This window comes from Strigops habroptila, chromosome 3 (genome assembly GCF_004027225.2).
Source record: "Strigops habroptila isolate Jane chromosome 3, bStrHab1.2.pri, whole genome shotgun sequence".
Classification (NCBI taxonomy): Eukaryota; Metazoa; Chordata; class Aves; order Psittaciformes; family Psittacidae; genus Strigops; species Strigops habroptila.
The window spans coordinates 4,364,418-4,941,133 of NC_044279.2; the positions used below are offsets into that span (position 1 = coordinate 4,364,418).

At 44.0% G+C, this 576,716-nt stretch overlaps 8 protein-coding genes and 2 long non-coding RNA genes across 22 annotated transcripts; 7 read left to right on the forward strand and 3 right to left on the reverse strand.

Moving 5' to 3' along the window:
- Window positions 1-1,888: 1,888 nt before the first annotated feature.
- Window positions 1,889-118,401, reverse strand: SFMBT2 (Scm like with four mbt domains 2). Its single transcript, XM_030479799.1, is given in 24 exon segments — window positions 1,889-9,177; window positions 11,244-11,372; window positions 11,528-11,776; window positions 13,575-13,747; window positions 15,327-15,502; window positions 23,207-23,316; window positions 31,122-31,261; window positions 32,457-32,527; window positions 33,081-33,123; window positions 34,478-34,591; window positions 39,019-39,145; window positions 42,091-42,173; window positions 46,991-47,138; window positions 47,758-47,859; window positions 59,282-59,379; window positions 65,703-65,949; window positions 69,090-69,178; window positions 96,126-96,143; window positions 96,146-96,169; window positions 96,172-96,201; window positions 96,204-96,359; window positions 99,531-99,625; window positions 105,544-105,701; window positions 118,185-118,401. Coding segments are annotated over 21 exon segments (2,370 nt in total). The 5' UTR covers window positions 96,262-96,359; window positions 99,531-99,625; window positions 105,544-105,701; window positions 118,185-118,401; the 3' UTR covers window positions 1,889-9,036.
- Window positions 118,402-128,990: 10,589 nt separating this feature from the next.
- On the forward strand, window positions 128,991-135,524 carry LOC115605779. Its single transcript, XR_003990720.1, has 2 exons — window positions 128,991-129,282; window positions 135,366-135,524. It is a non-coding gene; the product is annotated as an uncharacterized LOC115605779 (long non-coding RNA).
- Window positions 135,525-144,469: 8,945 nt separating this feature from the next.
- On the forward strand, window positions 144,470-179,899 carry LOC115605644 (store-operated calcium entry regulator STIMATE-like). Of its 2 annotated transcripts, XM_030480397.1 has the most exons (9): window positions 144,479-144,660; window positions 157,895-157,943; window positions 159,149-159,244; window positions 161,257-161,378; window positions 170,138-170,185; window positions 170,612-170,724; window positions 171,749-171,832; window positions 172,855-172,971; window positions 179,276-179,899. In XM_030480397.1, exons 1-9 carry the CDS (start codon window positions 144,555-144,557, stop codon window positions 179,387-179,389), a joined length of 849 nt encoding a protein of 282 aa, XP_030336257.1. In that variant the 5' UTR covers window positions 144,479-144,554; the 3' UTR covers window positions 179,390-179,899. The 2 variants fall into 2 exon arrangements, with proteins under 2 accessions (XP_030336258.1, XP_030336257.1); XM_030480398.1 differs by lacking the exon at window positions 170,138-170,185 and having other exon boundaries at window positions 144,470-144,660.
- A 2,727-nt stretch (window positions 179,900-182,626) lies between these two features.
- Window positions 182,627-232,542, reverse strand: ITIH5 (inter-alpha-trypsin inhibitor heavy chain 5). Its single transcript, XM_030480174.1, has 14 exons — window positions 232,362-232,542; window positions 228,516-228,560; window positions 224,192-224,355; window positions 223,110-223,217; window positions 221,566-221,816; window positions 212,843-213,012; window positions 212,155-212,271; window positions 197,199-197,370; window positions 194,160-194,469; window positions 190,821-191,374; window positions 190,394-190,444; window positions 189,186-189,302; window positions 186,359-186,736; window positions 182,627-185,247 (listed from the first exon to the last, which is right to left on the reverse strand). Exons 1-14 carry the CDS (start codon window positions 232,479-232,481, stop codon window positions 184,949-184,951), a joined length of 2,856 nt encoding a protein of 951 aa, XP_030336034.1. The 5' UTR covers window positions 232,482-232,542; the 3' UTR covers window positions 182,627-184,948.
- A 7,665-nt stretch (window positions 232,543-240,207) lies between these two features.
- On the forward strand, window positions 240,208-269,699 carry ITIH2 (inter-alpha-trypsin inhibitor heavy chain 2). The gene is made up of 21 exons (XM_030480175.1): window positions 240,208-240,363; window positions 241,914-241,988; window positions 246,969-247,004; window positions 247,732-247,904; window positions 248,604-248,708; window positions 249,008-249,170; window positions 250,282-250,389; window positions 251,718-251,846; window positions 252,519-252,635; window positions 253,855-254,023; window positions 256,162-256,287; window positions 257,130-257,311; window positions 258,457-258,642; window positions 259,671-259,810; window positions 260,341-260,513; window positions 263,151-263,285; window positions 265,573-265,686; window positions 266,697-266,895; window positions 267,894-268,066; window positions 268,761-268,872; window positions 269,343-269,699. Exons 1-21 carry the CDS (start codon window positions 240,280-240,282, stop codon window positions 269,488-269,490), a joined length of 2,847 nt encoding a protein of 948 aa, XP_030336035.1. The 5' UTR covers window positions 240,208-240,279; the 3' UTR covers window positions 269,491-269,699.
- A 1,101-nt stretch (window positions 269,700-270,800) lies between these two features.
- On the reverse strand, window positions 270,801-290,340 carry KIN (Kin17 DNA and RNA binding protein). Of its 4 annotated transcripts, XR_003990633.1 has the most exons (14): window positions 290,163-290,334; window positions 287,711-287,805; window positions 286,918-286,961; window positions 286,633-286,755; window positions 283,751-283,932; window positions 282,274-282,322; window positions 281,908-281,965; window positions 278,328-278,451; window positions 277,814-277,864; window positions 277,055-277,123; window positions 275,931-276,030; window positions 274,451-274,551; window positions 272,942-273,109; window positions 270,801-271,032 (listed from the first exon to the last, which is right to left on the reverse strand). XR_003990633.1 is itself a non-coding variant. In XM_030480181.1 (13 exons), exons 1-13 carry the CDS (start codon window positions 290,274-290,276, stop codon window positions 273,047-273,049), a joined length of 1,173 nt encoding a protein of 390 aa, XP_030336041.1. In that variant the 5' UTR covers window positions 290,277-290,340; the 3' UTR covers window positions 272,179-273,046. The 4 variants fall into 4 exon arrangements, 3 of the variants coding, with proteins under 3 accessions (XP_030336041.1, XP_030336042.1, XP_030336043.1); XM_030480181.1 differs by lacking the exon at window positions 270,801-271,032 and having other exon boundaries at window positions 272,179-273,109; window positions 290,163-290,340; XM_030480182.1 differs by lacking the exon at window positions 270,801-271,032 and having other exon boundaries at window positions 272,179-273,109; window positions 278,328-278,448.
- On the forward strand, window positions 290,335-298,507 carry ATP5F1C (ATP synthase F1 subunit gamma). Of its 2 annotated transcripts, none has more exons than XM_030480184.1 (10): window positions 290,335-290,462; window positions 291,164-291,198; window positions 292,131-292,262; window positions 293,559-293,763; window positions 293,965-294,108; window positions 294,450-294,514; window positions 295,145-295,300; window positions 296,439-296,535; window positions 297,806-297,848; window positions 298,380-298,507. In XM_030480184.1, the coding sequence occupies exons 1-9, from the start codon at window positions 290,419-290,421 to the stop codon at window positions 297,810-297,812; spliced, it is 885 nt and encodes a 294-aa protein (XP_030336044.1). In that variant the 5' UTR covers window positions 290,335-290,418; the 3' UTR covers window positions 297,813-297,848; window positions 298,380-298,507. The 2 variants fall into 2 exon arrangements, with proteins under 2 accessions (XP_030336044.1, XP_030336045.1); XM_030480185.1 differs by having other exon boundaries at window positions 290,362-290,462; window positions 297,806-297,853; window positions 298,382-298,507.
- Window positions 298,508-301,095: 2,588 nt separating this feature from the next.
- TAF3 (TATA-box binding protein associated factor 3) lies at window positions 301,096-423,496 on the forward strand. 4 transcript variants are annotated; one of them, XM_030480176.1, is made up of 7 exons: window positions 301,096-301,670; window positions 315,442-315,684; window positions 394,309-396,125; window positions 401,697-401,779; window positions 417,028-417,283; window positions 420,476-420,582; window positions 421,338-423,496. In XM_030480176.1, exons 1-7 carry the CDS (start codon window positions 301,505-301,507, stop codon window positions 421,450-421,452), a joined length of 2,787 nt encoding a protein of 928 aa, XP_030336036.1. In that variant the 5' UTR covers window positions 301,096-301,504; the 3' UTR covers window positions 421,453-423,496. The 4 variants fall into 4 exon arrangements, with proteins under 4 accessions (XP_030336036.1, XP_030336038.1, XP_030336040.1 ...); XM_030480178.1 differs by lacking the exon at window positions 301,096-301,670 and adding an exon at window positions 301,762-301,784 and having other exon boundaries at window positions 421,338-422,433; XM_030480180.1 differs by lacking the exons at window positions 301,096-301,670; window positions 315,442-315,684 and adding an exon at window positions 377,931-378,066 and having other exon boundaries at window positions 421,338-422,433.
- Window positions 332,750-354,739, forward strand: LOC115605557. Its single transcript, XR_003990634.1, has 3 exons — window positions 332,750-333,708; window positions 345,613-345,617; window positions 354,728-354,739. It is a non-coding gene; the product is annotated as an uncharacterized LOC115605557 (long non-coding RNA).
- Window positions 423,497-444,436: 20,940 nt separating the features above from the next.
- On the forward strand, window positions 444,437-472,515 carry GATA3 (GATA binding protein 3). 5 transcript variants are annotated; one of them, XM_030479803.1, is made up of 6 exons: window positions 444,437-444,558; window positions 452,488-453,125; window positions 455,746-456,282; window positions 459,061-459,206; window positions 464,776-464,901; window positions 471,025-472,515. In XM_030479803.1, exons 2-6 carry the CDS (start codon window positions 452,885-452,887, stop codon window positions 471,307-471,309), a joined length of 1,335 nt encoding a protein of 444 aa, XP_030335663.1. In that variant the 5' UTR covers window positions 444,437-444,558; window positions 452,488-452,884; the 3' UTR covers window positions 471,310-472,515. The 5 variants fall into 5 exon arrangements, with proteins under 5 accessions (XP_030335663.1, XP_030335662.1, XP_030335666.1 ...); XM_030479802.1 differs by lacking the exon at window positions 444,437-444,558 and adding an exon at window positions 451,607-451,874; XM_030479806.1 differs by lacking the exon at window positions 444,437-444,558 and adding an exon at window positions 451,607-451,874 and having other exon boundaries at window positions 471,033-472,515.
- Window positions 472,516-576,716: the final 104,201 nt, after the last annotated feature.

Sequence of the window (576,716 nt, forward strand, 5' to 3'; positions counted from 1 at the left end):
TAAAATCACTTTGTATTACATTCCTCAAAAATTATCTCTTTGCAGAAGTCTGAATATGTTTTCCCTGACCTGAGGCAGAAGTTTAAAAACCAGTGTCTGACCTCTGCATTACTTTTAAATGACTGTGTAATAAGCTGCAGGGAGATACACGGATTTATTTTCACCTCTTGATTCTGAAGAATATCATTAAACATTCGAGCTTTTGCTCTTTTAGTTTTATGTTGCCATCAGACTTAGCTCAGAATTATTTCCTTGTATAAATCCTTCCCACTCTCTACATCACCTTTCAGAGAGGACTTCAGTGGTCTAGCCAGCCATACATCAACACACATCACTATATTGGGCTGATGCTTTATTTCTAAGGCTGCTTGGACACGTCACTTGTCTGACTATCTCTGCTTTTGTCCTTCCCAAAGCATTGACTGTGGTTACAGTGTCATAATGAATAACACAGGAGAATTTCCATCCTAAGACTTTGTTGACACTGTAAAAAGAAATCTTTCCAGTGGTTTGATCCTTTTGTAAATCACCCTAAACCCATTTGCTTGCCCATGCTTGTCTTTTTGCCTACTAAACAATAGACAGTTTTGATGAACTAAGAGAAACAGTGGACCATGGAAGGAGCAATTTTGTTTCTCTCCTTTTGCTGTATCCTGAAAAGACATCTGAACGGGATTGATGGAGCAAAAAAATACCCCCAAGGGTCATCTGAGTGCTTGTAGCTCATTCTGCAGACTCTGTACTCACTTTCTCCCATACACACATCAACGGATGCAATACTGCTGTCTCAGGATGTGCACTACCCCACTTTCACTGGGGCAGAGGGAATGGGTAAGGAGACCAGCAGCAAGTGCCCAGTAGCCAAGCAAGCCCAACAGATAGAAACTTTCCGAGCAGGGCTTAGGATGCCATTGAGAGGTCTGAAAGGTAAAATGACTCACTTGCAAAGCTGGGATTTGTGCTCTTCAACACAGCCTGTAACTGCAGGGAAAATGTTATATGTGGTGTTCCTCGGGGGTTGGTATTGAGACTGGCACTGTTAAACACCTTTGTCAGTGACATGGACAGTGGGATCGAGTGCACACCAAGTTGTGTGGTGTAGTTGACACAATGGAGGGAAAGGATGCCATTCAGAGGGACCTGGGCAGGCTTGAGAGGTGGGACTGTGCCAACCTCATGAACATCCACAACGGGAAGTGCAAGGTCCTGCACCTGGGTCAGAGCAATCCTAAGCACAAACACCACAAGCACTGGACATAGACTGGACAGAGCAGCCTGGCATCTACAGAGGGTTGAACACCAGGGAGGCAGTGTTGCACCTCCCTGGAGGTTTGGGGACCAAGTGATGGCAAGACTCTGGGCCAGGCAGCTTGTACACATTCATCAGGGCTGAGGTGTGCAGCATGTAGAGCACATAGATATGGAGAAACACCTCTCCTTGGGCTGCCTGGAAGTCATACCATTGTGTGTCTATTATGTTCTGAGGGATCCAAGCACAGCTAATGTCTATATATGCCCATTCATGTAGACTGGCTACTGGCTCAGCTTCACACTCTTTTACTATTAACCGAAATGAAGAGTTCAACTTCTCTAGATGTCCTCCAAAGGTATTGAAGAGCAGCAGTTCCTTAGGGTGATTTGATGTGGCCAAACTAAAGCTTTCTGCATGCGCTTCTGTGTAGGGACAAAAAGGGAGCCTCTGTGTCTTAACACTGCAAAGGACAAATTCAGACCAGCCTGTCCTAGAAGATGCATGAGGTCACTCAAGATGGAGATAAACTGATATTTGCAGTAAAGCCAAGCCAACGGTTTTCTCACCGTACCTCCTTAGAGATGAACCAAACACAACCCTCACTGCCCAAACAAAAAACTACCTTGGAGACAGATATGATTTATTGTTACTTTATTAACAATGTGGCTTACAATTGTTTCAAGTAAAAAGGGGATTTATTTCATTTTGAATAAAAATTAAAATATAACTCTGAATATAGATTTTCACTTATTTACATGAAAACATATATACAGAATAGAATCTTACAGCAAACTAACAACATGCCCTTTGCCCTGTGAACTTTAAAAAGTAAAAACACCAGCATTGATTGATTTATATGTATATATATACACATACATATACACACACACATATATACATATATATATACACATTATATTCGTAACACACCAAAGGGATTATATACACAGAGTTTGAAGCAAATCTTCAGTACAAACTGGAATGCAAAACAATTCAAAGGTTTCCAATGTGCGTCATCACGAATGGACCATAACTGCTGGTTGTGGAGCTAACTGCTGTTGTTCCATAAGAGATCGAAGGGTTTAAGTGATTGCCTTGTCCTACCATGGTACAAGAGAAGACTCAACTCTCTTCAAAGCTTACACTTGAAACTTCCACCTCTGTTGGACCATACTGCACCAAATGCCTGGCTGTACTTGACATCCCTGCCTGTGTACATGGAAGTGTCATGATACCATTCCCCAGATCAATGTTTTCTAACAAGCAGGTCGCTGAAGGTGAAGACTGCTGGAATAAATGCACATGTCGGCATATCCTGTGCAGGTTTGGTGGAACTGAGTTTGGGAAATTTGATTTATTCATTTATAAGCAGATATAAGGTCCATAATCTCCAAGTGAGACTGAAGCAATAACAAGCAGGTGGAGTGACTTGGGAATGGTCGTTTTCTTCCTGTCACATCATAGCACAGAGCGTTTTGTAGACCTACAACCTGAACTCATGTCACTTTTTCTATGGGAAAGAGCTCAAGTTTTATGCCCTGACATTTTCTATGGAGGTCTGAAAGGTGCAAGAGGAGGTTCGTCATCCCCCCCAAACCCAGAAGATGCACAGGAGTTGGGTGCAAGGAAGAAAGACTGATTTTCCCTACTATCCAGCCAAGGAGCCTAGACGCACCTGAGCCAAATCTCTGTATCTCCACAGGGAAAACAAAATATAAACCTTTCAGCATTGTATCCCTCAAGTGTATTGCCAGCTTCTCTCTTTCCTCTCATCTGGCATCAGATGAGAGCATCTTTGCTCTGAAAAAGAGTCAAGAGAAGCCTTCAGGACCACAGGGACCAGAGCTGTGCATTCTGTTATGAGAGGTCCCTCCCCACAAGGATATCTCAAGCCCATAACTGCAACCTCTTTCCTTCCCTGAAACCCTCCCTCCCTTCTCCCACATCCTTGGCAGGCATCAAGACCAGGAATATCTGTGGGTAAGGTAGTCACACAGCAACTGACCTGCTGCATTAGGCTACCTGGGCTATGTGACCTATTCAGCAATAGCATCACTGGAATCATCTGTCCCTCCACAGTGAGCTGTGGGGAACATCTGCCTTTCAGGGTGCACAGACAGCTCCTTCAACAGGGTGTCAAGCAAGATATCTATGTCTCACCTGACCTAACTGCTTGTCAACAACCATCTCATCTACAGTGTGATGATGGATAATAATGTATTTTGCTGGTGTGCTCTGTCAAGGGCCATTAGAGAGGCTGGAGTTTTACATTAGAAACATGAGACATATTTCAAGGTAAGAATTAACATGAAAGACTAAAACAAGAGAAAGGCCATGAGAATTTAAAACTATGACCCATGTTGGTTTTGTGCAGTTCACATGTCTTCTTCTACAAGAGAATTCCAGTACATGGCACCAAACCACTGCAAAACCACTCTTCTTCTGCAGCACGGCTGACATTTAAATGACTACTGGGCTGTAAAACTCTCATCTTTGATGACTGGCTCATATTCTAAATGGAGCCATTAAGATCATTTGCACTTCTTGCTGGAGTATTGTATCAAAGAATAAATGAGAATATTAAATGCTTCTGCTCTTTTATTGGGATTTCATGAGCACCTAAGGACACAAGCCCTCTCTTCTTAAGTCTGGCAGATTTCAGCTGCATTTCTGCCTGCTAGGAGAAGGAATCTGCTAGGGCCCTTCCACTAAGCTCAGTTACTTCTGGATCAAATCCTGAGTAACAGAGTCCTTTAGTTCTGGGTCAGCTGATGTGATGAAGCATATTACTGAGCGGAAAATATACATGCACCCCCATTTTGAAAGAGTTTTTAAATAAATATACGGTATAAAATGTCTCCAAAAGTCACGATTGGGGCTTGGTGTATTCGTTGAGTGTATCTGAGTTAAAAAAATCTACAGGCACAGGAAAAGAAATAAATCTTAATGCTTCAGATGTTGCAGATCACAGAAAGTATTTCCTGGTGTAGAGAATCAGCTTTGTAATCCCAAGCAATGGAAAACACAGCACGACATATCTTAGCACCAAAATGGAGTCCTTGAGACTACATTTATCCACATATAATAAAGCTGGTTTTAATGGAATTCAGTTGCAGCATGTTCTTCTCTTTTGGCACTTGAATTTGGAAATGGGAAGAAGAGTCCAAGTTCATCGTTTTCCAGACACACTGCACAAGAAAAGTAAAAAGTATCTGAAGTTCCCTGATGGTACTGAGCTTCTAAAACATTGCAATGGCTCTGCAGCTCTGCCAAATCCAATCTTGTGCCCTGAAAAGAGCAAAGGAGGCTTTTCGGGTGACCAAATGTTGATTATGGCAGCCCAACAGTGTCTGGTTTGCCTTCAAAGAGCTGAGATGGTGTTTGCTCCACACTGCAGGACTGGGGACTGCAGAAGGTTGAAGGTTAAAGCCAAGGGCTGGTGACTTCCCAGTTTAAGGCAAATTAGATATTTAGCCAGAATGAAATATTAATGGGTTTTAGGTGTCTAACTTAGTGAGGAACTTTGTAAATCCTACCAGACATTCAAATACCTCTGGCAGTGTGGGTCAGGCCATCTCAGCTAGTACATGCATCTGCTAGGTACTTCAGTAAGGACAGGGTGTGTAACCATCTGCTGATTCCAGTGGTCACTGAGGGCACACTGCATTTCTAGGGAGTGTTCCGCACCCTGCAGAACCAAACTATCAAGGGCTATTGCACATGGTTAACACGGTGGAGCTGGAGACCCTGAAATCCTTCTCAGAGCTGAGAGGCCATCACACTTCTGAGACGCAGAAAAAGCCAGGGTTTGGTTATCTGTGTTTTCAAGCTGGAAAGGGAAGAGGAGCTCTGAAACCAAAGACAATGTTTTTCTTCAAGGTGGGAGAGGAGCATCCATGACAGCAGGAGGAAGGCAGGACAACCAGACAGGGAATCATGGACATTCCTCTAAGTTAACGCTTTAATCCAATTTCAGAGACTGGCGCTTTGGGCTTGCAGACTGGGAATTGGCTGATTCTGTCAAGGCAAGTGCTGAGAGGTTTTGGAATAGAGCAGAGACTTGCCCATGGATCTGCTCAATCTGACTGAGAGCAAGCTCAAAAGGAGCAGATGAAGATGGGCAAGTACCATACACTCTTCAACACCCTGTTTCTGCTCCAGAAATGCCCCTCCTTGGCCCTGTGCCTCAAGAGAGGCCAGTAACAGCTGCCTGCATACCCTTCTTGTGGGAGCAACATGGTCCTTGTTAATGTGCAGCATCCAATAGCCCAACAGCAACATCAAGGTTGCTCCTCAGCCCTCGGTAATGGTCTTGGATAATCATGAGTTCAGCACTTCACAGAGGTCACCTTTTGTAGCTGATAACACAACAAACTTCAGGCCTGGATGCCAATTTCAGAACACGGTGGGGAGAAGAAGTGGCTTCACCAATGTCATCGGTGTATGTGAAGTTGCACCAGCTCTGAATTTAACTAAGACCAAAAAAACCCTTCCAGTGGCTTATACTTCTACATTGCAAAGTAAAGCGATATTTTACCCTAGCAAGATCAGATTTCCAACATCTCCTTTGAAGCACATTACTCAAAAGCCTTTCTAATGTTCCAAAATTGAAATGAAGTCCAGGCAAGAGTAAATAGTTCCTTCTGATCTCTACTCAGGCTGTAAGTGGCAATTCAAGCATATCATCCATTTTCCACTTGCTTAAGAAATTGTCTAAGAAGTTCAGCTCCAGCTTTTCTGGAAGGCATTCACTGCGACAGACAACAGTAGCCCAATCCCCTATTTCTTCCCAACCTGCAGACTAAAAGAAATAACAAAGCATTTACCACCCAAGGCAATTTTAGGATAAAGATTTCAGTTTATCATCTTCTCTGAAAGAACAGAGAGTGATAAATGAGACCAAACTGAAGAAAGATAAATCGCAAGACAAGTGGTAAGGAGAGAGAAACCTGAGGAAATAAAAGAGCAGGCGCAAGATAAAATTAAAACTCTTTTTCTTTGTTTAATAGGTGAGTTTTAAATATGATTTAACTTCCCTGAACAATCAGTAAAGACTCCTATGTGCTGGGCTCTACGCTTCACCCATCCTCTGCTTGGCCAATATCAGAGCTGGCTGCTCTCAGAGTCTGCGGCTGTCTGCTCCCCAACCATACCTCCACGAGTAGTTAGCTGCCATAAGAGTATCTACAGTTACAAGGTTGATGAAGAAAACAATGATGGTTTTGTCCCAGGAAGTGTTAAATGTCTCTGACAAATCCCAGTGGAAAAAAACTCCAAGTACATCAAAGCAGCAAAGGATGCTCAGAAGAAGGTGGATGTGGTAAGCAAAGGATCAGTGCTGGGATGCTGGTTAGTGAACAGCCATTCTGCTTCGCTTCCTTGAAATGTCCTCATATGCCAGTTCTCCTGACACCAGTCTTTAGGAGCTATCTCCTGCTGACAGATGTTGTAGCACCCATTGGAAGGACTGGGCTGAAGCAAGGAGGAGCTGTGCTCTTATTTTGCTGGGCACAATTCTTTTGTCTTCAGAGACAAATCAAGGAGCAATGTTTTTAGAGGATCTTAAGAGAAATCCAAAGGACTTGTCAAAACCAGTTGCATGGACACATTCCACTGCTACCCTCATTAGGAAATCCAGTCTAAAACCCAGTGTTTGAATGTCTGTACCACTACAGAAAACTTCCTGGATTTCTGAGAAACAGAAGAAAACCATCTGATGAAGAGGTGACTACTTTTCTGCTCAGCTGATTCAAACATGAACAACAGGATCTTCAGTACAAGACAATGGCTGAGAACAGATCCAGTCCTGCTGATCTCCCACGTTAGAAAGCTTTTGATGAAGTCTCAGGAGTTGTCAGGATCTGGCCCAACCTGCAGCCATTGCACCCATCACATTCCATAGGAAAATCAGGAAACTCACTGAAAGGCTAGAAATTCCCCAGTGATGCATGGCAAATGGAGTCAATACTTCTTGCCTAACACATGCTCTAGGGTGGATTCAGATGAAATCCAGCATATTTCTGAGGCTTTTCCTCTTTAATTCAAACCATTTAAGAAGGAAACCAACAAAGGAGAAAGCAGCAGTTATAGCCTGGTGTTAGTCAATAGGTTCTTCTGAGCACATGGTGGTCAGCAGGATTATCTGATCCAAGTCTATTGTCACCATATTGCATGTGCTTGAGGTGGGAGTTATCTGGCCATAAGCAGTGTCTTCAGATTTAGAGCTCGAAATGAGATTTCTTTTTGAAGAGGTCTTCACTGAGCGGGCTTTGGCATCACAGCATTGGAACAGAGCTGTGTACAATTTCCAAGCTGAGTTTCCTGAGGCCAGGGAACAAGGGTCTGTTTACAGTTTGAGAACAACAAAAGTCTGCCAAAGTCAGTGGTTTCTTATGAAATCAGGCTAAAACTCAGCACAAACCATCCAATTAACATCTGAGGGAGGGATTCACTTGCACCTTAAAGTTAGAGCAAAATTAAGACTTGGTCCCAGTTTGGTTCTTGCTTTTGGGAGAATTTTACATCACTGTGATGCCACTAACCTCTGCTGAGTTACAGCAAATTCAGGCTCAACACGTGGGACTAACAGGGTCATACATCCCTGCAAAGAAAATAGAAAATAGAAAATACTTCTCCTATAAACACAACTGAGGCAAACTCAAGGTGCCCGTTCCATTTATTCACCCCCTCTGGTGCTTACCCTGCTTGGCATGAAGCAAGTCCCGTTTTGCTATCCAGAGTCGCACCTGGGACAATCTGGGGGCTTTATATAGACTGTGTTGGGCTGGATCCTCAGCTTGTCTAAAGCACCGTGGTGTATACAGCCCAAAAAGATTGATGCTTTTTATTCCCACCTAGCAACCAGATTCATGAAGGTGCAAATGAAACCAGCATTCACTCAGTCTCATCATAAAATCTGAATAGCCTTTTCTTTCACACCCTATGGAGCTCAAAGTCAGGTCTTTCAAGCGATTTGGATGTAAGAGGATGGGCTTGACTATGAAAGCTTTCATGCATATTCCTGTACAAGAATGCAGTACTGTACAGATCCCATCACAGAGACATCCAGCTTATTGTGCACAGCCAGCGTGGCTCAGGATGCGTTACGCACACTAGGTTTTGTTGCACTCCTGTCAGTTCACTGCATCTTTGTCTGGTACCATACAAAGACCATGGGTTGAGTTCTCTTTGATAAATCACTCAGGAATAACAAACAGCATATGACTGGTATAACTCTTTTTCCTTTTGTAAGACTGGAGAGGCAGGAGAAAAAAAGCCCATTGATCACTAAGATCAAATTTGCAGTAAGCCCCAGGTAATGCTACAAACGATCACTTACATTTCAATATGAAAGAAGTGTGTCAGAGTTGGCTAAAAGAAATGTTCGTGTCCAGAAATTGGCCTAGACAAACTATCATCATCTGGAAATGTCCGACCCTTCTCCTTGGGAATGTGTCTGTCACTGGTAGCTTTGTTTTAATGAATGACAAACCATCTGATCTGTGCTGGCCTTGCACCACTGTGTAATGGGTTGGCGAGGCTCATGAGGAGAGATGCCAGCAGTCTTTTGGTGTGCTTTACAAGTACAGAAAAAGTAGTTCAATTTGTTGCTATTTTTCCATTGGTGATTATTGGTTTTTTCTTCCCTACAGATTAATTCCCAGTGCTTCCAATTCCACATGTTCTTGGAAAAGAAAAAGGGGAAAAACACAACCTTGAACAAGTTGAAATGTTAAAAAAGAGAGGGAAGAAGAAGGAGAACGGAAAGAAATGGAGAAATGCAGTCAGTTGGCGTATTGTGCATAGAAAGCAACTTTTACTCGCTCGATCTGGTGACACAGTTTGATGGCTGGACCAAGCTTCAGCTCCATGCATTCCTGCACTGTGGGCAGTGTCAGCAACAGAAGGGCTTGGCCATCGATGTCCTGGGAAAGAAAAATACAGGGAAAATGGTTTTGTTTGTGGATTCTGGAAAGCAGAAAGCATAAGCAAGTCTGGAGAAGCAAGAAGGGAAGTTTGCCCCCCAAACTAAAGGATGTTTTGTCCTCTGCCCTTTTCTCCTACTTTGATGCTGCTCATCTCATTTCTCTGGGACACCTCATGCTTTTTCAGAAGTTGTCTAGGGTGTCTCCATAGGCCCCCAGTTTGGGAAAAGCCTTCCAGCTGCTGAAACAGAGGATAAGCTACTAAAGAAACTCTGCAGGGTCCACCAATTTCTGATTAGTCTCATTTTATGACTGAGGAACTGAAACAGGGTGGAGGCTGCAGAGAGCACACCACAGGACACAGGAGGGAGCTGAATGGGAAAACTGATGCTGGTCCCACTGCCAAGTCAGGGCCTTCCCCCACCTCTTTTGGCCCATGATTTGCTCAGCACAGGTTTATGTTTGCCTTGCTCCATGCCATGACCCTGGTCTACCCAGGACTTGCTCTACTTCACATGCTGAACAATCAAGACAGAGGGGCCATTGATCAATGGACCACCCAGAGCCATTGAAATCTCTAATGACCCAGAAGCACAAAATGGTGTAGGCTGGGAGGGACATGTGGAGGTCACATCCTTCCCTCAGGCATATCTATGCACCAAACTCCATGAACTAGCACCCCAGACAAAAGCAATTTTATTAGGGATTTCTGTTGGTTTTATGATCCCCCTCTTGATTAAGAGCTCAAGTCCTCTTTATTCTTTAATGGACTGAGAAGCAGACAAGCAGGCTACAAAACTGCTTTTTACCCCTTAGGGAGGATCAGAATCTAAGTGCAGAAAAAGCACTGTAACTCACAGGCAACATAAACTCCCCAGGACAGTCCCGATTAGGTAGCATTAGACACAAGGAGGATTTAGACACCTTACACACTGCTTTGATCAGAACTGTCCATGGCTCAGGTTCTTCCTCCACTGAAGCCTGATGGCATGGCCCATTGCACCAGAGCTTCCTTGCAAATCACAAGGAAAAGCTCCAGCCATCTGTGTTTGATTAAAGTCCCCATAAAACTCTTTGGCAAAAGAGAGACAGGGTTGGCTTTCAGGCCCTGGAGTTATTCCAGGCTGATTAACAAATGGTCGGAGCACACTGTGACACAAGCGACTACAGCATCTCACTATGGAGTGTTTCAGCCTTGCTCTAGACTTCAACTTCTCCCAGTCAAAGCAGCTTTACTTGAGTACGGAGTTATTCATGGTGAAAAACCAAAGGTAGTTCAATGTGCAGTTGGCCATGCCACTGACTGCCACCAGCTATGGCCTAATTAACCACACTTGCTTCATTCTAACTATGATTTCCTAGTGCCACCCTTTTTACTTTCAGCAGTGGCTGTTACTCATTAGCCAAGGAACAGCTGTTTCTATATAAATTTTACATGTTCACACTGACTTGAGATGAAGAACATTGGCTCCTGCTCCTGCAAACCTATCTGCTTACTGTGGAGATGCTTGGCATCTCCTAAAACTAGGTCATCCAAAGGCCTGACTGCCAGATCTTCAGAGGGATGTAGACAGGAAGTAGATGTCTACATACTCAAATTATCTAGGTGTTAGTGTCAAAATTCAGACAGCCAGTTTTGGGTTCAAGCAGCAGTTTTCTGCTGCCCAGGCCGATGTTTTAAACAGGATGGAACCTATGTGGACAAGAGAGACAGCTTGCTATGTATCAGATAACCACTAACTGCTTCTACACTGAGATGCTCACCTATGTGACACCAGGATGGCGCTGTGGACCTTAGCATGAACAAGAAAGGTCTAAACCTCCTGATTTTCACAAGGAACCAAGATATGGGGTTTCTGGTCTATCTGAGGACCTGGCAAGGCTATGACTCACGCTTCTAAGGGTTTCCATGCCTTGCCAACTTGGCCTGATGGGATCTAAAGTCTGCTCATAATCTCTTTGTCAAAGCCCCATGCCCAGCTACCAAGGTGGTACATGCTGTTCTTTTTTTGTGATGTGAATAGACACCACAGACACAAGGAAGTGAGTTACGTGAAGACTTCTACCTGCTCCTGAAATATTTTGGCAAGGGGTGCACAGTCGGTCAGTTTAATAAACCTCACGACATCAGTCACAGTCCACTCCAATGGGTTACTGTCCAGGACGAGCTTCTCTTCCTCTTCTTGCTTAATCTCCTATAAACAAAATCAAAAGGCCTCATAAAGAAAACTACCTTGTGTGGAGAACCAGGGCAAGGATGCCCTCCTCAGAAGAGGAAGGCTTGGCCTTAAGGTTGATTTACGAAGAATGCTGCTATTAATTGGGAGTGACAGCCTATGGACATACTCACTTCCTTGACTTGTGCGCACTTCTCTGCCTCACTATAGGAGTGGGGCTGTGGTCTCCGGCTCCGTCGGGCTCTCTCCATAGGAGGAGGTCTGTCCGACTCGGTGCTGCTCCTCAAGGTGACCGCTCGCCGGGGCCTGGTGGAGGGAACCTCAGCGGAAGAGGTATCCGTCTGGTCATCCCGGAGCTCCGAGCTGGTTTCCTCGCTTCCTGTCTCATCCTCCATCACGTCCGGCTCGTCATCTTCACTCTCCTGCACAAGGACCATCAGAGAAACAGCATCCGGACTCAGAGATTAATAGAGCAGCAAATCAAAAGGCACTGGGTCAAACTGCATGCCCGTGCCCCTGTTGGTCCAGGGTAACATTTATTTTAACTGAATTATCTCATGTTCATTACTGTTCTAAGTAGATTAGCCCTCAATTTAGATTTGATACAAAATGTAGTAGAAAAAAAACCACGATGGGCAAATCATTCTTCTGTTTCTAACAAAAGGTCAACAGCAATAACTCATCTGGCAGCAACTGTTCCTACGTTGGACTGGTATCTCAAACTGCGTAGCACTGCAGATGTGCATGAGAAGGGGACATGGAAAATACTAAAAGGATAAAATGAAACTCAGGTTGCTTGAGATGAAATAAAATCAGAAATAAGCTTGAATTTAAACCTTCACCTTGCTTCAAACTGTCATGGGTGTCACTGGTATCGAAAGGCAAGAAATTTTGGTGCCTTTTAAATATATCTAGATGTACAAGTGCCTATTCATACTCGATTTCTTAGCTGGCATTTCTGTAAAACCCAAGACAGAGAATTTCAACCAGATTTCCTTAGTTCAGCCCAACACTAAACTGCTGAAGATTGAGCAATAATTTAAATTTAAAGGATATTTTACCAGATTCTTGTTATTTCTGTCACACAGAGCTTGCAAGCACACACCAACTGATGGAAACTGTGTATTTTGAACTTTATATATTAATTAACATATATATATACACATTAAAATTGCCTAAATGGCTTCAACAGCTTAGCTTTGATCAAAGTGTAAGCATGCATCCAAGCCAAATGCTCAGGTCTTAAGTGAAAGAGCAATTGTAGACAAAGTTATTTTGGCTGAAAGGTTGAAAAACTTGGCTAATGGTTGATTTAAGCTTAACATGAGTTAAAAAATCTTTTGAAGCAGATATAATGTAAGGAAATTAAGCAGAACTACACCTAAATGAGGATCAAGTCATGAAGATGCAAGCAATCAACTGAAAGCTAACTAAAATATTCCCCTCCAGCTGAAGTAGAGGGAATTTAAGTAAATCAGTTTTATTTCACATTGCACAAAGCAGCAATCACTGGCACTCAGCTGAGGAAGGGAAACCACACATGAATGTTGTCATTACTATCATGGGAAAACCACCCAGGAGTTGTCCACATAGAACCAGGTCTGCTCCAGGTTGTATTTGGACACAAATCACTGCTGAAGCTTGGACATATTACACAGCACACTGGAAAGACTGAGGCCTCGATTACCATGTATTTGGGAAACAAACTATTTGCTTGTGTTCTAAAGCTTCTCAAACATCTACTGCTTGATGTTGTGAGCCAAAAATACATGAATGGTTAACGAAAAAAATAAAAGCCCTTGAAACCACAAGGAGTTATTATTATCTATTATAATTCTTAGAGATCTTGGACATGGATCACAGACCTTCACTCTGCTAGATACTGTGCAAAGCATCAAACAGGCTCATCTGCCTGCCTACAGGCTTATGAGGAAGCAAAAAAAACATAGATAATATATTAGGCAGCATGTTAGCTAGTGAGCCTCATAAAGGTGGGAGCAAAACCTCCAATAGCTAACTCTAGAATGGACAAGGGTAGAAGTCCCCAAAATGTCCCAATAAAACCAGTCTGGCCTTCGAAGAACAGAGTAGCAAGGAGGGATTCAAATGGAAATTGGAAGTGTTAAGGTTTGTCAAGAAGCCCCCCAAAAGCAAGATGCAGATGGGGGGACGAAAAAGCACTACGGGGCTACTGTTGATTTATCCCAGTGCAACACATACTTCTGCAGAGCCCGTAGCATTCAAATCAACAGCTGACGACCTCCTTTTCTTCTGCACAAAGATGGATTTCCGCCTTTTCCTGCGTCTGGTTGGCTTGACATGTCCACTTTTCATGTTGTTATTTTCCCCAATTGGTGGCTTAATGATTCTTTTCCTCTTCCCATAGTAATATGCTGGAGAGATGAAGCACAATACCCATTAAAAACGTTAACCGCCAAGAGAAAGAAACTTTGGCTTGCTTCTTGCTACTGATTCAGCACTGCACTTCTAGGTGCACTTTTACAAGGAACTTTAAAAGACACTGATCTGGAAAAAATGTCCTGTTTAAATATGTCATCTTGGACTAGCACAGAGAGTTACAGCTCTTTTTGGCGATGAGCGAGGAGTTCAGAATTTAACAATATGTACTTAAGCAAAGCTTCCACTAAGCTGAGCAGTGATTTGGAGGGAGAGAGGCCAACATGCTTCAGATTTGATCCAATGCATTTCTGCATGAGTCAAGTCTTACATACACTTTCAGTTGCTAATGTTTTCAGCAGCAAGTAGAAAAGGCCAGCTATCCTGAATTATGTATGTTTGGTCAATGCGTGAAGGACTGGAGGTTTTATCACCTTTGACTATTTCATGGCCCAAGTTGAAATTAAGGATGTGAGAGTCCTCTGACCTTACATTAGGTGTCTTTTGACATGCTCAACAGCATTTTTTGGGGTTGACAGACACTCTGCCCTTCACCAGCAGGGTATCCTGGGACAACTAAAATGGTACTTGGCACCCATGTCAAAATCCAAAACTGATCTGAACCTTTCATGAGACCAATGGAAGTTTGAGGAGCAACTCATCCAGTCACATACAACAACCAACTCTGAGATGAGGCAATCTCAGGTGGAGCTTCCCCAGCTGAACTCAGCTCTCCAGCTAGGAATCCAGCTCAGGTATAGATTTCTACAGAAACCCATATTCAGAGATCTGAGTATCTCCCTGAGCCATTTCTCCTTCTACTCTGATGCCAAACAGAAGCTAATTCATTTAAATCAATCATATTAGTTTCTTGCAGCCTTTGTGGAAGAAAGATGGCACTTAAATTCCTTTCTTGACCTGTTTTGGAGTCAACAATATCAAAACTGTTGAACATGGCTAACTTCATCCTTTCCAAATAGGCAGGAACATGTTTAATACTAAACACCCTGCGCAGAGAGTCAGTGCTCTCAAAACGTTTCTAGCACCTCAGCATCATGATACTGGCTTGTGCTGGTGTGTATGTCCAAAACTATTCAGTGAGTAGGACAGGATTCATCTCATCTAGCAAAGCTGTCTCAGATGTAGTTTAAATCTCAGCTGCAGTTTCCTTTTATGTGCTCCTTATATTAACTTTATATGCGAAGAAAAGTCAAGATTTCCAAAAATAATAACCTTCAAACAGCTATATTAGGATAGAGTGAGATTGGACAGTTTTCTGAGGATGCCTATTTCTCTGTATAGAATGGCCTAATGGGCTGGTCAGGATTAAATAACTGCTCTTAGATGAGATGAATCCTACCCAATATTAATGTTATTACACAACTCCTGTTCTCCATCCCAGAATCATAGAATCATAGAATAGTTAGGGTTGGAAAGGACCTTAAGATCATCTAGTTCCAACCCCCCTGCCATGGGCAGGGACACCACACACTAAATCATGTCACTAGCTAGTGCACAGTCTTCCACTGCTCTGACTCCCAGGTAACAACGAGAAGTATTCTGGCCAATACTCACTGTACTTGGTTTTAGTATGAATGGAGCAGTTCTCTGGGCAGACTTCAGCCACCAGCACAGGACTGAACAAGTTGGGGCAGCACTCCAACTTTGCACAGACTCTTCTGCAGAAATCTGCCACCTGATCCGACGTCCTCACGATCTTAACAGTTGCCCTGTATGTCTTCCCTCTGTACCTAGGAAAGAGTACAGCGAGACCCCATGTCACCAACCAAGCAACGTCCTTCGATGCTATGGACCAGACTCCTCTGTTAGGGAGATACCTTTCCTAATGACTTTTGGAGTGCCTCTCTAAGGAAGGCAGGATAGGTCCAGCTGTTTTAGTGGCTCCATTTCAGATGGACTGGAGGAAGGAAAGTCAGGGTGAAATGAATCAGAGGTGTGGACACGATTCGGTAAGGAATGCATGTGCAGACAGGATATACGTGTAGACATGGCAAGGGATGGAAAAAAAATGCAACAGGCTTGGTGAGGACTCTACACAGGACAGCAAGCCCATACTATGAATGGATGCTAAGTTTAAGGGAGAGGGATGTAGTCTTTCTTCATATATTGACCTGTGATGAGAAGCTTAAATGCCTTGCAGAGCTTTCTGGTCACCACCCTGTGTTGGGCTGCTCTGGAGACTGTCTCTATAGGCCCCCCAATGTTTTAGTCTTCTCCACTGCCATCTTTCTTGAGGCTCTCATATCATGTTCCAGCTCACAACAAGCCCCCAGTTTCATTGTACGAACTGTGGTTACTAGGATATACATGCTGTGAAGAAGTATCTGAGTGAAACTGCACTGTCTGCTGTACGGGGACCAGATGACTTCACCACTATGAGTTGTGGGCAATACAAAACCCAAGGAACCAACCAGGAGTCTCTTGAGTTGTTTAACATGGCTGCAGCAACAGGCCCTAAAAACTGATTCCTACAGGGAGTGCTTGGAACAGAAACCTGCAATGAAACGTTTGCCTTAAATTTGTTACCCATGTACTACTAAAACATTTATTCCAGTGCTTTATATGAAGTGTTTCTGAGCAATAAATGGCTAAGAAAGACACAGTTACATCCCTGCTGGAATACGCTGTAGATGTGAACTCTGAAAAACCAATTATCCCCATAATTTATTAAACAGCAGCACCGACCTATTGTAAACAGTGAGATAAGGTTGTTAAAACATCTCTTACACATCCTGGGGAACATAACACAAGAGGCAATCATGCAAGAGCCTGGTACTAAGGCATTATAAATGTGCTTAGGTAAGAGAAAAGTAATATGCACAAAAGAAAAGAGGAAGAGATAGTGAAGGAAAGATTACTGGATGGGAGGCAATGATTCTCTAGCAGGGAATCAGCTGCTGATAGTCAGATATGGAAGAGGAAGAGGAGGAGGTGGTGAAACAAAGGAGATGTGGCCGGAGAGCTAAAATACACAGCATGTGCCCGGACCCTATTCGCCCTCTGAAAGTTTTAGTGAGTTGCACAAAGCAATCGAGAAACCACTTTTTGGTGCTCTCCCTCTCAAAAGCTCTTTCTGGAAATGCTGGTATACAGGAAAAGGGTTTGAAACTGTGGTATATGAAGTGTTACGAAGGAGTATCCAAACGAAACTTGGATCTGAGAAGAGCCTAGACCAATCATCCTCAAGTCACAAAAGACTTGATCCAAACTATCACCTCAACACAAAACTCCTTCATAACCTGAACCAGCATTTCTGCAAGGCACCAGGCTCTAACAGTCGATTTGGTGCGTGACCAAGGACCCCAGGTCATGGAGACAATGCTGGATTCATTCATCCGAATGAATGAATGACTTAATAAGCCAAAACTTCATGCACCCTGACAGACCTGGACAGATGATGTAAAATGGAAAAAGTGTTCCTTTCAGGTACAGAGCACTGTTTTCCCAGCTTCCCTATGAAATAGCTGCACAGGCAAGCTAGCTAAAGAGGGTTTGGCAATATACCTAATATCAAAAGAACAAATTCCATGGGCATTTAAATATATACTTATAAACATTTTATATTTCTTTTCAATGTGTTTGAAGAGACTCCTGCCCTTATTACTTCTCCAGGAGCCATTAAGTTTAACGACAGCCTAGATCATTAGGTCAGTAAGTCTGACTCCTGTGACAGGCTGCAGAGTTTCAGTGTGTTACCTTCACCTGAACCCCAACAACCCTTTGGTTGGTCTAAACCATCACTTCCAGAAAAGCACCAGCCTCCCTTCGAGAGTCTCCACACTGGAAGAATCTTGGCAGCAGAAGCACCTGTACCTCTACCTCATGAGCCCGTGCCTCATTTTATGTCTGGATGTGTCTGGATTTAACTTACATTTATTTGTCCTTGTTCTGACTTTCACCACCAGGATGAAAAGACTGAATCTGGTTTTGTTTCCCTGCAAAAGCACTGTAATCAAATCTCCTCTTGATCTTCTTTCTTATAAGCTAAGAAAGCTGCCTGATGGGTATTATTCAAGGGTGGCTGACTTTTTCTAACTGTGTGCTTCCTATTGCATTTGGCTGCCCAGAAAGGACCCATTGTATTGAAGTGCCCGGTGAAAGAAAAAGATGAAATGAGGAAAATGAATAACTGACCGATTTCAGTCTGGTTTGAATGTAACACACATAGTAATTAACAGAACGAATATCAAAATGGGGATCAACATGACTGCAGCAATCAGTCTCAATAACCCAAGGTGTTAGTACTGGCTGCAGTAATATTTTTCACATGGCTTTGGCCATGGCAGCACCTCTTTCAACTATAAACCAGGTTCTGGTAATATTTTCCATATTCCTCACATACTAAAGATTTTTAATACAAACACCACCAAATGTAATCTGAGCTGATCTAGGACAGCCATGTGGAAAGAGCTCCTTTGGATATAACCAGAAAACCCTATTCCATTAGCATCGCTCAAAGAATTACCAACTACTGACACTCCTACTGATGTTTTCTATCTTCCCAGCCAGTTGTAAGCATTCACAGCATGGCAGCATAACATTTTCAGTCTTCTTAGAAATCACTGTTCTTTTATAAAAGATTTTTCAGCTAATGCAAAAGAAATCTTCCTTTCCTCTCCCCCTTCTTTCCTGTCAGATCCCCAAAACTGAAGAAACCCTTATGGCTGAATCTATTTCCATGAAAAACATACTCAGGATCTTTGCTGATCCTTGAGCAACAATATTAAGCTAATAGTACGTTGCTTGCAATATCATTCTTCTGTTGAAACTCCCTTTGGCGATAAAAGAGATCAGAGAACAAAATGCCTTCTAGGCACTTTAGTTAGGGACCACTGTGTGATGACAGCATAAAATCTTGTGCTGAAGACACTTCAAACAGCAAGAACATTGAGACTACCCTCATTTTCAAAAGTCTCATCATAAGGATACAGCCCAAAGTTCTGACAAACTTTGAGACTAGTTTGAACTCAGTGGCTAAAAAGCCTCAATTTCCTTTTGGGGAACCAAGAATTCCTATCTATTCTTGAAGATATTTCCAAATTTCCAGTTTGTCTTATTAGCCTGAAGTCTGCCAAACATGAGAAGTTATCTTCCTCCAAATCATCCAGTGACATTCTGTGCTCTTGAGGACAGGATTCAGAAAGGGACCTAGAATTGTTCTGGTTGTAAAGATGAGTCTCCTGCTGATTATGGAAAGAAAGGGTTTAAGTCATTCTACAAGGTCATAATGACTTCTATCTCCAATATTTGGCACAGAAGACCACCGGTTCACACTAATTCACCCTTGCAGTGCCTCAAGAAGTATGTGTGGAAGACAAACCAGATCATATGAACTGTAGCTTTGTACTGACCTTTGAGGAGCACCATTAATAACTGGCTGCCATTTGGACTTCATATCATTTGGGTTCAGTTGTCCAGTCAACTTTTCCATCACACACATATTCAATCCATATCCCCACAGCTTGGCTATAAGGACGCTATGGGAGACTGTGCCAAAAGCCTTGCTAAAATCAACATAAATAACTCCTACCGTTTCTCCTTCAACCACCAAACCAGTTATCACACTAGGCACAACTCACCCTTCATAAATCCATGTGGTTCTTGCCAGTCACCTACTGGTCCTGCATGTTCCTGGAAATGTCTTCCAGGAGGATTTGCCTAATAACCTTTCCAGGAATATTAGGCTGACAGCTTGTAGTAAGTTGGATTCTCTTTCTTGCTCTTCTTGAGATGGGGGTGTGATTTTTGCCTTTTTCCAGACATCTGAAAACTTCCCTGATTATCAACAACTTTCAAACATGACAGCGAGTGGCCTTGCAATGACACTGGGCAGTTCTCTCATGCAGAGATGGCTGCATCCCATCTGGTTTCACACACTTGTGCATATCCAGTTTGCTTATAGTGTGTGTAGTTTCTTCTCCATTTACTGTGGATAACACTTCACTCCCTCAAACAGTAACAGGGGTCTGGGGGGTCTAACAGCAACCCTTGCTAGCAAAGAACACTTCGAACACCTCAGTGTCACCTATGAAAGTGAAAGGCTTCTAGAGCATCCACAGTGAATAGACTTTCTGTGATATGCAGCCTCATAAATAAGCAGTAGTGTCTGTGATGGGGTAGTAAATATCCCTAGAGTTCAGCTACTGGACTTAGGCAACTCTCAAGATTTCATTTAATGAACGAGTCCAGGAATACTCTTCTTTCTTAACTTGATTAAATGGGCTTCATACAAGACCCAGGAGGTAACTCTCTGCACACACCAGTCCTATTTATGTCCAAAGTCCTGCAAATACGGGTAAGTCCAAACAGCCCCACTTACAGCCCTTAGAAATCAAAATCCTTAATAAAGTCCCTCAGGCATTTAATGTAAAATTGGGAAGCAAAATCTAGATGTAGGCACTTAACTTAGAGCATCAAAACTATAATGGTTGAATGCCTACAGCTGCAGTTGGCCCTCATGAGAATCCAGAGCATCGGGCCTGACATTTCTAACTCATCATCACCAATAAATCATAGTTTGACTATTTTCACAGAGCGCCAGCAGCACTGATGGGAAGCAACTGCCATTACACATTGCAGACACATCTCTCTGGACAATCTAAATTGTTTATCTTCTTTGCAAGGCTAGTATAATTGATTCCATGCTGGTCACTCCTGACAGCGGAGTAAACTAAGTGCAGGTTGCCGTAGGATGGAGATAAGCCATTCCTGGCAGTGCATGATTTGGTATTTGGGCCGGTGGGAAAACCAGCCTTCTCTTCACCATCCTCCTCCCTCCCCTTTTGCTCTACCCTCCTGCTGCCATCGCCACAAACAAACAACAACATTGTCAAGATCCAAGGAGTTGTCAGTTTACATCAGAAGGAAGGCGGTGACATGACATGTCACATTACAGCACAGACTCTCCAGCTAGCTGTCATCATTAGCAGCAAGACACCATTGGGAGATGGTGTAGCTGAAAGTTGGTGTAGACAGGCGTTTGCTCATTACAGGTCTCTGTTTGAGATTTCGGAGCACAACTGACTCATACCTGATGTAACGTGTCATGTGTCGTTTGTGCTTCTGATTTCATGACCGTGTTTTCTTTTCTGCTTCTGCACAACTAAATGCAATTAAAGCCCTTGTATGCTTCTTGATGAAGCAACTCAAGCAAACTCAGGAAGGAAGAAAGAAGGAAGTCCTAGGGTAGTCAGTCTTAGAGCACGTCAACCCTCTGCCACCCAGTCTTTAAAGTGCTCAAACTACCCACAGGCAAGCTGGTACGACCACCAAGCACTGCTCTATGAACAGAGCTCCAGCCCCAGAAGCCAGATAGCTATAGCAACAAGGTGCTGTCCAGCCCTATGAGCTCGGCCTCCTCAGGAGCCAGAAGATAATGCCACACTGAATGAGAATACATTGCTGTGCTCAGAAGTCACCTTGAAACTTGCTGCCCCAGCTCTGAGCCTGTAATGATCCATTCCATGGCTTGACAAAGTTGAAAGATGCTGCTCGACTCACTGAAGGGCTGAGGTTGCTGCCTTCTGGGGCATCGTACAAGAACACCTACACAGTCTGTGATTGAACAACATAAAACACAAAACCTCCTTGCTGGAAAGCAGTGGTATACTTTGACCTGGCAGGCTACGTGGATATAAGGTATATCCCAGCAGGCTGGCTGCCCTGTTAAATAGATGGGAGGAGGAAACAGATACAAGCAGCATCCTGGAGGAAAGTAACGGAGACGGAGGTACTTATTAGGATGATTAGCACAGCAGGAAACAGTGAGGGAGGGCAACAAATGATGTGATACAGATGAGTGACAGTCTTTAGGAGCCCATGTACTCATAACTAAGTTGGTCTTTCTTGTGTAAGCACACCCTGGCTGCCTGGGGTCAGAGTGGACTGGGTTGTAGGCATAGCTGACTATCAAGGACAAGACATCCCTGCACTTGATGGTCAGTTAAACGTTTTCCATTAGAAACAAGGATTGCAGCAGCCTTAAGAGTTAGATACTGCTGCTTTAGCACAAGGCAAATCCCCACACTCAATTGAGAAATCCCAACAAAGTCCTATTTTGGATACTGCTAACAGGAAAACTGCCCATAGGCTAAATTCGTTGCAGGATAGGATATTAAGAAAGGGTATTACAACCTGGTTTCACAGCTGCTAAGTACCTGTAGGAGTGCATTATCTGACATTTGCTAGTACAAGGTGTGGGAGCCTGGAATCAATGAAAACCAGGTCATAGACAATGACTTGTTTATAATGAAAATCTGCATGTACAAGGATGACTTTTAGATTTCCATCCACACAATTTTAACTGACAAACACAAACCCAGGACTTTCCACATGGGTGAAAGAAGCAAATTAAAACCAGGATTTTCTAGCAGCTTTTCATTTCTATTTGCAATCTTCCTTTAGAAAAGCAGTTTCTGAGTACACAGAACAAAAGGTTCTCAATTCTCTCCCTCAACCACAGCACACATGAACTTTCTGCAATATCTACATGGCCAAAGATCACATACAATAGCAATCAATAGTGCCATATTTGACAGCCAATCATTTCAAATAACCAAGAGAAAATTGCTTTTCTTTGAAAAGGAGTATCAGAGTTCAATACAAAGGGTGAGATTCATTGCATTTAACTTCATTACTCAGAAAGTCAATGTGACCAAGTTAGTCAAAGGAGAGAGCTGTCTTCAAAGAACTATTCGTTGACATCCATCTCGAAGCGGGAAGAATTGCTCTTTGGAGGGACTTTTGAGAGCACTTAGGTGAGACTCCCCTCTTTCAGAGAGACAATGGCTGTTGAAATACATCCTAAGTGCAGCGTCCATTACATAAAGAAGACACAAAGGAGGAGATTTTAAAATTGGAAGGGGAAATGCAGTATTTTATAGATACACAGGTTTTTAAGGTGTTGTTTAGATGAGAACTGAAGCATATATTCTAGAAAGGGCTCAGATCTTGACATGAATCTCTGATCTGTTAGCATTTTGTCCTAATCACTCTCCTGCTTAAAAATGTGTCCTTGCTATTTTGTTTGCACTTATTTTTGTACTCACCAGGTTTTTCTGCATTAGAATGACAGGCTCTTTATTAAAAGAAGTAATACTCCTGCATTTGGAAAGCCAGGAATTAATTCAATAATATCCATGCTTATATTAACAGCTTATCACAAAATTCAGGACTTCACTGAAGCAACATAGCATTTTTGATCAAAATCTGAATGGCTGCTTGGAGAAAGACAATAGAAATGAACCATTCAGGTGAATATTTCATTTAAGTTGCTATAGAATGAGCCAAATAATTCAATGAAGCAAAATGATAATTAGAAAAGTAAAAATCTGACAATAGGAAAAACATATCTCTTGTTCTCTTCTTTTTTTCCCCCTTTGGTCAGTTCCATTTTTGAATCCTTCCAAATAAAAGAGCACACACTGAAGACTTACTTTGCTTTAAGTGTTTCCTCTTGGAAATTCCACTGAGGGTCTTCCACTAGCTGGAGTTCTCGTAAAACGCTCCCTGGCTTGTAAGCTGCATTGATCACCATGCTGAGAACCTATTAAAGAGACAAAATAGACAACGCTGATGGGTTTAAAAGTAGTCCTTGACCACACTGAATATGACCCCAGGTGCTGCATAGCCAGAAGCAGCTTACAGGTGCCTATTTAGGTCCAAGGCTGCACAGGACCTAAGTTCTAGATGCAATGAGAGGAGGTCCCAGATTTAATCAATGTGCCAAGCATATTGCAGATGACACATTGGTCTGATGAGGTGACTGCATTAAATACAGCCATCAAACCCCCAAAATCTCATGTTAATCATTAATTTTACTTCGAGACAGACCCTCTCACTCAAAGCAGATTCCATTTGCTGTATCCATAGTTGCTTAATTTAATAGAAAATGAAAATACTTCTGATGGCTCAACCAGGTACAAAAAGTCATGTGTACCATTACACACTGAACACCAAAAGGGGAATTCACATACTTGAGGCCAGCAATATGCTTAAGTGTCTGAGTGCTGCGTGCCTTGACTGTATTAGCAGAATATTAATGAAGTCTGCAGAAAAAGAGTTTGCAGGAGGTGTGCCTGAAACCCAGTGTGTGTCCACTCTTTACAACAAAACACATGTGCCAATCCATTTAATCCAAAGTCTCTGAGAATAAAAACAATTCCTGCTATTGGCCCAGAGAATCCAAGCTTTAACAGTCTACACTTGGCCTAAGGAGACAAATACAAGAAAAACAAATCTCTGAACAGCACCAGACCATGTGTTTGAACACTCTGCATTGTATGCACATGAATGACCCCACAGTGAGTCTGGATTAGTTTTGACATAATTTAGCTCTTTACCTAATGCCTGTTCTTCATTCTTTGGGGGCTTGCAAATGATTTCAGTATGATGAGTGTTTAGTTTCCCCAGCACCCGTGACCAAGGTTCATCAGAGATTAAAAACTGACTGGGTCATACTGCAAAAAGCAATGTGTTTTATGGGGGGTTCTGTTCTGACTTTGTGGTTTTTTTAGGGGTTTGGGATTTTTTAAGCATTTTTCTTTCCTGGACTGTTGGTTTTGGGGGGTTTTGCTTTGTTTTTAAATCCAGCAACCTGAGGATTCATTAGCATTTTGAAAACCTTGGATAATTAACCATTTTCAGGCAAGGGCTTTACTTAACGCTACACCGTACCATGTAAAATCGCACTGGTTTGAGTTGCTTGGCTAGGTTATTTATTAGGAGCAAATTTTGACTTATCATTGGGCCCCTGGAAACACTACTCAAACCATGCTTCAAAAAAGTACAATTAGAGACACCTAAAGCAATGGCTAATCATAGCACCAATGTCTTAGCAGCTCTGATCAACTATACATGTTGGAGCACTGTATGAGGAAGGGAAGGAGCACGCTCCCTATCTCACACATGGGGAACCTACCACACAGATTTACCCACAGCTTTCCAGCTGGTTCCCATCTCCTCACACAACTAGTCACTAAGCCATACGGATTCCCAAGAGAACAAAAGAAAGCAGAGTGAGCCCATCCAGTTGCTCATCCACATGTTTTCTTGCCTGCCTCTTGCCACACAAACTAATGGGCACTGGCTTTTGACAAAGCGACACTGAGACCCAACGTAGGGAAGCCAAAGCTGGGCTTTCAAAACACATCAAGTACCTGGGTAGCTCTCACACTCATTCACAACACATCAGTTGTGTTCCCCTCTTGATCAGCAAACCCAGGGAGTCATTTAATGCTTACGCTAATGTTGGGTAAGGTTTCCTTATGCATACTTCTAAATCCACCCTACTTGCTGGTGGGAAAGCTGTTTATTTCACACCAACAGTGCTGTCCTGCTCCTTTATCAGGGTGATAGTGTTTGCAGTTGTCAGAACAGTTAGGAAATGAGCAAGAAAACAAAACCCAACCCTGCAAATAACTGTGTGATCATGTCTGGGCGTTATCCCAGATACCTAATCAACTCCAGCCCTGGACACACACAATAGCAGGACTTTTCTCCAAGCTGGCTTGTCATCAGCAGGATGCTGTAAACTTCGAAACTCAGTTTTAAAAAGAGTGTTTTGTAAGAATAAACATGTGCCTTTAGGGGAAAATAAATGGGGTTTGTAAAACTTCTGGTTTTTACTCTTCTTATATCTCAAACAAATCACTGGACTTGGCATTTTACTCTACAGCAGAAGTCCATTGCCATCTTAACACTGCTGCCTTCTAACATTATCGCTTCATATTACACACTATTAAACACTAGGGAGAAACAAGCACACTAGTTCTTGTGGGAAAATTACCTTGATTAAAGCAAAACCAGTGAAGCAACCTAGACTAGTCTCCAACTTTCCAGTTTCCAACTTCCTCTGGACATGGAAAGTTACTTCACCAGATCAGACTGGTCAAATGTTCACTAAGTTCCCTTCAGCTGGAGTGTGACCAGTCTGAGATTTTGGCAGTTTATTTTCAGCCCTCTCAATCAAGAATGGTTTGGGTGCAGCCAGCAGTGCCCTGGAGCAGAGGGGTGTATTAGACAACACCAGCCTTTGCTGTTATGCATCTGTGAGGTTGTATTTTGACACTGCTGGGTTCAGCGTCAAGTAAGTTGGAGTCATAGGCATGATCATGCAGCACCACCACAAGTCTCTACTCAACCTTATAAGCACCTGACATCTTAGCTATAGAGTTATCCATGTCACAGATTCACAAGTGCCTTTTTCTGAGCATATCCAGATATGCCTGATTCACTGGGCAGTTCACCACCTTTCTTCTCATCATAGCTTTTTGGTATTCACACATTTCGATACCTCTACCCCTCTTCATTAATAGTTCAAACCCTGGATGAAACTTTTTCAGAAGGAATAACTGAGAATATGCAGTTCAAAATACCATCATAGAATCACAGAATGGTTTTGGTTCCAAAGGACCTTAAGATCACCCAGTTGCAACCCCCTGCCATGGGCAGGGACGCCTCACATTAGACCGTGTCGCTCAAGACTCTGTCCAACCTGGCCTTGAACACTGCCAGGGATGGAGCATTTATCATTTCTTTGGGCACCCTGTGCCAGTGCCTCACCACCCTCACAGTAAAGAGCTTCTCTCTTGTTCAAGAGCCCAATGATCAGTATCATCATGAGGAGAAACTCCATTTCCCTCCTATATCTGAGATATGAGCCCACATTTCCTACCTAACAGAAGAAACCCTAACTAGCCTCAGGCAGGAGAGTAAACATTTTATTTTACTTGGAATAAAGACAATGCCTGTGGGACAGAAAGAGAAGGGAAAAGAGTTCTTTGGGATTCTTTCATTAAATGAGCAAGGATCTAAAAGTGAGCTTTTGTCAATGTCAAGGTTGTAGCACTTAAGTCTTGACATGTTTATAACAGTCCATGACATTTCAGAAACACATATATCCAGATACTAAGTTGGAGAAACTACTATAGATGAGCTGAAGTCCACAGAGCAGTCTTGAAGAGGATGTCAGTGAACCCTCTTGCTGAAATGCAGTTTATCTCTCCAGACTATAGAGGTTTCTGCCATTCCAACACCACATCTGATCACTAATGATAACAAGATCAGTCTGGCTCAATCACACACCTAAGGCTTTGTACAAGCTATTTAATTTTCTGAGCACCATGATTTAATTGTGCCAATTTCTCCAAAGAAGACCTGCTGTGCTCCAAAAAAATTCCAGTTGCTGACTGCAATAGTTTTCCTTGACAAATGCTAGCTGATTTCTCCTGTTCGTATCAGTTGGACAGTCACATTGCCTCTAAGTCCAATTTCTCTTTAAAAAGAGAAAGAGAAAAGTGTCTTAAAAATAGTAAGCGCAGTAAGCAAAGAGGCTAATTAATCTTGACAGCATACTTCCCCAAGATATAGTGGGTTATAGATCATCTGAAGTCTTAAAAAGACACCTCATTTTGCTTTACAGTGTTGCCGTGGTAAGTTATTTGTATAGATGGAAAAACTGTTCACAAGCACTTTGTAAATATTCTGACTGAAGAACTAAATCTAAAGCTGACAATCTGTTTATTTTAATTTAACTTAAAGTTAGCATTTATTACATATCTTAGCTACTATACAGTCACTATTTTTCAGCCTAGATGCAGCTGTTGGATGGCAATAGTTGATGTCTCCATTCTATTTGGCTGCAAGTTTCAACTTCTTTTCCAAACAAGTATCTCAGGAATGAGATAACCTCTGCAGCTGATGTTAAACATGAGGCATTACCACCTCGCTTGCCCCTGGGGGTGAAAGAAACCACAATAAGCCACTGGTCCCAGCAGAAGCTTGGGTTGGCACCAGGAATAATGAACAGCTAAGCTTTAAAAATACGTTTGGCACTAGATAGCATGAGAGTTACTTGTCACTCACTAAAGGCTTGGCATGGATGCAAGGATACAAACACACAGAACTAAAATCAGTATTTTTGATCAAACTTCTAAATAAGTTGCAATTGCTCTCAGTATTTTGCTAGGAAATCTTGCTCAAGGGCTGCCGTTCCTGAAGGCACCCTAGCAGCTTCCTCCTGCAGAGCTGACAACCTCTGAATCCAACAATAGAACAAAGCAATGGGGCAGAAACCAGGGGGATGCAGTAACGATGCAGAACTCAAGTGCCTGTTCTGTTGGAAAAGAGGTGCTGCACAAAAGCAAACCTATCTGTGCTGCTTCTCTCCCGATGCTCCAAGTAAGAACAGACCACACTACTCAAATGGAAGGGGATGCTCCTATTCCACACTACAAGGGTATCTCCTAACCTTTTTAATCCAGAAGCAAGCGCTACTGATCCATAGCTGCCTCACTATTAGCGTGCAGGTGAGTAACACCAGTTTGTTAGGAGCTGGATCTAGAATGATGCTTCACTGTATCAGTGATGGAGGTAAGGAAGGACAAGACCTTGGGGGAAAAAAGGGCTGAGGAGCATCATGAACCACAGTTGTGCTGCATTTTTTGACACAACCCTCATGGTTGAGAGTGGAGGAAGGCAGAGGATGAGGAGCTATTCCTCTTGCACCCAGCCCCCCAGGCGCAAGGAGCAAGGTCTCCCATCACCTGGTGCTAGTGGGGATAAGACACCTACCCTCTTCTTGCTTTAGGTAATCCAGGCTGGGGAATGGGACAGGAGTTGGTTGTTCCAGCTGGTTTTAGTCTGAGGTTTCCATGAGTGCCAAACACAGCAGCATCTCCATCACAGAGACTGCTGCCCACTGTGAACAGGCTGGTGACCAGCACAGATTTCTAACTAGAGCATCTCTAAAGGCAGGGAGTTATGGCTGGAGACCATAATTTGAAAAGGTGATTTAAAAAAGAGTGATTTAAAAAGCTCTCACTGACTGCTACTGACTGCTCTTCCTTCATAGGTGTTGTTTTGTCTTTCTCACCGTCCCCTGTGTGTTGCCAAAGTAAAGCCCATGTATAACTTATCTATTCCAGACAAGTTATGCTGATGTATGATTTACAATGACCTGCAATTTTCCTATACAGTGAGAGAGAGATCATTGTAATGCATTTGTATTCTTGGGCCCACATCAACAATGGGTGAAAAGCAAGACAAAAGCATCAAGCTCAGCACCAAGAGTGGGTTTGGAGAGAGAGGGACCCTTGTGAGTTCTTCAGCTGTGCAAAGCCTTGTGGCTGTGGTCTTGGGCTGGAGGAGATGTCTCCTCTACTGTTGTCACCACGCAGCTCTGCAGTGCTTTTGGGTGCTCTGGGAGCTGCTAGACATCTTCATCTCGATGTAGGGATGTATTCTCTGCCACTTCTTGCATGCTGGGTACCCCTATCCTCCCTCCCACCCATGGTTCTCTGAACCGCTGACACCACTCTCATCTTGGCAGAGGCTGATAGGAACCACATGTATCTCCCCTACAGCAACACCCTGAATGTCTTCTCTTCACCCTTTCCAGAGCTTGGACCTGGTCTCCATGGCCAAGATAAGTTTGAATTTATCTGCAAAATAGCACTGACCAACAGTGGGCCATTGCCATTGTCCTGCTCCCTGGGAAGTCATTTGTGTCTCCAAAAGCAAGATGCCCATGTGTCGTTGACACTATTTGCTCCTTCAGTAAGCAATTCTGTAAGGAGGCAGAGCAAGAGAAAATAGGATTTCTGTAGGAAACTCAGGTTGTTTTCCACAGTTGGCAATTGGTCCCATTCTTAAGGAATTTGGAGAAGTTGGTGTTAGCCTATGAAGCAAAGCACTGAGATACTAGGAGAGAACCTGGCAGAAGCTTTCCACTGCTTATGTTTTCACAATCCAAATTCCAGGAAGAAAGGAGGAAGAAACATTAGCATAAGTATTGACTGTGCATGCCTCCTGTTTCCCCCATGTTGCTTCTTCATTGCCTGTTTTTCAAGGAGCAGCAGATTGCTAACGCTCCCCATCAGCCAGCTGCTATGGACTTGCTTTCAAATTTGGCAGCCATCAACTTCTGTTCTGCAATCATTTTATCCTGCTTTCTGCTGAGGGCTACTTTTGACTTGCTTCTTTGGGACCCAAGTGTCCCACCTGCACAAGCAGCTGGATTAGGCTCTCTTCATGCTTTCAACGATGTGAGACAGCCAGCAGTGCTGTTGTATAAAGCAGTATACATAGGTGATGAGAAGGGAATGGGGACAAGGCATCATTCTACAGTACAGTACAGAGGTGTTTTCAAAAGTGGTGGGTGATTTGGGAGGAATCTCACCTTTCAGGTGTTTCTGTTAAGGGTTGGGATTTGCCTCATTTCAGACAACTGAAAACATCCTAAGCTGGGCACTGAAGGTCTTGCAAATACATTAGATTCATAGAACCATAGAATGGTTTGGGTTGGAAGGGACCTTAAAGCTCCTCCAGTTCCAACCCCCCGCCACAGGCAGGGACACCTTCCACTAGAGCAGGTTGCTCCAAGTCCCTGTGTCCAACCTGGCCTTGAACACTGCCAGGGATGGGGCAGCCACAGCTTCTCTGGGCACCCTGTACCAGCGCCTCACCATCCTCAATGGACACCTAGAATGGACACCCTCAAATGGACACCTGTGGTAGATGGAGCTCAAATATGCCCCTGCACCCACATCAAGTGGGGTTCATATAGGTACAGACCTGAAAGCTGAAAGTTCTACATTTCTAGAAGACCGAAGCCAAATTGAAATGGTGTCCGAGGCACCAATGGCACACTGCTTATCCAACAGTACCATCTTGCTGTCCTCTGCCACTTGCAGTCACCTTGGCTTTCATCTGTACATGGACTGCCATCTTTGTGGAAAACATTTATGCATTTTTTCAAACAAGCTAGTTTTACCTGAGGCCAACAGCAAGTGCTCAACACTCTGGATTCATCCCAAAGCAAGCACTGATTGGGTGAGGACAAAATGAACAGATGGTGGTGGTCTGCCATCCCTGCTGTGTGGGATTAACCTATCCATATTGAGCAAGAGCTGGGCACACCACAGCTTCCACTCATCACACCACACACACCCCTGCTTGGCTTTCTGTCCTGATCTCAATTGTTTCGGCCCCGTCAGGCCATGGTCACATATACAAAGGTGTCACCCACACTGAATCTGCTGGCCCAACAGCATCGTGGATGGCAACAACCACAGAGGCCCCCTTTAGGGACAGCTCCAACAGAACATGAATTCTCTTGCACACAGTTAGATGAAACTTGCTCCCAACCAACAGAACTCCCCATGTTTCAAAAATATCATCTCACCCATCAAAACTCACAATGCCTATACGACCCTCTTGCAGTTCTGACTTACGGAAACCACTATAGAGCTCTGGGACTATTTTAGGCGCATTCCTTTCAAATTCTGGGCCTGGAAACCCATGACCCATGCTTTCCCCCTGAAATACCCCCAAAAGAGAGCTGAACCATACCTCTTTGAGGACCAGCACGCACTTGCCAGGCCCGACAGACTGAGGTAGCTCTGCTATTCTGCCTTTGTTTAAATATGGACCTGAGAAGCAGCGGTGGTTGATGTAGAGCTGGGGGCAGCAGTATCTCCCATTGATGGTGCCTGCAAGGAGAAAGTAGCATTGATGTGCATGTAGCCCTCCTGTACAATAAATCAAGGGCCCTTCTTCTTCCTCCTAGATGTGGTAAGGAGGGAAGAAGAGTAAAGGAGGCACAAAAAGTCCTTCCTGAGATAGAAAGCAGAGAAGCCTCTGCTACTTAAATCCATCCAACACAGCAAAGTCAAATGCTTTTAATAGCAACTGATTTGGCTGCACACCCTACTGAAAGGAGACTCGGAAAAGGATTTAATTTATAAGGTGACCCGAGGCTCTTTCATAACTCACATTGCAGATGGGTGTAAGCGACTCAGTTGCAACTTGCCAGAAAGGGAATGTATTAACTTCTTCTCACAGATATGGAATCAACTCAGGGAGAAAATTCAAGTGGAGAGCTCTACAAACCCCTCTTCAGCTACTGTCCAACCCAGCGAGCACTGCGGTGCCATTCTCCTGACCCAACATGGGTCTACAGAGGAGTTTTCTTTGTCTGGGCTAATTATTCTGTGCTCCTTTATAGCCCATGGAGAGAAGTGGGTACATGTCTATGCAGTTCATCTGTCATCCAAGCGGTTATCCACTTTTTGGTTATCATACCCAAAAAGAGCCTATTTCTCCCCATTTGATTGTAACGGGGCCCTGGGATGTTGGCTCAGATGTCAATGTGTGTCCTGCAGCCTGCTGAAATAAAGTGAGATAAATCCTGCCCCTCCTGCTGTGTCTAAGCAATTAAATAGATGAATATTGCACTCTCAGAGCCTCCTGCCATTGCTAAAGGGAAGAACAATCTGCCCTTAGCAAAAGAAGCAGCCATGCCACAGTGTCTTGATGTTAACACAGGGACCCATTAAGTCCTGGCGTAAGCATTTTCATTGATGCCAATTAAAAAAACACATGCATCTCCACCAGGGCTTCATTAGCCTGGCCCTAACATTATTAGCTGAAATGGCTAAGCTGCAGGGGAACTCAGATAGCCCCAGCAAGACACAACGTTCACACGTGGAGGACCAGACCCTCACAGGCTGTATACATCAGAGACTCCTTGCACTGTTGGTGGGTCCACACCATCCTTACACCCCCTGAGGATGTGGTTCCATCTCCCCACCCTATGACACAGTCACTCCCTTTTTGGGGTCATCCCCCTCCATACAGGCAACGGGTCCTTGAAATAAGGATCCTGCCAATGCCAAGCAGCCTTACCTGTGGTGTCTGGCTGAGGAACCGGGCAGAGATCATGAGGTATTTTCTCAACAGGCACTGTGGACGGTAACCTGTTAAACAGCAGTTTGGTGTATTTAATAGTGTCAGACAGGACAAAGGGGCAGAACCAGTATTCAGGCTGGACCGAGAGATGCACCAGCACCTGCGTGGGCTGTGGAATGCAGATACCTCAAATACAACCCCATTTCCACATGGTTTACCATAGCCCAGGGCCTGCATATTGCAAAAGAAAGAGCCAGATCCACCCCTCCTTCAAAAATATACTCCGGTCTGTGAGCTTTAGCCCAAATATTCACACTCAAACCCCTTAAATTCTTGTTTCTAGCAAGTGCAAGGGCTAGATAGGGAAATGCCCTCCTGGTACATGTCCATTTTCCATAAGCATCCCTTTCTGGCCATCACATACTGGCTACGCAGTCCCAACCAGTAAAAAATCTCTATTATAACAACTTTCTAATGTGCTCACAAATATTTCAAAGTACCCTCTTGTCAATTCTGCTGCAGTATCAGGGCAGTAGTTAGCAAAGTCACTTTGTGTATTACCTCCCCTGGAAGACCCGAGGCATCCCTGTAAAAACGTCACCTTAAATAACAAAGACTTACTGCTTTTCTGGTTGCACAACTGCAATTCTTCTCTTCCTTCTCACTGCAAAAATGAAGCAAGGAAGAAAACAATACACTTTTGTACCCTTCTGTCCTATAAAGTATACCCATAACGCATAAAAAGCTGTATAAATGCACTGACTATAAAATGACTTGTAACACAATGAAATGGTACTTAATTACTATCGCCATCTTTTCTTGGTATTTTTTTAAGTCACTACATCATTAAAACCTACTTTAAAGATCTAATAATACATTTAATCTTTCCTCTGGAATGCTAATATTATGTTTTATGGGATCAGTGTAGAAAAAGATTAAGATAAAAACACAACTATTTTTCCATGCAGAAACACATATGGATAAGATTACATTTTACAAGCATGATTACCTCCAGCATCATTTATCCCTAGCTATAAATTGCGATAAGGCTGCATAATGTTGCCATAGCAGTATTCTCCCAAATTAGGCCCCGGCTGCCTGATTTTTAACTTAAGCATATTTAACTCTTCAAAAGGGTTGACACATTTTAAAATTTGCCTTTCAGATGTTAATTAATATAAACAGTGAGGCTAATTTTTCATCTGGTGGCTTGAGATTGGAGTTGGATAGCTTCTGTGAGGAACAGCAGAACCGCACCAAGCCACTGAGCGCTCATGAACAGCCTTCAAATGCAAATGGAAAGGGAAGAAATTCATCTTAATACACACTGAAGGCAGGACAAAACACTATAAGGCTTAATTATTCTGGGAGAGACGTAAATTGAATACTAAGGAAATCTCTGAGCTGATAAGGGCAGTGAAATAACTGGGTAGATACTGCGGGCAGGAGCAGAAACTGCCTCGCAGGAGGCCAGCAAACATTTCTTAATTTAGATGGAGCAGATCCTGTTTTGCAGAGGAAGCACCTGGATGGTCTCTTTATGTCCATTCCACCCTGTATTTCATGGGGTTTTGCTCGATTTGAGGTCCTATGTCCCCAATTCACTCAGCTGCCCCAGCGAACTGGGGTCAGCACAACAAAATCTGGTTTCACTCTGACAAACCCATCATAAACAAACACACAACCCGCAATCTCAATCCACATAACAGTGCAATCTCAATCCACACAACAGTGCAATCTCAATCCATGTAACAGTGCAATCTTAAACCACATAACAGCCTTTCCTGGTGCAAACAATCCCATTTTTTAGAGGGACTGATCACACAGACATGTACTAGTGCTGCAGAGTCTGGTCACTAATTAGATTTATTGCTATTTATTACAATACACTTATAGCCTGGTTAGTAGTCTGCTAGTTAGGTTGGTAGTTTCAAGAATGGGATTAAAGACATAAGACAAACTCCCTGATATATCTGTTGATGTAATATTGATGCTGCTTGAGGTTTCCATGTACTTACAAACAGCTTTGTGTGGTGGAGTTAGGTTATAAGCATTCGCTTCACACCAGCCAACGGGGAAAATGTCCATAGATTCTACATCAACTATGTACTCTGGAGAGGGCATCTGTAAACCTATAAACACAAATTTATAATGTAACTTAGACATGGGAATACCAAGCTCAGAGCCATTGGAGCATTCATCATGAAGCAAGCGAAGCAAATGATGGAACATGCGAAAATAAATCTGCTTCCCTGCATCAAAATCAGGCCCCATTTCATCTTCAATTCTGCACAGACAGCAATGATAAGGCTGTTGCATTTACCATGCAATATGATTCCAGAGAAAACCCCTAGGAAGAGCACTCTAAGGGTGTGCAGCAAAGCAGCCAAAAGCCAGTAAAGTAAAACATATGTGACTTTCCTCAGCAAGATGGGCTGATTGACCCTTAGGGGTTTTGCAGACTTCACAAGCAAGTTAGACAAAGTCGTCGGGTGCTTGCATTTAAAGGTAAAGATCTATATAATCTAATGTGATGATAGGCCTTTATGCCCCAATACCCGCCCCTTGAAGCATTTTTGTATGATCTGCCCTTGAGTCACTGTTTTTAAGTGTGGGAGATGGCCACTCTTCTATCTGGAAGTGCCATGAATTCTCCTAGAGTTCCTCACTGCACATGAAGCATGAACTGATCGCCCAACAGGGGAGAGGCAATATAGAAGCCCCAAGTGGGACAAATGCACTAAGATATCTGGTATAATACTGAATCCAAACTGTCATGGAAAAGCTCTGCTTAAAGCAAATCCAGTTTGGTTATTCTGTCTCCTTTAGAAGACACTCTCCTGCTTTGGTTTATGTGGGTCATGCTCAAAGCCCATTGCCGCAAATGGAAATATTTCTGCTGGCTTTGAGTTCTTCTGAAAACAACTCTGGCTCCTGAGCCAAGACACCATTTACTCTAATTCAAGTCCTCCTGCACTGGCAGAGCCTGGTCAGCAACTTCACCCCCCTCTGCCATTTCCACCCTAGGACCTACAGCTCCAGCATCAGCATGAGATGATATCCTAATAAAAGGGACCAAGGATCAGCAGCTTCCCCTACAGCATCCTTGCCTTCGCATCTGTTGCAGCATCTTTGCCTCCTGCTTCAGGCAGCAGTGTTTGACTGTGCACAGCTAGATGACTGCAGGGAACTTCCCACTAATGAATGTTCATCAAGGGCTTGCAGTGTAATTGAAACAGTAATTGAACTTTGTGATGGGAATGGCATCGAGACTGAGATGCAGTATTTGGATCAATCTCTTCTCTAGTAATAAACTTGCTGCACTTTGACAGTGGCTGTATGAACACCCAAAGGAAGTAGGAAAATAGGTGCTGGTGCTCACGCTGCTGGAGGAAGTAATTAAAAAACGAAATCATGATGTCTGCATAAATTCATGGATGTCTTCATAATATTTCTGTGAGCCCTGCGTCATTTTCACGCATTATACATTGAAGATACAGTCTCTATTTCACTGGGATATGGGGTAGGGAAAAGGATGGGATGAAGGCACATGATACAAAACACAACCTGCTCATATGAGCAGTTGAGCCTCAATGCAAGGTCTCAGCAGCTGACATTCCCTGCAAAACCATTTCTCCCCAAGAGGTCACTGCTCAGTTTGGACCTGATGAAAGCTGCATTCCCCAATGGGCAAAACATTTTTGCCTAACACCACAAATCCAGCCAAGGAACTGATGTGAGAACTGCTGAAGTCAGTGGCAAGACATGCACTAAGCGAGCAAGGCATGGATCAAGCCTTAAATAAAGCAAGAGATCAACACATTCCCCACTGAAATTTCACCAGAGCTGGGAAAATCCACTCTTTTCATTACTGTAACTGTTCTACAGTGTTATTCTGACCAAATAAACAGATCAAATGTACTTTCCAGCTTGCAAGCAACTGTAAATGTGACATGGACTTTCTGGTTTTGAAGTTTACAGCTGCAGCCACAGTGATGAGCAAGGAAGCACCATAATGTCTGTTCTGCTGTAACACCACTATTCCTCTTGTAAGACACATTCATAGCTTCTCTGTCCTCCTTGGCACTGCTTCTTCCCTCTGGCAAGTGATAACCCTCCCTTTCACTCCCAGCATCTTACTGCTTTATTTGGCTTCACTCATATAAGTGGAAAACAGCTTGTTTGAGATTCATTAGTTTCAACGTCTGCTTTTTATGCTGCCATCTTCTCAGACTAAGAAATGTCCATAAGGCTTGAAAGGTTAAATAGAAGAGAACAGGGAGACTGAAAACAGAGTGAAGAAAACTTCCACGCTGCTATGAATCTTACAGGATGGGCAGAATAGAGCAGCAGCTCTCAAAGGTAAAATTATGGAAAGCCTCCCTGGAGAAGTGATTAACAAAAGGGTTTTCCTCAAATTCCTTGGCTGTGCACAGAGTGAACATTATTACTTGTATAAATTCACACCAGAAAGCTTCAGCTTTAAAATCTAAAATGAACCAGTAAAAATTAACAATGCAGATGATGAGTAATAAAGTAGCAGAAAGTGATGGAATGCACACAGCATTGGATCAGCCCTATGCTTCTTTTCCACCATGGGGTAACTCAACTGCTGCTCATTAAATGCTCACCCTGAAGTTTACAGAGTTTTGCTACTGTACAAAGCATGATTTATTAAGCAATGTTCCCTCGTGTCTAACTTGACTCTGCTTAACTACTGCGTCCTGTTTTATGGCTGCAGTTTGGGCTGTCAAACAGCGAAACTGGGAGGGCAACAATGAAAGCTTCAGATGCACCCATGATAAATGGTGGGACTCGAGATCTTCAGCTATGGGCTACCATGGTAGCTGGGGAGTCTTGCTGCTACCAGAGTATAAATAATCAGTTAGAAACAATAGTGTATTAATGGAGTCAAAAAAAAACTATGCGATGGTTCAAGCCACATTTATTTTACAATTCTGCAAGCAGAGTTTGGGGTTTTTTTAATGCCTGGTTTTAGCATAACACTGTGCATACTGAAGCCATATATTTCACCAGCGGCAAATATTCCTCTTTATTTTTTACAGTCTTTTGCATCTTTTCCTTTTACTACAGTTCTATTCCTGGTATCAAGATACAAAACAAGTGTAAAGCATCTACATATCAGGACTCAAAAGACAAGGACATGCCCATAGGTATTTTTATGACAAATCATAAAATCACCCTTTAACAAATTAAAAGTACAAAAGGCAGGGAGAAAGAGAGAGGAGCAAGGTGAGAGTGTGGGGCCCTCTCCCTGCCTCTATGCAGGGTCTTGGAGGACTAGTTGATGTAAAAACCTAAGAAACAGCACTTCCTATTCACTATAATGGGCAAAAGTTTAATGAACACCGATTCCCTTTGAAAGTATTACAGCTTCAGGGGCATTCCTGAAGAGGGATTCCAAAATCCCATAAAATCTGCATATAAAAGTGAAGGCACCTGGCCATTTAAGAAGGGAAGTTGCCAAGATGGGTCAAATTCCTTGACCAGATATTCAACAACAGCTGAACTGAATTTCAATTTCTATTCAACAAGAACTGAATTTCCAACAAGTGTTGATTCCAGCTCTTTAACAAAAACACTTGCTCTGTGTCCAGACCAGGCTGCAGATAAGCTTTTGCTACCTCGAGTCAGAAGGCAACCAGTTATCTTTGATAAGAAAGACAAAACCTGCTACTGCACACAGCTCTACTAAAAGCAAAGATGCAAAGCTGTAGCTGTTCTTCACGCTGGAGACAATCACAGAGGAGACAAACTGCCTGGCGTGGCAGCTCTATGTCAGGGGTGGAGAAGGATGACAATCCAAACCTCTGCTGCATTCGGGCACATGCCTGCAGCTCTGCTCTTCCCACATCTCAGCCAGCTCAAATCATGAGGCTCAGCAGCAAACACACAGGATGAATGAACGATTTGGCCTGACAAGCCTTAGGTCAGGAGGAATTTCTCTTTAGGTAGGAACTGAGTTATAAATCTCAGAATGGGATATATCATGGAGGTGTCAGGAAAGCCTTGTCTACCATATAAAGCTTCTTTGTAGAGCTAAACGCCACTGAACATCTGCCTTTCTTACACTCAGAACAAGCTGCTGGCACAAATGAGGTACTTTGGGTTATCTGACAATGTTTTTACTAACTTTAAGGGCTTTTGACTAGAGACCTTTTCTCTAGGGAGGGAGGGAGAGAGGAAAGGAAGGAGTTGCAGGGGTCAGAAGATCCCATGAGAGCACACTGGGAATCACAGTGGAAGTCTCTGCCACACAAGTGAGGCAAACATCCATTCCGAGGACGGAGGTCTATCATGTTGGCAGGGAGGAGGTTTCTGTCATCACCAGAGATCACACTGATGGAGACCACATGGATGGGAGGGTGGAAGGTCTTGTGTCTCCCTCAGGGAAAGATAATTCTTTACAACATATTACCGGTCAACATGCATAAAATGGAAAGGCTGGAGAAAGCAGTCTTGTGCAGAGGATTAAGGACTAAATTAAGAGAGTGCTGGAGTGAACCACACAAACACAAGAAGCCTCTACAGCACATACCTTCAAGGTGAAGCCACATTAACCGTCCTTTAACTGAGGTGATAGAAGCGACACATATCTCTGCAGGGTTCTTGGGGTTCACCGCCTCCAGCTTCATGTTCTTAGTAAAGCCACGGCTGAAGGATGTCTGAAAGAGTCAAGAGCCAACACTGAAATATGGAAGTGCAACACTGTATGACTTTAACTGGGCTGTCTACTGGGAAGCATAAATTTAGTATGGCCTGCTTTTCACTGGAAGTGCAGGATACACGGATGAACACAAAGGCATTCAGATTCAAAATGGAGCTTCCCTGAACATCTGTATTGAGTTTTGGTAGTGGGGAATGCCACAGGGATTGTTTCTGTAAGAAGCTGCTGGAAGCTTCCCATATGTTTGATAGAGCAGACACCAGCCAGCTCCAAGACAAACCCTCCACTGGCCAAAGCTGAGCCCATCAGTGATAGTGGTAGAGCCTCTGGGATAACATATTTAAGAAGGAGAACAGCTGATGCACAACAGCAACCGCAGCTGGAGAGAGGAGTGAGAATATGTGAGAGCAACAGCCCTGCAGACCCTAAGGTCAGTGAGGAAGGAAAGAGGAGGTGTGCCAGGCACCAGAGCAGAGATTCCCCTGAAGCCCCTGGCGCAGACCATGGTGGAGCAGGTATCACCTGCAACCCGTAGAGGTCCATGGTGGAGCAGACACCCACTTGCAGCCCACGGAAGATGACGTGTTGGAGCAGAGTGATGCCTGAAGGAGGCTGTGACCTTCGTCCTTACCCTCTGTCCCTTCTAGCGTCCCCTCTCCTCCTACTTAGTTTCAGTCCCTTCCCAATATTGCCACCTCCACTATCTCTAAAAACACACTAACACACCATGGCCATGCCATGGTTTCCTTTCCTTGCAATTTCCTCCCCTTCATCCCACCTGTTCTGCAACACATCAGCTCCAAGTGCATCACTATTTGCACACAGTAGCATGATAAAGTTCCCCCTCTTGGCTGAGATTTTGGCTAATAATAATTAGGATGGAGAACAACTGGCACTGACTCAAAATGACACCAATCTCCCATCCAGCAACCCCATGCGAGCAACTGGAAGCCAGACTCAAATTCAACCCTTTTCCTATGCATATAGCACCTCGGACCATGTTCATTTCATTGGTTGCTCTTTATGAGGCTAAAAACTTCTGGATTTGGTCTCTTCTTCGTAAAGAGGCCTTCCAAGAATGTGCTGCTAGTCTCAAACATTGCTTGGACTGTTGCAAGCCTTGCTCAGCACACGGATCAGCTTCACCCTATAAAAGCCGCCAGTGGCCAGCACTGCATAAAAGCAGGGTGAGTTTGTTTAAATGCCTTTTATGTTGCCTAACAAGGAAACGTCATTTATCATCACACCCGGCTCCTTTCATTGCAATTCAGTGCTGGAGGCTAATTTATATTGAATCAATGGCAAAACAGTTAGCCGGGAGTTTATTTTACTAAGCATTTGGTCATGTCAATCCATTTCATAACTGCCTCTCCTTGTTAAATATCCACCCCCCGGGGGGAAACAGTTACAGCACATCCACTTCCAGCACCATGTCTAGGTGGAAGATGTGCCTGCAATACAGCTTCTGTCAAAGAGCCTCTCACAGCCATGAACCAAATGAACCGACCTGCCACGGAGGTTGGACAAGCAACAAGAGCGAGATTACATCTCTCTGCAGAGAACTGTGTTATCAACAGTGAAAGAATAACAGACACATGTTCATCTGATGAATGCTTCCTTAAAAAAAGGGAAGTAAAAGTGCTTAGATCTGATTTAATCTTTGGATGATATTACACAGAGACTACTCTCAAGGCTGCCAGTGCTGAGAGCATAGATCCATTACTTGACAAAATGAAAAGAGATATAAAGAAAAGGGAGGGAAGCCTGCAAAAGAGATGTGATAATTGTCCCACTCCATTGGTGTGATGTAGCATTGTCCAGCTTCTCATAGTGCTTTCAGGAATTTTCACTTAAAATGCCTTGAGGCATAGGATGGCACAATAAATGGGGCAAAGAAATCCCGACTCTGATTTGATTCCCAGGTCAAACTCTGTTGATGATACAGGTCTTCTGAGTTCACCAACAAAACCTGTTCAAATTTATCAATTCACCATCAAAGGTCTGTTCGAGGCTGCCCTTGAGCCACCACAGATGAGGAAGGCCATGCAAAAACATGTCTGGTGTCTTGTGAGACTGTCTCCATCCTGCTTTTCATAAACACCCTGTTCCCCAGTCTTCTGAGTGAAGTGAAAGGCTATGTAATGCCTGAAGAACCTGCTTGTCCACCATCCACACATCGACTGATTTTGCAAACCCTTCCATGCTCATTTGAGGTAGCACCACATTTTCAGCTACTGATGGGATCTCAGCCTCCATCAGTTGATGCAAGCATGAAGAGCAGCACCAGGTTACTGGAAAAGGCAGCAGGTTACATCTGTTTTTCACAAAGTGATGAACAAAGTGATCAAGCCACACTGGACTGCCATTGCCAGAAAACAGCTGCAAAAGACTGTTTCCAAAGCTCTGAATCTTGATGGCCTCCAGCTTCTCACACACACATCACTGTTGCTGTATCAAGGAAGCATGTGAACTGTTGCAAAGACAAGAGCACCTATTTGGGTTAATCACCCCTCTCACACTCTGAATCAACAGTTTCAACCTTAGCTTTTAAATGCATTTGGTTTGGTTAAATGTATCCCTCTGGGAACAAGAGAGAAATGGGAAAAGGGCCAGATGATATCATGCAATATTTTACCTAGTTTTTTGGTTTTTAATAGCATTTAAATTACTTGTAATGGTCAGTTGAGATCCTTCTTGTGCTAAGTGACCAGAAAGGAGATGAGGAGCAGGAAATCTAAATGAATCAGATAAAGACAAGAGTAAGATAACATGTTTTCTTTTTCAGGGATGGAGATCTGAAACACTTCTCCAGCTTCCTTCCTCTGTCAGACTCATGGTGGTCTGGGAGAACCCCCGAAAGCCTTGCTGCAGCTTTCCCGTGCAAGCTGTTTTTTGTTTCATACGGATCAACAGGAGCAACACAAAGGCAAAAAGAGAACTTACATTTCTAAAGCACACGTGAGGCGCAGCCTCCGCTCCACACTGCTTCTGGTAGTCTGCCCAGTCAAAGTCCTGACCAGAGTAACCTGCAGTGTGACAAAGCAGAAAGTGCCATCAGCCACCACTTCACACCAGAAAGAGAGCACAAAATGGGCCCCAAGCAGATAAACACTTGTGTTTCAGCATCCCACCTCAGTGAACTGTGCAGTGTCAGGAGGCAGGTTCTCTGGATGCTTGTTCATACATCCTGAGAGCCAACACCAACTCTTTTCCAGTCCCTACTCACACACCTTCTGCATTTTGCTTTGAAAACTTCAGGTCTTTCTTAAAAAGCAGTAAAATGTATTTATTTTCCTTATTTTCCCTTTCTTGTGAGCATCTCCCAGGCCTTAATAAAACTATAACTACCGAGAAGCGCTCCTGTCCCCAGTTTCCAGGTGTGGTTGGTCCAGGACTTCTTTCCCCTTCCTTTAGCTATCTAAAAGATGGAGTTATGGAGCTGGACATCAAGGGTCCCACAGCTGCAGACAGGGAGAGGACAAGCACAATCAGAAACTGATCCATCCTCTCTTTCAAAGCATGAGATAAATTCTCTCTCTTCATGGATATGGATGTACCCTCCATGACTGACTTTTCAGCAGCTCAGCATACGTGAGCTGAATCCTATCATAGTAAGCATGTTATCCAAGGCTGTATAGAAATCTGGAGCAGAGCAGGAAAATGAATGCAGATTTCCCAGACTAAAGCCTCAGCAACTAGATGATCCCTTCAGCCTCTGCTTCCAGGAAAAAAAATGGGAAGCAACATTGATTTATACGAGCATCTCTCAAACAATCTCATCACAGAAAGACAAAACAGACGTCTGCTCATCCATTCTTACCTGGCTATTTAGGAAAAAACAATCTTGGGACAAAGAGGGGGGGTTTTATTTGCTTTTGAGGGTTTTTTTGGTCTGCTTCTTCGACTATATTTTTACAGTGCTTGAAACCAGAGTACTAATCCTGCCCAAGGCCCTGTGATGATACTGTCAATACTAACATTATTGCAGAACTACTCTTACTGAAAAGTCTCAGGACTCACCTAAAAGCCAAATTCTCCCCTCAATCTCTCTGTCCAGCACCTCAGCTTGGCCTCATTTCACAGAACATCCCTTAATACCTTTTTCATTGATAGTCAAAAAGGGACACTCAAGATCAGATGGGAATGAATCATTTATCACAATGAAAATGATGACATTTTTTGCAGGCGAAGTCTGGAATACTGAGTGGAGTCACCTCGCAGTCACCCAGAACCAAAACGGGAGGTAAAAATGCTGAAAATAAAGTCTCAAGCATCCTGCTACCATGCAAGTGTATGGGATAAGATGAACTTCTAATCCTAATGAGTGCCTACATGACAAACAAATTAACGAGATAAAGCCTTGAGCTAAGACGCCTGTCTCCGTGGGGCATGAAAGTGCATAATAATTGGAAAGCTAGGAGTAAACATGCACAGGGAAGTAAAAAAGGGCAGTTACTTATAGAGAATGTTCATTTTTCACACAAAAATATATACCCTTGCACTGTTTTTTAACAACCAATTTCTGGAACAGTGTTTTCATCGCACTTCTTCTTCCATCTCCTTTTTTCTCTCCAGTTATTTGTTTGCCAGATACTTTACAGCTTCATAAAATGAAATGGAAAAAAGGAAGTGAAGTGCACATCACGTCAGAAAGGGATTCATCTGATCACATACAGATGTTTGCAGTGGAGATGCATGTAGCTGTGCGTGTCACCCTGCATTCCCTAAAGAGTCAACAGGGAAACAGGCAGGTCTGGAGGTGATCTGTCTGTCCTCCTGCAGAAGGGAGCCTTGTGAAAGTCCCTCTTGCTCCCTATTGACTCCAGGAGAAGCTAGGGTGACGGGCTCAGGTGGGGACAGCATAGCTGTCTACATTAAAACATGGGGGGTCCATCACAGCTGCCAGAGCACATTGCCTTCAGGAACCCAAAAACCTGCCTACACCCTGCACGTTCTCTGATCTAAATCCCTAATGGACAAGTTTTGAATCTCAATTGCAAACAACACAAAATCTTGATCGAGTGGATGGAAAAGGCACATTGACAAGGTTTCAGTGAGGTATAAACACTTGACTGTGTTGTCACCGCACAACCAGCCATTGGCTTGGCCCTGTACCACTGAGATTGCTGGCAGACTCTTTGCTGTAGACTTCAGGAGGAACAAAACCTGGGAGGGAAGTTAGAGAGTTTGCCATAACTCACTTCAACAGCCCAACAAGGATGACTCTAAGATGAGCACGCTCAAGAACTGGCTTCAAACAAGTCTGGACCTGTATATGGCCTTTTCATGCAGCATCACAATATAAGCTGCCTCCCTTAGCACGGGTGTACTATGTGCCCAACACCTCCACTAGCACATGATATTCACATACTGTTATCCTTTAGTGCTCAGCTCAAGTAATAATGTTCAAAACTTTGTATGACTCAACTGTGCTCCTCAATCATGTCATACCTCATTGTGTTTGCTCTCAGCATGGAAAAGCCCAGTGGTCTAATCAGAAGCAAATATAGCAACACGAATATACTGGAGGTTTTGGAAGTGGCATTTCCTCGGTTAGCCTTACAGCTAGGAGTGCCACCAATATGTTTTTCCCCCTCTTAATAGCTCATAAAAAGGAACAATGGCTGTTACTTTAAAGGGAAGCAGTCTATAAATCCAGCTCTAATAAATATAAACAGTGCTTGTTCAGTGTTTATACAGCAGCAGTAAATGGGTATTCATTTTTGGCACTGTACAGGAAAATACTGCTCTCTATTTCTGGTAGCAAATGTTTGCACCTCCTGTTCATGACTCATCTAGTAAATGTTTGCTTCAACAAAGGCCTGATAGGCAAAAAAAAAAGGCAAGAGAATAGGATATCAGACAAATAAAGGACTTTGAACCCAAATACCCCAACCTGGCACACTGTTCTGATGAAATCAAATCAGTTTATTTTAAAATCTGAAAACTTCCTTGTCAACCATAAATGAACCAAAGCCAAATGAATCAAAGAATACAGCAATGAAATCCTTCCAAAGAAAAAGGACTTCTTCCATTACCATCTTTTGCTCCATGGGAACTTCCTGCCTTTCACCAGGGAGAGCCATTTGGGAAACACTAAGTATTGTCAACATATTCTCTGTTACAGGTGATGTTGGTTGGGAATGTGTTGAGTCCTGGGGAAGCAGAAGCCTGGTGAAATCTGGTGTGAGAAGGGGCAATTCTGGGCACCCACGTACAGCTGCCCAGTGATTTAGGTGGAAATGGGATTTCCTCCTCCTTCTGCAGACCTGCTCATCAGCAGCCAGCTCACACCACAGCCTTCTGTACTCCCACAGCATTGCAGCCCTCTCGTATCAGTCCTGGTTATTTCTTTATCCAAAGCTGGTATTATTCTGCTCAGAGAAGACTGATTACCTCAATGCGAGCTCAGATGCTTTTTGCTTTCCCTCTGCTTTCATTTTTTGGTGGTTTGTGGTTTTTTGTTGCTGTTTTCTAAAAAAAATAAGCAATTCTAACATCTGATTACACTTTAGTGACTCAAAGAGCGTGTCTGCCAATGGAAGAGGGTTTTGACACCAAAGGTGCTAAAATGCAGTTTGGGCACACAGCCTTCTTACACAGTATAAGAAATACAGCAGTATACCGCATGTATCTATCTGCCTCTTGCTTTATGCCTTTTTAATAGCTTCCCCCCAAGATTTCTGATCTGACAGCAGAAAACAAAGTTATTTCATCAGGTGAATGAGGGGAGACTTTCTACGCTTTCTCAGGAGCCCAAGTGGACCCCAATCACCAGGCATCACACCAGATAACTATTTATCCCTTAGAGTTTGTTGGCCAAGTTGAGCAATATCCATATGATGGATGCTACAGCCACATCTAAAAATGCTGGCATCTAAAGGAGAGTTCACATGCATTTGACCCACAAAACACGATCTCAGACAGGCTTTGTATCAGCATGGATTGGGTAATATTAGGCCACGACCCTGTGCAGAGAAATGTCTGGCCTGTGTTCAAGGCCAGGTTGGACAGAGCCTTGGGCCATATGGTCTAGTGTGAGACGTCCCTGCCCATGGCAGGGGGTTGGAACTGGATGATCTTAAGGTCCTTTCCAACCCAAACCATTCCATGATTCTATGTTCTATTTTAGTTAATTAGGTGGCCTGGGGGAAGCTGCATGTGAATTTGGGGTGGCAAAACCAAACTATTCCATTTACTTTCATTTTCAGCAACTTTTCTGGCCAGTAACAGTGAGCAGTTACACAGGCATTATCATTACACTTGGATTCAAGCAGGAGGGAGTTAAAGCATCCAGACAGCACATTTATTTCAGTAAAAGCAACAGGGTAATCATGGATGCACCGTATGCAGCTGCACACACAGGACTCCAGGACTTTGCTGGGAATTTCAAATCACAAGTGCTGAAGAGACACTCTGGATGCATATAAGAGGACTCTGAATCTGGTAGGGAATAACCCTTCACTTTCCTGGGTTTGGCAGCAGCATGTTTTTTCCAAAATTAGGACAAATCTACATGTACAAAACTTAGTGTTTGGTGGTTTTTTGGAAGGTAAGGGTTGAGAAATTTCAGGGAGATGCCTGGTTTGCCTCTAGTGTGATATGATTTTTAATGCTCCTTTTGCTCTTACACACACAAAGCATCACTACGAAGCATTTCGCAGGACTTGTTTGCAGAGGTGTTCACGGGCTGGTATGAGCTAGAACAGTCGCAGTGACTCAAGAGAGTTACTCTAGTTTGAGATACTTAGGGTGATGGTCTGCAATGAACACATCATGGTTTTAAAGGCAATAACAACAAGCAAGCTTTCTTCAGAGGAAATCACTAAGAAGGAATACAAACCCTTGGGAGGTGTGAGATTGACTCCGTTTTTAAGGCACCACTGTATTGGCAAGATCCCTAAGGAATCTGCATGGCAAAGCATTGAGATTTTGCTGGGTTCAGGTCTCAAGTCATCAATGGTCACTTGCAAATAATGATTGTTAAAAACCTAAGGGGTGAAAAACAAGAAAACACCATCAGAAGTTAAATTCTCTGCAACTTTAGGGAATGTGGAGAGCTGTAACAGCCAGGCCCTGGAATCAAACCATTCAGGAAAATAACCCACTCTAACCTAGCACTTTCCATCAAAGTGTTTCTACCAAAGAAATCAAAGCCTGAGTTTTAGACATGGGTAAACTGAGGCAAGGGAAAGTGCTGCTGTTCAGAGTCACTGAGTATTCCCATAACTGGAGACAATCCTGAAGAGCCCACAGCCTTCCTCTCTCTTGCACTTGAGAGTGTGGATCAAACACCCAGCTACTGCCTCCATCCAGCTGTTTTATTTCTAAAGGTTTCCCAGATGTTCACACAAAATACATATGCATGGAGGAGAGACAGGGATAAAAGAGGGATCCTTTTTTGCATGGAAGTGGTGGATGGACATGCTTACCCCCACTGGATCTAAGTCAGCTGGTGATGATTATAGAAAAGAATCAATTCATTACTTAAGAACATCCATGGATTTTGAACATATTAATGTGTCCTCCAGACAATTAAGTCTCTTGAAAACTCTCTTGAGTTTTCCTAAAGTGGAAAGGCTGTTTTCATCCTCCTTTCCAGGAGCTCACCTTGGTCACTGATGCAGGACAGATATGAAATGGCTCCCTTATATTCACTGCCTCCAGCTTCATCCCCACAGTGAAGAAGTGGTTCCGCAAATCAGCATGGTCCTGCAGGAAGAGATGGGGAAGAGAAGCGCATGGTATGCCAGTGCCATCCACCAAGAAGAGGCCAACACATTTGAAAACCTATGTGAAATGCATCCATGTGGATTTTGTCACTTAGCTGATTAGCAGATTGACCCCTAACTGGCAGCTCCTGGTCCTGTGTTCATTTCATGCCAACCCAGCTACAGAGAGGGAACAGCCTCACTCCTAGAGGACAGATCTGCAGGACCAAGCCCACCACATTTAAAGCACAATGTGCATCCATCTCATCAACAGTGTCTAACCTAAACTTGGTCAACAAGATCATGCTCACCAAATTCAGGACCTGTCTGGGAAACCATAGAATGGTTTGGGTTGGAAAGGACCTTAAAGCTCATCCAGTTCCAACCCCCTGCCATGGGAAGGGACACCTTCCACTAGAGCAGTTGCTCCAAGCCCCTGTGTCCAACCTGGCCTTGAACACTGCCAGGGATGGGTCAGCCACAGCTTCTCTGGGCAATGTATGCCAGTGCCTCAGCACCCCCATAGGGAAGAACATATTCCTAATATCTGACGTCCCCCTGGGTAATGCACAACATGGATGCAAACAGCTCAGGGTGGCCCTGATGTACCCTGATGGATGTCCAGCTCCTGCAGGGCACCAAAACAAGGACCTGAGCTAGTTTCCATGTGCAGCAAGATGGAAAGGTCTTCTCTCCAGCCAGAAGACTAAAGGTGGACTAAAGCCCAGACAATGAACCCGGACCCAAAATGTGGGCAATGAGAGAACATGTTGGTGAGAAAACATGCAGCTGTGTTCAAGTACATGCCCATCACAATACTTTCAACCTGGCTGTACCCAGAAGACTGCACAAAGAGGGCTTCACCCCACAGCTTTGCGATGGCAGCAGGATACAGACCCGAAACACAGAAGTAACTGAGTTTTAATTCCCTGATTTGCAACCAGTTTGGTATTTAACACCTATCAAATCACTCCATCCCTCGTGACCCCCGTCTAAGAGGCATACAAGTTGGCATCCTAATTCCAGAGCAATTATCATACTTTGTGTTCATTCAATAAAAATGTCCTGCAGTATTTCTAAACCATCTGTGCATTAGCCAATACAAGCATAAAAAGAGATGATGTTATATTTAACACACACAGACGACTCCAAAATGCATGCGGAAAGCTTGCTCTCTACTATGTGGTTAGCAATATCATTCCCATCTACATTCATTGCTACATGTTGTATTCTTGTTCTAAAGTGATTTTCTATTGATCCAAAGTTGTATGTCATTGTGCTTTCTTTTCCCAAGAACTGTCTTCACTTGTAGACTTAACAACTTCTATTTTGGGATCTTACACCCCTGGTGCCAATAGAGATAAGGCTTTTTACAAGCTCCAACCACGATTAAATGAACCGTTATTTTCCTCTTACCAATCTGCAGTGTTACGGAGCCTTTTCTGTGAGAACCAAAAAGCAGTGAAGAAAAATCAGAATGGATTTAGTCTCACAGCATGAGCATAAACTGATGGGGAAACTGAGGAAGATGATTGAGTGAAAATGGCCTAGAGCCCAATGAAGTAATGGCTGAGGAAGGATCAGACATTCAGGAGTCTGAGCATCCCTCAGTGTAGCATAACGATCAGCCATACTTGTGCTTGCTGGCAGTCACTTCCATACCACTAAAGCCCCAAAGAGACAGGAGACCCATTTCTAGCAGCTTTGCACAGTTTCACTGAGTAGAAGTCTGAACCAGGGAAGAGAATGCGGCTCCTTGTACATAGAGGTTGCCTAGTACCAGGGATGCATTGGACGGACAGGTTATCAAAATTGTCATCTTGGGAAAAGATGATGTCTGCAACATTCAAACGTCACCAGCTCTGAACTTCAAATTTCCAAAGGCAAGAAGTATCTGTGCTGGAGGTCTGCCTCCTCCTGCATGAAGATCCAAACCTAGTGTCTCCTAATCCTTAGGGTGAGGTGGTAAAAAAAGGCAGCTTTGCAAAAAGTACATCTGGAAGCAAGCTTACACTGCAGCATCTTCCCATCGAAAAGTTCCAGTATAACCCAAGATCCACCAAAGTACTTAATCATGTTTATCTTTAAACATGCAAGTAGTTTCATCAACTTTTGAAGTGATTTATTGACTAAGACCAAAACACACCTAGACCAAACCATACTGCTTCTCATTTTTACTTGAATCAATTTCTTTGGTTCATCTCCTTCTATTTGTTTTGGCCTTTTTCAAAGGAAAAAAATAAACAGGTTGAGAAAAAAAGAAAGCTAATAACATTTAAAGCTATTTTACTTCAAGAGCATATCCACTTTTCTCCACGCACTATGTACCTTAGGATCAAGTCTCCCTTCTCATTCAGCATAGCGTGTAAATATCTTCCCCATTAAATGAACAGCAAGAGTGAACTCGCAAGGGGAGTTCATGGGATCTCAGGTACATCTCCCTTTTGAGGGTCAAAATCCTCTTTGAAGCAGGAATGTACATTTGTTTGGAGAGGTGCTGTGGAAGTAAAAAGCTTGTCTGTGTTAAATGTCATTTTTGAGATGGAAAAGCTTTCATGGAGAAACAGCTTTTGTACCATACCTCTCTGGCAAACAGTCAGAATCTGGATTTTTGATCTCTCTCTTATATTTGCTAAAGAGAAGCATCAAAATTTACCAAAGCAGCCTTAGATATTTGCAGCCACAAAAGGAAAAGAAGATCCTGATAGTATTCACCGATTCCAGTGCTGGAGTTGCCTTGGCCAGCAGGGAATTACTTGGGATTTGGCATATGCTCCTCTTCAAAAGTCCAATTAATTTACATAATTTCTAAGAATAGGCTCCACAGAAGTGATGGCAAAGCTTTTAATTAGTATTAGACTCAAAGTGATACACTGAATAATGAACTGCTCTCTCCTCCCTTTATTCACATTGACAGGGAAGGCGTCTGTTTAATAAAAGCAGCTACAAGAAGAGGACTGGAGGGGCGAGACTTTCCACTAGTCCCCGCCAGGCTCCGCAGCCAAGCAAAAGAGACGCCTGAAGTGATTATGGGTGACAGAATCCAATCTTTTGCCACTATTTCATGGCATTCAAAGCCACCTAAGAGGGTGTCACTAGCCATTACTTTCTACCAACATCCCCAAGTGAGTTTCAATTTTCATTGAAATGGAGATGAATAGGCAGAGTATTTTTGACCAGTTGGAGCATTTTATAGCCTCGTGCATGGTGAAGCTTTGCTGCTACTGGCAATCAATGCTTCCCAGGAGCAGCCCCACTGACCACAAGGATTTACACCAGCAGATTGCCTGTCCTGCGGTTCATAAGCCCTGGGTGGGTGATGGAAATACTCTCTGACTTCTGAAGAGCAGTCAAGTAAGCTGGATTGACAATCAAGGATGCAGAAGAGTCCCTTACAGCCAAGTAATCATGCCACAGAAAGCACAATGAATTAACTTGGTACGAGCACTGCAGTTGGTCATTCAGAGGGTCACAACCTCTAACATGATGGATCGCAGCCTGCAACAACACTCATGAGGAATGAATGGAAAAGTGTATAACCTTCCACTGACTGTCCATTACTTGCAGCCCAAACCCATTGGCAAAAGCCACGGCTGTTGCAGCTCTCACTACAAACCACAAGAAGCAATTAAACCCAGCCCCACACACATAGTTTTAGAGCAGTATGCATTTGTAAATACGCCAGTGTGCACAGGCTGTGACCCTCCAGGCCACCTGAAAGAGTCCCGCTTTGCTATGCATCTGCATCGTTGTCTCTATCTTCATATGGCGACCCTTCTGCAAAAACACTGATGGGCTTTGCAACAGCTCACTGCATCCAGCATCACCTACAGGGCTGAAAGCTGAAGGTCAAATAACAAGTCAGCAATAGTGCTGGGAGGAAAACCAGGCTCCTATTTCCCAACCCTTCTTCTTTAGGTACTGAGGGAGCCACTTGATTTTCTCCTTCACAGCTAACAAGCCACTAGCAACGCAGCTTTCAAAAATTATGCAGGTTTCAGGTGACTTGGGAGCCTAAATTTCACTCCAAAAGAGATCCACAAACAGATTTACAACAGTATTCAGACTCTTTAAGGATGCAGATAGGCTTTAGGGAAGTACCTGTGTGGGTGACATGCTTAAGTCCTAATAATAAGGTCGCTAAGTATTGGCTTTAGGTCTTGGGCTCAAAAGATGTACTTTAAAATCATGATAGTCATTTGTACTTTCTGGTACCTAAATATCTTGCTAAATCTGGCTTCTAAGTATTTCTACTCAACAAAGGTCATTTAAGTGTAAATAAATTCAGATTTGTCCATGTCACAAGAGCGGAGCTCAGGTAATTTTACAGTGCAGTGGGTAATGCAGATAGAGCAGGGTGACTTGGCTAAGCTGCTTTTGCCCGTGACATTTAGGGAAGCTGTACTATGGGCTGGTAGCTCTAGCTGTGTCCACAAACCCAAGGAAGGGCATCACCTTCAGATTGTGAAAAGCTCATTTTAAGCCCATTCTGCTCAAGACAGAACATTGGAGTCGTCTCACTTTAAACCCAGCAGCTTACACAAGTACAGATAAGAGGAAAAGGCTCTAATGTGAACTCTGATTTCCAAATACTCTAAAAGTCAGGGGTCTTTTTGTCCAGGATAGTCAGATTCATACCAATTATAAGACTGCAACTCCGTGCAAAATTCAGGACTAAGTCTGAATGCTGAAAAGTTGCAAAGTCGAGAGGCTTATGAGAAACACTGAGCACTTAATAAATGATTGAACTGAGCCTCCTTTAATCCTCACCAACTGTAACAGTGTGAAACGCTATTGCCTTCAGTCACATCTCTCCCGGTTTACCCTACCAAAAGACACAGAAGAAATGGGCCCCATCTGGTATGATTGGAAACATATTATTTGATTCAGTTTTTGTTTTCAAAGAGATCGCTTCCCCCCAGTGTTTTCTCTAATTCTCCCAAGAAACTGGCTGTTTCTAATAGCCTAATTTTAATCACAAAGCTCATGTGTGGTAACCAGTCACAAACACAGTAATAGCAGTGGTTAAACTGCCTCTACAGGAATCTGGCATTGGTTTTTTAATTGAGCATAAATAAATAAATAAATAAATAAATAAATAAACCCTCTCAAATGCAATCCTCTGCATTACTTGCAGATGAATCAGTCTTGTTTGTGATTCAACTTCCTTGGCTAAACATGGAGCAATTTTCCCTGAAGGCACATACATTCAGGAGACAGAAATCCCCCCATAAGACACAACATGAGCCAATTGTCCCTTAGTTTGACAAGTGCAGAAGAGCAAAATGTAGCGATATGGGGTGGGAAGTAAAGGAAAAGGTGCTGGAAGGGAGGCTTTAGAGATACTGTGGCCCTGAAGTAATGAGCACGAGAGCCAGTTATGAACTGCACCTACTGAAGAGCCCCTTACAAACTGCAGATGCTTCTGCCTAGGATTGAATTTAGCCCTACAGATTCTAAGCTCCTCTTGTTGAATAAAATATAGTTGCCATAGAAACAGCAACATTGCAGAGTAGCCGGTCTAAATCCAAATACACCTTCTCCGTATGGCTTGGCCCGACGCAGATGGCATTAGAGCAAAGATCCCCTCCTACACAGCGCCTGCTTGGATTCGCTTGGGCAGTGGAAGCACGGGCAGCAGAGGTGAAAGAGACAGATATGCATCCACTTGGGTTTTTTAGGGGGGGTTGGGTTGGGTTTCTTAATGTCTTACAGCATTCAGGACTGCCACACCACTGCACAGGCATTCACTAATGAATCCTGGTTAGTAGTCAAGGGCTACTAGAATCATTAAGTGTCTGGAGCATCTCTCCTACCAGGAAAGGCTGAGGGAGCTGGGTCTGTTGAGCCTAAAGAAGACAAGGCTCACAGGAGATCTGATCAATGTACATAAGTACCTGAAGGGAGGGTGTCAAGAGGAGGAGGCCAGACTCTTCTCGTTGGTGCACAGTGACAGGACAAAAGGCAACGGGCACAAACTAAACCACAGGAAGTTCCACCTGAACATGAGGAAAGTGTCTGAGCACTGGAATAGGTTGCCTGGAGAGGTTGTGGAGTGTCCTGCCCTGGAGATACTCAAGAGCTGCCTGGGCACAATCCTGAGCAATGTGCTCTAGGTGATCCTGTTTGAGCAGGGTGGTTGGACTACATGACTCCAGTGGTCCCTTCCAAACTCAACCATTCTGCACAGGTCCTATTTCATAGGTGGGAAAGTCAAGTGGAAAGGAAAATACACAGGTGGAAACACCTACTTGAGTGGTCCACAGACGTACCACCAGATTCCATCTCACCTGAGTGGCACCTTTGATATCAGGGACGTCCTTGCTCCCAAGAGCCATGAAGGCTCTTTACATCTGAAAGACCTTTGTGGTATACTCCTAATGATGGTCTTATAAAGATAAACGGCTTTAACAAGCTGAGATAGGAGTGGGTCAAAAGGCAGCCAAACAACAGGGGGATCAGGATGCCACGCATTTCTCCCAGCCAGGCAAATAGCAGTCAGGGAGATGGGCTGGCAAGTGCTACGGACGGGGAAGAACAGATGGAGTATAAATAATCTGGCAGCCTGTGAACAACATGGCTACTCACAGGTTATTAAAGCACAGCATGCAGAGCAAGGGCCAGCCAAGCCATCAGTGCATGAAGGGGCCAGCGATTGCTTATGTTGGGATTTGGCTTCCAAGTGAAACCAAAAGCATGTTGGTTTTAAGCTACTGCATCAGCATGTGCCCATCTAGTAGGGGGGCTGAAGACAGAAAAAACCCTGTTGGACTTCAAGTCTATTCATATAGCCAGGTCAGGATTTTCTCTGAGCAGAAAGGAACCCTTGGGTTTCTCTAGCTTAAGCTCCTCCAGAATACCAAATAATGGAAGAAAACACCCTAAAACACCCAAAGGGTTTATTAAATTTTGAGAGCCATTGTCCTCCTTTAAAAAAAAATAGTCCATCTTACTCTTTGCACAATTAATCTGATGAGAAAATTACATTTTAGAGGAGGGGAAGGAGTCCTGTTAAATATTTGTCTTCATACTTTTGAGTGTAGAATTAGAACTACCACTCTGTCCTGCACTTTGGGGGGCAGATCTCGCCTGTGTGATCTCTCCACCACTCTCCTTAGGAGAAATATGTCCCGAGAGATTCCTTCCATGTCATTAATTTTAACATTAATTAATACTGTTACTTATTACAGGAAACATCCAGAAGTTCCAGTTAGAAACGGGCACATTGGGCTGGGCATAGTACAGAGTTTTATTTTGCCAGAGAAAGAACTATTTTGAGCTGGACAAAAACAATGACAACTTTAGGAAAGGAGGACCAGAGACAAGAGGAATGGGTCCAAAGGCTATAATCAGGAATTTCTACCTATCTTAGATAACACCTCTCCCTCCTAAGCATCTGTGCTCTTCAAGCTGTTTATCAGAGTTTGGGTTAGGGATGTGGCTGGTGACAGCTCCATCCAAACTAGTCATCAGGACCGACTCTATAGCAATTGGAGGGAATTTGGGATAGCATGCCCATACGCAACATCTACAGAGAGACTGTGAGCATCCCCAAATCCTGGCCAGGATTTAGTTGCCCAAACAGAGGTGTCTACGGTGAGCTGAAAGACACCTGAGGATCCATGACATCTGCATGGGACCCACAGATGTGGCACAAGAGACTAGGGGAAGCATAATGGGGTATCAGAGAAAGTCCCAGGGACATTATCTACCCCTCTGAGAAACTAAATCCCATGATCTGGGCTTTAAGCAACCTGGTCTAGTGTGAAGTGTCCCTGCCTGTGGCAGGGGGTTGGAACTGGATGAGCTTTAAGATTCCTTCCAACCCAAACCAGTCTCTGATTCCATGATCTGTGTCTGGCAGTCACCTTACACAAGCTACAGGGCTTTAACTCCAAAAAAAATGCACCGATTCATAAATATCAGGGCTCAAATGTGCTGTTTGGAGTCTGGTTTCCTGATGCAAGGCTTAGAAAGTACCATCGCTGAAGCAAACCACTGAAATTGTCACACTTAACTTGAAATCAGGCCCCAGTAATAGTTTGAACATCTTTATTCAGCTCTGGCTATTTTTTCAGGTGTCCTCTGAAGCCTAAGCCATTCATGACCAGTACCAAGCATGGGGGATCCCTACAGCATCCTGAAATCAGAGCAGAAACAGCAAAGGACACATCTTCTTGGGTTGTGGCCTTTCAGAAGGTTTTGTGCTCCTAAACCATTCAAACACACTTGAAAATCCTGGCTGCATTTTGTTTTCTTTAAGGCTCAAAATGTTTTCTGGACAGAACAGGTTGACAAAATAGCAGGTGTGTCGCAAAAAGCTTTTGTGAAGAAAAAACTTATTCCAGGATGTGCAGTTTGCAAAACACTATGTTTAGTAGCTATATAATAGCAGCGTTTTCTGGCAGTTGAACATCACATTCCTTCTCAAAAGATCCTAAGGCATTTTACTTTCAACATACGGCCAACTGTAAAATAGGACCAGAATAAAACCAAGATCCTGTTTTCAGCCTTCCCCCTGATTTTTTGCAACCAGCTCGTGTGGTTTGGTAGCTGGAGCCTCTCCTTGGATGACAAGAAGGGATCAAGGCACTTCTGCAAAGGATTTTTAGATCTGCTGCCAAAGACCACAACACACAAGTTCATCTTTGTGTTGATAACTCAGGCTCAAATCCGTGTCTTAGGATCTCAGGCAAAACCCAACCCTATTACACCAAAACCAAAGAGCATCATCACTAACACCAACAATAGGCTGATAGACCCGTAAGAGGAGCCACTTCTCGCACTACAACTGCAGATCTGCTTTCTCAGGACCATTAGCTGGGACCACTTTGATGGCACATTAGTGACACTGTCCAGTCATGTACACCTCAAAGGACAACAGCAATTTAAGTCATAATCCAGCTGAACGTGTAGGTGCTGGGACCATTAGCTGGGACCACTTTGATGGCACATTAGTGACACTGCCCAGTCATGTACACCTCAAAGGACAACAGCAATTTAAGTCATAATCCAGCTGAACGTGTAGGTGCTCACCCTAGGGACTGCTCATGTCCATAGAGCAAGTGCACATTCTCACTAGCTACTCAGTCATGGATTTCTGTAGGAAACAGGAAAAATGCAGATTATAACTGCTCGGTGTGCAGTTTACCATGCCCGACAAAGTAAACATTTCCAGCTTTCTGGAAAATCTTTAACAGTTGCCAGCTGTCAAACCCTGTGTTTTACATCTCATCTAACACATGACAGTTACAGTAGCACAGAGCCCCAGGCACCATGTAGAGACATTACTTCTGTGCTGGGTTTGCAAAAAAACAACAAAAATTACTAAAAATTATTAAAAAAAAAAAAAAGAGAGAAAAATTATAAAATGATGCCTTTGGATTCAACACTTTTTGCTGAGACCTGGGATTCTCCTTGAAGGTCCCACACATAAATACTGGCTTATCTTGTAGATCAGACAACTGTACTCTCATATAGTCTCCTAAAGCCTTTCTGTAATTCATGTTTAAGCCACTACCAGAGGAAGACATGCTCACAGGCATGGACAAGCTCTCGTCTTTTTCTCTTCAATCAAGAGGCATAAGATAGGGTTGATTCACCCTAAATGGGCAGAACAAAGTGATGTCCACACACAAATAATTTATTCAGCCTTCTGCCTTCCCAGCACCAGAACCAGAGGCTTAGGTAACACCAGACACCGAATTCAGCTCACCTTGTGCTCAGCTTTCACGCTACAAATAATGAAGTCCTATTGACCTAATCCTGTCACATTTGGCCCCAAAGTAACTCTCCTCTTGGGCCATTCAAGCATCCCAATGTTTTGCATTGTCTTCTAAGAGGAACATGTTTGCAAGCTCCAACCGCATGGTACAGCAACTGGGATTTGCTGAATTTAATTTATGACCCTCATGCAATAATTAAAATAAGTGGGTATAAGTCTGTCATGCTGAGAAGAGGCAGCAGAACAGCTGTTAGTCATAAACCTTAAAAAAAGAAGGATGTTTTATGAGCCTCATCAGAAACATTCTTCACTCTTTCATATAGACAGCAATAAAATTTACACATTAGGCATTCCCTATTGTGATTTAATCCCTGCCCCACACAATGCAGTTTTGATCTCGAAACTTTTGCAAATGCAAACTTTAATAGAGTTGGCAGATAGATGTGTTGTATGAAATACATGGCAGAGAGTCAAAACTCTGTGCACCACTCCCATCACAACACAAGGCTGCTCAAACCCACATTCATGCTGAAAGCCAATGCACACATCTTCCCACTTCTCCCAACCCCGCATAGCTTTTGCATTGCAAGCAAACGAGCTGCTGACTGGGCCATTAGCAAATTAATGCGTTCCCAAATTAATGTTGCTAATTCAAGTGCATCTCAGCTAGTTGAGGAGCCTGGGTTCCTCAAGGGAAGCTGTTGGCATGTCCCTGCAGAAAGGGTGAAGGTGGCACCAGGGTTTTGTGGCATGCCAGGATGGGACACCATGAGTGCCTTCTTCCAGTTATAGGATGACAAAACCATTTAGGTTGGAAAAGACCTTTAAGATCATCAAGTCCAACTATGTTTTGGGATGTTCCAGTGCAATACTACTGAAGGGCAGGGAAGGAACCCAGAGGCTCCCCAGGCTGGATGAGCCAGGAATGGTGGTGGGGATGGCACTGTGGTCCCTCAGGTCCCCAAGCCAGAGGTAACACCAGAGACAGCGTGGCACTGCTGCACTTCAACACACCTCCCCAAGCATCTTCTCGCACCCACAGCAGTGCTGCCCATCACAGCGAGGATGTAACTGTTAGTTAGAAATCAGACAGGCACAGCTAGAAATGAGAATTATCTGGAGTCTTCATGATTAATAGCAGTGCATATCTGGATGGGAAATTAAATCTGGTGCCTCAGGGCTGAAGCACATCTCTAACTATTAAAAACCAGAGTGAGAAGGAAAAAAAAAAGAGAGAGGGGAACACGACAAAATTATCTCCCACTTCCATTACAGATCCCTGAAGGAAGTTTCTCTGCCTTGTGGCTTGTGATCATATGAAAATTTAAGTGCAAGGGTCACAGAAATCTGTCCATAGAAATACGGCAACTTTCATATTTGTAGCTTTACAATTTCACTGTTGAATATAATGCCTTTGCACAGCTCTAACAGAGTAAGACACATAGAAAATGATGTTGGAGCAATCAGTGCTCATCATCCCCAGCCCCTAGAAAACACTGACTGCAAGAAATCAGTTCTGAGCATGGAAAGTCCACACATAAAACTGCATTTTACACAAACATCTCACTTGTGACCTTTCATGGTTACATTTAAGAGCAATGGCACTTCCTGCAAAAGTTTAACATAAGCCACAAAAACCTGCGTGATATTTACTCATTGTGGGTTTTGTAAAAGTGAAGGAAAAATGTGTATCTTTTACCTTGAACACTTCCATTGGAAGAGGGAAATTTGCTGCATCATTAAGGGATTTTTCCAGAGCGCATTTCCACTCAGATATTGTCTTCAGAGAATAGATATCTAAAACAATGACAACAACAAAACACAACAAAACCAAGAGGTGACTGTTTGGGAATCAAACATTTTTGAAAGACTTAAGGTTCTGTGTCATAAAAATGGATAGTACAAGTGAAATGAATAGTGTGTATATTCCAAGCTGTACAGCATGGATAAATTCAACACAAAAGCAACTAGCAGGGGCACATTTAAGGGAGATTGTGTTTTATATCCTGGAGTAAAACCCAGAAAAAGGCACATCCTTCATCTTCTGCTGAAGAAACAAGAACCATACTATCTTATTACTTGAAAATAACAAAAACTCTCCTTTGATTTTCAATTCTCAAAATACCTGATGTTTTCCAGTTTGAGGAGCCTCAGGTCTTCAGCCAATACTAGTTATATTTGAACAAAACCAGAAATACCTTTATCAAGGCTTCTGTTCACTGGAAAATCTTTTCTTATTATATTGCAGGGTTGGGGGGGGATTGAGATGGGTGATGGTAGGTGTGGGAAGGAACATTTCTATCCAGACCCATTTGTTAGTACCACCCTCAAAGCAGAGCATCAGTTCAAAGACTCACACTTATGAATTTTCATCATTATACTTCTAGGCAACATCTTTGTGCAGATTCACATTGCTTTCAGTGAGTTTCTTTAAATAGGCTTAATATTATTAAATCATTATATTAGCAAGCCTTTTATGGTTCAGTGCAGCGAAATGCCTATGAATCATCAAAGGAAACAATGTAGGAAACAATATTATGATGAAGAACATTATATTGAATTTACTTCTGCCCCAGAAAACATATTGTTATCCTGCACATAACAAGTTATTCATATGAAGGTCTTAAAGAGACAAGATAGGTAGATAGATTGCAACAATTATTAAAATGGAAATGAACATTTGCTCCATAATAAACTTGAACCTTGATAGGGAGTGAACAGTGTGAAGCTTTGCTTTTGTCAGTTTGGCTTCACACACTTATATCACAGTTCAGTTCAGCACAATTTGCATTTCAATTCTGTACATCTAATAACCACATATATTTACTAGCTAGCAAAGATTTACTGCTGTATCTTACAATTCTGAAGGAGGAAATAAAACATATGTATTAAAAAAAAAGGAATTGGCAAGCACTGTTTTCACCTAGCACCGATAGTACAAGAGAATTTTATGCTCTGATTTCAACAGATTTAAGACCTTATCAAAATAGGATTTGCAGGATCACTCGTTGGAAGTGGATATATTTATACTTCCACTATATCAAACCTCGCTACTCCAGAACAGACAGCAAGGATATGCATACGAATTTAAACACACTTAAAGGGAAACATTAACCTTTCACTTTTAATTCCTTAACTGTCTGGTTATTAATGGGAATATACATTTCAAGTCTTTGTTTACAGCACGGGCAGCAGTCACAAGTGTTAAGAAGTGCACTCTTTACTTAATTGTTCATTATTTTACAGCTTTGTTGCTCCAGTTCTCCCTTACTTGCAGGAGCTCTGATCAGTTCCAAGTGCAGGGAAGGAAACAACCCACCTTGTTGCTTCCTTTTTGGTTTAAATGATGCCAAACAGGGAAACAGTCAATAGAATATGATTTTGCCCCAAAAGCGGCAGCCAGACTATTGTTTCAACTAACAAAAAGTCTGAGTTTTGGGAATGCTGCTGGATGCTCCCCTGCTCCCTGGGGAGAGCAAGCTGAAAACAGACCCTTGTTTTCTGCTGTGATGGCAGGGATGCACAGGAAAGAAGAAGAAAGTGGCATTTTTGGTGGCTTTGTCCCATATCAGTGACAACAAGCAGCAGTTTCTTTGGGCAGTGTCAACAAAGAGATAAAGATAACTCCAATGGTTTCAATAACCAGCAAGCAATATCATACACACATTTAATTAGTGGCAGCTCACGCAGGAGAGTATACGGACACTAAATCGCATGGTTAAAAGAGCATAAAGCACTTTAAGTGATAGGCTTGCAGGTAATTGAACAAAGTGAACTGTGTCAATTTCTATTTAGGTTAACAAGGAGTGAGCAATTAAAATGACTGCCAATTTGTCTTTAAATAGCAAGTAACATAAAAGGAGATGATCTCTTCCTGCATAACAGTCGAGGCAAGACCATCAGTGGCTCGGTGTCAAGCAGCCTGTGTCAATTTGCACTAGAAAAGTGGATTACTGGATTCAAATATACATCTGAGGGAAAAAAAAGCTATGAGCCCTTTTCCTCAATTAAAAGGGCTCACAAGACACACTAAGTACCTGAAAGTTGTTATCTGAAGACAGTCAGGATGCTACTTCCTAAGGACCCTCTTGCACATTCCTGTACATCAAGTGGGTGCTAGAATGGTGATGGCTTTAGAAAAGAGACCTCTCCATCCAAAATACTGCAGACATTTGGATCTGTGAGATCTCCTTTATATGAGATGCTCTGCATCTGATATGCAAACTGACCTCAAACTGCTATGCAAGGTGAAACCCATCCTTGCAAGTCACAGAGGTGGATCAACACAGAAAAATCACAGCCCAGACATAGAAGGAATTAAATAAGCTGAAGGTTCATATGCAACATCCAAGTCAAGAGTAGGCAAAGCACTGCCACAACCTGCTGAACTGATGTGTAACTGAACATCCTCATTTGACAGCAGTTGAACATGCAGCCTGATCTGGGAGGAGCTGCTTGTCCTCAGCATCTCTTCAGAGGAGATTCATAATACTTGTGATATACAGTCTGAGGCTGTTCCTGTTACTAATCAAGGAGTTGCCTTAACTGGCTTCAGATGTTCAAAACAACCAGGTGTGTGTTCATCAGTTTCAACCCACAAGTGGAAAAAACAGGCTTATGAAGATGTCATTTCATCTGAACTACGTTAGACATGTCTTAGGCATCCTGCAACCATGAAGAGACAGTAATAGCTCATGCTGAACTGTTTTTTAATATGCTTGCACTATGGCAGGTGAATCTAATCCCTGATGTGTAAAAAACCAACATACTTCCCACTGACTCTCTTTCCTAAGAAGGTCCATACTAGGTCTTTCACACAATAAATGTCTTTCTAGTATAATCCTATATATCACAGAAGTGACTAGGAAGCATGTAAGCAAGCAAGGATGTGTCCCTGGCACACTCTCCTGGCCCAGGGTCCTTAGGAAATTGAATCCTTTGACAATTTGTGGTTTAGCAGTTTCACCCCTGAGTTTCTTTACAGCTCTCTGCTGCCAGCATCTCATCCTGACAACATTCCTGCCTGATTCCTCAAAGATTTCTTTTGCAGACTCTAATTTGAAACACATCCCATGAGATCAGCCACTTTCCCTCTTCTTCTTCTGGGTTAATGTCTCATATGCTTTATTTATCCATTGTGCTTTATTAACATGATGACATTGTGAACATGGACATCAAATGGCTGATATAGTCCCCTATGTCAGAAGTGGAACAACCAGCACTCCTGCATCCAAAAACTGCATTTCTGCAAACTGCGGAAACTCCAACCAACATTCCTGCCTCATCAGATTTCCATTTCTGACTGGCTACTCCCTGGAATGCAGAGCCTGATAACTGGGCAGACCAGAAGGGAGGATCAAAGAAAGATCCTTGGGGGCAGTGTCCAGGAGAGGACTTGTGAGAAAATGGAAGGGTTCAAAACCAAAGGGTTGTTTCTTAGCAAACTCCTATGAGATGCAACTTTAGGAGATGTAAAGGAATGACCACTTATTTAAGTCAATGGAAGTCAGAAAGAAGATGTGGGCATTGAATTCATTAATAACAATGTGCATTTAAAAGTGACCAGAGAAATGTCGAGGAGAGGAAACAGATATCAGACGAAAACAGATAAGAACAATGATTTCTTCATCCCTGGCAGTGTTCAAGGCCAGGTTGGACACAGGGGCTTGGAGCAACCAGCTCTAGTGGAAGGTGTCCCTGCCCATGGGATTGGAACTAGATGAGCTTTAAGGTCCCTTCCAACCCAAACCATTCTATGACTCTATGATTCTAAGAGAAAGAAATTTTAAAAGCAGTTAAATCAAGGAGAGAAAAAACATAAACAACTTCAGCAAATATAGTGTCCAATAGCAAGTTTAGAGAATCCATAGAGAAAGAAGCACAACTGGATAAAAGGAGGAAAGAGTAGAGAGAGAATGAAATAAACAAAGAGGGAGCGCAAATCTCATTTGGGCCATTTCTGTATTGATTCACCAAACCTATACAGGCCAGGAGGGTTCACAGACAGTCAATGAAAAAGTGTTTCTCTGTAACACAAATACTTTGTAAAGTAACAGAGTGAGTGATATTCATGCTCTCCAGCATTCGCATCTAATTTAGAAGTGATGGGGAACATTGATTCCTACTGATCAGTGAAGAAAAACACACGCTTCCAAAAAGCATTCAAGACCCCAAGTTAGATCCAAGACCCAGACAGACCTGTGAACACAACTGCGTGCATCGGGGTAACCTCTCTGAATCAGGTGAGATGGACAGAAGCCACATCAGAAACATCTACCCAAAGGAGGGCTACCTTTCTGCTATCATTTGACACTCATGGAAAAAACTCACCCACAGCACAAGGAAAATGAAGCACATTGGAAAATTGTTCACCTACACAGGAAAAGGTGGAATAGGTCTGCTGGGCCTGCACATTAAACAAGGAAGCACCTTATTTCTCAATGGAAACTGTAGTCCAGTTTGGAGGTGCAAATGGGGACCATGCTCCATAGGACTTGGCCAACAGCTTCGTTGCCTCAAATACAAGCCACAGCTTTATGAAAAATACAGATGCTGCACATTTTCTGCCCCAAAGAAGACCATGCATGCAACAGTTGAAGCTGTCATGTTTAACCAGACCCCTAACTCCAAGATAAATCAAGTCAACCAACTTGACAACCAACTCGACAACCAACTCAGCCAACTCGAGTCAGACCAATACAGAGCCAAACTCCCTTGGTAGAGAGAAACCCAACTGCCCAAAAATTTTCACAAAGTTTTGACCAATATTATTGGGTGGTGGAGAAAAATCACCATCCCAGTCATCCCCCACTGTAATGGGATATAGCCTGGATGGAAGAATATCTCCAAAGCCAGCCCCAGAACCTTCCAGTGAATGCCTCTGCAAGCATTTCTCCAGGAGGTTTCAAGCAGCCCTGCTTGAAACTGTGTGCTGTGGTTCCTAGCCAGTATCTCCTGCTTGCTAAACCCTAGCAATGCTTAGTCTTCCCCTACACCCAGCCTGGGCATCATTCTTGCCCTGCCAAACCCAGTCCCTCTGGAGTCTGATTCCAGAAGACTCTGCTCCTGCCCAGCCTCCTGGTCCAGCCTGCTTGTGCCTGACTCTTCTACCTGCCTCCTATCCCTTGAACTTCTCCTACCCCTGGATTTGTGACTTCCAATTTATGTCCCCAGGCTGGCTTAGCTGCAGTCCCTATTTCTCTCCATCCAAGGTAGTTCAAACACTAAACTCAGCTCTAGAGAGCTGCTTCTCCAAATTGCAATCTCCTGATGTTGAATCTGGTCTGACATATTGCAAAGACTTCACTCCCTTGGAGAAAATGCAAGACAAATTCTGTGACCTTTTAAATCTGAAAGACCCCATCTACCCTTACTCAAAGGAGTATTTCCTCAGCTTCTGTAGACTAACAGACACCCCAGAACTCTTCAATGGGTAGGCTGACATGGACAGGCAGACCAACCCAGCACCCTTACCATACTTTCTGACAGGTCTCACTTGGCAGATGTGTAGCAGTGTTACAGCAGAATATGAAAGGCTTGTGTTAGAGGGACTATGAGCGTTCCTAAATGCCTTCTCCAGCCATGGGAAAATTCATGGATGTCTACTGCTACTCAAGAGAAACGTGTGTAGCCATGGAAAGACAAAAGTGGAAGAGGTCTTTGGTTGAAGGTAAAGCAAAAGGAGCGTAGTATATGCTGAGAGGTGTCACCTAGGACTTGATTTGGACAGCAAAAGACTGGCTCCCAGTGAGGCCTCAACCAGGATGGCCAGAAAGACCTGGCCACTAAGATGCCACTGAAAAGGGCTGGGGAAGCAGGCACATCCTTGGACTATGCCCATCAGCTCTGCTTCTTGGTGAAAAACTGCACAAAACTGCTTTTATTGGACACAGCTTCCTTACAGGAATAAGCTAAGCTAAACAGAATTTATTAAATATATAATAGAGTTTACCTGACTTACTTTGAACCCAACTTAGATGGCTTTCACATGCCATCGGTGTTCTAGCTAGAAACTACTGTCAAAGCAATGTGAATGCTGGAGAAGAAGAAATGGGTTGCACAAGTATCTCAAAACATCAGTAAAAGCCATAAAGAGGTAGTATTTTTAGGAGGCTCTTTACCTGCAGGTGGGTCCATTCTGTATTTATTCTCTTGACACCAACCGACTGGTCGAAGTCTGCAATCCAAGTAAAACAACCACTGGTCATAGGATTCAGTCTCCTCCAATCCCACATAGCGAAGGCGTAATCTTCCTCCAACATTTTCAACCACACTAACTATCCAGTACTGAAAGGGATTCTGGGAATCCTGCAGCTCTATTAAGGAATCAACTGTAATGAGGTCTACAGGGTTTTTTCCTCGCAGAGGCTGTTTGAATAGAAGCAAAACTCCTTATTTTAAACTTTATTTGAAGACTTCTCAAGGAAACAGATGACAGCAGAAGATTATTTTTGTTTTTCACACCATCATCCAAGCGATCAGCAAACAGTCTGTTCTTCTTCTATTTTACCCAATGTCTTCCAAGTGCAAATTCAGAAGTAAAACAGAAAACAACAGTTGTGCTAATTTCTCAACCGACATCATCAACAACAACAAAAAAAGAATAATAAAAGGTGGAACAGCTCATAAGGCACATCCACTTCAGGATGCTCCTGAACAACCCAAAGCCCAGTTATATTGGAGGATTTCAAACCAAATTCTCATTGATTGCAGCTACAAGAACCAATTGCAGGACTGGACACTGGCGTTTACCTAAAAGGCAACTTCTTTGGGCATGACCCTGAAATTGCCCTCTATTTGCTGATGTTTCCCATCAAAGGCTTTACCTCATTCCTACTGGCATGCAGGGCAAATTATTCCCAGCAGACAAGAGTCCATGGTGCTTACTCCAAAGCCCAAAGCCAATGGCAGGTTCCCACCACCTCAAATGGTCTTGCGATCAAAGTCCCAGGCACCCAGGGTTTGTTGGGTCAAGCCACCATGCCCAAGAAGTCCCAGTGACTGATGTTATTTGCTTGCACATAGCATTTTCTGTGATCTCAGTTTTGCAACCATTTACACATGTGCTTAACTTTACACCTGCAAAGCTGCCAACCACAGGCATTAAAAAACCATGAGATGCTTTGCAGAACGATACCTTTGGGGCTCAGTGTTTTTATTTTGCGACTGTGAGCATCTCTGTGCTGTCGAGCTTTTCTCCACTAACGTAATGGTTAGTTTTCTTCTTATATACAAGTTCCAATTCTTATGCAATTTCTTCATTCCAGGGCTTCAAGAGCAGGAATAAAGAACACCCCAAGAGTTGAGAGCATTGGTCCCCAAAGGAGATGCTAAGCACAGGCAGAATACGTTAAAACCACAGATTTTCAACCCTAACTATTCTATGATTCTATGATTTTCTTTTCCTGTGTGTTTGTCCCATTTCTAGTTAATTAAACGATATAAACCTTTCATAGTATATTCTTAAATATTAATTCTCTAAATCAGAGTCAGTCCAGGATGGTTCTTTTTAGGGGTGGGTAGAAAAAGAAGAGACGCCTTATTTGTTAAACAAGTTCTCTTTCTTGTTGAATTTTGAAAGCACTCAAAATCTTGAAATGCAACTGTTAATCCAAAAATGCAACAACACAGTGAGAATTTGGTAAAAAATGTACTTAAAATTACTTAAAACCTTATCGTGTGTATAGTTGTAAGCAGCTCTATGATTAATAGATATTTCTCAGAACAATATATTTGCATTATAAACCACTTCTCTACAGTGTAAGCTACAAGTACCTGTATAATCCCTTCAAATATTATTTCATGGCAAAACATGGTGTCAGAATTTAATAATATAATAGAAATCTGCTTTAATGGTTTTTCTCCTCTCATACAACTGCTTCATGGCAACAAAACATTCTTTAATAGGAAATGATGGTGTAATGATTTAACTTCTTATAATAAATCCCTGGCTGTATAAAAGCGCATATTGCTTCTCTGATTTGTGTGCTAAATTTTAAGCCAATAGGTTTGTCATTTACCCCTGAGAACTGAATAGCTAAGATTAATAATTGGCTTGAATGAAATATTAACATTTACCATGCAAGAACTCTCTATATGCATGGCTAGCATGGAAAAATAAATAAACAGAAGTACCACTACATATTGATTTAACAGTATGAAACAATCTGCAGCACTCGTGAACAGCAAATCTGTTGACAGGGGGTCACATACATTGCACGACACAGACAGCACTAAGCACATATATTGCATCAAACACCAGGAAAGGGTCAGAAACTGTTTCAAGCCAATGCAATGTTTTCTCTTTCTCTGCATTTCTGCCTGGGGCTGTCTTTTTTTCTCTGCCTGTGGAAAGGGAATGGAGAGAGGTTTGTGACTGCATTGGCATATAAGAGATGGGTGTTGGACACCACTAGCTTTCTGCATATGCCACCTGGGAGCGGTCCAGGAATGGGGATGTGACAGACCTGAGGACGTGCATTACTTCAGGCATGTGAGGGCTGTTCAGATTAACAGACTGGAGGAAAAGAATCCCTGATGGCATGATATTCATTCTCCCTGTCGTGCAGCTCGTACTGCTAAGGTATATGGAAAAAAAGATGCAGCTGTGGCTGGTGGGAGTGACCAGGGACAAAATGATCAAAACTGGTGCCTGGATGTGTGCTTGCTTCCAAAAAGCCAACATGAGGGTTTACACAAAGGTAAATCACCTGTGTGCCTTCACTCTCATCCTAAATAGAGAGGGGCAGGGAGGATTATCTCCTTCAGGATGTGCTGCCTCCTCCCCAAATGCCTGCACAGCATCTGCATAAAACAGGGCAGTCCTGATGGAGAAGGTGCCCTGCTCCATGGTTTCAAGGTGAATATGCAGGACTTTTTGTCTGGGATCTCAAGGCATGCTGAGGCTGCCCCTGGTGCAAGTCACCTTGTGAATATGCTGCACAGACTGGGCTCTTGGTCATATGGATGTATGTAAAAAACCATACCCTTCTTCTCTCCTGCGTACTGACTGAGGTTGCCTCACCCCACTTCCCTGCTAAATCTGTTGTGTTTAGGTGGAGGGAATGCCTTTGGGGGAGCTATTTCCATATACACATAAACCTGACAGTGCTCCCCATCAACCTTTTGAACCCCCTCTCCAATCTGTGTTGTGTCTTGAAAGCTCTTGTCACCGGTTTGGTGGATCTAATGGGACACTGAAGGGCTGTGTCTTCTTTCCTACAGACTCCCTCCATACTCTCCTTCACCACTCAGCCTTTTTTCAATACTCAACTTCCTAAGCACCACCTTTCAGCCTAAAGGCAAACCAAACTACCCCTCACTGGGTCAGAAGCAGAGCCAGCAGAGTCAAGACAACCTTGCCACCGGCTTTTTGGCCAGCACTGGATCATTTTGCCTGCTGCTGGAACACAGATGCTGCCAAGCACACAGCCCTACATGTTGGGAACACTGCTGCAGCATGCACATCGTGACACTGTATTGGATAGAAACTGCAATCTAATACATACGCCTTCCAGTAAGTTTGCAGGTGCAGTCCGGGCGCCGGTCAAATCATGTATGAGAAACTCCGTCCAGTCCATGTATTTCTCTTTGATTGCTGGGGAGGGAGAGGAAAGAAAAGCAATACTGAGCACAGGAGACTGCAATGGACTCCACATGTACCTTAGAAACATCTCCTTAGGGTTTGCCAGCTCTGAAATTTCAGATACAATTGTAATCCAGACCATAAGCAAAGCTGGTTTGCTGTCCTGTTTCCTTAGGCAGCCCATTAGATTCCAAAATAAAGGAAGTTGTTGCTCCACTGGAGCCACCGGCAGTGATTTACAACAGTGTGGCTTATCATCTCCATTTCTCCCATTCAAAATTGGCCACTGCTTGTGTAACAGCTCGTTTCCTGCTTATCACGTAGGCTCAGATGTGATTTATAAAGTCCCTTTGTATGTTCAATAATGAACTCTGAGAAAAACAAAGCTGTGCAAACTTTCAGTTCCTGGACAGGACAACAGAAACTCCAGGTGCTTTCCAGCAGAAAGCAAAACAAAAATCAACCCTGAGAACATCGTATGTCAGCTGCTGAGTCAATACACTTGCAAGAAGAAAGACTTAGAGAATTTATCAGGAACTTCTATCTCATTTCAAAACAATCTGAGTAATTTCTGAGCTAAACACTGTAAGCCTGTGTTACATCAGGATCTTTATCCACATAGTTTCTAAGATTTAAACCGGAATATATAAATGCTGTCTCCAGGATTCAAATTTTGTTGAAATCAGTAAAAGTTAGGCACCAACAGGCAATTCAGCAAATTTCAGCTTCAGAGATACAGATGCTTCTTCAAATACATTGTGCATTCGCAATCAGAAACCCAGAAACCAGACTTTAATTCCACCTGCCTGTAAATGGGAATTAAATTGCATCATCAGAAACATTTTGCTCTCCCAAAAAACTCTTACTTATGTGTGAGATAACCAACAGTGATACAGTTATGTTGCTAACACAGCAACACTCATAGAAGGGAAAAATTACATGCATTTGAAAATTAAAACATTTCCTCTGAACAAACAACTGGATAGAACCATAGAATCACAGAATGGTTTGGGTTGGAAAGGACCTTAAGATCATCCAGTTCCAACCCCCTGACATGGGCAGGGACACCTCATCCTAGAATATGTCACCCAAGGCTCTGTCCAACCTGGCCTTGAACACTGTCAGGGATGGAGCATTCACCACTTCTTTGGGCAACCTGTTCCAGCGCCTCACCACCCTCACAGGGAAGAACTTCTTCCTTATATCTAACCTGAACTTCCCCTGTTTCAATTTGAACCCATCACCCCTTGTGCTATCACTACAGTCCCTGATAAAGAGTCCCTCTCCAGCACCCTTGTAGCCCCCTTCAGATACTGGATACATGTTTTAAAGACCATCACCCCACATGGAAGCCCAGGAAGGGCTGTAATTAATCAGCGTTGGTCCAGAATAATTAAACGATAGCAGCCCTCATGGTTTGCTCAAAGGAAGAAAAATTCTTTGCTCCACGCTTTAGGGAAACACCACGTTAGTCAACCAAGAGCAATCCATTCACTTTCACACACATCAGGGTGGATAAATGTTTTCAAAGCTCAAAGTGACTGTGACTTCTCAGTCCTTCCCAGAGATGGGTTTCAGCTACCATACTGCCCCAGCAATGCAGAACCTGAGGTTTTGAACCTCTGAGAAGGTGCCATCTCAGTGGTTAGAGAAGGAGGACTTGGGGCTGCAAATGCAAACGGCAAGGTGGGCATAAATATTGCTACCGTTACCAAACCTGAGCCTTCTCAAGCCATCTGCTGCCAAACACTGAACTAAAGAAATGCAAAGAGCAAGCACTAGGTTTGCCCAAGGACAGTTACATGACTTTGCCATATAAACTGGCATAACATGGTTGGGCTTCTATCCAGTATGGGCACTTGGCACACTTGGACTCTTACCCATGCTACATTTCTATCCTAAATACCCTATGCAATCCAAACGTTTGGCCAAGGACAAAGACAGAAGCCGTGCCCAGCAGATCTTGCATCAGACCTCATTTCTGAGTTATGCTCCTTCCCAAAAGCCAGTTCTCCCAATGTCATTGAACTATACATTCAGTTTATAGACCTAAATTACTTTAAAAGTGCATTTGAATGTATTTAAAATTAGCAAACCTTAAAAGTGCTGGACTCGAGCCTCTATAAAACAATATTTAAACTTGCCTGGAACCATTCTAAGTCTTTTGCATGATTTTTGCATGATTTCCAGGAGGTTTATGAGCTTTATATTATTTAAGATGAAGGAGCAGCCTGAGAAGAAATAGTTTATACATGACACTTTCTCTCTCAACGTTCCTGTTGCGTACACCTCATCAGGTCTGTCCACTTACATTAGGATAAAGAAAACAAGCTTGATTTTGGCAACAGTGAGAAGATAGTAATTGCTGTAATGAATGAGGCTGCAGTCCCTCTACTTCAGACTTCTGCCTCTCGCTGCGAACAGCATCAGAGAAAGGTGCAAGTTGAACTTCATTTTGGCTCCTACCCACAAAGTTGTCAGCCAAATTCTGAATGCCAGAGCTTCATTACTAAAGAATGACAAATGTGATAAAAAGAACACGGTTCGAACTTTCAAAGCTGGCAGGAGAGTGGGGGAAATGGGATTTTCAGAGTTGACAACAGATTTCAGGGGCCTTCATTTCCAGATGCCTGATTTGAGATGTCTTAACGGTGCCCAATTCACAGATCTCGCTGTCAGTCAGTCCCTCTTCTAATGCTTCTCAAAAAAACACCAAAAAAATCCCTCTTCCTTTTTAAAAGGCTTGCACCTCACCATTTTTGACACCCAAATAAGATGGTGCCTCTCCCCACATTCAAATCTGGATTACAGGCTTCTAAAGTCCAAAATTGCCAAGGTGACCTTTATTTTAGTCTTCTTTTGCAGTGTAGATAAAGGGACTCTGAAAACCTCCAGGGGAGCACAGATTGCACTGGAAGTTTTACGAACAGGGATTTGCACCTTCTCCTGTGTCTGTAGAGTGCAACCGTCCTTCTCAATACTACGGTTCAAGTCATTACAATGCAAATGTTAATTTTTAGTAGTAATGAAGTGAATCTGGATCATCACAATATCTGCAAAAGCCTTCAAGGACCAAGCAAAATGTTAAACAATAATATTCAAACTAAGGAAAATCTGGTGGGTAAATGAGAATAGCTGGTAGTCTGCATCGGTGCACAACCTGAGCATCCATCTCAACAAACGCTGGTGAATCTCAAGCATCAAGCTCAGAACCTGCAAACTGAAGCACTGATTTTCGATCACCAATTCACACTGTTAGCTACAGGAAAAGATCCAACTGAACCTCTCCTATTGTACACAGACAGGAAGTACTCTGCTTTTAGAGCCCATCTGCAGCTGGCTGGCCAAGCAGTGGGATGGGAAGGTGGACAGCTCAACTAATATTGCCACTTTCAAAACATCCTTCCTTAAATAACCTCAGTGTGTCACAGGTGGTCCATAAGGCACTAGATATCCATAGATAGATACCACAGACATCACAGATATTCATGTTTTCTCCACCTTTCAATGGATCCATCTTCCCAGAAGACCTCTCTAAACTTTGCCCACTCAGAACCTGTCAAGTTGAATGCATCTCCAGTCTGTGGTGCTATGGGAAAAAAGGGAAACACACAAGAAATAAAGGAAAAGAAACCTCATCAAATCCTTTAAAAGAAAATCATGCAGGCAGGCAGGTCCTCCTACAAAAGCCGAAAGCCACAGAGGACAAAATGCATCCTTCACATCTTCAAGTGGAAATACTCTGACAAGGCCCCTCCAACCACAACGTATAATGGGCACAAGCAGTAATTTACATGCACACAATTAATGTCACCTAATTCATGCCACCCTATCTCTTACTGAGCTGCATAGACTCAAAAGGTAATAAGAAATCTTCTTGGTAAGAAAGTCCCTGGTACTTCTGCCTGGTTGGCATAGGAGAAAACATCCCTTGTTCTTTGCAACAGGACCATCACCCACACCACGATAGGGCTCCAAATAAGCCCAATGACAAGAAAGCATTTTAAATATCCTAGTTACATTGAAGTTACTTTTGAAATTATATCCTAAGCAGCGATGTCTTTCTTGACCAAGACAACAGTAACATCATCACACTGCTTGGTCCTCTAGAGCATGAGGCTTTCATGCTCTACGAGGACAGAGCGTGACCAAGGGTTCCAAATATTGCTATGAGCAACACACCCGTCTTAGTGCCAGTTCCATAGTCCTGCACGGGGTCCACTGTGCACAGAAGTGACTGATACACAGTGCGATGGTCTGAGACCGTGGGAGCCAACCACCATCCAATTTATCATAGTGAGAGGAAATAGTTCAAGAGAAGCAGAGACATGGTAGCAGAAAAAAAAGACTTAGTTTAGTGATCCTACTGATGTAAAGGCCTGAACTGAATGATTAAGCACTAGATAAGCCAGAGAGGAGACAGGTATTAGCAACACTCACACCACGGAAAAAGCATTGGTCAGAGCTTGCACCAGATTAGACACAGTACAGGCCAAACGTAAGGCACGTATCACACAAACCGATGCTCCCAGAACACCAACGTGCTCATAACTGCTTTTCTTTCCAGGTTTAGCAGGCAACACCACAGCCCCGTTGGAGCTGCAGCATGTGTACGCAGATGTGCCTGTTTCGTTTGGATCAGGCTCAGTTCATCTTTGAGCCAGCATGGGTGGGCTGTTTTTCACACTTCTGCAGCTTCAAGGCCAAAGGCTTTAAAGCATCTTCCTGACATAAAAGTGCCACAGAACCACCTGCCTCAGAGCAAAGCAGCCCAAAACAGAGCCCAGATACGCACACTTCTGGGCTGAGGTGTATTCATAGCAGAGCCAATAGCTCTGCTCCAGATTGCACTCATGCAGGACTAACTGCACAGGGAGGAAAATCCATCTGAATCCACAGAAAGACCTGAGAAAGATCCCACATTTCTCTCTCCAGTTCCTGAGGAGCAGTTGTAGCTGTGCACCAAACCCCAGACTCAGCACCAGGGTGGTTGAGGCTGAGCCCAGACCTTATCCAGAAGTAAAATCCAAGTATCCCTGCTCCATTGCAATCTCTGCAGCACACTACCTTTATGTCTCCTGCAGGAAAATGCAACGCCCTTCCTGCCTCCTTCAATGAAAGATATTTATGTCACAGAGCACCTTCTAGCTGGGCAGATATTATGGCAGATTCTTAATTTAAAAATAAAAGGGCCCTTCCACATTAAGATTCTATTTCTTTCCACAGAAGTCATGGTAAAGGTCATAAAACTGAGCTGTCCTTCCATAGGGCTGAACTCCATCAAAAAATGGATCACACCCCAAATAAGAGTAATTCTTCCCACTTCTTTCTCTACTCAGTTCACCCAGTCCCCAACCTCTCTGGCTCCCATTCATCTCTCCCTTTTCGACTCCCTGCCATTTTCTCACTTCTACTCATTCATCTCATTTTCCCAAGCAAACAACCCCGGGCTGTGGCTGCACCTGACTGTTCCAAACGCAGGCACCACAGCAGCTGCTGATGAAGGCTGCTGCAACCTGGTCAGGCGTTGATTTGCAAAGTGCCATTAGCATCACTCACTGTGCACCAGGTTTTCACCATCAGCCCCTTAAAACCAGCCCTTTCCCCTTGCACTGTGCATGCTGGCCATGACACCATGCAAACAGAGGTTGGAAAAGGTTGGAGAACTGCACATCCTGCATCACCGCATCCCTGTAATCCCAATAACCACATGCCTGACAGCCAGGACAGGCTTCATTCCCAGTGTACAACTGGCTGCGCCTGCGATCCTGTAAAATCTCTGTGCCTTTCCTCAACCACAGCATATAATGGGTTCAGATTTATCTGCCTCTCTAGAGAAATAAGAGATTAAAAGAACATTTACAGTCCCATGAAAGGACTGAGTCACAGGCACTCCATTCAATGAATATGAGATACTATTATCACATATTCTTTTTATCTAGTCTCCTAGTAGTTGCTGTTTTTCTTAAAGCCACTTCTCCCAGCTCATGGGTTTAGATGAAAATCCTCATTTTCTTTCTTTTTTTCCTTTTCTAGCAATAACAGTACACTGCAAAGCACAGGGAAAACCTTGAAATAGGAAAGACTGGGAAGACAATGGAAAGAAAATGCACTGGTTGGGGCTTTTTGCCTTTTACAATCGTGATTTTTTCCCCAAACCACTCGACCGACAAGAGCCAGAGTCAGGAATCTGAACTGCTGCATTCAGTAAAACAAATGAAGAGTAGCACAACTACCTTATTGGCTTACAGCACCTAAATAAGCTACTCCTCAGAAACACCTTTACATACCCCATGGATATCCTTGCACTTCCTAGCCATAAGGGAAGGCATAAGATGAACATGCTTCCAGCCACCAGGGACTAACGAGCAAGTAGTGTGCCATTCAAGGCCAGGTTGGATGGGGCTTGAGCAACATGGTCTAGTGTGAGGTGTTCCTGCCCGTAGCAGTGGGTTGGAACTAGATGATCTTTAAGGTCCTTTCCAATCCAAACTATTCTATGATTACTTCAAAATAATGCATGATAATACAAAATAATACATAATGAATGATTGAACACCGATGCCCATCTATCTACCTACTGTTTGAGTGTATTGAGTAGAAGCTTATAGGCATGAGGACAACCTAAACTAGTCCATCTGAGAGGACCCAAGCTGCTGCCACCAGTAAAAGGGTCAAAGACATGTTATAATAAAAATTCTTTTCTTTTTTGTCTGTACTTGGAAAAAAAAATTCCAAAAATGCTTTTCATGTTGGGTTTTTGTTAATAATGCAGGATCACCAGCAACCTGTCGACACCTCTACTGAGGAATTCTCACTGGACCCCATCAACCTCTAAACAACAGAGTTTCAATTTTCTCATATGTGAAGAACAACATCTTAAACAGCTTTCTAAATGGGTTTTAAATCTTTGCGATAAGTCTTGCTAAGTGAACAAACACTCGTTGTACCAACTAATTCTTATTATTACAAATTTAACTTCTTCCTAGACCAGAATGAACAAAAACAGTCAACAAGAAGATTTACAGCTGGAGAGAAACCTGGGCAGTTCTTGTCACTCCATTATGGAATGAACTAAAAATATCAAGATCTCAGAAAAAAAATAACTTTTATAAACAAGTAATTCCGGATGTTCAAAAGTTTATGTATATCTATTATAATATTTTAAGATACACTAAGTTAAAGTTGCTGGAGAGGGGATCCTCAATCCATGCCACTCCTACCAGTTCAATGCCAGTGGCCAGTGAGAGATGACTAAAGCCTGGAGAGGGCCAGCCACTCCAGCCAGTAAGATGGCTTCATTTGGGAGAAGTGGGAGGGGTTTAGCAACTTAAATGCTTCTGTGCAAACACATGTAGCATGGGGAATAAAAAACAGGAGTTAGAGCCATGCGTATATGTGCAGGGCTATGATCCTTACTGGATCACCTGGATCTGGTGGGATGGTTCTGATGGCTGGAGTGTTGGATAGAAGGATACAGGCTCTTCAGGAAGGATGGGCACAGGAAGACAAGCATGGGGTGTCACCCTCCAAATCTGTGGATGGATGAGGAGCTGACCAGGGCTTATAGCACCTCTGCAATGGAGACAGGCTGAGAGAGTTGGGCTTGTTGAAGAGAAGGGTCTGGGGAGACCTTAGAGCAGCTCCCAGTGCCTTAAAGGGGCTACAAGAAACCTGGAGAGGGGCTTTGGACAAGGGCCTGTAGGGACAGGACAAGGGGAATGGCTTTAACCTGCCAGACGGGAGACTGGGATGAGCTCTGAGGCAGAAGCTCTTCCCTGTGAGGGTGCTGAGGCGCTGGCACAGGGTGCCCAGAGAAGCTGTGGCTGCCCCATCCCTGGCAGTGTTCAAGGCCAGGCTGGACACAGGGGCTTGGAGCAACCTGCTCTAGTGGAGGTGTCCCTGCCGTGGCAGGGGGTTGGAACTGGATTGAGCTTTAAGGTCCTTTCCAACCCAAAACAGTCTGTAATACTAGGATAAGACATGCAGTTTTTGAAAAGGTAAATAGCATACTGCAAAAATATAGAAGTCTTACAATATTGATATTTTCTTTTAATTTTAAAGCTGTCACATATTTAATGCAATATTTATATGCTATAAAAAGTCTCAATGAATAAAATGTTACAACTAATGTTAGAAAGGTCTCAATGATAGAGTCAAAATGAGATGTCTTTATATCAAAATAACATAGAATGCTAAAACAATTTGTTTAGACTTCACCCATCAAAACAATTTGTCAAAACTGACATATCCTCACAAAATATTTCCATTTTGATAGAACAGCATTTTGACAGAAAATGGTTGAATCCAAACATTTCATTCAGCTTGCTGAACTATATACGTCCTTGTGAACCAGACTGGATGTGAAAATAGGATGGGGGTGTGAGCACTGTCCCTGCTCGCGTGCCCCTAAGCAAATGGCTCAGGCTGTGTGTACGCTGCTTTTGAACCCTCCTCAAGTCCTTCAGGGCAGGAAACAGCCTCTGCTGCATACCCTACAAAACCAGATCCCCCATTAGGCATTTCCAAAGTCAAATAAATGAAAAATACATTTTTTAAAAGCTACTTAGTGATTTAACTGCATTTTCTATACAAATGACTGTTCAGTTTGGATTCTTTTGTGGGCTCCCTGGAAAAAGCCAAATGGGGCTGGAGACATCTTCAAACAACTTTCTTACTTAAAGCTTCAAACAGTTTTCTGTTCTCACACCAGCAGAGTTCTGCGGTTTGAATCGGATCACAAAATAATGCTAATGCAGTTCAAAAAAGAACAAAAATATGCATCAAAAGCTGTTCATATGATTTTCTAACAATGCAGCCATAAATATCAAGAGATATCAACCTCAGAGCTCAGGCATCACCTTCTATACATGTCTTACATATGAAAAGCCTTCAAATTAAATATTATATATAGGAGATCTTCACGGAAAACAGAAGTTATAAGCAACTGTCCATCAAAGAATACATGTGCTCAGAATACATTCCTGGAGTCAGCAGTATAATGTGGCCCAATACATACGAATTTACAAGAGGCTAATAAACAGGTATTACAGGAAGTGTGGTATCTGTAGGGGAATGAGTAGCCCTTGTACACTGTTACATGCTGCTTTAAGCAATCGATTATGTACTTGCTCTTATAATTGTTAATTATTCAATGTTTTTTAGTAAATAAAACTGAAAATGCCTAAACTTCAAATTAATGTTGTTTAGCTCATAGGAGCTACTTCACATAATAACAACATTCTGCATCCTTTTTTAATTGTCTCCAAAGTACTTGGTGCATCCTGTTTTTTCAGGCTACCCAAAACACCCTTACCCCATGTCTAAGAGAAGACAACTCATTCTGCACTTTTTATTGTACTGACCCAAGAAAAAGCCAATGCACAGACTTTAATCCTTGCATACCCAATTCTGCATGCAACTATTAGGAGGAAACCTTGATTATAAAAAGTAGACAGAAGTAAAAACAAAGACAGGCATGAAGACATGATTTAGGTTCTCACCTTAAGAATTCCCTTCTATGCAATTACACTGAATTTCAGTATAATGTGACTGTTGCTCTCCCTGCTGCCATTCAAGGTTTACAGAAATGATCCATTTATATTCTCTTGGTCAAAATACACAAGTTCATGTGCAAACAATTGTCTCACTGTCCACAGGAAACTTTACTTCCTAACATTCTTTGAGTCCTTCACACTATTCCCCTTGGGTTTCTCTAGTCCTTAATTAACTGTTACCTTTCAATAGTGAAAAAGAAGCAGGTGGTTTGGGAGTTGCTTTTCCTTTCTTGAAGCTTGCTCTGTACTGTGCAACATCTCAAACCCAGCTGTGGGAACTACGGATGGAGGAAGGAAAGGACATGGATGTGGGATGCTGTGGGAGAAGAGCCTCAGTGTGCGCAGGCAGGGTGAGTGGGTGCTATTACACTGAAGTTATTGTTTTGAATTACTGGGTTGGAAAGGACCTTAAGCTCATCCAGTTCCAACCCCCTGCCATGGGCAGGGACACCTCACACTAGACCATGCTGCCCAAGGCTCTGTCCAACCTGGCCTTGAACACTGCCAGTGATGGAGCATTTACCACTTCTCTGGGCACCCTGTGCCAGTGCCTCACCACCCTCACAGTAAAGAACTTCCTTATATCTAACCTGAACTTCCCCTAATTCAGTTTAAACCCATCACCCTTTATCCTATGAATACAGTCCCTAAACCATGCTGGATCTTGCGTCAATCCTCTCCACTAACTCACTGCAGCTCAGGAAGCCTTGCAAGACACTTTGCCTAGCAAGAAATAACTAGCAGGAGGGCCACCACCAGCAACTGCTGTGGCATTTTCATGCAGCAGGTTCCACTGTCTTCACCCCAAACACAACATTACGTAAACAGACCCACTACTCTTCTTGATAGCCCACTGCTACAGCCTTCTGCTTACAAGTTAAACTGCTCGAGATCAGAAGAGAAATTTGCCTAATAAATCCCAAGAGCATGGTGACCCGTGTGCTATTAACCTGTATCAGCCCGCCTTGACTGACGGAGTACAACGGCCTCTGGTACCCATCCTGCATGCAAGCTGCAGTAAATGATCTACTCATAAGTACTGTGATTAATTAGTTCCCTTCAGTTAAAGTCAATACTCTACTTCCACTGGGTTACTTAAAAAAATGGATAAAAAGGAGAGGTGTGTTGATAATGGGAAGCAGCTCTGCTCTGTCTTGGTGGCATTATCTATCAATTGCAATCAGATTATGTAGATAAAGAACAGCAGCAAATTTCTCAGCTCTATTTGCACTTGTCACGTCCCTTCGCTGTAAGAAGACTTCATGCAAGCACAAATGGCACCACACAGCCAGGGACCACCAAGATGCAGCTCTGCTCTCCCTTGGGAGTATGGAAACAGGGGAGGAGGAAGAGTGAGACACAGGTGGGAGATGGCAAGAGGTGAGGGCAACTCATCTCTTCCCACCCTAAGCTTTGCAGGGATGCAACCTTACCATTCACCCGGTCCCTCAGCACCACAAAGTCACCTGCAACCATCTAGCCTCAACAGGGTGATATTCAAGGATGAAACATTTGGCTTTTCAGAGAGTTTACCATGCAAATCCTTATTTATTTTTTATATTTATTTCACCTGGAACATAACTCTGAAACCTTGTCATCCAGGCTAGGTACCAAACAACAGAAACACCCCCATTACATCACCACAGATTGGGAAGAGGAGCCGCCTGGCAACTTGCTTGGGAACGCAAAAGATCCTCCAGACACAGTCAGTTATCTGTTCCCTTGTGTCTGCAGGCATGAACGAAGGCTGATTGATTATTCAGAGGGGGAAATGTAGAGAGGGACTTTTACAAGGACAGGTAGTTATAGGACAAGGGGGAATGGCTTTAAACTGAAAGAAGGGAGATTTAGATGAAATATTAGGCAGAAATTCTTCCCTGTGAGGGTGCTGAGGCGCTGGCACAGGGTGCCCAGAGAAGCTGTGGCTGCCCCATCCCTGGCAGTGTTCAAGGCCAGGTTGGACACAGGGGCTTGGAGCAACCTGCTCTAGTGGAAGGTGTCCCTGCCCATGGCAGGGGGTTGGAACTGGATGAGCTTTAGGGTGCCTTCCAACCCAAACCATTCTATGATTTTATGAATATTCTGCTTTTGCTAGAGCATCCAACATAGTAAGAAAGGGCCCATTTTATTCTCAGTTTTCTATACAATAAATGAGGAGGAAACCTGATGCATAACTACAAAGGTCACAGTGTTTTACCCAGAGCAAGTGATTTCTGCTTCTCCAAGATTTCTTACCTAAACAGAAATTGTACACTCTTCACGCATAGCAGCAACACTGCTCACTGCCCAATTCAATTTTAGGTACGAGGTAACTAAATTTCATTGTTATCAACAACAGCCTTAGAAATTAAACAGGAATGGCTGACTTAAATGGTCTCAGACATGTACACACACAGAGCTGCTGAAAGGTATTTCTGCAAGTGAGGCGATGCCCAGCATCTGAAAGCTCTGAACAAACCATATAACCGTAGGGGTTCCTCCATCATTAGTATCAATGTCCATTAGGTGACAGCTCACTGTGAAAATGAGCAGCCAAACTTCACAGCTCTCACCACTTAACCCCAAGCCTCCCTGTATGTTCCTTGATTATTTTTACCTCCGCCTGCATTAAGCACCACGCTCAGTGTGCAGAAGAGATGTACCATGAGCGATGAGAGCTCCAGCTCCCAGTCTTCAGACCCAGGATTCTTAATGAACACTTTGTCAAATCAGCAGTTCAGGGGCATTCAGGGAGGGGGGGAACCTGGTATTTTGATTGTATTTCTAAATCCATTTTTATCCCATAAAGATAAAAGAAATAAATGAATAAAATCGGAAGAACTCTGTTATCCAGGCAAAATCAGCATCTTAACCAATGTGTCCAGGTCACAGACCTCGGAGTGTGACTGTAGGAGATGGGCTATGAGTGCACCTATACAAGATGCTAGTACACGCACCAGATTCCCTGCACAAAACCGCACTTAGCAGGCAGTTGCTTCCAAACTATAGCCCCTCTGGGTGAAAACCAAGAAAGCATTTAGTCATGTCTGAAGGCACAGAGAATTGATGTTGCAGGTAGGCAGAGAGGCACAAGCCTTTTGTTAACTCCTGATAGAAAAAGTTTCTAAAGCCATCAGGGGGATGTACATGTGTTGCTTGCCCATCATCCCCCTTGTAAAGCCTACATGTAGCACTTCCTATGTGCCCTGTGTACTAGTTCCAGAAGCGTAGAAAGAGGAGAAAGGTATGTCTCAAAAGCAAAATGCAAATTCCTAGATAACCCCCCATCCAAGTCAGCATTCATAACCATAGCCAGAACTATTGCAATACACAATCACAGAATTATTTAGGTTGGAAAAGACCTTTAAGATCGTCAAGTCCAACCGTTAACCTAACACTGCCAGGTTTACTACTAAACCATGTTCCTAAGCACTACATCTCAGCTTGGTTCATAGCTTGAATTAGTGTGCCACCACTGGGCACACACTGGACCATGCCAATAGCTGTTACGAATTAGTATAGGGGTCTTTCACATGATACTGCACCACACCAGATCTCTCTTTTGCTCAAAAGTGAAGCTAGTGGAGGAAGGGAGGTCCGGAGGTTACTTGATCCTGGTCCAACTGCCAAACGCTCTTGGCTCACTTTTGCAAATAGACAAAAGAGGCACTTTTATGCCCCGTCTTTGGGATCTCACAGGCCAGCCCCAAATGGATTCTCTGGCATAACAGCATCTAAAAATTACGGGCCATTCTGTAAGGGGATGTCACTGCAGTATAAATACTGTGCCCAAGGATCTGACCTCACGCCTCCAAACTCTATCCAATTATCTCACATACTAAGTGCCTTTTCTCACTTGTAAATCCCACAGTCGCATTCTAAAGGCTGTTCTTTGGAGACAGCTCTGTAAAATGCAACAAATTCACAGCAGCACAATGTTCTTACATAAAGCATAAACCAGTTCACTGCACAATTAATTACCTTTCTTCCCTGGCAATGCCAGCAATCTACAGCAAACACCCACTATGAGCAAAAGCATCAAAACTTAGAAGACATACAGAGGGACCTGATGTCCAAGAAATACATTCTGGATTTAGGTTTTTTTCATTTTCCATCTTTTAAAGAAAGATGAGAGTTAGTGGAGATGATGTTGCCAGTTTATTATATGCATTGTTTAATACACTGCAGAAGAATAATTAAGACCATACTTTCTTAGCTCCTGTGGGAAGCACTAGTTAAAAATACAAAAAGGATGGAAGTTTTGGTCAATGCTTAAGGTTTTATTTTCCTACTATCAAATTCAACGGATATTCAGGAAACCAGAGAATAGTCAAAATCAAAATTTTTTAGGTTTTCTGCCTTTAGGCAGACACTACAAGTCTAGATTCATCTCATCCTACACCACCCACCTAAAATATATGTTTCTAGTCTCACATTATCTGAAATTGTTGGTGCTATGGCTACAGACAGGTAAAACTGGAAGTCTCAAACCATGCCTTCTTTTGAAGACAGTAGCAGTAATTTGAGAGAAAAAAAGCCATTACTCATGTCAGCCCAGACACCCAACACAAGGGCAAAGAAGCATCTCAGAGACAAGCAGCAAAGGGAGATCTTGTGGGAAAAGCCTTGCAGGACTCAGGCAAAAGGCTGGTGCCATGATGCTTGAGTTGGTGAGGAACAGTGCTGTGAGGGACGGAGAGTAAAGCAGGATGCACGATGTCTAAGTTAAGGATTTGCCCATGGTTGTCCCCAAATCTCACTGCTCACACCCAGAGCATAGGACAGTAGTGGCAATCTAACCATCCCCATGACACAAGAGTGAGCCAACACACTCCCAAATTATCACGGAAATAGCCAAAAAGCCTCATTCACCATGACTTCACCTTCTGACACCCCATGAAGCAGAAACATGTGTTTAAAAAAGAATAAATAAAAACAAACAAACTAATTTCACACATTGCAGTGCATTCTGTAATTAATCAGAATTGCACTGCCAGCTTCTAATGATCAAATCCCATTTAATCACTTTGGAGCCTCTCGGCTGTGTGATGCTAGCACCACAAATCAGAACCTAGAGGGCATTATGAACATTCATCATGCATCCTTCCCGAAATTAATGGTACAGTCTAAGCACAGCCAGGCCCCATGAGGTGCTTAACATCCTATGCACAAGATGTAAATTCATAATCATCATCATTGCAACACCATCAAAGAAATACTCCATCAAGGCTCATTTTGCGCTTGCTAAACATGTGTTTTCTTCACTTGAAACTAGAAAAGGGCTTGAACTATAAATCCCAGGATCAAAAACAACCCCCAAACTTTGAAGAGTTTAGATTTGAATCAGAGATCAACATGGAACATTATGCAAGGCATCATTTGTAATGAGAATAACAGCATGTTATGGGCCTTGAAATGCCAGCAGCTTTTCCAGCGTGCTCCAAACCTCCTTTGAATTCTACAACTTCAGCTTCTCCATCACTCATGTTGACAGGAGATGATGATGCTGTGATGGAACCCAAATGCCTTCACTTATAAATGAAAGGCTCCCAAATCTTAGTGCAGAGTCATGGTTCATTCAGCTGGTTTGTGAGCAATTAATCTTATCCTCATCACACTATGTTTCCTCCAAGTTTTCTCTGTTTCTAAAGAAATTCTGTAGATGTTCTACAGAAAGAGGCCTTCCAAGTGGAGCTGCTTGTGGATGTCCAGGCTCAAGAACAACAGCAGAATGGCCAAAAGCAAAGCAAGATCCTATGGAACAGGTAGCTTCAGCAGTCAAATGTTCAGGGTGTAGATGCTTCACATGGACAGGCACTCCTCAGTGACCTTCTGAGGGCTGTTTAGCATTGGGAGGATTATAGCATTTCCCCTTCTTTAGGCTCTATACTCATAATAGAATCATAGAAGCATAATTAGGGTTGCAAAGCACCTTAAGATCATCTAGTTCCAACCCCCTGCCATGGCAAGGACACCTCACACTACACCATGGCAGAGCCTCTTCAGTAAAATGTGCAGAATACATAGCAAGATGGTTTCCTGAGTCTGGCGAAGTTTTACATGGATGCATGTTCTAGATTAACTCCAGCACTTTAGGAAGTAGCTGGATTTTTACAGCACGACCTGAAAATGCTGACCTTCCCCTCATTTCTTCATCCATTCCCAACAGCGACAGCGTTGGAAAAGGCTTTTTTTGCTACAAACGCAGGACGTGGATGCTCTGCCTCAAAACACAAAATAAACCATCAATCAGGAAGGGTTTCAACATGTCCTTATGCTTATGTGCTTGTTGGTTTGTTGGTTTCTTTTGTGACCAAAATCAAATAGAAATGAGAACACACACAGATTTGGAAAAAAAATCATGTGGGAATTCAGAGCTAAAGCTTTCCAATATCATGTAAAGGGGCCAGAATTGACCCAAAATTTGGAATGTGGGTTAGAGGAATTGATTTTTAATTATTATCAGGAAAATGCTTTATAGGAGCACCACTTAAATCTCTACACTGTGTAACAGCTACCTCTGTGGGCTCCAGGAGCATATGGTCTGCTTCAGGAAGCAAGCCCCTTCCATGGTGACTGGGAGCCCACATTATCATGTGTAATGAGGGAAAAATCAAGTGCAAGTCACAGCTGGCTCAGGATCATGCTGGTGCTTGCATCTGCCACTAGCAGCTTCCCAAGTCTGCTATATGCATGCTCCTCATGAGCAAAATCTGAGGTGCCCCTAGGTGTATCTAAAGGAATGACACTAGACACACTGGCTTGTCCTTGTCCTGAAAGAGCACAGAAAATCCTCTGTTGGCTCAGTTCTACTAGATATAATTTAATCTGATCAAAAAAGGTCCATTGAAGAAACAAGTAAATCAACTTCGGCATGTGCTGGATCAAATCCCTTGTGCTATTTACCCTTTCCAGCTCCTACAGCAATGTACAGAAAGTCACCTCCTTCTTTGATACGAGGACCCAAAACTGTGCCCAACTTGGAATATGAATGATAGGGGGGGTTTTTAAGTCTCCACAGACGTCTCCAATGATGATTACTTAAGTCTGTCGATGTTTTACTTATTATATCACCACATTAACTGCCTAGGCCCAGTCTTCTAGCTGAGATGGTATTTCCATTCCAAAACTCCTCTGGGGGAAATTACAGGAGAGTGGGGAAGGCAAATTATATGTAATTACCAAGAATAGCTACTTAAAAAATCTCAAACTAATCATTTTAAAGAACATTTTATTAAAAAACTCATTCAGATGGACATTAGTTAAGTTGACTATGTGAAAAAAAGAGTGCTTTGCATCACTGTTACACTTTCAGAGCCAATGCACCTATTTTCCTATGGTTTCTGGGCTTTCTAGCTCCACAGCTTCAGAGCACATATCCCAGGAGGTGGTGCGAGTGTGGAAGAACAACTCTGGATATTCACTGCTGGATATTCAAGGTGCAGAGATCTCCAGAATCATGAGTGAGGCACACACTTAAGGGGTATTTCCTTGAATAATGTCGTCTCCTCAATAGCAACTCACCAAGTCTATAAATGGGGCTGTAACTCTGCTTGACAGTGAACAGATTCTCAACTGTTCTGCATTTTGTTCTGTATTCACATGGTTTGCATCAAATACTTGGTTGATGTCAAACGGTGGCTCAACACAGAGCAAGAGGGCCAGTACTTCTAAGTTACTGTCTCTTCAATCACATTTGTTATTAGGAGCCTCACTGGGACTTTAACTGTAAAATAATTTACATCTTTCCCTCCCTTAGCACTTAAACGTCTTGGGAAGAAGATTTTGCTGGTTTGTGCAATTGATGGAAAGAGGTTTTTGCAACAACCATCAAAGGGAGATTTTACCTGTAATGGTCTCAAAGGTACCTTCTGAAAGTCCACCCTGTTTCACCTACTGCTAAAGAACAATAAATCTCAGGAAATGAGTACTCATAGAAAAGCCTTATGTCTGCTCCCAGCCTTTTCCTGCAGTATTTCCTTGGAAATACAGCTTCTCATTCACAGTCTCTGCCTCACACTGCAATTACTCTTTTCCTCCTGCATCTTTGTTCCTCCAGCACAACTTGTACTAAATGTCAGGTCCAAAACCAAAGGTTTAGTCACAGCAGTGTCTGCAGTGTTATCCTGCGGGCTGTGACCAGAATTGCAAGCAGCAGAAGGCAAAGCCATGGGGTCTCAACTGCCCATCTTAAGCCCTTCGAGCATCCTGAAGGGAGCTTGAGTCCCATTGAAATGTTCTTTCCTCACAGGACAACAGGAGCCACAGCAGAAATTGGTTCTGCCAACACTCTGGGCTGATCTGTCAACTATTGAAGCTCAGCACTACTGCAAGGCGTTTTGTTCCATCAGCCTTCATCAGTGTTGAACCTTTTTGCTGTGCAAAGGGATTGGGCTTTGATCTATACAATCTCACACATTGCCCAGTAACACAGTAACACTAAAAAGTAAATATAGCTCTACATGAGTTTGGACAAGCAAAGCTTCCTCAGTTTCTAACACAGCCCCTCTTTTTTGCTGCTGCCCATAGTGTGACACAAACTCCGTTGGGATGTACACCATTCAGCCAAGAGGGATTAACTCCAGTTCCCAAAGCCGACCGCTACAAAAGCAAGTGGTTCCAGATCAGTGATTGAAGGGGGAGAGAGAAATGGGAGAAGAAGGAAGGAAAAAAAGGAAAAAAGGAAAAAAGAAGGAATAAGAAGTACTTCTACTCCTTTTCATGGCAAATGAGACATGCCCCATCCCATGCACTTGTGTCCAACCCCACCACCCCAACACAAAGGTGCATCAGTGTCCAAGTTTGGGCAGATCCTCCATTCACTGAGCAGCCCTGCCTGCAGGTAGATGCCTTCACATTTAGCTCTACCCCTCTGATCACCCTTGCTTTTACCTTCCTACTGTGCCTTATTTGCTCCTCACTTGCATGGTCCAGCTGTGAGAGAATCAATTGGCTTCGGCCCTGCTGTTCCCAAGAAAAAATCAAGTCTCTCAGGACTTCTTTTTAAAGTATTGCAAAGACATGGAGCACAGAGTTAATACACATCCTGGCCATTTGTTATCACAGCCAGCCATAAAGCAACAGCACTAGCACACCCGAGGCCCAGCTTTGCCAATAGCCTGGCTTGAGGAGCACTTCAATCTCCCTGTATAAAACTCTGCAATCCAGTGCAGAAGTTGCAAGCCTCGCTGCCCACATGAGGTCAGACTCCATGGCACTTCTGGCTAGTTCTAGTCCTTCAAGCAGCACCAAAATGGGTACTGAAGGCTTCCAAAACCCAAAAGATGCCTACTTGCTTACATTCGGAAGAGACCAACATGCTTAAGTGATCTCCCTGCTGGATAATGGAAACCTCAGCTGGGGTCCCATAACACCTACATCTGCGATGGTAAAGGATGGCTGGCTCCTCAAGCTGCAGGATAAGAAGGAAATCTGTGCTCTCTGCCTTGAAAACCCAGATGCACACCATAGAAGCACGATGAAATGAATCATTCCTTGATATCCAAGCATCTTCCAAACAGAAGAACAGGTATCAGGAGAAAACAAACAGATCTGAGTACAGTGCTATGTACAGAAATAAACTAATATCAAGCTTGACTGAAAAAGTTGATTAAATTAGTTTAATTTAAAAGCCCAAACAAACCCTGAAGGAGGTTCTTTGTTTATTGCTTTTTACCAACAGCACGCGTTCCTGAAGAAGCACCATGTGGGCATGAAATATTTATTCATTAAATCTTTCATAAAGCTCCACACTATTGGTTTCACTCAGGATATATTTATAACTCATCAAAGTCCACGAAAATCACTGCTTTTCTTTCCCCCACCTCCACCCCCCTCCCCCCTTCCAGATTGTTTATAAAAGGATTAGGCTTTCAGTTTTCATTGCAATAAGCCTGATCCTGGCTCCACTGTTGCTTGTACACAAGGTGCTGCTGCTTTAATCATAACAGGACTCATAGTTCGGCTTTCCCTGTACCACCCAAAAGAGACCGTGACAGTACTGCAAACTATACCACTGCTTTACAGCATTCTTGCCATGGGAATGGCAACATCAGTCATTTATGGAGGAAGGCACCATGCACCAGCCACAATACAAGCAAACAGAAGTCAGGATGACCAAGCAAGGGAAAGGCAGCCAGAAAGTACATTCATTTCAGTATTGGTATATCCAAGTCGTTTGTTATCAAACCTCAACCCATCATTGAAACCTCTTCTTGAACCCTTCCTTGGCCATTAGCCAACCTACAGATTAAACCCACACTCCACATTGAGTTAATAACACAATAGCATAAACAGTGCTATATTATCTTCAGTGTTTGTTGTAAAACTATATAATACTATTTTACTAGGTTTACTGACTATATAGCTCAGTCCAGTACAGGAACAAGGATAGGTTATACTTATAAATAGAAGTACTTTCCACCCATAAGTGGAAAAAAGTCCAGGACAGTGCAGGGACAATTGCATCAGTGAAACTGTCACCTCTCTAAGAAGTTGCACTGATACCTAATCTTGGCATGGGCAAAATCTGATTTACCCACATAATCCTAAACAATTAAAAACACCCTAAAACACACACGGAGCAGGCACTTCAGGTGCATTGCAGGGTGCAACAGTCATTTGCATTCATCCCTCCCTTGTTGGACCACCACTGTGTGGTCAGGCCTGCTCCTGTTTCCCTTACTTCATTTGTTTGTGAGAATAAATAAATAAATACAAATACAGCACAAGCAGACGTTGTTGTCCCTGGAAACCAGGCTTGCTGGGTATGTTTGTGCTGAAATAGCTTCTTATTGGAAAATTAGGTTTTGATTAAAGTGTGTTCTTTTCTCGCTTTTAATAAACAGAGCCTACTCCATGTGCAAGCTTTGGGGTTGGTTTTATACAGGAAAGCTAAACCATCTTGTACAGCTTTGGCTTTTCCAAATGCCTGATCCTCAGGAAGAGGTGTGTCCCTATGCGCATCTCATGGGAAGACATCCTAGGATGACTCCAAAAGGAGAGACAAGCCCTCACAAGATAAAGTGTAACCCAGGCAAGGGCAAGGAGGGACCAGCACCCACATGTGAATCCTTTAAGGCACTGGTGCAACTCAAGTCAACGTTTTGGGTATTTAATCCCAGAAACAACTGTCCTGACATCTTTGAGGGGGAAACCTACTTTTTGCCAAAGGAAAATATTGATGAGAACAAAGCAAAGTTAGATATAAGAAGTTCTTTACCGTGAGGGTGGTGAGGCACTGGCACAGGGTGCCCAAAGAAGTGGTAAATGCTCCATCCCTGGCAGTGTTCAAGGCCAGGCTGGACAGAGCCTTAGGTGACATGGTCTAGTGTGAGGCGCCCCTGCCCATGACAGGGGGTTGGAAGTAGATGATCTTAAGGTCCTTTCCAACCCAAACCATTCTATGATTCTGTAATTCTATGACATGGCTCCTATTAGGGCAAAATTCAGCCCAAACACCCCCAGCTCTTCAGCCAAAGCTGGAGTTATTTTTACCTCCCCTCCTCTCCTCCCTGCTGCCATCATTAGGAAAGTAAAGCAAAAAGAAATGCTATTTTTTTATATGCTCGTTAAGTGTAATCTGCTAAATGTTCTATGCCAATGCATATAGCTGCCTACTATGCTAATAGAATATTTAATTGACATTTATTTGCTGACTAGTTATTTATGCTAACGTCACCCCTGCATAATTAATGGTCTGCTAAAGTCGACTTGAAAAGCACACATAAAACACTGCACTAGGAGTCATTTGCAGTACTTAAAATAAAGAAATCCTGCCGTTTATTTACATTAGCTTAGTCTAAGCTTGGTTTTGATGGAATAAGTGGATAAGAATGGGGCAAAGAACATTAAAAAAACACAAACTACGTACTACTTTAGGAATACCCACAGTCTTTCAGAGTACAACCTGACAAAGAAGATTTCCGAGTTTCATTTTACTTGGCTTGAGGGCCCAGTTCTTAGCTGATGTAAAACAGCACAAGCTCAGTGAAAACTAACTGATTTTCTTCAGCCTCAAACTCTTAGGAAATAATATTTCAGGTGAACCTTCAGTGAAAGAGCTAAACAGGGGCCAGATCTGTTCTCAGTTACACCAGTAGAGAAGCAAACTCATCTCAGGTAACCTGGTGGAGGTGAGCCAACTCTTCACCAAGATAAAAGGAGAAGTCCAACCTGCCCATCTGATCCCTCTACCTGCACTGTAATCACAGACCTGCAGGCATAGTTTAAGTGTTATTTCCTCTGGCATGAGATACTCGGAGAAAGTCGGCTTTGGTTAAAAAAACATTCCATGACCCCATTTTCTGAGAGAGAAGCTCTGGAGCCCCCAATCTGTTTTCAGAAACCTTATCTCTGTGTCACTCTCTGAAGAACCTGTGGACAAGCTTTGCGGACACAAGTAACCCCCAAAAATGATGCTGAAAGGCAAGAGTATGAGCTGTGCCCCTCAAGAAAGCCTTTTGCGCACCTAAGGATTCTTGTATGACACCAAATCCACACCTCCAGCAGAAAGTGACTGCTCAAGGCTTGCCCTTCTCTTTGATCCTGTATCACTGTCTCCCCTTACTGTTCCTGTTCCCCATTCTCTCTCAATTCCACTACTTCCTGCTGTAGCCCAGTCCCAGAATCTGTTCTAACTACTACACCCATCAACAATTTCACCTGAGCATTAACAAAACAGAAAATTTGGCTCCAAATTAACTTATTTCTTCAATCTACCTATTCATCTATCTGACATCTTGCACACGAATCTGCTGTGCAACACAGCAGACCATCTTTTGACTGTGCAGAATCCGGTGAGTCCTGATGCTGTTAAGTTTTGACATGGCCAACCAGATCCACTTCTCCCTTCTCTTACACCAGTGATCTCAAAAATCAGGACAGATTCAGATAATAATAATAATAATAAATACAACAAGTTGCCATCTGAAGGCAACCTGGTTTGTGTGGCACAAGTTTTATGTTCTTTTTCATCCATACCCTCCCAGAATCAGACCCAGCACTGAGAACCTGAGTGGCACTTCTCTCCTTTGGCCTGGATCTAGGGTAAAAGTTCACCTGGCCCGAGGTACACATGAAAACCCATTTCAAATAGTGACCAAATGATGATGTTCACCTTCACAGGAAGCCTGGGCAGACAAAATGCTTTAAGTCCAGCACTTTTAATGGTGTATTTGATGATGAAGCTTGATAAAGCTCAGTACAATGCAAGAGGGACTCATTTCACCCCAGGATCAGGCTTTTGGGCTTTAATTCTCCTTATATTGGTGTAACAGAGAAATAAAAGCTGCTTTCCTACACATAATCACAGTGTGATTGACCACCAGATCACCACCATCTTGATCACCAAATCCAGGTACAGACGGTGTTCAGAGGTCTTCCCGTCTGTACCAGATCATTGTAAAGTCAAAATATAAACCTGGTTCTCTCCCCCGCTTTATCTCTTTACATCTCCAGTCTCTTCCATCTCCTGGTTTATATGGCAAGCAGACCACACAGATCTGCACACAGAAATGCCCTATTTGAATTTCCATCTGTCAATAACATTAAAGCAGAACCACCACAGCAATTACAAGTGTACACAATAATCTTGTCGTCCAGTGTCTTTAGCGCATCCCAGAATGCATTAAGATAGTGCCAGGAGAGATTCAGCTCTGTTGGCTCAGCTGTAAATCTGCAATCTGTACAAAAACACCCAAGTGTCAATCAAGAGACGTTCCTGCTCTCCGCGTGGTTCACAATGCATAATTTAGCTACTACGCTTGTCAGGTTCTCCACGCTGCTCTTCTACCCGATGGTAAATGTGTTCATGAACCCAACTGTCATCAACAAAGGAAAACAGCACATGGAAATAACAGGCTGAAGGAGGCAAGAGACCTCTTTTCCTTTCACAGTTAAAGGAATTGGTAGTAAGAAAAAGTTTAGTTAGACTTAAATTTTTAATGCTCAATGGGTAAAACACCCCGAGGGATGGAGGATGTTGGAAAACAACCGCATCGGCTCTGTGCTGAGAAGGACGACATTGTTTGGGTAAGACACAGGAGGGGATAAATGCTGTGGCTGTATCCATGCAGAATAATACAATGGGGAAAATCTACTAACTGATGGAAAATCTATGTTACATCTCACCCCTGTGCAGAAAACAAAGCTTACTATACCACCACAGCCTTGCCACTGTCAATGAACTTTGAAGCAGGTTCTCCTTCCTCATATGAATTACAATTGCTGAGGGGGCTTGTCAGAAAGGATGAAAATCTCACAGTCAGCTACATCAGGCAGTAGCTACTGATGGTTTACACCACAGTTAATATGCAATAAAAAAGAAATCTCTGTCCCAGGACGTGACTTTAGAGCTGATCAGTGGCAAAGCTACAGACCATAAGGACAGCTTCACACTTGCCTCAGCTAGTTCATGAATAAACATCCAACTCATTCAAATGAGTTCTATATTAACTAATTTAAATAATTTTCATTTTGCTTTGAATGGTAAACAGATCTATTCTGCCAGGATAGCTGAGTTTGCAATTCAAATTACACACCGATTTGTAATGAGAAAAATACAATTAATGGCAAAGCTTGAAGTAACTACAATTTTACTCCTTTGATTTCCTGCAGGGAGGGAGGGGGTGGAGGGTGAAGCTTACAGGCACACGCACACTCACACCATCCCTTCATAAGCCAATACATTTTATTGCAAACTCAAGTATTTGGCTTGAGCATTCCTATTCTATTGCACTGCACCATAAAGACATGGAAGGACATAACATGACTTGACATTCTCCTCGCAGGCCACTGGCACCATGATGCAATACTAACGTCACACAATAAATAACCATGCAACAGTCCATAAATTAAATGACTTCCTTCTATTGGGATCATAAACAATAATTATTTGGCAGCTGCCCCTTAAAAGCTCTGTGTGTGCATTAAATCAAGCTCTATTGATTTGCTAAACTGAACCAGTCTGTTTTCTTGCATCTCTCTCCCATCTAATGAAATCCTTCGTCCTGTCACTCTGTACCATTCTTGTCTGGCATCACATTCATAAGACAAGCGCCGATCAGTCCAATCTGATTCGTAAGCAGAAACAGAGCATTGTCCCCAATGCTGGTATTTTGCCTGTTAAACAAGCCCTTCTTGGCAGATCTGCTTTTTAACCAAAGCCTTCAACTCCTGAATAAAATCAAACCCTAATGACAGATAACTGGCCTTGGCCATACTGTTTGCATGGTCTTGCCAATAGAAATGCTCACTGTAATCACGATGTGCAGAATCAGGCCCTCAGAAAACAGGTCCATGCAATTTGAAGCTGTTTTTTTATTTCTTCCAAAGGTTTGGCAATAAAATAATGTGCAATGCTAAAAAGGTAAAAAACCTCCATGAAGTTCAGAGAAGAGCAGCTTCTCTTTTACACATGCAAGATTTGATTCCACAGGCTTCACCAGGTAGAACTCTCAACACTGCAATGAAGTTTGGTTCATTAAGACACATCCACTGATCAGCAACACAACTGAGCACCAGACAAACTCCAGACATCTGCGTAAAATAAGTCTAGTACTCACAAGTTACTTGTAAAAGCTGGTTAGAGCTCAGTTCTTACAGAAGACAAGGAGTACTCCTGAAGATTCAGCTTCTACCCTGTGGCATCCCAGTGGGAGACATAAACCCACCTTTGACCACAGACAGAACCCTGTGGGCAAATACCCAGAGGAACTCTGTGATTTATGAGCACATTTAGGACCTCTCTTTTTGGCAAGTGAGAGGAGTCCTGCAGCCTCAAATCCTCCTGGGCATTTCAGATGCCTCACTCCAAAACACAATTCAAGCTCTTAAATGGTTAAATCTCTTTCGAAATTACAATCTACACATTTATTATTTCTGAGAATTGTAGTAAGACATATTCAATAGAGTTAATTCAGTGAGAATGGGAGTGGGAGAACCAAAACAAAACAGGGCAGCTGCCCAAATTTAAGATCCTGGTATACAGTTACAGCACCCAGCCAGAGGAGAAAGGAGGTTTGACGCACTGCACATTTGCAGCCATTCAAGCAAGACAATTCACACAAAGTAGCCACAACCCAAGGAGCAGATTCCAACACTGCCATGAAAAGCAGTTGCCTCCGGTTATAACACAATCGTTATTTTCTGTTACAACTCTCGATAAGATCTCTTACCCCTTGAACCTCACATTTTGAGATTTAGTTTACAGCACTCTGCACCTTTCTGGTAACATTGATTACAATCCATGTAATAAAAGATAGTTTAAGAGGCCAAGAAAAGAAAATACCTAACCCCTCTCACACCAGCTTGATTTACTAGTGCTAAACCAATGGATTTTTCAGCCATATTTCTCTTCAAGACTTCTCTTTTTTTTAAGCAATCAATCCTCTGTTTATTCAAAACACATAGACCAGAACAAAAAGATAAGTTTAGCTCAGAGTTCAGCATACACAAGGCAGGAACATCAGCTCTGATTCACAGACCATGTCTACAGCTCGCTCAGTGGGAAGTCAGGCAACCCCTACATGAGGGTAACTCACACATGGCACTCAACTGGCACATATACTTTTTTCAATGGTCACATGTAACAGAAAGTAAAAGAGTAACTTCAGCAGCAGAACCCATAAATGAGATTTTTTTTTTAAAGCAGGCATAACTTATAGGCTAAATATTCATCTCTTCTTCCCTTGATCCAGAATAAACGGGATATATGGCAGGAATATGTTGCCCTCTGATTGGAGCTATGTAGTGGTAAAGATGATACACAGTTGTTCTGTTGATGTACATAGCAAAACCCACTGCATTTTTCCTACACATTGGGGACCAAATTGTGTTATTAAGAAACTGTCCCACTCAGGCCACTTAGTAACCCACAGCTCTTACATTCAGTTTTTGTGCGCCTAAAAGCTGATCATCAGGACATGCCCTAACTTATGATGACCAAATTTTACTGTCTTTAATTACGTGTATTACTGTTGGAGTTAAAAGCTGCAAGAGTCTGGCAATGGAAGGGTCTAAACTTTCAGGGCAGAACATTTGAGCGCACAGCCAACTTCTGATTTTGGTTACACCCAAACTGATCTTGCTTATTTTAGTTTGTTCTCACTTTGAATTTCACCCTGCAAGAACAGGGCAATTTTCTCCCCTAACTGAAAATCACAGTTTTGCATTTCAGCAGTGTTTCCTTGTTAAGACAACTTCTTATAGAAGTGCCTTCTGTTGTTAACCAAATAGGGCAAAAATGACTTTGCTAGAGGCTGACTGGCAAACTGAATCACCCATTGACCCGGGGGAGCTGACCCTGACTGCATCACCCAATCACCAGTTGATGATGTGAAGCATCCATTCAGATCAACGAGAAGTCTGAGATTAACCACCAGCCCAATACTGGAGCATGACCCTAACAAAACACACAGAATCACCATCTGGAGGCATCAGACCTTGTTATTCTGTGTACACCAGCCAACGGTTGAAGATCTGCTGTCATCACATCGCACAGAAATCCGCCCTGCGGTCATCCTCATAGCCACAGTAACGAAGCAATAGAGCTGTCCACATGTTGTAATGATTGTTAGCCACCCAATATGTGTCTGGATTGCTCTGTTGGCCACTTCTAATTTATCCCTGGTTGGAACTGCTTGAAGGCTGATTTCAACCTTACAAATGAGAAAGCCATGGTGTTACCTTTCTTCTTGCAGGAAGACCCCCTCCCCAGCTAAGCAAGATGATGCGCCCTTAAAGAGCAGCTTTAGGGGTAGGATACGAATTGATTGTGCTCCTTAATCAACTACCTCCCTTCACAATCTTCTGGGCAGGACCATGCTATTTCATGGCATACACCTCATCATGCAACGTCCCACATGCTCCAAAGAGGCCCTCCAGCATCGGTAGCCATGGGTGCACTACATCTAAGAGAGGACTGGTACCCACCTTCAACATCATAATCTCACTAATGCCTTGGAGAGAAGGCGGTTGTAACTGAAAATGAGGTTTCATTTCCCACTGCATAGCTCTTGCCCAGGCAGATCACAGGACACATGCCAAGGTAGAAAGGCAGGTACTAAGCACTTCTAGGAGTTAAGAGCACTATAATAATTAGTTCATAAAAAACACGAAGCACCTTTTGAGTTCGACAAACACCAAGAGCTGAATGCTGTACCAGGCCAGACCAAGGAGAGCATTTCCATAAATCCCTCCCCAGCAGCTCAAGCCTCAACCCAATTTGACTCTCCCACATCCTGTGATATTAAGGCGTGACCCATTCATGAAAAGCCAATGGTTGGGGTCACCGTCCTGCCATTGATAGAGAATGTCACTTCCCATTTATCTCACCAGTGACAGGTAACATATAACTTGCTTAAAACACTGGAGATGCCAGTGCATCTCTTCTAGGACACTGCAGGACTGTTGTTAAACAGTAGGGCCTGCTGTTGGCACATTGTAAAGTATCTTCAAGGGCCAGTGCGATGTCTCTAGCTGTTGTTGATAAAGGGAGATGGATGCCAGTCCACTGGTTCAGGTGCCAGCCTTGTCTTCAGAAAGACCATCCAAATGTAGCCTGTTAACTCCCTATGAGATGCTTTAAGGACAGGTTCTTACAGGTTTCTTAGTACCTTATCTCCTACTGAAACCAGAGAGATTATAAAGTCTGGTTTAAGCTGTCTCTGATTAAACTCTCATTTAAATGCCAGGATTTCAAATGCTGTTTGCTCACAAACATAAATATAATACCAATCATCAGCATCAGTGCCTGGAGTCAGGGTTTAGCTGAGTTGAGGTTGGAAGGGACCTTTGGAGATAGTCTAAGATTGAAGAAGGTCAGTGACATTTGCTACTTTAGCCATAAGATACGACCTTAGCTCTTGTGATGCTAAGGATCCTCATGAATAATCCAGGATTTATGTTCACTTGTAGTTTTACTTCTTGCATTCACCATAAGTAAAGACCAATGTGGTATCCTGGAGGCAAGGGACTTGTGACTGGAAGTCACATGAAGAGTGGAATCAGACAGCCAGATAATACAATCTTCTCTAACAACTTTAAGGTTCCTGGCCAAGCCATGGTTTTTAAGGATCATGTTTTAAACTGTGAAGAATAGTCACTACGGGCTGTTCCCAACACCAACTTGTCTCACATTGATATCCCAGGACTGAGGTGCAGTGAGACACTGCAGTCAGCAGGATTAGCAGGATGAGGTGGGCATCTCTACATTCTTAAAGACATCCTTAAAGGCTCCATGAAACATAAAACTTTCATCTGATTCTGATATTTCGGTTCAGGCCTGGGACAAGATGCTCTCTCCAGACAGCTGCTGGATCAAGGATAAACTCAACAACACCCACCGCTCTGTAATTCTGCACTGTAGGGAATTACTGTCCTTCATCCTGCAATACTCCATTGTTGTTAAAATGGAAGCAAAATAGGGAATGGAGGATTGTATTATTTTTTCATATGTATATGGAAGAGTGGATTTTCATCACTGCAGCTCCTTACCCCTCCAAAACAAGCCAAGAAATCACCTGGAGACAAATGTGGTTAAATGACAGCAGTCATCCAAATAAAGGCTTCTCTTAAAGCAGCAACAGGTTCTTCAGGAAGCTTCCCTCTCACTGAAGCACAGCTACGCTGTTCTCAAAGGATATCTGTGCCAGCAAACAGGCTCAGCGTAAGGCAATCCGGAGCATCACAGCTAAAACCCCTCTCTTCCTGCTGAAGATGTCCACATCCTCCAGAGCATGCAGACCAGCCAAGTGAAGCTGGGAGAAGAGCCAGAGTGACTGATGAGCAGAACAGGCTGCTACCTACATCCGATTGGTCAGGTAGGAGGATGAGCAGCATTATCCTCATGGGACTTGCAGCTGAGGACAGAGAACCACGCTTGTCATGGCTCGATTCAGTTGAAGGCATCACAACAACTTCCAAGCAGGTCACAACACTTCTGCCAGCACAGTCTTGCAGTTAAATGACAAAGATGTCCTGCAAAATCTAAAGTGCACACCCTTGACTGTGATGAAGAACTCATACATCAGCTTCATTTCTGTCCCATGACCTCATGTGACATCACATGGAGATTAATAGAAGAGATTAAGCAACCAGTGGTGGGTGAAGAAGTTGGTTCCAAACAACAATATCCTTGACTGTGATGGGCTCTGCTTGGAGACAGTCCTTTCTTCAAAGTGTGCTATGATATTCTTCATCAGTAAAGATTTCAGACTTGAATGCTGCTTGTACTAACGTGGACCACAGCCACAGACCATGCGGTAACTACCATGGCTGTCTATATGATGCCTGTTCACCCAGGAAAAGCATCACCTACACAAGTACTTGGTTCTCACACTTCTGAGACAGCATCTCCAGACAGGAGGCTGAGAGATGGTTTCCTATGGGACATGCTGCCCACCAGTGCTGAGTGACCCTCTAGTCAGCAAATCATGCATTAAGAGGACAGCTTTGGAGAAGTAAGACACTCCTGTGAGATGAATCTCTACAGGTTGGGACGAACAACAATGAAGAAATAAGGGGAAGGAAAAATAGATGAAGAGGAAAAAGTGAGTGCATTATAAGCAAAAGGAAAGCAAGATAAGCCCTCAAAAATGGAGAATTTGAACCAAAGGCAGAGGACAAGGAAATGGCATAGACACAATGCCGTGAGCTGTGATCACAAAGAAAGTTCCCCTAACACCAGCTGGGGAGCAAATCCCATGCAGGTTGTCACATGCACAGAGGGATGATTTCTCCCCAGACCACACTTCGGTTCTCCAGGAACCACATGAAAACCAGACAAGGGAACATGCACAACACCCGCGAGGCTCAGACAAAGCACGTACATGTTTGAAGGAGGTGTGGGGAGCAGCACTGGCTCCTGTTTCCTCTAGGAACTCGTCCCAGTTGAAGTCTGTGTCCTCAATGCTGGAACCCTCATCTGTTGAAAAGCAAAGAAAGAAAAGCAGCCTAAAACACAGCCAAAGAAGGGAAAAGTTGTGGCAAAGAGTTCAGGATGAGAATAGCAACCAGTATAAACATCAACACAATGGAAAATAGAAAGCTTGTGTTAGAGAGCTGCGTTTAGCTGTTTTGACCAGCTCTTACTATGCTTCAGCACACTTAGGGACTGTAGCAGTCAACATTTTGAGACCAGAAATTCCTCTGCTTTCATGGCAGTGGGGGAACAAACCCATTATACTGCAAAAAGCACTTGTGCTATTTCATTCTGTATTTGATGACTCTCTTGCTGCCTGTCCACTATCACAAGGGTGCAACGGCCTTGCTCATGCCTCAAAAGTAGATCATCCATCACTGTTAATTACAGCAGTGTCCTAGTGATAATATTAGAAGTTGCTTCTGTTGGCTGAGCTGTGTGTAGAGCAAACACCCCAACCCTTGGGGCTGGGGAGTCCCACTGCAGTCCTTCCACCCTTCCTCTCCTTCCTCAGCATCCTTTCACCCAGAAATCTCCGCTGAGGCCTCCATGTCTCTCTCTTCCCTCAAGACTACCAAAACCCTCCAGAACCCCTCACCAGACCACTATTGCCTTCTTGCTCCCCATGCTTGTTCTTGCCCCATCTCAGATATGGGACTCTGCATCATGCCTCCCCCATCCACACCACTGCCCCACTCAATTCTCCCTGATGGTGAAGGACCTGACATTACAATTCTTTCTCTTCTTTCTTCTTTTATGTATAGCCGCACTGAGCAGAGCAGAGCTGAGGCCTCAAACCATTGCTGAAACACACACAGCAATAATTAAAAATAAATCTTCTTTCACTTACAGAAAATCAGCCAAATCTGATTGTTTTCATTTTGTTCCCAAGCAATCTCGCAAACCTAGTTTCATCCCCAGAGCACAAAGATTTTGTCGAGCAATGAGCTCTTTGCAATAAGCATTTATCAGGCAAAATCTGCAAGACCCTTACCTGCCCAAACATTCATCAGCGTGGTCATGATGTAATTAAAGTGACTCATGACAAACTGAATTAAGAAACCTCCCCAGACAGTTTTATGAAGAAAACAGCAGGGTTAATTTATTGCAATTATTGCTACAGGTCTCCAGTTTTCAGGACCAGAAAATTATGGTGTGCAATGGGAATCTCTCATTAGACGTAGGCTTTATTTGCTGCCTATGTAGCCAGGCATACATAGGAGAGGGGAAAAAAGTGGATCAGAAGAGGGGTTTTGAGATAAAGGTGGTGGATGGTGAAGATCTACCTGGGAGTTCAAAGAGGAGCACTGAGCTGTCTGCCCTGTTAAACACTTTGCATCCTGCTGCATCGTCTATGTCTGATTATGCCTTACACTATGCCTTACACTCAAATAACCTGCTTAAATATAAAGATGTCAATCAACATTTACTCCCATAATAAAGTGGCTACTAGTTGACTTTTTAGCTCAGCAAGACAAGAAATAACCCAACCCCATGACTGCAACCTGAAAATAGACAAATCCAATGCAGAATAAGGCATGGGCTTTCTTTTGTTTCTTGCAATCATTGCAGAAAACATCCAGGCATAGAAGCTGGCTCTTGCTGAGATATTTGACCCCAAATCAGTGGTTTGTTCATTCTGTGAACTGTCATTGTGAAAGATGACAGCTTAACCACAAGGTAGGAGCTTGGTGCAAAAATAGCTGTTTCCCTCATCTATACGAGGCAACTCAGATGATCAGGGAAATTTTTCAGCCTTAATGTCTGAAACCGTGTGGAGATAATGTATTAAAGAAGAGCCAGGTCCAGAGATTTCAAAAGTGAGCCTCTAAAATAAACTCTCTGAGTAGATGGGCAGATATGGTTGTCCATCCCAGGTTAAAATTACTCCAGTGCTTAAACAACTTTTTACCCTGAGCACAACCAATCCCTATCCCACTAAAAGTCAGAAGCACCTGCCATGAAAAGCTAAAAGTGCATCCCCTCTGCCTGGTTGCTTCCTGCTTTTGCATCCATCTGGACTTGTGGTGTTGGGATGGGCTGCTCAACAACCCCAAGGACTTCTTCACCTCAGGACATCTGACATGGTCAGAACATTTCCAGGTCAGTCCTGGGCTCTGTTCTCTTCTGCTCAGATACATCCATTTCAGAGCATGACGCATTTCCCTCTACCCATGACGCTCTCTACATATTCTCAGGTTTTATTCCTGCTTTTCGCTCTAACCTGCTGGGTGAGTCCAGGCACGTATCTCCTTTTCTCCAGCCTTCCTTGGTACTCTTATGGGAAGGAATCATACCACAGAGCAGTGGAAGCAGAGACTTTTAGGCAGCTCAGTATATAACCTCCAGCCCTTGCAGGCAGTAACGTCTCCAGGGTGGCAAAATCTTCTCCAGAATTTGGCAACAGCACTTCAATTATATTAGCATTGCAGATGCTAGTTATGGATGCAACAAGTCCTCCTGTACTTCATAATCTTATTATCCATGACCTTATTCTGCCACGTGCCAACACAGACTCACCGTCTCCACTGTTCCCACAGCCCCACTGGAAGGTTCATTCACATGCAGTCCTGGAAACCTCACAACAGCATCTGTTTAACAAAATATCACCCAGATCTCTCCTTTCTAAACCCAAACAGAGAGGCTTCAGGACCCTGAGGTGTGGGAGGCAGCGTTAGAGCTGCAGCCTTCCCTCTCTGTCAGCTCACTTCTCCCTGACACATCACAGGTCTGACTCCTCTACTGTGTTTTATCTGCAGACTTTATCAGGAAATTACTTTTACAAGGCCTGTAAAAATAATGTCAGAGCACTCATTTATCACAGCACCAGCCTTTTATTTTGCTTCATTTTATCACAACGGATTTTGAAGGGACGGTACTTTTTCAATGGACTTTGTTCCCTTCTAGAAATCTGGCAGGGGAACATCCAGAGCAGAGACAGTGTGGTCCAGGGATGAGATCAGCCCAAGGGACCCAACCCCATCCATGCACATAACGGGACTGTGCACATCCATCAGAAAAGCCCTACTGCTGATGAGCAAAGGACACCTCTTCCCAACCTTCCTCAACCGCCTGAGAACCCCCCAAATTAAAAGGCAGACAGAGAAATGCGACCTCTCTTAATACGTTACAAGGAAGATTGTGCACACTTGAGAAGCAGTTATCCAAAAGCTGATCTCTTTGTCATTCCTCAAGGCACACGCTCCAAGAACAAAGTCCTGGCTCTGTTGGAGAGCTGCAAAATCCCAGATGACGAGATGTCACAGAGCACCCCATGAGATGATGAATTTGGCATTAGGCTTATTTTACATATCCTTTCCAATTATTGGTACTTAGGCCCACTGTTCTTTCCTAATGAAAGAGTCAAGGCTGGCTAGTCTACAATACGGTGATGTATAAACAAGCCCAGGATGGCAAATAAAATCAACAAGTCATTATCTGTGAGCTTCTCAATGGCTTTAGAGTGTTCATGCATTGACACTATAAAAATGCAACTGTTCCAGCTGTTAACAGCCTCCCAGGATGTTTGGCTATGGGAAATAAAGAGAATAAAAGAATCAAATCTTTGGCTCCAGTAACACAGACTTTTCCAAGGCTTCAGTGAAGGAGAACCCATTTGTGGCAGATGACTTAGCATTTAGTTATAGCACATACGTACGTTCAATGCTTTTTGAGTGAACAGAAAACTGAAATGCTTTAGCAGTAAATACACCAAGTGGTACCCAATCAATGACAAACCTCCAGCATGGCCTTGGGAGAGTCACCAAGATCCACATCACCAAAGAAATTTATGCACCACAAACTGGTTCTTTTCATTCCAAAACCAATGTCTATGGCTGGCCAACTGAATCTCATCCTAGAAGCTCCTAACTTTGTTCCATGGATATCAATGGATCCACTGGTGATCAGGCTGCAGGTGTCCACTCTGGAAATGTCTGAATCAGAGGATATCAATCCCACCTTGAGAAAGGGACCTGCATCACATGAGCAACAAGGATTGAGATATTCCACTCAGCTCCAGGCTGGGTTAGCTTTCTTCAGTACAGAGGAGGCCATGGAGATGCTGTACAGAGGAGGCTGGAGCAGCTCTGCTCTGGAGACAGGCTGAGAGTTCGGCTCGTTCAGCCTGGAGAAGAGAAGGCTCCTGAAGGGGAGACCTTAGAGCAGCTCCAGTGCCTAAAGGGGCTCCAGGAAACCTGGAGAGGGGCTTTCGACAAGGGCCTGAAGGGACAGGACAAGGGGAATGGCTTTAACCTGCCAGAGGGGAGACTGAGATGAGCTCTTAGGCAGAAGTTCTTCCCTGTGAGGGTGCTGAGGCGCTCGCACAGGGTGCCCAGAGAAGCTGTGGCTGCCCCATCCCTGGCAGTGCTCAAGGGCAAGTTGGACACAGGGGCTTGGAGCAACCTGCTCTAGTGGAAGGTGTTCCTGCGTGTGGCAGGGGGTTGGAAATGGGTGAGCTTTAAGGTCCCTTCCCACACAAACCATTCTAGGACTTCAGCACAGCACTGACCAACAAAGCACAGGCAGCCCCACCAGAGAAAGATGCAAAAGACACTGAAGGCAAAGCATGCAGAGTTTTTAAGCAGTCACCCCAACACTTTTACTGTTGCATTTGAGTAGTGCTGAATCAGTGATTTCCATGGAAGTAGACTTCAGGCAGCCCTTTAGAAGCCCCACCTGCAAGCAGACTTTCATCTGCCATTTAAACCTCAGGATCCTTTTGTCAAGAACAGCTCTTACAGAAATGCAAGCGAGTTCTGAAGAAGCATTCAAGTACATGAGCACCAACACAAGTACCACAATGCACAGATGAAAGCTCTTGTACAGATTAACTCACTGATAGCTCAGTGTTGATCTCAACAAGTCCATCAATTGAGCTCTTCCATGCAAACCCAGATCAAGGATGAAGCTGCAAGTTATAGCTGAGCCAAATTAGCAACTCACTGCCACTGGGAGAGATCCCATTCCCACCAGCATGTTCTGGCCCCCCTGTTTCCTTCAGCCAGCTCAACTCATAAAGCTGGCAGAAAATGATACACTTGACTTTTTCCTGGATTACCTTTCTGCTGGGTTACTGAGTTGACTGATTCAGCCCAGAGCATGGTGGGCAGCAGAACTGATGCAAGAGAAGAGACGGGATAAAGAGGAGTCTCCCATTTTGGCATCAGAAAGTAAACTGGGCCTAGCCATAACGTGCATACAATAGAGTCTCCTCCTACTAAGCCTAGATATGGGAAATCAAAGCACCTAATTCCAGCAGAAATCACCAGAAGCTAGCACTTACTTATTTTTCTGTATCTACCACAATGATGCCAAAATCTAGCACAGTGAATCCTCACCTTAAGGTGCCCATCCCAGAGCATTACAGACCATCCAGTCATACCCATGAGCACAAGGACAATGTAGAATCATAGAATCATAGAATAGTTAGGGTTGGAAATGACCTTAAGATCATCTAGTTCAACATGGGACAGGCTCTCCATCGGCTGGCCTAAAGTTTGTGAAGCACTGTCACCTGATGCCCCCAAAAAAGTTGTGAAGTAGATGAAGGTGAAGGTCGAAACAAAGCAGAAATGCTGTAATTCCTGAATGTTCATTTCCTTTCTCTAACCACAAAACTTCAATAGAATAAAAAAGGTTGGGGAAACTGGAAGAACACAGTATGATGTCCTGGGAAAGGTTTTCCATTGGTTTTGTGTTTTGAATAGTTGCTATGTACTGTAAAAGAGATTCAGAAGAAGAAAAGCTCAAATTTCCCAACCCACCAACCACGGGCACAATCCAACCCATAAGACTCACAAAAGGCCTTCAAGATGTACAACCATTCCCAGTGCTCTCCTGGCAACATGGCTGTCCCCACCTCTACAGTTGGAGGGCTGTAACAGTGAAGATATAACCCATGGGGGTGAAGGAGAGCTCACCTGAATCAAACTGCTCCCTGTTGCCGTTGGCCGGGCTCTGACCCTTCTCTGGGGAGAGATGCTGGGTCTCTCGCATGGTGGCAATGAAAGATGCCCTTGTCTCCATGGTTCAGAGGAAGAGGCTTTGCCTTCCTAATTCATCCTGCAGCAGGGAGTGCCTAAAGGACAAGTTGGAAGAGAGAAAAACAATGAGTGATTTGTTCTACCCACATCAACCCATTCCCTCATACTTCCCTAATAGTTTTCAAGTTATCCCATGTTGATTGTAACCCTTCGATCCTCTAAGGTGAAGCTATAGTTGGATAAGGAACCACAATGAAGGGCCCTAGTGGCAATAATATCATAACAGCAACAACAATAATAACAACAGAGAAGACAGTGAGGTAATAAACAGCATCCACAGGATTCACATCTCAAAGTTCAGTCCAGGTCCTTGTACTACCAACAGAGAAGAACCAGCCCATAAGGTGGCACAATCCATGTCAAAAAACAAAGGAAGGAAAAGCCAATTCAACCATCCTAAAGCAAGTCCAGCCCTTGCCTTCCAGCTTTTTCCTGGCTAACACTGTGTGGGATTTATCCCACTCAATAAAGATTCAAACTTCCAAAGGGGGAGATTTGTGATAATGAAACAGAGGAAGCACTGAAGGGAAAATAATTGGGAGAGCATGGAATAAAGTTCAGCATGCAAAATGCAGACACCCTAATGAAATAGTGCTGGCTACAACTGGATTTTGAATTAAGACTGACACAAGGTAAGTGCACCAGTTAGTACCATGCATGGTAGCAAATACTAGCTCAAGTGTAGGTTGGGTTATGTTGGAAGAGGAGATTCTTCTAGAAGGAATGACCATAGTAAATACAAAGTGGAATAAAAACATGCAGAGATGAAAAATGATATGAGAAAAAAAAATACAGACTGACTAGATCTTGAATCAGACACCAGACTAAATGTGCACTGTATTTCTAGCAATAGTAAGCCACCAGACAAGCGATATCCAGAGATACACCTTCAGGAGTAGATTAAAAAGAACTCCAAAGTGAGCTTTTCAGTAAAACTCTCTGAGATGGTGATGAATTACGAGGTGTCAAAAGAGGACGGAAAAAGAGAAACCAAGAGCTTGGGTTATGGGCACAGAGGGAACCAGCTATTCACACAGATATGCTAAAGCAAAGACAGACAGTAGGGAAAGTGTGTATCCAGAATATAAGATGTGGAAGACTGGTCCTGCTTATTAGTGGATGCCTCCAAGACCTGGATGACACAGAGGACTATGCTGGCAGCACCAACATCGAACGCTCTGCAAGAAGCATGACTAAAAGCAGGAACAAAGTTTACTGCCAGAGGCCAGGCAAAGCAGGAGGTAATAAGATTGTAAAAATATTATGGGATTTTTTCAACTTTTACTACTCAGAAGGCATATTCAGAAAGACAAGACATGGTGGTTATAAAACAGAAAGAGGGAGAGTGTTCTGACATAGATTTTTCATTCCCAGTTTTTAAGGCTGTTCCAATGAAAACCGCAAGGAAGAAATGTGTGAGCAGTTTTAAGAGGAACTGAAAGCAATGAGGAGCATGTCCAATGCAAGTGTGATATCCATTAACCGAACCATGGTGGGACAGTCTGCTGGAGCGATCACAACAGCACTGGGGTGGTTGCAATTAAACCATGCTAAAATCATGGGTGTTTCACTGGTAGAAGTAAATAAGCAAGGTAGATGATACAACCTCCAACCAAAGGTTGTATGGGCAAAGTTAGACCCATCAGCAATTTGTGTTTCCCACCCCAAAGGAACCGGATAATGAAAGAGAAAACACATTTTTAAACAAGACCAAACAATTCTCTTTGCAGAGTGCTTAGTATCCTTGGAGCACTCCATAAATACTAACAATCACTTCCCCACTGCGATGGCCTCTATAGCTCTTCATCTTTATTCTTTGTTGACATCAGACTTGCTAATTAATTAAGTGTATTATATACCATGAGTATTTCAACTGCAGTTAACCTCAGAACATATGTATCACAAGGCCAGGTTGGACGGGGCTTGGAGCAAGCTGGTCTAGTGAAAGGTGTCCCTGCCCGTGGCAGGGGGTTGGAACTGGATGAGCTTTAAGGTGCCTTCAACCCAAACCAGGCTGTGATTCTATGATCACTCATCCCCAGTGTATGTTAAGTTTCAATTATGAAACTAGAAGCAATCAGTCTACTGAAAATCAAAACCCACCTCCTTTGGTAGGGAATACTTCTGTAACTATCATTAATAATAAATTGGTTAAGTATCAGGATTTTACATCAAGCTTGTTAATCAGGAGAGGAGGGGAGGTGGCAGCTGAAGCTAAATCTTGGGTAGATTCAGCTGTTTTCATTTTCGCCTAGGACTAGACAATATGGAAGGTAATGTGGGCCTATTAGAAAATGACAAACAGAGAGATCAATTTCAATACAACAAATCAATCATCCTAAACAGAACTCAGAGGTAACAATATAAATACCAAGAAGAAAGATAAGCCTCTTGGCAGTGTAGTTAGATCTTGTGATGCTCCTATGAGGATGATAAGACAAAGTTATGAGCTGATAAAAAACATCTTATCAGATGACGACAGTATTTGCTGTTTCTTATGCAGTCAAGCCCCAAATCTGCCGCCAGACCCACAAAAAAAGCCCATTCTCCTACACCAGGGAATTTCCCATCAGAAATGGAAAATGGATGGGAAAACCTGCAGGAACCTGCCCAAAGTGTCTGCAACATGGCTGGGATCCATCCTTGGTGGCTACATCTGGGACTGGGCTTGAGCTCAGTTCAATTAAAAGGGGGAAATACAGAATGTCTCAAATTCAGCAAAGTCATCAACATTTTGTTAGCTTAAGCTACGGACAACTCACTACTTACGAAATGTCAGGCTGAGAGCATTCACATCCCAAGAAACCTGGATATGTCAGAGGCTACAGCTTATCTTATTTTGGGAATAACTAGTTTACTATTTATAATAGGAGAGCATGTATTTTCCCAATACTATGTGCCAAGACCAAACTCTTACACAAACATAAGCTTCAAGATAGCTCTGAGCCTTGGTGTTGATATAACTAACTAGCAAAGAAAGCTGACATAGGGTATTAATTTTTCACTTCTTATTAATTGCTGCTAATTAACACTTCAAACAGAGTCCCCAGCCATACTGTTAACAGTAGCATGCTGACTGGCCTGCAATCACCAACATTAAACAAGCAGCACACACCGATGTACTCTGATTTCTCTGCCAGTCTGAAGAAATCAAATTAAGGACCACAAGCCACATCACCAGCCTGTAAACCAGGGGATGGGAAACAACAGCAAAAGAGGCTCAAGGTGACACTACACTAGGCAGGAACACAAAGGAAAATATGGTGACATGCATTCGAAAGAGCAGGGAGGGGGGAAATTCCCTGGTTTCATATCCCTTGTTCATTGTTTCTGCACAGTGGTGGTTCAAACTGATCCGATTCTTCCCCCACGCAGCTCCCATTCCCCTGGTATTTAATTCAGATCCCGACTCCTAATTCACAGGCAGAAAAAGCCAGACAATATAAAAAAGGAATCTCTTTTATTTCCTTCTTCCCACGGCTGTCAGTCTCAGCCACATCATTATCTCAAACACGGTGCCTTGTCATCTGTATCAATATTGGCTCTTTGTACAAGTGCTGGTGTTGGCTTCCTCCCACCATTTTACATTTCTCATCTCCTGTCTTGGTTTTCCTTCCTCCAGAGTAAGCCCTGTAAAGCAAGGTCCCCTACCTACACACACAACCCAGCACCCTAAGGCTCTCCCTTAAGAGTTATTCCTAAAAAACACACTTTCTCCCTCTAATGTATGCTTGGTTAACTGGGATTGACATAAGAGAAGTCAGGCTACAGGAAGAAGATATAAAAAAGATCCTGCATCCTTGAAACCTCCTGCCTGCATCAGTTGTGCCAGTGTACTGCTGAGTCCTGAATGGTGGAGAGGTAGAAGTCCCACTGCTTTCCCAACAATCTGGGCCCTGTCTCCACAATCCAGTAACATTCATCAGCTTGAGATGGTCCCACCTCTCAGTAAGAAGCCACTTGATGAGCATGGTAAGGCTGCAGTACGAGTGCCAGCATGGCCCCGTGTCCATGATAAAGAGCTCCTATCATGGATGATGCCAGAAGGAAGGTAGGTCCATGGGCACATCCAGGGCTCACTGCATTTCCAGAGCTTGACCTTAGGTATGTTGGGCTATAAGCAATCCAATTGTCTTTTTCCAGCCAACTTGGAGGGAAGCTGAACATGGGGTGGCCTCAGCAGACTTTCCTGGTGAATCCACCTTCTGATTTCACCCAGCCACCTTAAAGCCAAGTGCCACCACATGCAATTTCATGTAGCCTTCACGATCTTCAAGCCTTCTGCAGGAGTGGAAAAGCCACTGTAAAGTGATTAAGGAAACCCTGTTGGAAAAGTGAGAAGATCCACGTGCCTGAGCAGTCAGGAAACTGAAGCAATTGGTGCTGAGGCTCTCGGGAAGCAGGATAGGACTGTGCTGAGACCTGCTCTACCTCAACCCAATCCCAGAGCTGAGATGGTCGCTCCAGTTGTCTCCTCTTGCACCCAACTTCCAGAATACATCAATTTTTAATGTCCCCATTTATGTCCCCCACCTGGTCAAATGCCTTTACACTGGTAAAAGCAGGCAACTAGGCCTGAGCAGATGGAGCAAAAGCCTAGGTAGGACACGGGTGATATTGTACCAGGTCCTGGCTCCATGGTTCACTTCACCTTGGGGTTTTCCAGCACAGCAAATTACCATGAAACAGCACTACAAGAAATGATGCCCACCAATCCTACCCACCTCAGGGGGGATGTGCTTCACCTACTCAATCATTTGCAGCTAACCAAGAGAAAGCATCTCCAAAGGACGATTTGTGTGTTCCAGGTGGTACACGCAAAATTCGGGCGAGATGAACAACCCTCAGGAGATACCCACTGAGATTTTAGACACCCAAATTTTCCAGCAAACAAACTGAAGGAGTGAGATGCTCAGATGCCATATGGTGCCAGCCCTGTACGTAGAGCAGGGTGAAGGGGGACTCAGCCCTGTGGGACTACATCTAGGATGCACTGTGAGTGGCAGCCTGCCACAGTATTTACACCCCCTGAGCATCTGCACAATGCAAATGGAGGCTCATTTGGAAGGGCTATTGAACACATCAAGGAACAGCTTTCACCTCGTAGAAAAAGAGCCTGTCTCTCTTCTCAGACAAAGCACCAGTTGGAAACCTTTTAAGGATCACTTCTTCCAAATTCCTGTCCTTCTTTTTTATTATTATTTATTTGAGAGCTTTCCCTCGCCAAATGTTTTCACTTATAACAAGTGACAATTTCTCTTTCATAGTGAACACCCCACCAGATTTTGTTAGGGGTAAATTACAGCTTTGAACAGTACTGTTGGTTCAGACGCACTCTAGGGTGGAAGAAGCAAACCCCATCTTATCTGGAGAACTAGGAGTGTTCACAATATTCAAATATATAAAAAACAGCTGACTGGGGAAAGAGTATAATCTGGTTTTCCATGTTCTTTAAAGAGGTGGACTGAAGAGGAAGGGTTGGGTTTAAACTGCAGGAGAGGACATTTGATTTGGGCATGAGAAGAAACTGCTAAAAATTAATCTGGTAAAGAAGTGGGATAGACTGCAGGAAGGGCAGAGGGCCTTGCTTTTTGGAGGGGTTAGGATGCTGATCTGTCCAGAAAGAGATCTCAGTACAGTTAATCCTGCCTGGCATAAGAGATGGCCAGTGTAAGTTATGGAGGTCCCTTCCACCCCTCCTGCTCCAGCCACTCAATAGGGCTGAACCTTCTGCTCTTAAAGTCAAGCATCAACATCATTTGTGCAATGACACAGAATATAAATGACTAAGCCTGGAGGGAAAACATGCAAAAATGGGAAACCAGAAACCATCAGAGCAGGGACAGTCTAGACTGTCCATCCCGAAGGGGAAGAAGGACAGGACCCAAACTCCTCTGAGGACACATGGTGGAGAAGGGGTTATGCAAGGTGATGACAGTCCTCCATAACTCAGAAGGTCCTTGCTCTCCTCTTCTCTTGCACTGGTGCTGAACAACTCATACTTTATGCCAACAGACACAAACCTGCTTCACAAAGCAATTTTCTCATCCTGGTACACTCTGGAGTCCAGGATACACACAGTGATAAATAGCAGTAAGATAAGATAACAGGAAGTAAAATAAACCTAATTAGAGAAACTAACTTGTTTACAGCAGAAAGCCCTGCAACATTAGGCAAATATATATATATATATATACACACAGATGACAGGCAGGTACACAGACTTAGGTATGCATCCTACTCTTAACTTGCCAACAGCAAGGTCCAGCCCCAAACCACCTCACAGTGCTGCCACAAACAGCCAGACAAGGCAAGCGAGTGCCCTGTGTTGCATTACTGATGCTCATGTCAAGCAGCTCTAAAATCCCCTCCTGTCGCAGCACTGACATTTCACATCCTCTTTCCATAGATATAAATGTCAACATAAGGTGCCAGGCCAGGGAGAAGGAGGTCACCATGTATTAAACTATCTCATTTCCAGTGTTCTGTCATCTACTCAGTGTCTGTCACCATCTTCATGATTCAACAGGCAACTTCCATGATGTAGCACCGCACTGGTACCTCTACCCATACTAAGGACCCAACACACACAGACTACTTTGGGAATACGGCATATTTAATATTAGACATCTTCTAAAGCTCTCAGCTGAATCAGGACCACGAAGAAGACCTAATCAACATCCCACATGCCCTTTACAACAGGCAAAAGAACTGCAGGGAAGAAGCACAGCAGCAACATCAACCATCTGCAGAGCCCTTCTCTTGCCTCTGTTTGAAACAGAGCTGAAAGGAGGAAGACTTTTAGATGGGTAACTTGAACACACAGAGCTTCTTATCATCCTGAAGTATTTCACCTCAAAACACCAGCTACCTGGATCAAAAAACATCAGTCAGACCCCCTGAACGGGACCTATCAGATGAGCAATAGAAGCCACCCAGCAGGAAGCACAAACCACTGTTTTCATGGACTTAATTTAGGGCCCAATTCACAAGTCCCTCACCAGCCAAAACTCTCACTGCCTAGGGCAATCAGTTCTGCAGCAGTCAGAGCCATTCTCCAAAAAATAATGTGAGATGCAAACCAGAATCCAGGAAACATCTGCCGTGTGATTCCAATGCTTTTCAGGAAAAATGACATTTTAGGTCTTGGCACCGTTTGGTTCATTTAAACAGCACAGCAGATCAGCGTTTGATCTTAGTCCTACATGTGCTCACATCCCTTTCAGTGCTTCACATCCAGAAGCAGCTTCACTCACTGGTAGATCTGCCAAAGAAAAAGATCCAGCCCTTGCAACCACCTTCTGCTACCCCTTTGGTACAACAGCAGGATGAGGAGGATTCAAGTGCATGTGAGGGCAGCCAGTAGACCCCTGCCAAGGTCCATCCAGAACCATATTCCACGAGACATTTTAACTTAGAGTCCTGCAAGTCACATTTACAGGGCTAATTCCACCCCATTTCTCTAAGGAAAGGCAAATTGGATTCCCTTTCATTCCACAAGCGGCCTCTTCAGAGATGCCATGATGAACAGGTGAGCTGCTCCATGACATCCAGATTTCACGCTTCGCCATCACCCATACAACAGTGCATCGTGGAGTCTAGTCTTATATCGTCAGTGAGCTCCCACCCTGGACCTTGCTCAAAATACCTTCAAGAAACAGTTAAATACTATTTTTTCTTGACCTTTCTTTAAAGGGATGTTTAGTGCATACAGGAAACCTATTGCTTTCCACCCAAGGGACTTATGGCACCTTAGACTTTAAGGATCCTCTGCCCATGGTCATCTTGTCTTATCACCTACACTGCAGAAGCAAGGGTAATGTCACCTCCTGGATCTTAGCAGAGAGACTTCATCTTCCTTGCCAAGCAAATGAACACAAAACTTTCCAATACTATTCAAACCGGGTCTCAGGACTTCACCCAGGAAAACGGACTCCCCTGCACGACCCACCCCAGTGATGTTAAAGAGTATTAATCATGAAAGCAAGAATCATGAGTGAGAGTAAAAATAGCTACATACCTTTTTGTAAGCCTCACGCCTACTCAGAACTGATCTCTTGATCAGCTCTCAAGAACTGCTTGGGGTTTTTTCCTTTCTTTCTTTTTATTACTATTTAATTTTAGAGCAACCGTTTCTGATGCATAAAAACGGAGTAACTGTGAACACATTTTCCAGAGCAGCCCTCTCAAGGATGCTTTGTTTAGGTCTTGCAAAAGGCCAATCTCAAAATAAACTTTTTCAGGAGTTTTTTTAAATGTCAGTGAGAGCTTTTGCTCATATTTCTGCATCCCCCTGTTTTGCAACCCAAATATGTTTAACCGCTGTAGGAGTCATACCTGAGACACATAAAATAAAGAGAAATAAATACAGGAAAAATCCCATAGGATGGGTTTGGTTTCATCAGAGATGGCCGTCATGCAAAGATCAACAGTTTTGAATGATGAGTTTGAAATATTGACAAGGTACCATTGGCTTCTCCAATCCTAAAACAAAACCTGCTCCTGGGGAGCAGCACATTACAATGATAGAACAAACTCTGTAGTTGCAAATACAATTACTATTAACAGCAACAGCATCTCACAGTTAGCACTGAGGACCCTGTTGCACCCGCTGATAAACTCTGTATGTGTTAATATTCATAGTAGTAAAATGCCTCTGGCACTCTCATCACCTTCAGGTCATCTAAAATGTGGGCCCTGTGGTCACCCCATCAATTGTCTCTTTGCACCTTCAGAAACATGCTTCTGGCTCCTCTGCTTCAGGTTTTCGCTACTTGTACTGGGTTTTGGAGCTTTCCACAACTTCTTTACTTTGTCACTTGGACACAGGAAGGGACCAGCGACCTCCTTCAGCCATCATCATCACCCTTGAAAACCTCCTTGGCCACTCTCCACACCTCCCCTTACTCCACGCCAACATGAATTTAGCCAGCAAAAAGTCCTTGAAGAAACAAGGCAATACCTTGTCTACCATGTCTTGTCCTTCAGCAAGTAATGTCACATCCCCTTGCTGATGCTGTCATATCAGGCCAGCATCCCCATGGCTATGAAAGGCCAGAAACAGTGACTCAAAGTACAGATGTGTATTTCATGGGCCAACAGCATGCTCAGCACAGCACAAGCCAAGGGTGGGGGAAAAGCATCCTCAGCCTAAACAGTTGATGATTGTGGTGTTTACTCTATTTCTAGCAACACTACCATGAAGCTTTAACAAATGCTTCATTAAAATATCAACTGTCTGTCCAGCCAGTCAATTACCACTCATAATCACAGCTATATAGCTATATACTGTCTTCCACAGATGTTCTTACATCTGTGTGAAACACACTCTCCACCTCTGCAATGTCCTTGTAACATCTGCTGAATATCTGTAAATGTTTTCTCCATATATAAATGAAATGATACTGCCTTGCTTATAATGCACCTCATGTTCCACTGCCCTGTGCGCCCCTTAAATCATTAAAAAGGTATTTCCTTGTTGTTTACAATGTACTAGTCTCTTGATAGCTCTTAGCTGTATCTATTTAAATGGCTTTTAGATTTTCACTTAGTAACAGATTACACCAAGCCTCCATCTTATCACAGGAGTTATTAGGACCTAATCCTTTTTAAGCACTAAAGTTATTATACTTGTGAGAATATTTTCTTCCCTTCCATAAATAATCTGTTGGAGGTACAAAGAAAGGAGGGGGGAAAAGCCCTTGCATCCCTGCTCACCCAGGCAACAGTCCTAGCCCCAGAGAGAAAACCTGCCTGCTCCTCCTTTGCACCCAAGCAAAGGAGATCAAATTTGTACCCAAAGGCTTCTTGGGAGGAAAAGCAAAGTGCACCAAATCCTAGCCAGAACCCCTCTGCCATCACTGCAGAAAAGTCCTCGGAGATTTGCCTTGTGGGACCAGTGTTAACCCTAATGCAACCTCACTGGTGCTGCTGGAGGGGTGTGCAGGGGCTTCATGAAGCAACAGGACCCCCTTTGGGGGAGACAGAAGATGGGGGAAAAAAGCGGTCTCATCAATACAGCCCCTTTGGGTGATGTGGGTGCCCCCATCTCAGGGACAAGGCTGCTTTAGGCTGCACAAGGCTGACAAGGCTGCACATTAGACTGCTTTTCCCATATTTAAGCAGTTTTCTCCAAGGCAAAGTAACAAAAAGGAAGTGAGGGAAGAGGGGTAAAACCCCCCAGGTACAGAGGGATCCCCAGGGACCTTCACAACCCCTCACCATCTGCATTGCCACAGCACGCAACCAGGCAAAGCTGCTTCTCTGCTCAGACACCAGGTTATTCTACAACACTTTCTTCCTCAGAGCACCAAGGACACAAACTGATGTTAAAAGCTGTCCTGTCCATGGGGCAGCAAACTTGGCATGGAGAAACACATGGGGGAGAGGAGGAAGACAGTTTCCCATTTTGCAATGGCTCCATCCGTTCCCACCCCACAGGCTGACATCACTCGGCTGCAGCTCCTGGATTTTGCCACCCATGTCCCACTGCCTTCCAAGCCTCTCTGCTTATAATTAATGCTGTTTTCTGCTATTTTGATAAGAAATCCCAATTCTCCTCCCCCCTGGTCTTCTCCTCTGCCCCCCTCCCCACCACTATATCCTGCAATGTGAGTTTGCTGCCTTATCAGCAAAGCCTGGTCCTGGCAGGGGCTGGAGAAAGGCGAGGGGGAAATGGGGTGGGAAGACGGAGCAGAGACCTTTTGGAAGGGGAAAACTCAACCTACATGACAAGGTGTGCAAACAGCATCTCAAATTGCTCCTGCTAAATAAAAGCATGGTGGGTTTCTGGAGAGCATCTCCAAGAGGTGTAGGGAAATGGGCAGACAGCTCTCTCCCCCTACATCCAGCATCCTCCTGACTCTCCCATCCCCACCCGGGCACAGCCTGCGATGCTGGAGCATCCCTCTGCCTCCCACAGCTACAAAACACAGATGCTCCAAAGTTAACATCTTGCAACCACGGTGAAACAATCCCAGAGCAGCAGCAACAAAGTGCTCCCTGCGCAAGAACAAGGAAGTTTCTCCTGCCTCTGAGGCAGCCTCACTCCTCCTCTCCCCTGGAAAACACATTTGCAAAAGGCAGCTGAGAAAGGCACAAACAACTCCCTGAAAACTCCTCTCCAACTTGCTTTGCAAAAGCTGCGTTTTGCCTCCGTCACCCTGGGCTTTTTAGGGTCTCTCTGCAAAGAAGAGATACTCGCTGCAGCAGGTACTGGGAAAGTCACTTGTTTGGCAGCCCAAATTTTCCGTGTGCAGCAATTTCAGAGCGTTTTTGCTAAAGAACAGAGAATTAAAACCAAAAACCAAACCCACACCCCTAGCTGACTGCACCGAGGCGAGCAGGGAAAGCGTGACAGCTCCAACAGGACATCTCATCCCACGACATGTCTGCTGCTGATGGAGAATAAATCACTGCTCTGTGTCTCGGCTTATTATTATTATTATTATTATTATTATTAAATTATTATTACTATGGCATGTCTGCAATTCTGGCATTCAAAGGCAAACAATCCAAACTCTCAGCTCCACATGTCCCTTTCTCAGGGTTTCTTCCCAACACACACAAATACCCCCCTTCACTTTTCCCACCACCGAGTCCTGCGGGGGGAGACACCCCGAGGGCACATCCCATCCTTTCCCCTCCTCACCAGCGCACCACTCCGAGCAACAAGAGTTGAGCCGAACGTGTAACACCGCGTCTCTCCTCTTTCTTCCTCCCCTCAAACTGTTTATTTTACAGTTTTTAAAGACACCTTAACCCGCCATGTTGAGCTGACAAGCTTTATAAATATTCATTTACCGCAGTTCGGGGAGCGCTACGGGGAAAACACGTATAGATCGGGGCTGCACATTTTGGCACAGCTGATGGCTTTCTTTTCTACTCTTTTCTTCCCTTTCTTTTCTTCACCCGCCTTTTGCAGCCGTTTTTTTCCTTCCTCTTTCCCCTCTCCCTGCAGATTCCGAAGAAACGCACCCGCACACCCAAAATAACTCTTTTTGAGACGTGGATCAGCGTAGGAAACGGGAAAAGGGGGTGCACACGCGTTTGAAAGGACAGAAAGATAGAGAACACTTTAAATAAATAAAAAGAGAGGAAAGAAAGAAAGAAGGAAGGAAGGGGAGGGGGAGAAGGAAAGACATCTAAAATGCGATACGATGGGGTAAAAAGAACCCCCCCTGCACGGCTAGGATTAAACATCGAGGCACCGCAAGCCCTGCCCGTGGTAACTCCGGCGTGCCCAGCCCCAGGTACCGGCCCCGGCCGGGGCATCAGCCCGAGCCGCCGCCCGCCAGCACTTCCCAGCAACTCCATCGCCGCTTTTCCTCCCCTTCGGATAAGGCGGGGGGGGGGATAAGAAAACACACACCCAGCCTCCTCCGCTCTAAAAACATATTAATTAATCCTTTAAAATATCTAGGAAAGGGGGAAAGGACCCAAAAAGCGCAAAACCCGATCGATAAAATAAAGGGAAATAGCCGCTGGAAGGGTGTTTTTTGGGGGGCGCGGTACCTTACCTGGGTAAGTTTGGGGGGTATTTTTTTAGGGGGAGGGTGTTTTTTCTTGTTTTCTCTTATTTTTTCCGCGCCTGAGCAGCGAGCCCCCCGCGGTGCGCGGCGCGATGCGCGGTGCGATGCGCGCAGCGCGGAGCCGTGCCGTCCCTCCGCCCGCACCCGCGGCAGACTCATTCCAATATGGCATCCGCGCAGTGCGCATGCCTGCCGCTCTTTTTAAGGCTTTTTTTTTTTTCTTCTGTCTCTCTATTTAGCAGCCAACTCCTTCTGTGACCTTTTTCGGCAGTTTTTTAAGAAAAAAATACATATAAAAATAAAATAAAAAGAAAAACCACACACGCATCCCAACAGCCATCGCCCCGCTGCGCGCCCGCGCTGCCTCCGCGCCCCGGGGCCGTGGGAAACGCACCGCAATAACCGAAGGGAGGGTTTGAAAATCACCCGTGAAATCGATGCCGCGGTTCCGCGCTGCGCGCAGCGGTAACGCCGGTGTCGCGTTCAACGCTACAAAACACCATCTACAGCGTTTTCTACCGGCAGCTCGGCATCCGATCTTCCCCTCCCCACCGCGACCTTTCATTTCGGGTTTTTTCCGCTTATTTTGTGTCGGGGAAAAAACTTCCAGGGAGGGAGATGGGGAAAGAAAGGGACGATAAAATGCCCCCCGCAGCCCCTCCATCCCTCCCGTCCCCTCCGCTTACGCCAGGCTCCTGCTTTACCTGGTTATTCCCTGGTGCCGCAAATAAATAGGAAATCAATAAAATTAGGGGGGAAAAAGCAGGCGAAGGCACAAGGCAAGATGCGAAATCAACTGGTGCAGGCACGGGAGCAACTTTCTGTCGTTCGCTCGTTGGGTTATTTGATGGTTCTTTCTTTCCTTAGCGGCTGCAGGGGGTGTGCGCGACTGTGATTGGGGAGGGGGCTTTGCACGTACAGTCACACTGCGGGATTTTCCGTGTTTTTTCCTGATTTTCTATTTCCTTTCGAGGAAATCAGCCCCGGTGCAAGGGCTGGACCATTGCCCGTGTCCCACGACCACTGTCCTGCTCCTGAGAGTGCCAGAAATGTCCCCAGCGGTGGGACAGGGCTAAACCTGCAGCCGGGGTTATTCGGGATGCTCCGAGCAGTGGTATCCGGGGCTTTCCCTACCCTGGTTTGCTCAGCAGCGGAGCTGTGGGTGTATTTTGCAGGGATTTCACTCCCTTTCTTGCAGCCCTGCCCAGGGGCTGTGTAATGCTTCTCAGTGGGGGAATTTTGGAGCCCCAACTCCCTTCTCCTTCCAGGCAGGCAGCAGCCGCATCCCTGGTAGGGCAGACGGTGCAAAAGGATGCTTTTGGAGCATCCTTCGGGATTGGGGCTGGTTCAGCACACACATATTCAACAGGTGGGGAAGAGAGCAGAGGCAAGGGGCATCGCTGTTGCGGGGCAGAAACCAGTCCTGGGCTTTGTCCTGTCCACCCTGAAGTTCACCCCAAAAGCTGGTGTATCTGCCCCACACCTGAGCTGTCAAACTTGCATCTCACCCCACAGGCTCAGATGCAATCTCTGTCTCCACTTGCTTTTCTCCTGTCTTTTCTGAGCTGAGGTTTGAAGTTTTCAGGTGATCTTGTGAGCATCCTTGCTTGCAGGAGCAATGGAGTGCTGCAGGGAGGGGGTCTCACACCTTGGGACACCGCAGTGATTTCCCACGTGGCCCCAGCTTTCTTCTAACCTACTGCAATCACCAGCACCCTTGACAGTGGTTCTTGCTAGGGATTCATCTCTGAATCTCCCCATCCCCTTTCTCCTCCCATGCCCTTTCTTCTCTACGAGCTTCTCACAGGCACATTAACACACCACAGGGGTTTTGTGCAAGAAGACAAGTGAGGAGTGTAACAGAGATGAAGAAAGGTGTTGGTTTTCTTTCATAGAGAAGATACTGAAGACTGGAGGAAAGAGCAAACATTGCAGACAGTGCATTTCTTCACCACAATGCACGTTCTTGCCATTCAAAGCCCATCTCTGAAAGGCCATGGAGACAGCTTCAGCCCCTCCTGTTCCAGCAGAGAAAACATACAACTCAAGCAGTTCATATTTTCCAGGCTCTGGGTTGGGTGGGATTTCAAAGGGAACACTGTCAGAACTTCAAAATAGGACCAAAAACCAGACAGATGCCAGGAGAGCACTGAAGTTCCGTTCCTCCAGATGATCGTGGAAGCGGTTGGCATTTTCAACATGGTGACATTTCAGCTTTTCAACATACTTTTGAAAGGAAGATGCTCTGCAAACCCAGTGTCTGCATTCTCCTTCTAACCTGTTCTATATTAGATTACACTGAGATTCCTCTCGCTGCAGCATATTTTGATCTAAAGCTGGTGGCGGGTGACACTTCCATCATCCAGCTCAGGGACACAACCACCGCAGCTCCCACAGCATTACAGATATTTCTCCATCTCCTTTCCATTAACACCAGATGCTTTTATGCTTTATTTCCATTCACACCGAAGTGCTCTTTGAAGGAGCTTTGGTTCCACTGACCTCTCTGGAGCTTCTTCCCTCTTGGCCTTGGTTTTCTCTGTCCTGGCCTCTTGTATTTAGAGCCTATTTCTGAAGCACTGACAGTGCAATTGGCCCTGTGTTTAAAAATGTAGAAGAAAGCATTATCCTTGTCCAAAGAGTTTGTGATCTAAATTAGCTCTGTGGATGGTGTCCAAAGAGGTGGACTTCAAAGAAATTAAAATAATCAAAGCTGAGGAGGAAAAACCCTTTGGAATTTCTTCTAAGTGGCTGCTACAACAAGACTTTCATGTATGAATGAAAAGGTGCAGATTTATATCAGGTCTGATCTGAAGATGACTGTAACAGCTCCTGTTGGCAGCAAAGACTTTGGTTCTTGCTCACAGCTGAGAATACAAATTGGTTTAGTGGACATGAAATGCAGTAATAGCTGAGAGATTTTGTTTTAATGCTACCTTTTAGAGCATCACTGGGAAGAAGAAAGCACTTTGAGATATACTGAGTTGTCCTGGTATAGTATCCCAGGATACAAAATGGATTTGATCCCTGGTGAACAAAACACACTGAGGTTAGCTCCAGCTTTAGCTGCAGTGTTCTGTGTTCTCAGGGATGTATCTTCAACTGATCAAAAGCAACTTGGCTACATTCATTTCACTGCTATCTCTGCTGTTTAATGCCTCATCCGTTGGCAGCTACATGATGCCCAAACTTATAATTCAAGTTGGGAACAGAAGTTTCACATCTGAAATTTGTTGTTGTTGTTATTTTTAACATTAAAAAAACACCCCAACTTATATGCAAATAGCGCTGACAAAAGAAGAGATTTACCTGAGTACCAAGTACCCAAGTTGCAATGATCATCCATCTGTCCTTGCCTCTGATGATCACCCCCAAAGGATAGAACTGTTCACACCCCAAGTTTTCCATAGATGAACAAGAGACACATGTTCAACCCAGTGAAATTCAGACAGTCCCATTACCTTAGATCAGATGTCAGCAGTTCCTGACCTCTGGGATAGATTATCAATAAGCAAAAACTCTCCCATTTTCCAGGCTGTCATCTTCAGGAGGAGAGGAAGGGATGTAAAAAGGTCCCCTACACAGAGACACAAGCATGCACACACAGAGATCTTATGGCATTAACACTCCCAATATCTCCCTTTTCTCCCGGCCTGGAAAGAGAAATGCGCTGGGGGACAGTATAGGATTTGCAGATGGATGTGCATTTGAGTATCCATTTCTGGCTTTGGGATGCTGCCATCAAGACGTGCTGCACTGCAAAAAGGGGCAAAGCTGTGCAGCTGCACCAGTGAATTGTTTGGGGATTTAGAGATATCCAACCTGAGTGAGCTGAAGCAGAGAGACTGTCTAACAGGAACTTGGTGTCAGAGAGTTGACTCACAGGACATCTTCTGGGGCCATCTCCACTGCCAAGTGCAGCTCTTATTACTTGTTCCTCTGTGGGATTGCTCCTGGATTCACAGTGAAGCTACTCTGCATTCTCTCCCCTCCTTACAACAAACTGTGGCCTTCATCTTTTAAGTCTTCCAGCATTCAACCCACCTTGTACTCAATCTTCACAAGAGGAAAAGACACCATAAGGCCCTTACTTCATGCCAGTCTTGGGACCAGGGCTCTCACTTACCTTTGTCTTCTTTTTATTCATCAGCCCTAACTCAGGGAGAAGTTGGTAGCTGGAAGACGGCATTGGGATGCAGAAAGAGTAGTTTCACAGTGCCATCTCCTGGAGAGGGATATCACATTTAAACTGCATTTTGCAGATACCTTTTTTGGTCCGATTTAACATTGGGTGCCGGGTGCTTTGAAGGCAGGTGGTTACTGCATGACCTAAAGAAGAGTTTAGCATAAGTGAAGTTAATCCAAGATTTAAACTCCCTCTTTACGCTTCTCAGTGAAAGTCCTGCTTCTTAAATGCTGTGAACATTGAATTGGGATTCATAAAAGGGTTATAGACACTGCTTTTCACCTCTTCCCTGACAGCACCAGCCCTGCAGCAACACAAGGAATACCATGGCAAAGGGATCATCGCCTCTTAAATGGGAAGTATCAGGGTCAAGCATCCCTATGGCCTCCAGCTGACCTGCAGATCCCTGCCCAGCACATACACAGCATGTGGAGACCCACACATCAAGTCTTCATTGCAGCTTACTTACCAACTTTTATTCATATCTATTGCCTGCTGATTAGAAATCACTGCGCAGGGGTTGTGACTATTCAGCGGAGGGGCAATGACTGGATTTAACATTAACTGGAATATCTGTGCCAGTGCATCATCTTCGCAGCTCAAGAATGCCTAGAAAGCGTGGTCTCAGTGCTAAACAATAGCTCTTCCACCTTAGCAGTAAATGGAAAGGAAGCACATGTTATGTACAATAAATCAGAGTGCTGAGGTTCAATACTGAGGCTCATAGCTATGAGTCTTATCGATCATGCCTGCAGTATGGAAGAGATCCACTCTCCTATCAAGAACTTGCTTATTTTCACCATTTATTAACAACTTCTTTATTTATTTTGAGTGTTTACTGGCAGGAAAACACCTCCTGGTTAATTCATCCAGCCTCTACAGGCTGGTGTTGGGAAGGGAGGCTGGGGAAACTGAGGCAGAAGGAGCTCTGAGATCTTGCACACAGATGTGCAGTCCCAGGGAAAGGCTGTAGGAATGGAAATGGATGCAAACCCCAGATCTGGGGTAGCGTGGAGCAGTGGTTATAGATTTCACTTCACAGGGGTGTTTCTGGGCAGAAATGCCCTGACACATTCCCACAACAGCCCAAAATCCCATCCAGGGCATGCTTTGTGCTCAAATTTCTCTGGCAAACATCTCCCCTTGCAACAAAAACTAATCTTGCAATTACACACTTGACCTTCTCCTTCCTTCTTCCAGCCCCTGTTCACCACCACCCCCAAAATAACAATGGGAAGTTAAAGGGGCATATAAGTGATTTCTTTTATTTACAAAACAAAGATTAAAATCATACACTTGGAAGCATCTCTCTGAAATTGACTGTGAAATGGGCTTGTGGATGGCTTTTACTCTTTTAATGGCTCCTTCTGTACTAAGGAGGAAGATTAAGAGTGAAATACCACTAATTGCACATAAAGGCCCTGGCTTCCACAACTGTGTAACTGTACCTTGTATTCAGCTTAATCTCCATCTGCCCCTAAGATCATAATTGATTCTTTATTTTAATTTGAAGGAGCTGACATTTCTATTTCTTCACTGCCACGTTGCTAAGCACATTTAATAAGAATGGGTATGAGTGGAGGAGTCTACAATATGCCATTAAAAGTAATAGGTAACATATTTAAGGTCATAATGAGCTCAGGAGTAAGTAACTCAGGGATCAGGAGAGAAGGTGTATAAACACTTTTCGTATTAGGACTCTGTTGAGCAAGACATAGCTGTGGGTTAATAAATAAAGCAGGAAATTGAGGGGTTTTTCATGAAGTGGCATTTCTGATCTCATTTCAGACCATGCCCCTTTGGTCGTTCATGTCCTGCCTACAGGTGACTGTAGATTTACTCTAGACTAGCTGACCTCTGACAAGTGGCAGCCTCCATGGCTCAGTTTCCCCATCTCTACAATGGAGGGAGGAGTAGTAAACTTTGTAAGCTGCTTGAAGAATTCACTCCGAAAAATGCCGGTATCCTATACCTTATAATTGAGCCTTGCCAACCCAACGAACCTTTTATTCCAAAGCAAATCCTGTGGCCCTTCTCCTCTTACAACCCTTTTGTCCACTCTCCAGTGATACAGCTATATGAGAACCATTCCCTCCTGAGGTAATGCAAAATCTCTGAAATATTCCTAAAGCCACAGCTTTTTTAAAAGCATTATGTGCCCATAGGTCTTACCTGCACCTCTGATAACCCACAAGACTTACAAATACAGATTCTTGACAACAAAGATCTTAAAAAGTAATATTCCTGGCCAGCTTGCCAGGAATATTACTTTTAGTTTGAATTAGTTTAAACCTAATTAGAAATAGTTTGCCTGTCAAGAAAATCTTCAGCTGCAGTATGATGATTTCTGCTCTCCTGCTCTTCCTCTTGCTCAGTCTCAGCTAAGGCTTGCTGCTGGATAGATCATTGAGGTGCGCAGGGTGTGGAGGGCAGTGAGGATGAGGAAGGTAGCAGTTATGATGGCCCGCAACAGCATTAAGCCCTTATAGATGGGGTTTTTTTAACAGAATATAAAGTACATCCCTGTTAATGGTGATGTTTTCTCATTCTCATTTGAAGCTGGAGGATACACAGTAGAATAGGTGGCATCCACTGCAGGTCTCTACTCACAGTCAGCAGTCTGGGACTTCTCTTCCATCATGCCCTGGAATTCTCTATGGACTATGGCGGTATCAAACCACAGAGACATAGTTTCAGTGATAAATACAGTGAAAGATACTTGCAGCAAGAGCCTGATTCTGCTCCAGGGCTCTTTGGATCCATAAACCCAGAGGAAGGAATAATCCCTGCTTCCTTGAAATCTTGCCTTAGAAAGGAAGCAATGTACAGGTTGGAGGCTGAAATCTGGGTAAATTAAAAGCCAGGTCTATAGAAATATTTAAGGATTTAAATCCTTCATTGATTTTCTTTTGTAAACAAAAGGTTTTAGGAATGTAGGAACAATTTTAAGAAACCCAAAAGGCTGAAACCAGCTGTGAACATGACCCCAGAATCTCACCTTCTAGACAAGCATCTAGACAAGAATCTTTACTTCTATAACAACATTGATACCCTTTTCTTCACTTTTGGACTTTCAATAAGCCTGCTCAGGACATGTCTGATTATGTTCAAGCACCCCTAGGCTTGTACAGAGCCTTTTAAGGTTCGGTCTTATGGCAGCGTCTAGTCTATTTGAAACTTGCAGTCACTCTGAAATCATGCAGAGATTCAGCTCCTATATCTGGCACAAAGCTGCAGTCAAACCCCCAAAATTCAAGCTGGAAAAAAATTGTAGCTGCTGCTGCATGTAGAGTCAGGCAGCCAGAGAGGGTGAGAATCCACAGGACCTGTCCTGGGTGCCCAGAAATACCTGGAAAGGGATGAAGATACAACTTCAGCCTCAAAACACAGGTCTCTTCTCTGTATACATCCCAGTGAAAAGCGACTTGGGTTTTGCTCGACCCCAGGGGGCACAATCATAGAATGGTTTGGGTTGAAAAGGACCTTAAGATCATCCAGTTCCAACTCCCTGCCATGGGCAGGGATGCCTCACACTAGACCATGTGGCCCAAAGCTCTGTCCAACCTGGCCTTGAACACTGCCAGGGATGGAGCATTTACCAGTTCTTTGGGCACCCTGTGCCAGCACCTCACCACCCTCACAGGGAAGAGCTTCTTCCTTACATCTAACCTAAACTTCCCCTGTTTCACTTTGAACCTATCACCCCTTGTCCTATTGCTACAGTCCCTGATGAAGAGTGCCTCTCCAGCATCCTTGGGGTCTTCTCTAGGGAAGATGTGCTACCAACAGCTATGACATTTTAACACAAAAAATTTCTCTTCCCTCCCTGCTTTTTGACCATCTCACACCATAAATGTGAGGTATAAATGCAAAACTTTCTCGACATGATGTTTTGAGGAAAGAATAGGTTTTTGTATGCTAGAAAAAGCTTTTGTCTAAAGGAACATGGCACTACACAGGGCGAATCACAGTTTTGCTTGCTCAGCTCAAACAACTCCTGTTTTCTTGTTCACATCTAAAGTTCCATATTGTAAAACAAGAGAAGGTTTTATCCTGACAATTTTTCTTAGTCCTCATCCCAAGGTTCCTTAATCTGCCTCATTACAAACAAAAGGATGTTGCCCAGTGCTGTCAAGAAAACTGCTTGTTGAAAACACTGGATTTACAGTAGTGCTTAGGTAAACAAATCACGGTCACAGTCTAATATTAATTGATTATGTTACTGTCTGTGAAATGTCCTATTTATCCAGGATCCACAAAAGGCAGCTCATTACATTAGCATAAACAAAGAATGCCAACGCAGGAGCCACGGCAAAGGGGTCTTCAGAAGAGATGCCAACAAGACAGGGCCAGGGCAAATATTCTCTGTTTGAAAAGCAAGAAGTTAGAAATGTCAAGGATGAAAGCTCATGTGACAATGCCTCTGCTTAAGCTAGCAAGTGTAATGTCACTGCTGCATAATTGGGATGTGTCAATGGTTGTGCTTGAAAGGTTTATTCAGGTGGGTTGCTCCTCCCTCCATCAGTACAACACAAGCTTCACAGTCAGTGCTCTTGACTCCGATTTGGCTTTGAAAGAAGCATATCTACAAACCCTGCCAGTGTTTATAATGATGCCTTTTAACAAGGTTTCTCCAAGCATAATTCTGTGATAAGCAGCAAACAAGCTTCACCTATTTATAACCAGGGGATAAGTGGTTTTTTCCTGTTATCATGACCAGCTCCAGTTGACCTAGGAAAACCTTCTGGAGAGCAAGGCAGAGCAGGCAGGGAGGGAGAGGGGGAGATACTGGCTGTGGGCAGGTCATTCTGCATTGCCTGCCTACCTCCATGGACTGGATACAGAATCTGGACCATTAGCCTGATGAGGTGCCTGGGATGCAGCTCCAGATTAGCATGCATGAATCTAGGTTTCATCAATGTGGGCATCTCCATGTGACTCAGGAGATTGATTCAAATGCCTAAGTAGCTGTGGTCTTTGGTCTGACAACTGTTATGTTCTTCTATTATAAAATTACTTGTGCCCTGCCCAGAAGAAAATGGGAGTAGTGAGCTATGTCCATGAAGACAGATCCTGATCTGATCAATGTGACAGCACAGGGCAGAGAATTCGTGTTCCTCCTCTGCTAAGTGACAACAGGAGCCAGGATAGGGAAGGAATTTGATTTTCCTCATGACAAGCCTTAAAATGGACTTGAGTTTAAGCTCAATTTTCAAAGACCTGAGCCACTACAAGTTGTTTTCCAGGCATGGAATTAGCTTTCCAGGCATGGATGGACCACACTTCCTGGCAGAACAGGCTCCAAAGGCATTTCTCCAGCTATTTCAGAGCACTCTGCTACAGCAGAAAGGCAGAAAACACAGCATGCAAAGTCATTCAAAGATGTTTGCACAACAAAAGGAGAGTTTTCAAAGGAGCAAGGGCAAATTCAGACCCAGTGGGAAAGGGGCAACGTTTCCTTTGGGCTGCTTGGAAAATCGTTCCTGTGTACACTCAAAGAGGTGGCCCTTGTAAGGGCAACCCATGCACCTACAGAACAGCTTCCAAAAAGGATTAGCACTAGTGCTTGCAGGTTGGAGGCACAGAAAGGTGACTTTCCATGTGACTGGTCACAGCCCAACAATCCATCATTAGGCCATTCTGCCTCCTCATTCTTCATCTTACCAGGTAGTTTGAATGCTAATCTGCTTAAATGCCTGTTTATAGCTGGTAGCTGGAGGCTAGTTGAGTTGAAAGACCTTTACAGTTGTACAGTCGTTTACAGGGCTGCTTTAAGACATGGCATATATTATGTATGAAGCTTTATAACAACCATCCATATGAGAGCTGATGGAGAACATGAAAGCAATACAGCCACACTCCTTCCTACAGCACTTTGTTACAGGTGACAAGAGATAAGGGATCCAAAGACTGAACAAAACCAGTAGCAGGAAATTATTTTCCTAAGAGACTCCTAAATAATGTAATGATAAATAAGACTTTTAAAGTTACTGTGAAACAAAGGGACTCTTTTAATTAAAAAGAATCTAATCCCTTAAACGTTTAAGGTTGTATTCATCTGTCTCAATTAGGATATATTGAGACAACTGCATCTGAAGTATTAATCCGCCTGGTAATTGGTGGAGCAAATCACTGTAGGGACATGGATAGGAAACTCATATCACTCTAGGGTAAATAGCAAATGTTGTATCTATGCTTGAGACTTCCTAATTCCCACATTTGAGTATCCATTCCAATCATGCCTTTCCTCAGTGCAAGGAAAATTGGCTCCCAGGACCAAAGCAGCCTGTGAGGCCTCCTGGTCTGGACGTTCAGGTGAAAAGAGTCCCATATACAACCCAAATCCAAGAAGAAATCCTGGTCCCTCAGAGGAAGCAGGATTCCCCGTAGGATCAATACTCATATGGCAAAATTACTTCACGTACTTATGAGTTTTGCTGCACTGGACCTACACTGCTTTGAACCTCTTTGAGTTAAACCCTAAATGAGTGCCATAACTGGGAGAAGTTTTTTTCCCAGCAGACAACTCGATTCTGCAAAGCTACCTTAAATTCACCATCACTGTAATCCTTCCCAATGCATACAGAAATCCTAATCATCCTCCCTCCTATCCCAAATCAAAGCTATCAACTCCCATCTCCATGTTTCAAGGCTGATGACAAACGGAAAGTCTTGGTTGTCCTAGTGTTTAAACAGTTTTGTTTTCATGCCAAAGAGAAGCACAAAAGTTGAGTTTCACTCTCAGTGGTTTCAGCTTTTTCCTTTCCGGAGAGCTGAGAGCCAGCTCCTGTGAATAAAATCACTTCCCGGCACTAAATGATTCCCATTTACACCCACAGAGCACTTGGGCCAGCTGTTCCATTTGTGTTCTCACTCCTTACCATGGTGGTCTGCCTCCAGGTAAAGCAAAAACTTGTATAAAGGCATTATAAGAAGCTCATGAGGAAGACACATGGGTGTAATGAGACTGAATGAAAACATGTAATGAAAGCTTGGAGGAAAAACATTCTCTCCTAGGAGTGTTATCACATTAGCACTGGTTACGAAGAGCTAATGTCCACTTTAAGTGGTATCAAGAGCTGGAGCAATTGAAAGATAATAAGAAGAAAATGAGTAATGAATCAATTTTATTGTGTGCTGTTGAGCAGTACTCGCTGGAAGAGTGTGCGTTGATACTGCTCAGTAGAAGGGATGGATGGGAACTGACAGCAGCTGGGACAAGCACTCCCACACTTTCTGAAGAAATAAATGATTTTTGGAATTATTTTTGCCTTAGCCAGTAAGATTCTGCTGAAAAAATAGGATGTTTTCTTGTGGAATTCAGCATAGACACAGCAAGTGAACACCATGCTCTTTGTTTATGCCGAGAGAAAATACCAGCTCTATTAGAGAGACAAACTCACTTTGCACCTTTCCTGAAGGTGGCCATGCTAGCTTCCCCAGGAAAGGTTTGTGCCACCCAGATCTCCTTATGGGACTCATCTCTGTTGTCACATCTCCCTTTTTCATGCACTATGTCCATAAGCCACCACTCTCCATTTCACCTCTTAGGTTTGGTACAGGTTCTCAATTCACACTTGCATCCTGATGCAGACACACCTATCCAGGAGCATAAAGCTGCTGTAACACATTCCTTGTTGAAAACAGAGTAAAATGAGCCCACAGAGGCATTTATTCCTACTACAGCAAGACTGATTCCTACAACCAAGCTGCCTTGGGTGCCCTCACTCTAGGCTGAATGGTGGCAACTGTTGGCTTCTGAAGAGACAGTGATGTAAAGACTCCCTGATTAGTTAGGACCATTTCACCCATAAGCTTCCATCACAAATTCACTGCTGCAGTCTTCCACTAGTATATAATTCCCGAATTTAGGCTGCCCAGGTGGTCATTATGGTTAAACAGGCACCTCCAGAGAGTGATCCCAAGGACTTCTAGATATTTGTTCCACACAGGAGGAGTTGCATGCTGGAGGTATGCATGTCTGCCTGGAAGAGTAGTCTAGGCAACAGGCTTAAGATAGATGCCCAGTTTCTCCTGGCTAACTCTCAGTAAGAGTCCCCCAGGGTCCTTGCAGTATATAGTATGGTGAGGTTTTGTCTTGGGGTGGACTCAAGCCCACCATTCCTGTGCTGTAATCCTTAGTGGGATATTTGCGAGTCCAAGATTGCCAAAAAGGGTGGGTCAGAGAAGAAAAGCCAATGCTATTTCATTTGCATCATAATGAACAAGTTCCTTTTCTTACTGCTTACTGTGTTTCTATGTTTTTCATCCCTGTTTAATTCTTTATCAAAGCACAATTTATGTCTAATTTTAGAAACTTGAGTCAGTTCTGAATCTCACAGACCAATATTATTTCTCCCCTGTGTTAACTTGCAAACGCCTCTGATGGCAAGCAGATATCGTCTGGCCTTTGGGAATCCCTGGGTGTTCAGAGGTTTGTGTTTCAGTTGTAACATCCAGAAGCGAAGAGGCAAGAGAACAAGAGCATGTCCTACATCAGCATTAAGCTTAACAGGTCAACTGCTACAACAGCAACAGGGCAGGGGTGAAAACAGAAGGAGAAGTAGAAGAAAGTAGAACCACCATTTAGGGCAAGCCTGAAATAAGCATTGAATTCAAGAATAAATCCTTATTGATGTAGGTATATAATAACATATCTACTCTTCCCAGGCGAAGAGGAAAAACCTCTGTTTTGGGACCTCACCTTGAGCTGTGCCAAGGACTAAGATCTCAGCAGAGATCATGCAGGAACAGATGGCAAAAGCCACTAGGCACAGTGTCCTTGCAAAAAACTTTGGTTTCCGTTCTGTAGAATTACAATTCAGGTGAAACGAGTAAAATTTAGGTCAGTTAGAGCCTTGTTTTCAACTGCGTATACCACAGGAAGATGGTTCTAAAACCTCACACCTTCACTGGTGCAAGATCATCAGAAAAACTTCTAAGAGTAGACCTGGTCTCAGACACATGCAGTGATTTGTAAATCAGTGTGACAAATACCAGTTTTCTATCACTTTTTTTTATAAGAAGAACTTTTTGCTATGTTATGAAAAGCATATCCAGGTTTTTCCTTCTGAACCATCTATGGTAAAAAATACCTTGTGGATGCTACTTGTATAGTTTACAAAAGGCCTATGGGCATCTTTCCATGGGTATGCTCGTGTGTGCTCACCTAATTGTGCTCCTGAATGAACCACTCCGGCAATAAACCCTGATTTACCTACAGACACTTTTCAGCTTCCAAGAGCCATATGTCAAATCAGTCCCTAAATAGAATAACCTTTGCTCAGCTTCTGCAGGGAGCAAACACTGGATCAGAAAATCAATGTCTATTTGTCACCAACTGGCTGAGCCCAGAAGCGCTTGCTGGGGAGCTGAGAGTGTGAGAACAAAACAATGGTTGTCTTCAAGCAAAGGTCCCTGGTGGCTTTGATAGGACATTAGGATGACAATACTACATCTTCCTTGTCCAAATAGCAGTCAAATAAATATATAAAAGAAATTCCTATTAGAAACAGCTTGTCACATTGTAAAATAGGGGTATCAGTTCCATGAGAGGGAAGTTTGGTTTTGCCCTTCTATCACAATGAAGGGAAAGACACCCTCTGCCTCAGGGTTTTAACCATCTCTTCTAGCCCTCAAGAACTCAGCTATTCCTAGGAGCCATGTACAGCTTGACATGTACATGTATGACCAAGGATCCCTCCAAAATGTAGGGGAGGCCACCACCCCTGCTCTGAAAGCATTGCTATTTCCCACGTTGTGAGAGATCATGGCCATCTGATATTGGGCACCTCATTGTAGCAGAGAATGAAAAGCTATTGATGGAAGATGAAGCAGATGAGATGCACAGTTATATCAGCTGGAGCAACAACACAAGCTGAAGCTGCAAAGCTGTTTAAGTCCTGTTTTTCATAGGGTCAAACACGGCAAAATACATCAGGGGTGGTCTGCAAACAAATAGGCAGCTGCTGGAAGGGGACAGACTGGGATTTCCAGCCAAAGAAAAAGCAGGGCACAGGCTGTGGTTCTTCTCAACCGACTGTAGATGTTTAGGATTAAGGTGTCCAGGTCCCATGAAGGGAGATTGCGCTGTTGGAAGGAAATTAATCTCATTATTTCAGGCAGCAATATTAAGAGGAGATGTAAAGAACTCTGTTTCCCTCTGTGGGCTCTGGGGGCAGCTCAGACAGCTAATAGATTAATGGTCTAACTTCGGACAGCTAAAATTGACTGAGATGAATCCCACCCCACTGATATTTGGGTCTGAGTGACAGACGAGTACTTAATAGGGTTGGACATACAGAAACCCTGACTGAAGGTGCTGCAGCCTCCTCGGGGGCAACAAGTGAATGCACTGAGCTTATAATCATCATCCTTCTTTGTTAGAACTGACACCACCTTAGCGCTCTCTCTTTTTACAATTGCATTTTTTCAGCTTTGCTTTGTCATCTAATTTTTCAGCAGAATCAACATTTTTTTAATCAGGATATATTCTTGGTGATTATACTCTTTTCGCAGGGAAACTGGTCTTCCTTTAGCTACTTCTATACTTTGAGTTTAACTTTATGTAAATGTTATCTACATCTCTCCACCTTTTTATTGTATTTATACACAAGTTTGGATTAGATGACCAACGACAGGTCACTGTCTTGCCCATAGCTGTGGGCTAGTGCTCAGAAGTAAACCCAGATTTAGCTTTCGTCAAGACACTAGGGGTTTTTTTCAACTTACACAGCCAGAACCATTGACCACAGTTCAAGATAGTCACAGATGTACCTTCTGCCCTTGCCTTGCCGATGAGGGAACAAGCTTGGTCCTGTTTGTTCTGGAACCCTTTGCAGGAAAGGTCCTTGCAGACACCATTAAAAAATAATGATCATAGGTCATAAAAGAAATCATAGACTTAAAACATACTGAAATCTGTAGCTAACTCTGGAAAGTATTTTGGGTAGTTATGAAAAGCAAGAGCAGGGTTGCAGGGTGGGATGGATTTCTATGATCTTCTGTAGCAGCTGCTGTCCTGCTCCTCCAAATAGTTTTCTCTTCTCCTGCTAAAGATGGAAATGCAGTAAAAACCCGTGACTCCTCTGGGATACAGCTTCTCTGGGCAGCTGCCAGGCATTTTGGATAGCTTTGCATCTGCACAGTGCAGGGCTTTGGAGTCAGAGAAAGAAACACAGCCTGGTCTGTGAGCTGTGCTCTTAGGCTCCCCTGCAATCAGCTTCAAACCTCCTTTTGTCTATTCCAGTCGTTAAATTCAGGCATGGGGTGAAAAGACACAAGTTGAGAAAGCCTAGAAAGCCTTTGACTGTATGTCTACATCTCAGAGACCTTAAGCTGTTCAAAAGCAATACACCCAACACCCTGCAGTTACAGCCTCCCCTCCAGGACCAAAGGAGATGGTGAGCTCAGTATGTGTCTGTATTTATACTATAATACTTCCGCACTGAGTTGTATGTTGACTATTTGTGGCATGGGTCCAGTGTTTGGGAACTGAAATGTGAAAACACATCTCCAGTACATGGACTCATTCAACTGAGATTGTTCTGAATCAGGTCTCATCTAAGGGTGTGCTTTACGGGTCTGAGCTAACAGCAACTGGAGCCAGGAAAAAGATTCCCCTTGAATTCAAAAAACACGGGACTAGCCTAAGTAACCTCATGACTGTGTTCATTGCTTTGGAAAACCACTGGATATTATCATAAGTGAAAAATAACAACAGTAAAGTTATTATTCTAAGCAAAACACATATTTTAGAGCAACTTGTCAGGTCTCATCTCACAGGAGAAATGAGCAATTCCCCCCCTTGATATTTTCTTTTTGACTTTTGTTTTCTGCTTAAACAGAGGATTGAATGCAAAATTGAGATCCCAGCACTCAATCCTCCATGAAGAACTGATTTGGGCTATTCAGTTCATCTGCCTTTTGCAACATTTGCCTTCTACAGCACAAAAACAACGTTTGTTGGATGATGTACTGAGCTGGGACTCACACTGCCTGGTTTCCTGGACAGGATCCTAAGCATCCCAAGAAAAATACCACGAGTCTCAATGCTTTTATTCCTCCCTCCCATTTAATGTTCAGCGTGATCACTACGGACTCTCTTGTGCTCCTCGTACAGCTATCAAGAACTTGGCAGTCTCCACACTTGACTTTTATCCTGGAGAAAGGGTGTGCCTGTTTCTCATCAGAAACCAGCTATAAGAGGAACAAACAACGGTTTTAAGACAGTTGATGGTTTTCAGTAATCCCTGGGAAGAAACACAGGGGCAGATTTTACTGCATTTCTAGGCTGAAGTCAGGCTTCTTCCTGAACCTTAAAAAGGTTTATTTGCTGCAATATTCATTGCATCGCTTCTAATCCCAACACCATTAACACCCCTTTTCCTGCACACCCAGATGTTTCTCTGGAAGGAAAAGCCCCCATTAATCCAAAGAGTGAAATTTAGCCAGAGGGTCTCTTCTGAAAGCTGTTTTGTACCTGTAAGGTTACATCATGCTCCTAACCTGTAGTTCTGCAGCTGAGATTGCACCATAAATGCAAACCAGAGTGCTTGAACAGGGTATTAGCTTCAAGTTAGGCAGCATTTTTTGTTTTGGAAATATCGCAGGAGAGGTAACTGAGGTCTCTTTCAGGATGACTGTGCAGCCTGAATCAAAACACCATCTCTATTGCAGTTGTAAAAAATGCATTAAAGGAGGTAGAAATGATGTTTTAGCTATAACATTTATAAAACATCAAGGATGGCTTGTGAAGGAACCTGTGGTTTTCAAGTGCTAATGGAAGAAAGCCTTGGGAGCAGGGAATATTCGCCAGGTCTTGGAAAATTAGCATTTTATTTCAAGACTCCTGATGAGCGACAGAACTCAGGGGGAAAGAATCAAGGTCCTCTCTGGTTCATGCTACATGAATTTTGTGCATATTTAACACTCTGTCGCTTGGGTAGGTCTCCATTTCCTAACTGATCTTTCCTCATAAATAGTTACTCAGGCAGTCAGATCCTGACAGCCAGTAAAAGATCTGAAAGGACTCATCCAAACCCACAACCGTGTAGAGAAGAAGGCTTCCTTTTCCCTGGGGAAATCCTAGGTCTGCCAGAGAAACAGAAGAGCTGTAAAGAACACAACTGTATTTGATTTGATTTTTCTCTCTTTACCCTTTTTTCTGCCTGAGAAGTCTGATCCCCCTGAAGTGGGAGGGTGTGAGACAGGCAGATGGGCAAGTGCTGCTGCCTCAACACGATCCCTGCCTGAAATAAGCCCAGGTAGAGTCTGCCCTCAGAAGGGATGACAGGATCATGGTGTAACCACACACCTCAGTGACCCCCAGAGATTGATTGAACTACTGTCAGTAATGCCTCCAAGCAGGATTAGGAGTCAGATAGCCAAAAGCACAGGGTTAGGATATTACCTGTCTGTTGCAATAAATAATGGTGCTTCAAAGGGGGAGGATGGAGACATCAGCTAGTTAATAAAAACCATGGCAGCCCAGAAAATGCAGTTCTTGGAGAACTAAGGAGATAGAATAGCAGAATCCCCCTGTCATGGGGAGGGACACCTTCCACTAGAGCAGGTTGCTCCAAGCCCCTGTGTCCAACCTGGCCTTGAACACTGCCAGGGATGGGGCAGCCACAGCTTCTCGGGTCACCCTGTGCCAGCGCCTCAGCACCCTCACAGGGAAGAGCTTCTGCCTCAGAGCTCATCTCAGTCTCCCCTCTGGCAGGTTAAAGCAATTCCCCTTGTCCTGTCCCTACAGGCCCTTGTTGAAAGCCCCTCTCCAGGTTTCCTGGAGCCCCTTTAGGCACTGGAGCTGCTCTAAGGTCTCCCCTTAAGGAGCCTTCTCTTCTCCAGCTGAACCAGCCCAGCTCTCTCAGCCTGTCTCCATAGCAGAGCTGCTCCAGCCCTCAGAGCATCTTCATGGCTCTCCTCTGGATCAACTCATCCAGCCTCCCAACCCAAGCAGCAATTACCTGAGAGAGGATTATCTAAAAAGATGGAAGTTCTTAAAACCCTCAAGTGGCAGAATTTCCCCCTCTGCCCCAACAACTTCCTGCATCTCTTAACTAGTCTTATTCCTGAAAAAGATGTCCTGATGCCAATCTAAATCTGCTCTGCTGCAGTTCAGATCCCAGAGGATTCTTCCCAGACCACAGTGGCCATAAATTCAAACATCATCTCAAGCTTGAAGAAGCTTGTATCTGGCTATACCATTCTTACAAAAGATGGGACCCAGACACTTATCTGAATGTAGTACACTCCCAAAGTTCAGCCCCATGCCAGGAGGTACAGACAGCAAGCTGAAATGGTACTGTTATTTTTGGTTTATGGTTTGAGAAGAAAGTTTACTTTTCAAGAAAGAAACTGATCTGAAAAGCAAATTTTGAGCCTTTCAAGCAGTTCTATTCTTATCCAAATAGTCACAAGCCCCAGGATCATCTTACCACCACACACACCACATTCCAGGTCTAAAATACAGTGATGACTGTCCTGTATGCACTTGCACAGCACCCACAAGGGAACTCTGATCTCAGATGGGGCTTCCTGGCGTTGCAGTATTGCTGTAATGATAATTAAATAAAAAATAATTAAATGTCCTACAAAAAATGAACCCACTCAGGAAATCTAGAGCTTCCTCTGGGTATGCTTAGGTGGGTGCTTGTACTCCAGTTAGACACTGATTGGCTTTGTCCTGTTATCTGTTAGGACACAGGTACAGAGGTGACTTCCATTTCAGTGGCAAAGTTGATTTATGAAATCCCTGCCTTTCGCCCCAGCTCTGCTGTTCACCACTCTCATAACTTACGCCAGGTTAAGATTTTTAGGAGTTTCCCTACACACAAGATCAATAAAGTGATCCGAGATAAAGGAGAACCAAATCATATCCGTAATTACTTGCAGGGCTGCTGCCCCTTCTCGGCTAGCTCCAAGCTACTGCATTGCAGAATAAAATAAGGCCAAACCATTTTCTCTGGTGATTCAAAGAAACTCATCTCACTTGATACTGTGATGGACTAAGTGTGCTCCGTGGGCTACAAAGTGTCCTCAAAACATGAAGAATTTAAAGAATTGCATATGTTCTCCAGTTTACTCAGAGGAAGAGGAAAATGCAGAATGATTTATCAACTGGCCCAAGATAATGTACAAATACTGTAGCGAAGCCAGCCACTGAAACTGGAGTTTCAGTCCAAACTCTTAATGCTTAAGTCATCCATCCATTACGCTGGAGTCCTACCAACAGTACGTGAACTATTTGGTCCAAGATGGGCTCTGCATTCCAGAGGACCAAGAAGGTAGAAAGGGGATTTCTCAGCTGTCATGAACTCTGTGCAGGACTGAGGAGTGGGGTCTGGCCTCCAATTCCTAGCACCAGTAAAAATTTCCCACCATCACTGAAGTCTATAGCTGCTGAGATGGTGTAGGACCATCATCTCTGTAGGGATGTAGGGTGATATATGAGCTTGAGAGGGTCAAGCCTGATGCTGGACCATCATCCCTGTAGCAGTGGTGGGACCCATGAGAGGTTCCTTTGTGCTTCTGTAGGTGTTTTGCCTCCTGCCATAGGTGAAGGGGTGGCCACGTAGAACCAGTGGGGTGTTCTTCAAGGGGTGACTTGCACAGATGAGGTGTTCTGAATGAGGGGAAGGGAAAATGGAGATTGAAACCTGCCTCTTTCTGCATATCAACACAGCTCAGCACAGACCTGAAAGCCACTGTCACCTTCCCTTCTGGCTTACATAGCCAGGGGTGAACAGGGCAAATGATGTTTGAGAGCCTCAGCTCCAAGCCAAACACAGCATATCAATAACACCAGAGGCCCTGTAAAGTGTGAAATAGTTCCCATTCATTCAGAGCAAGACACTGAACATCTCATAATAACACAGCTAAAGCACTTATTGAAAGTGCAAAAGAATTACCTTGACAATTACTCCTTGGAGTATCCTGCAATACAAAGTTTTGGCTGATAGCAAAATTGGTGTTGGCCTCTTGCTTATGAATATAACCTAGAACTGATTGTTAAATGTGCCAGGCCTTGTAAAAAACATGTAATTGAGCAAGAATTAGGTCTATCCACTATTTAATCAGCAGGGATCATTGCTGCTGGCAGCATGAATAAAGCCTGTTCCAAGTATCAGTCAAAGGGAAGTTTTCTCAAGAGACCTGGTTTTCAGAAGCAATTTCTCCATCAGATGAGAAATAAAAGCAGACTAATGATTTACATGAGTGTCATCCTGGAAAGGGCAGTTTGCTGTGCCCCTCTCTACCTCATCACAATAACTATCTGCAGACCTCCTCATCCTTACCATCACACTGGGGACTTTGGGGGTACAAAACACCCGAGTGCTTATGGGGCAAGTGAGTTGAAGAAAAAGATGTTGTGCTGTAAGAAATCAGTACTCATGATTCTGTGACTTTTTTCTGACATATGGGGCCATCACTGAACTGTCTGCAGATGGAGCAGGCTTAGCTTATCTGAGAGCTGACCAGAATGGCCAGAGGAAGATGTCCTTCAAGAACGTATTTATCTCCAGCAGTTGTGAAAGGAGCCAAGAGACATCTCAACAGGGGACACACAGCCAGGTGAGATGGATCCCACCTAAAGGTAGGTTGTACAGAGCAGGGACCAGTGGGGCTTTGGACATGAACAGGAATCATAGAATCACAGAATGGTTTGAGTTGGAAAGGACCTTGAGACCACCTAGTTCCAACCCCCTGCCATGGGCAAGGACGCCTCACGCTACACCATGTTGCCCAAGGTTCTGTCCAACCTGGCCTTGAACGCTGTCAGGGATGGAGCATTTACCACTTCTTTGGGCAACCTGTGCCAGTGCCCCACCACCCTCACAGGGAAGAACTTCTTCCTTATATCTAACCTGAACTTCCCCTGTTCCAGTTTGAGCCCATCACCCCTTGTCCTATCGCTACAGTCCCTGATGAAGATGCCGTCTCCTGTGCTCTTATTTCCTTCTCAGCTTGGCACAAGGAGCAGCAAATGAAAATGAACTGGAGCCCCTGAACTGGTGCCAAGTATCCCACCTGATCCCAAACCAGCAGCTTTCCACAGCTAAGTGCCCTGGAAGAGAGGAAGCCTTCACAAACATGTCCTTCCCCTAGGTCTATTTTGAACTCAGAGCCCAGCCACACCAAGGGTGAGTGGGTACCTGCATTGCACTTCTGACATCCCAGCTGGCTGTGCATGGGAGGGGGTGACATGCAAACAGTTGTCATTAGCCATTGCAATGGGCTTGATGATTCCCAGTGCTCCAAAACACCCATTTTTAGTAACAAAAATATTGTCTTTTCAAGCAAGAACAAAAAAACCCCAAAACATTTTGTCCTCAAGGAATACAGGCAGCCCTTTGCAATGGAAGATAATTACCGGACGTGCGAAGAAAATGAACCAGGTTTCAACACTTATGGGGTATAAAACAGAGCAGGATTACTGGAAAAACCACACTCTAATCCAGCTCAGCACCATACAGTTACTGTACATGTTTTCTGACAACTGTCACTGTTGATTTCTCTAATCAGATCTATCCAGCCCAGAACACTTGCCCTGACCCATGCTACTGCTCTAACTGCTGTTGCTCATCACTGATGTGTTGAGCCCACATGTCGCACTCACACAACACTGTAATGGCACAAAATGATGTCCTGGTATCCCAGCTGTGATGTCTCCAGTCAAGGTTAGGTTTTAACATGTAACAAGATGTCCTTCCTGCCCTGACTCCAGTGCTGATGGGCTCTACCACTGCTACAATGCAAGCAAATGAAAAAGCTCTCTTTGGGCCCAAAATGAACACCTAATTTGCTCTGTCACTGTCTTATCAGCCAGAAAGGAAGCACGAACAGCTCGTAATGGTGTTGTCCTTTTCAGAAACAAACAGGGAGATGTAAAGAACAATTCTAATAATTTTAATAACTTTTCCTAATAACTTTCTCTATACTGGAATAGTTTTGCCACAAGTTCCTCCAATGACAGCTATTATTCCTGCAGGTTTTCCTGGTGGAAAAAATTCCCCATTTCCTTCCCAATTCCTATTTTCTCAAATGCTTCCCTTTCCTCTTGGCTTTCCCCAGACTCCAGCATGAATCCATCTTTGTGTGATGGTAAAACTGGGCTGAACACAGCAATTACCCCAAGTTTTGCATAAAACACTCCAGACAACCTCCCAGAACAGGATGTGCTCCCCTCACAACACCTATTTGTTATTGCTTGCAGGCCATTTACACCTCTTTATCCTCTTTCCAGCCAGGTATGCTGCTTTTTGCTTCCTTCTCTCCCTATCACTCATTGTATTTCATTCTGTTGAGTCTGGCACCACCCCTCCAATTTAACAAACTCATTTCTAATTCTTACCCTAACCTCACAAATGCTTGCAGGCTCTTCTAGATTCATACCCTTGAACATCACCTAAGGGTGTGATTTACTTTACCTAACTTTTGAAGCCTACCTTTGAGCCATTGCACCTCTTCTGATGAAGCAGCAAACAGCTTTTGGAGCAGTTGGTGGAGGTTTGTCTGGAGGTGGTGCTCCTGCAGAGCCCACAGGAGCCAGATATCCCCTGCTTATTTATGAGACTCACTGGGGCAGCAAGAAAAGCCTTCCCCAAGTCAAGATACAGCCAGTTATTCTCTCAGAGCAGAGAATGAAACTGGCTTGACATGATTTATTCTTGTCAAACCCACATCATAGAATCATAGAAACATAGACCAGTTAGAGTTGGAAAGGACCTTAAGAACATCTAGTTCCATCAGCTGGTTTTTATTAACTTATTACCCTCCAGGTGTTTATAAATGGATGGTTTGCTAATTTTTAGTAGCATTTTCCTGGCTGCTGGAATAAAGCTGCTGCTCTCTGATTCTCCAGATTCTCATTCTCGTCCTTACAGTGTTTGCCTTTCTCCAGTCCTCAGAAACCTCCTCACCAAGTGCCCTGTGATAACTAACCCCTGAGGAGCCAGGCTTTACCGTGCCCACTTCACAGCTACTCTCATAGTGGTTTCATCAGGCTCTTGAATACATTAGACTTGCTTCCTCTTGTCTTTTAACCTGTTCTTGCCCTGCACTATTTCTGCTCCTGTTGTTTTAAATCTATTTTGCTTGCTAATCCTTTTCTGAAGGGTGAAAAAGAAGGAAGTATTTTCTGTGGTTTCCATTATTCAGTTTTCACTGTCTGAGAATTCATGGTTTTATTCCATCTTTCATTTTCCTCTGGCTTTCATGCATGTACAGAATTGCCTGGATTGACTTTTTGCATCCTTTGTTACTTGAAACCACTTTCGTGTCTCGGCTTTTATTATTTCATGTTTGCACCCGTGGCCTAATATTTAAATTCAGCTTTTCTGGGTCTTTTTTCTTCTTTAATGACTTAATTCCTATTTCTTAGGGAATTTCTTGCATAGCTGCCTACCCGGTTTGCTTTTTCTCCCTTTGCTGTTTTGTCATCAGTATTTCTCACCTCTATTTCTGGAAGCTTACAAAGATCAGTGGATAGATTGAAGCAAATCAGCATCAACTCACCATTGCACTGTGAGCCTCTCCAGACCTTTGTCCTACCAAAGTTAAGGGAAAAGAGAAGAATCATAGCTCTTATCTTCTCTTTTCTGTCATTACTGCCAACTCTTGCTGCTGGGAAATCTGGACATTGCCTAGCTGTTGAGGGCATTATCCTGAACACATTCACTCTGTGAACTTTCCTGCTTGGAAAACAGCTTTACATCCACTCAGGATAAAACCCACAGCCCCAAAGGAAAATTTCCCTAAGGAAAATAGTAGTGGAGCTGAGGGCACCAACTCCCAGTTTGGGTGTTGCTGCCCTGATGGTTGTAGTGAACACTATTCACAACCAGGCAGACACACACTTTGGGAATGGTGCTAGATATGAAGAGTGCTTTCCTATGCATTTCCTTTTTATTATGCAGGAGAGATGGAAAACCTTGGGGAAAAGGGGAGGGAGACAGCTATGGGACATTTTAATTGCCAAAATAACACGGCAGGATTTAGTAGCCAGAGTGAGCTCCCAGAGTCCCCCTTGGATATAGCCAAGCCCCAAGGGCTTTTTGCATGGGTTCAGAAACCCCAAGTATTTTGAAGTGCAAATCATGCTTTTGATAAAGCAAAACTGTGGTTTCACAGTGGAGTGTTGAGCAGCAACAGCCACTAAAGCATCTCTGCTGCCTCCTGCAAAGAGGGGTGATATCAGGGGGGGTTCTGTTTATGGCTCTCTTATAGCCTGTTTTCACACATGGGAGGTACTGTGCTCTCTTGTAAACCCATCAGCCTCAGACAACTTTGCACTACTGAATGCAGCAGCTGGGGTAAATCACTGTTAACTGGGCTGCCAAGAAAAGGGAAGAGGCACCACTGGTTTGGAGAGAGCTATAGGAACACTGTCCCCTTGTGCAACCCACTGATGCATTGCAGATACCTTTTCTTACAGATGATTTGCAGGTTATTTGTAGAAAATTAAATAGGTTTAAGAAATACCCATCTGGTTTAAATGTCTTTTCTGTGTGTTCACCAATTGCTTTGCCGTACCTGGGCAAATAGAGTTCGAGGCAATTCCCAGGTCATCATCCAGCAACCAATTCTTGCAAATGGTTCTTTAGCAGCAAATGCAAAGTGCCTGAGTAAATCTGCGTGAAGATATGCATTTGCTTACTAGATGCTTTCACATACAGTGTGTTCAACTGGCTTATATAAGGGTATACACTTTAATATTTGATTTAGATTTCAATATAAAGGCGACTGATTGCAAAACACAATCAGATTTAGCAACTCAGGGGGATGAAACTAACAATTACACATATAAAATCAGCTGAAAATGAGTTAGCAAGATGAAACTTCCAGCTTGCTGACTGAACCCATGAATAAAGTTGGGGAGCTATTGAGCGTCTATCAGCCCACAATTTGGGTTTGGGAGGGACTACTTCTGATGGGGGTTATTTCAGTGATGTGGAGCCAGCATATTGGTACCTGAGGATGTGCTGGATTAATTGTAGGGGCTGGAAAAGCACAGGGAAAGCAGAAACAGGCAGCAGGAAGAGGGACAAACCTCCAGGCAGTGTCTGACCAGGGCTAACCTCTGCCCAAACTGCTGGCACTAATGTCCTCACTATGACAGGGGATTCCCAAACCCATGTTTAACACAATTCCCTTCTGTGTTGCTTGGGAAGCACGCCAGCTCCCATGATTTTCTGGTCTCATAACATTTAAGGCCACTGCTCTGAGTCATATGATATGATGAGGTTTGCAGTCTCATTGGCTTTGTAACTAAACACAGGCTCCTACCTCTCGAAATCAGGGTCTCAGATCATCTTATCTCGGACCACAGGAATAGGGGTTATCCCCACTAGGACTACCCCAACCTGGCATCCCAGTCCTCACCAGTCCCCATATCTCCATAGAATCATAGAATCATAGGATGGTTTGGGTTGAAGGGACCTTAAAGATCATTCAGTTCCAACCCCCTGCCATTGGCTGGGACACCTCCCACTAGACCAGGTTGCTCAAAGCCCCATCCAACCAGGCTTTGAACCCCCTGCATTCCCATCCACCTTTCTCTCCTCATCCCCACCTCTGTCTCCTTCTCCATCTCCCTCCCCATCACTGCCTCTCTCCTGGTTCCCATCCCCACCCCCATCTCTACTCCCACCCTTTTCCTATCTCTACCCCCACCCTATTTCCCATCCCCGCCTCCTCCCCATGCCTGTCTCCCTTCCCATCCCCATCTCCATCCTGATCCCAATCTCCCTCTGCATCCCCATCTCTCATCCCCATCTCCCTCCTTATCCCCATCTCTTATCTCCCTCTCCATCCCTATCCCCATCCGCACCACAATCACTCCATCCTGATCCCAATCTCCCTCTGCATCTCCATCTCCCTCGCCATCCCCATCCCTACCTCTATCCACATCCTCATCTCCCTCTCTGTCCCTATCTCCATCCCAATCTCAATCTCCCTCCTTACTCCCATCTCACCCCTATCCTTATCCTTACCCCTATTCCCATCCCCTCCGGCCCCACCCCCGTCCCGCCCGCTCCCGGGTGTGGCCGCCCCGCCGGGGCGGGCCTGGGGGCGGTGGCTGCTCGGGGGCCGCCTTTGTGCGCGGTGGGGCTGCTCTATCCCGGTCCTGTCCGTCTCGCACCTCTGCGCCCCGCTCCGCTCCATCCATGGCCCCGCGTCCCGCTCACGGCTGCAGCAGCGGCGCGCTGCTGGGGCGCTTCGGGGTGCTGCTGCAGGCGCTGCTGGCCCTCTGCGCCTTCAGCACCCTCATGCGTGAGTACCGGGGGGTGCCGGGACGGGTACCCCTGCCCCGGGGTGCGGGGGGGATCCTCGGTGCCTCCACTCAGCGCTGCCCGAGTGGTTGGGGACCTGTTTCCTTATAAACACCAAGTTCTGCGTTGTCTATGGTGGGGTTTAAAGCGGAGTGCGGGAGTTTGTTCGCGGCGCTGAGCCGACAGTTAGGGCTCCAGATGCTGCTGCTTAAAACTCTTGTTTCGAGCCTTAATCTGATGGTAATGAAGCACCGCGGAGTTGCGGCTGTAATCTGTTCAAATTGGCTCCGCTTGTATGAGCGATTGCTCAGTCGCTTAGAAGATTTTAATGAAGCGTGAGAACTAATGGGGTAACCCGATGATTTACAAGGAAGAAGCAAAAATATACCGCAGGGTGGGTGTTGGATGCAGCGCTGCTTGATTAGAGCCGTAGTGCCCCGACTTGCATTGTGATGTTGTGTTTAACTTTGCTTTAACTGTGAAGTTTGAGGGCTTGAGAGGGCTGGGGAAGGAGATTACTGGGATATGTGGTTGCTGTGAATGGGTGGTAGGAGCAATAAGAAAGTCGGGAACACTAAAACCTGAGAAACTTTACTCTTGTTCTGTGCTGCAGCTGCATTTCCCTCAGAGCAACGTGTTGCTTCTCTTTAGGGTTAAGTGGTTTAACATAAGTTGAATAACGTGCCAGAGCTCGATCTGTTTTCCTTGTTTAAAACCCTGTGGTGACAGTGAACTAAAACCTCCAAGTTTTCTGGCTCAGTAGCTGCACGTTTTGAGGCTCGTTTGCCCCTTTCTGCCTTCTGGAAACCACTTCCAAACGCTCCAGCGCTGCGGTTAACGCCAAGCTGCCAGGGAATACTGCAACAAGTTCTTCCTGTGATAACCGATAGCTTTTTGCAGCTGGAGTAGCCCAGTTGCAACACTTCGCTGCTTGTGTTTCACCAAATAGTGACAGTAAGGATTAGTTCTGTGTGTCTGCTCCCCTTGGTGATGTGCACATATGGGTTAATTGTACCATAAACTCCACGGGGTGTCCCGTAAAATCAAGAACATCAATTAATCATATCAAAATACTCCTGCGGATGAAGGCTGCATAACCCCTGCTTAGTAAATCATCAAACCTGGACTAACCCCCCCCCGGTGCAAGGGCTAATATTTCCTTGAACATCAACCACCTTATGGTTAATGAGGAGAAACCGAAAGCTGATCCTGTTGTGGTTTCAGTGTGAATCAGCTCAGTGACTAAAGCTGTGAAGGGAACTGCTGGCTGGGCCCCCAAAAGCAGATGTGTTTACAGCCCTGGGATCTCAACCGCAGCACCTCGTCTGGCTGCAGCTGGGCTTGTGGTCCCTAATTCACCCCAACTGCCTCTCATATCTGGAGGGTTTCTCAGGTCTTCTGTTGGGGCTGTTTGTGTGCAGGCTTCTAATCCACAATGGTTGTAGTGGGCTTACCAATGACTTTATGTTAGACACTAACTTTGAAGCAGCTTTTGGGCTATTCATGTGGCCTGTTTGGATGGAAGCCTCTTGAGGTGGTGGTGATGTGTGTCCAGACTCTAAAAGATACCTGGGAACCTTGATCGCATCTTCATCAGCCCATCATCAAGCCAGAAAGACCCAGCTGAACTAGAATTTGGGACACTGCTGTTGTTGGAGTCAGTGTCAACTCTTCTTGGATACTACTTCCTTCAGTACTGTAACATTCCTGGGGTTTTATTTCTGCTGTTTGTATGTCTGTCACTTCTGCTTTAATGGGACGTTGCAGGCCAGTTCGCTCGGTGTTACAGGTCAGTGAGTGGCAATTCAGTTCCCGTCTGAACCCAAGCCAATGCCTTTTGCATTCCTTCTACTTTAAAGTACCAACTCAGCTCAGCTATAGGAGAACCTGAATTTGAACAGTTAGTATTTCTAGATTGTGCAGATATGGTTCAAAGCACTAGATGTTTTCACATCTAGAGCAACTCCAATGAAGAATAACATGATATTCTGCAAAGTTTTGCGTGTGGGTGTGCACAGGATGTGCACATCCAGAATGTGTGTCCCAAGTATAGCTCATTGCAGGAAGAATAAGTTTATATGTCTTTACCAGAAGAGTTTGTGTCCTTGTAGTTTTGTCTCTTGAGGCTGCGGAAAGATTCTTCTGCTAAACTAGTAGGAGAACCCAATGGAGGAGGAAGTTGGTGTTGCATGATTGTCTGAATGGGATGACTGGCGTGGTTGCTTCCATTGCTATGGGATACATGAAATGTGTTGTGAAAACAGGTCCCAGGTGTAAATGATGCCCAGCCTTGGTAGGGAGTCAAGAAAGCTGTTTAGCATGGTTATATTAGCTGTCAACTACTGTAAGCAATAGTGATGACAGAGTTCATTTGAGCCTATAAACACCCTTGCTGCTCCAGCAGAAGGTCTTTAAGGCTGTAGCCAAGCCTGGTTCCAGTATGCACCGGGGCTTGCTGTGGTTGCAACTTTGCCCCATTTGGTAATCAAATGACAATGAGGTGTTGCCCTTCCCACGTGCCTGTGGTGGCGTTGGAGGCACTTTGGCTGTAAGGACACTTGCTGCAAGAGCTAAGACACAAACACTAGAAAGAAGAGGCAGTGAAGCCAAGCAGCTGTGTGTGTGTGGCAATCCAGTTTCCTCTGCAAGAAGTTGTCCTTAGGGAGGACATGGAGGAGTGTGGATAATTGTGCAATCCCATCTGAAGTAGTTTGTAATGCTTTGCCTTGATCACTCAGCTGAGTGGAGAAAGCATGTTGCAGTCATCTCAGCTGCAGATGCTAAGTGTGATTTAGGGGTTGAGTCCCTGTAGTTGCTGTTTTTTGTTTAAACCTGTAGTTTTTGAGGAAGGGGCTGCAGGCTAACAAGAGTTATACAAGTTTGCACCCTAGACAGCAAACCCCTTTGAAATTAATGGAGATCTTGTGTAGGAGTTTTAGCTGGATAGACTGGACTGCAAGAGAAATAGATTTGGGGAGTTAAAGGATCTTTTTCTTTGTTGTGAATGGAAAAAGCTTTCCTTTGAGCTTTTAGACTTCTTTTTTACCCCACCACAAATGGTGTGAAGGATGTGTAAGAATACTTATTGCTCTTCCAACTTCCTCTTTCTACAAACTATCTTGGCAGCTCTTTATGCTGAATGAGGCTTAATAGCACTTGTGCTGCAGGTGTCAAAACAGGTCTTGGAGAGAATTCATATTGCCAAGCAAGGAGAGCTGTACTGGACTGAGCTGCATATTTCCCTCCATGCAGTGAAACCTGGTTTTCAGCTTGACATTGGAAGATGTCTTGGTCCTGCCAAATGTGGCAGCAGTATCCCTTTATCTCCTCTTGCACATCACTGCTGGATGCTTTCTTCCAGCTCATCTTGCCTTGAGTTTAGTGTAAGAAAGCAGAGCTGTTTGTGGTATGGACCCTGGTGATGGAGCTGCTCTGTTAGCAGCTTGAGGGTGTTTTACGTGCTGGTCCAAGTAGCTTGTCCTGAGGCAGGACCACAAAACAGGAGTTCACTAGACTGACTGTAAAAGCAGCAGTGGCTCTTGACTGTGGTAGAAAACTGCTGGTAAAGGACAGAAGTATCTTCTGTCTAGTATCTTCTATCTATACATTGCTCTATGGTGTGTGTTTTCCTGGTCTCTGTAGACTTACCAGCTGACCTTCCAGTGCATTTTTCACCAGGATGGTGGGCAATTGGTTAGTGAAAATGGGGAAACAGCATCCTAGTATATGGAAGTGTCTGTACTTTGAGAGGGACTAATAGAAGCCCTACTAGTCATCTCCACCAGACAAATCAAACCTAAGCAACTTTTTGTGACTTTTTAGTAGGCTGTGTAGTGTTAGACAAATGATGATGGTTTTAAAGCAAAGGAGGGTAGATTCAGACTGGATGTAGGGAAGAAATATTTTACAATCAGAGTGATGAAACAGTGGAACAGGTTGCCCAGAGAGGTGGTAGATGCCCCATTCCTGGAAATACTCAAGGTCAGGTTGGACAAGGCTCTGAGCAAACTGATCTCGTTGGAAATGTCCCTGCTCACTGCAGTGGGGTTGGGCTAGATGAGCTTTAAAGGTCCCTTCCAACCCAAACCTTTCTATGGTCCTGCCCCAGTGCTAAGTTCAGGCTTGTTGCTGTATGTAGTTTGAATTGCTGCACTGTTTCTGTGCTTCAGAATTATCCTGTGTGCTTTCTGTGTTGTGTTTTGACTTTTGCACTGAAAATATCCCATAAGGTTGAGTGGAGTGCGAGTCCATGTCAGGAAAGAGAATAAAGAAATGGTAGAGCACTTGAGCTGTTCAGACTTCCATTCTGTTTTGAACTAAGTTTGCCTGTGACACAAAAGCATTATACCGTGCCCAAGACAGGCTCTGCTGACTTTGCTTCCTCTAACACAACCGTGTAACCGTGTTAGATTTTGATTATTCACACACATATATATTTAAATGGCAACTTGTCCACTGCAGATGCTTTCCCTCTAGGGGAAAACAAAGCCACAAAGGTTAACTGTGTCTCCGGAGGTGCAAAGCGCAGGGCTCTGTGTACTGTAGGAGCCACTTTACATGTAGGTTTGTGGGTTAAGCAGAAAGCTACATATGGCAGGGCTCTCAAGACATTTTTCTGCTTCAGTACATCTGAAAACTGGCTGAGCTGGAAAACGCACGTTGCGCATTGTAAGCTGGAAGGTCTGTGCAGCGCTTGACGTGCTTCATTAAGCCGCACACAGCTTTCTACAAAGCTTTTGCATTTCAGATGTTGATTACGTTGACCTCTCCTTGGAAGCCGCCTTTTGAACAGCTAAAGCTGCTGTGAGGTTTTTGGTGGTTTCTGAAGGAACAAATGGGTGGGGTGAGCTGAGAAATGAGCTGCTGAACTAGAACTACATGAAGTTATCCATCACCCAAGGGCTGTGAAGCACCTTCCTGAATTCGTTCTGCAACATGTGGTGAGCAGTTGATGTTAGAAGTGATTTTTTTTTTTTTAACTCTGTACAAGAAACTTTACAAGGAAATTAGTCTTCTGTAATTGAGATGCAGCAATTAGAGCTTTAAGGAGGAGTCTGTTAAATTTCCAGCTGTTTTGTAACAGCATTTGTGAGAAAGCTTCATGGCAGAGATAGACTTTAATGGTAACTACCAGCCCAGTTGCATCACTTCATTCTTCAGGTGTTGTTCTCTTAGTCTTGGCTCTTATGGTGTTAAGATGAAGCATTCCTTGTCTAAACCCTATTTTTCAAGGCACTGACTTGAAATGATGCTTTACCTGGAGGGAGTCACTACTGCCTCCCCCACGACAGAGTTAAATAAAACTGTATTTGAGCTGCAGCCCAGCCCTAATCAAGGTCTTCTATAAGACCTACTGTGTCATCAAATACATGCCCTGTTCTCAATGTGCAAAGCATGGCTGATGTTTGTGATCTCAAAGCTGTGATTTATGACCCCCTGGCATTTGGCTATAATGACAACACACATAGAAAGAAGACACACAGGGTAGAGCTTAAAACTGAGAATCAAACCAAAGTACAAAGTGTGGCCTTCATTTGGGCAGTTAGGGTCACCACATGGATCAGTGTTCCAGCTGAGGCTCTTGATGCATCTCTACACGTAGGACGATGGGGAGGTGGTGCTGCTTTGTGCTTTCCAGAGCTTCTCCTGCACTAGATCTGCACATGACTTTGGGTCTGTGTGGGGGATAGGAATAGATGGGGTAAACAATGTCAGCAGCTACACAGGGGAGGGGAGATCAGCTGTTAGCTGAGATCTCAGGGAGGAAATGTATGTAAGTCTTTGGCTAGGAAAAAGCAGAAGTATTTCTTGATCTTGTGGTTTGCTGCATCAGCCTCCATGTGCTGGATTTTGCATAGGACTGTTGCGACAGCAGACAATTCTGAGTGCCCAAACCTGGTCTATACATGCTCCTCTGACAAACTGGACTACTCTAGCCCTCTTCTTACCTAAAGGATGCTGTAGAATAGCTCATCAACAGCTGGATATCTTCAGCAGGAGCTAGTTCAATCTACAACTTCCCTGCTGCCTCATTTCTTGGAGACCCAGAGATAACCCATAACACATCCTCCATTCCTATTTCTTCCTTAAAGTATCCCCTCTTCCAGTTTTGCTACATTCTTGAAGCATTGGTATAAAGGTGTTCAGGAATGAATGACTAAATACAAGTGCAGACTAGAGGATGCAAGTCAGTAGCATAAGTCTCCTTAAACCACTGGTAGGACTTTCTCTGCTCCCTGAACTGATGGAGAGTGAACATTTTGAGCCTCTCCACACACTTATCTCAGAAGCAGCATGTTGGCTGCTCTCTGCAAACAGTGGCTGCTGCTTCCTCCTATTGTGTCTCGGTATGAGCTGCCCGAGTAGCTGCATACTCAGGCTAAGAATAGTGCAGACCCCAGGGTTTTGGCCTCTGCATCCTGCCTGTTGGCTTCTTTCCTGCATGGGGCTTGGAAAAAGCCTGGGAAAGGGTGTGTCCTTCAAAATAGGTTGAAATTGTGTTATTGGAGACTGTACAGCTATAAATAACATGGAGGGTGGGCAGCGGAAGAGCTTCTGTTTCCTGTCTGGTACAGTAGTGCTGGGTCCTCTTCTGCAAAGACCAGAAATGAAGTCCTGGTCCTCTCACTAGCATGATGTTGCTCCAGAGATGGGCTTTATAGTAAGCAATTTAGGCCTTCTCTTAAAAGCAGGTAACCAGTTCTGGGCACTGCAGCCTTCATTTTTGGTGGACCATTCACAGTTTAAGTATATTAAAACTTCAGCACTTTCTCTAAGTACTTCAAATACCAGGTTCATTTTCAGTACGCATCCTCTGAGGCTTGTCACTGAGCTCAGTGGGGTCAGGCTTGCATCTCCTCTAAATCAGGTCCTAAAAGTTTTGTCTGTTGAGTTGACATCTCCCTTACAAACCTCAAACTGTTGAATCCTTTGATTGCAGTAAGATTTATCAAGGAGATGGTCTGACTCTCAGCCAAGCACACTTAAGCTCCTCCAAGGGAACCAAGTTTCCCCCTTTAAACCTGATTTAGTAGTCAATTTTGCTAGTCCACAGCTAATTCTGCCTAAATTAGGGGGTTTATTTCCAAGAGGCACCTGTGCTGATGCATTCATCTGCAACAGAGCTGTCTGGATGCAGTGTGGTGTCAGTGGGGATGCAGGGAGGATGATGCATGCATGAGTGCTCCATCACGAATGGGGTGAGGAGCAGCACGAGGGAATCGGGTGTTTGCTGCTGTGTTTGAATTGATTGTAATAGTCAGAATTTGTTTAAAAAACAAAAGTAGACTGTGGGACAGCGCTGCTGCAGACTCGGGTTATAATATATATGATGATACCTGGGTAATTACAGGGGAGTCAAATGTGTCTAGGACAAGCAAAGCTGTCCCCTTTCTACTGCATCAGGAAAACACCATAATAAATGTCTAGCTCTTACTACTCTGAAGAAACCAAAGTGAGGATGGCTTTTATCTTCTAGTTTTCTGACTGTTTACAGATCTACAATGAAAAACTCTCCTCCCAAACTTGTTTTTTCTTTACATTTCACAAGTTCTTATTCACGTGTCCAGCTTCCACCCAGCCTGGTGGCCCTGAGGGGATTTCACATGTATATGGTCTTTATTGTCCTTGAGTGAAGAGGAAGGGCTTGGCAATGTTTTATTTCCTGCCCTGCATTTTGTCACCCATAGGCAGGGTATGTCTCTCATTGTCACTCATCCTCCTTCCCTTTCAGTTCCACTTCACAGCTTTTTATCTGCAGTAACTGGAGCCAAGTAGGGGAAGAGTGGTCCCTTATGAGGACAGCAGCTCCAGAAGGCAGGCTGGCATCTCTGTGGTGCTTTGCTCCTGTTTAGTGGGATAGATTTGGGTCCCCTTCTCCTGACTCTTAGGAGCATCTTCTTCCCACCTACCCAGCCTCTTCCTGGGATGCTTTAGACTATGGCAAGTCTAGATAGTCTCACAGCACTTCACCCCCATGCTTCAGCAAGGCTGTGTGCCTTGGAGCAGCCTGTACCCTTCAGGTTGGGCCTTGAAGGAGCTTTTGTTGTTCTAAAGGACTGTTTTTGAAGCCTTTCTGAAGGAAATGCGCTGCTACACTGTGATCTATTTTACTGTTTACATCCACCTACTTTACTATTAATTGTAATTTAAATGGACAGTTCAGGAACAGATTGCAATAGGTTCAGTGCAGGGTTGGGTCCTGCAGAAAGAACCTGGACAAGCACTCTCCATCTTCCTCCATTCAGCAGCATGTATTTCCATGGTGCTTACTGTAGCATTCTGCTCTGTTACAAGGGCCCTCAGCCATGAACATGGAGTGTTCAGCTTTATTTCATCCATCATCTCCCATCAACCTGGGAGCACTGTGCACCACTGGGTGGTTTTGTGCTGTCAGAGAGGTATTTGGCTTGACATAACACCTGAATTTGCTGCTCTTCAGAACGCAGATTGCCCTGATAAAAAGGGCAACTCAGTAAGCCACTGACACTAGCTAGAGCCTGCCTTAAACATGCTGCAAGCATCCAGGCTTTATACCACCATTGGTAGTATGAGTTGAGGCTGATTTCTCAAGCTTCCACACTTGAAGTCAATCCTGGTGCAATTGTTCTCAACCTGTAGTCAGCCTTGAGGCTCTTTGCTGCTTTTAGACTTCAAACATTTGTCTGGAAGCTTGCCTGTATTTCCACTGGCATTGTCTTTCCCTTGGAAAGATCGAGGTGGAGGGAAAGGAATCTAAAGGTTCATGTGAATTTGGCTTGCTTAATGTGTTACGAGGACTAGTTTCTTGTTTAGTGTTACTGGTTGTGAGATCCTGTTCCTAGTGATGATGTGAAAAGGCATGAAGTGAGATTGGGAGTCCTATAGAGATGTGCAGTAACGTTGCTTCCTTACAAAAGCGGCTTGCTTTACAAATGGACAAAGCTGAGAAGGAAAGCAGAGTTAAAATAGAATCATAGAATCAACTGGGTTGAGCCATAGCAGCAAACCCACATCTACAGTTGGTATAAAGCTTGAGTTGATCCCAGTAAGTGGAAACTTGTTTCGAGAAGAGCGAAAGAGACTTGAGCCTTTCTCCAGCCTCAGACAGCTAAGCCTGGGGCTGTGCATGCTATGGCTTGAAGAGGACAGGGGCACTTTGCAGTTGCTGCTCAGCCTGTTGCTTCAGAGCCGCACACTGCTCCCAAAGCACAGAAGCAGCAGTGCTGCTTCAAAGAGGACTTCATCAGCTCCTTGAGTGTTCAAAGACCTGGTGCTGCTTTTATGTGGTTTTAACATCACCCCTAACCTCTGGGTCACAAATACCAAAGGACTCTGCTGCCTCTTTAAGCTCTGGTGATCTTAGCTGGATTTGTGGTTTAATTTGGAGACAGCCTGCTGCAGCCCTGCACAGTAAATGCCCTATTAAGCAGTTAATTATTTCTCTATAATACTAGCTTTTATCTTTAATACAACAGTTTTACTGTCTCTGATAATTACACAGTCTCGGATAACTCTCTTAAATCTAATGAGGCATGACAAGCTGTGTTCAACAAGGCACGACACCATTAACTTCTTACCTCTTACTTGTCATCTTATCACACTGAATTACTGTATTTCTAGCCTGAGTGGCTGTGGATATGTAACATGTCACTTCTCATTAAGAAAATACGAAGAATCATCCCTGGTGCTCTCATGGTCAGGTTAGTGGTCAGCCTCGTGGTCTGTAGACCCCTCCAACAGCTTCTCTGCAGCATCATGCTCTTTGCCGCATGAGCTGAGCAAGTTAGGTTCAGTTCAGGTAATTCTGGCTGCTCAAACAGCTTGGTTGGTCCATGGGCCTCTTGTTTATGGGTGAGTGAAATGCAAGTGGCCCTTTGAAGGGCATCGGCGATGATAGACCTTGTTGGTGTTGATGGAAGTCATTGCTTCATCAGGGACTGTAGTGATAGGACGAGGGGTGATGGGTTCAAACTGAAACAGGGGAAGTTCAGGTTAGGTTTGAGGAAGAAGTTCTTCCCTGTGAGGGTGCTGAGGCGCTGGCACAGGGTGCCCAAAGAAGTGGTAAATGTTCCATCCCTGGCGGTGTTCAAGGCCAGGTTGGACAGAGCCTTGGATGACAGGGTCTAGTGTGAGGTGTCCCTGCCCATGGCAGGGGGTTGGAATTAGATTGATCTTAAGGTACTTTCCAACCTGAATGATTCTGTGATTCTATGATCTTGTAGTGGGATTTAGCTGGATAAGGGAAACCAGATGGTTTTTCTGTACGGGGATAGGACACAAAATGCTGCAGCAATGCCTAGTGTAACTTGACATGACTGCTGCTTCATTACTCATTAATGGCAATAGTGAATTAGGTCATTGGACTGCTGGTTTTCTATGGATTTGACAGTGGCACCAAAACCCCTCCATTTGCCTGATTGAAATCCTGGGCTATGGGGATTATCTCTTCATATATTGTGCTTTCACCTTGCCAGTAAAAGTAGTACAAAACTGTGTTTCTGAAATGTTGAGGCTCCAGGCACAGAAGTTCCTGCATCCTTCCAAGCTGGACCAGAAAGGCATTTCCCAAGGGAATGAGCCCAGGCTGTCCCTTGGGGCAGATATGCTCAAGTCCAGCTGAGCTGAGCAGGTCAGTTAATTACTGTCTAGGTATGGAACAGCAAAGAGCCCTTTGTTTGGACTGTATCCACCTAATGTGTTGGTGTTTCTTCCCAGCCTTTACTTAGCCTGCTGCTGGCTCTGCTTCTGGAGGTGGGTTTGCCTTCTGGTCCATGTATGAGTTGTGCTGTCAAAGCTGTGTATTTCCTCTCTGAGCAGGGGGAGGAAAAAGCCTTATTTCAGGCTATAACGAGAGTCATTCAGATTCCCTGTGGGTATTTCATGGGATTCCCATGGGACTAGCTACTGTGGCGTGCCTGAATTAGATCAGTTCCTGGCTCTAAAAGGGTATTTTTTTTTTTACTTTGACAGAAGCTATTTGCTTCTCTGCAGTTTAATTAACTGTAAGACTAACTAGTGAGTACAGTGTGAATCTGGAAGGAGTTGGATATCAAGTTGTGTTTCAAATTGTGCTGGCCTGATCAGCGGTTTTAGTGATCTAAACCGGACCAGAGGTGTTGTTTGTGCCCAGTTTCTCCCATGGGCAGTAAGGAAACTTGTGTCTATAGAAGCGCATCTCCTTACCCTGCTGGAGAGCATGTGGCTCCGATGTCCCTGCTTTTATCTGTGTCCCTGTCTTCATATCCCAAAGTTGTGCTGGGAAGTGTCCTCATTTGCCAAGAACTGTCAGCAGTGAAAAAAGACCCTTTGGTTGTACATTTGAAGGCAGTAGCTGATTACATGAGGTTGAGGTGGGGATGAAGAAAGAATAGCTGTGATGAGTGGGATGGCGTATGTCTCTTCTGGCTTCTGGTTGCTTTCTGAAGGAGCTACAGGGCTCCCAAGGGTGAAGACTTAGTGGTGATAAAACCTGATCATGTGTTTGGGCTTCTGCAGTCTGTGTGCTCGTCAGTACTCACTGCAGTGATCTGCCTGGCTTTGGGCAGAGCTGGGATCAATAGAAGGATTTGGTGATTGATGCTTACAATAGGTACTCCTGGGGTGGTTTCTGTAACAGGGTTGTACATTGCACGTTGATTCATACTTGTGCGTTCTGCTGCTTTCAGGCTCCTGGTTTCACTAGCTGGCACCACCAAGCAGCAGCTCTGCTCTCATACCCAGACTGTCAGGAGTTAGAGGATGCATGGAATTATTCTTTTTGTCCACTTCCCTCCAGAAACATCACAGCTCCTTATTTTTAACTCTGGATCCTGTTCAAGCTGGCAGTATGTTTGGAAACTGATTGTGGTAGACTGAAGCTGCCACACGTCTTCAGTTCATTAGCATTGGTGAGGAGGAGAATGGTTCCAGCAGCCAAGGCATGGATGGACATCTGCATCCTCTGCGTCTGTCTCAGGTTTGGAGGCAGCATGCTTGGGGCAGCAGCTGTAATGGTTATGTCTCCAGCTCTAGATAGCTGTCAGCAACCTAAGGTAGCTGTCAGCAACCTTACCACAAAGCAAGACAGTGCCACTGAATGCCCTTTACTTCTGGGGTATTTTTTCTTCTAATTAGTTAATATTAATATAATATTAGTAAATATAGTGGAAAAGCCTCTTCCACATCTGCTTGTTCCAGAGCATTGGTACCTGTAGGTTTAAAGGGAGAAGAGTTGGTGTGGTAGCTGGTGCTTTCTAAAACAGGCTGCTAGATGGAATGACATCAAAACAGTCAAAAATGGCTTCTGCATGGGATGTGGTGCTTGGTTTTTTTGCATTAGTAGCTCCTGTTTGTGCATGTAAAAGCTGGTTGAGCCCAAGGAGAGCATCAGAGCTCTGTGTCAAATTAACTAGGACCTTTTGAGGTGCTTCTGCAATGCTCAGTTCATGGAGAATTTAGGAGATAAAATCATAGAATGGTTTGTGTTGGAAGGGACCTTCAAAGCTCATCTAGTCCAGTCCTCCTGCAGTGAGCAGGGACATCTTCAACTAGACCAAGTTGCTCAAAGCCCCATCCAACCTGGCCTTGAGTGTTTTAAAGGAATGAAGAGTTGGCCTCTTTTTATCTTAAAAAAAGATAAAAAATATCTTTAGGGCGTATGGTTGGTGGTACTGAAGCCATGTGTCTCAGACCACTACTCCACAGTGGGCATGCAAGATACTGTGTAATGAGATAATGATTTAATACTAGCTGGTATGGAGCCATGCCAGCTCACAGGGGTTTTGGGATGGGCACTGGTACCTTTATGCTGGGGATGTGTGCAGGGTCTTGCTTCCTTGAAGGTCCTCTGGTCTACAAGGAGGAGATGACTATTGCACTGCTATGACCCAAAAGCTTCATGGACTCTTGGGCCATGATCATTTCACTGTCAGTACCATAATTTGTTTGCCTGGAGGAATTACTAGGGCTGGTAGGTACTGATGAACCCTCCCTAGCTTCCCTTAGATCACTTCCCATGGCATGAACATGCTGCTGCTGAAGGATGCCAGAATCGGACACCTACCTCTGCTGTGCATCCTTCTGACCTGCGGGTGCATGTTTTGGCTCTGATTAGTTGGGAGCGAGGTCCTTCAGCTTTGCTCTACTTTAGACTGGGAAATACTGAGGGTCCTCTAGAGTTCTTTGACTGCTTTTGCATTGAAGGTTGGCACTTGAGTATCATTTGTGTATTGGTTCAGCTCTGCTGGTTGATGTAACCTCTCTAATTGTCTTTGCAGTAAAACGATTTAAGGAACCAAAGGAAGAGAGGCGTCCCTGGAGGATATGGTGAGACTTTTTAATTTGGAACTTGAAAAGGCCATATATATGTAATATTATTTTCTCTTATACTGACAATCTCCTAGACCCTCTGAATATCACAGAATCACAGAATGGTTTGGGTTGGAAAGGACCTTAAGATCATCCAGTTCGAATCCCCTGCCATGGGCAGGGACGTCTCACACCAGACCGTGTCACCCAAAGCTCTGTCCAGCCTGGCCTTGAACACTGCCAGGGATGGAGCATTTACCACTTCTCTGGGCAGCCTGTGCCAGCGCCTCAGCACCCTCACAGTAAGGAACTTCTTCCTTATATCTAACCTGAACTTCCCCTGTTTCAATTTGAACCCATCACCCCTTGTCCTATCACTCCAGTCCCTGATGAAGAGTCCCTCTCCACCATCCTTGTAGGCCCCCTTCGGATACTGGAAGCTGCTCTGAGGTCTCCACACAGCTTCTCTTCTCCAGGCTGAACAGCCCCATTTGGTCATTAAATGAAATGCTCTGCTTCTGCTTCCCAAGGAAACTTCAATAGAGTAGCTGGTGTTCCCTGGAAGTAAAATTCCCTGCCTAGCTCCTCTAGAAAAGCTTGGTTTTACTGTAGGTGGCTGAACTGAGAGGTTTTGGTCCCCTCCAATCTGCTGGCACATGGACTGTCTCCCAGACAAGGTCAAGTCCTGTTCTTCAATTCAATTAACCTCTTTGGTGTCTCCTGGCCCAGCTCAGGCGTAGCCCAGGCTGTGTGTTGATGTAAGGTAGGTGGTTATCACTGTCAACTTGGACACCTCTACAAAGGATCTCTATATTGTAAGATTTATGGGCTGATGAAAGGTGGGAATATGGTTGGGATTGAAGTACAGTCAGGATGGCTTGGCAGCATGGAGCTACCAGCCAGTGCTAGTGACGAAAAGCCAGTCAGTCTCCTCAGTTTGGTTCTTCCTCTATAATAAATTGGGAATTCAGTCTAATTCCCTGTGAATGGGTGCAAACACTGTAAGTAGTTGAACACCTTCCCTTCACCTACTGCTAGTTAGGGAAACAGAGGCTGGGCAATGGAGGGTGAACTGCCTTTTGCTGCAGGCTTCTTTCACATACAGCTTCTTGAGCATCAAGAATGCATCTTGGAGGGAAGCAGATCCATGCAGGGCCTTTGCTTGAGTGACTGCTCTGCTGCTGGTGCTCCAGGACACTGATCTTCTTGCCTTTTTCTTCAAGGTTTTATGATACCTCCAAGCAAGCAATAGGCTCCCTCTTCATCCACTTTGCCAATGTTTTCCTGTCGGATCTCACTGAAGAGGACCCTTGCTCTCTGTAAGTACACAAGGTGCTTGCATTCATGTCCTACGTCTGTAAAAGGAAGAAACAAGCCTGTTGGGAAATGTCATACATGGTGGAAACTGATCTATTTGAAGGACTAAGTGGGGATAAACCATGTTGAGCTCATTTTCAGGATCTGGCTTGTCTTCTGGTCTTTGTAGTCTGATAGGGATGAAGTAGCATAACCATGCTTTTCTGATGATCAGAAATTCCTTGAAATATACTGGCAAAAAAGCTGCAGTAAATAATGCAGTGTTGTCCTGAGGAATTGCAACTAAACACAAGCCAGCTTGTGCCCAGGCAGCCAAGAAGCCAACAACATCCTGGCTTGTATCAGCACCAGTGTGGCAGCAGGGACAGAGCAGTGATTGTAATTTGGCTGGCATCAGAGCAGTATTGAGAATGCTTTCCTGTGTGGGTGAAGGCCTTTATCCAATGTAAGGATGTGGAGTTTGGATGTTCATTTTCACCTACCGCTTGTAGTCCTGTTTTTGGGCTTTCTAAGCCAGACCTTGGGCTTAATGTAGAAGTGCCACCTTTACTTCAGACCAGCCACTTCACAGCTACAAATTTAGTTTCAGAATTAACTTTATCCTGTTTTGATAAACTCCTTTAGGCTTCAAAGTGCTGCTGAAAGCCTCCTGTCCTTTTTATGTATTAAAGTGCTGCACATTGATATGTTTCCTTAAACAGACACACGTTTGGGGCTAAATATAGCCTCTGAAATGATTTATTGTTGGGTTTTTAAACAGGCACTGTTTTAAAATAAACCCTTTTGTGCTGTTGCAGCGCCCTTTGGGTTTTAATGTGTGTTTTAAGTCTCCCTGTGCTGGCTGGCTTATCATCATGAACCAGGCAGCCTAAAACTCTGCAGCCCTGTCCCTGAGCTTTGAGGCTCCTACGCTGTGTCCTGCCCAGTGTAAGCCATCAGAGCCTTGTGTTTGTATCAGAATACTCCAATTTCAGCAGCTGGAACCTGTAATAAGCTCGTCAGAGACGTCAGATATAGAAAAACTGAATGTCATGATTTCAAAAGCAGATATTGTTATTTTCAGTGTCTTTATTCAGAGGTAGGATCAAGTTGTGGAAAAGGAAATGTTCGTTCCTGTAGCTCTGTGCCTGGTATTGTCTTCACGCTGTAAAAATCTGGCCTCATCTGGCAGAAGATATTCCAGTAATGGAAAACTGGCCAGAAAACACTAGTCTGGGTGATGTTTCTTTCCTCTGGAGTTCATTAAAATACCAGGTCCTGGATTAGAGCTCGGACCATGCAATCCCCAGAAGGTCACTGCAGGTCTCCTGCTGCTGGCGCTCAGTCCAGTGAGGCTTAAATATCCAAAGCTGCAGAGCAACCCCGTCAAGCCCAAATCTCCTGTTAGGGATGGGCTCAGCTCCTGGATCTGCAGTGGGGACCCTGAACTGGAGGCTTTTGGGAACCCCACGATACCAGTTGCTGAGCCAGGACCCATCACCTTTCCTAAGACCTTTTGCCTCTCAGTCTACATATCTGCTCATAGGAGCCTCTTACAAGTAAAATGGACTATTCCTCTCCTGCTGCACAGCTTGCAGAGCAGCTGGGGTGTCCAAGAAGCTTCTATTTCCTGGTATGAAATTCCAGGAATGTTTGGTTCCGTTTCCCTGAAACGTGGGATTTCATCCTAGTAAGGACAAATGATGCTGCAAATGGAAAGCCTCCTTGTTCGGGGTAACTCTTAAGCAAGGCTAGCCCAGGAAGTATTTAATGCTGTATGAGTAAATGGGCAGTGTCAGAGAGTTGGTGGAGCCTGCTTCCTTCTCTGCTGAACAGCCTTTTAAGGTAGGAAATTACTATTAAGGCTGTAGGAAAATCCAGTAAAAGAGAAAGGAAGTGCACTTGGACTGTTAAGTGGGGTTTTCTTTTAAATCTTGGTGTGTTTTATGGATCCCTATATTGGAAAAACAAGAAAGATTTTGAATAAGAACACAACTGAAACCTGAATTTTCCTCTGCTGCCTTGTTTTCCTTAGCTACCTTATTAATTTCATTCTGGATGCCACACTGGGGATGCTGCTGATCTGGCTTGGCGTGAAGGTTGTCTCCTGGATTGTGCAGCATAAGAAGTACACATACCTGGTCTTCGGAGAATATGGTAGGTGTTATAACCATAACTGCTCCCAGCTGTGAATGGGGAGAAGAAAATGGGAGGAATCACAGTTTGGGGATAAAACACATGAGCAGCCTTATCTGTTATCCCTTCTTCAGGTTGCTCATGGAGTGTGGTAGTGATTAGTGTGGTGTTAAATGCTGGGACATCACTAGGTTGTAGGTACTTCTGTGTGCTGCCTTGCCAAGCACACTTGGGGCATAGCAGGTTAGCGATGAAAAGCAGAACATATCCTTTGGTGGATAATATAGCCCAAGACGTGCATATGATAAATTAAGTCATTTGGGGGTGGTGATTGTGACTATTGTGAGGTGTTCTCAGGGTTTTTTCCTAGACTCTTATCTCAAAACATGGAGGAGTTCTTGTATTTGCCTGGAGCTGTGGTAGGCATCGACAGTAGGACCCAACCTGGCCCCAAACCTGAGTTCTCAAATGACTTGTGGGGTTGGGGGAGTGGGGGTTGCCAGCTGATTTTTTATTAATAATAATTATTTATCATAAAAAAATGATTATTCTTTATGCATGCCAGAGTCTTGCTTTTCTCTTCAATTCCTGCCTTGAGATGGAGAAAAAGCTTCAGCAAAGCGTTTCTCAGCCAACCCCACTAGAGGGTAGCACTTCTCTTCAGAAAGAGCAGAGCCAGCTTCCAGGAGAGCAGTGCTGCTCTGTGCCTGCAAGGAAGGGGAAATTAACCCTTGGTCTGTTTTATCATAGGATGGTTTGGGTTGGAAGAGACCTTAAAGATCATCTAGTTCCAACCCCATATTTTGGTTATATATTTTATAATTTTCTATGTATTTTATATCTAATATGAAGACAAATTCAGTCTTACTAGAAAATATATCCTATTCATATCAATCATATTCCGACCTTTAAGACCTTAAAGTCTATTCTGAAGGTAGTCTTGTTCCCTTGTATTTTTAGTAGCTGGTCTGTTAATAGAGCTCGTGCAACCTGGGCCAAATGAGGATTATCATATAGACCCTACTGACTTGTGAGCTCAGGCTCATGTTCAGCATGTGTAAATGGGTCATGGCACAGGACCAGTTGAATTTGTGAGACAGCAGAAGCAGCTAGTGGGAATGAAATGACAACAGATGGGTTGAAATGATGGGACGTGGCAGGGAGGAAGAAAGTTTAAAGGCTGTAGTTGTCTCCAGAGCTGGTTCAGCACCCTGACAGCATGAATTTGGTGGGGACTACCTATTTTTCCTTAGTGGCTTCTTTCTCAGAGTGCTAACATAATACAGATGAGACAGCAGAGAATTCAGTTATTCTTGGTTCAGGGATGGCATTTTTTCCCCTTTTGAGCAGCAAGGACTCGAAGCCCAACCGCAGCCATCCCAGGGCACAGCTTCATGTGCCACGTCTGCAGTTGAGCAGAAGCAAGCATTAAAGCGTATTGACAGCTTGCTTTAACCTTGCAGGGCAGTAATGAACTTCTGTTGAGCTGTCGCTGGCCCCTTGCAAGGGCTGGCTTAGACCACAGAAACAGTTCACTCCTCTGAGGAATTCTTGCTTTCATTAATAGTAATAGAAGTTACTGCTGTCGCTTGAAGTTAGCCTTTGAATTGGGGATTCAATATCCCATCCACCAAGCGCTGCTCTTGGCATAAGTCTCTGGCCAGGGTAACAACAATGGAAAAGTTAGGTAGGAGTCAAGTGGCATGTCTGGTGCTATCCTGCTGTAGGGCTAGGGAAGGAAAACACTGCTGTCCTCAGCTCTGGTGTTAAGTAACTTCCAAAACAGCTTGGAAGGTGCCAGTAAACTTTGCACGGTTTGATACCGGCTCCAGCAATAAGACTCATTTTCTGGTCTAATTGCTGTACCAGACTTCATGTTGCTTCCCTCAATTCTCCTGAGGAGCAAAAGCATCTCTTGCAGTCCTGCGGAGGAGGAAAGGCAGAAGGGAAGCACCAAATCAGTGTTGCAGACAGTGGTGAATGCCATTGCTCCAGCTATCGGGAAAGATCAGTTGTGTCTGTCCGGTATAACCAGTACCCATCTACCTGCATGGTCTTTGGGATGTGTTTGGGGGGAAATCTGTTGCAGCTGCTTCCTTTCTGACCCTCCAGCTTTTGGCTGCATCCCAAACTGCTGCAGTTCTCCTTTGGTTTGGGTTCCAGCAGTTCCTTCTTCTCTGCTGTTAGTACACTCATCTTCATTGCCTCAGGTGGTTCTTCCTTGTGTGACTGCAGTAGCTGCATTAATGGAAAAGCAAAGAAAAAGAAAGGGAAAACACCTAAATCTGTGCCGCTTTTTTAAGCATCCAACTGTCCAGAACTGTTTAGAAAGATCAATTATTTCCATATTTCCAAAAATGAGGAGACAGCCATTCTGAGATCAGCCTTTCTTAGCCAAATGCTGCTTCAGCCAGGAATGATCCTATTTTTAGCTAGTGGAGACTCAAAGGCTCCTGTAGGCTTATGTTCCTCCATCTTTGTCCAGCAGCTCTTGATTACTCTTTGGACTGCCTCTAAGCACAGGAAACTGCATTTTAAAAGGCTGCTGTCTCTTCTCAAGATACTTGGCTCTGAAGATCAAAGATTGGAGAGCTTTATTCTTCATCTGGGTTCAAGTAGGCTTTGGGGAATGATGATTGCCTTACACCTTACACTCAAAGCTAACAAACTCCACAAATGGTCTGTGCGCCGTTGCTCTAGCAGGGTAGGAGCAGACCATGTCTGTAGATGCTCTCCCCATAGGGGATTTCTGCACGGAAGAGAAAGCAGAGTTTAAGCTGCAAAGGACTTGAAATGGATACTCAAGGTATTTGGAGATGCTGCTGGGCCTATACAGACTGAGCACGAGAGAAGCTGGCTGGAGCCAGAGCATGCAGATGAAGCCTGGTTCAGCTTTGTGCCCTGCCCTCTTCTTCCTCCCCCATCCTAAGGAAATAACCAGATTCTCAGAGGGAACCTCTGGATGGCTGTAGCATCCTAGCATTTTAATTGTGTCTAATAACTCTAAAGCATTACTTAAAAGAAGTACTCCAGTATTTCTAAAGTAAACACATGCCATGAATTTGCATTAAGAGATGGTTTCTGCAATGTGCAAGTAAAATGCTCTAGAGGAGCATTAAGAAATAAGGGGGAGAAAAAGAGGATGTTCTTGCTTGAAAACATCTCTCTGGATGTTGACTTGTGTATGACTTGGTTGTGGCCACTGATTAGTCTAAGCTTGATGCTCTGTGCTCATCCACTGTCTGGAAATGGAAAGGCATGTTGCTTGGAGGCCTTTAAAGTCTGCTTAGTGGCTTCTTGAACTCTGCTGGTCAAGCTTAGTTATAGAAGACTATGCTCTGTGCCAGCTGCCGAGTTGAACTGAGGACCCGTGTAGGTTGCTTTTGGCCCTGTTGTGATGTTATGGAAATGTTGTACAACAACTATTCCCACAACCTGGAGCAGCCAAGGGAGCTGGCTGCTGGTGCTTGAGGAAATACTGCTGAAAATAGCTCTAACCTGAGGGGGTGTCCTGTCCTTAGCGTGCTTGGCCTTTCCACCCCAGGACCAGGGGGGAAAAGAGGACCGAGGATCATCCTCACATGGTCAAGTGTGTGGTCAGGTCCCTTGCTCTGAGCAGGGATGCAAACCTTTGAACCTGCTGGATCGGGATGACAGCAGCAGTGTTTATCCCATTACAACAGCAGTGTCTCCAGAGACCAAAGACCCAGAGCAGTGACAAAGCAAACTGGGGACTGATTCCAGCTGTGCAATCACTTTAGTTCAGATGCAGAACATGCCAGAGATGGTCTGGGTGTCCACTGGACCCACCTGGCTGCTCTGATGCATCATGTCCCAACCCCTGAAAACCTGTTCTTGCCCTCTGAGCACTTCTGTGAAATTCAGATGCTATTTCTTAACCTCCTCTGTACTTGGCACTGATACTTACATCCCTTGGTTTTGGAGGTAGCGTTTGGGTATATCATAAGATGTGTTTATTGACTCTTTCTATCCCCACCATGCCACCCAGCACAACTTTCAGTGCTTTCAAATACTTGTTTTTCTCACACCCACCCCAAACACTCCACTTTGGCTGTGGTTGAGCTTTTTTCCTACCTGCTCAGTGCGCACACAGTCCCCAAAAGACCATAAATAAAGCTGTTTGGCAGCAGCATGTGAGCTATGCTGACAGCTTGGTACATTAGACAGGGTGGATTAAAACTAATCCTGTTGTGTGGTAACAACTCGAATACCTCAAGCAGTGCTGCTTGTGCTGTGCGAGCAGCTGGGCTCCCACACACAAGGGGAATATCTAAAACATGCATTTGAGTGCGCTTCTGGACACTGGTGGTCCTAAGTCTGCACCAAGGAGGTTTTGCTGGTGGTGGAGAGCACCAGTAATGCTGTTGCAGGAGCAAAGTCTAAATGCAGTGTGTGCATCCTTTGCAGTGAAGGTGAAGGAGGATGTTTCTATCAGGATGGCTATAAGTAGCTTTATTAAGCTAAAAGGAGAGGTCGGTGGTACAGTCAGTACATAGAGTTGACATGTCCTGAGTTACCTTTCTATTGGGCTGGGGACAAGAAGCTGGAGGTGTTCAAAGGGAGCATGATGCATGTGATCTCCTAAGAGGTGTGATGTGGAGGTTGCAAAGATCCTCTGGACCAGTTCCCCGCTCCTCTATGAGGAAAGGGAAGCTCCGAACACAGCGGAGGAGAGCTGTTTGGGGTTTTTGTTTCATGTGTTTTAGCCTCCAGGTAACAGATTGGGTTTTGGTGGCTGGCTGTCTTGTGTGGCAGAAAGTCCTTCAGATGCTCACCTAGACTTATGTGATGGAAACACTTCATGTAAGGTGAATCCTCTTCCATCCATGGAGCAGGGCAGCTCTGGACAGCACTGGATCCATTAAAGACATTAGATTGCATCTGAGGATGCCTCTGACCATCTTACTATAGGAAGCCAGCATCTAAATGAGGTGCATGGGTAGCTGGGATAGGCTCAAGCTTTCCAGTCTTCCGTCCTAACTGTGGAAGGAGGAGATGTGGCCAGTCCGTCTCATGGGCTTGTCCAGGGACCACACCAAAGGCTCCATCTCCCATGATGAGGTGCCAATAGATGGTGAATTGTATGTTACTGGTGTTAGTCAGAGTTATATGAATTAGTAGTGAGTTAAACTTAGATGGTGGCCACTCCACTTGGATCAGTGGTCCTTCAAACCTGCTGAGGTAAGGAGCAGCCAGCTGAGATCCTTGGTGAAGAGGAAACGAGCCACTGATTTATGTCTGTTTATAGCTGATCCTTGCAGCCCCATGGGATATGCTGCTGTATCATCTTTGTCCTGAGTTGTTTTGGTACAGAGCAGCCTCCTGTCCTTGGGAGACCAAGATGCAGTCAAAAGTAACTGTGGAAACAACCACTGATCTTCCTGTTAGGGGGTGGAAATTGAGTCCCATCTAATTCTGTGCTCCAGGATGGATTCCTGTACAGAAACATCTCATCCCATAGTCTGAAAACAAAGCTCAGAATGGAAAAGGAGGAGGAAGAGGTTGCAAAACTAGGAATTTTGAGCTGCTTAAGGTGACAGATGGCCAAATATAGCCTTTCCATAGGTTTGTCTGTCTCTTTCCATAGCTTTCCACTGTCTACCTTGGGCACGTAAGAAGTGCTGATGTCCCTCTAACTGTGGAGGAGATTCACAGCATCTTCTGTAGGTGATGCAGAAAAGACCAGAGTGAGAAATACTCATATTTGAAGTTCCATTTTGTGATTGAGGCACCTTTGACAAGGCGGGATGTGGTGGGTAGTAAGGGATGCAGGTCTGTCCTGCCCGGTAGTGCAGCCTTGCTATACCACTTGCACATGCCCTGTACAGTTAGCTGGCTTAACTGGGGCACAGAATTGGGGTTCTCTAGATGGGATCTTGGAGTCGCACAATAAAAACTGTTCTCTAGCAAAGGGGAGAAAAGATTTTCCTTTTCCAAAGGTTCAAGAAAACTCATGAGCAATTTGGTGGATTGCTTCTCAAATGAAAGCAAAGGGAAAAGTTTTGGTGTGAGGAGCTGTTAACCTGAGAGACAGGGGCAAGTCCATGCCTAGGGTGGGTTAAGAAGCAGGTTGTCTTTTCTAGTGTCTCTGTATCAGCCTGGTTAGCCAAAACCTGGCTGGGGCTGCCTAAGTACACAGTGTGCAGAATGAAGAACCATATCCCACTGTTTGTGGTGATGGCATGGGGGTTGGAACTAGATGATCTAAAGGTCCTTTCCAACCCAAACCATTCTATGAATAGTAGTGACCTCCTACCACCAAAAGAGTGTGAGAGGGGCATGTATTTGGGAGAGATCTCAAACTTCCTGCTGCTTTTTGGGCAAGCTGAGATGACAGAGGGAAGTGATCCGCAAGTGCCATCACGACTGCAGCACAGAAGAGCTGACTTGCAAAGGGTGCTGTGGCTGTCAGCCCTGTCTCCCTGTGGGGGACAGAGCACAGCTGACAACACAGAGCAAAAGGGAAAGAGTTCAAATGCAGGAAGGACATGATGGAGATGTTTGTTTTCTCCTGGTTTGTTTGTACTCAGGGCTCTGATGGCTGATGTAGGAGAAATGGTTGCTCTTGGGGTACGGGGCAAAAAGCCACGCTGTACCTAACCTGTGGCAAAGACAGCGAGGCACTGAGTCTATCAGGAGAAGCTGTCCATGCTTGAGGAGGATCAAACCTCTCTGACACGGCCTTTAACTGCCTGTAACCCTGCTCCTGTCTCCTCCTCAGACCACCCAATATGCTGTTGCCTGCCAAGGAACAGACGTGTGCTCCTGAAATCCTCTGGGCTCTGCTGTTTGTGCTCACACGTAACCTTCCTGCCTCCCTCCTCCTTCCCTCCCTCTGTGCCTGCTGCTTGGGAGCTCTCTGCTTGCTGTCCTCAAGCTCAGCAGCCTCTCTGCACCCTTGGCCTCCCGGTCCTTCCCTCTTCTCTCCTTTGCTTCCTTCTCAATCATGGCTTGAGCAATTAAAACAGTTGGGATGCAGGGTGATCTTTGGCTTGGAGGCACTAGCTGGATGTCTCTACTTGTTAGCCGTAGCTTTGCGATGAGGCAGATGTTTTGGTACGTTGCTAACAAATGATGGAATAAGGAAAAATATACATATGCCATTGCTGGGAAGCAGATTCCCTTAGAGCTGGGCTCGGTTGGATACCAGCTCTTACTAAGCCCTGGTATGACCGGCTGGTCTCTATGGCCAGAGCTTATGCAAACCTCTGGTGTTGTCTTCCCCTGCCACATCTCAACAGTATTAGGCTGAGTGGGGCAGAGCTCCCAGTCTGCTGCTGTCCCACAGTATTGGCATCTCATGGTGTGTTGGGTTCCCTTTCACTGATGCAATCCCAAATTCCGGCCTGATTATGCTGGAAATCAGTGTTGCTAGGGGTTATCTTCATATTCAAGAGGAAATGCTGCAGCTTTCCTAAGCCAGATACTGTAGCTCAGTTTTGCAGACCTGAGATATTCCAATTAGCCTGGGAAGAGGATAACCAGCTGGCAGGGTGCTTGCAGAGGGCTGAAGCGAGCACATGTAATAGATATGGCACCATTATTGTTGTTAGCAATACAAATATGCTTTTACTTATTACTTGGCGAGTACCCCATTGGAAACATTCATATTTAATTAGCATTGATTCTTTTTGAGTGAATTGTGCTAAAACCCGGGGTGATGGAGCCCCTGTCTCTTGCCCAGACAGTGAATATCACATAACCAGCCATTCACTTCATCAGCAAAAACATTAACTCTGTTTAGAACTGAAAAGTTATGCTTTTTGTATTGAAAATGGTGACCAGAAACCTTCAGACTACTGCTGATAACTGGGTGGGTAAGGCTTGGCAGGGAGCATCATTGCAAGTGATGTCTTTTTATAGAGGAGTGTGCAGGATACTGACTGGTCCTTGTATAGAGGAGGGTCAATCTGGCAGTATCTTGCCTTGGGGATTGTTTTTGGGATTAGTTTTAATTCAGAAGGGATTATGAGCCTACTATTCTGGTCAAAACACTCCAGGATTTTGTGAGCTACTCCTATAATGCTTCTATCCACTGGAAGGGTGGGGGGAAAAGTCGGAAGGGTCCATCTCTATGGACTTGTCTTGGTTTGCAGAGGTGAGAAGAAATGAAATCTCTGATACCTTAACAAAAGAGTGCCAAAGAAGGTCAATCAAATGACTGATGCCCCAAAGCAACACATGCTTTTAAGGAACTGTTCGAGTGGGATGCTGAGATTTCTGAGTTTTTAAGCTTTCCCTATATAAAGGATTTGAGTGTTCTGTGCTTTGAGGAGGTGGGATACTTTCCTCCTTGCACGAGCAGGGATTCCTCCCTTCAAATCCCTGTATGCATCCAGCTCATAGCACCATGCGGAGGATGCTGGGAATGCCCATCAGTTGCTGAAGAAGAGGGGGAAACATGCATCTCCAAGGCTGTATCCTTTCCTCAAGTGGATGAAAGCATGCTGGTTACCCAAACCAAGATTCATAAAAGTTGATCCACTTTCCTTAAAGTTCCCAGGAATGGCTTTTCCATGAGCACTTGTAATACTACTGGGCCCTTGAGAGCCCAGGAGCATCTGCAAGTGCAGGGGAAAAACACAGAGAATTTCAGGTCTTAAGGCAGATCCAGAGCTGTATCTCTCCCCTTTTACAGAAGCTGCCTGCCTTGTTGGCTTTACTGAAGCAAAAGTCTTGATCTAAGAACGATGGGGAATGTGGGAGGAGATGCAAAGCAAGAAGATTTTTAGTGGTGATTTTCTCTTGGTGAATTTCAGAGGCAATTTGGTGGAACGGAGAGCAGGACAAGAGGCAAATAAATACAGGTAGTGTTAATATCTGCTGGGTACATAGGGCTTTTTGAGCCATGTCTGAAATCTGTCACTTGTTCGCCCTTCAGTTCAACCAGAGGTCTGCTTAATTGGCATCTTCATTTCAGAATCAGCCCTAAAAGGCATAGAAAGACTTGAGCTTAGATCTTGGTATGTTTTGATCTTCAGTGGAGTAACAGCTTATAGACCCAACAGGGACACTTAAACCTTCCTATCCCAGCCGTGTGCTCCTACAACTAGAGGCAGGAAATCTCTCCACTAATGTTAAGTTTGGTGTTGAGTATTTGTCTCACTGCAAAACCTGCAATATGGAAACATTTCCCTGTCTCTAATCAGCTCAGGTATCAAGCATGAGGCAACTTGTCTGCAAGGCTGTCTCCTCCTGCCCTCTGTCTCACATTTAACATGCTGTTTTCCCAGGTGACCCACCACAAGCTGCTGCCTGGATTGGCCAATGTATCCTCTACTTGCTGATAATGGTTTTTGAGAAGACTGTGATTAGCCTTGTCCTGCTTATCCCTGGTTGGACAAAGGTAAGCCTCAGCTCTTATGGCTTGTTTCTTGACATCTTTGCCTTATTAGTGGTCCCCATCATCCCAGTCTTAAGTACTTATGATTTGTTGACATCCCTCTGTAATCATTAGCTATTAGTTAAGTTTGGGGAAACATGACTTTCATAACAGCTTGGCTTTTGGCACATTTTCTTGCTAGTCAACAGCTAGTGGAATAAGATGCTGCTTTTATTTTCCATCCTTGGAAGGATAAGATGGGCTGGGCTGGCAGCTGAGCTACTGCAGTTCTGCCAGAGGATTTCTGCATTATCTTGCCAAGTCAGTTCATGTTGGTGTTGCATGATCCCTTGCCTAAACTAGGGGGACCCTTAGAGATTAAGCTGGAAAGAACTATGCATGTAGTTTGTGTATGGTTGTTCATGCAGTGATAACTGTGTTGGTCACAAGTTTCTCTTTTAAAAGCTAAAAATAATAACGTGTGGCTCTTGTAGGCACCCACTTGGTGGTAGGTTGGTGTGATGGGTATAAAAACCAATTTTGGGAGTCAATGGGTAACTCCAGTTTTAAGTGTATTTGCACACAGTGCATAGTACCTTACAAGCTGATGTGGCTTGGCTGAGGAGTTAGTTATGGCAATCTGGCAGCACTTATCTGTTCCTGTTCAGGGCTTGTCCTTCAAACCCAGTAGCCTGTAGTGCTCAACTTGGATGTGAACATGTTCAGCAGCACACACTGCTAGATCCAGAGATGCTGCTGGATTTCTCTCCATGCTTATCACATGTGGCTGGTGTCCTTATTTTGCAGCTAGGCTCCAAGGAGCCAAGGAAAGTCCCACCAGTAGTTGAAATGGGTAGTTATGCTGAAAGCAGTACTTCTGTACCAAATCATGTATTTGGCAGCTGGGCAAAAGGAATAGCCCATGTCATCTTTCTAGGAGCTGGGATAAAGCAAAAGCCCTATCTAGGAGACTGCTCATGTAAGAAAGCAGCCAATTTACAGCAAAGAGCTGTTCAAATAATGCTTCTAAATGCTTTCTCCTCTACAGCTTCAGCAGATCCTCCTGGGTTACATCCCTAACCCCCAGCTGGAGCTCATCCTGGTCATGCTTGTTGTGCCTTTTATAGTCAATGTAAGTGATGCCTCTAGAAGCGCTGGGTAGGGTGGCTTGGAAATCATGGTCCATCCCCATGGGGAGCTTGGGGTTAGCCTGGAGTGGCTGGGACAGGATGGAGGGGAGTAGAAACAAGTCTATGTGTTGTCACAAATACACACATCTGTCACTACTGCTTGCCATGGTCTCTCTTCCCAATTCCTGTTCCCTTGTCCAAGCTGCTGGGTAGCTGACTCCATCACTTTGAAGAAAGCTAGGGCTCCTTAGCTAAGGGCTACAGGCATGGGGATGCCCCAAAACCCTTTAACTTCCTATAGGATGCTTTGTCAGTGGTGACGTTTCACAACCTGTCACTCTAGTTATTTGGCTAGACTTCATACTGTGTTACAGCAAGGCAAGGTGTTCAGGTTATCTAAAACTAGTTCAGCAAAACTTCTTGAGAGCTCAGCTTTTTTCCGGTTCCCCTGATTCTGGGTAATCCTTGACCTGCTGCTCAGTTCCTGCTAAGAAGGGAAGTGAGAACAAAGTGTTAACATTCAGATGCTCCATGGACAAGGAGCAAGTTGAGCTCTCTTTCAACTCGTACTCAATGAGCAGTGTAATGGATGCAGTATTGGCAACGTTGGGTTTATCTGCCTCTGCTCCCAGCCTCTCTCTGCCACCCCAGGCTGTGTTTCCTGATTCAAAAGCAAACTCTGCTTCTCCAAGAACTGACCAGGGACTGGTGCAGGCAAAGCAGATGAACCATGGATGGAGCTTAGCGCAATGTTATCTCCTGGTGGAAACTTGGCCTATTGTGGTCTTTTTTACTCTGGGTCTTCAACTATATGGAATCAATAGGATTTATATGGGAAGGGACCTCAGGAATTTGACTCATCCAACGCCCATGGACACACTTGATGCAGGGTTACTTGGGATATTAATTGAGGGTGATCAAGGCTGGATATGTGGAGAAACCAAAAGGAGAAGAAATAGCTATGTTTGAATCACTTTGAAGAAACCAAAATACAATCTACTAATGTAATTTGTTTCTCCCCAAGGCCATTATGTTCTGGGTTGTGGACAGCTTGATCATGAAGAAATACAAGCAGAAGGACACCCTGGACATCAATGGATCCATAGAAACTCCTCGGTCTAGGAGGAATGAGGAATCTCAGGTAAGACCAAGGTGTTTGAGACTAAACTGCAAGCTTGTGGTATGGTCTGTGTGCTTTACCACAACAGCACTACATACCATCACATTGCCTGGACCTAGAGTGATGCTTCATGAATGTGGGTGATGACCCTGCTAAGTCAAACTAACTTTCCATGCTTTCAGCTCAGGTGAATAGAAGGATCTCTCCCTATGAGCAATATACCACAGCGTATGAAGTGCTGAAATACTGCCTTAAATGATGACAGTATCTTGTGGGGGATGCTTTTGCACTAACCTGGGTGGCCTTATTGGGTTGGCAGCTGAAACTGGTGCATATCTCTGCACCGTTGCTCTCAACTTTCCTGTTTTTAATAGTAATTAATCTTGGCTTAGAGCTTTCTTTCCTCAGTGTTATTGATGGAATCCCTTTTTTAAGAGGGTAAGACCTAGCTGGGAATCCTGGTTTTGTCAGCATTTGGTACTTCTTCAGCCAGGTAATGGTCCCTTAGCTGTAGGAAGCTGTATTTTGTGCAGCCTGAGCTTGACACATAAAAGTTATGGTTGGGAGGAACTCTCCATCCCCAGGAGATGTTCGTGTTAATGACGCACAGTTTGGGCAGGTGGTGTTTGTGCTTCTCATTAACTTCTGGGCAGAGACCACAACCTGAGTCACAGGGTTGAATTCCCTTCCTTCCTCTGGCACCCAGACCTGGTTTCCAAGTGTTCTGTGTATGACTGCTGATATCCTGCAGCTCACTGACGAGACTTGCTGCGATAAGAGCTTCTGGCATTGCAGGCTGGCTCCAGGAGCAGCTTCTGCTGAGGAGTTTAGGATGAACAGGAATATCTCTTCCTCTCTGATAGCTCTTTATAAAGAGTAACTCAGCTTTTGTGCTGGGCAGGATGGCCAGTTACTGGTGACGTTATAACACACACAGAGGTAATAGTGTTTAAGGGTGTGCTTGGCAGTCTGCACCATGGCTTCTGTCTCAAGGGCGCAGTGGGGAAGCATCCGCTGCTCCTGAGGATGCAGTGTCAGAGGAGGCAGGGAGGGCAGGCAGATGTGAGCAGCTGCTGAGGCGAGTGAATCACTGCTCCTGGCCTTGCCTCCAGATAAACAGTGGTAGCTTGGCAAGGTCACTAGAAACATGCAGCTTCCTGAGTGGTGTGTGTGGTGGGAGCATCCTAGAGAAATCTTCTATTGCTTTGGAGACAGTAGGGAAAAGTGGCCTGAGCTGGGCAGTACCAGTGTGTCTCTGGTTATGCATTGAAGCCAAGAACTCATACCCAAGACATGAAGCTGGATTAACTCTGGTCATGAACTTGTCCCTGGTTATGGTGCAGTCTGGGTTTGTTGGTGGTGACTGATGTTTGAAAGTGGTACTTCCTCAGAAGAGCTAGCTTGGAGGTCTGCTCAAAATGCAAAGCTCATGGTAAAGATCTTACTGTATGTGCTGGTGTGTTCCTGAAGGTTTAAGATCAGTTAAAATTACACCAGCAAGGGTAAGGAGGTGACATCTCTGGTTGAGACACCAACCTCCTTTTTAACCTTTTGAACCTAAACTTGCAGCATCTAGTTCCATAGATGGTGTTGCAGTTACTGGTCCTCTATGATAACGGAGCTGCTCCACTGAAGAGGGGGCAAGTGTTTTGTGGCCTCTAGCTCAGTTTTGAACAGTCTGGAGGGAAGATATATGTAAATCTCCAGAAGCTAGGAAAGACTCTTCTGGCAGCTCAACCTATATGGGTTGTTTCTAGTGATAGAAACAAGTCCCACAGTCTGACTCTTGCTGTCAAAGGCTTCTCCCATCTTCCAAGTATTTGAATCCTTTTCTCAGACAGATTTTTGCTGAGATCTTCAATGCGCAGGCCATCTGTCCACCTCAAAACCCTCTGATCCATCACTGCAGTGGGTCTACACCACTGTAATGGCACTACTAGGTGGACCGGTTTCTACCTGGAGCAGCCTATGAGGATTACCTCCTTTCTGCTCAGACATGTTCCTGTGCCTCTGGCCCAACAAGTAGTTTGGGCAGAGAAGGAAGCTAATGAGGAAATACAGACCTGGGTGACCTGCTTTTCCAACTCTGTTTCTTGGCACGGGGCCTCAAGGTATAGCTCCTGCTTCACGTGTCAACTTCTTAGGCTATGAATTAAAGATGATGCTGGCTGGCTGAGCCCTACAGCCACATTGACTGAATTTTAGGCTTGAAAGCAGAAAATACGGGTTTTCTGGGCTAATGACCTGTTCAAGTGGGGAAATTTCTCCTCTTCCTGCTGCCCACTGGAGAAGGAGGAAGGGGGAGCTGAGATAGTGGCTCTATACAGAGCGGAGCTGAGGCTAATGTGTCCTGCAGTTTATCAGGGTTCATCAGAGCTGTCTAGCAGCAGGCGCCAACAGCTCCCCATCATGCTGCCTTCTTGAATTTCAACCCTCTGCCTATCTTGCCAATAGAGACTGTCATTAGTTTCACTCGAACTAGCAGTTTGTGTTGGGAAAAGGAGGGGAGAGGAAGGAGACTAGGAAGAGGGGGCTGAAGTTAACCTATTAAAACCCCACACTCAGTATTCTCTATAGGGATAGTGGGAAAACTCAGCTTTGTCCTTGGCTTGGTAGGCGGAAGAAACCCAGCAACCAACAACCTTCCCTTACTGACTCCTTGGCTGCAGTGTAGACTGAAGAACTGGCAGCCTCTTACGGGCTTTAAGGCTCTTCTGGTGAGCCACAGATGTGACAATGGGCTCTTGCTTATAATGGAGCAAATGCTGAACTTCTTTATACTGAAACCCTGAAAGGGACAAAACCTCCCTTTTATGGCTAGAAGATTTTCACCCTTTCTTCAAAGCCAGTCTTTAGCTTTCTGTTGTTTCAGAGTTGTGCCCTGCCTTGGTAAGTGTTCACACAGTCTATTTATTTTCCTCCCCTCTCATGGGACAGAAAAAGATCCCTCAAGGGTGTCAGTCTGAATCCAGTGCTGCTCAGGCTGGGGAAGTGCATTCATCTGTGTGGCCCCTAGTTCTCCTTTGTGTGTGTCCTGCTCTTGACCCAAGTCTCTTTCCCTTGCCCGTGCCAGTAAAATTTAGATCTTATCAGAGATTTCTTTGATTCCTCAGCTCAGGAAAACAAATTTAATAATGTTTTGTTTGATCTTTTTTGAGCTTGTTTTGTTGTTTTGGTTTGTTTTTTTCCCAAGAGAGGGGGATGAGTTTCTGCTCCTTTCCTGAAGGATTACGTTATCAGAGAGAAGCCTTAAAGCAAAACTTGGTCTGATAACAGTGGTGCTGGTAAGAACCATTAGGGTGAAACTAAAGGCTAGTTTAAGATTGGGAGGGAAGCTAATACAGGACACGGGGACCTGCCTTTGGTTAGCATAGAGTTCAGCACCTATCCTCATTCCCTTTGTAGGAGCTGTGACTTCTGGCATTCACAAGACTGAAGATGTTGATGAATGCCAATACCTATGTTGCTTTCTTTCAAGTATTGAAGAATACTTCAAGAGCAAGTTTGCTTGTCGCTTAGCTGAGCTGATTTTTGTATATCTCAAACTCAGGGTGAACTCAGATCCCTGGTCCTTATGGGGAAGCGAAATGAAGGCAGGCATAGAGGTGCCTCTGGAACGAAACGATCCCACCTTTTAGTCTTACTGATTCATGGTATCTCATGTAAGCTCAGATGCAGGAGGTTAGTGGGATGGTTCTTACATATCCACCAGGCTGGTGGGACTTAACACAGTGGGGAAATGGCCCCAGAGCTGCTTTGTTTTACAGCTCCTGTGTCTGTCTATCTCTTCCTCTGCTACTGAGATGGCTTTGTTACCTGAAAGATCTGCTTGGATGGAGCACCAAACAAGTAGGCAGCCTCTTCTCCCAACAGGAGGGGTTGGCAGTGCATGGGCAGCCCTGTTTCAGCAGCGTGACACTGTTGTTTTGCAAGCTGCTGGCCTCCTGGTGTGGGGAGGAATGCATGAAGTATTTGAGGACTGCTGAGTGAGACAGTAGCTCCTTGTCCTGAAACTGGGAAACCATGGCACATTCCCTGCTGTGATCCTGACCTGGATGCATCTGCAGGGAAATTGCCTTGTCCAAGTTGTGCTGAAGCCTCCCAAACTGAAGTTGGGCTTGAAAACAATATGAGAGGGTATGTCCTGTGACTGTCATAGCAATGAGGTGCTGTCTTGTGATGAAACTCCCTTGGGGGATTGTAGAAAGGTTACATGGGAGGCTGTTTGTTCAAGCAGCTTCCTACAAGCTGTGTGGTGGGCAGGTAGCAGCCTGAAGGGGTCTGGATGTGCAATGCTCAGTGACTGCTCAGTCATCTACACTTGGCTGGATGGGGATTAGTGTTTGCTGCTGAAACCCACCAAAATTACCAGTTCATCAGGCCCCAAAACTAGCCCGTTGCAGCCTGTCAGTTCAGTGAGTTTATAATGCTGTGTGACTAGCTGCCCATTTCTTCAGGTTCAACAGCATCACAATATTAATGTGATAAACAGGGGAAATCTTTACTTGGGAGAGATGGAAACTTTCCAGTGTGTTTCTTGAACCAGAAAAGAATTCCTTGAGACCAATGGGTGAGGACAAGAATCTGATCTACTGCTGTCCTTTGAGCGTCTTATGTGCTGCTGTGAGGATAACAACATCAGATGTAAGGGCTGGAGTGTGCACATGAGGGTGGAGAGGAAATCTTCCCCTGCGGCTCTTCTGCTCCTTTGAAGTCATTGACTCACTGGAGTTTGTTTTTCCTGTTTAGTCATTTTGTTCCTGTGGTAACTGGCTTTGTGGTGCTGCCTAAGTGCTAACAAGTGGAGGGCACTGAATTCACAACTGTGCATGGAGATAGCCACAGATAAAACTAATCCTCCGTGCTCCTGGGTTTGTGGAAGGAATAGTGGGCTCTGGGACTGGTTGAACTATTGGGACAGCCTGTATATGGATGTGCTGGGCTGAAAGCCCATGCAGCAGCATCCCTTGCCTTGTGCCTTTGAGCTGGAAGGCTGCTCTGAGTCAGCCAGAGGGAGGCTTCACAGTGCATTGGTTTGGAGCAAAGTGGTACCTGCCCCTTGTCCCTGCATCAGGCAAGACCTAATGATGCTGTTTGGGTTCTGTGATGGGGAAAGGGCTGCTGGCATTGCTCATGTAGGGAAATAAAACTGGAAGCCCTTGACCCTGGAGGCTTGTGCCCTTCTGTTGCGTTGGGGGCTGAGGAGCCAAGGACCTGGCCAGGCTTCCAATGTGGATGACTAGTGTTTACCAGAAATCCCATCATTTGACGGAGATCCTGAGCACTGCTGGGCATGACATGAGCTGTAGCTTAAGGGCTGTGCTTTGAGGCAGATACTGTTAGTGGTAATGACAGTAAGGGCTTCTTTTGCCCAAATCTGGGTGTTTCAGGTAAGAAGAGGGATAGGATGAGGTTGAGTAAACAACCTGTTTAGCCATGAATATTACCCATGTAAATGTGTCCATCCAGCCTGCTGGCTGGCATTGGGTTTCAGCTCTTCTGCAGTCAATGCAGCCATATCCTGAGTAAAATCCGGCCTCTTTCCTCTTCCAGATGATGTGGCTGGAGGATATCCCACGCGTGGCTCTGCATTGTGCAAACCCTTCAGGCCGGTGGCAGCTGCTTAGCTCAAAAGAGCTTGTTGAAGTTAGCTACTGAAAGTGTAGGTGTTCCTGGAGGCCATGGGCAGCTTTTTGATCGCACAGCAAAGCTGTGGGCTTTCTTACCCAGAGAGGTACCGGTGGGAGGTGTCAGTGCTCTGTTGTGGCTCACACAATTCAGACTGTACCAGGTAGAAATAAGATGCTCCCAGGCTAGGACACCACTCCTGACCTCACTGGCCATGGCTGAAGCTGACCCTGTAGCTCTGCTTGTTCTTCTGGCTGAGCTCTGGAGACAGCAAGCAGCTGGGGGCTTGGAAAAGGTCTGCATTTGGTACAGCTGCTCACAAAGTATGTGGCCTGGGTTTTATGTACATCTCCACTGAGGCTGCAGCCTGGCCTGGATGTGCATGTCGGAGTCCTGTCCCATGGTAAACAGCTTTTAGCTGCCTGTTCTGAGTTCGAGGTGGGAGGTTGGGACACCAGATCATTAGATAATCTCTAAGGTCCCTTCCAACCCTAACCATTCTATGATCATCCTGCTGTCTGCACCCAAATCTGTTGTTGGAGAGATGGTCAAGATGACCTAGAGCACTTACCTATTTGTCAGAGAGGATTAGATGTTGCAGCATCCCCCTCTAGGGATGCTTGACCCCTTCAGCAAGCAGTATCAAGAAGAGCTGAGAACTTCCACGCCGTCACCATCTGTCTGTTCTCCTTCCTAGGTGCTACTCTCTCCAGACATGGATTTTGATCAGTCTGAAAGCGACCAGGATATTTCAGGGCTCCAGGGAACGAACCAGAAGATGAAGCAGCCCAGCTATCAAGTGGTCATCTGACAACACTGAGACAAAGGAGGTGGAGGGAGGGAAGCAGCACTGTGATCCTTGAGCTGGCCAAGGGAATGCTAGTTGATCCTTATGGATCTGCAGAGATCCTTTTGCCTGCCTCAGCTATACCTGTCTGCAGTTGTCTCTTTGGGATGATACCTATGCATCCTGTACAGGCTTGAGCAGCATCTGCTTTACCTGTGTGACTGTAACCCATACACACGCAGGCACGTTGGGGTTAGGGATGTGGATATGTACTTCCCCTGGCTGGCCAGCTGGGTGCAACTTTTTGTCAGGGCTAGAGACTGAAATCAGAAGATTGTCTGCTTTTTTTAATAGACAAGGAAAAAAGATCTGTCCTGTACTACCTGAACTGTGACACTTTTATATGCACAATACTCAGAATAATTGGTTTGCAATATGTATTTAAATGCCTTGAATTGGAAAGGTTGTTTCGGTGGATCTGATGCTTTTTACTGTTTTATAAGGAATTGCAGTAAATATTTGACCTAAAACCTTCATAAATGTCTTCATGTGCTTAATGCCTTGCAGAACCCTAATGCTGTAAAGAGGATGAAGGGGATCTGTTGGAATCTTTCCTCACCGGTTCCTCACAGGGCCATTGTCTTCGTGCAGCAGGGCTATCCTAGTAAAACTACAGAAGAGCTGAGCCATGGTGCTCAGTTTCTGTACATGGGTTCTATGAGCCACTTTAGTGTGAAGACCTGGTGCTTCAGCTTCCACCTGTGCTGGATTCCAGACTGGGACAGGCTTGGAGATTGATCCCAGTTGCCACCTTATAAGCGAGCATTTAGTGGGCACTAGAAGTTTATTACTTTCCTTTTACCTAGTTTAGAATAAACATGATGCTGTGAGGGCTGGAGCAGCCCTGCTCTGGAGCCAAGCTGAGAGAGCTGGGCTGGGGCAGCCTGGAGAAGAGAAGGCTCCTGAAGGGAAGACCTTAGAGCAGCTCCAGTGCCTAAAGGGGCTCCAGGAAACCTGGAGAGGGGCTTTGGACAAGGGCCTGTAGGGACAGGCCAAGGGGAATGGCTTTAACCTGCCAGAGGGGAGACTGAGGTGAGCTCTGCGGCAGAAGCTCTTCCCTGTGAGGGTGCTGAGGCGCTGGCACAGGGTGCCCAGAGAAGCTGTGGCTGCCCCATCCCTGGCAGTGTTCAAGGCCAGGTTGGACACGGGCTTGGAGCAACCTGCTCTAGTAGAAGGTGACCCTGCCTGTGGCAGGGGGTTGGAACTGGATGAGCTTTAACGTCCCTTCCACCCAAACCAGTCTGGGATTCTGTGAAATCTTTGCAGGACCTGATTTTCAAACTAGATCTGAAGAGTCAACTGAAGCCCTATTAAGCAGCCCTGATCTTTTGGGGTAAAGAAATGGCCTCAGGTAAGGCTGGTGCAGGAGAAGACCCCTGGGTCATCCTAGATATGGCACCTTTTGCTCTGTGTGTGAGTGCAGGTCTTTGCCCTGGCCCTTTTGTTAACATACTGTATTCATCTATAAACACACAACAATGCAAACCACTTCACAGCTCTCCTGGGAAGAGTGAGCAGAGCAGTTGCACAATGTGCTCCCAGGCTGGGTGCAGACACACAGCTGTGATGAGACCCATACAGAGTCCAGACTGTGGATAGACCTCAGGGCACGGCCTGATCCAGGATCTGCTGAACTGAATTGTACTGAACTGATAGACCCAGTTGAGCCATAAACAGTCCCCAGAAGCACTGGGTGGGGATTATCTTTTATTTTCTCTCCCTCCCTTGTGTTTTCCCAAGAAACCACTCCTTATTAAGGAGTAGAAAATAAAGGATTTTGGGTTTTGGACTTAGACAGATTTAGACTTCTAAAAGCTGAGCTGAGAGCGTGTGAAGTTGTTTGGATTTGTGTGGGTTCTTTGTTTTGTTTCCCAAACTTCAAAGTAGTTTAGAGGAATTAGATGCAAGTCAAAGTCTTGCATGTCCTTAGTGAAGTAGACACAGTTGGCTATGCTTGCAGCTGGGCAGCCTTATACTGTATTGCTGGAAGTTAAGTCATTTTTTTGTTTCTTACTTAATGAAGGGTCAAAATCCTACATCAGATGCTTTTGGAGCATGTGCCATGCAGCTCTCTGAATAGATCACGTATAGTGCTTAGTGAAATCAATTCAACTTTTGCTTGTCTGGCAGAGTTCTGTGCTGGTAAGGGCTGGAGTAATTCCTATGCTGTTTAAGGTCTTAGTTGAGAATAGATTAAAACACTTTCCCTATCAAAAACTCACTGCCTTTTTTGAGGTGCACTGGTATTTTGGGTTTTGTTCTTGCTATAGGGCTGCACAGAGCAATGCTGCACTACTTGAAGAGTGCAAACTCAGACACAGCAATGCCCTTGTTCTACAATGGAAGGTGAGTGGCATGATCTTCATCTTGGCCCTTAGCTAAGGCTGGCTGGGAAGGTTCACAACAGGCAATAGCAGGGTAACTATGATATGGGGGAAGGTTGTCCCTCTTGAGCATTGCGTGGCCATTCCTGTCTCAGGAGCCCTAAATTCAGTGGTCCTGTTCCCTTGTCTGATATGATAGTGTGCAATCATTACCATTGCACTCCAAGTGATTGTTCAGCCCTCATTCCTCAGCCATCTGAGCAGTTTGCAATGCAATGGCTTGCAATCTTTAACCATATCACTGCAAAACTATGTGCTCTGTGACACTCTTGGAGATGAGAACAAACGTGTGCCTGTATGTGCAGTGACAGCAGTGCATTTCCTTAGAGCTCCCTTGCTACCACAAAGGATTATAAGGATTGAGCTTGGACATGTTCTTCTGAGAGAGGGAAATGTTGTAATGCCCCCTTTATGGTTGGGAAAGCTGAAGTTCACAGTCCATGACCTGTGCCTTGGCTCTTACTGCTCTTGGGGCAGCAGGAGCACAAACTCTGGCTTCTCATCTCCTAATCTACTGTGTTTAAAGGCTGGATCACTCTTCTCTGCATGGTTAAATTCTCAGTTTGATGTGGGAGTAGAACCCTAGAGTTCGTTCATCTAAACACACTTGTTGCTTCCTACCAAGTATGTAGAGGCTGAAGAACATCATTGACCTTTAATTTTCCACTGAAATTAATTTGGTTTACAACCTATTGTTAACTTGTGAGTGGTTCTTTCAGCCATCTAGTAACATGAGCTTGTCCAGCAGCATAAAACATACATAACCTTAGTTTCAAAGCTCATTTTATCTACTCCAAATGAAAGCTTCACTGCAGTGTTCACTGTAAAATATTTATTGTGAAATGGATAACTGGAGCCTAAACGAGAACTTGAGTATATTGCTCCAGGTGCTTCATATGGCTGGAAAGCTGGACTTCATCATTGTTCTCTTCAGGCCCTGAAAGAAATATGTTTCCTTGGCTGGAGTAGGAGGAAGAGGAGTAATGAATGATGCACCTGAAGCATTAGCAATATGTGTATGTGTGTATATATATACATATCTATGTACAGGAGAGATGAGACAAGAGGAGACCTTTAGCCAATCAATCCCCTTAGCAATACACTTGAACAGTTAAATGTGGGAGGAGAGTAAAGATTTCAAAGAAATCTCTTCAGTGAGGACAGTATGAAGAAGACTGGACTGTCTGGAAGTTCACCACCACTATCGTGCTCACCCTGTGTTAGTGATATGGGAGGTTGTTTGGAAATGGGCTGGTGATCTTTCCACTGTTGTCTTGGCTGGAGAAGTAAACTTCACAGATGTTCTTTCCCATCCCATTTTTGGCCCATGAGCATGCTGCGGAGCATTAACCTCTTGGGTTACTGCATGCTTTCAGTTCTCCCTTACAGGAGAGCTATTTCTTAACATAGCTGGGCGCAAAGCAGTAGGGTTTTTTATGTTCTCTTCCAAAGCACAAACCTTGGCCTGAGTTTTGCACTAACTGAGCTCTCTGTAAGCATTTTCCAGCAATTAAATCTAGCTGGTTGCTTTTGGCTAGTTCCCTTGTCCCCGTAGCACTCGGTGTGAATAAGAAACCATGCTTGCCTCCTGCTCTGCAGCCACAGGGCTAGCAGTGCTAACCAGAAGATGAAGCAACTGGAAAATTACCACCCCACCCCCAGCACCAATATGATTTAATGTGAAATATTAAATATGAAAAAAAATCAGTCAAGATTGAACTCATTTCTGTAGCTCTCTGGCAACTCTGTTTCCTCCTAACACATGGATATCATTTAGTTCCTGGAGATGCTTCCACACCCACCCTCTTTCCTTTCAGTTCTGGAAAGGCAGAGTATACATGAGCTCAATTTGGCCTTGCCATCTAAATGTCTTTGTGGTTGTCAAAGTCCTCTTTGGCCAAGTTCTCTATTAACCAAACTCCCCCGTGGCTGAGCTATAGCATTATTCAGCGATGCCTCACTTTAAAATAGACCACAGCCTTGCAGTTTGGGGTTGGAGGTTTGCACCACCTGCAGTGGGGGTGGCTGGCGGCCCCTTCTGTAACCTCCTGATGCCAAATTCCTGCTGTGTACAGATTCCTGCAGCGTAAGGAAGGAGAAGGAGCCAGGGGAAATTGGGATGAAAGTTTTTTTACAACTTGAAGTAAATAAAGACTTCCTCCCTGATTAGAAAAGCAGCTAAAGATGTTTGGTCCAAACTCAAGAGGCTACTTTGTAGGGTTAAAAGCTGTCCCGTGTGCTTTAGAGAATTTAAATCTCTCCTAAGCAGAGGGGATGCTCGGCTCAAGGAGGTGACAGCTCTATTGGAAGCTCACGGTGGAATGTGTTTCTCTGAGGGTGTCAAGATTCAAGATATCACTAAACCTGCAATGTTACATAAATGAGATGCTTCATGGAATGGGAGCCTGGACCACATGCTTTTTAAGCATGCAGCCTGTACACTGAGACAGCAATAAACACATGAAGGTTTCCATCACTGTTTTAAGGGTCCATAGGGGTTCAGGGAAAATCATGCTTAGTGGCAAACCCAGACCTCATCCTAATAACCAAGAAAGCAATATTCTCTTGTGGCCTGTTGGTTTATAAGGTTTTGTTACCTCTTTGATGCTAATGGGGCACTGTAGATGAATAACCACCCACCTCCCCTGTCTCTTTCTCTCCCTTCCCCAGGGACCATGGTTGGAGCAGATGCTCCAAGTTACAAAGCATAAAGGAGGACACCCAAGGTTGTCCCTCTAGATAGGCACTGTGCTGTATGATCTGTGCCTCTCTCTGGGTGACTCACCGGCCCCTGGGGGTATTGCACAGATCCCTGCATGGGTTAATTTTAAGGCCAGCAGCTCTCTGCATCGCTTGATATGAGTGCTGGACCATTTCTCCCTCCATTCCTACTGGGAGAACACTCATCATGCCTTTAGCATGTCCTCAACCCTTCCCCTCCCCAACCTCCTTGTATTCAGGAGTTTGATGAACAACATCCATCTAGCATGAAAGAGAAACAGCTGATTTCCAAGGACAAAAAGCCTTGGTTTCTTTGGCGCCAAAAAATAAAGAAATATTCATAAGTCGCCTAGCTCTAGAGGCTGCAGAGGGGAAACACTGTCACACATGCTGCTGCAATGCATGGCTCTTATCTGTCTTAAAGGCTGTTACTTGTCCCAAAACTGGTCCCTGTGTCAAAAGGATGAGAAGCCAAATAGTCTTTATAGCTCCCATCGATCAGTTTGTCCGCATTGTTTTTGGCAAACCAGCACTCAACTTCCTGCTGGCCATTGTAGATCCTCCTTTGCTTCCACACAACAGGAACGAGCCGTCCCTTCACTTTCAGGGTGTTTGTAGGGTTTGGCTTCAATGCATCAGTTTGATTCTGACCAACCTGTTGATGACTTGTGTTTAGAGATGCCTGCAGAAGTTTAACTTCGTGGTTCAAGAACTGACCTGCAAGGCAAGATAAAACAGAGTCCATCACTGGCTGTTTTGTGCCTGTTTGTAAGTTTGTTGGTTGTTTTCTAATAAGCCATGTTTTGAGAGTTCTTACTGTATGGGGTTCTAAAGAGCTTCTCTGCAATAGCAGGATGAATCTAATAAGTCCTTCGGTTCTTTTCTAAATCTCACAAACACAGAGATTAGAATAAAACCCTATTTCCTTTTTCACTCATCAAGACACATTCCCTCAGCTAAAGAGCTTCTTGAGCTGCTAGTAGCAAGTTCCCGTCTGTGGGCCACAGTTACTAGGGGATAATAACCCACACAATGCCCATCAGCAAGCAGAAAGATCTAGGCCTGAAGCCCCAAGTTTTCTTGGGGACAAGCTCTTTTAGGCCAAACCTAAGTGTGGATTTAGAGGTTTGTGCATGCAATTCACAAAATGCAATTCATTTGTGGCCTGAATTCAAAACCCCACTCCTGAGGGGTCATCTGTTTAATCTGAGGGTACGTGGATGTCATGGAAACTATGGCTTCAGTCTTAGGGTTCTGCATCTGTACATGGCCAGAAGCAACACTGCTTCTTGTTGGCTGAAAGAAACTAACCATCTAGACGTTCTCTGAGCCTACCTAAAGCCTAGTTTCTCTCCAAATATGGGGATAGCTCTTCTTTCACTTCATGTTTGAAAGAAAGGGGCCACAAAAAGTACCAGTGTTTGTCGATCTAAATCAGGCTGTTCTGAATTAGGGATACTGTTAGAGAATCTCTTACTGGTGCCTTATTCAGGGTTCTTGTGGAATATTTGGCTTGTGTCTCTGTATGGGGAGCATCAAGCATGTGTATTCTAATGATAACTCTGTTAAATAATCATTAAAAGAGTGGAAATGTGAAAACCAGCCACAGCGCTAGGATAGTGGGAGATCACTCATATGGAAAAAGATGACAGAAGAGTTGGGGACACTAGCAACAGAGAAGATGTTTGAGAGTGGATGCAAAAGTCCCACCTGGGAACTTAATCCCCACCTGCGTTGTTCATTACCTCCTGTCTCTGTCATTTAAAATTGTTTGGAAGGATCATTTTGGTCTGGTTTACAGCTCTGAACCCAAGAACTTGTTACCTACCCAGTAGCCCATGGGAATCAGAAGAGAGGCCTTTACTGTTGGAGATGTAGAACCCCAAGTGATTCCTCTGATATGGGGCCGGCTTCTTGTAACGGTGGATGAGGATGACAAAGCTGATGGTGTCTCGTATTGTCACAGTAATGTTGGAATTGGCACAGATGGACACCTCGAGGCTGCTGCTTCGCACAACAGCGCTCCGACCACAGGACAGAAGAAGTCTTTCCCCATCATCCAGGATGATTCTTTTGGGTGTGATCTCTAGGTAAGATCTCTCTGGCTTGTTGTTGAGGATAGTGATGGTGCTGAAGTAAGTCCGATGCTTCTTGTGGCCGTTGGGTGGTGCAGGAGCTCCAACTAATTGCCCATTCACAGTTACACCTTGCAGGAAAACAATCAGTAAGTGAAAGCTGAAATCAAGAACAGATCTATTGTCTCAAAGATACAGACCTTGCAACTGAGGACATGAAGATTCACCACCTCATACTTGATTATTTCACCTAAAACAGTTTAACCAGTCTGCTATAAACTGATTACCTTACACAGAGCACCTAAGTTTACCCAAGCTCAGAAATACTGGCCTTCCCTGGAGACAGGTTCTCCCAGCCCCTTTAGTCCTAATATTGTGTACACAGTGCTACAGGATAGAATCAGCTGCTTCATAGCATAGCCACTTCCTAAGTTCCAACCTTAGATCCAACTATGATCAAGACAATGACGTACAAGGATTTTGAGCCACAGAGGACAAGTACTTATCTTCCCGACTACTTTAGCCTGACCAACCATGCTATGGTTTACCTAGACCACCTATCTGTTGATGCATAACTCAAACCTGGGCAAACATACCAGGTCTTGGAGGACTAAGAAAAGCTGCTGGCAGTCCTGCTTTTCCTCATACCACATCTGGCATAGGGACTGAACTTCTAGGAAGATACCTGGGTGTATCTGAATGCTGCTGTCTCAGAGATATTCAGGGTGGTAGACAGTTGTGGTTTGATGTCCCTCTCTAGCTGACTCCTAAGAATCAGCCTGGGAAGCCACAGAGTAAGGGTTACTACCTTGGGCAACACATGAGCAACTTCACCTCAGAGTGACCTGCAACAGTCTGAGGTGAAGTGCTGAACCTCCTCAGGTGGCAGTGTAAGAAATCCAGGTTCTCTTTGTATCATTGCAGAAGAGTGAAACCTGCGCTCCAGATGGGTTATTTCCAGCTTCACCAATGCTGCCTTTCCCACTTCCCTCAGTTTTGCCCCCAAAGAACCACTTCTGAGTAGTCTAAGGTGCAGATCCCACTGAGTCAAATAAAGTCTAGATGCCTGTGGTAAGATTCCGAATAGTTTTAATTACTTTTGTAACTTGCTGTCCATAAGACAGTGTCTCACTTCCCACAGGCCTCTGAACAGCTACTAGACAGTAAATAATAAAGGAGGAGGCTTGTTGCTAACCCAAGCCATTAGCAGTGAGATGAAATATCTCCATATCCATGTCTGAGGGGATCTCTCATTTCTGTCTTCATAGGCTCAACTTACTAGTGCTACAGAGTCTTTTTTCCTCAAGCTTCTTCTGCATTTGAGCCACAAAATCATTGAAGTGGTAGAACAGAACCTATGAAAGAAGTTTGCCAGGAGCTAGATCTTATTCACTAAAGCATGAATACAGAAATATGGAGGCTAGACCACTGCTGCACAGAACAGAATTCTTATAACTTCATTGTGGGGTTTTTTATCTTCTTTGTAAAACAAGTCTGTGCATTGTCTCTGGTTTTGACACCCCTTCCTCCAACCATTTGCCTGCTTCAGGACATAATCTGCTTATTAGCTGCCCTGCTTAGAATTCCAGGTCGGATCAGACCACAGTTTGGGCCCCTGAGGATCAGGCTGGCTTGGGCAAAGCGGATCATGAATAGTATGGATATTCTCAGGGCTGTCATTTTAGCCTGTTTGGATACTTCCCTGTGTCCTGAAGCAAAAAGTACTGCAAGAAAAGAGTAAAGTTCCAACAACAGAGCAATTTTGATGAGTCCAAATCTTTTATTTCCCTGTTGTAACTTTGTGTAACTAGAGAACTGGTAAAGATGCACCATCAAAGCACTGCCTCCACACCAGAAAGCTGGTCCTCTGTGTAATCTCTCACATGGAGGTGGCTTATGCAAACACTACATGCAGGATGCAAAATGCCTGTGGGTGTTTGTTCAGCTGTGGCTGTTGTAGCACTGGTCAAGTGCAACCCCTAGACCATACCGAATCCAATGATCAGGAATTTTGCTCTCCAATCTAGCTGGACTAAAAGGATGCAATGGAGTCCTCATGCACCTCAACAGCCCTCTTGGCCGTTTATGTGTAGTTGCTGATCCCTTGATTTCAGTCAATGAAGACCTGAACTAGGAAAAGTTTGAATACATATAAAGGCCAATTCTTTCTATGGTTAGGTCTACTCTGTTGACAAACACTTCCGTAGATGAATTGTGTATATAACAGTGACCAGGCTTCCTCCTTGCTTAGGATTGCTGTGGATTTACCCATAAACTATGATAAAGTTGGAGCTCAGTAAGCGCAAGTGAACAGTTTACCTCCCCTTCCAATCCAGGTGATTAGAGCCAGAAAACTGGTGTGCACCAATTTTCCATTGCCTGTCCAGAAAAACAGCTTTTTCTCATTTCTTGCCCCTTTCTTGCCTATGAAGCACCTTGGTGCTTAGTCTGATTGCCAGAGAGCTGGCCTTACACTTCAGTTTTCCTCCACAAGTAGAATCATAGAATAGTTAGGGTTGCAAAAGACCTTAAGATCATCTAGTTCCAACCCTTAAGTAGCTGCTTTACTTGGCTGCTTACCAGATTCCTTATGATCAGAGACCAGTCGGAGGATGTCGCCAGGTTCTCCGTCAATATTGAAGCAGACAGAGAACTTGCTGGAGGGGAAATCAATGACAAAGTGAGGGTCTCCATCCGCTGAGAAGACATGGAAGAAGAGACATATGTGAGAGACTTGCACAAAACTTCAGTGTCCAAAACTGTAACAAAACTTCAACAAAACTGCTTTTCAAAATATCTTTGTCCCTGCTTTTTTCTAAGACCTCCTAGTTTGTTGTTTTTAGAGGGTTGGAAGGAGTTTGCCAGGAAATGCCAAGTTTTGCTTTGTTTTTTCACAAAGATCTATTCTATTTTGTTTTGTTTTTCTCACAGAGAGGTTGGGTTTTCAATGGAAATTTAAACCCCAGAACAGTCCCATTGAAAATCAGGATATTTTCTTCCTGGAATATGAGTTCACTGGGAGTTGTCATGCAGAGTTTTATATTACTCCATACTTTGTTGTCAGGCTACATCCCCCACAGCACACAAAAATGTATCTTCTAACCAAGGACGCACCTCACATAGAACCTTCCTGACCCTCAATGTCAGATTGGGGCAGACCACAGCATATATTAAACAGTCCCACAATATTAATTTTTCAATAATCCTTGACCTATCATTAACTACCACATAGGTGCCATTAGGAATAAGACAAACCAAAACTTTAGTTTTTAAGGTAAATTTGACCTTAATCCAGTGAAATTCAAGTCTAAATTCTTGATCTGGGCTTATTCTTCAGTGTTTAATGTATGAAAAGGATGTTAAGTAGCGGTGCAGAATGAACAGGAAAATAGTGAAACACTATAGAAATTATTTTTTTCCCTTCAACAACGTTATTTATACCTCAGGAAAATTACTTTATAAAATGGGGTTTTGACTAGTTCTAGTACAGAAGGAACATGCTGCTTGTTCTCCCCTAATCTACAGAAGCCTCAAACATGAGGATCAAGTTTTGTAGACCATCTGCCTTGCCATGATTCCTCACTGCTGGTTACTGATCAGTAATGAGAAATGTTTCTCATTATTGATCCTCTGTGTATTTTGGTTTTGTTTTCATTTTCCTCCCTACTCTGCAGGTCTAGTAAGTAGGATTGTGGCTGATCCATTGGGATGGTTATACCACAGTGGCATTCAACTGAGGTTTCCATAAGTAGACCACGATTATTAAAGGCAGGAAAACAGGCACTGACCTGAGGTTTTGGAGATTTTAATTCTTTGTTTATCTTGCTGTCTCTGTATACCTAGAAATGGGGGAGGAAGGCTGTTACAATTACTTATTTAGCAGCAGAAAGAACCATAGTATAATAATGTTCCCAAAATCATTCAGCAAGATTATGGACGTATTCCTGTAGCTATTTTAAGCTTCATTTAGAATACCAGTTTTTCTTCAATAGTTTCTACAGAGCAGTAAAGTGCTTCTAGCGGGTGAATCAGCTTCCTAAATGGTTTGTTTAAGGTCACCCAACCCACAGTTAGCAAAATCAATATGAAAATCTCACCTTTCTGTGTATCACCCCTCAGTTTATTGGCTACATCATACCTGTTGCCAAAGTCAGCCATGAGATATTGCCTATGTGAAAAGATTTCTTACCAGCGCATGGTTATTTCCTCTCATACCTGGTGGTGCCTTGTGTCCCTGTAAGCTCTGCAACTTTTCACCGATGCCATCAGTAGAAGGGCTGATAAACTCCTCTGGAGCTGGTTCTGGATGGAGCCCAGCCTCTCTCATCTTCAGAACAGTGAAGGGAGTAACAAAATTGTAAGTCAGGGCTATCGACTTAGCTTTCTCCATCAAATAGTCTTTTTCCTGACTGTCATCACTCTTCAACTGAGAGTTAAGCAGTTCCTTGATGGTGAGGTAACTCCATGCCCTCTCAATGTAGTTTGTATCACCTTTGCCATCTTCCAGACCAGGGATGCCGCTAATATCGTTCCTGCTTGGCAGGTCAATAGCCACATCTTTCTTGAGGAGGATGTACTTCTTGGAGTTGCTAGCAGTCACCTCCACATGGAGACTGTCTGAGGTGCGGTTGATGAGTTTGCCAGCTATTATGATTTCAGAGCCATTAAAGTAGTTAGGGAAAAAGTTCTGGGTGACTTGCTCCACGTTGTCTTCAGGGTAATCAACACGGATGTCAGAGAGAAGAGGTGTCCCTATTTCATCATAGAATCTGAAACGAAGGCACATTTCTCACCATTACTACTGTTCATCCAAGTGTATGCACACAATCTTGCACTTATACATGGCCAAGGATACAGTCAGACTATCTAATACAGCTCATAAGACATTCAGGAGCAGTTATTGCTGCCAGGCCCTAAATTTAACTACTGCATCCACTGCAGCTGTGCCCAGAGAGATGGGGGGAGTCTCTACCCTTAGAGATTTTCCAAACTTGAGTGGACAGGGCCCTGAGAAACCTCACCTAAGTCTGAAGTTGGCTCTTCTCTGAACAGAAGTCTGTCTTACATGACCTCCAGAGGTCTCTTTCAACCAAAGTTATTCTCTGCCTCATTTTAGTTTTCAGTGTCTGAGGCATCCAAACAGAGTCTCTTTAATATGTTCAGAAGCATCCCAGCATGGCCTGGAAGTCACCTACCTTTTACTATGATTCCAGAGTTCTGCTGGGACATATTTGTGACCACTTAAGTTTCCTTAAGAGGACCTGTGCATTAAAAGTAATTTCTTGCCTTCTCAGGCTGACAGAAAACACTAACTACAGTTTCAAAATGTACTCAGAATCGATGCTGTCACCCACATTTTTCTAGTCATATATTGCATGATATTCCAGAGCCAGAAACTGTAATAATACCAAGATATTAGGTTCCCCAAATCTGGAGAGTATCTGAAGCAAAGATTCTGTATCGCTGGAAGTGCCCTGGATATTACCGTTTGAAATGGTCAGTGTAGGACATGCAGCATACAGTTTTCTGAGGGCCAAAGGAGAAAGAAAATGGAGAAGGAATCACGCTGTGCCCCCATCAATGAGGACATTTCCAAGGAATGGAGGAATCCTGAAGTGCTAAATACAGTCAGCCTGGCAGAAGAGAACTCACTGCTACCTTATTCATAGAATCATAGAATAGTTAGGGTTGGAAAGGACCTTAAGATCATCTAGTACCACCCCCCCCCCCCCCCCCCCCTAATTTTCTGTTGGAGCAAGACATGGCTTCCATGGAACTAGAGAACTTAACCCTACAATGCCTTGTTAACGTGACCTACCATACTTCTGTGAATACCTTACGCTGGAGAAGCCAAAAAGCCTTTACGAGGGGTCAAGGCCCAAGTTTACAGTACTGTGTTTTCCCTGCAGCAATGTGCTTTTGATGAATCTTCCCAAGCTGCTCCCAGAATGCCATGATTTCCATTTAAATGCCAGACTGTCCCTATCTTGGCAAGTCACTTGAGTCTAATTTGGTGAATAAACAAAGATTTGGCCTCAGCCCTTCTTTAGATCAAGCTGCATTTATTTTTCACATCTGCTTAAACAGATTGTCTGGAAGCTAAAGTCACACTTCCTGCTTTATTCTCTCTCCAAGGAATCCCAAAGCCTGAATTGGTTGACTTTCTTTTAAAGTCTTTCTGAGCACTCTGTGTCTTTGATGCAGAGACCTCACCACATTTTAAAACATGAGTGAATTAAACCTGAGAACTCTCTGTGAAATAATTCCTGGGTTGTAACAAACGGTGGAGCGAGAGTTACAACCTGTCTTATAATACAAGGCAAGGAAGTATCTGTGTGCAAATACAACTCACTGACCACAGAAATCAGAAATTATATTGGCACCTACATAGATTTTCCCTCTAACAGTGATTTGAATTGGTCTTCAGCAAGTGATGGTGCTTTTCTGTATAAATTTGGTACCAGATTCCAAATGGGTTTGCCATCACTAAGCTTGATAAACAGTGAGCTGTTTATCAAATAGAGGTGGTCGAACAAGTACTTGCACTGTTGGGTTCCTGCAGCCAAATCAATCAGCACATCCTTCATTTGCCAGGGCTGCCACTTGCTATCCAAAATAGATGGCATGGGCTAATGACATGGGCAGAGTGGCAGATAGATCTACAAAATCCAGTTTAAAAGGAAGATACTCTTGTCCACACATAGCCATCACAGAAAGAAAAGCTCTGGTGGAAGGTGCATGGTCTCATTGCTCCAGATGAATTAGAAACTATCTAGGCGAGAGGTCTCTGCTCAATGACTGTCTCTTTTTGGTTTCTGAGGTCCAAAGCACTAACATTTTGGGAGTGAAAGCCAAACACCTTTGCCTGGAAATACTGACACACTGCCTGGCATTTTAGACAGAGCTGTTGTTCAGATGTCTTTTTGCTGATCCTCACTAGGGTCTCCCCTCGGACTACAGCTCCCCAGTCACAGAAGAGAAGCATAATGTCTGGTCCTACTGAATGATGAGGATTACAGGAAACTTGTTAGGATTTTGGGTCACAAAGAATGACAGAATGAAGGAATGACCCTTATGTATTTTTCAAAGTCAAATATTTTTGATTTTGGGCAAAAGGTTATAGTTTTCAAAAAACATGGAATACTTTTCTGTCCCAAATTGGGACCTTCATTCCTGAGCCCTTCAATACCATTTATGTTGTCAATTTGAAGTGAGCAATGCATCCTTTCCTTCCTCCATCCACCTGCAGAGAGGTGGCACTCATCCTTCCTATCTCTCCAGGTTTACATGCTCCAAACAACAACCTGAATTAGGGAAACAAATGCCTTCGTGTGAGGGCCTGGGAAGCTCCAGCACAGCCCAGGGGGTCTGCTAGGAAGGAGACAATTTCTGGGTAAGCATCCTCAGTATCTGAGCACGTTCTACCTCTCTAACCAGAGTTGAGCCTCAGGGAAACTCTCATCTCTTGTGACGTCTCCTTAGAGGATTTTCCTTCCCAAATGCATGCCCACAGTTCCCAATGCAGATACAAGCACAGAAAAAAGCAGAACAAACCCTTTGAGGTGGCTGGCTGCATCCTCATCCTCCTGGAAATGCCTCGTCATGCCGCAGTTCTCCAGTGCCATCCTCTCCAGCAGCTTGTGGTCCACATCATTGCCAATGCCAATGGTGAAGAGGCAGAATTTATCACGAATGGCATCCTTGGTGTTGCTGAGGATTTTTAACGACTGTGTTTCCCCAACAGTGGGCCTCCCATCCGTGAGGAAGATGATCAGAGAGACACTCCTGGCATCAATGTCGTTCTGAGCAATGTAATCATTTAGCAGCTTTGCACCAGTCTGGAGAGCACCATTAATATTAGTCCCTGGGAAGATACAAAATGATTAGCTCATTTCTCCTTCTAAGAATGGTACAAATAATTTCCCTAAGCTCCCTTTAATGCAATGACAGCATCTCTGTTCATCAGGATGTTCCTTTTTGTCTACACGAGGTTGCACTAACCCTTGTATTCAGTTCTGTTCTCAGGACCAGTCTGGTTTAGCTCTTTATTGTCTTATGAATTGCAGTTTATTATGTGAAATTGCTGTATCCTTGAAAGCCTCAACGTCTACTAATCAGCTGTGGTAAGAAGAACCACAGCACATACCATGTGCTGCCTGTACATACAAGAAGAGTTAAACTTAATTACGGGACTCTCCCAGGTGATATCTGAACCAGGAAAACAAGTTCTGCTCACTTTTTGTCTGAAGGGCACAAGATTTGGAGAAAGGTAGAAAGCCTCCAAATGGGGAAACAAATGGTTGGGTTTGTTCTTTGAAGCCCAGGGCTAAGAAAGTTTAAAGGGAAGAGAAATGGCTTTGTTAGCTGAGGAGTGTGTTTTCCCAAAACAACTGGCTAGGGAAGAATTGAGCTGCCTGAAGTGGGGGAGAGGGAAAACACAGAAAATAAATGAGGGGACAGATGTGTGTTAGAAGAAAAGCCATGGAAAGGATCCAAGCCTACTGTGTGTTCAGAGAAAAGAAAGCAGGAAAATGAGTACAGGTATCTCCTTGCTCCATATATTTCTTGAGCTACTCAAAGCGAAGAGGGATTGGTTGTGGAAGCTTTGCAAGATCAGTACATCTGGGTTAAAAAAAGCCCTCAGGAAGAAAGCGAGTGAAGTGGGTTGAGAGCCATACACAACAGGCTCTTGGGGTCCAGAAAGCAAGATATAGAGAGGTTATGAGCAAGGTCTAACCATGCATCGTGTACCTAGAAACTTAGTGTGCACAGGTCCAGTGACCGCAGCAAGGCAAGGAACAGGAAAAAGGCTAAAACTTCTGGAAAATCCTCAAAATCTAGACTGTGCTTTTATGCAAAATGGTTTTGAACCGAAACCCTGCACCGAAATATGCTAATACTCCCTCAGTCTCCATCCAGATCCAAAGTTTCAGGGTTTTTTTCCCCAGAAACAAAGGAAACCATTCCATGCATTAGACTGTGTCATTTTAAACCCAGCCACATCACAAAGCTACCAAGCACTGAAAACCGCCTTTTGTCGCATGCACAAATGATTAGCAGCAGTATCTTCTTCCCATTTCTATGATATGTGAATATGACACAGCAGTGTAAGCACAGCACATCCTTTGTGTGTGTATGTGGTGTCAGCCTGAGTGCATTCACATTCACTGATGGATACTTGAGCAACAGCACCCTTATAGGAAAAATATAATTGTATTATTTCTTAATATTTAGATATTAGGAAAAAAATACATATTAGGAAGAAGTTCTTCCCTGTGAGGGTGCTGAGGCGCTGGCACAGGGTGCCCAGAGAAGCTGTGGCTGCCCCATCGGCAGTGTTCAAGGCCAGGTTGGACACAGGGGCTTGGAGCAACCTGCTCTAGTGGAAGGTGTCCCTGCCCGTGGCAGGGGGTTGGAACTGGATGAGCTTTAAGGTGCCTTCAACCCAAACCAGTCTGTGACTGATGAAAATGCAGAGTTAGCCAAAACTGAAGTACTGCTGGCTTGTGGTGGAGAATCACTGCACCTTCCTGTTGAACCTGAGTTAATCATTTCCTTTTACTTTTGTTCTTTGGCAGGTTCATGGGCAAACTCAGCTGGTTCCTGCGTAGCTCTTTTGGTACTTCAGGAGTAAAAAGCTTTGTAGCCTGAGTTCAGTCCCATTATTGGTAATTGTTTAACTGGGCAGGTCCCTTGACCACTTCCTAAACTCTTCCTCTGACAATGCAAGCATTATGGCAAACCATCCTGTTTGCTGTGTTTTTCCATCAGAGAGTTTCCTTTGCTAGGAGTGGTCAGTGCTCAGGGGCAGCCATGGAAAGGCCCCACTTGACCTCAGCCAGCTGACTTTTTCAAGGGGAAGGATTTGCAGCTTTCAGCTTATCTGGGGAGTGCTCAGATAGGATGGGCACAACTGCCAAATGATGTCGATTACAAACCTCACTATGTTGTTGGAGCTTTTTATGCTAGTGTTCATAGCTTCATAGGAGACCACCGAATCAAATGCAAATGGTCTCCTCCTCTCCCTTCTTCCTTCTTGGCAATGTTGCACATGCAAAAAGGGACAAGAAATTCTTCAATGTCTTTCTGGCTACTCCTTGGTAGAGAAAAGATGACAGCAATAGCTGACAAACTAACTCTTGCAGAAGGCAGTCCCGCAGCCCACACTGGGTAGTCCATCACTGGAGTTTCAAGCTCAGACAAAACTACATGCCTGCTTTTACACAGGCTTTCAGAAACTGCACAAGTACTGGCCCTGTGTGTCCTTCACCAGGATATGTTTTTTCCTGTGTCCTCAAGAAACAACCTTGGGAATTTTCCATCCTTCAGATAAACGGGAGAATGGGCCCACCTTGGCTTTAATAAGTATATCAAGGTCATATGACTGGATCTGGGGAGACCTTCCGATCATGTACACTGATAAAGGGCACATATCCTCCTGTCACATAACCCCTAGTGCAGGTGGGGAAGGGGCTCCATTGGTACATCACCTAGGTCCCAATGTGTTTTTATTGCTACAGGACCATTCACCACTCTCCATTCTGCAGTTAATTGGATATCAAAATTAATCTCATTTGTATCTCTGGATCCTACCTCCAGTAGGCGACATGTTATGAATGTACTTTTTGGCATCTCTTATGTTGTTTGGAGTAACTGGCACCAGCCGGTCTTGCTGCCAGACCTTTATTCGGTTGGAAAAGCCAATAATATTGAAATGGTCTTCAGGCCTTAGATCCTGGAGAATTGTGAAGAGGGCTTCTTTGGTCTAGAAAGAGAAAAGACACCAGTAGGCACAACTGACACTGCTTTAGTTGGCAAGAATTTAATTCTTAAGATATTTACTGATCTTACAGATATTTCTACACCGCCAGTTTGGCTCATGAAGAAAATTGGGATGTCCTTTCCCATCTCAAGGCCTGATCTCTGTGGTGCCAGGTAGTATGCAAATAGAAGACGAAAGAATAACTCTTGCCCTAAGGACCTCATAAAGCTGCAAGACACATGTTTGGACCTAACTAAGCTTAAAAATCAGGTATGAAATTGGGATAAAAGCTCCCAGTGACTGTGAGAACCATGCTCTGAACTAAGGGATACTGAATAATGTCGTTTAATACCAAAAACCTCATGGAGTTCTTCTAAAGTCCTCTAGACTTGCAGTAAAGCTTTAAGTGGCATATAGTTAAAAAGGGTACTTTTAAGTTGAAATACCTCTAAATATGTCAAGGCTGCACATGCTCTGTTCACAATTAGGATACCGATTGGTGTATACATACTACAATGGACAGTTCCAGCATTTAACAAATGTTTAAGCTAATATGTTCAAATTAATAAGATGTAAAAATAAGCCCTGACTAGTCATTGCAGATTGGTCACTTTTGTCCCAGGCATGTCAGTTTTCATCAATACGCCAACATTATATTGCTGCGCTGTTTATTGTCCTATATAAATATAGGCAGTGGGGAAAGCTCATAGCAAGACAAGTTCATAGCGAGAGGTTAAGGTTCCTGGGTGATGGGAAAGACAGACCACTGAGGAAAAGCCAACAGGAAGAATGCAGATGTGTCCAGTTCTCCCCAGTGTGACCCACTTTGATTTAGCAGCCATGCAGCTGTGTTCGCACAAACTTCAGCTTAGTAAGACCACCTGAAAGAAGATGCCCAAAAGCAGCCCTTATCCATGCAAATATACCCTATATTTGGATGCAAAGTTCATGGGAGGAATATGAGGCAATATCTGTAAGTAGAGGGATCAGCAGCTTCTTGGCTCTGCCTCTTCTTGGCCACCATTAAGCTTTTCAAATTCCAAGGAAATCATATGGTGGACTTAGCAACATTTAAAGGTTTCTCTCATGCCTACAAGGGAAATGAGTGCAGGGCTTGTCCAGAAAAAATACAAAAGGCAATCAGCAGTGCTGGAAACCACATATTTCTAGGCCTGATGTTGCTATGTAAAGACAGTCAGGAAAGGAGCTCAAAGGGCTGCTCAGGCTGTGTCATCAATATCCCTCTGGATTCTGCATCGAAGCTGATGATGCAATGATGCAACTGCAAACAAATTACCCACCGCAGTGGAATCTCTCATCCTCCCAGCTGGTGTCTTGGCTTCCAGGCCATCCCAAGTGAAGGGGAATATTTCCCATAGCTTCAAACATTTTGGAGCCAGTTCTGGAGTCCCTCCCTGTCTGTTTCTGTCCTCTGTATAAACCGTTTTCCTCTGTAGGGATTTCAGGATTCATCCCTCCATTTGCTTAGCTGGAACATTGTTCCACGTCTCACTACCATGTACTTTATGGATGTTTCATAGCTAAGAATACTAAACTAAGTGCTAGCGGAAGAAGCTCTTGCAAAGTGAAGGGGAGAACCCCACTAGGTTCACATCATGATGCTGTGGTGCTTAGTTGCCAGCTGGGGTTAGACCGCTACAGATGACCAAATAAACCTTCAGGAAGATGAATGCCTGCCCCAAACACAAAGGCTGTCTCCCCATTCTAACAGTCCAAAGAGAACTTGCTAAGATTAGCTAAAGAGCAGTTCTTTGAAGGAAGAAGGGAAGGGTTTATGCTCTGTCATCTCCTTTTTTACAATAGCCTTTGTATTGTAAGAGTGCATCAGGTAATACATTATGTCACCCTTCAGAGGTACTCTCAAACATTCAGTCTCATTTCCAGAAGGGAAAATCAAAGCACAGACTACTTTAGGAATGATGTCAAGGCCACAAATGGGAGCTTTCCAAAATCTGAGTTTCCGGCTATCCAGTAAGCCAAACCATCTCTCATGAATGCACACAAAGGCAAAGCAGCAATCACACAGTGGAGAAAAGGACTCTTGGATTTATTCCAGGACAATAAGAGTGGCCCACGCATTTGTCTCTCAAAAAACGAGATCAAAGTAAGTAGAAAGTGAAAAAGGAGAAGCTTCTATCCTGTCTGAGTGTGATCAGGCCTTCATGCCCAACTCTGCTGAAGAAGATTTGGGGCAGGATGTTAAAACAAGATACGAGACCACAACAGCTCCCTACGTGCAACGTTCCCCTTCCACTCTCCCCTGCAGTTGTAAAGGGAGAGAAAAAAAAGTGCCTAAAAGCAGTGTGATCTGGAGGGAAACTCCCCGAATCTCATTATCCATATTATAGCTCTGATTGTAATTAACATCATTTGACCTTTCCCATTACAAAAAGAACGCTTTTAAGTTTGCTGCAACTCTGTCAAACCGCACTTTTCTCAGAGGGATTTACTGGGCCCAAACAGCTCTGTTGTTTCTGAGAACAAGGCAAGAGGAGAAATAACCTTGCTTTGGCCTTGTTGCATCTCACCTCCAGTGTGCTCAGAAATCTCTTTTGACATTCTTGCCTGTGTTCAGCCAAAAGAAAAGGAAAAGAAAAGGTGAAACAACGCAGTTTGATGTACGCACCATCCAAGCTGAAACAGCAGAAGGGGGCAGGAGGGAACTGAAGCAGAAAATGCAGCACTTCCTCACTCCCTCCTACAGGGGGAAAATGTGGGGCTGGGATCATTTCTCTACCCCCTTTTTTCATTCTCTCTTTCCTTGTTGTCTCTTATTTTTTTTTCACAGTTCAGTAATTTCCATGGAGTTTGAGTCAGTTTTTCCCAGGAAAAGGTTCCATCATGTTTTAATACACATGCAAAGCCAGCCTGGATTCTGGCATCTCCACCATGTGCTTGCCTCTGAACTCCAATAAAAACACCCTTTGAATTTATGTTATATACACACAAACATATGTACAAGTATGCGTGTATATATGGTTTTGCTCCAAAGCAAACAGAATGAGGGAGGCCTTATGGTTCATTCTCCTGTAGCTTTTACTTCATCCCCAGTAAAAATAAAGGGTGGGATTCAGCTTTCCCAACTCAGTCATCAGAAAGCTGGGCATTGCATCTAATTCCTCCCTAGGCAGGGGAAGACACCTCCAGAGAGTAATCCATCCCATCTGTTTTGGATAGGGTTTAGGATGAGCTGAGTCATTGTCTGGAAGTGCCTGTCTCCCAGCACTGTCTCTGAGAGGCTGAGTAGCTCAGCTATAGAGAAGGTAGGACTCACCTCAAGACCTAATACTGCCCAATCCTGATCTTACTGGAGCCAAAAGGAACTGAACTGAGTCTCCATCTCTCCTAGAGCAATATGAATTGCCTGGCTCATCCTGTGCGTTTCCATCTCTCCTCCCAGCCCGTAAGGACCTTCAGGTTTATACTAAAGACTTCAGCCCTCACAAAGTGGCAACACACACTTTGCTACCACTATTCCTCACCCATAAATGGGCTGCTAGAGAGGGATGTGGCTTCCCTCTGGAGCGCTGGATATGATTCAGGAGCTGGCAGGCAACAGTGACTTTAAATAAGCAGAGTATCTTGGTAAGAGTGCACTGCTTGAAATCCTTAAGTATGCAGTTATGACCCAGTGCTCCTGCTGCCCAGCCCTCTCCTCCAGCCTCCACCAGCCCCCAGGCAAGGATCTTCAAAGCTCTTCGTGCAGAGAGTGCCTGGCAGTGGCTTCAGTCAGGACAGGACTGCAGGTTTCTCGTTCTTGGCCTTGTATGGCCACAGCTGGAAGTTCTCCTGGCTCCGAGGAGCCAAGGGCTGAGGCTGCCATGGGATTCCCAAGCTGCTCGGCTGCCGATGGGGTCTTTGCAACTTCCACTCCCGCCTGGCCCCAGTGAGTCATTGCACTGGAACTAGGGCCAAAGGCGCTCTCCTGCGAGGCAGAACATTAACCACTTCTTCCCTGGTGAGGGCCAGATCGTTCCTCCATGCCCGTGCATGACGCTGGTTCATGCTGGGGATAAGCTGGGTGCAGATCTAAGCCACTAGCACTGAGGAAAATCAGTTTAAGGATCCAGCGCCTTTGTGCCAGGTAAGGTAAAACACTTCTCCCAATGTGTTTGCCTGGATAAACGGGTTTCTGCATGGAGGGTAGAATAAGGATTAATGGAGAGAAGGGCAGGAAGCAGCAATACAGAACAGCTGGGAAAAACATCAAATTTTGGTAGTTGGGAATGGTTTGTAGCCATCAGAGGCAAGTTCTAAAAGAGGATTTAACATAGGATAACTCAGTGGAGGAAAATTCCTCTGTTTCCCCTAAAATTGGCATGGGTGAAATTGAGCTGAGAGGTGGAGATTGAATTGCCACTCCAGTGCATTTGCGTTGAGAAACTGTGCTGGTGAATGATCTGTCAGCACAGCAGGAACCCAGTGCTTGGAACAGCCACCTCCAGGGCTACAAAATACCATTCCCCAAACCTGGGGCAGAGCAATCATGGTCTACAGCTGGGGACAAGAGGGGTGACCATGGCTGCCAGGGAGTGATCACAGCTTACGTCTGTGCTGAGAAGCTGAAGATGGGCTCACACTTTCTAGATGACCAATGTGCAGTGCCTTCTCAAGGCTACAAGGACAGAGACAAGCCAGCTCCCAGCCACCACTCTGGTCTGCGTTGTCACCTCCACACTGATACCTGGACATGCAACACAACTGCTCTTCTGGTTCTTCTTTTCTAAAGGTCCTGCATTACAGCCAAGATGATTCAAGGTTACATGAGCCCCAGCAATAGCAGGAAGAGAACTCCCTCAGCTCCACTCCCGTTCCTCTGTACCTTGCCCTTGGTGTTAGCTCTGAAAGACTTCACTTTGCTTAAACACTAGTGGAGCAAATAATGGGAAGAGACACTCTCCCATGGGAGAGCTGAGAGCCTTCAGCCCTTTCTTGGGTCAAAGAGCTGCCTCAGAGACATCTGGGATGATGTCAGACCATCTGGGCACCTTTTAGGAGGAATCTGAGTCCCGGTGACATTTCTCTCACAGTCTCTTGTTTGTTTGAGGAGCAGGGTGAGGGTGAAGCCTGGCTACCCTGAAAGCTGTGCAGTTCAAAGGGAGACAATGTGTGGTTGTTAGATGCTGTGGCATTGCCAGGCATTGCCCTTGCTATGAAGCAAGGGGAGAATTCAAGCACCTCATTATAATTCATGCCCCAAGCCCACGTATTCACATTTTCCATTGCCTAGGAGCACTTCATACTAGGCTCACATCCTCTGTGCAAGCCTAATACTGAAAGACTTTCAGTTCATGCTGAATCCAGTTCCGTATGGATAGTGGGTCTCTGCAGCACTATAGTGTAACTCAGCCCGTTTTGGGAACGGCTTCAGATGCAAATGGAACTCCCCCAGCACCCACCCCATCAGTGCCTCTTGGATCAATTCTCAGCTTCACCCTGCACACCCAAACACAGCTGCCATCTGCCCTCACATCTGCAGGGCAGGGAGACATCAGCACCAGTGACACAGACCCTTTAGAGCTTCAGCAGCACCAGGGAACTGCGTGGGCTCGAGATCAGGCACTCTAAAGAGAATGGCTAGCAAAGAGGAAAGCATTCACAACCAAAGCCTGTGGGAAGCAAGCTGAAAGGGATGCACAGGAACATGCAGACATGGGACCATCTGCAACCATATGCTGAAGGATGCCACAACTAGAGGACAAAATTTCAGTAGCTTTTACTTTGTCCTTCCAGATCACCTGTGAGAGTCCGTATTTGACAAGAAAGGAGCTAAGGCACAAGATGAAGCTCAAAGGGAATTAGGAACCCATAGCTCTGCCCGGTAACTTGTCTGAGACAAGTTACTGTCTGCAGCAGTGCAGAGAAGGGCTTAGAAACTTGATCATCTGCAGCAAGAAAGAGAAAAGTACAAGTAAATATGTCATTTGGCAAATCACTGCAAGGAAGCACAGGGAGAACAAACAGAAGCTCTCCCCCTTCCCCTTCAATATCCTCTATGCTTTGGTTCCTATCTTTCCCTTTCCAAACATGTAAAGGCAGCTGACAGAAAGGTCTGGAATTGGCTTTTCCAGGCTTCTGGAAACATCCATATCTGGTCAAATCTGCTCATAGTCTGTCAGAGAGATTAACACTGTGATTTAAGAGAAGGCTGACATTAAAGTCACACCTGAACTAGTGCTGTTGAGGTCAGGTAAGGTAGTGCCATAGGCTTGGTTTGGGATCCAGTAGCCAAAGGAAAGGCAGTGTGAGCACCACTACCATTTTACAGTGAGGAGCTGAGGTACAGAGAGAGCAAAGATTCGGGCAGTGTCACTCCTGCTGAGGTTTGAAGCCACATCTTGTGAGTTTTGCTTTTCTCTATGTCCCAGTTTCTGCCCACATAGCGCAATCACATGCTACTTGCCAGCAACAGGGACTTTTGTACCAGTAATGGGGTTTAACCCAGAAGTGTATCCATGGATTTTTTTTACCTTCCTCCACCCCCCTCATTCCCCTTTGGGAGGACAATCTGCCCTTTATTCCTCTGCAGAGAGCATCACTGAACTGCAGTTCAGTGACTGCAACTAACCCTCTCCCGGTCAATGTATCTTTGTGCTTTCTTCCTGGCAGACACTGACCGTGTAACCAAGGAAAACTCCTTCACAATCTGGACAACAAGCATTTTGTTTTACACTGACACTGGCCTGTGATGAGAGGGAGTTTCATTGTAGAGCTCTGGACAGTAAAGACAGCTCTGTCTTCAGTCCATGGTCCAGCCTCTCCTGCCTGAATGTGATAGATCCTTTGCTATACAGCATTGCTGACTCCCTGTATGGCCTCAAGGAAAGTTGCTTTGTGGTTTCCCAGCAAAAGAAATACTCCATCATTTAGAGCAACTCTTTCTATTGCCTTTTCTGAAACAGATTTTCCACTTAACATTGAGTAAACCACTTCGCTCCACATTTGTCCATGGCATTTAAGGACTCTATTTCTGCTCAGCAGGAGATACGACTATCACTAAGATTGTGGACAAGTTTAGCTATCAGTTGGGGTAACTCACTTCTCTAGCACCCAACAGCATGGTGAGAATAAATACATGAAAAAACCTTAAGGTGATCTGATTTCTGAGGAACCGGAGTTTCATATGCAGAGGGCAGAGTAGATGCTCAGTCTCTGCAATCTCACTGCAGCATTGCAGGTATAAATAAATGCCTACACAAAGATTTAAGGAGGCAAGTTCTTATCAGCACCAAGCATCATTACTTTGAGTCTTTATCAACAGAGCAGTATAGATTACAGTTGGAGAAGAAAACATCTCTGTATAGTAAGTTAAAGAGAAAAGCTTAAAGGCTGCCCCACTGTGCCATACTGAAATAACCCTACCGGAAACAACGGGCAGGCAGCCAGATTGATACAGCAGCATATGAAGGCTGCATTCTTGCCTTGTGCTTAGCTCATTTAAGTGGGATCACATCCCATAATATGCCAGCTGGACACTCAAACCCCCACCCTGTCAGCATGACAAACAAATTCCATGGAGCTAGCAGCAAAAAGGTCGACACCAAGGGAAAAGTGCCCCATGGCCTCAATGCAGAGCTTGCCATTTCTCCCTCTGCCCATCCTCAGAAGATGGAGTTAGTCCCAGTGCATGAAAACTGTTCCAACAACTTGGGACTTTCGTTCTCTCTCACACAGATCAGCTACAGACACAGTGCTAGGAAGAGCTAACGTGTCCAGGAGGCTGTCCACAGCACATCCCCTCGATTCCAGCAATCAGCTGTTATGTTATGCAGCAGAAGTTGGACTGAGACACAGGTTACTATACTTTTCGGATTGCTTAGACCCCATTCTTCATCATGTTGCCGCCATCTCAGAGTGGGTGCTTCAGCAGTCGGAAGCCTGCCAGGTTTGAAGCTTTCTAACTTCTTACAATATCCTACCTGTGTGTGTAACCTGCTAGGAGAGTTACTCTGCTCCTTCACAGAGAGCTGTTTCCTCTGCATGGACAAAAGATCTGTACTATTACACCAAGGACAGATTGTGCCGTTTCAACTCAGGGAAGAGGTGTTGTTTCTCCATGAAAAGGAATGCTGTATTTCCATCTCGTACTCCGCTGCAGAGACTGACTCTTTACCCAGCTCCTCTCATAGCCCTTGAACTATGATACCTCTTACTTTTAAATGTGGCTTCCCCATTTCCATCTCCAGTGAGTGAGGGATGGTGACAGTGGTTGGAGCAAAGACCCAGCACTTTTGCTCAGGGTTAGCATTAAGCAACACAAGAGCACTAAGTTTTTCTTTAAGAAAAAGCAAACTTGTCTGTTTTCCCACCTGAGAATCTGCCACAGGATTCTCATAGTCCTCCAACACCTTCTCCCCTTCCAATTTCCCCATTTCCAAATGGGAAATCCCCATAGCATTTCCAGTTCCAAGGTCCCCACTCCCTCCTACACATCCTGCCTCCAACCCTTCCCATGCCCATTTCCATCCCAAGCCAGTGCCTCAGATATGAACACAGGCCAAGTCTTTGCCCAAAACTCTTCAGAGAGGAGAGCAGATGTTTAGGAGACGATGAAGTCGCTACATCAGGGGTAACTATCCAAGCAAAAGCTCTCTCTTCATGACACAGGTGGTATACTATACTCCATTCCTAAGGGACCACATTACATCATGGGGATCTCAGAGTCAGAACTGCCTGTTTAATGACTTCATACAATAATATAACGTAGAAGACCTCACTCCAGCAAGCTTCCACATGGTCCCACAAGCACTTCTGAGCTTCAACCGCGCTTCACAGTTCGAAACAGTCTACCCTAGTTGAGCAACATGTAGTACACACCCTATATTAGGGTGAAGGGGTATTTACTTGGAAATAGTAGCGTTGTTAGAAGCAATACTAGACTAATAGCTTAAATCTTGGCAAAGATCAGGTGTCTTTTAGACTTGGGGGATCTCACACAGCCATAAGCCCAGCCATATGTTTGCCAGCAAAACAGACAAGACTCTGCAAAGATACAGGCACAGACAAAGTAACCTACCTAAGTTCACATACCAGATCCATGACAAAAGCACAAACAGAAGCCACATCTGGCTTCCAGGTATTGCTCCAGCAACTGGAAAAACACAATTCCAGGTTGGAAAGGACTACTAAAGAAAGCCAGATCTAGAGCTTCAGAAACTTGTATGTGTATGCCAGGGCCTTGAGCATTCTAATAGGGTTTAATGGCTTTGACCAGCCCCACCTGGTGTCTCCACCCACAATCATGCACATTTAAGCTCCAGCCTGGGCCCTTAGTCCCAGTCTGAGCTTCAGACCAAGCATTATGCTGCAGCTGTTCTGCCATAGCTATATCTGGTCATAGTGCTCAATGACCCTGCTCTATGGACTGATTTCCCAGCTTGATTTAAGCCCCTTCCTTTTCACTATGGACTTGTCTGGTAATTGCTGGGCTGTGTCTTCAGCAGCACTTGTTTTCAGTTCATCCTTTCATGAATTCAGCAAACATCCAACTGAAACCTCTGAGATAACTCTTGGGGTTTTAGTTAAAGCCTCATCACCATTTCCATGCCAAACTCTGTGATTATCTTTGCATCCCATTTATTCTGAGCCCAGGTAAAGGACTTGCCATTTATTAGTGGGCTGGAGTTTTCCTGGGAAATCATGTCTCTACTTCTACTGCTCAGCATGGAGCAAATCAGTTGAGGGCATGCTGGCTGTTAGACCTGAGGCCACAAGAAGATGCTCCCTGTCATGGGTATCTGAGGGCATCTTGCTCTGAAGGTTACTCTGTATGACCCTGTCATTATTTATAAGTTCTAGGATTTGCTGAAGGCAGATTATTCTGCTGCATGTCAAGTAGTTGCATCTTTCTTGGAAGTTGGGTAATTAAAGTCTATATGGATCTGATGTCTTATTTACTGTTGTAGTTCCTATAGTCCATATTCACATCTACAGAGAGGACTGAGATGACGTTGCTGTTGTGTATTCCCAAGTAGGAGGCAGCTGCATGAAGTTCTCAGTGCTGGAGACATTGAATGCACTCAGGTTGTTGCTTTCCAATTGAAATGGAAAAGCTGACAAATCTTTCCTCTTCACCAAAGCTTTAAACTCATTAAAGGCTGTAATTAGAATTAATGTTTTTCCCAAGGTCCCGTGGTGATTTAAGGTGGTTCTCCTGGGCAGCAGCCACTATTTGTACTAATACTCAACAGGCCCACAGCCAGCTCTGAGGCAACCAGAAGTCAGTGGAGTTTGGAGTGAGAACATCAAGGGTTCAGGTGCTTGCCTGCTCTCTCAATACCTTGAGACTACTCAGAGGGAACCTGTGTGCTGTGACACAGAGGTTTAGGGATATGTAAGGCACTCCAGCCCTCGGAAGGGCTCAGGCAGTGTGGATCACAGATCAAGGGTACCAACAGTGTCCTGTGGATAGATGCAGGCAAATAAACTGAAACCCTTGCAAATACACAGCAGGTCCCAGTTTCAGTTGAGTTCCTCCTAAAGCAATTAACCTCCAAGAAAATCACAGTCTGGCACACAACCATTGGCAAGTTGCCAGGCTTGTGGTGTAGCCAACTGTTTAACTGAGTGTGTGGGCATTTATTGCCTGTGGGAAAGGTAAGGTGAAATGGATATGTGGTTGAAACAGCTACATTTTACTGCATGTCTGCAAAATATGTGCAAATCCATCCTCTTGTGTACACATTCATAGCTTGGAACACACCTGTGCTATATCACTGAATTGCAGGCTGGGAAAGGTCCTTTTTTCACCAGGTTTAGTGAAGCCAGGGATAAGAATGGTAATTCAAGGTGGTGAACCTGTTACTGGCCCCTCTTTCTCCTAGTTAATACCAATGTAAAACTGCTCTGTCCCCCTCTACCTGGCCAAAAGTACCATAAAAATCAGCGAGTTAGACTGCTCAAAGGGCAAATCATTTTGCTTTCCAGTAAACCTTGCAGACAGAACCTGTTCTCCAGGCTCTTATGACTCCTGTTAGAAGCAACTGTTCCACACAGAGTTACAGTCTCTTCGCACCAGAGGTGATCCTGCCCCTCTGCTCTGCTCTCGTGAGACCTCACTTGGAGCACTGTGCACAGTTCTGGTGTCCTCAAAATAAGAAGGACATGTTGCTGTTGGAACAAGTCCAGAGGAGGCCACGAGGATGATCAGGGGCTGGATGAAGACATGCTGAGAAAGTTGGGGCTGTTCAGCCTGGAGAAGAGAAGCTGCATGGAGACCTCAGAGCAGCTTCCAGTGTCTGAAGGGGGCTACAAGGATGCTGGAGAGGGACTCTTCGTCAGGGACTGTAGTAATAAGACAAGGGGTGATGGGTTCAAACTGAAATAGGGGAAGTTCAGGTTAGATATAAGGAAGAAGTTCCTTACTGTGAGGGTGGTGAGGCACTGGAACAAGTTGCCCAAAGAAGCTGTGAATGCATCATCGCTGTCAGTGTTCAAGGCCAGGCTGGACAGAGCCTTGGGTGACATTGTGTAGTGTGAGGCGTCCCTTCCCATGGCAAGGGGTTGGAACTAGATGATCTTAAAGTCCTTTCCAAAGCTAACTATTCTATGATTCCATGAGGACAAAACCAGTATTTAGCTTGCCAGTGGGACAGCAGTAGTGATGTGCAAAGTCTTGAACACATGAAGAACTTTATCACCATGCTCAAGAGTCTTTTCCTGAACTTTATCTCCCTACAGTGCTAGAAGGTGACTTGCAAAGACACAGATGCTCGGTGGAGGTGGACTGCTGGAACACATAGAATCACAGAATCAACCAGGTTGGAAAAGACCTTTAAGAACATCAAGTCTAACACACGAGTCTGCTAAACATGACCCTGGTTCAGAGTATGTGAAAATTGCAGGAGGAATATGCACATTAGCTGATTTTTCTCCACAGAGCTAACACATTGTCTCACTGCTGTGAAGGGAATGTTGCAAGGATCTTAATGATTTGATTTAAGCCGATCAATCACTCTCATTACATGTGTTTGCAGCTGGATTTGGGCATCTTTTTGCTTTGAAGACTGACATAACTTAGGAAGAAAGGGATGGCACAAATATAGAAAAATTCCTGTAGGAAAAGGAAAACCTTGGGAGAGGAAAGGACAAATGACTCACAGTTAGCTTGTGGGAACTGCGGGATGCACGAAATCCTGACCCCATTTGAGATGCTTTGCCATTAACTTCATTAAGTCAGTAGAGTACAAATCTCCTCCAGTCACTATAGAAAAGGGTGCACAGCTGATGTTTGATCCTTGCTTATACAACCCTAAAAACTGTCCTTTGCCATAGTTACTGCAGCTGACCTGCAAAAGCACTCTCTACAAGTGCTGGCTGTATGTTTAGCTGATCTTGCATGTGACTCATTAGGGAGCAATGAGGAAAGACAGTCACATGGGAATTCCCAGCTCTCCCCACAGCACCATAGATCATCACAGCTGTGAGCTGTGAGCAGAGGCATGTCCTCTGCTCAGATGTATCCTGCCACCAGGGGATGTGTCTGTAATTTAACAACCAACAACAATTGGGTAAAAAGGCCACTGAGCAGACACGGGCCATGACTGTAACTGATCACGCTTGCTTAGTGTACCAAAAGAGGCATATAGAATCATATATTATTCAGCCAGTCCTAGACTTTGGTCTTTCATTGACTAATCCGTGTATGGTTTTTATGATTTAAACCATAATTCCCTGCAGTTCTACTTTTTGAAGCAGTTGAAATCAGAGGAGGAGAAGTGCTTCCTGCACCTAGCACTCCTCTGTCACGTACCAGTGGTTCTCCATAAAAAGAGTATCCTGAGATAACAGACAAGAAGTTGGGTACACCCTCTACAAAGGTTCTGGCTAGACACTTCTCTCACTTCAGGCTCAAGAGGCACCTATTTGTATCTAATCAGCCTGAGATTCATGTATGGTTAGCAGTAGGAGCTGGCTAGGCTGTGAAGTAGATCTTCAAGGGTTAATGGCCTTGTTGTTTCTAGTTAAGTATATGAAAAAGAAACAGTAATACACTCAGGAGGAAAATAAAAGCTTTCATAGTACAAGGTTAATCTGCTGGCCCAAGGCACGACTTGCACAGCTTACGCTAGGCCTTTGGAGTCTTAATCTCCCCAGTTCAATGCCGTATTGCTCACTGTCTGTTTTCAGGATGCAGAAATGGGTGCATTCGTGCAGTATCTGTTTATTGTGCAAGGCAAAGCAGGCATTTTTCAGTAGAAGGATAATAGAAAGCCAAGAGCCAGGCTCTGTCCACTGGGGTTTGTGAAGATTCAAAGGTGTCTTCATGCAAGACCTCACTCAGCATAGTTTGTTAGCAACTCCGTTTGCTACTCCAGTCACTGGGCAGAACAATACGAGGAGCCATAAAAGTCATACTGCATTTTAGCTCACAGTGGAGATACTTTGATTTAATAGGGGATACAGCTTCTAAATTAAGATTTATGATTACTACTGAAACCAGAGAGTGGAGTTTTTAACAGAGAGAGAAAGGCATATATACTGTCAGAGAACTGTCAGGGAGTGACCATGGTCTGTGTTTGTCAAGGACTAGTGTTGGTGGCCAAGGACAGAAAGTTTCTCAAATAACCACATATTCCAGAAATATCACCATGTTCCAGGCAGGCAACCAAAGAGCCTGAATGGACTAAATAGAGCTCCTTAACTAGCCAAGCCACAAGTCCAAGCCATTGGCCTCCACTCATTCTAGTAGAGTTACAACATCAACCATCCATACAAGCTGAAACTGCCTCATATTGATGTCAACCTATGTGGAGAGTCTTACTTTCCACTGTTATTTTGCTCATGGTGAGAAAGTAGAAGGTAAAGATGTGGCCATCCAACAGAGAGAAGCCAACTAACTTCTACATATCTCATGCCTGTGGGGCACGTCTTCAAATGAAGGACACAATACTAACCTTACCAGGACTTGTCTCCTTTTCTGTACAGCTATTTAAGATGGAAACTGGGCTTAACTTTACACTCCAGTGTGAGTGCAGATCGGAGATAGGTCTGTCAAATCATTAAGAACAGAATAGAAGTCTTAACTCATCTCTGCTTCTAGTTTAGACTGATACTACTGTGCTGAGAGAGTGTATTTCCCCAGGGCATGGGCGTGCCCATCCAAGCCAACTATTTGGCTCCTGGAATGGGGATAGTTTCCATCTGTCCAACTCAGAGAACTGAAAAAGTAAAAATGTTTAGGCACCAGCCTGAACCCTCCATGTCAAAGTTCACTTTTAAGAGTTGGTGATATGTGTATGTTGGCTCATGTTTTAAGATCTGTGCCCTGGAAAAATATCTGAGAGATGCTGAAAGACTCAGATTCTCAAATAGGAAAAATTGACCTTTCTTTCCTCAGAACCCATTGAGTTATACATTGCTAAGGGATTTGCCAAGGTAATTTAAAGACAGCAGTATCTTCTCTCTGCTAAGCTGAAAACAATGGTCTGCTGAATGCACTTTGCTGGGAATTCTCCCTAATTTGCCTCTCTTCGAACTGCTCAGAACAGAACTGTCCAGGACAATCCTATCTGCAGCATCCTGGCTCAGTTTTGACTGCACCAAGTGATAAAGTCCTCTGCACTTCATGTTCCCATTCAATTCCCACTAACGTGATAATTCCTCATTGCAGGTAAATCATCTCACCTTGAGGTGCCTTCAGAGCCTCCTCTCACCTCAGACACAGCAAACCTTTTACAAGAAGAACCCATCTAGTGAGATAAAGCCTGAAACAAGCTCTCTGCAACCTCACAGCCAACCAGTCTATAATAAAGACAAGGCTCTCACCTGTTTCAGTTTCGTTCCCACCATGGAAGCACTGCTGTCCAGCACAAATACAACGTTCTTTGGCAATGGAGGAAGATCTGTGGGGGCGAAGTAGTGCACGAAATACCCATTAAGAATCTGTGGAAAAGCAAGGAATAAACTCAGGAAAGGAAGGTAGATCATGATGCAATGTTCCACACACATCATTATGGCATATTTGTTTGGGCACACCTGATCCTGCTTTCAGTGTCTATGTCTACATTGGAGAATACGAGTGCTCCTTGGTATCCCTCTTAAATCTGGTCTCCTGGTTAATCCATACTTGGGAGCCTACTGGAGCTCTCCACATGTTCTTCCATGGTGGACATTGGGGTTTCCTTCCAGACATAGTAAGAATATAATGTATGTACCCAGTGATCAGAACCACAACATGCATTTGGGGAGCTGGCCTTGTATCCAGATATATACAGCCAGTATATTGATAAACTTAAAAGCAGATACAAAAAATCCCCAATGAAGTAGGTACCTGTGGGGTTGAAGTCTATCTTGTGGCTGCCAACTGACTGGTGTTATTTTGGATAGTTCTTACAAGATAGAGAAGTAGCTTTCGCTCAGAAAACATTTTCTAGGACATTTGGAGCATGCAAAATAATTGAACCATCTCAGGTATAGTTAATAAAACAGAAAAGATGCATCATATGTACAGTACCTGAACATCCCCAACGCTCAGTTCCCTGTTGACATCATATCTAATGATGAAGTCTCCCAAAATGCCATTTCGGGCGATCCTGGTTTGCTCGACAACACTGGGATTGAATGTAACTTTAGCCAAGGTTTTGGTATGTCCAATTACAGTAGAAGGAGGAGGAGAAACATCACCTGTTGAGACAAAATCACAATATTGCTAGGTTTTCCCATTGTCTTAGGGATGTCTAAGTAAAACACAGATGGAATTACTATGGAGTCAGGTCAACTAGCATAGTTACATACTGAGATTAAAGACTCAGCTCTCCAGTGATAACATAAGAATTTAATAACCCCTCCCCTCTAATTCTAAACTGAAACCAACATTGCAGAGCTACCAATGATATAAATATTTAGGCAAAATTCCTGTGCTCTACTATTTGGAGGTCACTGAACTCAAAAGGCAAATACTCTCTGTAGGACTGTGAATTACTTTCTGTAACTAATGAACACGCAGCTTCTGATACGTATGTGTACCTCATTCCAGCCAACTCTAGACATCTAGAATGCAGATCCTATACCTGAGATCCTGCCAGTCAATGCAAGCATGACTCATTGGACCTGTTTAAACATTTCCTCTAGGATTAGGTGAATCATACTGCAGACTTCTCCCTATTGATTATAAAGAGTTCTTGAGGTGGTTTGTTCAGATGTACTGCAAGCATATGAGGTAGGATTGATCTGACTAATTGACCACTAGATCTGACAAGCGTCTGATGTGTAGTGTCTACATCAGAACAAGTCATCTTAGCTTCCTTTACATTCAGCAAAAGGTTATCAGGATAGTCACTGCAATTTCAGTCTTACAGGTTGAGACAAAATCCAACAGTTCCTAGTGCAGCCATGCAAACTGCATCCCTGAGGTGTAACTCACCCTAATCCCCAAGAGCCCTTCCTGAGTCAGTGAAGAGAGATGTGCCTTTCAAAGGGTATCTCAGCAAGAGATAATCATTTAGATCTGAGTCAGTGAAGAGAGATGTGCCTTTCAAAGGGTATCTCAGCAAGAGATAATAATTTAGATCTGAGTCACCCTGAAGGAACCTCTGCTTGTCTTTTAATCTGTGATCATTTTCTAAAGTTGAGGGGTATGGAGATCCCTTGTCTCTCTCTGTGGCTAAAATCTCACCTTACTCTCTCTTTGTGTGCCAACTGTTCATTCCCTCTGAACTACACATAAAGACCCTTACATGAGACTGACCAAAGGTCAGATTTGGCCTTGAACTTCCCCAGATTTAGAGAGTTTTCCCCCTTATCCTAAGTAGATATTGAAAACAAAAGGGTAGATTCTCAACTGATGTTCTTCTTGGGTGCTTCAAATCTCACAGCGATTATTTCAACATTGCCCTGAGGCGCAGAAGTTCTGTTATATCTGCTCATGTGCTGATTATAATCGATGGGAATGAGCTGCTCAGTAATACTGTATGGGGAGTCTCAAGTCATTTCCAAAGATGGCCCAAGAAGTCTGTGGTATGGCAGGGAAAAGAAAGGATGGGTGAGATTCAGTTCTAGTTTAGTCATTCACAACGCAAGCACCTATGACTGAAGTTATTTTCTAGGCTCCCAGTATGCTCAGTGGAGATCAGTATGATACATCTGGCCAGACACAGACATCTGCTTTAAGGTAATTTGTATTATGTTATACCCCATTAACAATACTGATCACAATGACAAGGTGCAGGCCTTGGAAAGCTCCTCTCCAGGGATTCCTACAAGTATCTGTAAAAATGAGTGGCACTTGTCCACTGTTGTAAGGTGGTTTGAGCAGCATTAGAGGAACACAATGTGATATCTGTATGCAACATTGAACACAATCCACCTCACATCCACATCCCACAGTGATTTACAAAATCAGATACATTGGATAATGTCCATTTAACAAGTAGGAAAATGGAGGGATGGAGCGGTTACCTATCTCACCTGACTTCCCACAGGGCAAAATCCTTAGAAACGCTGGGACTAGGGTTCTTGTGGATTTATGGAATGATTAGCCAAAGCTGTTTACTCTCAAGTGCTATGTACAGTCTAGACTTCTCTAGGGAAAGGAATGAAAGTATAAGCCACAAATCCATAGCACTCTAGGATGTGACTTCCATGTTGATTTGGCTTTACTTTTACAGCTGTCCTGTGAGTGCATTTGAATAGACAAGGCACAAGACTGTCCTGCTGAGGCAGGGAAGTGTTTTCTTATAGGCCATATTTGTACTAAATAAATTATAGTTGGAGGACCTGGAATGTGAAACAAACTCATCGGCAAAAGCCTTGACCAAGGAGGCTGATTGACAAACATCAGAATCATAGCATCATAGAATGGTTAGGGTTGGAAAGGACCTTAAGATTACCTAGTTCCAACCCCAAAATTACTCAGTTTCAGTCGAGAACTGACTCTGCATCATGGCTTCTCTGACTATGCCAATTCTAATCCATCCATCCTGAGGGAAACAGAGTGAGGGGTCCCAGCCAGTACATCGAAATCACTTAAGGACACTAGTGTTAGATATTAAAGGGGGCTTATAAAATGATTACCCAGAGTTTTGACAGTTTTTTCTAAGGTCTGTGTACAGTTCAGTTTTCTCCTGGCACAGAAAAGTCATAAATCAATAGCTCTATAAGATTTCACCTCCATCTTTATTTGTTTTTACTGTTATAGCTGCCCTTTGACCTGATGAATCCACAGATGTAATATATTTTTAATACACAGTGCATCAGATTTGCTTGTATTGGCCTCTCTGGATTTTCCATCTGTCTTTTATCACTTCCAAAATTCCATTTACTGCCAGTGTGTGGGAAATGCCCCGAATTCATAGAAATAGCTTAACAGTTCATTTATATTTTCTCATCTATTTGAGGGTTTCACATTGCTTCTCAGCTGCTGAAAAGTAAGAATTAGCATCAGTTAGGCTGCCTGGCTACATCACATCATGGTTAGTGTAAGTCAGTCTCATACTGGAAACAGAAGCTCTCTCCTTGTAGCTACTGCACAAATACATCTGTGGCTGTGGCCTTTGGACTTCACTTCTGTGTTTCTCTGCCATAGGTACACTGATGGGTGAGCACAAACACAACAGCATGAGTTCCAGTCCTCACATTTCTATGGACCCTGACCATCTGAAATTAGCTAAGTTAGGTAGACACTCCATGCCTCAGTTTCCCCACCCATTAAATGAGCATAATCACATGTATCCAGTTTTGTAAAGCACTGTGGGATCTAGATGGGATCATGTGGATCCAATTGCATTCCTCTAACACTCCTCAAAGCACTCTTTGGAGGTAAGAAATGTCATCCTCTGCAACACAGGCAATACTTTAGGAAACCCTGGAGAGGAGGTTTCCAATGCTGCCTCACACAGCCTCAGTGACAAGAATAGCTGGGGAAATTCTCCCATCTTCTTCATAGCCACTCATCTCCCATCTCCAGGACAGAGATTAAAACCAAAAGAACAGTCTGATAGAAAAGGTCCAAAATAACTTCTTTTTTACCCTGGAATAATAGAAGTCAGGTCTGGAATGCAGGTTATCTAATTCATCCCATCTTCCCTGACCAAATCCCTTCTTACTTGATTTTATGACATGATCTGGAGAAACTCCAGACCCCCAGTACTGGAAACTCAATACCTGCCCTTGCCAGTCCTTTCCAGAGCTTCACTTTTTCACTGTTAGACATTTTCAATGTCTAATCCACACTTTTCTTTCTAGACTATAAAGCCATGACTTCTTGTTCTTTCTGTTATTGGCACAGAAAGCACAGTATTTTTTTCCTCCTTTCTTTTATATATTAGAGTACAGTTACTATGACTTCCTCCAGGTTTCTTTTTCAGGCAGCACTTGATATCTGGGTCACAATTACTCTCTTCTGTTTATTGGCCTAGTTCTTTTCAAACCAGTGTCTGAGAAAGGAAAATCCATGAGATATTGCAGAGTACAGAGCATGGATGAGCTCCAACGACTTGAGCTGGTCTGTGTTCACTCTGACGTAGTGAATAGGGCCTTTAGACAAACTGTCGATCAAATTTAGCTGAAGAAGTAAACAGAGCAGGAAAAAGCATTTTTCATATGAAACTGTAGACCTCCCATGATAAACAGTTAAACCTAAATTATTTTGGAGAGTGGCAAAGTCAGGATTAGAGTTCAAATGCAGAGTTCATCCTCTGCTAACACACGGAAACTTCTAGACATCTGTGATAAGAGATAAAAACCCTTTGAGACCTATGACTTTGAAGAGAAATCGTCATTCTCAAGCAGCCTAGTGTCTCTCTGCCCAAGTCCATGCCTAGTTTTCACACCATTGTACAGGAGGAAAAGGATGAGGACAGTCATCCCTGAGGATGCTGGGTAGGACATCATTCAGAAATTGGCTCCATTCTGAGGTCACCAGAGAAGGCCAGGATCATTGACCTCCTGTTTTGGGGTTTGTATGTGACAGAACACAACATCTGCACATGCCAAAAGATCACTTTCCAAAACTCACATGCCTAATATCTTCCTTTGGGAAAAATACAGCTCCCAGACAGAGCTGTGTGCGCAGGAACCACTGACAAAGGAAATATCCTGGAAAGACCTCTCATCCCATTGTCTCTGCTCCCTACCCAGAGATGATGTACGCAGGTCTTTTCAAGAGCTTCTATCTATAGCAAAGCACAACTTTACTTTTCATAAATCACTGTAAGTTTGTGGAACCAAGTACAACCTTTGTATCTTGGGCCCCTAAAGCAAAAAACAGGCAGAATTGGACTCTTTACTGCTCCTGCTCCTACTGCTGTGATTTCTATGCTGTTTTATAAAGGAAAAAGTGTCCTTCACTCTTTCTCATCAAGGGACATTTTTTGTCTATAGATCTTTAAGTTTTATCTCTTCTGTTCGTCACAATGGATACTAGCAGTTTGGCAGGAGTCAAAAGTACAAATCCTGAATGACGATTAAACAGAGAAATTGATTTTTTCCACTATGCTTCCTGCATAGTGGAAAAATATCCATATTGACTCTATGGATAGCATGTAGAAAGCACCACAAATGTAAGAGGATTGGTCCACAAAATAAAGGCAGATCAGCCATTCCCTCACTTTTGGTCATCTGAGCTGTTGTTACAAATGTTTTCATTAGGTTTGCTACCAGCTTTATTACCACAAGTTGGCATTTCAGTTCTGATGAGGCCCTTAGTGACATGATTTAGTGCTGGACTTGATGATCTTAAAGGTCTTTTCCAACCTAGCTGGTTCTATGATGCTATGAATATCAGTCGCTGCTGGTGCTAATCATATGGAGATGTGGATGACTCCAAAGCCAAACATATTTGGTTTTCAACTTCATTTGCCTACCGTACACTGGATCCTCAGGACCTGAAGAAAGAATGTAGTTTCTTATCTAGGTCAGCCAGAGTCAAAAAGTACTTAAATGACTTGTGAAGCTACATCCCATCCTCAACAATGGTTTCAGGTTGCTGGTGCTTTGGACATATTACTCAGAATGCTATGTAACTGATGACTTGATGCCACAATACATTTTTTTACCCAATACTCTCCAGGTAATTTATTAATGCTTATCAAAATCTCACATTTTATCATTAACTGTGAGATACTATTAACATCTTTGTAGACATAGGAAATTGAGGAAGAGAGTTTTCATGGCATATTCAAACTTAAACCAGTCAGGCAGTACCATTTTCCAATGACTCCTTAATGGTCATTGTTTTAAGTCATAACCTCTCTCATTTGGGGCACCACAGGTATGGCAGCATCAGGTCTGGCACCCTTTGCTGGCCACTTACTAGTTTGCTACCATCCTCTCCAGTCAAGTGACACTGAAGAGTTTTAAGCCACTTGAAACCAAGGAGACACCAGATACTGCCTTTTTACCTGATTTACTGCCAGTTTGCAGACTGTCTGCCAAGCAGCCACCCTTTAATGTAAGACTCACAGTTTACCTGTCTTTCACTTAATAGCCTTCCCCAGAGGTCTCACTGGATGTGCAGAGCTCATGCTCTGGGGTTTTTAGGTGTTGTATGAGCAAGAAGGCTTTGCAGGGAGGATCTAATGATTCCTATGTTTTCCTTTTTGGATCAAGCTTGAGAGACAACAGCTGACCAGAATACAGTGGATTTCCAAGTGAAATGCTCCTTGCCTTGCCCTTGCACTTCCTAAGAGTATTCTTGTGGTTTCCATTTGTGTTTAGGAAGGCAGGAAGTTCCTGTTGTCTGCTCCGAATGTGATTGATCTTGTTGGCCAGAAAAGGTCACAAGCAATAAATCCTTCTTTTCCAAAACAAGCTGTCTTTCTCTATGACCAATAATAGATCCTTCTGAGACACCACCAATTCTTTCTTTTCTTTTTCCTTCTTTTTTTTTTATCCAGCTGGTGGTAATGTCCTAATCTCCTCCTTTTGCTTTAAATCAGGAAGCTCAGCAAACCTTCTGAATCCATTAATGCTTTACACTCCTCTGAGTGGCACCCACCTGAGTACCAACGAAGACTTGATCTGGCAGAGACACAACCCAGTCCCGACTGCCCATGAAGGACCCCAAAAGTTTGGCATTTGTTTGGCATTTTGATGACTTCCAGAGCAGTGATTTCACTACAGCAAAACAGATTTCACCAACTGCATAGGGCGATTCCACATAGAAAGGGTCTGTAATTGAATGCTGAGCAAGGATAAAGCACAGGGAATCTGAGCTTCAGTTGCATTACCCAATGGGACATCTATTTTATACACATTTTACTGGCCAGGGAGGATTATGGAATCCTAGAACTTGGGCCCATTTTTATATGAGCTGTTTGAAATCTGAAGCACGATGCCAAGAATGATCAGTGTTCACAGATTGCTATTTGGATAGCAAGTGACCAGAGTTTTCCCTCTATATGTCATTTACATATAGGAATTTCCACACTGCTCTAGACCAACAGTGTGTCTGCTCTGCTTAGTCTGTCTCTAACCTTGATCAATGCCAGATGTTTTGCAGGAAAACATATGCCACAATGCACTATGATATTCCCCAATAGGTGAAAAAGGCTTCCTGTCTCTCCTGATGAGGAACAGAGCATGTTTATCACACAATACATGGATGCACAAGTAAAGGCTAGTCAGCTGCCTAAGGCTTGATCTGAAGCTGGTCCAAGTCACTGAGAGCCTTGATTTCATTGTGATTTGGGTGAAATCAGGAGGATCACACTGAGCAATCAGTTTAACTCCATTGCATATGCTTCAGGATCTTTCTTTAACTGGTAGACATGAACAGCTCCACTGATTTTGTTGGCATTATGTCACTTAGAGCAACCCACAAGACTTTACATCCTGCTTCCAGGTCAGACTCACCCCTTTGGTGAGGGTTTTTTGTCAACATGGAGCAATCACGGTATCCTGTGCTCCTCACTGTTAGTTTACACTAGAAAAATTACCTTTACACTGTCTGAACAGCAAGCAAGGATGGTTAAGGGTAACAGCAGATACTCATACTGTGCTTAGTGTTTTGGCAAAACATGGATTTTCCTCTTGGAATTTCCCATGTTCTAAAATGCAGGATTTCCTATCTGCTTTGGCATGGATGGATGGAAAAAACAATTCACTTAAAATAAACATTTCCCAGGAGATGTGGAGCCAGGGAAGAGCCTGCTCCAATGCTGAGCGCAAGGCTTGAAGGCCCAGTTCAAAGCTTGTAAAGACAATAGCAAAAAACACCACCTCCTATTGAGTTGAATGGGATCAGCCCTATATTCATTAAGCTTCAAAGTTCTCACAGATACCACAGAGACACAGTGATCTACAGAAAATAGAAGAAAAGCCATCAGCCTTGATGATAAGACTGACTTCTCACCATTGAACTTCAGAGTTCATAATCCTGAAATCCCTTTCACGCTATACCCGTTACACCAGCTTTCATGAACCTGGAGGTTGTCCTGCCAGTGAACGAGAGATCTCTAAATAGGAACTGCTGATGTCCTGCAATGCTTAGACACCTGCTTGTCACTCAAATGCAGCCACCTCTTGGGTGGAAAGTACCTGTCATACAGGGAGTGCAGCAAGAGTTAAGAACGGAACATAAAAAATACAACTTTCTAAACAAGGTCATAGTTGGAATTTGCCAGAACAATTTATGCCTAATGAGCTGCTCACATTAATTTTTCTTGTTGTGTTCATGAGGTGTGTCCTCTAGTTTCTAATACAGTTTGATCTTGGACAATGCTGCTTTGATTCAATGGTGTGGTTTTGTTTAATGCCTTATTTAGAGCAGAGGAAACGTGAATCATAGAATCACAGACTGGTTTGGGTTGGAAAGGACCGTAAGATCATCCAGTTCCAACCCCCTGCCGTGGGCAGGGATGCCTCACATTAGACCACGTCACCCAAGGCTCTGTCCAACCTGGCCTTGAACACTGACAGGAATGGAGAATTTACCACTTCTTTGGGCACCCTGTGCCAGCGCCTCAGCACCCTCACAGTAAAGAACTTCTTCCTTATATCTAACCTGAACTTCCCCTGTTTCAGTTTGAACCCATCACCCCTTGCCCTATCACTCCAGTCACTGATGAAGAGTCCCTCCACAGCATCCTTGTAGGCTCCCTTCAGATAATGGAAGGCTGCTATGAAACACCAGTCTACACAGTTATCGAAGATTGCCTTGGAGAACTCCCAACAGCTCCAGTCCAGACCCTGAGAAGTGATTGAAGCCCCATTTATGAGGGTCATAAAATCTCTCCTTACCTTCAACTTTCCCGTTGCCTTTGTGCTTGCTGTTCCGCAGGGGAGGCACTTCCAGTGAAACTATTCCTGACTTCTCCAGGATGTTCACCTCCACTCGTAACCTCCCCACCAGCTGCTGGGGCCGGATGCTGACTGTGTACTCATATTTCCCCAATCTCCTTTGCAAAAGCTCTTCATAATGCAGTAGGAACTTGGCCTGCATCTTGCGAGGAATGAAGACAGAAGCTTTGAATGTCTCATAGCCATTCTCCCTGGAAGGAAAATCCAAAGACACCTTCACACCCCATACACATCACACACCACCTGCTCCAACAAATGATCAATCTGGATTTTGCTGGTCCAATGAAAGTGTTTTCTATCAGTGAGTATGTGAAACCAGCAAGAAAGAAAACATCATAATGCTTTACAAAGCATTGGGCACATAGGTTTCCACAGGAGAAAAGGTCCTAAAAGGTGAGATGACTTCTTGAGGAGAAGAATATGACAGACATGTATAACATGGTGCAGGGCCAGAGGAAAGGCTGTCTCTTAGTTTCTTGCACAGAGGATTTGCAAGACTCATATTGAATTCTTGACTTTGCCATTGCTGACTCATTGCAGTATCTTCAACATAGTGCAAATGAATTTCTCTTCCCTGATATTAGCTGCATATAGCTACATACTCAATGGGGAGAAATAGGAATTGCCTTAAGGGAATTCCTCCACTGGACACTTCTTTAAAAGGACTCTTCTCTTCCTAATGACCACAAAGTGCCATCAATCACCCAGCATACAAATGCAGTCAGCTATCTGTTTGCTAGTTTGCTAGTTTGCAGTGTCCAGCTAGCAGGCATTGATACGATGCCAGGCACTACTGTCTGTGAAGGGAAAATAAGACACTTAACAAGAATGGAATCTTTTAATACCACTTAGGAGTAACTTCAGAACTTACTGATGTGAGGTTTCGGTGATGTCCGCAATTTGGCAAGTATTGAAAAGCCCCAGGTCTGGGACTAAGTGTGGATCCAGCTGCACCTGGACTCCCTCTGAGAAGGAGTTTAGAATGCAAAGGTGCCCTTTCTGAACCTCAGGACTCAGCGGGAGGGTCTCCCTGATGGTTTTGTCTGACCTTGTCCTCTATGCAGTAAATAATCAAATGTACCTTGCACTGAATCTTGTTAATCCACTGTTGCGTTTGCCACAGAACTTTGTTAAGTCATTTCTTTATATCAGTAAAGAACATCGTTCCTTCTATCTTATAAGACTACATCCACAACAGTGCCTTAATTTTCCTGCCTGTTATTGAGGAAGTACCAAGTTTTCTTTCCCTCTCTAGTACATCCTGGAGCATCTGGGAAGTGAAAATGTTGTGTTACAGGGTTATAGAAGACCACACACCATTTTATATGACTTGGAAAATGGGAACGACACCGGGCAGTGCAGTTAATGTTCTATTTAGCTTCTTCTCCCTGTAAATCCATGGATGGGTATGCTGAAGCAGCCAAAATAAAGATGGGAGGATAGCATGTCACTTCCCGGAACACAGCCAAATGCACAACACTTACCTTCCTTCTGTGGAGTTTGGAGGTTTCTTGTGCCTTGCTTTGTCATCACTGCTGTGTTTCTTTTCTTTCCCTGTGACCTCCCCATAATAAGTCTTGTTGCCAATGATCCTGGAGAGACCAGAGATGTCAGCATCATCACTCTGCACCTATATACATGACAGCTGTACAGTCTTCTGTACAAGGGTTCACAGATTGTGCACATGTGAATAGGCTGCTCTCAGATCCACCACCTGAGTCAACACACATGACAATATTCAGGATGACTGCTCTCAAGTAGCTGCCTCCCTGACTGAAATGCTTCACCTTGGGAATGAGTTACAGGGCCACGGATTCCATAAGGAAACACCCCTTAACATACATTTTGCTTGGCCAATGGCAAAAGACTGCTTTTCTTCCTACTCAGTCCAAGTGGAAGTCTTTCTAAAAAGAGTGGGTCCAGTATCTACTATGGTCAGGTCTGAAGTTGTGGCCACATAGAGAGGATCTGAGCATGACCAAAGCAAACATGCTTTGAGAGCTAGTTTATCCTTAGTGAGTCATTTCGGTATGAGCTGGGTTGCCTTTTACTTGCTGTATTATTCACAGAGAATGACTAGCACCTCCAGCAGCAAGTGAACCTGTCTGCTGGTTGGACTTGACTCATTGACAGTATGGACAACCTGGAACAACAAGGAGCTTCTTAGGCACCACATTCAGTTAGGTGAGATAATGATCATATGCCAATGTTGCCAAAACTTTAATTGAAGAGGTTTCTGAGGGCTAGGAGAGACTTTTCTGGTTCAAAACAGAGAGAGAGGAGTAGAAGGAAGTTGCTAAAAGACATCCAGATAGGAAATAGAATTATTTTCTTCCCCATATACATTGAAGACTTGAATCTTAGCATCTTGTCATTCAAGGGCATGCTCTGTGTTTTGGGGCCATGACCAGTCTCAGATGGAGTATAGCATGTGTGAGGTTTTATTTTTCTCTTAAAAAAGCAAAAAGGCCTTGATACAGCCCTAGTGCAGCCTTTGATATCTCAGAGAACTATCTGTGGGATGGGAGAACCATTGTCCACCCAGCTGTCAGCATTACTTACTTACATGGTAAAGTTGGAGATGAAAGCTGGAGCTGGGATCTGCATCTCAAACACAGCCTCTCGTGCCTCAGATCCACTGTTCACCATCGTGCAGGACACCGTGGTGAAAGCATAGCGAGAAATGATTGTGGATTTCACACTGAATTCAGACATCCGAGGCCTGGTTTCCTGTTGGTATCAAAAGATTACCTATTAACACTGTCAGTTAGATAACTCACCCTTTCAGTGCTTCAATGGCTTTAATACTTAATATCATCACGCAAATTACCACCCTATGAGTATTAGACTCTCCTATAAAAAACAGTCAACAGAAGGCAAGGTGGGCTTGCCCTCAATATTTCAGATGTTCATACACAAGAGCAAAGGCCACAGTCATTTTCCAGTGAGGAAAATGGCTGTGGGAAAATTTTCCAGCTTGGGAAGGGTCCAGGAAGGATGAAGCTCTGATTACACCAGCCTTTATGTTGTGAAACACACTGACAAAATCCACCTGTATCCTAAACTGCAGCCTTCAGCTCTAATCGTGTGAAAGGATCTCGATTAGTCCTTTATGGCCTGGGAAAAGAAGCCTAAAATAGGTCCCCACAGAGTCCAGAACTATGTCATGGAACCTGCCCTGTGTACTGTGCGCAAGAGCAGATGTAAGACCTAGAGACCACTATGAAGCAGCACCTTCAAATTCACACAGTCAGATCCATAAGTAATGTAAACTACTGTAAGTGGAGTCAAGTGAGTCCTCCTCTGCTGAGAATCTATCCTGGAGGCCTCAGCCAATGGATGGAAGAGACTTAATAGGAAATACTGACACTGTGATGTCTCAAGCAAAGTATTTTAAGCCTTTTAGCCCACACTGGATTCCTTCCAGCAGAGAAGCAACAGAGACTGCAATGAATGACACATGATGTAGCAATGGAAGCTGAAAGCCAATTTCTGCTTCTTGGGAATGTGTTTTTGCGCACAAGGCCTGGGTTGGAGCATTTCTTCAGTCTAATGTGTTTTCTGGACAGCAGTGTCTCCATGGAGCTCAGCAGTTTTCTTCCTGGAAGACTTCAGTGTATTTAACTGTAAGCAACCCATGAAAAATATCCCTGTGTTGCTTTAAACAGTCAAAGACCAAACCCTCAAAAGCAGAAAGAAATTAAACAGTAAAACACATTGCAAATCCAGAGCAACTTCACCGAGCCAAATACAGTGAGACTTTTCCTACTGAGCAAACACCTCAGTCAGAAAGCCTCTGGTCACACACGCATAAGAGTTCTGAAGACAGGAACATGCTCTTCAGCTGCACTTCCAGGCTTTTTTCTTCAGAACAAAAATCATTTTGACAAATGGCTTAACACGTGTCTGTGTAAGTATGAAACAAGAACATTTCTGTAGTAGCTGATGGCATCAGAAGCAGTGTTATTACTGAGCATCCCACTAACCAAGATGCTGGGCTAGTGAATTCCAGGCAAGTGGAAGAATGAGGATCCACTGGAAATAAACATGAAACTGTCAATAGACTTGGAATAAAGCATCCCCTGCCTACACTACCAAGGCTTGGAAAAACTCTGATAAATGTGTCTCAGATGAACCTAATCATGATATCTTTAACAGCTGGAAAATGTGTGATGTGCTCTGTGTCCATGATCATCCCGCTTTGCACAGGCTCAGCTCACATAGAGCTCAATGGCAAGAACTTCTAGGGTGTGATTTGTCTCATTGACTTCAGACAGTCCAGTGCAATGGGTTTAGACTAGAACACATCTGCCTAGATCCCCCCCTTAGCCTACTAGTGGCTTTTACTCAGTCACTGTTGATTAGAGTTAGATCCTGCTGTTTTAGGATTTTCCCTGCTACATAGGCATAGCTTCCCAGTCTCATTATCCTGAAAATGGAGAGGATGGGGAGTTTTGATCAGAAGTAGTGTTTGTAGGAATGTTTCCAGATGTAACGAGTTGATGTTTCATTCAGGCTTCCATACCACTAATTGTCTGTGGCATAGCAAGAGATACAGAGGATTTAATGAAAGAAGTAAAAGAATCTAAAAGAAACCACAGCGAATTCTTTGGTTCCAGATCTTCTGCATCCACTCCCATGTTCTGCATTTCATCATAAGATATGGGTTCAAACAGAGTTGACAGTTCAACAGCAAAAGAGGATCAAGCCCTATGCCTTTTAATTGAGATGCACGTGGTTCTGCAGGGACAGATCTATCTGACTCTGTGAATTCAGTGATGGATTCACCTGAAGTCAGAAAGTCTTTAGAACATGACAGAGGACATGCCCGTGTTACAACCAGAACTTAAGAATGGTTGTACTGGGTGAGAACAAAAGCAATTCTGACCCTGTAACCTATCACTGGCAGAGATCAGTAACACATGCTTACAGTGTAAAATCGGTCCAACCTGCACTGATACTACCTGGAAATATTCTGTTTCAGTAATTTGTGGCTGAAGGAACTTATGAGCCAAGAGTGGTATTTTTGTGCTTAGCAAACCTCTGTAGATTTTCCTTCTACAGCTTTACACAGCTGCTTTCTGAATCCATGTAAACTTCCATCATCTGCAACATTTTGTAGCAAGGAGTCCCACAGCTTAGTGGTATTTTATATGAAGAAGCATGTCACTTAGAGTCTTAGGACGAGGGGTGATAGGTTTAAACTGAAACAGGGGAAGTTCGGGTTAGATATAAGGCAGAAGTTCTTCCCTGTGAGGGTGCTGAGGCGCTGGCACAGGGTGCCCAAATAAGTGATAAATGCCCCATCCCTGGCAGTGTTAAAGACCAGGTTGGACAGAGCCTTGGGCCACATGGTCTAGTGGAAGGTGTCCCTGCCCATGTCAGGAGGTTGGAACTGGATGATCTTACGGTCCTTTCCAACCCAAACCATTCTGTGATTCTATGATTCTGTTGAATCTGAATCTGCTATTTGCTAGTTTCAACTGATCTCTGTCATATCTCTCTGTACAACTGAACAAGCTCCACTTCTGATACCCTCACAGACTGAGGAACAGCAAAAGCAAGTGAAAAAAGAAGACATTCAACACCTCTCTCTCTTCCTGGTGGATAAGAGTTGCTGTTGGGGAAGCAAACACTGATAAAGGACATCACATACAACTGAGGGTGAAAGAACTGATTCATCTTCCCATCCCTGGAAGGGATCTGCCATTCCTTGTGTATAGAAAATATAAACAGTGGGAGCAGAGGCAGTTTCCAAACAGGTTGCTCGGTCGGGCTTGGCTGGCAGCCCAAGTTCCAGTCCATGATTCTTCTGCTTTCCCTGGAGCTCTTACACAATCCATCAGCGCCTGATGCTCTGACTTACAGCTGCGCAAATGCCTGTTTGTTTTCTCCACTTTTTATTAAGGCCTTCAGAAGATGAGAGGCAGCACAAAGGAAAAAAACAAAACAATCCATTTGTTTCACATTATTATTACTGTGATTTATTATCCCTATTAAAAATAAAGCTTGGGGGTGCCAAGGCAGCAGATCAGCACACTGCTGTGAGGCAGGTTGGCTGAGTGCTTTATGAAGGTGTCCTGGTTATTATGATGAACTGGGAGCTGAGATTTTCTTGCCAAACGCATTGTTTTGTGCTTGTTTACATCAAATGTTTGGAAAGACAGGAAAGAGCTGAAGGAAAATTAAATGCATTCCACATTTTTACCTTTATCAGTTGCTTTCATCAAAACAAATTGACCATATCTCAGATTAGAAGTAATAAACTGGTAGTGTGAGAGTTGCTCTCTTTTAGGCTGCTGATTCAAATCTGCCAAAGATCAAAGGGACCAGAAGCTATAAACATGTGACGGCTGCTGAGGCATGAAATGAGTTCCTCCAATTCTCAACTGGGAAGCCCCCATCCCTCAGAAAAGCCAGAACATGAATATGGACATGAACAGCAAATTCATTGGCTGCCTTTTCAGTCAAAGATTTGATCTAAGCTATGCAACTTCTGGTACAGCAATTTAGCCAAATCTCACAGATTTACTGCACATCTAAAGTCTAGGTTCCCTTGCTGAAAGAAGGATATTGGCTTCCTTGTTTTCTTCCTTTCTTCAGTAAATTTCAGACAGAGATCTTCAAATTTCAAAGCAAACTCTTCAAATTCAATGAGATTTCACCATTATGTTCATTGCATGGTTAAGGTTTGTAACAATATATGTTCTCTCTCCAAATCTGGGATCGAGAAGACGAATTGGGAAGTATTAGGAGAACCTGTATATGTTGCAAGGGTCAGAATGAAGATTTATCTACCATCATGGACATAGTTCATTCCTGGGCACACATATATACATACAGCAAGTGCCATTTCCAGGAGATGAAATGAAGACACAGTGTATACATACCAGCCTCTGCAGAAACTTGGCCTGTCTTGGAACACGGCGTGCAACCTGCAAAGAGTTAAGGCGGTTAATGGAGCCTAGTCAGCTTAGAGAAGACATGCCACTTGCTTAAATCCAGATGTGGGTTTGTGTGACTGATCACCCATGTTCAGGTTCAAGTGTTCCTCTGGTTAAAACTAAAACCTGACTCACTCCTATATTAACAAACCCATTTATCAAAGCTCAGCAGTGGAATGAGGCTCTTGCAGGTGAGGAGGCGTGTTCTGTTTTGCAAATGCTATTTGTTAAGAGGCACTCTATATGAAGATGGGAACCTCAGCCCTCACCCTGGATGCTCTGTCTTGGCCCTGGAAGTGTATTCCCTTATAGCTTCCTATGGAGTCACACAAAGGCCCTGTCATACTGTCTCATGTTACACAGTACATGATGAGAAGGGCTGCTAAGTGGTCCACAATGCTCATCAAATGCTCGAGCAGCGACCAGGTTAACTCTTAGCACACATTTGGTGGTGTCTAGCAAGCGTAACTCCATTCTACTGCACTTGTGGACCTGCTCCAAGGGAGGACTTGTGTAAACTAATGTTATGGCTTCAGTTTTATTGATATTACCTCAACAGCAGTTATGAGTTGCCTCAAAACTCTCCACAGGTACTATGGATTTACTGTGTGGTGACAGTAAAGCGCCAGTTATTGCAAAAAGGGAATAAAGGAATGTAAACTCAGCCACAGATGTTATTATGAAAAAAAGTGCTTCACCTATGACAACGCAATAGTACTCCTAGTATTATCCTTCACAACAACAAGAACGCCTCTGACTTCTTCCCTGCACATGCTGTAAGCCTGAGCTTAGCAATCTCTCCAAATCAAATCCCTCCCCAAAACAACATTCAAGTCTCTTGTCAATGAGGGAAGCCAAGTGACTTCTTCAACCAGAGAGCAGAGGAAGGCAATGATATTTTTTTACCTGATTTGCCCTTTCTGTTGATTTACACTGAAATAACAGCAGCCCTTGCCAAAGAGATGATTTTGTCTGTTTATATCACGCACTGAAAGGCTCAGGAATGCCCAATGGGGAAATTAAAGTCTCCTCCACTAGAATCTTTATTTTTTCCTTCTACATTATTTTAGCCAACATCTTGTAAAATTAGAACTAAAGGAAAAGAGTTCCATTGGGAAACTTGAGAGGAGAAGCAGAAGGAGAAGGAGAAGGAGAAGGAGAAGGAGAAGGAGAAGGAGAAGGAGAAGGAGAAGGAGAAGAAGGAGAAGGAGAAGAAGGAGAAGGAGAAGAAGAAGAAGGAGAAGAAGAAGGGGAAGGAGAAGGAGAAGGAGAAGGAGAAGGAGAAGAAGGAGAAGGAGAAGGAGAAGGAGGAGAAGGAGAAGGAGAAGGAGAAGAAAGAGAAGAGAGGAGAGGAAAAGGCTGGAGAGGAGAGGCGAGGAAAGGAGAGGAGAGGCGAGGAGAGGAGATGAATTCTCTGCAGTTTAAATTTTGGAAGAAACTTTCTGTCTGAGTGTTATCTCAAGCAAGCAAAGCACCTAAGAGCCTCCTGTGAGAGGCTTCAGCATCTCTATCACTGTAGGTTCTTCAGAACAAGCCAGGAAACTGTCTGTGAAGTTGGTCCTGCTTGGAGGGGATGCAGGGATGAGAGATCAATGGTCTTCAGTAGTTTTTTTACTAAAGGATAACTTTTTGGAACAAATCCACCTGTCATCCTGTATGGCATGGTCACAGTGGTTTTTACTGACTAATTGGTGAAACGGGAAACTTGGTTACTGGTTTTATCTTTCACCACCACACACCTATTTTGCTTGCTTATTTATTTGCATAAGAAAGCTTTGTATGACTTGATTCCTTCAGAAGCTACCTTCTAAAGTCTGGAGAATAACCAGTAGACACCAGTGAGTAGCTAAGAATCACCAGATAACAGTATTCTGTTTGCTGGGACTTCATGACTACTGTCAAAGCACTGCTGCAGGGCTTATGCTACTGATCAGTCCATCAAACTGCTTTGAATCAGCCAGCTTCACCAGCATCATCTAATGGAACAGTTTCCAAGCTACCATCAACCTTTAGCTTTAAAGCCTTCCAAAGCACTCATTAAAGCCCAGTAATCGCTGGTAGTGACCCCATAGCTGTTGCCATCTGCTAGTCAGCATGGTCTACAGACAATAACTTGGGCAATAGGAACTCAATCACCTGTGAAAAACAGTCCAGAAAACTACCTCTAGTGCAACAGTAATAGCTAGCAACCTTATCAACTACCTTAGCAGAGTGGTCAATCATTGTATAAGTCAACAGGTAATCCACACTCATTGCAGATACCATGATCCTGCAAAGACCTGTGTCTGTACTTGCCTTTGTGTAGGAAGATCTTCCCAGGATGTTAAACACAACCTTATACATTCTCCTGAATCCATTAGAGATTTGTCTATAGGGTATTATCTTGATGTAGGGAAGCACCTGCCTGTTCTTAACCTGGTTCATGTGTTCAGTGAAGACAGACCCATATCCTCTTCTAGACCTCCCTGTCCTAAGGGAACAGGTCAGCACCTCCATTTATATATCACTGCTTTTGTATTGTAAGTTACTGTTGATGATGATCTGCCAGCAACACAGCTCCTGTGAAAACATCCTCATTTGCCTCAAGCAAGACCAGCCAGGTTATGCCAACACTGTGAGCCAGTTGCTTGAGCTTCGTGACTGATTTTCCCGCTAAAGCAGGTAAGTGACTACTCTCAGATACTACTCCACTGGCAGGACAATGGTGGAGATATTCTCTCCCACTTGGGCAGGTGGGTCTGCAAGAACATGTTGGTTTGTGGCTGAATTCCCCAACAAGGAATAAGTGTTCATAGCAGTCAGGATCAACAATGGTGTTGCTGAGGTCTCACAGTGGAGAGACATGGGCACTTCTGGAGGGAGGTTCTTCTCATTCTAGGTGGGATGAGTGTCTGAATGACCAGGTACAGACACATATGAAATGCCTTATTCTTCCTGCTTACCGTGTGGCAAAACATACCAAATACAGGCATTCAACGACACTTTGGATGTATTAGGGTATCCCACCTGCCCTCCCACAAGGCACAGGTCTTCCACATATCCTTCATTGTATCTGCCAGTCCCACCTCAGTGTCTCATACTACAGAACCTCCCAGATCTGATCAGATTTACACAACTGATTGATGCCCTAAGAAACTCAAAGTAACTCGTGGTATCTGTTATGAAGCCGAAGGATGTAAGCACAGATCTGAAGCTCAGCCTTTTAAATCACAGCCTCCCAAACTGTCGCCTAAACTCTCTTGATCACTTGCAAAAAGTTTGTTGCTCTTTCAGCCCCATTTGAACAGAAAATCCAATCCACAACACAACAGCCCTCACTTGCAGAATATGTATATACATATATATACTTTTTCTCTCCTGGTCAAGAAGCATTTACCATGCTGAAAACCATGTGTTTCGTTACATCCAGCACGGGTTAAAAATCAAGTACTGAGACCATAGGCAGCAAAACTTTCCTCCGAGCCCGAAATACTCTGAATTACTCAGCCTGGCGCATGGCCAGAACACTGCATTAACTCCCTTATCCTTGTGAAACGCCTCACTTGCACAGCTATGGGGATATCAGCTTTGAACCCATCCTCTAGCACTGTTATGGGAGGGTGCGAGTGCTTTCCTAGCTCAGCACCTCCAACAACTTCATTGCTCCTTAGTAGCAGCCTCCCATAGAGCTGAAATGCTGCCACAGCCATGGGTGCAATAAATGCTGTTTTAGCAGGCTGCCCTGCACGTTGATACTGATGGTTAAGAGGGGACAAGCCAGCTCCACCACTAGATGCTCCCGAACAAACTTACTTGCTCCATGATGCTGTAGTCTGCCATCAGCTTCTCCTCCAGGTATCTCGCCATCAGCTCCGAGTCGGGCTGTCCCACCGAGGTGGAGAAGCAGCAGCAGAGCCATAACCAAAGGATCATGGTGGAGCGGGAGCGCCGGCCGGGGCTCCTGCCCCGCAGGTAGAGGAAAGCCCCGCTGCTGCCTGCGCTGCCGACGGGCTGCGAGGAGCTGACAGGAGGCAGAACGATCCACCCTCTTCCCCTCCTTCCCAGCTCCGGACCGGCCCCTTTTCCACTCAGGCGGCTTCCAGGGACTGCGGGGGATCCTGCAGGGCTTCCATCCTGCAGCTGCTCCCTGGGCTGCTGGGCATGAGCCACCACCGTGTCCCTCTCGATGCCACCCGCAATCCCCTTTGTGCAGCAGATAGGGGTGTCACTGGGTGTCCCTGATGTGCTGCCACCCGCCTTTTAGGCACCAGCAGCACCTCAGCCCCGTGGTGTCCCTCAGCCTCCCCACTGAGGAGGGATGAGGAGATGCTTCCACACTGTGCTGGGTGATGAAGTAGGGGCTAAGGATGGTGGCTATCACATAGTGCCTGCCTGAGGGGCTGGTGACTGGTGCCTGTGGGAGCTGGAAGGGTGTCAGGGTTGCCAGGGTGTCTCTTCATGGGGAGAATGGCTCACACCACAGCCATAGGATCATACGATCAACTGGGTTGGAAAAGACCTTTAAGCTCATCAAGTCCAACTGCTCCCCAGCACTGCCAAGGCCACCACTAACCCATGGCACTGAGGGCCTCAGCTACACGGGGTGTGAACACTTGCAGGGACGGTGACTCCAGCACTGCCCTGGGCAGCCTGTTCCAATGCCTGAGCGCCCTTTGGGGAAGGAATTGTTCCTCATCTCCATCTAAACCTGCCCTGGTGCAGCTTGAGGCCGTTTCCTCTTGTCCCAGCCCTTGTTCCTTGGGAGCAGAGACCAGCCCCCTCCTGGCTCCATCCTCCTGTCAGGCAGTTGTAGAGAGCGAGAAGGTCCCCCCTGAGCCTTCTCTTCTCCAGACCAAACTGATTATCCCATATTAAAGAGCACCCTCCTACCCACTCCCTTAGTGAGCAGAATCCAATGACATGCTTCAAGGCTGGGGCTTCGCTAATGAGTGGTAAAACCCTCTGGTTTCACCCTCTCTGAAGTGACATCTTCTCCTGCTGGAGAAGCCTTGGTTTGCTTGTGCAAGCTCCTTCAGGGAGCTCCTCCATCCCAGCGCAGGGCAGGGCTCCCTCCACACCCCTGCCTTGGCACCCTGCTGGGTGCCAGTGAACACAGCCAAGACCAGCACTTTCAGCCCTCTCTGTTACCATCTGGCCTCTGTCTCTCCATTGGGCAAAGCTGGGGTGACCCTTCTGTTCTTCACTGTTTCCCAAAGGCAGAGCCCTCTCCTCCCCATGGCAGGCTGGGTCCCCACTGCTCAGCTGCCAGGGATGTTGCTTTAGGCATGGGCTGTGCAAGCTGGCATGGACCAGGCACGTCTCATCCCCAGGCGTTTTGGAACTTGTATCTGCTGCACTCAACTAACCCCAAATTAGGTACTTCATTTTAATACGCCAACAGTAACTTCTTCAATCCAACAGACCCAATTTCCTCTGTTTTTGTCTGGTTTGGGTTTTTGTTTTTCCTTTATGCAGGCACTAGTTGCTGCCTGCACAAACATGTCAGGATTCAAACCACTGCGTTTTCTTTTTGCTTTCCAGCTCTGGGTCATCAGGGACTGAACCTGTTTTGCTTCAGCTCCAGCCCATGGCAGTGACAATCCAGTGAGTGTCTCAATGTCTGTTTGGCCTTGCTAAGATGGATAAACACGCTCTTGGGTTACTGGAGTTTGTCCTTCTGGATATGTGTGAACCCATCTGAAAGCATATGTGCACTAAAAGCCTATGTACTGGGAGCATAATGTCCTCCACATCTAGCATGTGTAACAGAGGAACAGAAAAGTGCTTGCTCCCCGTTTAGAAGGGATGAGGGGAGATGGAGATGGAATAAAGGGAAGGGACAGCAAGGATAACACCTTTGGAACTGCCCTTTAGCAAACTAATGGCTCAGACTTAGGCTAAGGCCACACCATGTTCACACACAGGCCCTTTCTGGCATTGCCAGCAGTAGGGAAGGAATCAAAAGCCTGGACAGCTCGTCTCCCACTGGGACCATTCCATCAGTGGCAGGTACAAAGGCCTCTGGAGTGCCCATATCCAGGATGGGAACTGCAGAGCTGAGCAGCACTGAATGGCAAAGGGCTTATGTGGCTGGTGAGAGAAAGCTGGAAGGAGGCTGGGGCAGGATGCTTCAGGCCCCCAGAGGCACCCCAAATGATTGCTGTACTGATGTGGTCCCTGCCAGAAGATAGCCAAGGCATTACTTTCATCTCCTCACCTTTTCAAAAGGAGATGGAAGAGGTCTCAGCCATCCAGCTGGGAATCAAGAAAGACTTCAAAGGAATGGTTCAGGCTGAGACCTGGTTTAAGGACACACACAAAATGGTTTGAAGCATTTTTAATCTCAATCCAGTTTATTTCACAGAATCACAGAATCACAGAATGGTTTGGGTTGGGAAGGACCTTAAGATCATCCAGTTCCAACCACCTGCCATGGGCAGGGACACCTCACACTAAACCATGTCGCCCAAGGCTCTGTCCAACTTGGCCTTGAACACTGCCAGGGATGGAGCATTTACCACTTCTCTGGGCACCCTGTGCCAGCGCCTCAGCACCCTCACAGTAAAGAAATTCTTCCTTAGATCTAACCTGAACTTCCCCTGTTTCAGTTTGAACCCATCACCCCTTGTCCTATTGCTACAGCCCCTGATGAAGAGTCCCTCTCCAGCATCCTCGTAGCTCCCTTCAGACACTGGAAGCTGCTCTGAGGTCTCCACACAGCTTCTCTTCTCCAGGCTGAACAGCCCCAACTTTCTCAGCCTGTGTCCATACGGGAGGTGCTCCAGCCCCTGATCATCCTCGTGGCCTCCTCTGGACTTGCTCCAACAGCTCCGTGTCCTTCTTATGTTGAGGACACCAGAACTGCACACAGTGCTGCAAGTGGGGTCTCATGAGAGCAGAGTAGAGGGGCAGGATCACCTCCTTCCACCTCCTGGTCATGCTTCTTTTCATGCAGCCCAGCACATGGTTGGTTTCTGGGCTGCGAGTGCACACTGAAGCTGTCTTATGTTAAGTTTCCCGTCAACCAACACCCCCAAGTGTTCAGCTCCTGCATGTCTTGTCTAGCTCAGACCACTGGTGCAGCATGCGAAGCAGGGCTGAGGCCTCTTGTTCTTGTCAACCTGCTCTGTCCGTGTTTCCTAACCAGAGGACACAGATGAATAAAAGTGTCAGCATATGCTTAGAAAAACAGGCATTTAAAACAATACATAGAGAAGGATTTTCCTTCTGTTTTGGAAAACCTAGAGGAAACCGAAGCAGTCCTGTAAAAGCAATTCAAAACTACCCTGCTAACCCTAGAGATAACAGTAGTTCCTGAGCAGGAAAGGGAGATGTTTGCCAGATTGAAATACCCATTAGGCAGTCAAGAAGCATTTGGAAAAACATCCAAATCTCACTGTCTATCACTCTCTGCCTCCTGATCAGTATTCAGCTTGTTTCTACAGCCACTCTTCTCACATTGCACAGGTGAGGAGCTGGGGGTCACAGTAAATCAAAACAGTGAGACAGTGCAAAGATACTGCAATAAAGCTGATCCTAGCACATCTGGTGAAAAGGGGATATTCAGACCAAAACAGGACCCTAGAGCAGATACAGGATAACCAACAGGCATGAGATAATGAGCTGGGAAAAGCACTGCCCTTCCCAGAGTAATGAGGAGCAGCCAAACCTGTTCATGCTTTCCTCAGCAAGGGCACATTAGGACTCAGCACATAGCTAAATAACACCAAGGTGTGTCTTAATGTGGTTCAGATGCGGTTAGGTTTGGTGAGTGAACATTAACCCTGGGGTCTTGATTGTTCACATTATCCCCTTCCTTGGAATACAGTCTCCTGATCTGGGGGCAAACGTGCCAGGCACTGTTCTGGGGATGCACTGGAGACCAAGATAAGCAGCTACTCAGGTGTGTTCACATTAGACATGTTTGATGCTGACTTTGGCCGACTCAGCAAGATGAGCAGCTGGTTTTCGGGTGGGAGCTCACTAAATTCAATTGCCTGGCATGCCTGCAGGGAGCATGAGCAGAGAGAGTGGAGACAGGCATGATCTAACAGCTAATGTGAGCTTCCGCACACATTTCACCTGGAATGGATCATGTTATATCAAGGAATCTCTCTGTGTCAATACACAAACACATCCCCCTTGGTGATGCTCTGCCTTCACATAATCTGCATTCCCTGTTTTTCCATTCAAAGCTCATGGGTAGGACCAGTCCTCCTAATTTTCACCCTACCACTTAAATAAACCCTGTAGGGAGTGTTAAAATGAGGAAAATGTTGCTACCTTCTAGCTCAAGAGCAGTTTTCCAGACTCCAGACTCAAGCTGAAGGAACAACACCAGAGATGCATTTGATCACTGCATCAGTGCCATGGCTGCATGGATCCAATACATTAAAGACTTCCAGTTCTCTGTTCTAGATAGAACAATGGGGCACAAGAGACCCACCTCATGCAGAGGCACCTACATTAAATGCCTAAAAGTATCAGAGAAGTGTCTGAACCAGAAACTAAATCTACTAATGGAGTGTAGAGTTTGGTGGCATTCAAAGCCAGCAATTTGACGGAGAAATTGGAAAAAGCCCCAAAAGGTTACACAGGCATTGATGTAGATAAATGTCCAGAGGTAAAATTAATCACAGTGAAGTGCAGGGAATTACATTAAGTATTTTCTTTCAGGTCTTAATCTAAGGAACCTCCTATGAAACATCTAGATGGGACCTGATGGTCCCCAGTTCTGTCACTATTTGGGAGGTTCCTGAAAGCCCTTTCCTGGAGTCTCTGTGGCTGCATATCTGCCTGTGTGCACCTTGTTTGCACCATGGCCCAGCAGAGCATTTCAGAACTTCAAATTCTGGTATTTTCTGGTTAAATATGCCCAAAGTCTCTGCCAAAGGGCCTTGGTGCTGGAGATGTCTGACTCTGTCTGGGGGACTGATGTGAAAGTCACTGTGAAGAGGTCCTCAGACAGGCAGGTTGCTGAGTCCTGGTACCTGGTATATCTCTGTTGAATGGCAGTGCCAAGAGAAGAAAGTTAAGGCACCAAAAAAGCCTTTTCTACATGTCCATATAGTATTTCCCAGAATGGCTGGTTGTGATGTGATGAGTGTTAGGGCAGTAGGCACCCTGGGTAAGAGTGTTGCCTTGCAGGTACACCCTGTTCTTACCCGGATCACTGGAATATGGATAAGGAATTTGATATGGGAAGAGGAAACTGGCTGTCACATAAGACACAGAAATTGAGAGCATTTCTTCCTAGGTGCAAGCCAAGCTAACACAATCTGATTATTCTGAGGGACAGACTCTGCCCAGCAGTAACAGCAAGTGCATGAAAACTTCCTTCCAGAGGAATGCCAACCATGAGAGGACAACTCCTGAAAAAGCCCAACGGACACACACCACAAAGCATCTTAATGAGATACTGTCCTCTTAATGAAGTTCTGAGGAAGTTCACCTAACTTGACAGCAAATAGTAGGGCTCTGAGCATACCTGCTCCTCTCTGTGTTTTCTGTACCTTCTCTTTGACGAATTCCAGCTTTTCGGACTCTTTCGGGCAGTATATTTAAGCAGTTCATGCCATCTAGTGGTCACACTGATTTCCCGATCCTGTCCTTTTTACCGAAAAAACACCCCTAAGCCACGTTTGGTGGTTATGAGAGGACAGAAATAATGGGTTACAAAAATAATGTTTAAATTAAATTCTGTCCTAAAGGGACTTTTAAATCTCTTCAGAGCAGCAGTGATGAGATTCCTGGTCCTGGCTCCCACATACCTCCAGAACAGCTTGAAGTTTCTGATGAGAAAGGGTTGGTCACTGTGAGCTAGGGACACACGTGTGAGCAGAACTCAGCTTAGACAGAAAATTCAAGCTATACTAGATACCATCAACACAGTGAAGACTGGGTGCCCCATGCCTGCTGCTCTTGCAGGCCTGGATAAGCCCTGTTATAGCCCCAGCAGCACTCACGGAGGTGTTCCTAAGCTAACTTTAAGGCCGCTAACTTAAATGCTGTTAATAGCATCACACCAGGCACACAGCACTGAGCAAAATCAACCTAAGAGGCTGAGTAAGCACTGAGTTCAAGGAATATGGTTAAATTGTCAGTGTCCTGACTATATGATTTAAAACCAACCTGGATATTTTATGTATCACAGAGCTGTAAGCCAACCTCCTGTTTGAAGCAGCATGCCTGGGATCATGACAGTGAGATTCTCCTCTTCTCAAAAAGTCTAAAATTGATAAACTGTGATAAGGATAAAGTGATAAATGCAGAGCTGCTCACTCCAGGAGGTAGGAGTCATCTGATGAAGCATAGATGTCCCCAGAGCTGGTGTCATCCTCTGAGCTCTCTGACTGGACTCCTTATATTGTACACTGCATGAATTAGACCCAGCAAGGGCAGGAGTCACCCCATTCTATGGTAAGGCAGGTAATGAAATTGAGTCAGGCACCATACAGTCAGAAAAAATCTATTTATTGCCACGGACTGAAAACGAAGACAAAGATGTGCAGGAGGGTGCTTCCATACCTCATTATGCTACTTTGGTTAAGATCCAGCTTGTGCCCGGGTGGCCAAGAAGGCCAACAGCATCCTGGCCTGTTTCAACAATATTGTGGCCAGCAGGACCAGGGCAATGATTGTCCCCCTATACGGGGCACTGGTGAGGCTGCACCTCAAATCCTGTGTTCAGTTCTGGCCCCTCGCTACACGAGAGAGATTGAGGTGCTGGAGTGAGTCCAGAGAAGGGCAACGGAGCTGGTGAAGAGTCTGGAGCACAAGTATGGTACAGTACAGTATAACAACATAACACAACACAACACAACACAACTCAACACAACATATAACATAACATAACAAAACATAACATAACATAACATAATCTTGTCTGCTGGGTTAGATAGTAATTCAGTCTTTTCCATTCAGGTTGCTCCCATGTCTGCAAATTTCCTTTCTTCCTGGAAGAATGGATGGGATAGCCCAGCTTCCTCTGCAGAAACCTGCTTCCTCCCTTCTGTCCCCCTTTTGCTTTGCTGGCTTACTTCATCCCATCTCTTGAAGTATCCAAAGAGGCAGGGAGGCCAAAAAACAGTTTCAGAAGCAACCAGGAGCTGTACAACATGCATCTGAAAATATCATCAGATGTTTTCACATGACTAAGATTGAAAACTGAGAACTATCCCACCACCAGCTATGATCCTTTCCCAGCCAGAGCTGAAAAAGGGTATTTGTGTGGGTCACGATCAAACCCAAAGGTCTCTGCCAACCCCGTGAGATGGCTTGGTGGGAGGGCCCTTGGAGAAGCACAATGTTGCTGCCTCCATTGCTCTGAGAACCAGTCTTCACCTCATTTACTATAAACAAACAAGCTAGGAGTGAGTTCGTGCTTTGATCTTTTGAAGCTTTGGATACTCCAAGGTCTGTGCCTAGCAGGAAATTAGTCAAACATCACGGGAAGCTACAAAAGCAAGAAGTGAGCCTATCCAAGCCTGAGCTGTTATCAAGAGCAGAGGCAAGTGAAGACACTATTTGGATAACCCTTGCTCAGGCACCACAGCTCAGACTTACGTTACAAGGCAAATATTTACCTATGGGCTAAACAAAGTCAGTGTTTCAAAACTCTGTTCAAAATACCCCATAACCCTGAGCTGTTTCCTTGAACTTGTCTCAGAGAAAGAAAGATCTTGTGCCTAGTACCTATGCGGGCTGTTCTCAGGAAGCAAGAAGGAAGAAAATGAAGCATCTGATCTGCTTCCTGGCTTTGTTCCTCGTTTCTGGAGTAGGAAGCTTTGATCTTGTTATCGATGAAATCCCAGATGTGAGTATTTCAAGGCAGATCCCAGGTCTCCTTTCCTTGCTGAAGTCAATATTGAAGCTGCAGCTGGCTTCGGTGGGAGCAGAACTGGGTCATTGCTTCATAGCTCTGCTTGTATCTCATGAATTCTCTTCTACTTGTAGCTGCAAATGGGATTGTTCTGATAATTGCTTTTCTCCTGTCATTTGTAGCATTGCTTTTTAAATACTATTAAAGTCAGGATAATATGGGCATAAATCCAACTTTCTTTTCCAGCAGGATTCATATTTTTACCTCAACTTTGCCTTTTCTGGTGCTTTTAACCTTTAAACATTCAAGTGGGCTTCTATGCTCAGACGTTCGGCATATTTTATAGCCTGTTTCCCTGGAATAAGCAGAAACGGAGCACCTAGATATCTTTGTGGATGGGGTCTCCTGGATGGACTACTATGAACTTCAACAGAGCTTCACATAGACTCAGGTTTTTGTTAACAGGACTTCAAACACGGAGTTAAGATCCTATTGACTGTACATTCCTCAGCAGAGGGATAATTTATAGAAGAGCCTGTAATTTCTTAGGATAATGCAGTGATGAAAAGAAGCATAGTTATAGCTTTGACTCTGAAGCTGAGTCCAAATTTGAACCCCCAGCCTCAGGTGAGCTTAGATTTGGGTGTCTGTACCCATTTCCACATGGCCGTACTGCAGTATTTCTGTGAAGCCAGCAGGGATGGTGGGAAGCTTTCTTTTCCTTTGCAGGATTAACAGAAGGAATTAGTGAGCCGGGATATCCTCTTTTTCTTTCTTCTTACAGCACTTTTCATGACACGGTGAGTTTGTAATTCCCAGGAAGAATATTACAGACCTGTGGTCCTTTCTAACCATAGACGTTGTATCAGTTTAACAGCAATGTGCTTAAACATTTTAAGTTAGTTTTGTCCAAACCTTTGTGTGTATCCTATCACATAAGTTGGAGAGCAACTCATGTGCTTAAACTTCTTTATTGCCATAAGTTAAACTTCTAACAAAACTTAATTAAGAGTATTGTTGTGGTATGAAAACCATGTTTCTAGCTGAATCAGTGCAGCTTTGCACTTGGAAAAGACCTGATGTTCCTTTGCTGTCAATGGGACAGATTTAGTTCTCAGGCATATTAGTATAAAACCAGAGACAATTTCTCCTGTTTAAGTAGAAATTCTCTGAACGTGCTGGCTTAAGTGAGATCAGTATCTGAAATGCTGTCGTTACAATGACCAGATCCATCCTGATGACAATCTGCCTCTTGTATTTCAGTGGGTTAAATATTACTCCTTGTTTCAGAAGGAAAGGTTGTAAAATGATGGTAAAGGTCATGATCTTATAAGCATATGGAGAGCTGGCTGGCCACAGAGGGTAACTGAATGTGTGAGGATGCAGCATTTTGATCTGAGATGGTTTGTGCCTCTGCTCCCCATTTACACCAAGGGGAGGTAAATTCCCTTTGGAACTCTATTAGAGTGATAATCAATAATAAATCAAGTGATTAATCAAACAGTGAGGCAGCAGCAACACCTCTTCCTTTCTTTCTCTTTTAGGAAGTGGAAAACCTGATTGACTTAGAAATTGATGGATTTCCTTCAAGCTCCAAGGCTAGAAATGGCAGGTACCAGGTACAGTACTCAGAAATGCTTCAAAAAATGGGAAGCAAGAATGCCTGGGAGCTCTCTCCAAGTGGCATATTCCATGTCAAGGGCTGTGAGTTGCAATCAGGTGGGACCAGCAGGTCTTGCTATGCACTGAGACCTGCATATCTCTTGTTGAGATAAGAACTGTTACTATCCTTTATGCAGTACCTACAAGGCTTTGTTCCATATCTGCACTCCTAAGGCTCATAATACAGATGCTAAACAGTGGAGATACTTGTCTCTAACCTCCTATGGGAAAAATCACATTGATACTGGTGATGTTTTTCCATAAGGAAATGGAAAAGGACTTCAGACACTGGCAACGGAGGCTGAAACCTTCCAGTCCTGCAGGTAGCCCATTCATTCATAGTTAACTTGGGTCAAAAGAGTGCAGCACAGTGTCACATGGGTAATGAGCTGATGGAGTCCGAGACCAGGGAAGAAAATTGGTTTCCAGCATGCTGATGACTTGAGATTATCGTAGTCTGTTGGCTCTTGAAACAGAAACATTTAAAAGAACATTGCAGGAGTTTTCTTGTGTTTCACACAGTAGTACTTCACCATAATAATCATGAAATCAGTTATTTGGAGGTATTAACTTTTATTACACTGTGTAAAAGAAATGATATCAGAGTGGACCTCATCCTCCACCAAGTTTTGGTGCTGCCTTTCTTGATCTTGTTCAATATAATGGAAACAGAAGATCCTCCTGAGTGAAGCTGGATTTCCCAGCATCTTTGACATTAAGCAAACATGACTATTCTTTATCTCAAGGCTTTTCTAAAGGGACCTCACACAGAGTGTAAATGTAACTTATTAATACCTAAAACTCCCATTACACTGGCAGAAAAATTGAAGATTTCAGCATAAATATGACTCAAGCCAGCTCATTTGCCAGACCAGTATTTAAATACTTTAATCATGATCTTAGCAGAAATCCTCTCTTCTTCAGGGCATCATTTCTTTCCAACACATCTGTATTAGTGCCATATGTATTATGTTGTTTCTGCTCCCCAGCTTTGCAGATATACAGTGCTATAGACATAGTGGTATTATACATGCAGTCATTCTCTATTCTACTAATAGTTTTATTATACCAGTTATTCCTTATTCCCATATATTATTTCCCATCCAATACCTATCAAACTTGTATTTGCAAACCAGTAGAACTAAGATTCCAGCTATAGAATGAGCTACTCTTATCTTATAATAAAGTATCAATAAATGAGATTAAACTGAGCTATCTGAAACACCTTGAGACAGTAACTCTGGGCTGAAAGCAGGCACATAGTTACTTAGTGTTAATCACTATAGGAAGGCTGTCTTCCAAATCACTGTTTTAGCACTATGTTTTTCTACAGTAAGGTCACTAGCCCATTGGCAACAAGACAACAGAACTCCTCTTAAGACCCTACTGATTAGCTTTAAACAGAAAGAATTGTTTTCTACATCCAGATCTTGTGAAAAGCTGATTTCTAGGTCCAGATTCTTGTGAAACATATTTGCTCCTGAGTAATTCCCAAAATACTGTGTCTCAGGTATGCCAGTGGTCCTTGTGACCAAAGAAATAGAGTGCCCCATGGGCTGGAATGCAGGTAACCTTGTGAACCTCTATATGATGGTGCACTGCCGTTATCTCTGTTTCGGACAGATAGCCTGTGTCTAGACTGGGAGGCAGGATGTTCTGTAGCATGCCCCTCAGCCTTGCTCCTAATTTCTGGCTGTCCAGAGCCAGGTGAGATCACACCTATTTCCCTAGTGCCTTACCTGCCTGGTTTCCTCTCCATGAGAACCAGCATAGCAAGGAAATATGGAAGGAGAGAGTGTGGAATCAACTGGCTGGAAAGCCCAAAGGTCCCAGGATATAAATGCAACCAGAGAGGCCAGGATCCATCTGCAGCATTGTGAAAGCCAACCCTGCCAAACTTTAGGTTTGAAATTGCTCTTCTTGCACCTCCCAATAATGGTTGTGATCCCCAAAAGGAGTCTGAAATGAAATTGCAGTCTGTAAAAAAACGCTTAGGAAATGACTCACGTGAAAATAAGTGACTCTATGAGGAAACAGCACCTCAAAGGACTGGGAGGACTTGCCATTTAGATCTCATCCTTTTCCTAGTTTCTCATGCTGCACATCTGCTTTTTCATCTTTTTCATGCCCCGGTACAAATCTAATTTCCTTTGAATGCAGTGTAACATCTCTGAATCTGCTTTCCTTGTTTTACTAAGTCACACCTCAGAAGCAGTTTGTGGACTGCAACTCGAAAGCAATGGCAAGCTGGGCATCCCATAGGTGAAATAAAACCTGCAATCTCTTGTAATGCATTACCTCTTGTAACGTGTTCCTCTCTTAGACACCAGGGCTTCTTCCTCCAGGGACAGGACAGTAAGAGGCAGAGCCAGAAGCCCTGGCTGAAAGTTAGCTTGAAGCAGGCAATATTTTCTTGATGTTAGGCTACAATGTTCATGAACAGTGATTTGAACAAAGATCATCATGGAGGGCTAAGTATTGATAGCCAGAACAGATGTCAGAACACAGTCCTCAGTACCTGAAGAGAGGCCCCAGTGTCTGTCAGACCAGATCCTTAAAACAGTTCCTGAGGCACTTCTTCTCTCCGTCCTCATGAACAATTTGCCCCACGTTAGATATTGCTCAAGGTACTGTTTCTATGCAGCGCAGGCATAAGCAGATCCGGATGTGGTTTAAAGGCAAGGATCAGTCATGGACCCTTAAGCCAGAAACAGCACGAGTCTCACATGCCACCGAAGTCCCTACAAAGCCCATGTTCTCAGTAACCACACCAGTGCTCAAACCTGAAGTAACCACAGCTCTGTCCTCCTGTGGAGTGGCTGCCTTCCGCAACCTTTGAGATCCTGAGTGTTGGACCACCACGTGTCTGATCTCTAACAGCAGCAATGGGAGTCACTACATGTGCAAGTGATAAGCTCACATCTCCATCAGCTCTTCTCCCTTCACCTCTTCCCTCACAAAAAGGAAGGAAACCTGGGTATCTTGAAAGCCTTAAGCACCATTCGTAGAGTGAGTCAGGAACCCTAAGCTCTTCTGAGAACCAGAAAAGTGCCACAATAAAACAAATCACCTCTGTGCTAAGGTGTTGGTTTCTATCTTCATCTTTTCAGGATTAAATTTGTTTCAGTTAAGGTTGGTTTAGTCTTAATTTGTATTCATGCTGGTGATGTTTCCTGGGCTTAAGGCACAACATCAATGTAGAGGAAACATCATTCTTCACAGTCTGATTCTTTATCATAGAATCACAGAATGGTTTAGGTTGGAAAGGACCTTAAGACCATCCAGTTCCAGCCCCCCTGCCATGGACGGGGACACCTCACCCTAGACCGTGTCATCCGAGGCTCTGTTCAATGTTCAGTTCACTGTACAGTGATGTTTGTGGGCTGTCAGGATGGACTGAGCAAGGATCAATCCACCAGGCTTCCAGATTCTGAAATCCCAGTCTGAATGTTTCAGGTAGGGCTTGTATAGCTAGTAAATAAACCCCTACATTTGTTCTCAGGCAGGCAGAAATCATGCTGTCTCTTTATCTGGCTTTAAAGGATCCTTAAAATCATCTATTTAAAATGATCTTTCTATGACATACATCATCTCTTATGCAGCCCAAGGTTTTTCCTAGTGGCAGTATATTAATTAGCTTCAAATTACTTTAGCAACTGTAGAGTAAGCCATATATGCACCCGGTGACTAATGCAGTTTTTGTGAGCATCTTCTATGGGTTTGGTCCTCTTCGATTCAAATGCAACTGAAACCTGAGATGGGATTGGTATGTTTTGGTACATTTTGGTACATGTTAATAATTTAGCCATTGGTGTCTGAACTAGCCTCCCTAAGTTCCTTCTCATCATCAGTGCAGTCAAATGGCTCAGTTCAGTTGCCTACAAACATGGATTTAGCAGTGCCCAAGACATCTTATGGGTGCTAGATATCATGCAAAACCTACAGGAGCCTCATGGTCTCCTGAAGCTCCAGCTGAAGGCCAGTGGGTACCCACCACCAATGGCACTGGGTACCCACTCCTCTAATCAGTACAGTCAGCATGGCTGAGGGCAGGACTCATTCAACCAAATTGGGGTATCCATTTTCAGATGAAAGGGATCACTCCATTGACCTTGAAGAGCTGAGGTTGCTTAGTTGTGATGATAACACCGGAGCAGACATCTGCACTAAACAAAGCATCTTCCCCTAAAACTAGGTGAGCCAAACCCTATCCCACAATCACTTACCTGAGTTTAAGTTCTAGGGAATTAAACAGAATGATTCAAACGGCCACAAGATGTCACTACCTCTTCATAACAATCTCCAAATGGAAATATTCATATGGCAGGGGAAAACCTAACTGTCAATGAGCAGTTTCAGCTCTTCTAAGCAGTGCATACAGAACTAACCACATATATACAAGTATATAAATGTAATATCGATTACATGATAGGGGGTTTTATACAAACATATTGCCTGTTTTACAAAAATGTAAATATATATTCTATAATGTAAATATAGACTCTATAATGTAAATGAAAACAAAATGAGCTAAAAAGGTCTGTGTTTTGAGGTTTTTCCACTTTTCCTAGAAAAACAAAACAAGTATTTTCCTGTTAAAAGCTGTGGTTTCTGAGTGTGACTTTTTGCCAGCTTGTTTTGCTTCCAGGAAGAATGGTTTTGCTCTGGAAGAGAATGTTTTCTACAAGAAACAAAAGACAGAGCAAGACTTTCTGGTCTGGATAGCCTCTAAGTCACAGCTGAGAGATGACGTGCTTCCACATCCCATGTATAAATACATAAAATAAGACAAAAGGAGTATGCACACTAAGACTGAGAATTCAAACCAATTCTCATCATCTTGGAAAGCAGCTTTATGTCTGATGCCTGTCTTGAAACAGCCACAATCTGTGTTCTTAGCTTTACTGAAATACATTCTCCATGTTTTTCTTTTCCAGCGCAGCACATCCGACTGGGGATATGTTGGAGATCTGGTGAGTTTTTTCCTTCCTCCATGAAAAATAATACTGAACAAAGTCATTTTCTAGTTAACCATTTTTTGGAAATCAATTCTTTTGTTTGTTCAGCCCCTTGTTTTTACTGCTGGTTGGGCATTAACGTCTTTTCTTTAAACAGAGCACTGTTTGCACAATGATGTTTGTACAACTGCTCTTGGAGGCAGAAGGGTATGGTAAATATGAAGAAATAAGCATCAAAAGTGATTAGACAAAACCAATATCTTAATATGCCAGTTTAATACTGTTCTCCAACTGCCATAGTTTAACCATTTACAAGATTAGGTCAGTAACCAATGCTTCAGGTCTCCTTTATTTAAGACTTTGATTGAAGATGTAAGCTCTCTTCTCCTCAGTATATGGTGTTAAGTGTTACTCTGTACCCTTCTATGCTGGATTACACCAATAGAGTCATTCCAAGAACTAGTTGCATGGTCAAAACCAAGGAAGACATTCCAGCTTAATAAATACCCTCTTTCAGCTGAAGTGTTATAATGAACTATATTGACATGAGTATCTTGCCAAAATTGCTAGGTAAAATATGTAGGTTTCCTGAACTTGAGTTCATGCCCCATCTAGCTACCATATTGTAAAGGAACAATGGTTGAAAAAAGGGCACTGAGACTATGAAAGGGATTGATATTACCCTCTAGGGCATCTTTTCTTGCTGTGTCCTAAATGTATAGAATCATTTTGTCAATTACAGGTGGAGGACGATGACAAGATAGGTCTCTACAGCTACAAAGTTCAATCCACTATAACGTCACGGCTGGCCAACACAATGATCCAAGCCAAAATGGTGAATAATGCAAAACGGCCCCAGCACATTGTGTTTGATGTACAAGTCCCCAAAGGAGCTTTTATTGACAACTTTACTATGTAAGTAGTGGGCAGGTATCAGCCTCGTGCTCTGGCAGGGCTCAATGTAGTGGGAGGGACTTATTTGTAAAAGCAAACCACCTCTTATTATTTTCCAGTGTAAGTTTAACAGGCTTACTCATAGAAAAGAAGGGTCAGGTCATCATATTGTCTGTCCATCCATCTCTCCCTCTCCAGTAATTACTGGGCCATTGGCCAACACCAACAATATTTGACAAAAGATCAGAAGTCTCAAATAGACCAAGCACCCACCTCTTTTGCGCAAGTTGGCACCAAATCAAAGGGGAAGGAGAGGGAGACCCAAATTAGAACAGAAAGAAACTAGCTTGGTGCAGTATCCATTCAGAGAAGCAGCAGCCAGCTTGCTGGTCAGGAGATGTGTCCTGATCCATGTTCCAAAACAGCCATGACATTGATAACTGCTTGGCCAGCCCAAAGAACAGGGAAAGGGTGAAGGAGGTGGGGGAGAACAGATCCTCCTCGGAGTATGAGAGTGCTGGCTACTTGAAATGAAAAAGCAGGTTGGGAAAAGATAGAGATCTAGTGGAAACCAGACTTCATTACTTTGGGGTTAAACAAGAGCCTTATTATTTCATTTCCCACCAGCTTAGATTTCGCTGATGTTTTCCTAAAGTGAAGAAACAGTCATTGATCATAAAGTGGTTTCTTTTGAAAGCTGACTGTGCTTTTCTCTCCCAGGGATGTCAATGGTATGACATTTACCAGCCACATCCGGGAAAAATCTGAAGCCAGAAAAATGTACGCTCAAGCCAAAGCCAAAGGCAAAGCTGCTGGAATAGTAAGGTATAAAGACTTTGTCATATGGGAATTGTATTGAACTTATTCATAGGAGATCTGAGGGTGACTCATCCCAGGAGGAGGGCGCTCCGAGAAGGAAAATGAGTTGTTATTCAATTATCAAGGACTTAACTCGTGTTTCTGCTTTCGCTTGATAAAACATTGTGCTAACAGATAACTGCAGTTCCCTAATATAGGCCACAGTTAGAATCAGACCCAGCAAATGCATAACTCTAAATCAAAATGCAAGGAAGCTCTCTTTCTCCTTGTATTTTCTCAAAATAACCCCACAGCTGACTTTTCAGGAGCAATGCCTTGGATATGGAAAACTTCAAAACCGAAGTGAATGTGCCTCCAGGGACAAGGATCCAGTTTGAACTTCACTACCATGAAATGATTCGAAGGAAACTGAGCTCATATGAGCACATCGTGTCTGTGAAGCCAGGACGCTTGGCAAAGCACATGGAGGTAAAGTAGAGCTGGTGTGTGTAGGCAGCACCCAATTGGTGAACCCTCGCTGAGAAAGCAGCCAAGGTTCCTACAGATCCCACAGCGGGACACTTCATCTACGGCTCCTTCCTTCCATATGGGCTTGGTACAAATAGGTCACTTGTAAACCAGAAACCAGCATTAAACACTTCAAATCAGGAGCTATGTAGCTACATGAGTAAGGAGCAAATGTCTCCTGCCTCATGCTAACACAGCTGGGTATCTCCTGAATCGTGATTGACTCACATCAGAACCACTCGGGCAAACAAGCTTTGGCCTATATATGCCCTTGTGTAAACTTGCCTTGACTGAAGGAAAACAAACAATATTTGCTATTTATTTGGAACAGTGCTCTTCACAATAATCCCTATTTCATAGGATAGTGTCTTATGAGAGCAGATGTTCTCTGAATACAGTCATTCTGCAACTGTCTGCCAGAAGATGACTTGTCTTATTCTTACTCTCTTTCTTACACTCATCCAAAGGTGTCCTGTGTCATCCATCAACAGACACAAGGTACAGGGATAAGTGGGCATTTCCATCTGTCCATTCTTATGTTCCTGTTTCATAAATGTCTTCTTGAGGTTTTCATGGCTTCAGCACGAGCTGTATATAAAAGTTTGCTACTCACGTTTCCTTGGTGCAGGCTATGATCTGTTTCAAGCCATGTCCTGCCTCCTCGTAATCTTTCTGACTGTTTGGAAACACAACCAGAAAAAGGCTTTATCTCAGACTGACAAGATAAAAACTTTATTTTCCAAATCATCTTGGCCATCCAAACAAAAGCAAAAATACTCTCTGTCCTGTCAATAACATGAGTAGAGAGCGAGAGGACCTATCACCTCCCAACCCAAAGCAGCACTGAGGCAGGGTCACTTCATGCTTCTTTTCTGCTTTCAGCATATGCAATGGTATCACCCTTGACTCCTATCCCACCACTTGCCCCAGGGGACAAGAGGAAGAGGAAGAATGAGCATTTCCACCAAATCCTTTCTATTCTTTGGGCATGATCCCCCTGTGGAGTGTTCATAAGATCCTGGTACAACACTGGCACTGCTCCATACTAAATGTCCTCTCTTCCTGCCTTTAGGTGGATGTCCGCATCATTGAGCCACAGGGACTTCGTTATGTGCATGTTCCTAATTCACTCGGAGATCATTTTGACGGAATCACCACAATCTCCAAGGGAGAGAAAAAGGTAATATTCATAGACGGGAAGCAGCATGAAAGCTTCAGTTTTCACACTTGTTCCAATGCAGTCATGGCGTTTTCCCATTCCTGCTGGAAGCATGCAAAAATATGGCAAAAAATATGTAGTGTTTTCATTACTGGTACCTAAATGTATGTACAAGGTGTTCAAATACTACAGTGACAGCAGTATAGAAACAGTGTCCATCCATCTTTGTGCAAAGCTTTCTATTTGTTATGCTGAAGAGCAAAGCACTGAGATTGGTGGATGTGAGAAAGGAACGTGATGAATATCAAGTGGAAGAACCATTCTGGAATAATCTTCGTTTGGACTGAGGACATCTGTATAAAGACTTATTCTAGGATTGCTCTATTCCGTAATATTCTTGCCCCAGCTTTCTCCAGCATAGCTCTTGGCTATAAGTAGATCCTCCAACAGTAGGGAGAAGTTTGTCTCACTTTTAAGCAGTGACTCCGGGAGGGTACAATTCTACTCACTCTTACATAGACATCTAATACAGATTATGTGACTCAAGCCCAAAAAGTCTGTCTATACTATTCTAACAATGTATCAGGCAGTGTTGTTTCTTGATATCCAGGCTCAGCTTTATGCCACACTCACCCACATTTCTAGTTTAACAAATAATTTCAGAGGTGGTGTGTGGCTATATAATGTCTTATCTTCTCAGGCAACTTCAAGTCATCCAGGCAAACCAGAGACATAATTCCATAAAGTCTACATAGCAATCAGGCAGTGTTCAAGGCCAGGCTGGACAGAGCCATGGTGACGTGGTCTAGTGTGAGGCATCCCTGCCCATGGCAGGGGGTTGGAACTAGATGATCTGAAGGTCCTTTCCAACCCTAACTATTCTATGATTCTATGATTCTATGATGAAAAGGATTCCTAGTACTCAGTTTACAGACAAACTGAAAGCTCTTGTTTGTTTGGGAAAAAAGATCAATTAATGTTGATAAAATTATGGATCATTTCAACCGGTAAAACGTTAAATAAACCAACATATGACTTACTAGAAATTACAACACATTACTTACTAGAAATGGTTTGCACAGTTCTAATTGGAATATTTGGTGCTCTGGACAGGTCATCTTATTTGTGTCACAGTTGCTACTCCTCAATCAGCATATCCAGACAAACCTTAGTGCTGTTTTTCTTTTGAAGTGATAAAGTTCATTTTCCATTTGAACTAAGAGTACAAATAAAGAAAAGAAAAGCATTCAGTGGAGTAAGATATTTCATGAATAGATGAACTCTTTATGTTTCAATGGTCCACCTCTCACACAGCACCTGACTGACCGCTGATCACTTCTCATTCCAAGGCTCACGTTTCTTTCAAGCCCACGATGGCTCAACAACGAAAATGCCCCACGTGCTCATCCACAGCAGTAGATGGGAACTTTGTGGTGCAGTATGATGTGAACAGAGAAACTACAGGTGGAGAACTGGAAGTAAGTGTTTAGCTGGGATAGGAGATCAGTGAATACAAGAACTGTTGTCATTAAGCAAACTGTGCTAAATAAACTTCATCATTCAGGAGAATAAGCATGAGAAAGTACTCTGTACCCATTTAAAAGAACAGAGAGATTTTCAGTGGGAAGAATGGATTTACTTAATTTATGACTAAGACATGGTCCTACTTATAGTCAGGAACCAATTCCTGCCTTATTCAAAAGCCAATGTCTTTTATACCTAGTAGCATTGTGATGCTCTAATGTTGGATCAGAAGACGGAGTCATCGGATGTTGTACCAATACATCATAAGGAGACAACCAGAACATCACTGTTTTTATGTTAACATGAAGCAGAATTATGGGGTTGAATCATTATGGACAGAACAGTTTTAAAATATTTTTCATTCCTTCTTATGCTAGTGCATGGCAATTGTCTGAGACCCAGGCTCTGCTTTCCTTGATGAAAAGTAAAGACTATGAAGTATAAAAGGTATATAAAGGTATATAAAAGGTATATAAAAAGTATAAAAGGCTACAGAACTGTGCAGAGCTGAAAGTTAGAATTGGCCCATAAAGAAGAATAACATTTTCTGCTGTTATTGTCTTGACTTTTCTGACATCTTTACTATAGTTCACTTCACTGTGATGTTGTTTTATTTCACTTCGCAGATTTTTAATGGCTATTTTATTCACTTCTTTGCTCCGGAAAATCTTGATCCTCTGCCCAAAAACATTTTATTTGTTATAGATGTCAGCGGCTCAATGTGGGGACTGAAAATGAAACAAGTAAGTGTTTGACCTCTATTGCAAAATGAACCTCCTGCCAACTTTTTCCGTGTGCTTTACCATTGAATTCTATAGTAGGCTGGCACTCAGAATTACCAGCTTTACACTTTATCTCACTGAATTTGGAGAATATTTAGTGAACCAAAGACTTCACAATTTTACTCTTCATTTGTAATGCTCCTTCCATGCTGAAAGGAAGAGGTGATGGCATAAGAATATGGATTTTAACTCTAAATTAAAATTTTAATTGACAGATCACAAAGCATTTTGCAAAGGATCTGATCTCCTCTCCTGAATCCTAGGAAAGCCTCAGTAGGGAAAGACTTTCCCTGCTTTCAAAAAGTTGTGGACATTGTTGACAGCCCTCTTAAGAGCAGTAGGAATTGTTTAGACAACATAAACTGTGAGATGGGGAGGGAAATGCAAAAAATAAAATGATCTAATCTGCAAAAGAAAAGATTTAGAGAGACACAATCAGCCTCTAAATATGTGAATGATTGTTCTAAAAGAGAAACTCATCACCTAACGTTCATACCCACCCAAGGTAGAATAAGACGGAAACAGATGGATTTACAGAAGGAGAGATTTATATTGGATATTCGGAAAAACTCTGTAGTGCTGAGAGGGGAGTCTGAGATATTGTCTATCATGTGTCACTGAAGGGCTTTAAGAACTGGCTAGACAAACATTAGTCAGGGATGATCTAGATATACTTGAATTTGCTTTGGAGCACAATACCACCGCTTGGCAGATTGCTTCCTTGGGGAAATTAATGCTACAAAACTGAGGTACAGGTTAATTGTCACTTGTTTAAATCACACATCTTCAAACAGATGCTACCCAGCCTGAAATGACAGCATCGCAGACAGAGTCTGCAATGAGTCTGCAGTAAGTCTCCTGAGCTGATAGGAACAATTCCTGTCTCCTGAACCATAATGTCACACAAACTGTTTCTCACCTGTATCAGCAGGAGTTAAGCGAGGATGGGTTGAGTTGGATTCCTGCTAATTGCATTTTTAATGTGGTTCTTTGGTCAAAAGTTCAACTTTCTGTAAGAAGTGCAAAAAAGGAGAGATTTGGATAGCAGATGATATTCTGGATTCCAGTGCTCATGTTCTTATTCATCAAAGGCATCTGTTTGCCTGTAGTCACAGGTTAAGAAGATGCTCACAGCAACAGGAAGCGTAAACTGATCTTTCCTTAACTTTCTTCTTCTCAGACCATTGAGGCCATGAAGGCAATACTGAGCGAGCTCCGTGCTGCTGATCAGTTCTCCCTTATCGACTTCAACCACAATGTCCGATGCTGGAGAGATAATCTAGTCTCAGCCACCCCATCTCAGGTTGAAGAAGCCAAGAAGTACATCCAGACAATCCATCCCAACGGGGGTATGAGGTTTTGATTGCAAGGTGCTCATGGAAGTTAGAATCACAGGAATGGGTACTTCAGACAACCCTCAGATTGGCAGGGTATTCCTATCAATAAGCCTGATTCCCAAGATGAGAAAAGCATGCCCTTGGGCTAAAGGAGAGCAAGGATTCCAGTTTCTTGTTAGGGGATGGGCTGGCATTTCTTTCTACTGATTAAGCCAAGACAGATAGAACATAGACCATAGCCTTTAATCTGTGTCCTATCTCTAGCCTCACAGATCCCAAATATCATTGAATCATAGAATGGTTTGGGTTGGAAAGAACCTTAAAGATCATCTAGTTCCAACTCCCCATCATAAGCAGGGAGAAAAACTAAGGCTGACTCCTGCCTTTATAAAGCGGACCAGAAGCAGCCCAATTCCAGGGTATCCACTGGCTGTAAATGGTAGGCTACACCATGATAGAAGGAGATCTATGCAGCTGCAAAAATGAAAGGGTTATTGATGTGTTAGAAACCATGGAAGTGCCTGAGAATGGTCACGTAGGGATTAGGGATTGTCCCCAGAAAAAGGTGGCAGGATCAACGACCCAACTGAAGTGCATCTACACCAATGCACACAGCATGGGCAACAAACAGGAGGAGCTGGAAGCCATGGTGCAGCAGGAAAACTACAACATAATTCCCATCATGGAAACATGGTGGGATGATTGGCACAACTGGAGTGCTGCCATGGATAGCTATAAACTCTTCAGAAGGGACAGGAAAGGAAGGATAGGAGGTGTGGTGGATAGGAGTGTTTTGATTGGACTTTGTTGGGTCCTACATTTGGGCCACAACAACCCCATGCAACACGACAGGCTTGGGGAAGAGTGGCTGGAAAGCTGCCCAGTGGGAAAGGACTAACCTGTGTCAGTCGATAGCTGGCTGAACATGAGCCAGCTTGTGCCCAGGTGGCCAAGAAAGACAAGAACATCCTGGCTTATATCAGAAATATTGTGGCCAGTGGGACCAAGGAAGTGGTCTTCCTTCCTGGAGGTAGTTAAAAGACATGTAGATGTGGCTCTTGGGGACATGGTTCCGTGGTGGACTTGGCAGTGCCGGGTTAATGGTTGGACTCGATGATCTTAAAGGTCTTTTCCAACCTAAACAATTCTATAATCTACTAAATGCCACCCTGGGCAAACTGTTCACTTATTTTGTGCCTTCATCCCTGTCTGATAAAGGACAGTTGCCTATTTCAGCCTTATAGCACTTTGGATGCTTCATTTGTTAGTGTTGGAGCTATTTGTACAGAAGGAATCAGGATCATTTCAATGTATTGCTCTCTAAAGTGAAGTTGTGGTTTAGTTGTTCAGTTCTTAGTACACTGATAGTGTGTAGAGGCTCTCCCAAACACCAGAGTCTTCTGTTGCTGTGGCACCTTCATTTCCAGAAGATTTCACTGGCAACAGGTAAGGTAGAATCAACATGAAGTTACAGACTTGTCCCAGATCATCAGTGTGCTGGGAATAGGATCCATGTTGGACATATGAGTGCCTCATAAGCCTGGCTTTGTTACCCCAAAAGAATTGATAGATATGCTAAGACACCTGCTCCCATTCAGGAAAGTTATTTTGTAAGACAGCATTTTATTATGCTGTCTCTGAAACTACTAATATTTTCTTTCTTGACAAAGAAAATACCTATTTTCCGACTACTCCTGTTTCCCTTATGCTAATTTCTTACTCTGTCCCTTCTGTGCCACAAGCCAAACCTTTAGATAGGCTCAATAAACATCTTCCTCTTCTTTACCAATCAAGATATCTAAAGAACAGGCTGATGCCAGAAAAAGAATGTTTCTTCATGCTCTCATTCAATCATCTGCCAGCAAACCAACTACTTCTCCCCACAGCAAATAGTTCTCAACACCACAACTGGTCCCACTGGAATCAGTGATGGGGAATGGGTTGGGGCACATAAAGATGACAGCCTGGGATGAAAAAGGGAATCACAGTGCAAGCAGATGTACTGTAAGCATCACAGAGGAGGGATTTTGCTGCCTCAATTTCAGGTCTGATCCATGCTGATTAATTCCACTAGAATCTTACAACTGATCTGGATTTGACAAGAGACTTGACAAGAATCAAACTTGTTTTCCTCATTGTGTCTTTGACAGGCACAAATATCAATGAAGCTCTTCTCCGAGCCACATTCATCCTGAATGAAGCCCAAAACTTAGGCATGTTGGACCCTAACTCAGTCTCCATGATCGTATTGGTGTCTGATGGAGACCCAACAGTAGGTAAGGATCCTGCTTTAGGTGAGAATAAAAGCCAGTGGGATTAGCCTGAGAAAAGCATGCAACATGTAGACACTTGACAGTAAGTTAAAAAAGTTCTATTCCACTTTCTTCCAATGTCTGTGCTGCTCTTTTGCCAAGTGCTATAGGTGCCATGGGGCTTTGCAGGGAAGCATTGGAAAGACGAGCAGATTATGTCATGCAAGTTATGCACTTCTTGTAATTACAGATGCAAAAGTCCTGTAGGACAAGTAATCACAAGAACCTTGTTAAAAATATCCTCTTCCAATGATCTTTGGCCACAAAGATTTAGGCAGTCCCACGTGTAACATCAAAATCAGGAAAATAAAGTAGAAAACTAATTAATTCTGATTGGATTTGGTACAGGTTGAAAGCAATCACTTACTGCAAGCTGCCAGCCCAGAAGAGGCTGGCACTAAAGGCAGAAAACATCTGTACAAGAAACCAAGTAAAACCTTTATGGAGATGTCTTAGAGTTCAGAGAGCTTGAAGTAGTAATCCAGTGAGAAGTCTGGATGTGTTACAATTACAAACTCCCCAGGAAGTTAATAAGAGTCCTGGATAGACAGAGAACATGCATCAGATACCAAAAACAGAGTTCAAAGGAAACAACTTCAGCGGAAACAATTTGTTATTCTCCATCCAGGAGAAGCTCAAATCTCATTGTAGGCAAAGCAAAATGGAGATTCAACACGTGGGTTAGTTGTCCAGGTTTCCCTCGTATTAAGAGAGAATCAAAAACACTGGAAGAGCATGAATGTGCTTATGTTGATGGAGACTTCCTCCACTGCTCTGATGGACACCACCCTTTGTGTCTCTCCAAGGTGAGCTAAAGCTGACAACGATCCAGAAGAATGTGAAGCAGAGCATCAAGGACGAGTTCTCTCTCTTCTGCCTTGGGATTGGGTTTGATGTAGACTACGATTTCCTGCAGAGAATTGCAACTGACAACCGTGGCATGGCCCAGAGGATTTTTGGGAATCAGGAGACTTCTGCTCAAATGAAGGTGTGTTTCTGGCCCATTGCCTCTGAAACCCTCCAGTTCTGTTCACAGCTGTGGAGCTGGGAAACAGGGTGATCTGCTCATCACAAAAAACACTGTTTCTTCTGGAAAGTCCTGCAAGATGATGTGCAGGAGTTAAGTCTTAAGTGCTTAAGTTACATTATAGTTACAAGCTTTGTAACTATAATACATACTTTACTGCTCTGTGTAGGTATTATATTCTATAAAACAGTCCTAACCATAAAAAGGAAGATTTTCTGAGTTAAAATTAAGACCTGGATTTTACCTCAGGCCACTTCAGCACTAGAAAAAGGCCTAAATATAAATGCTAAATGATAACCCAAACTTCTACGGAGTAAGAAAAAGTTCAATTCTAAGAGGCCCTGGCTCCAAATCTGTGAGCAGCAATTGCTAACGAGCAAACTCTTATTTTGCTCTTATTCTGTTTATTCTTATTCTGTTTCTTATTCTGTTTCTCTTCACTGGTTTCATCACCTATGCAGGTTTCTCGTACTTCTTTCCCAACGCAGGTATGATAGGACACACTACGTGGTGTTCTGCTGAACAGAGCAGCTCTGAGAGTGTAGCCCTTCAGTATGAGACAACCTCTGCCCATAGTATTGTTTGAGTACCTGTTGTATCTCCCTGGTCCCCTATGTTAAACCCAGTGGTGCACACGTCCAGTTCACATCAGCCAGGTACAACAGAAAAGGGTAGACAGTCTACAGCAGAGAAGTGAATACAAGTGAGATACAGGTCTAGTTTTTGGCAAGAATGAGGTGGGAAGCAGCTGTGTGACTTTCACAGCAGCCAATAGCCGACCATACACACTTATGGCCCATATATATGGCCCATATACACTTGTGTTCAAGCCTTTTAAATCTAGGAAGAACACAGCCCATGGGCTTCTGACCATCCTTTGACTTCTACCAGATCTTACTGCTTGGACCACATCTTCTTGCTTTACCCTCTTACAAGTGTACTAAAGTCCAAGTATAAAGAAGTGTCTATTCTCTGGAACCAGGAAAGCCCCACTTGCCCATTAGAGCTCCAGTTTTTGTCACCTGCTGTCCTTTCAGTAACAGCAGACACATGGGAGGGTTGTGTTGGGTACAAGAGGCTCACTTCTCTGTCTCCTTCCATCTCAGAATTTCTACAATCAGGTCTCTACCCCACTCCTGAAGAAGATTCAGTTCAATTACCCCCAGGAGTCAGTGTCAGACGTCACCCAGAGCAGCTTCCACAACTACTTTGGTGGCTCGGAGATAGTAGTGGCTGGGAAGGTTGACACAGAAAACCTGCAGCACTTGGAAAGCATCGTCACAGCAACGGCGGTGAGTGGAGGTGTCCATAGGCTACCTGCTCCTGCAGTTTGGGCTGGTTCATTCACTCGTGTGTACAGTCTCCTTGCTGGAGGTTATTTGTCCGCTTGGGTTCTGGGTGGGAGCATAGGGAAACTCATGGGAGGTTTGTCCAACAATGCCTCACAAGAGCTTCAAGTACAGCAATGAATAGTCACCACCTGCAACCTGCAGCCTGCCAGAGGAAACTGTCTTCTAAAGAACTTCCTTCTAATATTCCTTCTAATATATGTACCATATAAAATTCAATTGCAAACCAGACTAAGACTACGGAGTCCTCCCTTCATGCTTTGTGAAGGTGCAAGGTTGATCCCCTAACATAGCTCCTTTCGTGGCTGAATATCCCACTCTTGGGGAGTTCAAGCTGGTGGATCTACAGTGTGTCAAGTCCTAGCGCTGTGCTTCTATGCTCTGCCTTGTTGCACATGTGATGAGACTTTCCCCATGTTTTCAGGGCTGCTCTTCAAGGTGGAGTGGGATGGGTGGGAGTTCTACATCCCCATCCTCCTTTCTGAGGAGGAACCAAACTATTTGCACTCTTACAGGACTTAGGAGTTGCCATTTGTTAGTTGCTGGAAAAAATCAAACACGTTCAATATCCTGACAAAACAGTGCAGTCCATGGGTCTGTGGGAGAAGGTAGAATTTGGTTCCTGTTCCTTAGTAGAAATTGGATGTGAAAAAGCCTGAGGGAGGATAGCAGAGCTCTGTCACAAACCTCTTCTTTTGGCATGTGGTAGGACCCTCTTTGGCTACTGCTGACAGCTCCTTTACCTATTTTTACTCCACTGTCACAAAAGTCTCTTTAACAGAAGACCCTCTTCCTGCAGCTTCCCTGTCAATGGCATTTGGGTCAACAGTGCTGGGATTTTCTGATCTAGAAGTGACCATGGGCAGAGCCAGAGTGGGTCCTTAATGCTAACCATGCTAAAAGGAGAACTCAGTGCTGCCACATTCTCCTGGCTCACCCTCCCTTATATCTATCTCTCCTCGATTGCACAGGCAAATGCAGAGCTCGTCATGGAAACCCTGCGAGATGTTGAAGAACTGGATGGCTTCATGAGGAAAGACAAATATGCAGATCCTGAATTCACTAGGAAGCTGTGGGCCTATCTGACTGTCAACCAGATGCTGGCAGAGAGGTGAGGAGAAAGGTGATGTGATGGGAGGGAAGAGAAGCTTGAGAGCAATCTGGTTCACTCTGAGAGCACAGCCATGAGGCGTTTCACAGCCATCAGGGTTTCCAAAGGGTAAGGTAAACAAATGAAAATAAAGGTAGGTGATGTCTTCAGGCACATTCCTCCTATTAGCAGATATCAGGGAACAGAGTTTGGGAACAGTTAAGTAGAGGAATAAAGGTCAAACAGACCTGGCTGAGTGAATGAAATGAATGGGAAATTTGCCTTTGGGAGCAGTTCAGAATGAATCCCCTCTGAAGCAGAAAGAGGCCTCCTGCTGAGACCAGGAGATGGACTGGGCTTCCTTGAGTCCAGGCCAAAGCCCACAGAAGCCAGAAATAGTCTTCCTATGGAGAATGCATTCACACAGGCCCTCAGCCTTTCCTTCTTGCAACACCTACCAGTTTGGCTCTGCGACCACTCCGTGGAGGAACTGTCACAGCAGCTACCCCACAGAGCTGCTAACCATGCCTTCTGTTCCATTTTCCATCCAGAAACACAGCCCCCACTGCAGCTTTGAAGAGAAACATCACCAAATCCATCCTACAGATGTCTCTTGACCATCATATTGTTACCCCCTTCACAGCTATGCTGATAGAGAACGCTGAGAAGGATGAGATAATGCTGGCAGACCAGCCCAAAGACCCCAGGAGGGGCTGCTGCCCAGGTCAGTGCCTCAGTCTGTCCATCACTCTACCTCTCATTCTGGCTTTGCTCTTCTTCAGTTGGAAGAACATCTGTGTTCATTGTTCACTCCAGGTATTTGTGCTTATAGGATAACCTGTATCTTCAGTGAAAGCTGACTGTATCTTCAGACAGTTTGAGAGCATCCTGTTATACAAGTGTTTTTTGAAGAGCCATTGGCTTCAGTGAGGACTGAATGTGCCAACATTGCAATGATGAGGTTTCCAATAAGCCTACAATGTCACAAGCTGAACATCTTCTTACTGGGACAGACAAGTCTGTAGAATTGACTAAACCATATTTTATCACCACTTTTAAGCCTTGGAAGCTTCCTAAGATTGTTATAAATCAGCCACCAGCCCACATGGAATCTGAGCTGTCGTAACCACAGAATCCGTCATTAATTAAACTTCTGGATTTAAATCCATTGCTTCAATACATGTTCCAAAGTCCTTGTTACAGCAACCTTATGTCCAGCCAAATGAGGTGGGGTTGGCTTGATCTGGTAGAGTCAGTCTCAAAGCAGTAGCTGTTGACATCTGTGGGTGTCTAGCATATCCCATGTCACCCCTGCACAGCCATGTGCTTCCAACGAAACTTAACAGCAGCTATTTTGCACCCTCACAAGTCAAGGGTTTGAAAAAGCACTACTGTTGCTATCAAGAAAACACTGCCAGTGCCATGCAATTGAAGTAAAAGATCAGCTTGTAGGGAATTAAAACCTATTAATAGATGGGAGAGATTACAGTTGGTTGTGAAGGAAAGAAGCAACTTTATAGCAGCGGGCAACATCATCCATCTGTCATTTCACACTAGAAGTGAAACTCCAAGCATGTCCTGCATTTCCAGATCTCAAGCTCCTGGATAACTCTAATAATGTCTGGATTCCGGCTCAATGAAATGGGGTTCTGATGTCTGCAAATTGATATTTTTAGGTTTATTTGTTCTTCTTTTCAATTTTAAAGTCTGCAGCTGAGACCCAAAGAGAAATTAGAGTTGTTATTTATACTGCATGCTACAACTCACAGCCACCAAACCGTTCAGCACAGAAATAGCACGTGTTGCATTCATGTATAATGAATTCATTATAGTGGCACCAGCTGACTAATTCAGACCATAATTATCTTGATTTAGATGGTGCAGAGGATTTGAGTAATTTTAATATAGGTTCTCGTGTCTTTGTGTTTGATGGAATAGTCAAAACTTAACGGCACTGAAATCGGGGTGAAGGCATCTGTGGATTTCAGGGACAGTGGGACATGTCTCTTGAACCTTAGCAGAGGACAGAGCTTGCAAAAGTAATATCAAAGTACATCTATGTTATGATTGTGCAATACATGGACTGTACCAAAAGGTTTGCATATAGAAGGCATGGAATGGGTAATCTGAAATAGATCTTCCTGTCTGTCTTTATGCAACTCCCACTAGAGCTGCCCTGTCTTCATAGCCAGAGACTGCGCCTTCCACTGAAATCACTCACTTCTCACAGGAACAATTGTTCTTTATCATGCCAGACATTGCAAAACTGGACTGTGCATGGGAGAGCTTCTTCATGCATAATAGTCTGTGAAATTCATATGACCTGGAAAATCAGAAGTCTCTGTCCAGGTTTTAGTTTCTGTATTATCTGCGCTGAACTCACATGTAACTGTGCTAATGGAAAAAACACTGCCTGAGTAAGAACAGCCTATGATTTGAATTACGGGTTCAAGAAAGAAGATGCCAACAGGGCTTTAGATGTAGCTGCACAATCTTCTGTCCTGCTGTTGTCCCCCAGCTCCTTTACCCCCTTTCTCTTCTTCAGAGCAGGGCCAGCAGATGTGAATACATGCCCTGCTTCAGCTCTTCTTGTCTTCAGCCCAACATATTAAACAAACCAAGTTTAATGGATCATTTAAGTATTGTTTTATGAACTAAGTGGGAGAGGGAACATGTTACACTCTCCTGCCTCCATCATGGCAAAGGCAGAGAGACTTTAGCAGAAGGGGACACATTAAGGGATGTTATAGTAAATGCTTGCACTTATTTGCAGCTTTATTGATGTGGGTCATCCTAGCACATGCAGAAAGTCCTACCTTTTCTCAGGTACCTCTATCTCAGGACCCAACTCAGCAAAGCTTTTACCACATGCTAAATATTTTAATATCAGCTTTTTATTTGGCAAAACATTTAAACCCTTCCATAGAAGTGATAAATGCTCCATCCCTGGCAGTGTTCAAGGCCAGGTTGGACAGAGCCTTGGGTAACATGGTCTAGTGTGAAGCATCCCTGCTCATGGCAGGGAGTTGGAACTAGATGATCTTAAGGTCCTTTGTGTGATTCTATTATTAAGGGTTTTGCTAAAGCGGGGCCTGTTCACATTTTTCACCAATAGCTTATGGTGAGCTCAACTGCCCTGGTAAGTCATGTTCCTCTGGTAGAGACACTGGGGTAAATCCATCCTAACTTCCTTATACAAATCTGTCTGTTGTAAAGAGTTTTGTGCCTGATTTACATTGGTATAACATAAAACTCTGACCTACTGCATTACTTTAAACTATTACATTTACACAGTGTAAATTATTACACTATTAAATATGTCAGCGCTAACGAAAACCTAATTATGACTCTCCTTTAACAGGTACTCTAGGATTAACTCCAAATGCACCTAATAACAACAAAGGTATCCCCCCCTGGGCCAATCTCACAGCTGTACCAGTCAGCTTCATGCCTGAGCAAAGGAGTCCTCCGGTGTCCTCTCTGAGCATAAACAGAGGTAAGAGCTACAGTATTTCTCTGCAGAGAAACACAAGACAGCAACATTCATCACCTAAAATACAAATAAAAGCGATAGAACCAAAGTTACTGGTAACTTTTGGAATTCCAGCTGCTGTGACAGGATGCCAAGCACAGTAATGATGGAGGAGCCTATAAATTGTCTTTATTCTTCTTGTTGAGCTTGCTGAATTGTTGTAAAAGCTGTATCTTCGTTTAGAGGCTAGTCTGCAAGAGAATAAATCCACTGCTGTGACTAAGCTGATGAAGCTGCTTCACTGTGGTTGCAGAGGACGTCAGTGTGAAGGGCTCTTGATACAGCCTCTGTTAACATTCAGGGCCCGAGGATCCAGCTTTTCTTCGTGAAATACTGAGTTATTTTGACTCTGAATATATCAATATCTGTAAAAATATGTTAAAAGCATGAGATTCAGCTTATAGGGTATGTATCCTAAAGGATACATTTAGACTAGATATTAAGAAGTTCTTCACTGTGAGGGTGCTGAGGCGCTGGCACAGGGTGCCCAGAGAAGCTGTGGCTGCCCCATCCCTGGCAGTGTTCAAGGCCAGGTTGGACACAGGGGCTTGGAGCAACCTGCTCTAGTGGAAGGTGTCCCTGCCCGTGGCAGGGGGTTGGAACTGGAGGAGCTTTAAGGTCCCCTCCAACACAAACCAGGCTGGGATTCTAACAGGACCCCAGTGGCCCCATCTGTGCGCTTCCCTGCAGCTGAGGCTGTTCCCTGAGCTCACACTCAGCTTCTCTGCAGTAGCAAAGCTAATGTAAAGTTACTCCCGTTGTAAATGACAGATGAATGTTCTGTGGTAGATAAAGATCTCAGAATGCACTGATGACTGATGGATCCTGTTAATACTTGGGCCTTTGCCACAGTTTAGTGCCTACTTAAACAAACCAGCTGTGAGAACCACTGCCTATAAAAGTAGCGTAACTGCAATAACTCTGGGAGTCTGCTTGTGTGCAGATGTGTGTATTTACATAGCTGCCAAACAAAGAGCTATCAAACTCCTTGTCAGCGTAGCTCAGGGGTTAAGCTAAGGTTTTGGTTAGTCAAGAAACTGCTTGGAGAAGAAGGCGAGCAAGGCAAAGTTACCTGTCCAACTTATACATGTATATGGCACTTGAAATTCTTTTTATTCCTGGAAATGTTGATCAGAACAGGCCTTGGCATCATGTTCAGGAAGATCAAGCATAAGGAAAGAATAAGGAAAAGCAATTGAGGGCTATATGCAAGAGACTTCATGTATTTAAAAGATTGAAGACATTCAAAAGCTCCTGCACCCCTTCCCTGCCGCTTCCTGCAAAGTCATTCCTGGTCAAGGGCCTAGGATTTATCTAGTGCATGGAAGGAGTTAAATAGGTCCAAAAGATGAGGAACAGCACTGAATGAGTGGAAGCTGGCCTGGCTATCCCCATGGGCAACACTGAGTGTGGGCATGTCTCTGAGATGCCAACCACCACCAAACCAAGAGCTGGGCAGTGCTTTGCACTGCAAGACAAGACTGGAGGCAGCTGCCTTCAGTGATAGAGCTGCAGGTGTTTGTCCCTTTTGAGGAATATTTTAAGGAATGTATGGCTTCCAGAGAGGCCCAAACCCAACAGGGTGTTAAACATACTGTGAGAACAAGTCCTGGATTGAATTCCTCAGAGGAGTTGGTAGCAGGACGTATCTTTACCCAATATCAGTATGATGGGATGGACTTGCAACGTGGCTGAGAGCTTCTTAGTTTGATTCAGTGATGTCCTGGGAGTGTGTCACTTCTAGAAATAGGCAACTGATGGGCATGGGGGGTGTATATTAGTTTTGAAGAGGGGTGTCACCCAAATCCTGCTTTCCATGCCTTAGGTCCTGTCCTGGATGTAAGCCTCAAAGATGTGTCCCTGTCTGTCTGGTGTCTAGATGGGTCCTTGGTCTCACCTGGAGGCTGGTTTCCATCATGAAGAGATAAAATTTGGCTTCTATAACTCCAGGTTGAGCCTATGGCACCTTGGTGTGCAGCTGACCAGTTAAACCAGTAGTGCTCCTCAATACAGTAGTGTCATGTCCTTTCCTTAAACAGGAGAAGTATATGAAGAGTAAGTGTCTGAGGGGCTTTGTGAGGAGCATCTGAGAACTCCCTTAGCTATTGCAGGAGTGGAAAGGGCCCTTGTCCTACACTGAAGAGTCCCAAAAAGTGCTTCCAAATCCTCCAAGGAAAGTGTCCCAGTCTTTGTGTGCTGAACCAGGCAGGTCTGTCCTGCTGCTCATGCTTTTTTCTTTTCTATGTTTCAGTGGACAACGACCCACATTTCATCATACATCTGCCCAAGAGCCAAAGGAACATCTGCTTCAATATCAACTCAGAGCCTGGAAAGATCCTAAACCTGGTTTCTGATCCTGGTACTGGTAAGGGAATAAAACATGGTTTATTTTACAGGTCTGAAAGGAGCAGGGGAAGATCATGTGCTAACAGGATTGTGGCCAGCAGGCTGAGGAAAGTGGCTATTTCCCTCCACATTTGGAGTATCGTGTCCAGTTTGAGGCTTACCAGTACAAGAAAGACATTGACAAACTGGGTCAAATTGAGTGGTGGCCACCAAGATGATTTTGGGGCTGGAGCACAGGACATGGAGGGAGAGGCTGGGTTTGGTCATTGGGTTTGGTCAATCTCGTTGCTGTCTACAACCACTGAATCGGAAGGTAAAGATGGAGCCTGACACATCTCCAAGTGCATTGCCGAAGGACAAGAGGCAACAGACACAAGTTGCAACAAGGTGAAATTGAGAGTAGGAGTGAGCTATGAGGGAAACCTTTTCTGTGAGGATGGCCAAATGGGAAAGGAGCCCAGATAGGTGGGGAAATCTCCATGATCGGTGAGGATTCCCCTCTCTAATTTGTACTTTTAAAGAAGAAAGTGGTAGATGGGTACAAAGAGAAATAAAACTGGATGCATCCCTAGTGGCAGGGAATAAAAATGTATAAGTGTACTCCCAAAGGAATCCCAGGGAATCAGCCTCTTCTCAAAGGGTTTTACCTCCTTATCAGCATTTTTCTTCTGGAATACATGTGACAAGCAATCAGTGTTTGGAGGCAGATTAAGCTGGGCTGGAGATGTGGTACCATTGCTCCACTGCTCATCTGCTCCATGCTTTTCCCAGACAGCAAGGGACTGATACTCATACTACCAGCAAGACCTAACACCAGTTCCCACCAGATTAATATGCTAAGGGGTGAGCAGTAGCATCAGAAGGGATATAACAAATTACTCTCTTCTCTTGACTGGCAAGATGACAACAACATGGGAGAAGAAGGGTTCCTGTTTCTGCTGATCCCATGGTGCTCCCTGGTGAGATCAGAACTCCAAGTCTCAAAGTGGTGCTCCAAGATTTAGGCAACATCTTCTTTGCTCTCCACAGGAGTGGTGGTCAATGGGCAGATTGTTGGAGCCAAGAAAACAGAGAACAAGAAACTCAACACGTACTTTGGCAAAATTGGGTTTTACTTCAAGAAGAAGGGCCTGAAAGTGGAGATCACCACAGAAACGATCACGCTGAAAGATGGATCTTACAGCATCACGCTGACCTGGGCTGACACGGGGCACATCATTCGGAAGCAGTGAGTTCCTGAGTATTCCTAAGGATACCATTGGCAATGCAGCACCGGACTGACCTGGGTGTGGGTGGGATCCAGGTCACAGAGTGCCCGTATGTGGGCACACGAATCATTGCTACATGTCTGAGATCTCATTATCATTAATGAAATCAGGCAGTAGGGCCAAGAGAGCAAGTCTGTTGACCAGACATGGGTAGGAAGAGCTGAATTCCTCTCCCTACCACTGACTGCTTTAGCTAAGAACAGCATTCAGTTGCCTTAACAAAGCATCTCATATTATCTGAGATACCTCCAGGGTTCCAGTATCTGAAGGGGGCTACAAGGATGCTGGAGAGGGACTCTTCATTAGGGACTGGAGTGATAGGACAAGGGGTGATGGGTTCAAACTGAAACAGGGGAAGTTCAGGTTGGGTATAAGGAAGAAGCTTTTTACTGTGAGGGTGATGAGGCACTGGCACAAGGTGCCCAAAGAAGTGGTTAATGCTCCATCCCTGGCAGTGTTCAAGGCCAGGTTGGACAGAGCCTTGGGTGACATGGTTTATCGTGAAGCATCCCTGCCCATGGCAGGGGGTTGGAACTAGATGATGATAAGGTCCTTTCCAACCCAAACCATTCTATGATTCTATGATTCCTGACATGATGGGAAACCTGAGTCAGCATCCAGGAGACCCTCACCTGCAGATCAACAGTTAGCAGCCTGTTGGACACCCTACAGCACTAGACACTTGTTTAGGCAATGGGATCACTTCCAAAATCCCCATTCACTGTAGTAAGAGCTTAAATTTGTAGGGCAAGTTTGGGTTGCCTGAACATGGCCATCAAGTATCTGTTCTATCAGGCACTGTCCTGCCAGACCTCTGGGCACCACTCCCAATGCTGTGGGGTTTGATGGACCCTCTGTCACATCTGCCAAGCCCAGGCAGTTGTTCTGGATGCCTCGGAGCATCTCAAGGAGCTTGAGAGCTTGTGTGTGACTGAGCCCTTTGGTTCACCTCTGCCAGGCTGCTCATATCTGTGAAGAAAGAAAACAACGTCACTATCACTGTGGGTGAGGAGATGTCCTTCATGGTTCTGCTGCACCGTGTGTGGAAGCATCACCCTGTTAACGTTGACTTCCTGGGAATCTACATTCCTCCCGAAAACCAGTTCTCTCCTGAAACCCATGGGCTCATAGGTAAGGGCTGCAGGATGGGAGGTGGGAATGGTGGGACACTGGGCAGGGATTTTGATAGATCCTTCTGTGAATTCATTGGTATCTGTCTCCTGATGGGGAAGGTGTGGAAAGGATTCAAATAGAAAACAGGGGAGAGTCCTACAGGAAGCCCCAAGGATGCAGTAGAACAACAGGAACCAGGAGATTATTCCTCATCCCAGCAGGGGAGGGTGTTTTCAGCCTTCCCAGACTTGCTGAAACAATGACAGGGCTTTTCCAGCCTAAAAAGACTGAAACAACCCCTCAAACCTTCTTCCTGAGAAGCTTTACATACAAACATCTGTAGTTCAGTGCTTCCCTGAAGGACAGCCCTTTCCTGGCATGAAAAACAAGCCAGGGCTCAGCTCACAGGGAAAAACAGTCCCCCCAAGGCCTGGACCCACCCAAAGCTCCTTTTAAGATGTGGGGAATCCAAAGGCTGTTTTCCCAAATACTCTGCAGCTCCAGTCTGCTTACTTACAATGAGTTTTCTGCCTCAAAGCAGAGCTTTTAACCCTCCCAGTGTGGGTGATCCAATAGCACTGGAGCCACAGCACCCTGTGATCCATGCGGGAGCGGTTTGCCCGCTGCAGCTAGTTTGATTTCCCACAGCAAGCTTACACAGGAGCCTCAAAGGTTGGGAGGTGCAAAGAGCAACAAACCTCTCTTTGATCAGGTCAGTTTGCGTCTGAACCAGAAGTATCCATCCACCACCAAACCCCTGGGCAACCTCCAGAGAAGCCACAAGCCATCATGGAAGTGAAAGGCAACAAGCTCACTGTTACCAGGTAGGAATCATGCACTTTAATGCTCTTCTTCTATATTCTGACTTATTTTAATGGCATCAATGGCTGCAGGCTTGTTACATCTCAAGGATTTTGAGGAAAAATATCCCTCTTTTCCCTTTGCTGATAATCTGGTTGTAGTGGTTGGGACAAGTTGGGTTCTTGTGCATGAACTGTGCTGTCCTCATAGCTGCCTAGCACCTGACCTTGGACAGGCCCTATAAAAGCATCTGAGACCCCAACAAAAGACCCCATACACACAGTTGTATGTATGTGTATGGGGCCACAGTACACATACTGTGGACAGAACTCTCAAATCCATTGTATTCTGTGGTTGTTTCCACTTTCTGCTGGTGGAAGACACACAGCTCACTACTCTGGCAGAGCAGTGCCATGAAGAAGCTGGGTTATTGATGTCTTCTTGTCTACTTGCCATGTGGTGTCCTTCATTTTGGATGGCCTCTTCCTCACAGGGGGCTGCAGAAGGACTACAGGACAGACCGTGTGGCTGGGACTGAGGTGCAGTGCTGGTTTGTGCACAACAGTGGGAAGGGGTTCATAGATGGCCACTACAAAGATTACCTGGTCCCCCACCTGTACAGCTTCCTGAAGAAACCCTGAGTGCTCCAACACCGAACCAGTTTGGTACAAAACGTTCTTATCTGCTCCTTCATGCCCAAATGACTCTTCTGAACAGCAGCTCTCGAGCTGGATCAACAGAAGGTGACTTCACCACTTTTTGCTTTATAAATGATCAGCGTTCCAAAGCCATATAACTCCCTTTTCTGGTCAAAACCATAATAAAGTGACGTGCTGGGTTGTAGCAGGTATCTTGCTCTTGCTGCGTCTGATTGAGTGGATTATAAACTCCATTAAAAACTTAAACTGTTTTGTATTACATGTTTCAGAGCAGACTTGTAAGTGCATTGTGGCTACTGCAGTGTGAGTAACACACAGGACCAGATTTAGTGCTTTAGAACACCTCCGCTTGTTCAGACTGCTGGGAGAATGGAAGTTCATCCACTGCTGGACTGGGTGAAAAGGAGGATGTGCATTAGATGTAAAGGAAAATTAACAGAAAAGGAACATAGGCTCTGCAATGGGCATCACGAGGAGCCTCCTGTCTTTAAGGACAAGTTACCCTGTGGTGAGAAATGTCCCTGAAATAAGAGCAGCCGTGAGGAGGACTTAGGGGTGTTGGTCAATGAGAAGCTCCCCATGACCCGGCTTCAGTGTGTGCTTGAGCCCAGAACCCCCCGTGTGCTGGGCTGCACCCCCAGAGCGTGAGCAGCAGGTCAGGGAGGGGATCCTGCCCCTCTGCTGCGCTCTGGGGAGAGCCCCCCTGCAGTCCTGATCCAGCTCTGGGGCAGCAGCACAAGAGGGATGTGGAGCTGCTGGAGCGAGGCCAGAGGAGGCCCCGGAGCTGCTGCGAGGGCTGGAGCAGCTCTGCTCTGGAGCCAGGCTGAGAGAGCTGGGCTGGGGCAGCCTGGAGAAGAGAAGGCTCCTGAAGGGGAGACCTTAGAGCAGCTCCAGTGCCTAAAGGGGCTGCAGGAAACCTGGAGAGGGGCTTTGGACAAGGGCCTGTAGGGACAGGCCAAGGGGAATGGCTTTAACCTGCCAGAGGGGAGATGGAGATGAGCTCTGAGGCAGAAGCTCTTCCCTGTGAGGGTGCTGAGGCGCTGGCACAGGGTGCCCAGAGAAGCTGTGGCTGCCCCATCCCTGGCAGTGTTCAAGGCCAGGTTGGACACAGGGGCTTGGCGCAACCTGCTCTAGTGGAAGGTGTCCCTGCCCGTGGCAGGGGGTTGGAGCTGGATGAGCTTCCAACACAAACCACTCTGTGAGTTAAAACTCTGCTCTCTGGCATCCTTAGAACAAAAACGTTGGGCTGATTCTTCTCAGCAGCCCTACTGTGGGAAGGGGACCCCAGTGCTGTACTTACCATTCTGAACTCCACTTATGAGTTAATGGCTGGTACAGGATCCTTCTTGCAGCCGCAGTGCCAGGAGTGAGAGGCTCAGCATATTTGAAGTGTATCTTCCAAGCAGCTCTCAGCACAAGCAACTTCCCTCTGAACCCTTCATGGCTTCTTTGAACTCGTTCATTAGCTTTGGCCTCCACAACACCCTGCAGCAGTCAGTTCCCCAGTGTGTGGGGAGGAAAAACCTGTCCAGTGTGGTTTGAAATCCCCAAATCAGGAATTCCGCTGTCTGTTTCTAGCTTGCGTGGGACTACAAGCAGTGAATAATCATTCTCTGGTCTTCTCCACACAATTTGTAACTTGACATCTCTATTATATTCACTCTAATTTTTCAGGCTTTGGAATATAAAGTGTAATTCTTTGCAGTGAAGCAGAAGCTGTCCTGTCTCTTACCTTCATATTACACTCGTACATACCTCTTCTCTCAGTACCTGTCCAAGAAAGAGTAGAGCTGTTTACACAACCCAGGTTACACAGAGCTTGAATTTACACACAAGCCTGGTTTCTGTCTCCCAGTTCCCTTCCTCATAGCTCTCCATGCTGTGGATATTGCATTACAGCACGACTCTGCCTTGCATTATGTCCAGGAGCCCTGGAAAGCCACCTGGTGTCCAGTGTGAGGCAGTTCCAAACAGCAGCACTTTCACTAAACCTCTGCAGTCTTTCGGTTTTCCTGCAGCGGTCCCCTGGAAACCACAAACCAACAAGAGAGTGATGCTCTGGGGGAGAAAAGGGACAGGGAATGTGTGACTTTGGCCTCTGGCGACCTTGGTTTGTGTTGAAGCGACCTTAAAGCTCATCCAGTTCCACTTGAAAGTACTGTAACCTTTCCTCTGGAGCCAGGCTGAGAGAGCTGGGCTGGGGCAGCCTGGAGAAGAGAAGGCTCCTGAAGGGGAGACCTTAGAGCAGCTCCAGTGCCTAAAGGGGCTCCAGGAAACCTGGAGAGGGGCTTTGGACAAGGGCCTGTAGGGACAGGCCAAGGGGAATGGCTTTAACCTGCCAGAGGGGAGATTGAGATGAGCTCTGAGGCAGAAGCTCTTCCCTGTGAGGGTGCTGAGGCGCTGGCACAGGGTGCCCAGAGAAGCTGTGGCTGCCCCATCCCTGGCAGTGTTCAAGGCCAGGCTGGACACAGGGGCTTGGAGCAACCTGCTCTAGTGGAAGGTGTCCCTGCCCGTGGCAGGGGGTTGGAACTGAATGAGCTTTAAGGTCCCTTCCAACACAAACCAGTCTTTGATTCTATGATCCCTTTTACACAACCAAGGCAGAGGCCATCCAGGCACCTCACCGTGCTCAACAGGCACCTGAAAAGGCTGATAAGAACCACACTGACCTAGGAAAGGTTTATGTTTATTCCCGACCAGGTTTAGAAATTAAACATTGTACAAAATGTGACATTCTTTAAAAAATAAAAAAGGTAAATGTTACATCCTTTAGTGAGTGATGATACTCACGTGGCAGAGCAATAATGGCAGCACGAACAAAGGAAAACCAAACCAGCAATCACCAATCTGTATCCACACACACCTTGGCTGGTGGCTTAGAAACCCCACAAGCAGCACCCACCTTAGAGTCCACGTGAGGATAAATTGCATATTAGTACCATTGGCAAACACAATGGAGAAGGGGTGACTTGCATTCTACCATCACCAACGTGTAACCAAAAATAAGCTGGTGCCAGCACTCACTAAACCAGACCATTCCTACAACATCCAGGGGAATAATCCCTGTTACCTTCCTGCTATTGTCTTAATCCCTCCCCTTGTTCCTGCAGCCAGAACTGCAGATTGAGGAGTGTGTGTTGGTAAAACTGGTCCCAACACACACTATGTGCCTTAAGCAGCTATTTGTAGGTAGTTCTGTCTCTTAAGGAACTGCTAACATACTTCAGTGAGTAAAATACTCCACTTGCAGCAATCTGCTCTATTTTACAAAAGGAAATTGAACCCAACGTTATAACTTTGGTAAGGAATCAGGTGAAATATTTCCACTGATAAGATTTCCACAAGCATTTTATGAACCAAATCCATAGTGGTCTTTAAATAAATCCAGTTTGCTTGTGGTTAATTTCTATATACATTATAAATACATACACACACACACACAGTTAAAACCCTGACATGGTAGAGTCTTGTGTCTGCTGCAAGATGCCAGAAAGATGGTTTTGGGAACCAAAATCTTCTCTGATCCACAACGAGCAACTCAGGCGAGTTTGGAGATGTCTTCATACTGGATGTCTTCAACTCGGCGTCCTTTTAAAGGTCCCTGAGAACAACATGGTAGAAGAAATAGGATCAAAATAGACATTTCTGTTTCAGAGCTCTGTCCAAAAGCCATGTATAGCCCCATGGTGGAAGCTGTACAGGGGATGTGTAGCAAAACGCATCCCCAAAACTGCTGGGGTTTGGGATTTGCTCACAGTATTTTCTGTTCCATTGTTTTCAAGCTGACCAGAGAATGTGACAGGGCCTCAAACACTGTCCCAGAAACCTTTTCACTTGCAGGACACTTTTTGTTTTAAAGGTCTTGCAATTTTGGGGCAAACATAAGCAGCTGCTTTGAGTTATTTCACTGTGGATTTCTAAGTAGTAGAAGATGTAATTTTGAATACAAAAATCCTGGTCATCTTACAGTCAATATTTGCTGTTTCCAGGGGTAGTTTCACCCATTTTTAATGTATAGACTCAGAGTTCATGCAGGAAAGGGAAATCTTAACACCTAAGGGCATCAAAACTAGAGACAAACTACCCTTGCTTTCCAAGACCAACATTATCATGGTCCTTAGCTCCAACCAAAGCTCCTTCTGTGGCTATCTGCACAGACTCCTCTCAAGCAAATGCCCCAGAACACAATATGAGCTCAGTTTCTGCAGCCCTTCTTTGAATGGCATCCTAACAGGGTCTCTCTACTGCAAGTTGTACTTAAGAAACTTGACTTTGAACTAACAACCTCTCTGCTGTATCAATCCCAGACTGGATTGGGTTGGAAGGGACATTAAAGCTCATCCAGTTCCAATCCCCTGCCCCAGGCAGGGACACCTTCCTCTAGACCAGATTGCTTCAACTTGGCCTTGAATTTAAAGAGTTTCATGCTTGGCTTTGCGGAGAACAAAGCAGTAGCCCCACAGACATGATGTCAATGGGTGATTTTAGCCCAGAGAAAAGTGATACATAAAATAAACCCCAAACCAACCCCAAGCATAATTGCTAACCATGAACGAGACAACAAATAAGCACATAAAGCCCCATGTTCAGTCTGGAAAAGGCAGGAGTCACCTCCTTGCATGTTTCACATTCTTCCCTTCCCACAAAACAGTGCAACAGCCATGTTCAAAACAAACACACAGAATATTGTCAGTCTCTTTCAAGTTCCAAACGTGCTAAATTCAGCATCCTGGCATCTTTTTAAAGGCAAAGAGCAGAGCTTTAGTCTGCAGTGGGGAATGTGGCTGGTTTCTTACTGGTTGGGAAGAGGTTGGGGGTGACCACAGCATAAATCCCACCTGTAAGGCAGGACTAATGCTACCACAGTTCTTTGTGAAAGCTTTCCAAGGTATAGATGAAAAGTGCTCTACACAAACAAGATCCTGCAGCGTTTGATACTTACAGAGTCAATGACTATTGTAGCTGAAAACCTCTTTTCATTGATAGATTCCAAGATGCCTTCATTGCCCCTGTAACCACCATTTAAGACCATCACTTTCTTGCCTGGAATGAGAAACAGGAAAACAGTTACACAACAAGTTCTTTGGATGGAGCTGTGTTCAACTCTACTGATAGCTGATGGAGAGAAGGGTTCTCCCAGCAGCTCCAGCAAGCAGCACCCTAAGCTTTGCCTTAGAGCCTACCCATTCCCAAAGCACACCTTGATTTACTGCTCCAGGCTGCACTGGGCAGAAGCCATTGAAATTACAGCAAGGAAAGAAGGCAAAGCTGTTTCTCCTGCATCCCATTCCCTGTGCTAACAGCTTGGTGTACCTCCCTTTTGCCTTCTGCCTCACCCCGGCAGCCCCTCAGGGCATCAATCCTAGTGCAAGGGTGGGCAGAGCTCACCTACGGGTACCACTATGCTAAAGAACACTCACTGACACCATTAATCAGCTCCTCATCAACTGCACACATGCAGGTCTGCTAAAGGACCTGTGAATCCCAAAATCCTATGTCCTATTTCCCCATATCCTGACAGTGTTCTGCTTACTGCTACCTTGACTATTCCCTGAAATACTGCTCAGATGCTATACACAAATATGTGTGTACCAGCCAAAGAGATGCCAGTGAACCAAAGAGGAGATGAGCTAAGCTTTGCCAAGCACCCACAGCTATGTGAGGCATGAATCTGGAGGGATGATACAAGGTAAATATGAGCAGGGGCTCTGTAGGGCTCCCAGAGATGCTTCCTGGCAGCTGAAGAGAGATGCTTTCATCTCGTCGAATGAGCTGATTCCTAAAGCACTTCTGTCTTCTCAGAAAATAATCTAATTCTTATGAGATGGGACTGTGAAACCTCAAAGCAGAAGCACTGTAGTGATTCCTCAGAAAGTAACCAGAGGATACAAGGTAAATGATCAGAGTAGCTTACGAAACGTTGTCCCAAGAGCCAGATGGCTCTTCATAGAATCACAGTTGGGGCTGGAAGGGAGCTTAAAGCTCATCCAGTTCCAACCCCCTGCCATGGGCAGGGACACCTTCCACTAGAGCAGGTTGCTCCAAGCCCCTGTGTCCAACCTGGCCTTGAACACTGCCAGGGACGGGGCAGCCACAGCTTCTCTGGGCACCTTGTGCCAGCGCCTCAGCACCCTCACAGGGAAGAGCTTCTGCCTAAGAGCAGAAAGCCATTCCTCTTGGCCTGTCCCTACAGGCCCTTGTCCAAAGCCCCTCTCCAGGTTTCTTGTTGGCCCCTTTAGGCACTGGAAGATGCTCTAAGGTCTCCCCTTAAGGAGCCTTCTCTTCTCCAGGCTGAACCAGCCCAGCTCTCAGCCTGTCTCCATAGGAAAGGTTACAGTACTTTCAAGTGGATGAATTATAGTTTAAAACAATAGAAGTTTTGCAGTGACATCTAAGCTGAAAATTGAACAAAACAGCTGTACCTGGTGCTGGTATGACAGTTTCTAGATGTGTCTGATCAAGCTTCAGTTTGTCTCCAGAATCAATCATCTTCACGACTGCTGTATATTTGTCAATCACTTCCTGTTGTGAAAGGCAGAGGCACATCAGAAAAAGAAGTCCCCAAACCAACAAATCTCTACATTTATATTTCAATATTAAACTCAGGACCATGAGTCTGCACTTCTATGTTTCTAAAAGCAGCAAGGACTTCCGAGCTCTCCTTATGGCATCCAGCTTCCATGAACTATTGACTGGCCTCACTCTGAAGTTAAGGCTACAATTAAAAGGGCTCCCGTGGAACAGCAATGAACTGGTCTAATTGACCACTACTTATGTCAGCCTTGTCTGAAGGTTTTGTCAACCTTTGGGTCACCACTATTAGCTATTCTCTCAAAGATGGAGAGGAAATTAGAGGCTTCTTTCCCCCCTGGGAGGCTAAACTGGCTGGAGGCCACACAGTGACAACTGGGATACTACCTCTCAGTGAGGCAAAATGTTACTGATCATCTTTGTGCTCAGCACAAAGCATGTTCCACTTCTCACATTCATATATTCAGCTGTGATTTTGAGCTGTACACACTCTTGTTCATTCAAAACACACCTGGGTGTTGCCTTTGGTTCTTTTGCCAGAGGTTGTTGAGCCTTGGACTACCTGGTACAACACCATTTCACTGGCAGTGGCTGAAAGAAAGCGCTTCTGAACAACAGAGCAAGGCTCAGCCTCCAGATTTTGTATGTAAATGAAATCTTGTTCAAAGGTAGCTTCAATGCCAATGCAAACCTGACTAGTCCCAGCTTAAAATGCAACTGCACTGCTCTTGGTCATATCACATTGGCAAAGAGACTATTCTCTAAGAAGGGTGTGTTAACAGGGACAAACTATGCAGGACAAAACAGTGCTTGAGAAAGGACCACTGAGTAAATGACATTAAACCAATTCAGAGCTTCAGTTCCTGCCCAGGTAAGTGCTGATACAGTTAAAGTGATGTTTCAGCCCCTCTCAGCGTTGACTTAAGGCTGAACAACTTGCACAATGAAACAAGACTTTGGCTCAGATACCAGAAAAGCCTGACCAATGCCACGTGTTTCCATCCGCACACCTTACCTTAACAACTGCCTTCTTCCTGTGATACTTCTCCCCAAGCTTTTTTGTTACAATTTTTACAATGATTTCCTAGAAGATTTGAAAGGGGGGAAAATAAATAAATGCCAAAAGATACAAATAACTACACAAATAACTCTAAACTAATGGCACATTCAGGTTGTTCTGACTCCAACTACAGACTGGACAGCACAGGAAGCAATGATAGCAAAGACTCTGCTTTCAGGAATATGTCTTTATCCTGGAATTATTGCCTTAAAGTAGCACTTCTCAAGACTCTTCTATTTTATAACTACAGTTACACTTGAATTCAGGATATAATGTGACAGTTGCTACATCAGTGGGTCAAGGGCAGGACTTCTTGATCTAGAAGTCCAGTCAAAACGTAGAAGCTGAGATGAGGTGTCTCAGCTCAAAGGTTGATGTTGACTTCCATACCTCTGTGCAAGCCAACTCCCATGTAGAAGAGGGCTGTAAGTAGTATCATGATTTAAACATGATCTTTAGAGACTCACAGTACCAACTCTTTAATTAGAGAATGCCACCTCATCTGAGATCAGGCACAGGACACTCCAGACTGCAGATCATGCTCAACCAGAAGAGTAATTCCTCCCAGATACTGTAATATTTCACCTTTGGTAGCTTAGAAAATAAGAGTGAATTCAGTCTGGAATCCACTTTTGGATCTTTACACAAATCAAGAGGCTTTAAAGATGCAGAATTGGTCCTATTTGGTACAATAACAATTTTTAAGACACTTACAGGCTGTAACCAGTAGTCTCTCCGAGCTGTTCTTTTCTTCTCCTCTTCAAGCTACAGAACAACAAATAATCACCATTTACTTCCTCCTTTCACTGCAGCTTTCCCATACTTTGAAAAGCTGAGTCAATTCTCCAGGCCCACATCAAGTGGGGAATAAAAGAAAAAACACTAAATAAGGGTAAGTCAGTGTGTGCTTGCTGCATAAAAATCAACCTGATGAGATCCAGGAATCCATGAGAAAATGATGGAGATTTACATTTGGGGTTTGTCAAATGTTTCTAGATATTTTCTTCCAAATCTGTATTCCTTTACTTCCAACATCTCAGTCATCTGGGGAATAGGCACAGATGAGCAGCAGAAAGCAGTTTTAATGGGGAAGTGAAATCATTTTGCCTGATAAGATACCAAAGTCTGAATTCTTCCTGAACTGAAGGTCTGAGGGCACTTCAAAGGTACAATGGGCATTGCCATAGGCAATGGGGTTACAAAGACACAGATCCTGCATGATTATTACCTCCATAATCTCATCCAGTGCAGATTTCTTCTTTTTCTCTTTGGACTGACCAGAGCTATGAGCTGATTCTTTCCTTTTAACTGCCCCTTCCACCATCTTCAGTGCATTCGGTCCAAGGACACTGCTGGAAGAGGAAGATGGTGTTTTCACAGCAGATCTTACATTGCTTCCTCTACCAAGATGCATCTGAAGAACTGGCTGTGCCAAAAGCCCTGCTGATCTATTTAACTTCAGTTGTGCAAGTCACCTTCCAGACCCTGCATGCCTCCTTGTCTAGGACTGCATTTGGCAGCTAGGAATGATCTCCTTGAGATGGAAACTCTGTGTCCACTGATGTTTGCTGCTAGCAGGCCAGCAGAATGAAAACCTTATGATCCACCAGTGCAAATGCAAAGAGTTGATCAAGGACTTGAGCTCAATGGAGAAGGCAAAAATCAGGTCTGCAAATAAGGTTTTCAAATTTGAAAAGACAAACTTGTGGCTTTGGAAAAGCCACCTGGATAAAGCAACTCTCAAATGTGGTAGACATCTAAGAACTACTGCCAGACAGACATACTTAACCTGTCCAGCAATGGGAGAGAACACATGGGAACATGTAGAGAAGGGCTCCACACCCAGCAAATAAACATCATCTTCACCATCATGTTCAATATGCAAACAGCCTATGAGTTATGAAAGAAAAGAGCCATCAGCACAATAAGTTCCATATCAGGGATCAGGGAACAGCCAGGTAAAGTGAGAACTGCCTGAAGGCAGCTTGAATTGAGCCATTTTTATAACAGGCATTTGAATGCAGTCAAAAAATGTAGGTGTTGTCTCATCAAGAAGGATGAAGAAGGCTGCTCAGTTTGACAGTAAGGCAATAGTAATATGGCCTTACAACAAATTGCATGTTCTGCCTGTGGTGAGGATGTTGGATGCATTAGCAAAGGGAAGATATGGAATGGGAATGAAGATACAGAAATGGCAGCAGAAGCAAGATTGAGAGAAAAATTGTATTTCAGAGGAAGTCTGGATAATCTCCACAGCAGAGCTCTAAAACAAATAGCACATTAAATCAAAACTCAAACAGCAAGTACTTAAAATAACATCTCATAAAGGGTGACATATGATTAAAACACAACTGCTGTGCCTAAATTTCAGAAGCAAATTCATCTTGCTTGAGGTTACTGAGGGATTCTTGGGTGTTAAAACTAAACCAAATCTTATTTAATATACTCATTAAGGACCCTGAGACAAAAGGGGTGAGACCACCAACACTCTTGGGGTGTGTTATTGATACGGAGGACACAAAAAAAAGAAGTGGACACCAGAAGGGACTGGTTTATCTTGAAAAGCATGTTTTAAACCCCACAAAATTGAACAGCACATTATGCAAGCTCACATGCTTTGGAAAAGTTTACTCTGATTTCCTTCTATCTATTGGGAGCTATTTAAGAGCAAAAAAGGCAGAAAGGGGTCTGGCTATCATCACAGATGACAGCTACCAGTGTGGACCAGTCATAAAAAAGGCAATCCCAGGAAGCATCAAGACAGACAAGAGTTAGGGTCTTGTATAAGACATTTCATTTGCAGCATATAGGAATTCAACCAGCTCTCCTGTTCAAGATTAGCTGAAACTGGAACAAGGACAAGGGATGTTAAATGGATCAGGGGAATGGGGAGGTGAGGCCAGCATCATCCAGGCCTCCTTGTACAGCACAGGGAAGGTCCAGAGGCTAAAACTGTTGTTAAGTATGCTGTCTAAGAAAGCAAATGAAGGGAGAAAAAGAACTACTTACGTTAAAAACCCCATACCAACATGAGGGCAATTGATAGAAACTGGCCATGACCACGTACATCTACCTGGGAAATTACAGACAAGGTCCTAACCATTAAATCAAACACGTTTTGAAGGATCTTCCCTTGGGATTATAGAGTTGGGGAGACCCTAACTGCATACAGTGGAGCATGATCAGTGTACGGACAGGGCTGTACACTGGTACACTTGCAGTACTGCAGACAGGAATCAGTGACCTCGATAGTAGCCGCTGCTCATTCCTTAATTAGGAATCTCGATCTTACTTGTCCACTGAGTGAGTTAAGCAGGGATTTGAGGATATAAGTTCTTGAGGGGAAATAAAACTAAGCCCAGGGCTCCCAGTTTGCTCAAGGGCAGTCAGCATCAGAAGCTCCTATCTTCATGTCAGCCACACAGACAGCCAAGGGAAGGCATCTCCCCTCTCACTCCCCTTCTCAGCAAGGCTCCAGCTTCACTTCTGTATCCAACTACCAGTATCCCCATGACCTCAAAACTCTGCTATCCACCACCTACCATCTCCTGGTCCTATTTCTGCACCCTGCTCAAGAAATACAAGTGCAGGTTTCCACAGCTTGTGCTGGGAGGCCAGGAAGTGCTCCTGCACGCTGTGCTGGGGTACTGGACATCAGGATGAACTCACCTGATCCTCAGTTCTAGCAAACAGCTGCAGAATACACCTATACACTGACACTGGGAAGTAGTTTCCATACATGACTTGGTGATGCCTGTATCACCAAGGACACATAAACCACTGTCCAGTCACTTTAATGTGAAGTACATATCCTGATTTTGCTTCCACACTACCATTATGAAGTTTACAGTCAAGTATCTCTCATATGATATGAAAAAGTTAAGACTACTTGATATATGATTACATATTCAGCCAAATTTTAGCAAGCACCTTAAGTATTCCTCACCAATTCAAGTGAGTGTCTGACTTGAGTTTCAGACTCATTTTAAGCACAACTCAATGCTTAGGGATAATTTACAAAGCCTGAAATCTGTATCTATTATTGCAAAGAACTACTTTATTGTCTCATTTTCTTGGTGGCATATCTCCCATCAGATACCTTATCTAAGAGCTCAGCTTGTGGGGAGAGGAAAGCTTTCTTTTTACCTGCAATACATTTAATTGCAGTATTGCCTCACATGAAAAGATGTACTGCTCATCAAACAGCTCCACACACTGCTCTAAGTCAGTATTGTTTGTATTATTGATCCCTTTTGTCCTGCGTTGCTCGTGGTTCTATGAAGACAATTAAATTCAGGAGCTTTAGAAAGATTTACATGAGGTAGATTCAGCTTCTTAAGCGATGAGCAGAGAAAGTATTGCCTCCAATTAGACAAGGCAATCAACCCTTTTAGGAACCAAAATTAAGAAGTCATGAATATCCATTCATAGAGGGCAGCTGGGACTAGATGGCATTCATGTGAAGTGCTTTGCCTGGATCCTTTATCCACCCTTTCACAGATCAGTGTTTTCTTAGAGGAACCCATAACTACCTCTTACCTTACAGGCATCTGCCATGAGCCACAGTGAAGTCAAGAAAGCTCCTCACAGCACATGTTTAAGATATACCCACTTATCATAGAATCATTAGGGTTGGAAAGGACAAAAGAAACAATGAAGTCACCTTGTACCCCTCCTGAAGAACACGACAGGATGAGACATTAAATTCCAACTATTTCAGAACAAGATACCCCTTCCTGCCCATACAAATAGCATTGTCAGATAAGTGCTTTGCAACAGTAAGGGTTGCCCTTAAATTCTTTTCTCACCTTGTTTTAGAAGATGCAGCTATTGAAGTACTTGCTCCTTTGTTTAAATTAAATGCAACTACAAAATAAAAAGAAATTACTCTATTTCTATCTTTAAAAATAACTGCATTGAAGGATGTTACAAATCTGCAAATGGAAAAGAGCAGCAATTCGAAAACATTTACCCAGTTTGGTTCAGCTTTTAAAATAAATTACTTCAAATTTTAGAAGAAAGAATACTCTGTATTTCCATAGTCCAGTGCTCTTTAGAACTGATCTCAAAGCACTTTAGGAAGCACCGAACAGGCCTCAAGTGCTCGTCTTGTTTTAAGCACAAAATCAGCTTCAGTAGGTTCTAGAAAATTACATGTATCAAAACCTGGTTACCTTTTTCTTCTTCGTTTTCTCTGTTCAGTTCAGTATAGACTGGCTTTTCCTGCCAAAATAAAACCACAAAACGCATCTCAAGAGTCGAGCAGAAAGCTGAGCCAGGGTATCATTTTGTGGTGATCATTGATTAGCTCAGTATTACATAGTGTGAAATTATTACAAGTAAGCCTAATATTCAACCTGGCTTGATTCATAGGAGATTAGAAACTGAAACATTCTCTCATTACAGGCTCCTGTGCAAACTTCTCTAATTAACACTCTCTACAAAGACACTGTCTAAGCTTGCCCGATTCCAGCATGAAAGTGGCCTTACTGCAGCAGTTTGCCCCATCTGAACCAGCATGTTCAGACTGGCTCCTGGACAGGCTGAGAACTCAAAGGAAATCCTGGAATCTTGCCCAATTTTTAGCACCAAAGGCTCAGACCATTTAAATTTCAATTAGTTTGAAATTAAGGAAAAGATAATTGTTTACAAGAGCATTTAAATGTACCTATCGCCAGCCAGGATCAAATGGGAAGTTCCAGTTCCAGGCAACAACTTGTATGGAAGTCATGGAATGACACCCAATAAACAGATCCCAAATACCACATCAGCACTATCGAAAGGAAACTTTGCACTGTGTGGATCTGGTTATGCCAGATCCCCCTGGTTATTTCTCTCAGCCTCCTCATTGCACAGGGTACTTTTATTTGCAATCCTAAAAGCTGTGAAATACCATACATGAAGACAGGTCACACTGGTTACTGCGTTGTTTTCTCTCCCTTCCTAAATTCAAGAGTAAGTATTACATCACTAATCACTGGAAGAACAGTGGTTATTATTCCTTTAACACTAAAGCAAGCCAGGTCCAAAGTAACATCAAGTTTTCCTCTAGAGCAGGTTATAATCTAAGATTATTGCATAGCAGAAAATTCAGAACATAAGTGAACTGAGGTGGTGATTCAAGTATGGAAGATGATCTAAATCAAAGTCTGAACGGGCCAGGATCAGACACCAGGGCCACAGGATAGAATTCTAGTAGGTTTCAAAACCACAGCAAATCTAAAAGAAGCTGAAACCTCTGCTTCCTTTTATCTGTTTTTCTGAAACTGTGATTCTACAGAGGACCTCGATTGTCACCAGCTGTAAAAGCCACCAGCAAGTTGCTTAGTAAAGGATATGTAGTAAGCTGCAGTTTCAACAGAAACAAGTTAGTTGAGGCTGCTATAAGTATCTGGGAAGCATGAGAAGTAGCTGGGAGAAGACTGTTCCTTGTGGCTTAGGAAAGAAGAGCAACGCAGCCAAACATACCCACTGTTCCTCACCTTGAACTGGTGATGAGCTTGTAACCTAAAGCATGAAGCTTACTCATCACCTTCTAAGCGACTGCAAAGGAAATACCAGTGCAAGGATCCCAGCAGCATCAAAATCACCATTAAAGTATCAAAGAGGAGTTTTGAGCTAAAGGCTGACACACAGTGCAATTTTCCTCACCAGTTCTTTCCCCTCCAAACCTCTTCTAACTTGCTGTTCAATGAATTTTGCAGTTTTTTCTTCATCATCAAGGTCCTGTTTCTTCTTCCTTTCTTGTTCTTGTTGCCTGCGAATAGTCTCTGGGTCCCTATCAATATACTGGATATACCAGCCTTTTGGAGTCTCATCCACCTTGCAAAGACCTAAAAGTCAATGTAAGATAAAGTAAGATTAGAATCATAGAATGGTTTGGGTTGGAAAGGACCTTAAGATCATCTAGTTCCAACCCCTTGCCTCTAGGCTATGTTGCCCAAGGCTCTGTCCAACCTGGCCTTGAACACTACCAGGGATGGAGCATCTTTGGGCAACCTGTTCCAGTGCCTCGGCACCCTCACAGCAAAGAGCTTCTTCCTTATACCTCACCTGAACTTCCCCTGTTTAAGCTTAAACCCATCACTCCTTGTCCTATCGCTACAGTCCCTGATGAAGAGTCCCTCTCCAGCATCCTCGTAGCCCCCTTCAGACACTGGAAGCTGCTCTGAGGTCTCCACGCAGCTTCTCTTCTCCAGGCTCAACAGCCCCAATGTTCTCAGCCTGGCTCCATACGGGAGCTGCTCCAGCCCCTGCTCATCCTCGTGGCCTCCTCTGGACTTGCTCCAACAGCTCCACGTCCTTCTGATGTTGAGGACACCAGAACTGTACACAGTGCTGCAAGTGGGGTCCCACAACAGCAGAGTAGAGGGGCAGGATCACCTCCTTGGACCTGCTGGTCAAGACCCTTTTGATGCAGCCCAGGACACGGGTGGTTTCTGGGCTGCAAGTGCACACCAAAGCCTGGTCACGTTCAGTTTCTCATCAACCAACACCCCCAAGTCCTTCTCCTCAGGCTGCTCTGAATCACTTCTCCACCCACCCTGTAGCTGTGCCTGGGATTGCCCTGACCCAGGTGTAGGACCTTGCACTTCGTTATGTTGAACTTCCTAAGGTTGGCATTGGCCACCTCTCAAGCATGTCAAGGTCCCTCTGGGTCCCATCCCTTCCCTCCCGTGTATCATACAACAAAAGCAAGCAAGGGACAAAGCAAATATCAAGATCATTCCACATTCATTATAACAGTGCAGGTACTTCACCAGAGACAATGTGTCCCTTACTGATGAAACTGACTGACAGGTCACATCAGAGGGTGGTGGTGAATAGCTCCTTTTGAAACTGGTGACCTGTCACTTTTGGGGTCCCCTAGGGATCAATACCAGGCCCAATGCTGTTTAATGTCTTCATAAGTGATCTGGATGATGGGATCAAATGTACCCTGCTGAAGTTTGCAGATGATATGAAACTGAGTGGGGAAGTGGCCACTTCGAAAGGGAGATCTGCCCTCTGCAGGAAAACATGGACAGGCTGAAAGAGTGCTCTAACAAGAGCTTTATAAAGTTCGACAGGAAAGTGGAAGGTCTTGCACCTGGGAAAACACAATCCAGGAGTGCAGCTCAGGCTGGGATCTGCCTGGCTGGGGAGCAGCTCTGTGGGAAGGGACCTGGAAGTCCTGGTGGACACAAGCTCCATAGGATTGAACAGTGTGCTGCTGTGGCAAAGAGCCAACAGGATGCTGGGGAACATCAACAAGGGCATCACCAGCAGAGAGAAAGATGTCACTGTCCCACTCTACTCAGTGCCTGTCAGGCCACACCTGGAATACTGTGTGCAGTTTTGCTCCCCAGTGTACAAAAAAAGTTGTGGACAGGCTGGAGAGGGTCCAGAGATGGGCCACAAAGATGATGCAAGGACTGGGAAACCATGTGAGGAAAGGCTGAAATAGCTGGGTTTGTTCAGCCTGGAGAAAAGAAGGCTCAGGGGAGGCCTTATCCCCATTTCCAGTATTTAAAGGGTGGCTACAGAGAGGACGGAGACTCCCTTTTGACAAGGAGTCACATGAAAAAGATGAGCCCAAGTTACTGCTTAACTTTTCACAGTGAGAACAATCAGCCATTGGAATCATCTCCCCAGGGAAGTGGTGGATTCCCCAGCGTTGGACACTTCAGATTCAGCTGAACAGGGTGCTGGGACATCTAGTCTAGGTCATGCTTTGCCTAGAAAGGTTGGACGAGATGATCCTTGAGGGCCCTTTCAACCTGGGATTCCAGCCCTTCAGCTAGCCAGTTCTATTTGGAAATAGGCCAGAGCATGTAGTAAAGTGGATGGAGTGTTTTCCAATACTTCCCTCATTGAAGAAAATGTTTCCTTCCCACTGTTTTAACAAGGAAGAAAACAGAAATCTAACATATATAAACAATACACACTAATAGCATCACACTAAAGGAAACATTACTACGCTCCGTTATTGTTACTAACTCTGGCTTGAGTGACTTTCCAAACACTGTATGACTCATGAATGTATCCTGTAGGACACAGGCAATCAGAGCCAAAGTAAACTTGCTGTCATACCACAGCATCACTTAATCTCTCTTCCTCCCTCTGAACACAAAACTGCAGATCTCCAGCTTTAACCCCTTCATTAGGGCAGGAAGGAAACCAACTGCTTGCTTCTTACCACCTTAAATATGGAAGGATTCTGTAATCATATGAAGTGTTCTATTGTAGTTTTCCAGTTTTAAATGGCAACTGTTAAAAGTTGATTTAGAATGTAGCAATACCTCCAGTAAATATAGACCAGCAGATGAAACAAGGAAAGGTTCATGACTGATGCATTTATCACAGACTTCTGGCATTTTTCACAAGCAAATTCCTAATGGTTAGCACAGAAATATGTTTGGACATCTGTTAAAATATATATATATACAGGAAAGGGAGGGAAGAAAGGAAAAGGAAATGGGAGAATTAACCTAAACATTTACTGATCAATTATCAGCAAGTTTCTCACTCCCCAAGTAAGCAACTGCACTTACCTTCCCTCCCCAGCCATTTAGTGAAGTCAGTCAGAGTCTCCCACTGGGTGGCATTCATGTGGATGTGTTCTCTGTGACTGATATATTCATTGTACACAATATTATTGTGGACTCTCTTTGTTCCTGAAATACAGAATTATTGTTATTCTTCTCGTTGTGGTGGTGGTTGTTATTAACTCTAAGTGTGGGACTTAGGATAAACCAATAAAGCCACCAAAACTTCTTGCACTGAACCAATAAAAGACATAAGGAAAAGACCAAGCAAGCAAACAGGAAAATATTTACCAAATCTCCTCCTGAGCAGCTCTAGGAAATCATTTCGGAATTCCCTTAAGGGATAAAAAGAAAGCATTTTAGTAAAACTTAGTATTTAAAAGTATTAAAAGTATATTAAATATTAAATCTATTAAAAATATTAAAAGTATTTAGTAAAACAATTACAAAGCATTTTTCTATTGTCATTCCCAAATAAAGATCTGCAGCATAAACATGAGCATTCTTTTGAACTGAGCACGATGAAACTCAGACACTCACTTCCCTTTTCCAGCGAAGTAGCACTAAATGCAGTGTGGATGTGAAAAGAAACACAATGTGGTGTGTGCACATACAAGTTAAATCCTCAAAAGCATAACAGCCTTTCAAAGGGATAAAATGGAAAGAAGGAAATCTAAACACTTCCCACTAATTGCTGGTGTTTCATTACCAGTTCTCTCCCTGGGTTGACTGACACAAAGGGCAGCAGTGGCAGGTTGATCACTCATCCTGCTGCTCATTCAAGGGCTTGAGAATAAAGCCTCACTTCAGACTCGTGCTGAAGACAGCTCCAGTCAACCCAGCTATCCTGTAGGACAAAGAGCTGGGGGAAACTGGGGTGTCAGTCACACCACTCGCTTGTTACCTCTCTGTAATGGCTCTTTTAGCTCTTTGTAACTCGGGTGGGGAGCAGTCACCTTGCTGGGACAGAAGGGTGACATCAAAATAAAGTGTCTTCAGTGGGACATGCCTGGGCCTTAGCGGTGTGGCTGTGCAGATCGGATACAGGAATGAAGCTCTGGGTAAGGATATACAGCAGACTTACTCAGAAAAGTAATCCATGAACTGCTGAGGATTTTCAGAAGCCAGCAGCAATTGCCTCTGGTGGGACTCAGACATGCAGTGACACTTGAAGCCATTCTAGAAAATCAAAATAAAGACTTTGCCTGGTTTTGTCTCGATTTGCGACACTCACACATAGATGAGCAGTATTCAAAATGCTGCTTTGTAAGTGAAAATCCTTGGAGGCTACATAGAAAATAGCCGATAACGGGGTGGGTGTTCCTCCTGACCAGGCAAGCCAGAACCAAAACTCCTCCTAAGGCCAAGAGACTCCAGACAAGAATAAAAGAGGTTATGAGACAGGACATTCCAGCAGTTCTCCTCATCCCTTGTGGAATGAGATAGATGTGTTACCACGAGGGATTCATCCAGGTACTAGTGCAAGAGCACTGGATGTTTGCTGGCTCCCTACCTGATCAACACTACCACCAAACGTGTGTAAGGAGGGAATGGTGTCCTAGGAGCACTCAAGGGATGGACTGGGATAGTTTGACCACCTCTGGCACAGGGTTGAGGTCATCAGAGCTCCCCAAAACCCACCCAGACACAGGACTTTGGCCCCATGCTTTTTTTGTCTGATTTAATGTTCTTTCATCACAATATGATTAAATCTACAGCAAATTCCATTCCATGGGAGCCCCGCCACCTCTTACAAAAAGATTTGGTCATAAAGCAGTGAAGCTTTTTTGGTCATAGTCACTGGGTAGAGAATAGAATCTGAGGTTCTTCAGTGAAAAAAAGAGGGGGCAAAACCAGCTGGAGAACAATACAATTAAATTATCCACAAGATGCTTTATTTCTCCAAGTCACATTAAAGGGGCTATTCACTAAAAGCAGAGTTAGCCCAAGTGGAGATACTTTTGGAGCACATTCCCTGGTGGAAATCAGTTAGGACACTCACATCCCACAAGCATCTGGGTCCAAGTGAATAGACGAGTGAAAACAAGAGGGGAAAGCTTCAGAGTCGAAGCATCTCTTCATAACAGGAGAAAGAGGGAAGAAACCAAACCTGAACCAAATGGAGTTATCAGTATAAGAAAGACATGGAGCTACTGGAGTGGGTCCAAAGGAGGTGATCAGAGGGCTGGAGCACCTCTGTCATGGAGCCAGGACAGAGAGAGCTGGGCTGGGTCAGCACGGAGAAGAGAAGGGGAGATCTTAGAGCAGCTCCCAGCGCCTAAAAGGGCTCCAGGAAACCTGGAGAGGGGCTTTGGACAAGGGCCTGTAGGGACAGGCCAACGGGAATGGCTTTAACCTGCCCGAGGGGAGATTGAGATTAGGTTAGATTAGATATAAGGAAGCTCTTCCCTGTGAGGGTGCTGAGGCGCTGGCACAGACTTTTCCCAGAGAAGCTGTGGCTGCCCCATCCCTGGCAGTGCTCAAGGCCAGGTTGGACACAGGGGCTTGGAGCAACCTGCTCTAGTGGAAGGTGTCCCTGCCCGTGGCAGGGGGTTGGAACTGGATGAGCTTTAAGGTCCCTTCAACCCAAACCAGTCTGGGATTCAATGAAGAGACCTCACAGTGCTCCAGATGTCTATTCCCTTGGGCATGTCGCTGCACCCACTCTGTACCCCCAGGTAGATCATGGGCACCCCCAACTCCCCTCTAAAGTGAATAGGAATCACCTGATTATTAACCCCATCAACTTCCCAAGGTGTGTATGATGGAATCACCCCCCACTCAGGGACCCTGGGGCCACCCTGTGCTCCCCCCCCATCCTGGCTGATCACTCTGCAGCGAATTGAATGTCCCCAAAGACAGATCAGGGTCAACACACTTTCTCCAAAGTGGATGAGGGCTTCTCCCATGGGGAATTTGGGATCCAACAGGATCACCCCACCTACACCCAGCAATTGGGAACCCTTCAGCTCCAACCAATCTGCCCTCGAGGGGACCATGGTCCATACAAAAAGGACTGGGGACCCCCAAAAGAGAATAAGGACCCTCTTTAGTGCTCCTCTAAAGAGAGTCAGGGCTCCCCATGCTCCCAGCAGTGAGGCCAGGATGCTCTCTAGAAGTCTCACACCGCACAGATGGGATCAGAGCCCCCGCAAGGCAACTGGGGACACTTCCATGAGGAACCTGAAGCAGCCGGTATCCCCCTAGTGACGGGACTGGGGAACATACAGGAAGGCTACGAGCTCCCATACCCTCTAAGGGAAACACAGCCCCTATAACAGGATTAGGAACCCCTACAAGCCCCGCCGTGTCCCCCTCAACGGCACTGGCGACACTTACAAAGGAGCTGGGAGCCCCCCCAAGGGGACTGAGGACCCCAACCGAATGGATTTGACCCGCTGTTTATTAGCAGGAGAACCCACTTCCCACAAAGACCCCTTACGAGTGGGTCAGAGCGCCCCATTCCCCCTCACGAAGGAGCGGTGCCCGCCGCTCTCCCCCACCACAGGCCGAAGCAGCACCGGCGGCGGGCTCACCTCATCGCGGCACTGCTTCTGGCACATCTGGCAGTACCAGCGCAGCTTCTGCAGCCCTTTGGACTTGATGCGGTTAGCGATAGCCTTGGGGCTGAGGAAATCCGACTTCCCCATGGCGGCAAAGCGTGACAACCCCTCACAGAACTCCCGACCCGCTCCCGGTCCCGTCGGAAGTGGCAGCCCCGGAAGCTCCGCCCGCTCCCGGCGCGGCTGCGCTCTCGCTGACCTTCACCGGGGCTGTGGAGAAGGCGCCGCCATGTTCGCCCGTGGGGCTGCGGTCGCGCTTTACCAGCCGCAATGGTAACGGGATGGGGCGCGGGCTGCGGAAAGGCTCTGTGGGGACCTGGGGGGTGCGCCCCGGTGGTTGTTGTTGTTGTCGTGGTGGTGGTTAGCGGCCGTGGGGCGGCCCTTGGCGGGGGATGAGGGGTGACGGTCCCCTCAGCCCGGCGGTGGCGGGGCTGCCCCTGAGGTGTTTGTGAGCTCCGGTGTGGCGGGGGCAGTGAGGGTGCGGGCGAACGGCCTCCACGGTGACCGGCCGGGGATGGAGGCTCCGTCCTCAGGCGCGGCGCTGCGGGTGAGGCGAGGGGAAGGCGGGAGCTCGCAGGGAAAGGGGCTGTGCAGGGCGGCAAGAAGGGTAAAAGGGCAGCTTTGTGTGTGACAGGCTGTGTAAGGGGACCCTGCGCTTGTGTGTGGAAGCGGGGTGCCTCCTCTGCTTCGCTTTAATCTTTAATAAAACCAGTTCATTTACCCTTCTGATGCCCTGTTGCCTTCTAATACCCTCATTTACACTGTGTTTGGGGCAGTGGTAATGCATGAAATGATAGAGGAGGTGAGGAGAAGGATGGAAGCCATGTGTGCAGTGCACGCTTTAGAGTAGCTTGTCACTGCTATGGATGCTTTTTAAGAAATAGCAGTTCTTAAGGTTTCATCCCTCCGACAGGGACCTTGGTTTGCTGTAGAACCAGTTGAACTATCCTAATTTCTCCCCCATTTGTTTTCAGGGGCCAAGTCAGGAATATGGCAACACTAAAAGACAGTGAGTACTGGTTTTGTTTCCTTCTGAGAGCAGGGAAGGGTTGTAGGAAAGCCCTAAGTTAAAGTACAAGTTACCTGTTGGATAAATTCATTGTGGTACACTGTAATGTTGATCCGTGAGCATGTCTTGTATTGAACAAATGTCCTTCAGAAAAGGCATTGCTCTAAAAGGTTTTAGCACTAATTTAGGTGACATTTCAGCAAGCCAATACAGTTTTACTTAAAGATATTTTACAAAATAACGTTATCCCGTGTGCTAAACCAGATTTTAGTCACCTTTAAGAGTTAATTTCTTTTATGTTTATTTTCTTGTCCTTTTACACAGCATTTGGGGGGAAAAAAGGTTGACTGAATGGTTCTGCTTTGATAATACTTCATTTAGCTATTCTTCATAGGTTCTTACACAGGGATATTGCCTTGGAATTGTGCTTGTGTGTAAAACACCTGGTTTACTTTCTTTTTTGCATCAGTATTTGTATGAGTCTCATTCTGCCACGGTCTAAACAGAGGAGGAAGTTTATTCTGGGTCTTGATATTATGGGGTCTTGTTTGTTTGTTTCCTCTCCTTGTCGTCTGGGAGAAAGATGACAATGTTCCTTAAATGATATATTTGTGAAACAGGCAGAAGTGGAAGGAAAGAGGATAGTAAATAGGTTTTATGCTGGGTTGAATATTAAATAACTGTTATGTCTGGAGAAAAACCCTATCTATTGTGGAGATGCATTTGGGTGAGCCAGGTGACTCCTCTTACTACTTCCTTACTGTAACAATTACGGTCTTTTTTGAGGTTTATTTGTGCATTGTTTGTTTATTTCTTCTTCTTTGAGGAACTTGGCCAGATCCTTTTGGATGGCTGTTGCTAGCATTTGCTTGCTTGATTTGGATATCCTTATGCCCAGTACAGCCCATGACCTTCAACTCTTAACCTTGTAGTTACCAGGCGTTTGAAGTCCATCAAGAACATTCAGAAAATTACAAAGTCCATGAAGATGGTTTCTGCAGCAAAATATGCAAGAGCTGAGAGGGAGCTGAAGCCTGCCAGGATCTATGGAATGGGAGCACTGAGTGAGAGGGGACTCTAGGGATGTGGGAGCAGAAGAGGAAGGTTTTCATGGGGGTGATGAAAGGCCTGGACTTTTTTAACCTTTCAGTAGTTTTCTCCAAAAGAATTTGCATCTCGAGGCCACCCTGAGCATTCCTTATAAGTAGTTTACAGAAAGTGATTTTTAAGAGTTCTAATGTGAAATTCATAGAATCATAGAATCAAGTGGGTTGGAAAAGATCATCAAGTCCAACCGTTCCCCCAGCACTGCCAATGCCGCCACTAACCCATGGCACTGAGGGCTTCATCTCCACAGTTTGTGAACGCTTCCAGGGATGTGTTCCCTGGGCAGCCTGTTCCAATGCCTGAGCACCCTTTGGGGAAGGAATTGTTCCTCATCTCCGTCTAAACCTCCCCTGGTGCAGCTTGAGGCCGTTTCCTCTTGTCCCATCCCTTGTTCCTTGGGAGCAGAGACCAGCCCCCTCCTGGCTCCATCCTCCTGTCAGGCAGTTGCAGAGAGCGATAAGGTACCCCCTGAGCCTTCTCTTCTCCAGACTAAACCCCCCCAGGTCCCTCAGCCGTTCCTCATCACACTTGTGCTCCAGGCCCTGCACCAGCTCCGGTGCCCTTCTCTGGCCCTGCTCCAGCACCTCAATGTCTCTCTTGCAGTGAGGGGCCCAGAACTGACACAGGATTCGAGGTGCAGCCTCACCAGTGCCCAGCACAGGGGGACAGTCACTGCCCTGGCCCTGCTGCCACACTGGTGCTGATCCAGGCCAGGATGCTGTTGGCTTCTTGGCTGCCTGGGCACAAGCTGTTCATGTTCAGCTCCATCAGTCAGCACCCCCAGGTCCTTTTCCTCTGAGCAGCTTTCTTGCTGCTCATCCCCAAATCCCGATAATTTCTGACTATGTTTTTAACTTTGGGTGGTTGCATGGTTGGTTTTGTCACTTGTCAGAGCACCAGAGCTCAGAATATCTGTCCTGCTTCTATCTATTAATGGAGTTGTGTTGTATCTCTGTAGCACCTACAGCCACTGCAAGACCTTCTGGTGAACTCTGGGGCTGCACATGCAGTGACCTTAACTAAGTCACGACATGGATTGTGTGATACCCAATCAGAGATGTGGCTGGTTTTGAACTCTCACCTCTGGTCAGGTCATGTGCAAGCTTGAATGAATGGGAGGGAGATGAAATTAATCTGGCTGAGATTTGCAGCCCCTTTAGAAATGATTTTAATTGGAATAATTCAAAGGTGTTTTCCTATGACCGATTTGCTTCTTGGCACCCTTAAAAACTTAACCACCTTTTCTTTTGTAGCTCTCTATGAGAAGGCAGAAATAAAGGCACCTGAGGACAAGAAGAAGCACCTCCTTATTGGTGTGTCCTCTGATCGAGGCCTGTGTGGTGCTATCCATACATCTATTGCTAAAACCTTGAAGAATGAGATTACCAACCTCTCAAACGCAGGAAAAGAAGTTATGGTGGTTGGAGTAGGTGACAAGATCAGAGGCCTCCTTCAGAGGTAAACAGGATGGGTCCCAGAACCCCCAAAAAAGTTTGGTTTGGTGGTTTTGTTAGTATTCTGTGGTAGAAGTGTCAAGACTGCTTAGAAAGCTGTGTGGCATTCAGAGGAGATTGTAGTTCATGGAAGTAAGTCTTGCTGCCACATGGTTGTACATTAGAGCATCCACTTGCTTCTAAGACAGATCTGATGTTCCTGCAGGACACATAGCAATTACTTCCTGCTGACATTCAAAGAGGTGGGACGGAGACCTCCGAGCTTTGGAGATGCCTCAGCCATTGCATTGGAGCTGTTAAACTCTGGCTATGAATTTGATGAGGGCTCTGTCATCTACAATCGGTTCAAGTAAGATTAAAGTGGGACTGCACTGAAAAAGTAGTGGGTAGAAGGCTTCAAAGAGCACGTTGGCCTCCAAGTGATATGAAAACTATGACTTGTCACGTTTATTTCTTGAGGGGTGAGGGCATTTTGTGTGTGAAGAGCCATTGGTGGTGGTTTTGTGATTGAAATTCTCTTTTTACGTTACATTTACAGCCAGCATGTTAGATCCACAAGGTTTCTGAGATCTCTTCATCAGGGTTATAACAGAACTTTATGGAATTGGGGGGCCAAAAGCTGCCTTTCCTGATTTGTTTTTAAACACTCAATTTAGGGTTAGTTGAACTGAAGATGCTGTTTTTATCCAGGTCTGTCATCTCCTACAAGACCGATGAAAAACCAATCTTCTCGTTTGAAACAGTTGCTGGTTCTGGTAAGTAGTAAACTAGAAACCAGCAGTTATGTGAAGTGATAAATCACAGAGTATTCTGAACATGGGAATATGATACTAATAATTGGTATTAGTAACATGGTGTGTGTAATGAATATGGTATTAATAATGATGGTGCATGTATCATAAGTTGAGCAGATTGTGTTATCTTGGCAGCCCAAAGCTGACTTACCAAGGTGCTGTGAGGTTAAAAGGAAACGTTGTACTGATTTTGGGTTGAGATTCTTTCTCAAGCAAGAACTGTGCGCGTGCAGAGCTCTGTCACTTCCAATGTTTGCAGCACTGGAATGGCTTTGCACTAACTCAATAAAACCACCCCAGAATGTGTCTGCAGCATTATATGGGAACATGAAACATAACATGCCAGTCCTCTATTTGGTCTTGATCAGAATCTGACTTTCTGAGTATTAAATTAAACCACATAAAATACTTAACAAAATTTTTAATAGCAAAGAGAATATGAAAGGACAAAGAATACGTAGAGAAAATCCCTCGGGATTGCCTGAAGCAGGGAGACAGGTTGGCCTAGCAGCCTTTTGCATGGTGGTGTATTGTTTTGCTAGAAGTAGTATGTCCTGGATTTCTCTCAGTCTGCTCTTTCCTATTTTACAGAAAGCCTTAGTATCTATGATGATATTGATGCTGATGTGCTGAGAAACTACCAGGAATTTACACTAGCAAATATTCTCTACTACTCCCTGAAAGAATCCACCACCAGCGAGCAGAGTGCTAGGATGACCGCTATGGACAACGCGAGCAAGAATGCTTGTAAGTCCACTCTGGGGGTCTCCCGAGAGTTCAGTAGTTCAGCATGAGAGCACTGACCTCCCTTTGTGTAATTTCCCTTTGCTTCCAAAATGGTAAGAAATGAACTGGTTTGTCTCTCAATTCCATTTTGAGTTAGTCAGGCTTTGAACAGTGCCAGGGATGGAGCATTTACCACTTCTCTGGGCACCCTGTGCCAGCGCCTCACCACCCTCACAGTAAAGAACTTCTTCCTTAGATCTAACCTGAACTTCCCCTGTTTCAGTTTGAACCCATCACCCCTCGTCCCATCACTCCAGTCCCTGATGAAGAGTCCCTCCCCAGCATCCTTGTAGCCCCCTTCAGACCCTAGAAGCTGCTCTGAGGTCTCCACGCAGCTTCTCTTCTCCAGGCTGAACAGCCCCAGTGTTCTCAGCCTGTCTCCATATGGGAGCTGCTTCAGCCCCTGACCATCCTCGTGGTCTCCTCTGCACTTGCTCCAACAGCTCCAGGTCCTTCTCACAAGTATTCCTTGGAAGGTGTCCAGGCTGGGTGCAGCATAGCATATGGAACTGGTATTAGTGGGAGACAGCTTTTCATGTGGCATGCTGAGGAGATTTCAGCCTTAAGAAGGGTAGTGTTGTCTGAAGGACACTGGTGACTGAGAGGAGCTGGTGTGATGAGCAGTTGGGCTACCTGGAACTGTACGTGTGGCTCTCTGCTGCCTGCCTTATCTCGACAGAGAGAGGTGATACCTTCTGTGTTTAAAAGAAAAATGAAGAATTAACACCTCAGAAAGATCTGTTTCCTTTTGCCAGAGCCACAGTAACTTGAAGGAAATCCCAGTGCAGTTAATTGACAGTAAAATCTAATTTAAAAGCAAATAATGCATACTTCTGATATGTTGAGATAGGCTGTGTCATACCATGGTGTTTATTATCTGTCAGCTCTTCTTCAGATGTTTAACTTTGATGCCTCAAGCCAAATTAACCAAGTTTCTAAATTGAGTGTTATCTATAGGAGAAAAAATGAAATGTGCAGTAAACCTCTTCATTGTCTGCATGGATTTACAAGACTACTCGATACTCTCTTCATACACCTTCTCCCTGTCTATATTTGAATACTGGCTACATGTTTAAACCCAAATCTTGCTTTTTCCTAGCTGAGATGATTGACAAACTGACCTTGACGTTCAACCGTACCCGCCAAGCCGTCATTACCAAGGAGCTTATTGAGATCATCTCTGGTGCTGCTGCTCTGTGAGTACCTGTGGAAACGTAAAACAGGAGTGGTTGCAATGCCATGTCATGTGTGTGTGTCCTGCTTCAGGCAGGTGAGCAGGGAAGGTTAGGGCATGAAGGTTGTAACACTGAAGGGAGGACAATCCATGGCATGAGTCTTGAGTTCTACAGCTTGTGCAGTTCTACTAACAAGTGTGAAGTTTGGCAGGCTTGGTTTGGCCAGATTCAGTTAAAAAAGTGGTAGAATAGATCTTTAGCCTCAACACACACCCTTGCCTGAACATAGAATCATAGAATGGTTTGGGTTGGAAAGGACCTTAAGATCATCCAGTTCCAACCCCCTGCCATGGGCAGGGACACCTCACACTAGACCATGTCACCCAAGGCTCTGTCCAGCCTGGTCTTGAACACTGCCAGGGATGGAGCATTCACTGCTGCTTTGGGCACTCTGTGCCAGAGCCTCACCACCCTCACAGGGAAAAGAACTTCTTCCTTATCTCCAACCTGAACTTCCCCTGTTTCACTTTGAACCCATCACCCCTTGTCCCATCACTTCAGTCCCTGATGCAGAGTCCCTCTCCAGCACCCTTGTAGCCCCCTGTAGACAGTGGAAGCTGCTCTGAGGTCTCCACGCAGCTTCTCTTCTCCAGGCTGAACAGCCCCAATGTTCTCAGGTTGTCTCCATACAGGAGGTGCTCCAGCCAGTGTTTGTTCCTCCTTTTTGGCTCTCAGTGGATTTTTCCCTCCACCTGGACTTTTCCTACTTTTCCCAGACAGCTCAGCGGTGTTGGGTGGGGGAGAGCAACACGGGTGACTCAGACTTTACTTTTTGGCTAAATCAGCCTGTGGCAGTGTTCAGAAGCAGAGAGTTTAGGGGTGGGCTTGGAAGGAGGAGGGAATTTCCAGAGTCTCTTGCTACAAAATGTGTATTTTTATACTTTTAAGCTCAATATTTTGCTTATTTCCCTGAGAAAAGCTTTGTGACTGCGTGTACTGCAGGTTACACACATGTGGGCTTGGCCCACAAGTTGTAACCACATCTACCCAGTGTGTATGACATCTTATAGTTAATCTGTCCTATATCCAGATGCAAATAGATGTGTTAATACCCTGCTTGTTTACAAAATGCCTGGAATACCTACCATGGAATACCGACCACGCAGCTGTTAGCTGCTGTATTGTGCTCCTCACAATACATTGGTGGTCATAAATGTATAGTTTTGCCTGAATTTGCATGAGTTGCTTCCTAACCTGCTTGTTCTGTTTTCTCTCATAATACCATAACCAGGGATTAATCGGGGGAAAAAAAGCGGTTCAGCCAAATCCAAGAGGTAAAGTGGACAAAACAGATTGTGTTTTAGAATGGATCAGCACAGAAAATCCCCAAGTCAAATGAATAGGTTGCAATACAGTGGTGGTGTGTTGCTCAGCCAAACTTCTCTTCCCAAAAGAGCTCCTCAAAAGCTCCTGCTGCCAGTTTGAACCTGAACAAGAGGCATTGAAGCGTCAGTAATTTTAAGCAAAACACATCCATGATACCAAATCATTTGACAGGATTTTCTGTGGTGGTTTTCTTTCTTTCTGGGTTATTGGATTAGTTTTCAATGACTGTTTTAATGTTTTCATAGTGCCCTGACATTATGCAATGACTTAAGAATGTCTGGGTATAAGGTGTTCTATCTAAAGAGGTTTCTGTAGCAAAATAAGCATATTCCCAATTTAAAACTTAAGGGAAAATTGACTTGATAAAGAGTTGGGGGAAGATGGAAAGAATATTTATGAAGTATTAAATTGGAGGAGATACAATTATTAAATGATTGATTAAATGGAAGAGGTTTAATTTGCTTCCACTTTCCTTACAGGTGAAGAGCTCTTCTGAGCATTTAACCTGCCCGTGTCTGTGGTAAAAAACTGCTCTTATTTTGTGAAGAAATGGGAAAGCCCCAGAAATCTGTAAATTCTTACAATAAACCACCTACATGAGACAAAATCCTCTTGGCTGTTCGTGGAGCAGATGCTCTCAGTGTCGGAATATCTGGTTTGGATGGAGGTGTGCATTGAAACTTCAGTTGTAAAGGCTGTGCTCTGTATTTTGTAATGTACTTGGCATGTAAAACATGTCAGTGGGTGTTTCTTTTGGATAGCAGAAGAGATCACCCTCCTTCACCTTGTGCTTCTAAGTGTTGGGTTGTTATGCACATTGTATTGGGTGCTGGAGGAGATGGGAATAACCTCTGCATGGTGCAGTTGGAACACTGGGCTCTCTGGTTTCAGTACCACATTACTACTGTTTCTAGACATCCATGTTCTAAAGTGAACAGATCTGATGCTACAAGTCACCTCAGTGTTTATTTAGACTATATCTCCTCCAGAACAGTCCCTTGTTTCCCTGAATCCCACCCCAGGATACTCATACTGCTTCCCTTATCCATGTCCGCAAACTCTGATGCCTCAAGCCCTTGAACCATCTTTGTGGCCTCCTCATACTCGCTCCAACAGGTCCATGTCCTTATGTTTGGGGTCCCAGAGCTGGACACAGGACTGCAAGGAGGGTCTCACCAGAGCAGGGTAGAGGGGAGGCATCCCCTCCCTCAGCCTGCTGCTCATGTTCTGGGGATGCAGCCCAGGACATGGTTGATTTTTGGGCTCAGATGCACACTTTTGGGTCATGGGGAGCTTTTCATCAACTACCACCTCCGAATCTTTCTCCCCATGGCTGCTCTTAATCTAGTCTCCTCCAGCCTGTAGTTGTGCTTGGGATTGCCCCAGTGAGGTACAGGACCTTGCACTTGTCCTTGTTGAGCTTCACCAGGCTCACACAGTCCCACCTCTCCAGCCTGTCCAGGTCCCTCTGGATCCCATCCCTTCCCTCCAGTGTGTCAACTGCACCATGTGGCTTGGTGTCATCAGCAAACTTGCTGAGGGTGCTTGATCCCACTGCCCACATCATTGATGAAGACCCTGAGGGACACCACTTGTCACCAGTCTCCATTTGGACATTGAGCTATTGACCACCACCCTCTGGGTATCACCACCAAACTAACTCCTCATCCACCAAAGTCCAATGGTCAAATCCATGTCCTTCCAATTTAGAGAGAAGAAACCCCATTTCTAAGATGGGAAAGGTGGTGCCAGTTCAAACCTCCTCAAAGCTTCCCAATGGACTGAAGGAAGCAAGTAAAGAACATCCACCAGCCCTGACCAACAACAGGACTTGCCACAGCTCCAGCTCCTTTCTCTCCAAGTTGCAGACTTGAGATGTGACTGATAGAAGAGATGGGGCTGTTTACTGACTAATCAGCACACTACTAATGGTCTAATAAATCAAAGAGCTAATTTGTGAACTAATTAACTTCTAACAATAGGCTGCTATTATTCACGATTCTGTCCTTCACGCCCTGATTAGTTACACAGAATTGCCATTAGTGAGTATTAGCGTACGCACAGCACCACTGAGCAGCAGCCCTGCTGCTCCTCATTCTGCCTCCCGCACCACTCCCTAACCATTATTTTTGTTTCTGGATCCTCCCTTTTGCCACATTAGTTTCACCTTTCCTCTGCTTGGTTTTTTCCCCAAGTAAACAATTCACCCATAAACACTTTTTCCTCATTATTGACAATTCTGCTACATCTGGGGTCCCCAACACAAGAGGGACGTGGAGCTGTTGGAGCGAGGCCAGAGGATGCCCCGGAGCTGCTGCGAGGGCTGGAGCAGCTCTGCTCTGGAGCCAGGCTGAGAGAGCTGGGCTGGGGCAGCCTGGAGAAGAGAAGGCTCCTGAAGGGGAGACCTTAGAGCAGCTCCAGTGCCTAAAGGGGCTCCAGGAAACCTGGAGAGGGGCTTTGGACAAGGGCCTGGAGGGACAGTCCAAGGGGAATGGCTTTAACCTGCCAGAGGGGAGACTGAGATGAGCTCTGAGGCAGAAGCTCTTCCCTGTGAGGGTGCTGAGGCGCTGGCACAGACTTTTCCCAGAGAAGCTGTGGCTGCCCCATCCCTGGCAGTGTTCAAGGCCAGGTTGGACCCAGGGGCTTGGAGCAACCTGCTCTAGTGGAAGGTGTCCCTGCTCGTGGCAGGGGGTTGGAGCTGGATGAGCTTTAAGGTCCCTTCCAACCCAAACCAGTCTGGGATTCAGATTCCAGTTCCTCACAGCACAGGCTTAATCCTTAACTTCCACCTGAGCACAGCCGGTTGCTCCTCAACAAACCCGATGCATCATTGGCCATACATGACATGTATGGACCACATGTGGCGAGGCCATATAGTGATGCAGGGGGACCCAAACCCACTATCTCCAAAGCGAAAAGTGACCAACTGCCAGGATTAATATGAGGAATAATTAAAGGGCTTCACCTAAAAGGTTTAATATCGAGGTCTTGACAGTAAATAGTTGATGTCTGTGGGCTCGCAGTGCCCAAGGATGTGTTAGAGGCTGCAGTTAAGTGAATCCCAGCAACACTGAGGGCTGACATCTGCCTCCTCCACCCATCCGAGAGGCAAATCTGACGAAAACAACCAAAAAGTGCTTTAATAAACCCTTTTTGACCGACAATTCCCCTGTTCCTTCTAACACGTGGCACCGCTGTGTGTTTAAATGATGCGCCGGCGGCAGCGCCTCACGGGTCCGCGGGGAAGCCCAGCCCAGGGCCGCAGCCTCCAGCGCCCCGGAAGCCCTCCCGCCGCCAGCTCCACCTCCCCCCGCTGCCCAAAAAACACCCGATTTCGGTGTTTTTCTTTGGAGCGGGTCGGTTTATGGAGGGGATCGGTTCATCATCACCACCACCACCACCACTACCACAGCCGCGCTCGATGCGCTCGGCGCTCCGCTCCCCGCTCGATGCGCTCGGCGCTGGAGCGGCGCGGCCTGTGGCGGGCGGCGGGGAGGCGCGGCGGCGCCAAGATGGCGGCGGCGGCGGGCTGTGTGTGAGGCTCCCGCGGCCCTCCCGGCCCAGGGCGGGCGGCGGGCCCGGGCCTCGCCGAGCCTGAGCCGGCATGTGCGAGACCTACTCGCGGTGGCTGCTGCGGGTGTCGGTGGCGCAGATTTGCCAGGCGCTGGGGTGGGATTCGGTGCAAGTTTCGGCCTGCGACCTCCTCACCGATGTGCTGCAGCGGTACCTGCAAGGGCTGGGCCGGGGTTGCCACCGCTACTGCGAGCTCTGTGAGTGAGGGGCCGGCGTGAGGGGAGGGCGGCCGCGGCGCTGGAAGGGGCCGCTGGCGGCTGGACGCGGTCCCCGGGCTGTGACTGAAGAGGGGTCTGGGTGAAGCGGGCTCTGTAAGGCCGTTCTGTGAGGGGAGGCTGTGGGGCAGTGCTGAGGGCTCTGGGGCAGTGTTGTGGTGTATGGAGGTGGGCCATGGGGCAGTGCTGTGGTGGCATGGGGAGGTGGGCTGTGGGGCAGTGCTGTGATGGCATGGGGAGGTGGGCTGTGGGGCAGTGCTGTGGTATATGGAGGTGGGCTGTGGGGCATGTTGTGGTGGCATGGGGAGGTGGGTTATGAGGCAGTGCTTTGTAGGAGGAGATGTACATGTGGGGAGTGGGCTTTGGGCAGTGCTGGGGGCTATGGGGCAGTGCTGTGGTGGCATGGGGAGGTGGGTTATGGGGCAGTGCTTTGTAAGAGGAGATGGACATGTGGGAAGTGGGCTTTGGGCAACGCTGGGGACTGTGGGGCAGTGCTGTGGCATGGGGAGGTGGGCTGTGGGGCAGTGCTGTGGTATATGGAGGTGGGCTGTGAGGCAGTGTTGTGGTGGCATGGGGAGGTGGGCTGTGGGGTTGCACTGTGGAGGGCAGCTGGGAGGTGTGGGGCAGTGCTTTGTAGGAGAAGATGTACATGGAGGTGTGGGCAGTGGGCTTTGGGCAGCACTGGGGGCTGCGGGGCAGTGCTGTGGCATATGAAGGTGGGCCGTGGGGCAGTGCTGTGGCATGGGGAGTGGGCCATGGGGCAGTGTTGTGGCAGCATGGGGAGTGGGCTGTGGGGCAGTGCTTTGTAGGAGGAGATGGACATGTGAGCTGTGGGCAGGGGGAAGTAGGCTTTGGGCAGCGCTGGGGGCTATGGGGCAGTGCTGTGGCATGGCGAGTGGGCCATGGGGCAATGCTCTGGCATGGGGAGTGGGCCATGGGGCAATGCTCTGGCATGGGGAGTGGGCCATGGGGCAGTGCTCTGGCATGGGGAGGTGGGCTGTGGGGCAGTGCTGTGGTGGCATGGGGAGTGGGCTGTGGGGCAGCTCCACAGTAGGGGGAGAGCACAGGGAAGTGGTCTATGATGGAGATGGATGTGTGGGCATGGGGCAGTAGGAGAAATCAATCTGGGGGGCATATAAAGAGATGGGATGTGGGGCAGTGGGTATGAGGTGTGGACAGGGGGGAGATGAGGCTGCGGGCCATTGCAGGAGGCCTTGGGGAGGTGGGCTGTGGGGAAGATGGAGGGGAGCTGGGCTGTGGAGCAGTTTGGAGGATGGGGAGGGAAGCCATGGGGCAGTGCTGGTACATGGGGGCCCTGCTGTGAGGGGGAGATGGGCTGTGGTGCAGTGGGCCTGTGGAGATGGGGCTGCTGCCTCCCTTTCTCTGGCTGTAGCCCACAGGGTACCAGGGTGCATGTGTACAGGAGGGGGAGATGGGACCCTTGGCCCTGCTGCTGGGGCTGTAGTGTTCTGGATGTGGGAGGGCAGTGTCCTGGGAGGGGACCCCCTTGCTGTGGGGGATGCCTGCATGGAAGGACATGCTGCTGCTGCTGCCTTGTCCTGGCTTACTTCTGGGGGATGGTCTGTGTCCTGGCGGGAATGCTGAGGAGACTGTGGGGATCAAGTATAGGATTCACAGTGTTGGTACAAGGGTAAGTGCTGAGGCTGCAGGGTGCAAGGTTTGGGCTGGGTGTACAGGGTGACAGCGTGGGGAGGTGTTAACCTCATGGCTGGGGCTGTAGCGTGTGTGTCTGGGGTGCATGTAAGGAGTGGGGAGATGGAGCTGCAGTGCACAGGGTCTGAGAGGTGTGCCTTGGGAAGGGGGGTCCCCTGCACGGGGAGAGATGCACCTGGAAATGCTATTGCTGGAGTGCTCTGGGTCGAGTATATATGATATATATGGGATATACGTGTAAGGAAGGGGGTGGTTTGTGGGGCTGGAGGTGCTTGTATGTAAAGGAAGGTGTGGGGCTTTAGTGCTGCGATGGGGATGCACTGTGCTCTGTGGGGCCAGGGATGTACGTGCAGAGGGATGATGTGGGGCTGTGGTGCCTGGTGTCAGGGATACACATGTATGGGGTGGGCAGAGGGTTGTGGACGGGGATTGATGTGTACCAGGTCAGTATGGGATATATGTGAGGCTTGGGACTGTGTGTACAGCGGGAAGTGCTGGTGCTGTGGGGCTGGGAATGTGCATAGGGGGATGTGGGGTGCAGCGTGTGAAGACAGGGATGCTCTATAGTGGTTTTGGGGAGAGATGGAGCTGTAGTTCATAGGATGCGGGAAGTGTGGAGTATGTGAATGGAGAACGGGAGGGATGGGGATAGTTTTAGTGGACGTGGCATGAGGTGTAAGTGTCCTTGTGTGGATGCAGTGGAAGAGGTTTGGATACATGGGGGTTGGAGTTAGCCAACGCTGCCATGGAGGTGGCATGCACAAAGGGAGCTGGGAGTGATGCTTGGGGCTCACTGGATTTGGGATGAGGCTGTGCCGGGGTGGGAGCATGGAAGAGGGATGAGTTTACACCAAGTGGGAGAAGAGAGGTCTGGAAGTCAGTGTGAGGACTGCTGGGTCACACAGGAGTATGAAATGTGTGTGAATTGGGCAGCAAGTGTCACTGCAGGGCCTGGCAGTGTGGCAGAGGATGAAGTTGTGTGTCCCTTGGGGTTGCCTGCATCCCTGCAGTGGAGGTGTTGAGGGGGGCAGATGTCCTGCTGGTACCCACAGATACAGGGTATGGGAGGATGGGATGTCCGGTTGCTGGCTGGGTGGGGGGATAAGATGGTGCTGGGGGTCTGCTGGGTGTGGGGATGTCAGGAAGGGGGTGCTGCTGTCCTCTTGGGTGCAGAAGGTGGAAGTACATGGGTAAAGGGAGGCTGCGGGGTCACTGCTAGAACACAGTGGGATGTGGAGCAAGGCTCAGGCCGTCGGTGTGGTTGGGGGGTCATGAGTGTGTGTGTGGAGGCCTTTGCTACCCTACATGTGGGGCAGGGAGTGTGTGACGTGGTTGGAGGGCATCAGCGATGTGTGTGCAGTTCTGGTGTCCCCAACACAAGAAGGACATGGAGCTGTTGGAGCAAGTGCAGAGGAGACCACGAGGATGAGCAGGGGCTGGAGCAGCTCCTGTATGGATACAGGCTGAGAACACTGGGGCTGTTCAGCCTGGAGAAGAGAAGCTGCGTGGAGACCTCAGAGCAGCTTCCAGTGTCTGAAGGGGGCTACAGGGATGCTGGAGAGGGACTCTTCATCAGGGACTGGAGTGATGGGACGAGGGGTGATGGGTTCAAACTGAAACAGGGGAAGTTCAGGTTGGAGATAAGGAAGAAGTTCTTCCCTGTGAGGGTGGTGAGGCTCTGGCACAGGTTGCCCAAAGCAGCAGTGAATGCTCCATCCCTGGCAGTGTTCAAGGCCAGGTTGGACAGAGCCTTGGGCGACATGGTCTGGTGTGAGGCATCCCTGCCCATGGCAGGGGGTTGGAACTGGATGATCTTAAGGTCCTTTCCAACCCAAACCATTCTGTGATTCTATGGGGCTGCCAGTGCTGCTGCTGGATCTATATCTGGGGGGAGGTGAAGGAAGAGGGATGCGCGTAGTGGAGAGGCTGGGGGGAGTGAGGGCGTAGGCTGTGTGTGCATGGAGACACATGGCTGGTTGTGCCTCCTGTGCCGAGAGGGACACGTTCCCCCTTCCTCTGGGGAGCTGTGGGGCTGCCACTGTTTCCTGTGTCTGAGTGTACCTGTGGAGAGGGAAGTCCTGGAGAGCCCCTGAGACAGAGGTCAGGGCTGGGCCTGGCAGCAGGGAAGGTGTTGAGAGGAAGCAGGGCTCGGAGCTGGGATGGATAATGTGATTGCTTGCCCGATGTGCTGCATGGGGAGGAGGTGACACATTGATGGTGGGTTGGGGGCTACTGGAGTTGTTCAGAGAACATGCTGGGGGCTGCAGGAGGTGATGGGAGAGGTACCAGGGCTGTCAATGGAAAAGTCTGGCAGCACTTCTGCCCAAGCTGTGCTCATGAAGCTGTCAGCCATGGGTGAGTGCCAGAGGAATGCTGCTGTTAAGCAGTGGTGGATGCAGCCGAAGGGGCTGTTAAGGCTGGAGGTGTGAGCTTCCTCCGCAGGGGTGAGTTTGGAGAGTGTGGGGAGCAAAGATCAGCACAGGAGTACCTGAAGGTGCTGCTGCTTGTGGTCACTGCTGTGGTGATCCCTGATGAAGCCAAGTGATGAGCTCGATGTACCCAGTACCTGGCCCTGCCTCTGCTTCAGCGATCAGGAATAATTGAGATGGAATCTGGCACTTCCTAAGATCTTAGGAAGGACTTGGTGATATTGCTGTGAACTCTTTGGATTTCAGTTCCAGGTTGAATAGGTTTCCTTGTCCAAGCTTTCCCCAAATTTGAGGGCTGGTTAGATATAAAGCTGTGTGTAGTTAGTCTGGAAATGACACTGTGCAATATTAACCTGTATCTCCCAGCAGCACCTCCGAGGTCTGTATCTCGATCCAGACAGGAATGATCTATAAAGCGTTTAAAGGGGATAATAGAGAGAGTTGGGGAGAACTGAGTTATGGGGTGAAAAAGGAGCTAACCTGGGTTTGCTCAGAGCTGATACAACCTTTCATATGGTTAGTACCAATACTGGGGAAGATGCTTCTGTGACTGGATCACTACCTGCACAAGAGAGGAGTTGTGGAGCAGTGTTGTCCCCTGAGCTCAGGTGCCTCTGCCACAGGGGCTCAGGGCCGTGGTGTTTATAGCATAGGGAGGAAAAGATACAGAGATGGTGATAATTCAGTGCTTGAGGAATTGGAAACGTGTAGAACTAAGGTATCACTCTCTGATCTTTGGCTCTGCTTACTGAATGTGGGACGAGGAGGGTTTTTTCTCCCTCTATGAATGGAGAAGGACGTATCACGGGCTGAGAGAGCTGGGCTGGGTCAGCCTGGAGAAGAGAAAGCTCCTTAAGGGGAGACCTTAGAGCAGCTCCAGTGCCTAAAGGGGCTCCAGGAAACCTGGAGAGGGGCTTTGGACAAGGGCCTGTAGGGACAGGCCAAGGGGAATGGCTTTAACCTGCCAGAGGGGAGATTGAGGTGAGCTCTGAGGCAGAAGCTCTTCCCTGTGAGGGTGCTGAGGCGCTGGCACAGACTTTTCCCAGAGAAGCTGTGGCTGCCCCATCCCTGGCAGTGTTCAAGGCCAGGTTGGACACAGGGGCTTGGAGCAACCTGCTCTAGTGGAAGGTGTCCCTGCCCGTGGCAGGGGGTTGGAGCTGGATGAGCTTTAAGGTCCCTTCCAACCCAAACCAGTCTGTGATCACAGTCTTTTTTTGCCTTTTTCATGGAGGAGAAGTGGAATATGCTGTTTCCATGCCAGTGACACGGTATTTTATGTATTACCTCTCTTAAAATGATTCCTGTATTTCTTTCTTTAAAAGGCTTGTAAAAAGACATCTTAATGCTCAGCTGCCGTCTCCCTGCATCTGCAGAATTGTTTCCTTCTGCGCCTAAAAGAAGTTGCTGTCCAAACCCAGCTCTGGATGAATGAGCTGAATTTTGCCATGGTTTTGCATAAGCAGAATTAATTAAATTCCAATTGTAGCATCTTTATTGTGAGTGTGTTATCGCGGAGTCAAACCATTGGGGTTTGAGTTAGCAGAGTTGTCAGCTGCAGGGACATAATCTTTGTGTTCAAAACTGAATGGATTTACTCTTGACGTAACCGAGGCCGTGTGGTATCGCTCTGAAAAGCGTGTCATTGCCATTCCCACATCTCCTCAGCTGCAAAGGCAAAGGATGCCTTTCCCCAGCTGCGTTAGATCTTTGTTCCAGCTGTTACATCCCATTAGGAGAGCTACAGTCAAGATTTTCATTACTTTTCTGCTGTTGTTTCTTTGCATTTGCAGGAGCTGTAGTTGATGGGAGCTTCGGTGCCTGCAAAGGGAAGGCAAAAGGATTTGCAAAGCGGGTTTGAGATGTGTTTGATGCCATGAAATGCTTCTGAATACTGAGGGGGGTGGAGGAGAAAGTGAACTTACAAGGGAGAAAATAAGGGGTTTCCTCTTCAAGTACATCATATTATGCCGCAAAGCTTCTGAGGGGAACCCTGTTCAATGCGCTGTACACTTCACACATGGTTTTATCCCAAGATTTCAACAAAATATATGAAAAACCAGTCTCGGAGTGTGTCATTAAGGTATTGAACTACAAAACAAATTGAGGTTGTGTGGTTTCTGAGAGCAGAGTTCCACGTTACTATTTGTTTTAAGCAGAGGGGAAAAGGGGAAAGTTCTCTGTTAGGTACTGCTTGGGTTTGCACTCATGTTCCACGTGGTTTGATAGAGCTGGTGCCACAGCTGGTGCTTTGGGTTAAGTGCTCTGGATTTTCTTGTCTTATGGTGGGTTTTTCACATGGGGGAACTGTCCTGTGAAGACAACCCAGTCTCTGCTTCATTTGCTGTGAATTTGACTGCAGCTTGGCAGTGGTGGTTGGTTATAGACATGCAGAATATGTCGTGTTTTGCTTCTTAACTTGGCACATCCAGGGAGAGAGTTCAGTTTCCAGGATATTTAGGTGGGTGCTGCAGTTTGTGGGAGGGATGAGGAGGGAAGTGATGGTTTGCACCCCCTAAACCCTGATTTTCCTATTACATAGCTTTAAAAACCAACCAGGTAGAAGCTACTTGGCTTTAATCACTGGAGGCACCTGGGCATGTTTCAGCATGGAATTCAGGACAGATTTAGCAGGATAAATTTAGATTATCTGCTGCTAAAACTAGAAGTATAATCATAGAATCACAGAATGGTTTGGGTTGGAAAGGACCTTAAGATCTAGTTCCAACCCCCTGCCATGGCAGGGATGCCTCACACGAGACCATGTCACCCAAGGCTCTGTCCAACCTGGCCTTGAACACTGCCAGGGATGGAGCATTTACCACTTCTCTGGGCACCCTGTGCCAGCGCCTCAGCACCCTCACAGTAAAGAACTTCTTCCTTAGATCTAACCTGAACTTCCCCTGTTCCAGTTTGAACTCATCACCCCTTGTCCTACCACTCCAGTCCCTGATGAAGAGTCCCTCTCCAGATCCTTGTAGCCCCCTTCAGACACTGGAAGCTGCTCTGAGGTCTCCACGCAGCTTCTCTTCTCCAGGCTGAACAGCCCCAATGTTCTCAGCCTGTCTCCATACGGGAGGTGCTCCAGCCCCTGATCATCCTTGTGGCCTCCCCTGGACTTGCTCCAACAGCTCCATGTCCTTCTGATGTTGGGGACACCAGAACTGCACACAGTGCTGCAAGTGGGGTGTCACAAGAGCAGAGCAGAGGGGCAGGATCACCTCCTTGGACCTGCTGGTCACACTCCTGTTGATGCAGCCCAGGACACGGGTGATTTCTGGGCTGTGAGCACACACTGAAGCAGCTCATGTTCAGTTTCTAATTGACCTACACCTGCAAGTCCTTCTCCACAGGGCTGCTCTGATAATAAACTAGATAATTACATTTGAGGTGTGTTGGATCTAGAAGTGGGTTTTTCAATACCCTTTCCTTGAATTTTCAGCGTTGAGCATATGCTTGGATATTCCGTGATTTTAATTCATTTATTTCTGCTGAAATTGGCTCACAGTGAGGAAATAAAGTTTAAAAATTGGTCTTTAGGTTCATATTATATGTCTACTTTTTCTGAAGATTATATTAACATAGAATCATAAAGTATCTTAAGTTGAAAGGGACCCATAAGGATCATCGAGTCCAGCTCCCTGCCCCTTGCTGGACTATCTAAAAGTTATATATATATATAAAATACATAAGATATACATCATATGATATTAAATATACACGGTATTAATATATTAAATTGATATTGATAATGCAACTGCTCTTCTATTGAAAAGGCAGGTTCTAATCTGACAAGCACAACATTGTAACTGGAAGGGAAAATGATAAGATGGATCTGCCTCAAAACGTGCTCCTGTGTCACTGCACCATCTCCTGTAAAGGAAAACCTAATTCTAGCAAATATCTTGTTTGGAGAATGCAAACAGACCAGTATTTTGGTTGGGAATTACCACAGTGGAGAGATTTGACCTGGTGTCAACCAAGCTTTTCAGAGTGTGAGATTGATGATGAGTTTCAATGTGCTGATGCTGATCCTGATGCTGAATGACTTGGAACAAGTATCTGTGCAGGGCCCATAACAGTTTTTATAAGGAATGTACCTCTTTATGTCCTGATAACCTTGTATTTGATGAGTTTAAGCTAATTTACTTTGTACTGGCTACCAGTAAAAAAGCACAACTTGATTTTTTGCTTGACATTTATGAGGCTACTGGGAAAAGGAGCAGACTGAGCAGCGATAGCAAGAAGGTGCTTTTGCCTGACTAGTAACTCCATTAATAGGATCCTTTTTCCCTCCAGAAGTGCAAGACCTGTATCACAGAATCCCAGACTGGTTTGTGTTGGAAGGGACCTTGAAGCTCCTCCAGCTCCAACCCCTGCCATGGGCAGGGACACCTTCCACTAGAGCAGGTTGCTCCAAGCCCCTGTGTCCAACCTGGCCTTGAACACTGCCAGGGATGGGGCAGCCACAGCTTCTCTGGGCACCCTGTGCCAGCGCCTCAGCACCCTCACAGGGAAGAGCTTCTGCCTAATGTCTAATGTAACCTACTCCCTGTCAGGTTAAAGCCATTCCCCCTTGTCCTGTCATTACATGCTCTTCTAAAAAGTCCTTCTCCAGATTTCTTGTAGGACCCCTTTAGGCACTGGAAGACTGTTATTAAATAATCTACTCTGTAGTTTCTGACTGTTCTTGCGGTTGCTGGATGGAAGCAATGTGTTGTCTGCTTGAAAGAGTTATCCTGGAGTAACTACTCTGCGTACATATGCAGGTATTTAATATGTGGCAGGGTTGTGTGACAGGCCAGAGCACAAGGAATCTGATAGAGCCTGCAATAAACATCCTGAGGAGCTATACCTATTAATTTTCTGGTTAAAGTAAAGTTTAAGCCCCCCCTTTTTTATAGCAGACATGAGGGTGATGCTGAGCTATTTGTCATAGACTCTACATGTTGCATGGGTAGTGATTCGTTACCTTTTCTCAATGTATTTATTAGAGTTGCTCCCTTTCTAAACCCCAGCATGAAGGGAGAAGCTCTCCTCTTCTGTACTGCCTGGCTTGTTACAGTCTCACTCATTCAAACAGATTTTGGGCCAGGAAGGAGGAGAGGATGGGAATCAGCTATTCCTGAGGCTGGATTCGAGGCGAGTAAGATCTGTTTTTCCATAACTCCCACCTTCACAGTTCCTGTGGATGATGTGAGCACTGAGCAGCTTCTTTGCTGGAGGAACTCTTGTGGCTCCTGCAAAAGTAACTGGGTTTTAGCTGCTTCTAAAAATTCCTTTTCCCCACAAATCAAAAGCAGGTTTTTATTGCTTGAAGGGGAGTAAGTGCACTGCCTCGCTCTGTTTGGTCTGGTTTTCCTTGTGGACAGTAGGTGTATGTGGAGGTGATGCTGAGCACCAGCATGAGGGCTGGATAACTTTCCACCCAAATCCTCAGCTCTGTGTGGGTTCTGTTTCCCCTGGTTTTGGCACTGTTCTTGTTTAGGGATCCGTTTCTGTGTGCAGATTCCTCCTCACCTACTGTTCATTCTCATGCATAGGGAAGCTGAGAGTATTGGGACTGCATGGTCATTCCCACAGGGTCCTGGTGAGCTGGTTTGAGACCGAATGGTCCTAATTTAGCTCTGCTGTTTGCTGCAGTTCCATCAGTTTCGGAGCACATTTCCCATTGAGGGAGCAAGTACAGCCTAAAAGCTCACGAGAAAGATCCTTTCTTAGTTTGCTGTTTGCAGGGTAAGGAGGAGAGTTATAACTTGCTGGATGAACTATCCCCACCTCTTCCATCTCTTCCCAATCCTGGACAACAGGTATTCTTTGCAGTGTTGTGCTATAGGGAACAACAAGAGGCTGGAAACTAAAAGCTCCGTGTGACATTGGGAGGATTCAGCATCTGAACTTTTGAACTGAGGATAGCACAGATACCTGAAGAAGATTGAGACAAGTTCAGAATGCACAAATTCAACCTGTTTTTCTTTCTTATGGCATGGTTTACTTACAGAACAAAGTCTAAGACTAACTGAAAGACCAGGAGAGAGTATGTTATGTGTTTGTCAGCATTCTCTTTCATGTGTCTGGCTTCTGCTATTTTAGTGAATCTTCTTAAACCAGCTAGAGAAGGGGGATGCTAAACTAATCAAACAGAAGTATAAAGCCTTTATTTGATGAATCACCTGAAATCACATTTAATGCCTTTTTGTGCTGTGCATGTTTCCAATTGATAACCTTTGATTTAAATATAGATATGAATACAGACCTGAAACTTTTTTGGTACACTTTTACTATTGAGGACACTCCGTAACCCATCAGTCCTTTCATCCCTCTGACAGTTGCAGGGTTAAGAATTGTTGAGCTTTTAACCAACCTTAGGACTTGTCATTGTCTCTTTGGAGGCAAATGTCAAAGATACAAGAAAATTGAATCTTCAGGGCGTTTTTGGTCACCTTTTGCTTTCTAACAAACATAGTTGGTTTTTATGTATAGTTGCTTAAATATTTCAATGCTTCAGTTACACTTAGTAGTTGCTTCTCTGCCACATGTTCTTATGAAGCACTTGTAGGAAGGAGTTTGTTGTAGCATTACTAATCACATCGATACATGTACTAGAGATTAAAAAGACCATACACAGGTCTAGGAAAAGACCTTTTCTTATTGCAGCAATGAACTGGACTAAACTTTCATGCTGAACACATGACAGTGCTGGTGTCAAGAGTTGTGCACTGAGCAGGGTACATGAAACACCTTCACTGAGCCCTACTCATGGGGTGGATGGTATGGTGTGTCTTGCAGTCCTGTGCCTCTGGTTGTCAGGCTGGAGACATGCTATTGCAGCATTTCCCCTACCTTTGCACTTAGGGTTTTATTCCAAGGAAAACTGGACAGAAGCAGGGAGTGGGTCCGTGCCTGTAAGTGAGCTTTCTAGGTGTCAGCAGTGCCCAGCTGGGAATGAGTGCTGTGGAGCTATGGAGCAGCTCTGCTCTGGAGCCAGGCTGAGAGAGCTGGGCTGGGGCAGCCTGGAGAAGAGAAGGCTCCTGAAGGGGACACCTTAGAGCAGCTCCAGTGCCTAAAGGGGCTCCAGGAAACCTGGAGAGGGGCTTTGGACAAGGGACTGTAGGGACAGGCCAAGGGGAATGGCTTTAACCTGCCAGAGGGGAGACTGAGATGAGCTCTGAGGCAGAAGCTCTTCCCTGTGAGGGTGCTGAGGCGCTGGCACAGACTTTTCCCAGAGAAGCTGTGGCTGCCCCATCCCTGGCAGTGTTCAAGGCCAGGTTGGACCCAGGGGCTTGGAGCAACCTGCTCTAGTGGAAGGTGTCCCTGCGCATGGCAGGGGTTGGAACTGGATGAGTTTTAAGGTCCTTTCCAACACAAACCAGTCTGGGATTCTATTAATCCCCCCATGTCCTGCAAACAGCACAGCCAGTGATTTCAGGAGTGTCCAGGGAATAAATATGTTCTACTTCTGGGCTTGTTGAAAAGTTTTCCCCAAGTTTTATTTTTAACTGGCTGTCAAACTAGTACCTGTTAAGTCTGGACACCTTCAGGTTCAGTAAGTTCAAAGGTATATTTGTAGTCTGAAGAGCAGCTAAAAGTGACAACGCAAAATTCCTTAACTATGTCAATTCTCTAAATTTAACTTTTTAAGGGTGAGACACTCTTCTGTCTGTCTAATCATAGAATCATAGAATGGTTTGGGTTGGAAAGACCTTAATATCATCTAGTTCCAACCCCTGCCACAGGCAGGGACACCTTCCACTAGAGCAGGTTGGTCCAAGCCCCTGTGTCCAACGTGGCCTTGAACACTGCCAGGGATGGGGCAGCCACAGCTTCTCTGGGCACCCTGTGCCAGCGCCTCAGCACCCTCACAGGGAAGAACTTCTTCCTTATATCCAACCTGAACTTCCCCTGTTGAAGTTTAATAACTATAATGTTAATATGTTAAGTTTAAAAGCTATAAGGATCTCAAACTACTCGAATGTGGTGATTTCCTCCTTTATGTTCATGCAAGTCCCCACACTTCTCTGCCCCTAGAGTCTGCAGGGGAAAGTGGTATTACACTTGTGCTAGATACTATAGAAACACAAAAGAATGTTCTTGTTTCAGCTCACATTCTAAATAGAGATGGGCAAAAGGGGTGATAACTTGGTCTGATCTCCCTTTTAGCTGTGGAGAGAATTAAAACACAAGTGACTTGCCCAGAGTCACACAAGAGGCCAGTGTTACGGAGCAGAGAATCAGAGCCATGATCTGAGCATTACCCTTATCTTCACCACAAGACTAAGAGGAGAAATTCTAGAACAAAATTCTTATTCTCTAAATGTACCTGAAGGCATAAGTTGGCTCAGGGCTTGAATTCATGCAGCGATGTGAGACCCAACCAGCTCGACTGCAAGATAAACCAAGAAGAGATTAGGTTAAAGGACAAACAAAAGAGCATTCCCCCCGTCCTCCGAAGCTGGAGCTTCACAATAGCGATTGTGTTCCTTCAATAAGCACGGGCTGGCTTTCCAGAATTACTTTTTAAAGGAAATCACAGCTTATCATCGTGTAGCGATGTAATATCTTCATAAGCCAACTATAGAGAGTTTTAATAATTCAGTATAATGTTATTGAATTAAAAAACATCATGTTTGGGGTTTAAGGCATCTTTTTTTGGTGTTATCCTTATTACGAAGAGTTAAGATGAGACTCAAAGTGGTGTCTTGGCACCAGAGCCACGTGTCTGGTTCTCCCTCTGGAGGCCTTCAGAGGGATTTCCCTGTGTCAGGCCAGGGAAACCGAGGCACTTGGTGGACTTGTGCACTGTATAGTTTAAATCTTGGAGCCAAATTACATGTGCAGAACAAACTGCATCCTCCCTTGGACTGTTTTCGTGGAGGTCAGATGAAATAAAGATGCTGACGGCTTGGCCAGTGAGGTTTCACTGTGCTCTTTGTAAAGAAAAGAAGGGGTTTGCTATAGACTCAAGCTTCAGTTGCACCCCAGGAAATCAGCCCCTGAACTTTGGCATAAAATATCCTCTCCTCATCAGACCACTACTTTATATTCCTCTGTTTCAACTGGGAGGTAGATCTAACCGGTAGGTAAAGTGACTCATAGTAGATTCCATCTGGTGGAAAGATAGGATGTGAAGTATTTGTGTTATCAGGAGATACACCAGATAGCTGCTTTTTTTTTACTACCCGTAAACTACATTTGGTTCAACAAAATTAAGGTGTTCCTTTTTTAGGTTGAAAAATCATGTTTGGTCTATTACATGCTGGTCAAGGGGCACTTTCTGCCTAGTAAAGGCTTGTTTCCTTCATTCGAATTTACTTTATGAAATAGAAAACTATTTGAAGAGGTGTTGTACCATGTTAGTTGGCTGTTGCCAGCTAAAGCGGGTTGCTGCTCCCTCCGTTTTGCTTGATTTGCTTCTTGAGGTGCAGTTCTTAAGGGTATGGATTGAACCGAAGTGATACGGATCAAAACAAAACACGTAGAAATGCGTTCTCAGCCTGGAATGTTGGACAGCCCAGCAAACAGGGAACCTGGTGGGACTCTGATCTCTCTTACTGGCAGCGAGCTGTAACCTCTGAGCATAGATCTGCAGCTCCAAGGGTTTGAAACTGGATTTTTAATAGATGTTGTTCTTCTTGTGGTTGTTTTTGTTGCAGATGGCCGCACAGATCCAATTTTGGATGACGTAAGTGATGCCTTCAAGCTTATGGGGGTTAACCTACATGAGCTAGAAGATTACATCCACAATATCGAGCCTGTCACTTTTGCACATCAAATCCCTTCGTTCCCCGTCAGCAAGAACAATGTCCTGCAGTTTCCCCAGCCGGGAAGTAAGGATGCAGAAGAAAGGAAGGAATACATCCCCGATTACATGCCACCCATTGTCTCCTCTCAAGAAGGTGCGAAATCAATCCTTTGCTTTAAGCTTTGGGCCCTCTGTGTTTGCATATTTGTTTGCCTCCTCAAGCAGTTGGAGCTGTGCTGCCCCAGAGCAGTGGCTCAGGAAGGACCTGCTGGGTGTTACACAAGTGTGGTGTTTCACAACAGGTAGCAGTGCTGTGGCAAGGTTGTTTTCCACTCTTTTACCTTACTCCAAGAGTAACTGGTGTCAGAATACACCATGTCAATACACATTTCTATAATGCATTTAAACTTTAAGGTTTTGGATGGCAATAGAATTGAATGCTTTACACTGTTACGTGTTAGCCTCCCTCTTATGGGTACTGCAAGAGCTTCAGTACTTTGGTAAAGGTAGAAGAAGGAATGCCAGTGAGACTGGCACAGCATTCCCAGCTTCTGATAGGTATTTCTTCTTCCTTCAAACAAATGTAACACACACCCCCAAATTCCAATTAAAATGAATTTAGATCTAAAATAAGAGTCGTTTAGAGGCACAGTGCTTTGCTTTTAATCCTTGCTAACGTTGATGAGGGTTTCATCATTACTGGTTCAACTGCTCTCCTTGTCCCACAGGGGCAGGGATTGAGGAGTAGTGAAATAGTGTAATAGTGAAACGAACTTACACAAGTGCTGTGAGCTGCAGTTGCCCTGAGAGTTTTAACAGTGGCACTGGAAAAAGCTAAATTGTTCTGGTTTTCAGCTATATGACACTTGACTGCTAATATGACAAACCTTTAAGAAGTGTGATCTACTCACACTTTCCCTTTGAGTGAGCATCACACAGCTATACATTGTGGGGAAATACACACATGGGAGCTTGTGGACTGGGTATAAAATTCCAGACAGAAGAATTTTATATTCCAAAAGAGTGTAGTGAACAGGAGCAATCCTCACAACATACTTAACTTATCATTTCCCTGGGGACAGAATGGATATTGTGCTCTGTTATGCATATTGTTCTGGTTTAAGATCTAAGGTCTCAATGCCTGCACATGGAAATAGGTGTAAAAGTTCTGCCCTGTGTAAAGATGAACATAAACAGCATCACCTTGTTGGGTTAAGGAAATCCACTGCTGTGTTGCTACAGAATGTCACCCAGGGCAGTATTTCAATGCTTTAGTAAGCTGAAGTAAGTGTATGTTTAGTCTTTCATACACCATGTTCAGCTAGATAGATGTAGTTACTATGTGCTCCAGTTAGACTAAGTGAGATTGTAGTCAGGGATGTGTATCTGAGGTGTAAAGGTCTGTCAGACACGATGGTTTGGGTGTGTTCACAACAAATATGCTATTTCCAGTAACAACGTGAGGACCTAACGCTGGTGAGTATTTCTGAAGCTCTGTAGACCTGCCTTTCCTCTTTAATTGCATAAAATACCTAGTTATTTTATAGCTCAATAGCATTTTAATGTCTTTTGCCTTAATATAACCCAGGAAGCGAAACTGCTGTTCAAAGCAGAAATACTGTCTTGGATTGATAAGGAGATACTAAAATCTCCCTGTGTGAAGTTTGTTAAAAGGCTTGCTTTTCAAATCTAGCAGTGAACTCTCTTCAACCAGGAAGAGACAAGCAAAATGTAAATATCTTATATGTAGACAACATTCATAAGGGGAAAAATACGGAGGAGGAAGACACTGAGAAGTGAATAGGGATTTTAGCTGCCCCGTTCCGGCTACTTGCAACGCTTTAGCCTGATCTTTTTCGGGAGGCAAACACCATTGTGTCAGAGAAGTGCAGCATCTTTGAAGTGTAACAAGTTACCTGCAGTTTTGTGCTTTTTTTATTTATTAACTTGGAAAATCAGACTTTAAAAAGACACAAGAAAGATCGAATCCAAGAAGGCTCAAAGCAGCTGTAGAGGAATATCTGAACATGGGGAGTGAGAGTGTCACGGGCTCAGTCTGATGATTCGTGGCATACAAAGAGGGGCTAAAAATTGAAATGGGGACAGTTGTGCTGCTTTTTTTTCCTTGTATGTAACTTTTTATACTCTTTCTCTTGCAAGTTAGATCCAGGAGTTAGATTTTAGCAGTCCTTATAAATAATGTATGAATCCTTTTAACACCTGAAGCAAGAAGATAGTATTTCCAAAGTTGGATGGGAACCAGGAAAACTTCTGATGCCTCAGGCTAGTGTATCAGAGGACCTATAGACACAACTTCAAAAACACGAATACAGTATGTTTTTAATGGAAACTTCAAGCAAGCATTAAATACAACTATTGAATGCAGGTTTCTTGGAGTTGATTTAAAATACTTAGAGTTGATTTAAAATACTTAGAGTTGAGGACGTTTTCATTTTGAATCGAATAGTTTCTGAAAATGCTCTTTGTAATTTTAAGCCCTATGTTGTTGTTTTTTGGGAAGGGGTGAAGCGGATCAAGAAACTCGTGTGTGTGTTTGGTTGTGTTTAACTTCAAGGAAAATGAGAAAGAGAAACTTACTTTTGCAGATGAAAGGAAATGCATCGTAAAACTACTGAGGCAGCGCAGAAGCTGCCTGAATAGTTTGCAGATCTGTACAGAGTCAAAAAACAATGTGCTGCTGCTAAGATTGTGCGGTCCGTAAGATTTGAGTTGCTTTGAGTAAGCAGTAAAGATAATTAGTCAGTAATGAAGGAAAGCTTCATGCGCGTTACGATGTATAATGTAAATCCTTCAGTCGCTTAAAGAGCTGTCAGGACGGCTTGTTCTGTCCCATTTTCTATCGAAGCCTAAAGCTCAGCTCATGTTATGAATATTTATTTACTGATAGGATTCAGAAATCATTAGTGCTGATATATTTTAGCAGTGGTGTAGCCATGAACGGTCTAAGGGTGTGAGCAGAATAAGGTTTATTGGGAGAGGCGATATGTTTTATATAATACTATTTAGAAGTATTATCTCTGGTGGCAAACTGACTTCATAGGTAATTTTATGTAGGTGCTTTAGTAAGAAAAAGCTGGGTTTAATTGTTAACTTAAAAGCCGAACCAGTGTTCAGTATGCACCATGACCAGTAGGTGTTGCTAACTTCCTTCTCAAAAGCCCTCTAGTTCTATGCCTGTAACTAACTTCTTTCCACTTACTCTAGAAGTGGTGGTGGTGTGTTCAGAGTATTCCCAGCAGCTTGTGTTATGTCTTAGTTACCACAGCTCAATAAGAGCAAAAAGCCCTGAGAGGAGCCGTTCCCCCCATATATACTCACTAGTAAGAAATGCTGAAACAGCTCTAAATGATTTCTGCAGTTGGGAGGGGGGAAAAGGAGGAAGGCAAATAGGTTTTCCACATGTGTAATTCATGTCGGTTGGAAGCTCAGTTGAGTGCTACAAGTTGTGTTCCAACAAAGCAGAAAATGTTTTCTTGCCTTAAACAGAGATTGCCTCATTCCAGTAACATGCACAAACCAAACGCTTGCGCTGCGAGGATCTACATGTATAATTCTGTGTTTTATAAAACAATCTGACTCGCTATTGCCATGGCAAATGGTGGGGTTTTAGCAGGATTTTTTACAAAGGACACTGAAGAAATGATTTTATGCCAATGTATCATGATGTTCAGTGCCTGCCTAATTTTAATTAGCCTCCTTTTTGTTGTTTTGAGTTATTTTAGCGCCGTTGTCACTAAAATGTCATGGTCAACTTGGTAAGACAGATTAAAAACGGAGGAAAAAAATAAATTAGTTGCAAAACATGATGGTCATGCTTTATTTCTTGGGCTTTAGTGCAAAAGAACATGCATTTTGCAATAATACAGCAGCTTCATAGAATCTGTTGATTGCATTTGAAGCAAGACAGTGCCCTGCTGAAACTAGGCCAGCTGAGCAAGCCCAGATAGTCTTCCACAGCTAATAATAATACAAATAATAATGATAATAATACTCACTATTACATCTTGTGATAATGTCGAGAGCTCTGAGTCCTGATGCTCTAAGAACATGTATCATTCCTCATAGATAAACCAAAGAAAAGTGAAGTGTGAATCCTGCATGTGCCATAGTAACCTGATTTTTAAGCTTCCTAGGATGAATTTCTACCTGTGCTTCCTGCCTCTTGTTATTATTTCATAAATAATAATAATAGTTTTTAAAAATAAGCACTTTTTGTCAACTGTTTTCTTTTTCTGCCTTTCTGAAGTCCCAGGTAGTCCATCCCTGTTTCTCTGACCAGAAGACTGAAGAAAACAGGTTGCTTTTGTGCATGAAACTGTTCATAGTCTATTATATTTGCATTAGACTCTTACTCCTTTCTTACACCATAATGGTGCTGAGGTGCATCAGAAGAATAAGAGAGAGAAGACGTTGACATTCAGTAGTTAACATTTATTTGTGGGGAGAGGGGTAGCTTTTAGGGAGTCAAACTTCCTCCTCAATTCTTGCTTCTTTTTTTATTCTATCTTCTGCTTCATACCACTTCACCCCTGCTTCATAAAGGTTCATCTCCTTTCCCTTAATGGTGATCTGAAAAACAAGTGTCATTTTTACTGGACATTAAGTTTTGTGGTCTTTCAGTCCTGATAATACATGTTCAAGCACTGGTGATGTGTTTCTGATCATTGAGTCAGGGACCAGTTCTTGGCACAATGTACAAATTTGGATTTATTTGTAGCCTTTTCTGTCAGAGCATTTTATTTCCCTGGTAGATCAAAGCATAAAATTGTTGATTTCTCACAGTCCTGCCTTTTCCCCTCTTTGCTGTTGATGTGATGTTACGTTTTGGTGGGTAACAGGTCTTGCAGCCACCTGGAAGAGTAGAAACCCAGCTGTGAAATTATGAACCATCTCAGAACGTAATGTAGTTTGTTTCATACAGTATTAGTTGCTCAAATTCACATTGGAATTGATGAGAAAGGGGGTGTGTGTGTGAAGCAAGGTGCTATGATAACATCGTTTTTGCATCTGATATCTAGGCTCTACCAGTGCTAGAACTGTAATTGTATAAAGCGTTAAGCATCGTGGTGGTATAGAATCATAGAATGGTTTGGGTTGGAAAGGACCTGAAGATCATCTAGTTCCAACCCCCTGCCATGGGCAGGGATGCCTCACACTAAACCATATCACCCAAGGCTCTATCCAACCTTTAATGTAGAAAGCATTAGTGTCTACCTGCAGTGGCTAGATATATTAAGTTTTGATTTGTCACTGGCCCCTCGGTCTAACAGTCCTTTCTTTGGGTCTAGAACTGAATGTAGCAGGTCTTGGATCTCAGACCAGTGTCATTTCAATCTCTGGTTTCCTCAAGGGTTAAACAAAGCCAATAACTCTTTCTAAATTAACATGTGATAGGCTTTAAAATGTATACTGGGATATTGACTTTGCTCTTTTGGTAACACAGGTCTTGCTGTTGTCATTTTGAAGCCTTTCTGCCTTTCCCCACATCTAAGTTTAACCCCCCAGACTAACTCTTCTTCCTTCTAACTAACACCCATGATTTAAAAGCAGCAACGATCTTTTCAGCACAGCTTTTCCAGTATACTCCGTTAGGAAACCACCCCCCATCACCAAACAGGTACTGTGTAGTGAACCAGTTTGAAGAGTTAAACCCTTGCCTGCCTGTGAATGCTTTGCTCCTGGCTGTTACCCGTGCCTGGCTGTTGAGCATTTGCAAGCATCCTTGAACCGTCCGTGCAGGATGCTGAGTGTTAGACGCTGATTGCTTTTGTGCGAATGAGTCTTCACGTCTGCATCACCCCAGCAAGGAGGAAGCAACAGGAGAGACAGACAAAATGAGAAAGGCAGCCAAGCTTGAGATGCAGACAGAAGAAAGGCATTGGGAAAGAGCCAATAGGAGAGGCAGGTTTCAAAGAAAAAGGAAAATGTGAGGCAGGAACAGAAAAAAAAGTGTACAGAAAATGTGCCTGCTTTAAATCTTGCCATTAGACAGAAAAATAACTCGTATAGAAGGCGTGCTGATAAAGCTGTAATTGGGAAGACAAGTGTATCTTTACCTTTTCTTAAGGAGTTGGATCATAATGGAAAGCATAATTCCAAGTGCAATACTTCAAGAAAGGATTTAATGAAGAAGAGTTTAGTTTTTTATTTAAAAAAAAAAAAGGAAGCTGAAAGTGTGAAGTGAAATAGACTTTCACCAAGAGCTTCATTTAATTTGCAGCACTTGGGGAAAAAAAGAAATCAATGTAATATGTGCCATAGTAAAACTTTATCCGTAGACTAGGGAGACAGAGGCATACGCTGCTTTATATTCTATAGGAGACTAGTTCCTAACTTTTCCCTAAGCATTCATGTCTGGGGATAAAAAAACAACCTCTTGCTATTTTTTTGTAAGACACATAGTAGCAGCTGGAAGGAAATGGATTAAAAACTGGTTTTAAGAGAGGTTTTCTTCTTGTTTGAGGTCTTTTGTGTTGTATCCTTCGAAACAAACCAGCTCGAATCTGGCCGTACCTGAATAAGCAAATCGGCAAATACATTTTATAAAATGCTGACTCCATTCCTTCTTAAGTAATAATGAAGAGTTAATAGGACTAACTATAGAAATTCAACTTTGTGTAAATGTATTTCTTTAATTTCCTCAGCTGTCTACTTTTACTCGCTGCACGTTGCAAATGAAACGAAGTTAACGTGACTTTTCAAGGGGATCTCATCCTTTTTCAAACCTTCCCACAAAGATGTGTCTGGTTTTCAGACCTGTGTAGATAACTTACACGTTGTCAGTGATTCTGATTCACAATAAAAACTGCAAAATGCAGAAGTGGACTCATAAAAGGCAGCTTTTTGCAGTAAATTATTTACACTGCGTTGCAATGGAAGTCGTGGCTTCTTTCACCGCATTGTGATGCGCAGATTGCAATTTGGGCTCTAATAAAAATGGGACTTGATGATAAAAGGGTTCTATTGTGTCTTTTGAACAGAAATGCTGTCACGATTTTAATTTCCTACTGATCCTTCCTCAGCAAAACTTCTGTCACTTGTCTCCACTCGTCATGTCAGATCCATTTTTCCCCCTTTCTGACAATGTCTGACTTTGTTTAGCGCCTGCATTGCTTCCTGCGCTGTTTGCTGCTGCTACGCTCGAGGATTTTGTTTCATCTGGATCATCAGACACCTTTGTGCCTTTGAAAGCAGAAGTTTCAAATTAGGTTATCGTCTGATAGCCGAGTGTGACTGTTCCCAAGCATTTCAGGCTTTCCCTTACTGCACTGAGTGTTTTGGGGGACTCTAAGGGAGGAGGTGGGCAAGGGAAAGTCTAGCCACTGCTTAAAGCAGGATAAAAGAGGAGCATAACTGGCCTATTTTAAGGGCTGACCTTGTAACTTTATTATTTTTCAGTGCCCGTCCTATTTTTCTTCTCATCAAATGCCTTTATACGTTTTTCTTCTTTGACTTTCGCCACCAAGGATGCTTTAACTTCATGAAAATGTTCGTGATGACTAACGATTGCTGGCATTTAAAAAGCAAATAAAAATCATTGTAGCTGCTGGGAGCAAACCCACAAAGCTGATTGTTACCCCCCTGCACAGGAATTTGTGCCAAAACTTACGAGGAATGGCTCATAACTCAACCAAACCTTAGTTTTGTACTGTATTTGAGGGAATCGTTTGGGAAGGATGTGGAAGTAGAACGTGTTGGTTGAGATCTCAATACATCTGTCTTATTTTGAGACCAGTGGCCTTAAGTTTTTCCAGCAATGCCAGCATCATCCTGCTGCTGATTGCAACTGTGGCATTTACATGGATACGGGGAAGAATCCATGCTTAAAGTTCAGGAGTTGGTACTTGACATAGTTGTTCTGAATAACCCTACTGTCCACAGCACCATAGAATCATGGAGTGGTTTGGAAAGGACCTTAAAGCTCATCTAGTTCCAAACCTTAAACACTTTCAAAGTGTCTGAAGTATTTCTTTCCTCCTGTAAGAAATACCCATGCTTGGAGCTAGTCAGGAATAGATGTTACACGGTGTTTACACTCATATTTTCAAGTGTAGCTGAGCCTGACCTCGATCTTCTCATCAGAACTACCGTTGTCTAGACAAAGATCACTAGTGAATTACAGGACCCATATCTCTCTTGCCTTTATCATGTGAATAACTCATTACAAAGCTTCTGCAGACAAGTGTGTGGTGGAGTCCAGATTAAGAACTCTGCCTTCTCATTTTGAAAATTATTACTAAGAGGCCTCATTTGAATTACTTGTCTTTTGCCACACACAGATAAGCACTATAACTTTACCGTACAGCTCTTAACTTCAGTGTCTTCTTCCAGTCTTCACCTTTGGTACACGTTCCTGTTTTCTCCAAGTCTCAACTAAAGGGAGTATTAATGAGCGGGTAAGTCATTAGGAAGGGATAACTCATTTTGGTGTGTGGGCAGTTCCACTTCATTCTGCAAGAGCCTAAGAAATATAAGGTTGGATGGAGAACAGAGTTCAAGTTAGAAGGCATTTGGAGACATGACCCTATAGTTCTTGTAGCGAGATGCTTGGGTAATTGAAGTTCATCTTTAAACTGAGTGTTTTGTTGGAATCTTTCATTTTTGTAATTGCACTCCTTACGAACATTATTGGCTCTTTGATGATGGTATATTTATCTATTTCTTTAGTTTGGATTTTGTCTCTTTGAACAGCTGTGTATTGCGTGACTAGATCAAATGTAGCTCTGTTTGCCTCTTGTGTATGAATGCATATTGTTTGGATCGGTTAAGCAAAACCTGCCATAGCATACCTGTGTGTTTGAGAAGCGATGTCAAACTTGAGCAGGGCTGGATCTGGCTTGTATTTAGCCCAAGGCTGAAAAACATAGGGTCTTCAGGTGGTAACACAGCAAGTCACACATTTCTCCGACTTGGTTTGAGATTAATGTTTCAATCCTGGTTATAAGTGATGACGCCACACTGCCAGAGGTGGTATTTTATATGGAGAGATAAATTGAAGTTCAACTCTCTGTGTGTGTGTGTGTGTGTGTTTAAAACAGTCCAATAACAACTTAAATGGCCTTTATTCTGGCCACTTTACAATCTGCAGCATTCTGCCTAATTCATTTTCTTTGGTGAACTTGTTTGCCCTCTGCGTTCGCACTGTTGATGTCTGCTGCTTTCCCATTCCAAAGAGTTGTGCTAAAGGAGGACTCCGCGTTTCATGTGTATTCCTACGGTTGGGATGAAGCATACTTTTCTTCAAACGTTATGAGCTCTTTTCCCTGAGGGGAGGAGGATGGTACTGATTCTGTGTGTCTGAGAGGTACGGCTTAACAGATTGGCCAAATAATCCATCCTGAATTGGGGAGTTGAATAATTTTAATACCCCTTATCTTGCATAGATTTCTGTGGATATTCATCTCAGCAAATGAACTTTGCATTTCTAAATGTGAGGAGCAGCATGTTCGTTCAGGTACAGCATACTTGAATCTTAATATTCTCCAGGTTTCTGTGCATGTGGGACTTCTGCTCCAGGCGTAGTTAAAGAAATGCTTTGCGCCTGTGTGTGGACAACACTAATCACGTCTGACAGTCACAACTGGGAATAGCATGGAGGAAATAATAGTTCTTGACCAATCGCTACAACACAGGAAGTCCCGGTGCCATAGGAAGGGAGAGAAACTCACTTTTCATTTCCTTTCGAGTCCAGCGCATCCAGATTAACTTGAAAGGGAGCTGAGGTGCAGCTCTGAGGGTTTAGCCTTCAGTCGTGGGCTACCTACACGTGGAGCCCAGCTCAGCAGGCAGCTAGTCACCATCAGGAAAGCTCTCATAGCTCAGCTGCTGGGTATCCTGTTGCAAATTAAATATGGAACAAGGATGCGTCTGGTTTTGCATGAGAAACTTTTAACACATTCATTAAAGAGCCTTCCTTTCTGCTCTGAGTGTTTTAAATGACAGTATTGCTGGAGGTGATGTGTCATCTGTAATCTCTTAGAGATAACCGGTTTCTTTGGCTGTTTGGAAGAGGATCGATGGATTTTTACCATTCTTAATGTGCAACAGTTGTAATTTTCTGTGTTACAGGCTTTATATGTTCAGCTTAGCCAGGTTTATTGTAACTCAGTTACCTTTTTGGGAGGTATGTGTATAAAATATTGCACAAACAAATATTTGCAATGTGATCAAACCACGCACGTATAGATATATTTATTAAGATAAAAGCAATGGTTAAAATCCCATATCCTTGCCCAGGGAACTTGAGATGGGGTTTTTAAAGAAGCATTAGAATTACAAGTGAAAATCTATTTAGATTCAGCTGAGATTTAGCCATCCATTTATCCTCCTTTAGCATCATATAAGTTGTTTTTCAGAGTCCCTTAAGAACATGATATACAATCACACTGGTTGTGATGAGCTGGAAAATCAAGGTGCAATTTTATTGTATAGTTCAGTTGCACTCACAAACTGCAGCATGCGAAGGGTTTATCGCAATATTGCATATATCGATACAATTCAGTATGTTTTTTAGGAGTCTTGGGGGAAGTAAACTTTATGTGAGTTAGAACACGATAAGTATCTTAATGCTTACATTGCAGGTAACAACGTTCTCGTAGATGAACCGAGCTGGAGTACAGCTTATGCATAGTATCTGTTTAAAACTTAAGGTGATTCAGGCTGAAACACTGAATTTCTTCAGTGTAAACCTCAGTTTTGTAAGGGGTCCATTTATTGAAGGAGTTTTTCCTTCACACATATACTCCTTCTCGTGTGAGCTTTCTAAGCCATGTTCCTTACATGTATTTTTGCCCTGTCTGTGTTGTGCAGAGGCAGAGAAGGTGAGATCTCATCTGTAATCTCTGCGACAAGTTTCTTTTGCTATTTTGAAGAGAATTGATGGATTTTTACCATTCTTACATGGAACAGTTTTAGTTTTCTGTGCTACAGGCTTTACATGTTCAGATCACAAGGTTTATTGTCATTCAAGTGACTTTTTGGGGGGGATGTGTGTAAAAAATACACAGGGTGAGGCGAACTCCCAGCACATCTTCTAGGCCCCCTCAGTGTAATCCCATACAGATGGGATGCCGGTGTAAAGCTGTGGGTTTAAAAACTAGCCCTGCTGCTGGTCAAGACAAAATGCTTCCACTGGTGTGGGAAATGAAGATGTTAGAAGGAATTTGACCTGGAATTTTGCAGTATTAGTGGTTCACATAGGGACATTTTATGCCCAGGCTATGATTTTCCTAGGTCATGGGCTAAGGCGAACAGGGTTGCTGCAGGACTTGTCCTAACAGCAGACATCCAAGGCAATGCACTGAAGCAGTGTTGATTAGTAGATGGCGTTTTATAAGCAGCTTGGTCCGCTCTGGAGACCGGCATATTTCAAATGAGATGAAAAATTAAGTCCTTGCCACTTGTGGTGATTAAAGCCTCGGTGGCTCACTTTTCAAGAGCAGCACGTTAACCCTGCGGGCACGGTGCCAGTTGGGTTATAGAGTTCTGCCAACCTGGATGCCCCGAGCAGTTTCAAGTTCGTGGAGGAGAAGCGGCTCAGCCCTGTTGTGTGCTGCTGAATAGCCGCAGTTACTGCGCTTCAGCTGCGATGGGAGGGATGCTGAGCTGAGGCCAGGGCCTGTCTGAATGCAACAGCATAGTTTGTCTTGTTTTAAGGGTAAATCCAGCAGTGCATGCGTGTGTTAGAGCTGCATGTGTGAGTGATGGCAGAGAAATAAATGCAAGGTCATTAACGCTCTTTCGGGGCAGGGAGAAGAGCCCTTCCTGGTACCCAATCTGTATATGCAGAGTAGAGAACTCCGTGTGATCTGCACGTGCTGTAATGTGCTGAAGAAACTCGGGCGAATAAACAGAAATGTGGATTCCTTTTATCTAAATAGTTTTCTTCCTTTCATTTGAGGGGTTGCTTTTGTGTGCGACACAGATAATAATTTCCACGTGGGATTTTTGGCAATGTATAGAAAAGGTGTGTGTGCTGTTAAAGGAATTAGATGCAAATAGCCAAGTAGAGGGACAACCGGTTGTAATCTGCTGGAAAAGAGAGGTGTGAGAGGTGGGAAGGTGATGCGGTGGTGGTGCCACCAGCAGAATGCATGGTGGGCTTTTATAGAATGGAATAGTTCTTATCAGCCCTTGGTAAAACGGGTAACACTCGTGCTGCTTTCAGGCTCCAGTGTCACCCACGTGCTTATTCTATGCAGTAGCTATTGGCCTTATCTAAATGGAAAACCCTTTCCAGCTTGAGAACAACTTAGTGACTTTTTAGTATCAAAAGGAGCGCATTATACACGACACATGTACGAGACTCAAAGGCACATGTATGCTGCCTAAAGTTTTTGGAGCTAGTGTGTGCTAATCTCCTGAGAGTTCAGTGCTCTGAGCTTTTATCCAGAGCAAAGGGACTCAGAGCCATAGGCTTCTGTGCACTGCCACTCCATCTGAAAGAACCAGCTCCTTTTTCCTTAGTTCAAGGCAATATGCCCAGAAGTATGTGTACATCGTTCCTATCAATGCAGTCACAGGACTCTGACTTTCTTTTTAAGTGAAAATAAATGAAAATGGTTTCATTCTGTATTGTTCAACAGCAGAGGAGGTTTTCTGCTACAGTCTAATTGTCTTAGATCTGTTTCTCAAAGCGTCATCTTTGCATTAAGCTGTTACTACCTTTTAATGTTGTTTAGAAGAGATAAAATATATTGGTAGTATCTCAAGGGAAAGACTCTAGATGCCGGTTTTGTGAGGAAAAGCTTAGATGTGGTTTAAAGACCTGCTTTCCTCATGAGTCGGCTGCAGTTGAAACTACTCACAGTTACTGCAGCCTCTAAATGTCCAGTTTTGTGCTTTCTTTGCCTTAATTGGTGTAAGTTTTGTTTTCCCAGATAATCCCTTAGGAAAGGGCAGCGTGATGAGGGAAGAAGCGAGCTTCAGTGAGAGATCCCATCAAGAAGTCATGTCCACTTAGTATCACATTAACAGGGAGAGAGCACACGAGCTATCAGATAACATTAAACACCAGGCTCCAGAATTAGGTGACTTTGTTTCCTTTCCTGCATTTAGTGTCCCAGCATCCCACTAAGGTGAGAAGAGCCAGAGCTGCATCAGTGCTGTTCTTTCTCTGATTCATTTCTTTCTCTAGCATTAACACAGCATTAAGCATTAATATATATATTAATATATAATATAATTGATATAGCTAACATTAAGCAGCTATAACCTTTTCATTTTAACCAGCCAAAGCTTTATTAAGCCAGGAACCTCTCCTGGTCACAGGTACCATGGGACGTGAACATATTTAAGGCAATTCAATTTCTGTAAGAAAGGGGATGCAAAGAAAAGTCTTGCTTCCTTGTGCAGAGAGCTGGATTCCTAATTACAACAGAGATGCCAAAGAATGACACTTGGCAAAAATCCAGAGCAAGACTCAGCCTCTTTGCCTCTTGTTGCAGTGAGGCACCTTAACTGCTCTGTCATCACACCTCCTAGTTTAATGTAAGGAAGGTTAGAAATGTCGATGGAGGTTTTCAAGATTCCCCTCCACTTCAGAGCATCTTAACACTGTACTCATCAAGGATTTAGATTTCTTTAATATTAGCTATCTATATTGTATATAGATATCTCTAGATATCTGTATAGATACATATAGATATTATATCACACCTCCCTTCCCTCTGCTGATGCTGTATCAAGGCTGAAACTTCTATTCTGCAAAAGTCATTTCTCTGGAGCTTTTATTTTGCCTTTTATGTGCATTTACAGCAGTCATAGCTAAATATGTGTTCCTAAAACAAAAGCAGCATTATCTGGTTACATATGGCAAAGGAAATAATACAAAAGATCTCAGCTTTCTCTAATCCGACTCCAGTGAGCATCTTATATTGCTGTATGGCTATAAAATACACTGCACTAGTGGAATATTTGAAGTATTGTGTTGAAATTACTGATGTTTTAAAATTTAGCCTCACTAAAAGACTGATATTAATGTTTACTGCATTTTAATTAAGATTAATGAATGTGTTTATTTCTAAGTTCACATGAAATTGCTCACTATCACTGTCTCTTCTCCTGCTCGAAAACAAAACTGAGGAGCACATATCCAGAGAGGGTGGTTGCTTGTGTACCACACACTGCCTTTCAGAATGGAAACTTCAGGAGGGAAGCTGAGAGGAGCCAGACAGCACATGCAAAGAAAACGAAATGTTTCAGGCCCATCTGAGCAGTGGAGATCAGATAACTGCAGTCCTGGCGTATCTTCTTGGAGCTTGTATTAGTAGTTACTACGCAATAATCTTTACTAAGAACTAGAGCTTAGTGTGTGATACACTCAGTGCAGTTTGGAGCAGGAAGTGCAGCAGTTTGCTCCTAGAAATCTCTGCCCTTGGGAGGCAAAAAAAGAGACACCAAAGTGGTGTTTAGCAGTTGCTAAAGTTAGGGGAAAGGAGAAAATAAAACACTGTCCATGCTAATGAAGGACATGTGGAGTTGAACCAGAGCCATCAGGGCACACCAAGCTGACAGCAATACGTGGCTGTTCATGTTGCAACTCTGGAAGAAGCACTGGGCCACATCTTGTTCCCAGTTGCACCCTCATCAATTTGAGGTGCTGAGGACATGGTGATGCTCAGGAAGGGAGATGACAACTTGGGGGAAGCCAAACCCTTCTCCTGCTTGTTGCAGTAGTGTAGTTCTGGTGTGTAATTCAGTAAGGGGAGGTTTTGGGATGTGATATGAAAGTGGTGCCAGCTAAGCCATAAAGTGTGTGCCTAAGGTCTAGTGAAGGGGCAGATAATGGTGATGGTGCTAAACAAATGAATGTGGGTGTTAGAAACAGCAGAGCCATGTTAACAGGATGCTTTTGTTAGTTTAATTTATCATAGAATCCCAGGCTGGTTTGGGTTGAAGGGACCTTAAAGCTGATCCAGTTCCAACCCCCTGCCACGGGCAGGGACACCTTCCATAGAGCAGGTTGCTCCAAGCCCCTGTGTCCAGCCTGGCCTTGAACACTGCCAGGGATGGGGCAATTTATGCTGTTGAGAAGAATCTAAGCCCAGCTATGCTTGGCAAGCTGAGCTTCTGCTTAGGTGGATGCCATGAATTGAGAGCACTCAAAGAATGCTTTGGATCAGAACTTGCACAGTACCCTTGTACAACACACACGTAACAATGTCCATTCAAAGGACTTCCTTATTCAGAGACTACATCCACATCTTTATGCTTGATGCTCCTTGATGGATCTGTCTAAGGAAGAGCAGGAATCCCTGCTGAGAAGCAGAAGTCACCAGTCCCAGTGGAATACTGTATTAAAGGACTATACTAGCTCTGCTAGCTGGGCAAGGTTTTGGGATATAACTCTATAACTGCCTGGAAGGAGATTGTAGTGAGGTGGAGGTCGGTCTCTACTCCCAAGTAACAAGCAATAGGATGAGAGGTAAAGGCCTCAAGCTGTTCCAGTCAGATACTGGAGCAGGCTTCCCAAGAAAATGGTGGAATCACCATCCCTGGAAGTGTTCACAAACCGTGTAGTTGATGCCCTTAGTGCCATGGGTTAGTGGTGGCCTTGGCAGTGCTGGGGTCATGGCTGTGCTTGATGATCTTTAAGATCTTTTCCAACCTATTCGGTTCTATGATTCTATACAGGTACCCCACTCTCAAGCTTAAACTGGTCCCGAGATGTCCTTTCTCCTTGCGAAACAAAGAGTTTGTTAAAGAGCAAATTGAACAGAAAACACATGTTCCAGGAGGGGTGGGGGGTGGTTTCTTCATCAGTCTTCTAGATATCCTGGAAAATCAGATATGTTCCTCTTCCCTCTTCACACTCCATCAGATGTGTTCCAATAACACCTGATTCAATAATCATACTGGTTCAGCCTTACACACCGACCACATCAGTGTGTTTCTAACAGTTATATTTTACAAATCCCTGCAGAACTGCGTAGGTTGCCCACTATTTTCAGAGGAATTTCCAGCTTGAGCTTGCTTTATATTAGCTAGAAAAGCCCAAGAGGTCTCTATCACCCTTCTCCTTTCAGATACCACACGTGCGAACATTTTTGAGCATCGTTCCAAGCCTCAAGTTGAGAGAAGTTATGACTTAAGGCTATTGAACGTGTAGTTTTCAGACAGCTGCAAGTTCTGCTATTTTTAAACACTTCTTCACATGCAGCAAAAGCTCCAGTTATTATGTGCAATAACATAGTCAATAAACTTCAGTTTAAAACTTAGATTTTAGCTGCATTTTCCTCATAGGAATGTGGAAGGAAATACTTTGTGAACTCAAATAGCTCAAGTCTTATGGCATCCTTATAGAAATTTGGCTCCTAAATGGAATTCATGCATAAGATGTTGTATTTCTAATAGAGTTGGTTGTTTCTTTCTTTTCCCCCCCGAGCATTATAAATGTCTGAGGCATGATTTGAAATGGAAATAGCATCGCAGCCTTCACCGTTGTGTCACTATCAATTTGCTGTAGTTAAAGCATTTGGGGAGATAAAGTAGATCCAATAGAGCTATCAGATAGTATCTTGTTGTCTTTTTATTTAAATGCTCTTCACTCTTAATGCAAAAGAGAGCGTGTGTATATGTGTGTATGTGCCTATGGATGTTACCTAAGGAGGCTAGAGACCGAGTGCTGTGGTGCTCAGTGAGTTTTGGGTTCCTCTGTTAGTGGTTTTACCAACCTCATATACTCTATCCCCCCATCTCAGCTTGTACATGTATTACTTTGCTAAACTAGCATGTTAGGAATTAAGTTTTTCCCCTCAAAGCTCAGTCTTTCCAGCATTCTGGAAGTTTTAATTTACTTTAATCAAGCCCCTTTTCCCAGCTGGAAGTGGAACCTGGTTTTGACAACCGCTTCTATAGTGTTCCTACACAACGTTGTGGGTCTTCTAATACTAAAACTGACTTGAATGCCGTGGTCAGATTTGCTGTGCCTTTCCTCTCTGCCAGCGCATGCTTCTTCCTAGTAGTTCCTAAGCATTCCATGCTTCCCTTCCCAAGTCTATGACTCTATAATTAAGATGTTTCTTGAAATGCATTAACTAATTTTTTCCTGCATGCTGGGCTTACATTGTTCTAAGGAGAACACACTATTTATACCTATATTTCTTATAGCTGTTGTTTTTGCACGAACATTTGTGCCACACTTTCAATGTCACATTTCCCGACGAGTTCCTTAATCAGGATCATCCTGGTTTATATACCACAATAAGAGCACGTGTAAATGATATGCTTTTGGTTCCTTCCTAGAGATAACTCTCTGCTGCTTCATTACCACTTGTCTGCATTCTTCCAGCATGTTTAATTTTTTTTGTCCTAGACTTTACAAGTAAGATGTAGTGATACTGTCAGATGTCGAACTTTAAAGCTTCTGTTCCAGTTCCCAGTTATCTATTATTTTTGTAGTTCTTTCAGAAGAAGCTGAAAATTGATCAAGTTATCTTTCTTCTTTTTTTTTCTGTCTAATCTTGTAGGGTTTTTCTTTTCTTAATACATCCTAATTCTGTTTCGGGTTGAAGTGGTAGTTGTTAGGGTCATTCTTTTCAAGTGTGCGTATATTCCGAACTTACTGATAATATTAATTAGATACATGTATTAACAAGCAGCTTTAGTAATTAGTGAACTCCTGATAGAGACAGCACAATAGTTTGAGACAGGAATTTTCTCGAGCAGCAAGACAAAGTGATCCAGATGCTCTTTGTTTCGGTATCAAAAACTGTGTTCTCTGCTATGTACGTCGGGTTCAGGATACACACCGTCTCGGCTATTTATAATCCTGGGATTTGGTAGTGATGGTCACAGCCTGAGACTACTCAGAATTAAATAAAAGGCAAAAGAGAAATACAATATGTTGGTTTTAGGTCACTGAAAAAGCTTTTCTTCTGTAAAAGTTTCATTATAACAGGGTGAAGATATTATTAAGTGAGCACAAGCAGCCGAATATGGAAACTGCCCAAGAATTTCCAAGAAGTCAGCATAAAGAGCAGAGAAGGAGAGAGGCTTAAAGTGTTTGCAGTTTGTATTTCCATCCCTGTTTGCCTTGCTGGAAACTCACCCTGGCTTCATACCTGGGACCAGCCGGCACAGAGATGTGGCTGAATACTGGGGCATATTCTAAACCATATTCTATTTGCCTCCCTTACAGGCACGTTTTTTCCCTAGAGTTCTTGCTAAAGGATAAAAATGAAACAATTTTCAGCCCTTTCTTGCTAAAGTTTCCTTTTATTTCCCTAGTTTGTGTTCTTCTGGAAAGGTAAAAGGGTTTTCTTTGCCTTGAAGGGCAGTGCAGGAGTCTTTGACTGTTGATTTGTGTGGCTTGTGTTAGATCCAAACTCGGTGGCTGCTCTGGTCCAGGTTTTAGCATCTCAGAGAGGTTTAATTATGTCTCCTTAACATGAAAAGAGTTTTGACTTGTGTCTTGACTGTTGCATCAGTGCTAACTGCATTTTGTTAAATCAAGTAGAAGATTTACTAGTAAGGTAATAAACATAAAATAAAATCTTTAATAAATATATATAAAAGAAATATAAATATAAAATCTTTAAGGTCCTTTCCAACCCAGACCATTCTATGCTTCTATTGTATCCAATTATTTTTCCCTATTAAATGTGCTTATTTTGGCTTAATAGCAACTTAGGCTTATCCTAATTTTCAGTAAGATTATTTAATCAGTTTCCTTATAGGTAAAGCCTGGATATTGAGGGTACAAGGAAGAGAAATACCAAGGAAGAGTGACTGAAAATGCTTTAAGTTCATTGTTACTGGAAGTACATTAGTCTGTTAAGGCAGAAAATAGTTTTGGGGTTTTATTTAATGAGAAACTGGCTTAGTTTTTATGAACAAACTTCTGTGGAGATATCTAAAAGAGAAGAAAAATGTGATGACTTAATCACCTTGATCCTAGATGACCTTTCTGAAGCTTAAGTAGCACCATGGGCAAGAATGCAAAAAGCTGGATGCGACCATTGCTGCTGGGGCTCAGGATCTTAGTGAGCATCGTGTTGTCTTGCTGTTCTCACTGCTTGCACAGAGCAGCAGTGCTGTGAGCAGGTCAGTCTGATGAGCAGGCTATTGTAGATTTAGACACCATATATTTATTGATGTATTTATACACCACTGTATTTGTTACGGTGGTGTATAAATCTAAAGGAACAAAAACGGTAATAATATTAAGGTACCAAAAAGATGTTCCTTGTAGGTATCTCTTAGCAAAGTTCTCACTGTCACGTTTAGTTTCCCCTCTTCAAATTTCTTCTTTATATTCGTGATGATTCTTCTTTGTTTTCTCAACTTCTGTTTTGGGGTTTTTTGTCTGAATCTTTTATAAATCTTTCAAAGGAGAATGATGCAATTTTGATTCCTTTGGCAGCATCACTGCTTGGCAAGAGTCATACCTGGATATGCAAAGTATTTCTACTCTGAAGTGAGAATTTTTGGGGTTATATTGTTTCCTGAATTTGGCTAACAGTTTAACTTGGAAATCATGTGCTGCTCTTGTTCCTTTCCATTACGTGTCCTGGTTTAGGTGTAGTTTTTGGAAGGGGAGAGAGATCAGATTTTAGTGCATTTCAATAACTTCTAAATCACCCGATTTAAAGCATCTCTTTGAGCTAACATTATATGCATGCAAAAAGCTTTGGTTTCCCTTACCAAAGTTTAAATCCACTAACTCCATTAACTTCTACAGGAGCAACCTATAGGTAAAGTGTTATCCATGTAGTGCTTTGTCAGTGATCTGCTGTTGGAAAGATGCTTGTTGTTATTCGTCCATTGAATGTGAAAAGTGTGCCTGTAAGATCAGATCTAATATCACTGGCTTCTCATGTTGAGGAAAAGGTAACTGTAAAACATCAATTTGATGCCATACATGAGTCTATGGTAAAACTATCAATTTGGGAAAAAAAAAAAGAAATCTATTTTAGCCTGAATTCACCGTCATAATAAATAGTAATCACAAAAGCTGCAACAACTGGATGTATATATATCGTGATAGCTTTGCACATAGAAATTAAGGCATTTTACCTCGTTTTCACCAAATAGAGGGCTGAACATATCCTGATCAAGTGCTAAAGAAATGCTTTTACGGCAGAAGCCAAGATTTGTGTGATTTGAGGAAGGCTACTTGGCAGAGTTACTGTTGCATGCTGTGAAATCTGTGCCATAGGTATTAATAAAGCATGCAGGGTGTGCAGAGGAAGGTGGGTTTATATTATACTCTCCATTTTTAGCTTGCTTTGACATCTGCACATCCCACTCTGTCTTTCCAGATGATCTGTGGCCAGGTTATTGTAAGTAAAATACGGTTTCAGGTTTTTGCTTGTGAGTAAAATACGGTTTCAGGGTTTTTTCCCCTGATTTAAAATAAATAACATTAAAAATATTAGGGGAATATTTGCCCCTTGTTCTATAAAGAACTTGAAGGCTTTCCAGTTTGCACAGCAGCCCTGATTGTTCTTAGGGGCAGCAGGAGCTCTGCCTTGCTCTGCTTCACCTTTCCTCCCCTCACTACCTCCAGCCTTCCTTTTCTCCCTATTGCAGTGACTGGCAGCAGATACTGGAGGAGGGAGAGAGCTGAGAGCCTGGTGTCTTCCGAGATGGATCTCAAAGATCAGGGGGAATTCTAGAAAGATATCAGTGCTTAAAACCCAGGTGGCAAATTAATTTGGGTGGCTGAGTTGTCCTTCTGTGACACCCGAATTGGGAATTCCTTGAAATCTGGGTTTTCAGACGAGCGAACAGATAGGTCTGTAATAAATTAGGGATATATTTTCTCTCTGATTATTTGTTCACTATTTTGATGACACTTAAACTTTCTATAGGAAAAAAAAAGGTGGCCTCATCTTCCCATTTTTAGCTTCCATGTCTCTCAAAATCCTCAGTTTAACACTTAAAGGAAGAAAAGGCTTTTTGCCTTCGTTGCTTGCTGGACCTCTGTAGCATTTTGCACGCTGACTTGTCAAACCTCTCTCAATCCTTCATTATTGTGATTATTCAGAAGACAACACAACCATCTTGTAAGTCTTGTTGACAAGGAGATTAGTTTATAGTGGAAAATTTGTGAATCACACGTTGGATTTTCTTAGAAATACGTGTTGAATTTAAAAGTATCCCTTTTGGGAACAAAAAGGAATGATTTAATACAGTAAATCACTGCTGGCACTACCTGTCTAAAACAACTAGAAGGCAATGGGTTGAGATTTTCAGATTGTACAGCTGTCCCACAAAACTGACGTTCCTTTAAAAGCAGGCAGCTATTACATTAAAGCTGCAGGTTTAGACAGCAAATGGACCTTCAAGATCCAACAGGAGCAGTAAATCTTCCATCACTGACATAGCATTTAGAGTAAGCAAGTTGTTAAGTGTTTTTTTGTCTAGCTTGAACTTATGGTAATATCACACATCCTTGATATTGCATAATTAATACTTTTTTTTCTTGTTGTTATTGCACTGATGTGGCTTGAAGTCATTTTATCATCTCCATTTAACCTTTGGTGTGCCTTTAAATATATGTCCTGTGGATCTATGTCATGGTCTCTTATAGAGGGGGAAAGATAGACTTGTGAAAATCAGGTTTACAACACAGATTTGAGATTGAAATGAGCAGGGTGTAAGGATGGGTGCCTGACTCCTCAAAAAGACAAATTTGAGCTCAGCTTTTTCGACATTACCGTGTTTAAGCAACTAATTTTCCAGGACACAGTTAACCAAAGGTATTCCAGTCTCGCTGATGCAAAACGGAGGCAATAGAGAGATAGATGTGGATGCAGAAAGCCCAGGGCTTGTAACAGTGTGTAGTAAATAAAAAGGCATTCAGAATTGCTGAGAACTCATCTCTTTCTTTGGAATTAGCAGCATCTGCAGGTACTCCCAACCCTGAAGGTTTATTCCCAGCTTTAGCATCCCAATTTCAAACTGTCGTGCATGATAAAGATCGCGGGAGACAGTGGCCGTATCAAAGCCTGAGCGAGCATCCTGCTCTCCTTCTCCAGCATCGCCATCTAGATGAGTGTCTGATGGATTGCCACCTCTCAGCAGGCTTGGGAGGAGGTGGAAAAGTTACTGCATGGGCACAAAAACCTCCTTTCAGGAGTGCCAGCCTGCATTTGGGTTTTACACTGGAGGTTGTCATTTTAAACCGTGTAAATATGAGACTTCTCAAAAATAGGGTGGTTTTCTGATTCCTGCTTTTAAAATGAAAATGGGAAGGTCCCCATTTCCCTCCACTTTTATAAAAGGTGTCACTAAGGTAAAAAAGATGTGAGTTTTAACCTAGTCTGTGTTTGTCTCTTGCTTCTCTTCATACATGGAGAGTGCAGAGACTGCTGTAGAGAGGAGCCGAGTTTCAGGGAGCTGCTGGTAGGAAACGGGCTTATACAAGTAATTCATGGCCATTTTGGCATCGTGTGCTTGCTGCAGCCTGGATTACACTCTAATCTAAAATATCTAGGTGCTCGTGGCTGTAGTTTTATGCAGGTGACAAAAACTATTTGCAGTTTAATTCTTAGAGAGCTATTGAATAACTTGGGGATTTGGGGAGAAGGCAATGCTCAGACTTTCAGAACTGTGCTCCAATTTGCATTAGTTGAAATACTTAATACTTTGGTCAAAGGAAAAAAAAAATCATTAAAGTGGAAGCAAATGTCTCTATATTCTCCCAGATTAAGGTAGGAAAGCCAAAGGGGGGGATGGAAAGGAGGGTTTTCTGCCTGTCTTATGTCTGCAAGATGTCAGTCCTGAGAACTTCCCTTTCTATAGCTGTGAAATCGCGCTGCTGCTGCAGTAGTTCCCCAAACACACAGAATTAGGACGACTGCACTGGAATCAGATTGTCAAACCCCCCCTTCTCAGGAAGAGCTTAATTTCATTTGGTCCTGTTAAAATCCCACTTGTAATGGGGAGAGGGAAAGTGGGTGGTGTTGGGTTTTTCTTTTTTCTTCTCTTTTTCTTTAAGAAACAAGGAGCGGAGAAGTTGCCGTCAGAAATGTCTCTGCTACACTTTCCAGTCATGCCAAGATCCTTCGCCTCCCGTTTCTCCTTCCCTTTTCCACTTGGCCATCTGAACCTGGAATTCTGAAAACCATCAGCCAGTCTCCCCTTGGTGCTTAGAATTGCGTTTAGTTTGCTGGTTTAAGAGGCAGACAGCACTATTTTGGGGTAGTTACTATCCAGAAAATAACACATCAGTTTTCCTGTTAGAATATATTGAATACTAAACCAGATTCTTAAATTTGGTTTAATTATTTCACAGCCTGTTTGATTTCAAAGGTGTATCATCTAGTTGCATCTGTCAGAATACACAATCAAACTAAGTTGGATCTTAGGATAAGCAGTGCTTTAGCACTGGATCCTAACCAGATTAGTCCTTGGGAATATCCTCGCTGGATGGATCCCGTGAGTGAGAATGGAACAATTCAGACCTCAGACATTGCTTTTAAATGTCTTTGAAAAGCCGAGTTGCAGTGTCATTGACAAATGCATGCCTACCACAATGCTGCCTTAACATATCCATCCAGGAAAAGTTGCCTTCATTTGGTTTTGTAAGAATCCCCAATTTTAAGCAGAAACGATCCCAAAATACCGCTGCCTGGTTTTATCCTGCTCAGCGTTCATGGAATAATTCAGCACTATTTCAGTACCTCAGCAGAGGGCACTGTTGTAGCATTAAAAGAACTTGAAAGTCTCATCTCCAGCTTCTCTTGATATGTTGGTTTTTGTATTTTGGAAAGTGTTTAATGTTCTCCATGTAATTAAATTCAGTTCCCTGTATAATTAGCAATGGAGCCTTATTCTTTGTGCCACTGCTGTGGATAGTAGTATTTTTGTCTCTGTTTGCCTTCAGTCAATGCAAAATACTGTTGCCTATCAAAACGTGGAAAGTTTTATTGCTATCTCTCAAAGCTAAGCACTATTTAAAGGTGGAAATACAAAACTCGGTGTAGTTAGTTTCATTTACTTCCTCAGAGTAAATAGGAAACCTTTAACATTCCTGCTCATGGCTCAGGAAATAGCAGAGTTAATGCTCACGAATCGTTTTACCTTTGCATCCAAATGTGTATTATAATATTTTGGGATTGTCAGTACTTGTTGTTGTTAAAAATATATGCCCAAACCTTTAATATTTAATTATGTGGGAAACCTATTGATTTCATTTGGCAGATTATTTTTGCCTCTTGAATTTGTTTTCTTCTCTGTGCTTACAAAAAGTTGTACCGTGTTGGTGCTGCTCAGCATATTGAAATATTAATTACAGAGTGATCAGGCAGAGTTATTTTTCATTAATTGCAAATGCAAAGTAATTACTGTGACCTAGAAATAGTTTGTTTGGCCAAATACCTGTAAACATCCTATTTTTTTATATGATTTATGAAGACTAGCTACAAAACACCGTGTCAGAGAGAAATACGTTTCTGAGGTACTAGAGATCTTAATGCTTCTATTACATTAGAATGGTCTTACTGCTTGTAAAGAAGATGGAAGTCTGTTAATATGTTTGGAAGACGGAAGCCTATGAATATTCTGATGTGTTTGGCTTTTAAATTGACAAATACATAAGGAATTCATTACAAACCATGCTCTACTTTTCCTTCAGAAAGTGACTCTTTGTCTGTAGCTGACTGAGTTACACGAACAACCTAGAGAAGTTTGCCTTAAAGATCGTGGGATATGCTTTGCCCCGGAATGGCAGGATACTCATACAGGCATTTAAAACTCAACCACGAAAGACATCTTCTCCAGAAATCTCTGTTGCTTTCGAAATAGGGGGAATCTGTTTCTTCTTCCCCTTTGGTAGTTGAAAATGTTAATTAAGTTCTCGTCAGCTAAATGCAGTCGGGAGGATTGTGAGGAGAGGAGCACCAAAGAGTTCAGAAACGAAAGCGTTCGGTGCGGATCAGTGCAGCTCTTTGCTTCCAGGGCTTCCATGGGAAATCCTGGGGTCAGAGCTTGATCCCGCTGCGGACCTGATGCCGTTGTGGGGTCCCTAGGAACACTGCTCTGCAGGATCTGCCCGCAGACTGCCCGGCTGTGCAGCAGGACTCATGTCTCAAGGCCAATGCCGCTGTCTAGGACCGTCGCTAGGATTGCAGCTGGGAGCAGCAACTTTAAATAACAAAGGGAAAAGTTGGTTGGGTTGCTTCTGGTCAGGGCAGCGCAGTGCCACCGGCTTCTGTTTCACAAAGAGAGGCCATTGCCTCCCCAAAATAAAACATCACAAAGCATACCCAGTCAGAATGCTCTGCAGCGGGTTGCAACGAGCTGGTGTTCCAGCTTTTCTAAGGGGACTCATATTGTGCCCAAGAAGACTCTAATTAAACACACAGTTTTGTTCTTTCAAGCTTTCTGTTGTTTCCTATTTATTAGTGTCTCCTTGCATCTGCTTGGTAGGCTAATATTCAGGCAAATTCTTGTTTTATCCAAAACATTAATACTGATGTAGTGCTCCTGTATCATCTCTGTAGCTGTTATCTGTTGTATGTTTTCCCCATGAGAGGCTATCGCAGGTTTTTAGTCCAGACTGTTTGTATTCGACAAGGTCAAGATAAGTTTTATCTCTATAGATAAGTCAAGTGCATTAGGATCGATACAGTTACAGTAAAATACATTGGCAATATTTATTGCCAAGATCCTAATGAATTTTTAAAGCTTGTAAGGCTCTGTCAGTGTAGTGGGGATTCTCTGAATGGGGCCTATGCAATTATAGAGTTAAGGACTTATTTAATATGTTTTAAATGTACAACTTTATGGTTTTTAATCGGGATGGAGCTCTCTGCTCCTCCTCCCCCAGATCCCAGCAGATTCTTTGGGCACAGTCAAAATAAGTGTTTACTTTTCCATTCACTTGGGTGTCTGTGTAGGGATTTATGAGGCTTATCCCCAAGTTACCTGCGATGGTTATAAAGTTGCTCTATTTTTAGCACGCTAATAGGGGGTTTTTGGAATTTTACCTCCCAATTTTTATTGACAAGATAATTGTCTTTGCTTTGGCTTTGCCAGAGTGGCTCAGGCCAGTTTCATTTGTGATATAAATTTCCCTAGGTACATATTTATGCAGTTAAATCAATAAGTATTTCATAATCTCTCTAAATACTTACGTAACTTAATAATTCCGGCCATTATGATGCAGCTACTTAAATATGTATTTTATGTAGGGGCATTTAAAAATGCAAATTATAGGGATTATTTCCCTTCAGGCTTTGTATTTTTTGCTGTTGCATCAGATAGAGAGTAAGAAAATTAACCCACAAAAAAAAAATCCTACTCAAGTAATAATGAAGATCTGACTTATATCTGCTAAACAGAATTTGTTGATAAGACTGCGTGGCTCGCTTGAACTCATTTTGCTTTCTCTGTTTTCAGTCTCTGGTCTTTTAAACCCTGCAACACAGTCATGTAAGGACTGAGTTAAGAAGAAAGTTTCCACCTTTGCCTCAGTCACCTATTTTTGGGTCTTTTACTAACACCTCATCCTTTGTAGGTAGGTTTTCTACCCCTCCAGGCTCCAGAGCACCCAAAGAATTGCTGCTTTTTTGCTCTTTCATACTTTGAAATTCAAAATGGGGATTGATAATGCCGTGGTTGGAAGCTGCTGTGTTGCTTCTCTTCGTCTTTACCACGGAGGTTTGATACCTGACACTTTTAATTTAATTTAATTAGGAAGGCAGAACCCCCATCTTGGTGTTCATTAAGGGGATTATTCATCAAAGTTATTGCTTCCTTGATGGAGAATAACAATATCACTCGCAATGGCTGATGTTGCTCTCATAACTATATTACTTTCCACTATTTTCCTCTCCAGGGCTTTGTGCTTAGCCTCTTTATTTGAACATTTGAAATTGAGGGAAGCATAAACTTCTGGTAGAGCAAATTCACGAGGGCCACATTTATTTTACTCTCGTAGCTTTATGTCGTGTAAATGCTCAGCTTTTTATAAGTTCTCTTTAAATATTTGTATTTCTTTCAAGCCTGGGCTACGCTTCAGCTCGGGGCCTGAGGTTTCTGGCTGCCTGTTTGCTGCTGTAGCTGAACTGCAGAGATCACTGTAGTAGGGAAACCTCTACGGAGCAGGGCGTTTGCTGGAACAGAGTGGAAATCTAATGTAAAATTAATAAGGGAAGAAGGGGTTTTTTTGGGGGGGGGGGAGAGCAGACTGTTTGCAAAAGTTATCTTTTGTAACTCAGCCCTAATCAACTATTCGGAAAATGAACAGCTTTAAAAATAGGAACAATTGTCCTTTTAAAAACCATGCCTAGTTTGGTTCATTTACCCCCAAGTATCCGGTGTCTGTGACTCAGAAAACCCCTTATCTCCTAAAGGGGGGGGTGTGTGAAAAAAGAGCATTGCAGAAAAGGTGACAAGTTTTTCACCTCTTTCCTCAGAGAACATTTGAATTCCACTTTATAATCAGCCTGCCAATAAAAGAGTACTTGGCTTTCAAGGGGAAACAAATCAAAATATGCATTTATCAGTCACGAGGCAGAATTCAATCGCTCGCAACTGATGAACTCCAAAAGGAATGAAACTAGTACTATCATGCTGCCTTGGTGCTCTGCTTTGTACTGTCAAAGAACTGGTGCTATCTTTTCCTTGCCACAGCCACTGTTTGTCATCCCTAGTTATGGCCTTTCAAAAGAAACGCTTCATAATTGCTGTTAATGGTTAAAATAAGGAATTTGGCATCTTGATAACTTCGTGTTCTGCCCTGTGCAGATTTATGTGCTCTGCAGCTGCCAAAATAACTAAAAATATAGAAATAAAATATATATATTATATATATATATATAACCAGAGATGAGGCAGAGGGAACAGAAAGAGGCTGCAAAGTGGTTCTGACGGTGTAATGGTACAAGGGCAATGTCATGGGCCTGTCTTATTAAAATCAAACTTCATTTTCCACTAGGAAAGGAGACTCCAGGTTCATGTTGCGCCGCGCAGGTGGGCTCTCATTTCAGACTCCTCTCTGCTGCTCTGGTTAAGAAAGAAGAGCCTGAAGTGGAAAGAAATGGGTTGGTTTTTGTTTGTATCAAAGCAAAGTTGGCTGCTGTTTCATGTCGGGGTGTTTCTAGGTTGTGGGAATTGGTTGCTCTGGGTTTTCTGCTTGTTTAGCGTGAGGTGAACACATTGCTCACTTTATTGATATTAAACAGAGTCGTCCTGATGGTTTCAGTAGTTAGACTACAGCATTATACACAAAGCTGAATCTTTCTGGTGAGAGAAACTGCATTCTTTGGGCTTATCTTGCTCCCTGCGCTGGAATTTACATGCGTAACTACCAGTGCATCAAGATGAGTTTTTCGCCTTTGTGTGGTTTGCATCTCAATGAGGGTGGAGAGGTGCAGTCTGTTTAGCTTTCCTTCTCCCTGCCCTGAAAAATGGTTAGAACTCACCTCATACTTTATTTATGCTTTATTCCATCCGACTTCTCTTCTGCTAGTAAGGATTTATGAGGCCAGAAAGCAACAGCCAAATTGCTCTCCTGTTTCATTTTCTCCCATTTCTCGTCCTTGTTTGCTTTCTTTCCCATGTTTTACTCCCTGTGCAGAGCACACTTTCCACTTGCTGTGCACCCCGCAGGACAAGGCTGGGGCGATGCTCGGCTCCCCTCACACAGCACCATGCCTTGTTAAAATCCCTGCCTCCGCTCCGGTGTCCTGGGATTGCAGCCTGAAACTGGTCGTGCAAAATAACCAGCTTTGGCGCGAGTTTGATGTGCAAAAACACCAGGATCTGACCTCTAGTCTCTCCTTTTCCCCTTCCTGTGGTTCCACAGTATCTCGCTTGTGTTGCCCCGGTCTGGGGAGCTTTCTGCTCTCCTCCATCCCACTGAGCTCCATCCTCTCTTCAGATCTCACCTCCTGACCTCCTCTTTTTTTTACCCCAGGAGTGGATTAGACAAAGGAGGTACGTTGTCATGTAGATGGGATATACAAATAAATTGCATTGTATTTTGTCTCTCTTACGGTTGATTTTAATCTCGTGTTTCAAAAGCTATGTTAGTAGCAGTCGCAGGTAAAAGAAATATAAAGTAGGATTGTTAAAATGCCCCTTTGGGTCACCCATTTGTGGGAATGAATGTGGTGTTATGGCTTGAATAGATAGGACAACCTGGGATACTCTAAAATGAGAAAGTGGGGAGAAATGAGGCAGGAATGTGATGGTGGGGGGAAAACTTTCATCTCTTCGTCGTTCAGGAGTGGTTACATCAGTCGTAGGGTAGTAGGAGTAAAGGGGTTTGTGTGCTCAGCTATTGATTTATATTGAATTGATGATATATTTAATGAAACTCAGTCAGCTTGATTTCAAAGGTGTGTTGCACAGCTTCGGAAAATGAAGTTTAGGGAAAGCAAGTAGAACTGTAAATAATAATAAGCTTATAAAAATACTCTTATGGCTGCAGATAAATGATTTAGGGTTATAACTTGCTGTTGCTTACATAAACAGTTGACTTCCAGAACAACAGATAGGGCAGAAACCAAGAGTTTTTGAAACAACCTTTATTGTTAAATGAGAGCAAAAGGAGAATGGTAAAGGTTTGCGTGGAGCTTCTTACATTTCACATGTACATTTGCATTCATGCTTTGGTCAAGCAGACCTTTGCAGACTGCATGCTCTCATACATGTTGCTTGAATTCTTGCCCATTGCCCAGTGATGTGTTGCACTCAGGATATATGTATTTATCCACTCTGGGAAAACAGGGAGACGTTATTTCTCTGTTAAATAATTTTGCTCTCGAAGTAATCTGCTGAAGGTGGTGGTGTATTATGTATCTGAAGCACTTGGAATATTGTATATACAGGCTGCTAAAGTCTTCCATTAAAAAGTTCATGCTGCTGTGTGTGAACGAATATAGATAGTTCTGTGTTTTCCAGAGAGCTGATGATTAGAAAGATGATGAATTATTAGGCAGCACTAAGGAAGGTGAGTCATATGAGGAGGAGGAGTACTGGGTAAAGGATGTCAGAAGCTGACAAAGTTCTTCAGAATTTGGTAGTTAACAGAAGTGAAAATAGGAGTCAGCAGGAGCTGGAATGACAAAGATCTTGAACTTCTTTGAAGGATACAGAAATAGAGGTTTTGTAATCTCAGGTCTGTATCCTGGTAGAGGATTTGATTTCTTATCCTGTGTGTGATAGGTAAATTCCACGTGTATCACAGAAGAGTGTGAAATATCCTTTGGAGCACAACTGTTGAATATCCCACCCCCCAAAATAGAAGTATTTTCCCTTAGCTCTCCCTGTAAGACTTGTGTGCTGAATCATAACCACTTAGAAATCTTCTTTTTATTAGAGCTTTGGATAGTTCTATTAAATGTGTCAAATTATGTCCAAGTTTTTAACTATCTTTAGGGGGCTTTGGCAATGCATTTCCTGCATTTAATGGTACACTTTTGGGATGGGAGGGAAAAAAGATGCATTTTTATATTGTCATTGGGAATTAAATTCCTAATTTATCTTTACCTTCTCTGTACTTCTACTTACAGAGCTTCTCTTTTTCCCTTTTATTTTACTGCTTGCTTTTAAGTAAGCATGTAATTGTGTCACAGCTTTGGCCAGGGAATTCTGCCCTTGCAGGTCTAGTGATTTGCCCTGTAATGTTGCCATATTATGTTGGCTTGCATGGAACAACCACCGATGATTATTATTATTATTATTATTATTGTTATTATTATTATTATTATTAATTTATTTATTTATTTATTTATTTATTTATTTCCCTGATCCTCCTATAAAAAGAAAACATAAGAAGTGAAGGGGCTTCTGATTTTGTAGCCCTTTCTCTGGCTGTGTTTGTGTATGTTACTTCAGGATTCTCGAGCAATCTTTATTATACTTCTCACAGCCAAATCTTGTTCTCCTTAAGATTAGTAGGAAATGTCCCACTTTATTTCTTTGGGGGTAGATTTTGCTACTGTGCATTTATAACTTCAAAGACAGCAATAAATAGCTGCTCCTCGTCACTGGAGCGAAACACACTTGAGTGAAAGGTCAGAAAGAGGGGGCAATGCAAAGCAATGTCTCTGAATGTCAGAATCAATTAAAATAATACTTTATTTAAATTACTGATTTCATGGCAGTATTCTGATTCCTGGATCCTTTTAAAGCCATGAGTTCTAGGTGGAAATATTAGCACTAAAAAGTGCCTGAAAGCTGTGCGCTTGAGGGGGTTGTGCTACTATTTGTTTTAGGAGGTGAATAACTTGGAGTCTGTCTAGTTTACTAAAGCACAGATGTAAGGCACGAAGGAGAGAAGATGGATTTAATCTGCTGCAATTACAGTCTATTCTTCACCCTGTAAGTAAATGAAGTTGGAAACTCAGCTATCCCTTAAGAAAAAAGAGAAAACCAACCGCGTTGCTGCATTGGGTTTCAGAGAAAGACGCCACCGCCATCGCCCGCGGTGTGGTGGTAACCCAAGGGTCAGGCGAACTTGAACTGCAGCATTAGGTCTGTCGTTATGTCTATCAACCTTTTCCTGTGATCCAGCTCGGGCTCACACGCTGCTGCTGCTGCTGCTGCTGCTGAGTTTTCAGAGCAGCTCCTTCCTGGTGTGCTTGGCACGAAAGAGGAGAGAAATACAGGTCAGCCGCTGGCTTCGGCTCCTCCGCTTGCAAGGAGCTTTTACCTTCCTGTTTAACTCACTGCTCTTGTGATGGGAATTAATGCAACTCGGAGAGAAATATGTTTTGGCATGCCTTCTTTATCTTACAATAGGAGTTGTTTAGTGTCTAATGTGTAGCTTGTTTTTACCATGGGCTAAAAAACTCGATGCAGCGTTTCGCACTCAATTTGATACAGCGCACACGTTTCTGATGCTCACTTACTGTTCAAATCAGTAACAGCAAAATCCAGCTTTCCATAAGTAACTGGCCTCATTTTTCAGGTTGTGGTGCTCCATACTGCTTTAAAATATGATCATACTGCTTTAAAATTTTCCTAGGACTGGCTCTGTTATAAGCATTCATATACTAAATACATGCTTGGTTCAAAAGGTAATTTAAAAACTAAGGTGGTAGCTGACCTTGAGGACAGACAAATTGCCTTTTCCCAGTGTTGCTATTTGGGTTTGCTTAAAACTTAGTGCTTTCCAAATTAGACAATAATACCAATTAAAAAATAAGACTTTTCTGCAATAGCACCTTCTGGTTTTGAGCATTACGAACCCAAAGAGCCATTTACACTTTGGATCTTACAGCTGTGATGATGCACAAGATGATTCAACCAGACTGAACTTTCAATCACTTTAATGTATTAATGGGTTTCTCTTTTTAAGGCAAAGGAATCATTATAACACTTACTTCAACCTTCAGTGTAACAGGCAGTCGATTTCTCATCGGCTTGCATTCAATCCAGGACTTTTGGAATTCTAAATCTTATTTTCCCCTCTAATACTGCCTGCTTTCACCTCTTGCAGCAGGCAGATGCTTTCACTGGCAGGGCAGGCTAAAGAGCACCTACTGATAAGGAAAAGTGACAGTGAACTTCAAAAGAAACAAAGCAAAACACCCTAAAACACAGAGTGTTAGAAAGCTTGACCTCTGCTCACTTGACCCTCCGTTTGAGGGCATTTTGTTTGTGTGGGATGCACAAGTGAGCACCATACCCCGTAACTGAGAACTCCTCAGCGATTAAATCTTGATTATTGGAGTATCTTGATTGTAGCCTTGATTATTTTGTTCCTCTTGATTTTTGAAGCTCTTGGATGTGCTTAAAGCACGTAGTATTTATAACCATGAGAACTAGAAAGTGTTTGCGGTGAAAGCCGCAAGGATCATTCCTGCAAGTCTCATGGACCTGCACATTGAGTCCAGAGAGAGATGCAAAATACCCCTTTAAAAAGAAAACATTCTAAACTTCACAAAACTTTTAATATGCTTCCTCCCTCCCTGTTATTTTCCGTTTCGGATTAGGAAATTTAGTTGGGAGAACTATATATAGTTTGTATTTCTGATGTTCGCCCAGACCATTCATGCCTTTCCAGGGATTTCTTAGGAGTAACAAGGGGACCCCTCAAATGGACAAAGCATTTAGTTGCGTTTGGAGAGATTTCTCCTTCCCAACAGTTGGAGCAGGAGCAAGACATGGGCTTTCTTGCTTGGCAGAGAAGGACCAAGAAGGAGAGGGAATACCTGGTGGTGCGAGGGATGGAGATGCACGATGCCATTAGGACCATAGGGAGCTGTTTGGATCCAAGCAGCAGATGCCGAACAGCAGCACTGGTCCTGTTACTTCTTCTGCCTCCTTATGTGGGAGGGTTTTTTTATGCAACAGTTTGTTTAAATGAAAGAAACATTTATATAAAATTAAGAGATGTGGCATGGTGTAGAAGGACATCGTAATAGAAACCATCTAAGTGTAGCAGTTAAAGTGGTGGGGTGCAGGAAGCCTGATCTGCTCTAGATCCCAGCGAGATGCCAGTTGGGATTGGGTTTGTGTGTATACTCCCTGCATTGTTAGATGCTTCTGTGTGTGAAGGAGTGCGAGCTGCTGCAGGAGCTTTAGAGAGGTATGCAAAACATTCCTTATGGAAATACTGGGAAGCTCCCCCATTGTTTATTGGCAACTTCCCCCCCCCCCCTTAAGATATTTGATGACGGTGTAATGCAGCTAATTTAAGCATCTGTTTATCACTGCCTGGCTAGAGTGAATGTGAAATTTCAATTGAATTACCTCCCGAGAGAGCTTTGAGCTCTGAGGGTAAAACAAATCATTTTCTCTCCATTCCCCCGGGATTGTCAATAAAAAGAATTCATCTAAATAGTTTACATGCATTTTGAAATGTTGCATCTACTAGACTTGGTTTTGTTGTTAGTGGAAAATTGCCAGTGTGAGTGGAATATCGGCTTTAACTCGACTGTGGCAGTGTTATAGCGTGGCACTACAGTGTCTGCAAAGGCTACAGCTGTGAAAGCGTTTGTATTTAATTCATACTTGATCAATCAATGCGTGTGCTTTATTTTGGGACAGAAGGTAGCGTTTAAACCTGAGCTTACTACAGCCTCAGACGTAAGATGCCACCAGCTCTTCCAGTTGGCTTGTTACAATACAGTGAATTATTGCTGTGGGATGCTGTGAGCCCCTCGTCACCACCACAGCTTTGTCTGCTCCTAAATGTTTATGTGTGCACACACTGTTAAAAATACTTCCACTTCCACAAGAAACAGCAGATACTGTCTTTTATTTGCCATCATGTCAACAGAGATCTGGGGGAGAGCAGAGCACAGGTTTTTCTTGCTCTGCAAAAAACATAGTTACTGGGTTCACATCTTCTCTGTCATCACAAAGAGCATGAGCAGCAGATGGAGGGAGGGGATTCTCCCCCTCTGCTGTGCTCTGGGGAGACCCCCCTGCAGTCCTGATCCAGCTCTGGGGCAACAGCACAAGAGGGACATGGAGCTGTTGGAGCGAGGCCAGAGGAGGCCCCGGAGCTGCTGCGAGGGCTGGAGCAGCTCTGCTCTGGAGCCAGGCTGAGAGAGCTGGGCTGGGGCAGCCTGGAGAAGAGAAGGCTCCTGAAGGGGAGACCTTAGAGCAGCTCCAGTGCCTAAAGGGGCTCCAGGAAACCTGGAGAGGGGCTTTGGACAAGGGCCTGGAGGGACAGGCCGAGGGGAATGGCTTTAACCTGCCAGAGGGGAGACTGAGATGAGCTCTGAGGCAGAAGCTCTTCCCTGTGAGGGTGCTGAGGCGCTGGCACAGGGTGCCCCGAGAAGCTGTGGCTGCCCCATCCCTGGCAGTGTTCAAGGCCAGGTTGGACACAGGGGCTTGGAGCAACCTGCTCTAGTGGGAGGTGTCCCTGCCCGTGGCCCGTGGATGAGCTTTAAGGTCCTTTCCAACCCTAGCTATGATTCTATGTGGGTAGTTACAATTGGCTCTCATACAGGTATTCAGGCAGTGAAGAAAAGCTTCTTTAAAGATCTTTTAGCAGTGATAGCAGTAAGAAGGTTGGAGGTACCTGTGCAGAGTAAATGCCTGTTGATCATTTTGGAGTGGCGACATGTTCAGACCTGCAGGAACTAGCCCAGGTTAGCAGCTAAACTCATGTCATCACCTTGTTACTCTTTCAGCCTCCTGTCCTGGTTCTATTTTTATTGATTATAAAAACCATCTCATGTTAACTGGGGTGATTTTAGAGGACATAGCAGCAGGGATGACAATCAAAAATCAGAGCCTGAAAACTATGCAAAGTTGAATTAAAACAGGTGAAAGCTTAAAGACATTTTAGAGTTCACTTGATCAGGAGTTTGGTGTTTCTATGGTCACTGTGGTGGTTGGTCATGTTTAATAGCAAAGCCTAAGGAAGTTAAAAGCCACCACAACCACAGCCAGTGTATTTTCATAACAACTAGTAGTAGTTCCTACAGTCATCACAGGGAGGTTTTGAAGAGAGGGGCACGATATTGCTTGCTTACTTATCAATATTTCTTTAGTATAGGGCATTGACTGTGTGAAGCACTCATTTGCAGACACAGTGGAAGTTCTCCACAGATTGCAACACTCCAGGAATGATTAAAGTTTGAAATCATATCAACATTCATCATAGGCAGCTGAGGTATAGTCATGATAAAGATCATGCTGGATTTTTATTCCAAAACAGTAGTAGACCAGAAATCTGTGGGTACATTGAAGTTTTGGCTCGTGTTGTGAGATGCTAATAGTCTATATTTCCTTTCTGGCTCTAAATATGGAACTGTTTTGACAGTTTAAATATACTTTAAAACGACTAAGCCTGACAGGGTTGATAGTAACCTGAGAAAGAAATACTTTAAACCCCAAAACTGCAGTTCATCTTGATGAGTAGCTCACACTGTCAACAGCAAAGCCCTGTTACTGTGTGTAACGGGGTTTAGGGACCAAAACAATGAGAAAGGACAGGTCTTGTAATTTTAAAGTACACGACTAGGAGTACATGACTTCTCCATAGTGTTCCAGTGTGTCTCCAGCCCAAGGTGCTTCACCTGTGTTCCTCTCTTGCTTCTAAACCATAAAGAACCAATTTATTTGAGAGCCATGAATCAAAGTGGTCTTCTTTTAGGAGAATTATGGAAAGATACCAACTGCTTAAGGTAAAATAGACACAAGAGTTAGCGCGATGTTAAAAGCAAACCCCCCACGTGAGAATGAGCTTGGAGTGTTTCCAAATGCAAAGAAGCCCCGTGTCACACAAAGTCAGAAGTCTCCCTTGAATGAAGATCGTTGCCCTCAGGGCACATGTTGGTCACTCTTTAAAATTCTTATAAAAACAAAGAAATTAATTATCCAGTATAAAACCGGGGCAGACGTCTCCTGGCAAACATTCAATTAACTTTTTAGTGCTTGCTCCTTAATGTTGCGTTTGACCACTCGAGCATTGAGAACGACTTTCCTTTGAAAGGGAGCTGGGCTGGAACGTGGCTGGAGCTTTGCTCCGGTGGCCAGTCGTGGCTGGTCATCAACATTTTTCCCATGATCGTTGAGTGTGGAGCTGGTTATATTTTACTGATGCATGTGAGATGTAATTTGCTTTGGGATGGGGGTTTGGGGTTTTTTTTTTTGGTAGGTTGGATGATGTTTTCTTGAGAATATAATTTAGGCAGTTTTGCAATCATAGGCTGGATTGCAGGGGTTGAGCATGAGCTACCAATTAAAAGCAACTGGATAATACTTCTAATTCCCATGACTAATGGGCTGAAAATATGGAGCTCTTTGACCTGGATCCAATCCAAGCTAAAGATGAATTATGCCACAATAACATCACGTCTTCTACTGTTAAAATAGCAAACAGTTCAAGTGTAAACCCCAAACTTTAAGAAATACTGATTTCTGAAGGATGAGCTGACATGATGATGGGTATATTTTGAGAGTAATGCATGAGAAGAACTTGAATAGCTATTTTGTTTTAGAACTTTTGCCTATTTCTATATACATTAATATCATTTACAATCTCCTTCCACTGCTTTGTTAACAAGTGATTATGTGCTGAAACAATTGGAAAGGAAAGATTCTCTGGGGTTTTTTATTGAGTGTCTGATGTCCTTTAGATTGGCAGTAAAAATCTCACTGCTGGTATTATATATATAGTGTCTGAAGGGGGCTACAAGGATGCTGGAGAGGGACTCTTCATCAGGGACTGTAGCGATAGGACAAGGAGTGGTGGGTTCAAACTGAAACAGGGAGGAATTAGTTGGAGATAAGGAAGTTCTTCCCTGTGAGGGTGCTGAGGCACTGGCACAGGGTGCCCAGTGAAGTGGTGAATGCTCCATCCCTGGCAGTGTTCAAGGCCAGGTTGGGCAGAGCCTTGGGTGACATGGTCTAGTGTGAGGCATCCCTGCCCATGGCAGAGGGGTTGCAACTGGATGATCTTAAGGTCCTTTCCAACCCAAACCATTCTGTGATTCTATATATATATATCTGACATATATATCATGTTTATAGTTATATATAATATATATATCATACACATATATATATTATATGTATATCAAAAATAATAATAAGTGCATCCTGTGTGCAGAGATCCTCAACTTGATCTTTGATTGCTGTATACGTATTACTTCATTTTTTCCCTCAAATGGATCACTAAAATGGTGAAATTTGAGTTTAAACCCAGTCATGTAAATAGCTGAGTTGTGTTTGTTCTTATAGCAGAACAAAATTAAATATCTATGGGTTAAACTTAAGGCTGCTAAAAGCTGTATAAATATGCAAGGCGCCGGAGCTTATGTGCAGGGAAGTGCTCTGCTCGTCAAACGAGGCAGTGGTTACGTGGCAGGGCAGTAGGAGTTCTCTTGGAAACAGGGGGAATTATCAGCGTACCAGGACAGAATGCAAAGGTCAATCTGCTGAATACAAATAAAGTATTGAGCACCAGGTTCTGCCTCATGGAGCTGGCGCTTTTGGAACCGCGGTGATAAATGCACTGATAAATTCCAGGGAATGAGTGCTATTGCAAAAGCCTGATGAAGGCTAGAAAGTGTCCACCTAGTAGGAATTGCATTGCTTGGTCAGGCACAATGAAATTAAATAGAATTTGCTTTAGTGAAATTGCATCAAGGATGATTAAAGGTGCTGCTGGCAGGAGGTGGTCATCACCTTTCACTGAAGCCACTTCAGTGACTCCGTTGCTTACTCCTTATGGCTGTTTTGTTTTTTCTCCTTTCCCTCTCCTGCTCCCTTCTGCTGTTGTGTTGTACCCCTGCTCCAAGCAGGAGGTAACCTGCTTCAAAGGACAGGGAGCTCAGCAGCACCCTTCCTTGGGACCATTAGAGTTGGTCTTGGACTTCCCCCTTGCCAATGCACAGCATTCTGCTTTCCCCTGCTCTTTGACACTTGCATTTGGGGTCAAGATTCAGCCTTTTAGCTTTGTTCTTACATCATATTTCCTCCTTACCTACACGAGACCGAGAGGTGCGGGTGGAAGCGGCTCAGCTCTGCTTCATCCACCACTCCTGCTGCTGGGATCTGAGTCTATGTTTCATTTCCAGCTAAGTCACCAAGCAGCTTCTCATCCCTTGCTGCCAAAACCACCTCTGGTGTGGCTTCTCACCTCTTTGGATGTTTTCTTGATGCAGAAGTCTGCAGAGGAGTCCGAGTCAAACTCCCATTGGTTTTGCTTTAATAGTTTTACATTTTGCATTACTTTCTAGGGGCCTTTGGCCTCATGGGTGTTGAACAATAAATGGTAAGTGAATTCCCATCTTTCCAGTTGTTTTTGCTTTCCTAAAATACAATTCCAGAGCAATGCCCAGTGGCTACGGGCAGGACTGAGGCCTTGCTGTGCTCCCATGTGTTTGCCAGGGAGCTCTGATACCATGAATGTGAAGTTTGAGTGACTTGAACTGGGCTTTGCCCCAGATGGAAACCATCTTTCCAGGTGGAACCAGTCTTCTAAGGTAAAACAAAACACATATGCACACAGAAATACACACACGTGCCTCTATAACCATGTGTAACATCTATATGTTACCAAGATGTGACGGTATCTCATGAACTGTGTTTCCATTTGATATTTAAATGATCCTCTGGCAATGGGACCAGAGCTACATACCCTAAATAAGCCTTCAGATTCATATAAGAACACCTTGACTCTGTGAATGGAGGCTGTTTCCTCAATGTATATATTTCCTTGAACAGTTTGACATTTTTCCTGTTCTACTGCTGCTTAATACTGAGCTGAGAAACATCAGGAATAGTTTTTGTGATTACAGTTGGAGCAGAGCATTTATTCCCTCTTCATTTTTGTAGCAATTGTAGCATGAACTAATTATTTTCTCAGCTGGAGATGTATTGGAGTTGTGTTTGATAACTGCTTATTTTACAGACCCCTCTTTTGAAGGAGTGACCTAAGCTTGGACGTGGAGTGCACTGCTCCACTCCATTCAAAGGCACAGAGAAGATCAGGGGCTGGGGAAGAAGAGGTTGGGCAGTAGGTTGCTACACCACCTTCATCCGTGTGTGAGTATCCCAGAGAAAAGTTAATGCTGCCACTAATAGGATGATCTGCTGCTCCGTGATGCACATCCCTTGTATTGCCCAGTCAACAGCCTTATGGAGCCCCATGGCTTCGAGGAGGTAGGGAGAGAGCAAAGCAGAGATGTTAGAGCAAAGAAATCAGCACACTGTTGGGTTTAAACCATTTCTCTTATCCCACGAATTGGAGCCTTTGGACTCCCTTGCAAAGGCTTTAAACTTCCAAAGGCTTTAAACTGAAAGAGGGAAGATTTAGGTTAGGTACAAGGCAGAAGTTCTTCCCTGTGAGGGTGCTGAGGCGCTGGCACAGGGTGCCCAGAGAAGCTGTGGCTGCCCCATCCCTGGCAGTGTTCAAGGCCAGGTTGGACACAGGGGCTTGGAGCAACCTGCTCTAGTGGAAGGTGTCCCTGCCCGTGGCAGGGGGTTGGAGCTGGAGGAGCTTTAAGGTCCCTTCCAACCCAAACCAGGCTGGGATTCCATGATTTACTGTTGGCTAGTGCAAAGGAACCTCAAGTACACCATGGAGCTGAAAACTTGCACTAAAATGACGCAGTGGTAATAATGATGACAATAATAATAATAATAATAATAATGGAGTTCCAGTTTCCACAGATTTAAATCGGTTCATGTTAACTTCTGGGGTGATAATGCATCAGATTACACTGTGTGGTTATTTTTCATGGCATGTCAGCAAAATAGAAACTTATATTCTCTATTGACGTTTCAGAAGATGTTTCTGCAGAGGGTTAAGCTTTCAGTGAGGCTTTAGAGTGTAAATGTGACCATTCTGTGTATTTTCCAATTCAGGCAGCCTACTTCTATTATAGACAAAATGTTAACAACTTCATATTTTGGTTTAGAGTTAGAGGTGGTGGAGTTTCAGAACATAAATAGATGCTCTGTATGGCAAAAAAATGTGAAATAGCACTTGAAAGAGTTCATTATCTTCATATTTCCATAACTTAATTAGTTCCCTAACTTACTTAATGCTCAAGCAGCATTTGCTGGGTGCTTTGTATGCACACAAAGGGGCAGTTTTTGCCCTGAAAAGCTCGGTCTTGGGGCATCAGATGTAGGATTTGATAATGCAGGAAGCAGTAAATGATGACCACTTCCATACAGTTTTAACTGTAGCAGCTGGTTAAATTAGCAAGCTATTCTTTAACAGAAAATGAGGCTCTCGGTTGCACCAACGCTTTTCTTGGAAGGGATTTTGCTTTCTGAAGAAAACTGCCTTTTTGTGGCAAAGCAGAAAACTTCTTTTCCTGCAGGGAAGAGTTCTTCACAGGAAACCATTTTCTGACCATCTTTAAATACTGAGATAGCAAAGACCACTTAAAGCTTCATCACTCCTAAGGAAACTAAATGCTAAACTATCCACATTATGTGAGGTTTACTGAAAGCAGGAAAGGTCCTTGCTTTTTTATCCTTTGCTCCAGAAGAGGAATAAAATAAGCTATAAATACCAGGGTATTTTTGCTCCTCAAAGTTGTTATTGAGAGCTTTAGCTGCTCCAGTGCTTTCCTGTCCTCTCAAACTGTGGTTATTGGTCCCACTTGCAGCAGCCTAAAATGTTTAGGGTGAGAGGAAGGGAAACACGACGAGGTTCCATTGGCTTTTTCCTGGAAAATGTCATATTTTTGCCAAACCTTGATACAGCAGAAGCTTTTCAAGGGAGAAGCCAGAGTTTCCATTTGGAAATGTTGCTGTAACGCCGCGTGGAAGTTGTTGCTGGGTTGGCTCATGTGCCTCCTCTTCCTGGCCTGGGTTCCCTGGGTGGACTTGAGTTTCTTCATTGGAATGACTGTGCCTTTTCATTGAGCTAAGCTGGTAAAGCAGAGAAAACAAGCTGCTTGGAAAGCTCTGTCTACAGAGAGCAGTGAGGAGGGGGGAAAAAGAGACACTGAATTGCAGTGCCTGTGAGATAGTGATGGTGCCTTTACCAGTTAAGTTGGGTTTTCATCTTTTAGACAAAAACCAACCTTGTGGTCCCAGAGATGCTTGCTAGTAGCACTTAGTGTTTGCTAAATTCCTTTACCCTATGTGCAACATCAGCATTTATCTGTCTTAAAGCAAAACTATGAGAGAAAGTACTTCACTAATCTAATGATGGGTCTCTCTGGATCACTCCATAAATATTTGTTGCTTCACTGCCTTGTATCATGCATCATATTTGTCACTGCAGTACCAGGTATCATCCACAGACTCTGCTGGAGCAGCTCAGGTCCATTTGTGTCGCAAATCAGTGGCCACACTACTAGTATTAGCAGGTAAGATATGGTTTAGTGGTGGTCTTGTCAGTCCATGGGGCAATGGTTGGACTTGATAATCTTAAAAGTCTTTTCCAACCCAGTTGATTCTGTGATCCATGACCTCTTAACCTGGCCTTAAAGAGCATGATAATTTTGGAGTAATTGGTGTTTTGTTAGGCTTTATAATGATAATAGAAAATATTTGCATATTTTTCCTTTTGGCAGTCATCTGTTCAGAGGTCTCAGCCCAAACAAGCAAAATATAGAGTTATAATAGATGAATAAACAACTTTGTTCATGTTCTTAGTTATTGGCAGTTGCTATAGCAAGAGGCTGCCACAGATTCCCCTATAATGTTTCTGGTATGTGGCTGCTCACCACATCAGTCAGATCAGAGGTGCATCCTCCCTGGTAAAAATATCTTAACTACACATATACCATAAAATTGGGGTTTCGTGGTACTTGGAATAATAATGGTTGTATATCCATGTGTTTGGAGTTTTTTTCTGTAGCAGTACAAAGCGTGAATCAATTCCCAGATGTTTGTCCAGTGGGATAACTCCAAGTGAAGTATTTTTTGTTACAGCATCCTTGTGTTTGGTCTGGTTAGTGCCAAAACAACACAGCTGTGTAACTGTGGTGGAGGAATCCCATTTTGCAACGCGTGTCTAAGACTGTAAAACTTTGTTTGAAGGGCAGAAGCAGAACACTTGGAATGCACTTTCTTATCCATAACCTCAGAGCCTCAACTCTGTGATCAATGGCATGGGATGGTTTCTTCTTTCTGGCTCTAAATAGTGGCTTTTTCCTGGTTCTGCCAAGGTTTTCACTAATACTAAGTTGCGTTTCCAGGTTTGTTGGGCTTATTTCCCTCCTCACCAAATGATATTCACTTAGCAAGCTGTAGCCCTCCAAATCTTCGCCTCTAGTGTAATAGGAGCATGTTTTTGGAGCACTTAGTGCACCAAATTCTGACCCAGCTGTGTTTATTTCAGTGTGTGATCTCGTACATAGCCAGTGCCTTCATTCAAATCTCATGTTGCTCCTTCAACTAAACTGTGCCGTGTCTGAACGGCTGATCGATAGCAGGTCAGTCCCTTCCTTAGACAGGAGGAAATCCAATGGAAAAATTGATTATTGACACGATGCAGTAGAAATAAGAGGACAGAAAAGGCAGGAAATCAGGATTGGGGTTTTGGGAGCTGTTTTAATTTGGCTACAGAGTTCATAATAGCCACAAATTACGTGCTTCGTTTGCAACATGGGTAAGGATTTTGATGTAGCAGACTCTGCGTGCGTGGGATATCTGGTTCTGTGACAGTGCTGTAACACAGAGCACAAAGGATTTAGGGTGGATAGATGGGGAGTTGCTGCACATACAGGAGAGTTCATGTTGAAATACATACTCAAGAAACCCAGAACAAAGTAATTTCAGCTACAGAGTGTATTTCCAGGCCTTCATATGGTTGCTTGACTATACTCTCATTAACTTTTCTTTTAATTGAATATGGAGGCAGACTTAAGCTCTGAAATTTAGGTCTAAATGTTTAAAAAGGAAAAAAATCAAATCAAAATTGCTCCTGTTGAGGGATTTTGGTTCAGGGTCCACTTTAAACATGGACGGGGATGGTCACTCTGGCTAACACAGATACATAAGTTGTTAGAGAAGTGATTACAAATGAAAGATCCCTATAAAGCCATTGAACAGACAGACAGACACCTCCAGGAACAGGATTTAAGATACTGCCTATCTAAACTGGATGTCTAAAGAAAACTATAGAAATACCTCAGATTCTCCCCTATTTTCCTCTTGTTCTTCCAACAGATTTATACTACTCTGTCAGCAAAAAAAAGGCTGTTTCCTCCTTCGTTTTGCAGCTTGTTTTGGCCTGAAACACAACACAAGCCACCAAAATGCAATTACACAGGTTTTCATTTTTTAATGTGCCTCGTCATTGCTAAATTGAAGAACCTGGGATTAAAAAAAAGCACGTAATGTGAATTAAATGTGGTGGTGGACAGCCAGTGTTTGCGTTACAGCAATAGTATCACAGGTTCATTTCCTTTGTATATCTTACTTCGGTTTTGCACACTAGGTTGAGGTTTTTCCAGCTTTTTCTGTATACTTTTCCAGGGGCTTTTGTTTCCAAAGACGTAAATTGAAAGGGATGACATTTCCACGCAGAGAGAAGAAATGTTTATTTTAAGAACACACAAGTACCCGGTTACAATATGACTTGTTGAATCCTCTGTGCCAGACTGGCTTTGCTTGCAAGATGAATGTGAATTTGAAAAGGACCCTGTCAAAGTAATTGGGCTTTACAGCTTACTCCTATTAGCCAAATCTTTGCTTCACGCTCCTCTGTTTTCTCTTTTAAGCGGGCAGTAGCAACGTTTCAGAGGTGGGGGGGAAAGTTTGGTGAGATATTTTCATGGTTTATGTCCCATTTCTAAACATGGACCAAGCCTTCCCCTCCCCAGAAAGAAGAAAACAAGGGACTAAGCACCCAAAAACCTCAATAGAAGCAGAGAGAAGCAAAACCTCAGACGAGTTTTGGTTAAAGTTTTATATTCCTTTCCTTACACTGATGTAGTTGCTAATTTATAGATGGAGCAGCCTGGGGCTGGAGGAGATGTGCTTAACCCGGGCATGTTCACTGGTCGGGATGGGGATGCTGATGGTCATGGTCACGACTCACAGCACAGGTCCCCAGCTCTGCTTTCGGTCCCTGGGTGCAGCAGAGATCGTCATCGACTCGATGGTGCTTTCAGCTTGCATGGAAGAGGAAACTGGTGTTTAAAACAGGCTGCCACGTTGTTGTCATGCCAGGGTTATACAGGGAATTGAGAATATCCCACCACCTTTCCATAGGGATTTTTATACCCGTGCTTCACTGTAAATCAGAAGAGCAGTAAAACAAGGGAAAGGAGCAGTGTAAGGATCAGCCGAGCTGTAGCAGTCCCTCCCTTAATATATTACATTCTTTTTGTCTAACTTGCCAATGTATCTGCAGACACTGTGCTCTTAGAGAAATTAGAAGTGGGAATTAAATATTGTGCTGACGGGTGATATGGCAAAGCTGGGGGTTTCTCATGTAACTCTGCAGAAGTGTCCTGCTTCCCACTGATCCTTCATTCAGCGCTCAGAGATGTGAGATTTGCAGTCCTTTTTCTGGCATGTTTTTTAATCCCAGTGTGCTTCTTGCACTCTCCTTTTAGGATTTCTATATTTCTAAATGTTATATGTATGGACCAGGGTTCATAAATATATATGTGTTCCTCGACGGTTTCAGTTCATGCATGCAGATATGAATATATATCCCTGGATGGAGTTTCAGTTCTGCTGCAGACGCGATGGATTTCTCCTTCTTTATCAGTGGCACCATTAGTGGAGATAGAAATGGAAACTTTTTCAACTAAAACCAGCTGGGATATCATTGATCAAGATACAGTCTAACCCAGGAAAATAGGGTGTAAGTGGAAATTGGAGCTGTAATACAGTTGAAATGATGTTTTTCTTGCTGTTTGTCTTTAGGATATTTCATGACCTATTCATTCATTCATTCATTCTCTCTTTTCCCTTAAAAATAGACATTTCTCAAAGATAAAGTGGTTGCTGAAACAACAGATGGAAAGGTTATAATTTTATTCATTCAGAAAATAATAATAATATATTAGAAGTTTGTAGAAGGAGAAATACGACTCTAAAGGAATTTTCCAATCAATGACATCTTTTCCCTTTAATGCGTTACATTTAACATTGCTGTTTCAAAGCATGGAATGAGATTTCAGAAGTTTGTGGGCTTAAAAATGAAAGAAAATAAATAATAAAAAAATCCCTTCCCAAGACACTGGATTTACATTTTCAAAAGAAAACACCTTGCAAAGAGCCTGCCGTAAACTGTACAGCAATGAGCATTTGATGGTGAGTTTCAAAGGACGCAGATTAAGTGGTTAGCAAGTATTGCGGCGTTTGGCACGTGCACGGATTCAAGCAGTAAAGTCAAAAAGACCCAGATAAAACATTGTGAGGGGTGCATCTGTTTTGATGGCAAAGATCAAATTTTGACTTATTTAGACAACTGAGAAATGCAGTTTTACACCAGCAGGTATTTCCCCCTTAAATATGTGCCAGGCACTGCCTCGACTGTCTCCTTTTCAGTACTTATTCTCCATAACTAAGTTCCAGAGTCAGCTCCGGAAACTAATTTACTTTCCTTTCTGAAATGCATTTTAAAGACAAAACCTCAACTGTATTAAATATTTACATGTCATCAGTCACTGTAATTACCATAGTGTTTATATTCTGGTTGCAGCGAGTGAGGGAGGTGGTCATGCAACATCAAGAGGCAGTTGTTATTGAGGAGACAACTTCTATCATAGCGTGATCGCTGTGAGAAATACTTTGAGGCAAGGAAATACTTTTTCCAATCAAATGCATTTTATTAGGAGATTCAATCATCGATCCTGCCTTGCAGTTCTCCTTTCTCACTTGGCTGCGTTGGACCTTATTAATTTTCACTACAGGTTAACCCAGACAGGCTCAGATTTTCCCAGTTTCTTCCCCCTGTAATTCTTTCTATTCTCTCCCTCATCCTAAATCCTTCTTCCCATCATATGCCCATTGTTTTTATGCTCTTCTTTATAGGAAGGTGATATTAATATTATAGCAGTGCCTAGTAAATGAAGAGTCTTTGTGTATTGATTACCTGGGATTAGGGATTGTAGATATGTGTACACACAAAAGTAGTTGTACATATTTGGACAGTTGACCTCACTGCTGCTGACTCTCCAGTTGGTTTCTAGTATTTAAAGCTCCGTAACAAATTCAGTATTCTGGAAACAGAGGAAAAGTTCGTGCCTGTCTTGGATCAAGTCTTAAAAGATCCTCTGCACAACAAACCAAAGCCGCATCCATTCCCAGAGCAGAGTTTAGGTTGTGGGTGGTGATGGTGCATTATCCCCACTAGTTGGAAGGGGTATGGAGCGTTTGTGTAGTTCATAATATATCAAATAATGTCAATGTACAAAAAAGCTGTTTTCTTTTGAATTAGAAAAATAGTAATGTAGGAATCCAAAAAGTGGTTTTGTCCATTAGAATTGACAGTAACACCTTGGGTATGAACAGCTAGAAGAAATTTTAAAAGGTCTCAGTCATTATTTGTTAATGCTGAATTATAATCTTTGTTTCTGAATACCTACACTTATATCACAGTTGTGCTTCAACTTTCAGCTTCACTCCCCAAACTGCAGGCATCTCAAATCAGGACCAGGACAACTGATGTGCAGGTATTTTGTATGTGCTCATTTTCAGACATAAATCATGCAGTATCTTGGGTTTATGCTGAGGGAATCCCAAAGCATCTGAAAAGTCCCTCCTGCATGAAGATCCAGCAAAGCCATCTCTTGTGTAGGGTAACAAATAGATGATTCACAGCCCTTTCCCTAAACTGTGTCCTCCCACACGGTGCCACGAAGGACTTTGTTTTATACACCCTTGTGCTGTGCAAATCCCAGTTTAACATCTGAGCAGAGTACAAATGCTTGTTTATTTCTGCCTTCCTTGCAGTCCCTTCACTCCTACATAGGTACATCAAGCTCCACGGCAGTTATCTTAAAAGGATGAAAAGCAGGTTGGCAATCCCATTAGGACTCTGCACAAGGGTCTCTGAGCACTCCATATCTGCAAAAGAATTAAACATTTCAGCCCATCCTTTAGGATAGCAGAGGTAGTGCTGCTCCATGCGGGATAGAGACACTTACACCATGAGTTGCTGTTTCTTTACCTACCCTGATGTGAAGTGGTAAGAGCTTTGGCACGCGGAGCCATACAACCGGATAATTGGGATTGAAAAGCATTACCAGGGTCATGTAAAATTGTGTTGTATTTTCTCCCCTTTCAGGAGAGTTGTTTGCTTAAGTTTTTTTTGTCAGTGGCTGTTAGAATAAACATGCTGGTGTTTCAGAAAGCATAATAATGCAGTGGTTTTAATGGGAAAACAGAGCTGCAGAGCAAATGATGGTTTGATTTTGTGCATGTTTTCTGCAGTGAACATTTTTGGCATTCCTGGGTTTTTTTTCTTTCCTACTTTATTTTTCCTGCTTGGTTTAATGCAGCATAACCTCCTCTAAATGTAGGGGGAAGTGTAAACGTATGTAATGCTTATTCTGTGGTTAGAAAATACATGTAGCATTAAGTTATTAGAGCTTGACTTTAAACTATGTCTTGGGCTAATGATTTTACAGTATAATTGCTTTAGTTAATTTGAAGGCAGGTATACATAGAGCTTATTCCATTTTGGCACTATAAAGTTTGCCATTGGTATTATACCTCATTTTTTATATGATTTACATAATTTGTGAAACAGATTTAATACTTTGTGTGTGAGCTAATTAGTTTCTGGTTTAGAGCCTTCATTGTATGTTCATTGGGTTTTGAACACCTTTTTACAGTAGCACAGAAGGTCATTGTTGGGCCGGAATTCTTTGTAGAGCAATCAATCCCCTTTTAATAAAATAAGTTGCATAATTTTTAATGTAATTAAATTGGGTTACACGGGATTGTTTTCAGCTGTAAATTTGCTGAAATGGGAGAAATATGGAAGTGATGTGTTAATTACTGCACTGTGCTCTTTCCCTTTTTATGGTATACTTTGAGATTACTGGACTTCGGATGAGTACAATATTATAGGCACCTCTAAGGAGCTCTTAAAGGATGTCCAACTTCTCCTGGTAGAGGAGGGGGAAAAGAAAAGGAACATTTCTAATAGAATTAAACAATTCTTTCTGCATAACTTTCAGGAGATTCGGTGTTAATATGTCACTAACATGTATTAGTAATGGCCAGATGGCAGCAACACCAGCACTTGCCAAGCGCGGAGCTCTTCGGCAGGTGACGGAGAGGTTGGGTGGCTCAAATGAATTCAGATTCCATGACTCCATGAAATAAATGCCCCTTTTCCAGTTCCAGGGGCACGGCAGAGGAATGGAGCCCCTCTGTGCACAATAAGCATCTTACAGTCACATCAGAGGCCAGCCCAAAGAAGTTCTTTTCCTCTGGTATGTGGTTTCTACATGAGGGCACATGCTGGCTGTTTTCCTCTCCAAGGAATTGTTTTCTTGGCTGCCGCCATCCAGTGTTTAACAGTACTGTGCAGCTTTAATGGCTCCTGGCTTATTAGGAGTCTAAACAGTCTCCTGTATCCTTTGTGTCAAAGTGAGGGAAAGCTTTGGAAATAATTTTGGGATTCACTGAGCAGGAAAAGGAATTGCTCGAAAGAGTCGGACCCTGCAGAAAGCCCAAGTTTGCAAGTTAAAAGTGGACAGGAACAATTCCTTTCCAAAAGCTTTCTGCATCCATTCCCTGAGTGCTAACTCATTCCCTTAATTTACTCAGATTATTTCTGTACGCACATTATTTCTCATTTGGATTTTACTTGTCTATTCCTACCTCTCCTTTTACCTGTGTAGCTCGCACATGCGTGCTCATGCTTTTCTCCTTGGTAAAACAGTTGCACTTAGTACAGAGATAAATTAAAGTTAATGAGACAGAACCAGTACACGGTGCAGGTATTTCCCTTCCCTCTGTTTGTGTGCTGTTAGGAACTGGTTCTGGGCTTAAAATAATAATAATACAAATCAGATCAGCCACAATGCAAGCCCGTATCTCATGGGACTGTTGCCATAAGTGGTACTTTGTGCATGACCCTGGATCTGCTGAACGCATTTCGTGGTAGAAGCAAATATTAACAGTTGCCTTCGTGCTCTTTGCTAATGTGCATCTGATTGCATTTAACAGCACACATGAACAGGCTCTTACGCAGGCACTGCCATTTTATTCTTTTTTATTATTATTTTGATTATTCCTTGGACCAAAGCTGTGTTTTTCTGCCCTGTTTCCATGTATTCATGACTATAAAAAAAGGCAAAAGGAAAAGCTGACTTTTTATTGTCACATTTGCAGCCATTCTTGCTCAGCATAGAGTTGTTAGGCCTTTGCGGTACAATTACACCAGTGGAAGCCTTTAAGACATTTGTTTCCGAGTGGGAATACTGTTTCTCCTACTTTAAACAATTAGATGAAGTGTAATCTCACTTTCTTCCTGTGGAATGCCACGCTTTTATTGCTATCATTTATCAGTTGCAAGATGTAAATAAGGCGTAAGCTTTAGGAGCCGGGCTCAAATAAACCCAGACTGTATTGATTCTTGTGTGGTACCGAATGAAACAGGGAAATCATCTGCCGTGCACTCGGTGTCCATCGAAGCAATTTTTAAGGAATAAAGGCTGAATACGTACAGTATAAATTCCTTATCTTGTTTACGTGATATACGTGTGCAGTTTGAGAGTCAAGAACCTGATAATAATCACAGCTAATTGTGTGAGATAGCGGCTGTTACTTTCATTACAGGTTGAAAACATGAGGTGCCATGGCTTGGTCTAAAAACAGCTTGGAGAAGTATGCAGAAACTTTGGAGACGGGCACCTAAAGACAGAGAAGGAGGAAAGAAAAGAACCAACCCCCAAAAAAACTTCCACATCCCTGATGGAAACTGAGTCCAAAACGGAGGTTTTGCCCGTGCAGCAAGTTAATGATTTTATAAACCCTTTCCCCCATCCCCCTGCACTGCTCGGGGAGACAAGACGGCTGCTGATTCCTTAAAGCCTTCAAGTTAGCTGACCTCCCAGCTGAACCCGACTTGAATGTAAACATTTTCTTGAGCTGGTTCGTAGCAGGGCCAGCAAATCTGGAGAATATTAGTGGCGCTGTGTTTGCGGGAAGCAGGAATCCCTTGGTAATTCTCAGGAGCTCTTTTCCAGGCCGAGGCAGCCTGAGAGACACAGTTGTGTTTTCAGTTTCGCAGGGGTCGTTGGGAATGCCCTGTGTATCTTTTGAAAATGGAATTAGTAAAACACATAATGAGGTTTTGCTTTGAAGTCCTCGGGGGTTTTTTTCTGACTTGCTTGAAACTCTTTTCTCTTCCCTTAGCAGAGGTAAATAACAGAGTGTAATATTCTCGTGGTGCTTTAGTCCTCCACGTTTTGGCGTTGGTATAGGAGTCGAAACGAGAGAAATCAGAGCAGGGCTTCCTCCAAATCACCTCCCTTTGCAAGAATATTAAGTTCCTTTTAATGCTCCACACTTAAGGGAGATATGCGGCTGCTGGCTCGACCCCGAGGTTTTGACGAGCAGTTTTGTGCTTGTTGGGGTGTTTTTAGCACTTACTTTCAGGATCTTCTTGTGTGCCCGTTCTGTACGGTACGGATTGGTTATGACATCTGTGTCGTGTCATCATGGCAAATATTCTGCAGGTAGAAACATGGGGCTGAATTATAGAAACTTAGGGCTGAATTTCTAGATTTCCCTTACCTGCATGCCCTTTATTTTAAGATATATTGTGTTTATCCCAAGCTTGAGCCGCCGTTGAACTGACACGCTGAAATGGGATATTATACTTATCACTTACTTCTTGCTTTTCACCTCCAAAGCACTTTCCACACATTAATTCATCTCCCCAATGTCCCAGTTTGCCCAGTACTCGCTGCAGCACAGCAGTGTGCTTGGAGTGGATGCATTGATGGGCAACACTCCGACAGGTATCAGTCACTTGTGCTTGTTACACACTAGCACATGCTTTGTGTTGTACTGACTATAAAAACCTTAATTTTACTTGCACAAAAAAGCCTGTTTTCCCATAGGAAACCTGTGCCTGTTATGGGCAGTTGGTTGCTGTCACTGCGTGTTAAGCAGGACTCCAAAAACTGGGCTCAATCTGTTTACCCATTAGGTGAAAAAACTTACTAGAATAGACAAGTTGATGGGAAGAACCCATGTGTTTAGTTGGCTTTTTTTCCTGTGCAAAAATTGCTTTTTCAATCCAGAAGCAAACTTACAATTCCTCTATTAAAGAGTGTCTGAAATCCAGTTCTCACTTTCAGCACAGGACAACAGAGATGGAAAAACTCCTTTTAGATCTTTCCTTTAAATAATTGAGCTAACTTGCAGAAAGGAGGAGCAGGGGAAAAGCTGAAGACTGGTGTTTTCTGCTCATGTTTCTCTATTTTCATTTCAGCGGTAGGTACTGTTGCCGTCTGGATCAAACCTCCCCCGAGCAGCACAAAACCGGTGCTTTTGCAGAGCTAGAGCAGAATCCAGGTGGAATTTTACCAACATTTGCTGGTTTTCTGAGCTGAGTTGCGTCAAGTAATCGTTCTTCTCTCACCCTTCTACCTTAGCTCCTCTAGTCATTGACTGTGCCACACGTTTTCTGCAGCAAGGACGCTCTTCATTTACTCTTGGTGTAGGTTGTAGGGTGCTTTGAACACACTGGACGCTAGTTGGAGCATGTACAGCTCCGTGAGATACATCTAATGTAAAGGGTTTATTTTACATCATAATTTGATTGACATTTCTCAGAGTATTTCTCCTTTCAGGTTTTGATTGCAGATACGTTTAATTGGTGTCAGAATTGGCTGTTGTGTACGCTCCTTGTCACGGCTTGTTTAATACCTCCTGTTTGCAGTTGTCCTACTTTTACCATCTTGAAAGATGGTTTCTATTTAGTTCCCTTAATGTTTTCCACAGTTTGTTTTAAAACCCACAAATTTAGCTGAAGTGTTTGTTTTTTTACTTAAGAATGTTAACTTTGGATATAAAATATTTCCTGTTTATCAGCAAAAGTGTTTCTTCCCACTTGCTGGCATGATTTCCAAGATGGATTTTTTTTATTCCCTTCTCTTAACGCCGCCTTTCTTTCTTGTTGCTCAACATAATAAACCCTGAGCAATGATAAAGCTTATTTAACCCAAGTATACCTGCCTCACCTCCAATAAATACAAAATAAATTGGGCCAAAGAAAGAGATAGTATTTTTGAATCAGTACACAAACATTGCTCTCTCTGAGTTATTCATTGTACCGCAATAAATGGGGGAAATATATTGAATTTATGCACACATGATTGACTTTTCATACAGTGAACCCAGGTTAAACATCTCGAATATGGAATATGAATAGAGCTATCATTTTCATATGAAGCAATAATGAAAATTAACAGAGCTCCATTTCAACTGATAGCAAAGAAACATTTGATACTCCAAGGCGTAAAATGTGTTTAGTACTCAGGTTTTGTTAAGCTTGACAGAAGCCAGGAAATGGGACGGTACAACCGCTGCATAAAGGCTGCTTCTGTACCCGATGACAGGCTCGAGGATGTACCTGGCTAAAAACAATAACGCCACCCGGCCACTCTTCATTCCCTGCAGTAAGAGGAGAAGGTATTCATGGCTGCGTGCCGTCAGTGGGCTCACATCTGAAAACATCACTCCTTGGGATGTAGGTTTTGTTCCCTGGGCCGAGCCTGGCGCCAGGCTGCAGGCAGAGGGGCGGGAAGGAAGGAGAGAGCAGGACTTCTGTTCATGCGTTTTACAGGGTGGACAATGCACATGATATTAATTCATCTTGTTTTCAGCTGTAACAGCCCTGCCTGAAATGGGGTTTAATGCAGGTAACGGGAGGGATATCCTGGTGCTTTCCTGTTGTAGTGGCTTGCAAACCAGTTGCAGGGTAAGAATTACTCACATTACTTGCTCAGCGTTCCTAACCACGGTGGTCCTTTCTTCTCCCCCATCCCAGCATCTTCTAGTCGAGCCGCTCTGACAGAGGATCACAAGCCTGTGCTCTCTTTCCTGTGGTGATTCCAATCCCTGCTGAGCTTCACTTGTTGAGTCCGTGCGTGTTACTGTTTGATAGGCAGAAAACTCAGAAGTCAAAATATGCAGGTCATGTAAAAACTGCCCAAACCTTTATATTCCATTCCCTGCCCACCCACCCCTTTCATTGCCAGCAGAAGCTCAAGTTGCTTTTCTCTTGCAGCCCTATAAATACACTTGTTTCCTCAGTGGTAACCCTATAATTGCTTCTGTTTAACAGGGACTGCGTTCGAAGTGTTGACCTCTTACTTGGTTTTAATGTTTTAAGAGAGATCAGGGAGATGGAGCCAAAACTAAATCAACCCAGATACCTGTCGACTTTCAATATCTGGATGCTTTCAGGCTGTGTCTGTTCAATAGAGTTTATTCATCATAACAATGATTCACATTAGCAGCTTAAGTATATAGAACTTCCCAGTGAAACCCTATCTAAACCTGTACTTGAATTCCTTAGGACCGACCTAAAATATCTTGGTGTTGTGTATTTTAAATACAAAAGCCATATCAGCATCCCGGAGAGTTAAAGAGCCACTGGAGGGGTGGCTACTTCTTGCACTAGCTAAAGGTGACCCATTTCTTGAACTTCCTCAGTCTCAGCCAGTGTAAGTTGAGGGTCTCGGACCATTTACCTTTCCCTGTTTTCTGTATTGTGGGTCCTGTTAAATGTGTTTTTCACAGGTTTCTCTGCACATCGTGCAAGTTCCTTATTGTGAATAAAGGGTCTTACTTCAAGAGCTCTTTGAATTTGTGTCAAGCCTTCAGCTGATCCAGCAAACAGGCTTCTTGTATCATTTAATCTCAGTTTGTTCACCTGTGAAATGGGTGTTTTAACAGCTTAGGGTGATGTAAGGCTTTAAAAATGCACTTAATACACCTGTATATCCTGCAAATAAATGTATAGAGAACTTGCTGTTGGGTGGTAGGACACTAAATTGTCTGGACACAGAGGGTGTAGAAGGGACAGCAGAGTTGTGGGGTTTGAGTATTGCATGAGAATAAAACTTAGTCCACCAAGGAAGATCCTTTACCTCATTTAAAAAGGTCCTTTGAGATCCCAAACAGACTATCAGAGCTGAATTTTCCAAACAAGAAAAAGAAATTAAGAGACAAAATGGCAAAGGGAGAAGGCAACTAAAGATTGTGTCTTCCCATCCTTAAAATGATCACTGTTGTCTGCAGTTGTAGAACTGTTTTGTTGCCTTGCCCAAACTGGAGCCCTGAGTCTCCTGGTGCAGCATCAGCCTTGCTGTGCCAATTCCTCATCTCAAGAGGAGGATGAAGAACAGTTTTGCAATTAGTGCAGTGGGCTGGAATTGGGAAGATGGGGGTCAGACCTGCTTTGTGACCTTAGGTAGGTCACTTCCTCCATAAATCAGTATTATTACAGTAATATTTCCTGTCCTTCATTTTAGGTATGTCTTCCGTGTTTGATTTGTAAACTGTTCTGACTGAAGGCTTCTCGGGTTAAATCTGGACAGCATCTACCACAGTGGAGTTCTGTTGTTAGCTGGGGTCTCCAAGATGCTTCTTTAATAAAAGCAATCATAAATTCAATGCTACTACTACCTTACGTCAGTCTTCTGAACATTGAGACGTATGAGGTTATACTTGTTAGGCTCCAAAAAGTCCGGAAATACCAGTGGTGAGGTTGGACATAGAATCTTAATGTGTCATTGCACAATTGTGTTACCATCACAGCTTATTTCTCAAGTGCAGAATATCATTAATATTTGGCTTACCTGAACTCTGTAAACATAAAAGGACACAGCACGAGGTTGTGCACTCAGAGGACATTGAGTCTAGGTCATACTTTGCCTTGAAAGGTTGGACCAGATAATCCTTGAGGTCCCTTCCAACTTGGGATTCTGTTTCTATGGCTTGTTGAAGTAGGAAACCTTCTTTGTACTTGTGGAAGTAGGGCCAATTAATTCATGTGTATGCCGGGTACCACACAGCTTCTTGGAGGATGGTGTTCGTTGCTTTGTGAATTGCCATGTAAATTCTCACTTTATTTTGTACTTTATTGACTGTACATGAGTGGATTCGATGATACCATACCTGGTTTTCACCAGAAACCTCCAAAGCACCATTAAGAGAGCTTGCTGAAGTAGTTTCCACCTCTGCTCTGTTGCAGCAACTCTGGTTACTTTTAGTTTTGTTCTGCTTTCTGATGGTTTGAGCAGGAGTGAGCAATATGACCTCCACTTTTTAAAGGCTCTGACAGGCCAGACCTGATAAATTTTGCCATGATAGGGAAAGCTATAACCTGCTGAAAATGGGGGATATAATTAAAATGTGTAGGCACCCTGAATTATAGCCGTTGCGAGAGTTCCAGCTGCGGTGGTAATTGAAGACCTTTTAATAATTGTATATGTTCTGTCCTAGCTTGGCCTTGAGCTTAGGCAGGACTTCAGTTTCAAGATAATTTTCTTGTCCTCAAAAGTTAAATTGCTTTCTTTAATATAAAGCATACAATAAGGAGTGCAATTGAAAAGCTGCATGCCTACTGAACCTGCTCTTTCAGCATGAGACTCCACTTGTTAGGAGCAGATCCAGTGGAACAAACACTCTTTTATTATTAGATCATAAATCCCTGATGCCGTATCACTGTTTTTGGCTTTCAACCTTATTGAACTTCCAAGAGAAATGCCTCTGTTTATAACATGAACTGCCCAGTAGCATCCAAGTATCTGTCACTGTTCTATGGAGCTGAATTTTTATTCAGGAAAGTGTACAGTGTGCAGTGGTGTTGACAGCATGGCTGATGCTATACAACTAGGATCTGGCTTCTATCCTGATGAAAAGCTGTAGAATGAGACGTGGGGTTTGCCATCTGATTGCAAGGTAGAACTTCTCATAAGTTTTAATTAAAGGAGTTGGCAAATGACAATAGGTTCTTCTGAGTGCCTAAGAAATAAAAAATATCCTTTCCACTGAAAGTTGTTGGGATTCTTATTCCTAAATTACTGTGTGGACCCTGAGCTCAAAAATATCTGTGCTGAAGGCAAAAACCTCTGTGCTTTAGAAAGTGTTGTAGTGGTAGGACAAGGGGTGATGGGTTCAAAGTGAAACAGGGGAAGTTCAGGTTAGATATAAGGAAGAAGTTCTTTACTGTGAGGGTGGTGAGGCGCTGGCACAGGCTGCCCAGAGAAGTGGTGAATGCTCCATCCCTGGCAGTGTTCAAGGCCAGGCTGGACAGAGCCTTGGGTGACATGGTTTAGTGTGAGGTGTCCCTGCCCATGGCAGGGGGTTGGAACTGGATGATCTTAAGGTCTTTTCCAACCCAAACCATTCTGTGATTCTATTACTACCACAAAAGAGTATCTAAATAAATAGTAATCCCTCTAGCATCTGACTGTTAAATGCGGAAAGTCTGTTGGAATGGAAAAGCATTTCTGCATTTATGCGTGTATGTGTTTTTGGTGAATTATGGTTCCACGTTTGCCTTTTAATTCACTGTTCTAAGAAGGTTCTGTAGTGGGGAAACTGAGGCAAGGCTCTCCATTTATTTTGCAGGCAACTTTAGAGGCAGCTGTGACAGCGCAAAGATCAAAGTCGAAACTCACTGCCTGCTGGAGCAGTGTCTTAAGGGCAGGATTCCCTGTGACACTTCCTTCCAAATCATTCCCTTGGGGATACCCACCACGTTGCTTCAGCAGGAATCTTTGCTTTTGACACAACAGTGCAGTATCTTGCCAAAATCCACTTTTAGGCTATTGATATATTAGCTCAGTGTTTGTTTAATATCAGGTAAGGTCGCAACTAACCAACTAGTAAAACCTTTCTCTTCATGGGAGCTTTCTACCGAGTTCTAGCACGTAGTCAAGATCTGGCATTTTATAATGCCAAGAAATGTCTTTAAAAGGCTTTATAAGCTATCAGGCTTTAAGTGGTGTTTTCTGCTTCAGAGTATCAAATTGATAGTCAGCCATAATTTGGTTTTTAAGTTAGTCTGTTGAATGAGTACCAATTTGTATAGATAATATATTGTGTGTTACAGTGAGTGCTCTGCTTTTGTACATTCCCTTCCATTAAGAAGATGAGACCTCGGATAACTGGGAGTTTCAGATAATGTGGAATCAAATACGTTAGCGAGTCGTACTGTAACAAATCAGCACAATGACTATTTTATGTTTGAAGCGGAGATCGTGTTTGGAGTGCCTGTAAATGCCTTGTTGGAAAAATCAATTCTGAGCATCCCCTTTCTCCACATTTTGATTCATTTTACCTCAAATGTATTTTGACACTGCACGTTTCAGTCTGCTCGCACGCAGGGTTTCACTTTCTTGGCTTTTTTAAGCTTAGTCCAGATTTCCATCTGGGTAGCTGGGAACAGTGTGTCCTTTTGACGGGGCGTCAGCCAGTGCTTAATGACTGTGTTTGGTAAAACAGTGTAAAAAGAGCATCTAAGGAAGCAAAGACATCTGAAGAAGTCGTCAAACAGCATGTCACACTTTTAGTTCCCTCAAAGCATCTCACTAGACCTCAAAGTGCTAATACTTTCAGACATCTCCATTTTTTTGCCAGAGTTGCACCATGTAGAACAGTCACACTCCAGCATCCTGCCCAGTAGGACTGACAGAGCTTGTTTCATTTGGGGCAGGCCCATGAAAAAATAAGGCTTCCTGGTCCACCCAGAGAGCTCAAAGCTCTCAGGGGAAACCACCAATAATCCCCATTTGTGATAGCATAAATATATAGCGTCAGATATTTGATAGAGGATGGGAGTGAGATGCTGAGCTTTGTCTTGTCAAGCACCACCGAGCTGGTCACTGGCAGAGCAGGGCCTTCAAATCTGCTTGAAATAGGAAAGTTGATGAGAGAAAGAGATACGGGAGGATGCGAGGAAGAGGTTTTATAGAGAGATGTGACGCATTCCTTAGCTTGATTTGGTTTTCCTCACTAAGGAGGGAGTCCGCAGCATTCCACATTAGATAGTCTTTGCCCTGGGTGAAGTAAGCTTTTGCATTTCTTGAAGGGCTATATTGGTAGTATTGTGAAAATGTGGCTGTGACCTATTTAGACGGGTTAGAGTGAGGTACAGATCTCTGCACTAGGAAGAAGTATCACTTTCCAGCTGGGCAGAAAATCGCATTTCTTCTGTAATAGAACACAAGAGCTCATTGAACACCGGAGTGGAGTGGCTGAGCCGCCGGCGCTCCGCCGGGGAATGAAGTCTCCGCTTAAATATTCCATCAGATAGCAGAAATCCTGGGAGTCCAAAAAACAGAGTTACCGGGTTCAGCAGATGACCAAAAAGTTCCTTTTTCTCAGGAGAGAAAGCTCGGCTGCAGCAGAGGATTGTTTCTAGAGGAGCTGCAAGATGCTTTCTGTATGTATTCTCCTTGCTGCTTGTCAAGGGCTGAAAATAAAGAGGAAAGTATTAGACATAAGCATAACCCTGGACTGGCGAGAAGACTATGCTCAGAGATTGATGCACATTTAAATAAGCTTGACTTAGAAACTGGAACTTTTTAATCAAAGGCTTCTGATTTTCAGAAGATTGACTGTTTGAACTGCAGCAATGGGTAGGGGGACAGGTTGGGACAGTCCAATATGATAATGTTGCAGCCAGATCAGTTTGTAGGAGGAGATGGTATCTCCTCTTAGACCTGTTGTGGTCAAGAAAAAGCGACAAAAAGCATTCAAGCACACAAGCCTCTTGTCCTCATGAATAGCTTGTGCATCTAAAACTACATCTGTTGTTCCCATCTCTTCTTGCTCATCTAATAGGAGATTGCTTCCACTTAGAAACTTAGATTTTGCTGCCTTTTTTCAAGAAATCATCATGGAATCACAGATTGGTTTGGGTGGGAAAGGACCGTAAAACTCACCCAGTTCCAACCCCCTGCCACGGGCAGGGACACCTTCCACTAGAGCAGGTTGCTCCAAGCCCCTGTGTCCAACCTGGCCTTGAACACTGCCAGGGATGGGGCAGCCACAGCTTCTCTGGGCACCCTGTGCCAGCGCCTCAGCACCCTCACAGGGAACAACTTCTGCCTCAGAGCTCATCTCAGTCTCCTCTCTGGCAGGTTAAAGCCATTCCCCCTTGTCCTGTCCCCCTGTACATGCTCTTGTTAAATGTCCCTCTCCAACTTAATAGATTTTTAAAATACATTTAAAGAAGCTTCACAAATTCACACTGTCATAAAAATATTAACATGCAGGACTGTGAATTTGGGCAATGTCACATCATCAGGTTTGTGCAGGTGCTCTGAAGCACATCACAGTTATTAAATACCATTATGCGAGATGGACAAATCTTATCTTGGCCTCGTGCTGGCATCACAGCAGCGAACTTGTTGAATTCCCCTAAGTTCTGGGAATATCTAGTGTAGAACCTAAACTCTGTATTACAAGTTTTGGCACAACTCCGTTTCAACCAATGGGGAACACAGCTTATTTTCTATCCTTCAAAGCTGCTTTTCTGTAGAGATAACATTGGCAAGGATAGCTTCGGAGATAGGCGCTCACTCAGCAGAGGAACATTTCTGTATTACTCACAAAGATAAGGTGGTATTAAGAACTTCCTTGGAGTTCTTACCAAAAATCAATTCTATCTTTTATAGTTCTCCAGAGATAATTCATCCCTCTCCCCATCCTAATCCGCACTGGGGAAGGGTAGAGGCAAAGGCGGATGTGGTACAAAAAGGGGATGTTGCAATCTCTTTTGTGATTTATTTTGAAGTTAAAACTCTACCTTTTCTGAATGGAGCATCAGCCACAAAGTGATGGTCATTCCCAAATCAGTCATAGCCCAGTGACCAAAGCAGCTAATGAATTACAAGGAATTAAACTAATCTTTCTACCAGAAGAAACTACTAACGGGTTCAGTGGCAGGAGGAGCTTGCCTCTGCTCAGGAGAGATGCAGGATCATACTGTACATGAACAAACACCATTTCCTTGTTTGTCAAGATACCTCCCCTAATCCAAGGAGTGAGAGATGGTCTCTTTCTCCTTCTGACTGTATAAAAAGCATCTGATTAGCCAGATTACACCTTCTCTTAAGCAAAAGGTGTGCTGATGGCTTCAGTGTGAGATTTCCAAATGCTATACTTTGATTTTCACCTCTGCCACCAGTAGTTTGTGTGACAGTGACCACACATAGTTTGTCCTTTCTGAGCCCTGTTTGTTTTTCCCTCTGTAAGATGAGACCCCTGATTTTGTTTGGCTTTGCAAATTCTTCCCCATGTGTGGATGAAGAGCCTGTAAAAATATGTGGCTGTGCCATGAGCAAGTTATCCTGAACTATCTGCTCTTGGTAACAGAAAACTCCCAAAGCAGTGGCTTGGCAAAAATATTATTCATGAGCAAGAATGAATTTAGACTTTTATTCTGAATTGGGTGTCTTGTGTCTCTGAATACCTGCTAGTCTTGAGAGTTTATTAATCATATTGCTTATGATAAATGATGCTTTTTTGCCACTCTGTCATTCAGCATCCCTGGTGCATGTCAAGGGCAATATTCTCTTGCAGCGGTGCAGCATATTGGACATGGAAATAATGTGCTTACAGTTCCTCAGGTGTCCTGGCTAAAATCAGTACCTGCCTTTTCTTCTGTTCTGGTGTCCTCAACGTAAGAAGGACATGGAGCTGTTGGAGCAAGTCCAGAGGAGGCCACGAGGATGATCAGGGGCTGGAGCACCTCCCGTATGGAGACAGGCTGAGAACATTGGGGCTGTTCAGCCTGGAGAAGAGAAGCTGCGTGGAGACCTCAGAGCAGCTTCCAGGGTCTGAAGGGGGCCTACAAGGATGCTGGAGAGGGACTCTTTGTTAGGGAGTGTAGCAATAAGACAAGGGGTGATGGGTTCAAACTGAAACAGGAGAAGTTCAGGTTAGATCTAAGGAAGAAGTTCTTTACTGTGAGGCGCTGGCACAGGTTGCCCAGAGAAGTGGTAAATGCTCCATCCCTGGCAGTGTTCAAGGCCAGGTTGGACAGAGCCTTGGGTGACATGGTCTCGTGTGAGGTGTCCCTGCCCATGGCAGGGGGTTGGAACTAGATGATCTTAAGGTCTTTTCCAACCCAAACTGTTCTATGATTCTACAATTCTCCTAGTTCCTTATGCTTTTGACTATAACTGCCTGAGTTTTTTTTCTGTCTTCATTTGCAGAAGGCATAGATGCAAGTCTAGATGCAAGTCCTGACAACACCTTTCTTACTTAGAGGATTAAGAAGGTGTCCTAGTTTTTGCTCACAGATTTTATGGTGAGATTCCTGTCTCCTTGTAAAGCACCTAGATTTTCCAAACAGCTTTCTGTGAAGATAGCTGAGTAAATCTTAAAAGATTTTTGTAGGGAACCTTTAATAGCCAGAGCACAAGATACTTATCCTGTGGTAGCAGATGTATCTTAGAGACCCATAAAGAATTCATGGCAGAAGGAAGCAAGTAGTTATTGTATTAAAATTCCTAATGCTTTGTTTTTCTTGTTACTTCATCCCACAGTTCTGGAGGTCATTTTGATTAACTTAATGAGTTCCTGGGTGTACACAGAGTACACCAAGGTTTTATGTTTGTTTCTTTAGCCCAGAATTGGTGGAGGAGGGGGAGAAGCTCAGAAACAGAACAAGAATCTGATGTCTGCCAGGGTCTTACCAAGCACTTGAAGCAAACTCAAGTATTTGTGGATCTGAAATTCTTTGTTAAAGGCTGTTTAGCTCCTGCAAAAGAAGTGGTGGCAGGTCCTTTTTGTGCATTTCAGTGATGTTTCATCTTTGAGAGAGATTTCTAGACATTTCTTCTGCTGTCTTTCAGCTCAGAGCAGTGACAGTTCATGGTGGAGAGGAGAGAGGAAAGGGATTTTCTCTCTTCCACTTTATTAGGGAATAATATGGTGCAAAGAGAGGGAAACAAAGCAAAATTTAGAAGGTAAATTGAGGAGTGATGCCATTCAGGAAAAATTAATAGATCTCCTGCCCCAGTTGGAAAGAGAATCCTTTGTCCTACTGCACTGTAAGAGATCTCAGTAAGACTTCTCCTGAACTTCACCATCTGTAGCAAGAAGCTGAAGCAGTACACGAGCATCCAGATCTATCCTTAAGAGAAGAAGGAGGAAGTCGCATCTCCCCTGAAAGGGTTCATAACTCTACTGAAATACCAAATGCAAAGTTAGCAACAGAAATCATGCAGGTAACATGGTCTAGTGTGAGGCGTCCCTGCCCATGGCAGCGGGGTTGGAACTAGGTGATCTTAAAGTCCTTTCCAACCCAAACCATTCTGTGATTCTAGGTAGACTGTGATATACTGACCTTCAACATTGTGTTTTCATCATGTGCCGTTCTTTTAAGTCAAGAGGACTGATACCCCCATGTCTGACATATGCTGCTATGTGCTGGGTGGAAGGTTTATCTGCTGTAGCTGAGGGATGCTGCCAAGAGGGGCAGCATCTCTGGCTGGTCCTTTCTCCCCCTTTCCTTTGAGTTGATTAAACAAGTTTAGGCTAAAAGTTGTTTTGTTCGGGGAAGAGGAAGAGGCGAATTTGGCTTTTCCTTCATCTCACTGAACTGATCTGCCCTATGGTTGCATGGCCACTGGATGCTGTGGGGTGAACGTCAGAGCATGGCTGGGCTGGAAGTAAGGGGAACATGCAACCATGCTCTGAAGTAGTCTACGGTAGACGGTGTCAGTACCCTGTGTCCCAAGCTGCTGATCATAGCGAGCAACTTCATCCTCTTAAGCATTATATTAGAAGCCAGAAAAACCCGAGAGATTGTAAGCTAATTCATCTTGGCTGTAATGTGCTAGACAGATATATTGTTGTGGTTTGGCATGGTGACACTGAATTCCCCATTTTAAGCAAGACAATCTATAACTTAGTGACCAAACTGGGATTCTTCAGCTATTCCTCATTTCTACTATAACATATGAATAATAAAGCAGGATCTGCAAAAGCTATATATCTAAAAGTTAGATATCTAAATCCCTTCTGAAAGTAATGAATGCTTCATGAGAATATGAGGTGTAATTACTTTTTAATAACTGCTGAGATACGTCACATCTGAACAGCTTCTTATCTAAGAGTATCCTCAGGCATTTTCTATTTCTATGGATGTGCATAAGAAATGAAGCCACAGTATCTGCAGTGACAGGTATGAGATGGGAGAACTCAGGAGCAAAGAGACTCTCCCTAAATGACCATTTGAGGACCAAAAATCTCAGGATTTAGCATCATGTGGTGGAGAAACCAAACTAACAAGGGATTGCTGCCCGTTCACATTCTGGCTTGTTCTGCAGCCACTTTGACCACGTGTCCACAGCATCCTTATCTGTCCCATCCTCCTCATTTTGCCCCTGAAATGCTTGTTTAGTGTAACTTCTCTTTATCTCCTCACCCTCTTCTGGCTGCTTCTTTCAATCCCATGTTTTATGGGCTTCCTGGAGGTTTTGTCCTTCAGTCTTTGCTTCAGTCTTGCCTTTGGCCACCAGTCTCCTTCAGGAAAATACCCTGAGTAACACAAAAAGCAAACGTGTTCTTCCCTATTGTAGTTTTTATCTTTCTGCTAAACACTAGCAAAAGAGAAAGCTTAAGACTGAGGGACAGAAAAACTGTAGAGCAATGAGTATTTTCTGGGTATTGGAAAGGACAGGCAACAAAGACCAAACAGAAAGAGGAAAATACAAAGATGAGAGAAAGCAGAGAATCAGAACAAAAAGAAGAAACAAAGAAATGGGAAAGAAGATCTTCAGTGTTGTTTGTGTTCCTGGTTTATTTGAGCAGCAGCGTGGGTGAAAGCAGTGCTCTGCAAACATAATTCAGGTCCCTGCCCCGTGAATTCACTATTTGAATTGGGAGATGGGAGAAAGGAATGCAGAAAACCTCCCTCTTTTCAATCGATTTCTCTGTAGCACATCCCAGAGCCTATTTCATTTGGGGGAGAGGAGGTAACGACAGATTGTTGTTGCTAATAGGATTTGGATCAAACTGGTGCTTACTGTTTGGCATGTAACTAGATTAATAGGGGGGTGTTCTTAAAAATTACATGCCACAGGAGGAATAATCTCCTCCCCACCGCATTTCAAGTCCTGTTCATCAGCAGAGGTGTTTGGCTGAGCGTGCTCTAGAACAATTTATGCGTTAGAACCCAAGCTTTTCTACTACTGGCTTTAATCCTAGCCTGGAAGGAGCACCCTCACCGCATCTGACCATGCTTCGTTCTGCCTCAGTCCTAAGAATACAAGCAGTTTGTGCTCACTCCCATAGATAAATCTCCCTTTCACCCCCCAGTACTCGTGAAGACAGAGGTGGTAAAGGTTGGGGTTGATGGAAGTTAAGGGGAAGGTTTATCCGTGTTAGCCAAGAGCTGGAAGACAGTCGTAGAGTGGTTTGTGTTGGAAGGGACCTTAAAGCCCACCCGGTTCCAACCCCCTGCCACGGGCAGGGGCACCTTCCACTAGAGCAGGTTGCTCCAAGCCCCTGTGTCCAACCTGGCCTTGAACACTGACGGCATCTGGAGGGGTATTCTGGTCATTTTTAACCTAAATTGCTTGACTGTGAAGTGTTCAAGGCCAGGTTGGACACAGGGGCTTGGAGCAACCTGCTCTAGTGGAAGGTGTCCCTGCCCGTGGCAGGGGTTGGAACTGGATGAGCTTTAGGATCCCTTCTAACCCAAACCATTCTGTGATCTACCAGAATGGCACTTACGAGGAAACTGTGTCTAGAAAGTAACTTATATGAGGTATTACATGAGATCTGCTGGAGCAGGAACATTGATGGCCTTTTAAAAGTAAAGGCTATAGCTTTTCTTTGATGGTGGCAGTTGGAAGAACACGAGTTTAAAAAGTGTGGCAACAAGAAGAAGATCAAATAAACAGTTACAAATGATTTTGCATCAGCTGTAAAGGCTTCTGTGGAGTTTGATAGAGAAGGGAAGTTTTGTTTCTGGAGATGAAGAAGTTGTCTTTAATTTGTGGCTTCTTCAGGGGTCTCTGTAGAGCATCAGCTTGTGTCCCTGGGAATTTGAGTCACCTGATAGTACCAGTCTGGGCTCCATGGAACGGGAAGATTACATGGGAATCCTACAGCTCTAAAATGAAGGATTTTATGTTTTGTTTTTAATGTCTGGGTGGAAAGTTAATGTTACAGAGAAGTGCCTACTGCAGCCAATTCCTGCGCCGCGTTTGTTTTCATTGGGTTTTTTCATTTCTCCCATGTGTCCAAGAAAAATATTACTTAGCTAAAAGACATTAATTCAGTTTAAATCAGGGTATCGAGCCCTCTGAGTCTAGCACTGATGTGTGTGCACAAGCCTCTCGTTTAAATTAAGCCTGCTGGTAACTGGCTTGTTGGTTTCTCCTCTATCCCTCCTTTCCTTCTATTCAGGGTGCTTATCTCATAAACTGCTGGAAAACTAATGGCTGGGTACCATTATGTTTTCAATAATTTTAATGGAAAAGCGATATCCTGCAAGATTTCTATAATCAAGTATCTGTACGATCCAGTTTGTGCAGAAACTTGATCAAAATAGATCCTTAACTCCTACTTAAGCCTGATTAGCTTTTTCATTTTAAACAAAAAGCAGAGTTCGATACGAAACCACTTCTCATTTTCCTTTGCAATCAGCCCATCGTTTTTGTTTTGTTAAAGGACACGAGTTGCATCCCTTAGATGCAGCACAGCTTGGGCAGGCGAGCTTCGCAAAACAGTTAGAGCATCTTTCACAGGGTCTAAACTTGATTGAATAATCACTCAAATAATGGTCAGTAATGAAATACACAGGGTTATCTCCTGGCTAATCCTCAGGTAATGGAGTTGGTGTGGCTCTGATTTTTCTCTTAGCAGGTCCCAGCGAAGAGGAGACTGAGACAAAAGTGATTATGGGAAGTAGAGGGAGTCACTGGAGGCCAGCGAGGAAAAGGAGGCCTTATCTTAAGCAATTAATCAAGAAAACTCCTATTGTGGGACAATTATTCAAAGCTAATTCTAAAATAGCTTTAGAGCCCGAGGTCCTGAAGGTTTTTGTGTGTGTTTTTTGGGGGTTGGTTTGGTTTTGTTTGAGGAATTTTGCCAAGGTCATTGGGAGCACTGGGGCAGCCCTTGCATTGAAATGAAGGCTGCTGCGTGCTTCGGAGTGAGCCGGGTGTGAAGTGCAGCATCACCCAACGTTGGCTTTGAGGTCCTTGTTGTTTTACTTTAAAGTGTTTTACTTTAAAGTGTATTGGAATGTTTCTAAAGAGACAATCCTTTGAAACTTGCCTGATGCTTCCACAAATCTTGTGTTACTTTGCATCCATTGCAAGCAATGCCATGAAGAGTGGATCACAAATCATTTCACCTTCGTGCCCAGCGCTCCTAGTGTACATGCAGGACTCTGCTATCTCTGAATCCCTCTTTTCTTCTCTTTCTCTGGGGTTTTTTGCACTGCTTTTGCCTAGATTAATGGTCCTAAAAGGCTTGTGATAACTGCAGAAATGCAGGATTGTTTCATGGCTGTGGCTTTGCACAGTTGTCCCTCCCAAAAGCTCTTGTACACTGAGAGCATCTAACAGACTCCTTCGCTCTGCTTTCAGCCTCTGAGCTCCTTGGAAGTGAGATTTATTTGGAGATGTTGCTGTGATCCATGAGGTCCTCCAGAAAGAAGCAATAGATTTTAGCAGCTGTCCCTGAAAAATTATAAGGTCACTGGGGAAAAAAAAGAAAAAAGCAGAGGTTTTAAATTGGATGTGGTTTAAATTTTCCTACAGCCTCCTGAATTGGGCTCCGTGCCGGAGCGGGAAGCTGCCCACAGAATTATTGCTCAGCACTGTCACCCCATGCTCTCGTAGCACTTTATTTCCAGTGGTGCTGACAGCAGCATCTTGAACCCACCATAGCGTGGAGCTGTGCGAGGTGAGTGCTGCTGCAGAGGTGATCGTGCTGCCCTGGGTGGTTTTCTCACTGCCTATGGGCACCTTTAGAAGGGCAGGGTTAGGGGCAGAGCCAGGGACACACATGCACTCCCCTATAGTATAAAGCAGAGAGGGTGAAAGACAAAGAGAGGCACTAATTGGATTTGTGAGGGAAAAAAACTCTTAAAGTAAACATTTTCCTCTCTTTGAGTCTTCCTTTGGCTTCTTTCGTGAAGTATCTGTTTCGGGGGTGAACCCTTCCCAGTAAATTTAATTTTGAGGCTTGTCAGGTTTTATTAAAACCTTATCATCCGTGATTTCCTTCTCTGCTAGATCAAGAAGATTGTATTTGTTATGGGATTCGTATTGTATCTCAGAATTCTTCCCAGCAAACGTGGGGTTTCATGTATGTACCAAGACACACCGCTACCAATTCGGAGTACTGAAGTCATCACCACATCCTTATGAAGACTTTGGATGCTCTTCAGAATCATAAGCTGGAACCGCGTTTGTATTTCTGAGTTAGCAACTGTTGGAATAAACAAGTTGCTCTGGATTGGCAAAAGCATTCCTAATTCCTGCTGCTATCCTTAAGGAAATGAGCTGATACACCCATTCCCAACAGCTGGAATATTTGGTAAACATTTGTGGGCATGGTCTGCATATGTATATTAAGAGAGAGGGCGAACATATGGGGTTTTTTGCCTTAAAGAGGTAACTGAGCACTAGTGGGAGTCTCCGGTCAATGGCAGGGCTTTTATATCATTTTATTGCTATTATGATTAAATTCAGTTGTGCCACTATGGGGAGGTAACACAGATCAGGGGGTTGCTAACAGTGCAGATAGACTTTTTCCAGTTCATTCTAGAGCACAGGATCTGGTTGACGTTTTTATGCATCCCAATTCACATATTGAAAACAAGCTTCTCCCTCCCCCAGTCTTCCTCATTTTTATACAATATTTTTTATTGCTGAGAAAACACTTAATTTCCTTTTCTTATCCAGTGAAGACAATCAAATGGATGGAAGAGTCTCTCAATACGTGCTCCATTATTTGTGGGGTTTTTATAGTGCCCAGAAGTAACCAAAGCACTTTAAAAAACACAGATACGGTTCTTGCCCTGAGCAGCTTATCATTTGGTTTCAAACGTGCCCTTGCAATTGCAAGTAATGTGCAGGAGGAAGAGGAGAGGAAAGGCAATTAATGACCAAATGAGTTGTTGAACTAAAAAGTTATTTGAAGGTGATATAAACACTCGCAGCCTTTTTACGATGGTGAAGTTGCATCTTTGTCCTGCATAGCAAGAGTGATGATGGGCTTTATGTTGCATTGAGCCAAAGCTTCCTTCTGGTAATGCATTTTTGCAGAAGCTCCATCACACGAGCAAGTAAATAACAGATTAATACCCTAAGTAGCCCAGGTTTACTTCTGAGGGAGTAAAGCAGGTCACAGACAGGCTCAGGGCATCGCAGCTGATTGCAGAGGTGTTCCCTCTCCACATGGGTTCTGTGCCACACCTCACACAGCGGTGTCCGTGTTTATCCTCTGAACTTTGAGATGAGCTCATCATTCCATAGGACACCACGGTCTTCATAGTCCCATTTCTTCCATGCTGCCACTTACACATCAAACATCTTCCCTGCGCTCATCAGTGTTGCCACTGTCTCCCCTCCCATCTCCACAAAACCAATAACGAGCCGGGTCACTAATGATGGCTGGGCTGAAGGGCATGGTAGCTATTTATAGCAGCAATAGAAATATGCTTATTAATACAGTCTAACATATCCCATCGTGCCATCATGTCTGTCTCTTCCTTGCTGTCTCTGAGACTCCTGAGGACAAGAAATGTGACTCTGAAATCCTAGTACCTGAGCCCTCAACCCCATTTCTGCGTTACACAGAAAGCTTTTGGGGTTTAAGTATTGAACTTTTGGGAAGAAAGGATGAGGGCTGAAGTAATATGGTAAAAGAAATATGTGATGTCTATGGGATAATTATGCCTTACCATGGCAGGGGGGTTAGAACTAGATGATCTTAAGGTCCTTTCCAACCCTAACTATTCTATGATTCTGTAGTATTTCTTGGGTTCTTTAGCTCAGTCACAAAATAAGATAGGAAATAATCACTGTATTTTCTCACTTCTGAATCCAAGCACCTGAATACATACGTAAATTGCAAATCTGTGAAGTACTCAAACCAATTCTGCAATGCCAGATAAAATTATTAGAATGGCACAAGTATGGGTACCCCAGTCTAATAAATACCTAGTTCGTTCCTCTGCTAGAAGGTATAAATAGTTGCTTCCTAAAAGATTTGTAAAAGTCTGGGGTTTTTATCACAGGGTTTTATTGAAGGCAGAACAGTGTATTTTCCTATACAAGACCATAATATATAAAAGGAAAAGCAGTGTGAAATCCTTCCAAATGTTTATATAGGTTCAGCGGGTTTGTTTTCAGTATGATTTGTGATACTTGAAAAGCTGGTTTGGAAAGCTCAGCCAGGAAGATCAGATACGGAGGTGCAAAGTGAAAAGACTGACCATCAGCTTTCCTTTTGTCAGGAAAAACACCTATAAACCCCTCGTATTATATTTGAGAATTGTTAGCTCCAGATAATACCATGTGGATTTTGAGTCTTTAGATCATAAAGGCGATCTTTGCAAGAGGAGCAGTGCCCGATCTTAGTTGTAACAGAAATTCTCCTCCAGGAATACTCCCAGGAAGATTATTGAACTACTACAGGTACTGACATCGGCTACAAATATCTACTTGTGCATATTTCTTTAAAGGGAGGGAAAAAACCCCACCTTAATACACAGTATTACCATAGCTAGGGCCTATTATACTATTGTAATCATAGCCGAAGCAAGAACGGTGATTAACGATGGCAATTTATTGTATCTGACGAGGGGAGAAAATAGGAGATGTTGTCGTTATCATAAATCATATCATAAATAACCAAAGAGAAGCACTCAGAAAGCTTGTGTGGTGTCAGCAGCAAGCCCTTTCAGGCACGTTAGCCCAGGATGTAGCCATAGAAACCCCAAAGTCATATTGTTATCTTAGTCTTGCTGCAGTTATGTGATACAACAGTATTAACATATAGATTAGGCCATTTATAATACTAGGTGTCATTTCAGGTTGGCTTGCTTATATAGCATTTTAGGTTTTTATTGTGCCGAATGTTAGGGAAATGCTGCATTTTTACAGGTCAGTATAGAGCCATTTATAACGGATCATCTTCACACCTCTGTCAGTCTTGCTGATGTACCCTGTTATTGATTGGTTGTACTCTATGGGTTGTCATTGCCTAATTACCTTGTCTTTGCTAATAATTGTATTTTTTAGAAGTCAAAATGTTCCTTTAAAGAGAAAACCTCTCTGCCTGCATGTGCACTTCAGGGCAAGTTCCTGATCCTCTTGAGGATCATACACTCCATGCAGATGAATCCAGATTTGGGTATGGAGGTTTTCTGTCCCTGGCTCTATATGGTGTTTCTCATGTCACACTCTGCTCTGCATATTTCAGGGAAGAGTCTCAATCCCAGGTGATTCACAGCAACACCAAAGTGACTGAACCAAGGCTGCCTGCTGATAGAGAGCTGGCTGGTTCTCACACATCTTCTTGCTCGATCACTTCCTAAAGATGCTTCTGTGGTTGTTTTTGCTCCCTATGCAAAGTAACAGCTCCAGATACATTAATATAGCGCTACCATGCACATGCATTTATTCATGTACACATGTGTGATCTACAAAACCTCTTGAGCCACTATTAGAAAGTCAAAGCAAAAATAAAGTCTCTCTCTTTGTATTTAGACAGAAACGTGGTTTTGCTTGCTGCATGCAGCACAAATGCAGGACTGAGATTTCATCAGGTAGGAGAGAGACAGTGAGTAACTGAGTTGGTAACAATCTGCCAATGCTGTTTTCCTGTCTTCAGCAGGGAGCTGGGTGGGTAGTTTGGCTTCATAAACATTGCATATTCTAAAAGGCGTTATAATGAGGACTGCCACTCGTATTTTGAAGTGTTATTCTCATTGCATCCAATATCCTAAAGCAGCACTGGAAGCCAAAGGTGCACATTATACCCTAAGCCACGGTGTGATGCCTGAAGAGTCATGCTCCACACCTCTCGCCTCTTCCTTCCCCCACCCTTAGGCTTGCATGTTGAGCAGCTTGATCTAGTGGAAGGTGTCCCTGCCCGTGGCAGGGGGTTGGAACTAGGTGAGCTTTAAGGTCCTTGCAACTCAAACCATTCTATGATGATATACATTACTTATGTATATCATAAAAGTTGTGGTTTCTTTCTGGCAAACTACCAATATCTTTTTCTCATGCTGGTGTTCAAAACTTTATCTCCATTGATTTCATACCAAGAAATGCCTAATCAAGAGTGTGAAGCACTTGTTCAACAGGGTGGAGAGATAACTGAATTGGCCTGGAAATCTGTGAGTCCTGAACCAGATGATTATTGTCATCTGTATTTCAAGGTGGATGGATTTATTTTGTCATTAGGGATGGAGCGGGGGTTTGTTGATCACTTGTAGCTTCTTAGACAGGTCAATAACTACTTGTGGAGTGATTGATAAATGTATACACTAAGTCTCTCAGTCCTGTTGAACGCTTCCAAGTTCAATCCTGGCTAATACTGATTGTTGGAGGCATCACTTTGGCCCAGAGTTTTCTAGTGTGACCAACAAATCTGGATGTTTAACTTCAGGCACATTGAACATCCTCTTTACAGTGTTTCAGTCATTTATGCAGAATTACCAGCTACACCTGAAAGCTCTTCTTTATTTTTTAATGTGTTTATGGTTTCTGCACTTCAGAACGTAGCAAGAAGGCCCTGGAATGAGCTTGCTGGCAATGTCAGTGGGAAAATGTGAGACACATGGAAGATGAGCTCCTTGCTGGTGATCTCTTACCAGCTCCCATAGAAAGTGTCAACTGGAAAATGTCAGGGTTTGGCAATAGGTTGGTTAATCTCCTTTATACAGTAAAAGAGAAACCTCTTGGTGTATCAGCTCTTTGGTAAACAAGTCACATCAGTGATCAGTTGCCTTCATATGGCAGAGAAATGATATATATAATACTATATATATAACACATACATATATACACATATCTATATAAAATCTAGCAGTTTAAGCTCAAACTGTACTGCAGGTATTTTAGTGTGTTCATTTTGCATTAGGGTATCAGGATATTGGCCTGGAGGATATCAGGATTGAATTTTGTTGCTCTTCCATTCATTTCCTTTATGGACTACAAGCACACGTTCTGTTTGTTTTGGGAAAAGGCTGTTGTTATTACAAGTTAAAGAGATAAAACCTATCGTGGTATAAGACAAAAACTTTTCTCTTTAACAGGAGGCAAAAGCCCCTACTTACTGGGCATGATAGAGATGTTAAGCTCTTGACTTAGTGACTTAAAATTTCCTAAAAGGTATCTTTGTCTTAATCTCATGCTTTATCTAGACAATAGGAGAATTATTCTGGAAGTCTGCAGGAAGTTTTTTGGTGGGTTTGGAGTTTTTGTTCCCTAAAAAGTTTCATATGTTGGGTGGGAATGATCATTTCCTTTCTTGCATTTGAGAGGCTGAGGTGGCTTGTGTCTAGACTCATAGAATCTTCATAAAAGGTATAAAACCTTCAGGTCAATAGCCATGCTGTCCTGAGGAGCATATGCTTGGGAAGAAAGAGAGGTCGAAGACTTCTGTGCAGGCATTGCCCCACAAAAGTCTTTATGAGTCTAATTTTCTTTAAAGATTCTAACACTTTCAACTCCTGTGCTTAAGTATTTGGTACCATGCAGTGCAAAGGAGCAGAGAGACCTGATATCATGGAATCACAGAATGGTTTGGGTTAGAAGGGACCTTAAAGCTCATCCAGTTCCAACCCCCTGCCACGGGCAGGGACACCTTCCACTAGAGCAGGTTGCTCCAAGCCCCTGTGTCCAACCTGGCCTTGAACACTGCCAGGGATGGGGCAGCCACAGCTTCTCTGGGCACCCTGTGCCAGCGCCTCAGCACCCTCACAGGGAAGAGCTGCTGCCTCAGAGCTCATCTCAATCTCCCCTCTGGCAGGTTAAAGCCATTCCCCTTGGCCTGTCCCTACATCCCTTGTCCAAAGCCCCTCTCCAGCTTTCTTGTGGGCCTTCTTTCGGTATTAGAAGGCTCATGAGCTGATATGATATGATACGATACAATATGATATGATATGAGCAGAAGAACTATGCATGAAAGAAATGTCTGATCTACTGATACATCTTTATTTGGCCATTGGCTTTCTGTTAGAAAATAAAATGTTCAAATTCTGTTTAAAAAGAAAAGGGCTGTGGAAGAAGTCTAATGGAGACATCTGCTCATTCAGACTTCTATCTTAATGGATTTATTCTGATAGCTGATACTGTTTATCAGCCGTCCTAAAGTTAGTATCAAATACCAAATGCCAAAATCTTGCATTATTATAATAACAAGAGCTGGCTTCCACAGGAACTATTACCTGCCAGAGCTTTGTGCAATTAATACATTAGTCCTTGCATTGAAGGTAAGAGGCTGCTGTCACTAACATCATGTTATGCTTTCTTCAACAAGTATGTGTCCGGCTTTAGGCCAGTGTTTCTGACTCTGCTTCATCTTGTACCTAAAAAGCATGGTTTTTTCCTTAGATCTCCAGGTCTTAGCCAGATGCTTTTACCCTGTCACCACCCTGTGACATAGGGAAATATTAATCCAGTTAGAAAAGAGAGGCTGGAACTTTGCTTAATTAAATACCAGCCAATAGATAGGGTAAGTTTTTGGCAGGACCAGGAGGTGAGCAGAGATCTTGCCCATCCTAGTCTGTGCCATGTTCTCTAGGACATCATCTAGCTGCTATCTTTGAACCTACAAGTCTGGTAACGACCAAGATGATGTCAATTTTAATTATATATATATGCGTGTATATATATAATAGATATGTATATATGTACACACACATATATAAAATAGGTTTTCTTGCTTGAAGACTGCCTGTGCATAGGTGCCTTTCTCTTCATTCAGAAGAGTTTTGCATCTGTTTTTTCCTGTCCATCTGACCTGTTGTTGAAAGAGCAATGGGTGCAGCCTCCCCTGGTGAGGCAGCCAGGAGAGCATGGTAGCATGGTTCTGGCAAGAAAGCCAGGATTTCCATTCCTTTGTACCCCCATGTCTGTGTTAGGGACAAATAGTCTCTTGATCACTGTGAACTTGGAAGTTCATTACTGAACTGTTGAGTATTGCTGTCCTGAAACTGAGCCATGGCCAAATTAAGAAGGTATATATTAAACAAGCCTTCGGTTTTGGAACATTGAGGTACTACAGGAACATTGAGATTCTAAGAAATTTTGCGCTTCTTTAGTATTTTTTCCTTTAAAAAGTGCAGGAGTTTCAGTTTCTTGCCTGAACTGTCCAGCTTAAGAAATTTTCCACCATTTGAAGTGGTGACAGATCCCCACGGCTTGCATTTGGGATTCTGATGCTTTCTGTCCAGCGATCCCGAGGAGCTACATATTAATCAAGTTCAGCTTTTACAGCACCTCTGTGAGATGGAATTAGCATCACTTGTCAGATGGGAACACAGCAGTACATGGTGTGACCTGCCCAAAACGATGCTGCAGACCTGTGTGAAGACAGGAGTGGATTCCTTCTTCCCCTACCCTCAAAATCATCCTTTCATGCAAGTGAAGAACTCGCATCCTCATAGATTACACGTCCTAATATTCTCCAGTAAGAAATGCTGCCTTAACAAACAGTTCTCTCAGAAGCAGCATCTAGCAGCTATCAGCTTGTTTTATTTCAGCAATGGACAGACTCACCTTTGGGGCTGCAACCTGTGCATCATCTGAACCCTGGCTCTGCACATGGGGCTGGCTGACATAATAACCAATTGCTCTGTATAGCTTTAGTAATGTGAGCGTTAATATTGATTCAGCACTGACTTCTCTAACAACCAAGAAAAAAATGTATCTGTTATCTTCAGAAACCTCCCAAACAGCTCCAGTCTCCTTTCATTACAGGAGAGAGTTATTAGGGCAGATGGCCGAGGTGATATCCATTTGACCTATAGATGCTAACTCGAGTCGGATCATTAATAAGGTGGCCGGAGATAGGGAGAGGTGGCAGTAAAGAGAGTTAAAAAGCAATCCTGTGCACAAAGGATTGCACGTTGGGAAGCGCCGGGTAGTGAATGAGACGGACAGAGGTGAAAAAGTGGCCGCACGGTTTTAAATGCTCATCACCAAGTCAAGCAGATTACACCTAAAAGCTGATGTTTTCCCATATTTGGTCCCTGCTCCGGTGTGAATCCTTTGGGAGGAAAAAGAGCCTGGACTTGAATGCAAGACAGAGATTTCGCTTTGTCTGATTAAACCCCCCCCCATAAATAAAAGTGCTTTATTGTTTTCTGCCATGGCCACAGCTGCGGTGGCTCAGGTTTGAAAGCTGCTGCCTGGCACAAAACCAGTCCACACTGAAGGATCAGCCCGTGGCCTCTTTCCAAGAGAAATTTGGATTTCATTTGACCATGATAGGATTCCAGATTGTCATCTGAGCATGTCTGAGAAGTGGTGAATGTGTGTCAGTAGTTAAGTGCTCGTGAACTTCCTTAGTCCCTGGATTGTTCAGGACTGACCCAGGCAATTTTTTCCAGATGTTTTGGGGGAATCCAAGTCCGTATAAAAGGGATGGTAATGCTTCTGCTTCCTTACTAAGTTGTCTTTGCGGCTTGCAGGAATGTGCATGAAAGCTGGAGCCAAGACACCCCAATTTCTAGTCTCACCTCTACAAACTGCACTTTAACCTCTTCTGCCCTTCCCTGGCATCTCCACCCAAGATCACAGCAACTTGGTGGGCCCGGTGCAAACTTTACTTGGCCTTATTAAGAAAGAAACAAGCGTTGCTCTTTTTTCTTATTGTACAAAACTCCGGTCCCTGGTCTCCAAACCTCCTCTGGAATTGTTTTTTCGCCTTTGATCCGGCAGCTGCTGCTATTCTGCAATCCTGAGCAGGGAAAACATGAGAAGCACCTTGGGATGGCAAGGAGTTACAAGAATATGAATTATCGCAGCGCGCTTCCGTGAGACACGATGGAAAAGTGGCTGTTTTAGCAGAAATCTTTAGCAAAGAAATGTTCTGATATTTGTAGTAAATGCAGTTTTTTACAGTTTGGTGCAGTAGTTTCCCTTCCACTTTATTGACTCTTTTTATCCCCGTGTTTCTTTATATTCAAACGGTTTATGTTGCTATCTCTAAAGTCTGCATGAATGATCAAACCTTGTCTTCCCTAATGTTTGAATTGGGCTGCACTTTTCATCTTGTAACCAACGCAGACGGCTTCTCCACATCCTCATTTTAAAGTATGGTGTTTGTTTTACATTTTATCACTCTTTAAAGTGTGAAATGAAAACAAACTCTCAGTGGCACACGAGGGGGAATGGGCTGGGGAGGGAATTGCTCGGTAGCAGCCGGCGCTGCGTGACATCTGATGAATGCTAATTCTTCATCCCCAGAACAGTCTCGAGCAGATGAAGGCAGCTGATTTCTGCAACAGCTTAAACAGAGATTGAAATGACTTCCATGATCTGGAAGCAGATTTTTTCCCCCTATGGCAGGTGCAGGCTCGGTCCGCAGAGATTTCTCAGTTATACTCTTAAGTTTGCAGTTTATAAACTGTAATGTCAGTGCCCAGCCAGGCAAAACCAAACTCCCAAACACTTCTGTTCTTCACGGAAGGCTAAGACTTTATCCTCAGGCAAAGGCTCCTCTCTGGGCTGGCTGCTGTAAATCCTCTGGGCCCTGGCAAAAGCCAGAGTTGCTAGCTCATTTTACTTAATTTGTGATGCTGGCAAGATTTGTGCTGCAGCCCAGGGCTCTTGACTCAACTCTCCTAAATCAGAGCATTGACACATTACAGTAGAGAAACAGCAGCACAGAAAACCTGAAAATAAATGCCTTGTAAAGAGAGATTTCAGAAAGATGCTGCCTGACAAAGCTGTAAATGGCGTTAGTGTTACATTACCAGCTTCTTGGTGTTTGCTTCTTTAAAACCTCCTCATTAAGAAGTTGGGGTTTAGCCGCTGTCATAATAAATGGGTTTTACTATATATTCCATGGGAGAATCTTGGGGCACTTGATATCTTTCCACAGAAACCCTGCTAGACAAAATGTCATGCGTTTTTGCAGGTGGATAAACAGAGACATAGGGGGAAGTGAAGTGGGGTTGTCTCCACAGGAATGTTAACCAGCAGAGGCGTAATGAAGTAATTACAGCAAATATAAATGTGTCAGGTTAACACCAGTGTGGACATTTGTATCCCAGACTAAGAATCCTTTTTCCTGCTTGGATAATTCCATTTTGAAAGTGAGGAAGTGTAGCCAAGAGGATAAAGTGCTTGGCTGTGCTTGGCGAAATCAGAGGTTCTCTTCTTCTCAAACCTGCTGTGGATTTGCTGGGAGATCGCAAGTGAATTTTCTCCTTTCTCTGCACCATAATGTCACATGTGTAGGACTGAAAATGGTGTTAAATGTAGGGAAAAGAATAATAATTGCTATTAAACAAAAAACCAGAGCAAGCACACATGCGGTATCCACAGTGGCTTGAAACAGTTGGTGCCTGATGTCCACACTGTGCATGTTTCAGGTTTGTCTTATCTTTAAAAGCTGGTTTTTTGGTCTCTTAGCATGAATGCCCACTTGTGATTGGAGCATTCCTCTGGCAACACACCTTTTATTTTGGTTTCACTACAGCAGGAAGCCAGCATATGCACTCCAGGGTTGCTCATGGTGCAAACGAAACAACAGTAAGGGGGGGAATGCATTTCAGAGGCATGCTCCTGATCCAAACCAACACACACGCAATGCTGGGGTGTTCCCGTTCATAACAGATAATGTCCGTGTGCAGAAAGCTCTTAAGATGGTATCAGAGACAGAACCTGGCAGGTTGAATGGGGCTTAGTCCTCTGCCTTAACCTTCAGACTGTGCTGCTTCAAGGAAAACAGACCAGGTTTAGGAAGACATTTTCCTAGTAGTTAATTTGCAATCAAAATTGTGTGATATAGAGGCAAGACAGCTAATTCCAGTGAATTTTACTTTCATGTATGCTTTGCAGTTCTCTTTGTTCCAGCAAAAATGCTTCAACCTCTCTCCCTTCATTTAAAATGAAGCAGGTTCATGTTACTGTAATCCCAACAACTGCAGGAAGAAATAATTGGGATGTTTTTAGGTAGAACTGACACTTTAAACCTGCTTCACGAAGTCTGTCACCATTGGTGAGCTCTTCCCTCATATCCTTTGCTCATGGGTTTGACATTACACTGCGATGAGGGCACTGCCAGTTGTGATGGTGGCTGGTGCAAGGCAGGAGATGCCACACTTTCCTTCCAGGTGGACCAGCAAGAAGCTGTTGGTTGGCCAGTTACCTCTTACAGGCTGAGATGCATGTGAACATTTGCTGTGATGCTTGTTTGCTTCTGTAAAACACGTTTTAATTATCCTAATGCCTTTGTAATATGTTCTTTGCTACAGAAGAGGAAGAGGAACAGGTGCCCACCGATGGAGGTACATCTGCAGAGGCCATGCAGGTGCCACTGGAAGAAGAGGGAGACATGGAAGAGGACGAAGCAATTAATGATGAGAACTACTTGAGCAAAAGACCATTAGACAGTCCTGATGCTGAGGAATTTCCACCTGTGAAACGGCCAAAACTGTCTGTTTCCAAAGGTGACGCCTTGGACGGAGCTTTGGAACCACGTGAGCCTCTTAGCTCAATAAACACTCAGAAAGTACCACCAATGCTTTCTCCAGTTCATGTTCAGGACAGTACAGACTTAGCCCCTCCTTCACCAGAACCACCTATGTTGGCTCCCATTGCAAAATCGCAAGTGCCAACCCCCAAAACTTTAGAGGCAAAGCCATTTGTACCCAAAACAAAGTCCAAAACAAGTTCTCCAGGACAGAAGACGAAATCACCTAAAACTACACCTTCACCAGTGGTAACTGGAAGTCCCATACGTTCACCAAAAACTGGATCCAAAGAGAAAAAGTCACCGGGTCGCGCCAAGAGCCCAAAAAGTCCTAAAAGTCCAAAGGTTCCTGCTCATGTTCCTCAACCACCGGTCAAGCCTGAAACACCAAGTAGAACCCCTCTGGCTGCATTAAGTGACAAGATAGGAAAGGAAAATATTCAAGTGAAACAAGGACAGACGCCACCTGAGCCTGCCACCAAGCCAAATATTGAAAACCAGACTAAGAAAGTACCAGTGATGGACAAAACCATCGATGATTCAATCGATGCTGTGATTGCTCGTGCATGTGCGGAACGAGAACCCGATCCCTTTGAGTTTTCCTCCGGTTCCGAATCAGAAGGGGAAATTTTTACCAGTCCGAAAAGACTTTCTATATCAGAGACTACAACTCCTAAACCTTCTGTTTCTGCCAATAACACAAATAAGGCAGGAGCGACTCCAATACCTCCCTCAGGTGGAACTTCAAGTTCAGACATTTCATGGACAATGGATGACTCAATTGATGAGGTCATTCGAAAGGCAAACATGGGGACACCTTCTAATCCACCTACCAACTTCACTTACTTCTCCTCTCCTTCTGCTTCACCACCAACTCCAGAACCTCTTCTCAAAGTCTATGAGGAGAAAGCCAAGTTGGCTGCATCAGTAGAAGTGAAAAAGAAATTGAAAAAAGAGCTCAAGACAAAGATGAGGAAGAAAGAAAAACAAAAGGAAAAAGATAAAGAGAAAAACAAGGAGAAGAATAAGGAGAAGGAAAAGAACAAGGAGAAGGAGAAAGACAAGGAAGGAAACAAGGAAGCAAAGTTTCAGTGGAAGGAACTACTCAAAGATGATGATCTTGATCCCTATAAATTCAAACTAAAGGACTTTGAGGATGCTGACACAAAAGTAAAGTTGAAAGACGGCAACACCAAAAAAGACCGAGAAAAACATAAAGATAAAAAGAAAGAGAAAGAGAAAGGCAAAAAAGACAAGGATAAGAAAGACAAAGAGAAACTTAAAGATAAGAGTAAGGAAGATAAGATAAAGGCTCCATCAGCACCTCTCGTGTTACCTCCCAAAGAAATGTCTTTGCCCTTGTTCAGCACACCAACTGCCATGAGGCTTCCCAGCATGTTACCTTCCTTGTCTCCAATGCTTCCTGAAAAACTGTTTGAGGACAAAGAGAAACCAAAAGAGAAGAAGAAAGACAAAAAAGAGAAGAAGAAAAAGAAAGAAAGGGAGAAGGACAAAGAAAAGGAAAAGAAGGAGAAGGAAAAGGAGAGGAAAGAAAGAGAAAAGAAAGAGAAGGAAAAAGAGAAACACAAACATGAAAAGGTAAGCTCTTTAGTTGAGGTGGCATACTTGCTTGGAAAACACACATGGATTCCTATATTTGCTGCTGAATGTTGTTTAAGAGCTTTGAGGAGATGTGTGGCTACAGGTTTGGTAAGTTTTAAAAACAGCAGCTCCAAGAAAGACGTCCACCAAGAGTTTCAGGGCTTGTCCCACCTCTTTGGACGACAAAACAGTGGAAGTTCAATCCTGTGAATTGGAAATGTGAGATTGTCCTTCTGGTTTTCCTCAACTCACTTTTCACTTTGGAAAGCTGGGGCTCAGGCTCAGCAGCAGCACACACACCACAAATGTATGTAGTGTTGCAAGGCACAGATTTGGTTCTGTAGATCTCTACTGGTAGGGCCAGCAACCTTATACCTGCCATATAGACTTTCATTTACTGTTTCAAAGCCCTAGAAGCCAGTAGATTACCAGGTGGACAGACGCGAGGAGCAGACCACCTTCAAATAAACAAGTTCACCAGTAGTCTCTGATTCTCAGAAGAGCTGTTGAATCTTCTCTTAGCAAGACTCCAATTTGTTTGAAGTAAGAAAATTGTTCTCAAATTATGGTCTAAATGTCACCTTTCGTTTTGAATCTGATGCTTGAGAGAGAGAAGGGGAGAGCTGATTGTCAAGTGGGTTGAGCTCCTTCCACTCCTGTAACTCGTCCTGATTTGCATCAGCCAAAGATAATTTCTTCTTTCCAGTATCACCTAATCTTGAGAATATAGTTAATATTTCAGAAATGAAACCAGCATATTTGCATGTTATCAGATTTGAAATCCCATTAGAATCGGCTCCTCTAATTCCGGGTTTGCTCTAATTTTTTTCTCACTTCACCTTTTAATACGCATTAAATTGTTATTAAAAAAGAAGAAAAAAAAAAAAGAAGAAAAGAAAGAGATTGTCTTCATATGTGATAACCTTGGATCCAGGATTTCCTAAATCTCTATCCTTAGCATTAGGAAGCACTGCATAACTTGTGGTTTTACCAAGAAGCTCTTTACGTCCTGCTCTGAGTGCAGTAATTCATACAAGCTCAGATTTGGGACATTCCTCACCTTCCTTCTTTGCCACTGTACCCTGGACTTGAAATAAACCCCTGCTATCCAAACTTGACACATTTTTTAAGCTGACAAGTGGTTTTCCATGCAGAATCTGAGTGATCTGGAGAACTAACATTCGTCTGCTGTGGATGAGTTGGTGGTTGCCCAGTTGTCCATATTAACTTAATGTCTGGGTTTAGACTGCAGCAGCACTTTCATGGATTCCCCATTTTGTCAGTCTTTTCCTCATGCCTGAGGTGTTTTGTCAGTATTCCATTAAGAATTTCTGCAGAGCATCATAGAATCATAGAATGGTTTGGGTTGGAAAGGACCTTAAGATCATCCAGTTCCAACCCCCTGCCACGGGCAGAGACACCTCACACGAGAGATTTCTTTCTAAGTTGAATACATGTATATATAAAATAGAGTTGCCTACTTTTCGTACGTTTGATTTTGCATTTCTTCTGCAAGTCTCTATATCTAGTTTGCTCTAGAGCAGTAGAACAGGTACACAAACAAATACAAACTGGTAAAGCTTTAGCATAGACAGAAACATTAGGAAATATATATGTATATAGGAATAGAAATATTAGGAAACATATATATATGGTTTAGTGTGAGATGTCCGTGCCCATGGCAGGGGAGTTGGAACTAGATGATCTAAAGGTCCTTTCCAACCCAAACCATTCTATGATTCTATATATATGAGTTCAACAGTAATAAAAACTCGGGACAAATTAAACTGACAAAGCTGCCCATTACCTCAGCATAAAGTCCCTGTCGAAAGATAAACTTGAAAGCTAAAATGCATGAAAGAGTCCCCAGATAGAATTAAAATTTAAACTGATTCTGGATAGATAAGCTTTTTTTTTATTATTATTTTTTATTTTTTTAAATCCACCTCTTTGGTGCAAGTCAGGATTTTCGACATAAATTTTCCCCTTTAAATCTCTTGAGCGATTCTCATTTTTTGCAAGGCCGCACTGCTGGTGTCCTGGAAAAATGGAGAGTTAGAGCTTTATCAGTTGGTGCCCTGAGGTATGTGGCAAAGAAGCTAAATCCTTGAAGATTAGCAAAAAAAATGCAGCACATGGCAATAAGGGGCTTATATGACTACTAGTATTAGTTCAGGTGAAAGAAGTATTGCTTATACATAAAACTGGACAAATCCACTGACAATGTATTTTTAGTTAGCTACAAAGGAGTCTTATATTGCTGGACTTTACCTCTTTGGTGATTTGGGAAGCTTAGTAATCCACTGTAAATGCTCTTCTGCTGGCCCCAATTCCCCGTATTACTCCAGAATGCTGCTCTTTCGTTTTAACCCCTAAAAGTACATGTTTCCTTAATTTAGGTTTTAGATCACACAGTGACTTATTTAGGCAGCAGTTGTGCTGTAAGAGCAAATGACTGAGTTGAGTTACTGCTCAGACACGTAACTTCCGCGGCGCGTCTGCATCTGAGGTGTAAGTGCAACCTGAAAGATGAGTTTGTGGGCTCACTGCAGTTTCAGCTCTTGATGGCCAGCAGAAAACATCAGATTTCTATTTCTAATATCATTATACTTAAAGAGTGACTCGATAATGTTTCCATTTTTGAGTGTTGTTATAGTTATTATCTAAGTGTGATTCCCATCCTGTTGGGAAGTTCATAGAATCCCAGACTGGTTTGGGTTGGAAAGGACCTTAAGATCATCCAGTTCCAACCCCCCGCCACGAGCAGGGACACCTTCCACTAGAGCAGGTTGCTCCAAGCCCCTGTGTCCAACCTGGCCTTGAACACTGCCAGGGATGGGGCAGCCACAGCTTCTCTGGGCACCCTGTGCCAGCGCCTCAGCACCCTCACAGGGAAGAGCTGCTGCCTCAGAGCTCATCTCAATCTCCCCTCTGGCAGGTTAAAGCCATTCCCCCTTGTTCTATCACTACATGCCCTTGTATGTTGAAGCTTTTTATCATGTTTTCCCTGTAATTTTGCCCCTGGAAGACACAGAACAGCAACTGGTACCCTGCATAAATAGCAGGAAGCAGACCTGAAGGCTGCATGCTGCAAGTATTCGACGGTCGCACCGAGGAAGAGCTGCCCCATGGGGTGCTGGCTCAATGGGGTGAGCCAGAAAAGGAGGCAGTGAGCTGAGGTGCTGCCTTGCATGCACTGCCAAATTAAAAGCAAACACTCGAAGCAGTTACACACCACTTCTACTACGGAGATTACTGGGTGTGTTGCGGGAGTGACTGAGCAGCTCAGGAAGCAGCTGCTGACCCAGTTTCAGCCTTAACCTTAATACACAGAGCTGTACACTAAAGTAGTTGAGGAGCTGCTTCGTGAGAAATGGAGCTGTCCTTGCATCAGGGCAAGGCTTGTTGGAGGTGCCCCAAAGTAATCTGCCCCTCATCATGAATCAAAATCCTACCACTGATAGCGAGGAAGACCAGGCTATGTAGGATATAACTGTGAATGCTTCCTAATTTTCTCTCTGCTCTGGTCATGCAAACCCTACACACAAACCCATGTTGTAGAAAATTGCTTCCTCTCCTGTTATATCAAAGGATAAGATTTAGGATTGTCGTGGAGCAGTTTTCCTCTCACAGCAGACTGTGATGTGGGTACCTGAGCTTAAAGTGGTTTATTTGCTTTTCTTCTGCCACATGAACCCACACCACTGTTGTTTGGAACAACTTGCCCCATCCCTGGCAGTGTTCAAGGCCAGGTTGGACACAGGGGCTTGGAGCAACCTGCTCTAGTGGAAGGTGTCCCTGCCTGTGGCAGGGGGTTGGAGCTGGAGGAGCTTTAAGGCCCCTTCCAACCCAAACCAGTCTGGGATTCTATCTTTGTAGTACACAAATAATAATACAAAGGACCTTTCTACAAAGAACAGATGACACAGGTGTCTTTCTGTGCTGTGTGCTGCAATCTGAGCAGCAGTGCCTGTCCTAGAAAGCTTTGTATTCAAAATAGGCACTGCAGAAGGAGGAGAAACCTGCAGGAAAAGAGGTAAGATAATCTGTGCAAAGCCATGTGCCTGAACCTCCTGTACCCAGGATTCAATTCCATGTCTCTATCCCTTGGACATCGCTACAGGTTAGGATGCTGGAAAAGCAGTTACGAGATGTACCTATGGGAAGTGGCAGTGAGATTGTTGCAGGCATTATGAGCTCCAGAGTTAAAAAGCTTTCGCAGCGCTCCAGGGGAATGGCATAACAAAAAAATCATGCTATATAAACAAAAGAGTAGAGAGAGGCCTGTGGAGTAAGCTAATACATATCAATAGAGAGCTTCATTGAAAAGCATGGTTAACTGTGTCACAACAGAAATACTACTCAGGCTGCAGCCCTTCTCTCTCTGGAGTAGACGAGCAATTCCAATTCTCTGGGCAAGGTGCGTGGCACGGGGCTTTGTCATTGCCATTCCTCAATGTAAGTCCTCACTGAGTCCTCCCACCCTGGCCTGCTGCCTCCTGCGCTGCTTGCTGTGCCTTGAATGGATTGTTTGCTCCTCTTCCTGTATGAAAGCTTTTAAAACCAGATTTCTCTCACTGAGTTTTGCTCACATTTCCATTTAGTGTATGCAGACTATTTTTGTCTCTTGTAAGTTCCTGGACCACATTCAGCTAAGTAGTTATTTTATTAAAGATGCTGACGCACATGCTCAAAATGAGATCAGTCTCCCTTTCTTTCTATATATACACACATATATAATGTATATACACTTCTCATATATATGGATATAAGTTGAGCATCTTATGTATGGAGAATCATCACAGTGTCAACTGTAAAATCTGAGATGATTCTGTACAGATTTTGCAAAGCAGTAGCTCAGTGGGAGTTGGCAACTTTGCAGATAGTAGTTCAGAGACTTTAAGGATATATTCAAGAGGTTTAAATTCCACCAGAAACTGAGGTTGGAAACCAGGCTGTTTGAAAAATAGCCATTAGAAACCTCAGTCTAATTGCACTAAAAAGCAGTGGTTTGGTTATACCTATATGGATAAGCACTTTCATAAAGTACCCAGTGTTGGTGCCGGGGGTTTATTTGCTTCCTCTGTATTTACTTTTGGTTCAAGAGGGTCACAATACACTTATATGATGAAATAATGGAAATAATTAAATTTAAGTCTCAGAAAAAAATGCAAACACCTCAATGGGTCCAATCGAGTTTGAGTGCGAAGGTCAAAGCATTTCATATTGTTTAGAAACATACTGAGGGGTTTGTGTCTCTAGAAGAATACTATATTGGGAAGACTTGTTGTCAAAGTGTATGAGCAGGTACAAATGCAATGAAATTTCAAGTTGATTTTTAAGTATAGAATTGATATTTGTGATTTGCTGCAGTTGGGAGCTCCCAACAAAACTGTGACCATCATCCGTGTCACAGCATGAAGCATGAGAGAGCAGTGATCAGCCTCTCAGAGGTCTGTCTCATTAAGCTGATATACTCTGGTGAACTCCATCAGTGCTTTCATGTAATTAATATATTTGGGGAGTCTGCTTGCAGGCTCTGATTGATGATTGTGTTCCCTTGTACAGATAAAGGTGGAACCAGTTGTTCCAGCTCCATCACCGGTTATTCCTCGGCTGACATTAAGAGTGGGTGCAGGCCAAGACAAGATGTAAGTACAAATAAATCCATCTCTAAGGCTTATGTTTACCACAGTTCATGCTCTGTCACTTGCGGCAGCTCTTATTTGCAGTGGGAAATGCTTAAACATCAGTGGCAAATTACATCTATACAGCTATGACATCTTTTGACCATCCATCCATCCATCCATCCATCCATGCATCCATCCGACTCTGTTTCTCACTCCATGCCTTTCTAGGGCATGGATTACAAGACTCCATCTAGACTCATATGATGCCTCCAGTGACATTTAATGAGGTTTCCATAATGGATGGTTATCCCTAGTGTAACCTACAGCTAAGTTTCATAACACTCTTCAGCTAACAGTTGTTTTATGCTTTAAAACATAACACTTGAAGTTCCTTTATACGCATCTGTTTCATTATAACTGTTGATGATTATTTATGAGTGTACCTAACACATTTCAAATGGTGGTTCATTAGCTCCCTAATTACTGGGTGCTGTTGTGCAAGTAATAGTTACTTTGTACTGACATCATCCAGCACAAACAGGTAGCTGGAGAGGCTGGGGAAACCATGCGTCACTGGCCTTTTTAGGCTGGTCCTGTGTTGTATGTGAAGGGTTTCTTTTAATCACTTTTTTCATGTTGGTTTTAAGGGCTGATGGTACACATGAGCACCAAGCAAATCTTTCCTTTCCATTCATCACATTATGTAGTTGTTTCTCTTTTAGAGCCATTAGGAACTGAATCTCCTAATGGCTAATTTTTCTGCTTTAGAAGTTAAATGGCATCTTTGAGGATTATTCTCTTTCTCTGTGCTGTTCCACTCCTCCACAGTAGGTTATTGTGACTTTCACTGAAGTTGCTCAGGGACTTCAGTAATTTCTTGGGTTCTATGGGACACCCTCATCCCAAATACCAGGGCTGTTTCCCACTCTTCAACCATTTCTACTTTCTTCTTTCACAATATTTGAGTATGATTTAAGTTTTCTCTGCCTCAGGTTGCTGTATGAAAGCTCCAGCTTTCTCAGAACAGTTGTCTGTCCTGCTGTGCATGATCTGAATGTGCACATCTGGACACACTGCCCCTTTAAAGCCCACAGCTTCATTTTCCTCCTCGAGGAACTACGGGTACTCTTAAGCTCCTCTTTTTCAATAACTGTACAAGTGATTATATGGGGGACATTAAGTAATATTTCCAAGGCAGAACTTCTGAATTAAAGTTCTGAAGCCATATTTTAGCACCAAAGAGCTGACTTTGCTTCCCATCTTATCTCACCCGAGTCTTTCTATACCCACACACATTTTGAGAAGGGACTTCAGGCTCCATCTGCCTGCTACAAATCATACAGGTACATCATCATCAACCCTGCCAGCCCGTAGTGAGTGAGAGATACCAACATCTTGGTTTATGGCCTTTGGGGAAACTTGCTTCTATTCCAGTGTCCTTTCTGCATCTTCAGCGGCACGTTGACCACCATCTTTTCCCAGGCAAGTGGTGGAATCATCATCCCTGGAAGTATTCAAAAACCATGTAGACAAGGCCCTTAGTGCCATGGGTTAGTGGTGGGCTTGGCAGTGCTGGGGTAACAGTTGGACTTAATGATCTTAAAGGTCTTTTCCAACCTGGTAGATTCTGTGATTCTATGATTCTGTCTGACCTTAGGTGTCACAAGGGGGACTTCATCTTCTCCACATCCTTGAGATTGCTTTAAGCTGCATAACCAAGCAAAGTTTGAGCCATTAGTATTCCATCTCTATTTGCTTACTGCTTTCCGTTTTCTACCTTAAGTATCTCCTCACTGCGCACCATACTGGCCCCTGAAGTTGTCCTGGTGTAAATGACTATATCACCCAGTTGTGCATTCTGGCTAATAGCAAACAATAATTTGGAGCTTCGTAATAGCTTTTGGGATTTTTTCCATAGTTTTCCAAGGCAAAATCCAAGAAGAAACTTGATGTTACACAAGTAAATACAGTTTGTGCCACGTGTCTGTGGGAACTGCAATGTGTTGTGTGTCGATCCGGTGTCACACATCCAGAGCTTGCAGTGGAGGTGTCCTGCTTTAAATATTACTTTTGCTTTCATCCTCAAGAATTAAAATTCATCCTGAACTCAGAGCATATTTGAATTTTCAGGTGTTATAACCATTATGAAAGGAGCTGGTGTGGCTCTAAGGCAAAGCATTACATAGTTCTGTGTGTGGCTTTGACCTCTGAAGTAATACCAGAAGTCTGAGCGACCTCTATTTAAACTTATTAGTTGAAAACACCATAGTAGGATCATCAAGCTCTTCATTAGCTCCTAACAGGCAGAAATCAAAGCTTTGTGATGTTTTCTTGTAAGGGAAAGTGTCTGTAATGAAGTGCTGAATATCTGGTAATTATAGTATAGAAATATTGTGTTTCAATTAGCATGTCTCTGGAGTTTGCTAGCATGGGATTGTCATGAATCTCCATGGAAAGGTATGAGAAAAGTTTTTTGGGATTCATAGAGTTCGATGAGTAAAAACCAAATGGAGTAATGAGTTATTTCAATGTCCTCTGTTCGAGAGAAGAGCTGTCTGGAAGCTTTTGGAAGTACTGAAGTACCTGTTCAATGGAGGTTGGTTTGTTTGGGAGAACCCAAAAGAAGAGTTGAGGATAGATTTAGATTGGACATTAGGGAGAAGTTGTTCCCTGTGAGGGTGCCGAGGCGCTAGCACAGGGTGCCCAGAGAAGCTGTGGCTGCCCCATCCCTGGCAGTGTTCAAGGCCAGGTTGGACACAGGGGCTTGGAGCAACCTGCTCTAGTGGAAGGTGTCCCTGTCCGTGGCAGGGGATTGGAACTGTATGAGCTTTAAGGTCCCTCCCAACCCAAACCAGTCTGGGATTTTATGAACTCCATCTAAAACATTGTCTTTAAAAGTACTTCCAGATGTGGTGAGGCCACAAAGTCTTCCAGGTACCTGAAGAGAAAGTGTCAGATTGATGATGCTTGAAATGGAGATTCCCATCACGCCATAAACACAGCACAACAACAGCAACACGAGGTTACTCAAATAATCCTGCAGTGGTGAGGAAATGCCTTTGCAGTGTAGCAGTTTATTCTCTATCATTTCAGTTCTTGACTTCTCCGCTTGGACCAACATACAAAGCAGTGATGGTAGCAGCGGAGAAGTCTCCTTCTTACTTATTTCTGTGAAAATGAGTACATATTGCTCCTAGATTCAAAGTGATACCTGCATTCGAGCTTCTCTGGTGTGCAAATATTCTTACAACATGCATCAGCTGAAAAGAGACAGTTATTAATACTTCAAGCTTAACAGACATGAAAATGTGCCCTTGCTGAAGGATGGATAAACCAATATTGGAAAAACTGTTCAACTTTAGGGTTTTTTGCAAGTGCTTTAACTGCACAGTAAAACAAGAAGAAAGTAGATTCTAATCGAAGCATTTCCATCTTAGTTGTAAACAATTACAGCAATACTTGCATGGATGCCACATTAGAAGAAATTTACTGGATTCCATTCTAATGCAATTAGAGCTAATTTTGTTCTTTAAATGAATAAAAGGTCAGCTAGTAAATCTAGTTTATCTCAAGTCCAGGCTTCAATAAATTGTTTTATTTAATTTGTTGTAAAAGATCTTATCCTTAATGGGCCTGGCTCTTATTGGTTTGCTTGGGTTCTAAAATATTTATGGCCACCTTTTTAGATATGATTTGAATGATATGTCGGAAGGGTTTTTTCACTGGGGGGTTTTTTTCCATTCCAGTGTTATCAAGGTAGATTGCTAACTGAGTTAGAATAGGAAGGAACTAGAGATGCTATCTTCTTAAAAAACAAAACAAAACAGAAACCCACAGCTAGTATAGACTTCTAAATTTTAAGTCATCTGCAAATGATGAGCAGAATTTGGTGCTGTTATTCAGCTGCATCGTAGTTTCTTTTTGTGTCGCTATTTTTCATGCACAGAACTTTTTATAAGCCTGTCTATTGATGAGGTGTTGACATTTCAGCTGCTACCATAGTTGACATAAACTTCAGCTAAAGTATGTGCTGTAATTTTTGATGCTTCTGCTAAATTTATTCGACATTTAAATACAGTTCTTAAGAAAAAACACATGGCTTCTGACATTTGCACCAGACCACAAAGCAGAGTGCCACTCAGTGGTTGCTGTTTCACTGCTTCTGCGACTTAGAAGCAGGATATATATTTACCTTAAAATTTCAGGCCTTTGCTCCAGACTTGTGCTTCATGGTGTCACAGCTCTGCCATCAGCAGAGGAACCTAGAAACCAGGCATAAGAAGGGAACAGACAGGTATTTTAACAGTGTTTAACTTGTAAACTTGACCTACTGCTCTAATGAAGTTGCCGCTTGTCTTAGTTATTTTTAAAGTGAGTAGATATGTGACTTTCTCCAAAAACAAATGTCACACATGCTCAGATATGTGTGTGTCAATAAAAATGTATCTTAAATAACCTGTGGATTGTAAAATAAAATCCTAAAAGGATTAAGGGATAGAAAAATCTTTGTTACCCAGATATTTAATTGACTTCGCTAAAGCTTTTTATCGCTTGGTAGGATATTATCAGTCCAACTGATGTTCGTTTGGAGGCTCACTCGACTGCATGATGTCCCCATGACAAAAGCCGCTAGCAGAGCTAGCTGACATCCTTTGTAGGGAATCTCAAGGGGCAATGTAGACTAAATTATTTTGTGACCAGTAGATATGACCTCTCTATGTAATATTGGTGACCCAGAAGCATACGTTTGGGACTAAAAAGACAGGGGAACCTGTCCTATCGCTTTCTGTTTTATTACACTGAGTTTCAGTGATTGTCCGTCTAAGAATCATGAATCCCAGGCTGGTTTGAGTTGGAAGGGACCTTAAAGCTCATCCAGTTCCAACCCCCTGCCACGGACAGGGACACCTTCCACTAGAGCAGGTTGCTCCATCCCTGTCCAACCTGGCCTTGAACACTGCCAGGGATGGGGCAGCCACAGCTTCTACCATAGTAAGCTGCTCATAGCATTTATTTTTGTAAGTTGTCAAAACAATAACACATCTGAAAAAGTGCAAGCCTGAAAGGAAGTGCAGCTTGAGAAAATCTCCTCAGTGAAGCTATAACTCTACCTGAAACACAGCTGGCCTGTTGGAGGAGTTTATTTCTCATCAATTTATGTGGTTTAAATCATCGCTGTTCCTTGCTCAAGATACGTTAAGTGCAACCACAGTTGGGCAACAGAATTGCAGTAAAACAGTTCTTTATTCATACTTTATAAAATTCTGTAGAACTTTATTATCTGACCTGCAGCATGCAGAGCACCACCAGATTTATTATAGTGTAATGTTCTCCAAAAAAAGATGCCTAAATGATGGATCTTCTATCTGCAACGAGCTTGATTGATGTAAGAGTTGAGCTGCAAACTCTCCAGAGATTGAGTTTTCTTGAGGAAAGCTACACACACACATACACAATCAGACTTTAAATAAGTAATGACACCAAGGGAGGAGAGAAGAAGGTATTAGCAAATCCATTGATAAGCTTTTTATTGATCTAGCTGAACACAAGAAATTGGGCAAGGGCCATGTTGATGTTCCCCTAAGTTCATTGGGGATCTGTAGTTGCTGCTGTAACATGAATATGTATTTTTTTAAGACTGCTTAATCTCCCTGGGAGTTATGAAAAAGAAAGGTAGCTATCTATGATAGGACTTTCCTATTAGCTTCAGTTACACTAGATTCTGCCCTATGTAGCTACCAAGAAAGCATCTTGTTTTTACAGTGCCACCTTTGGTGTCTATTCAAGAGCTTTGACTTCTAATAGGGTTGTTCTTGCATGGAGAAATCAGACCGTGTGAAACTGTTAAATTTTGGTGCAATTTAATGGAGAGCTACTCAGACTTTGATAATTTAGATTACTGTCTTCACAGTGTTTGCACACAATAGCTGAATAATGGGGTTCATTAACCTCCCTGTGTAGGCACATCCCAATTGCTTGCCTCCAGCCTTGCCTCCCTATGTGTGGCTGGGGCGGAAAGGATTGGCTTTTTATTGACTTGTCAAGCCATAGGTTTGCATTACCAGCCAAGTAGCTCATGACCCATTCCATTTATTTCACTGTTTTGTGGTGGGGAAACAGGTAAAGGAATCCTGCTGGAAGCCCCTCCTTCTGCACGTTCGGATGAATAAGAGCAGTGTTTGGAGCAGTTAAGGCACCGTGACCAAATCCTCCCAAAGACGTAATGCAAGCAGCATGGGGCTATTGTGGGACACAGCTGTGGGCGGTGTTGGTTACCCTGTGAGACGTTGCTTATTCAACAGAAAGCTCTGGAGGAGAACTTACTGTGGAATTAAAGAGGAGGGGGAAAAAAGTGATACTTCAAGGAGAAAAACGTAGAAGGGTAAACCACTGTTTGGCAAAATTGAACAGTAGCATCCAGGCAGCAAAAGTCTGTTTATTGCAAGTACTAATGGGTATCCCAATTACCTTACAGTGTAGCCCTTAGCAGAGAAAGGCTGTGTTAACCATGAGCTGACAGAATTAACTCTCTGGGTGTCAATCCCACTTTCGCTGTAAAAGAGCGTGTAATGGTGAAATGATTTCTGATGTGATCAATAGACCACCTAAGTGAGGAGGCAGAGGAATGAAAAACGATCCTGCTCCTCTCCACGGCTGCAGAGGTGTGCTTGAGGAATTTCAGTGATCTTTACAGCTTTCATAAATCTTTGTGTGTACATACACATACCTGCATTTTTCTGTTCTGTGGTCTTTTGAATTGGAAGAGCTGGAGGACTGATTTTCAATGCTGAATGCTGAACGTATTTTAATGAAGATACTGTCTCAGGTATGATTCATATCCCTTTCCCGATGGTTCTTTTTCAGTCTAACGTATTGGCCTCAGTCCTGCACTAAAATCCCCATGTGTGGTCTTGTATCCACCCAAAAGTCTCGTTCACTTCAGTGGAGGTTCCCCAGCCTCTCCCTTGCTGCAGGATTGCAGCTTTTACATGAAAAAAAGTGAGGAATACCATATCCCTTTTACCAAAACAAGTAAATGATCGTTTTTGTTTATATTTCTAGAGGTAATTTAGAAGAGCTTTTTTCTTCTTTGAGTGTTACTCCCAACATCAGATGTAGTCCTTCTCTTTTTTCTTCCTTTTTAATTACTGAAGCCACCCCAGCTAATTATTCATCCTGTTTATGGTAGGTGTTAGGCTGTGGCAAATGCTTTTCATTTTGCTGCTGGCCACATTGAGTGATGACTCCAGAAATGAATCCATAAGAAGGCTTGAGTCATTAGAAAACAAAACAAGTTACTGTGAGATTCTTTGATTTTGCTGCTTATTGCTCAAGAGTAAAGAAGTTGTATATGTATACCACAGTTATAAAGAAAACCTACTTCAGGCAGGTTTAGACATATAAGTGAATGGCTTGTGTAAATGGGCATGAGCAGCTGCCCTTCTCAAGCACTACAGAAACCGATCAAATATGTGTGAAAGATTAGAAAGGCAGATTGGTATTTGTTTGAAAAATAGACTTTGTCTCTATAGAAGATGACTGCAAGAGAGAGGTACTGATTTGCTCGTCTTTGACGGAGCTGCTTCTTTTTAGTCACTGTTCTATTGAAGTTTTTAAACAAAAGTGAGGAAACTGTATAGACCCAAAGATTCATGTTGCATGGGGAGCTGGATGTGAAGAAGAGGAACATAGAGAAATAGCCATTAATAGACACCAAAGCAAAAGATGGTCCTACCTGAATTTAGTAAAGGCGTCCTGTGAGCAGTTGATCTTTAGCTGTGTGAAGCCTCCAAGTTCAGGACTGACCACCTCGCTTGGTTCTTTCAAGACCATATCTCAGTAACAAGCTGGAAATTACAGTTGTAGAGGTTTCTAAACCCATTTTGGCATAATTTTCTGGTAGTTGATAAAATAGACTAATTCCCATTGCACAGGGTAGATGTAGGACTGGTTTATGGGCCACTTTCTAGATCATGCATCCCGTAATGTTTCCCAAAACAAATTACAATAAAGGGCAGTTTTCAGGGAACAAGTAAGAGAACATTTGCAAAGAGCTCATAGGCATAAACATGTTTTACCAGCTTCTGGTTTTGCTGTCAAGAGCTCAGCAGAGGGGATAATGCCAGGTGGTTTTCACATCGAAGCTCTGAGCAGCTTGTTATTGATGATAAGAGAGAAAAGAAGATGAAAGATACCAAGACGCCACGCTACCAGCTCAGTTTTGTTTTGTCAGACTGGCAATGAACCATCCGAAATGTAAGTCAGAATGGTGAGAAAGAATGGGAAGAAGATGTAGGAGTCATCAGCAGAAAGGTACTTGTGGCTGTTGGAAGAAATACTCTGGTGTAATAGATACAGATGCAGAGGGTGGAGGCCAAGAGCAGAACTCTGTTTTACTTAAAATAATGGAAAAATAAACAGTAGAAAACCCGCAGTTCAATTTCAAGAGTATAAATGTCCATAAACCAGAGGATATAGCTAGAAATGTCAGCTGCACTGAAGATCTAATGGATTCAAACATGGTGTTTTCTGCCTGTGGGAACAGGGTGCTTGTAGTGAAATGACTACAGAGTGAATTGCATTAATAACTCCTTCCAAAGAACGTTGGGAATAAACATCGTACCTCAAGGAGAAAAGGACTGTTAGCAAAGAAGTTACATCTCAAGGCAAAAGACTGTGGAGGTGAAGTCAGGTTTGGCAGAAGTCACACTGGGTGAAATGTTGTGAAGGATCTTGAGCAAATAGGAAAAGAAGAAAGAGGACTATGGAAATGAAGACAGGGAGAACACGGAGGACATGAGCCAAGAAGAGAAAGAACACTTTCCTTATGATTCTATGTTCATTCTTCTAAATAATGGAATAAAACACAAAATGGAAGTGAGCCATCCCAACAGGCTTGATTGATAGCAAATCTTTGATAAGCAGCTGATTTTCTAGGTGAGCCTAGTCCAGTTGGCAGTCCCTGTGGGAGACGTGGATGGAAATGCTCATTTTTTGCCATGTGTCTCAGGTATCTGTTTCTACCATCAATGCGGAGAGCAGTTGCCTCCGCTTCCCACTGCAGAATGATTTCTTCTGGACTGGGGAAGCAGTCGCTCGGTGCAGGATCAAACCACTTCCCCTCCAAGGGAAGGTCTCATCTGTGATGGAGAAGAGGTGAGACACTCAAGTGTATGCAGCTGGAATAAAGTTGACATCTGTCCTACTGTTGGAAGAAGGAATGCTTTCTAATGGATGAATAAAAGATGGCAAATTCAAGATGGGTTTCAGGAAAACATTTAATGCTATCACTCAGGACATTCATAGAATCATAGAATCATAGAATGGGGATTCATAGGGAAGGTGGCAGAGACAGGATTGGTAGAGGAGCTGCTCAGCAGTGAGGAACTAGCTCAAAGGAAGATAGCAGTGGAGAGTTGTAAGAGAGTTTATCTAACCAGAGAGGAGGTTACTAGTGAACATGCTCAAGGATGTATTTCAGGACTGGTTGGATTTAATAATTTCATTTAAAATATTGTCACAGAAGGAGGTAGAACACTGATGCCTTTTTCTGGCAGTGAGGTTGAAGGACCATGTCAGTACAAATGAGGATCTGACGAATCTGGAACAAACTGTCTCCCCTTGAGTAGAAGGCAGAAAATGGTATTTAATTCAGTAAAAGACAAATTGCAGTTAAGGCTTTGCCTTTGAAGTGTACCCATAGAAAGTTCAGCCAGAAGTATGGAGCTGATCCATAGGTCTGTCATTACAGCCATCATATGAGAACCTGTTGATAACTTCATCTGAAATACTACGTTCAATTCTTGAAGGCAGTTCAGGAAGGATGAATTGGGAAGAGCAGGTGCAGAGGAGAGCTTGGGGCACGGTTAGTTGGAGCATAGGGGGGTCTGTGTTATGACAGATGATAAGGGAGGAGAGCAACTTCGTGTGTTTAGTCTTGCATGTGAAGAGGTGATATGATTGCTGGCTACAAATACCTCAGGCAAGTAAACATTTTGGAGGGAGAAAGCAATTTAAGCTAAAGAAGAATGTTGGCAGAAAACCAAATGGGACTTAGTTGGCTATGAATGTAGGCTGGAAATCAGAAGAGGTTGTTGTGCCACTGGAGCAGTGAGATCCTGGAACAGGGTAATGGTGGAGACAAAAAGATAAGCAGATCAATAAACTTGTGAATGGGACTAGGTGACATGGTGCCTGTGAATTTACTAGACTCACTTGCCCAGAAGGGATGTTTGTGAGGTTTTGCCATAGTGATGAGATGGAGAATAGGCTGTTGAGCTCCACGTGCACCACTGAAGGTCAGCAACATGGAAGTTGTGCCATTTGTATGAGACCAGGCACTGGCCACAGAAATCATATATAGGAATAAGTGTTCAAAGTTCATTTTTCGTGATAGAGAAGAATATCACATTTCAGCCAACTTATCAAGTTAATTATTTATATCTTCTTTACATTTCAAGTGTAAGTACTGCAGCACTTGCAAAATTGCCAGGGGCTCCACTGGAGGTTTGATGCATTTTGGCTCTCTGCAAATGCACGAGTATGGTCACAGTGCGTATTTCTGGAGCTCGTATTTGCCAATACGACTTGTTTGCACAGAATAAGATACTCAGCAGGGCATAAGAGATAAAAACTTAAATTTCCCTTTCTAAAAGTAATATGGGAATTAGCCTACATTACGCAGCTTAAATTACACTGATTCTGCTCCAGGCTTGGAATAAAATTTTCAGAATACTTCTAATCTGTGAGCAATCTAAACCATATGGAAATCTTCTGAATTCTCCTGGGTGGTTTTGACACTCTACCCATCGGTCTTAGAGTATTTAGGGGTTTTTTCTGGTGCAACAATCTCAGTTCCAGGTGTGAGATTCTTCCAGGTGTGAGTAATAAAATAGTTACGCTGCTTAATTTTCTGGCATCGAGGAACTTATATCAATAAGGGAACAGGAATACTAATAGATAATAATATCCAAGTGAGTTTTACTAGTTTTGCTTATGTCAGTGCAGTTGATGGTGTGACTTTCTGATGTACAAAGACCCCTGTAGCTCCTTGCTTGAAAATGGGTCATAGGTTCCTTAAAGAATTAGGACTTTTCAATTTGTTTTCCTTTGGGCAGAGAAACAGCTTCTATGGAGCTCTGCCTCTGAGAAACAAAGATTGCTGTGAGTTTTTACGAGACCTTTCGAAGCCCTGATACAGCGGGTTTTTGGAGCTCATCACCCGTAGCAATCATTCAGTCCTGTGGCTCATATCCTATTTTTGAAAAGCCATTTCCTTTCGGTGCACATGTCTTTCCTCTGTGTTTATATGAAGCAGTCAATGAGGCTTTCAGCTGTAAGGATCAGAATGAAATCAAATAAATTACTTCCAAAGATAGGAAACCATCTCACACCTCCGAGCCTCATTTTGCTCCAGATGTAGCGTGTTACAGGTCATGCCAGTTAGAGCTGATTATAAACCAACTGACCTGTTGTGACACTTTGAAATCTTGGCAGAATTTGCACTTTACTTGCAAGCCAACACTTCATTTTCATCCTGTTTGGGTTTGGATCTGTAGCTGTGAATGGGGTGATTCATGGAATCCCAGACTGGTTTGGGTTGGAAGGGAGCTTAAAGCTCATCCAGCTCCAACCACCTGCCACGGGCAGGGACATGTTCCACTAGAGCAGGTTGCTCCAAGCCCTGTCCAACCAGGCCATGATAGAGTCTTTTCTATCTTGATGATTGTCCCAGAGTGATGATTAAAATGGGGTTTTATTCACTCTACCATTATGAAGAGGTGTACTGATACTTGTGTTCAGTTATAAGTAAGATGAGGTTCTGTAAGAATTACAGTTCCTGATAGCATTTAAAAAGAAATCTGTAGTGAATTTAGGTCGGATACAACCAGATACACAGTGTTTACCTTCTCTTTTTCTTTTGTAAAGGGAGTGGTAACCTTTAGTTATGATTTATGGAGGCTCTTATTACCACATCTATTCCAGGGGTTTTCTCACACCACTTCATTCTGGAGGAACTATTTTAACTCAAAAGCATTTAATTGACTTTTTACCTTCCAATGTAGAACATGTTTGTGATACATTGCCAGGCAAGCAGCTTGCAGAGGAGTGTAATCCTTGTGTCAGGACTCCGAGTGGTGGTTGATGTTCATTCGTGTTTGATTACTCCAAAAAATATTAATCCAGCCTCGGTTTTAGAGGTCTTGGATTAGGGTGGGGAAGAAGGTGAAATTTTGTGTTATTTAGTGTTGCACTTGCAGACTAATATATACAAGTGCTGATTTTGGAAGCATATGAAAAACATGTTTGGAAAAGAAGGCAATGAAATTTGTATGGTTATGTGCAAATGTAGAGTTTAAATCCTAGCAAGAACCTAGGTACCAGGTGGATCGAAGCTCTGCAGTATTGAGTACAGCCTACTTGCAGTATGCTTTGTGCCTCACTTCTCCTGTCTATAAAACAGAGCTCATAAATCTTGCCATCATTTACATAGTGTTTTGATACCAGGTTTCTCTTCCAAGTCTGAAGTAACATTAATTATTAGTCGTGGGACTGCTATTTCCCTTTGATTTCTCCCCACCTCCATATTGCCGCGTATGCAGCCCCTTCTTCAGGAGAGAGGACAGGCTAAACCACCCTCGCTGAGATTACTCCATCACCTCTAATGGTGTAGCACAAAGCCATTCATTTCTCCACTCTGGAGTCTGAAGTCTCTGAACTTCATTAGCCCAAGGGAGTGGTAGGCCCAAGCGTGCTCCGAAATGCCGATCTCCTGTTTTGATAACTGAGCTCTAAAATCAAGATAAACAAGCTGCCCTATATACTGAACATGTCCTAATTGCACACTTGAAGCAAACCAGCCAATCAATGAGTGTGTGTCGCCCACTAATGAATATTTGTAGTTTTGGAAGATTTCATATGTGGTATTCCTTGTAGCTCCTGCAGTTATTAGCAGAGTGGCTCCGAAGACCCTGTTCGGGAGGAGAACCTGGCTTTATCTAGACCAAGAAACTGTGTAATTTAATTTCATATGTTAGCTGGGCATGGCCACTCTTATTCAAATTGTATTAGCTAATACTTCTTTAAAACTGTTTACACTGTGTGCAGAGTTGTGTTTAAAATCCTATTAGCTAATACATTTCCTAGTCTAGACTTGGGGAGGGTTGACTCCCTGAAGAACTCGTAGCAGGACTTTGTTTACTTGAAGGGGGTACAAGAGGGAAAGAAAGGGTAATGATGTTTGAAACTGTCCAAATGACTTCTGCTGTGCCAAATATTTTGCTGTCTGTCCCCCCCCTTGCTTTTATAATTGCTAAGATTCTTTATTGAGAGGTGGCTCTCAAGTCATGAGGATGACTTTGCAAGCCATGGGAGTATTGCCACCAACAAGGTCTTAGGCATTCAGCGCTGGGAGCCAGGGCTCTCTGTGGGAGCAGTGGAAGGAGGAAGGCACGGAAGAAGCATCTGAGTTGGGTGGCAGAGCCCCAGAGAGCCACATACTAAGGCTTTCATTGAACCAGAAGCACATCATGGACATTCAAGAGCCAGAGAAAACTTTTCTTGGTCGGAGGTATCAGTGGGTTTTCAGATGTAGCCCACTAACAGGAGAAAGAGGCTGGGTTTCATGTGTAGGTTGCACCCACATAGGCCTGCTAGTAGGACTTCCTTCCTTCTGCAAGTCACAGACAACGTAAATGACGAGTCCTTTGCTTTGACTCACAGTCTAGCACCTTACTGACACACATAAAGAGCCTCGGCTCACAGATTAGGTACGTGAAGTGATTACTAGAACATCAAGTGCTGTGAATGGCTTCAGTGTTGCTGATGGAAAATCATCTAACACCTTCTAGATTCTGCTCCACTCTAAGCTTCTAAACTTCCTTGGTTTTGGTTATTTTCCCCTAGCCACTCAAAGTAGGTCTCAGAAGGTAGGTATGATGCTACAGTTGCCACATTAAGGAGGAATATCAAACCCATCACTCTGTGTCCTTTTACTAACTCTGTTTTTATTATAACTAGTTCTGATTTAGTAGTGCAAGTGGCATATCTCGAGAGAAAAACACTATTATCTCAGCCAAGCATTAAATACTTTATAATTCCAAGCCTTTCTCAAATGATGGCTTGGATTATTGACTTGAAATGCAGACAGTGTCTCCAATCATAGTGATACTGCCTTTTGAATATCATAATAGAGTTTCACTAAACTCTAAAGTTGAATGTAAAGTTCCCATTGGAGAAGTCAAGCATTTGACTTCCCTGGTTCTCAGGAGTTGTTGCAATTGGATTTTTGTCATGGTTTTCCTACTGAAGTCTCTGGGTTTTTTTCTTTCTTAAGCTATCCTCCTCTCTGGAATGTCTAACCTTTCTTTAAACGCCTTCTTCATACAGTCCCATCACAAATCAATTGCACTCCCACACTTACCATTCAAATATAAATAAATTAGTTAAATGATTTACCAAAATGTAGTAAAACAAATAGACCTATCCTGTGTTTTGGGTTTTTTGGGGTTTTTTTCTCTTGTTTTCTAAAACATCCTTTTCCTTCTCTTCAAGTTTTTAATCTAGAGCCTTAGAGTAAGGGCTTTTTCTGCCTTGTTAAGTTGCATGCACACCAGTAACACTGTGTATCAACATCATTAATAAACGTTGGGTCCTCTATGTATCCCCCTTCCTGGGCAAGATTATTCTATACTGTGTATTTACTAGAGCTACATCCTGTCTACTTCAGCTACTCGAGTAAGTAGCAATATTTTAACTGCTGAGTATATAGTGTGCGTCATTTATTTGTCCTGACTAGATCCACTGCTGATTTCATAAACATTTGGGGAAAGAAATACCAAACCAGCAAATATTTGGAGAACCCCCTAATGTAGGATCTTAAGAGGATGATATCGTCTCTCAGCTTGAAGATTAAAATCAGTGCTGTTCACAGCTGATTAACTTTCCTTTCTAATATTTCCCACAAACTGAGCTAATGTAATAAAACTTAACGAAACAAGGTTTAGTAAAGCCACAAAGAATATTTGGATGACAGAGAGCTATAGAATGGTTCAGGCTGTCCTGGTGTTCACTTTGTAAAGGCTCTGTGCTTTATCCTGTCCAATGGATGGGTGTAGCAATGCAGCAGTCCTTGTGTTGGGTTGAAACAGTCCCTGATGACTTAAAGATGATGTGAATTAGCTGCATTATAGTTTCTTTATATTTAGTTGGTGATCAGTCGTTGCTTTCTTTCCCATCAACTCTAACAACTCTCATTTTTGGTCCTACAGAGTCATCAGCAAGGTGGTGCCAGCTCCAGAGGCCAAACCTGCTACTCCCGTGAACCGGCCCAAAACTCCTCCACCCGTTCCATCACCAGTACCAGCTCCTGTTCATGTCACACCTCCTCCAGCTCCAGCTCCTCCTCCTCCACAAGCCACCGTCTCACCAGTCCTGATCCCACCGCCCTCTCCAGCCGTCTCGGCGGCAGGAGGCTCCAAAGCTCCGGTTAGGAGCGTGGTGACCGAGACCGTCAGTACTTATGTGGTAGGTTACACACGCTGCTGTGTTTGTCCCAGTGCCAGTGACATTCCTCTCTTGAGTTGTTGAGCTCCTGGGTGACTCATCACCTCAGACTGATGGTACCTCGTGATGCTCCTCTCCTTTAAGCCACTCTTTATCCAGCCCTTGCTTCCATGCACATGTTTTGAGGGGTTAATAACCATTAAAACACTGCTACTTGGACTGATTTTTTCCTTTGTTCCCAGTTTAATGTTTAAGTTTCTATACATCCAGTTATATCCCACTTGGTGTTTTCTGCTCACTGAGTTAGAGCATTTATTTTTGAAGGTGGAAATGTTTTTATATAGATGCTTTCATAAGCACTGAATTGAAACCTCAAATGTCAAACTCGCCATAGATTTTGCTGTCAGTCAGGTAAAGTACAAAACCTCGTACAACATCAAGAATTTGACTTAGCCCTCATTTGAAATGTGTAGAGTCCACAAATCTCTTTTCTGCCTTCCTCGACATACAGAAATTGCAGATGTTTGTGCACCTCAGGAAGGCTGTAGGTGGTTCATTAGTCTGCAGTTCATTCATCTGTTTGACATATGCTCTGAACGTGGCCTCTGTCTGGTGGCATTAAGACTTCTCTGTTCTTTTAGAGAAGTCTCCCATCGAACATGGTGTAGGAACTACATTCTCTAACAGCACATGGACATACCTTCAGGCAGAAAATTTCTGCATTAGGTGCAATGTAAAAAGGAAGTCCTGACCATTCCTGAGCACTCAAGAGCAGCATATACCATTAACAGTAGCAGCATCATTATCCTCCCTGTCCTGGCCAAATTCCAGCATGGTTGGTCACACCTTGCTCATCTGTAGTGGTAGCACTTTAAAAACTTACCATTTAAAACACCTAAAACTTGCTTTTATTATAGTTTCCTATGCTTTAATTGCAACATATCATGATATTTCTCTTTTTTTTTTTAATCCCTGTTTTTATAATGATTCCTAATGTAAATCTACCCTGCTCTTTCTAATGGAAAAAGTGCTCTTCCCTGCTGGGCTTAAACTGTTATATATCATGTTACTGGTCTCTATTTAAACAACTGCTACATTTCACTCCTGAGTTACTTACAGCACTAGACCTCACATGGGCTGTGCATATCTTCAGGGTGTAGGATACACATCCTCACCTTCTGTGTCACAGGTATAAATACAGTGAAACTCTTATGTATTAAGCTTGGAAATTCACTCTAAAAGAGAAACATTTCCAGAATACTGCACTACATCCCATTTTCTTCAGTAAAGCAAATAATTGAAGAGATTATGTTAGTTTAAAGAAGGAAATCCTAGAACTTTGCCTGGGTACTTCTGGTGGTAACACGCTTACGGAGAATTCAAAGGACATGTAGGCTCCAGGTTATTCCTTTCTTTTGCAGCATTATAGTTGAAACCAGGGGTTTACTGCATTAGGCTCCAACTGTGTGCACAGGCAGAGAGACTCCTGATATGAGACATTTATAACTCCAAAAGCTGAGAGAGAGGTTGGGGAATAATTACTAACTATTAGCCTCTTGTATGAAGGGAATTCAGGACACAGAATGACGAAATGGCTTTCCCTAGGTCACACGGGAAAGCTCTTCCAGAGATAAGATTGGAGCCAGTGTGACAGAGGTGTGCAACTTCCTTCTGCAGGGGAGGACAGGAGGATGATTTTGTAGTTTAGAAGGAAGAAAGAAAGGATGTGGGATCTCCCTGTAGGATAGCATCTCACTCAGCGTGCTCTGATCATTAACTCTCAGTGGTTTGTACTAAAATAGCACTCAGCAATCACACACCGTCCCTCCTTCCACGACCCTTGGCTCACTAGGGAATGAGAAGTGATGCAATACTTTTAACATCCTCATTCAGCAGTTTGGGAAAGTTAGAGTATATCTCTTCAATGAGACATCAGGCAGTGCTGCCTGCACCCAGCACCACCAGTGCCTGTGCTGGAGGATGGACGATTGTGTGGGTGCATCCAAGTTGCTCAAGTAGGTGGTGAAGGGCTGTAGCTGTCAGACCAACAGCCCCTACCACAGCCCAGCATCTGCTCCTGCCCAGCAGCATCACCCCACAGCAATGACTGCAAACCTCTTCACACCAAGCACAGCAGATGCTTCTCTGCCGACTTAAAATGACTTTGCAGATGTGAGATTAGATCATAGAATCATAGAATGGTTTGGGTTGGAAGGGACCTTAGAGCTCATCCAGTCCCAAGCCCCTGCCACGGGCAGGGACACCTTCCACTAGAGCAGGTTGCTCCAAGCCCCTGTGTCCAACCTGGCCTTGAACACTGCCAGGGATGGGGCAGCCACAGCTTCTCTGGGCACCCTGTGCCAGCGCCTCAGCACCCTCACAGTGATTGGCACCTAAAGGTATTGCAAGCCTGCTCTGAGGTCTCCCCCGGAGCCTTCTCTTCTCCAGGCTGAGCAAGCCCAGCTCTCTCAGCCTGTCACCACAGGAGAGGTGCTCCAGCCCTCTCCTCATCTTCATGACCCCCCTCTAGACTCATTCAAGCAGATAGGAATGATTATTGCAATCAATTAGCTTTAAAATCATGATGTAAACATAAAATAGAAATCATAAAGCTCTGAATATGCTAAATCCAGTAAGCAGCTGCCTCATGCTGTAAATGATCTGCCTTTCTTGTTTCCTTTACCCTTTAGTGAATTGTACTGCGACAAAAATGTCATCGGGGGAATGGAAAGTTACTCAGTAACAACTTTTTTTATATCCTGATCTTATCAGCTAGTTGAAGTTGAAGACTTTGGCTAATAAGTAATACAGCAATGTATACACATGGCACTGTATGTTTTACATGTATATAAGCTGTTATCTTACACAGAAGGCTGCCGGTGCTCGCTCTTGCCATTAGCAGGGTAGAATTTTAAGAGTCACCATAGTATAGAGAGAGAAGGAATTGTGTCCTTAAGCCCTGGCTGCTGTATGTGACTGTAACTGGCTTTACTGGTTTATGGGACAATAGAGAAAAATGCATGCTTTTGTCATGTACAGCATAGGAAAATCAATTGAAACATCACTCCAAGCACTTCTGATCAGAGAATCCGTAACAGCGGCAGCCACCGAATAGCTGTTTCAGAGAAGCAAGAATTGTATTAATTATTAAATATCAATTTTACTGCCTGCTTAGCCCTGAAAACCAACTGACTTCCCTTTTCTTTGCACCAGATCCGAGACGAGTGGGGTAACCAGATCTGGATCTGTCCTGGCTGTAACAAGCCAGATGATGGCAGTCCAATGATAGGTTGTGATGACTGCGACGATTGGTATCACTGGTAAGTTGCTCATCCCTCCTCTTCTGCTGTTCCTCAGCAGATTGGGGCTCTATTATTAAAAACCCTTCTTTTTTATGTAATGGTTTGTGACGCCAGGAATATTTAAATGCTTTTAATGTGTCCAATTTAATCATCTGGGAGATATTTTTATCTCTGTGTCTCTGGAATTTGAAGCAGCAGATTGTAAGCTGTGAAGGAGAGTTACTTTTTAATTAATGGGCATTTGGTTTGGAAACTGCTGGGAAATATTGCTGATTCCGGTAATTCTGTGAGAACTCCAGGATTATGAGCATAGTGTATACAGAGAGACATTTCAAATTATGAAGCATTGTATGAACAGTAATATAAATGTCAGCTCCCATAAAAGGGTTGGAGGGAATTAATCACTTTTTTAGGCATTCTCTTAAACAGCTACATAAAATCAAGAGTTTTGCTGCAGATGTGTTAAAGAAGCCTTTGATATTATTTTAAATCTAGCCTATTATACCTGAAAGTGCACTTTTATTTTCTAGTAAAATATCATTTCTTATCCGAGTGTCCTTTCGATATTTGTTTGTTTCAAAGCAAGTGTGGTTTTAGGTTTCTGTTCGATCATGAAGATAATGATAATATAATTTCTATATTAATTTGAATTAATATAGCTCAAATTACTTTGAATTAACATGTCTCCCACTGAAAAGTTTCATTTCTTTGGGTAAGAAACAAAAGCAACGTTACTCCACTGAGGTGATGCTCTGTTTTCCCATCCTTCGCAGGCCTTGCGTCGGGATTACGACTGCACCCCCAGAAGAGATACAATGGTTCTGCTCCAAGTGTGCCAACAAAAAGAAGGATAAGAAACACAAGAAGAGGAAGCACAGGGCACACTGAAGACTCTACAGTGGACCGAAGTCGTGTGGTCGCCGCGGCACCTTCTGCCCTGACTCCGCTGCAGGGGGGGAATCCAGCCGGCTCCTGTCCCACCCTCCGTCACCGGCTGTCAGGGTTATGACTCTGGAGTGAATCAGGGGTGAGGAGATGCTCTCCATCAGGGGCTATTGCGTTTCACAGACCATCCGAGCCCAGGGGGTTGGATTTTGGTACATTCTGATGCTGTCTTTCACCTACCGAGGCTAATTTGCACAGGGTGACATGAAGACTTCGGTACTTCATGGTCCCGCTCCCGCTCCTGTGGCTCGGCAGCAACAAAGAGGAATGTTGTAAATACAGATACCTGCCCTATTCCTTCTCGATTTGTTCTTAATCCCTCTTGAACCTTTGCAGCAAGGTGCTGAGAGGAGGAGAAAATGTAAATTTGCAGTAAGTTGTAAACTGAGACGACCTTCTGGAATGATTTCTGTAGTCTGGATACAGTTCAGCCTCGACTCCTGCTGAGCCAGATAATCATAACGCCGAAATAAAAGAGTGGCTGGTAAATATTTTTGTGACGAGAATATATGAAGCTTTTTTCCCTTGATTTTTAGTACTAACATAAAATAAAACACGTTCAAGCTTTTGTGATATATCTTCTATTTTTTAAAAAGGAAAAAACAAAGTTTCTATTGTGTCAGGTTTTTTTTTTTTTCCTTCCGTGTGAATTGATTTCCGTGGACCTGTAATATATTTTATACTTTGGTTTTTTGGGGAGGGGGGGTTTTGGTTTTTTAGTCTTTGTCAATGTACCTTTTCATTGCTTGTACATTTCATTGGTGTGTAAAAACACTTCCCATTAAAAGACGTTCACACGTGTAAATACCTGATATTTATAAAGTAATTCTGGGGTGGGGTGTTTTGTTTTTTTTTTTTTGTAATTATTATTTTTTTAGGGCTTTTTACCTTCATTTGCCCCAGAAAACCAACCTTGCAGCTATTTAAAAGCCCGGGTGACATCCGCCTGCCCCTATGGCGTTAAGGGATTGGTGAGATCTGCCCCAGTGGTGCGTGCGCGAGGAGTCGGCCAGCACCATAATTAGGCCTCGATTCAGACACTTAAACATGTGGTAACTTCTTAAGAAGTGAGTAATCCTGTTGCCTTCAAGGAGCCTGTTCCCACACTTCGTTATACATGTGCTTTAATGCCTTCTGAATTGAGAGCTTAGGCCAGGGGGCTCTGCGCCTCGAATGGGAGCTACGGTGTGTTGATCTGTAGCTGGAACTGAGCTTTTTTACTTTCTTCTTTTCTTTTAACAAGTGGTAGCGAGTTTGCCAAAACCATCGGGCTTGTGTTTAGATGGAGGAGATGCAGAATGTGTCCCTCTGCCTTGTGTATCCCCTTGGAAAGACCAGAAAAGTGAATACAAGTTGTATTCCCCATTGAAAATGAGGGGAGGGGAATTGCAGAGATAAAAAAGTCAGTATTAAATGTTGTAGTGCAATAGTTCTGAGAGCTAAAGAAAATATAAGGACAAATCTGGAAAACAAAAATGACACCTTTTGTTTCCAAAGGGATTTTAGACTTCGTTGGTTCATTTGGGGATATTTCTACTTCAAAGCCACCCAGTGAGAAACAGCTGATGTTTGAGACTCTGACCCTTCAACCTGTTGCACAGATATTAAGAGTTATTTTCTAAATGCATCCAAATTGATATTAATGGGAATGAATCAGTCGTGTTTTTAAAAGTACCAGTTTAGGCAGGGAAATGAGGCTTTGCTGATAGAACTGTTAAATTGCAAATCAGTGGAGATACGGATGAAATTGGTTTATTAAAAGTGCACTGTTACCTTCTTTGTTCAATGCCACCTCATTTATAGTCCGTCCCCGCTAATTACCAGTCTTGGGTTTGATTTTTGCCTTTAATTTCGTTTTGAATTGTTGGATGTTGCAAACCTGATCCTTGGTTGGCTTTATTTTTCCCACGTGTAATGTGCAGACGTACGAAATACACAGTCTTTGGTCCTTTCTGGTTGCAATAATAAAAGAACTAGCTTTTGGTAAGTCGTTTATCCATTTTCCTCCTCCCCTCCATTAATCAGACCTTCTCACATGGAATCAACACCATTATTCAAGGTGCCACGGGAGGGCTGAACTCGGCCCGTTGGCCCTTCAGCTATTTCTATGCATGCTTGAGCGTCGCTGCCGCCGGGTTGGTTTCCTACCCTGGGGTTTATGATTTTATAAATGACCCCTGTGGCAATAAAAACCCCAAAACATCATTTTCAGGAGGCTTGTGTGGCTGACGGGCTTAATAACAGGAGAAGGGGCCCTTCACCTCCGGGTCATCGGTTTGAAGCCAGCCTTGCCCTGTAGCAGTGCAGAGCCTGCCTCCCCTTTCACTTACACCGCAGTGTGTGTCAGGAATCCGTGGTATAAAAGAATCATTGGCTTCCAGAAGTAGTTACCTGCGTGGCATGGACCTTCCTTACAACCCCTTGTACCACCCAAGGCTGAGCAAGCCCACTGCTCCCCCAGATGGTTGTATTTGCTGCCGTAACTTCATGGGTTGTGTTTCTTCTCCATGAACTCTGCCAGAGTTAAGGCTGCTCCCTTGGTTGACCACTTGATTCTTACGTTTGGGCATTCGTGTTGCTCTGAAGCCTTTTATATATGGGTTTTGGTCACCACCATCCATGGGAAGAGGGCACGGTGGGTGGATTGCCACTTGGTTTTCTCGTTAGATGTCATAGGAGAGAATCAGTGTCTCTGGTTTTCCTGCCTCGGAGGGCAGCTTCATCCAAGAGGAAAGTGAGTTGTGAGCATGGACAGTTGGAGCAGAACTGGCTAGAAGGTTAGAGAGTGGGTTTTTAGTGAGAAGACAACTCACCATCTGCCCACACCATAAAGAGAAGACAAGATACAATTACCCCCTTTCCTGCTGCACCACACATAGTGGATTTAAGCCGTACAGTGAGTCCTGGTAGTAAATAATCCAGAAAAGAGCGTAAAAGCCATTCCGTGAGAAAAGCTTGTTGAATCCTGCCTCTACTCCGGGGCCAGATGATTATCTGGAGTCAGTTGGGAGTCAGTCGGAGCTGTGTCAGTTTACAGCAGCCGGCATCGGAGCTGGGGAGCAGCTCTGTTCGTTGGGAAATCAGGTGGGGGTTTTTCCTCTTTATCCTTTTTACCCTCCTTTAGGGCAGCCTGTGCCTGCAGGTCGCTGTGGAAAACAGCAGTGCTGCGTGCTTGCACGTCCTGAGGTGATATTGCCATGTGTTAATGAATTTCGCACCCAGGAAAATACATGTTGTTGAGACAGAAGCACAACGCTCACAAGTGGAAGAAACTGATTTTTATTGGAGGACAGAGGTGGAAACGCAGAGCATCCATCCCTGGAGTAATGGGGATGCAGTTTTCCCGAGATAATCTTCTTTCAGGGCTGTATGTCGTGCTCATGGCATCATTTCTCTGCTTGACAAGGTGTTTCTCCTCTGAAGGTGTCCGCAGCTAAGTACAGTGAGGATCTTTATGCTCCGCAACTGATTTGTGATTCCAAATGTCCTGGAAGAGAAAGGGAATAAAAAACTCCCCTGAATCGGAGGGTATCAGAGCCTGCTGACTTTGTCTGGGCTTTCCAGAGATAAAATATAGTGTATTACTTCACTGTATCACCTAAACCTTCTTTGTTCTCCTTTCAATAGGACGATTAAACAAAGACCTACTAACCAAATTAAAGTATAAAATGAACGCTGAGATATGGAAACCTTGCCAGGAAGAATGTTAATGAATGAAGTTCACTAAAGGCATGCTGGCTAAGTTTTCAATACAAATAGTTTTATGGCCAATCTCTTTTAGATCATAGCAGTTTTTCTTTAGAAGCTTTAAGTCTCAAAAGTAGATGAGTTTCCTTCACCGGGGAATGAATTAGATAATGCTCTGAATAAACTCCCTCTTCGCGCTCTTGTCACTCACGCTGCTTAGGAAACTCTTCCCTTCTGGGGACTTTCGGATCAGCCGTAACCTCAAAAGTAGAAAGCTGCTATTAATCCACGTGTGCTCTATGGCAGAGGAGGCTGTAACGGGAGATTTACGTCCAGCAAACAGCTTGTACCTGGCTGATGTGAGCAGGAGCTCACACATAAACGTGAGCTATGGCAGCTGGTCCTGGAGTGCTTCCCTCAAGGTGCTGTTTATGGTTTGGGAGGACAGACCTTTTAGCAAGGCCTGTTGTGATAAGACAAGAGGTAATGGTGTTAGACTAAAAGAGGCGAGATTTAGACTAGATTTAAGGCAGAAGCTCTTCCCTGTGAGGGTGCTGAGGCGCTGGCACAGGGTGCCCAGAGAAGCTGTGGCTGCCCCATCCCTGGGGCCTCTGCTTAGCTGTGTACAGGCAGCCTTCAGCTTTCTTCCTTCAAGCTGGTCCGTCTCCATCTATGGGACTGGGCACTGTTTGCTGTGGATTCTTTTAATTTGGCTTCAAATTAAAAGAAATATTTCTTTCTTTTTCCTTCTGCAGAAATAAATTGGGAAAAAAAGGACAAGGAATAGCATGTAAATTACCTGTTTTTAATTGAGATGTCATTTACAGCTCTTTTCTAATAAGTGCTGTTAAGAATTGTCATCTGAGGGGTATACATCTGCTCGTTGTTGTCCACGTGGTAACCACTGCATATATTCAAAAGGAGAAACATCATCTCTTTGTCAGGAAAGCTGGACACTTCTCAGCTCTGCCGTGGCTTTACTGGTGCCTTTGGGCACGGGATCAGTGCGTGCCCCAGTTTCCATCCACGGAGGAGGATAACGTTTCCTGCTCTGGCAGCTCTGCTTCGGCCTTGGACCCGGGCGATGTGAAGCTTGTAAAGACAGCCCAAACCTTCCCACGGGTTAAATAACCAGAATAACACTCTTCACACGGGGTGGATAAAGCTGCTCCTCCACTGAGCCTTTCTCTGCACCTCTGCTCTTGGGTTTGCATTGAGGTTGGGAGCTGGAAACCATCTACCCCACTCCTGAACCAGGCAGATCCTTTGGCTTTGCAAGTTTCAGTTGACCCTCTTCCAACATCAATCCAACCCTCTTTTCACCCACTGATTTTGAGCCTTTCTGTGAAAGCAACCTGGCTGGGCTCACATTGAGGCTTTATTTTACTCCTAACTCCTGGGGTTTTTTTGCTTCCAGGGATATCTGGTGGGGTTTTATCTGAGAAACAGCTTCTTGCTTAAAATTACTTCAGGGACATCAAAATACACGTCTCATAATTCATACAATAGCTGCCTTCTCTGGGCTTCGTGGGCTGTGAAATATCTGAGTTAGTGCTTGGAGTGGGCACGTACTAAGGTGCTGAGGATGAAGTGATGCTGTTGTTCTCTATATTTTCTGTAAAGACAGTTGCTCAGTCAAGCCCAAAATCCAGGCCTTTGCCTCAGTATCTCATAACCCAGCCCAGCCATTAGCTCTTAGTGCCACCTGCTTTCTAAAAGGCTGGGTTTGCAGTGCTCAGGAGGAAGCACATCCCTTCAGCCCTCCCTGGTTAAATGCTGCATCTCTTTGGCTTCAGGATTGCTTTGGCCTGGCAAGAAAAGAAGAGTTTCCCAAAGCAAGGATGTTCAGCAGGTTTGCGCTGAGGATCCCACTGAAGGTGTCATAGCTATCTAACACGTGAGGTGATGTTTAGGGAACATAACCGTGATGTAAAAGTCTTGAGCAATGTCTTGCATGCAAAGTCTTGACCAATAGAGTCCCTTGGAGATCATAGAACCATAGAATCATGGAATGATTTGTGTTGGAGGGGACCTTAAAGCTCATCCAGTTCCAACCCCCTGCCACGGGCAGGGACACCTTCCACTAGAGCAGGTTGCTCCAAGCCCCTGTGTCCAACCTGGCCTTGAACACTGCCAGGGATGGGGCAGCCACAGCTTCTCTAGACAACCAGTGCTAGGGCCTCACCACCCTCACATCTAATCATCGTGGGATATTTTCATTCATTTTGAGAGGCTTGGATGGGAACAGGGTGAAAGCAGAGGGTGAAACTCTATGAACTACTGAGAAAACACACAGTTTGAGTACATGTATTTGTCCAGTGCTAAAACAAGTCGATTCCACCTTCACCCCTCATCGCCTGCTTTGCAGGCTTTGGAGTTCATCATTAGCCCAGTACAGGTCCAGCTCATCTCTTTGGAATCTTTGGGTTATTCAGAGTTAAAATAGGTGCAGTTTGCAACTTCTTGCAAGCACATCCAAGGGCAGATCTGCTGTTGCTAACGATGGTTAGGCCTAAGGAGAGCTTTTGGCAGGTATCAAATCCTCCTCTCAAGCCAAGAAGTTCCCACTACTAGAGAGCAACGCCATGGTCTACTTAAGTTTTGTAAGCCCTTAATGAGTCACTTGATATCAGCCAGATCAGTTCACTTACATGGAAAGGGCTCCTATTTCTCCTGGTGGCGTTGACTTCGGTGTGTAGAGCAGGGGAGCGCGGGGCTCCGGTGACTGATCCTTCCTACACCCGCTTGCACAAGGGGTACGGCAGCGTGATGGACTCATCTCGGATTCCTTCGGGAGGTGGTGACAGAGCTCCACCTTAATGAGTTCATCGCCCTGCCAGCATTCTTCCCACACCCTGGTGCCCATGTTGGCAAAGCTACACTGGAAAACGCTCCCTGGGCTTTTAACAGGCTACAGATATCGGGGTGCAGCCTCAGTCCTCATCGGTTGATGGTCCGGTTGTGTTTACAAGCTGTACCTACCAAGCATGATGGTTTGGTGCTGTGTGATGGGGAGATGCAGGGGGACCAGATTAATTGCCAGGGCTCCCATTAGGCCCAGTTTTGTACCAGTGTACAGGTGGGTGGAAGGAGGAGCTGGTGCCTTAGCCCGTGCCTGAGGCTCTGGTGTGTGTTATACCAGCTCTGTTTACTAAAGCCATGCTCAAACAGCTGCGGAGCTGCATCATGTCCTTGTTTTTCTTCTCGTTTCTGGATAGCAAGCACTGGTCATGGAGTTAACACTTACCAAAGAGCATTACTCAGAGTTCTGGTATGAATCCAGCCTTGGATGCACACGTTGCAAAATAGTTTCAGAGCTGAGCATGCTCTTGGCATTGCCACCCCTGAGGTACTCCAGTTTTCTGCAGTGACTTAGTAATTTAGCTGTTTATCTCCGCTTTGAGTTATCCTTATCTCCATCAGAAGTGTCCTGCTGCTCGCAATGGGTCCCTCACTTTTACTTGTCTGACACTGCATGCACCCTCTGTGCAAGACAAGTGCCTGTTGTCACCTTATGGAGATACATCTTCCACGCCTCTGGCATCCAGGAGCATGGGAGCTGCTGGAGATCAGACCTTTGCAGATAGCAATCTGCTTCTTCCCTGCTGGAAACGCACTCTCCAGCTGGGGAACACAATTAATCACTATTTATCATAATATAATAATTAATAATTTATAACTTAAGACATAAGGCGACCTCCCAAGACATCTAGTCAAATCCAAGTCCCACCATGCCATTTCTATCCTTGCATGCGTTTGGGCACAGTGGGTGAGTGTCCCCAGCCATCACTGGGAAAGGGTAATAAAACCAGATTACTATTTAGCGTGGATATTAGTTTAATGGTTTAAGGACTCCAAAGCTGTGGTAGTTCCCATCAGATGTGCTTAGAGAAGTGATGGGGCCGGGGTGGCATCATTCACCTTCTGTGAACAAGGACTGGCTTGTTTTCTGCTGACATTATGGGCAGCGAAACCAAAGCAGGGTGGTGAAGTGATTTGTGCCAGGTCACAGAGCACGTCAGGGGCAAAGCTGAGATGGGAAAGGGCACCTCCAAGCTCCAAGATCACTTAGACACCAAGCAGACAAAGCTGGTGCTGGAGCCATCGGAGGCCAGGAGGGTTAGTATCTGTGGAGAAGAGTGACCTGGTGATACAAGAAAGGTCCCTTCTAGCAGCTAATCCTTGTTTTAACAGTGACATCTGTTGCAAATGCACCTTTGAGCTTCCTTCATCCGCGGATACCTCTCCAGGTACTTTTCCAAGCACTTTTGTATGAACCTATCACTGGGTGCACCAGCTTACGCTATCCCAAAGGTGGGTCTCAGCTGCCAAGCTCTCCATATAATACACATGCAAAAGTCTGGATCCCTCTGCAAGGTCCTTCCAAACCAAAGGCATGAGGAGATGCCTGTACATGGGCTCCCCCCGAGGCTGCTTGGCACACGTCCCATCCACAACTGGGATACAATGCAGGGCGAGCTCAGCAAACACGTGTGAGAATTGGGCAGGAAGTGGTGATTTTGGATAAAACCAGCTTCATTTCTCCTTGAACCAAAAGAACCATCTCTGCAGAGCCCCCAGTTGCTTCGTCACGGATGCACGTGTGGACAGGACCTTGGTCTGGAAATGAGAGTCTCCTCACCGCGATAAACTCTATAAGCCCACAGAGACATCTGAGAAAGGCATTTCCATTTCTGTGGTCCCAGGTCAGGACAATGTGTTTTATAAATCCACACTTGCTTTTTCTCTAGGTTATTGCGTGGCATCTCTGAGTTTGACATGGTTTAGCTGCCTCCAGTGTAATTTTCCACACCTAACTGCTTTGGATTTCTAAGTCTCACCTTAACTCCAAATGCATTCGGGTTTGGTTTTGCTCCTATGATAATCACAACATTCTTTTGATACATATTTTTCTAAGCCTTGATTTACTGAGATTTGCTCACGACCTTCGTTCCAGTTCACCACTTTTTGTGCGTGGGGATATTTTAAATGAATATAATTATATTTAATAGCTTCTACAGGTACTGAAGCATCTTTTGATTCGAGTCCTAACTTTCGTTATTACCCCCCACACACATACACACCTTTTCAGAGATTCTCTGTTTAACCTATGCCTGGAGATTAATTAAAGTGTCATTAAAATGCCTTTAGCACGTTTTGTGTCCTACATGCCTGGAAATACTCTTTTTTCCCACAGTCAGGATTGTTGTGCTTGTACCAACAATAACTGGCATGTGGCTTGTTCTAGATCACCATGAGATATAACAAACGCTCCTCATTAGAAGAAAACACATTCATTTCTTGGATGCCTGTTCAAAGTTTTCTCAGGAAGACCCATTTAAATGGAGTTTTCCATTTACATCTCTCCATCACTCTTGGCCGGCTCTGAGTGCTCACTTGGGGAGCACAACGTGAATCCTGCATCACACATGGTTGTGAAATGGATATATAGGATCTTCCCAACCAGTTCTGGGGCAGAGCTTCTACCCCAGCCATAAATGTTCAAGGTTTGAGTGTTTAAATGTGTATAGTTCAGCCTTGGGTATAAAGTTTCCCTCCTATTTCAGTATTTCTGCTTGGGGAGAACCCATAGCTGGAAAGTAACCTGGATTTAGGGCATAAATGCCAGGAGGAGGTTTATCTGCAGCCAAATCCTACAGCTGCCCTTGCAAAATGGAGCTGGTCAGAGGGTGGGAATGGACATTGCTATTGATGACCAGAAAAACTAAAGGAGGGAAAAACACCCCAAACTTTGCTGGGGTCCTGGATGGGAGAGATGTGCCTGAAGCAGGAATAGAAATTTGGAGCTCTTGGAATGTCCCTGGGCAAGGAGCGGGGCTGGTCCAGGTATTAACATAAATCACTTGGAACACTACACAAACCAGTTCAGCGCTTTCTTCTCCAGCTTTTTGCATCTCCTTAAGAGTATTGAAAAGCCCAAACAAATAAATACCATGTGATCAGCTGGGATAGAGAAACAAAAACCCCAAACTGCACAAGGATCCGTCTCATTCTGAAGTGGAAACCAGCACTCTGAGCTCCTCATTCCCAGTTCTGAGAGAGACGAAACATGATGTCGTGCTGAGCATCATACTCTTGTGCAAAATCAAAACCAGCTTGGAGATGCCACGGCTGCTTTCTGATTTCACCGCCATCAGAAAAGGAGCTGAGGCTCTCAGCATCCCGGAGGTTTTTAGCCAAGCTTGGAGCCCTCTTCATCCCCTGCTTGGTGGGATGCACCAAGAGAGCACAACCCAAGGGTCATGGATGCTTTTAGCATCACCTTGGTGCAGCTAAGAGGGTCTGCAGGCTGCAGCCTCCTCTCCTAAAAGACAGGAGAATAATAAAACAGAAAATGACATGGGAAGGATAAAACAAAGAAATGGGAGCAAACTAGAGCCTTCTCGGGGAAGGGGGAGCTGAACATCGTGTAATTATAACCCCTTTCACAGCTGAGTTGTTTCATGGCCTGACTTCTAAACCCTGACAGCTTTTGCAGCTGTAGGCTTTGGATGCTGAGCATCTCCCCCCCTGCTGGTAATTTGTCACTGGTTTAACATGAGCCTTGGCCTTACAGGCTGGCCTATCAGTAGGGACAGCACTGAGACATCAGTGGGGACCATTGCGGGCAGACCTGGTGGCCCCTCATCTCCTTCCATGACTCAGGGCCACCACACCGCCTCTCAACAACAAACCTGTCTTTTGTAAGAGGGCTGACAGAGACCCACCTTGCAATTAGCAGCTTGTTTGGGAAGAAATGCTAATAAGCACCCTGATGAGGTGAACTTGGGAGGGAGGTAGATGCTGCCTTGATTCAACGTCCTCCTGGGCTGGGTGAAAAGGATGTTCGGGATCTGCTGGATGTGATTTTGTGACACAGCCTTGCTTATCCTCCATTTCCAAAGATTCTTGGGACGTCCCATCCTGGATGAGCTGGTGAAGAGCCCTGGAGAAAAGGTCACTGCTGGTTTTAAACTGGGGCTGTCCATCACCACCCTCTCTCTCTGAATTTTTACAGCCTCTCTGTCTTTCTACTGCCTTGAACACCTTATTGCCAACATCCTTTTCATCTCTTGCTTTTCTGGTGGGTACCTCTTTGCAGGACTGTTGGAAAAGCCTTAGCAGACCATCATAGAATCATAGAATGGTTTGGGTTGGAAAGGACCTTGAGATCATCCAGTTCCAACCTTCCTGCCATGTGCAGGGACACCTCACACTAGACCATGTCGCCCAAGGCTCTGTCCAACCTGGCCTTGAACAGTGCCAGGGATGGAGCATTTACCACTTCTTTGGGCACCCTGGGCCAGGGCCTCGCCACCCTCACAGTAAAGAACTTCTTCCTTATATCCAACCTGTTCAGAAACAAGGGGTCACTGCCCAAAAAAACCGCCAGGTCTTCCCTTCTGTAACCTTCAACCCCTCCATACCCCTCACAGGTCAGTGCCATGGGTTATAATTTGTGCTACAGTAGCTCCAATCAGGACCTGGGGTATTATTTATCGCATTTAGTACCTGCCATCAGTCATGAAAACTTAACAAAGACCCTATTGGGTTTATCTATAGGCAGCTAAACAAACGTATCTTGCTCTCCCGTTATCTTCTTGTTAACAAAACACTATCAGGATGTTCTAAACATCAGCATTTACTGCACAAGAGCCCTTTATCTGGCATGATATATAGAGAACCCATCAATTAGTGCAGGGGGCTTGAAAATACCTGCCATGCTTCGCTCAAAAGTCTGAACACCATCCCAGAGCTGCATCACAAGTAAACATCCCTCTGTGTTTCCTGGCCTGGAGCATCCCTGCATGAGCTGGGAGAGCTTTTTATGAGCTGAAATCTTGCGAAATACATTTTTCCACTTTCTTGTATAATATCAAGCCAGACAGGCTGAAGATTTTCCATAGGAGAAGCGGTGCAAGAGCAGCCAGAGTGCTGCGTGATGAAGGAACGGGGAAAAGGGAAATGGGCTTTTATTTGGAAAGGCTTAATGTGGTTTGGGAATAGAGTAAAAAGTGCTATGAGACAGTGCATCCTCCGGATAGCAAGACCTTGTCTGCAGGATCAATCCCTCTCAGGTCCCCCCATTGTGATGCTGTGTTAGTAGAGCAAGGTGCACTCTTGTTCACCATCACCTCAAAGGGGTGGATGTGACAGGTCTTGAACACCAACCACCGATGATCCAGGGCAGCTGCTGCTCTCAAACCCCTCTGCTAAATCAGTGCTCAGCAGAGGAGCCACTTCACACTATGCAATAAACCACGCTCCCCTGTGTCAGCTGTACTAATGCTGTTTCACCCTCCATCGCAGTGGTTGCATTGTGATGGGAAAGTGATTCTTCAGATAAATGGCAGATTGGGAGGATTAAGCTCAACTCCTGTTTGTCTCTGATTATTTGAATATCTTGCAAAACAGAAACTCTGTAAACAAGCACACGGGCTGTTTTGGAAACCACTGTGGCTGCCTCCAAGTCATGGTTTGCTCTTGGGAGATGTTTCCCTCTAGGTGTATCTCCAAGCTCAGGACTAAATGCACTTGCAGAGGTTGGGCTCATGCACTTCCCAATCATTTTAATCGCTCCGCATATCCAAGAGAAGAAGCTGAACATTTAAAGGTTGATAATTATTATTATTTTTAATTCCCAAATTAAAAATAAAGGGAAAAACAGTGGCAAAGCTGGGGCTGGGCTGACCTCTGCCTGGCTTTGAAGAGGCGGCATCAAACATGTGAGTGAAATAGGTGATAAAACCAGTGAAGCCAGTGACGGGAGCCGGAGAGGGCAGATGGGATCAGAGCTTTGGGCCAGGCCAGTGCAATTAGGAGTGTGTTTTGCACCAAGCTGAGCAGGACACTGTAGGAGGGAGGCCGAAGAGGTGCAGCAATACGGAGAGATAAGATCCCGGAGCAGCGCTGGAGCTGTCTGGACAGAGCAGAGTAGGAGGCACCAGAGAAATTGCCTGGGAGCTTATCACCGTGGGCCATCTTCTCCTCCTCTTTCACATCCGTGGCAGACCTGATGCTGCAGCACTGTCCGAGCAGCCGCCCAGCCTGTCCCTGCTGCCGTCAGCTACAAGACCCATAGCAGCAGGGTGGGAGTCTCTGTCCCGATGTGGTTGGAAATGTAAGACCTCCAGAGATGTGCCTTAGAACAGAGACTGAAAGAGGTGATAAATAGCTTCAGGACAAGGACTTGTGACCCCAGGCGCTGTGGTGGGGCTGGTGGCCAGCAGATGCTGAATGTGGATGTTTGTTGGGGTTGGCTTCAGTGCTGAATTCACAAATCCAAAGTAAAGGGGTTTGTGCCTTTATCCGTGCCATTCCCGATGGGAAAGGGCTGCTCACTAAAAGCCAGCCCAAAGCGATGCATCGCATTCGGTCTCCAGAGGGGAAGGATGGGGCTGAAATAAAATCCAGCAGTGTGGCCCCATATGGGCAAAGCCTCGCTGGTGGGGAGGGAGCACCTCAGGTTAACGGGGGCCCTTTCAGCAGTGCATTAACCCATTGTAATCTTACAACCAGAGCTGGCTTTTAACACCCTTAAACCAGCTCCTAACCCCATGAGAAGGACCCTCTGTAACTTATACCCAGAGCCAGGAAGCCCAGGTAGGGAGCCAAGTAGAAATTGGACTTAGGAAAATCACCCCAGCTAAGGGGTGGTCATTGCCGATGGTTATTTAGTTATTGGTTTTTGGGAGGTCCTTGGTTTTCCAGGGCAAATCTCCATGTGGGTTTTGCATTCAGATATTCACCTTACGCCACCCTCATATCATTGCTGTTGGCTGTTTTTTCCTGCAACTGCTATTAAAGTTACTATTTGATAGGAGAACAAAAGATAAATAGGAATCATTGGTTCAAAACCTCGCCATCTAAGCGTGATCTTTCTAGACAGGGAACTCTAAGCCCCTGATCTGTGTGATATATATAGTTTGGGTACAATAATATCTGCTACAGTTATTATTACCTATATTACAAACATCTTCCCCCCCCAAAAGGAAAGGCAGAGATTGCACACGTGCTGGCTAGTTTCTGTGTTAGGGGGAGGGAAGGAAAAAAGGAATAAAAGTTTAATAAACGTGTGCTGTGTTGTGGATGACTTTGTGGCGACCTTTGTTGCAAATGGCCTATGCATGCGGAATAATGGTCTCCGTGCAGAGAGGGAAATGGCTTAGTGCTATCATCGTTGCCTCGGTAACCATCAGAGTCTCCATCTAGCAGAGAGAAATGAGTTATGAAAAGGCTTGAGTGAAGAAGGGATTAACACATGATCCCAGGGACAGCGTGTCAATCAAAATCAGCGGAGAAATTACACTGCTCTATTTGAGAATGTCTCCGGAAACGCAACCTTAGTGGGTGTATGTATGTGGATGTATGCGGGCACGATGGAGGGACCTATAGCTCTGGGCCTCCTATGGAATAGATATATATTTTTAACATATATATATATCAAGATACCTGCAGATGCACCAGCACCCGCTGCACACATACTCCTGATATACCCACCTCCAAACACACACAGGAGGCACCTCTCCATAGGGATGCACCTTGATGATGCCCATATGATGCATGGCCCACGCTCACCAAGCTCCATGCTGCCCTGAGCAGCCAAGCAAATGAAACCACCAGAATAAAAATAACCCAAAATGCATATTTGATCCTGAAATGTGCTCATCCTCCTTCCCATCCTCACTGGGCTTTGTTAAAATGTCCCTAGTGGCATCCCTTGTTCAGGACAGGCTGAATCCCATGAAGTCCTTTGTGCACCTCCAAAAGGGAGAGCGGAAGGAAACAGTTCCCCTATAACATACTCAAAATAGAAAGCCAGGGCGATATGGAGACTATAGCTTTAGACTGAGGGCCTTGGAGCCTTCACCTGAATATCTTCCTTTGCATTGCACTCCTGAGCTCTTCAACTTGTAGGTCAAGGGCATGGGAACTAAACCCACGATTAACTCCCCCTTGGTTTTAGCTACTGCAAACTCTGTGGTAGTTACAACCTCCGGTGCTGCTCAGCCGTGTGTAGCTGTGCACACATTTCCTATGGCGATTGTTTGCCTTGATTCAGCTGACGAGCTTTACATTACCTGGGACCAGAGTGAGTTTTCTGCTAATGTCAGGAGCAAAATGTGATTGCAGGGAAGGGAGTACTTGTGCAGCTCCATAGCTGAGGAGTGTGGCTGGAAAAGGCCTCGAGTATTTGTTCTGTTCATTGGCCACTTCAATAATAGAAAACTTCCTCTTCCAGGAAATTCTCTCTTTTTTATTTATATGTATATATTTAAAGCAGATTATTATATAGGGAAAGTAACATTTCTCTTTGGTTTCTTCGCTGCCTGCTGAGCCACCCAGCCTGTCCCCATGCTGGGAAGTGCAGTAGTACTCGGGGAGGGAATTTGCCACCTAAGAGTGATGCTGGATCACCCAGACCAAGGTTTTCCATGTGCTCATCGCCCAGCACATCCCATTCCCACAGCACAGCCCCTCACACCCAGGGTCCTACAGCCCCACACAGCCCCCCTACACAGCTCATCCTACACCGCAGCCAACTTACACCTCATGCTTCAGCTACAGGCACAGCGGCTTTACAACCACCCTTATACGTTCCATAGGGGCTCTTCACCTGCCTCCATCCTGCCATATTCCCATCACCACAGGCAAACACTTCCATACATCCATCCCTCTCTCCTCCCAGTGCACAGACACACATGGTATCTATCTCCCTAACCACCCTCACAGCCCCAAAACACAGATCCCCTGCATCACTCCCTGAACCACAAACCCCAACCCAGGCTCTCAGCCCCCATGTCCAGCCCTGCCCTTTGCACAAACACACCTTCTCTTTGGCTTTTGGGATCCATCTTTGGGTCTTTCCACATACACAAACACAGTATAGCCCCACCACCTGCATGCTATAGAATCCCTCTCCCCATGTCTTCAAATCCCTATGCTCATCCAGGGTGCAGTATCCCATGTAAAACACCAAGGATCAAGCCCAAATGTAGATGCCACCAAAATACATGCATTGCCCATGGACAGTGACACCCCCAGCCTACCCAGTGCCACCAGTAAACCCTCCACAGAAGCTTCCCATAACCCTCAACCACTGCAAGAACCTTGGTGCTGCCTTTTTGGGGCTCTCCAAGCACCAATCCCGCACCCCCATCCTCTTCTTTTCTTTCTCCCGGGTTTATTTCCCCTCCGCTCCCATTCCTTCCCCCTTTTCCTTCCCTCCCCCCCGCCACGTCCCCAGCCTCCCACACAAGTTTAAAGCCATCAGCCCAGCCAACGGTTAACCAAATCGCCTTGACCTCTCTGCTATTTGATATTCGCCTCCTTGACACTCATTTAGGAGCGCGCAGCGGTAAAGCAGACATTGGACAAGTCCAGCCTGAAACCAAAGCCCTATGAAAGGAGGAGAGAGATCAGAAGAACCTGATAGCTAGGAACTTGTTCTCTCCAAAGGCTTTCTGGACATTTTAGCCTGGATCAGGGGTCCGTGGAGCGCCAGTTCGTCGCCAAGCAGGGTGTAAACGTTAAATGTTAGCTATTTGTTCCAGAGATTGGCATGAAGATCGAGCCTTTCTGCCTCCTCTTCCCCCCTGGCCCCCCTCCCGCAGTCTCTCCAGCCCGTCCAGAGTCTCACAGACACTCATTCATTAGCGGTTTAATAACCCTCCCGACGTGATAACATCCTTTACTCCCGGCTCTGTGAGCGGAGGTGACCCTGGAGGGGGGGGAATGATGGTCCGGGAGGGGGGTCGGGGGGTACCGGGCAGCCGGCATGGGCTGATCCCAGTGCAATTGCTGGGTGAAGAAAGCACATACAGCCCCCCCCGCCCCCCCATTAAATATATATACACACACATATATATATATGTATATATAAAATAAATAAACCCCAACTTTGGTGCTTAAGTCCCTGAAAGTCCACAGGGAGCCTCTATCCGAGGTCTCCAAACCCAGAGGGGGGGCAGACACACACACAATGTGGGGTCCCCCAGCCCCGCCGTGTCCCACATCCCTATATCCCCAAACCCTATGTCCTCAACCCCCGTGTCCCCAGCCCCTGTCGCCCTTCCCGGGTGATGCCCAGATGCGGATGGTACCTCCCTCGATCAAGCCCTATATCCTATTAAATCGCTCTAATTTCCACATTTATCACGTTTGCCCCGTAACTGCGGATCCAGGGATCTGAAGCAACCTTTGGAAACTCTGATTAGTTCGGCTTCGTTCTGTGCCTTTTCCTCCTTCTCCTCTCTCCCTCTTTTTTGGTTGCCTTTTCTTTTACCTCCCCCCCTCCCTTCTCGCTCCCTTTCTGCGCGACTTTCATGCGCTCCAGATAAGATATAAAATACTCTATCGGGATACTGTAATATTAAAGATCAAAAGTGGCATCAATTGAAAACCAAACGCACGGAAAACAAAGGGGAAGGCTGAGAGATGTTCATCAGCTAATTACAACTGCAAATATTATGCAAATTTATCTTGGCACAGAAATGGAGAAAGCGAGTTTAAGTGCGGAGATAATGCTGGAATATTGAATGTTCAGCTAAGGGTGGGACGTGGTCCAATAAATTCATCTGAGGGAGAACGGGTATTATATATATGTATATTCCTATCAAATCATCTACACTCCAAATTGGCGGGGGGGGGATCAAAAATTTCGGTTATAAGTGATACTTGGAATTCCTTGACAAATATTGCAGGGAATAGACGGTGGAGGGAGAGCAGGGAAGCGGAGATTACCGTTTGGATGGGATTTGGGAAGCATCGCATAGAAAATGATGAACCTATAGCAGGGAGACATGCAACACGCACACGGGTGGGGGACGGGAAGGTCCCCCCCAACTCCAGACCTCGGGTGGGAGTTTTTCCCTTTAGGCAAAGGGGAAAAACAAGTTATTTTTCAACCTCGTTTCAGAAGCGTCTCCCGCTTCCTGGAGAGAAAATAGAAAAGGACCGTGCTGGAGGTGGTTAATGATTAAACACCGTCGTTGTGGCGGCAGAGCCAAGAGGGGATGAGAGGGAGGCAGGGAAACTTAAAGCAAGGTAGAGAATAGGGCTGGCAGCACCTGTCTGTGGAATTTTAGGATCGGGAGTGCCCGTACACGGGATAAAAGAGGGGGGGAGGAGAGAAAAATAAAGGGAAAAAGAATAAACCAAAGGGGGTCAAAGAAGGGGGAGAAAAAGAGAAAAAAGATAAAGAAAAAAAAGGGGGTGAGGGGAAAAAAGGGAAAAATGAAAGGAGGAAAAAAACCCAAAACCTCAAACCCGAGGCGCAGCAAATTGACCACGGAGGGGATTTTAGGCACCATTTTCTGGCCATTGCTGTGTAAGAGAAGAAGAAGGGGGGATGCTCTAACGCGGGGGGTGAGGAGCACCCCCGGCCCCTGCGCAGGGTGGGTTTTGGGGGTGTTTGAGCCGTTATCGGTGGTTCAGTGGGGAAGAACTTTCGGGCTGCGTTGGGATTCCCCCCCCTTTCCCTCCCCATCCCTCAGAACGCAGCAAAGGGGGTTATTCCCCGCAGGAAATAGTTGAAATCCATCTTTCCTCTTGCGCAGGTGAGGAGGCAGAGCCCGGCTGCTCCTTCCCTTCCTGGATTCAAACGAATCCATTCCAATCCAGCATAAATATCAGCAGATCTTCCCCTCCTCAGGCACACGAATATCAATAATTTCAGGTGAATCCCACCCCTAAACCCCCTCCCTTTTTATTTCTGCAGCCAGAAAGCCAGAGCAGCGTTTCATTTGCATACAAAGCAACGCTCGGAGTTTCTTCAGTTTATAAGAAATACCTTAAAATAAAAGGAGGCAGAGACACAGAGAGAGAAAGGGGAGAGACTCCTTTAGCAGGAACCTTATCGATTCTTTGCTGTGCATGTATTTATTTGGCAACGGGGCGGGGAGAAAAATGGAACACTATTGGCAGCCCTCCCTTAAGGAAAAAAAAACAGAAGAAGAAGGGGAGAGAAAAAAGAAGATGCAAATTGTGTTTTATCTTAACCCGGCTCCGTGCTTTAGTCGGTGTTTATGATGCATTATCTCCCCCTTGAATAAAATATAAATCATGTAAAATTAGGATCTCGCAGCCAGCGAGAGGAGAAGCTCCGGTCGATTTTCTTAATTTCAGGCTGAAAGTGACACACTAATTAAAGCTCCTCGTCCCCTCCCAACTTCTTCTTATTATTATTATCAGATTTACCTTATATTTCCCCAATTTTTTAATAATAATAATAAAACAAATCAGTTTCGCTGCCCCCGGTTTAAAACTAAAGTAAAATAAGGACCCACTCTTTGGGTTGGGGTTTTTTTCCTTCTCCCCCCCCCCCCCCCCCCACCGCTGCCCATCGCTTTCCGCCATCAGATTCATTGTGATGTATTAGATGCAATAAATTATCCCATGTAACAAAACATTGGGAGCTGAAAGGGTGATAATCTGGAAAGCAGAGATAAGGATTCATTATTCCGAATCATTATGAATCCAACGTTGCCTCTGACTTCTTTCTTAATCAGCTCCTCTGATCCTGGATATGTGAGCAGCGCAGATAAGGAAAGAGTAATTTATAATTCTGTACCTCGTCTAATATTTAGGGGGAAAAAAAAAAAAGAAGAGAGAGAAAAGTCAGAGGCAAGAAAACGCCATAAAACACAAGCAAGAGGCGGGCTCGGAATGAAATATCACTTCCATGTTGTTAGAGCCGCAGTAAGATTTAATTAAAATCCCCCACTTCCACGTGTTGTATGTATTTTTATAAATACATTTTGCACCTTGGCTCTAATGGATGGGAATTTGCAACCGGGGCTATTTGTTGGGGTCTGGCTTTGATTTCATTCCCGAGTCCCTCATTTGGGGTAATTTTAGGGGGGGGGGTGTATAATTCCCGAGGTTTGCCCCCCCATCCCCGCTGTCCCTCCCCACCGTTCACACAAAGTCATTAGGTCGAGCCTACCCCAATGCGGGAGGCTGCGTTTAATGGAAATCGTTTTAAAGCGAATATACCCCGCGCACACAAAGCCCAGGATCAATGCCAAAGCACTGCCAAAGCGGCTCATTTGGGGCGAGCAAGACGAAGGGCGCTTTCTGCCCCTCCTTGGAAATGAAGATTGTGAGGATGATATTAAAATTAACCTGTTTAAGAACGTTTTCACAGCCGGGGAGGGGGAAATTATTGATTATTGACGATTTTTCTCCTTGTTGGGGGCAGAGAAAGGTGGGTTTTCTCTCCAGAGCACACAAGGCAGTTTAATTATAGCGAATAACCCATCCCCAACCTCCTCCCTGCAGCTGGCGGAGCGGTTCTAACAATACCGCACGGACTGTATTTATGGAAGGTCCGACTGCAAATCTGGGTTCAGACGGAGCCGAAATCGATTCTCTCTGTGTGTGTTTGGGTATTTATTTCGATGTATAACGCGGCTAAATGTGTGCCAAGAGGAGAGCAAGAGGTGGGATCAGCCACATGCACTGGGAGAATCACAGGCTCACTGTGGAAGTTGGAAAACACAAGGGGAAAAAAGTATATGTACTATACATTATATATATTTTAATATATTATATTAAAAGTATACAACAAATTTATAATATATTATATATTATATAGGTAGACTGTATAATAAATACAATATATTAATATACTGTACTTGAAGTATATTAGTATATTATATATGTGGAATATATATACACACACGCACACCATATGTATAAATTCCACACATATATATATACACACAAGGAAAAAAATATATGTGTGTGAATAAGTAAATAAATATATCTGTATACAAATATAGATATACACACGCACATATATATGCATGTGTTTATTTATTTAAGTGACCTCTGGCTACCTGGTTATTGCTTTTAATGTATATGGGGACCTAAACCGCAGGCATCAGGGAAGGTCTGCGATATCGATGATAAACCCCGAGTGCCATTTAAAGCCTCATTAGTTATGTTTAACCTTTGAATCACCGGCCGTCATGGCTGGAAATGAACTTCGCGGTGCGGGGTGAATGCGGGGAGGGGGGGTTGGAGTGCGGATGCGCCTGCGCCTGTGCCCAAATTCCCTCTTCCCCCCGCCCCAAGCCGGGGGAATAGGGATTCCATCTCCATGGCCTTCCCAAGAGGTTTTTGCAGGAGGATCCTTGATTTTTCGTTTCCCTACTTTCCACGATGTTCTCACACATCCCAGATCCAGTTCTCTCTCTCACACACCCCCCTTTCTTTCATTTATTATGTATTTCTGAAGATTTTGGGGGGATCCGACATATCCCCCGTTGATCTCCCCTCCCTCCAGCAGCGCTATTTTGGGGGAGTAGAAGATTTCTTCGGGATTTTCCCTGCGCTGCGATGGGGAACACACACCCCGCCTGGTTTTAGCTGTTTTCTCCTTTCTATTTTGTCCCATACCCTGCCAGGATTTAGCCCCGGCTCCTCCGCTCGGCTCCGAACAAACCGCACAAGCCTCGCGGCTTTTAAAACACTCGTTTTCGAAGCTTTTCCCCACCAAAAAGCACTTTTTTGGCGGGGGTAGATGGGCTCAACCCGCCTCCCCAGGGGTGCCCGAGCTGGTTCCATCGGGGTTTCGTGGTGGGAAGGCTCCGGTCGCAGCTTTAATGAGCTTTAAGTTATTACCTTAATTGAATGGGTTTTCTAAAGATAGAATTGGGAGGCGATCGCTTTACCTTTCACCTTACAGGGAGTCACTCTAGAATCAGAGATAGCAACTCCCAGCGTCAGCAGAAAAAAACCCAACCCAACAATATCCTTCCAGGACCAGGATTATAATTATATATGTGTATAATATGAATAATATTAACCAGGACTAATTATATATATTATTATTATTATTTTCCCTAAGTTACCAATTTTCTCCCCACTTTCTGAAGCTCCAATCACCTTGCTTAGCCCTGGCAATAAAACATTTCATGCCAGTGGTGGAAGTGGGGTTTAATGTTAAATTGGGGTTTGTGTGTGTTTTTCTCCCCCTTCTTCCCACTTTTTCCGCCTCCTCGCTTCTCCTTCCATCCCGGAAAGCGCCTGCCCAACCCGATAGCTCAGTGTGGCCACTCCGGGATGTGTTTTCCACGGGGAAGCTCCCCCCAAGCTGGTAGTGGGGATTTTGCCGGGAAAGGGGTTGCAGAAATAAGCACCAACCCTTAATAAGAAAAGAAGACCATCACCAAGGTGGAAGTTTCCTTGGCGGGGGCACACTGAGGATGCAGCATTAGGTTTTGGGCACTGACACGAGTGAGGGGTTAAAAGTGGAAAGTCAATTGTCCCCCCCCAGCCTGTCCCTCCATCCCCTCGTCGCTGCAAGATTTGGGGCATCCCCAGAAGCCCGCGGCCCTACAGCAGGTTTTAGGGGTAGGAAGGATCTTCTCTTCCCTCCACAGCGCTCGAAAGCCCCCGGGTCTTCGGAGGAAGGGGATGGTCGTGGGGCGGGCAGGGGGCTGCAGCTCGTCCCATTCGCTCCGCATGGAGATTAGCCCTGGGTTTAAGCACATCCAGCTTTGGAAGCACAGACTGGGAGAGTGGGGAGACACACAGACCCCCGGGCTGGGACCGACCCCCGAGGTCGGTGTCCCCTGCAGAGGAGCATTTCTCGTCCCGATGAAGAGGGGTGACATGGGGGACAGGGGGACAGACCTTCCCCCCAGCTCTCCAGGTGCCAGGGGTTGAGTGTGGACCAGAATTCTGGGTTTATGGTGTTTTTTTCTGTCCAAATCCTGGAGCCTTACACAAATGTATACTTAAAAATTCATAACAATTAAATATAAATAAATAAAGGAAAATAGGGACAATAAAAGTTCCTCCCGAATAAAAGGGGGAACAGAGGAGAAGAAACAGCCCCTCATAGCTAATGTCACCGCTTTTCCTCGAAAGCTTTCGATGCAAGCGGAGCTAGCCCCGGCGTTATTTCTGTCATCGTAAGCTTAATATTTGTTTCCTTCCCTCTTTCCCCCCCAATCTCTGTCTCTGTCCCCAGGCACTGAAGGCTCCCGGCAGTGACAGTCGCTCCCGGGACAGGTCACATCACGCTCACACCGCTGCAAGCCCCGGTACCTGGCCCTGCCCCTATCCGTCCCCCCCTTCCACTTCCCGCCCCCTGTGATTCCCGGGAGGGGTGTGTAAAGAACCGGCCCATCATATTCCTCTCACTCCTTCTCTGCCCTTTCCCAACCCGGAAGAGCTCTGATCTTCAGCCCAGCCCGGAGGAGGAGGAGGAGGAGGAGGGTGGGCTTTTGGAGGATGCGGCTCCCCCAGGTTTTCCCCCGCGGTGGGAGCTTGCGACATGCCAGCGCTGCTCCTGCGCTCCTGCCCTGAAAGCTCCACCGGAGCGGGACACCAGGAACCGCCTCTGCCCAGGTCAGCGAACACCCCAACCCGGGTGTCTGCATCCCCCCACACCCTTCTCCTTTCTTTAATTCTTATTTTCTTTCGTTTTTTACATTTTAACTCCTTCTCCACCTCTTTTTGCTCCTTCCTCACGTGAAGGGAATTAGGATGGGGATCTTGGTTCAAGGGCTTGAAACTTAACCCGTCGTGTCCTTCCCCTTCCTTATTCCTTAGGGGGAGAGTTGGGTTTTGCCAGTGACCTTGGAAAAAGGTACCCCCCGGCTCGGGAAAGAGAGGAAATTGGGGAAGCGGGTGAGAAAAAGCTGTTTTTCCCGCCTGTGTTAAGGAAGGAGAAAGGCTGGGATGGTCGGAGTGGGAAATGGGACACGGCACTGTCATCGCTGGGATGAGAAATGCTGATCTGAGGACGGGAAGGGAATTATCTGTGCCCGGCTCCTTACCTGTGTGCGGATCCCTCCGTATATACTGACCCACCGTTCCCTTGCGTGCAACCATGTCCGTGCGCGCAGAACTCCGCGCTTTTGAGTTTTCCCCACGTTATCATACTCAGCGATGTTGATTTGATCACGCTAACTCGCTCTGTGTTGTATAGTACGTAGTATAGGCTATGTATTTAGTACTATCTATATTTGCATTAAAAGTACCCAGCAGATAACATACAATGCGCATCCTACGCTTCTTATAGACTCTAATTAGGGCAATCTTCCGCCCCGTTCCGCACATATTCCTCCTTTTTACACCTTGTAAACGCAAGCCCCAGCCGCAGAGGGGAGACGTGTCGTTAAGCAGGATGAGATGAGGACGGGGGGGGCTCCTCACCGGAGCCGAACCCTTCCCTGTCCCCCCCGGAGGGACCCGCGGGCCGGGCCAGGCCGGACTCCGGCAGAACCCGGTGCCAGAGGACGAAGGGAGCGTTTCGCCTCTTTCCCGGCTCTCCTGGATTTAGGTCTTTCTTTTCTTTACCCTCTCGTAGGAAAATTTGCCACCTCTCAGGCTGGGTGGGAGGTGTTTCGGGATAGAGCCTGGAAATGGCTTGGGCTGTCCAGAAATGCGCGTTACCGTCTTTGGGCGCCTTTAAAACAGAAAGGGGAGAAATATCCATCTCTCTATCTCTCTATCTCTCTATCTCTCTACCTCTCTATCAATCTATCTATCCATCCATCCATCCATCCATCCATCCATCCATCCATCCACCCACCCATCCCAGTTCCTCTTACCTTCACGTCTCCGTACACAAGCAGCGGGCTCCGCGTGACGGATTTGAATGCAACTGGATAATTAATAACCACCGGCGCAGCTTGTTTGCTCCATTAGGAAGGTCCGTCCCCCCCCCCCGGCACTTTGCTCCCGGCTGGGGCAAAACGCTTCCTTCTCCCCGGGGATTTTATTGTTATTGTTATTATTTTATTTTAATTTGACTACAGACACGAGGGTTTGAGGTTTATATTTTGATTTCAAGGGGAAAAAGGACAAGACCAGGAGGCGCTTCCGGCTGGGGCAGGTAGGGAGCGGGATAATGCAGGGAAAAGAGGGGCTTAGGTAACCCCCGGGATGCAGGCAGCATCTCCGTTGTGCTGGGAGGGGGTAGGTGCCTATAGGGGCCCTTCAGAGGAATTTGGGGTGAGATATTCCCCTCCTCAGAGCGAAATCCTGCAGATTTCACCCCCCTCTCCCCGTGCTGTCTGAATTTGGGAGCCTGGGTTGGTAAATGTGAAGCACTGTGCGAGGCGGCTGTGCCGGGTTACACCCGGAGCGGAAAATCTGTGGACGCGGGGGGTTATTTTGGGGGTGCTGGGGGTGCAGGGACAGCACTAAAGTAGACGCTTCCCGGAGTAAATGACTCCGATTTTAATCCCGGGAGGTTGGGATATGCCGCTGCGCCTCGCCAAGGAACTGGGGGTGGTAAATCAGCCACCTCCTTTCACACCAACCGCACGGCGACTCGTGTTTTGTGCTGTATCTAAATCCCAGGGTGATTCCTGCTTTTGGGAAAAAATAGAACAATTAAAAAGAAAAGCCTTTAAACCCGACGGCAGCTTCACCTTCTCGGTGGGGTGCGGGGGAAACGGTGCAGATCGGGTTTAAAGCCCGCAAGACGCTTTTTGCCTTGGCTTCAAATCTATCACTGACAAAAATGATGAAGCAAACCCGAGAAACCCGAAAATAAACCGACCATTTTATGTGTATATGTAATTTATATTTTTAATGCGCATTTCCTCGATCTCCTCTTAATTTAGAGTAGATTTCTAGGGTTTTTCCTGCTTCTCCCATTTGTGAGCTCACGGTGCGGAAGTCTTTAGCGGTGCGCTGCCCGAGCGCAGCCCCGGGCAGGCGAGAACCGCGGCAAGGACCCGCGCAGCATAGCGCGGAGGGGCGCGGAGCTGGGAGAGGGGGGGAAAAGGGGGAAATGGGGGGTGGGAAATAGAGGGAAAAATACAAGAAGGAGAACGCCGTTTTAAAGAACACCTTTGGTGTCAGAGAAAGGGAAAGGATGGCGAGGGGGAGAAATAGGACTTACCATTTTGAGCTAGAAACCGGGGCTGTGCTACAGAGGGAAGAACGAGGAGAGGAAAGGAGGGTGGGAAGGGAGCTGGAATCTGCCTCCCGTCCCGGAGCAGGAAGGGGCACCGGCGGCATGGGGGGACACGGAGGTTTTCCCCCCTCCTTCTCCCTTTTGCCCGTCTCCGCTCCGCGCCTCCGCCGCGCAGTTTGGGGAATGTGTCGGGGGGAGAAGCCGCCTCTGGGACCTGCGGAGCCGGTTTTTGATCTTTCTCAGCCTCTATTTTTTTTTAGCAGTGTCCCGGGGCAGTCGCCCTCCCCTCAGCTTCAAAGAAAAGGGAGAGGAGGGGAAAGAAAAGTCTCAGTTTCTCTCCTCCCAATTTTAATTCTTCGAATTTCTTCGGCAGAACAGGGTCTCCCCCCCTCCCCCCCCCCCATGAAATAGCATCATTTGTGCTGGGAAAAAAAGTGTGTCTGGAGGGGGGGTTGGTGCACGAAGGGAGAAAAAAATTGGACCCGGTGCAATGAGCCGTTGGTTTGTTCTCTCTCCGAATTTGCATGGCTCCGGCGCTGCTTTGTGTGTGCGTGTGTTCGTGTTTCCTCCTCATCTTCGCGAAGGGGAGAGAGATGAATAATTATAAGAGAACGGAAATATGTATGTACATATTAAAAGAAAAGGAAAAGATAAAACAGAAAGGAAGAAAAAACACCCATGTGGCTGGTTTCAGAGCAGGGGGAGGCTGCATGGGGTGAGAAAGGGGAGATGCAGAAATGCGGGTGTAGTGTCTCCGTCTCTTTTTCTCTGAGATTATCATTATTATTGTTATTGTTATTATTATTATTACCACCAGCCCCTATCTGGAAGAATGCTGATTATCCTTTTTTACTGATAAAGAGAAGGGGGGGCGTGTGGTTTGGGGAAACAGCTCCTAATTCCTGCCTAATTCGCGCAGGAAAAAGAAAGAGGAAAAATCTATTCCCTCTTTGTTTAACCCCAGATTATCTCAGCAGCATTAGCAGGGCCCGACCAGGGTAGGGGGTAGGGTGTCCAAACCCGGGTCCTTCTTCCTCGGAGCAAGTTGCTGTACACAGGGAACAAAAAAAAAATGAAATAATAAAAGTAAAAAATGAAGTAACAATCTTGGGAGCTCTGCCCTGGGCCGTGTCCTCTCTGTAACCCCCCGATTCCTCGCTCCCGGCTGTTTGTACAGCTTTACCTGTCCTGTTCTGGTACCCTGGAAAAAAAACAGCCCGGCAAACGTAACTTAATCCGCTTTCAGTCAATTGTCGTCTAAAAGGGGGGTAAAAGACGGGAGAGGGGGGATGTTGTCTGCCTGTCCCCGCCCCGAGGTGCCACTCGCAGCGATGGGCACCGATGGGGACAGAGGCAGCGTGTGGCCCCGGGGTCCCGGCACCGGAAAATCCTCCCTAAATATCTATTTTATTACATAGACCTGGAGGAAAAATGAGGGGGGCGGGGAGGGGGGGCAGCTTTAGTCCCCTTTAATCATTTTTAGGGGAGGAGGAGGCTGAGTAACAGCCCCATCTCCCCTAGTTTGGGTGGGTTGTATTAATTATTATTATTATATTTAATTGTCGTTGATTCGATATATTTAATTATTTATTTCTCCGCTTTTGGGGACTTTCAGTGATTTTTGGTCAAAAGCTTTTCCTCCTGGCTTTTTTTAACACCAGAACTCGCCCCATTTTCTTCTCACACCCCCTATCCCTCCCTTAGCTAGGGAGGGATGCTGGACACCCCCCCCCCGTCACCCCCGGCAGAATTAACCCCCGAGCCCCCAGGCCTTATCTGGCGGCTGGTGGCCAGCTTGGGGCTAATTGCTCCAACAATGGGCTCCTCTGAAGGCCGAGCTGTCACTGGAAACCCTGCGGGGGGGGGGCCGAGGGGCTGGAGCCGCAGCCACAGCCTGTGAAAAGGACGGTCAAGGCCAGCGCTCCTCGGGGATCACAGATTAAACCGAGGAGGGGGGGAAATGATGGGATTGCTTTTCTCTTTCTTTCTATTCCCCCCCCCCTTATTTTTCCCCCTTCTTCTTTTTATGAAGGGGGTATTTTTGCCCTCCCCATCGCGGTTTGCCCCCCGGCTGGGAAGGGGATAGGAAAATCGCGTCTATTAGCAGGGACAAGTGGAGAAAACTAGATGTGAAAGCGAGTGGCCTCCCCCCAAATTTGGAGCTAGGGCTGCTAGAGGCAGGCGGTGCTCGGGGTCCCGCCATGTCACCCTTTAACCCCCCCCCTCCGTCGGGGCACGACGGGGCCCTCGGCGCTGTTCCCACTTCTTCCACTGGTCAGACTTGGTGTAGCTATTGATGTATTTTATTGCATTTTAATTTTATATATTTTATTTTATATATTTTAATATATATTTTATTTTATTTTAATTTTATTTTATTATTTTTTTATTTTCTATTCATTTTCATTTCATTATTTCATTTCATTCTTTTGTATTTTGACTTCATTCATTTTACCTCGCATTAAACATTCCGTACCCACCAAACAGCTGAAGGAAAGCGGTTTCCCCCTACCCCCGGACAGGGGAAAGGCACATTTTCTCGCTGCTTTAGCAATTTTCTGACCTCTAGACGGAAATCCCCCTCCTGTGGTCCCACGGCTGTAGGTCCCAGGGCTGTAACTGCGGGCGGGGGGGGGGGAGTTGGGAATCTCAGCTCACCTGGCCCAAAATCCCAGCTCGGCATTAAGACACCCCCCTCATACCCAGATGTTAAAAGAGATTTCTTTTTAAAGCGACTTTTCCCGAGTGCTGGAGACCACCCTCGCCCGCAGGGTCTGTTTAGGGGCTGGGGAAATTTGGGAAGCGGGGATAAAGAGGCAAATCCCAGGGAGACACTTCGCCCTCGCATCCATAAAATGCTTAAACCTGGAGGGGGGTGGAAAGTTTGAGCTCTTGCCTGCAAATAAACCCATTCCTCTCCACCCGTGCACCCCAATAACTGGGGTAGGGAAAGGGGGGGGGATCGCCCTGAATTTTGTTATTTGAAATAAAATAAATACATATAGATGCCTCCGCACAGAGGAGCGCGATCCCGTAGCGGCGCTCCTCTGTCCCCAGGAATGGGCCACGCCGGGGGCTTAAAACCGGGTTTAAACCGGGGTTTAAAGCGGGCGCCGGGACCGGAGCTCCCGTCTGGCGATCAGCTCCGCCGCCCGTCGAGGCGCTGGCCCCGCTGACCGGACGCCAGGAGCGGACACCGGGGAGCGACAGCTCCGCGGGGCCCGGTGCCTAATTAGCCCTCCCCTGTATAAAGACTCCAGGGAGGCGCTTTCCCCGCTGCCGGGCAGACGCGTTCTTGCCGGTGTGCGGAGAGACAGCGCGTAAAGGCACCGTGAGTGACTTTGTCTAATTCCTTGTTCCCCCCCCTCCAATTATCATCATTCCCCCCCTTTCTTTTCTTCCCCCTCTTTTTTCCTCCCCTTTTTTCTTAATTTTTTTCTTTTCCCCTCCCCCCCTTTTTTTTTAATCTTTTTCTTTTTTTTTTCCTTTTTCATTTTCTTTAGCCTTTCCTTTCCTTTGTTTTCACTTCTTCTCCTTCTCCTCTTCTCTTATTTTCCTCTTCTTCTCTGTCATTCTTCTCTTCTCTTTCTCTCTCCCTTTCCCTCTCCTTTCTCCCTATCCCCTCTTCTCCCCCCTCCCCTCTCTCTGTTCCCCTCTCCCTCCCGTCCCGCTCTCCCCCCCCAGTCCCTGCTGCCCCTGCCGGTGCCGCGGTGCCGCCGGGGCCGCTAGGGGATGCCCTGGCTCAACGCAGCGCCCGGCCCGGCCGCCGGGGCTCGGGCCTGCAGCCAATCAGCGCCTCCAGGGGCCGGCGCCCCAATTCCTGCTCGCCCCCCATTGGCTGCGGGCGCGGTGGCGGCTTCTCCTGCTGGGCGGCTGGAGGCGGCGGGGCCGGGACCGGGGTAGAGACCGGGGTAAGGACCGGGGCCGGTTCCCCCCACCCCTTCCTCAGCCCACCTCGGGCTGCAGCTCCCGCTCCCCTTCCCCGAGCTCCTCGCCTTGCCCCGCACTGAGATCTCAGGCAAAAAGGGAAAGAAACCACCCCAAACTACCCCAAAACCGTGTTATTCCCACACGCCGCCGTTCCCTGCTCCTATATCCTTAATAATAATAACAATTAAATCCTTTACGAGACGGAGCCGCTCTAAACCCGCCGCTGCAGGAGCAGGGGCCTCTCACGGAGGTCCTGCACCTGCCGGTACATCCCAGCTCATCCCGGCTGCTCCCGGGGGGCTCCCATCTCTCCTGCCCTTTCCCGGGGTGTCTGCAGGAGAAGCGAACCGGTCCCGTCCCCACCGGAGTCGGCATTGGCAGAGTTTCCCGGCGAGCAGGAAAACTTCTTTTCCTCCTTAAAAGAGGGGAAACTAGGAAATAATTAAAAAGAAAAGGCGCGGGGGGAGGGGGGGGGGAAGACTCAAAGTTGGTCCAAAGGGGTTCCGGAGGGGGCGGCCGGTGCGTCCAGCCGGTCCCCTCCTCGGGCGGGGACAGGCTCCGCCTCCCCCGGGCTTATGACACTGGAACCTCCTTAAGTTGCGTCTCGCCACAGCTGTCTGTAAGCACTGAGCCGGCTGGCGCCATCCTGCTCCTTTCAGAAAGAATGCCTTCCCTGTAAAAAAAAAAAAAAAGAGAGGGAAAGAAAAAAAAAAAAAGGGAGTGAGAGAGGGAGGAAAATAAAAAACCAACACAAAAATAGGGAAAAAAAAAAAAAAATAGGGCGAGCGAGCGAGCACAATCTGATCTGATCAAGCACTTTCAGCTTCATCCCTCCCGGGTCACACACTGCTTCTCCACCAAGGTTTGTGCGGAATTTCTTTAGCAACTTGTCGCTTGTTTTTCCTCCCTCCCTCCTCTTCCCCCCCTCTCCTTTTCCCCTTCCCTGCACTCCCACCCCCTTCTGCATCGCTTCCCCCCCCCGCCCTTGTATCCCCCTTTCCTTTCTCTTTTCCCCCTTCTTCCCCTCTTTCTCGGTTGCATAATAATTAATGAGCAATCAAAGTGACTCCAGGCTGCGGAGCAGCGAATGGCACAAGTTCTCACCGGCTTAAGCTACTGGAGCTCCTCAGGTGCAAATGGAGCAAATAAACAAATAAACAAACAACCGCGATGACAAAAAAAAAAGAGAGAGCCCCCAAAAAACCCACCCCCAATAACCCAGCGAGAGTAGGAGGAGGGCGGTGAGACCTGCTCCGGGCAGGGAGAGAGCGAAAGAGAAAGAGGCGCTGGGAGAGGTGGGTCCAGGGCAGAGCAGGCGCTTCCCAGGGATGGCTGCCGAGGGATGGGATGGGTTTTCTCCTGCCTAAAAAGTCAGGTGCTAAAGTTCAGAACTTCTCAAGCACGTTTTTCTCTCTTGCCTCTCCCTCCTCTCTCTCTCTCTCTCTGCTCCTTCCCTTTCCTCTTTCTCGTTACAGGTGATCAAAGAAGAGAAACATCTGCAAAAGAGCGGAAGATACCGAGGGGATCTCACTTCGTAGAGATTTTTTTTCCCCTGAGTTAGTTTTCTTTTTTTTTCTCCCTTTTTTTTAAATTACATTATTTTTCTTCTTTTTTTTTCTTTTTCTTTTATTATTTTTTTTTTACTTTTTTTTTTTTTTTTTTTTTGGAATCGACCTTTTCTCACCATACCCCCCCTCCCCTCCACTTCCAACCAAACCTAACCAGAAAACATCCCCAAACTCGCCGAGCACTTCCCCCCCTGCTCCCAGTAACTCCAGCACCGTCTCCCCCTCCGCTCTCAAGCCTTCCGCGCCTTGCTGAGGAGGAGGAGGAAGAGGAGGAAGAGCAGCGGCGGAGCAGCGGGCGCGGAAGATGGAGGTCTCCACGGACCAGCCGCGGTGGGTGAGCCACCACCACCCGGCCGTGCTCAATGGGCAGCACCCGGACTCGCATCACCCCACGCTTGGCCATACCTACATGGACCCCACGCAGTATCCTCTCGCCGAGGAAGTGGATGTACTTTTTAATATCGACGGACAAGGCAACCCCGTCCCGCCGTATTATGGCAACTCCGTGAGAGCCACCGTGCAGAGATACCCCACGACCCATCACGGTGAGTGCCCCGCAGACACCGAGACCCCGGCCCCGACCCAGGCGGCTCCGCGCTGCCCCGAGCCCCGGGGCCCGGGCAGACCCGCTGCTGCCGGCAGGGAAACGACGTCACGGGTGGATTTTGGGGTTGGCTTGTTGGAAATAAACCCAAATCCAGGTTACATTCCTTCCTCCTTTCCTTTCTCTTTCTTTACTTATTTCTTTTTTTAACTATCTCTTTTTCTCTGTTTCTTTATCCTTCTTTTTTTCTCTTATTTCTTTTCCTCTTTTCTCTCTATTTCTTCTTCCTCTCTTTCCCTTCTTTCTCTCTTTCTTTACCCCTTTCCCTTCTTTCTCTCTTTCTTTACCCCTTTCCCTTCTTTCTCTCTTTTCTTTACACTTCTTCTCCTCTTTTCTTTACACTTCTTTCCCTTTCTTTCACTTGCTCTTTTTCTCTCTTCTCGTACTTCTCTCCCTTCTCTCTCCCTTCCCCCCTTTCTCTCACTATCCTTCTTTTCTTTCTTTCCCTTTCATCTTTCTCTTGCTCTCTTCCTCTTCCCCTCTTTTTAGCCCCCGCCCCGCTTCAATTAGGTGAACAGTCAGGGTTTTCACGCGGTGTTTAGTTTTTGCACGATTAAGCTGCTCTGGGGCAGAAAAGCCGGCTGGGGAGCAGGGGTGTGAAGATGACCCCGCTGTCCTCACGCTTGGGTTATTCCATTGGCACTCGGGGAGCTTGCTAGGGCTTGGGTCGAAACTTCCACACATGCACCCAGGGCCGCACCACGGCGTGTGTTAAAGATAAAGAAAGACAAAACATAAATGCCTTGGTGTCGTTAGGTATCAGCCGGGTGTGTTTTCCTGAGGGTCCTGCAGGAAGGTAATGATCCACAGTGTGAGTTTAGTTCCTGGGTCACAGCTTTTAGAAAGGAGGTGAAATACCTGGCGCCGATGGGGCCCAGGTCCACCGAGGGATGAGCGCTTTGGGGCCATCTTTTAGGTGAAATTGGAGAGATGCAGTGTTTGTAGCTGGAGTTTGCCTGTGTGGTGAAGAAAATAGGGAAAAGAGGAAAAACCAAAAAAAGGAGGGAAAAAGCAGATGGTGATTTGTGAAGCCGGACAGTGGCCTCTGAATACCCGAGGTTTGCAGTGGAAATCACCCCAAAGTCAAGGAGCAAAAAGTGGGATGAGTGAGCAGAGATGGAGGCAAGCCGGTTCGGGGGCTGCTCCCGGCCCTCAACTACTTGTTGAGTGCGGGTCTGCATTAGGCTCCGCTCAGTAACCGCATTGTTCTGCTATTAGTCCCTTTAAAACAATTATTTCTAAGGATCAGCAGCCTTTGTCCGTTCTTTCTTTGCATTTCTCTTTCTTTTTCCCCAATATATCAGCAGAAAGTGGAAATGCGGTCTCTCTGATCTAGCCTGAATATTATTTACTATGCTACTTCCTGGAGAAGATAATGAATCTTGACCCTTTCTATTCGTATAACCCACCTTCCCTTCCTTTCGAGCAGTTACTTTCAGTATTGTTCACAAATGCCTGGTACGGTGCAAAAGTAGCTTGGAGATTTTCTAGACACGCACAAGCTCCCATGCAAACATACGTGTCCACACTGCACCAGCTCTTTAACTCTCCCTGGCTCTGTAGATCTCTGTTTGCATCTCTCCTTCTGTATATTTAACAGCCTCTACACACATATCACGATACCTACAGAGGCTGAGGCTCTTTAGATGTCAAATCCTTTTCCAGGGCTCTATTAGCAGGCACAAACTTGCTCTTTTCCAGTTGAGTAACTGTGGTTTTCAGCTTATAGTCTTTTGCTGAAGTTGCCGTGGATTTTAGGTAGATTTGATTTTTTGGGGGGATATAGTTTTATTTCTTATAGCGAGGGCAGAAATTAATTTAAAATATTAGGTACCATCCCTTAAGAACATTTATAACCGAAGAAGAAAAAAAGGGTTTAACTGCGTAAATCTAGCCTAGTAAAACTATTTCATATTTACTTCAAAGCCCAGGTCTGTATGTTAAAATACAAGTGGAGGGTCTCTTGTCAAAAGAAGGGGATGGAGACTTTCTTTCGGGACAGTGGGTGCTCTCTGCATGTGCCATATCGCCACGAAAAAGCCGCCTGACATTTATGTGCAGCCTCATGGAAGAGGGGGAAAAAACAAAAAGAGACAAACTGGGCAGTTTGCAATGTTTATCGGCTCTGTTGGGAAGATTCTTGTCATGTTTGATGGCATCTTCTGGTCTCCTTCGTTTGGCCAGAATATTCCCAAGGTTTATAGCCCAAGGCAGCGTGCGGGAAATTATTTTCCAACTAAGAAAAATTAAGTGAATTCTGTAGCTGGGGCTTGGCAATTTCACGCAGGATCTTCGCTTTATAGGCTGGGAAGGGGAGCCATTGAAGCCAAATTCCATGTCCCGAGGGGGATCCGGGGGGGACACATCCCCGAGCGGGGTCGGGGCTGTTATCGCTTTTAATTGTGACTTTTTAAAGGGGAGCGGGGTTTTACATCCGATGTCATTTGGGTTACGGAGCCCTTTGAGGGGGGGTAAGCGGGAGGGGGGTCCGGCCCGGCCCCCCGTGTGTCCGGGGGGCGAGGGGAGTGTGACCGGCGTGCGGCTGTGCTCTCTCCGCGCAGGGAGCCAGGTCTGCCGCCCGCCGCTGCTGCACGGCTCGCTGCCCTGGCTGGATGGGAGCAAGGCGCTGGGCAGCCACCACAGCGCTTCCCCATGGAACCTCAGCCCTTTCTCCAAGACCTCCATCCATCACAGCTCACCTGGACCCCTCTCCGTTTATCCACCCGCCTCCTCTTCTACTTTATCCGCCGGCCACTCCAGCCCGCACCTCTTCACCTTCCCGCCGACCCCTCCTAAAGATGTGTCCCCGGATCCGTCCATCTCCACACCCGGCTCCACCGGCTCCACTCGGCAGGACGAGAAGGAATGCATCAAATACCAGGTGTCCCTGGCCGATACCATGAAGCTGGAGTCCTCTCACTCCCGGAGCAGCATGGCCTCTTTAGGAGGAGCCACCTCCTCTGCTCATCACCCCATCACGACCTACCCGCCGTATGTCCCAGAATATGGCTCTGGACTTTTTCCTCCCAGTAGCCTCCTAGGAGGATCGCCTACCGGGTTTGGGTGTAAATCGCGACCGAAAGCACGGTCAAGCACAGGTAGGGCTTTTGGCTTCTTCATCCCCCTTGCTCGGGAGAGGAAGTTATGCGGGAAAGCGGGAGGGCAAAGAGACAGGGCTTGCCCCCACCCTTCCCGTGCAGAGAGATGCGCGCAAGCATCCGTGTGATGAAAGTCCCAGGGCTGGGGGTCAACACTTCACCTTGCCCTGGTTTATAACCCAGCTCCCCCTTGGCCAGTCCTGGCTGGGGGTGCAGCCCCAGGCCTGTCGGGCACCCCCCAGCTCCTCAGGGCTTCTGCCCGGTGGATGCTCCGGTCCCCCTCCCGCCTCCCCAGGAGCCCCCGGTGCACTCAGCTCCGGCGCCTGGGGAGGAAGCGAAACCCCGGGAACCGCAGCATTAGTGTATCTCTCTGTATTGTCATGATGGTACTAAATCCCGGCCAACTTCCCTTGCCTGTCCTCTCCGCCTCGCTCTTCCCAGGGCCTCTTCTCCGGACATAAGCAGAGGGTTTTCCCTGGGGGCGGTGAGAGGACCCCGACGTATCCCCCAGCCCCATCCACCTCCGTCCAAGGGCTTTGCCCACCTCCAGCCCCATCCATCTCCATCCAAGGGCTTTGCCCATACCTAATACACCACCCCAAAGCTGACAGCAGGCCTCGGGGTGGGGGGACCCGAGGGGTCCCAGCGCTCTGCGCACCCCGCGGAGTGCGGGGGTTGCGCGGCTGTGGGTCCCGATGGCCGAACGCTCCGAGTTTGGACGTTTGTGTGCTGCGAGGGGTGTGTGTGTGTGTGTGTGCATAGGAAAGGGCCATTAGTCAAAACTCTCCTTTTTTTCTCTCTATTTTTTTTTTTCCGAGGAGGCTGCTGCAGGGTTGCCTGGCATGAATGAGATCAGTTTTCAGGGTTTTTCCAGGGTGACATTTACTCTGTCTGTCTGAGCAGGGACTGTCTCTATTTAGCTCATATGTTTGAGCTAATCCAATTATTTTCAGACTGCTGCACGCGACAGTTGCATTGTTTATCCAGCGCCAGGAACTTTAATAGAGTCCGGATGCGGTTAGAGTGACAAAAAAACCCAGACCTGTATGTTTTGTACATGAAAGCAGGGGAGAGAGAGAGATGGAGTGAAACAAAAGAGAGGGACAGAGGCTCAAACAGCCCCGGAGCGGCTGCCCCCGTTTAACCGGAGGGGAACAAAACGACCTGGGTATTAACCGGAGCGCCTCCCCGCCTGGCCCCGGTACTGACCGAGTGCTGTGTCGGGGTAGGGACCGGTTGATTCTGGTGATGCCGGGACGGGCCGAGCTCCCCCGGCCGCCCGCTGAGCCGCAGCTCCCGCCGGCGCACCGGCTGCGCGGTATTTTCAAACCGTCTTTCCCCCCCGCTCCGCCCCCCTCGTTGTTTTCCTTTTGCCACTTTCTGTTACTTTACCTTCTAGAGAGACATCTGCGGTTCGTGATAACCCAACCCCAGCAGCAACACCTATTTTTCTTTCTTTTTTTTTTTTTTTTTAAAGTTGATTTTAGCAAGCTGGGAAGCTCTCAGACAAAGAGGGTTAGTGCTGGAGGAAAAAGAGAGGGAACAGGCTGTTTTTGCAGGACGAAAGAGGCTGAAAAAGAGAGTTTTTTGTTGTTGTTTTTTGGAGGGGTGGTGAGAGGAGAGGGGTTTAGTGCAAAGGCTCTGGAAAAACGGTTGCCGTTTGTGGTTAGGGCGCGGATGCCTCTTGCTTGAACGCAGCGCAGGCTGGGGCAGTGGGGAGCCGGCTCTACGCTGAGTTAGCTCTGCTCTGGCCGGCTGAGGTCTTCTGCTGCTCTCACATGGGCCAGGAGTGTCATTAGGTGCAAGAAAACCAACCTAAATAAACCAAACGCCTAACAAAAAACCCCCTCAACCCTCTGAAAGTAGCTGAGATGCATTCCCGCCCCCCCCCCCCCAATTCCCTTTTCCAAGCTGGGGCTGGGGGAAACCCCCCAATAGCTGGGGAGAGAATAGAGAGGTGCCAAAAAGGAGGAGAAGAAGGAGGGAAAGACCCTAATTAGGGCTCAGGGCTATTTGGGATTCCAAATATTGGGGATGGATCATCAGGCTGCAGATGTGGTGGGGAAGCCAGAGAGGTTTCTGCAAGTTGGGTGGTGGAAGCTTAATTGCAAATTAATCAATAGCAGATATTGGCAGAGTGGTTGTGTATTGACTGGGGCCGAGGAGGCCAAGGCTGAGGAGTGGTTGTTGAGCTGTGATTATTTTGGGGGGCCTTGATGTGGTTTGACATGAGGCCAAAGGAAGATTGCCCCCTTCCCAGGATGATGAATGCCCCTGGGAGCTGGGACAGTGCTCTAGGAGTGACCTTGGGATCCTTGGAAAGGGGGGCATGGACTTACATTGGGTATCCGTCCATCTCAGGGGAAAGGGATGGAGGCTCCTTGCAAAGCCTGCCAAGGTTTGTCTGGTCCATGTGGCAACATGGGGGCTGGAGGGCTGTAAAAGCCCTAAATCCAGAGGTGAGGGGGAATTGTCATCCCCCCGTTAAGGAGCCCCTTGAGCCACCGTGGTGTTCGGGTTGTCATGGTCACCATCCCCCTTTTGCTGGGACATGGGCCTGATGCTGCCCATGGGGTGATGCTGGGGAGGGGGATGGGATGCCAGGGATGTTGCTCAGCCATGACCTTGGATCCTTGCTTGGACCTCCTGAGTTTGGAGAGGACTGACAGGGCCCAGCGGGGCTGAATCTCGGGGGGTTGTTGCATTCTGGGGGGGCCTTTCCTCAGCCTCTTTTATCTCTGCTTTCCCTAAGTGAACTATGTGCTCTCTTGTTTTCAGAAGGCAGGGAGTGTGTAAATTGTGGGGCTACCTCAACCCCTCTGTGGAGAAGAGACGGCACCGGGCACTATTTGTGTAACGCCTGCGGACTCTATCACAAAATGAACGGGCAGAACCGGCCCCTGATCAAACCCAAGAGAAGGCTGGTGAGTCTCCTTCTTTTTCATTCTTTCATTACCACCTTCTGCAACTTTTGCTTCTTGTTTGCAGCTCGGGGTGGACAGGGAAGCTCAGCCAGCTCCAGAATCTGGTCCCACTGCATCAGAGGGCTGGGAGACAGGGATGCTCAGAGTGATGCTCCCAGCTGCTGTGGGCCTCAGTTGTCTGGTCCTCTTGCAAAGTGCAAAACAGGTTAAAAAATCAAGATCCAGGGCTTCTTGCAAACCAGAACTGAGTTTTCTCCCAGGGCACAATGGGGCAGCTGCCTCTGCAGCGCTCTTCGGGATGGTGACCCAAGGGCAGTGGCTCTTTCCAGGAGCTAAGGGCAAAGTAATCATTTCCTAGTGACCAAAGAGATTAGTATCAGGAGAACAGGATTTCTCCTGGGATCTCCACACTGCTGTCTTTCCCTTTCCAAGTGTGTCTCCATCCCCTTTGGCTGGCTGTGTTGTGGAAGGGGAACCCAAGCTGGGTACCTGCTGCCACTGGGGCATCACCTGGTCTTTGATCCTGCAAAATTCTTGGCTGGTGCCACTTAAGCCTTGTGTGGTCATTTGTACCTCAACTATATGGGTTTAAGTTGTGTCATTCCCCTCTGAGTTGGTGTGAACGAGGACACAAGGTAGGGGATGGAAAAGGCTGGTGAATGTGCAAAGCTGAGTGTGTACCTGAGGCCGCAGAAGTTGGAGGAAGACAAAATGCACAGCTATATTTGAAATCCTAGTTGTGAGCCTCAGGACTATACAATGTACAGGCAATAAGTTACAGCATCACCAGCGATCTACTTATGAATTTCCCTGGAAGCCACAAAAAGGTCTGGAAGCTGTGGGCATGGCTAATAAATGCATTGCAATAATTTGGCAAATAACCAGGCAAACCACAAGGGGAAAATATATATCAAGTGGGGGGAAAAAATATGTTCCCTGCTTGGGAAGTTGTTGAATGTTTCAAATCAGGGCAGGTTTGGTTTCGTTTGGATTCAAGATGTGGATGGGCTCTTGGAGCCCGCTCAAAATGCAGAGCAAAAGCAGCTCTTGCCACTCAGTGAGGTTTCTGAGGTGATGGATGGATCCAGCTGGTTGCATAAGGCTTGCGCCCGGCATGGCTGGATCCTGTGGGAAGGAGAAGAGTGGTTTATTGACCTTGTATTCCCCATGAAGGTGCTTATGGCCTCAGATGGGCAAGTCTTAAGCATGGATTCAGCTTCCTCACCCGCAAAACTGGACTGGCTGTATTGGACCAACTTTATTCCCATAGGCGCCGGGAAGTGTTTGCAGGATACGGCCCCAGGAGCGGTTATGCTATGAGAGGCAGTGGTGGCAGCTCTGTCTGGCCATGTGGGTTTGGGAGAAGATGTGGGTTTGCTCTTCTACCCCCAGACTTCCCACGGAAGAAACTTCTCAGTGCTTTTCTATACGGGAAAAGCCTGTATAGGAACATGTTGTTCTCCTTCATCTTTCATAACCTTGTTAGAAAAAAGGAAAAGCTTTCTAGGGAGGGAAGTAGAGGCTGGGATTTTAATTCTTTTGGGCAGCTCTTTTGCTGCCTTCTCCTCCTCCCCCCCGGCCCTTGTGTCTTAAACACACACCCCTTCGTTTTCTTTTTCCTTTTCTTCTTTTTTTTTTTTTTTCTCCTCCTCGTTCTCTCTTTATGTGTAAAGTTAACTTCCTAGGAAAAAGCTGCCGGATATCTGAGCCCTGGAGATAACTCCTAAACAACAGCTCTGTTTCCCCAGCCCAAACACACAGGAGCTTGAGCGTATCCAAACAAGCAGAGGGGGAGGCAGAATAGGAAAGCGGCTGGAAAAAGGAGGGGGGGGAGAGCTTTCAAACACTGTCTGATGGAACCACGAAAGAATGTCCCGAGTCACCCTCAGCCCGGCACATGTAAAATGAACTGTATAAATAAATACATTGTAAAAGGTCATTCTTGGGGGAAAAAAAATAGGAGAGGGAAAGAAAAAAAGTAAGAGGAGACCTTGCCTTGCATAATCGCTCCAATCTTGGGTATTTTAGTTAAAGTTACAGAAAGTTCCTGTTCTTTGAACATGGCCTTTGCTAAATGGGAACTTTTGAATTTTCTATATATATATTTTTTATCCAGCACTGCCTGGGGGAGAGAAAAAAAAAAAAAAAAGAGAAACATTTCTAATACTGGTTGTATCTCTATTTATTTCCCTTGCTAACCTCCAAAAAAACCCAGAAGGCACGAAAGCTGGGCCCACGTTTGCTTTTCATGTGCATCGATGTTGATGTGTGTGTGCGTCTGTGGCTTGACTTGATCTTTCCTGACTTGTGAAGGCGAGTGGGCTGGCGAAGGTGACATGTGATGGAGGCTCAGGCTGGGAATCCAGTTTGTGCTCCTCTGCCTCTGCCACAAATTTCCTGCGTGACCTTGGGCTGGTTTTGTAGGCTCTGATCCCAGGCAAGCCGAAGCTAATGAAAGGACTCCAATGGGTGGGAGAGAGAAGGCAAATAAATCCTTTAGATGCTGAGAACCCAGCCCAAGGTTTGTTAAATTCAATGGGTGCCTTTGTAAGGGCTTCCTTTAGGGAAGATGGATTGCGCCTTGCCAGCCAAGGGGGCCTAGACAGCTCTGCTTCATCTTGGGGGGAAGATCTGGAGATGTTGCAGGAACAGGGAGGTGGTACCATGCCACCACAGCCTGTGAGACATGTCTACAGCCCTCCTGGACACCATTCCCATCCCTGTTGAAGCCAATAGCAGCCCCGCCACTGCTATTGCTGAGATAAAACCTTCCTTTGGATTTTCTTCCTTTCCCTGCCAATGTGGATGCAGAGCTTTCCGCTTCCACGTCCAGTCGTGTTGGTTTTGGAAGGATTATAGCAAATTTCTCAGAAGGTCCCTGCACATGCAGTCACATTTAGCTCATGCTTGCAGCGTTGTGGGTGCCCCGTGCAAATCCAGACACTGAAAATGTCCCTTAATTAAGCATCTTTATCAGTGCGTGATTCCTCCCACATCATCCTCAATTCCGCCTTCTCATCACTACCAGCACTTCTGAAGTTGTGCCCTCGCTCACACACAGCTGGGCCATGAGGGTCTGGTCCTACAGATGATATGGTGCACCCTGTTAGTCATCCCACTACTTGCATGGCCAGACTGGGGTCGGTGATTAGCGTCAGTAGATGCCATTGCTGGGAGCTGCTACAATAGCGTTATTATTCATTGTTTCCTGCCTGCTGCCGGTGTCTCTGGCATAAGTTGGTACAGCATAAAAAGTACAGCCTGGGACCAAAAAGAGCAGAGAGTTTAAAACATTCAGCTAATGATGCTGACTTTTGGTAGGGGAAACATGGCAGATGGAAGAGGTTTTAGAGAAGACAGTGGATGTTGTGATTTATTTGCTTATTTAATGTCAAGAGTTTGTTTGAAGGTAGCAAGGTGGTGACCAGGCGTGTCTTTTAAACACGCTTGCCATAAGAGAAATTATGGCGAGTGCTGTGTAGAAACCCCAAATATCTTCAAAGGGGATGTTTCCCCTGTGTGGGCTGAGTCAAATATCGCTGGTTTTTAGAAATTTCCTTAGGCTTGATTTTTGGGTCTGATAAGGGCAAAGCTGCCACTGAGAGACTCAATCCAGCCTCTAAGCCACCCGTGCTGGTGGGAGCCGATGGGGCAAAGGCCTCCAGACTTGTCCCCAGGGTCTTAGTGAGAGCCTGACTCTGCAATTTTTTGTGTCTGTGCTGCATTTGAAGTGCGTGTATTAACCTGGTGATTTTGAGGGGAATCAAATTTGAGGCTGTGGCATGGTCTGGAGGAGGAGAGGACAGAGGCATGTGTGTGTGCATCTGTTTGCTCTGTTTGGGTCTCTGCTGTTGGTGGTGGCATGCTTCAGCTTCTGCTGGCACTGGGATTTTTGCAACCAAAGACCTGTGTGCCATTCCCAGCTCCTGCTTGTCGTTAGAGTGGAGAAGTCAGCTGAAGGCCTCCTCAGGCTTGAGATCAGCTTGTTTCAGCGTAGTTTATGGTCAGGCAAAATAGAATTGTCCCTATGGGCAGCCAGTGAGAGCTCCTTGCTGTCGGATCTGTGATGCTTCCTAATACTCATGGGCATTGTGTTATTTATTTCTTAGGCAGTCCACTTTGTCTAATTAAAAGGAAAAGAAAAAGAATCCTACTTTATCTAAAACAAAACCAACCCGTCCTCTCTCCACCTACGCCGCATTCAATTATGATTAAAATTGCAACATGACCTAACAAGAGTTGGTATTAACGCTCACGCTGTGCCAGTGTCCATGTTTGCATTTTGGGTTTGTTGTACGGGATCCAAAGATGCGGTATTTTTTCTTTTAAATGTTGGATGTGCTACAGTGTGCGGCTGTGTGGGGTGAGGGGTAAATTTGAAACAGTAAGAGCACAAAAGGGAGCATTAAAGGCTCAGTTCTGCAAGGTGCCAAGCATTGCTATGATCTGGCAAATCGCTTAAGCACATGTTTTAACTTTAAGCACATGAGCAGTCCCATTGAAAGCGACGCATCGGGATGAAATCAGAGCTCTGGGACTGTGTCATATTGATGAAGAAAAGAGAGGACGGGGATCTAAAGGTCTTTTTTTTTTTTTAGGAGCTGTAGGCACTTGCACACACGCAAACATGCACATGCGTTCACATGGAAGTCTGCAAACTCCTTTTCCTCCTTCAGGGGCAGAAGGACAATTTGTTTGCTGAAGTTACAGTTTTTAAATGATAAGCACGAATTCATGCATGTGAAAGAAGAGCGACTTGGCTAAATTTGGCTTCGCTAAATCATTATCACAGCTAACAAAAAAGCTGCTGTATACACTTTGACACGTCGACTTTTTTTTCCCTTGTTCCTCCCCCTTTATGAAATGGTAAATTCTTCTTTCAGGCTCATTACCAATCCTTAAATAAACATGAAGGTTTAGGCTGCAAGAGGGTGTAATTAAAAAGTTGGGATTCTTGCTCTTCGCCACAGCATTATTTCCGATCTGGAGCCCGTATCCTTTGAAGCTGAGCTGAGTTGATGGGACCGGGCTGTGCTTGCGGTCGGGCCCCGCGAGCAGCTGCCCACCACTCTCAGTGCGGGTCTCACCCGGCGCTCGCTGGAGCCAGCGTGACTCATGCCATTGACTCCAGCAACTGTTGGTTCAGGCCCTGACTGCAGAATTAGACCCCTGGGGGGTCTGAGAGAATTAAGATGGAAAGGCATTTTGGCATTTAAATAATATTTTCCCCTCTGGAATGGGCTGTGCCAGCGCTGCTAATTTTGATGAGTTCTATCAGAGGTTTAGCACTCACTTTTAGGATGCCCTTTGGCACCTGATTCAGTTCATATATAATTTGGGATTAAAGTACCTTGGGGATTTTTTTTTCTTTTGCAGAATTGCTATTTGTTCTCACAAGCCAGTTTCTGGAGGCCTCTGCTGATGTGCGTCAGTCTTGCAGGGTTGATGTTTTCTTTCTCGGAGATTTTGCTGATGGCATCTTTTTTCTTTCTCTTTTCAATATGATTTTTTTAACACGGGTGCTTTTCTCTCCTTCCCTTCCCCTGTCTCTCCCCCTCCTTCCCCATAGTCTGCAGCCAGGAGGGCGGGCACGTCCTGCGCAAACTGTCAGACCACCACTACCACCCTGTGGAGGAGAAATGCCAACGGCGATCCCGTCTGTAACGCCTGCGGGCTCTACTACAAGCTGCACAATGTAAGTGTGACTGTAACGCTCCATAACAAGGCCTCTGTTGCGGTACTCGATTCTCCAAACTCTTCCTTGGCTTAAGGATTTCCAGTCGCGGGTGGTGCAGAGACCTCCTTTATCCCTGTGGGGACCTTGGGGGTTGGAGCGATGCTCCGACGTAGCCGATCCGACTCGGGGAGGTATAAAACAGGGCTGTCCATGGGTAATGTTAGAGCTTTCCCATGCCTGAGCCAAGAAAGGAGGGGTGGATCAACACAGAGAGACATTATCCTCTGCTGATTGGGCTCAGTGTGTTGGAAAAGACAACACGCCGTCCTGCAAGCTGATATCCCTTCTAGGCGTAGCTTGGTTCCTCCAGCAAATACAAACTCTGGAAAAAAAGCAAAATGTGCCAGCAGCTATTTAGATCTTTCTTGGGTTTGCGGCTGCCTTTGTCCTGTTCCTCTGCCCGTCCCCAAAGATGATTTATTTAGGTCTCGTGTTTTGCCCTGGTTGACGCAAGCGGTTCCTAAACCAAAAAAGACTAGATTTAGTTAGTGGGTTGCAGAGTCTGCTCAACCTGTGATGTGAATTTTAAAGAATCTGTCATGGAAGGGAAATGAAATGGCTGGCAGATTTAATCTGATATCTCCATGCAAAGCCAGCTTACAGGAACCAGGGATATGTGCCCCAGGGAAAGAGCTAAAGGGATCTGAAAAGTCTTCTACCGAATAATACTGCTAATAAAGGAGTCTTAAGGCTACTCCTGTTACTCTCATTCCACATGTGGCATTAGAATAATTATTATGTCAGAAGAAGGGAAGACTTTCAATCTCTTTGCTTTGATATATCTTATATTTTTTTTCTTAGTGGTCATTTGCTTTATGTTTGGCCTAGAAATCTCAGGCTATGTTTTGCCCTTCTGTCCACCCATGCAAACACACCAAAGACAGATCGGGTTTCCTGGAGCACCCAGCCCTTGTGGTGTCTCAGTCCCTTGCATTTGTTATTTCAAGCTCTTTGGTTTCTTATGATGAGTAAACAAGTTCTGATTAAGCAGAAAAAAAAAAGAAAAACCAACTGTCAACCAGGCTAATTTTCACCTGTTCTCTGTGAGGCATCTCTCTTGGAAACCAGGAAAATGTGTTTACCCTTTAGCGAGCAGGCATCTCAGCACGTTTCAAGTCCCATGTAGCAAGCAAAGCTTGTCATCAAACTCTCAGTGTGGTCACTGCAAACAAAGGGGTTGGACCCAGAGTGAAAGCTCTGAGACTATCCCAAGAACATATTCTGTTTGCTTTTTCTATGGCAAGAAGGGAGCAAGGTCAGCCAGCTTCACTGGAGGAGTCTAGGCTTGTGCCGTGTTTTCATTTTGGCCTTGTAGCCACCAGTAGCAGGACTAGTATCACGTAGACTGGGAGACAGATAGGGACACCTATACCTGGGCTGCTCCCCCTGTACCATGGCAAAGCCCTCTGGAAAAAATAGGCTTCTCTCAGGTGCCATTGGTTGGACCTGTGTTTGGAAGAGATGACTTTTACCCTTGAAGACAGTGTAATTTCTCCCCACAACTACAAAAAGTGGCAGGATGATGCGTTCAGATGTGTCTACCTGCATTGTAGACATCTGACTGGAGGAATCCCCCTTAAGATGTCTAGAATGGTGCCTGGATGCTGAGGTTCTCCAGAAATGTGCTGCAAGAGCACGTCCTGTTCTTTTTCATGCTAACGCTGTGATCCTAGTTGTCCCGAATTGACCCCTTAGATGTACTGTTTAGGGAAACTCTGATCCAGCTGTGAAATTTGTGACATGGGGCAGGCCTTGAGCACGTTGGAACCGTTTTCATATTCGTTAAAAACACTGACAGCTGCTTAAAAGCTCAGCACAGCTACTTAGCAAAGTCAAGTAGTATCTTGCCTTACGAGCAACTCCATTAATGGGACCTGGTTAAATAGAACCCCTAGAGGACTGAGATGCTGTGTGCAGCAGTATAACTACGCAAGGATACCAAAGACTAGCTGTGAGTGGGTAGATCCTTTGATTTTACTTTTTTTAAGATGATGCTTAGTTGTATCAGTCAGACTGCAGTGAGAAACAGTCAACATTGGAGCAATAGTCTTTGAACGTACCACCCTCAGCTTTAAAGGTCCATAATGGTAGAGCATTGGAGCATTATTCTGCAGCCCAACAGGCTTTAGAGGCTGTGACTCTGAAGGCCACATTGTGCTTCAGGAGCCAAATACTTCAGGAGTAAGTTTTTTGTGAGCAGTGGTAAGGCTGGGACAGCTTCACGGAGATGCTTTCTCATTTTGGCTGCTGCGAGGCAGGACCTAGGGAGCTGAGCTAACTGCCTTGTGAATGGCACCAGCATCATCCTTTAACCAACTCAAGGCAGGGAGGAAGCTTGGTGGTTGCACGTGAACAAGGTTCCTTGGCTGGAGCTAATTGGTCTGGTCTGTTCAAGTGCAAGACTGCTTTGTGCAGGCTGTGATCCTGCTCCCTGTATGTACCTTATCTGCACTGGTTCTCCATCAGGAGAGGTATTAGAAATAGAAAAGCTCATTGTAGCCTCTCCTTCCCAAACAGCTGAGTATCTGCACAGATGTTGCCTTAATGACAGTGAAAGGTCTTCAGATGCTCAGAAGATACCGTTTCACGCTATGTTCCAATAAACTCCTGGCTGTTTTTTACCTTCCCTCCTCCCCATTTTGTCTTTTCTTTGGGTTTAATGAATTTTTCTTGGACCTTCAGATCATTATGGTATTTTAATGGATTGATCTGAAGATGAAACTTACCCAGTTTTTAAGTCCACACTGGAACATTTGCAGCGAAAAGGTTATTTTTTTGTCATGGGATTATTTTTTTTCGTGGGGCTTTATCAGTTTGTTTTACTGTTGATTCCCACAGCTTAAGCAAACCCATTTGTCAGTAGGATATAGGCAATAATCATAATAGTCTCGGGGTGCATTTAGTGAAGCTGCTGGCATTTCTCCCAACAAGAACTGGCTCCATTAACAGTATTAACAATGACTGATACTTCACATTGATACGGTGCCTTTCATCCTGTGGCATCCCAGAGTGCTTTCTAAGATATAGCCAGCCTGGAAGATTAACCCCACATTGTAACGACCATGTCTGAAGGATAAATCCGCTCCAGTGACAGGACCTTATTGAGGTCAATGGCAAAATCCCATTGTCTTCAATCAGAGCAAGATCAGACCTACAATGTTTAAGACTGTCCCCTGGATTTGGTCTGTTGAATGTGAGGTTCTCATCCTTGTTATTTTAGTCCTTCTTAGCAGCAGGATGAGCCTTCACTCACTTCAGGGATGGGTGGGAATGTATCTTGCTGTAGGTGCACAGCAGACTGGCCTGTGCCCATAGGAATGAGTGACTTGCCATTGTTTTTGGTACAAGTCCTCAGAAAAGGCCTCTTTCACAATATCCTAAAGCAGAGCTATGCGTCCCAAGAGCAGAGCAGTCAGTGTTTTGCATTTGATAAAACAAAGAGCATAATTCATGCCCATAATTAATTCGCTCCATCTGAAATTAATGAATTTCATATACATGGGCTGGGCTAGTTTAATTTTAATTTAGCATGTGTTTGTCATTTTTGTCACAATGGATTTTCATGAAGAAGGTCTTCCCTCTGCGTCTCTTGTTTCTCTACCCCAGAAACAGAGATGGGGCCATGGCTTTGATGTTTTGGGGACTACTTTAAGTCTGCTGTGACTGACCTTTGAAGTCACTGGAAAATATTCCAGCTCGCTGCTGTGACTGTGTTGGTCTTACTTCTCCTGACATTTATCTGAGTCCTTATCTGTTTGGTACTTGGGTCAGGTACCTTCTAGGGGAGTGATACCATGTACACCAGGATGATGTGTCCAGCTAACAGCTTGGATGGCATTTCTGCCTCTAGTTGCTGACCATGGCTTTGTCACCATCCTGAGCAAAACTGGAATTCCCATCCTGAAGTTTGACACCAAATCATGGCCTGGGCCAATCTGTTCTTAGCGATTGAGTGAGACATTGGAGATGTTACTCTGGGGACGTGCTCATTGTGATGCAGGGCACAACACCAAGCAACACAGGGTCAGGACCCCATGCTTGCTCAAAAAGCCAGCACAGCCCGAGTCTCAGCACTGCCACTTTGCCATCACCATCTCCTGAGCTTGCGCCTTTGCTGCTTCACCTGGAAATCATTTCTGGGTGCTCCTAAGTCTGTGTGTCATGATGTGGATCCTCACTGGGAGCTGAGGAGGCTGGAGCTCATGTGTGCCTCCGCAAATCCGAGCTGGGTTCATCAGGGATTGGGACTTCCAGGTCTCCTTTAGCATCGCTGCCTGGTGGGGCTCACCTGGGACTTCCTCCCACATGTGAACCTGGACAGCACATCCCTGCTGTCTGACTTTAAACAGGCCAGGCAAAGATTTCCCATCCCAGCCATCCAGCTGGAGCAAAGGCCCTTCCTTGTGTGTGTATCCCCATTCCCTTGTTGAGGACAGGAAGGCAGGGAGACGGGTGACGTATTTAAAGCCCATGACATTTGAGGTTTTTGCTTGTTGCTGCCTCTGGGCTGTTGGGCTGCACAAGGGCAGGTTCCTCCTTCCTACATTTATCTGCTGGAAAGCAAGGCTGCTTCCTCTGGCTCCCTTTATCCATAGGTAGAGGAATAAGCCTGTTTTTAGGATGAGATGAAATTTCCCATCACTGCTGATACAGAGAGCCTGAGGTCACTAGTTCAGATGGGGATGAAAAACTTTGGGATGCTTAAATCGGAGAAGATGCGCCTGCTCCTTTCTCTCCCAGTGCCTCTATCCCTACATAGAACAGGAAGCTATTGTATCTGTGCCTCCTCAGGGAGAGAAATCCGTGAATGATTCCCATGCAGCAAGGAAAGGCTTTAGGCAGTGGGCAATGAGCAACAAGTGAACCTTTGCTGTGATCTGGAAGAAGGGCAGCTGATTTAATATCTTATGGGTGAAGATCTGCTCAGGACCCTCACAGGGACATCTTTTCATTGTCTTTCACTGGGCCTGAGATAGTAGCTCCTGATGGATAGTGGATCCATTCTTTCCCCCTTTTCTCCCTTTTGCAGAATATTCAGTAGCACTGTCATGTGCTCATTTTTAGTATGAAAAGTAGTGTTCAGCCCTAGGGTGATTGCTGGGCTGTGGTGCCTTCGGCTATAGGTGAAATTCTGCAGAGGAGCTAGTGCAAGACCTCTATAATTTCCCATGTAGACTCCCAAGTTTAAATTTCAGGTTGTTTATGGATATTGGATGCATAAAGCCCCTTCTAAGCATGGTCTTTGGGGCTTTCATGGCACCTGTGCTAATATGTGTTGTGATGCTGGCTCGCTATGCAGTAGTAAGAATTTCTTACAGGAGGTCCAACAGACCTTTTGCTATCATTTCCTAACCCTGATGGGTGTGCAGATGGTCATTGCTGCTGTGTCTATCCATGCAGGAGAATCAAATACTTAGGTTTCCTACAGATATGTCTGCATAAGAGTAGAAAATGCTTTGCTGGGGAGCACAGATACATGTTTTAGCATCCCCTAAAAAACCTGGAAGGCTTTAGAAATAAAACCAGGTCAGCTAAAGTAAACCTGAAAAGATGGTCAGAGCAAAACTTTTCAAAAGAAGAAAAATAAGACAAATACCTGTCCCTTTTATAAAGAGTTTGCTCACCTCCTTAAGGCCACTGTGAAAGCTTGAGATCCCTCATAGTACTGAAATCCCAGCAGCTCTTGCCATTAATGGTTTTAGATCAGTCAGGAAGCCTCGGGGTGAGATGGTGTCCGCAGGGAATATTTCAAGATGATAATGATTGGTTTCATTCCTAAACACGGTGCAATTACCTAATGTACAGATAGCTGAATTGTTATTCATGTATGTTTTGCTCCAGTGAGGCTCTGCCAGCAATTTTCTGTCATCTTGTCTTCCGAAATGTCAACTAAACTTGGGATTTCCTGGTGGGATCTGAATTTTGGGATGGGGGGGGAGAGGTTGCGTAGTTGTGGCACATGGGGTTTACAAGGGAGGAGGAGGGCTGCTGGCTGTTCAGGTGGTGCTGGGCACATGAATCCCATGGTGATGCAGGGAGAAGGGATGGAAGCACAAGAAAAAATAATTGGTTTTTGTTTAGATTAACAGACCCCTGACTATGAAGAAAGAAGGAATTCAGACCAGAAACCGAAAAATGTCTAGCAAATCCAAAAAGTGCAAAAAGGTCCATGACAACCTTGAAGACTTTCCCAAGAGCAGCTCCTTTAACCCCGCCGCCCTCTCCAGACACATGTCCTCCATCAGCCACATTTCACCTTTCAGTCACTCCAGCCACATGCTGACTACACCGACACCGATGCATCCTCCATCCAGCCTCTCCTTCGGACCTCACCATCCTTCCAGTATGGTCACTGCCATGGGTTAGCAAGAGACTCCCCTGCTGAATGCTTACGGTCTCAAAATGAGATTTACTTTATATACTTGCATTTTTGCAGGCGTGTGGTTATGGGTCTGACGTCCCGAATCAAATGGGAGGGGGAAAAAAAGAAAGAATTTAAAAAACAAAAAAATTATTTGAAGGCATAAGAGAGAAAAAAAATTAAAAAACCCAGAAAAAAACTACAAAAAACACAAAAAGGAAAAAAAAAAAAGAAAAAAAAAAGACAAAAAAGTAGAAAAAAAAGTTTTAAAAAAGTGATGTTTGCCACTTTTTAAAGGAACTCACTATGGCGTCTATGTATTCTTACCCACTGAATCTGGATACCATTTGTGAATAAGCCATTCAGAACTTGCATTCCCTATTGGACAGGATCTCTAGTGCTGTGAAAAAAAAAAGAATAAAATGAAATAAAATAAAATAAAAAGCGCTGAACATTGCATATAACTTATATTGTAAGAAATACTGTACATTTGAGGAAGACTTTATTGCATCTGGAGAGCTGTAAAGAAAAAAAAAAGGCATGAAGGACTCCGAGAGATTTTTCTTTTGATTTTTTTTTAAAGGAAAAGAGACAAAAAATAAAGAGGAATGGAGGACAATTTAAAAACCAGATAAACAAACAATGCTGACCAAGAGGAAACGCGGTCTTACGAACAAATGGACCAACTGCCAGTCGTGTCTTCTCCTTTGATTTGATTTTATTTGTTGGTTTTGTTTTGGTTTCTTTTTATTTGGTTTCCGGGGAAGGGGGAGGGGGCTGGCTAGAAAGGTTTTTGGATGATGCATTAACTAACTGACTAATGAAATAAATAGCGAAAATCAATAAAAACCTGTAGGGAGATCATTCATTTCGGGCCACAGGCCCTTTTACATAGAAAGTACCAATGGTGTCAGGCAATCAGTGTTACCATGCGGACATTGCCAACAAGGGGTTTTCAGATAGCCATTCTCCAGGTCTATACGCATTGTGAACAAGTTCCTGTAATTGTTGTTTGTATGTATAATTCAACGCACCAAAATAAGAAAGATGTAGATTTATTTCATCCTATTATACAGACTGAATGGTTGTACAAATTTATTTACTGCTAGTGATAAGACCTGCTTTTTTTTCGTTTTTGTTTTGTTTTCATATTTTTCCTCCCCCCCCCCTTTTTTTTTTGAGAATAAACTAGATTAAATTCTGTTGACTTAAAAGTGTTTTGTGCTTGGGGAAATGGAATACGTTTCTTTATTACTATTATTTTTTGTTTTAAAGTTGGTTTGATGGTATTTATTCCATAGTTACCATGGGTACGGGAATGTGTGTCTCTGCGCTCATGCTGACAGCCAAAGCAGTGTTTGCAGTGGCTTGAAAATAAGAAAAAACACAGGACAAAGGAAGAAAAAACCCTCACAAATAAATGGACTGCATGTTAGTGTAACCCCACTGTCCGGCATGTCCCTGTCCCTTAAATTTCAGCCCAGCTGCTGCCTTCGCCTCATGTGAGGCTCCCACATAGAATGGGTCCCTTTTCGTCTCAGTCAACCATGGCCACCATGGTGGCAAACCTGTGTTGAGGACAATTTGGGACTGGGATAAGTGCAAAGGTATGGTAGGGTTCCTATGATCCTGGATAGGTTTTGGGCAGTAGCAGGAAAGACCCTGAGACTTTGGATGGGAACTTGAAAAGTGCTTTCTGCTCTGCCCCATTGGGTACTCAGTGGTATAATTTAATGGTCTACAGTTGAGATCTTGATATGAAATCAAGATGGACCAGATCCTGTTCCTGTGCTTGGAGGAATGGGCAAAACCTGTTACAAAGGGCTGGATGTGATGGTAGATAGAGGTAAATTCCCCAAAATTCAAAGACCCTCAGCCAGGCCCGTCCTGCAAGAATTTTCTTTGAAATAATGCAATTTGTATTAATACTATTATTGTTGATAGCAAAGTTTGACTCTTTTAATTTGATTTCTGACTGTTTAATCCTTAGGTATTTGTCCTCCTTTTAGTCTTCAGTATTTACTCTTCCAGCTTCTTTATGCTGTCATAAGGTTTGTGCGTTTACTTTCCAAACGAAGGGTTAAACTTCTTACCACCCCACTCCATTTGTTGGAGATTTAAGCATGGTGTGATAAGGCACAGGTTGCCAAGGCTGTGAGAAAATGCTTTAAAACCCCCAAACAACATTAAAACCTCAACGGATGTGACCTGCCAATGACTTATTTATTTATTTATTTATTTATTTAGATGTGGAATGAAGTAACTGAGTTCTTTCACCCATAAATACGTGTATTCCTGTGTTTCTGCACCAGGTGGTTGGAAAAAATATCACCACATGTGTCAGATGTTATTTTGAACCCACTTTCTCTGGGATGATAACTGGAGAGGGTTAACAATGACCTGGTCTAATCTTCTGCAGGATGCCTCACATGAGTAAGGATGTTTCACATAACAAAGACCACTTCAAAACTTTAGGATGATTATACAGAGGTCAAATAGTTATTTGATTTTGGAATGGAGGAGAAGGGGATCTTTATTTGTGCTTTCTCTCCTCTGTTTCAAAATCAACCCAGTTAAACTATGTCTACCATAAAGGAGGATTTAGCAGATGTAAGCGGAACAGACAGTAATTGTTTTGTAATGTTGTGTATTCTTTCATTTTTTCTCTATTGACGAAAATGTGTAAAAAAAAGAAGTCAGAACAAATGGCACACATTTAAAATGTTATGTTAATCACCTTTCTGCTTTCTCAATGAATATTTTAAGCATAAAGACTAAACGTCGAAATAAAACAAAGCGAAGAATTACTGAGATGCAATGGAGATCTTGTTGGCTCCTAATTAATCATCTGCAAACTGTAAAGCTATTTTCAATTAGTCCGACAAATCAAAGGAAATAATCATCTTTACTGATATTAAGCTTGAGAGATTATTATTTTTTATTCGTGATGCTACAACCTTTCCCTCCTTTTGCTCATCAACAGATTGCAGTTGGACTAAGATACTGATTCCAGTATTCACAGTGATGCGCTCATCTATTATTGTGTTTTTATCTTTCAATTTGCTTTAGAGGGAACTGTCTCTGGAATTTCTTGCTCTAACTTCTTTTTTTCCCCTAAAAACTGGAAACACCTTCTTATTGCAGTTTCTTTCTGATGTTATTTCATAGGTCTTAGGGATATTGAGTGAGATGATGCAGGAGTGAGGCCAGCTTAGATAATGAGCGTCCCAAAAAGAACACAAATGGAGATGCTCTGTCTGCATATACTCTAGGAAACACATACAGTTTGTCTAGAGAGTTCTTACATCAATTATCTTATATTCTGATGTCAGGAGCAGGATGAATATGATCTCACACAATGTACCCCCTGATTACAGGCCAAGATGCTAAATTAACTTGAGTCTACTAGTTTCTCAGTTATGTCTTCTTTTTATCTTCTTCCAGAGTAAATATTCCAGATTTTTAATGTCTTGAAGGGTTTTGTTTGTTTGGTTGATTTTGTTATTGTGTTTTATTGTTTGCTTTGTTTCGTTTGTTTGCTTCCTTCCCTTTAACACCTGAGAAAAGTCTGTTTTACAGAAAAGGCCGAGAACGGTTGCTCTTGGGCAAATGTCTTGTGAATGGCGACTCCTCCTTTCTTCATTTCTGAAATTGCAGGGAAGAGCTGAAGATAGGCAGGCTGGAGCAGGAAAGCCCTCTGAGTCATGGCTCTACTTTGGTAATCTATACTGTGCAGAAAACACTGTGGAAGTCAGTGGGGTCAAATCTTGTGGTCTTTTTGCAGTCATAATGCCTTCTGGGAATTTGAGTGAGTAATAGCTGCTGTGCTGGTGTGACAGTGGCAACTGCATTCTACCCACGATTCAAGTAAAAGTCTATTGACATTGGTGGAAAGACTCCCAATGAGTAATGCAATAAGACTTAATCAAGACCTCCCAAGTATTAATTTCAGTGTTATCACCTTGATTTATCTGCCTTAGTTAACTTTTCAGCTGCATTGGTCTTGTGTCAGTACACATGTGCGCACACAGACACACATGAGATATTGAAAATTACCAAGCTCAATGTTTCAAGGTTGAAGAAATAAGAAATGTAATTCACACAGTCTGCAAAACTTTGATTTTTCTCCTGTGCGTTTGAGTTATGAGTTTGAGTTATGAGTTGTCTTAGTTGCATCTAGACCTGCATTTAAGTTCAGACTAGCAGTGTGTTTTTGAAGTGATTTCCCAATAGTTCCGTCTTATGGAGATGAGATTTTACTTTGACCCATGCAGCATGGCTTCCTTGGACTCCCACCTAATGTGCTACCACACATAATGGGATCTCAGGCCAAAAGGCCAGGCTAAAATTACCCTGAAGCAACCTCCCAAAATAAGGTCTTTGGGTCTTTGGGTCCTCAGCACAGATTGTTTCGTTCCCCCAGAGACACTCCTATTGCTAATGCACACATTGCCATAAACCACATGTTCTCATACTCCTTTTTGGTCACAGAGGCTCCTGATCCACTCAGGACTGATTATAGTCTGGAGAAGAACCCAGGTGGGTGATGGTGGGACTAGATAGAATGAACCTGTCTTGTTTTTTGCAGAGTTTGGGAGGTGTTTGGGATAACAGACCAGAAGAAGTTCTGATGGAAAAAAACCTGTAAATGAAGCCTTAAAAAATGTCATCTTTATCCCTTCCTGTTTCACAGAGGTTCTATATAGCATTGGGAAACTTGACCTAGTCTTATCACATGGGTACAGCCACTAACAATGTGATCACCCCTTTTGGTGATGCCTAATTTCACACCCGGAAGTCTGTTTTGCAGAAACGTTCAGTGCTCTCAGTGGTATCTTAAGCCAGAGGATCTCATGCTTGCATTAATCCTGCAGAATACCAAATTCTTTAAAAATACAGTAAATATTCAAAGTACTGCAAAGCCCGTGCTTTATTTTTATCACCTCTTCCCTTCCCCAAATCTGGAGAACAAATAGTAACTCTTTCTCTCCTCAAAGATATGTTGTGAAGATAAATCCATCACTTGTGAAGTGCTTGGATGAGCATCATGGAAAACCCATCACCTTCAGCAGGTCTGCAGGAAGGAAGGTGTGAGGAGTAAGCAAAATACAAGTCCACTGCTCATGAAGGGCAATGTCCTCCCTGTGTCCTGCATGAGGCAAAGGAAAGAAATTTGGTGTGATGGTCCTATGTAGAAGGAACAGTGGAGGTGGAGGGAGGGTGAATAATTTAATTTGGTGTTTCCTGATATTTCAGTGGTTGATTTTTTAATCTTCATGTTGGTTTTTTAATGCATTTTTTTGGTTGCATTCTTCCATAAAGATATACATGTGCAGGTATAGCAGGGTGCTTGTTAGTGGTACGGAGTCTGCACCTTGTCAGCGAAGGAAACATGACATGTGCCAAGCCTCTGTGTAAGTATGGCTGTACCCAGGGAACTGGAGGGTGCTGGTTGTCACCCGTCTGTCTTTGTTGGTTGTGTGATGTTCTGTGTGTGCCTGTGTGGATATATCTAAGCTACAGCTCTACAGAAAGGGAGGCACAACACAAATGTATAGCAAATTTATACCTGTTTCACACAATTCCCTGAGGCTATGCAGACTCCCGGGTGGATGTTGGAGCACTCTATCTTAGAAGTATATTTCCCTTGTTATAAGTTTAAATTAAGGCTTTGACCTGAAGCTCAACTCATTTTTTTCTCTCAAGGTACAAAACACCTGGTTATTTAACCTGTCCTTTTACATTTCCACTCTGGGTTACTGTCGACTCCAGAGGCACTGAAATAATTCATGCAAACTTGTCCTCTGGGAAGACAGAAGTGACTGAAATGCTCAGGGAAAGCTTGTTTGTGAGCCTCACAGGCTGGTGTTCATGTTAACATGGAAAATGCATATTTAGGCTTAGCCCATGAACTGTTTTAGTTCCCAATTAATACTCTATTGTGATATTACAGTGCAATCATTCACGTAACTATTTCTATGTTAGAACCACAGTAATCTTCTTATACTACTTGACTGGATAACTCTTTTCTTGCTAAGCCACAAATCACCCAGTGTGTAGATCGGGGTGGTCCCAGTGGCTGCAGGGAGCACTGCTGTACGAAGGTCCAGGTCAGGACACAATCCTTCAGCTTCAATTCTGCTTTCAATTACAGTCTCCCCTAACATAACCAATCATAGAAAAGGTTCCTCTCTCAGCTGCAATCATAATGAATAATTAAGAAGTCAGAAGAATGCAATATAAACTGCTGTGAATGCAGGTGGGGGTTGAGGACGACGAAGATGCTCTGAGGTCTGAAGCACCTCTCCTATGAAGACAGGCTGAGAGGGCTGGGCTTGTTCATTGTGGAGAAGAGAAGATTCAGAGGAGACCTTAGAGCAGCCTTCCAATACATAAAGAGGGCCGACAAGAAACCTGGAGAGGGACTTTTTACAAGGGTATACAGGGATAGGACGAGGGGCAATGGTTTTAAACTGAAAAAGGATTGGTTTAGATTAGATCTTCAGCAGAAGTTCTTCCCTGTGAGGGTGCTGAGGCGCTGGCACAGGGTGCCCAGAGAAGTTGTGGCTGCCCCATCCCTGGCAGTGTTCAAGGCCAGGTTGGACACAGGGGCTTGGAGCAACCTGCTCTACTGGAAGGTGTCCCTGTCCGTGGCAGGGGGTGAAGGATTGTTGTACGAATTGGGTGAGCTTTAGGCTCCCTTCCAACCCAAACCAGTCTGTGATTCTTGACTGTTGGCTTCTTGAGACTCTTGGTTTTTTTCCCCATGTGCCAAGATTGCCCATGGCAGGGGAGGCCAGAGGAGCCCTCTGTGCAAGAGGTGAAATCGTCTCACTTGCAAAACTTCAAGCTAGTTGCAGAAGGTCATCCCTTTTTTGCATGCACGCAGAGATGATCGCTGATGAATTTACTTCCTGTGGAGTCGCACTGGAGCAGATTTATAGATTGTGTGATAAATTTTAAACTATATTTAGGGACTCTGAGGAAACAGTAATGAATAGGCACAGGTCCTGAACTGTGATTCTAGATTGCAGCTGCTTCATAATAGACTTTTTTTAAAAGTACCAGTATGGGAGAGGAAGTGGAGGGGAATATAAAATTATGCTGAGCCTAGAGAGAGGAGGATCCTCGAGTAGGAATTGAACAGGGCCCATGGGAAAGCCAAAAATGAGGAAGGAGAGACTGAACCTATGATGGATTTCTGAATAGTCAACCCAGGGTCTTTCCATTAATAGCAGGCAGGATGTTTTCCTTTATGAAAACCTGATTAAGTTTGTCAGACACTGATAACCTTTCTATAAGAATTTTCATACTGTGTGTACTGTATATATGTAATATATATACACATATGTATAATAGGGATATTGTTGTCTATTAATTTCCATAGAGTGGCTTTTCTATAAAATCCTGTACAACAAAAAAGAGTTATGCTTGCATATGGGCCTGTCAACCTTGTTTGTATTTAGTAGACCTTTTCCAAAAGGGTCATGGGAGAGAAAGGTGGAAGCCTATGGATTTGATGACGTCTATCTGTTCCTGTTGTGTATGCATCAGTATTTCATGGATGTCACTCAGGAACAGCTGTTAGGTTTGCTCTACAGAGTTGTCCTTTTGTATCAGGGGATGTAAAAGCTGGGTGCAGGCTCTGGTAAGGGCATGTCTCCTTACCACCTCATTGGCAAATTGCCTTGAAGCTGTATCACGCAAACCCCGAGCATCAAATTCAGCATCTCTGCACTGAGTTGGTGTTTCAGAGTATCCCTTTTCTCTGCTCTTGCCCTAATAGTGGACAACACCTATGTTTTGCTTGGCTTCTGGCTTTAGCAGTGTGTCTCAGATTTCTCTCCCATGGTGCAGAGGAAATCTGCTCAAACCATTCCTGACCTGTTTAAGTGGAAGTAGCTGGTCACTGGGTTTAGGTTTTGTTTTTGTTTTGAGGGGGAGAATTAAACTGGGAGACAGGCTTTCCAAGCCTTCAAATGGTATCTTCATGCCTCCTTCTTGCAGACCTCAGGCTGGTCAAGCACTTGAGTGCTTGCTTTACTTGAGTATGATGGATCAGCATAGCATGTATTGGCAGCTCAGACATGATTTATGATGCTTGGAGAGATGAGGAAATCCTATGTTTTCACCAAATTTTCTTTCCATTCTCTCTGGTCTACTTGATCCACATCTCTGACATGATGTCATGCATCTTTACTGTGGATGTAGAGTGAATAACCCTTTAACTCAAACCTGCCTTCAGACTTTGATGATCAGGCATTCATCCCAGTGTTGCTAAAACAAATTGTTTCATTCTCTGCTCACTCCCAGAAATTGCTGGGTTACTTTGACTAAGTTCTCCCTTCAGGCCACTGGATATCCAAATTTTCTCTTCTCCACCATAAATCTCCTCCTGGGTTAGAAACTTGAAGTATTTTTCCTTTAAGGCATTGGGAGGTCTGTACTCAATGAGAACCCAATGGCATGGAAACAAAAATATCTATCATAACTATAAGAGTTTATTGATTTTGGTAAGTGCTTGGGCTAAGATCAGTCCAGATAAACATATTCCTGCTGTTGCAGGATAATCAAAGATTTCTAGGTGGTTTTAGATAGTTCTGAACATATTTTAGATGACACTTTTGACCATTTTTCAGGTTGATGGCTGACTATGGCTTGGGAACATGGGTGGACCTCATTACCTAAATGGGGGATGTGCCCCTTTCACAGTCCTGGGGTTTAGGGATATTTGTGTCCATGTTTGCTGCAGCAATGGGTCAGGAGCAGAGATATGTGTGACAGATTCACAGGCCTGCATGAGCCTCTAGGACATCTCAGCAAATCAGAGTGTATGTCAGGTGGATGAGCACCCACAAATGACATTAATCAGATTGACCTGAAAAATAGTTTATTCTGCATCCCTTCTGCTAAACCAGATTTTTCCTGTATATAAAAATGCATGATCTCATTTCAAAAAAGATACACACACAGGTGTCTGTTCATTTCTGAGACCATTCCTCTATCTCATGTACTCCATCCTTAAGACTTTCCCATGGCCTTTAGCTCTTGCTCAAGTAATGATTTGCTGACTCTGTTGTTTGCATTCAGCAAAGCAGAGGCAACTTGCAGCAGTAACTGCAGCAGAATTGATTCAGCTAATTCAGCAACTGATTCAGAAATAGGAATCAACTCAGATGCTGATCTTCTGGAAGACATTGCTTCTGAAAAGGTCCTCTCCTCTCCCTTGAGAGAGCCACTGGCGCTAATAGAAAGCCTCCCACCTCATTTGTCAGCTTTGGATCAGCCAGCCCTTACCAAGGGTCGGATGTTGGATTTCCTGGGCTGTCAGCCATTCTTGGTCCTCAAAGGGACAGACAGCCTGTCAGAGGTGATCAATAAATGCCATTGCCTGTCCTGGTGTGTGAGGCTTTTCAAAAAGAAACTCCCAGGAGGAGATTCAGGCATGGGATGTAATCTTGACCACACTCCGTTGGTATTCAGTGAAGGGTGGTTATGATGGTGGTAGTCTTCCTTTGAAATGTTCACAGCACATGTGTCCTCAAGCAATGAAAAAAGAGGTGGGAAAGAGGTTGCCTGGTCCTTCTCTGGCACTGCTGTTTTTATACCAATATACTTGTACATTTATACCTAAGGAAGGTGGAGTCACACTTTATACCTGACTGGGGTCAGCATTTGGGCTGGGTCCTTTACATTTTCAGGTGGTCAGGAAAAAGTTCATCTCTGTTCTCAAGTACTTCAGTGTAATTGATTTTGGTGGTGTTAGAGCTGTGAAACTAAGGCTGGAATGAAACCAAAGAATGAAGTTATGTTCTGGATTATACCCATCAGTTGACATGTGTGAAATAGAAACATCTGTGTTCAAACTCTCTTTGTAGTGAATATCCAGGAACAATGCTCCTGTTTCTGAAGAATGACATTTATTTAGAGTCCTCTGATCTCCAAAACCTGCATCAGTGTCTATGGGAGCTAGCCAGTGGCTCACTGGGGAACACAGAACATAACTAAGTTTTCCCCTAAGGTGTCTCATGACAGGTTTCTGACTGTGCTTGCTGTGTTACCTGGCTCATTTTGCATGTTCCTCTACCTCCTCATGCTTGGAGCTAGGTCCTTAGAGTAGGCCAAATATCCAGTTGGATAAATGGCCTTTTTCAGGTATTTCTATTCAACTATCATGTCATCAGGCTTGAGGTGCTCCTCAGAAAACTTTGGACATTACAGAGAAGAGGTTTACTTGTAGGTAGTTGTCTGGAGTTTCTCAACAGTTAGTGGAGAGATAAAGGCGCTTCTTTGAATCCTATACATATTTTAGACAGTCATTTTAGGATGTCATTCACATCCTGGAGATGCCTATTTCTTTACCCTGAGTAGCTCTACTCTAACTATGGGCTTTGTCAGTACCTGGAGGTAGAAGAGATAAGTCCCACCTCAGGCATCAGAGCAAAATGTGTGAAAAATTTATTCCTGTAAGGCAAGGATGACTTTGCTGGCCTTTAACCTTTGCACAGAAGATTCTGTGGTTGGTTTGGAATTGGCCTGGCACTACTTGATAGCAAGGAATATTCCAAGAAATACAGAAGGTAAAGTAGGAAGGAGACTTGAATCGCTCCTTACCTAAACACCTCCTCCTAAAATGACATCCCAGCAAAGTCTCTGGGGGCCAAATCTTTTCAGATTTGGGCATCTTCATTTTTACGTCAGTGTTGCACTCGGTGCTGCAGTGATTCTTCCTTTGCTTTATTATGATCGGCTAATTTACATGAATCAGGTTTTCTTTTTGGTTTTAGACGTGGTATCAAAAGGGCTTCTGGCAGCAGCCACAATAATTATAGACACAAATTATTTTAATATTTATCTTATCTAACATCTGAGCATGTATTTGGAGGGCACCCAGACACACCAATGATCTTAAAGGAGCTTGAAATGCCATTGTATAAGTAAATACACAAAAACATAAACACTTTGATTTTCAGCTACATAAAATTAATGCTTCACACATCTTGAGGGAGTGTTGTACCACTGTTAAAGCATTAAAATCAAGTCAGAACTCCTGAGTCTTATTTTAACTTGTGCATTTAACCCATCGCGAAATTATGGTTACATAAACACAAATCTATCAAGTGACCCTTAATTAATTATATACATTTTTTACCTTACCCACATGAGCTCGCAGGACTTTACCTGGGATAGTGGAAGAGAGGTTTAGGCTCCAATGCTTATTTCTGTAAATTGTTATGTTCTCATTTTTTTGTTCGTCTGAAAACCAAGGGTAAGTAGCCTCATGTCATCATACATTGTGAAAGCGTTTGAGATGCAAAGTATTGTATCTCCTTCACTATGCAAGAATAACAGTATGTTTCTGAGTGTAATGTTAAAACCTTCAGAGCTAAAAGAAAAGAATAAAGTGGCTGCCATAACAGCACAGACCCCATCCAAATCCTAATTGGAGTGAACTCAGAAAAGCCAAACTACAATACACCTGCTTGATATTACAGTACTTTGCCATGGTGGGAACTAGGTGATGCTCTGTCTGAGAAATACTGTTTTCTGAGGATAAAGTCCTGATGATAGATCTAAACCTGCAAGCATGCCAGCCTGCAAAGCATGGCTGTGTAAAAAATCATTGGGTTGCTTCAGTTGCCAAGCTTAAAGAGTTAGAGAATAATGACATGAAAAATAATTCTGGCTACTAAAGATGGTGTTAGATTATGGCACTGCTTTTCTGTCTTCTCACAGGAACTGAGTTGCTGGTGGAGCAAACAAGTTTGTAGTCTCCCTGCAGCTGGATATATTTTTAAGTTAGATTTACTAAAATATAACATGAGAAAGGGATGGAGATGATTCATTTCAGAAATCGGGCTTGAAGCTGACTGGAAAAGCTGTGGGGAAATTAGTCCCCAAATGTTTAATTTCAACATTTTCAAAATGTTTCTCTTTTGGAAATTTGTTTGCTTTCATGTTTCCAAAGCAAAATGTTTGGATTTTCCATTTTGAAAAGTCATTCTTCACAAAAACCTGACTTACCTTAAAAAAAAAAAAAAAAAGGAGAAAAAGAAATTAATAAGGCAAATTAATGTAAAAATTAGAGGGTTGAATTGAACAAAATATTTGGCCTTGACCTATAATTAATTTGAAAAAATAAGCACAAAATTAAAAATGAATGTTAATTCTCCTTAATTTTTTATTCGATTTCTGAACAGAACCCCTCCTCTCCTTCTAGCAAAGGGTATATATATATATCGTTTCAGATTATTATTTGGCTTAATCTCCTCTGTTTGTGATCAATAATCAAGCCAGGCCAACACAGCCTGACTTCAGAAATCCCATCATTAGCAGGGATAGTGACATTTTGCTGCTCTCTTTAGACACTCTATAGAGATATCTGGTGTAAGGAAAGCTTTATTTTATCTGTGAGTGACATATTGACCAGTAGCCATGAATGAGATCACACATTTCTGTCCAGGCAGAACCATGGACAATAATAATGATGCTGTGTAAAACCAGCATGTGTACACACACAAACACACAGAGAGTGAAGAGCTGGGCTTCTTGACTGGGCATATAAATCTAAACGCTTTCAACTACACAGTTATCAATTCAGGTCTCAAATAATTGTACTACTTCCCATTGGATTTCTGGTGTAAAGATCTCTGAGGCCACCTTGCCAGAACGTCACTAACAAGTAGAGGAGGTAAGAGTTTGTCTCTCCTCTCCTCTCCTCTCCTCTCCTCTCCTCTCCTCTCCTCTCCTCTCCTCTCCTCTCCTCTCCTCTCCTCTCCTCTCCTCTCCTCTCCTCTCCTCTCCTCTCCTCTCCTCTCCTCTCCTCTCCTCTCCTCTCCTCTCCTCTCCTCTCCTCTCCTCTCCTCTCCTCTCCTCTCTTCTCTTTTTCATCCTGAATTGTGTCTTGGCATGTTCATGGATTGACCATTGTTTTAGTCTGTTAGAACAGTTTTGTGGAAGGCTGCTAAGGCATGGTGATGCATTGGATTCTTCTGAGGCATCGGGTGCTGGTGGGGAAATAGAAATGGGCTTAGATGAGCCAAAGTTTTGGATTTTCACAAGTCCTTCAGCTGCTCCCCTATAATCCAGGAACGTAGGGGTGTAAATCCCAATCTAATATCTTAGTTATGTTTGATCTACTACTAATAATAGCTCCACCTACTTGACATGAGGCATAACTCACTGACATTTGTAAATCCAGCTGGGTCTCGCAAGTAAGATACAGAATGAATCAAACATGTTGCAATAAAAACAGTGCTGACATTGCCATTTCATTTTACTTTTTGCTAACAGGGGCCTGGAACTGGGGGTTCCTGCCAGGAGAACCTGAGCAGAGAACCCACAAGAATCATTTTATCATGTTGCATTTATCTCCCATTTCTAGAGATACACAAAAAAAATAGTCCCCATAGAACATACTCGGGCTGTGCCCAGGGTTTGATTTAAAGGGGGATCAACCCATCGGGTCAAGAGAAATGGTTAACTGCAGCAATGCTCAGTTACCTCTGGGTGACCTTGCTTGCAAATGTGGACAGGAGTCTCTCAGCATTGCCGCAGATGTTGGATGACTCTGCTGGTGCTGTTGAAAGACAGAGGTGATAAATAGCATTTGAGCCACGTTTCTCCCCTCCTTCAGGCAGAATCTGAGAATCTCAGATATACAGCCTTGGGAGAGTGATTCACGAGGTACCACTCACACCGGCTTCCTCCGAGGGAGAAAGCTGACACTTCCAGGACACTGACCTCGAGCCTGTGCGCGTTTTAAATGTTTCAGCACCCTCAGGAAAACCACAATTAGAGGTTACCTCCCTGCATTTAACACTCAGAAACGAGCAAAGCAAACGGCTGGGGAACGAATGTTTGAAAAACAAATGTCAGAAAGACAAAAAAAATGAAGAAAAAGGTTTTGTTTTTTCTTCCTAAATCTCTCCGACACCATCTGGGTGAATTTGAGCTCGTTTGGAAGTGAGCTGAATACCTTTTTGCACCTCCCCACATAATCACCTTGCAGAAAAACAAGCCCTCAGCCAAGAAAACAAAAAGGCAAACCCACACAGATTTTGCACTTTGTGGAGGCACGATGTTGCTTCAAATTTGCCTGTGTTATACAACTATGCCTGGTCAGGCTGAGCCTTGAACCCGCTCTGCATGCCTTCGCCTTCCGTGCAGCACACGAGCTCTAGATGCTGGCAGCTGAGTGTAGGCAGGATCTCAGATATCATGGCAGTATAAATAAATAGAGAACGATGAGATAAAATACACAGGCAGATGGAGGTGCTGATAATGAGATAGGCTGATAGGGTGGTCAGGGTAACTGTGCTTCAGCACATGCATAAATACGTGGGTTGTGCCCCTTTACCCTAGGGGCAAAATATCCAGCATCCAACATGATACACACGTGGCCATTCAGACAAAAGTACTCCAAAACCTATAGTAAAAATAAACTTTCTCTTGGGTAGCACATCTAGACTAACAGCATTTTCTATTAAAAATCTTTTTTTTTATGGCATGTATTCCTAAGTGGGACAGGTGTAATTTGACCTCAAGATATAGAGAAAACATTAAAAAAACCCCGAACTCCAACATTTCCCCTGCCCACCACCCTTTTAGGTAGGCAAATACCAAGGTACTAAGCTGAGAGCTGCTTCTATTAGGAGAAATGTCCAAATGGCCATGGGAGGAGTGATTTTTGCAACATTTCCAAACTTTGTGCTATTAGGACCACTAGGGAAAATGTGAGGGTCATGGGCTATAGCCTTTTTCTTGACACTTGACCAACTTTTCAGTGTGCAAACATTACTGTAGACCCGTATAAGCTCAGTGGTGATCCTGAATTTCTGCCTGGGGGCAACGTGCTGTCTGCGAGCCCCTTCCCAAGGATAATGGCCACAAACTCACTCTAATTATGGTCTGGTTTGATAGAGTCTGTTACTTGCTGGGTATTTTTACCAGAGCACTGGTGATGGTTTGGAACACTGTCTCGTCTCATGCTTACATACCAATTCAGCTTTTGGTAATGAGCAATTAGCATTTTGTACTGAATGATGTGGAGGGGAATGCATATTTTTTTAATAAAAAACACATATATACCAGGAACCAAAACACTGGTTAAATTTGCTGAAGAAATTTGTGACCAAAATAAATAAGGGGAGTATTTAAAAATTATAACATGTAGGTATTTTTAGGGTAAAATGTCTTCTTTATGGAAAGAACAGTTTGATTTGCCTTTTTTTAAACTGAAGCATTCAGTATTTTTTGTTTCCAAATGGCGTTTTCTTTGAAGGATTGACCTAATCCAGAAAAATAAAAAAGATAAGAGAGGTTTTAAATGAGTTCCAAATGATACTCAGCATTTCACTTTCAGATGAAGAAAATGTTTTGGGATGACTCAAATGATTAATTTTTTTTGGGTGTTTGTTTCATTAAAACCAAATGAAAACCTCCAAACTTCCCGTTTTGCATTGCTTTGACTCTTGTAAGTTTTTTTTCCCCCTCCACGGTTATTATGCTTGGCCACGCTGCTGGAAAATGCAGTAATTCACTGAAGTGAATCACCACTGGTGACCTCTTTGAAAATACTTCTGGTGATACACCTCAAACATCTCCAATCTTTCACGTCTTTCCTCAGGTCTGAGCATTTGTTAATTAAGCATTGCCACACAGTGCCGAGGGAAAAAGCTATTACCATAAAATGAATGCAGGGTTTTATGTGACCTGACTGGAGATATCGGGACCATCAGTTTTCCAAGCAAAGAGAAAACATGAGATTCTTGGAGTGTTTCCTCCTCAAAATATGGTAGGCAGTTCTGCATCACTGCTGCGGTTATCTGTCCTTGTGAAGTGGTCGAGAACGCAGGCACTGCCAACAAACAGGTAACTTTGGTTAAGAAATGATGTTCTTTTGTTCCTATGGATAAATGTCATGTTCCAAGCCCAAAATGGGACATTTCATACAAGGTAATCAGGCACTGCAGTGCAAAAAAAACAAAGAGAAAAGGCTGAACTTTGTGTGGATGTGCAATGCAAACAAAACCGCAGCTTTGCCTTCCCCACCCTTGCACCAAAACTATGCTGAGGTTTTGGAAAGTGTGTTCATATTTTCATTTTCACTCCTCCAAGGTAGGATAAGAAGCAGGATGTGCTGAAATACCACGAAGGGCCGTCTGGTCTGGGTAGGTTTCCAGCAGTCTTCTGCAAAGCTCAGGATGGCTCTTGTTCATGAGCGGGTTTGGAGGTGGAGCTGAAACCTTTACCCAGCCATGCCATCCAAAGTGTAAAAACTGAGTCTTTGTTGTGGGTGACTGAGAATGATCCTGGTTTGTGGATGTAAAGAGGGAAAAAGAAAATCTTCACTCCTGAAATAATTTTACAGTTGAGCCCTCTCACTAGTCAAGTCATTATTGAGGCTGCAAAAATTTCTGCCTTCATTGAAATCAGGGTTACATGGTTTAGTGGTGGATTTGGGGTAATTTTGGGTAAAAAACGGATTTGCTGGATTTTAGTGCTGGAGTAAAGGTTGGACTTGATGATCTTTAAGGTCTTTTCCAACCTACTTGATTCTGTGATTCTATGATAGGGTGAATTTTACCTCTACCTTGAAAAAGAGCAGAGGTCAGCCAGTAGACAGGGGCTGGCAGTCAGAGAGAATATAGGAAGATTATTTAATAAGAGAATTACAGTCTTTTATTTGCATTGTTTCTTTTCCCTAGCTCCAAGCTTTGCATAACGCTTTGTTAACACATCGTGTCAGGCTATGGTATTGGATTGACAAAAAGGCATTTATGTTGGGGTTTAATGCAGCCGAGAAACAAGGTATAGTTGCTTTAAATGAAAATGAAGGCTAGGCAGCCTCCTGAGAGCCTCAAAGTTTAAACAAATTACACAAAGTATTTATCAGGTGAAATTGGAAAAGGTGCTCTGTGAAGCAGAAGAGTGGCCATGAGTCCTCTGTGTTCACACCGTCTTGGGTATTGTAAGGAGCTTTCTTGTGAAACTGTTTGCCAAACCAGAAGACCTAAATTGAAATGTGTTGACAGAAAGAATCTTACTACTTATTTATAATTTAAATACATCTTGAGGCAGGCTAAGAGATGATGCGGGTAAGTCATAATCCACCCTCCTTCCTTCATCCTGTGTCCTGGAGTTCCTTCCAGCAGTGGCCAGGACTGCCAGGGCATTCAGCATTTTGGGTGCTGATACTGATGGGCATCATCCCTTCACCCTGCATTTCAGAGGGGGGGAAAGGGTGCTAGGAACTTGGCAGGATCAGGCCCTTCACCTCATGCAATCCTATGACCCTGAGGGAGCCCACACACAGATTTGTTCCGTAACACATAACAAACAACTTCGTTTTACTTAAAGGGAGGGAGATGAGCACTTTGAACAAATGATGCATTAAATCAGGGCTGCCAACTGCACCTTGATGCGAGTGCTTAATGCCAAGATCTGTCTACCTATCTATATAATCTTTTATATTCCCAGCAATTCCTCCTCATCTATCTATCCATCTCTCTCACACTCTCTCTGTATATATCTTCCTTATTTCAAACTCTTTCTGTCTATCTGTCAGTTAATCTAGCTACTCATTTTGATGGCTGTCATCAGAATAGCATCTATTATGGTGTTTTAACTGTGCTGGCAAATGACACATTGCAATTCCCCTGTTAAAATTACAGCTGCATGGAAATAAGGCCCCAGTTTAACTTGACTGAAATCAAGTGAAAACAGCAGTTGGGTACAGGTTTTATTGTCCAGTGATCAGAGCCTGAAGCTGGGGTTAGGGGCTGAAGGATCTAAGGGCTGTAGGTTTGCTGTGGGATCATCTTCTTGCAATCTTGTTTCTTCTCTCATAAAGTTTTCCCCCTTTTTTTCCCATTTCTACACTCTCCAGGCCTGTTCTGGACGTCATAAAGAGGTTGCAATTTTTCACCTAGAAAACTGCCCCATGGGCTTTGTGGCACGTGCAGATGTTGTGCTTAGGGACATGGTTTAGTGGGGTTTATCAGTGTTAGGTTTGTGATTAGACTCAATGATCTTAAAGGTCTTTTCCAACCTAAACCATTCTATGATATTATGATCTCAAGGTGTTACTGAAAAGAAATGACATCTTGTTTTCCCCATGCTCTGCCCTTACATCTCTCTTTGTACCCTCCATCTCTCTTTAAAATCATCTAGGGGGGGAGATGTCATTTTGCATTTGAGCTCAGTGCAAGTAATTATTTGTAATCCTCTGAAAACCAGTAAAAATTAAAGCTTTTCTTTTTCCCTATTTATTTTTTCCTTTCTGTCATCTGAAAGAAAATGAATCTGACCCTTTCTCTTCTCCCTCCATCCCTTCTCTCTCTGTTGTACCCATGTTTTACTCTCTGTGTATAGTAAAACACGTGCTCAGCTTACTTGGATTGTATTCACGTGCATTAACTTCTACAGCCTGCAGCAAACGATGAAAACCCATCCTAGTAGGGAAATAACAGTAGCTGTGCATTGGCTGGTAAAGGCAGAGGAAGAGTTTCAATGTACACAAGGAAATCGAACCTCTGATTTGCATAAGACTAGACTGTGCTAATTTGTTAAGTGAACAGATAGATGAGAAACAAAAACATGCCTTAAAGCATCCACGGGTAGTTACTGCAGAAACCAGTACCCAAAATGGGTCAGATCCAAAAGGGAAGCCGGCAGAGCCCACTAGCTGCTGCTGGAGTTGGTCTTGATCAAAGGGTGAATTAAAAGGAAATATTCATCTTCTCCATGAAACCACAACCCTTGCATTTGAAAGACAGCACGGAGCCACCTGGCTCTAAGGGATGCTCCAGAAGTGATGGTATATCCAGGGATTTGTGCAGGAATTTCCAGCTCTCGTAGAAATCTAGGATTATTATTTCTTTCAGAATTTAACGTCCCTATCAGCTTTCCCAGAGTTTGGCAGAGAAGTTTTGGTGGAGAAGCACAGACTGAGGCAGATGGGAACACGATCTTATTTCCTCTCCTTTCCCAGTGAAGCGCTTGCCACTCTTGAAGTCAAAACTTAGATTTCCCAAGGGAAATGAAATCAATGGAAGTCTCTGGGACTTTCCCTCTTTGTTACCTATGAAAGGGACAGCCTTTAGGTCTGCACTCAAGAAACATGATCACCTCCAGCAGAAGAGAGAGACTTGATACTAGCCATAGCATGAATGTACACGCACCTATAATATATATGTGTGTGTATACATATATATGTGTGTGTATATATATACACATATATATATAAATACAGCTGAGTAGTTTTTCCATGTCGAATAAATACCTGGGATCCCCAGGATCAGGCAGTTTGACGAAATACACTTTTGCTAAGCATTTGCTATTTTCTCCACCAATTTGATTTATTTAACTAACAATAAGGAGTGATCTCTGAGCAAGAACAAAAATAATCATTTCTCGATGCGAAAAAGCTCTAAAATAATAAATGCCAAGAGCACGCTGAGATGAAAGACCTGAGGTGGTTGTTCTGGAGGAAGGGAAGCTGCTTTGTGGAAGTGCAATAATATTTTCCTTGCCTTAAGACTATGAAGGCTTTTCTGTTCAAGGTTTCCCCTAGAGCTTTAGCAGGATACGGCCGTGTTATTACACCTTTGATAGTGCACAGCCGGGCGATAGCTGCATTAGCAGGTGTGTTAGGGGTTGTAGTGAAACTTTACAGGCAGGGCTTGTTTTCAGGAATCCATTTGGTTATGTCTTTAAACACCACAGCTACATGGCAAGAGACCGCAGCAAACCGGTTCCTGTAGATGAGGTCCTGGGTGGATCAGAAACATTGCAATGATCCAAGCTGGAGGTTATGTGTGCCCCCCAGGTTGTTGAGCTGTGTATCTATGGAGGCTATTGCCTCTGTTGCCTACCTTTGTCTTGTTTCTGGCTGATGTTACTGAATGGGGAGATACTGGTCATGATCCATTCAGCGTTACTGAACTATGTCTGAAGACCTCCAGAGGAAGGTGGTATTGAGACCTGTAGAGAGCAGAATGGAAGTAAATATAATGTTTTCCTGGAAAAGTAGCAAATGCAGTAAACAACATGGGAAGGAACCTCAGGAGTGAGAGAAGTCAAATCTCTTTCTCTGACCTCAGGGTGTGTGAAGACAGGTTCAGCTCTGCTCCTTATGGGCTGATATTTGTCAGAGGTTCTTAAAACTTCCTGCGATTAATACACTCACCATTAGAAATAATTTCTCTTGTCTTGTGTAATGTCTCCAAGGAAAAACCCAAGACTTCACAGTATCCCTAAACCACCAATTACTTATTAGTTACACAGTAAGCCCAGGAGAGTATGAGTTGCCCCTCGGGCAAACAACCGTTACCCATTATGGAAAATAATGATCTGATTTTTGGATAACTGAAACGGGAGGATCATGAACGAGGCACTCAATTTGTCAGAGAACTGCCAACCATTTTATAGCTGGGAATGGTATCTCTTTAGCTGGCAAACCACAAGGGAAAAATATGCAGCTATCAAAGGGGTTCATGAACCTAGATACATCGCTGGGGTTGCTGTTTTTCCACTGGGCATTGGCAGCTCTCTGGTCTTCTACCGTATGGGATATCCAATGAGGGCCAATAAGATATGAGCTCTGAATGTGGGTGTTGGCTGAGTGAGGACTTGGATCCTCAATGGGAAGAACTATAAGACTTTGCCTTGTTCACAGGTCTATGGGTATTGCTTTAGACTCTTCATAATCGTATTTACCAAATTCGTTAACTGTATAAAAGAAGTTAACAGGTATCTTTGCTCTTGCAGACCCACCTTGTTCAAGAGACATGAGTGTCTCCCATTTCTGTAAGTGACTTTCTGCACATTCACTTTCTGTATATCGTCTCTGCCCAAGACCTCCCAAGGAGAGGTGGCTTGTCCACTTGCTTGTTTTTCTCCTGGGTGTGATGGTCGTGTATTGTCCTCCTCACCTTGATGTGAACATGTGCAGTGGGAAAACCCAAATTAACTGATTTTAATATATTACATTGATATCCCTGTTGACGTTTCTGATTCTTTGAAATAATTCCCAAACTAACTACTAAGGAACATAACAGGGCTCAGTAGAGTTGTAACCCCTTTTACAGCACCCAAAATCCCCAAGTCTCAAGGAAAATCCTTGATAGCTCTGGGTGGGAGCCTGTGTCTCTGCAAGGCTGTTCCTCATTAAGGGGGGACCCTGCTTATCTCAGGGAGTATGAAGCTGATTAGACTATATCTTCACGGCTTTTCTTCTATACCCACTCCATCTCTTGAGCTGAATTGTTTATCCTTCTTTGAGTGCTCCTGCTCCGCTTTCTGCAGTCTTCCTTTCCTTTGTGACAGATCCCAGCAAGAAAGCCATTGCTGACTCTCTGACAGTGTAATATACGTAGCTGTATATTTCCAGGAGTATTTGGAGTCAGAGTTTTTGGGTGTTAACTGGCTTCATCATGGGATGCCCACCGCAGGGTTTTGTTGCTAAGCTGTCTCTGTGGTGGATGAATGTGTAGGAGGCAATGAATTCTTGTGGCAATGGCCGCTGCTTGTCTGTCCATCCACCTAGTGCTGGTCATACTGTCTCAGAAAACTCAGTGGATCAAACGCCCAAATCACTGAGATCCTACTGCATCCCTTCTCCAAAAACATCCTGCCGACTCCAGTCTTCCCCAGGCTTTTCCTACGGCACTGAGATTGGCAAAGTCCTGCAAGCCATTTTGTAGATCTTAACAATTGCATAGCCCTCATTTTGAAGGCTCCCCAGTGTTTGTTTCAGGTATGCCAAAAAGAGAGGGTGCGGTACAGGTTTCAGTGAGTTGGCACCTACTGACTTGAGTCAGTACTTTCAAGCCCTCAATTTTGCAGATGGTGGAACGTGGAGCGCTGGCTCTGCTCACAGTCCTCTTCCTTCTCCTCTCTTCATCTGGAGGCTGGTGTGTGTGAGCATGGAGTGCTGATGGGAGCCATTGTGGTGGAGAAAATCTTGGTTGGCAGAGTGAGACATGAGTGGGACACCCAGATAGTAAGAACAACCCATTGCTCCTCACAGCATTGGGATGGCCACTGGGCCATGTAGGGCCCTCATCTCTGAGAGGACATCATGAGCTTGAATCGTACCACTTGGCTAGGAGGTATTGCCACTTTACAAGTGTGACATGATAACCATCTAGAGCTGTCTACGAGTACAGGGTTATCTTTGGCAATACAAAGTGTGGAACCAACAGCAGCGAGATAACACAGTGTCATGGCTATGTTTATAACAACTAGTGATGGGGCAAAGTTGATCTCAGGTTAAACCTACATATCAGAAAGGACCTTTTTTCTGTGAGAGCTTATGGGCAGTAAAGCAGTTACCATAGAACACTGGGGACTATGTTGTATAGAGTGCTTAAGGCTGGGAACATACCAATCCCACCTCATCGGCCTGCCTGACCCAACCTGCCTTTTCCCTCTTTCTAACACGTTAACTCATCTGAGATCACCCAGATCTCAGTGACAGTAGATCAGGGAGGCCATGCAACCTTGGCCTCCAACCAAGGCAAGATTCTTCCACCTGCCCTACCTATACCACACACAACAAAGAGACGGCTGTTAGTTCACAATCATTCCCCCCTCCTTCCCCAATTTTTAATCCTGAAGTAAACATGCTGCAGCTCTAGGAGGGGTGGTATGCAGTCACGGGGCCAGGGCTGGCTTCCACTGTGGTGGTGGGAATGGGAATTCCACTGCAGGCTAAGGGGAAGGGAGAGCCCTCCAAGCTAACGTGATGTGGGAGGTCTAATTCCTACCATCCCAGGCCTGATTTGTAGGCAGCAGATTATTTCACTGGCTTTCACGAAGGTTTTTTATATTTTAGGTTTGTTTTTTTGGGGATTTTTTTTTTTTTTTTTTACATGAAAGCAGGAGTGTGTGGATTTTTGCAGGGAAATTATAATGAAAGCTGATGGGTGCTTGTGTAGGCTTGTAGAGGGTTTGTGCACAGAAAGCAAGCAGGGGCTGGAGGGAATAGCTGAATGCCCAAGGAAGGTTTAATTAACATATAGCGAAAAATCTAAAGGTTATACCTAGCCCCAATTCAGTGAAAGACAAAACCCAACTGTTCTCAGAACATACCTCAGCAGCAAACCCTGTCGCACCTGATGCAATGCTTCCCTTCTGGGCCACCCACCTCCAAGACATGATTATGCAGTGAGAAAGGAGCAGCGCTTTGCACTTTCTGTTATCATGGTCCTTCTTAATTATACATGCGTAAGCGTTCAGACACGGCCGCAATGAGCATGGTACACATCCAGGGGAAGTGAGATTCATCTGAGAATCTCCTACTGCTTGGCAAGCACTTATTAACTCAGCTTCCCAACACCCCCGTGAGGAAAAATATGTTGAAACGCATTTTCAGTATTAATTTAAAGAAAAAAACCCCAACAAACTTAAGCAAGCAAAGTGATTTGCTCAGAGCCAAACATGGGTTGGTGTGAAACAGCTTGCCTTAAAAACCCAGAATAAGGGATTTTGCTCTTTGTCTCTTCACATGAGGCCACGTTCTCACGTTGCTCTGTGTTTCTACAGAAACTTCAACAGGGGGGTCCTGCGCTGTGACTCAGGGGCTTGGTTCGGATCCAGAGAGCTGTGTTTCCATGATTACTCCTCCTTTATGTAAAATGGCCCTTGTATGGGCTCATCTTGCCGAGCTGTTTGGCGCTGTTCCTGGGCCTGACTGCTACCATGGGGTAGGACTGCAGGATCACATTTCCATTTTGTTAGGAGACGCACTTTCTCAGGATGTGTGGAGGCCTGGTTAATTTCAATAGGAAGACTGCTTGAACCAGAGCTGCAAGCTTAGACCTACTGCACTATTATTATTATTAGCATTAATATTCATTGCAGTAGTGCGTCGGACTCCTAATCAGTGATCAGAGCTCTTGTGCTAGGAAACAGTAATTGTCCTTAGAGATCTCAGGTCTAGATCCATCAGAGTTTAACTTCTAATTGCATACTAATGTCCACAGGGTTTTCTTTGAGGAAGCTGTAAGTTGGGAACCAAACTAGCTTTGCAGACCTTGGCTGAAATCTCTGCAGTACAACACCCTTCCTTAGTATCCCAATGCAAAACTTCTTTCCATGTGAAGAGCAGTGAGAACCTGCCATCCTGTGTGTGCTTCATATGGCAGGATCAAGGCCTCTATTAATGACAAGGCTTGACAATGGGACAAGAGCTACAAAGACAGGGAGAAGGAGGTGCCGAGGCTGTCTTGCGATTATGCGGTTAGCGTGTGTTTCACCACCATGCAACAAAAAGGGAAAGAAAACCAGCTAGACTACAACTGGCATCCTTGTGCAGCCTCCAAGCTGCAGTGTCATTTACAGCCTCACTTGGAAACCCTCTCAAAGTTTTATTAACATCTGCTCCTCCATGAATAGTGATATTTTATGCACAGAAACTCAGCTTCACCTCCCTCTTCCACCTTTTACTTTCTTGTGTGTATGCTGATTCTGTCCTTTTTTTTTCCTCTTTTTTTTGGTGGTTGCCTAGTAGCTAGCAGTTGCATTTTGCCTTATCAGATTGTGCCTAGTTACAATCTTCCTCTATGTGCCGAGGGCAACCCACCATAAGAACATGTGGAATATTTTAGCTTGTGTTGTTGGTTTTTTTTTCTCTTTCTCTTTCTTTTCTTTTTTTTGCTTTTAATTTTAATAGGCTTCAATTTTATTCCCAGTTTTGTTGCCATTCAAATTGTCTTTTGTCTCCGATAAAAGCTGACATCCACAGCCTGGGAGCTATCAAAAGAATCAGATGAACTGAGGAAGGTTGTAAGGTTTGAGGCCTTTGGGGCCCTTTTCAGCTGGGAAAAAACCCCAAACAAACCACATTCTGAGCCGGATTTAACACTCCTTCCTTCTGACTTCTGACTGAGAAGCCTGTGTTCAGTCCATGTAACATCTGAATTGCCTTTTGGAGGTGCCTACATTGCTCCTAACCGAAAGCAGAGCGAGCCTTCGAAACAGAGCCATATAAACAGCAAAAAGCCACACATGTAGCATGCTCTTCCAGTTCTGTTTTACCATGCTGGCTTTGTTGGATGGGACAAAAAGGGAAAGTCAGTGACACCTCTTGATTCAATCTAGGCTTTTCCTTAAGCAGTGACAAAGGAAAGCATGCTGCTTTTGGCAAGGCATGACGCAAGGGCTAGATGAGGGCTGCTGGGCTGCCTGTTGCTGGGCTCTTTGCAAAGCCTGATCTTCAGTGTGGGTGCAGATCAGTGTTTCACATGGGATGCAAGCAAGGGGAAGTTGGCCATATTGGTCTCCTTAGGCCTCCTTTCCAGTGGAAATCTGGCTCATACTTTGTGTCTAGGTATGTGTGTCTGATTGTATGTCTGTCTGCCTAGTAACCCGGGAAGCCATTAGCCAAATTCAATCACATTTGACAGCAGGGATAGAGATTTAAAGATATGCAGCTCCTGTAAGTTGTCAGAAACAGGGAACAGACTCTAACTGGAGGTTTTGTTGAAAGGCAGCAATGTGAGGTCCGCCCTTGTTAGATATTAGAGAATCCACACAGGAAAGGTGTTTTGAATGCCCTACCTGCAGCAACAGCTTTAATCAGTTTATGCCCTATCAAACACCACAGAAATCACTGCCTGCTTCATTTTTCTCTGTGGCACCTAATAAGTCACAAACAAATGCTTAAGCTTTCCTTTTCCTTTCCTTTCCTTTCCTTTCCTTTCCTTTCCTTTCCTTTCCTTTCCTTTCCTTTCCTTTCCTTTCCTTTCCTTTCCTTTCCTTTCCTTTCCTTTCCTTTCCTTTCCTTTCCTTTTCCTTTCCTTTCTTTTCTTCCCTATGACTAATAAGGGAGCTCCTGCTGCAACCTTAGTTCTACCCTATTAGAAGTCAATCAGCCATCAGATAAAAATCACTTGGAGACAAGCTCCATGAGACCTGCTGTCCACTTGCTATTTTTTCCCTCTTCCTTGTCTTGGAAAGGGAGTTCCAGAAGCTGGAAGAGACACTTACTAGCTTATTATTTGACGTAAATCTAATCAGCAGGTGATTTATCATAATGACATTTCTCTGCACATAAGAGGAGAAAAGCCTGGGGACATATTGGTGATAAGTTTCCCACCCAAGACAAACCAAGGTGAGCCCTATTGGGTCAGAGCATGACTGATCACTGTGGTCGTACCCTGTCACATATCTTGCAAGGAAGCTCACATCTGCTTGTGGGTAGGTTAGTACTGTTTCTCATTATTAATATGGCTCTGTAGGTGTGCCAGGCCTTTTCCAGACTAATTAAATAAAAGGTCTCTGCCCCAAGGAACTAACCCAGCAAGGGATGACAATAAACAACGAGAGGAAGAGGGTTACGCAAGTGAAAGATCATGAGATACATCTCATGTTGTACCAGTATGTTGGGCCAAATCCTCAAGTAATTACATAAAGCCCAGTTTTGCCAAGTTGTTCATTGTTAAGTTACTCCACCCTTGTGTAAGAAATCCCATTGAAATCACTTAATGAGAAAAAGACATGGAGCTGTACTGAGAGGAGAACAATTACACCTTGCAACCCAAAAGAGTGGACCTGATTGTGAATAAAGGGACCATGCATCGGGTGACAAAGTGTACAACTGAGTTTCAAGCTGTTATCTACTCAAAAGATGGATATTTTGTTTCATTAAGCACTGCAACATGGTGGAACAAAACACTTGGGTTCCCTCGAAATGAATTCTTTGCCGATTCAGTCATTATGACTGGATCCTATGAGGCACTTAGGAATCAATGGAAGACAAGTGCCCTTGAGAACCTAGCTTCATATCGTTAAAACTGGATCTTCTGCATCAGCTATCAATTCCCATCTCTCCCTCAGAAAAACCTTGTCTGAGAGGTTCCCTCCTTCCTGAAGCCACAATGACTCACACTTACAGTTGACATTCAAGGAACAAAGAAGCCTTCAGCATCTATCTTGATGTTCGTTTGGGCCAAGATGGCAAGTCACAATCTGCTTTGCTTTGAGCTTGGAGAGAAAGGGGCTGATGCTATAAAGATCAAAGGAGGTCCAGATTCCCCTGACGTTATTCTGCTTAAATAAAGGGTTTGGGGATAATTCTCAGTGCTAGTTCCAGGGAAATCTCCTAACTTTGAGCTGGGAGTCTCGCTCTATCAAGAAAGTGAGCGCTCCTGTTCTGAAAGAATCCAGGACTATGGCAAACAATGGCATTGGCGCTGGGAGATTTTTTTTTCTCCACTGGATCCAGGCCATCTATAGCTGGAATATAATTCTGAGAAGTGGGCAAACAACTGCAGGGAGGGAATAGCTGGGAGTGGGACCGCGTTCAGGTACGTAGGTTGTAGGCAAAGTAAACTTTGTATATGTTGGCTCTGAAGCCATGTGAGGTAGAGGGTGGTACAGAGGAGAACTCAGACGGTAGCTCACCTCCTTCTTCCCCTGGGGGCAAATGCCTGCTTTTCAGTTAGGAATGGATATATAATAAAAGAGCCAGCTCTGTAGCAGTCATGATGCAGAACCTGGCAGTGCCTGTTTCAGAATGCTGGCTTAAGCATAAACAAGACCACATGAGAACAGGGAGAATGATGATGGACCCAAAATTTGTTAAACTACTTGCAGAGCACACGTTTTCCCCATGCTTTGATAATGAGGCCTCTCCCAGAGCTTCCTTGGGTCCATGTATTCTCAGGGGGCTTGCTGCTCTTCGTGAGCAAAGTGAGAAGGATGCTGTAGCTGCATGGTTCCCTTTCGGACGAGACCAGCTGGCAAAGAAGGAGCAGGACACCAGGGATCTTAGCAAAAACATCAAGCTAATGTTGTACTCTGTGAAAAGTAGGGACTTGCATTTGTCAGACCATTGTCACCACCTGTCCCAGCTCCTGACCAATGCTGTTCAGCCACATCTAGCCCTGACAGGGTATATATATATATTTGTGTTCCCAGCAAGCACAGATGGATGTCTGCTCAGCAGCATCAGTGACTTGAGTTACCCTAGTCTCCTGTTTGTGCTGCCTGTTAGAAATGAAATAACAAGATGTCTCAGGCAGGCGACGCGGAAGGGAAACTGATACAGAATGGTTAATACAACACCAGTTCTTTACACTGAGGATGAGCCAGTCGCTTCTGAGCAACATAAGAAACCCACTCCAGCTGAAGAGCGTATGTTTCTTTTCTCTTCACAGCAAAGCTCCCATTTCAGGCACAGGTATCATTTGTTTCTCGAAATCCGCTTTCCTGTGTCTGCATCACTGACCCGATCATCTGAGAGCCCTGAGAGTGGTAGTTATCCCTTCCTACCATTGTTTGCTCTCAAGACCAGTTTGGAAGTGCTGTGTGCATGTGTGTTTGCTTTGTTTCTCTTGTTAGTTGTTGATTTTTTTTTTTCCTCTTTTCTCCAGGCTTAGATGTACACAAATGCGACAAAGAAATCAGAAACAAGAGTACTGTGGCATGCAAATCTGTCAATGTGCTATTCAATTAGTGTATTGTTACAAGTGAAACACCAGCAGCCTAGTGAGAAAAAGGAAGTACCAGGTGCTAAAAGGACAATCATACAGTCTTCTGTATAACATACCAGACAGGCTTTCCCTCTTCAGAAAGTTTACTTGTTCTTTCTCTCATACAGACCTGTAATACTGGAGGGCACCTCTTGAGCCTCTAAGTCCTACCTCTTCCCTCTTTTAATCTCTTCCATGAGCTGAAAAGGGTTCAAGGAAGTTTCTTGTCTCTGTGTTTTTGCTAAGTGGAAGTTGAAGATCCTTCACCTTAGTCTTTCTTCCTCTAGCCTGTGTTTATTTAGTTTCAATTTATGCCATTTGTTGTGCACAAGCTGTGTTTTAGTTTAAATAGTATTTTCCCTCCCTCCTGCCTGATGTATTTATATAAATCAATGCTGCCATCTCAATCTTCACTTTGTTCAGGTAAACAAGCTAAGACATATATTCTTTTTCCATGATATGGGTTCACCATTACCTGATGCATCCTACTTCTTCATCTTTGTGCTCTGAGTTCATCTCTCCTAAATGTAGGTAATTAGGTTTTTTTTTACCTTGGAATTGTTCTGGTGCTTTGGAGGTTGTCTGTGTGTTTTATGGAGATCAAGAGAAGAAGTTTCCCTATCCTTATTGGAAATACCTTGTAAGACATGTTTTTGACAGTCATGTCATATGTCCTATTTTGATGGTTGATCCAGTTCTATTTAATATCTTTATCGACTATCTGGACAAGTGCAGCCTCAGTCAGTTTGTAGATGACAGGAAGTTGGGTAGGAGTGTTGATCTGCTGGAGAGTAGGAAGGCTCTGCAGAGGGATCAGGACAGACTGAATCAATGGTCTGAGGCCAATTGTATGAGGTTCACCAAGGCTCAGCATTGGGTCCTGCACTTGGGCTACAACAACCCCATGTAATGCTACAGGCTTGGAAAAGAGTGACTGGAAATCTGCTCAGCAGAAAAGGACCTGGGAGTGTTGGCTGACAGATGCTTGAACATGAGCCAGCGTGTGCCCAGGCAGCCAAGAAGCCAGCAGCATCCTGGCCTGTATCAGCACCAGTGTGGCAGCAGGGCCAGGGCAGTGATTGTCCCCCTACACTGGGCACTGGTGAGGCTGCACCTTGAATCCTGTGTTCAGTTCTGGGCCCCTCACTACAAGAGAGACATTGAGGTGCTGGAGAAGGTCCAGAGAAGGGCATAGAGCTGGTGAAGGGCCTGGAGCACAAGTTCAATGAGGAACTGCTGAGGTAACTGGGGTTGTTTAGTCTGGAGAAAAGGAGGCTGAGGGGAGACCTTATCAATCTCTACAACTACCTGAAAGGAGGTTGTATTGAGGTGTAAGTCAGTCTCTTCTCCCAAGTGAGATGACAAGAGGAAATAGCCTCAAGTTGTGCCAGGGGAGACTTAGACTGGACATTAGGAAAAATTTCTTCCCCCAAAGGGTTGTCATTCATTGTACAGGCTGCCCAGGGCAGTGGTTGAGTCACCATCTCAGGAGGTATTTAAAAGACATGTAGATGTGGCCCTTAGGGACATGGTTTAGTGGTGGACATGGCAATGCCAGCTTAATGGTTAGAGTCAATGATCTTAAAGTTTTTTTCCAACCTAAATGATTCTATGATTCCATGATACATGTATCCCATTTTTCAGACCTTTTTTAATGGAATAGCTTCAAAAACTCTCATTAGTACCTAATCTATTAATGCATCCATTCAGCATCCATCTTGATTGTCTGTAGGGTTGCCAAGCTTAGGCTGTCTATGGTTCCTCTACAGACACAGGAGAGAAAATGGGTATCATACCTTACTATAAGTGTCTAAAAAAGATACCCTCAGAGGCTGATTTATCTACTTACATCTGTACTTGAGTGTATCAGGAATTTATACAGCTACCTTGTACTACGTGTTCAATGTAGCTGAAGTTAGGTGAGATGCATGACTCCCTCAGTACTGAACCTCTGGTTCTCAAGGACATGCTATCCATCTTATGTGATAACTTCATGCTCTTAGGTACTGACAGCAGTGCCTTCTGATTTTCTGTTAGCAGCAAATTTTAATAACACTGCCCCACTTTTTGTTATAAGCACATTTGGCAAAGTATTAATAAAAATCAGCCCCCAAACTGGTTTCTGAAGAACTGCAGTCATGACTTCCTTCTAGCTCAATAATTCCTCTCTCCACATTACCTGTTGACATTTCCTCTGTAGTGACTCCTTTTTCCATCCTAAAATCCTTCTAATCTCCATACTCTACTGCTTAATAATTTCCCATGAGGTATCATAACAAATGCTTTTCTGAAGTCCAGAGAGATTAGATCTACTGCATTTCCTTTCATTAGAAAATCAGTGATCTTATCAAGGCAAAATATCAGGTGAGTTCAGAATGATCTATCTTTGTCAGAAAACATGCTGTGTTTTATGACAATTTTCTTTTACATCCATGTCTTTAATTATTCTTTACTGCTGAAGGTGTTCCAGTCTCACTTATTGCTGATGCCAGTCCACACTTTCTGGATCAACTCCTTCAGCCTAGGACTTGATAGACGTCTTAAAACTGTTCACAGTCAGACTCTACAACTATGTTTAGAAAAGCAAATAAAATGGTCCAGGGCTGCTTCTCTAATCCCAAGGGCAAATGGCAGGGCATGGTTTGAGATGGTACAACATCCACTTCTCCACCAAAAGAGAGTAAGTAGTCCATGCGTACCGTGTGCTGGGAATGATGTCTGGCACACGATGTCTGCTGAACCATGCCTCAGCATGCCAGGTGACACAGGACAAAACTAGCTAGGAACTCAGCTAAGAGTGGGGCAATCACATGCCCTGGCCTTTTTTAATATACTAGTATAGGCAAAACTAATGTTTCTTTGTGCATTTTCTCTCACACCTCTGTAGGGAGATTGTTTAGTTTCCCCTTGAGCTGATGGCAGTTTCAAGGAGATGCTTCCTATTTCCATCCACTCTTTCCCATTAGCCTTTATGCCTCTAAGCACGTGTTCAGTATTCTCATTGTTTACTGGAAACTTTTGTGATTTGCTTGAATTTCCTTTGCAAATTCTAACTTTTTTGACTCATGGCAATTCTCCCACTTGATGCATTTGTTTCAGCCATCAAAAAGCCCAGTGCCCAATCTGAGATGGTGCAAATCTATCTATCTATCTATCTATCTATCTATCTATCTATCTATCTATCTATCGCCACAATGAATGGATGACCTGAAACACCGATCTCCATTCCGATCCTTTAGAAGCTAGGTGGGATAAGTTTTATCCTACAAAACATGACTCTTTATCTCCCTCACTCTTATTCTTGCTACAGTGAAATACTAACCAGAAAATTGGATGTTGTAGGTGAGGTCTTCAGTGCCCATAAATCTAAAGCCAGCTCTGTTGGCTCGATGGTGAGACCTGCGCCTGCAGCTTTCCCTGGTGAACCAGAGCGAGGACGGTTTGATGCCATTTTTTCCTACGCAAGTCAGACACAAATGGGATTGTTGCTCCCATGCAAAGATTTTTCCTCCCCACCCCTGTGACGTGAAACGTAAGGCTTCACATTTCAGCTATTTTTTGGATGGAGGCAATAATTTCTTAATTTGCCCTGAAGGGGCACGCGCATAAATGGGGAGGAAAAAAAGAGCTTGTGGAATTGATTGGAGGAGAGATGCATCTTGTTCAAACTAGAAGTGAAAATATATTCCAAAGGAGAAATCATTAGCATTTTCATTAAATGCCAAGGAGTGTGACTATTAGACCTACCTCAGGCAACCCTGGGGTTGAAAACTTTTCAACAAGATTTAATTGATCCAGATGGGTTGAGGTTGTTTTTGTTTTTTACCCCTTCCACCCTTCTACCCCCTGCCTCAATCTCTGTGCTCCATCACATGTGAGAAAACCCCAAACCCAACCAAATTAAAATAAATAAACAACGCCTTCAGCCCACGCCCTGGAATGAAAACTGCAGTGTAATATGAAATGTGTCCTGATCATCTTGTTATGGAGCCCGGTGACTCACCAACTGTTACAATTGGGGTTAGATAAAATAAAGGCATTATAATTAAGGAGGCAGCAGGAGGATGTTCACTGGGCAGTCAGACGGAAGAAGGCCCATTGCAGATCCGGGTGTGCTGGGGTTTGACTTGGCCTGTGTAGAGGGCTGCCAGGCATGCGTGGACATGCAGCTTGGCTGACTGATTTGCAGCAGAGGGTCTGCTTAAAAATGCATAGGAGGGAACAGTTTGGCTGAGCTAATCCAGCATATGAGGAGGACCTCCAGTTCTCACTTAGTGTTCTATAGGTATCCCCCCAAAATCATAGAATCATAGAATCATAGAATCGTAAGGGTTGGAAAGGACCTTAAGATCATCTAGTTCCAACCCCCCTGCCATGGGCAGGGACACCTTGCCCTAAACCACGTGGTTCAAGGCTCTGTCCAACCTGGCCTTGAACACCGCCAGGGATGGAGCATCCACAACCTCCCTGGGCAACCCATTCCAGTGCTTCACCACCCTCACTATAAAGAACTTCTTCCTTATATCTAATCTAAACTTCCTCTGTTTAAGTTTGAACCCATTACCCCTTGTCCTACCACTACAGCCCCTAAGGAAGAGTCCCTCCCCAGCATCCTTGTAGACCCCCTTCAGATACTGGAAGGCTGCTATGAGGTCACCACGCAGCCTTCTCTTCTCCAGGCTGAACAGCCCCAACTTTCTCAGCCTGTCTTCATATGGGAGGTGCTCCAGCCCTCTTATCATCCTCGTGGCCCTCCTCTGGACTCGCTCCAACAGCTCCATGTCCTTTTTCTGTTGAGGACACCAGAACTGTACGCAGTACTCCAAGTGAGATCTCACAAGAGCAGAGTAGAGGGGCAGGATCACCTCCTTCGACCTGCTGGTCACGCTTCTTTTGATGCAGCCCAGGATGTGGTTGGCTTTCTGGGCTGCAAGCGCACACTGCCGGCTCATGTTAAGCTTCTCGTCAACCAACACCCCCAAGTCCTTTTCTGCAGGGCTGCTCTGAATCTCTTCTCTGCCCAGCCTGTAGCAGTGCCTGGGATTGCCCCGACCCAGGTGTAGGACCTTGCACTTGGCTTGGTTAAACTTCATAAGGTTGGCATCGGCCCACCTCACAAGCGTGTCAAGGTCCCTCTGGATGGCAATGCCCTGTTCCTGGCTAACGTGAAGATGGGAGGTGAAGTACTCACTTGCTGGTCCTGGTCAAAGGAAGTCATGGGCCCCTTGCTACAGTTGTACGAAGATTGGACAGTTTATGGGCAGTATTTCAACCCTGAACCTTGATGTAGGACCCTCTTTCCTCTGAAAAGAACTCTGAAAGAGCCCCCTGGACCCAGCACTATCAGTAGGGCCAATACAGACACCATCCTCCATGGCAGCGGCGAGCAGAGGGCTTTGCTTGTGATGGGGGAGGAAACAACAGCTTGGTGACACATGAGTATAAGGTTTAGAACATACTTGGCACAGTGGTGGTAACATTTTAACCTGTTGAATACAAGGTCGTGCAGCAAGTAGGCAGGTTGGATCTTCCAATGTTTACCGTTTCAGTAGAGCCATTTTTTCTCTGCATATTCTCATCTTGCTTTGCTGCTTCTTTGCCTCCTGGAGGAAAATGACTGCAGAAATAATTCTGTTAAGATCTCCTGTGTATTTAGCATCTTTCTTCCAGCAGCGTGAGTGAGCTGGCCACAAAGTCCCATAGTCAGGTGGATCATACGACGGTGTTTCCCATGTCAGCATGCCAGAGCAGTGCCACAAACGATCTATGGCCAGTGAAAATGCTTCTTAGGTAAGCCTGTGCAAACCATTTGCAGAGGTGCGAATCACCTAATGCCTCAGTTTGTACTAGCTTAATACATCCAGCAATTACCTGAAGGAGCCCTGAACATTATCATGGTTAACTATCAGGTTGGAACTGGACTTTGAGATGGAATCTGTGAAAAAGCAATCATGTTTGGAAAGGGTTGCAGGAGTCATCTGGGCCCGTGACTGCACTATCAGAGTATCTTGGAAGGAAAACTGCAATGATTTCTCTAGTGAAAACTTTAATGGGAGTTTTGGTAGGATGCGCTGTATTACTCTGCAGCCTGTAGATTTGCCAGAACATGGGAATTCATGTGCCTGAACACAGTGTTTCCCCAATGGAGTCGATAGCTGGCTAAGCCCAAAGCTGTGCTCCAAACCTTCACCCCTGGATCAGCCACACATCTGTCCCTGTTTCCTCATACTCCTCTGTCTGTCTGTATCTGTCTGTTGTCACTCATCTGACAATTGCACTGGAAATGCCCTGGGGCTGGCATCCCCTTTTTGTCCTGAGCTGTGCCTCTTGCACAATGAGCCCTGTGGTAATACGGCCAAACAATTGCTAAGGGTGAAACATCGCTAGGTTATAGATGGCAAAACCAGTTCACAGGACTGGCTGTGTAATAGAATAACAACAACAAAGTCACAATAATAATGTCAGGAATAATGAACGGGTATATTCAAATATTAGTTAGCTAGAGCTCACCACTTGCCATTTCTGCAGCTCTTCTAAAATTCATTCTCCTGGCTGAACATGTATTTGCCTGCACTGCCGATGTGCTAATTCTGCTCCTCACCATTTTTCCATTTGCCTTGCTATATCTTTCTCAATTAAAAAAAAAAAAAAGAAATAAAAATCAAATCACATGGTATCAAAGAGCTACATCAGGAGGTCATTGCATCAAATGCTGCCGCTAGTTTAATAAAGGAACTGACTAATATACTCATTAGTGGTGCTCGTTGCTAATGCCCGATCAGATAATGAAATTGAAATATCATGTTTTAGGGTGTAATCAGGATCCCTGCAGGTGCTGAGATGGAATTGCCCCATAGGTACAGCATTACACAGTTAACTAGGTGTGTTACTCTACGGGGGTGTTTCAGCTTCCCAAGCCTGCGGGTAGGAAGAGATGAGCGGGTCTGTCAGCTAGTGAGAATGGGGAATGGGGTTGGAATCAAGGGGAAAAAGCTGAGGTGACCTGGCTTGAAGGGGATGGAGGCAGATGGGAGCAAATGGCAGGTGTCAAACCACCTATGAGACCAGCCAGGACTGGGTGGATGTGTGGAGGCAATGGTGCTGGTCCGGTGGGAGGGCATGCCAAGCTGCCTGTGGATGAGGAGCTCCCTGGGTTGGCTAAGCACTGGTGGGTGTGTGCGGAGAAGAGCACTGAAGCAGGGCTCCTGGGAACATCAAAGGCTTTGTTGCCTTCCTGGCCTTTGGAATGCAGAGAAGAAAAGACTAGTGTGGGTGCAAAAGACCCAGACGTGGAATTGGAGGTAGAGGGGACCTCTTAGACCACCCCTAAACAGGGATGCTGGGCTGCTGTTAGCACTGGCTGTAGCCTAAATACAGAGCCCTTGGTTAGAAGGGATGCACCTTGCTTCCCTGGGTCTGAAGTGCCACGTGCACAAGGCTTTTAATCCCCAGAATCCTGGGAGAGCTGTAATTGCAATTTTGTTGTCCCAGGATGACAGAAGAGCATATCAGAAGCCTAGCACCAGCTTTCTCTTCCTCAACTCAAACATCTGCCTTCTAAGTTTTCCAGCAAGTGACTAAGTCCAAAGAAGTTAGCAGCTCTCTTTTAAATTGCCTTTTTATTTTAATAGAAAAAATGAAAACACATTAAAAAGTTCAAACCCAAGCCCAGCCTAATCAATGCTACCAGACTTTGGGTAACCTGGGCTGAAGGACAAGAGTTTTCCAGAGAAATTTGTTCTGTGTGGAAGTTAACTGAAACGCTTTTCTTCATTGCCAGATGATTTAATACTGGATGAGCCAATGAAAGACAAAACACTTCAGAGACGCTCAGATTACTTCCCAAGTTGCTCACAGAATATGTTCTGCTGAGACAACACCAGGCTAGAGACTTCAGTGGGATTAGCAGTAAAGCAAAGTTTTGCTTCACTACAGTATTTAATATTGTCTTCCAATCTGCATTTCTCTTTTATTTTTCTCCCTCCTGCTCCAAATTGCTTAATAATAATACTAACTTACATGTCAATAACAAGCCTTCCTGGCTAGGTGCCTCTCAACGCTTTCTATTTATCCTCCTCTTCCTTCAGCATCCCAGACCTTCCTCCTTCCACTTTTTTTTCATGCACATTCCTGGAATGACAGTTCAAATCCTTTCGGAAGAAGGAGTGAGCTCACCCAGTACTTACACATCCGCTGTGAGGTCCTTCAGAAGAGGGATAAAAGAGGTGGGGAAGAGGAAACTGCATGCCCCTTTCTTGAGTTTCTGGGAGAAAAATCTTTGCTTAACTCCAGAAGAGGGGTCAGGGCCATGCATCCTCTGGGAAGGGAGATGTCCTCTTGCAGCACAGAGAATGGTACTTGCATCCTAGAGGGAGGCAGGACCTAAAACATATAATTTTTTCTCTTTTCCCCTTGGTGTTCTCTATTGGTTAGTTTAGGCAGTCTCCTGATCCATGCACAGACTGCTATGAAACCTGCTTTCTACAGGGAGATCCATGGGAATTAGGTCTCTAAATAATTACACTTAAGCACCTAAAGCTATGGCTGTGTTGATAAACTAAACAAGGCTGGGGCTCAAGCCCAGGTACTGGCACATGTTCTCCCAAACTATCTAACCCTCAGCATCCCTGACGATGGTTTTGTCCTGTTCCAACTAGCACTCTTCCAGACAATGCCTGGGCATGGTCCAGGGACAGCCTGGGCCAAGGAGCATCACCACAGGCAGTTCAGATGCAGCCCCCCGGTTTTGGAAGGAAAGACGCTTATCAGCACGGACGCGGGTTGATCCATGCCAATTGGCCTCTGGCCCAAGAACAGTCCCATGCATGTTTTATTTACTAGAATAGATGAAGTTAAATGCTTTCAAGAATGTAGCCTGGGATGCTAAACAGGGACTTGGGAGCATAGCTGGGATCCTAGGGCTGAAAAAGAAAGGAGGGTAAAAGTGGTGTTTGTTTTATCCAAATATTAACTCATTCCTTCCATAGATCTGCTTTGCACAGCTTTGTTTCCAGAAGATCCAGACGGGACCAGATTCCTTATTGCCCTTTTTTGCTGCTGTTATTATCTTGAACACTCATAATCTACTCGTGGCCGCTTCCCAGATCTCCCAACAGTGTAAAAGTCTTGAAGATGGACAACTGGGACAGCAAGTCAGTGTTATTTAATACTGGAATAGAAGTGAAGCTTTAGCAGGAACAAGGCGTTCTGATGTTTTCCTTAGGTTCTTGTCCGATGTCTCTGTCACAACTTGGTGGATCATGATTTTTCTCTCCCTCCAGTCTGTGCCAGTGCAATGCTTGGTGGACGCTGGTAATGAGACTTCAGTATTTATGGCTGGTGAGAATAAATCTGTGGAGATGACGTTGTCCCGTTCTCACAGCACAGAATGAAAGCTGGCATATCTGTATCCCTTGCCACGAGCACTCAGCCGTCTGGGGGAACAATAGAGCCTGTGTTTGTGCAGCACTTCATGGAGGGGTGTCCTTGTCCCCAGCCAGCTCACCAAGCAACATGATACCACAAGCATTAAACCCAGCAGAGCATCCACATGCTTCAAACTGGGGGGCTCTGAACATGCTGCTTGAAAATGTTTGCGGCAGTCGTCTTGACATTAACATTTAACATTGTTTTGCAGCCCATTGATATTTTGCTGAATTGGACAAAATAGTTATGAAAGGGGAAAATATATATTTTAAATAGAAGGTTTTAAATTCTGACTTTGAAACATATTTTGACTTAATCCACTTCAATTTCTGCCTATATAAAATCTAAGTTTCTTGCATTAGAAATTAGAAGTCAATTATACGTGCCCATATGTGTATGTATTAGAAGCAGCGGTATGTGTAATAGATATGTATGTGTATTATTTATCCTTGGATGGCTGATTCATGTTATAATCCCTGATTCCTGTGGCAATGGAGATCCTGTTTACAATCATGGTACTGCTGGGCTAGATGATTCCCTGCTCAGTGACTAGTGCCCAGGCATCAGCAGCCATTTAGCCCGAGGGGTGAAGGATTAGCCTCACAGTCTCTTCTTATGGGTCCTGCTTCCTCATGAACATTTTGCTCTGGTATATGTGTTACTAGGACGTCTGAGGGCAATGCCCCCACTCCCGTATGTGTCATTTGGGTGTCTGGAGGTGACACGACTAAGATTGGAGCAGAAGTGTGTGGCAGATCTTAGCTAAATCCAGCCTGCTGGAGTTATCGGTTGTGATCTTAACTAGAAGGTCCTTTTTCTGCTCACTTACCCTTGCACACACGCACATAATTGCAGTGTGAATTCATAATATAAACCATGATGTAATAGACACCAACTCAACTCAACTTAATTACTGTACAAATGAACAACAACTTAAATCACAAGCAGAGTCCCATTAAAAGTAATCAGATCCTGGGTGGGGAGATGGTTAAAGGTGGTGTTTGAACTCCAAAGGAAAATATGCTCTTGTTTGGACATAATTGGGTTTCTTTTTTTTATTGCTATTTTTTTCTTACACGGTGTATTTTTGCTCTCTCTCCCTGGCGAGCTCTCATTTTAATTTTTTCAACCTTTTCCTGATAAACCAAACTAGTCTAGACATATCTTTTGAGAGCAAATGTTCTTTAAGCTATGTTCATTCCTTGTGAGTTTGTACGTTAATCATTAAATATAATTAATTAGAACATCTTGTAATTAACTTGGAAAGCAAAATTATACAAGGGAATGAGTTTGTAACCACATCACATTTGAAATAAAAATAAAACTTTGACTAAAAGGAATAACTGCTCTTTGGAATTAGATGAGTAACAATGTTGGATTGGCTCCCCCGAAGCTGTAATGTTGGCTCTGAACTCATTCACGTATATTAACCATATATCACATTGATTCATGTGTGCACACACATACATGTGTGTACACCACAGGGCCATAGTCCAGAGTTCGCCCATTACAGGGATGCTTTAAACCACCTCTCTGTCTTCTTGGCTTTCTGTACTGCAGAGGCCATGGGACTCAGCAAACGTGCCATCAAGCAGCTATAGGGTTGCTCTGACTTGCCCTGACTAGTTGTGATGGCGCTTTGGGTATGATGCTGGCTGGAAATTGTGGCATTTCATGGCAGCCTTTCCTGCCAAGGCAGGAGGGAGCTGGCAGGAGGTGGCAGACATCTGGCCATGGCGATTCCTGGTCCAAAGGAATCCTCACATACATGCTAGGACCAGTTCTCAGGTCCACCACTTCTCTAAAAAGCAGGTTCTGGGCTGACCTATGGAGCACAGCTAATGAACCACCTTAGCTGTCCAGTCCAAAAAAGAGGGAGAATAGAGTTAATTTATTATAGAGTTTATCTTCTTGCCAAGCAATTGTTCCCATCAAAAGTTAAACACCACAATAATTTCCTTGTATGTGTGAAGAGTTCTGCCATCCTGGCTTGACTAAGTCAAGGATGTCCAGGGAGACAGGGCACCATGTCCAATAGAAACACACATGCTCATATCTGGTGTTACAGCCCAGGGTGAGATACTGGGCCTGGGGATTTTGACTCAAGAAGCCCTTGAGGTCAGTAAGAACAACACTACTGGGGATTCCCCAACTGACTACCTAGAGGGTGTTGGGGTCTAGCAGGGACTGTACAGCAGCTCCCAGTGCTTTTCTGGGTTCTGCCTCTTGCCATATAGCCTAGGGCACATCATTTCACCTCTGTTTCTCCTTCCTTTCTGCTCTTGTTGAGTACACTGTGTTGGTGGGGAGGTCACCCCTCCTCTATGCATTGGTCAGACACTACACTTAGCTGAGATAGCCCTTCATCCCTGTCACATCCCCAGTTGGGACGGTGCTTTCCCCAGGAGTCGGTGTCTGCTCAAACTGGCCAAAGGACTTCATTGCTCTGAGCTCGCTCTGTTGAATTTCGCCTTTCACTCTTTTGGCAGGAGGAATCGTTAAACCTCTCTCCAATTAAGTTTCTACCCTCCACAGCCAGACAATCGCTCGGCTGTGTTGTTCATCACCACCTAGGCACAGAAACTTCCCTTGCATTCTTGTGGTCGGTGTTCAGGCCGACAGGAGGAGGGGGGCTAAGGTGGAGAAGAGCAGAGGTGGAGTGGGAGAAAGGCTCCTCAGGAAATGGGGGAGATGAAAGATGGGTTTGCCTGGAAGTCCCAACCCTGGGATGGGGGATACTAGTGAGTGGAGAGACATTATAGGTGGTTGCAGTGAGGAAAGGTCCTTTCTTCTTCTGGGATGGTGAGTTGACCAAAGGACTTGGAAACGTGACCTTGGAGATCCCTCTGCATTCACCAGGGTATCCTTGCTTTGTGATGAGTTCTCAAACCACATGTTGACCCCCTTCACTGATTCCTTAGGCTGGAAATCAGCCAAAACCTGATCCCTCAGCTAAAATTTGCTCAGGTTGTGGAGGGTGAATTAATTTTAAGAGGCTCAAAAATATGATCCCCCCGCTTTGATGAGCAGATGAAACAGGGTGTGGATTTGCAGGGCTGGGTGGAGACGGAGAAGCATTAGGAGCATAACTGTGTTCTCCCTGCCTCCTATCTCCTCCCTACACCCTGCTGCTGGTGCACCATTAGGGGTGGGATGCAGCTTGCCTGGTGTTGAGCAGCTTGATGTTAGACACATGGGGTAAACTAGATAGGCTGCAGCACCTTCTCCAGGGAGAGAGGAGTGAAAGGCACCTCTGGGAGAAGAGCATTCTGTTGCAATAGGGGGCTAAGATCTACTCAGTACAGGTACTTGGGGTGACAAATGAAGTGCCCATCTTGCTCTTCAACAGTGACATGAACCCCACACCCCAAAGAGCAACTAGGCTGGAACTGGAATTATCTCCATGGAGAGGAGCTCCACTCTGCCTCCTACCCCCATTACTCTCACTTTCCCACCTCAATATCTTAGCTGCATTGTCCTTCCCGGCCTCTTCTCTTTGGCAAAACTGCCATTCCAGAGCAAGATAAGATGGGCCTGATCCTGACAATATAAGAAAGGGTCTACTTTATGTGGGACAAGACATCTGCCCACATTTATTGCATTGCAGATACGGGGCACCATGAATAAATGCGGGCGCATGCATATTCCCAAGGAACAACAGCAATGAGCGACAATAAAAGAAATCTAAAAGAGATGTGGCAGTAGTTTTGAATAGAGCTGACACTGAGCAACTTCATACAATGTGGAGGGTGATATAATATCCTGCCCTTTCAGAGTGTCACTGTGACATGTATTTAACATTCATTGGCAGCAGCAGCCTGGCTTGATCTTCATGATGCAAGGTGCTGTGCATGTATCTAGGAAAAAAAGAAGATAGTTAAAGAGATGTGCCCAGTTTGCTGCCCTTTCTTATGTGGGTGTGAATCTGCCTCAGTGGAACCCATGGGAGCTTTACTACTGACTTCAGTCCCCATTAACCTCCCTGATGAGTAGTAGGAAATTAGACATGTGTGGAGGGAAGGGTGTTTATGAAAAGCAAGGTCTAATGAGAACCCGGTTTCAGAGTTAATTATGGAACAACTATTGCCGCTCCCTAACCCAATACTGTGCCTGATTCTGATCTCGCTGCATGGGAAAGCGAGATACTTTATACCCATGGGGGCTCTTGAGCTGCATATGGCTCTTGAGCAATTTAAGTGCATTTATGCTGGGGTGATATCATGTGATCGGCAGTGGGACTGCACCGATGCGGGGCTGCTGGGTAATCTGTGGGATGAAGCAAATCAGCAAGACTTGCCAGGTCATGCCCAGCCCCATCCCATCCCATCCCACAGTGGTGCAGAGAGACGGAGGAGAGCTGTTGTTATCTCCTCGGTGAACCACTCCTGCTGCTCTCCCTCCCTTCCCTCTCTGATGTGCCTGATACGTGTCTTCTGTCTCTCAGCTGAATGAAAGGTGTTGGTAGATGGTTTGTAAGGTCAGCAAGATGGGCCAGCGTCGGGATCAATTGAGTTGTGCCCGCGTGTGTATGTAATCAGCATCTGGCCCTCTGCTAATTAAAAAGCTTAAACAAACGCATGCAAATGAGACAGATATGAACACGCAGGTGGATTGCTGGAAACAACACCCTCCGCTCCTCCAATCGAGGGGGCAGCCTGTCCCAGCACTCCCTTTTGTTTTGTTGTTTCCACAAAAAAGCTGCCTCTGTTGTGGGGAAGTTTCCCCTTGGTTGAGTTCAGCGCGTATGGTCCTGGGGCATAAACAGCCTCTTGTCCCATGACACATGCTTGCCCTGAGATTACACACAGCTTGTCAGGGATGGTGCAAAGCACTTCACTGGGGGTGTAAAGGAAAAGCCACTTTCCCATCTCTCTTGGCCTTGCATTTGATGGGCTGGGAGCCTTTTCTAGAATGAATTTCAGGTGGTTCAAGGCATGTGACAGATTTTTCTGTGTCTGATTCTCTTTTCCAAAAGGCCATCTTACATAGAACCCCTCCGAAAACCTTCTGGGAAGGATACATTTCCTGCTATGAGAATGGTGCATAAATGAGGTACAGAGGTGACAGCTCTGGGCCAATTAAACCTAAATCAAGATGCAATTGATCAGATTTTTCAGGATGAACAAGATTCCAGGATAAATTCTATAAATGCTTACAGTGCTCTTGTCACTGCACTTCCAGAGTCCTTTGAGAATAGGGATTTTTCCCACTAACACAAATGGTCCTTTGATAATGGAAAATTTGCCTGAGTAAAGGCTGACTATTTAATGCTGTGGTTTAGTCGTTGCTTTAATCTGGCATAGCTCTTGAAAAGTCTGCTGGGAAGAGTTACTGGAAGGGTCATTTGAGTCCCCTTTTCCCTACAGCCAATCATTCTCTTTGTGCTTACACTAATGTTCATGAATCTGCATGGAGATCCAGATCAGGGAAATGATCTGGCCATAAAATAATTTGGCCAAAAAAAGAGAAAAAACAAACAAGAAAAATAAAATAAAAAAGCTTGTTTTTTGAGCAATGTGCCATCATGAGATCTACTGTCAGTCAGAGGAAGATGATGAGAATGAGAAGAGGTCATGTATGAGGTTGAGGTGAGCCCTTTCTATTGCACACACTCAACAGAAAAATGGTAAGACCACAAAGCACACTGTGCTGAAGACCAACTTCCAACCCACTTTACAGCTTATATACAGGATAGCTAATATCTGCTAGATGCCTGACATAATCATCAACATTCATACTTGAAATGACCCACCCTGGGCTGTGCATCAAAGCTGGTCACCTAGGAGTGGAGCATGTCATTCTCAAGTTTGATACAGCAAAGGCAACTTGGTAAGAAACAAAGTTGGAGTGAGAACTACTCAGCACACAATCCATATCTTTTGTATGGTCTTTACTTTCTTGGTTGGTTTTGCTACCTCTACTGAGCCTGTGCTGTATTTTACTTTCGGTAGCACTGAATGTGGAAAGAACTTCAGATCTTTTTCTCTGATTCTCCCTTTGGAAATGACTGTCATATATCTCCCATATCCTCTTCTCCCTGCACAGCCCTGTAAAGGACCATTGTGGCAAAAAAGAGTCCAACTAGACCTAGGTGCATGATATTCTATTTGATTTCATGTATTTTAACTTTCAGTAGAACTGAGACTACTCTAAATCTCTATCTAATATGCACAGGCTGGGGGTTCGGCAGAGACGGGCAAAGCGGTGTGTTAATTTGTTTGGCATAGCCTTGTCATGTGGGTTTTCATTTTGCAACTCTACAACCAAAATGAAGGGTAGCTGAGATCAAAGCCATTTACTGTTTAAACTCTAATGCTCAGGGGAAGGTAGAGGTGCTATTTCAGATAGGAAGAAGTCTCTGATTTCATGTCATTAAAACCGTATGTCTCAGTTCCTGAAAGCACATAAATACACTTTTAGTTGAGCTCAAAGACAGGAGCATATGTAAATACTTTGATAAAGCAGAGGTAGAATTACATGAAGTGCTTCTTTCTCTTGTATTGACTTACTTGAGTTGGCTAATTCAGGCAAAAAAATGCCATATAGGCATAGTAACTTTGTTTTTAACTAGATTAAAGTTAGAAGGAATAGATTAAAGCATAGAGGGGGCTTGGATGCTGAACATAAATTACTAGTTAGAGCTGATCTCAAAATGCTCGTATCTTTGATCAGTTCAGAATTAGAAGTAGATTCACATGAAGAATTCCAGCTCATATTGGAAGCCTTCACCAAGGGTTTGATTATGGGAAGGGCTTGTGACAATCACTCCCCTACAGACAGTGTAGAGATGGAGCTGCTTTGTTTCCAAGATTTGTTTCTGGGAGTGTTTAGAGCCACCACTTTTTCATGTTCACTTTATTGAATCTGGTTAGCCAGATACAAGTTAAGATTTCCCTTCTTTTTTTATTCCCACTGCAAATAGACCTTGAGACGTTGATTCAGTGTAAAGTTTTGGCTGAAATCCTTGTTCCAAGACCTCGGTGTCAACAACAGATTCCTGTTTACTTTAATTGGCTGTGCTTTTAGCCACAAGTAAAGATTGCAAAACTCAAAGGCGTGGAATGGCCGTCCTCTGCTTTCAGTTGTGGGTCTGCATTACTCTTTATTTCTCCCCCACTTGGGCTTCTTATGTGAATGTGTTTTTGAAACCACTTGAATCGGGAATTCTGTTTTCAAACGGTAACCTAAATTTAGGATCTCAAATCCATATTTAGGAATGGATAAAAATAACAAAAAGGTCCTTAGTGCTCTTCTCTATGGATACTTCTTGGCCCTGGGAACTTTCAAGGTTTTGGATGTGGAGTATCATATTTATCAACATAAAGACTGCCCAAACTTTTCCAATCAGAATCTACAGCAGAAACAGCAATTTTTTTGTTTATATATTGCTCAATGCCACCCAATGAATGTGCTCATGGCTTGTGGACACAACTGGTGTCGTAGGTATGCAAGAAAATATAACAAATGACCTGATTTTCCAAAGCAGAGCACTCAGTGATGTCTCCCAATATCATGGTTGAAGTTAACTCTTCCAGAAGAGTTATCTAATCTGCCCTCAGACCATCCCTTATACCTGAGAGTGTTTTGTGCTGGGATTTTCCAAAGTGCTGAGTGTTGGCTGAACTCCACTGTCAAATTTACTGGCAGTGATTTATTAGGAGCAGAACTATGCCAGAAACTAGACCCTTTAAGGAAGTCCACAGTGAGATCCTGTCTGAGGTTCCCATCTCCTGAAGAAGATCTCCTCATGGGTCTCTTAACTGGTGGCTGTAGAGAGAAATGACCCAAGAAAACAGGAACAGTGCACTTTTTTGGTGGGAAAACAGATGTTATTGCCATGAATCTTTTGCAGTTGAAGGTGATGAAATTCTTTCTGGGGGAGTTGTGGTAAGTCCTTCTTATTGTCCAGCACACCATGTCACGCCACTAGTGAGCCAGTTCCTCCATGCACCCTGCCCTGGCTTATACACCTGTGGTATCTCTCCCACTCTGTCTGTGGTTTTGAAATGTTTCTTCTTTCCACACTGGGGTGTGATGGGCCGGAGATGTGCATGTGTATGCCCACCACTTGTGCCCTTGGTGTGATCTGAAAGATGGAAAAACTCAGGGAAAGCTTCCCTATCAAAATCCTTTAGGAATTTTAAATTGTGAAACAATAGAAAGCCCCAATGCAGGTTGGATACCAAGGATGTCCAGAACAACAATGAAAAGAATCTATCAATCATCTTGGCTATCTATCTCCCTTATTTTCTATAATTCTCACCAGGCTTCTTTCAGCCTCCTCCTCCTCCTCACTTCATGATTCCAGTTCTTTTATGCTGGATGATGGTGGTAGTAAGAGATAGCACGTTTGGACATATTTGTCCTCATGTGGCTTGTCCTTCTCACCCCACCCATGCTCTTGCCATGATGATGCATATCTATGGGAGTCAGTGGGAGATCTTTTCACAAACACTCACTGTGTGTTGTGTCTCTTGTGGGCAGAGATGTTGCTGTGTTAGCCATCATTATTTGATCTGCCTCTCTGACAAGATTGCTTTAAAGCCTAAATGTTTGTTTCTGTTCTTAGCTGGGAACATGCTATAGTTATAGTTCTAGTTATAGCTTTGCCTGTGTGGCCAAGTCCAGTTCTTCAGCTATGTTGGGATTGCCTGGTACTGTGGAATGGAAACTGTGGAGAACAAAATCTGTGACAAGGAGTGTTGCATGAAAGAAAGAGAATACCTTACTGGAGTACTTTGGGAACAATATTTTTTTTACTAGGGTAAACAATACTGCTCCAAAATATGCCTCAGTTGTACCTGGAAATACCCACTGAAGTCAACAGAATTTCAGCGAGTTGGGTGGGAGGGGTGGAGAAGTATTGATTTTACCTTTGAGTGATAGAGATGGAGTCTAAATTCAGATTGTAAATGCCTCTGTATTTTGTGCCTTGAGTTTCTGTTTTGCCTGTTCCACATAAAGCAGTAATTTCTATAGTTTTCTGTTTGGAATAGAACTGGAAATTTCCCTTGCTCACCAAAGTCAAAACCTGGAACAGAAATTCACCAGCATTCATCATGGTCTCGGAGTGCCTTCAGCCATGAAAAGCAAGTACTGAGGTGGTCGTTATCTCCTGATGCCTCCATTGTCAATGGATTGGAAGGGTCACTTAATAAAAAACTAAGATCTAAACCATCCTCCAGTGGGAACTCCCTTTCTTGTTCCTAACTGAGATCTAACTTCTAGTATGTGAAAATGGAATGGGATGAATTTGGGTTAGAGTGCTTCTCTACCAAGATGCTTCTTCCCAAAAGAAGAACAGAAGGCATGAGTAAACATGGCTGAGTGGGGGTGAGACAGGGAGAAAATAGTATCCTCGTTAGGACAGAACAAACTGTTTCTCCTTAGGAGTAGGATAGGAGCACAGGGGGGATGAGATTCCCCAAAGCAAAATGTTTTTCTTGGGATTTCTTTGAACATTAATATATTTTATAAGATTTCTACAGTGCTTAAGGCCAATTATCCATCTTTGACCCAATATACTATCCTGAGATCAGCTCTAGTTTTTGATGAATGCGGGTGTGTTGAACAGTTTTCTAATCACCGTTCAAGAAAGCTTCAATAAAAGCTGTCAATGGATCCTCAGGGGTCTGGCCCTGCTCCTACAGAAGGCAATAGAAAAGGGCCTGCATAGCTCAAGAAATGTATGTATGATGGCCTTTCTAGACAGAGGTGACCTTTCAGAATGGACTGGGAAGGGGAGAGGACTGAAAACCAGTGAATTGGAGTAGCTGAGTGAGTCTTGGGAGGGGACAGTGAAAAAAGCAGAGGAAGCATTTCAGTTTTCCTCAACTGCTTTATGCAACGTAAGGCCTGAGATGGCATGGCAGAGTCATTCTTCAGGGAATAAAGACCACAGAGGTGAGAAGAAAAACCTTGGCAAGTGCAAAGTGGTGGGATGCCAGGAGGGTGTGATGCAGCTGAATTGCTGGCTGGATGCAGAAACCTATGTTTGCCCATAGTGCAGAGCAGGAACCCTTCTGGGGAAAACCAAGACAAGTTATTGCATCTACTCAGGGATTTCAGAACACTGTTCTGTGTGGAGGGAATTGAGGGAATGAGGTACTGAAAAGCTAGGATATAAGAATAAAAAGGACACTATGACCTGGCTGGGGGTTTGAGTAGGGTTTAGTATGCTGCTCTCATCACGATGCAAGGCCAGCTGCCTTACAGGCAGCAGAGCTGGGTGTAGATGAGAAACAACAGAGATCAGAATATAACCTCCAGCAATTTTAGGGGTAACAGCTATTCTATGAGTGACATGCTGGAAACAGCCAGGGGGAAGTCAGAGAGAGAGATAAGATAGCTGTGTTGTGTTCCTCTGGCCAGTGTCCTCAGCCAGTTTGCAGGATTGCAGATTAGGTCCTTTTCTCTGGTCCTTCTTGCTGGTCTCTCCGTGCAAGTGCTACAGGGCTGTGATAAGGAGGGGGTCAGAATGGTGCTCTAACTACATGGTGTTTTTTCTTATGCAGAAGGATATGCTCACTGAAAGCAAATATGCCTTATTCTTTCCTCTACTTGTAGCTCTTCCCACCCAGCAAAGCTGGGATGTGGGGATGTGCACCAGGGGAAGGAAAGAGGGCCTATGGGAGGGCGATGGAAAGGGATTTGGCACCCTGTATGCCAAAAAGCCTCCCTATGCTTTCAGCACAAGTCTGCATTTTGGATTCTGTTGCCCCAGTATGACCAATGCACCCTCATTGGGCCTTGTGCTTCTCCCTCCATCCATTCCCTCCTGCCTGCATGGAGCACCCCAGGGATCACCTAGAGTCCTGGGGGCAACACCATGAGTGCAGATAGCTGCAAGCAGCTGAACAGGGACACCAGATTGCCATTTCTTTGTCCTGCTCACTTTGGTGACAGCTCCATATGACCAGCTGGCCAAAACCGTTTGTGTGGATGCTTCTTGAATGAGGTTGGTGTAGGCAGCTTAAATAGCAGGTATTATCCAGGCTGGAGTGGGTGAGGGTGTTCACAGTCAGAGAATTGAAGAAGGGAACACCCATAGGACAGGGGGACTGTGACAAGACAAAATGGGCATGGAGAATTCTTTTTCAACCAGCACAAGCAGATCTGGAACTGATCCTGCAGCCAGAATTGTCCATCCTCAAGGAGCAGCTCTGACCCTGGCGGTGTTCAAGGCCAGGTTGGACAGAGTCTCGGGCAACATGGTCTAGTGTGAGGCATTGCTGCCCATGGCAGGAGGTTGGAACTGGATGATCTTAAGGTCCTTTCCAACCATAACTATCTTATGATTCTATGATTCTATGACCCCAGACCCTTGGGGAAGACAGAAAATGCAGACTCTTCTTCATATTCCTGGGAGAGGGAGGAGCAGGGCAGGTTTCTACCTGGGGATCCAGTCACCCTGGCAGCACAGGGGTCGGGGGTGGCCTTCATGATGTTTCTTGCAGCGTTGAGTCAGGGCTATGATGAACTAGCCTTGCATAAGCAGGAATGCCATCGCCAGTGGTAAGCTGAAAAACGCCGAGCTCTGTTTTCAAAGACAGCTCAGAGGTTATTTATGTACGGAAATGCTCCTTATCTCTTAATTCCCAGACTGATGGGTGGAAGATATGCAAAGAGTGACTTCTGTCAGAGACGAGCTCACCAGCACTGCTACTGCCTTGGCAAGTGGGGAGGGCTCTCTCTGCCTTCCCTGGTAGCAATGCTGACTAAGGGCCATAGGAATCTGGCCCAGAGACGGCAAGCCAGGCTATCTGATGGGCTGGTCGGCTGACAGTTAATATCCTGTTGCAGAGAAGTACGTATTCATGATATAGCATTTTTTTCTTTCTTTTTTCTTTTACCTGGAAGACCAGAGTGGAAAGACCCCAGAAAGGCTCCATTTTGTGCTTAAACATCACATTTGTCTTGAAAAAGCCTAGATCAGACCCATTCTTTTATCTTTCAAAGACTACATTAAAACTCCTTGGTATCAAAAATGTTATTTTATTCACCATTATTAGTGCCAGAGATTCAGGCTGGAATCTGAAATTCAATCCCGTTTCCTTGTGGCTTGAACATTATTAGTAGGCAGAAATTTGCAACTAGAAATTAGTTAATGATTCCTCTGTAAGTACAGCAGACAGATGGAAACCCAGCTTCTTTTCCCTGGCTGCACTGTCACTGGCACTTTAACTGAAAGTAGTAAAACTTTTATTAATGAGTGGGGTAGGGAAAAGGGAAAAGAAAACCTAGAGCAATGAACACAGGTAATAGGGTGTCATTATTAAAGAGCTATCTGTCAGAGTAAGGCATGCATAAGAATTAGGAAAATGCTGTGAAAAAATCTCTCTACTTCTGCTTGATAGAATCAAATTTCAATTTTAATGAACTATTCACAGACTAAATGTATTTGTGTCTAAAGCAGTAATATCTCTTAATAGACAGTAATGACAACCTTATTTACACTGAGTGACATTTCTCTACTGGTTGGGCCAGAAGGAAAAGATTCTTTTCCTAGTGTAGGGAAAAGAAATACCTCACTCATGATTTTCTCTTGGTGGTGGTTTATTGTGGAATATGTGAAGAGTAGAAATGAAAGCTATTGCATAGGATTCATAGTGGGTTTATAACACAGAAGAAAATAAGCATTTTTTTCTCATGGGAAGGGATTTCCTAACATACACTTTTTAGGAGAATTGGATGGAAGGTTCTGGCTTGCTGCTGCCTGACTCTTGAGAGGAACCTTGCAGGCAAGAAGGCTTTGCCTGGCCTCAACCTCTGTTCGCTCTCCGTGATTCAGGCTGCCAGGCAGGCAGCTGCCAGTGAGGGAGCAGAGCAAGCAGTGGTTGCAAGAGCAGAGGAGGCTGGACTGCCTCAGAGAGGAGATGGGGAGGTGGTGGGGTCCACGGCTCCCTGCTTTCTATGCTGCCAGGATCAGGTCAGCTTCCTGCAGCAGAGCTGGGGAGGAATGATGTGATGCCCTGGGGAAACAATGTGAGAGGCTTGCTCCTTTTATCCCACCCGAAAGCCTTGAAAATGGCAACTGAGTCTGTTTCTGTGTTCATGATGGGGTTTCCTTCCTTTCCTTTCTTTCCTTTCCTTTCCTTTCCTTTCCTTTCCTTTCCTTTCCTTTCCTTTCCTTTCCTTTCCTTTCCTTTCCTTTCCTTTCCTTTCCTTTCCTTTCCTTTCCTTTCCTTTCCTTTCCTTTCCTTTCCTTTCCTTTCCTTTCCTTTCCTTTCCTTTCCTTTCCTTTCCTTTCCTCTTTCCTTTCCCTCTTCTTGTTCTATCCCATCCCTTGTTGCAACCCACAGAAGAGCATTTCAGGATCCTGCATCAGCCCAAATCACTATGTTGTCCACAGACCTCTTGATCCAAAGGGAATGGCCGGTACAGTAAGGAGCTTCTGTGCGTGACTCAAGGTGACCAAATTAAGCCCTCTGCATGAATAGTGGTTCAGGTGCTGATACATCATTTCTTTTCTGTAGTGAGAAATTGGATGAGAAGGTTCACATGAGCTCATTCGGTCTTTATGGGCTTGAACCAGCTTCCATTGGAGTCAATAGGAATCATTCCATTGACTTTAATGAGAGCTAGATTGGATCCCAAATTAGTACCTTCATCCTTCAAATTGTTTTGCAGTGCCTATCCCCATCCATAATTACCATAAACTGGCTGTGATAGTCATCAACAGGAAAATTACACCAAAATGTCCTCAGTAGGTTTATTCCTGCTCTCACTGAAGATGATAGGAGTCTCACAATTAACTTCAAACAGGATGGGCTGTCTGTGTATCGTGATTATAAAATATCTTGATATATTTGTAAGGGAGAGTTCAATTTGAGCAACTTCTTAATTGTACGTCAAGACTAAAAGGGTTGGCTGTGACCAAAGATGGCCACATTGAAAAATCAGGCAGTATTAAGGAGCATGATTTGACTTTGTGGCTACATAAATCAGTATTTTCAGCTTCTCATTTGGTATTCACTGAAACGAAAACATAATCTGAGTTAATTGCTCTTCCCCAAGGTGCCTTGTTGCGCAATGTTTTATAAAATTAAAGCCTGTTAAGTACACACGAAGAAACACACTTTAGATGCAGAACATAAAATACTAGCACCTCTAATTCTGCTGTCATGTATGGTTGATTAACCTGGTACAACAGAAGCCTTGGGGAGAGTTTCTGTGCTGTTAGAAAACATATTTCCACTTAAGGGAATTTAGACAACAAAGGGATCTCACAAATCCCATTGTTGGAGGCTAGGCTGACATTTGGGGCATCTGAGTTGTCTCACAAAGCCGTTAAAGACCAGGGAAAAAGCAACCTTCATCCCACTTATGGGTAGTTATCCGTCATCCCAGTGCCTTCCACAGCAATTTACTGTTAATCAAGCCCTATATCCCTTGCTCAGGCAATGTTCCTCTTTGCTTCAGTGGGAATTTTGCCTGGGCTTAGAGTGAGTGTGGGGTGAAAAGCAGGCATGGACAATGGGGGAGATGCTCTCTCAGGCACTTGCAGATAGTAGCGGGAGGGTCACTGTGCTGCCATGCTCTGGGAGGGGATGCTGCAACTCATCCACCTCTGAGAAGAAATGAAATTCAAAGGTTTGAATTTCCTGAGCCCCTCAAATGCACATATATAAATATAAACAACTGGATAAAACAACTATATATAAAACAATTGGAGAAGAACCACAGGGGGCTGAGCTGGAGATCAGCATGGGGCTACCTGCAGGGAGGATGTGGTGGTCTAAGAGTAACAGAAGAAATGCTATAAGGAGATCTCCCCATCCCCATCTGCTCTGGATTCCACTCACCAATTGCAGAAGCCTCCCCATGGCAGGCAAGGTGCTGTGGAGGGCAGATGGAGCACATTGGCAGCTGCCTGTTGGACCAGAAGCTGTGCGGGAGCATGTGGGAAGATCAGGAAGGGCTTATCAGATAGTTTGCAGCAGCGAAACTGCCTCGTAAGGCATAGTGTGGGAGATGGGGGTACCCGCGTGAAGACCAAGCTGGGAGCTTGCCAGGTGAGCGTGGTTTGAGTTAGGGCAAATTGAATCTTCTCCCAGGATGAAAGTGAGCCTGTATCTTATAACGAAACCAGCTGGTGTTTCAGGTTGCTACCTGCTTCTGCTCCTGACCTGCCCTGTGTCTCAGCTGCCCAGTAGCCTGTACCTCACTCTGAAGTGGACCAAACCCTCAAAGGGAAAAGATGGAAGTGAGATAAGGGGGGATAGGCTCTCTGGGTGGTTATAAACCCTGTGATCCTTTTTGTTTCCCCTAACACTGTCCTTACACACTGCATGGAGGAAGCTATTGTAATAAACCAACCAGGGCCACCACACTTGAGACCCACCATCTGTGGTGTTTGTTGGACATGTTTAGCCCACATCAGCAATGCCCAGGCTGGTGAATGCAAAAGTGTTTGCTGAGATGTGCCCAAATGCTTTCTTTCTTGTGTGTCAGCACATCCCTTCTCAGCCTTTGCATGGAGCAGTGTTTTCCATTTATTCAGCCTCACTAGGTAGGGAATGTGCTGCAGCCAGCACACAATGAAGAATGAGAGAGGAAACCTGAGGATGTGCCAGCAGATACCTGGTACCTAACTTGAGTATTCTGTGGATGAGCTGTCTACATCTGGGTTAGACCTTCCAGTCTTTTAGAGAAAGATAAGTAAAGGGCAACTTCCCCAATCTGTCCTAGGTAAAGAAGGGAAAGGGTGGGGAATTGGAGGCTTCATGACTATTTAGGGCAGCTAACTGAAACCCTGCAAACAGACCTTTGATTCTTTACCCTGTGGTCATCTTTAAAACCTGGTAGTACGTTTAGAGCAAAGTAGAGAATTTTAAACTACCTATTGAAGGAACAGGATTCTTCTTTGTGGGGGGCTTCACAGAATATGACTATCCCTGTCGTGGTTTAGACAATCCCCTTGACACCTGCGCAAACGGGCCTTTGAACCTCTGCCAGGAACTTTCTGAAAGCCTTATGTAGAAAAATACCAGATCTTCTAAAGGATGTTAGAGCTACTTTAGCAGCTATCCCAGCCTCTGGAGTTTTCCCAGACTTCCTAAAAAACTTTCAGCCGTAGTTCAAAAAGTTCTTTAGCTTGTTGCTGTAAGCTTTTAGCTTGCTGCTCCTGGGGTAGGTGTCCAGGCCTGCTTAAACAGAATGCTCTTACATTCAGCAGATGCTGCCTCACCCCCGTCTCTCCTGCTATTTACTATTCCACCCACTCTACGTCAGAGCTGCTGCAGGTGTCTGAGGCTGGAACCTTCATCTGCTTCCTTTGCCATTCCTGAGCTGGGAGCAATGGGGAATCCAACCTGTGAGTCAAACATGACATTCACTGACTGGTTGTATGCAACATAACCTGCAGCAGTGTTTGGTCCTGTAGGCTGGAATCTGTCTGCTTCAATTATGGGCAACTGTAAAAAACTGAGAAAGATGCAAGAAATGAGATTCCACAAGCCCTTCTAGTGGTTCTGCCTGGCCTTAAGCACTTGGAAACCTCTTGAATATGTTGGCTAATGCTCCAACACTCACTATCCTACGTGACCTCTGTGAATATCCTACATGTGGCTACAGTAATTCTGACATTAAGTAATGTCTCTGGTCTTTCAAGAGCTGTACAAATTTCAAGTGAACTTTCGTACTGCCTCTGCTAGCAAGATCACCTACACATTCTCACTGCAATTCTAGCTTTAAGCTATGGTGGAAATGTGCTGGTATATAAATCCTGCCATTCTGACTCTTTGAACATGAATGCTATCAGTTTTCAAAGTTAGCCAGATAGGACAAACATGTTCCTTTGCAGGATCCTTTCTTTTGATCACTCTGGGTTTATCAACACCTGGTAATTCTCTGAGGTCTGCTATGGTGGAGCCTGTCTTTCTCCAAAGACTATGGAAAAAGTCCGAGGAAATGGTTTTTCTAGGCCAAAATTAATGTTGTGTATAATGTGGATACTCTTGTCCTCCTGTCCCTGTATTTCACGCACAAGAAAACAGCAATAGCGTAGCTTACTCGATAGACCCCAGCACTGAACTCAAGAATTCTTGGCTCATAGCCCTGTGCTCAAACCCTTTCTCTTCCAGCACTCAAAAAAGAGTCCAGTATGTTCTCAGTAATATTATCCAGTGATTTGTGCAAGTGTAATAGAACAACGCCATATGCTTAGGTTGCTAGGCCAAATTCTCATTTTGGCATGACTCCATTGACTGTAATAAAACAAGGCCAATGAGAACATTTGACCCGGCATGTTTCCACTCTGTAGGGACTGTAGAGGTGGTCTTGTGATTTTAACATGGAACTGCTTTGCTAGGACAGTTTGGTCTTTATTTCAAGCATAGAAAGTTTCAGGGAGAAGCAGCTGCTTGCACTGTACTGGAAGCCACATGGGATCTGCTCAGTGGAAATGTTTCCACCATTTTCATCAATGCCTACTTAGCTATGATGTTCCAGTTGCTTATACTTACAGACCTGGGAATGTGTAATGTTACTTTCATTTTATATTTATTGAAACCATTTTTGATACTGCTGGTCATCCCATGTGTAAGAGGGTCTGTTTTGGATTATCCCAACTAAAACACCTAACCAAGAATGGTAGAGAAATCAGCTGTCTTACATAGAGAACTGTAAAAAAAACCCCAATAATTCCAAAACAACAACAAATCTGGACTGTTTAAGCCTGTTGAGTAGGAGTTATTCAAACTCCTCAGATATTGAATGCAACTCCTTAACTGATCTATTAGAAACCACTGAAAAGTGACCTAGGGACAAAAATGTAGGTTGATATCTGTCTATTTAAAATGGAGTTGGAAGAAATTTGGAATTTTGGCTCGCAAGGATGTGATATTTTAGTGGTAGCAAACATCAGAAGATAATTTCAATGGGAAATCCTTGAATAGCTCAAATTTAAGACAGTCACATGCTTTTCATCACTAGAATACTTGAGCAAACTGCTGACTTCAGGTTCCGAGAAGCACCAAAGAGTGCTTATCCTCGTTTTATAAACGGACAGGCAAGATAAATGGACACAAAAACGTCTGTGGTGAGGCTGAAAATGGACTCTCCATCCACAGCATTCTGGGTCGATGCCACAGTGTTCTCCTGGAAGGTACTGTAGAGCTAAATTCACTCATCATTAATATATTACTGTTTATTGAACTCTTTGATTTTTTTTTTGTTTGTTGGTTTTCATTTCATCTTGAGGAGCCCAAAGAAAGGAAATTAGTGTCCTTGAAAGTGTTTTCTATAAATTTAGAGTGATTGTCTTTAGGATGGGCTTACAAGTCTTTGTACTAAAAAAACAAAGAAGGAAAATACATATTTTCTCAGTAAAAACTGCATTCTTATAGTGATGCTTTGCTCTTCCCTCTGTGCACTAAACCTTGAAATTTATCTTGAAATACATCAGCATACTAAATGAAATATATTCATGAAAGAAAAATAATATAAGTTTAATAGTGTTCTAAGAAGTCCTGAGGGAACTTTAGTTTTGCTACTGAATTTAGGGGAAGAAATACTTTAAGAGTTGGTGAAAATATTGATCTTTAAGAGACAGAGAAAGATAGACTGAAAATGGGGAAGAAATGCTGTGTTGGATATATTACCTGTGACGGAAGAAGACGAAAGAACTAAACATTACATGGACTGTATGTTATCCTCCAGGTTTTGCTCCAAACTTACAGTAATAAAGCAGAGCTCTTTAAATGTGTTCATGACTTAGGGAAGAAGGGGAAGTGATTTGTAGAGATGTACATGTCTAATCAAGCTTTCTGAACCAGGCTCAGCACTGGGATGGGATGTTATTTATGACAAAGAGTTTTAAAGGTCACTTGAAACGAGAGAGTATCTTTGATGGGTGACATTCTAGCCTAGTGGGAAACATGGCGTAAATTAGCAGTTATAGAGATTTTTGTTTCTGTTTCAAACACTTTAACTTAATGGAAAAAGAGAAATATATTCCAACTGTTTTCCAAATATTACAACAGATATTACTGTATTTTCTCAAAAACCAGAATAAAGAAAAAAAGAAGTGGAAAACAGAGACTAGGTATGGATTCATGACAATTAACCGTAGCTTTTTAGCTTAATATTGAACTTTTAGACAGCTAAACTGAGGAGGAAGAGGCTCCATCCTAGGTAAAACTCATGTTCCTTTAAAGTCAATGACAACAATTCCAGTGACTTAGATGGATGTCATCACACTGTCTTTCATGAATATTTTCTTTGTGTGACTCCTTTAATCAGGATACTGCTGATCTAAAATATTTTAAGTGAGCAAAGAAAGAGGAACTGGAATCATCCCAGCCAACTTAAAACATTTACTGTGTAGAGGTCCTCATCTGAGCTCATCACCTTCAGATTCTTTATATAGACTGGATTAAAAATAGTAAATTTTACATTTTGATTCATATCACTAATTTTAGATTTCTCATTTAGGATGATGAAATGAATTGCAGCCTAAAGTGCCTAATTCTATTAGTTGAATTACTGGGGAGTCTAGACACTCTAGATCAGCTGTAGATACCTATTGCATAGACCTTTTGTTTTTGGTCACATGACGCCTACTTCTGATCTTAGCCCTTTTAATTCGTGTTTCAGGGTCTTTAAACACCTTTATCTTTCTGCCTTGATATCAAAATGAATATGCACTATCCAGGATACTTCCACTTATGGGCTTACTCCGCTTTAGTCAGCAAAACTTGACCAATATTAGAGTAAAATGCATCATAATGTAAGTAGCCAGTTTCTTCCTAATCTCTTTAAGCAATGGTAAGGGAAATTTTACACCTACTTTTGGATAGGCTTGATGGCATATAAAATCAAAGTGTTTTATTTATCCAGTGTCTTTTTCTAAAGGATAAGTATTGCTATGTAGTCCAGAAGAAAATTCAAAACATTAAAATGCCCTGTTTTACTTGCTCCTAAGTTCTGTCTTGCATAGTCTTCAGTCTGAATGGAAAATATTCCATTAGGTTTACACCCACTCCAAGTCCTTTTTACAGACATATACCAAAGAGGTACGTAATATGAATGATAACTGAGCCCAGAGTTTGTAGCATAGGTGGGAATACACTGTAGTAATTCTATTTAGAATCTTCCTGTGGAAGAAGGTCAATCAGAAGCTTCTTTCTATGACTTTGCTCAGAGGGGATTAAAAATAAAGGTAAAAGGTTAATTATACACCCTGAAACTTTAGGCAATTTCTGCTTATATATTGTTGAGGGGAAATACGTATTTTGGCAGACATTAGGTGAATATCAATATTGTGTCTTAGCTTACAACAGGCAAGCAGTAATACTCCTTAAATATTGACAAGAGTCTTTAAACCTAGGTCTAGAGCTCTGCAGATCTTGCATTTGGACCCTAATTTATTGAGCTTTGTATCTGGGATTTTAGTTTTCTGTCTCTGGAGGCAGACATGGTTTGTGAAATTCAGAGTTGCGTTTAGATATAGGTCTTGCAATATGATGGGAATTTATATTCAGGTTCCACCTTGAAAATGATTTTTATAACTCAGGAATATAAATCTTGGAGTGATATTTTGATGGAAACATCAGATCAGTGCTTGAGAGAGGTCAAAAAGAAAATTAGGTTTTGGTACCTACTAAGAATTAAATAGTGGACAAACTGGAAAACATCACTATTTCTCTGAATAAATCTATGGTGCTCTCACACTTTGAATACTGTGTGCAGTGCTGGTTTTCCTTCTTTCAAAGAAGACATGATAGAATTGGAAAAAGTACCTAGAAGATCAAGGAATAGTTTCTGTACAAAGAATGACTAACAAACTAAAACTGTTCACCCTTCAAAATAGATGACTTGACAGAGGTTCCTTCTCCATTCACGGAGATGGCAAGTAGGGAATGTTTTTTCTCTCTTTTTTTCCAATAAAAGAAGTAGCGTGTATCAAATGAAACTAGTTGTCCCAACCACAAGGCAAACAAAAAGAGAAAGTTACTCTTAAAACGTCTGGCTAAACTATGGGAGCCTCTTCCACAGGACCTTGCAGATGGTAGCTGTACAAACTGATCAAAGAGAAATCTTCTGAGTCTGCAAAGACTTCACTTCTATCCAGGGAGGTCCTCAAAACATGGTTTGTTAGAAGCATAGAAACCAGTCTTCTAAGAATATAGGTTTCTACTTTTCCTGTTCCTATGCTCTTATCTTGAGTTTGGCAATTACTGTTGAACTTTGTTGAAGACAAGGTTAACCCCAGCTATATCTTTGGTTTCTCATGATATAGCCATTCTTATGTTATGTTCTTGGCTTTGTCTTCAACAAGACTTTTTTCTTCTGTACCCATGCTGAAATTAGACCAACCCTTATAACCCTAAACAACACATTATTATTTTGTCTTCATCTATTCCAGACAGCCTGCCTGTACGGTAAGTCTATCTGAGCTGTTAATGAATACAGTAAATCCTCTGGGTGATTATCAATGCTTTAAACACTACAAAGTCTAATCTGATTGAGGTCTATGGAGGACAGGTGCTCTTTGATGGTGTGTCTGCAGCTATTATACACAAAGAAGCGCCAAGGACAGTAAACGTATGGCTGATGTGGGAACACAGATAGTTGCTGGTCTTTTGGTAGTTTACCTACAACCTTGTGTTGTTTTGGCAAGAAGTTGGTTTTGAAGGTTCCAGCATTTTTTTTTTCCCTCCTGCTTGAAAAGTCTTTTGTTCTCTTTAAACTTCCCTTATAAGGACTCCTGTGTCACCACCGTGTTGATGGAATGGCTTTGATGGCAAAGTTTCAAAATCCAGTCGCCTCTGTCAGTCAGTCATTGAGTTAATAACAAAACAAGGACTGTTAAAGGTATACCTAGGTGAAGCAGAACTGGAATTACAGGAGAATAACTTCTTGAAGTGCCCAAGGGGAAAGCTGAATAAACAAGGGCTTCCAGCCTGTTCAAAAATGTGTCAAAATGACGTCTGCAAAATGTAATAATGGCTTAATAGAAACTCAGGCCATACATTGTCCAGTAAAATATGAATGTAAACGTTTGGAAAATTGTTGTACTCCTTCCTAACAAGCTGTTTTGGAATCCAGTATTTGACTTGGATTTCATGGAGTATATGATGGAGCCTTGTTTAATGTGGAGGACTGATTCTCCTCGTTATTCCAGTTTACCTTTTTATTTTCTCAATGTGTTCATATCATGATGGCAATTGGTATTTCTCAGCTTTCATTTTGTGTTCAGTGTGAGACCTGGGTTAATCCCTCAGCTGATGTAACCCTGCACACTTCATTAGCACTAGGCAGATTTACATCAGATGAGGATGTGATTTTGGGCTATTTTCACCTACAATTATTTTTCCTCTTTTATTTCTTCTTTCTTTCTGTTCCATATTTGTTTAGCTAAAGAAGAAATTTTGTTATCCATATCTTGGGATCTACATGGAAACTTCAGACTGAAGACAGAGTGATGTCTCTCCTTACAAGTCAAAACATTTGCTTTTTATTTAATGAGAAGTTCAAATTTAAAAGAATAAAATAAAACTGACTTGAAAGTTGTATACAAGAATTTTCTTTGACTGTTACTTTAAAATCTATCAGAGACGTATTTGATGTTTTTGCAGCTGTATGGCTCTTATACAACCTAAAGACCATTTATTGGAATTTTTGAGTGAACTTTTGTTTTTATAGGTGTGTAAATGTGTTATCGAAGATATTTTGGCATTTTAACCAAAGACTTATATTTTGTCGGCTTTGGTTGAAAAAGTAAGTCCCTTTTTTTTACTCTTCAGAAAACCCCTTTGGTTGACAGGTGCTGTTGGTTCCACAGTGAGCCTTTCAATGTGTTTATTTTACCAAGAGGTGGTTTGGATTTAAAAATAATAACACAATCAGTTAAATCCACTCCTTGGTTACACCACTGTAAACCTGGAGTAAAGTAATGAAAATTAAGAGAATGTTTCAGCATTTGCATCTATCTGTGTGAAAGCAGTAGGTTACCTTTGGGCAGAAACAAAATCTGTTATGATACTTTGCATTAGATCTGGTCTCTCCTGATTTCCATAGGGCTGTTGTGGTTTTCGTTTTAGGAATGGTTCTTTTTAGTTTGATGCAATAGAAGAATTTTGCTCAGAGTCTGAAACCAGGAGCTTTTCAGGTATGAATTGATGTCTCTCATGTTTTGATATAGAATAGTAAGGGTTGGAAAGGACCTTAAAATCATCTAGTTCCAACTCCCCTTCCATGGGCAGGGTCAACTTGCACTAAATATGGTGGCGTTACTCTAATGGCAACATGCTCCTCACTCATCCACTGGTAATCTTAGATCCTATAAGTATTTCAATAGCATAAGCTTTTTTCTGCATCCAAGGGAAGACTCAGGTGAGTGTGAGACGACCCTATGCTTCATCTCACTGAGTACCATTCAATGATAGAACAAAAAGGTGACTGAAAGAAATGGACAAAGTGCCTGGTGGAAGTCAAAGCATTAGTTTGTTGGGTCAAGAAATAAGGAGTGTAATTATTATCACTAAATAAAAAAATACAACTGTTTCAATTTGTTTTCTTTTTTCTTTCCCCCCTTGATATGCTCCTAGTGTATCCTGCTTTCCTGACTGCCAGTGTGCTGGTTTTGGATGAGAATCCAACCACTTCAGTGAGAAGTAGATTTTTTATATATATATATATATAATACACCACTTGTATATATATATATATACCACTCAGCAAAGTGTTAACAAAAATTACTCTTCTATTCTAATTAAAGAGATTTAAAGCCTAGTTCCTTGCCACCTCAGTCAGTGCGAGCTTTGCCATTGACATCATTAGGAGAAAGATTGACTTGATCGTTCCCAGAAGTCCTGCAGAATAGTTTTCCAGTCCTGATTTATCCTTACTTTTGGTTGGGCTGAATCCATAAGATGTGTCTAGTTTGATGAAAGAGAAGGATAGTCAAACCTGGGTTAGTTTTCAAGTGCGACACTGGCTGTTGTTTACAAAGGTTGCTTCCTGAAAAGTCCTCTGAGAAGCAGGGTGAAGTAGATGAGATCCACGTTGCTCAGACTATCTGAGCTGCTTTATTAAACATATACTTATTGCTCCATGTCACAACTACAGAGGAAATAAGGGAGATAACCCCTTCGAGCCTTAGAAACCTAGCTTCATCAGCTTTTCTTTATGGGTGTGTTCTCTTAACTTTTAACCTCGTTGTTCTCCTTTTGACTCATTCCAGTTTGCCAGCATTATTTTTAAGGAGTGATACTCAGCCTGAACACATAAACCCAAGTCCAGCATCCCAAGTATGGTTTCATAGTTTGTTTCTTTAAGTTACACACAACACACATGTTGATATCCAGAAAAATATTTACTCTTTTCTGCTACAATATCAGGTTACTGGCATCTCAATCTGTGAGCTGACCTCTTAAGTTTGCAGAGCTGACAGCCGAGCAAACTGAATTCCAGCCTAAGCACCTTACTGTACAAATTTTGGCTCCCACAAACAGCCAGTACCAAACACTGTATGTGGCACATATGCTGCCACATGTCAGTGGCAGTGCTTTAGCTAGCCACACTAAGTGGTGATTGATCCATTCGGTTGCTCAAGATAGAGCCTGAAATGCAGTGAGGTGCACTGATTCAGAACTGACCGCTTTGCGGCATTCCTTTGACATCGCTGCCTTCAGGATGGCCAGAGCTGGCCTTTGTTCTCCATTTACTTCCTCTCCTTCAAGCAGTGATAGCCCCTGTTGACCACCCTTTTCTCTTCCCCTTCTTCTCCAGTTTCAGAACTGAGAGCTGGGCTGGATGCTGAAACGTCAAGGCTTGGTGGAACCCCAAACATATATTTGTGGATAATAAATTCAGATCCTGAATGAACACACATGTTGTAGCAGACGGGTACCAGGTGGGTGTTGGAAATGTGGGACGTGAATTCATTCAAAGGATGCTGGGGCTGTAATTTACAACCTCCTGGTGTATGTTATTTTTAAACACTTGATTCATTAACACTTCTCTAGATGTTAAAAGAGGTTCATAAATCGATTGGTAGCCAGGAAAAATGAGCAGCAATGAGGTAATTTTAGTTGGAATGGGCTCATTACCATGCCAACTGTCAAAACTTTTTGAAGCCAGACTTATTCCTTCTCCCCTCTTTCAAGCAGTCCATACAGGCTGAGGGTCCTTTGGTTTGATTGTTTCTGGTAGGATAAGAAGAAATTAAAGAAAATAATCAAAGTCTAGGAAAGATAGGTAAGTAACAGATTTTTCTTGAGAGCTGAAAAGCACTTGAAGTAGAGATGCTCCGAAATCTTGGGTCCCTTTTAGTCCAAGACTGGACAGAATGTCCCTTAGGAACTGCGTATAAAGATAAGGATTATCTCCATTCTTTTCAAGCGAAAACACTGGTGTAAGAACAAGCTTAAAAAGGGAAATCACCACCTCCATATTTCTGAGATTTTTTTTTTTTCTCAATCTGAGTAACAGCACAATGAGACTGGATCATAAATATAAATCTGAACCCCAAGTGTAAATCAATCAAGTCATGAAGCAGAAGGTCAGGGACTAGATCTACAAGTGGTTGTAATTCCTAATGTTCACACTTGCTGAGATAGGCTTTGATGAGTCTGGGCACCTCAGGGGAACCCCAGCTCTAATCTATCAATAGAGGCTACCATGAAGAGATACGAGCATGATCCTGAGAACAAATACAGTCTTTCCCTCAAGACCAGTTTGGGCAAATGGAAAGTAAGATATCTTTGGGCTAGTGGAAGATTATGAATCCCTCCTCTGGTGTGTTTATTTCTGATCAGGTAACACACAATTACTCTGTCCTTCCTGTTCATCCACTCTTGCCCTTCTTATCTGTTTCATTTTGTGATAGTGGTTGAATTGCTTGATCAAAGGAAGCTCTGGCTGGGATTTATCTCAGCTAACTGTAGGCAACCAAAATATAGACAGGTAAGTCTGAGTTAGTCACTCTAGGCTCCTTTTATTGTCAATAGAGATAAACAGATATCTCCAGAGAGCAATTAATCTGATACTTGTTTGATATCTAGATTAGGATGAGATGAATCACCTTCTCTAGGTGCCTCTTCCTCTCTATTGACTGTAAAGGGAACTCAGGGTGACTAGCCTGATGTAGGCATCTGTGTTATAGATGCTTCAAGATATGGAGACAAATCCAACCTCAAGGGAACCCCAGTCCTGAAAGTCTAAATGGGTAATGATTCTAGCAAACTTGTTGCAGAAGTAATAAAAATAGTTGAAAAGAAATGAGGCTATCTTAGGATGAAACATTCAGCATTTTATTATGTACTGCTAGAAATCCCAATCAACGCTCACGAAAAATATTGGTAGGTATGTTTGAGACATTGGTATAGTATATTGCTGTATTAGGATGCGTTTAATGGTTTCATGCACTTCTTACTCTGCAGTAATGATTTCTGTCAATTCACCACCTTTGTGCTGGTGACAAAAACTATGCATTGTCATCACCGTGTTTTTCGTACTCATATCCACCTCTGAGTAACTGATTCAAGTTAGAGGACCCATGAAATACAAGTTTAAATCAAAGGATTTGGGCCCTAGTTTTGAACCATACAGTGTTGTCCTAGTCTCTGGGTACACAAACTTGTTAAGGAGCATTTGTCTCCCACAGTCAAGATCTTCAGGAGGGAAATTAATCTTCTGTATTCAGACACTTCAGTAGGGAAATTCTTTCTCCTGGGGAAAACACCTACTGATAGCATGAATGACCTTTGCTATAGGCAGAACCCACACATTTGATTTTGACTAGATAACTAAATTCTAGATCAACTAAAGACTGTAAATCTTCCATGTAATGTCCATATTCTCATCTATCTTATAAAGTGCCAGAAGGGACATACAATGGGAAATGTGTATGTCTGCAGGGAAGGAGGCAAATTTCTGCTGGAGAAGTGATAAAGATGTTGTGATCAGCGGTGCCAGCTCTTCATTAAGGCTCTGCTGAGTACAAAGGAATCATACTTCATCAGCTCTGCTGCTGGTATTGTTTCCACCATCTCTGGTTAATCAAGGTACTACGGATATCAGACTAGGGAAAGATCTTTTGCTGGTAGCTTACCTTGCTGATACTTATGTTTCTTTTTATCAGACAGGAGATGAGAGCCAAGATAATGTGAGCTTCATTTTCCCCTCGTTTGTATAGCTTCTCTTGACACTAATGGTAGTTACATATCAGTGTTACCTTACAGTTGTCATTGTCTCTGGTTTTGGCAGGCTATTTTAAGAAATTGAGGTCAGATGAATACTTACTACACAGCCAAGACTCTTTGGGGAATAAGAGTTATTCCAAGTGATTGTATTAAGATTATGCTGTACCAAATCCAGTATTTAAGACCCAAATATTTATTCTTTCTTAGTCATTTTCATAGCAAAACAAAAATCAAAAGGTATCTAGTTTAGTTTCTGGTAGCTGACTTGTGTGACTCTTTTTTGAATCTTTACTAGTAAGCATGTATGACTCAAAAACACAACTAAGAAGCATTGAATAAGGACACTTCTACGCTATTTAGTGATTTCCAGAATCAATTTTTTTGGTCATTTGATAAGAAGGAAATTGCAATTTTTGTAGATGTCAGTACAAATAACCATATATATATATTTTGTTTTTCATGTATTAATGCCATATGACAAAAGACCAAGCAAATAGTCTCCTGTTTTGTGTAGGCAACTCAAAGCTGTTACATGGGTGCTTATACAGAACTTGTGAAGAAGGTGAATTTCTGAGGCAGGAAATGCTTTTTTTCCTGGGATTCCTTTTCTGAAGGTATGTATGCCATCATTTCCTCTTTTCTTTGTTTGTTACTCAGAATTAAAAGTCACATACACACAAAAAAGACAGAAAAATGTAAAGTGTTTTTGCTCCTTAGTTTGACTAGAAGATCGTCAGGAGAACAGAAGCTGTCAAGTTTTCTTTGGGGGATATGTATTTGATATGCATAAACAGCTAGACAAATACAGGTGGAGTTTAATTACCTTCTTCTAACCCTAGCATACAATTAAACTAATTCCAGAGCAGGCAATAGAGCTACATTAGGGCTAAATTTAAACAGATAAGCTGAAGAGCAAAGGCATCTTCATCTTATGGATGAGAAGATGAGACCTACAGAGATTAAAGTCTGGAGCACCAGAGGATTTAGAGCGAGCATTAAGATCCTTGGTTCTGAAGGAGGCACAGAAGCCAAGGCAAACCAGGCTCCTGGGGTTGTCTCTGTATTTCAAATTACTCATAGTCCAAGTCTGCGTCAGCTTATGTGAAGCACACAGAAAGCTGGCTTCAGGATGCAGCTTTCTCAGGGTACCCTGGGAAGACTGAGCCCTTTGCACTGCAAAGTGGCATTTAGGAATTGGTTTGCAGTGCAGAAATCTAGGTGTAGCTCCTGTTGAGTAGAGTATAGACATTCCTCTTATTCCCTGAGCAACCTGGTCCAGCCAGGGGTTACACCTTTGAGCTATGGACCCCTCCATGTGTCTGATAGAGGCAGAGCTGAGTTACTCACACTTCAGTAAGTAACTGATCTGCTTTGACCAGAAATACAAGTCATCATCTGCAATACTTTCTTTTGAAAACAAAAGGCTTATAGGTCATTTCTTGGCTCTCGTATTAAATCACTGTGTGGTGTGGCAGAGGACAGAGCTCAGACCACTGCCTCTCGTGTCTCAGTGGAAAACAACTGTGCACCCTATAGTGAACCTTGTAGAACTACACCAGTGGACACCATCACTTTGTTGGTCAACTTGAGTTTAACTCTCACAGGATTTTTCCATTCCCCAGCTATCACTTCCCTCCTCATTCCTCCTTATTTTTCCCACTCCTTTGTTTCCAGAGATGTTCAGGTCTCACTCACATGTCCAAACCCCTGTCGCTGTGCGAGAATGAAATGAATGTTTCCCGTTCATTAGCAGTAAGCATATCTTGATTTTAAGCTTTTATTTCATTGGTAGTCTAGATTTTTTTCTTTTTCTTTTTTAAATTCCTCTCTCCAAACAAACAAATAGTGAAAGAGGCCAATTTCCCAGGCAGCTATCAGACAGCTTCCATCTCTTTCCTGACACACAGGCCACCAAACTAATAGCTTCATGCTCTCAATTTCACACTCCAGGAATGACACAGAAATGTAACTGGGACACATGTACCACAGAAACAGTACCAGAAAGAACACATTTGTCTCTTATTAGTTCTTCCAGGATTGATTTTTCTCTTCTTAAGGTTTCAAGGAAGCATTATACTTCTACCACAGATAATACACCACATTTCTGGGAATCTTAAGTGGGCCTATTCTTTCCTCTTTTTCCAGCCTAGACCTTTGTCCTCAAAACACCAAAATGTAATGAAGTGACTACATGAAAACATGGTGGGATCCCTGGATTCTGGAGTCATTGATGCTGTGTCTCAGAATGATGAGACATTCTGAAGGTAAATTCAAATTACATATTGATGTGTACATCACAGGGATGATCTGTATGTTACAGGCATTCAGACTTTATATATAATAGCCATCTCTTATACATATATATACACTATTGTATATACTACTATGTATCTATAATATCCACAGAGACCACAAAATGTGATCTTTTTAATAGGCAATGCAAAATCTGTAGTTCATTGCACAAATTAGTGTTTTGCACAGTGGTCAGTTTATTTAATGTAAGAGGACTTTGTACAATGTCTTACACAAGGTGTATTCGTAACAGAGGTCTTTGACGTTTTAAAACTCTTTGCTATTTCCAGGACAACTGTTTTATTTCCTCCTGCTGTTGTTGTCCAGCCCAATCTGTGTTAACAGATGTGCTGGACATTTACTTCTGGCAACAGCATACTTATTATTCATCTGATACAGCCTTTCAGTAGCTCAATCTATGCAGTAATCGGGAAAATGAAACTTAAATGAAAGAGTGAATACAGCAAATTTTTTCCTTTCTTTCTTCCTTCCTTCCTTTGATACTGTCATTGCCTCCACGTCTCAGCTCTTTTCTGTGCACTTTCTATATCCCTTCTAAATTTTTTAAGGATGTTTCTACTTCAGTCTTCTTTTGGCCACCTTGATATTCCTGAATGAACTTTGCTTGCTGCTCTAATCACAGCCACTTTCCTCACTTGCATTAAAACTGGAAAGCTGTTTTATTTTCCTCATTCTTACTGACAGTTTTGCTAAGGAAAGTCCTAAAAGGTTGAGAATATAGTTCGGAAAGCCCTCAGGGTTTGGGTAGATTCTTTATGGGGAGAAAAAAGAGATGCCAGGGAACAATATTAGTGATGATTATTTTGATGAGCAGTGAGTCTGAAATGATCTCCATAGAGAGTCAGATCCCTGCCACAAAAATGGGGAAACTACAGCACAGAATGAGGCAGTGACTTGCTAAAGGTCATTCCACAAAAGAGGACAGAAAATATTTCAGTGCATTGACTGTAAAATCTCACCATCTCCTGTAGTCCTAATCTGTTTGCACAGACATAAATCATCTTGGGTCAATATAGCAGAATATAAACAATATTAAATATTTGGTAACCATCATTTCTCTTGCCCACGATCAGGTGCTTCTGAAGAGAGTGGTGAAATCTATGTAGCAGGTACGACTATGTGTCTTTATAACCCTTAATGTCTCTTTATCCTTTTCAGCTAAATTATCTGATTCTCAGGAAAATGCTGTAAGGTAATATCTGGTTTAAGGACTGACTAATATCATAATTCCTTCAGAATTCATTTTGGGAGAAATAATATAAGCCAAGATAGACATTCCTGACTTTCTGACAGAGGCAGTGGGGATGATCCTCTTTTTACACTGACTCACCTTAAGTAACATTCTAAAACTTTATGGGAGCATTTCTGTTGGGTGATCTAGAGTGAAAATGTAGAATTTCAAGAACCATATCAAACATTTCAGTTAAATCTCAGATTAGAAAGCACAAAGGCTTTATTCATGTTGTGTTTGCCTGTGCCAATAAATCACAACTCCTCAGTGGGAAGACTGTAAAGTGAAATGGAACAAAAGACCTCATGGTACCACAGAGTGGAAAAGAAGTCATATGCCATGGGAGTGACAGTCTTCCAATGGATTCTTTTCATTGAACACGTGGAGGGAATCAAACTTGCTTCTAGCCACTGTAATTTAAATTGAACCTTGGCCAAAAATGAAAAATTTATGTAATTATACTTCTACAGTTGCAGTAGCCCTTATCCCAGTCCATCAGAGCCTGGAGGACTTATTCTTCTTAGCAGATCCCCAGGGAAATTTGATTGTAATGAAATAAAATCTAGTTCTAAAGGCATCTGTAGTCCAGCAAAGAAAGCCATAAGAAAAAGCCATAGCTGGAAAATGAAGCCTCATAAATTCACAGAATCACAGACTGGTTTGTATTGGAAGGACCCTAAAGCTCATTCAGTTTCAACCCCCTGCCATGGGCAGGGACAACTTCCACTAGACCAGGTTGCTCCAAGCCCCGTCCAGCCTGGCCTTGAGCACTGCCAGGGATGGGGCAGCCATAGCTTCTCTGGACAACCTGTTCTGGTGTCTCACCACCCTCATAGTGATGAGTTTCTTTCTAATATCTAATCTAGATCTACCCTTTTTCAGCTTGAGCCCATTTCTCTTTTTCCTGTCACTTCATGCCCTTGTAGAAGCCCCTCTTCAGGTTTCTTGTCAGCCCGTTTAGGCACTGGAGCTGCTGTAAGGTCTCGCGTGAGCCTTCTCTTCTCCAGGCTGAACAAGCCCAGCTCTCTCAGCCTGTCTCCATAGAAGGGTTGCTGCAGCCCTCTGGCTTCCTCTGGACTTGGTCCAGCAGGTTCATGTTTTTCCTATGTTGGGGATATTTCACTTGTGTATTTAGTCAGTGAGATCAACTTCAGGACAAATTATTAAATTGATGAAGTTGTTTTTTTTCTTTTCATGCTTCTCCGTAATAGGGTGAGAAACCTCTCTGAAACCCATGCTTAACCAACTCGAGCTCACTGCTGAGACGGATATATCTCAGATCTATATGGGAAATCAGATAGGGGCAATAAAAAGTCCCTTCTACAGTTCAAAAGAGATCATATGTGAATCTGTTCTATAACAGCCTCTCTTTTTTTTACTTTTTCCACTGCTTCTAAGTGACAATGCAAAAGACAAGCAAAACTTATGAGATAAATATGAGGGAAATAAATGAATATGGAAGCTGTTGTAATATTACAGAAATCTGAAGGAAAGTTTTGTAGTCAGCCTGGAAAGAAGTACGTATTTAAACACAGGGTGTGTTGTCTTCCATCCAGGTAGATGTTTCATGCTTCTGTCCAGACAGGCAAGATGACATTAGTCCCACTCTGCTCTGAAGTGGGATCTAGGCATACCTAGGCATTTGCTACTGATATCTATCTACCATGGTCTTAAAGGCTGTGGGACAAGATTTCACAACCTTCCTTAATATCCAGACTCTGTGATTATGGGTCTTGTTATTCAGAATGCTCTCTGAACAGATAACCTTAACCCTTCCTGCTGCAAATAGAACTATTTTTCCCCCCTGTCTATCCTCAGTGCCACTGGAGAACAATGATTGCTATCATCTCTAAAACAACTTTTCATGCATGGGAGGAAAGCTTGATTGTCCTCGTTGAACCTCCTCCTTTCTAGACTAAGCAAATCTAGTTTCTGAAACCTTTCTACTAGCATACCTCTTCAATACATCTATGTCCCTGCTTTTGAAGAGCTCCCGCCTGTTAGGGACTTTTGTCCTTGAGTTCCCAAGTATACATTTCTATGCCTGTCTGGGCTAACCACAGTTTCCTTGGACTTTCCTTGGGTAAGGCCAAAGCAGTTGATGTCATCTACCTGGACTTGTGCAAAGCATTCGACACTGTCCCATATGACATCCTTGTCTCTAAACTGGAGAGACATAAATTTGATGGATGGACCACCTGGTGGATAAGGAATTGCCTGGATGGCTGCACACAGAGAAGGACATTGAGCTGTTAGAGCAAGTCCAGAGGAGGCCAAGAGGATAATCAGGGGGCTGGAGCACCTCCCATGTGAAGACAGGCTGAGGACAATGAGGCCTTTCAGCCTGGAGAAGAGAAGCTGCATGGAGACCTCAGAGCAGCTTCCAGTGTCTGAAGGGGGCTACAAGGATACCGGAGAGGGACTCTTCGTCAGGGACTGTAGCTGCAGGACAAGGGGTGATGGGTTTAAACTGAAACAGGGGAAGTTCAGGTTAGATATAAGGAAGAACTTCTCTATTGTGAGGGTGGTGAGGCGCTGGCACAGGTTGCCCAGAGAAGCTGTGGCTACCCCAACCCTGGCAGTGTTCAAGGCCAGCTTGGACGGGGCCTGGAGCAACCTGCTCTAGTGTGAGGGATCCCTGCCCATGGAAGGCGGGTGGAACTGGATGATCTTAAGGTCCTTTCCCACCCAAACCATTCTATGATTCTATGATTCTATGATTCTATGATTCTATGATTCTATGATTCTATGATTTCTGACCATTTCTCCAGTTTACCAAGAAAACACATATCTTGATCTTTTCTGGAGTTTCTGAAAACTCTCTCTCATTAGCATCGTATGCGGATTCTATACAGGTACTGCCCAGTCTGTCATAGAGTGGTTTTCAAGTCTGGGGACATCTCTGCCACACTATACACAGCAAATCCCCCTACTTCATCTTCACAAGTAGTTGATACATTGACAGTGATTCTTTGAGTATTTTTCACAAGTAGTCCTACACTTGCTTTCAGTGATCATACTCAGGCCTCAGATGCTCTGTTTGCTGATAAGAATGACTTACAAGAATATGCTACAAACCTTAGAATAGTTTTGTTATATCAGATTTTCATGTTCCCTCCATCTATTGTACCAACTGTCCTGGCATTAAGGGGAATTAGATTGATTTGACATGATCTGCTCTTCACAAACTCATGTTTCATCTTGTTACTCCCTGGCTTGCTTACTAAGAGTTCAGTGAATAATGTGTTCCAGTATGTTTCTAGGCTTCAAAGTGAAACTGGACTGTCTCATAGATGATGGCTTGTTTTTTTGTTAGAGTAAGTTCTATGCTTGCCCCTCTATAGTGCCCACACATTCTCTTGCATTCTCAGACGAGAACTTGTGTTCTCAGATGCCATATCTCAAAGGAAGGCCTGTGAGGCTCATAACCACATAAATGTCCAGCTTAATTTCTTGTCCCAGCCAAAGCCAGAACTCACAGTGTTCTGGCACACACCTGTGATCTCCCTTCATCCTTGACCCAAAGGCTTGTTCTACCAGTTAGCTGCATCTGGGTGTCTTTGGCCATGGGTTGGGATGGTCACCTCCTCTCCAGGGATGGTTTGACATGGGATTCTACTTTCTCCTATCTGTGTCTTCTTCATGCCATGAGCTCTCTGGTTGCATAATCCTGGACATTATCCACTCATGCATCCTCATCCGTCTGCTGAGGACCAGATGCAAGCATGCCCTCTGGGCTCTGGAGTACCACAATGAGCTGGACTACCGTCCTCTATCAGAACAGTAAAACAAGGAAACTTCCAGCAAAAAAATAAAAGGCAGAAAGTTTAAAATAGATCAAAGACAATGTATTCTCTACAATGTATTGTCACATGATATCAATGTGATGGGATGGATGCTGGACTTCTTATCACAGCCCTATTCCTCCTGGAGACAAAGAGCCATATTCCTCACAAAGACCAAGATCCTAGAAAGATTAAAAAGAAAACTAAGTGCCATCAAGAAATAATTATTTGATAAAATAGTCTTTAATGAGGTTGTGTTTAAATTCCGCAAACCTTAGCAGATAATGCCAGAAATTAAGATGCCTTACTTGAGGTGCAAAGAGTAACACCACATCTCAGTTAATGTTTCACCAGTGACAAAATGATAACTATCAGCTAAGGGATGATAGCTTCTTATAAAGCACTCCACGTTATTGTGTGGAACAAGGTGGACGTACAGTTAGGCAGACAGGGAATAATGTTAGAAAGATTATAAAAATTGATGGCATAAGCAACTGTCTACTTAATGAAAGATCTCTGGACAATTCACAGTTATTTGAATCCATTGTCAAATTGTTTGTTCCCATTAAAATCACAAACTATTCCTATTAACATCCCAAACAGTATACAGAAATAATTACATGACCAGTCTATGCAGAGTAGCAGTCTGTGAAACCAACTTCTTTCTTTATAGTCTGTTGTGTCCTCTTTTTATTACCCTGCTCAGCTCTGGCTTTACAGACTGGAAACAGGTTTTTCTTCCTTTTCTGAAATCATATTTTCTCATAGCTGTGCTGCTGCTTCAGTATGCAGACCCAGAGGGAAACAGCATTACTGGTACTGTAAGAAATGGAAAGAAGAAACACCGAAGAAGGAAACATCTGATTGTGATCTTGTCTGGTAGCAGTTTACAGACAGCTTTCCTAGAAGTAGATGGTACAGATACTCAGGGTAAAGATTATGGTTTTTAAGACCTCCAGAAACTCCTACCAAAAATGTATGAATAAAGGATTTTAGGTAGGAGGGTGTGGATAAGCCAAATTATTTTAAGAATCACCTTCGGTTGATCTGAAACAAAAACTTTCAGTGCTTTTTGTCAATGAGATAAAAGGAAGTGAAAAGAAAAAGCGCATGGCTGCTCAACCCACAGACATGCAGTTTGAGCACAAGGAAACTTCTCAGTGTATTTATACTACATAGCCGAATACTAAATGTAATAACAATCACAAATACATATCAGAGTCCAGTTTGAAAGCAAAACCCCATCTAAAAATGAAAAAGAATAATAACAAAATGAAAATTCTTTGAAATGATGATTTCCTAAATTGAATCTGAGCCTTTGGGGCTGCGTGGTTTTGACAAATCTGAAGACATTTTCACCAGCCCTTGTTCTTTGTTCAAACTCTTTCACGATCCAGCACTTGGTTTCCTTGCTGTTTTCCTCACGTTGTCACAGCTCTCTCACTGTCTCTCTCCTCTCCCAGCCATGGTGACATTTCTTGCAGAAGGTGCTGCATTGTTTGCAGGCAAATCAGGTGTCAGAGCTTTTACTAGACATGACTTCCTCTTGAGCACAAAACTGCACTTCCAGCAATACATCACTGCCATTGTACAGGCTGATTTGCAAAGAATTTTCTGAGGTCAGCATCCTTTGCTGTGCAAGGCCAGATCCCCAGTTATTACCTAGCTTATAATGAGGGAAACGCACAGCTAGCTGTGGAGGCTGTTGGATAACATGTCTGCTGCTGGGAACAGCTTTGGCCTAGTGGTGAATACTAAGGAGACCTGTAGGAGCTCTCCTGGAGAAAGACAATGATGTATTCCCCCTTCTTAGCTAGCTGAAGAATGGCTGGAGATTTTGTTTTTTACCTGGTACAAAGTGGAGTAGCCTTCTTGCTCTTTTGTTCTATACCTGGAGGTAGTTTGACCCGTGACTAGGGAGAATGTAGAGGTGCAGTGGGTGCATTTGTCTATGAGGAACTGTGGCACCAGGGCAGTTTGGATGAGATCTTGGCAAAGATCAACTTGTCACTAGCCCTACTGCAAGAGCACACACCAAGAGGTCTAAGAGGCACTTTGGAGGTTGGGATCTTGCATGACTCAGACAGCACAGCTTCCTCCCCACTCTGTGCAGTGGATTGATAGAGGTAATAAATTAGTGTTTGATCACCTTAATTTGCTAGGTGGGAGAGGAACTATGCTATGGTCCTATGCTATGTTTTTGTAGCATGTTTCCATATGGTACTAGCAAAGATAGTCCATGAATAAAGGCTCAGCATTAATCTGGCAGCTGTTTCATGTGGCTTTGAATTGCTGCAAATACTAAATCAGAGCTTCTCAACACTGAAATTAAAAGAGATCCCATGCCAGAGGAGTTTAACTTCCACTGAAATTTTCCCCATGAGTTAGAAACTGAACTGATAGACAGGATTCAGTCCAACAAACTATCTTTTCCCCTTGTCCCCACTTTTCAAGCAGGAGGGGTTGTTGCAAGAGTAGAGAATGTCAGACGCTGTGGACCTGAGCCAAAGCAGAGAGGATGTGTAAAGCTGGTAGAACGGGTAGGAGAGAGGAAGAATGAGTTAGCCTTTTTCACTAGTGTGGGTGGGATAAAGGTAGTGCTATTAAACACCGTTCAGCTCCAAAGCAATGAAAAAAAGTTTTATATGACAGGCTGTGAAACTTCCTGTGAATCTGACTCATTGTTTGAGCTAACATTACCTTTCAGTGACTGGAGCGGCAACAGGTAGTCAGCTGGCAATGCATAGCCAGGAAGGGCAGTGAGAGAGCTGTATCAGAAATGTTCATCTTGCTATTAGGATATCTTATTTATCTGTGGTTGCACAAACAACGCGCTAAGCGTGCGGCAGTGAGAGCATCAGCCAGTCAACAGTGCCATGTGTCCTACCTGTATGCAATAGGAAGCTATAAGGCCAGATAACTGACAAAATGGCCATGAGCTTGCAACCTACTTCGCCTGTGCAAAAGCAGGTTGGCAAAGGAAGGGCAAGAACGCATGAATGTTACAACATCTGAAAAAGACAGCCAGCCCCTGCAGCTATAGGAACTGCAAGGCTAACCCCTGGGCTCTCCTTCCAGCCCCTCTCCTACCATGAGGAACTCTTTCTTCTCAGGGTTCCTGGGAAGAAGCCATGAGTTGTTTCTGCAGATAAAAATCAAGAAAATGAGTATCAGAGGGCTTCTTTTCTAGCTCAGTGTGATTGATTGTAGGCCTGCTTCCAAGGCTGCTTCAGTCAATGTGTCCTTCAGGGAAGGCAGTCTAGAGACATCTTCATAGGAGCGGATTTTAAGGAGCAGCTTTATGTGGAATAATAATGTGTTTGCTAACACTTGAAGATGGTGGTGACATCTTGGAGGTAGGTCATCAGATGTAATGACCACGACAGATGTGTCAAAGCTGAAGGAGTTGTAGTAGCTGAGTACATGTTCCTTGGGTTAAGTAGATTCTTTTCCATAAAGGTTTAGGGTGAAACCGAAAGGCGAGATGTGGGTGTGAACTGTTGGTAAGAGCACGCTGCAGAGCCTTTGCCATGGGTGCATTTGTATTAGGTAGAGCCCTGGACCAGCCTTGAGCAAGCCTCAAGCAGGGGAGGTCCCTCTTCACCTCTGCAGTGAGTGATGGTCACTTGGTTTATAAGTAATTGGGTGTTAGGTGTAAGCTCTGCAGCTCCTGCCTGTGCCCATGTAGCATGGTTGCAGTCCATGCCTACCCCTCAACCCTTCCAAACATCAGAGGGTACCTGGCTGCTGACTGGAAAGGTTGGAGGAGATTCAAGGTGCACTGATATGAAATGTGTCTGGTTTCTTTTACCCTTGCCTTGGGACTTGCTCTGAATATAGTTTATTATTTCTGATATTTTTTAGGAAAGCTCTAACATAGAAGTGGAGGATGGTTACCAAGCAATATCATGCAAGAGTTAATTTTACAAGGTTGGAGTGTGGTAGGAAGTACCATATCCATGTCCTTCATATGCAAACCCGTGTCCTCTTAAAGACATCGACCAAACCAAATGATTTCTCCATGGCTTGGCTTCGGCCCTTGCTGTTCAATCAAGAACAGTAGGGAAATGCAGTCCTTCTGCTCCTCTAGTCAGGATGATGTCTGTGTTGTAGGTGTCTCCTTCAGGGTTACTCCGTGCAGGGGTGCTACATGCAGTTCCTGGTGGAATTGGGACAGATTACATGGGATACTGTCTGAATGATTTACTATACAGGCAGCTGGCCGCTAGGAAGTGTGCTGAGACCACCATATGCATTTCATCTCCTCTACCAATCAGCTGGGAGAAGCACAGCCCTTAATTTCTTTGCTTTAGGCTGAGCACTCTGAATTGGGTTACTTTTGAAGTCGTACACCCCTTTCCTCCTCCCCTCCCTGTCCCACACACGCCCCCTCTCCTTCCCTCCGAGGGAAGTGCTGCCGCATAACGCTGCAGGGAAAAAAGAGGGATGACTGACACCAGATTTATTTGAAAGCTGCTTTTAAAGCGTCAGCCTTGGGACGCTGTGGGAAGTCTGGCCCCAGGAGGTGAGAGGTAGCTCAGGAGTCAGAAGAGGAAGGTGGAGCAGGGCCAGCTAAAGCCAGGTTAAGTCAGCTCTTCTGTTCTTAGCTTTTAAAGTTTAAATCCTCCTGCCCTCAGCTAATCTATCATCTGCTTGTCATCTAGCTATTGATTTTACATGTAGGTAATATCGTGTCTCAGTGAAACATTTTTATATGCACACACATAAAATAATAAGCGGATTAAAGAATAGGTAGGTAGGTAGGTAGATAGATAGATAGATACATAGATGAATTGATACTTTGCACTCCCACACTGTACTGAGCATTGGTGTAATACTACTGACTGAAAATCAATAAATAACAAACCAGATGATAGAGTATCTGGAGGAAGTACTGTGTGTCTGTGTATCCATCTACCTACCAACCTACCTGACTTCCACCTTGTCCTGAAGGGTCTCTTAAACCCATAAGCCATCTTGTTGATTTGGGAGCAATTACTTTAATATGAAACACATTCAAAAGCCATTTTTTCCCCCAATATCAAAACCTTTGTGTTTCACTCATAGCCCAATGAAATAAACGGGACTTGGAGAGGCTTTGATCCTGGCTTTTGGTAAAGTTTCTGTATAAGGCACATTTGAAAAATAATATCTGGAGCAGATTTTGATTACTCTATGTGATGGCTGTCATACCCAGATATGTACAGACACCAGTTAGAGGTCTCACAGGCAAAAAGCCCCTGCTATTGCAGCTGGAATTCTTTATTAATCTTTAGATTTTTGTGGTTATTTATGTGTATGTATGTCTATACAATATATATATCTACATTATATATACATATGGTATCTACATCTATATAGCTATATATTATAAATGTGTGTGTGTGTGTAGCATGTCTCTGTAGTATATGTGCATTAGAAAGCTGTGTGTCTGTTTGGAAAAATCCTACATTGTATAATGCAGACAGGGAGTCAAACATTCCGCAAGGATGCCAGGCGGCGTGAAGGTAAGTTGAGTGAAAATGTTTATGTGAATGTTCAAAGCCGGGGAAGTTTGAATCTCATACAATACAATTAAAATGTGTATTTTAGTGATAACTGAATCAGAAATAAACACAAAGAAAATATGAGAGAAGAAAGGAGGAAAAAATTACGCACTGCCGACATGCTCTGAATTAATTTGCTAGGTAGAAACCATGATGTCGATGTAGATACTGTATCTGCAGCTGGCTCCACAGTGAGAGGAATAACCTCTATCTAATACTGTCTTGATATGAAGGACTTTGACACAGTTTGAAAACACAAGTGATACATTAGAGTTAAAAAAATAGCATTTCTGCATTATAGGGTCCAAAGAAATAATTTATGCTGCAGGCTTTTTTGTTCTCGTGATGATTATTTTATGCGAAATAGGTTTTGATTTCTAAACTTAGCCATGCTGCCCACAAACAGTACTTTCTGGGGATTAACGATTGATCTTTCACTTCTCAGCTTTCTTGGTTCTCTTCACATCTTCTGCTTCCCAATGTGTGTGTGTGTGTGTGTAAGCTCTGCAGCCAAATGCAGAATAGTAATCTGGCAGAAGCAGTAAGCCACTGGAATACAGACATAGTTCTGTCTCCAAATTTTACCACGTCTTCAGTCTAAAGGCCGAGGATGGTAGAAAGATTAAAGTTTGACATTTGTCTCTTGTCCATTGAAAGGATAAGGGAATTCCCTTTCTTTGGTGGTTTAAAACTGTAGAACAGATGGTCAAGGGCTGAAGTCAGAATCCAGGCTAAACGTTTGCTGATTTGAAAAGAGGGGTTGTCAGAGCAAAGATTTCAGAATTAGAAAGTCAGCTCAGAGGAGTGATCAAGCGCATGTTGAAATCTGCCCTTGATGATGGAACTAATAATCTTCACAATTTAGGGTGGGAATTTGCATGTGTTTTATTTCTCTCTGGCCCAAGGTCATTTCCCAGGTTAGTAGCAAACCATCAATAAATCTTTCAGGTGAGCAAAACTGGTCGTGCAATTGCTGGTGAACTGCCAGACAGTTACTATTCCTGGTTATCTAGGAACTGATAGTGCCTTATACATTTATTACTGCATCTTCTCTATTTCAGCCTACTTGTGCATCACATGCAGGGTGAATGCTCATGTGATAGGACTCTCTCTGATTAAGGACAGCTACTGTGTATATATTACATAAAAACAATTATCAGGCTTCAGAGTTCTTTGCTGGAGCTGGCTGCATGCAGCAAAACAGCCCTTGTAAAAACTAATCCTTCTAAACCCAAATTAACTTTTTCAAACTTCATATTCTTACTACAGGTGCTTAAGTGGCAGCATGGTGCATGGTCACTTTATGTTTCCTCTATAGTCAACAGAGCTCAATAGTCACCTGCTGAGGGTGATTCACATTATCTCATATCTGAATTGTTCTGCGGTTATCACTATCTTACCTCAAGAGCAACTACCTGCCTAAATTAGGTGATTCTGCTAATGCCTTAGGTGGGAAAAATTGGTCCTGGTCTTGAATCTATGGGATATCTCAATGGGTTTTGTTAGCACAGAAGAAGAAAAGGAAAAAAAAAAAGAGTGGGTTCTACACCTCTGACCAATAGGTTAATATCTGTTAACATAAGCTACTGGGCCAATTGATTTAGAATAACAGATGCATCCTTAGAAATCAAGTGTGATTACAGAAGAATTAACATTAATGACTGAATTGACTATTGGTATATTACCTGAATTGATTCAGATAAGTGAAATTATCACTAAGACTTTAGATGGCATATGCAGCCAACATGATCTCTGAGGACCAAATTTTGTAGTCAGTGACCTTACAGTGGACTGAGGAACCTACAATCATACCCAGCCATTTTGACTGCATGAGCTGGGTCACTGAATACCTGCCTGGGTCTGGGAAGGGTGTGGGTGGCCTTTGTTACACATCTAGAGTGAGACTTAATCATACATTGCATGCCTCTAGGCAGACACTTCTTCAGCAAATAAGCACCTATAAAGTTGTACCAATACTGTAAACATGATCAATAATACAATAGAATATTCTTTATAGGAGCACTCCCGTCTGAGATTTTCCTTCTTGTTCTAGGCGCTAGAGAAATACAAATAATTCTAAGGTTTTATGACTTGTTCCTACTTCTATTTCACAACCCACTTTTCCTTGCTGTTGCGAGAAAGTTATTGTTAAGCACTGATGACCTCTGCACCTTAAGCTCTGTGCTAATCCTGCTATACTCCTTTGCATTTCAGTTTGCCACATACCTTAACATGAGACCGGCATGTTTTGTGTTGCAGAAAGGAATTTTGGGCTCAGAACCTGTATTTCATGGAAACATGTTCTGCCAGTGGAAGCACCAGTGGTATAGGCATATCTTTGTGACAATGCAGAAAAGAAATGCTTGGAATGAGGCAACTTGAATCTTTTCTCTGCTTTGTAGATGCTTTGAGAAAGAAAGAGATATTGGAAAGGTAGTGGTTGGGAGAAAGTCATCATCTGTTTCTTTGTTATTGCTTGTGATTAAATAGCACGGCCAGTTCTGGATTTTTGGATAGCTGCCAGGCCTTTGTTACTGCTCTTTTTTGGCTACACTTATTTTGTATCTCAGGAAATAAGTCAGAAAGCAAACTGAAGTTGCCAACCCTCCACTACTAGCTTTGTGGCCTCATGATGCCTTTATGCAATGCAGTATGCAAAGCTGTTCAGGATGCTACAGATCCCATCTGCACATGGTCCTGGGTCTCTCCTGGAAAAGAACTCAGATGATAATTTGATTTGAGTTGCTTCAGTTGTATGACTTTGCCAAGGGAGAACTGGAACAATTTGTGCCCATTGTGTCTATACTACAGACATGTGCTGCTGATTAAACTTGGGCCATGAAGCAAGTCTGGGTTTAACATAGGCTCAGACTCAATTCGTAGTAGAAGGGCTTTGGCTTCAGATTCAGGGATTTATTATTTATATACAAATGGACTTTGAAGAGTGACTCAGCTGTGCCTGCTGCATGGTGCCCTCTTGGCTGCAGTGGTTGCACTCTCTGCATCTTTACTTTGTTATTTGTGACTACCTGTGTGTGCCCGTACAATATGGAATCAACCAAATTTCCTTTGTTTCTTTGCTCTGTTGGGTACAGAAGAACAGGAATACAGGAAACGGGCATCTGGGCATCTCTGACTGAGGTGTCAGAGGACCAATTATCCAAACATTTACACAGGAAAGAAAGGAAGGAAGCAAGGAAGGAAGGAAGGGAGGAAGGAAAGAAGGAAGGAAGAAAGGAAGGAAGGGAGGCATGAAGGAAGGGAGGAAGGGAGGGAGGAAGGGAGGGAGTGAGGGAGGGAGGGAGGGAGGGAGGGAGGGAGGGAGGAAGGAAGGAAGGAAGGAAGGAAGGAAGGAAGGAAGGAAGGAAGGAAGGAAGGAAGGAAGGAAGGAAGGAAGGAAGGAAGGAAGGAAGGAAGGAAGGAAGGAAGGAAGGAAGGAAGGAAGGAAGGAAGGAAGGAAGGAAGGGAGGCATGAAGGAAGGGAGGAAGGAAGGGAGGGAGGAAGGAAGGGAAAAATGATTAAATAAATAAATAGATACATAATAGGAACAGAAAAATAAATAAAACAGAAGAGCAAGCAATTCTCTTCAGAAAAGTAGCTGTATTTCATTGAACCTTGTCTTCCTTTTGCTTCCCTGATCTTAGGTAAACATTTGAGTGAAGTCCAAACCAAATACACACACCAAAATAGCATACGGGTGTAACTGATACAATCTCCAGTACTAATAGAAATGGCTACTTTGAAGGGTGAAGGGAGAGACCTTTTCCTAGAACAGCTATTGCTTTTAGCTGAAGACTATCGTCCCTTTGACTGTACAACAGGAATTAAGTACTTCCTACAGCAAGCATAAAAAAATGTCCTGTGTTAGAAATGTGGCCATTGCTGAGATGGTAGAGGAGCTCTATAAATGCTCAGTGCCCTTTTAGAGTGTTTTTTTACAAAGTTGTTCTGAAGTACCTAGCAAATATTTTGACCCCATTTTTTGGAGTAATTTTGCCATCTTTTCTATGCAGTAATAACTTCTCTTTTCTAACTTTCTGTGGTTGCTGTGTGCATGTTGTGGGAAGGAGGTGAGGATGAAAGGCAATGTATCAGCAGGGAGGAGAAATCCAAGCCACAGAAGTCAAGTCAAGCCCATCTACAAGATAAAGGCCCATTGTATAATCCTATGAGCACAGATAAGCCCAAGGCTTAGGCCCTCACCCTTTTGATTGGGCAAAAGACAGATGGGACCAGAGGAGCAGTTGGATGGAGACAGCCTTGGTCATTTAAATGCCTGAAGTTAGTTGTGAGGAAGCTGTGCCATTCATCATTTCATGTCAACGGCTTTGGTGAAGGCATCACACCTAGTATGTGTGTAAGATGTCCTCACATGTCTAATGCGCCTAGACTTACCAACCTGTAATATCCTGTAAGCTGCAGGAACCTGAAGGTGATAGAGACACGGTGGTGGTCAAAGCCCGTATTGCATTTTCACTGGTGTCAATGAGTGTGACACAACCCATGGTGAGAGCTACATGCATTTAGACCAGGTGAGAAGCTGGGTCCCTGCCAGTGTTGGCTGTTACAGAAGGTATAAAAGGTCTTTATAGGAGAAGGTTATGGAAGGGAGTGGTGGAAGTTATTAAAAGATAGGGCTGAGCCTGCCTTTGGGACAAGTCTGTGTAGCTGTTTAGGACATGGCAAAAACTGGGCCCAATCTGTCTGGCACATGATTTCTGGGGATTAAAAAGGATCTTTGACTTCTTTTACAGTTCTCAGCACAGGCTGTCCCTTGTGCTGTTCGCTGTGCCATGTACAGCTCCCATCATTACTTTGTGCCGGGTACAAAATGTTCCTCTCTGGAGGGCCTGCCATCTTCTGGGAGTGTTGCTGCTGGCTGTTAAAAGGCTGCTGCATTTGCCCCAGAGGAGAGGAGGGGTATGAATGCACACCAGATTTCCACCTTGTGTGAAAGGAGCCTTGTAATTATCTTATACATCACAGTTGGGAGCCTTAGGCAAAGGGTAGGCTCCTTGTGCTTTCTCCTGACCCATTGTGTGAAGTTTCATGTGATGCGGGGTGGGGAGGCGGCTGCCTCTAGACGTCTTTGTCGTGTAATGGTAGTCATTATGTGACAAATGGAGCTGGGCCAGCCTGCCTGGGCATGGGTCAAGGTTGGATGATGCGGCTGTGGGACACGTTGGCCGCTGTGGTGGAGAAGGGGCTGGGACATCACTGGGAGTTAGGAGCTGAGGCTTTCTCGGAGGGTGGGCCATGCTCTGGGGTGGCCATGCAGCAATCTCATCTCTCTTCTGAATGTGGAGCCTATGGGTTGTGTGTAGTCTAAGTCTAACACAGACTTCAAGAAGACAAGCTGTTTCACTGGCTTCGAGAAGATGAGTTGTTTCCACCATCTCTTCCTTGCTCATCCTCTGACAAAGTCTCATCTGCACCTTGTCCCTTTGACCTGGGCCAGCTTAGCACATTTTTGCACCTCCCAGCTTTGTCCATAATAAGGACCAGCAGGAGATGCTGTATCTTGCAGAGCCACCTTCTCCATACTGATTCAGGATCTCTTTGGAAAAGGAAGTGTGGGGCAAAATAGGAAATTTTTAACCTCTGTATGAACAGATTGTACTTAGCTGTTGTCACTGTGGTGTAATAGGAAAGGATTTGCTCTTGTGAGAATGGATGGATGCACTGTAATCCCCCTCAGCCTGGTCCAGCACACCGTGTGTGGTCTGGGTGCTGAAGTGCTATTGCAGGTGAACTGACTTGTTCATACAGCCAAAATTAATTCCAGGGTTAATGCTTGAGCTGGCTGTGGAGAGACTGTTCACCTCACAGAAATGCTGCAATTGTTCAACTAATGGTACAGTCACCTCTCAGAAAAGGATGAAACCAAATTCACACAAAAATTTCCACAAAGCAAAACCTATCAGGTTTTGTTGGGTTTTTGGCTCATGTAACAAAAATTACTCCCTTTGTGTCCATCTTTCTTGTTTGAATAAATACTTTTATTTTTCTGAGTCTGGGGTTTTTTTATGCCAAAGAGTCAAGTCCAGCAGCAAAAGCACAAACCTGGTCTTTGAACGTACTGAAGTTAAATGCTTTGATGGCTTTGAGAGGTTTTCCAAGCAATTCTTGAAGCCCACCAACTTGCTCAAATGGACCCTGGGCCATGGGCAGGGTCGGCTTCCAGGAGCTGACAAAATCAAAGTTTCACCAAAGAATTCCCAGTCTGCGGCACACCCCACCACCCCTCCCAGGGGAGAGGGATTATGGGAACTCCTATCACAGAAAGATCAAGCTTCAGTTTAGTCACCACTTGTTAATGCCTTTCTTATATTGGATTTTAATACATTTTTAATCTGTTTTTCACTCTTCATGCTTTATCACCTGGGTGATCTGAGTGAACAGGAACCAACCTGATGCTGGGACAGAAAAGCAACAAGGGAGGTGTAAAAGCAGAAGCAGAATTTCCCAGGATGGAGGTAAGCTGAGGACTGGTTGGGCAGAAAAACTCTAAACTGGGACTGAGGCAACTGATGTGATCTTGAGTCCCTCCAGCCTTTTGATTGCCAATTCAGTTATATTTTCCTTTATTAATTCTTTCTCTATGTACAGCACCAAGCACACTGAAACCTTCTCCCCAGCTACATTTCCAAGTAATGTCACACACACAAAAAAAGGAAAAATATTGAAACCTTAAGCTAATGACACAGAGAACCTGTCAAAAACCCCTTCTCCCATCCCCCTCCATGCTGAACTTATTTTTCCTTCAGTTCAAAAAGACCCTTATCAATGTTTCAATCTTTCCATGTAAATACACTGACAAGTGTCAGGCCCTGGCAAACCTATAATTAAGGCTGAACACAATTTGCTAATAAAAGCTAAGAAACTCTGGGTTGAGTTTACTTACATTATCCCCACTGGGCACTTTCCATCAGAATCTTTTATCTGTCTCTGCAAATGCCACGTTGACATTATTTTTACCAAATCAATCAAACGTGGACACTACGCACATTCTCCTCCTTGCCAAGAAGATGCTCGGGCTTCAGAAATAAAGATTGTTGTTGTTATTGTTGTCATTGCAGCTTCTCTGACTCACAAAGCGCAGTGAGCCTTTGGAAGGAGAGAAAGAATGAGAAAAATAGAGGAGGGGAGAGAAAGAGAGAGAATTGGAGAGAGAGAGAGAAAACGTGAGCCAGAGATTGTAGCAGGCTTTACAAATTGGCACAGCCTTATCAACAGCATTTCATGGTTTTCTGGAACTCTTTCAAAGGGAACTTGCCTTTGTGTGCACTGGCTTAAGCTTTACTAATATTTAAAGCTATATTTAAAAGTTTATGAAAATTACTTCTGAGTTCCTCTGTCTCTTAAAATTGCCGAGGCCAATGTTTGTGTCTCATTGTTATCCCGCTCGCCCCCCCTTCTCCCAAAGATTCTGTGATTTTCTCGTCCTCTTCGTCCTTCCTTGGCAGGCTCTGTGCCTTTCCCTCTCCCTCCCCATTTGCTGTGCTCTCTTCATCCAGCCTCCCTTTCCCATTTATAGGGGTTTTGTTTGGTGGGTCTGTTTGTAATGGGTGAGGTCCAGCTTTCAGCAGCGCCGTTCTCCACTACATCAGTAAGTACGTAAGTAAATACATCTATCATGCTCTTTCTCTTGGCTCCCTGCTTGGGCAGAAGGTCAGCTGGCTTTTCTCCTTGATTCCCTCTCTGCCCAGCTAAGGCTGGGTCAGTAGAGCATGATCTGAGACCTCTAACAACCCACGGTGGCATCTACATCCTAAAGCAGAAGTTGAAATAGCTCAGGTGATCCTTAGTGCAGACACGCACCTCTTTTAATGAGATTCAAGGGGAGAAATAATCCCAGCTTCCCACTGATGGGTGAAGGACTGGTGCAAGCCCCAAACTGTGTCCAGATTTGCCAGCAGCCAATGTTATTTGTGTGCAGGTAGGCGCTCAGATGCATGCGCTACCTGAACACTAAGGCTGTCTGAAGAGGGAAAGTCTAAACAGGTTCAACGTTTTGGTCCACAGATGTGTGCTTGTTCTGGGCGTGAATAGAAGGAGGACATGTAGAGAGGACGGTTGTCCAACACAGGGGTGTAGCTCTTCCAAAGGGCAGTGGTGACAATCTCGGTAAGGTTTGCCTGTCTTCTGTGTGATGGCTGTGTCTGAGCCACTCAGCCTTTTTAAAACGTCATTATGATACAGACATCTGCAGAGGAATTGCCTCTTAAAAAAGCCCATTTCTCTTCAGACCTGTTGATGCAGCTGGAGGTAGCTGTATCAGCTGTGTAATATTTATATCTTAAAAGACTAAAGAAAGGTGAGATAAGTCCTTTCTAGGATAAATGACTTGGAGAAGTTCAAAGATGTTAGATCCCAGTTAATACAGTCTAAAAGGACTTTTCACATTAGAGTTTTAGTTGCATCATAAGAAAATCATGTTAGCTAATGTGGTTTTAAACACAATGTGTGTAACAGTGGCCATACTAGGTCAAGCCAGAGGGCCCTGCTGGTCCAGCATCCTGTTTCCAGTCAACAGGTTAAAGGGAAGAAAAAACTACTCACAGGGTGGAAGAGAAAGTCTCTGTGCCTCCAGCAATCACTGACGTAGACATCTTCAGAAGACTACATTTAAACAACCAGGCTAAATAGCCCCCATTGTGCCTATCCGTTGAAGTTTCTCCCTTTTATTTGTTTGTTTTTAAATCAAAAACTTATACTTTGAGTATCCAGCAGCAATGTCATGCTTTCCTAGTTTAGACCCAGCTGATAGAGCCATGGGTGATTCTTTGCCTTCCCAGTGTCCTGGAAAGTGCCTGCTCTGCACCTGGGGCTATTTGGTGGAGTTAGGCTTGCTTCAGACAGGATCATCTTCTACGACTTTGCTGTGACTTCAAAAGAGCTAGGCAAATGCTCCCTATCTGAGGAAGTGACCCCTTACTTTACCTTATTCTGTGGCATTAAAAAGAGCAGCTTTAGTGTAGGAGAATGTCAAGCAATGCTCTCATCTCTCAGTGCTTAAAAGTGCATAGGAATGAACCACAAGGAAAAGCTCTAAATGACTTCTGTATCCCATAGTGTATCAGTTATAAGCAAATCCTTTATATAAATGAACCCCAGATCCTTTAGATTCCCTTTGAGGAAATCTTGTCCTCTGGCAGCTGGAACTGTAGTGGTGGGAGCAACAGAGGTAGTGGCTGGGAGACATGGCTGTCTGCTGGAGATAGGATCAACGTTCCTGCAAGGGACATCTGCAAATCTGGTGTTACAGTCAGATGATAAATTCCCTTAGATTTTACTGGTGTTTTTGGAGATAGAAGGAAACTAGATTTAGAAAAATATGGTATATGTACATATAAATATTTATAAAGTCTGTGTATAGATAGTAATGCCATGTTATATGGTAGAAGGTATATTATGCTTTAATGCATTAATCAACACAGGACCAATGAAGTGCATATGATCATCTCTGTTTTACAAAGCAGGGGAAGGTTAAGTGATTTGCCTGAGGCCAGAGAATAAATCAGTGTCCAAGATGGTATGAGAGAGGAAAAAGCTCCACCTCAGTGTGGTTTCTCAACAGAACAGGCAATACCAGAAAGAAACAAGGCCCAGGCAAAGGGCAGTGGTGGCTTGTCACTTCAGTGTCTATCACTTTGTTAAGACGTGTTGCTAGGGGGAATGTCCTCTGCCCCCTCTTTTCTCATCAGATAAAATAGCAGTCAAGGCTCTCTTTTCATTCTCTACACCCCAGACTTATCTGTGTTTCTTTTTCACACTTTCTACGTGCTGGAAAATTATCCTTTTTTTATTTTCTGAGGTCAGACATCTCAGTGTCAGGAAGTTCATACCCTGGGCTCAATTTCTCTGCAACTGCAAGAAACATTGGCCCAGGCTGATCCTGCCCTCATAGCTCCCACTTTGTTAAAAAACATGAGTGTCTATTAAAAAGTAATGATCACACACACAAAATAATTAGTGCCATTATTAGTACTGTGGAGTAACCTGCAGGACCCAATTAAGATCCAAACCTTATCAAGCCAGGTTGGGGAAACATATATTAATGCACAGTTTTGGCTTTGAAGATTTTGCATTCTTAATGAGTGGAATTAAGAATGGGAAATAGGAACTTATTCTCCCTATTTCGCAGGTGGAGCACTGGGACCTGGAGGTATTAAGTGAGTTGCCCAAGGTCACACGAGCTGTTTCAAAGGCAGAGGCTGAACTTGTGTTCCTAGGTCCTGATCAAGAAGAACTATGAGAAGGAGCTTATGACTATGACGAGTCCTTAATACAACAGGGAAAGTAATAAACAGAAGAAAGAGCTTGGGAAGGAAAGAGGCAGAGAGGAATGTGTGTGATTGTGTCTCTCACAGACAGACTGTTCAACGACTAATAACAACTGGTCTCAACCGAGATGCTCTGGGGGATGTGTTATTTCATCGAAAGCCACTTAAAGAGCCAGTTCGTCTTAGAGAACTCTGAGCCTATAATCTAATGCCCTAATAACATTTGCCATTAAGTCACTGTAAGGAGAACATGTACATATGTGTGTGCATATTTGCAAATATATACACATAAAGTGTTTAACTTATTTAACCTACATCTATATGCATATATAATAACACATGCACACACACACCCTGCCCTGACTTAAAATAATATAGACAAATTAAGAGTGGGCCTAGCACTGCAGCCTGAAAATAGAGATGATTTAGAAGTTGTTGTTAACATTTTTAACCAAAAAAATGTTTTGTTGAAGTTCATGTTTTGAAAGGCTTTGCTCAGAGTAAAGCACTTGAGCAATGGCAGAATGTCCCATTCTATAATCTGCAGAATAAAATACTGTAAATTTAATTTTTTCTTTCAAAATGAAATGTATTTGTTTACATGCATTTTTTATAAAGATTTGGGGTTGATACCAAATTCAAAAAATTTCAAAGTTAGCAAAATTTTGGATTTTAAATTTAAGCTGTGGGATAAAAAAATAAAAGTGAATATAATGAAAAAGTTTGTATTCTAGGTGGAAAAAAGGTCAGAGTGATAAAAAAAACACCTCATGAAATGGAAAATTTGATTCCCCTAGCTAGGGAATAAAGTTTTCTCTGTCCCTGTGGTTCAGGTCCCAGGGATAAATGCATTCTGGTAGAGTCCCAACAGATATAATACACTTTCCTTCCCACAGACTGTGTTTTTTATTGCCTGAGAGGGACCTGCTGCAGTGAAGAGGTGGGTCAAGCAATGGGAGAAGGGTTTCATTTGCAGCCTTTGTGGGTATCAGGGGCTCTTGCACTACAGAAAGGGATTCTGGCTCTGCTTCTGGCGAAGGTTTCCAGCCAAACCATTTTGTGTTGGTTTGGTACAAGTGGCCAGTTGTTGTGAGATTCCCATCTTGGAGGGGATCTGGATATGCTGAACCTCTTCCACCAAATGGCTTAGTTTTGTCCTTAGAAAAGCAGCTCAGGAAAGCAGCTTTCTCCTTGCCTCAGAGTGGACACCTTAACACTTAACACCTTAACCTTTCTGTACTTCAATCTCTGAAGAAGTGAGGCCAAGAAAACCCTCTCAACACACAGAGGGATTACAGAGAGAAATGCATAAATATCTGCAGCACCTTCAGGTGTTAAAGTGATGGGCATTGAGGAAAAGCCCATGTGGAAATGAATCATTCTATCTTGGGGCAAACCCATGCTAACATGCAAAAAATATTGTCTTGGGGGTCACGCATCACACAGGGAAAAAAATAAAATCCAGAAGAGCTTTTTTGACTATGGGAGCTCTGCCCAGCCTCTTGCAGAGATTAAGGCCTTATAGGAAGAGAAAAAAGTGAGTGTGTATTTGCATTTCTTTTGCAGAATGGATGTGTGCAGAACAGCAGCTTTAATCCTGGAACTTCCAAAGTGTTGGACGCTTGACTTGGAAATCTGAGTTAAGGTTGTTTGATGTAGTTCTGTTTTTTGCATCTCTTTACACAGACACATTAGATAGGCAGCACGTATTTACATTCTGGATTTATGAAGTTGTAGCTGGACGTTTTTCTAAATTACTGTGAAACTAACACTTTTCACATCCTGTTCAGTCATTTTGGGCATACTCATTTGCACTTCAGCGGACGCAGTTGTAGGTTTGACTTCATTTCTCTCTTTCTGCTACATTGGCGGCTCTTTCCCGTTTTCATATACTTCCATCTCCTGGTTTAAGTGACCTTTCCCATTCACCCTGAAAATTCCACCCAACCGAAAAACTAGTCCTGCCTCCAGGCCTGTAAGTGCAGCCTCTGTATCCCCGGACAATGGGGTGAGGAAGGCAAGAAAAGGGACATTCCTGCAGGTCCTCCGTGTGTGGATAACAAACAGGGCACAAGAGGCAGGCATGTAAATCAGAAATCACTCCATTAGCTTGTTAAGCATTTTGGAGTGACACCAGGTACATTAGGAGCTGGCAGCCACAATGAAGGGATCCTGGCCATTTGATATTCATGAGATGAAGAAGGTTTAAGGAGAGAAAAGGAAGGGGGAGGGAGGGATGTGGGCTTTCTAATGTAAACACCATTATCATTTGAAAATCAATTAGCTCCTTGCACTGAGGGAATGACGAGACTTAAGGCCCTTTTCTGAACTGCTATTGTGAGGCTGGGTTATTTACTTTAATTAAGAGGAGACAGAGTGGATTATTGTCTCAAACTAAGGAGTTGGGAAGAGTCAGAAAATTACACTCTACCTCACTGCACAACAAAGCCAGAGTAAGAGACAGGCTCCAAACCCAGCAAAGTCAGAAAGAAATTTGCCTTTAATCTGGATTCGTCCTACATAAGGAGCAATCAAAAGGAAGCAAGCTTCAGAGCCTTCTTGCTAAGCACTAGGCATGATATTGCAGTGACTGTCACTGCCAGCACTTCTGTTGAAGCTTAATGTTGGGAATGGAAGGGGCTTTTGCCCTGGAAGGGGTAAAGTTTGAGAGCAAAGATTTGCTTTGGTCTAAAATTTGACACAATGAATTGTCAGGTGTGGGGCTGCATTTCCTCCTGCCCCCTCCAACATAAGACGGAGCAATTCATTGCTTTAGAAATGGTAATTGTTGGGGCAAAGATGTCTCTCCTGGATGAAGATGCTTATATTTTTTTGGCTTTTATTTGATTCAAAGAGCATGGATTAAAAAAATTAGAAAAAAAAAAAAGGAAAAAGGAGAAGAAGGCAGAAAAAAAAGGGAATTTGGCAAGTGACTAATCCACAATATTGTCTAATTTGGCATATGGAGAAACACTCCCCTGAGGTATTTAATACTGAGATGTTTCAGCTCTGCTTTGCATTGCCCACTCTTACTCTGCATACTCTAAATATGTATTAAGTCAGTCGAGCATGGCAGCTGCTGAAGGAGTTGCCACAGCTTACCGGTTAAATAATGATCATTTTTTAAATCACCTAAATGCATATCTACCCCAAACACCATGGAAGTGGCTTATGGGAATGCTGATTTGCATTTTAAAACTTTGCTAGGATGTGTTTGCAATTGCTGTGCCTCCCCTCTGATCGCTGCATGCTCCAGTTTTAAGGCTGGGGCCCGATTCTGCTCTCAGTTATGAGTGGATGACTATGGAGTGTCACCACTGAAATCGATAACATGAAGTCAAACTGAGGAGCCACTCTGCTCAATGAGTTTTGCAAGGAATGAAATTTGGCACCAAGTTTTTTTTTTGTTATTTTACAACTTTTAAAATAATTTCTTGAGAACTGAGGAGCATCTTTTGAGGGGGGCTGTATGTGGAAGAGAAGGCCAAAGATGAGCTGTTGTGCAATCTCTATGTCGAAATAGGGCACAGCCAGGTCACCTGTAAATGATCCCAGTCAGGCTCTACTACACCTCTAGAAAACATCTTGCCGATATGGGTTTTTGGGGACTAGATATTCCTTTTTTGGCCCATAGAGGGAAACAGTATCTTTTAGGAATTCTTGACATACATCCAAGCTCATCAGCTTCTAACTCTTTGCAAAACTGGGCCTATCCTCTGTGTTTTATAGTCAGAGACACCTTGGCCTACAGTGAACCCAGAAGCACAAAGCTCCAGAGATAAATGTATGGGAAGGCTTTCCAGAAGGCCCTGGGGAACAAAACACTCATTACTTTAGGTGTCACAAAGAAAAAAAGTATATTTTTACATATAGCCAGTCAGAATTCTCACAGGCATTCAGACTTCCTTTCCTTCAGGCCATGGACTCTGCCTCTTCTTTGCAGCTGGATTCCTTCTTTCTCATCTCGTCCTGCAATTAAACTGGATCATTTTCCTATGCCAGCCATTCCCTCTTTTCTGGTCCTTTCTCCTGGGCAAGTGTCTATCCATGCGCTATAGGTCCTGTTGAAATGCCTGTCCTGGCTCTGGAGTCCAGTGATGTGGACGTGTGTGAATGTGAATGTGTCTCAGCTGAGTTTTGGCCCATGTCTTTCACCTCTCATGTGTCTGTACCTTTTCCAAGCTGGATATTTAGGCCAGACCTAGTGACCTGCACCTTGGATCTGTCCCGTGACTCTTCCACCACCTCTTCTTGCTCTATTGGGGAAGGTCCACTTTGCCCTATAGCATGAGATGCACAGACCTACAGGTGAGGTCACATTAGCATGGTCAAAGTGTGGGTGTCTTTATGACTCAGTATTAATGCTGATCTCAGTTATTCCCCTTTTGGGGCATTTTCAGTTGTTTCCCCATTTGAAAAAAGAAAATTGGCCTTGTGAATGACAGAGCTAAGCAAGGCTCATCTCTTTCTACCCTCGCTGACCCCACATGCCAAGGCACCATCACTAGATGTCACATGGAAGTGGAAGTAGAGGTACAGACATGCATAGGTGAGAAACAGAGACCAGGTGAGAAATGAGAATTACATGGAAGTGAGAGTCCTGACAGCCATGAACCAAGTTTAGAAACTCTTGAAGACATGGAGCAGGACCCAGTGATACAAAGACAGCAGTTGCTGCCCTTAAATGAAAATTGTACTGTTGGTGTCACATCCTGGCGAACCTGGGGAGGTGTACTGTAAAATAGATGCTCAGTTGTTGCTTTCCTTGTCTGGCAGGGTATAGCTTTTAATACTTAGCCACAATGGGCACAGATAATGCATTAATTCCAGTCTTAGCTCTGTACTTGTTGGATTAAAGTGAGTTCTTTACGTATATATTGTCTGGTTATTGTAATATTATTTTGTGATCTTTAATATACTTAATTGTATTAGAAATGGTACACTGGAACATATTTCATCATTATTAATATGAAAATAAATAAAAGAAGGATTGTTTTTTTCCTCCCAGGAGTAAATAAAATCCTCCCAGGATTAAATAGAAACTGGAGTTTGGGGTCAACAGACCCACAGGGCTGAGCTGCAGGCTGCAAACAGCATATATGTGTGTGCATAGATGACTACACACAAGTGTGCCACCTATATTATTTGCATTCCTACAGCTGTTCATTATTTGTATCTGTTATACAGTGGAGAGAGCACAAATGTATGCAATTGAGACACAATAATGCAAGGATACGAAAGCAACAATCCATCAGTTCAAGTGTGTTTGGGTTTAAGGAGAAGGGGACGAACTGATAAATTCGCTGATTTATTCTCACTAACTCTCGCTGTATTCTGTTGCAAGCCCTGAGCCACTGGAGCTGCTGGAGCTGACAGTGATTTATATCAGCTGCAAGATCTGGCCTGGAGCTTTTAAGTGTATGTCAAGCACCTCCAGCACTTTATGAATCTTTTTGGATGGAGTTTTCCAAATCAAAATCTGAGGGAAAGGCAAATCCATTAAGAAGGCGAGCACATGCTCGGCTCGGTTTTGTATTTAGGGATTCTTATCATGCTTATTGACGTCCTGTTCAGTTTTGACTATCCAGCTGTTTAGAGTCATGGGATACAGCCTTGAATAGCGACCATGGTCTCATTCCAGAAGAATCAAAACCTTCCTAAACACTGGTTGGATTGAATTCAGTCCAGAAAGGAGATGACAGCAAGGTTGTTAGTTGCAACCTCTTACTCTTATTGTGAGGACATAGAGTTGTCTTGACAGCTTTTAGAGCTGTGTGGAGCAACATCTTCCTGCGTGCTCCAGTGTTGTTACATGGCAGAACACTGGAACGCCCACCTGAAGCCACAGAATGACTTGACCATAGACATTTTGGGTTATGGTCCTATCACTTAACTATAAGCTTAAAAACATAGAGATGTAAGACATGGCATACCCAGGAATGCACTGAGATGAGGGTAAAGGGGGTGAGAGAGAACAAGCCAGCAGCAAGGTGGAGAGTACAGAGGGCTGGGACCCAGGGGCTGCATTCCTGTCTGTGCTGGGGACCTGGGGTAATTCCCTTCTTGTCTCTGTTTCCCGTCTGTCTTTTGTGAAGTTAATTATAATCTCACTGCAGCAAAGGGTAGGGGCTCTTTCAGGACCCATGAAGACAGTTGACCCTATTTGCTAGGATAAGTAGGTAAAAGTAATGGGAATGAGCCCTGGGGGAAGGTAGGGGCTGAGGGAGGAGGGGGGAGATGAGCTGGTTCCCAGATCACAGATTTAGAACTTTTCCATCTCAGGAAGGTGAAGGAGGGCTCAGACAGGAGCTACTTGGCATGTGAGGGAGCTGTTCCCCTGAGGGGTCCAGCTGCCTAATTTGCAGGAGGGCAGAATTGTTTTCTTTTGGGTGGAGCTGCCTTATTCTTATTGGAAAATAAAGCTAATTTTGGAGCGTAAGAGCCTGAACTGTTCTGGCCAACAGGAAGGTTGCTGGCAGGAGTCATATCTTGTTTAGGTGCAGCATCCTGTATGGTGGGTGCTGAACATCCATAGGTTTTGCTATTGTCATGATTTAATAATAATCAGGACTCCTTACTGCATCCTTAGCTTTCTTCTAGATGGCTCAGTTATAAGGGCAACTTGCTAAATTCAAGCACTGGTATAAAGTAAGTGAAGTTACAACAGCAAAGGCCTGATTCCTTCTTGCAGGTCAAAGGCAGATCTTATCAGTAAACAATTTATTATAGGTTTAATTCCACTCCATGGACTCTATAACCAAGGAGTTCATGCTGGCATCTGAGCTGGCAAACTGGTGAGAGATGGGTGAATAATGTCTTGCCCCCAGAGCTGTGTGAAGCTGCTGGAGATGGTGAGTTGGGTGGAGGAAAACATATGATGAAGCACGGTGTTCAAGCTGAATAGAAGTGGCAGATCCAACTGCTGGTCCTGAGAAGTGCTGAAGAAAGAAGGATTTCTCTGCAAGAGTTCCTGTGAGGTTTATTGTTCCCTGCTGGTAAGGCTGCAGGACGTGTCAGTGAAAGGCTGGCCTCTCTGCAGAGACATTGTGCCTCTGCAGTAACAGCTTTCCTAGAGCTGCCGCCCTGTTTTCCCCAAGTAGTTTCCTGCCAGAACTCCTTGCTTCCAAGGATGTTGTCCTGGCAGGTTGTCTGGCAGCCAATTGCCCTTGCTCTTCCCTGGATCATAGGACCATAGGATTATTCAGGTTAGAAGGGACCTCAGGAGGTCTCTATCTGACCTCCTCCTTCCCACAGGGTCATCTGTGAATTCAGACCAGCTTGCTGAGAGCTGCATTTGAGCTGCTGGATATTTGTCTGCATTACACAGGGATTGCTGCTCTCCTGTACTGGCCTATGACATCCTGGGCAATATGGTTCCTTGGGTGGCCAGGTCCAAAGCTGGCTGACCATCAAACAGTGAGCTTCCAGCCTTCCAGACTGCTGAGGATGCAGAAGCCATGCTGCCCAATTAGGCAGCCCCCAAACAGGATTTGTTTCTTCTCCTTCCCCATCCTCCTTTCCTCCAAACAAGCTTTGCTCTTTCCCTCTTATTCTCTTTGTATGTAGTTGAAATAAGCCCATATTAGAATAGGTGTTTTTCTTTCCTGTTGGAATGAAATATTCAGGATACCAGCAGCTTGATGACTGACATTTCTCTTTTCAAGATGTAGGGAAGATGGTTCTGTGGGCTCCAGGTCAGATATCACTGGACAACTACTGACTCAACCTTTGATTTCTCCTAGAACAAGGGGGAAAGTCACCTAAACTGGGGAATTCCTTGCTGAAGGATTTTATGGATACTAAAAGTTTACTTGGATCAAAGTCTGGTAGCATAAATTCATGGAGGAAAACCCATGGAGGTCCTTCGTGACAAAAAAATCACTCATGGCTTAAGAAATGCACAAACCACCACAAATTGCTCTTGTTTGCAGGAAAACAATAGCGTTTCCTTTATCTTACACTTTACTCATTGTAAGGGGTTGTCATAGATGGAACATAGGGCAGGAGGAATATTATTATGTTCTCTCGTTCAGCTTTATCTTGATTTGCCTTGTGGGATGAGTTGCCATATGCCCTTGGATCTTGGCTTCCCAGCTGCCTGTGCACAGTGCGATTGCTTCTGGAATATGGGCTTGAGCTTTTTTCTTATGGAAATGACTGTATTGGGTGTGGCTGCTGCATCTCTGATATGCTGCATATGCTGATATGTGTAGCTGAATTGTGGGTACCTGCAGACCCAGAAACTCAGAATCACCACTGTGTCCATAATGCCGTTATTTCTATGCACAACTCTCAAACACTCCCTATTTCCTTTAACAGAGTAATGATCATCCTTTTTCTTGCCCTATAGGTGTTGATATTATTAATAATCTATTGACTTGACTTTGGATCAAGAAATGCCCATGCGTGGTTGTGAATGAAAGTCTGTGGAGTTCATTCAGGTTGGGTTCACACAGAAGCCTCTTTCATGCCATACCACGCATTTCCTCCCAACCCCTTTTTTGACTGACTACTTGTGCATTTCCTCCTCCCTCTCCCATTTCCCTTCAGGGAAACCTTTAAATAAAACCTTTCCCAGACTGTCATTTGCCTCTAGAGCGCTGTTGAAAACCCGCAGTAGCATTGTTCAAACAGCAACTGGGTCGCCCTTATACTACTCACCAGCATATTTGGTCTTAGTCTGCTCACACTGATCCATGGAGAGAGGAGACAAATAATATACTATAATATAACATTCTGGGGGAGCCTGGGTTTGAGATCCACAGGATTAGGCCTGTTAGCAGTGCTATATGTAACCCTGACATGCAATCAGCAAAGTAAAATATTCATTATTGTCTGACTGTCAGCTGAAGACAATTTCAATTATTCTGGCATTTCAATGGATGAAGAAGCCCTTTAGGCTGGCTCATGAGATTAGACTTAAAGGCTCTGTAAATTAAGAAAGTTGCAATCAGTATATTATCTGACAGGCAGCTGTGGAATATACTACAGGAGGGAGGGGAAGGAAGAAAGGAAAAAAAAGAGACAAATTGCTATATTCAGGTTGTGGTTTTGATATATCAATTTGTAGTTTTAACATATGCATTTGTGAAATAATTGTTTTGCATTACTTAAATCAGCTTTAACAGCATCAGTGTGACTTTTCCAGCTCCTGTAGCTTGAAAGGTCAGTTTTTCTTTTGCCTCGCACTTTCTTTGAAAGCCTCATTCTTGTTACAGGAGGAAAAAATTAAGCTTTGCTGGAAGAACAAATCTTTCTGAAAGTTATTCAAATATTATTCTCTATGGCTGTTGATCATATAATTCCATTAGAGGCAACATTTGTAATGTCCCCCAGGTTAATTTTTATAATATGATCTCAGCCTCCTTTTGCTAGATATGCACGGATGTGGTAATTTATAACCTTATATGGCCTTTACTGCTCCTGTCTGACGTGTTAAGGAGAGTAATTTATATCATCATATCTTGCATTTCTAGACCTTTTATCTCTGAGTTTCCCAAACTGTTTCAACATCTTTACCAACAGCAGTGCAGAACCTGTTTGCTTCCCCCAGTTATATGACTCCACCTGGTCAGAAATGCTGAGGGCTGAAAAACGGATATATTTTGGGCACTTTTGGTGATGAACAAGCATAGTTTAGTAGTAGAATATGCGTATTCTCATGGGGCGCAATTTCGAGTTATACCTTTCAGGAACACTACATAGAGAAGACAGATCTGCCTCAGGAGAGGAACTGATGAGTTGTGACCTAAAATAGTTGGTGAAAAACGGTGGTTGAGTTGTAGCAACAAAAAATTGAGTGGAGGTGATGACTGAGAAGCTCTCCCTGGAGGCTGGATCATCTTCTTCATCATTACTGCCATATCAGCTAGCTATGCTGAGGAGCTGCATATACCACAGAGCTCCCTACAGCCACACTGTGTAGATGTAAAAGTGATTACAGCCCAATGAGGCAGTTTATATAACTCTAAGTTGCCTTTGGTGATGTCCAGTCTACATTTTAAGGGTGAATGCTCAGCTGTTGACCCTCATCTTGCTAACAAGAGTAGTTTTGCATGACTTGTGTCATGCAAAAATGTCAAAGGGACACTCTGGACAGAGTCTGAATTTATTAGTGCACTTGAACACATATTCTTCTGTGGTGCAGATGAGATTCACATGTCTTAAGAGACTCTTTCCACTTCCTCCTACTGGCCTTCACTCTCTGGTACGCATGACTCAAGAAGATGAGTAGTTTCCTCTGCAAATAGCATTATGACTGCTCCACAAAGGCTGAATCCTGAATTTTATTTTTTAAGGCACTTTCATGCCCATTCTCTTTTATGTATTAGTGAAACAATAGGCTGGAAGCAAGATCTCACCCTTTTTCTCTCTTGCTTGAGACCAGGAACAGGCCAATTCCTGCACAGGATTCATCTTACTTATGTTTACAACATGGAGGGAAATATCTTAGGTCCTCGCTGTAGTTACTAGGGAGAAAGAGACTCCAGGAATCCAGACTGTTTTATCCTAAGGTTGACACCTCACTTCAGGCAGGGGAATCATGATCTAGAAGTTCCTGTTTCTCTCCAGTATCTGTAAAGGAAACCTTGATTACTAATTCATATACACATGTTTAAAGCTAGGTGAGAGAAACACCACCCATTTCTTTGCCTGCAGAATGGTTAAACCACACAGCCTTCAGCATCGAGATTGTGTCTTGCCATGGACGTGTAAAGTAGAAATTACAGTGTTGATAAATCTCGGCTGGAACCGCTAGAGATGATGACAACAGTAATAACCATGATAGCAGCAGTGACAACAGCTGTAGATCTGATGCAAGGATCCATCACATGTAAGATTTCCACTACCAGTCATCCTTAATAACTTTCACTTACCAGCCAAATTTTAATCTCATCAACTTTAGTGGAGACTTCATTTACTACTGTGGGGCTATTTTCAAATGATAGCAATATAAATATGACTTTGATCTGTAGATCGTGTGATACCAAGAAGATTGGTGTCTGCAGGGTTTTACTTCCAGGTTGTGACCTGTTTCTGGATGAATAAAATGATGTAAGTAATATCATGGAAGTTACACTTTGAATGTTGGAATAGAAAGGTCTTAATTTCCAAGCACAACCACTGATTCCCAGAGTTTCTGGTTTTGACTGGCTTGAACTTCATGAACTTGATTTCTGAGTTTTGAGTGCCCCCTTTCTGAAATCCAGACTCTGATATAAGGTCTTTGGTTGCCAACATACGGGCCGACGCCCCAAATCTCTGACTACTTTCAGAAATCTTGGTCAAGAATCACTTAACACACTCAGGACATCCAACCAGCATCTTGCAAACTGCACACTTCTGTTTCTTTTTAAAATGAGATTTTGACCTATATTTGAAAAATAAATAATTTTGGAAGTTGAGACCAGTATTTTTTACTGATGATTCTTTTGAAGTATTCAACACTGCCTGTGTGTGTTGCTCCTCTCTTTCCCACCTCCCTTTTCCCGACTTTGGCTAGCAAAGCTGTAAACAGATCCTTAAAAAAATAAAAACCTCACTAACAATTTACCCCACAGTTATGCATCTTTCTGCTTTGGAGAACATTTAGCTAAAATTAGATGACAGCTCCATACCCTTAGAACCAGTGTTATGTTTTTCCTCCATTTCTGATCTACATAATTCAAAACAAGGAAATGTTAGCAGGTAAAACTGCAGGGTAAAACCTTTGGCTGCTGGAAATATTTGCATTTATTAGGCTAACAACTGTAAAACAGATATGCACATCTTGACTTCCTCATTCTTGCCTTATTAAAAAAGATCTTTGAAATTCAAAAGCTTCCATGTAAATGTTGTGGAGGGTTTTTTTTTTTCCTTCCCTTCCCCTGATGCAGATGATTGTACTTGGGTGGCTTAAAAAAACAGAACCTGGAACCAAGCACCTCAACACATCACTGCTGGTTAAAATCCAGACCTGGCCTGGACCTAAAATTTGGCAAAGGCTGAAACGAGGGTCCCCACCATCTCCCTCAGACTCATGAGTTTGAAAGTTTCCACAGTACACAGGCTTGTTAGAGAAGACTGGCTTGTTTTGGTGCATTTGGCTGGAGGTAGTTGAGTGTTGCTCACAGGTCTTCTTCCAGCTCTGTGTTGTTGTGTGCTGCATAAGCAGTGTTTGGGCTGCTGAACCTCTCCATCTGATGCAAAGGGCATTACTGCTGGAGGACAGGCCACCACATCCACCCCTGCATGCACTGGAAAGCAGGTTTCCCCTTGTGCAGGCTACCACAGTTGCTCCTGATGGGCGTCCTTTGCTTTGGGAGATAGGACATCGAAAGCATGATTCGGTCTGTGTCTGGATCAGACCTTGTCACCTTCTCCAGGAAGGTTGTCCATTAGAAACTTGTGTAGACTACCAGATCTGCAAGATGACTTATTCAAGGGCATTCTACCATATGCGGAACTCAGACAGTTGAGCATGTCAGTGGTAAAAACTAATTAACTCTCTGTTAGCTGTTGAAGCAGGGCAAATGCCAGCTCAACCAGCAACACAAAGGGGATTGGATTTTCATGCCTCTGTCTATATTATTCCATGTTGTGTACAGATATGTCACGCAAGATCATCCCTGAATCACAATTACAAATGCTTAATCAGTAACTCCAACTAATAAAGTATCCCTTGCGGCCTTTTCAAGAAGCTATGGATCGATAACAGAGAATTAAACAAAACAAAACACAGAAAAATGCTTCCCCTCCTATTTACAGAAGAAAATGACTCACAAGGGACAGTTTCTTGTCTTTTCACAATACAAGGGTAATGCCCTTCATGGCAAACACTGGAGCTTGAGCCCAGACTTTTATAGACGTTGTGTTGACACATTTTCTCATGGGAAATGCTGGACTAGTCCAGACAAGCATCTGTGATTTCTAAGTGGATAGAGACATGGCTGAGGAATTTCAAAAGGACACCCCAACTGAGTTTTAATGCTTCATGGGATAACACCAAGTGACAGTTTTCAAAGGACTTGTTAAAAGTTATTCTTATTTTGAAGATGAAGGGAACTAATTCCAGAATTTGACAACAGATGAGCGGGCTAACTTTATTAATCCAACTTAGGGCTTCTTTTTCCCTACTTCTTTCTTTTCCTTGTATTGGTTTCACTGAACCAGTTAAATTGCAGGAGCTTACTTCAATATAGCTAATGCTCTAAACTAACGTTTGAATTTTATACTAATTAAGGCCAATCCACTGTCATTTTTTTTTCTGTAATGTGAAGACTAGTGCCCACAGTAACTCACTGAAATTTAACATAAAAGCAAACTAAAACAATTAAAGTGGGAGAATATTTGATTAAGTAGCTCATTGATTTATAGTGGAATAAATTGAAATTGATGGGACAGAAGTTTTTTTTTAGTAGCAGCCATATTTTACGTTCATTATCAGAATCTCTGGGCTCTTTGTGCTTTTGTGATTAAAAAAAACCAGTTTAGGGATAGTAACTCTGGTATTTATTACTCTTGCATTTTTTAAGGCTTTTTTTACTTTGTTTTGCTTTTTCTGCTTCCTGTGGTAAAGTATTAAGGCCACATTGAAAAATCATATGGAGTAAATATATTGCAAACCAACCAGTGGCTGTTTGACATCATTTAAACAGCATTAATCCTGACAGCTACGCAGGGTGAAAAAACAAACACTCGAGAGTTTTGTTTTGGTGACAGGGATTAAACCTCTCCTCGGGGAGGTTTCGGCACTGAAGCGGGAGATCGCTGGGAGGGAGGCTCATGTGCTGGAGGCATCAGCGAACTCTGTGGTTGGGGACTGGAAAAGCCCACCTCACGGTGGGGAGAAGAAGTGGATGAGGTCACTCTATAGGGCACCACCAGAGCAAGGAACATCCCCAGAATTGACGAGTCTTAGGCTCTTGGGTTATCCACCAGATTCCGCAGATGTCAGGTAGTGCTCTGCAATTTCCCCTCTCCCATGCCTCGAAGGGTGCTTTCTAGTCTTTTAGGAGTATATTTACCCTCCCATTACACCAAAAAAGCTGGGGTGTTTTCCAGCCTTCTCCATGGTCTAGTGTGAAGTGTCCCTGTCCATGGCAGGGGGATTGGAACTAGATGATCTTAAGGCCCTTTCCAGCCCAAATCATTCCATGATTCTATGCTTGCAATGGAGAGAGAGAAAAAGAGCAAAGCTCCAATGCACGAAAATATTGAGGTGTCGTCTTATGAAATGCAAAAGTTAAGAGACTTGGCCAAGGACACAGAGAAAATCAGTTGCAGAATGATGACAGATCGGTCATCCTTGAAGAGTACTCTGCAAACCACAGGTACATGCATCCTACCAGCATGCCCTGTATAGCCACGATACATCTGCCTAAGACTTCCTTTCAACCTTTTCGTGTGGCTCAAACAAAAAACTGGAGTAGAGGGGAAAATTCTCGCTCAGTCTCCTGTAAATGTTTAACTGTTTGAATAAGGGAGGGGTGTTTTTATCGGTCCCCACATGCATCGCACATATGCACATTTTCACTCTCAGACTTACAGCAATGCCTGCTTAGACTCCTGTGCAGGAGTGCAGGATGATTTCTGAATGAAAACATGTGCAGTGATCCAGGATAGTGTCTTGCAGCTGACCAAGGAGAAAAAAAAGAAATAAGTAGGAAATAAGCTACCTGATTAATGAACATAAACCTTGTTGTTAGAAGTTTGTTTAAAGAGGTATTGCACTTTCCAGGAAAGGAGATGGTAAAAACAGAAACCCAAGGCAAAGTTATACAGCTCGACCAGATAGAGCTGATGAAATCAGCTCCTTTTTTTCCCTCAGCGTTCATTCTGCTGCCAAGCGTCCTCACCATGGAGTTGGGAGACTCCAGGGCCATCTGTTCAGCTTTTCAGAGACCTGCTTTTCAATAGTGGGGCTCTGTTTTGTGGCATTTCTTCCCAGAGTTACCTTTTTTTGCGAGTACATCTGCTTGAAGGTCAGCTCAAACAAAAGTATTGCCTCTCAAAAGGGAGGCTAACCCATGCCAGGAACGGGGCTGAGTGGGGAGAGAGAAGAACAAGGAAGACACATTTTTCACTCATTTAGTTTGTACCCTACCAGTCCCCTCCTCTCTTTTCTTGAGGCATGTTTCAGGGGCTGTGACATCCAGAGGAGCTTGAATGTACCTCTTACTTTGAGTTCTGCTCACCCCAGGGGTCGAGGAATCACAAGTCAAGCTCTTCAAAATTACAAGCTTGGGTTAAAAGCCATGAAACTGCTGTAAAAATTACATTTCAGGGATCTTTCTCTTTGCCTTCTGTCTTCAGAGACTTATGCTTGCGTCCTGCTTGTTTCAGGATTTCTCTGCAGCAAAAGAAGGTTAAAAAATGCAGCATTTTTCAGTTGAGTGTGAGACAGTCCTGTGGGAAGGAGAGATGAAACCGTATGTAAAATGCTGTTACTGCAAGGTACATGGTGGTGTCTGTAACCCAGTTTTTGCTCAGCATTGAGGATAAGGCAATTTTAGGGCTCAATCTTAGAAGGTGTAGAGGATACCCCTGCAAATGCAAAATGGGGATGCTCAGCCCGTCTTCATCCTAAGTGTTCTTCAGAGGGGAAAGAATTTGATGAAGAAGCTGAAATAACACAGTGGCTTTTAGGAGATCTAAACTCTGCTCAGCAGTTCTAATGTTTCACTAGCCAAGGTAGGACTGATCTTAAGTCACAGCTACCTGGAAGGCTGGTGTGTGACCTCACTCTTTCATATCTCCATAGAGACAGGTACCTCCACCGCGTGCTTCCAGCCTTGTGAGACAAGGAAACCTCAAAAACTACTTAAGTTTAGAGTCTCACCTTTGTGTGGCTAAAATTAAGTATATCTAGTCTGATGCTCTCTCTGGACACAATGACTGTCCGGTCCTTATGGCTCTGTGTCTGTATTGACCTTTTCTCGAAAAGAAAAACCATGATGGAAAAACCATGATGCTAGTGCCAGAGATGCCCTGGGCATGGGGAAAAGCTGCTACTTTCAATAAGGCTGTTGTCAACCTTTGGATGTAAGAATGCAGTAACAGCAGGGACTTGTTTGGGTCTCGAAAAGGATCATAAGATTATTTTTCTTACTAGCACAGCTGAAAAATAACATACAAATATATATGTCAACCATAGGGCTGTGTGTATATGGCTGCATGGATGCACACAAGCAAGATCATACACAAAACCGCCTCCACACACATATCTGTGTAGTTAGAATTAAAATGTATGCTATTATACTACTGTACATTATGCATACAGGCACAAAAAATAGTTCAGTCATACCAGCATGTCTTTGGTTTAGGACAAACAGAAAATGATAATATTGAGACCTTGCTGTACCAGGGGAATTATAATTCCTTTCTGCAGTCATGGTTGGGAAAAGATTAGTGTGCTGGTAGCAAGTTTCTAGCCCTTGACTCACCAGCCAAGGCGTAGGGGGATCTGGAAGCTGGGGAGGGATTATTGCTACCCAGTTGAGGGAAGGGGGTATGTGGAGGAGGGATTTCAGAGCAGCCTTGAAGTATTTAATCCAGCACAAGTGCCTGGAGAGTGGTGGTGGTTATCACTGGTGGGATTTACCTAGGGGGGCCTGCAGCACAGTGAGAACCTCAGTGAGGAGGGAGGCTGGGGGATGTTTTGGGAAGGGAGCGGGGAGGCAGGAATAAGACACTCCATAGCAGAGGGAAGCCAGGGAAAATCATTACTTGATGAATGGGTTTGAAACGTCACTTTGGTAGTTGCAGTGTTGGTCTACACAGTAAGTTGGGCATCACACTGAGCCTACTGCTGGGGCCTGACCCATCCAACCTGTCTCAGCAAACTCAGACACACCTGTCTTGAAGTGGAGAGGTCTCTGCAGAGGGGAAGAATGCGGTGATGGTGGTGAGGAAAAGCTCAGGCACATAACCAGTGGAGACACTGACCAGGCTGTGCCACAGTCCACCGGCTCCCACCTTGAGGTCAGCTCTTCCTAAGCACAGTATTGAACCTGGGCTAAGTGTTAGTGCTTCACAGAGAGAGGCAAAGATCACAAGGTATTTAGGTCCTCTCAGTTGTCCTCATCTCATTATCACAGTTTTGCTTGGCTAACAGAGGATGGACTATAACCCAGGCAGGGGCAGCATCTGGGACATGATGGTATTTCCTAGCTGTGCTCTGATGGTGGCTTGGCATCATATGGCTGTCCTGTCT

Bases quoted from the DNA above. Each gene is read 5' to 3' on its own strand.
- ITIH2 (XM_030480175.1), top strand. From the start codon at position 240,280: ATGAAGCATCTGATCTGCTTCCTGGCTTTGTTCCTCGTTTCTGGAGTA. The intron at 250,390-251,717 runs GTAATATTCATA...TCTCATTCCAAG, and splicing joins TCTCCAAGGGAGAGAAAAAG to GCTCACGTTTCTTTCAAGCC. The intron at 257,312-258,456 runs GTGTGTTTCTGG...CTTCCATCTCAG, and splicing joins AGACTTCTGCTCAAATGAAG to AATTTCTACAATCAGGTCTC.
- ITIH5 (XM_030480174.1), bottom strand. From the start codon at position 232,481: ATGATCCTTTGGTTATGGCTCTGCTGCTGCTTCTCCACCTCGGTGGGA. The intron at 224,356-228,515 runs GTATGTATACAC...TGATACCAACAG, and splicing joins CCAAGTTTCTGCAGAGGCTG to GAAACCAGGCCTCGGATGTC. The intron at 213,013-221,565 runs GTAAGGAGAGAT...TTGTCTCAACAG, and splicing joins AGGCAACGGGAAAGTTGAAG to GTGATGTTTCTCCTCCTCCT.
- GATA3 (XM_030479803.1), top strand. From the start codon at position 452,885: ATGGAGGTCTCCACGGACCAGCCGCGGTGGGTGAGCCACCACCACCCG. The intron at 456,283-459,060 runs GTAGGGCTTTTG...TCTTGTTTTCAG, and splicing joins GAAAGCACGGTCAAGCACAG to AAGGCAGGGAGTGTGTAAAT. The intron at 459,207-464,775 runs GTGAGTCTCCTT...CCTTCCCCATAG, and splicing joins TCAAACCCAAGAGAAGGCTG to TCTGCAGCCAGGAGGGCGGG.
- ATP5F1C (XM_030480184.1), top strand. From the start codon at position 290,419: ATGTTCGCCCGTGGGGCTGCGGTCGCGCTTTACCAGCCGCAATG. The intron at 294,109-294,449 runs GTAAGATTAAAG...GTTTTTATCCAG, and splicing joins GTCATCTACAATCGGTTCAA to GTCTGTCATCTCCTACAAGA. The intron at 294,515-295,144 runs GTAAGTAGTAAA...CCTATTTTACAG, and splicing joins TGAAACAGTTGCTGGTTCTG to AAAGCCTTAGTATCTATGAT.
- LOC115605644 (XM_030480397.1), top strand. From the start codon at position 144,555: ATGGCCCCGCGTCCCGCTCACGGCTGCAGCAGCGGCGCGCTGCTGGGG. The intron at 161,379-170,137 runs GTAGGTGTTATA...GGTGAATTTCAG, and splicing joins CCTGGTCTTCGGAGAATATG to AGGCAATTTGGTGGAACGGA. The intron at 170,725-171,748 runs GTAAGCCTCAGC...TCTCCTCTACAG, and splicing joins TTATCCCTGGTTGGACAAAG to CTTCAGCAGATCCTCCTGGG.
- TAF3 (XM_030480176.1), top strand. From the start codon at position 301,505: ATGTGCGAGACCTACTCGCGGTGGCTGCTGCGGGTGTCGGTGGCGCAG. The intron at 315,685-394,308 runs GTGCGAAATCAA...TCTTTGCTACAG, and splicing joins CATTGTCTCCTCTCAAGAAG to AAGAGGAAGAGGAACAGGTG. The intron at 417,284-420,475 runs GTAGGTTACACA...TCTTTGCACCAG, and splicing joins AGACCGTCAGTACTTATGTG to ATCCGAGACGAGTGGGGTAA.
- KIN (XM_030480181.1), bottom strand. From the start codon at position 290,276: ATGGGGAAGTCGGATTTCCTCAGCCCCAAGGCTATCGCTAACCGCATC. The intron at 274,552-275,930 runs GTACAGCTGTTT...TTCTCATTCCAG, and splicing joins AACTGTCATACCAGCACCAG to GCAAGAAAGTGATGGTCTTA. The intron at 273,110-274,450 runs GTAAGTATCAAA...TGTTGTTCTCAG, and splicing joins CTACAATAGTCATTGACTCT to GGACCTTTAAAAGGACGCCG.